This window comes from Aotus nancymaae, unplaced genomic scaffold, assembly GCF_030222135.1.
Source record: "Aotus nancymaae isolate 86718 unplaced genomic scaffold, 86718_ANA_hifiasm-v0.15.2.pri h1tg000040l, whole genome shotgun sequence".
Taxonomy (NCBI): Eukaryota; Metazoa; Chordata; class Mammalia; order Primates; family Aotidae; genus Aotus; species Aotus nancymaae.
This window is the reverse complement of record NW_026988454.1, coordinates 115,523,539-116,033,606: the sequence shown is the minus strand read 5'-3', so window position 1 is coordinate 116,033,606 and position 510,068 is coordinate 115,523,539. Positions and strand designations below refer to the sequence as shown.

The 510,068-nt window shown below is 39.3% G+C and overlaps 3 protein-coding genes and 3 pseudogenes across 10 annotated transcripts; 4 read left to right on the top strand and 2 right to left on the bottom strand.

Annotated features, from left to right (window-relative positions):
• Positions 1-47,665: 47,665 nt before the first annotated feature.
• On the top strand, positions 47,666-48,260 carry LOC110569345 (large ribosomal subunit protein uL22-like; annotated as a pseudogene).
• A 10,417-nt stretch (positions 48,261-58,677) lies between these two features.
• On the top strand, positions 58,678-72,622 carry ENPP4 (ectonucleotide pyrophosphatase/phosphodiesterase 4). Of its 3 annotated transcripts, XM_064360997.1 has the most exons (5): positions 58,678-58,799; positions 59,426-59,610; positions 66,372-67,230; positions 67,886-68,056; positions 70,029-72,622. In XM_064360997.1, the coding sequence occupies exons 3-5, from the start codon at positions 66,405-66,407 to the stop codon at positions 70,391-70,393; spliced, it is 1,362 nt and encodes a 453-aa protein (XP_064217067.1). In that variant the 5' UTR covers positions 58,678-58,799; positions 59,426-59,610; positions 66,372-66,404; the 3' UTR covers positions 70,394-72,622. The 3 variants fall into 3 exon arrangements, with proteins under 3 accessions (XP_064217067.1, XP_012304216.2, XP_064217066.1); XM_012448793.3 differs by lacking the exon at positions 59,426-59,610; XM_064360996.1 differs by lacking the exon at positions 58,678-58,799 and having other exon boundaries at positions 59,426-59,509.
• Positions 72,623-81,625: 9,003 nt separating this feature from the next.
• ENPP5 (ectonucleotide pyrophosphatase/phosphodiesterase family member 5) lies at positions 81,626-90,169 on the bottom strand. Of its 2 annotated transcripts, none has more exons than XM_012448790.3 (4): positions 90,083-90,169; positions 86,924-87,787; positions 84,817-84,993; positions 81,626-82,961 (listed from the first exon to the last, which is right to left on the bottom strand). In XM_012448790.3, the coding sequence occupies exons 2-4, from the start codon at positions 87,750-87,752 to the stop codon at positions 82,534-82,536; spliced, it is 1,434 nt and encodes a 477-aa protein (XP_012304213.1). In that variant the 5' UTR covers positions 87,753-87,787; positions 90,083-90,169; the 3' UTR covers positions 81,626-82,533. The 2 variants fall into 2 exon arrangements, with proteins under 2 accessions (XP_012304213.1, XP_012304212.1); XM_012448789.3 differs by lacking the exon at positions 90,083-90,169 and adding an exon at positions 89,991-90,077.
• A 51,156-nt stretch (positions 90,170-141,325) lies between these two features.
• On the top strand, positions 141,326-142,470 carry LOC105714697 (actin-3-like; annotated as a pseudogene).
• Positions 142,471-152,594: 10,124 nt separating this feature from the next.
• LOC135268416 (5S ribosomal RNA) lies at positions 152,595-152,713 on the top strand (annotated as a pseudogene).
• A 2,602-nt stretch (positions 152,714-155,315) lies between these two features.
• Positions 155,316-440,986, bottom strand: RCAN2 (regulator of calcineurin 2). 5 transcript variants are annotated; one of them, XM_012448794.2, is made up of 5 exons: positions 440,886-440,986; positions 410,763-410,989; positions 179,579-179,752; positions 177,629-177,800; positions 155,316-157,870 (listed from the first exon to the last, which is right to left on the bottom strand). In XM_012448794.2, the coding sequence occupies exons 2-5, from the start codon at positions 410,985-410,987 to the stop codon at positions 157,710-157,712; spliced, it is 732 nt and encodes a 243-aa protein (XP_012304217.1). In that variant the 5' UTR covers positions 410,988-410,989; positions 440,886-440,986; the 3' UTR covers positions 155,316-157,709. The 5 variants fall into 5 exon arrangements, with proteins under 5 accessions (XP_012304217.1, XP_021531730.1, XP_012304219.1 ...); XM_021676055.2 differs by lacking the exon at positions 440,886-440,986 and adding an exon at positions 440,185-440,467; XM_012448795.3 differs by lacking the exon at positions 440,886-440,986 and adding an exon at positions 439,744-439,872 and having other exon boundaries at positions 155,677-157,870.
• Positions 440,987-510,068: the final 69,082 nt, after the last annotated feature.

The following is a 510,068-nucleotide window of genomic DNA, read 5'->3' as shown; positions in this document are numbered from 1 at the left end:
CCATCACCTACATCAGGCATTTCTCCTGGTATTATCCCTTCCCTTCCTCCCCGCCCCCTGCTGTCCCTCCCCTCCCCTTCCTTCCACTCCCCCACCACCTAGTGCAGTGAGTGTTGTTCTCTTCCCTGTGCCCAAGTGTTCTCATTGTTCATCACCTGCCTATGAGTGAAAACATGCTGTGTTTGGTTTTCTGTTCTTATGTCAGTTTGCTGAGAATGATGGTCTCTAGACTCATCCATCTCTCTACAAAGGACATAAACTCATCATTTTTTATGGCTGCATAGTATTCCATGGTGTATATGTGCCACATTTTCTTTGTCCAGTCTATCATTGGTGGGCATCTGGGTTGGTTCCAGTTCTTTGCTATCATAAACAGTGCTGCAACAAACATACATGTGCATGTATCTTTATAACAGAACAAATTATAATCCTTTGGGTATATACCCAATAATGGGATTACTGGGTCAAATGGAATTTCTATTTCTAGATCCTTGAGGAATCGCCACACTGTTTTCCACAATGGTTGAACTAATTTACACTCCCACCAACAGTGTAAAAGTGTTCCTATTTCTCCACATCCTCTCCAGCGTCTGTTGTCTCCAAATTTTTTAATGATCGCCATTCTAAGTGGCACGAGATGGTATCTCAATGTGGTTTTGATTTGCATTTCTCTAATGACCAGTGATGATGAACATTTTTTCATATGTTTGCTGACTGCATATATGTTGAAAAGTTTCTGTTCATATCCCTTGCCCACTTTTGAATGAGTTTGTTTGTTTTTTTCTTGTAAATCTGCTTTAGTTTTTTGTAGATTCTGGATATTAGCCCTTTGTCAGATGGGTAGATTGCAAAAACATTTTCCCATTCTGTTGGTTGCTGGTTCACTCTAATCATAGTTTATTTTGCTGTGCAGAAGCTGTGGAGTTTAATTAGATCCCATTTATCTATTTTGGCTTTTGTTGCCATTGCTTTTGGTGTTTTATTCATGAAGTCCTTGCCTATGCCTATGTCCTGAATGGTTTTGCCTAGGTTTTCTTCTAGGGTTTTATGGTGTTAGGTCTTATGTTCAAATCTTTAATCCATCTGGAGTTAAATTTTGTATAAGGTGTAAGGAAGGGGTCCAGTTTCAGCTTCCTGCATATGGCTAGTCAGTTTTCCCAGCACCATTTATTAAACGGGGAATCCTTTCCCCATTGCTTGTTTTTGTCAGGTTGTCAAAGATCAGATGGTTATAGATGTGTGGCCTTGTTTCCGAGGCCTCTGTTCTGTTCCATTGGTCTCCATCTCTGTTTTGGTACCAGTACCATGCTGTTTTGATTACCATAGCCTTGTAGTATAGTTTGAAGTCAGGTAGCATGATGCCTCCAGTTTTGTTCTTTTTGCTTAGAATTGACTTGGTTATGCGGGCTCTCTTTTGGTTCCATATGAAGTTTAAAGTGTTTTTTTCCAGTTCTGTGAAGAAGGTCAATGGTTGCTTGATGGGGATAGCATTGAATCTATAAATTACTTTGGGCAGTATGGCCATTTTCACAATATTGATTCTTCCTAACCATGAGCATGGAATGTTTTTCCATCTGTTTGTGTCCTCTCCTATTTCTTTGAGCAGTGGTTTGTAGTTCTTGAAGAGGTCCTTTACATCCTTTGTTAGTTGTATTCCTAGGTATTTTATTCTCTTTGTAGCAATTGTGAATGGCAGTTCGTTCTTGATTTGGCTGTCTTTAAGTCTGTTATTGGTGTATAGGAATGCTTGTGATTCCCGCACGTTGATTTTGTATCCTGAGACTTTGCTGAAGTTGCTTATCAGCTTGAGGAGGTTTTGGGCTGAGACAGTGGGATCTTCTAAATATACAATCATGTCGTCTGCAAATGGGGACAATTTGACTTCTTTTTTTCCTGATCGAATGCCCTTTATTTATTTTTCTTGCCTGATTGCTCTGGTTAGAGCTTCCAATACTATATTGAATAGGTGTGGTGACAGAGGGCATCCTTGTCTAGTGCCAGTTTTTAAAGGGAATGCTTCTAGTTTTTGCCCGTTCATTATGATATTGGCTATGGGTTTCTTGTAAATAGCTTTTATTATTTTGTGATACGTTCCATCAATACCTAGTTGATTGAGAGTTTTTAGCATAAAGGGTTGTTGAATTTTGTCAAAGGTCTTCTCTGCATCTATTGAGATAATCATGTAGCTTTTGTCTTTGGTTCTGTTTATGTGGTGGATTACGTTTATAGATTTGGTATGTTGAATCAACCTTGCTTCCCTGGGATGAAGCCTACTTGATCGTGGTGGATAAACTTTTTGACGTGCTGTTGGATTCAGTTTGCCATTATTTTGTTGAAGAACTTTGCATCTATGTTCATCATGGATATTGGCCTATAGTTTTCTTTTTTAGTTGTATCTCTGCCAGGTTTTGGTATCAGGATGATGTTGGTCTCATATAAAGACCATAACTCAGTATTTTCTAATCTTGTTTTCGTGATCACACACTGTCCCTTCCTTGACCCCAAAGAATATTTTCCCCATGAAATAAAAATGCTGCAGATGTACTGCATATCTGTTTGCCTATTGCATATACATCTGTGTTTTGTACATCTGAGTAACATTTTTTTGCTCCCCAAGAACAAATTTTTAACCCTTTGGGGGTAACACTGCTCCTTTCGACAATGCAACTCATGCTTTTACCACTAACACAGTGTGTAGCTCATAATCGAGCACTGGAGTCTGTTTCATGCTGCATTATTACAAAGAATAATAGTATACAGCATGTGCATATGGATACATGTTGTGAAGTCCTCACCACAATGATCCAATGAGGCAGGGCTGAGGCTGGTTAATCTTAGGGCCCAAGATCAAACAGTTATTTCAAATTAGGTTCCTCTCTTATCCCATTTTAGAACACATCTATCATGATCTACAGTTACAGGTTGTAATATGAAACAAGTCATCCTGTTATTAAAATGTAAGTCAGGCTATATCGCTCTGTGCCCAAACCTCTGCAATGGCTCCCTGTTTATCTCAGTGAAAGCCAAAGTCCTCATGATGGCCCACATGGCCCTACATAATCCACACTTACTCTCTTACACCTGTTTTTCTCCCCTTGCTGGCCCAGCTCCAGACAACTGAGCCTTGTTTCTTTGCCTGGAACCCTCCTGGATACTCCCATATTAGACTTTTTACATTGGCTATTCTCTCTACCAGAATACACTTTCCCTGGGTATTTGCATAGCCAATTCCACCAACGCCTGTACCTTTTTGCTTTTATGTCGCCTTCTCAATGAGGCTACACTGACTGTCCGTTTTCAAATGACAACCCATCCCAAATCCTATCTTAATCCCTGTCCCATTACTAAAAATCCTTACTCTACTTTCCCCCCTTCTTTCATAATACCTATCATCCTCTAATAAGCTATAAGATATATACATAACTTATTTATTATGTCTAGAGGCTTTTTTTTCTCTTTTCTCCTACTAGAATGTAAACCCTTAATGGGCACAAATCTCTGTGTACTTTTTCATCATTATCTCAAGTGTCTAGAACAGTGCCTGGTACATATTACATACTCGATACGTATTTGTTGAATGAATTTTTTTGTATCGTGGCCATATTTATTCTTCACTGGGTACTTACATTTCATGAAAACAAGGCCCACGCCTATTTTTGCTCATTGCTGTATAGCTAAGGTCTAGCAGATATCTGATGCATAATAGGTGCCTATTAAATATTTGTTGGATAAATAACATAAATATCTAGTATTCATGTCATTTGACTCCTGGCTCAGTTTTCTTTCTGTGTTATCTCTAGTAGTGCTATCTCCCTACGATGTTGTACTAGATTGTAAACCCCTGCAGGGATAACTTTGGGGCCAATCTCAAAGCAGATGAAACTGCTGATACCAGATACCCAATTACTGAGGTGCCCAGATAGCCAACTTCAAAGAGGGAAAAAGAGAGTGGGCATCCTCTGAGTCAGGCTGTTGCAGATAAAGACAAAGCTATACTTCTATGGGTGTTGAAAGAACTGATGTAAATTAGTTATTTACTAAATAACTAATGAAGAATAAATGGGCTGCATATTTGTCATCACTATCATTCTGCCTGAAGGGAATGTGCTTTCTGCTATGGCCAATTTGGGTCCATTGAGCTCTCTCAACCCAGGTTCTTTTTAATTATGTTTCTCCATTTTTTGAGAGTTTTATTTTGTGACTTGAAGTGTTTTGGGATTTTATTATTTGGGGAGATTTTTCTCCAAAGACATCAGGGAAGTTTGGTTCTGTATTATAAAAACAAAGCAATCTCTATCAATGTGACCTCTCTCTCTCTCTCTCTCTTTCTGTGTTATAATATATACTTCCCTATATAGTAAATATTATGCAAATTGTTACTCTGAACCATCCAGGAAAGATAAAGAAAGTGCCACAGGCTTTGGAAACATCACTCGACTCCTATAATTTCACTGCTATGGGGACATATGTCCCAATTAGCTGTCCCTTCATATTTCAGTTTTATGGTACTCCACAAAAAACACACACTTAGCTTGAGATATATACACAGCTGTCATTTGAATTTCTTGGTTTCCTGTGTAGTGTCAAAGATATATGTATTTTGTATCAAGAAGATTTCTTTCTGATTACAAAGATAGTTTATGCTTACTATAGAGAAAGATAAGAAAAATAGCCTGCAATTCCACTACCCAAAGGTAATTATGTCAACCTTCTCTAACTCCTTTTCTACCCATAAGTACCTGTATTTTTAAAATTGAATCATGTACATCTTTACATTCTGCTTTTTTAGGAGGCACTATATAATGTATATACATTAAATTGAAGCATTTATACAAGACCAGCAAATATTTTCAAATGGTAAATACTCAAATACTAGCTAATCTCATTTGCTGATTTAGAAGATTCAAAGATATCTTTCTTTATTGTTGAGCCAAATGACTTTTTAAAAGGCAGAGGATTTTGTATGAGTAAGTGATTGCCCCAACAAATCAGGTAATAAATAGAAACATCTTCCATCATTCTTGCTCCTATGCAATTTCCAGGCTATGACATGGTGCCTCTACAAAGCACAAAGGGTAATGAATGCTTGCAGCAGGGAAGGGCTCACTTAATGTTTTGCATGGTGCCTTAAGATTTTGAATGATTTTCCTTTAAATTTCCATATTAATAGATATTATTCTTAATTGATCTACACGTATTTAAGTTCCGTTTTGGTTTTGATTTACATTTGGGTAGGGAGTAGGCAGAATTAGGGGACAAAATAGACAAATTACAGAATTATGGCACTGGAAAAAGCAACTATCAAGATTTTAGTGAAGTATTTATTGTTTAACAGAAGTCATGAAGATGAAGGGAGAATGAACTGCATATAGTTTTAGCAACATAAAACATGGAGTAAGAAAAACTTTGGTGCCAAACAGATCTCAGTGTAAATGCTGCCTCTACCACTTGCTTACGCAGGTGATCTTGGGCGCAATCATCTAAATTTTCCCAGTCTTAGTTTCCTTGTTTGTAAAAATGGAGATAACAAGATTCAGGAGGTTGAGGAACATTCTACAACCCTATGCAAAAATGTTTGTGGCAGATGATTTCAGGAGGGTCCGTGAACTCTCAGAAATGTTAACTATCACTGTGATGCACTTCACATTCCCTGCCTGGATACTCACGCCTTGCGTACCCATGTGGGAGGGGTAGAATATGCTATGGGGTGACACAAATCCTTTTGTTTCCTGTTGGTAGAAAGATTAAATGAAATACAGTGTGTAAAACATTGAAGGCTGGTGGATTATACAGGTGTGTTCAGTGACTGTTTCCTCCCGTTCTTCCACAACTAAGCCACATTGACTTTCTTATGAGTTCACAATGAAAAGTCTGGAGGGGAAAAAACAATGTACAAGTAACATGAGTAATTTCAACATGTGGGCATGGCATGTTAATAGAACTTAGTTTTGCTTTGTATTCCATTTATTATCATGCATTTTGGGAGATACTTTCTTTTAATAACTCTGATACTTTATGTCTTGATAACTACATTTTGCAGTAATTGCCACCTTCAAAAGACATTCACAGGCAGTATTTTTAATGATTTGCACAGGAATGCAGTAAACCAGGCTCCTTTTGTGCTGTTTAGAACACTAATATTAGGGTGCATGTACCCTAACAGCTGACACTGAATGAACATCTACCACTAAAATTTGCTTCCATCATTTAAAAAAAAAAAATGAACAAAAAACCACTTAAAATATATGCCCTATAAAAAGTAGGTGAGTTAGGAAAAATATCAGATGTCTATAATTGAATAAAAATAAACACTTTTTGTATCAAAGGTAAAAACTTGTAATATCCAAGAAGGAATCAAGTGCAAAACCAGCTTCAGGATTTGAAAACTCCGAATGCTTCCTGCATGTATGATCCACTAGGGGGCACTGTTGCCTGCTTTCAGTTCTGACTCCAGTGCCTCCTCCAGTGCTGAGTTTTTTTTAGGTCTGGGTCAGCGATAGTTCACAGATTCATCAACTTGATGGTTTTTTTTTTTTTTTTAATTATTTCCCAATTATTTTGCTTTGAAGATAAAATGCCTCAAATTCTAAATACATGTTAAAAATATTTGATCTATGTGTCACTTTAGTTTGGAGCTCAATTCCTCTTTTACTTATTTTTTACAGTTCATTTAACAACCTACATTTAATTTTTAAAAAATATTTAGATTCACAAGTAAAAATTGTATATATTTATGATGCCTTAATATGTGTATACTTGTGGAATGGTCAAATCAAGCCACTTACCATATGTATTAACTCACATACTTATTTTGTGTCTGTGCAATGAGAACATTTAAAATCTATTCTTTTAGCAATTTTCAAATATAGAATGCATTAAATTAATTTAACCTAAAGCTGCCTTCTTATGTGTTTTAGGTTCAGCCTAAAGGTTATACATAGTGAAATGTAACCTAATGGGATGTGTAAATAGACTGTAACCTACTCTGGTAACAATCAGCAAGTTTTGGCCAATCAAAGACAGCCAACTGTTCAAACTGTGATGAAATAAGGCAAACACCAAGCTCTAATCAATCCAGCTGTTTTGGCACCTCACCTCTGTTTTCTGGAGGTCACTTTCCTTTTTCTTCCCATAAATCCTCTCCAACCACGTGGCAGCGCGAAGTTGCTCTGAAACTATTCTGGTTGGGGCCCTGGCTTATTCACACATCTTCTTTGCACAATTAAGCACTGCTGAATTTAACTTGTCTAAGATCTTTTAACACATGTATTGTAGTACTAGATGGGTACAATATATCCTTTGAACTTATCCCTCCTGTCTAACTGGAATTTTGTATCCTTTGACCAACATCTCCCCAATCCTCTAACCCAACAACCTCTGGCCGCCACCATTTTATTCTCAGTTTCCATGAGTTTGATTGTATTACACTCCACATGTAAGTGAGATCATGTGTTAATATTTGTCTTTCTGTGCCTGACTTATTTCACTTAACATAATGTCCTCCAGTTTCATCCATGTGGTTACAAATGACAGAATTTCATTCTTTTTAAAGGCTGAACACGGTGGTTCATGCCTCTAATCTTAGCACTTTGGGAGTCTAAGGCAGGAGTATCACCTGAGTTCAGTTGAAGACCATGCTGGGCAACAAGGCAAGACCCCATCTCTGCAAAGATTAAAAAATAAAAATTAGCTGGACATGGGAGTGCATGCCTGTGGTCCCAGCTACTTGGGAGGCTGAGGAGGGAAGACTGCTTGAACCCAGGAGGTCGATGCTGCAGGGAGCCATGTTCACACCAGAAAAGGCCAAATATAATTTCCTTATGTATATATGCCACATTTTCTTTATCCATTCATCTGTTGTTGGACACAGGTTAATTCTATGTCATAGGCATTATGAATAATGCTGCAGTAAGCATGAGAGTGCAGGTATCTTTTTGACATACTGATTTCATATCATTTAGATATATAGTGGAGGAATTACTGGACCATATGGTAGTTCTATTTTATATATTTTTAGGAACCCCCAATTCTCAATGTGGCTGTACTAATTTACATTCCCACCAACAGTGTGCAAGGGTCCCCTTTTCTCCTCATCCTCACTATCCTCACCATCCTCACCTCATCCTTGTTATCTTTCCTCTTTTTGATGATAGCCATTCTAGCAGGTGTGAGGTGATAACAACTCTTAGGAACTTGTGAAGAACATTCAATCTTCACAACAACTCTATAAGGCAATTAGTTTTTCTATTGTACACCTGAGGAAATTGAGTTTCGGGTAAATTGATTTGTTCAAGATCAGGCACACAATAAGCAGAGAAGCCAGATCTGAACCCAAGAGTATTTGAATCCAAAACCCACGTTTTCACACTCTATAATAACTCAATTTCCTAGGGGAAATGATTATTAAATTCTAATGGTGTCTTCTGAGGCTTGCTAGACAAACAAGAACAAGATAAGCATTTTTAAACAATGCCAATTACAAAAGTCCTTTGCAGCCCTTCTCAAGTCTTCCTCATGATTATTATTTTTTCCTTAATTTCTTTTCTAGAGTCAATCTACAGACTAACCTGAAATGTGTTTTTTTCTTGACCTGATTCTACCTAAGTAATAAAGTATCCAGGAAACTTTAACCCAAGTCTTAGCTCCTACCATTCATAACATTGAAACCAAACAGAAAATAAGTAGTGGCATATCCCTAAATTCCAGATAATCCACACCAAAATAAGAATTGTTCCTTTGTGTGTGTGTATATATACACACATTTGTATATATAAACAAAAAATTATATTTGTAATCCATTTCCCTACTGGCATTTGTGGCATCTTTGGTGTCTTGACTATATCTTGTTGTTCTCAGTTTCTTTATTTATTGATAAGGAAAATCTACTCTGTCATTGTTAATAATAATCATAGCACTTAACATAATGCCCTCCAGTTTCATCCATATGGACGCAAATGACAGAATTTCCTTCTTTTTAAAGGCTAAACAGGGCCTGGCATGGTGGCTCATGCCTGTAATCCCAACACTTTGGGAGTCTAAGGCAGGAGTACCAGCTGAGCTCAGTGGAAGACCATGGTGGGCTATAGACCATGTCCTGAGGTCCCAACTAAAAACTAAGAATTCTCCTTCAATAAATGAACATATCTGTCTACAGTGCACAGTGTAGAAGATTAGAGATCTGGCAGTCACTTTTTTTTTTAATTGCATTTTAGGTTTCAGGGTACATGTGAAGAACATGCCAGATTGTTGCATAGGTACACACATGGCAGTGTGATTTGCTGTCTTACTCCCCATCACCTATATCTGGCATTTCTCCCCATGCTATCTCTTCCCAACTCCCCAACCCCTGCTGTCCCTGCCCTATTTCTCCCCCCGACAGACCCCAGTGTGTAGTGCTCCCCTCCCTGTGTCCATGTGTTCTCATTGTTCAACACCTACCTATGAGTGAGAACATGTGGTGTTTAATTTTCTGTTCTTGCGTCAGTTTGCTGAGAATGATGGTTTCCAGCTTCATCCATGTCCCTACAAAGGACACAAACTCATCGTTTTTTATGGCTGCATAGTATTCCATGGTGTATATGTGCCACATTTTCCCTGTCCAGTCTATCATCGATGGGCATTTGGGTTGGTTCCAGGTCTTTGCTATTGTAAACAGTGCTGCAATGAACATTCATGTGCATGCATCCTTGTAGTGGAACAATTTATAATCCTTTGCATATATACCCAGTAATGGGATTCCTAGGTCAAATGTAGTTTCTATTTCTAGGTCCTTGAGGAATCACCACACTGTCTTCCACAATGGTTGAACTAATTTACACTCCCAACCAAAAGTGTAAAAGTGTTCCTATTTCTCCACATTCTCTCCAGCATCTGTTGTCTCCCAATTTTTTAATGATCATCATTCTAACTGGCGTGAGAGGGTATCTCAATGTAGCTTTGATTTGCATTTCTCTAATGACCAGTGACGATGAGCATTTTTTCATATGTTTGTTGGCCTCATGTATGTCTTCTTTTGTAAAGTGTCTGTTCATATCCTTTGCCCACTTTTGAATGTGCTTATTTGTTTTTTTCTTGTAAATCTGTTTTAGTTATTTGTAGATTCTGGATATTAGCCCTTTGTCAGATGGGTAGATTGCAAAATTTTTGCCCATTCTGTTGGTTGCCAATTCACTCTAATGACTGTTTCTTTTGCTGTGCAGAAGCTGTGGAGTTTGATTAGGTCCCATTTGTCTATTTTGGCTTTTGTTGCCAATGCTTTTGGTGTTTTGGTCATGAAGTCCTTGCCTACACCTATGTCCAGAATGGTTTTGCCTAGGTTTTCTTCTAGGGTTTTTATGGTGTTAGGTCTTATGTTTAAGTCTTTAATCCATCTGGAGTTAATTTTAGTGTAAGGTGTCAGGAAGGAGTCCAGTTTCTGCTTTCTGCACATGGCTAGCCAGTTTTCCCAGCACCATTTATTAAACAGGGACTCCTTTCCCCATTGCTTGCTTTTGTCAGGTTTGTGAAGGATGTGGAATGTGGTGTTGCCTCCAAGGCCTCTGTTCTGTTCCATTGGTCTATATCTCTGTTTTGGTACCAGTACCATGCTGTTTTGATTACTGTAGCCTTGTAGTATAGTTTGAAGTCAGGTAGTGTGATGCCTCCCGCTTTGTTCTTTTTGCTTAGAATTGACTTGGCTATCTATGCAGACTCTCTTTGGGTTCCATATAAAGATTAAGGCGGTTTTTTCCAGTTCTGTGAGGAAGGTCATTGGTAGCTTGATGGGGATAGCATTGAATCTGTAAATTACTTTGGGCAGTATGGCCATTTTCACGATATTGATTCTTCCTAACCATGAACATGGAATGTTTCTCCATCTATTTGTGTCCTCTCTTATTTCATTGAGCAGTGGTTTGTAGTTCTCCTTGAAGAGGTCCTTTACATTCCTGGTTAGTTGTATTCCTAGATATTTTATTCTCTTTGTAGCAATTGTGAATGGCAGTTCATTCTTGATTTGGCTCTCTTTAAGTCTGTTATTGATGTATAAGAATGCTTGTGATTTTTGCACATTGATTTTGTATCTTGACACTTTGCTGAAGTTGCTTATCAGTTTCAGGAGATTTGGGGCTGAGATGATGGGGTCTTGTAAATATACAATCATGTTGTCTGCAAATAGAGACAATTTGACTTCCTCCTTTCCTATTTGAATACCCTTTATTTCTTTTTCTTGCCTGATTGCTCTGGCTAGAACTTCCAATAGTATATTGAATAGGAGTGGTGAGAGAGGGCATCCTTGTCTAGTGCCAGATTCCAAAGGGAATGCTTCCAGTTTTTTCCCATTCAGTATGATATTGGCTGTTGGTTTGTCATAAATAGCTTTTATTATTTTGAGGTACGTTCTGTCAATAACTAGTTTATTGAGGGTTTTTGGCATAAAGTGCTTTTGAATTTTGTCAAAGGCCTTCTCTGCATCTATTGAGATAATCATGTGGTTTTTGTCTTTGGTTCTGTTCATGTGGTAAATTATGTTTATAGGCTTGCATATGTTGAACCAGACTTTCCTTCCCGGGATGAAGTCTACTTGATCATGGTGGATAAGCTTTTTGATGTGCTGTTGCAATCAGTTTGCCAGTATTTTATTGAAGATTTTTGCATCTATGTTCATCATGGATATTGGACTAAAGTTTTCTTTTCTTGCTGAGTCTCTGCCAGGTTTTGGTATTAGGACGATGTTGGTCTTATAAAATGATTTGGGAGGGATTCCTTCCTTTTTTATTGTTTGGAATAGTTTCAGAAGGAATGGTACCAGCTCCTCTGTGTATGTCTGGTAGAATTTGGCTGTGAACCCATCTGGACCTGGGCTTTTTTTGGGTGGTAGGCTTTTAATTGCTGCCTCAACTTCAGACCGTGTTATTGGTCTATTCAGGGTTTCGACTTCTTCCTGGTTTGGGCTTGGGAGGAGGCAAGTGTCCAGGAATTTATCCATTTCTTCCAGGTTTACTAGTTTATGTGCATACAGTGGTTTGTAATAGTCTCTGATGATGGTTTGTATTTATGTGGCATCTGTGGTGATATCCCCTTTATTGTTTTTTATTGCATCTATTTGATTATTCTCTCTTTTCTTTTTTATTAATCTGGCTAGTGGGATGTCTATTTTGTTGATCTTTTTAAAAAACCAGCTTCTGGATTTATTGATTTTTTCAAGGGTGTTTTGTGTCTCTATCTCCTTCAGTTCTGCTCCGATCATAGTTATATCTTGTCTTCTGATAGGTTTTGAGCTTTTTTGATCTTGCTCCTCTAGCTCTTTCAATTTTGATGATAGAGTGTCGATTTTAGATCTTTCCTTGCTTCTCATGTGGGCATTTATTGCTATATATTTTCCTCTAGACACTGCTTTAAATGTGTCCCAGAGATTCTGGTATGTTGTGTCTTCATTCTCTTTGATTTCAAAGAACGTCTTTATTTCTGCCTTCATTTCATTGTTTATCCAGTCAATATTCAAGAGCCAGTTATTCAGTTTCCATGAAACTGTGCAGTTCTGAGTTCGTTTCTGAATTCTGAGTTTTAACTTGATTGCGCTGTGGTCTGAGAGAATTTTTGTTATGATTTTCATTCTTTTGCATTTGCTGAGGAGTGATTTACTTCCAATTATGTGGTCAATTTCAGAGTAGGTGTGATGTGGTGCTGAGAAGAATGTATATTCTGTGAATTTGGGGTGGAGAGTTCTGTAGATGTCTTTTAGGTCTGCTTGGTCCAGGTCTGAGTTCAAGTCCTGGATATCCTTGTTAATTTTCTGTCTTGTTATCTGTCTAATATTGACAATGGGGTGTTAAAGTCTCCCACTATTATTGTGTGGGAGTCTAAGTCTCTTTGTAACTCATTAAGAACTTGCTTTATGTATCTGGGTACTCCTGTGTTGGGTGCGTATATATTTAGGATCGTTAGCTCTTCTTGTTGCATTGATCCTTTTACCATTACGTAATGCCCTTCTTTGTCTCTTTTGATCTTTGTTGGTTTAAAGTCTCTTTTATCAGAGACCAGGACTGAAACTCCTGCTTTTTTTGGCTCTCCATTTGCTTGGTAAATCTTCCTCCATCCCTTTATTTTGAGCCTTTGTGTATCCTTGCATGTGAGACGAATTTCCTGGATACAGCACACCAATGGGTTTTGGCTTTTTATCCAATTTGCCAGTTTGTGTCTTTTGACTGGGGCATTTAGCCCATTTACATTTAGGGTTAATATTGTTGTGTGTGAATTTGATCCTGCCATTTTGATGCTAGCTTGCTATTTTACCTGTTAGTTGATGCAGTTTCTTCATTGTGTTGATGCTCTTTATCATTTGGTATGTTTTTGGAGTGGCTGAAACTGGTTGTTTCTTTCTATGTTTAGTGCCTCTTTCAGGAGCTCTTGTAAAGCAGGCCTGGTGGTGATGAAATCTCTGAGTACTTGCTTGTTCTCAAAGGATTTTTTTTTTTCCTTCACTTATGAAGCTTAGTTTGGCTGGCTATGAAATTCTCGGTTGATATGAAATCCCTTGTAGGAGGAGAGGCATTCTGGTTTTGGGTGTTTTCATCCTTTTTGCACTGGTTTCTTCCCATCTTTGTGGATTTATCCACCTGTCATCTTTGTAGTTGTTGACTTTCAGATTAGGTCGCTATGTGGATGTCCAGTTTTTTTATGATGAAGTTATTTCTTTCTATTTCTTAGTTTTCCTTCTAACATTCAGGCCCCTCTGCTGTAGGAGTGCAGAGGTCCACTCCAGGCCCTGCTTGCCTGGGGATCACCTACAGCTGCTGCAGAACAGTAAGGGTTGCTGCCAGTTTCTTCTGCTATCTTTGTCCCAGAAGGATACCCATGAGATGTCAGTGTGAACTCTCCTTTATGAGGTGGCTCTTTGGATATACAGGGGTCAGGGAGCTGCTTGAGGAGACAATCTGTCCTTTATAGGAGCTCAAGTGCTGAACTGTGAGCTCTGTTGTTCATTCAGAGCTGCTGGGCAGGTACGATTAAGTCTGCTGCAGCAGAACTCATAAACCCCCTCTTTTTTTTTTTTTTTTTTTTTTTTTAACCCAGGTGCTCTGTCCTGTGGAGTTAGGGCTTTATTTATGAGTTTCTATTGTGCTGCAGCCTTTTTTCAGGGCTGCCCTGCCCAGCGAGGAGGCAGCCTAGTCACTGTCTACCTGCAGAGGCTTTGCTGAGCTGCTGTGGGCTCCACCCAGCTGCTGTAAGAACTTCCCTACAGTCCTGTTTATACAGGTATAGTTAGAACTGCCTTGGCAATGATGGCCCACCTCTATAATGGCAGACTCTCTCTGTAATGGCAGCTGCCTCGACAATGGCGGGCTGCCTGAGCTATGGCAGACTACCTCTGTAGTGGTGGACTGCCTTGGTAATGGCGGACGCCCCTCCCCCATAGAGCTGGACCATCCCGGGTTCAGCTGTGCTTGCTGTAAAACTCTCAATCCAGAGCATTTCAGATTGCTGTTTTTTTGTGGGAGTGGGACCAGCCGAGCCTGATCACCTGGCTCCCTGCCTCAGAGCCCCTTTTTTTTTTTTTTTTGAGTTGAACGGGGTACTCTGTCTCCCAGGTTTCCAGTCATCTGTTGAAAAGGCTCCAGGATCCGTGTGATTTCCCATGCGGCAACCCACTGTGCTGGCTGAAACAGCCACACTGAGATTCCTGGTGCCTTTTTGCCTGGGACTTTCCTGGCCTGGCTCTCTGTTTCAGTCCTCTTTTTTTTATCAGTTGAATGGGTGACTCTGTCTCCCAGGAGCTCCAATTGCCAGCTAAAATGGTGCCCAGACTCGTGTATTTTGTGTGAAGAATCGCTGCTGGCCAAAACAGCTGTGCTGGTGACCCATGGGGTTCCTCCGCCTGGGAATCTCCCGGTCTGTGGGCAATAAAAATCCATCTGGAAATGCGGTGTCCACTCACCTTCTGCACTTTTGCTGGGAGCTGCAATCCTGAGCTGCTCCTAATCGGCCATCTTCAGTCACTTTATTTTTTATCTCTCTTATTTGAATTGTCACTCTAATCCAAAAGCTTCTTCTTCTCTTACCCCTCCCCAGTCCAATTCCTGCATTTTATCAGACTAAGCTTGTTTCGGTACATCTAAGAATATATATTTCTTCCTTTTCCTCCCCATCCATCACTCATGACTCACATAGGAGATGCCTTCCCCATGAAGCCCCATCTGTTCTCTCCATCTCCTCTCAGATTTTGTTTTGATGTCTGTTGGGTCAGGCATCATATTCTATTTATTATAATAACTTCACCTAACTTATATCTGGTCCCTCCTTACCATCTTTTCTATACTGCTCCATTTTTTCAGGGCAATAATCACGTCTTATTTACCTTTATATCTTCAACACAGAACTTCTTACCTTGAATATCCATAAGAATCATCTGGAGTTCTTGTTGAAATGCAGATTTTGATTCAGCAGGTCTGGGATGGGGCTGGAACTCTGCATTTCTCTGCATATCCAGTTCCAGAGGATACTAATAACAGCTGATTCACAGACCACAGTCTGACTAGGAAAGTTCTGATACATTTTGCATAACATTTTGCACATGGCAGGTGTTAACTCACATGTAATAGGGCAAAAGCAAAATATGAATTAAAACTACAATGAGATCCCACTACACATTCACCAATATTGCTAAAATTTAAGAATGAAAACATCAGATATTGATGAGGATGTTTGAGTGCCTGAATTCTCATAAACCGTTGGCAAGAATATAAGATAATATGACCACTTGGGGAAAAGATTTGGAAGAATTTTTAAAAATAAATATATACTTATCCCATGATCTAGCAGTTCTTCTCCTAAGTATTCATAAAAGAGAGGTGAAAATACATGTTCACAAAAAGATTTGTACAAGAATGTTCACATAAATGCCCTGTATTAGCCTGTTTTACACTGCTGTTTTATTTTACACTGCTGTAAAGAAATACCTGATATTGGGTAATTTAGAAAGAAGAAAGGTTTAATTGGCTCACAGTTATACAGGCTGTACAGGAAGCCTGGCAGCATCTGCTTCTGGGGAGGTCTCAGGAAACTTTAACTCATGCAGATGGCAAAGCAGGAGCAGGCATCTTACATGGAAGAAAAAGTACCAAAAGAGAAAGTAATGGAAGGTGCCATAGATTTTTTTAAATGAGCAGACATCATGAGAACTCATTCACTATCACCAGAACAGCACTAAATGGGAAACCCCCAGGAGCTGGTCATCTTCCATCATGGCCCATCACCAACATTGGGGATTACAATTTGACATGAGATTTGTGCAAGGACACAGATCCAAACCATATCATTCAGTCCCTGGCTCCTCCCAAATAGCATATGCTTGTAATATTTTAAAATACAATCATGCCTTCCCAACAGTCCTTGAAAGTTTTAAATCATTCTGGCACTAACTTAAAAGCCCAAAGTCCAAAGTCTCATCTGAGGCAAGGCTAGTCCCTTTCACCTATGAGCCTGTAAAATAAAAAAACAAGTTAGTTACTTGCAAGATACAATGGGGGTATAGGCATTTGGTAAATACTTCTCTTCCGAAAGGGAGAAATTGGCCAACAAAAGGAGGGTTAAAGGCCCTAATGCAAGTCTGAAAACCCCAGCAGGGAAGTCGTTAATGCTTAAAGCTCCAAAATAATCTTCCTTGACTCCATTTCTCACATTCAGGGCACACTGGTGAAAGGGGTGGGCTCCCAAAGCTTTGGGAAACCACCTTTGTGACTTTGCAGAGTTCAGCTCCCACAGTTGCTCTCATGGGCTGGAATTGAGTGTCTGTGACTTTTTCAGGTACATAGTGCAAGCTGTTGGTGGCTCTACCATTCTGGGGTTTGGAGGACAATGGCCCTCCTCTTACAGCTCCACTAGGCAGTACCCCAGTGGGGACCCTGATTGGGTCCACAACCCCACATTTTTCTCTGCATTGCCCTAATAGAGGTTCTCCCTGAGGGCTCCACCCCTGCAGCAGGCTTCTGCCTGGATATTCACACTTTTCCATAATCCTCTGAAATATAGGTAGTAGAGCCTCAACTTTGCACTCTGTGCACCTACAGGTTTAACACCATCTGGAAGCCACCAAGTCTTATGGCTTATACCCTCTGAAGCAGTGGTCTGAGTGGTACCCAGGCCCCTTTAAGCCATGGCTGGAGCAGGAGCAGCCAGGATACAGGGAGAAGTATCCCAAAGTGCACAGGGCAGTGGGGTCCTGGGCCTGGCCCAGGAAACCATGCTTCTCTCCTAGGCCTCCAGGTCTGTGATGGGAGGGACTGCCATAAAGGTCTCTGAAATGTCTTCGAGGACTTTTCCCATTGTCTTGGATATTAGCACTTGGCTCCTCTTATGCAAATTTCTGCAGCCTGCTTGAACTCTTCCCCTGAAAATGGGTTTTTCCTTTCTACTACATGGCCAGGCTATAAATTTTCCAAACTTATGCTCTGCTTCCCTTTCTAAAAAAATTTTCAATTTCAGGTCATTTCTTTGCTCATGCATATGCACATAAGTTGTTAGAAGTAGCCAGGTAACTTCTTGAACACTTTGCTACTTACAAACTTCTTCTGCCAGATACCTGAAATCATCATTCTCAAGTTCAAAGTTCCACAGATCCCTAAGATAGGGGAACAATGCAGCCAACCTCTTTGCTAATGCATAACAAAAGTGACATTTGTTATAGCTCCTGATAAGTTTCTCATCTCCATCTGAGACCACCGCAACCTGGACTTCATTGTCCAGGTCACTGTCAGCATTTTTGGCACAACAATTTAACAATACTCTAAGAAGTCCTAAACTTTCCCTCATCTTCCTGTCTTCTTCTGAACCCTCCACATTCTTCCAGCCTCTGCCCATTACCCAGTTCCAAAGCTGCTTTCAAATTTTCAGATATCTTTATAACAATATCTGACTCCTGATACCATTTTTCTGTATTAGTCTATTCTCATGCTGCTATAAAGAAATACCTGACACTGGGTAATTTAAAAGGAAAGAGGTTTAATTGGCTCACTGTTCTACCGTACACACAGGGAGCATGGTAGCATCTACTTCTGGGAAGGCCTCAGGGAGCTTTTACTTGTGGCAGAAGGCAAAGCCCAAACAGTCATCTTACATGGCAGGAGCAGGACCAAGAGAAAGAGAGAAAGAGGAGGTGCCACACACTTTTAAGCTACCAGATCTCATGAGACCTTATTCTTAACAGAACAGCACCAAGTGGGAATTCTTACTCTACGATTCAATCACCTCCCACTAGTCCTCACTTCCAACACTGGGGATTACAATTCGACATGAGATCTAGTTCAGGGAACAGATCCAAACCATATCATTCCCTAAATTGAAAATAACCCAGGTGTCTATTGACTGGCAAGTGGATAAATAACTTGTGGTATATCCACACCATGCAATGTTGGCTACTACTTCTAAACCATGGAACACTGGCTCAGGTTCTCTTGCTGTTGCAGTCATGTAGGATAGGACTGCAGTAATCTGAAAGTTTGACTGGGGTTACAGACTCTTCTTCCGAAAGGGCTTGCTCATATGGCTGTTTGCAGAAGGTCTCAGATTTTTGCCACATAGCCCTCTCCATGTGGCTGTTTGGTGTACTTATGACATGGCTGCTGGCCTCAAACACATAAGAGATCCAAGAGAGGAAACTGCAGTGGCATAGCTAACTGTAAGCTGATTCTGGTCCTGCCTTGAGGTTTTCTTGATTAACGTTGGACCAAAAACTTCTAATGAAAATGTGTGAACTACTGATATACAACAACAACAACAACATGGGCGAATCTCAAAAGCATCACATTGAATGAAACAACAAGATACAAAAGAGTAATTTCTATATGATTTTATTTATTTTATATGAAGCTATAGAAGGCAAAACAAATCTATAATTTTTTAAAAGGCAAAATAGTGGTTGCCTGAAGACCAGAGTAGGCAGAGATTATTTGGAATGGCCATGAGGGAACTTCCTAGGGGGATGGGATATTATATATCTCGATAGGACTTTAGGTTACATCAGTCTATTTGTCAAAACTCAAAGAATAGTACACTTAAGAATTACACATTCTTTATAAATTGTATTTAAAACAAAGAGTTCTAAACAAATTCTTGACTATCATTAATGATATGTTGCTGAAATGTTTGCAGGTGAAGAGTACTGATATCTGCAGTTGACATTGCATTTAAAAATAAGATGTGCATTAAAAATAGGTTAAAGGATGGATGGATGGATGACTAGATATGTAGGTAAAACGAAATAGCAAATGTTTATTGTAGAATCTGAATAGTGGGCATTTTTCATAATAATATATCTAAAAGAAAAGGAGCAACAACAGTGAGGAGACACGACTGCCTGTATCTGTAGCCTTGACCCTAGCTTGGGATAGATGCCATTGATGTACATTTGGAGAGGCAATGACAGATCTCTGCCGCTTACCCCAGTGCAGGGAAAAAACTGGACAGACTGAGAACAACTGTGGCAAAGGACTGGAAATACTGGCTATGCTGGACCATCAGTTACTTACAGAGGCTTAAACCTCCTGAAGAACACAGATCAACATGGATTAAGGTTGCCAGTGGCAACTAGAGTAGCTAAGAGTATGAAAGAGATACTCCAAGACCTGAGTTTCACATTCCGGGCTATACATGATTCACAAGTGCCTTTATGAAATGTCTTGACAGTTAAGATCTAACATATGTTGACATAGTTTACTAGACATAACTACAATTCTCTATATCAACATCTCTAGTACATTCTGTTACAATTTAATTCATATTTTTTTCTGCTGAGTCAATCTGAAATGGTAACCGTTTTTATTAATGGACGTCAGATGGAAACCACTGACGAGTTAGTCACTGCATTAATTAGTGCTGGACCATCTGATGGGGTGTACGCATGTCTTCTTCCTGGTGGGTCTCAAAGCTGGCTTCATATTAGAATCACCTAGAAAGGTTTTAAAGCAATAGCAATGACAGCCACCCTGTGGCAACTCAACAATGGAGGAGTGGGCAGGAAGGAGGCCTGGGCATTGTCACATTAAAAATGTTCTCCTGGTGATTTTAATATTTGTCACATAATTGGGTCTTCAATTTCTAAAAGTTAAAACATCTTCAAAGGGACTGCAAGGAAAATAAAATTTTGCTTTAAAAAATATGCTATTGATGGCAGAGTTTCTTAACTTTTGTAGGTGTCTTTTTTTTTTCCCAGCTCTTAGAAATACTTATCAAAGTGTGATGGGTCAATAAATTCACATTTAAATAGAACAAACATCAGTTTTGGATTTCCAGTAGTAAGATTTCACTGGCAGAAATTATTATTATTGAATGTTACTGAAACTGAAATGAAAATGCTCCTAATAAATGAAAATGCTAATTGTTTCCCAAATTCTGATATATGTATGTCTGGCCAGCATGGCTGGTTTACCTTATAGGCAGGCTAAGCATGCGCTTAAGGCAGACGACAAAATATGTTTTTAGAAAAAGTTTCACATTTGATAATTCAAAAGTAGCCTTAAAGTAGTCAAATAAAGAAAAAAACATTGAGTATTATGCTGGCATTTTTTCCACTTATTCTATTTATCTATGGGAGGTGGAGAGGAACCATAGCCTTTGCAAGGATAAAAGTCATGGAACGTCTTCACCATCCTGGATGGGGAGTGGAAGGTGCTTCTGCAAAGGAAGCATAACTATTGCTTTCTGCCATCTCTCCTTCCTGCTTTGCTCCCCAGCTCAGGTGCCCACACCCAGTCAATCAGAAAGTCAAAGAGCCCGAGGGCAATGGAGGGAGCTTGTGCCTGGCCCAGAGGGTTTTAAAGTATGAACTGGATTGAGAACAACATGCTGATTGTTCTTTGTTTGCTGAGACTGGCTTGGTGCCAGCACAGAACTGGCTGGCTCTGAAGAGCTTCCAGAGCCTAGTGACCAGATACGGGGAACCAGCACTGGCTGCTGGGGTGGGGGTAGCAGGGAGCACAGAAAGCACTTCATAGATGGTCAGAAACTTCACCACCAAACTTACTGGGCAGGCTCCACCTCAAGTTTTATCTTATTAGAGAAAGGGGCAGAAAATATTAAAAAGTTAGACCAGTAACAATCAAAACAGAAAACTCAAGGAAGAAGGTAGAGAGGTTATTATGCCACTGAACTCTAAATGTACAGGCACTCCCCCAGAGTAGGGGTTGAGACTAAATGTCAAAACTCTCGTTGATCTTTAGGATGTTTGACCTGCAGCAAGTAAAAAGGGCAGAAAAATTACCAGACTGAGTTTTCAGGGATGTTGCAGAATAATCCTATCAATGCAGCCCCCCGATTGTGGGTAACAGAGAACCTCAGGAAGGCAACCTCCCTTGAAAGCAAAATTTTCTGAAAAGGAGAAAAAGTATTTTTCTCTGTTTTTACTATACACCGAACAAGTGAAACAGTAGACAGCCATTGGCTTCCCTGATGTATTTGTACTGTAAAAAAATTTAATCATATGTAAAGGAAAACGTACTTTTCAGAAATGGACATGCACAAAACTGTCATTTGCAGTACCTATGGGTGGTGTGTTTGAGGAAGAATTTTACTTTCTTTTGTGTATATTTCTAAATTGCCTTACTTACTTTATATGCGTGTGTATATATGCAAAGACCAGGCATGTCTTTAAAACCCAGAAAAAATAGGAGGCTAGTTTTGTAGCAAAATGTGTTTTTAATTGCAAAATGTATACTCTTGCCCACCTATTTAATTAAGGGAGGATGTGTGGATACATTGGCCTTTGAGCTGGCATTCCCTGTATCTATCTCTGTGGGGGAAAAGGAATGGAACGTTATTAAAATGCACACTTCCTCATTAACATGACTGGCAGAATAATGATCATGTTGATAGTATTTTGTCCATGGAGCCTGAAAAGGACAGAGGGAGAGATTTCTATTTCAAGGAAAACTTCCAATTCCTTCCCAAGGTTATTTAAAATTCATAAGGCCATAAAAAAACAGGGCTCAGACTTGTCTTCTACCATTTTGACAAATTGCCCAATAGTTTTCTTTTCCTGGAAACAATGCTATTGAGTTCCCATTTTCAGTTCTGCGAAGATGCCAGGCAGAAGTAGGTCACTATGAAGTGTATCAGTTAGTTAACTCATCCCAGAGTGGCTCCAGCCATTCATCAGCTACCTTTGACCTTTTACCTTGTTTCTGTCTTCCATCACTAGGTCAGAGCTGCAATGCATGGAAATATCAAGTAGGATATTGTGAGGAAAAAATGAAACCAAACAAAACCAAAACCAAACTAAAGCTATATGAGTGAGCTGGGACTGATATCATTGTTTTTATGCCCATTTTAAAGATGAAGAATGAGAATCGGAAAAGTTCTAGAATTTGCCCTTCGTTATGCAGCAGCTCCCTGACTGCCCTAGGGTTGCTTGCACCTTGGTGTGGTCAGTGAGTGGCTGACGACTCTCCTGCATTGGCACAAGCTTCAGGAGCTACTCTAGCTACAGATTTGCAAACACCCTTTCAGCCGAAATGCCACTCCTCAGACAGCGCTAAGACCACAGGGGCAGCAATTTATTGGGGCTCAAGTGGATGGGTGCCATTCATGAACATTGTTGTATTCTAATTTTAAATAATTATTTTATATACCTTTTATTTTAAATTACATAAGAAATACATAAATACAGTCATAATGTAAGTAATTATGTCAATATGAAAGATTATAGGGACCAAGGGAAAACTCCTACTTTGTCCTCTGAGGTTTCACTGAAAAATCAACTCACCAAAGGCAGATTAATTGGAGAAAAGGCATATAAATGTATTCATGTGCATACAGGGAGAACCACAGAGCAATTACCACTAACCCCTCAATGGGGTGCAGCAGCTTATACACCACCTGGAAGTTACAGAAAGAATGGGAGCTCATAGCATGACAAAAAACAGGTTAGGGTTGAAAATCAGGTGTTGGTGGCAAGATGGTTATGGGAGAGGACATCTGACCTGTCTTGCCTCATCCACTGTGGAATAAAGAATTCCCTGTGGAAACTTTGGGGGGTTGAAATACATCTTATAGAAGAGAAAAATCTCAGTACTCAACTAATTAACCTGGGGTCTACATGTACCCTGTGCCAACCCACTAAGTCAACAAATCCAGACACGTGAATCTGTGAAGATAGACTCAGGTTATAAGACTGTTCCATTGCTTAGAATCTTTCTAAAGTACCCAAGAAACCTATACCAACATGCCTTAGAAAGCTGTTCAAAGGAGTATAAAACAATCTGTTAGCTTCATCATGTCCTTGGGAAAGGAATGAGTGTTTCAAACTTGCTATTTATAACTAAGCACTTAATTCAAACTTCATATATGCTGTCCAAAGACAAAATTACAATAAATTTAGTTTAAAGATCTTAATTGGCTTTTATTTGTGATTCTAGAATTGGGCAACATCTCATTCTACAAAATGGAATGTGTTCTGATAAACTGAACAGAGCAGGTTGGTTTTATAGACAGAAAAGGGCTGAGAAAAACAGAATCAGAAAACAAAAAGCAAGTTGGTTATTTCTAAGCTCCTTGTAAAGGTTAAAACAGAGGGGACTTCCTTATCATGCCAGCTAAAACTGGCTTTGTGTGGGGATTTGGCTATCTCTCACTTTCCCGATTTCTCAGAAGGTCAGATAAAGAACTTAGTTTTGGCTTGGTGACATGGAACTTCTGCAGGAGTGACTACATTTTGGTTTGGTCTGTTGAACCTAGTGCAGGGGCTTGATTTAAACCAACGGCATCCTACAAAGTTTATTTAATAATGTAAAATGCAGGTTTAAATTTGATAATCTCCAAAGTCCTTTTTGACTTTTTCTTTAGTCATTCATAAACTTAAATACCCCTAGAAATAATCATGGCATACATTACACCATTCCTGGGGGAAAGTATTTTTTGGCTCATTCCAGGTACAATCTAGAATATTGAGAAAAAAAAAAACTGTGTGTGTTGGGGGTGGAGGTGGTATGAGGAGTGAGGTAATAGAAGGGTAGATTTATGTCCTAGGTTATATTAATTGTAGGGGTCAAGGCCCTTGAGCCCCTGAAGTTTCAGGGAAAAACCACTTCACAAAAGGCAGATTAATTGGAGAAAAATCATAAAAATTTATTTAACATGTACACACAGGAGTCTTCTGAATGAAGACCCAAAAATACACAGAAAATTGTCCATTTTTTGCTTAGGTTCAACAAAGTATGGACAGCGATGAAGAAATATGATTGGATAATGAGGGTACGATCTAATGCTAATAGAAGGAGTGGCGAAACCCAGCAGGGCCTGTCTGTCTAGAATCCTCTTGGCCTCTCTGAACAGCATTTCTTCCTTCTGGGTGTGGGGCAGGACACTCTATGGAATGAAGGTCTTAGGATCTATAGTCAAATAAGGGAGGTCAAATAATTTCTTTATGTCCAATTTTTATACAGAAAAGCAAAGGGAGTTAGAGTAATATTCGAAGATTTTATGGCTGGCTTTGGGGAAAGGGAATTCTGGTTTTTATGACTCATCTTAAGAAAGAAAGAAGGTCAGAGAACTTTTACTTCTGATGTCTTCATTTGGGGATACTATTTACTGAGTTTCAGTGTAATATTTCCTGTTTCTGTATTTCCCAGCTCACTCCAGCCATCTTCAAATTATAGATATAAAAGAAAGGGTTAATAAAATACATATCACAGAGCTCAAAGGTTAGTTGAATTTCTGAATTAATTTTTTAAAGCATGATTCAAGTAAACAAAGGTTGAGTGCTGTTTTAAAATGTATTTATATGTAATTGTCCCCTGTTTCCAGAAGGGATTAGGTTGACATAAACTAAAAGTAAAAATCAGAGAAGAGAGAAACACAAGACTGGGACAAACTTCAATGAAGAACACCTTGTGAAGAATCAGTCAGTAATAGTGCTCTCCATCTCTCCCTTGTGGAGAAACACATATTCAAATATAGCATAAGATATCCAGATAAGTTTAAAAATTTCTTCTTTGATTAATTCTTTCTCAGAGCATTCCCTCATTTCATCATATCTTTTCATATCATATCTAACCTTTTTTTGAGGTTAGCAAACAGCAGTGTTTCCATTTTATAAGGAAAATAATATAGACTTGAAGAGATTAACTAATTTACCTATAGTCCTGTAACTAGTTGCAGCAAAACTCATAATTAAGATCTTTAAGCAAATGAATGGGCTTCTTAAAATTATATATAACCTTTCCTGTAGGCCTTTGAAAAATAAGATAAATAGCAATTGAAGAAAATAAAAATATTTCACCCCAAAGTATACTTCTTTGACATATTTCGAGGTGGCTGTTCAGAGACCCTGCAAACAGAAGTAATGCTGCAAAGCCATCTTTTGTAGGGGACATTTACATCTGTAGATCTGCACTGATGCAGCTAGGTTTTGTCTGAGGCCTTTCCTTGTCCAAGAAAGATTAACTGAGAGTCTATCTATTCTTTCTGAGGACTGATACCTGTGAGGTTTTATTTATATAACAATACCTCTGCTACCTTTGCTAGCCAGGCCTCCACTTCTTGCCCTCCCATAAAACGCGTTTCACTACCATAATCTGTTTTGCCATAATCCAACTCCCCCCCACATTCTTTCTGCAACTTGAGGATGGCATACATTTCTTAACTCCATTGGAGGGTGGGGTGGGGTAGTTACTCTGTGGTTTTCCTTCATGTGCACATTAACGCATTTGTATGCCTTTCTCCAATTCATCTGAGTTAATTTTTCAAGAAAACTTCAGAGGGTGAAGGGGAGGTTTTCCCTTGGCTCATACTGTTTTGTTGCTGTCAGCAAGATTCCAAAGCTCCATTCTTCTGGAAGCTACAGCAAAGGGAACACAGGACCTGACAAGCCAGCAGAAGGGTAAGAGATTCTTACCCATCAGGCTCCCAGCCTCTCTCTCTCTCTCTCTAGTGGAGCAAATTGTAAAAATCAGTTTATTTTTCACCTACAAGGTTTCAATTAATAGGAAAAAAAGATTTATGTAACTAGTCTTGGGTGTAGCAACTCTGGTGTACTTTTTGGTATGCATATTCATACTGAATTCCCTTTCTTCTAGAAATAATCTTTTCCTATGCCTTTGTTTCTCTGAGTTTTTCTGTCAGAAAGATGGTGTCAGATAAGGTTTACTCTAGTCTTATTTTATGTCTGTTAGATTGACTTGTGATGAAGTGAGAGCACATTCTTTTTGTCTCCACCATCTGGAGGGCGTGATTTTATGATTTTTAAGTCATGACAGGTGACCATTCTAAAAATGGCTGGGAACTTGAGGCCAGCACACTTTCTGTTCTGAAGGTGTCGAGTTCTCTGAGTTTGTCTTAACAAGTCCCATCCCCATTGGGGTTAGTCTATGGCAAGCCCAATGTGTCTATGGCAACAATAGTGTTTTACTATCTGAGACTCTTCCTGGTAATGAATTTGTGGGGAGGGGATTTGGGGATGCTTCTTCTGTGCCCTCTCTAGGAAACACCTCTTTGTTCTAAGTCTGGCAAATTATTAATACACCCTGAGCTTTCCATAAAGAGGCTATTGAACTGAGTTGCTATTAAAATAAGTATACCACTGGAAATTAATAAGTGGCTAGTGATATGTTTTTTAAAAGAAATTTGGAGATCCCTTATTCTAAATAATTGTCTTCTTTGTATCTGTAGGAAGATCAAATTGAAAGAAAGACACGAGGTCTAGATTCAAGATGGCAGATTAGCAACAGCTCAGGATTGTAGCTCCCAGTGAAAGTGCAGAGAGTGAGTGGACGTCACACTTCCAGATAAATTATTGTTGCCCACGGACCAGGAGATTCCCAGTGGAAGAGCCCCATGGGTCGCCAGTGCAACTCTTTTGGCCAGTGCGGCTGTTTTGTTGGTGCCCCGGTGCGGCAGTTCTTGCTGTGGAGTATACGGGACTGGGCGCCCTTTTAGTTGGTGTTTGGAGCTCCGGGAAGGCAGAGTTGCCCATTCAGCTGATTGAAGGGGACACTGAACCGGGAAGCCAAGCCGGGAGATTCCCAGGCAGAAAAGTGCCATGAATCTCAATGCCGCTGTTTCAGCCAGTGCAGTGGGTCACCGCAGGGGAAACTACACAGATTTTGGTGCCTTATCAGTGGGCAACTAGAACACCTGGGAAAGAGTCGACTGTTCAACTGCAAAAAAAAAAAAAAAAAAAAAAAGGATTGAGAGTTTCACAGCAAGCACAACTGAACCTGGAGGGTCCAGCTCTATAGTGGAGGGGCGTCTGCCGAAGGAAAACTAAGAAACAGAAAAAACTTCATTACTAACAAGCCAGACATCCACTCAGAGACCCAATCTGAAAGTTGGAAATTACAAAGACAACAGGTGGATAAATCCACAAAGATGGGAAGAAACCAGTGCAAAAAGGCTGAAAACACCCAAATTCAGAATGCCTCTCCTCCTACAGGGGATCACAGCTCCTCATCAGCAAAGGAACAAGGCCTGATGGAGAACGAGTGTGATGAATTGACAAAATCAGGCTTCAGAAGGTGGATAATAAGAAACTTCTGTGAGCTAAAAGAACATGTTCTAACCCAATGCAAAGAAACTAAGAACCTTGAAAAAAGATTTCATGAAATGCTAACAAGAATAGACAATTTAGAGAGGAATATAAGTGAATTAACGGAGCTGAAAAACACAATATGAGAACGTCTCCAAGTATGTACAAGTTTTAACAGTTGAATTGATCAAGCAGAAGAAAGAATATCAGAGGTCGAAGACCAATTTAATGAATAAAATGAGAAGACAAGATTAGAGAAAAAAGGATAAGAAGGAATGAGCAAAGTCTCCAAGAAATATGGGACTATGTGAAAAGACTTAATCTACATTTGATAGGTGTACCTGAATGTCACAAAGAGAATGAATCCAAGCTGGAAAATATTCTTCAGGACATTATCCAGGAAGACTTTCCCAACCTAGCAAGGCAGGACAATACTCAACTCCAGGTAATACAGAGAACACCACAAAAATATTCCTCAAGAAGAACAACCCCAAGGCACATAATCATCAGATTCACCAGGGTTGAAATGAAGGAGAAAATGCTAAGGGCAGCCAGAGAGAAAGGTCGGGTTACCCACAAAGGCAAGCCCATCAGACTCACAGCAGATCTCTCAGCAGAAACCCTACGAGCCAGAAGAGAGTGGAGGCCAATATTCAACATCCTTAAAGAAAAGAACTTTCAACCCAGAATTTCATATCCAGCCAAACTAAGCTTCATAAGTGAAGGAAAAATAAAATCCTTTGAGAACAAGCAAGTACTCAGAGATTTCATCACCACCAGACCTGCTTTACAAGAGCTTCTGAAAGAAGCACCACACATAGAAAGAAACAACCAGTACCAGCCATTCCAAAAACATACCAAAAGGTAAAGAGCATCATCATAATGATGAATCTACATCAATTAATGGGCAAAACAGCCAGTCAGCATTAAATGGCAGTATTAAACTCACATAAATCAATGTTAATCCTAAATTTAAATGGACTAAATGCCCCAATCAAAAGACTTAGACAAGCGAATTGGATAAAAAGCCAAAACCCATTGGTATGCTGTATCCAGACCCATCTCACATGCAAGGATACACAAAGACTTAAAACAAAGGGATGGAGGAAGATTTATCAACCAAATGGAGAGAAAGAAAAAAAAGAAAGAAGAAAAAAAAAAAACAGGAGTTGCAATTCTCATCTCTGATAAAATAGACTTTAAAGCAACAAAGACAAAAAGAAACAAAGAAGGACATTACATAATGGTAAAACGATTAATGCAACAAGAAGAGCTAATGATCCTAAATATATACTCACCCAATACATGAGCACCCAGATAAATAAGGCAAGTTCTTAATGACTTACAAAGTGACTTAGACTCCCACACAATAATAGTGGGGGACTTTAACATTACATTGTCAATATTAGACAGATCAACGAGATAGAAAATTAACAAGTATATCCAGGACTTGAACTCAGACCTGGAACAAGTAAACTTAACAAATATTTACAGAACTCTCCACCCCAAATCCACAAAACATATATTTTTCTCAGTATCACATCACACGTATTCTAAAAGCAATCACATAATTGTAAGTAAATCACTCCTCAGCAATTGCATAGCATTTCACAGGTTTAAATGAAATATTTGTTGGCTGCTTATTTGTTATTTTATTCCCTTTTTCCCTCCTGTCTCCGTTGTTAAGTACAATCATTGCCATAAAAGAGGTTTTTAATACTGATTTTTAGACTGCATTTTAGCCTGGGCAATAGAGCAAGATTCCTGTTCTCTCTCCCTCTTTCTTTCTTTCATTCTTTTCTTTTTTTTTTTTTTGCTCTCTCTCTTTCTTTCTTTTTCAAAAAAAAAAAAAAAGAAAGAAAGAAAGACACATAATAGTATCATGGTTAGCCTTAGAAATTTCCTTGACTAAATTAAAGAGCAAAAATCTGATCTGAAACAAAGTTAAAAGTCTTTGCACATTAAAACTGCCTGCTTTGGAAACTTCGCAGTATTCACAATGGATAGCCCACCTTATAGCATGACTGTTAAAATTCTATGCCTTCACTCCTGCAGCCTCGGTGTGACTCCAGGTCAGGGAATCAATCTCTTTTGGTTTGAAGTTTGTGTGACTTTGGCTTTTGGGGATAGGCATTTGTTGGTCCTTTTCTCTTCCATGGGCAGCTTTTGATTTCCTGTCTTCTATCTGTAGGGCATAGGGAGCTTTGGGGCCTTTGTGTGAAAATGGTCAGCTGAGATGCTGAGACCTTAAGAGAATGTGGCCAGACAGATGTGTGTTGTAACACATTTGTGGCTAACAAAACTCCTTTCTTTGAGCTGTCTTTGGGGTGGTTCTTGATCTTATGAGAGGGGAGGATACTTTTGGTTTAAAAAAAAAAAGTTAAAAGCCAGAAATATCAGCTGTTTGTCCTGGTTGAAATCTGGCAGAGATTTAAAAGAATTTTTTAAAAAGATCTTTGTGGTCAGAAGTCAGCTTCATTAAAAGCTAATGTTCAAGCTATACATGCACATATACTTTTCTAAAAAGGCCTTTCTACTTTTTAAGGCCTGTTGGGGGGAATTTTTTTCAGTCAACTGAAACCTGTTTTAAATATGTGCTTGGTTCCTCTGTTCTTTTCCTTTCTTAAGAAATATTCTGTTTATTTCTCCTCCCTACACTTTTTCTTTACTGTCTTTGATACCACATGAAAAGATCTAGAGGGGAGCGCTAGTGACTCATATCCCTTAAGAAACTCAGAAAAAGGTGCCACTCACCCCCTTTTGAAGTCTTCTGTTTTCTTTGCAAAGTTTCAAGAGTCACAGGCAGGTCCTCTCAGGTCTAAAGCTCTGCTCTCTTTTACATTGTGTTACCTGATCTCTTTGGCCTTGGAGATGCTAGGAATTACTTTGTACTCTAAGAGAGAACTTAACCTTTATGTGTGCAATGGCTGGTGGGTCACTGGCAAGAACTACAGTTTGGGAGGTGTCCGACAGTGATCGCAATAAATGGTTATCACTACAGGGGGTCTATGCATTTCTTTGTGTATAGATGAGAAAGGTGCAGTTTGAACACTTGGAGTCTATGAGAGTGCTTATCACAGAGGGATGAGACTCCCATCGGGAATGAGCTGGTCAGAGTGGGCTGAATGATGCTGGGTTGCCCACCAGCTTACGGGGAATGTCTTTGTAACAAGAAGTGTTTACCTAGCTCCCATCTCAAGATGTGTGCCTATTTTTCGGCACCTGGAATTCAATGTAAAAGTGGAGTGGTGCCTTGCTCTGTTGCCAGGCTGGAGTGCAGTGGCTTGATCTTGGCTCACTGCAATCTCTGCCTCCTGGGTTCAAGTGACTCTCCTGCCTCAACCTCCCAAGTAGCTGGGAATACAGGCACGTGCCATCATGCCCAGCTAATTTTTGTATTTTTAGTAGAGATGGGGATTCACCATGTTAGCCAGGATGATCTCCATCTCGTGTAACCTTGTGATCTGCCCGCCTCAGCCTCCCAAAGTGCGGGATTACAGGCGTGAGCCACCGCACATGGCTGGAATCCTTCATTTTTAATGATCTAGATGATATTCTTTTCCATCTCTGCCTGCTTTTCACATATTTAAATATTAGGACCCCCATAAAACCTGCAATGCTTTTTTTGGGCCCTATTTGTTAATGAGCTTTGTCCTGAGGTGAGTGGTCCAGTTGAAGAATGAAGGCAAAATTTAAAAGCCACATATTCAGACAAATTGGTTTTCAAAATATGAGTTTTCTGGTGTTTAGCAGGTTATTTTGAAAAGGTTTCTAAATTTCCTCTAGACCCATCTGCATGTTTCTTTATAAAATCCTATGATTTTATGTTACCTTGGCATATTTTTAATCTTCTTCTAATACACCCAAAGTCCTCGAAGAAACTAAATTCTCTTTCTCTGTGCTTTGAGATGCAAATTTGCTAACATGTTTAATTTAAAACACAGTGAGGGCTTTACCTATGTGAGACAGATAAATTTTTCCTTTTGCATTTACAAAGGCACAGTTTGAATCCAACTGTCCTTTTAAACTAATGAGTTTTATTGATCTCATGGATAAAATTTTAAAATCAAAGCTATAAAATCTTTTTTTAAATATATTTTATTGCACTTTAGGTTCTGGGGTACATGTGCAGAACATGTAAGATTGTTGCATAGGTACATACATGGCAATGTGGTTTGCTGCCTCCATCCTTGTCACCAATATCTGGCATTTTTCCCCATGTTATCACTCCCCAATTCCCCACCCCCGACTGTCCCTCCTCTAGTCCCCCAAACAGACCCCAGTGTGTGATGCTCCCCTCCCTGTGTCCATGTATTCTCATTCCTCAACACTCCCCTATCAATGAGAACATACGGTGTCTGATTTTCTGTTCTTGTGTCAGTTTGCTGAGAATGATGGTTTCCAGATTGATCCATGACTCTACAAAGGACACAAACGTATCATTTTTTATGGCTGCATAGTATTCCATGGTGTATATGTGCCACATTTTCCTTGTGCAGTCTATCATCGATGGGCATTTGTGTTGGTTCCAGGTCTTTGCTATTGTAAACAGTGCCTAAATGAACATACATATGCATGTGTCTTTATAATAGAACGATTTGTAATTCTTTGGATATATACCCAGTAATGGGATTGCTGGGTCAAATGGAATTTCTATTTCTAGGTCCTCGAGGAATCGCCACTCTGTCTTCCACAATGGCTGAACTAATTTACACTCCCACCAAGAGTGTAAAACTGTTCCTATTTCTCCACATCCTCTCCAGCATCTGTTGTCTCCAGATTTTTTAATGATTGCCATTCTAACTGGAATGAGATGGGATTTTGATTTGCAATTTTCTTTTTCTTTTCTCTCTCTCTTTTTTTTGAGACAGTCTCTCTCTGTTGCCAGGCGCCAGGCTGGAGTGCAGTGGCGTGATCGTGGCTCACTGCAACCTCCTCCTCCTGGGTTCAAGCAATTCTCCTGCCTCAGCCTCCCAAGTAGCTGGGACTACAGGAAGGCAACCTCCCTTGAAAGCAAAACTTTCTGATTTGCATTTTTCTAATGACCGGTGGATGAGCATTTTTATATGTTTATTGGCCTCATATATGACTTCTTTTGAAAAGTGTCTGTTCATATCCCTCCCCACTTTTGAATGGGTTTGTATGTTTTTTTTCTTGTAAATCTGTTTTAGTTTTTTGTAGATTCTATTAGTCCTTTGTCAGATGGGTAGGTTGCAAAATTTTTTTCCCATTCTGTTGGTGGCTGGTTCACTCTAATGATTGTTTCTTTTGCTGTGCAGAAGCTCTGGAGTTTAATTAGATCTCATTTGTCTATTTTGGCTTTTGTTGCCAATGTCTTTGGTGTTTTAGTCATGAAGTCCATGTCTATGCCTATGTCCTGAATGGTTTTGCCTAGGTTTTCTTCTAGGGGTTAATAGTGTTAGGTCTTATGTTTAAGTCTTTAATCCATCTGGAGTTAATTTTAGTGTAATGTGTCAGGAAGGGGTCCAGTTTCTGCTTTCTGCACATGGCTAGCCAGTTTTCCCAGCACCATTTATTAAACAGGGAATCCTTTCCCCATTGCTTGTTTTTGTCCAGTTTGTCAAAGATCAGATGGTTGTAGATGTATGGCGTTGCCTCCGAGGCCTCTGTTCTGTTACACTGATCTATATCTCTGTTTTGGTACCAGTACCATGCTGTTTTGATTACTGTAGCCTTGTAGTATAGTTTGAAGTCCGGTAGTGTGATGCCTCCCGCTTTGTTCTTTTTGCTTAGAATTGACTTGGCTATGCAGGCTCTCTTTTGGTTCCATATGAAGTTTAAAGTGGTTTTTTTCCAGTTCTGTGAAGAAGGTCATTAGTAGCTTGATGGGGATAGCATTGAATCTATAAATTACTTTGGGCAGTATGGTCATTTTCACAATATTGATTCTTCCTAACCATGAGCATGGAATGTTTTTTCCATCTGTTTGTGTCCTCTCTTATTTCATTGAGCAGTGGTTTGTAGTTCTCCTTGAAGAGGTCCTTTACCTTTTTGTTAGTTGTATTCCTAGGTATTTTATTCTCTTTGTAGCAATTATGAATGACAGTTTGTTCTTGATTTGGCTCTCTTTAAGCCTGTTATTGGTGTATAGGCATGCTTGTGATTTCTGCACATTGATTTTGTATCCTGAGACTTTGCTGAAGTTGCTTATCAGTTTCAGGAGATTTTGGGCTGAGACAATGTGGTCTTCTAAATATACAATCATGTAATCTGCAAATAGAGACAGTTTGACTTCCTCCTTTCCTTATTGACTATCCTTTTTTCTTTTTCCTGCCTGATTGCTCTGGCTAGAACTTCCAGTACTATATTGAATGGGAGTGGTGAGAGAGGGCATCCTTGTCTAGTGCCAGATTTCAAAGGGAATGCCTCCAGTTTTTGCCTGTTCATTATGATATTGACTATGGGTTTGTCATAAATAGCTTTTATTATTTTGAGATACATTCCATCGATACCTAGTTTATTGAGAGTTTTTAGCATAAAGGGCTGTTGAATTTTGTCAAAGGCCTTCTCTGCATCTATTGTGATAATCATGTGGTTTTTGTCTTTGGTTCTGTTTGTGTGGCAAATTACGTTTATAGACTTATGTATGATGAACCGGCCTTGCATCCCTGGGATGAAGCCTACTTGATTGTGATGGATAAGCTTTTTGATGTGCTGTTGCAGTGGGTTTGCCAGTATTTTATTGAAGATTTTTGCATCTATGTTCATCAGGAATATTGGCCTGAAGTGTTCTTTTCTTGTTGAGTCTCTGCTGAGTTTTGGTATCAGGTGATGTTGGTCTCATAAAATGATTTGGGAAGGATTCCCTCTTTTAGGATTGTTTGGATTAGTTTCAGAAGGAGTGGTACCAGCTCTCCTTTGTATGTCTGGTAGAATTCGGCTTTGAACCCATCTGGACCTTTCTTTGGTTGGTAAGCTATTAATTGCTGCCTCAACTTCAACCCTTGTTATTGGTCTATTCAGGGTTTTGACTTCTTCCTGGTTTAGGCTTTGGAGGAGGCAAGTGTCCAGGAATTTATCCATTTCTTTCATGTTTACAGGTTTATGTGCATAGAGTTGTTTGTAGTAACTTCTGATGGTAGTTTGTATTTCTGTGGAATCTGTGGTAATATCCCCTTTATCATTTTTTATTGCAGCTATTGGTTGGTCTCTTTTTTCTTTTTTATTAATCTGGCAAGTGGTCTATTTTGTTGATCTTTTCAAAAAAACAGCTCCTGGATTTATTAATTTTTTGATGGGTGTTTTGTGTCTCTTTCTCCTTCAGTTCTGCTCTGATCTTAGTTATTTCTTGTCTTCTGCTAGCTTTTGAGTTTTTTTGTTCTTGTTCCTTTAGCTGTTTCAATTTTGATGATAGGGTGTCGATTTTAGATCTTTCCTTTCTTCTCATGTGGGCATTTATTCCTATAAATTTTCCTCTAGACACTGCTTTCAGTGTGTCCCAGAGATTCTGGTATGTTGTGTCTTCATTCTCTTTGATTTCAAAGAACATCTTTATTTCTACCTTCATTTCATTGTTTATCCAGTCAACATTCAAAAGCCAGTTGTTCAGTTTCCATGAAGTTGTGTGGTTCTGAGTTAGTTTCTTAATCCTGAGTTCTAATTTGATTGTACTATGGTCTGAGAGAATTTTTGTTATGATTTTCATTCTTTTGCATTTGCTGAGGAGTGATTTACTTCCAATTATGTGGTCAATTTTAGAGTAGGTGCAATGTGTTGCTGAGAAGAATGTATATTCTGTGGATTTGGGGTGGAGGCTTCGGTAAATATCTATTAGGTGTGCTTGGTCCAGATCTGAGTTCAAGTCTTGGATATCATTGTTAATTTTCTGTCTCATTGACTTGTCTAATATTGACAGTGGAGTGTCAAAGTCTCCCACTAGTATTGTGTGGGAGTCTAAATCTCATTTTAGGTCGTTAAGAACTTGCTTTATGTATCTGGGTACTCCTATGTTGGGTGTGTATATATTTAGGATCGTTAGCTCTTCTTGCTGCATTGATCCTTTTACCATTATGTAATGTCCTTCTTTGTCTCTTCTGATCTTTGTTGGTTTAAAGTCTATTTTGTCAGAGACCAGGACTGCAACTCCTGCTTTTTTTTGGCTCTCCATTTGCTTGGTAAATCTTCCTCCATCCCTTTATTCTGAGCCTATGTGTATCCTTGCATGTGAGATGGGTTTCCTGGATATAGCACACTGATGCGTTTTGGCTTTTTATCCAATTTGCCAGTCTGTGTCTTTTGAATGGGGCATTTAGCCCATTTACATTTAAGGTTAATATTGTTATATGTGAATTTAATCCTGCCATTCTGATGCTAGCTGGTTGTTTTGCCCATTAGTTGATGCAGTTTCTTCATCGTGTTGATGGTCTTTACCATTTGGTACATTTTTTGGAGTGGCTGGCGCTGGTTGTTCCTTTCATGTTTAGTGCTTCTTTCAGGAGCTATTGTAAGGCAGGCCTGGTGGTGATGAAGTCTCTGAGCAATTGCTTGTTCGGAAAGGATTTCATTTCCCCTTTGCTTATGAAGCTTAGTTTGGCTGGATATGAAATACTAGGTTGAAAGTTCTTTTCTTTAAGGATGTTGAATATTGGTCCCCACTCTCTTCTGACTTGTAGGGTTTCTGCCGAAGGACCCACTGTGAGTCTGATGGGCTTCCCTTTGTGGGTAACCTGACCTTTCTCTCTGGTTTCCCTTAGCATTTTTTCCTTCATTTCAACCCTGGTGAATCTGACAATTATGTGCCTTAGGGTTGCTCTTCTTGACGAATATGTTTGTGGTGTTCTCTGTATTTCCTGGACTTGAATGGTGGCCTGCTTTTCTAGGTTGGGGAGGTTCTTCTGGATAATATCTTGAAGAGTGTTTTCCAGCTTGGCTTCATTCTCTCCATCATTATCAAATGTAGATTAGATCTTTTCACATAATCCTCTATTTCTTGGAGGCTTTGTTGATTTATTTTTATTCTTTTTTCTCTAATCTTGCCTTCTCATTTTATTTCATTGAGTTGATCTTCAATCTCTGATATCCTTTCTTTTGCTTGGTCAATTTGACTATTGAAACTTGTGTATGCTTTGCCAAGTTCTCGTGTTGCATTTTTCAGCTCCATCAATTCATTTATATTCTTCTCTAAGCTGTTTATTCTCATTAGCATTTTGTCAAACCTTTTTTCAACGTTCTTAGTTTCTCTGCATTGGGTTAGAACATGTGCTTTTATCTCAGAGAAGTTTATTATTACACTTTCTGTCAATTCATCAGTCTTATTCTCCATCCAGCCTTGTTCCCTTGCTGGTGAAGAGTTGTGATCCCTTGGAGGAGAAGAGGCCTTCTGGTTTTGGGTGTTTTCATACTTTTTGCAGTGGTTTCTTCCCATCTTTGTGGATTTATCTACCTGTGGTTTTTGTACTTTGTGACTTTCAGATGGGGTCTCTGAGTGGACATCCTTTTTGTTTTGATGAAGTTATTTCTTTCTGTTTTAGTTTTCCTTCTAACAGTCAGGCCCCTCTGCTGTAGGACTGCTGGAGGTCCACTCCAGACCCTGCTTGCCTGGGGGCCACCTGCAGCAGCTGCAGAACAGTAAGGGTTGCTGCCAGTTTCTTCTTCTGTTATCTTTGTCCCAGAAGGATACCCGGCAGTTGTCAGCCTGAGCTCTTCTTTATGAAGTGTCTCTTTGGATACACTGGGGTCAGGGAGCTCCTTGAGGAGACAGTCTGACCCTTATAGGAGCTCAATTGCTGAGCCGTGAGCTCTGTTGTTCCATTCAGAGTGGCTGGGCAGGTATGTTTATGTCTGCTTCAGTGGAACTCATAACTGTCTTTTTTTTCCTCGGTATTCTGTCCTGGGAAGGTGGGGCTTTATTTATAACTGCTGCCTTTTTTCAGAAATGCCCTGCCCAGCGAGGAGGTAGCCTAGTCACAGTCTACCAGAAGAGGCATTGCTGAACTGCCGTGGGCTCTGCCCAGCTGCTATGTGAACTTCCTTGTGGTTTCATTTATAGAGGTAAAATTAGAACTGGCTCAGTAATGGCGGTCTGCCTCAGCAATGGTGGACTGTCTCTGTAATGGCAGACTGCCTCAGTAATGGCGGACTGCCTCAATAATGGCAGACTGCCTCAGTAATGGCAGACACCCTTCCCCCCACAGAGCTGGACTGTCACAGGTCCAGCTGTGCTTGCTGTGACACTCTCAATCCAGAGCATTTCAGATTGTTGGTCTTTGTGGGGGTGGGACCCGCCAAGCCAGATCACCTGGCTCCCTGTTTCCATCCTCTTTTTTTCAGTTGAATGGGTGGCTCTGTCTCCCAGGTGTTCCAGGCACCAGTTGAAATGGCCACCTAGATTTGTGTGAGTTTTTATGTGGAGACCCACTGTGCTGGCTGAAACAGCCATCCTGGAGACTCGTGGTGCTTTTTGGCCCTAGAATCTCCTGGTCTGTGGGCAGTAAAATCTAGTTTGGAAATGCAGTGATCACTCACCCTCAGCATTCTCACTGGGAACTGCACTCCAGAGCTGTTCCTATTCGTCCATCTTGGATCTGTTTCCCAAGTTTTAGAGTTTTAAGTTTCCTCTTTTTTTATGTTTGCATTTTTACATATACATAGGTACATATCTATGTTTATGTATTGTCCCAACTTAGTTTATAAATAAATGAGTGCCCATAATTAGCCAAAAAGCTTTCCAAATGTACATGATCTTAGTAATCTTTCATAAATAAAGCAATTTTAAAAATCATTGGTAAAATATAAACATCTTCACAATTTAACTTACACTTTATTTTTGTCTGGTTCTATTGGTAAGGCAGGTGTATACTGCCTTTAATAGATATTTTAAAGTCATAAGACTGTTGCTTCTATGACATTTTCTATCTGTGAGCTTATGTTTTTGGATTTCAGCCTTTAGATTTTGAGGTCTAGGCAAGTGGCCATGGTGAAGCCTGAGTACAGGGCCTGATTCCTTTCTCCCCGGCTCAGTTGTGTCTTTTGGTCTTCTTAAGAAGAGTTGGATCCTTCAGGCATACCTTTACAGCCCTGTCCCTTGTTCTGGGATCTGCATCTGGCACATAATTAAAATTGGCTATTTCCTAGGTTTTTCACAAAACAAGGGTCACCAAAATAAAAGGTAAAATTGTAATTAATATATGTAATTAAACTGCTAGATATATTAATAAGCAGTTCTGTATGCAAAGTATATAAGAAAAGTAGGAAGGCCGGGTGCAGTGGCTCACACCTGTAATCCCAGCACTTTGGGAGGCTGAAGTGGGTGGATCACGAGGTCAAGAGATCGAGACCATCCTGGCCAACATGGTGAAACTCCGTCTCTATTAAAAAATACAAAAAAAATTAGCTAGGCATGGTGGCATGCACCTGTAGTCCCAGTTACTTGGGAGGCTGAGGTAGGAAAATTTCTTGAACCTGGGAGGTGGAAGTTGCAGTGAGCCGAGATTGCACCACTGCACTCCAGCCTGGCACCTGGAAATAGAGCAAGACTCTGTCTGAAAAAAAAAAAAAAAGAAAAGAAAAGTAGGAAGTATTTTTGGTTTAAAAAATGTTATAAGAGTAGGAAGTATTTTTGGTTTAAAAAATGTTATAAGAAGGCATGAAAATGTGGGTTTTGTTAAAGGAAAAGTGATTTTGCTTAGTTTAGAGGATTTTAAAAGTTGTTTTAAATTGAGCGAATAAAAATAATAATGAATAAAACTGAATGATATAGGAAGGTGGAAAGAAAGAAAACGAGGAAAATTATAAGACGCTAAAAAGGAAAATGTTTAAGAAGTTATGGAAATCTTATCATGTGTGGTCAAAGCACATTGAGATTGCATGAATCTGCTTATAATGTTTTATTTAAATTATTGTTAAAATGAATAATACAAAAGTGAAAATTGCAACGTGAAAAAGGATGCAAAAGTGAAATTTGACTTTCTTTTTAGAACATGATTTTTGGTGTTGTATTAATAAGAGATAGTAAAAATAGTTTTGTTTACATTTTAAAGAAACTGCAAAAAAAAAAAAAAGGGAAGAGAGAGACAGGTTTTGTTTGCCTCATGCTGCTCATGATGCCTTTATCAGGTCTTTTTTTTTTTTTTTTTTTTTTTTTTTAAGATGGAGTTTTGTTCTTGTTGCCAAGGCTGGAGTGAAATGGTGAGGTCTTGGATCACTGCAACCTCCATCTCCTGGGTTCAAGCAATTCTCATACCTCAGCCTCCCAAGTAACTGGGATTACAGGTGCCTGTCACCATGGCCAACTAATGTTTTTGTACTTTTAGGAGAAATGAGGTTTCACCATGTTGGCCAGGCTTGTCTTGAACTCCTGACTTCAGATGAGCCACTAGCCTTTGCCTCCCAACATGTTGGGATTACAGGCATGAGCCACTGCACCCAGCCTATCAGGTCTTTTAATTGAGTCTTCTGTTACTATAAATGATTTTGCCTTTTGAAACCTTCGAATTATCACTTTGGCTAATTGAGTGAATATTATTTTTCAGTGTCCTGTGTTCCCATTTTAAGCACTTTCCAAAATCATATTTCAAATTCCAACTTTAATCTTTGACCTAAAATTAGTTTTTTGTATATTAGGGATACTGAAATTCCAAGAGAGACTTATATTAGGTTTATTTAATATGTTAAAGTGATATGGGAAGCATTGTCAAATTAGAAACGGTGTTTAACTTGTATAAATATGTTATTAATGTGTCCCAAAGTTGTGTAGATTCCTTAAATTCTTATATGTCTTAGGATATATTATCAGTAATAATTATGATTATTACATTAAATTGTTGTATGCCATTGGAATAACCTACTTTTTAAAATCAATTGTGTCTTTATAGCTATTTCTAAGTCTTTTGTCACCCAGAGACAATAATTATTTTATGTGACTTTTCTCAAAAATGGTTTATAATTGGTTATAGTCCCAAATTTTCTTCTTCTTCTTCAAGGAAATCTTTGGAAAGGATCCTCACCAGTATTTAACAGCACTCTTGAATATAGGTTTCTGGTAACTTTGGAGATCAAAGTTGAATCTAGTACATAACATTAGACTAGATTAAAAACTTCCAGGACTCTAATTAAAAAGCTGTGTGTTCATGAGGATTGCTAACAATATCAATTAGAACAAGCATGAATTACATAGGAATTAATTAATAGGGGACTGAAATAATTTTTTATGGCTTTGTTTGAAACATTGCTGATTCTTTTTATGTTTGGTTTTCCAGAGTCAAGAAATTTTTTTTTCTTTTGAGCTACTTATAGCTTACAACAATAGGGTGAAGAATAGTTTTCTGAGCAAAGTTGAAAGGTTTATCTTTCTCTCTGCCTGATTTCTCAAGAATTTGGAAACTCTTTGTTAGTATTTTTAATTTATGGCAACATAGTTACTGGCATAATTTTAATAAGAATCTGTTTTCTTTTGTAACAGGATGTAATTGGAGACACTGGTTATTTTTCCAAGGCTTTGACTAGAAGGACATATTTTCAGTTATGACTGGACTACTTTGAGATTGGAAAGATTGATCTGGTACCTTGTCTACATGTTTCTCTTATAAGGTTTCTTTGACCTTATAAGAGGCAGGCAGGTAAAGAATGTCACTTCTGACAGGCCTAGGAATTGCAAGATATTGTGGGACCTCAAGAAGAAAATAATTTACCCAATTCATACGGATATTACAACCACAGTGCATTGGCAAACTCTTGGCTTGGTTTCCTAGCCTCAAGGCTTTTAAAAGTCTAATCTGAGATTCTTCATAATTTCCTTCAGCAAAGCCAGCTTAAAAACCTACATAGTCAATCGCTACACTTGCTGAACTTTATGCAAATAATCAAGCCAAATACAATAAAACTAAAACTTATTTTGCAAATAAATTGGTCCTACTATTATTTATGCTTGGTAGAAATGGGGAACTGGGGAGAGAAAAAATTATGTTTGAGAAGAAAATTATAGTACACTTGTTATTCAATTGTAGCATTGTTAGTAGTTTTTAGTTTTCATAATTTCCTACAATTTGGATCAAACCCTTAACCTGGTTACGAATATCCAAACGAATGATTTTAATTTTTTCTTCTATTTTTCTCACTAGGAGTCACTAGAAATCAAACCTGTGCTTTTTTTTTTGGAAACAGACAACTTGAATAAACTGTAGAAGAAATCACTACAGCAATTTATAGATAAACAGCCTTCATACCTGATGATTTATGGACACTCAGAAAGCTCACTTGAACACCTAATTCAAACTATAATCCAGAAAAAAATCCATCAGATGGCCCCTGGCATCTGAAGATGCTTTAGTCTCTAGAAAAACTAGCGTATAGACTGCTTCAGACAACCACTTTTGTTTTTCTTCTATTTCCTTAGAAATACCTCTCACTAAAGATGTGTGCTGCACATAGAGGCCTAGCCCATCTGCAATGCCACCTCCTGAAATGGGACACTGCTATTTAACTGAACTGATCTATTCTCAGGGCTAAGAGAGTGATTCGAGAAGATATGGGATATGTTGAAATTTAGTATTTTCTGCTTATCCCCATTTGTTTCATTTTCCCTTCCTTTTCTTCTTTATCTAACAACCTTTAATCCAAATGGTTCCAAAGTTATCAACTTGGCTTTTAACATACAAAACATTTTAAAGTTTCAAAGTAAGGTGATATGGTTTGGTTGTGTCTCCACCCAACTCTCATCTTGAATTGTAGCTCCCACAATTCCCATGTGTTGTGGGAGGGACCTGGTGGGAAGTAATTGAATCATGGGGTAGGGTCTTTCTTGTGCTGTTCTTATAACAGTGAATAAGTCCCATGAGATCTGATGGTTTTATAAAGAGGAGTTTATTAATAAACGCAGTTTCTCTTGCAGAGATTTAATGAGTATGGGGATGAGACATTTAAAGCTTTGTGTGGAGGGTGATTTAGGCAGTGGGGATGGGGCAGAAGTTCTGAGGCATAAATGAGCTTATCAAGGTCTCTGAGAAAAAGAAATAAGAATACGCATCCTGGGTGCAGTGGCTCATGCCTGTAATCCCAACACTTTGGAAAGCCAAAGTGAGTGAATCACCTGAGGTAAGGAGTTTGAGAACAATCCGGCCAACACGGTGAAACCTCATCTCTACTAAAAATACAAAAATTAGCCAGGCATGGTGGCACACACCTGTAGTCCCAGCTACTGAGGAGTCTGAGACAGGACAATTGCTTGAACCCAGTAGGTAGAGGTTGCAGTGAGCTGAGATCATGCTACTGCACTCCAGCCTAGGTGACAGAGTGAGAGACTCTGTCTTAAAAAACAAAATGCAGTAAGTAGCAGGCCAGGTTGTCAAAGATGGTGTGTATGAGATTGCAAGTTGGAGGGAACTGAGGTCTGGGAAATATGCAACTACTCAGGGGTCTTTGGTGTGAGGCACCATCAGCCACAGTAAGAAGCCTGGATTAATTCTGAATCTGAGAGAATATTGGTAGGGTCTGAGCAGGTGAGCCACAGGAAATGGTACTTCAATTCAAAAGCCCCATCTGGCTACTGAGTGACAACTAGAGAGTAAGAAGTGGGAAGGGAAGCAAACAGCTCAGAAGGTGAGTAGACCAGGGTCCTGGAAGAAGTGGGGTGGCCCGAGGCATTAAGAAGTGGAGGAGGTAAGAAACAAGTTGTGGGGCAGCTTTGCAAACAGGTGATGTCAGGAATTGGGCTGTGGTTATTAGGAAGTCAAGAGTTTCTTACACCCCAGCAAGTGGGCAGGTTCTGTCACTAGGCAGGTAAGTGATAAGAGCAAGCAGTTATATGACACCAGCCAGCAGGTGTGGAACACTTACCAAGAGGTGGGTCAAACCTGGAAACAGGTGAGTCATGCTGGCAAGGGGACCAGACACTTCTTTAATTAGATGATGGTATGGGTGTAATTGTGTGTTCCTTCCCCCTTAAAATTCATGTATTGAAGTCCTCACCCCTAGTACCTCAGAATATGACTGTATTTGGAGACAGTGCCTTTAATTAAGTTAAACCAAGACCACAGAGGTTGGCCCCAATCTGACCAATGTACTTATAAAAAGACATGAGGACATAACCATGCACATTGCGGGTAAACCACATAAAGATGGAGAGAAGATGGCCATTCAGAAGCCAAGGAGAGGGGCCCTCAGAGGAAACCCACTCTGCTGACACCTTGATATTGTTCTGTTACCGGGAAGTGGAGGAATCTTTAGTCCTTAGTCATTTTGGGAGAAACCGCGATTTCAGCCAAGAGAGACAGTTCAAAGATAGCAGAGAGCTTTACTGAAGGAAAATGGAGAGAGAGTTTATTTAAAGGGACTATACACTCTGAAAGATGGGGCAGAGTGGGCTCCTGAAAGAATGGGCCAGCAGCCCCAATCGTCCTGCACTGTAGTTTTTCTTATGTGGAACGCCTTCTTTTTTTTTTTTGGAGACGGAGTTTCCCTCTTGTTACCCAGGCTGGAGTGCAATGGTGCGATCCCGGCTCACTGCAACCTCTGCCTCCCGGGTTCAGGCAATTCTCCTGCCTCAGCCTCCTGAGTAGCTGGGATTACAGGCACGCACCACCATGCCCAGCTAATTTTTTGTATTTTTTTTTCAGTAGAGATGGGGTTTCACCATGTTGACCAGGATGGTCTTGATCTTTTGACCTCGTGATCCACCCGTCTCGGCCTCCCAAAGTGCTGGGATTACAGGCGTGAGCCACCGTGCCCGGCTGGAACTCTTTCTTGAAGTTCTAGCCTCTGTTTTAAGTCTCTACCTTTTTTCTTTGTCTAGGTTTTCCTGCTATTGCCTTAAGTTCCTGCCTTTCTCCTACCTAGTTCCCACACCAGGGTTGTGGGATTCTCCCTTATTATTGTCGGTTGATGTGCATGTGCCACTCAGTGTTGGCACTGCTCATTACCATCACCCCTGGAAGACTTAGGAATTTCTCTTTTGCTGCCTTCCCTCCTTATCAGCTTGCATCTAGCTACATTCTGCCAGGTTAACTGCAGAGCAAGCTACTTCTGGGCATCTTACCCAGAGTTCCTTCCTGCATATATACTTCTCCTCTCTGCTCCTGTCTGCCGTGCATGTTTCAGGTGGTCTCTGGAGTGTGAGATTTTCCAGACCTCCCTTGATTCAGGGGCTCCCCCTGCCTACTTGCATCTATCTGCCTACTCTAACAGTTCTTCAACTCTTCAGAATTATGAGAAAATACATTGCTATTGTTTAAAGCCTCCCAGTCTGTGGTACTTTGTTATGGCAGTCTTTGCAAACTACCACAGGTGGACAACTTCTGTAAATCTCTGAGAGGCCCTGCATGTGTCTGAGAACTACAGGAGCAGCTAAGGGAGGTTGCTGAGTGTATGGAAGACTTGGGAGAGTGATATAGAGGTCATGAGTGGCTGGGGGATTCTATAAATCAGTGGGTGACCAGGGCAAAAATTCAGGGATGATAGCAAGACAGCTCATTGACACTGAGCGCTGATGATGAATTATGTGGAGAGGAAAGTGAGAAGACAGGGGATTTGAGTCATAGCTTGGCAACTCCATTAAATCCCTGGAGGCAGGACCACTGTAGGTGACCCTAGAGAGATTCTGGACCTCTGGTTGAGAGCTTAGGAGGATGGTTGGAAACCATGATGCTAAGTGCAATTTGAGGAGCTGGGCCTAGAGGTTACATATGGGCACAATCAGCAATAATACCACTATCATCTAAACAGGAAGAGTGAGAAGCCAGAACTCCACTAGCTCCCAGAAAAGAGGTCAGAAATCCACCTCCTTTTCACTGAGGCCACAGCTTGTGGCTGAACACGGATTCTGACTTTCTCTTCTTACCAAATATTTTAATTTACCAAGTTTCTTGCTCCCTAATCTGTTTCTGGGTCTGTAGAATCTGTTAGGACACATCCTAGGTATGGGCAGGCAACATAGATGAGCTGCTCCAAACTGCTTCCTCTAGCCCTATAATTTGATAATAATAATTTTCTCCCTTTTATCAGCTTTTGGCTTTTACTATAAAGAGTTATGCTAATTAAGACTTTCCATTTTGTTTATATGTTTTACCTTCGGAAAGCACTAACACAATTACATTACTGTTAGCCGATTTTGTATGCCTTCTACAAGAGGTGACTTCAACAGAAGCAGCCTCTGTTTGTCTGTGAAAAATTATGTCACTGAAACAAGTAGACCTTTTATTTTTAATGGATGTCAAAAGAGATTACAATGCCTGGGTTTCTATAATCTAAATAAAAGATATTTACATATGTCTAACAAAACCAGTTACATCCAGGTGCCTTAGGTTAAGTAAACCAGATGGCATTCATGACAGGTTGGAAATAGAATGGGGCCCAGCCAGTTTTTCACATGACATAAAAGAGGGAACCGATATCTTCAGGGATAGAACTGGCCTTAAAAATTTCAAGGAGGTTTCAATCAAATGTAAAATTATCTGGAAATTTTGGATATAATTATAAAAAGTCATGCTATTTTTATCATCCTCCTCTAAAGATTACCTATATTGTTAGAACATGTGAGAGTGGGGCCCTGACCCCATTGGATAGCCATTAACAAGAGATGTAGAATCATTACCAAGACTTTGGGTATAACCTATAACCATTAGCAAGACCACAGAGTCTGGAAGCAGCTGTGCAGACAATTTGAGGCTATATGCATTCTATTTTTTTGCTGATTTTTAAAGTTTGTGCCTTGATAGGTTAATTCCAGTTTCAAGTCTCAAGGCTGCCCTGTGCATTGGTGAATATGGGCTGTCGGAGCTGTTGGGTTGGGGTGGGGGTTATGGTAAAGGTTATGTAGCGCAATTCCTAGAAACTGCAAACCTGAATTTGAATATTCACTTTCCCACTCACTGGCAGAACAATCATGGGCCAATGTTTCAAGCTATTTGAGCTTTCATTTCCTCATCTGCAAAACAGGCCTTGTTACAATACCAACCTCTTAGGATTACTATCAAATATATGAGATAAAGCAAGTAGAGTACTCAGCACAGTATCTGACACATGTTAAATGTTGGGGATTATTATCATTATGACCAGAGAAATGTACCACAATTTGAATAATTGTCAGGATAAGGCCAGGTTCTGGAGGAATGTATGTAATATTCAATTTAGCAGAACTTAAATTTTCTAGCATTTGGGGGATATTGTCCATATCCTCTTTGTTCATTCAGTAGGTGCCTGGTTGCTTAAAGGGTGAACAAATTTTATGGCCATCTAGGTCAGATGTGTGGTCAAGTCAGCAGCTGATGGCATCAGAAGAGAAGGGCTCCCTTCATCCCCTGCTCCTGCATGCACTGCAGGGCTCAGCCCTGACACTTCCCATAGAACCTTAGGTGAACACCTGAACCTCTGTGATTAAGAAATAACATGGATATATAGGGAATGCTTATTTACAGACCAGTTGTGAAAACCAAGTAAGACTCTAACGTAAAAACATTGTGTAGGCTGCAAAGCAATCTAGAAATTCAAATTTCAATTATTATTCTATACTTCCTTTCCTTCCTTAAGCATTTAGTGACCTCAAACTACCCCTGGCCAATCTGAGGCTCTTCTCTACCTAATGCACAGAGCCCCATGTTTCACATATTAACTGCTCTCCATCATGCAAGTATCCCCATGATGTCCTGTCAGCTGCACTCCACCATGTAAAACAGCAGGATACCAGGTTACCACTTACTACCTAATCTGATACTTCCCAAACCTGCCTGATCATGAGACACTCAGTGCTTGTGAAAAACAGAAGTCCTCAGACACCACATAAGATTTACTAGATCCAAATCTTCAAAGGAGGGGCTTGGGACATTTTTAACAAAAGCCACAGGTGATTTTGTAATTCAGCAAATTTGGGAAACAGTAAACTAATACATGAAAATGTGTTGGTTAACTGATATATTACTCTATCTGGACTCAACCCAATTAAAATATGTAGCTCTTTTAATATCTTAAATGGGCTGTGCTAATTCTGGATATTTCAAGTAGGATCCAAGGGAGGGTTTGTGAGTAAAGAGAATTCTTCTAATCACACTGTTAGGAAGAAAATGTTTATTAAATTATACATACATTTTTTGTAGTCCCATAGTTTGAGATATAAATGTACTTGGGAGAAAGCTATAGGATGACCAATGATTAGAAATATCAAATAACAATTTTAAAAATTTAAAGAAATTCTCTCTTTCCCTAAGTGGCCTGAGGTAATCTGTGAAAATGGTTCACTAGTCACTTGATCTGGAGAACCCTACAAAGTCATGCAAATCAAGAGGTTCCAATCTTCATGTTCACTTTAAGAACACACGTGAAACTGCCCAGGCCATCAAGGGTATGCATATACAAAAAGCCATGAAGTATCTGAAAGATTTCACTTTACAGAAACAGTGTGTACCATTCCGACGTTACAATGGTAGAGTTGGCAGGTGTGCCCAGGCCAAGCAGTGGAGCTGGACATAAGGTCGGTGGCCCAAAAAGAGTGCTGAATTTTTGCTGCACATGCTTAAAAATGCAGAGAGTAATGCTGAACTTAAGGGTTTAGATGTAGAATCCCTGGTCATTGAGCATATTCAAGTGAACAAAGCACCCAAGATGCACCACCGGACCTACAGAGCTCATGGTCGAATTAACCCATACATGAGTTCTCCCTGCCACATTGAGATGATCCTTACTGAAAAGGAACAGATTGTTCCTAAACCAGAAGAGGAGGTTGCCCAGAAGAAGAAAATATCCCAGAAGAAACTGAAGAAACAGAAACTTATGGCACGGGAGTAAATTCAGCCTTAAAATAAATGCAACTAATGAAAGAGGCACTACACATAGAAAAGAACAACCAGTACCACCCACTCCAAAAACATACCAAATGGTAAAGAGCATCAACACAGTGAAGAATCTGCATCAACTAACGGGCAAAACAGCCAGCTAGCATCAAAATGGCAGTATCAAATTTACACATAACAATATTAACCCTAAATATAAATGGACTAAATGCCCCAATCAAAAGATACAGACTGGCAAATTGGATAAAAAGCCAAAACCCATCAGTGTGCTGTATCCAGGAAACTCATCTCACATACAAGGATACACAAAGGCTCAAAATAAAGGGATGGAGGAAGATTTACCAAGCAAATGGAGAGCAAAAAAAAGCAGGAGTGGCAATTCTCATCTCTGATAAAATAGACTTTAAAGCAACAAACATCAAAAGAGACAAAGAAGGACATTACATAATGGTAAAAGGATCAATGCAACAAGAAGAGCTAATGATCCCAAATATATATGCACCTAATACAGGAGCACCGAGATACATAAGGCAAGTTCTTAATGACTTACAAAGAGACTTAGACTCCCACACAATAATAGTGGGAGACTTTAACACCTCATTGTCAATATCAGACAGATCAACGAGACAGACAATTAACAAGGATATCCAGGACTTGAACTCAGACCTGGACCAAGCAAACCTAATAGACATTTACAGAACTCTCCACCGCAAATCCACAGAATATACATTCTTCTCAGCACCACATCACACCTACTCTAAAATTAACCACATAATTGAAAGTAAATCACTTCTCAGCAAATGCAAAAGAACAGAAATCATAACCAACAGTCTCTCAGACCACAGTGAAATCAAGTTAGAACTCAGAATTCAGAAATCAACCCAGAACCACACAGCTTCATGGAAACCAAACAACTTTCTCTTGAATGTTGACTGGATAAACAATGAAATGAAGGCAGAAATAAAGATGTTGTTCAAAACCAATGAGAACGAAGACACAACATACCAGAATCTCTGAGACACATTTAAAGCAGTCTCTAGAGGAAAATATATAGCAATAAGTGCCCATATGAGAAGCAAGGAGAGATCTAAAATTGACACCCTATCATCAAAATTGAAAGAGCTAGAGGTGCACGATCAAAAAAACTCAAAACCTAGCAGAAGACAAGAAATAACTAAGATCAGAGCAGAATTGAAGGAGATAGACACACAAAAAACCCTTCAAAAAATCAATAAATCCAGGAGCTGGGTTTTCAAAAAGATCAACAAAATAGACCACTAGCCAGATTAATAAAAAAGAAAAGAGAGAATAACCAAATAGATGCAATAAAAAACGAGAAAGAGGGTATCATCACAGACTCCACAGAAATTCAAATCACCATCAGAGATTATTACAAACACTCTATGCACATAAACTAGAAAACCTGGAAGAAATGGATAAATTCCTGGAAACTTGCTCCTCCCAAGCCTAAACCAGGAAGAAGTCGAAACCCTGAATAGACCAATAACAAGGTCTGAAGTCAAGGCAGCAATTAAGAGCCTACCACCCAAAAAAAGCCCAGGTCCAGATGGGTTCACAGCGAAATTCCACCAGACATACAAAGAAGAGCTGGTACCATTCCTTCTGAAACTATTCCAATCCAAAAAAAGGGAATCCTTCCCAAATCATTTTATGAGACCAACATCATCCTGATACCAAAACCCGGCAGAGACTCAACAAGAAAAGAAAACTACAGGCCAATATCCATGATGAACATAGATGCAAAAATCTTCAATAAAGTACTGGCAAGCTGATTGCAACAGCACATCAAAAAGCTTATCCACCATGATCAAGTAGGATTCATCCCGGGGATGCAAGGCTGGTTCAACATACGCAAGTCTATAAATGTAATTCACCACATAAACAGAACCAAAACAAAAACCACATGATTATCTCAATCGATGCAGAGAAGGTCTTCGACAAAATTCAACAGCCCTTTATGCTAAAAACCCTCAATAAACTAGGTATTGACGAAACATATCTCAATACAATAAAAGCTATTTATGACAAACCAACAGTCAATATCATACTGAATGGGCAAAAACTGGAAGCATTCCCTTTGAAATCTGGCACTAGACAAGGATGCCCTCTCTCACCACTCCTATTCAATATAGTACTGGAAGTTCTAGCCAGAGCAATCAGGCAAGAAAAAGAAATAAAGTGTATCCAAATAGGAAAGGAGGAAGTCAAATCGTCTCTATTTGCAGATGACATGATTGTATATCTAGAAGACCCCATCATCTCAGCCCAAAATCTGAAACTGATAAGCAACTTCAGCAAAGTCTCAGGATACAAAATCAATGTGCAAAAATCACAAGCATTCCTATACACCAATAACAAACTTAAAGAGAGCCAAATCAAGAACGAACTGCCATTCACAATTCTACAAAGAGAATAAAATACCTAGGAATACAACTAACAAGGAATGTAAAGGACCTCTTCAAGGAGAACTACAAACCACTGCTCAATGAAATAAGAGAGGACACAAACAGATGGAGAAACATTCTATGTCCATGGTTAGGAAGAATCAATATTGTGAAAATGGCCATACTGCCCAAAGTAATTTATAGAATCAATGCTATCCCCATCAAGCTACCAATGACCTTCTTCACAGAACTGGAAAAAACCACCTTAAACTTCATATGGAACCAAAAGAGAGTCCGCATAGCCAAGTCAATTCTAAGCAAAAAGAACAAAGCAGGAGGCATCACACTACCGGACTTCAAACTATACTACAAGGCTACAGTAATCAAAACAGCATGGTACTGGTACCAAAACAGATATAGACCAATGGAACAGAACAGAGGCCTCGGAGGCAACACAACATATCTACAACCATCCGATCTTTGACAAACCTGACAAAAATAAGCAATGGGGAAATGATTCCCTGTTTAATAAGTGGTATTGGGAAAACTGGCTAGCCATATGCAGAAAGCAGAAACTGGACCCCTTCCTGACACATTACACTAAAATTAACTCCAGATGGATTAAAGACTTAAACATAAGACCTAACACCATAAAAACCCTAGAAGAAAATCTAGGCAAAACCATTCAGGACATAGGCCTAGGCAAGGACTTCATAACCAAAACACCAAAAGCATTGGCAACAAAAGCCAAAATAGGCAAATGGGATCTAATCAAACTCCACAGCTTCTGCACGGCAAAAGAAACAGTCAATAGAGTGAATCGGCAACCAACAGAATGGGAAAAAAATTTTGCAGCTTACCCATCTGACAAAGGGCTGATATCCAGAATTTACAATGAACTAAAACAGATTTACAAGAAAAAAAACGAACAAGCCCATTCAAAAGTGGGCGACGGATATGAACAGAAACTTTACAAAAGAAGACATACATGCGGCCAACAAACATATGAAAAAATGCTCATCATCACTGGTCATTAGAGAAATGCAAATCAAAACTACACTGAGATACCATTTCATGCCAGTTAGAATGGCGATCATTAAAAGAGCTGGAGACAACAGATGCTGGAGAGGATGTGGAGAAATAGGAACACTCTTACACTGTTGGTGGGAGTGTAAATTAGTTCAACCATTGTGGAAAACAGTGTGGTGATTCCTCAAGGACCTAGAAATAGAAATTCCATTTGACCCAGCAATCCCATTACTGGGTATATATCCAAAGGATTATAAATCATTCTACTATAAAGACACATGCACACTAATGTTCATTGCAGCACAGTTTACAATAGCAAAGACCTGGAACCAACCCAAATGCCCATCAATGATAGACTGGACAGGGAAAATGTGGCACATATACACCATGGAATACTATGCAGCCATCAAGAACGATGAGTTCGTGTCCTTTGTAGGGACATGGATGAACCTGGATGCCATCATTCTCAGCAAACTGACACAGGAACAGAAAATCAAACACCGCATGTTCTCACTCATAGGTGGGTGTTGAACAATGGAAACACATGGACACAGGGAGGGGAGCACCACACACTGGGGTCTGTTGGGGGAAAATAGGGGAGGGACAGCAGGGCGTGGGAGGTTGGGAAGGGATAGCATGGGGAGAAATGCCACATATAGGTGAAGGGGAGGAAGGCAGCAAATCACACTGCCATGTGTGCACCTATGCAACAATCTTGCATGTTCTTCACATATACCCCAAAACCTAAAATGCAATTAAAAAAAAATTAAAGAAATTAAACAAGTCCACAGGTGAGCCTCTTTCGCAAGAATCTTTAAATTCGAGAATAAATATTATCTTATTTCACCAATTCTAAAATAGAAATTTTTTTTTCACATTTTAACATCTCTGAAATCAGAATATTTCTTAAAGCAGATTGGCAACAATTTTCTTTAGTGGTATATAAAATAATAGAGTTTCTTAACAAAAGATGTATCTTAGATTCAGTGAAACACTGAAACATAAGGCAGTGACATTTTTCTCCATCTCTATTGACACATCGTAAGTGATCCAGGTCTATGCCCTTACCTGGGTGCCGCCTGTGCATCTTCATTTTCACAAGCCTGCCTACATTTGAAGCTCCAGGGCCAACTGTGCATCTCACTAGCTGCATCCTACCCGGTCACCCAGGCTGCAGGGATGTCTCTCTCATCTTCTCACAGCTCTTGTTTTCTGTAGCACCTATTTTCTGTTTCTCTTGCTTATGATTTATGCTGCTGCTTTGTTGACCAAATACTGTTTGTGCTACCTTATCATGTTATAAACATCTTTGAACTCTAAAACTAAATGATAAACACCTTGAGCCCAGAAAATTTGCCTCTATCTCTTGCTTTCTCCCAAGGTCTAACACAGGGCTCCTATATGATAATATTCAATAAATAATGATGATGATGGCATTTAGGTAGGGTGATCACATATTTCATCATCCAGATCAAGACATTTTTAAGGTGAAAGGGGGCACAATGAATATTTATGTGGCACAACAGGCATAAACTAGGACTATCCTGGACACTTTACATATAGATATCTCTCTCCCTACCACACTGTAAACTTTTTGAGGTTAGAGATAATGTTATACTCATCCCTATTTCTATAATACAAAAAGCACAGTGCTTTGCACCTCATTAAGTACTAAATGAAGTATGATTCCTTCCCTGTCTACAAGACAAGATTATTTTAACCAACTTTTCCAGCCTCAATCCCAATGATCCCTGAAATATTTTCCAGGAAAATTAAATTATTTTCATGGACTAACATACTTCTCTTATCTTGGTGCCTTCACCAATGCTATTCCCTCAGCCAGACATTAATAATTGCCCAAAGATGTCTACATCCTAATCCCCAGAATGTACAAGTTATCTTATATGATAAAGGGGATGTAGCAGGCGTGATTAAGGTAAGGGTCTTGAGAAGGGGAGATATTATCTTGCATCATCTAGGTGTGCCCAATGTGTAATCATGATGTGGAAACCTTATCAGGAAAAAAGGAGGCAGGGGAGTCAGAATCAGGGAGAGATTAGAAGATGCTTTGCAGATAAAAGTATGAGACCATGAGTCAAGGAATATAGGTGGCCTCTAGAGGCTGGAAAAGGCAAAGAAGTGAATTCTCTTCAAGATCTCCAGAAGATCTCCAGAAGAAGGCAGCCCTGCAGATCCATTCTCAACTCCAGAACTGCAAGTAAGAAATTTGTGTTAGTCAAGCCACTGAGAGTGTGGTAGTTAGAGAAGTCATAGGAAACTACTTACACTTGCCAATCTGCAAGAAGTAATCAAATACTAGCTCATCCTGAATCTATTTCCTGACTTCTTGCAGCTGAATTTCACCTCTGCATGATTTAACTATTCTCCTTTTGGGCCTCTTTTATAGCATTTACCTCACTTGACAGCATAGTATAAACACATGGTCCCTTTTCTTAGCCTTTATTTAGATACAAGTAGTGGAAACCCAGTTAAAACTAGTTTAAGCAAAAAGATAATTTACTGAGTCATGTAAAGTGAAATGTCCAAGGATGGAGCTTCAGGAACACTTGGACCCAAGTGCTTAGTGTCATCAGGTGTTGGGCTCCAGCTCTTGGCTCTGCTTTCTTCTGTGTTGCCTTCATTCTCAGGTAGACTTTCCCTTTACAGTGACAGTGACGGCTACCAGCAGCTCCAATGCTAAATAGGTAGAGTATCAACAATTGTTAAATAGGTAGTATAAGGAGGTTAGCCTCCTTATACTCCTGAATCAACAATTGCTAAATAGGTAGGCTTATACACTACCTATTTAGCAATTGTTGCTGAAACACTGACTCTTTCCCAATTGTTTCAACAAAACTTTCAGAATTGAGTCATTTTTGCCTGGTCTGAGGCATGTCCCCATCAATGAACTAATTCATGTGGTTAATGGAGTAAAATTGGCTCTAAAAGCCCAAGCTTGGGTCAGGGTTAGGGTGATCAACTCATCCCAATTTGCTTGTTTTTTTTTCTGATTTTAGAATTAGAAATCCCATATCCCAGGAACCTCTTCCATTTGAGACAAACCAAGATAGCTGGCACCTTAGGAGTCTTGCCCTGCAAATGAGGGGAGTTACCATCAGTCCCACCTGACTCCCATAGTCAAAGAATGAAGGTGGGGTGGTTTCCTGGAGGAATCACCGGAAGGAGGAGGAATGAATGCTGGGCAGGCAAAAGTACCAGAGTAGTGTCCTCTCCATTCACTTTCCTAGATTAGAGGCACCTTGAGGGCAGGGAATAAATCTTACTTATTTTTGTAGCTTTTGAAAAATTGAGCACATGGCTCTCCACACAGGAAAGCCTCAAAAGAACTTATACTGATTCTTTCATGACTTTATTAAATAGTTGGAAAAAAATCCTTTAGAGTGAAGAATGTCTAACACAATAGTTCATGGTGGTTAATATAGAATCATTTTTTAAAGGAGTGCTTAAAAATATTTTACAATCTCAACTTGATTGAGATTATTCCAATATAATCTTACTGAAAATGGAGTAGGTGAAAAGTTTTCACCAGAGAAACTTTCAAAATCACTAAAATGCAATGATAAGGTCCTTTTCCCCCATTACAATGAGATAAAATCTGCATTGTTTACTTCGACATGTAATTTATATTAAAAAGTGAATCTTAAATACTCTCTTAGTGACTTGAAATTCAATTCTTTAGTTTCTGTTGCGTCATTGTTTAATTGGAACTGAGCAGTGGACAGGAATTGTTTTTCTCTGGGCAGGGTGTGGCTTTTGCTCTGAAACCTTTTTCCTGTAACTTCTAACTTCTGACTTACTCCTTCGAGCAATGAGTTATACATCACAATTAGAAGTACAAAATAGAAATAATTGTATAAAAAGCTATGTCTTTAATTGTGAAAATAGGATAAGGTTTTAAAAATATTTTTGTGTTAATGAATGAATGTTCAGTCTTGAGTGCAGTTCATGGGAGAAAAAGAAACTGCCTCTGACATGCTGCTTCCAAATCTGACATTGCTCCATGGAGGCAAAGACTCTAGTTGTAGTTAGTTTTTGTGAATTTTTTTTTTATTGATAAATGATATTTGTATGCATTTATGGGACAGATGTGATATTTTCTTACATGCATTGAATGTGTAACTATCAAGTCAGGGTATTTAGGATATCTATTACTTCGAGTATTTATCATTTCTGTGAGATGGGAACATTTCAAGTCCTCTCTTTGACATATACAATACATTGATTTTAACTATAGTCACCCTACTCTGGTATCAAACATTAGAATATATTTCTTCTATCTAATTGTATGTTTGGTCAGTCATTTCTCTGTAGTGTACATTCATTTGTAAATAGTAAGTTTAGACTATTGCTTCCAGTTCATTTCAATCTCTAACATAAAATGGGTTTAACAGCTCTCTATATTTCAAAAATTTATATAAAATTCCCTTTGCAAAAGCTGAGCTTAAAAAAACATTATAAATGAATATTATTTTACCTACCTAAATAAAACAACATTTAAGTCTAAAAATCACACTGTAAATAAGAAATTTATGTTACCATTATGTTTTCTTTTATAATCATTAAACTCCTACAATGAAACTATAGTGAACTTTGTGGCTGACTTCCCAGCACCCATTCCACCTCATTTCCATTGAGCAAAAAAGTGCAGTTTGGGAGAGAACTCAGTTCAAGATGTGGACTGCATTGGTCTACAGGAACCATATCATTTGCTGGCTTGGATTTGGACATATGACACAATTCTGTCCGAAGTGATTGAAGAGACAGAGGAAGAGACAGAGGAGACTTCTAAGAGACAGAGGAAGTCTAGAAGTCATTTCTGTCACTCAGTGGAAGTGAAAAATGAATTACCTGGTTCCTGTTTCTGCGGTAGTTATATTTCCCACTACAGGAACCAGGAGCCAACTCTGTTAAAAGCCAGGTGTAAAGCTGCAAAAAACTGAATACACCATGATGTTGTTGAGCTGCTAACTCAACCAGTCCTAAAGTCTGCCTTACCTCTGGACTTCTTGTTCTACAAGGTGATAAATGTCCTTACTATAACAAGATTTTGACTGTGGTTGAAACGGTAAATATATAGAGAGGATAACAAAAGCTTAGGGCCAAACATCCTTATGTGTCATTTTGTCCCTCTGTTCCTGACCCTTTACCTTATAGAGCAGGAGCCCAGGCATGAGACTTCCTAATTTGACCCAGTCACACATGCAGTAGCAGTGGATAAAGTCCTTCTCTCCAGATGCCCATCCAGCCGCTATCTTCACCACATATTTGACCTAGATGGCACTCAGTTTTGTCCATCCTTTAAGCATACATATGCACCTAATGAATGAACAAACAGGATATGTACAATACCTTCGAATGCCACGAAATTTAAGTTCTGCTAAACTTAAATTTTATGTAACTGGACATTACATAAATTCCCCCAAAATTTGGCCTTACACTGACTATTGTTCAAATTGGGGTACTTTTTTTGGTCATAGTGATAATATTCCCCAACCCTTAATATGTGTCAGATACTGTGTTGAGTACTCTACTTGCTTTATCTCATTCATTTGAAAGTAATCGTAAGAGGTTGGTATTGTGACAAGGCCTGTTTTGCAGATGAGGAAATGAAAGCTCAGATATGTTGTGACACTGGCCCATAATTGCTCTGTTGGTGAGTGACAGAGTGAGGATTCAAACCAGGTTCCAGAGATTCAACTACATACCCTCTACCATCCCCTCTAGCTCTGACAGCCCATGCCCATATTCACCAATGCAGAAGCCAACCTGAGACTTAAAACTGGAATTTATTAAGGTACAAACTAATAATCAACATAATACATCTATTGCCAAATCATCTCCATGGCTGCTTCCAGATTCTTAGTAATAGCTATACTGTAAAGTTCAAACCAAGGGGACCAACTTCAGACTTTGATATCTCAGGTCCACAACTGCAGTTTACTAATCCAGGTACTGGATTTACAGCTATTAAATGCTTCACACTTGAGGATATTGCTTGTGATTAATATTCTTATTTATTTGGACTTATTTGAGTTGGAAATATAGTAGTGAACACGAAAGAAAATACCACTTGGAGCCTGTATTTTAACATGGGGGACAATGAACTCGGTGCACCTTTAAATGTTCCATTAAATTCAATAAAGATTTAATAAGTATTTCTATACCAACTTCTGTGTTTGGCACTACAGATACAACGAGAAAAAAGATGCTGTCCTCTTATTGTCAAGTGTGACTGGACAACCCAACTGTTGGCGAATAATTGTACTTCTGTTTGGTAATTTATCTTTCTGTTGGAAGGTTTACATTATTCTATTGAATAACTTTCTAATCAAAAGCAGGAGCACGATCCCATGTAGAATCTGTCAAAGTAAGTACTAACTTCTCAGCTGTAACCCATTACTAGTTCCCTGCAGCAGGGATTGTGCTGCTTTTAACCCTACTTGTAAACTGCCTATTAAACCAGCTTCCTTGGTAAAGGTGCTCACTTCTCCAGTAACACTGCTATGTCAGATCCACGTTTCATTTATCTCAACTCACTGGAACTGGCAGAAGCTTCTCTAGGATTGTGCCGAACTTGGTGCAGCCAAAGTTGTTTTCTTCGCGGCCACATAATCTGCCAGGTGCACATTAAGTTGCAGAAGGCCCTCGGCTTGGCAATTGCCAGAGGCCTTTTCGGGACTCGCTGGTTTTTAGGTCCCCTGAAGGGCATCTTGATCTAGGATGATAAGAAAGGGGCGTGGTGAGAGATTGGAATGAACCTCTACTCTCAGGTCCAATTCGACCTCGCCAAGCACCTGTCTAACCAATCGGAAAGAAGGTTACATTCAACTCTGTCTCCGGCATCCAATCCAAGAACATGTCTCAGACTCTGCGGCCTGGTCCCAGCCCGCCCCGACTTGGTGCGGTAGACGAGGGCCAGGCAGCGGCGTACCCGAACGGCTGGGATAGGGAGGTTGGGGCAGTGCTCCGCGGCGCGGCGCTCGCTACTGCGCAGGCGCCTCAGGAAGAGCTCGGTCTTGCCCTTCACCCTCCAGGTCCCCTTTTATCGCAACTTCCCACGAGTGTCAGGTTCCGCGAGCGCCGACTTCCGGCGCTGGAAAGAAGCGGTGGCGGCGACTGGTGAGTATGAGCCTCGAGCGCTCGGCGTTCTGGTGGGCAATGTCACCCCCTTACCAGTCCACTAGGAGGTTTGAAAATAGATATGGTGAGACCCTCTGACCCACTCTCCCCAACTACACGCACATCTCTTGGGGCGCGTCGGGGACGTCCACGAAGGGACTCAAATAGCCAGGGAGGTGGCGGGCCGAGGCGGAGGCCAGTAAGGGAAGAGAAAAGAAAATTTACCAGGTGGTTGTGGAACTGGGAAGGAAACCTGTGGTGTTAAGGGTGAAGGGAGAGTAGTCAGCTGAACGGTAGTGGAGGGATGGAAGGTGGAGCTGGGGTGAAAATGAAGGGAGCTGGGGCGGGGTCGCTGGGTGCCGGCGCTTGGGAGGGAAAGGCGTTTGGTTTTAAAGGAGAACCACCCATGGCATCGACATGCGTCTGTGAATCGTAGATCAGAGTTGGTTAATTATGGAAAATCATATTTAAGAACTAATTTCCTAGAAAACAAGCCAACCAAGCAATAAAAGGTACATTTAAGTGCTTTTTTAAGGGCTGGATTAAAAGCACTTTAAGGATTTACAAACAATGCTTCCTTTTCTTGTCACAAACACCTATGACATCATAGTATTCCCCTTTTACAGATGAGCAGTCAAGCTCAGAGAAGAGAAGGGACGCGTCCAACCAAGATTGAACAACTAGTGACAAGCAGCTTCAGGTTTACACAGGTTCTGACTCCAGAAGAGTTTTTTTATTTTTATCATCAGGCACAGACCCAAGTTTGAAGGAAGATTTGCTAACTACTGTGAAATATCAACTGCTGATTTCAGTATTATGAACTTTTATTTCTTCTCCCGCCTCTCCCCCTACCCCCTGAGATTGTTTCAATCTATTTTAAGGAAATTAAGAGCCCTGCACTTGTGCATCTTCTCCCCACCTCCACTTAAATTAGTTACAGAATATAATTTGGAAGAAATGTTGATGAAACGGCAAGGAGTAATGGAGGGAGGTATTTTACTATGTAGAAAGTAATATAAGTGAAAGTGTTTTGAAGATGCTAGAAATTTTTGTGTATGCTAGAAATTTCTGTGTGTTTTACAAAATTGGAGAATAATTTAGAATCCTATGATTTTTAAGACCAATGAATTTTTTTGGGAGTATATATTTTTCCTTAGACTATAAGAAAACAACTGATAATAATCTAAAGGTAACTGCCTAAGTTAGCTATAGATATAGAATAAAACTCTTTTAAAGGTGTATGAGAGTTTCGTGGTATTACAGAGCAGATGGCATACTAATATTGACAAATAACTTTCACCATATCCTGTGACGGTTATCCTCTCTCAGCTTCACACGGGCTAAGAATGCCACTGAGAGTTAACTGACATTCATTCTATCCAGGCAAGAATGTCTTCCCAGAGAAGTTAGAAGGTAGTTTGTCCCATGAATTGAAGACTAACTACACTTCCAGCTGTTGTGGGCATATTTGGTTGCAGTCCAGAAAGGTCTGCTTTTTTTCTTCTCTTTGACATCTTTTTGGTGTGAAAAATTACAGAATTTCTCTCAATATGTTGTAATACAACAGTTTTATTTCCTGCAAACTTTATTTTCATTCCTTGGAAACTGCTTAAGAACTTCTCATTGTTGGTTTCTCTATAGCTTAACACTCCCTGTTAGAATGAGACAGAATGTGGTTAGACATGGATCTAACACTGCTAATAAAAGGTGTTCTGTCAGGAAGAGTTCTGTTAGTAGTTTGGAAATTATTAACAGACTTGTAAACTTGTTGAGGACATGAAATTAGTAAGAACACAGTAAAGCAACTGATTACTTTCTGAGTCCAGCCAATCACTGGACTTTCGCTTCATCATATGCAAAAAGAGGAGATTAGACTAAATTTCCTAACGTATTTTGTAGTTTCACCATAATATTCTGCCTATCATAGTACAGACTTGCTTTTTCCCAATAGCTTTGTAACTAGAATAGATAAAGGGAAACCAATTTTGCGGGCCTATTCTATAATCTTTACATATCCCCAATTTACACACAAGGAAACAGAAGCCAAGAAAAGTTGGATCTATCCGAGATCACCCATCTACTAAGTGTGAGCTCAGGTTTTGGGACCCTTCTGACTTCAGTCTACAGTCTGTACTACTAATCCTGAGGACAAGGACTGGGGTGCTTGGATCCTAGCAGTGTGCTGAGGGATTACTGAGCCACAGGATTAATAGCATTTGTTCCTGGAGCATCCTTTTAACTCAAGATTTGAGGAAGCATTTTGATTTGTATTTTGTGGGAGAGGACAGACACAGGTTTTCAGTCTGTTTTGCACATGGGAAGTGGTATAAAACTTTCACATTAAAACACTCATGTATTATGGAATATAAAATTCACACAATTTTTGAGGTGAAATGAGATCAAAGATGTTTTCTGTTTTGTGGCATGACATTTAAGATTACAATTTCACTTCCCTCTGCTCTTTTTTAAAAATAATAGTTGTATTGAGATATAAATCAATTCACTCATTTAAAGAGTACAGCTTTATGGAGTTGTGCAACTGTCACCACAATCAATTTGAAAACATTTTCATCACCTCAAAAAGAAACTTTATGCCTACTGGCATTGACTATCCATTTTTCCCCCAACCCCAGCCCTAGATAGTTACTAGTTACTTTCAATCTCTATAGATTTACCTATTCTAGACATTTCATCTAATGGAATTATACAATAGGTGATCTTTTGTGACGGCATTCTTACATTTAGCATATTTATCCAGGTTGTAACATGTATCAGTACTTCCTTTTTATGCCAAATAATATTCTATTATATGGATATATCACATTTTATTCATTCATAAGTTGCTGGACATAGAGATGTTTCCATTTCTCGATTCATCATGCTGCTGTGAACATTTGTGTACAAGTTTTTTTGTGGACATATGTTTTCATTGCTCTTGGGCACATACCTAATAGTAGAATTGCTGGGTTATATGGTAGCCCTATGCTTAATCCTTTGAAGACTGCCAGAATATTTTCTAAAGTGACTGTACCACTTTTCATTTCCACTAGCAGTTTATAAAGGTTTCAATTTCTCTATCAATACTTGTTGTTATCTATGATTTAATCATCTTTCTGGGTGTTAAGTGGTATATTGTGAATTGGTTGCATTTTTCTGATGACTAATGATGTTGAGCATCTTTTCATGTGCTAATTCATCATCTGTGTCTTCTTTGGAGAAATATCTTTTTCAGACCATGCTCTTTTTTTAATTGGATTATTTGACTTTTTATCAATGAGTTGTAGCAGTTCTTTATATAGTCTAGATCTAAATCTCTTATCAGATTTATGATTTGCAAATATTTTCTTCCATTCTCTGGGTTGTCTTTTCACTTTCTTACTGGTATTCCTTAAAGCACAAGTCTTTTTAATTTTGAAGTCCAGTTTATTTCTCTTTTTTGGTCACTTGTGCTCTTGGTATGGTATCTAAGAAGGCTTTGCCTAACCCAGGGTTACAAAAATTTACTCCTACATTGTCTTTTAAGATCTTTACTGTTTTAGCTCTTGATCTAGGTCTGTGATCTATTTTGAATAAATTTTTCTGTATGGTATGAGGTTGGGGCTCCAATTTGTTATTTTGCATGTGGATATTGAGTTGTCCCTGCACCATTTGTTGAATTGTCTTGGCACCCCCCTGCTCTTAGAGGTAAATCTACTGGAAAATTTTTAGATATACTATGCTATTCCATTTGTAGTAATTTCTCTAATAGCTTAGCTTTAAAAATAATACATTATGGTATATGAATCTCCAACACACTGTTAAAATAGATACTTATAAATTTATGAGTATTTTTTCCCTGTGAGAAGATACTGTGCCACCTATTTGCTGATTTAAGTCTATTCTGTTACTTGATGTTGTAGAACAAAATTGATTAAAGTGTAAAGCGTGTCTTTCTTCTTCCAGGATGATAGCCTGATTTATTATTTTGGTTATTTATGCTCCTGTTTTGATTATTATATGTTTGAAAAGTATAAGTTGTTTGTCACCTACTGTATGGCACATACATATACTTTTGTGTTATGGGATTAGTGATAGTAGATATTTGTTGAATCATTTTTTAAAAAATGACCCAGGTGTCTGCTGGGTCAGACATAATATTTCTGACCCAGTTTCTTCATATGTAGGAACTCACTTTAGGATATTCTGGAAATACAAACTAATACTGAAGAACTATTATAGGCCACCAAGATGAATAATGGTTATCCTTTACATGTTGTTGTAAGACATTTCAGAAAAATTGTGACAATGAAGTATGATGAATAGAAATTCAAGTTGACAGTTATTTCTGTAATTATTTCACAGTAATTTGCATGCAAGTTGGGTCTGGATACTGGAGGGGCTTGAATGTGAGACTGAGGCAGGGGGACCTTTTGAATAAATTTAAGGGAACATAAACAGAGCTGTGCCCAGGGAGACTGAGTTGGCAGTAGATGTGAGGTGAGAAAGTGGAAGGTGGTTGAGGTAGAAAGGTGAATTAAGAGACAAAAGTGCTCTGGACAAGAGGTATTGAGGACTAAAGAAGTACAGCAGTAGTAGAGATGGATGAGTGGGTAGCTGTTAAAAATGCTTGTTTCTGTTAAAAATGCTTGTTTCAAATGCAGGTTTCTGGCCTCTACTGTGGGCTGACTGAATCAGAATCTTCTAGTTACAATGACTTGACAGCTGCACTTTTAACAAGCTCCCTTCAGTGATTCTTATGTCTGATGTGCTGTATTAGATGATACGAAGATAGAATTGACTAGACTGACAACTGATCATATACTCAGGGGATCTCTTTGTGACTGAGAGAATGGTGAAACTGTTTTAAAGGATTGGGAACTAAGGAAGGGGAAAGATTTGGAGATATGGAGAATGCATTCCATCTGACACATATCAGATTGGACTTGGCAGCAGAACAGCTATGCAGTGGGACAGGATTGGTTGGGAATATAAAATAGTTACACAGGGAAAGAGCCAGAGCAGTAAATAGTGTTTTTCAGAAGTAAATGTATGAGTATGTTTTCCCAATGAGAAGATACTGTGCCACCTATTTGCTGATTTAAAAGTCTACTCTGTTACTGGAAACAAATATTTGGGTATGGGGAACTATACTCAGAGAAACCAGGGAATCTACTCAATCCAAGCTTTCATGGAGGTCTTCATGCTCTTGACACAAGTTCTAAAATTGTAGCAACCCACATGATAGTGTCCTCTGATTGAACCCGGTTAAAACTCTCGAGGGAGGAGTTAAGTTGTATATGAACACTGTTGGGGCAATAAAATATTGAATGAAAGGGGAAGTACCATTGTCTAGATTATTGATAGCTGAAATTGCTGAGATATGACTAGGGCTATGTCTGGAAATACCCATATGCCTCCTCTATGACTCATTAAGTTTATTACTCTGTCCTTTGGAGAGGTGGTTTTGTTACTCTGCATTATTTTTGGTTATTGGGTAGCATCAGGAACAAATTTACCATGCACCACATTCAGAAGGCAGCCTACCTCAGGCTAAAATAGTAGAGATGTTCTAGATCCCAAGATCCTCATAAATCAGATTCTGCGCCTTTGGTCTTCATAATTTTAACTCAGTTTTTTAGAGGATCACAGCCTCTGTCAGTAAGTATTTGACCACAAGTACATGAATCCTCCTGGTGGTATGTTTGAAAGAAAGAGAAACAGTCTCTGTCTTTAAGTATTTTCGGTCTACTTGAGAGAATACACAATAAATGACTCCTGAACTTCATAATCATATTAGTTAACTCACTGCCCTTCATACCTGGGACCTCAACGTGCATACCCATTACCATACCCAGCGTCTTCTTACTCTGAAATCATGCATTTACTTGCTGCATTCTAACTTCAATCCCAGATCTTTGTAACTTTCACTAAATGTTACTCTTAACTAATCTTAATTACTTATTTGACTTCACCAGAACCTCTAGTTGAAAAACTTCTCTACTTCTCACTTACATCTGTCAGTTTCAGCTTAGATGCTGTAGCCCAAATTTCAGCTGCTCTTTAGTCAACATCTTCAACTTTCTTTGTCATCCTTCAGTTTCTGGCACAGTCTCAAATCCAGGTAGGATCAGCTGTCTGTTTGTTCATGTCTGTGCCAGGTTTACTGAGTTGCTAGAGAAAACCAGTCAACTGTGTAATTATGAAAATTCATGACAGCTGTCAACATTGACTCCAGTTCTATTGTTTCCTTATAGGCTCTCCCATCCTCCACATTAACTATTTCAGAAATTCTTTCTGTTCCTCAGACCTCTGAACCTTTTACCACTCTACTCCCTCTTGATAATTAACCCTACCTCCGGCAACTTCCTTCACCTCCAGACTTCAAACCTGTCAGCTCCCCTACTTTTGCTCCTTCTCTCCTGTTACAATGGAACAGGCATCCTGTCCATCTAAAGTGAATCATTATACCTAAATCACATGTCCTATTTTCTTAGAGACCAAAGAAGACAGAAACTGAAGGCAGGGAGATTTCTTAGCGAAAGCTGTTTTTGTCATCAGTGAATTGATTTTTTAAAAAAGAATAAAGAATCAGAAATAGCTTTAAGCCTAGGATATTAGTGAAAATAGTTGTTGATAGCAAAATGGAAGTTTAAGAGGGACGTGGTAATGAAATTTATTTCAATAGCTGTTGGATTTCTTCATAAGTTACTGAACCATTGAAGTCCCTGTAGGCTTTGTATGTTTGTTAGTCAACTTCATGTGACTACTGGGGCATGTACAGACTGATGGGGGGGGCCTTTTTCTCAATAGCATTTATTTCTTATTCCTCCCTTTTTATAGCAATATTTTTCAACAAGAACTGGCAATAAGCCAATGTGGTAGAATTTCCACCAATTATTTCTGTGGGTTAAAGGAACTATAAGGTGCAATTTATTATACTGGAAAAATAATCCTTATCTCTGGAGTCTCTGAAAGCTTGGCATTAACTTAATGTTATACAAAAGAATCATTTTTGTTTTTGCATCTATTTTTATTACGCCTTTAGAAGAATTTCTAATGTGACAAATGAGCAAGACACCCAAGAAGGAGTATTGACATGGCGTATAAAAATGGCCCATATGGTACAGGGAGGGGAACATCACACACTGGGGACTGTTGGGAGTTGGGAGGCTGGGGAGGGACAGCGGGGTAGGGAGGTTGGGGAAGGATAACACTGGGAGAAATACCTGATGTAGGTGACGGAGGGATGGAGACAGCAAACCACCATGGCATGTGTGTACCTATGCAACAATCCTGCAAGATCTGCACATGTACCCCAGAATTTAAGGTACAATAAAAAATAAATTTTGAAAAATGGCCCATATGAAGGGTAGAGTAGGGCATATATATAAATAGGAAATTGGACAAGTAAAGACAATTTTTATTTTTTCCAATTTTAGCTTTTAGTTATCTCTAAATAAATGGCATTATTTAAGCTAATATAGGTAAAGCTGGCATATAAATGTTGGTTCTGTCCTCCTGTGAGCTAAAATTCTGAAACTTAACCCAAATAAAGTAGCATTACTACTTATAAATTGTGTTTTTGCATTTTAGGAACCTTGATTGCTGTTCTTCAACGTGTTCATTATGAAGTTATTAGTAATACTTTTGTTTTCTGGACTTATAACTGGTTGTAGAAGTGACTCTTCCTCTAGTTTGCCACCTAAGTTACTACTAGTGTCCTTTGATGGATTCAGAGCTGACTATCTGAAGAATTATGAATTTCCTCATCTCCAGAATTTTATCAAAGAAGGTGTCTTGGTAGAGCATGTTAAAAATGTTTTTATCACAAAAACATTTCCAAACCACTACAGTATTGTGACAGGCTTGTATGAAGAAAGCCATGGCATTGTGGCTAATTCCATGTACGATGCAGTCACAAAGAAACATTTTTCTGACTCTAATGACAAAGATCCTTTTTGGTGGAATGAGGCAGTACCTATTTGGGTGACCAATCAGCTTCAGGAAAACAGATCAAGTGCTGCTGCTATGTGGCCTGGTACTGATGTACCCATTCACAATACCATCTCTTCCTATTTTATGAATTACAGCTCCTCAGTATCATTTGAGGAGAGACTAAATAATATTACCATGTGGTTAAACAATTCAAACCCACCAGTCACCTTTGCAACACTCTATTGGGAAGAACCAGATGCAAGTGGCCACAAATATGGACCTGAAGATGAAGAAAACATGACCAGAGTGCTGAAAAACATAGATGATCTTATTGGTGACTTAGTCCAAAAACTCAAGAAGTTAGGGCTGTGGGAAAATCTCAATGTGATCATTACAAGTGATCATGGGATGACCCAGTGTTCTCAGGAGAGACTGATAAAATTGGATTTCTGCATTGATCGTTCTTACTACACTCTTATAGATTTGAGCCCAGTTGCTGCACTACTTCCCAGAATAAGTAAGTAAACTTTCAGCTGAGGGAAACTATTAATTGGATGTGGCAATTGATTGAGGGGAGTGAGTTGTATAAAAGAATGAAGCTCTGGCTTCTTGTAGTTTAGAACCATATACTCAAAGTGGGATTATATTTATTTTTTCCTCTTATTTACAAGTTTAAAGCTGTTGGCTTATGGTTTAGTTATGTGGCTTGTGGTTTAGTTTCAAAGTGAGTATTTCTTTGCTTTTGATATATCGCTTTATTATTTGCACTAATGGTAAAAGGAAATTTTTTTCGTTAAACATCGTGGATTTTAGTATGTAATATTTAGTGGAGGTAGTGTGAGGTACCTTTCTTCTACTGATCAGAGAATTAGTAGTTAATAGTAACATGTAATTAGTTTATACTTACTTAGGAAGATATACTTGAAAAATGTCCGCTTTCTATAGAAGTCCACTATGATAATCCACTAAGTGAAACAGAGATTTGTTAATGTTTGAGAAAGGTGTGTATATCAGTCCCCAACGCTGTCACATTATTATTGCTCTGTTTTTTTAAGAAGAAAGTGATTTAATAGATGACATTATCTATAATTTACTTCCAGTTATTCTAGTTTGACATATTTTTTTCCTTATCAATCATAACTTGTTTCCTTTGCTGTTTCCTTTTTCCTCAGATAGAACAGAGGTTTATAACAAACTGAAAAACTGTAGCTCTCACATGAATGTTTATCTCAAAGAAGATATTCCCAACAGATTTTATTACCAGCATAATGATCGAATTCAGCCCATTATTTTGGTTGCTGATGAAGGCTGGACAATTGTGCTAAATGAATCTTCACAAAAATGTAAGTATTTAGATGAGATGTTTCTGTTGTATCCTAACAAATCATACATTGTGATACTGTTCTGTTAAGCGAGTACTTTGATTTAAAGATATTTACACAGAATAATTAGTTCAGTTTTCAACCAGGTAATTCCCAGATCTTCATTTAATAGCAATTTACAGTAATCACAATTTTACCTTTAAATTAGAAAGTAACTTTAAAAGTAAAAGCATAGTCCTGCTTTCTTTCCAAAACTACAATTACTATCAGTAATTTTCAAGATTCATTCTCTTGATTTATAGAAAATAAAAGAAAGAAGTAAAGAAACAGTAAACAGGGAGAGATTAGCTAGTCTTTTTTCTTGTATTAAAAAAAAAAATTATCTGAGTAACCCTAAGTCTTCCCCAGTGATAAAATGATTTACCTGAATGCTACAGCTATTTAGAATACTGGGCAAGAACCAGAAAGTAACCAAACAAAAAAATCCAGCAAGTAAACAAAACAGCTATATCAAAATCTCTCCTAACACGGAGAAAATGTATAGGGGAGAGTTACAGGTCTTGCTTCAAACTGAAGCTTATTTATCCATATTTCACATTCAATTCAAAAACTTTTTTTTTAAATCTAATTTTGTGGTCTGTAGCAGGGGTCAGCAAACTTTTTCAGTAAAGGGCCAGATAGAAAATAGTTTAGGCTTTGTGGGCCAGCTGGTCTCTGTCTCAGCTACTCAACTCTGCCTTTATTGTGTGAAAGCAGCCTTAGACAACATGTAAACAAATTGAAGTGGTGTGTTTCAGTAAAACATTGTTTACGAAAAGGATGGAGGGCTAACCTTGGCTGTGGCTGTAGTGTAGAGTTCCCTGATTTACAGCAATTCAGAAGTATCAGGCAAGCATAGGACAGACTCAGGGCCAATGAATTTTGTATATCATTTACATTGATGTTATGTTGCATATTCATTGTTGAAAACTGAAAATCTAGAAAAGAGAACAAAAACTATCTGTAATCCCTCAGTACAGATTTATAGGCAAATGTTAATTGTGGGCATTTTCCCCCATCCAGTCTTTTTTCTATTATATGATTGTGTGTGTGTGTGTGTGTGTGTGTGTGTGTTTTAATATTATTGAAATCTTACTATATATATTGTTATATTCTGCTTTTTATCATATAGGTTATTTTTATAATGAAATATTTCAAACATACAACCAAAGAATAATATAACAAATAACAATATACTCATCACTCAGTCATCCATGCTTAATACAAAAGTGGGAGCTTATTCAGTACAACTGATGTACATTAAATGGCAACATTTGTTAAAATCAAGCTAAAAATTGGGAATCTATTATTGGAATTATATTAGGGACTATCACATGCTTTTCCTTAGGTCTAACTTTTACTGGGATTATAAATTAGCATCATCAGGTTAGACAACACATTTCATTCAAGATCCCTTCTGTAACATTTTCAGTTCTCTGGCCCTCTTGATGTTGGAGTGTTTATTACCTGTGAGTAAACCTGTAGCACATTATGTCATCCTCTTTCTTATCACAGGAACAGTTAAGATATGTTAAGCTACAGATTTTCTTTTTCTCCATTTGCTGGTCTTACTCACTTCTGCTCTCCCCAGTTACACAGAACCCTCAGCCTGACCACTCTCTTTATCACTGGTGCTGTTTGTAGTAAGCTCTTGCAAACAGTGCTGAGATTGATAGGTGAAGTAAGTGGTACTAGGGCTGAAAGATAAGTACATCAGGTTGAGAAGTGGTGGTAAAGTCTGGGGCTATGATCAATTGGGAAAAGGGATGTGTGTGTGTTTGTGTGTGTGTGAGTGAGTGTGAGAGGGAAATAAGGAACATAGCTGAGTTGAAGAAATAGAAATTTTTATTTCTGGCCCTTTTCTGAAAGAATTGAATGTGTATATACTAGAAGCAAGCTATTTTGTCCTAAAAAGTCTGATATTATTTACTGATGTTGTTTTGTTCTTTTTCAGTAGGTGATCATGGTTATGATAATTCTTTGCCTAGCATGCATCCATTTCTAGCTGCCCACGGACCTGCATTCCACAAAGGCTACAAGCATAGCACAATTAACATTGTGGATATTTATCCAATGATGTGCCATATCCTGGGAATAAAACCACATCCCAATAATGGGACCTTTGGTCATACTAAGTGCTTGTTAGTTGACCAGTGGTGCATTAATCTCCCAGAAGCCATCGCGATTGTTATAGGTGCACTGTTGGTATTAACCACGCTAACATGCCTCATAATAATCATGCAGAATAGACTTTCTGTACCTCGTCCATTTTCTCGACTTCAGCTACAAGAAGATGACGATGATCCTTTAATTGGGTGACATGTGCTAGGGTTTATACAAAGTGTCTTTGATTAATCACAAAACTAAGAATGTAGCCAAGGAATGGTGTTGTAACTATTAAAAAGAGTGCTTTGAAAGACAAAGAACTTAGACTAAGCATGTTAAAATTATTATTTTTTTCCTTGTGTTTTGTTTTGGTTGCACTTGCTAATAAGATAACCCTGACCATAGTAAAATTGCTAGTAAATCATTAGGTAACATCAACCCTAACTAGAAATACTAAAAATGGCTTTCAAGAAAAATACTTCCTCTGCTTTTATTTTGCAGTGAAGATGTGATACATCTTGAAATGAAAATATACCAAAATTTAGTAGGCATGTTTTTCTAATAAATTTATATATTTGTAAAGAAAACAACAGAAATCTTTATGCAATTTGTGAATTTTGTATATCATGAAGGAAAAGGTTCCTATATTTTTATATTTACCTTTAATTAATTTGTATCTCAAGTACCCTCTTGAGGTATTAAATGCTCTGTGATGGTTAATAAAATTGGACCAGACAGAAAAGATACAGCAAATGAAGAAATATTTTAAGGAAACCTATTAAAACAAAAAACAACTGAGACCAATTGATAGAAGCTTGAGTTGTCACCATTATGTCTTAAGCTGTTGGTCTTAAAGGTTATATCTTTTGAAGATTATTGTTAATAAGAAATTCAGAAGAAAAGAGAGAGAAGTGCTTTTTCCTCTATCTGTGCTTAATGCCTTTATGTAATTTACTTAGTTGTTTGTTTGCGTGCGCCTGTGCAAGTGTGTTTGTGTGTGTTTTTGTGGACATTATGTGACTTACTGTAGAAGGAGGTCAGAGATGGACTGTGGCCAGGCTTCCACATTCCCAAAGAACACAGATCTCAGGAAAGGTTATTTTTGCACTTCATATTTGTTTACTTTCTCCTAACTCACAAGTTAAAATCATAACTTAATTTTAAAAATTTTAACTCTCTCATATTTATTGCAACCTGAAGTTTCCAAATGCTGCAGAAAGAATTTATGACCCGAATACAAATCTGAATTTGACTGGGACAGAATGATGAATGGAGATTTTTGTATTTATTTTTGGGACTTTATGCCTTACTTTTTAGGCTATAGAATAGTTAAAACATTTTAAACAGAATTTAGTATCTTTTGGCCTTTTACACCATTCATATTTTAAGTGGCAGAATAGTTTTAGTGCTGCCTCCACTTTTTTTTCCTAGTATTTGCATCATAGAAATAATCCTTCTGTTTAACATGTTTGTTCAGAGCCAAGGGTTTATTGTGCAGAACTGTCATCCTGTCTTTGCTAGTACCTTCTAGTAATCAAAAGTAATATGAAGAAACTAAGTTGTGGCAGACTATATTATATTTAATAGGGGAAAAATTGGGCTCATGAACCATTCATCAGTACACAAGACAAGCAGTTAATAGTATGATCTTTGAAGTTTTGATAATATAAAATAAACTTGGTAACTGTTTTGCAAATATAAAAGTATAATAAATAGGCAGCCCAGTTGAATGTTGATTATCTATGATGGTAAAAAACAACAGTGGTGCCAGTCATCAAGCATACAATGCATCCTATTGAGTCACTGCTAATTTCTTGAGCCTAGTATTTGCTGCCTATTGTATTTGGGGTTGTTGAGAGTCATTTTCAAACCCTGTATGAATATTCTATGCTGTTGGTCATAAGTTGACTATATTAAGAACAGTAAAATAAATAAAACCCAACAGTACCAATTTTGCTTTTTGACAAATTTTATTTCCAATTTTTTTTTCACAATAGATAGTTATCCTAAAGGTTAGTAGTTGATCTGAACAGAGTAATAGAAAAGTTCTACTTTAATTTCTGTTAAAAAACAAATAGCATTGACACATTCAAAGCTTTTCATTTAAAGTAGTGGATTTTTTGAAATATCTAAAATAGCAGCAGAATAATTTATACTTGGTCCTTGCAATGGTATGGGTTTTAATGATTGCATTAGGTTGGTTGGTAGTTATGACTTTCAGAAATCTATACTTGGCCTCCAACTCATGAGTGGATTTTACGTAGCATGGAATAGGAAGGGATGTTCTGTATCTTAACCCATTCAACAAGACATTTACCTATTTGTCTTTCCTTACATTCTCAAAATATTAACTTGAATTGTAAATTAAGCAAAAATTTAAAAAGTATATGTCGATGGGACAAGAAGAATAGAATTTAATAAAAACATATATATTATATTGAACTATGTGTTAATTCATTTGTATCTTTAAAAAAATTATCACTGTTTATGACTCCTTTAGTGCACTGAGAAAATGTTCTAGTAAAACTAGCCTTTTACATTAAAGTTTTGGTATGTATTTTGTTAAATAACTAATATGCTGCTCTGTTTTCTGGATGGTAGAAAGTATTTGGCTCCAGGAAACATTTAATTGTTCATGACAACAATACCCCAAGGTAATAGGAAAAGTTTTCATTAAATGTTTTTTATTCAGTCAGTGAATTCAGAATAAGTACATTCATGTATAACATAGGGACAATTTTGCTGCTATTTATATTCAATTCTTCTGATAAACAGCAATAGAATAAAACATATTTCAATGTTTGTGTATAGGTTTTGCATTATTATTTCATAGGTTTGGCATAAGAATTTGTAGATAAATTCTTGGCACATTAAAGGATTAAAATGTTTTTACATTGTTCTTGGGTGTCTCCCTCTTGTGCCTGTACCTGATAGGCTATGGATGATTGCATTTAATTCCTTTTATTTGGATGGTTTTACTTCCTTGTTAACACATAAAGTTATAAATGAAGGATGAGGAGGATATGGAAAATGTGTATTTATTGTCAATTCTTGAAATAGTGTGTAAATAAAATAATGAGTGTGCTTTAAAGAAATATCTTTCTAGTGCCTTAATTTAAATTAAAATATTTTTGACTATATTGTTTGAATTCAGAATTAATTACTTTGTTCATGATTTTTAAAATTTGTGTGAATAAAATCTACCAAAATGTTCTTACTGTAATTATTAAATATAAAGTTTAGTGTCACTGGTGATTTTTACATTTGTTACCTTCTTGCAAAATATACTTACTGTGCTCGATGTTGACATGACCTAGTTATATTATAGAAGCCCACATAGGTATTAGGATTTTTTTAAACTCTTTAACAAAAATTTTAAAACAATGTATACATACACAATCTAGCATAAGGACATCATTGGAAAGAAAGCCAAGATAAGTTTTGCAGAGCCTCCAGAGCTATAGTTTATTGGCTTATGGTAGAAGAGAAGAGGTTTGAAAAAGCTGATTATAAAATAGTAGGGATGGTGGGGGAGGCATTATAATATATAAACTTTGTTTTGTACATAGCCATAGGTATTTAATGACTTATCCAGTTGAATATAGATTCAACAAGACTCCCTCTATTAGAGCAGTAATTAATTCACTTTCTATTTTTATATTAAGAGAACACTGCTAAGAATTATAGGAAAACAAAAGAATAAATGGCACTTTCTTTACTCTGAAAGAGAATTCTTTTAAAAGTGGTAAAACTTTATTTATGCCAACAAATTATCTATGTGTACTCATGGGTTAATTCTTGCTGCTGAGAGCCTTATATCCAGAATCATTTTCCAGACCTTGTGCTTCCTGAGGTTCAAATGATAACTTTGCCTCGTCCCCCAACTCCCAGCCTCTTTAGTGCCTGTGCTTGGTTATTATTACATCCCTCTCTCCCCTTCCTCCATAGTGTACGTCCATACACACTCACAACCATTGCTTGAAAGAACATGTGAAAATCTAAAGGATCCAATGGATTCTGGAGCCCTGGAACATACAGACATGCTGATTACAACATATACGTGTGTGTGTGTGAAAGGGTATGTGTGAAGAATTATTTTTATATATCCTATATTCTAGTCTTTTTTAGGATATGTGGTTTGCAAGTACTTCCTCTGCAGCTTATCTTTTTAGCCTCTTCTCATGGGTGTTCACAGAACAACAAATAAAGCTAATTTTGATGAGGCCCAGTTTACCAACTTTTTCTTTTATGGGTTGTGCTTTTGGTGACAAGCCAAATAACTCTGTCTCACTCTAGGTTTTGAAGATTTTCTCCTATGTTTTTTCTAAAAGTTCAGTTTTTCATTTAAATCTATGATACATTTTGAATTCTATTTTATATAAAGTGTGTGGTTTAGGTCAAGGGTCAAGGTTTTTGTTGTTGTTGTTGTAAAAAGGCTGTTCTTTCTCCATTGATTTGCTTTTTAAACTTTGTCAAAAATCAGTTGGGACTACTTATGGGGATGCATTTCAGGTTTCTCCATTCTGTTCCATTAATTTATGTGTCTCTCTGCCAACACCATACTGTCTTGATTACTGTATCTATAAAATAGGACTTGATATTGGGTAGATTGATTCCTCTAGCTATATTCTTTTTCAGTTTTGTTTTACCTATTTTAGGGCTTGTGTCTTCCCATATTAATTTTAGAATAAGTTTGTCTATGTCTACCAAAAAAAGAAGAAAAAAAAAAAGCTTTGCAGGGATTTTGAACAACAGGAATTGCAGTAAATCTGTAGATCAATTTGGGGAGTTGGCACTTTTACTATGTTGAGTCTTCCAACTTTTGGACATGATATGTCTCTTTATTTATTGAAATCTTCTTTGATTTGAAGGCTCTTTTGATTTATTTTGTCAGTATTTGGTAATTTTCAGGATCCTGTACCCATTTTATTAAGTTTATATCTAAGAATTTTATTTTCTTTGGAGTGAATGTAATGGTAATACATTTTTAATTTTAGTTTTCATATATTTATTGTTAGTATATAAACATTGACTAATCTTTATGTGCTTATCTTGTGTCTTGAGACCTTGCTGTTAGTTCTAAGAGTTTCTGTTTTGATTTTTAGATTCTTTGGGATTTTCTACAAAGGCATGTCACCTGGAAATAGGGATAGTTTTGTTTCTTTTTTATCATGATACGTGCCTTTTTTTCTTTCTAGAAAGAACTTCAGTAGCTAGAACTTCCAGTACCGTGTTAAGTAAGAGTGATGATAGCAGACATCCGTCACCCATTCCCAGTCTTAAAGAGAAAGCATTCAGTCTGGTGAAAGACTGAAGACTGAATGCTTTAAGATTTTTTTTTTTAATCTTTTTTTAAAAAGATGTTACTTGTCAAGTTGAGATAGTTTCCTTTTTATTCCTAACTTGCTAAGAGTTTTTTTTTTCCTTCTTTAAAAAAAGAAACTGGTCAACATGGTGAAACCCCGTCTCTACTAAAAATACAAAAAATTAGCTGGGCATGGTGGCGCATGCCTGTAGTCCCAGTTACTCAGGAGGCTGAGGCAGGAGAATTGCCTGAACCCAGGAGGCGGAGGTTGCGGTGAGCCGAGATCGCGCCATTGCACTCCAGCCTGGGTAACAAGAGCGAAACTCCGTCTCAAAAAAAAAGAAAGAAAAAGAAAGAAAGAAAAAAAGAAAGAAGGAAAGAAAGAAAGAAAGAAAGAAAGAAACATCTTAGCATTGGATCTTTTCAAGTGCTTTTTCTCCATAGATTGATGTGATCGTATTTTCCTTTCTTTAGCTTGTTGGAGCTTTTTAATAATGAATTCAATTTATTTATTGTGTATAAGGCTATTCAGACTGTTTCATCTTGGTTGAGTTTTAGTAGCTTGTGGTTTTCAAATTTAAGTTGTTGAATTTATGAGGTAAAGTTGTTCCTAGTAGTTCTCTATTACCTTTTTAATATCAGCATGGATAGCCTCTTTTTCATTTCTGATATTGTGATTGTGGCTGTTTTTATTTTTGTCAGTCTTGCTAAAGGTTTATAAATATTATTAACTTTTTAAAGTAGTAGATTTTTGTTTTATTGATTTTCTTAAACGTTTTCCTAATTTCAATTTCATTGGTTTCTATTGGTATCTTTATTATTTTCTTCCTTTTGCTTCCTTTAACTTGCTCTTCTTTTTCTAGTCCCTTGAGGGACGTATGGTGGTGAATATTTTATGAGTCCTGGAGAAAAATGTTTATCCTCATTTTTCCAGTTATGCTGTTGTTTGATCTAGTACTCTCTGTATGTTACTAGATCCTGTTGTTGATTGTGTTGTAGAGTTCTTCTATATACTTTCTGATTCTCTGTCTAGATATTCTAGAAGCTATTGAGAGTTGGGCGTTGAATCCCAATTATAATTATGATTTATCTGTTTTTCCTTTCAGTTGTATCAGTTTTTTTCTTCTTCATATATTTTAAGGTTCTGCTGTTTAGGATTTATTACATTTATGATTGTTATGTATTCCTGATGAAATATTATAAATTACATTATATAAATTTATCATTATTCCTTTTATCATTATGTAAAGTCCTCTGTGTAATAATTCTCTCTGCTCTGAAGTATATTTTGTCAGATATTAATGTAGCCATTCTTGCTTTTCAAAAAATTATTTGTTTACATTGGTGTTACATAGGGGAAAAAAAGAAAAATTAATATTTGCATAGTACAAGTTTTCCCACCCTTTTACTTTTGACCTACTGTGTCTTGAATTTGAAATTAGTTTATTGTAAATCACATATAATAGAGGCAGGTTTTTTAGTCCATTCTATCAATCTCTGTCTTTTGAGATTAGTGTATTTAGCTAACTTACATTTAAGGTAATTACTGATATGTTAATTCTGCCATTTTGTTATCTGTTTTCTAGGATTTCCCCTGGTTCTCATTTCTGCTTCTCTTCTTTTGCATTCCTATGGATTCTGTTAATTTTTTAAATTCCTTATTGATTTATTTGTAGTGTTTTTGAGTGTGTCTCTGTATAGTTTTTCTAGTGTCTGGTCTGAGTGTTACAATATGCATTTGTGATTTATAACTGTCTACTGGTATCCGCATTTTACCACTTTAAATGAAGTGTGGAACATTCACTTTTATTTAGGTCCCTTTAACTTTCATACTTCAAAATATTGGCATGAATATCAGGTGGCATTATAATTGCTTCGAACATCATATATAGTTTATAACACTCATGAGAAAAAGGATAGTCTATTGTATGTACCCATGTGTCTGCTCTTCACATTTTTTCCATCTTCCTTCTTGACACTCTAAGATTCTTTTTTGAAAAAACCATTTCCTTTATGTTTGAAAAACATTTTTTACCTATCTTTAAACATAGGTCTTCTGATAGCAGCAACTCTTTTTAGTTTCTCTACTTCAGAGAATGATTTTATTTCACCTTTATTCTTTAGGATAGTTTCACGGTATACAGAATTCATGAAAGTCACTTCTTTTTTAAGCACTTGAGAAATACTGTGCCATTGCCTTCTGGCCTCCATGATTTCAGTAAAAATCTGCTGTCATCAGACTTGGTGTTCCATAGGTAATGTATTGCTTCACTTTGGCTACTTTCAAGATTTTTCTTTTGAGTTTTTGGATACGGGGCCCTTTTCACAAGTTTACTTATGATGTACCTAGGTGTGGATTTAGTTGGGTTTATTCTGTTTGGGAGTTCGCTCAGCTTCTTGGATCTTTAGATTTGTGTCTAGTCAAGTTGGAGAAGTTTTTAGTCATTATTTTGTCAAGCAGTCTCTCAGCCTCCCTTTTTATGACCCTGGTGATGTGGAAGTTGGATTTTTTCTTATTGTCCCACAGGTCACTGAGGCCTGGTAAAATTTTGTGACTTCTAGTATTCTATACTTAAGTTCACTGATTCTGTCTTCCACCAATTCCATTGTACTATTGAGCCTATGTGTTTTTCAAAATATCATTATATTTTTCAATTTTATAATTTCCATTTTAAAAATAACTTGATTACTGAGATTTTTTTTTAACCTTTCATTTTAAAGAGAATTTGCATTGATTGTTGAAGTATTTTTATGACAACTGTTTTACAATTCTTGTTGTACGATCCCAACATATGAATCAACTTGGTGCTGGCATCAATTGTTTTCTTTTTCTCAGTGTAGTTGCAATTTTCTTGGTTTTACGTATAACAGGTAATTTTCAGTTGTATCCTAAATATCTTATATGTGATGTAATAAGATGATGGGTTCCCTTTACATTTTTTTATTTTAGCAGAAAGTCACACTGTTTAGCTTTAGTATGTAGATCTTGTCCTACTTTTGTGGGCTGTGGTTCCAATAGCAGCTTAATTTTCACAGCCTTTGAGGTGCTGTTGGATTATGGTCTGCTTGGATTGCATGGTACTGCTGGAATTTCCACTGGTCTCTGCTAGTCCTGCCTAAGGAAAGCAGAGGATTTTTCCTAGGCCAGTTGCCAGGTATCTCTGGGTAGGGGAATGGTGTGGTAGGATTCCCTTATTGGTGCCCCTTGCCCGTTTCAAAGTCTCTGGGTAGAGGAGGAGAGTCTTAGGCCATGGGAACAAAGAGTTTCCCCAGACTGTCTGCTGTACCTTGGTCTCTTTGCAGATTTTGCTTGTCCACCTCTATGTCTCTCAGTGGAAGAGTGTTTCAGTGGTGGGAAGAATGCTCCTCTTGGCTGCTCTTTAATGGGACTCCCAATCAATATCCCTCATTGGAAGGTTATGGTAATTCCCCTTGCTGATGACATGGGCTACCCTGATGTTACCAGAGATTCTTTGATCCAGGGGAGGAATATGCCTCCCTAGGCTGCTGACTTGCCAGGTGGGGGTTGGGAAATGCAGGCTCTGTGCAGTCTCCTTCAGTTAGGTGGGAAACGTGAAGCCCTGCTGCTGTGCTGTTTCTCCAGCCCCAGGGTCCCTAATCAGCTTGCAGTTTTATTACCACCCTTCAGTGTCTTGCACCATTTCCAGGCTCTATAATTGTGCTTAGTGTGGAGGGACAAGGACAAGCAGGACCATGCTATCCTGTCCTGATTGGAAGTCAAAATGTATTTTAAAAGTTTTTGTTTTTTTTTAATGGAGTCTCACTCTGTCTCCCAGGCTGAAGTGCAGTGGTGCAATCTTGGCTCACTACAACCTTTGCCTCCTGGGTTCAAGAGATTCTCTGCGTCAGCCTCCTGAGTAGATGGGATTGCAGGCTCCCATCACCATGTCCAGCTAATTTTTGTATTTTTAGTAGAGATGGGGTTTCACCATCTTGGCCAGGCTGGGCTTGAACTCGTGATCCACCTGCCTCGGCCTCCCAAAGTGCTGGGATTACAAGTGTGAGCCACCGTGCCCAGCCTTTAAAACATCTTTTCAGAAGCATCAAATTGCCCACAACGTTATGAAGAATTACCGGGGTGAGATTCAGAGAAGACTGAAATCTTAAATAAGTCTAGCATTCAGGACTATTTTGTCCTAGGGCATTGTCCAATCTGGAAGAAAGCTATAAGCCTTGTGTAGCTGAATGTCAATAGTTGGACTACAGAGCCTGCTAAGGGTGGGAGCATTGGTTAACCACCTTCTGCTAGGGGTAGGATCTCAAAGGGCTACCTTAGGATGCAACCTAGACTGCAGCTTGACTTTGAGTATAAACTCAGTCAGAGAACCTGGCTCCTGCCTCCACCTCTGGCACTAATATGTCATGCAAATTTCATGGCTTTGTAAGAGCTTTTGTTAAAGCAAGGGTTAAACGATCCTTTAGAGCTTTCCCAGCTCTAGGATTATCAAGTATGTCCCCTTCAATTAATGAAAAACATTTAAAAAAATGTGAGAACTAGAAGAGCTGGGGTCTTTCCATTAGATTTTCTAGAAATAATAGGTTCTTGTAAGAAACTAAGACTAATAATAGGATACTTACATCACAGGGCATTTTGAAAAGCAATTTAAACTTAAACTGCAGGTGATGGAGAAGAAATTGTAAAATTCAAACTGAATTTAAAAAAATCCTAACAATACATTGTACAAATTGGCTGATGTAGGAGGATGCTGAGAAAAAATGGGGGCACAGGGAGAAGCTTCATTCCTCTGACCTTTGTAAAATTCTTAGAATTTGTAAACTTAGCTAGGCTTTTATTTCCATGTACTAATTTGAGTTCACTGCATACAAAGCTTGACCATGAAGACATGCAGGTAAAACAAAACAACAACAAAAATATGTCAATGATATTGAGTGATGTGATTTTCCCAGAAAAGTTTAAAGTTTTATTTTCCTTTGGCAAACTTATAGAAAAATAAGTATCTGTAAGTAAGTCATCTGATAATCAAATCTTCATATAATAATTTACTTTCTTACTACTAATAGCACCTTCTGAAATAAATTTAATGCAATTATTTAAATGGACAGATAGCATTATAATAGCAATGCTTTAAAATGGACCAATTTCACCTTCCCATCATTATGCTGACATTTCAATAATACAGGTAAGTTCATAGCTACAAAGCAAGCCAACATGAGTGCTCACATATTCTGAGATATCTAATCCAGAGTTTATACTTCTGGGGTGTTTGCTACCTATCGTATAATTTCTCAACTTTTTAATCTATAGGCATTTTCCAATTATTTGATTCTATTCTATTAAGAGGTTTTATAATGAAATAGGAATTATGTGCCAACATTCCTTACTGGTATTGTTTTAAAAAATAAGACATTCACTAAATTTTAGGAAGCACTTATATTTGGTTATATTTTTAACTATGTCACTTTAGTTCACATCTAATTTGTCCTTTTTTCTGGAATAGTTTTACAATTTTATCTACTAATTAGCCAATTGGTGCATATGTATACATAAAATCTCAATACTTTCCATGTGTCCATAAAGTGCTATTTTCTTCAAGGTAAGTCTTTTCAGAGCTTCCTCTTTCCCCTAAGAAACCACATGTAATACCATGCCTCTCCCAAACTTCTTGATTACTTACAAATCTAAAGCACAGCCTCAGGTTGTTGGAATGAAAAGGACTGAGATGACCAGGCAGGTCAAAAGTACTGCCTTGGAAGTAGAAGTCTATCTCTGAACTGGGATTCATCTTTGATTCCACTGAGCACTTAGTAGATGCATATTCACATATTTCTTGAAACAGGGCTATATCATCTCAGCTCCTGATATAGCCTGTTACCACATAGTTATTTTGCTAATTTTTCTGATACCTTTACCACATAGTTATTTTGCTAATTTTTTCTAGTATACACTCCTTACCACTGTTCTGAGTGTCTTGTAAACATCTCACATGTGGTCCTGACTAATCTGTTTTCCAGGCTCCACACAGCACTTTTCAAGGATTGAGTGGCCAATATTTTATCTAATATGGTTTATGCTCTTTTGTAACTTTGAATCTTCAAATGGTCAAATCTAAAAGATGCTTGTGCTCTGTTATTATGTGCTATCAGAAAGAAAACAAATATTGTTTTATCCAATTTGATTTTTAATGTAATTAATAGCGATTTAATTTTCAAAGGAGCAAATAATTACAAACAGGAGAAAACATTGCTGAGATGGTGCCTGGTCACTGCTATTCAGGCCATTGCTGAACTACATAGGAAAAGTATATTCATGGTGTCTTCATTATTATGAAAATCACAGTAATATGACTAATCAGGAAGTTACAATAATTTTATGACAAAAATAATGTATTTAGAATGAATCTGTCAGTATTTGACTTTCTTTGGGGGAAAAATAAATGAAAACCATGTTCTTGGGAAAGAAATATGACAAGAAATGCCCAACATTGCTTTCTGCTATTGGGATACATCTTCAAAATTCAAGGTTCAAAGGTTATCACATTTAATTTTCAACACTTGTCACTTTCTTCTCTCAATTTAAGGAGACAGATTTCTACATCCATTATTCGGGATTATTAGAAATTTCATTCAGCTTGAACAATGAGTAACAAGTATTCTGTGACATGGGTGCCAAAAGTTGTCATTTTTAACCAAGTGAAAGATATAACTGTCCATAAAGTGCATTTCAATTAAAGTACCCATCAGGAGAGAAATTTAAAGTGCAATATATAAGGTATTTACATAGTGCAAAGTTGCTAAATATATACATTATATGTGCTGAGACCAAATAAAGCAGGGTCTTATCTATCCCTATGCTACAGTGAACAATGGAGACATACTCTCACATCTTTATTCCTTTACAGGTATAAGAATTTTGATCTGTCCGTGTGTGTGTGTATGTATCTAAATATGTAACTGCTTAATGGTTTCTGCAAATGTCTGGAACTGGTGTTCCAGAATTTGAAACCTTTAAACACTGACATAATTATGCAATCTCCATTTCAATATGCAATTCCACTTCAAAGTAACATTAGGCTTGTAATAATGGTTGAGCTATTTCAGCATGCATATCTTGGAAGGCAGGTATTTGACTGTGAATTAAATGTTTAATGAAAATTACAAAAAATACAATCACTAAAATACTGCCAAGAGAGACCCCTATGAGATAAGGGTATGATCCCTCTTGTTCATACTCTTCTGGTTTGACACTACCAGGGAGGAGTATAGTACTCTGTGTATAAGAGACCACCTTTGGCATTGCTGAATTGAGCAGATCCTGGACATTCCAGAATGATCCATTGTGTGGCATGGCGGTGATATTGAGGAGGTGGCACAATAGTGGGTACAAATCTGTGGAGTTCATGGCTTCTTTTGAGAAATTCTTTCTGAAGGCAGGACCATGGGCTAAAAATATTGAATGCATTTCTGCTAATGCATTATCATAACCATGGTTGCCTACTGTAAAGAGAAAACACATGAAGAAGTTAGCCTACTATGCATTAAAATGGATATAATTGTTGAATGGTCAAGTTCTGAACTTAAATACACATCATATCTAGTTTGACTGTAAAAATAAAATAATCTTTTACAATCTCTGCTGTTGTCCACATCACAATTCTCTTCAGGAAATGAAGAGTCAAATGATTGTGAATCTTTCTCACAAGCCAACAGTGGCTTAAGCAGCAGGGGAAGCAGGGTAAAGAACAAAGCAGAGCCAAGTTAGGGAAAAATTAGAGGGTTTGTTTTTCTTCTGGTGGCAAAGTAATATTCAGCAAATACTTATTGGTATCTACTGTGTTCCAATTATTGTTCTAAAGTTAAAGAGATAAAGGTGTCATTAGTCTAAATCACAAGCCAATATACTCATAGGTACCAGTAAAATACAACACATAAAGAAAAAAGAAACCATAAAAATCTAACCTGCACTTACAACTACAATCTACTACTAAAAAACAAAGGTCAGAGTGTAGGAGAGTAGAAAACTCTCGATTTTGGTGGCTCTAATCAGGATCCAACACACTCCCTACCCTTATCCCCCTCAAAAAAATCTTAAATCAATTTCTCTAAAAGTCATAAACTGACCCCATGTCATTTCAAAGTAATTTGAAATCTCCCAGGCAAAATATATCTCAAGAAGTCATTCTAGATGCCATGATTCTTTTAGGTTTAAGTAAAAATAACAATGAACTTATGAATCACTAGCAATTATCTGACAGGATACTATGCTATTCCATTAATTGATAGCCACATTGGGAATATGCTATTATATAATTTGTAATTGACTGGAGGATTGCTGTGGTCATTTCTGTGAGAAGTTGGGATCTAGACTCTCACCCATGAAGGCAAAGATAATTATCACACTTCTTACTGGAAATTCAGACTTAAAATTAAGTCATTGTGACTTACAGAAAACGTTTCCCATGAATAGGGACTTAGTGTTGTAGTGGTAGCCCCGATCATAAATGCTTGATCGAGTAGACGGTATTTAATAATGAATGCCTGAGGGTCATGGTTCTCAAACTTTCGTGTGCTTCACCAGGGCCTCACAGTTTCAAATTCAGTAGGTCTGGGTTGGGCCCAGTGATTTGCATTTCTAACAAGCTCTCAGCTGATGTGGCTGCTGCTGGGCCAGGGAACACACTTTGAGAACCACTGCTTTGGGGCATTAGGGCTTAACTATTCTGGTTTAGGTATGCAGTGGTCAATATCTAATTAATTACTGAATCATTAAACATAATGCAATATAAATTGGAGTATTATTAAGGTTTTCTATCAAAAATAGAAGTGAGCAATCTATTGTGTAACTGTAGTTCAGTACACCATTTCTAGAGGCCCCTTTGAATTTATATTAACTTTAAAATAAAAATCTTGCAAAAGATAGCAGTCCCTTTTTGAGCAATCCCTCTAACATAAGAGCTACCTGCACAAGACACAAAAATCTGAACATTGGTTTATGAATCATTATCTGCATGTGAAAACCATTTTAAGAACCAGAAACCATGTATCTGTATACATCTGCCACGAACACACTACAATGTCATTGTCAGGCATCTGCTTTTCTTTTAATCAAAAAACATGATAGAAACACAATTCCACCTAAAGGGACATTTTGTATATATCTTTTATATATCAAGGACCAATGTCTAAAAAAACACATTTCTAGATAGTTAAGTACTGAAACATTATAGTTTCTTAACATTCAAATAGCTGAGAGTAAAAATATCAATCAATAAACTGCTGTATTATGTGTTAAAACTGTTGTATTTTAGCAAAAAGCGATGCAGAATGGAAAGAAATACTCTATCATACTCACACAGAAAGTCATCTGACTTATTCTGTAAAATATGCCACCCTTCATCAGCCACTGCTATGATTGGTTGAATTCGATTGTTGTATTTGTAATGCCATCTCTCTGGAATCTCTTCTTTTTTGTAAACAGTAAGATTAGGATGAGCGTGAGTTAGTGCTTCATAGACTGCATCAAATTTACCTAAAGAGAAGGGAGGAGAGGCACTCAGATCAAAATACTCATAGCTACAATCAACCAACCAAGCATGGGCAAAAGACTTGATATGAAGGTGAAAAGCCAGAGAGCTGAATATAAGAAAAAAATTATTTCCCCCTACTTGAGGAAAACAGTTTTGGGAAGGGAAACTAAGAAATACTCTTCTGCTGTAAGTTAGTTCACCTTAGAATTAAGGAAGGGCATTTTCTAGAACCAGAAACCTCTAAAGACTTCAATACACATACACATTAATTAGTGACACTAGGTAAAATGTCTAGGGTACTGCAATACCCAAACAAAAACAGCTAGGTTCTAGTAGTTGTGAGTGCAGACACAAAGAATCTCCAGACAAGAAAACATGGTGAGTGGTGGGTGAGGGCTGGGAAAAGAGACTGGAGGTGGAGAGTGGTTTGTAAAATGGAAACACCTGAAAACACTGGAGGTGTTACCTAAGTACTCCCTGTAACTACAAATGCAGTCACCTGGGCACTGTCTTTCATCCTTCTGCTTTTCAAATCCATTTGCTGAGGTTTCATCATTACCTTCCAAACCCCAAAAAGAGGACATCATTCCAATTTTATAAGGGAAATTGAAGGATTAATATAATTTCCCTCCCTCCCTTCCTCCCTTCCTTCCTTCTCTTCCTCCCTTTTCCTCTCTCTTTCCCTTTCTTTTCTCTTTTTTCTTTCTCTTACCTTCCTTTCCTTTTTTCCTTCCTCTTTTTCTTTCTTTTCTTTTCTATTTTTCTTTTCTCTCTCTCTACTCCTTCTTTCCTCCCTCCCTCCCTCTCTCTCTTTCTCTCTTTTAACTAGGTCTCCCTGTAACCCAAGCTGCAGTGCAGTGATGTGATCATAGCTTACTGTAACCTGGAACTCCTGGGCTCAAGCAATCCTTCCCCCTCAGCTTGGGACTACAGGTGTGTGCCACCATGCCAGGCTATTTTTTATTTTTGTTTTTTAGCAACAGGGTCTTGCTGTTTCCCAGGCTGGCCTCGAACTCCTGGCCTCAAGTGACCCTACTGCCTCAGCCTCCCAAAGTGCTGAGATTATAGGCGTGAACAGTTACCCTCAGCTAATTTTCTTAGAAAAAAAGTGCTGTTTGCTGAAAACTGTCTGTATAAAACACATGCATATTTTAACATTTGCTATTTCATACAATTCTCCTAATTTCCCTCTGAGCGATGGAATTCTCATTTGTGAGATATTATAGCTTTTCAAAATCTGTTCTCTCATTTGATACCTAAGACCAACCCTTTGATGTGATAAAATATGTCAAAGAGCTGGCCTGAGTTTTGTTGTCACTTATTTTGTGACCTTGGGATATTAAACCTTTTGAGGTCAGTTACCTGTCATTTGCCTGTCTTTAAAATGGAGACAATGCTGAGGTGACAGGTTTGGTATAAGGATTCCAGGAGAGGTTTGTAAGAAGTTTAAGGTATTGTTATTACTTTCCATACTTATAAGGAAAATACATCTCAGATTGGCCAAAGTTCTTCCTCCTTCTTATCCTCCACGGCTTCCATGTTAAGCAGGTCCAAATTAGGAGTCTATAAAAGTCTTTGGGGCTTCTATGAAATAACTGTACATGTATTCAAGTTTTGTATGTATCTTTCCATCTCAGTTTTTCTGAGAAGGGAGGCTATGGCTTTCATCATATTCTATAATTCCAAAATGGTTAAAATCTACTGCCATTACATATCTAGAGCACATCAATTTCAGTATTCTAGGAAAAAGGAAAAATATTAGGCTTTGAGAAAGGAGATTTTTGTCTTTTCAGAGTCTGAGAATTAAATCCCAGAATATTACCATGACACAGGCAAGTCCACTTTAAAGGCACAGCAACAGAAATCCCTATTCCTTTGATCACACTGGGCCAGTGCACATCTAGCCTCAGCTCACCATTCAGTCAGCCTTACCTTCTTTTGGCAAGATGGCTGCTACTGGAGATTGATCAATCAGGGTATAGTGGTCTTTATCCACATACTGGTCAAGTTCTATTACCCTTTCCTCAGAGCACTGGGCCATTCCATGATCACTTGTGATGATTAGGTTCAGACTGTTCCATAACTTTGCCTTTCTTAGCATTTGTATGAGATATCCTAACTTGTTGTCAATATCTGCAATGACAGACCCCATGAGTGGACTGTCAGGTCCCAGATGGTGACCCATATCATCAGGCTCTTCCCAATAGAGAAGACCAAGATTTATGGGCTCTTTTGATGTAAACCATTCAATAATTTTGGCAACTCTATCTTCAAATGAAACTGACTCATTGTAAGGCATGTAATGAGTAGGAAAGCTCTTATGTATTTTTACATCTGTTCCGGGCCACATGGCTGCACCACTAGTATGTCCTGCCCTCTGATTTGTAATCCATATTGGTGTCGCTTCTTCCCAAAACTTGGAATCATAAATATTCATGTGATCCACGGAGAAGGATTTGTTCCGAATAGGATCAAACATATCATTTGCAACAATCCCATGATTCTCTGCAAAGAGGCCAGTTACCAAAGTATAATGGTTAGGGTAGGTTTTTGTAATAAAAACATTAGTAACTTGCTTCACGTGAACACCATATTTCATAACATAATAAAAATGGGGTGTTGGAACTTTATATAAATAATCCCAACGGAATCCATCAAAAGAAACTAGTAGAACCTTTTGCTGGTCTGGTTGGAGAGAAAATGTGATTGAAAGACTCAGCGCAGCAAGTATGAAGGATACCAAGAGAAATTTTGAAGTCATTTTCCAAGTACTTGATCAGTTCAGTGTAAGATAATCTGCAGAATAAACATATAGAAATTAATGGCAATAATTTTGTTTTGTATACTTTACCCCAAACTCAGAGTAACAGTGTTTAGCAAGTTATATCATAAATCACAGCCTGGAAGAATTATGTCATCCAACTCCATCTTAGACAGGAGACCTGTGGCTACATGAATAATAAAGCTAATACGTTTAGTTGCATTTAAACAACTTTTTCACTTCTGAGAATTTATCTAAATATCCCTCAAAGGAATTATTTAAGTGAGCTCTCCAATAGTATTTTAAAATATGATATCATTTACATAAAACTTTGTAGAAACATTTTCAGTTTGACCCAGACTTTTGACTTCTGGTCAGAAACATTTGTATACTCAAATACCTGTGAACATACTTACCATTATGGCTAGACCAATTATGGCAACATAGCAACAATGAAGTATCACTAGCAAATCGAATAATGGTGCTTATATATATGTATATGCACCCTTCTATTTTCAACCCCTATATTTGGTTCATCACAGGTAAAAGAAGTATTACTAAAGAGAGGAAAATAGATGAATTTGGTTTCTTGAAGTGAAATAACATTTGTGACATCCAGATATATTTATTGAAAAGTAATTTGCTTTCATTTATTAATAATCAAATCACAGCCTTCTTTAAACAATTAGATTCTAAACTAAATATTAACAGAAATACAATTCTGAAATTTGTTGTTGACTTTCTTAATGTTAAAATTAGTGAAAATTTAATCGTATCATTGATATGTGTAGAAAAAGCACCTCCCTGGTTTAAATCTCTTTGGATCAAGATTGTTGGACTTTTCCCCTAATCTGTGTATATTTGTAAAATGCTTTCATTTTATCGGAGAGAGCTAATAAGACGTTGTATGGATAAACAATAGGTATGTACATTTTGTCAGTTTTCATCAGGCTTGCACATCAAGCAAGGATCTTTTTTCTCTCCTTTTTCTGTCCATTCCTGCATGAAGGCATTTATAAACCCATCAAAACTTAGATCAAACCATACTTTGCACAAATAAACCTCTTGAAACTGGCTTTTGATATCTTCCTAATTTGAAGATAAAGACATTTTTAAACTTCAAAAGTAAATCTTGTTTCACCTTACTATGTTATAAGTATAGGTAAATAAAAACGACTTGGCATGCTTGCTTTGCTTCCAGGAGTACGAGGCATATATGTACCTTATGGGTATTGGCTGAAGGCAATAATTTCTGGCTTGCTGGTTTTAAACTGTGCTTTCACCGTACCTAGACATTTCTTAAACGGAAATATTTTTAGGTATTGGTCTCAAGACAATGGTTCAAATGTTATATTTAAAAACAATTTATTAGATGGCAATAATTCTCCGATTCTGGTAGGAACATTAAAAATAGTTGCAGCAGAGAATAGCAAATAGGTTACTGCAAATACATTTACTCACAGATCTGTCTATGAATGGTAGTTGCGCTCTCTGTCCTTTCTCCCCCTAATTTTCTCTCCCACCTTTTTAAAACAAGGCCGGCTAGTATCAACCAACTGTAATTTAAACCTAAACTACATGGAACACCTGATTTTCTTCTGTCTTAGCAAATTAATTCAGCAGGAGAAAACTGTAAGCAGGAGAAAACTACTTTCCTGGGACCAACAAAAGTAAGCAGAGATTAACGGTTGTCTAAAGCTTAGGAATGTTTGGCAAGAAGACCCAACATCACATTCATGACACAGAGCAATAAACAGAGGTGGGGGATGGGGAATGAAAACAATTAGATTTTTTTTTTTTTCTTTTTCTTGCCCAAAATGCTGCACAAAACAGTGGAATCCGTGGATCTGGCCCCAAATTTCACTGGGTACTTTCCAGTTCTTTCTCCCCTCCAACCCTTCCTCTACAGACAGACTTGGAGATCAGGAGGGAAGGGGCGCCAATTAAAGGGAAGAAGGAAAGTGCAGAAGGAATAGGTTTGTGTATGTAGATCAGGTAGACACACGGGGAAGGGGCGGGGGTCCATCTTTTCCACCTGGATTCCAATCTAGCCGCTACCCAGAAGGGTCGAGGCGTAGGGTACGTTCCCAATTTCCAGTCATCCCGCCCACCGAGGCCTGCGGATGCCTCAACGTGGGCTTTTAAGGTGGGCAGTGGCAAGGTGGGGGCGTTGCTTTGGGGGCCCAGAGGAGCCGTGTGGGTCCCCGGTAGGGAAGTCGCCCACCTTCCTGGACTCACCCTCGCAGCGATCTGGTCAGTTCGTGTTAGTTTGGGGTAACGGCAGGGAGGTGACCGGGGGGAGGGGGGCCCCAGATCGCGCAGCAGCTCACCTGCACGCAACCCCGGCGCGGAGCACCTGACCGCCCCACACCCCCGCCCCGCCTCCTGGCTCCTATTGGCTGCTGCAGAGATAGTCACCTCTTCCCGGGTTGCCCCCGAAAGCCAGGCTTCCAGGAGTAGCTGCACGGCCTGTCAATCAGCGGGGGCAGGGGCGGGCGCTGCCTTGGTTTGGAGGGTGAAGGGGGAGGGGACCCGCGGGAGCCAGGACCCAGCTGGGAGGCCGGAGGGGTGGGGAGGCCAACTGCCTGGTCACACATAAAACCTTCCTGCAATGTGCCTCTTCCAGAGGACCAGCCGTGCTGGAGTCAGTGATGCTGAGAGATTGTTACGTCCTACCCCAATGGTGGGTGTACTCTATCACCAACTGTTTTTCGTTTAAAAGCGACTTGTATTCTCTGATTTCTTATCTCGGGTTTTTTTCTGCTGCCCGTTCCCCCCACCTCGTGTCACGAGTTGGCAATGGGCACACCATGGGCTTTGCTCTGAAGAACACCTGCACACCGGAGGATGCCAATGGGACGATGATGTTTCATTCTTTTAATTAGTGGGTGTTATCTGCTTTAACTCAGACAGAATTTACTAATCTAGTCAACTCTGAAGCCCCAACGTTTGTTGTCCAGGTTTTTGCAATTGAGGTCCCTGAGGTATATTTGTGGTCTATCCAGCAAGGCAACTGATATTGTGCGAATTAAATCAAGCCAGGTTCAGGATTGGGTTAATTTGCACAGGAGAGAGGTGGAACAGCTACCCTCTCTGATGGTGTCATCTGAGCTGCAGACTCTGCTTCTACGTTTTTTTGCAAATAGACATTAAAACTACAAATGTAAGGCCTGATTTCTCTTTCAGAAAGCCTTCAGTGCTTCTGGCCTGTTAGTGGCCCTATTTTGTCTTTTTCGGTACTGTAGTGGATTATTTTCTCATTTGGGGGCCTAATCAATGGCATTTTTAGGCTAATTTTAGACTTGGGCAAGTAATTACTTTGTCAGTATGATCCCAACTGTCTTTACCATAAATCATAAATTATAGCATTGATATCAAACTACCTTAAAATAATTTGTCCATCTACACAACTCCAACCAGAATTCTAACCTACTTAAGAATTCTAGTTCTATCTGCAGCAGGCAATAATATCGGGCTGATTGTTACAATGTAAGTTTAACATCTGATTAGCTGGTGAAACTGGGAGCATATCTGCAACAGTGGTTTTGGCTCCTGCCTGGAGCTTTAAAGTGAATAGAGATTTTTGTTGATATTTAATTAAACGATGCAAACATTTTGGTCATAGCTTTTTCTCTGTCTGCTTTTAATAGAGGGACAGTCTCAACCCCAAACACTGCTACCTCCTAACTGGGTCATCCCATCCCGAAGGGCATCTGGGCACACTTCCATGGCCTTTTATTTGTGGCAACTTGAGTTTATGGTTTTCAACACGTGGGATGGGGATTAAGAGGGAGGCTGGTTTCTGTGCTTAGTGAGACCCAAAGACAATGAAGTTGAACAAGCTGTTCCAATTCCCCAAAGCCCTGTCCTTTGAAATTGCCCAAATTTGGAACAGAGTGGTCCAGTCTTTTAAGTTCTTGTCCCTCAAAAATAGGTCAAGACTGTGCTCTCCTCAAACACTCAAAGGACAATGTATGCTTATCAGAGAGCAGGAATGGTGAAAATGGGCCTGACTTTTGTTCGGGTCACTGAACATTGTTGGAGTCTGGATGACAACCTGATTTGCTCTGCAAACCTTATGGAAGTCATGATTGTATTCACTAGCTATCCCTGTGAAATAGGCGTGGTACAGCTGTTAACCACATTGCACAACACAGAAAAGTACTCATAAGAGGCTCAGCGAGTGCCAGACTTCTCCCAGAAGTCTATATAATGACACCTAATGTTCACCTGGTAGGCTTGTGATTACCTTATGTTGTCCATGGGGAGAAAGTCTGGTTTACATAGTATAGAGGAATGAATATAAAAACATGGGATTCCTGCTCACATATCTGCACCTGCCCTCCTGTCTTACTGTTGCCTCAATATCTGTCTAGTTGCAATAGGTTTCCAGAAAGTTTTAGCAACAGTACATCCAATAGCAGTACATACATTGCTATTGACTGTAACCATTCTTTTATTCTCTGTTATTGAATCAGTGGAATTATTATTGAATAATAGCATAACAGAAGAACCAACTTCTTTCAAAGGTTTTGGGGTAGGGTAGGGAGGGAGATCCCTCTGCCTGCCCAATGAAGTCTCATAGGGGTTTGAGAGCTGGATGATTTTCTTCGTCAGGGGTTGGGAGATCTTTGTGCTAAAACTGAGATGTGATCTGTTCTTTTGAAACAACCAAAACTGGCTCTACCTCAGAAGTCTTGTTTTCAGAACTAGACTTCATGGTAGGCAAAATAAACACATAATTTTACAATTAAAAATCTTCAAAGGTGCATTCCAGTACATTATACTACAAATGACTAAAGTAAAAGAAAGTTCATCTCTTAATCCTTTATAGAACATTCTGCAAAATGTGGGTCTCACATATTCAATGGCCATAGGTAGGAACCACTGGGATTCTGGTTCTGGACTGCTCTTAATTCATGATAAACAGTGGTTTTCACTAATCTTGACTCATTAGCAGAAGTTCAGTCCAATGAATGAAATGTTGAATTATAGAATAGTCAAAAACTTAGCCCAAGAATTTTTATGCATATTAGTAAGTTAGACTTCTAGTGATATGCTTGTACTAATTAGAATGCATTTTATACAAACAATTATTATGCTTTTATCCTCAGAAAGTTTAACAGAAGTCAAATATAGACCTATTTGTATTCATAGTGTGTTAGTTCTAGGACTATGGTTCTGGAGGCCAGAAGTCTGAAATCAAGATGTATTCAGGGCCACGCTCTCTCCGAGACGCTAAGGAAGAATCCTTGCTTGCCCCTAACAGCTGCTGGGGATTCTGGTGTTCCTTGGCTTGCTGCAGCATAGCTTCAATCTTTGCCTCTACTGTCACAAGATGCTCTCCTCTGTGTGTCTCTGTGTCACATGGCTTTCTTATAAGGACACCAGCCATTGGGATTAAGGCCCACTTAACCCAGTATGCCCTCATCTAAATTCAATTACATATGCAAAGATATTAGTTCCAAATAAGGCCACATTCTGAGGTTCCAGGTGAATGTGTATTTCAGAAGGACACTTATTCAACCCAGTACTAGCAGAAAGTTTAATTTTATGGCCCAGCCTAGATCGAGAGTTCATGGATTACTAATAAAATGGCTCAAATCAAGGTAACTGACAACATCTGGTACTGACAAGGATTCAGAGCTATCATACATCGCTGGGCGATCATAGACTGCTGGTGGGAATGACTGCCACTACGGCAGTCCCTTTGGAAGTTTCTTATAAAGTTAAATATACACATATTATACAACCCAGGAATCTCACTCCTAGGTATTTGTCTAAGAGAAACAAAGACAGATGTCCACTGAAAAACCTATCAACAAATTTTTACAGCAGCTTTATTCATAATCATGAGAAGCTAGAAACCATCAAAATGTCCCTCAACTAGTGAATAAACAAATTGTAGTGTCTCCATAAGTGCACTACTGTTTGGCAATAAGAAGGAATAGAGAACTGTTGCATGCAACAACACGGATGAGTCTCAAAAGCATTTTTCTAAGTGAACAAAGCCAGACATAAATGGTCATACACTGTATGATTCCATTTATATGAAATTCTAGAAAAGGCAAAACAGTGGGAATGGAAACCAGATCAGCAGTTGCCAGAAACTGGTGGTGAGGCGAGGGGACTGGCTAGAAAGGGGCACAAAGAATTTTTTTATGTGATAGAATTTTGATTGCCTTTGTGGTTCCATCACTAATGTCAAAATTCAGAGAACAATGTGCCAAAAAATGTTTAATTTTACTTAGTGGAAATTATACCTCAGTAAACAGCAGCAACAACAAATAAACCCTGCTCTGCAATCATCCCCTGCACCCCACCAAAGTTCACGAATTAGTGCTGGTGGTGTTTGACTCTAAGTGACCTTTTCCTGTGTGTATGAGTGCATACCAGTTCTTCCTGCTCTGTCACCTAGTCTGAAGTGCAGTGATGTGATCTCAGCTCTCTGCAACCTCTGCCTCCTGGGTTCAAGCAATTCTCCTGCCTCAGCCTCCCGAGTAGCTGTGACTACAGGCCCCTGCCACCACACCCAGCTAATTTTTGTATTTTGTGGATCATGAGGTCAGGAGTTCAAGACCAGCCTGGCCAACATGGTGAAACCCTATCTCAACTAAAAATATTTTCTAGGCTATAACTGAATGTCACTTGTTGAATAACTAACTCAGTGTGGGATGCAGTAATATAGCAGGAGAGATAGTCATCTTTTGGTATTTGGTTTGAGGCCTATTTTGTAAGACATATTCTCAGGAGCCAAATATGAAACTGCACATGTATTTGTGGTATATAGGATGAAAACATTTCATCAAAACCACATTCTCAGTTCTTCGTAAAGCACATAACACCCCTTAGATGCCCGAACATACTTAGTTTAACATCACTACTTAAAAAATTATTGGCTCCTTATAGGTATTATAATTCTGTAAATTTACTAGCAGTGGGGGAGGACCTAAAAATATTATCTTCCATCCAGATCAAAAAGACATTTTTCCACTCTAGGTATTTGCATTTAAAGTGTAAATGTAAATATTCTTTGCAACAATTTTATAGCTTGAGGATGCACAAAGGAATTCTTTGGTAAGTATGAATCTTTATGAACAGGCCAAGCAGGCAGCAACTGCTTTATGCCTTTAAGGCATTCTTGGAAAGGAAGGGGCGGAGACCTCATGGGAGAATTATCCCTGCCCCATTCCTGGATAGTTGCAATTTCATAATTGGAAGTTAATCTCTTAGCCTTAAGGGGTTTTTCCCAGGAATGATGTCATATGCCTCTCTATTAGCTATTTATATATACGTGTGTGACTAAGTTTATCGGATTTGCTCCAATTTGCATAATTGGTTGGGGAGAAAAGCCCTTAGAAGAACAAAGGTGGGTATTGTCTTTTAAAGGTGAGTAAATAGAGGAGGCAGTTCTAGAGGAAAGTGAAAACAGAAGAAGGAAGGGGAGCAAACCGCAAGCTGGCATCCCTCATAATTTGCTCAAAGCTAGTTCTGTTCTTTGCCTATCATTAAGCAGCAGATCCCTGTAGGGAAGTATGAAGTCATAGGCAACAGAGGAACCTGGCTTATGAAAGTGTTCCAATCTGAGCTTTATAAAATGTTGAATAGCCTTTCATCTAGAAAATTCATGTAATGTATAAAATCTTTGAGAGCTTTGCTATTCTTCCAGTCACTTTCATTCTTACTCCTCCACACCTGTTGTCTGATTCCACAAATGACTCCATTCTCCCACACCTTGCTTGGGCAATCTGCTGACCTATATGCTTCTCTGCTTTCTAATGAGAACCCTAATTTGTAGGAAAATCCATTCAGTGTGAATGGATTTTTGCTGATCTACTCCTCAGTTCTTGCTGAGAACCAAAGACATGTTACACATCTGGGTTCTTAGGCCAGAGTTAGCTTTGCTACTCATGGTGATGGGCTGTTTTAAAATAACAGACTGATTTAACTGTTTTTTTTTTTTTTAAAGAAAAGCTTTATTTGTGATTCACTTAACATAAAATGAAATGTGATTCACTTAACATAAATTTACCTATTTGAATTATACAATTCAGTGTTAACTGGCCATTTTAAGTCCTCAATGGCGTGTTTAAACCAAGTGATATAACTGAGAATGACCATTCTGTGGGATCACTGAAATGTTCATTTATTCACAGGGTAAAAATTGAGTCATGATTCTATTTTACACTTGTATTGTGCCTGCTACCTTTTTTTTTTTTTTTTTTTTTTTGAGACAGAGTCTTGCTCTGTTGCCCAGGCTGGAGTGCAATGGCATGATCTCAGCTCACTGCAACCTCCACTTCCCGGGTTCAAGTGATTCTTCTGACTCAGCCTTCCGAGAAGCTGGGATTACAGGCGTGTACCACCACGCCTGGCTTATTTTTGTATTTTTAGTAGAGACGAGGTTTCACCATGTTGGTCAGGCTGGTCTCAAACTCCTGACCTCGTGATCCACCCACCTTGGCCTCCTAAAGTTCTGGGCTTACAGGCGTGAGCCACCACACCCGGTCTGTGCCTGCTAGTCTTTGAAATCTATTTTGAAGACAGTCAACAGCATTACTGATTTCATTTCTCATAGCCACTCACTATGTTTAGAGAGAATTGGTGGCTTAACTAAAGCTGCATATCTAAACATTTGAAACCATGGAAAAATATAGTAAATTCTACAAGAGAGGAACAAACAAAAGTGATATAGAAATGCAAGGGACAGAGACATTAACTCTGACTGAAGAAGACATGGGTATTCCACAGCAGTGATGGAAATTGAGAGTCTGTTATTGAAGCAGGGCCATGGAAGATGGTGGAATTTCAATGAAGCAGGTGAAATAGAGAAGACTATAAGCACAAACACTTGGTGAGTGGCCCCAGGCACGCTTGTGGAGGGCCTAGAAAAACTGGGTTAGAAATTTGGGGTCTGTCCTGTGGGAGTGGAGGGCAGCTGAAGATTCTTGAGGAGAGGCATGTCATGACCAGGGCCTTGAAGATAATTTCTGAATCACAAGTGGTGCCAAATGGCACAGTAGTTTAGCACCTTGACATTTATTTAATATCAATGTGTAATTGATATTGAAATTAGCATTGGTTCTTTGACTAACTCACTTGGTAGTTATACCATACAGACTAACCCATTCTTATGACCTCTCCACTGAAAAATGTAAAGTACTTTGGCTTTTTGTTTAGTGCATATTGAGAGGCAGAGAGCATTTCTTTGCTTGTTTCTTCTGGGCAACATCTATTAGCCTATTCCTAATGCCCTGTGTGGCATACCCGTAGCTTATCAGGTTGTGTTTTTGGTGTCACCCCAATTTTGGAATATGAATCTGCCATTAAATCACAGCCCTGTGAGTCAGAAAAAATAAACATGTCAGTATGAATGGATGTATACTTTCCGGTCATTTAGAGAGGTGACATCATTGTCATATGTTGTAAGTTTGTTTGCAATATTTTGTTAATCAAAGTGAATAGCAAAGGGGTTGGTGTGCAAAACAAGGGAAAAAGTTGGAGGGGCATTTCAAAACTTGTCAGAATGTGTAGTATAATTTCATTGGAAAAATGATAAATCAGCTCAACTAAGCAACTGTATGTAGGAGTACAAAGAGTAGAAAGGAGATGGGTAGACCACGCGCAGTGGCTCATGCCTGTAATCCCAGCACTTTGGGAAGCCAAGGTGGGTGGATCCTTGAGGTCGGGAGTTCAAGGCCAGCCTGACCAACATGGAGAAACCCTGTCTCTACTAGAAATACAAAATTAACTGGGTGTGGTGGTGCCTGCCTGTAATCCCAGCTACTTGGGAGGCTAAGGCAGAATTGCTTGAACCTGGGAGGTGGAGGTTGTGGTAAGCAAAGATCATGCCATTGCACTCCAGCCTGGGCAACAAGAGCAAAACTCCATCTCAAAAAAAAAAAAGGAAAAGAGATGGGTGGCAGAAAGACAATTGTAAAGCTAGAAAAATGGTCTGCATGGGTGGTGAAAGTATTATAGTATAAAATAGAGTAAGCAACAGTATTACTAGAATTATAATAACAATGCTTATTGATTAGTGGCAACCCAAATAGCAGACACTCTGCCAAGCAACACATTACTTAGTTCTTATCACAACCCTGTGAAATACAAATGGGTCTTTTCCTATGCCAGCTCAGGAAAGAAAATCCCAGAGAGATTAACTCACTGAAGATCACTCAACTAGTAAATAACAGAACTAGACTGTGTATTCATCTCGGTAAGACCCAAAGGGGGAACACGAGAGATACTTTAGAGACAAACTTGATCTTCAGACTGACACAACCTTCAGTCCATAGAAACCATGGCCTGGGGGTGACTGACAAGTAGTCTGTGCTCTTCATGTCAGAGTTGGGGATTCCGAATTTCTCCAGGAGGTCCTCAATGGTAGAGTGTGAGCAGTGGAGAGCACACTAGAAGAGTGCCTAAGCCTAGTTTTGGATCCATGAAAGGAAGATTTAGTATTTTGCCAGCCAGTGGAATAACTCATTTCCATTATCAGGTGATATGGGGGATAGGGAGCTCTCACAGCCTTTTCCTTCAACAGTCAGTACACAGAAACTGTGGGAGAGACAAGCAAACAAGACTGGAGTTGTCATCCAGAGAAGGGTACCCCTGCAGTGGACATGGACCTTGGTATTGAAATGAGCTTGGTTAAGGATGGCTGTTTGGTATGGAAATAAAAGGTAGAAAGATTTGTGAGTAGGGATTTGAAAACCCTGATGGGTGGTTTATAGGAGGAAGCATGGGCATCAATAATCAAGGCAGAATAATCATGACAGAATTGAGAGTGAGAGCAGTGGACTGCCTAAGTGAGGATCGGTTCATTCCAAATTATTTAATACTAAGGTGAGTAGCTGCTGTGATCCTAGCCCTGTGATAGGAACTGAGAAAGTTGGATACAGGCATGATATATTTCCTGATTCCAAAGGGATGGAAACACTGCTTAAAGAGATGACATAAAAGCACATGAAATCGTTACAAACAGAACAAAATTATATTTAATCAAACACTAAATTGGTGCTTCTTGAAGGTCTCATTTTTGTTTGGGGAGGAGTTATTCCCCCAATGTCTGAATGCTCGATAACATTCTGCCTTCCCAGCTCACCTTATTTTTATTTTCCCTTAAGCTGCTATGGTCTCTTTTATTTTACGAGATTCCACTATTAATGAATGATTTCAAGAAATAGTGTTTGCAAAGCTTATAGCTTGCAGTGAACACCAAGAACAAAGTACTCAGACAGCTCCAGCTGAGTGGGGCTGGGGGTAGCTCTTCCGAGAGAGTCTGCCCTAGCATCCATCCACCAAGCATTTATTGAAAGAGCTTGTATTAACTATAAACATTCCACTAGGTGATCATTTGAGGTGGGTTGCTGAGGCACCTGTGACCTTGTACACACTCAAACTGCATTCTCAGGAGGTTGTTTTCAGAGTTTATTATCACACCACACACTCCACTCCCTGTCCTGTTTTCAGGGTCAAGTTTCATTCTCATGCACAGATAACATACACACAGTGTCTCAGTATTTTTCCATACCCCGACCTCAAATGCCATGTACATAGCTTTAATATTTTGCTATGCACTCCCTACATCTCCCCCATCTTTAATTCTTAGAGCATGCTAGTCATCCAATGCAGGGGTCATTCTTCTGTCACTCTTCTCTGGTCATAGTTGCATTGGGTGGCAGCACAGAGCCATCTGCAGATGCCTAGCAAACATACAAAAAGAGTAAGCATGGCGGCCATCACCCAAATGTCTATGTTTAACCCAGACAACCAAGTGTTCAGGTTTGACCATTGAAAGCCTTCTTGTAATTTGTGAAGGGCACTTGTTTGTAATTGCTGCAACCATTCTTCAACTTGTTTCTTTAATTCACACTTAAGAGTGGAAATTTGAGAAGATGAATGGTCGTGATAAGCCCCTTGTAGATGCGCTTTTCTAAATAACTGCAAGGAGGAATCTCCTTCCCAGCTCCGGGTTAAATTTACAGGCAGCCACAATTCTGCATGCCATTTTAAAATCATGACGTAGGTATATTTAACTGTGTGATGTTTTGATGAGACAAGGATGTAGCATACCAGCTACTGGAAGAGACTTTAATACTATAAATGGATTGATTCTGCTCTATGTTAGGAACCTTGCCCAAACAGAAGTATATAAGGGTGCATAGTACAAATCAAGACTGTATCAGTAACATTATTCTACAAAGAGAAGGTATACTTGCCACCACTATTAATGTACTCACCATGTGAAGGAACCCATCCAAAAAAGGAAGACCTAGTCTCCAAATGTGGGTATGAACAGGGCTTAAGGTGTGTTTCTCTTTTACTTGTAATATTGGTCCTGAAAGCCCATATTCTGACCAGGTGATAGAACTATTGGAAGGACTTCCAAATCCAATAGTCTGATTTGCAGACATAAGATTATCATGGGAACCACAATCAAGTAAGGCATCATAGTTAAACGGAGACCCTTGGCGTGGCACAGGTTGCCTGCATGGAAACCACTGGACGGCCTCAAACTTACATTGCCAGTCCCTACTCAGACAACATATAGGAAGATCAGGCACTTGTGTGGTTTCATTAAAGACCTCAGCAAGATTAGTGGTGACAGCAGAAATAAAGGTCAAATTTGCAAGCTTAACATCCCTTTTAGGCTGATAGTAAAGATACTCCTGAGGAATGAGAGTAACACACTTATCATGTGCTACTGTGGAAAAACAAAGAGAGGGATATCTAGACAAAGTTAAGGAGTTATTAAGTTTAAACCATCTCAATTTTTCAATTAAGGAGTAAGACAGGGGCATCCATCGACCTCCTGTCCAAGAAGAATCACTGGATGACGAAGGCGGGTCGGCATCCCACCATGTAATAACATTAAAAACAGAGGGATTTAGAACATGACTCCAATAAACATGTTCTCGAACTGATCCCACTTGGCAAAGGACAAGAATTACCAGCCACCCTAACATCCATGCCTGTCTTACTTTCTCAGAAGTTTCTCTAATCACCGCCAGATACATATGAAACCGGTTTTCTGCAGTTGCAAGGCCTTCCATGGGAGCAAGCTGGATAGTTGCTTGTTAATTCAGTTTCTTTAGCTGTCCTCAGGTAATGTCAGGTGCCTTCCAAGTCAACATGGCTAGTCAATTCTTCAACAACAGGTTCTGTTCTCAAGAAGAGAGCCCCAGATTCTCTTCTGTTTATTAGAATAAACCTTAAGAGTTTGATGAGTTTATTCAATAATGGCCTAACCAGTTGAGTTACAGGAAATACCAGTTTTGTGTTGTATGTGTTGAAGTTGCAATGCATATGTAAATTGAGCACTAAGATAGTCCATTATTAGTTTTTATATGCATATGTAAATTGAGCACTAAGGTCCATTATTAGTTTTTATATGCATATGTAAATTGAGCACTAAGGTCCATTATTAGTTTTTATATGCATATGTAAATTGAGCACTAAGGTCCATTATTAGTTTTTATATGCATATGTAAATTGAGCACTAAGGTCCATTATTAGTTTTTATAGTTTGTGGAAGGCCTAAAGTTATAATAGATTCAAACAAATGTGTAATATCATCTTTAGTTTTTTTTTCAGTCTCGGGGGTAGCATGTATCAAGCCTACATAAGTGTCCACAGTAACATGGAGAAATTTAAAACATCCAAAGGTGGATACTGAGTAACATCGGTTTGCCAGATAGCATTAGGCACCAGACCCCATGGGTTGGCACCAAGCCCTAAGGGCAAAGGAGAGAGAGAATGCTGTTGGCAATCAGGACAAGTTTTATAATCATTCGAGCTTGAGTGTGAAATAAGTTGTTTAAGACTGTGGGCATTCTAATGAAAGAAGGCGTGATCAGCTTGAGCTCGCAAAAATGCAGCGAAGTCTGCAAACCACATTTGTGGTTGTATCAGAGCATCGGCTTGGGCATTCCCTTTTGATAAAGGACCAGGTAACCTAGAATGAGAGTGAATATGTGTGATGTAAAGATGGTGATGAGGGGCACAGAAGAGCTCTTGTGCTATAAGAAACAAAGCTAGTAGAGATTCATTAGTAATGCCTTTCACATGTGCAAGATTTAAATGAGTAATGCCATATACCGCATAAGCAGAATCACTAACCATAGTTATGTTTTGGTGAGGAAAAGTTTGTAAGGCCAATATTAGGGCACCTAACTCTGCCTGTTGCATAGTTTAAAAATGTTCCTAGATTTTGTATTGCCAGTTTTGCGTGGCATCTTGCCACACTATAGTTGTCTTACTTGTTTTTTCCTGAACCAGCTGTAAAGACAGTAGTGGCATAAACAAGGGCTCAGAGACAACAAACACGAATTTAACAGGCAAAGTTTGTAAAAGGTTTAGGAGCTTAGAGGCTGGTAAATAAAAGCTGATATTACCAATGAAGTCAGCCAGTGCTACTTGACAATCAAGATCATAAGCCAAGAGAATATGAAATTGTTTCTTGCTTAATGGTAGGAAAAGAGTAGCAGGGTCATATCCTAACAATTGGATACAACGCCGGCGTCCCTTTATGAGAAGAGAAGCCATTAAATCCGTGGTCTTTTGTATGTGTTTAGAGGGGTTATGAGACAAGTACACAGCATGCAAAATACAGAAATGGCAGAAGAGAAGGCCTACTTGCTAAACTAAGGCATGGAAGGAATGGATATTTTAAGTGATTTTTACTATATTTTCTGGCCTTTGAAAGTCATTAGAATGTGACTGTAAGTTGTCTTGAGTTAAACTTGCATTGAGTTAGCTTAAGTGCGTAAAAAACCCAAAAAAACAAAACAACAATAACAACAAAAATAATTTTAAAAATGTTTTCAGGTGCTGGCCATTTTCCTGCATTAGTCTTTAGCTGGAATGTCTTAGAAGTGAGCTTGGGAAAGCAGGGCTGTGGGCAGGTTCTTCCCATCTGCTCCGGGCTCCTCAGGCAGGCTCTCTTTTTAATAACCTGCCACCTGTTGCTCCCCTTACCTTGAGAGGAAGGAAGGAAGACTACAGGTGGCAGTAAGAGGCTAGAGAATGACCAGGTGGTAAAGTGTGTGTATATAAGCGCAGAGACTAAAGGGAAGAGGGTAACAGGCTGGGAGAAGATCATTTCCCTCGTCCTCCAGACCACCTATGCTTGGAGCCAACCCTGTTTAGGTAAGGTACTAAAAATATACTGGGATTTTTATTATTTTTACCAGTCCCAAGCATAGAGGCTCAGGGGAGGAGCAGCCATTCAGCACAGGGTCTACTTTGACGTTTCCCAGCCACAGTGTTTTAACCATTTTATTTTAAAAAATGAAACAAACATTCCTTACTGCTGCATCTGTCTTCTTAAGGTCACAGCAGCTGGCAGAGCTCGTCCACCTCAGTTGAGTTAGCATTTGGCTTATGCCTATGAGAGAGCACCCCTTATTAGCAAGCTTCTCCCCTAGAGCTCTGTACTCTAGGCTGCTCCACACCCCTCTGCCCACCTTGGGCTAATAAGATTGGGGTGAACATAGACTGTTTCTTAGTCCTTTTTCCAGGGGGCCAGGGAAGACAAGGAAGTGCTTGTTAACTGAGACAGAGGAGGGGTGGCAGGGAAGAACAGAGGTAGGAAAAGCAGCAGCACAGCAGGCAGCAGGCCACTTTCTGGGCACAGTTACTAAGGCATGTGACCATGGTGAGGAGGATTATTAGGACCGGGCTGGAGCTGCCTGCAGCCACCCAAGGACTTGGTCTGTGCCTCTTGGCCTTCCTTCTGTCACTGCAAAGCCAGAAAAGGGCAACTCGTTTAGACTGCCAGTGTCTAAATGGGCACTCCATGGCATTTTAACAACTCTCCTGCCCCAGGCTTCTGTGGGCAGCAAGAAATCCAGAGTATCTGGGATCAAACCCAGGAGGCAGCATGCAACTATCCTTTATACTCCAGGGAAACGGGAAAAAGCCAAGGCCAAGAAGGCTGATACTGGAAGTAAGAAGTGAGAACTGGCATATTAGAAAGACAATCATAATCAGCCACTTTCCTTCCATCCCAGAGGCACACCCCTCCAGCAGGGAAGTTTGTCAGGGGGACGCGGCCACCTGATCATATAGATGTTCACTGACCGGGGGTCTTATCCAAGAACTGTTCCTTGGACAGCCTTCAGTCTCCTCAAGGGGGATGGGAGTTTCTATTGCCTGAACGGGGCAAACAGATGCAGGTCCTTTTAAGGGTGGAGGAAAGGCGGGCAATAGCTTTTCTAAAGGGGGAGGAAAAGCCTCTGGTCTGTCCTTATCCTCACTAGAAAAAAGCTCTTCCTTATGCCCCACAGAGGAGAATGAAGGAGGGAGAGGAGTCTCTCCCTGTTCTGGTTCCTGCTTTTTCTTCTCCTTTAAATATCCTGAATTCCCTTCAGGTAGAGAAGATGGGCGGCCGGACTCAACGCAATCTGGCAGATAAAGAGGATACAAGGCAGAGCATACCAGTGCCCAGGTGGTCAAAATAGTAACATTACTAAAAGGACCTTGCTCATATCCTCTTTTCAGGGAGCAACCTACCTGCTCCCATAACTGTAAATCTAAGGTTCCTTGAGCAGGAAACCAAGGGCATTCCTGCCGAATTAAGAGCATAAGCTTGTGTAGAGCTCCAGGCTCTAGAGGGCACTGGATAGCTTTAAGTAGCTGTTGCACTGTTTTAAAAAATACTACCTGCTCTTTGGTCATTTTTTGACCCATGATAACCTAGCCCCTGATATTTTACGCATGTGTCTCATCTTCCTGAGGGGGGGTCAGGACTGTCCCTTACCGGGATTCCCTGAAAATTGATGAGCTCTCCTTCTTTACACATAAATTCAAGGCGATCACATCAGGGTCACAAGTTGCAGAGCTTATAGCTTGCAGTGAACACCAAGAACGAAGTGTTCAGACAGTTCGAGCTGAGCGGGGCTAGGAGGTAGCTCTTCTGAGAGTGTCCACCCCAGCATCCATCCACCCAAGTATTTATTGAAAGGGCTTGTATTCACTACAAACATCTGCTAGATGGTCATTTGAGGTGGGTTGCTGAGGCACCTGTGACCTTGCACAGCATTCAAGCTGCATTCCCAGGAGGCTGTTTTCAGCGTTCCTTATCACACCACACACTCCACTCCCTGTCCTATATTCAGGGTCAAGGAGTTTCATTCTCATGCACAAATAACATACACACAGTGCCTCAGTATTTTTTCATGCCCCAATCTCAAATGCCTTGTACATAAGCTTAAATATGTTGACGTGCGCCCCCTACAGCATTAGTTTAGAGTGCAATAGTGATGGTCACAGGACTATCTTGGGAGGGGTTTTGGGCTACCTCCCATAATCTTTATCACTTGTATAAAATCTTTATATAGCATGGGCAGAGCTTTGAGCAGCACACTTGATTGTCCAGTTTGTATGGAAGGAAAAGTGACCATAGGTAGAAATAGGTAGCAGTGAATGATTTGGCTAATTTGTTCAGGGTCTGGAAGGACCAGAATGGGAAGAGTGAGAACAAGGAGGTAGGAGAAAGAGATATGTGGGCCCTATAGATGATGAGCACCAATCATGCAGATCTTTCTGTTTCATGGTAATGCCCAGCAAGTCTCTTTTGCAGAAGGGAATCTTAACCATCAGGTAGACAGGATGAGTAAACCTATGGATGGATGTCAGCTAACATTTCTTCCTGGTTATTGCAGTACCAGTGCAAGCTGGCATTGAATGGTGGCAGGAATAGAAGTATGCAAACACCTAACAGAATGGGATTCAGTTCACAAAGGCTTATCTAGCCACTGCTGAGTGTCAGCATTAGGGCTGATGCTAAGCCCTCAATTGAGAAGAACAGCAGCAATTTGTGCTTACCGAAAGTTACATCTACACCAAGTACGAATCAACACTTTAGCATGCCTGATCTATCAATATAGGATCTCACAACATTTCCTCAGATAAGGGACCGATTTTACTGCAAAGGATATGCAGCAATGATTACAGGATTCACTGGTTTCACCATGTATCCCATCACCCAGAATCAGCTGGCCTAGCTGAATGATGCAGTGGGCTTAAAGGCTCAGCTAAGTGGCCCTCTTTGAGAACACACTCTGAAGGTTAGAGCATGGTCCTCAATTTTGGGGTTATATGCATTGAAATAAGGACTGATATATGGTGCTCTATCTTTAATGGTTACAACACACAGGACTGGTAACCAAGGAAATAGAAGTGATCACTACATGATCATCTCCAGTGACCTATTTGTGAAATTTATTCTTCCTATCTTCTAATCATAGGCTCCGTTAGGTTAGAGAACCTCCTTCCCAGTAAGGGTTATGTCTCCACCAGCCAAGTGAGGATTTTACTGAATTTGAAGCTGGGTCTACCACCAGGGAACCTTGGATTCCTCCTGCCAGTGGATCAGAAGGGAATTATACTATGGGGTAAGTAACCTGATTTTCTTGTGGGGAGAGGGTTGATACTACATAATGGGGACAGGGAGGAATATGCATACTTTTATTTCTTCTCATTATTCTTCTGATTGCTAAGAGATTGCCTCTTTGTCTGATTTTTTAATTCAATAATTTAGCTGTTTGTATCCTTTATCCCATCTTTGGTGTAGTTTTTCTGCTATTATACCTCATATTTTCATTTGTAATGACGTTTTTCTTTTTCATATTGCTAATAGCTTGTTACATCTTGTTAAGTATCTTATGTTTACATAAAATTATCTATTTCATCTAATACTTTTGTTTCACATGATATATCTTAAAGATTTTTTGAGGTAGTTTTAAATTGCATTATTTTACATTTTGAATTTAGGTTTCTCTTTAAATATTTTAATAAGTAAGGGGAAGGGCCAAAGCTGATACATCTAAGGATAAGTGAGAGTCTATGCCTAAGGTCAGATGCTTATTTCTATAGACTATCTTTCAAGGTTCTCACACCCGCTATCCACAGATCTTTCTGCCATTTAAAGTTAATTTTTGTGTATGATGTGAAATAGAATGTAAGTGAAAATAGGAGTTCAAGTAAAATTTTTGTGTGTGTGTGTGTATAGCCAATTGTTCCAGCACCATTTGTTAAAAGGTATTTTCTTTGCTTTTAAATTGCTTTGGTTCATTTGTCATAAACAGTTTGCTTTATCATCATGGATCTATTTCTGCCTTCTCAATTCTAGCTCATTGACCCGTTTGTCTATCTTTATATCAATACTACACTGTCTTGATTACCAAAGTCTTGTAATAAGTCTTTTGAGGTAAGTGGTGTGAGGTCTCCAACATGGTTCTTTCTCAAGATTGTTTTGATTATTCTGGGTCCTTTGCCATATAAATTTTAAAATCAGCTTTTCTATGATCCTTTTTCTATATTTCTATCATTTTTCTATAAAAATGCTGGTCTGGAATGAGATTGGGCTGACAGCAGAGATACAGACCAATTTAGGTATAACATTCAAGCTTACAATATTAAGTATTCCGGTGCATGAACATGGGAAATGTCCCTAGTTTTCAAAATGAGCAATTTAGGGTTAGAAAGTCTAAATGACTTGATAGGGTTGTAGGCCTGAAAGCAGCAGAAGCTCTTTAAATCTATTTACAATTAATTAACTCAACAGAATGGCCTACACTCTTCCTTTGCAAATCATATTAACTGCTACACCATGGCATTATAAACTTTGTTGGCTAATCTATTTCTGTCTAACAAATAAATTTTAGACTTATCTGGAGTCAGTTGTGTTTTTTCCAGTATCTAATTTTTGAAATAATGTTTGTGGTTAGAATTAAATAACTTACGTAAATAATACAGGTTCTAGCCTAGTGATTTTATTTTAAAAACATTATCCTGTCAGAGATGCACACAAAGATTTTGGTATGACAATATTTATCATAGTCTTAATACTAATACTCCCCACTAGGAAACAGTCTGTCTCATAAAAGGAAATGATTCAGAGCATTTTTTTTTTTTTTTTTTTTTTTTTTTTTTTGAGATGGAGTTTCGCTCTTGTTACCCAGGCTGGAGTGCAATGGCGCGATCTCGGCTCACCACAGCCTCCGCCTCCTGGGTTCAGGCAATTCTCCTGCCTCAGTCTCCTGAGTAGCTGGAATTACAGGCACACACCACCATGCCCAGCTAATTTTTTGTATTTTTAGTAGAGACGGGGTTTCACCATGTTGACCAGGATGGTCTCGATCTCTTGACCTCGTGATCCACCCGCCTCGGCCTCCCAAAATGCTAGGATTACAGGCGTGAGACATTTGATATTTTTATATGATGGCTACTATTCAGCCATTATAAACCACATATTCAAAGAATGTTTAATAATATGTGGAAATTCCTATGATATAATATTCGATGAGAAAAGCAGGATATAAAGCTATAAAGCTATACAGATACCTTTTGTTTTTAACTTAAAATGGAGTTACATTCTGATAAACCCATCATAAGTTGAAAATATCATGAGAGGAAAATGGATTTAACACACCTAGCCTACTCTACTTTAAATGTGCTCAGAACATTTATATTGGCCTATGATATGAGTGATTAGTTGGGCAAAATCATCTAACTCAAATACTATTTTATAATGCATTGAATATCTCATGCAATTTGTTGAATACTGAAAGTGAAAAACAGAGTGGTTTGTACGAGTACTTGAAGTACAGTTTATACTGAATGTGTTTTACTTCTGTAACATTGTAAAATTGAAAAAAGTAAGTCAAGGGCTATCTGTATATGTATAGAAAGATCCTGGTATTTACAGTATTGCTGGATTTTCTCTTCTTGCATGTATAGCATCCTGTGATCTTTCTTGTTATTTAGGGGACATGTTTCCATAATCACATCAATTCCCTGTGTAAGGCACACTATGGTAAAGATTGCATAAACGCAAATGCTGACTTTATACTACTCCACCCCAGTGGCTTTGTTACAAGGTAATTCTGTTGTAATTGAACCAGAGTCGGGGTGTGAGGAGGGGACTGGTGTAAGTCCTGGAATCCAAAGGCACAAAGGCATAAAACCAGGAACTTCAATGTCTAAGAGCAAGAGGAGATGGGTGTCCCAGTTCATAAAGACTGAAAAGAGAATAATTGGTCTTTCTCTCCCTTACGTTCCATTTAAGCCCTCGTTGGATTGGAGATGTCTGCTCACATTGGTGATGGCAGATCTTCGTAGTCTACCAATTCAAATCCTAGTCTCTTCTGGAGGTACTCTCACAGACACACCCAGAAAGAATGTTTCAGCAGCTACCTGGGCATCCCTTAGTCCAATTAAGTTGACACATAAAATTAATCACGGCACCCATAAAGTTCATTCAGAACTCTGACCTCATCCTATGCCTCTTACATGCTATTCTCTCTCCCTCATATCATGTTTTTATTCTGCTGTGTAATTTGTGAAAAACAGTTTTCTTAACTCCCATGATTAAGGCCATTTCATGGTATTTAATTTCCCCTATGGGATCTTACCATGATTGAGTGGAACACCCAGTGTGATGTTTTGTACCACAGAGCTGGCCATATAGATTTCTGTTTTTACAGTGATGCTAGATAAATCCTGTGGCATTTTAGATAATGGCTATATGACTCTATTGGGAGCACTGTTTGCACTCAAATGATGAATGATCTCCCTCTATATAACAACGGGCAACTATTCCCCCAAATAAGCAGGACCAACTTTATCTCAGGATTCTCATATCTCCTATTCATCTGTGCATAATTTTCTGGAGAAATTAGATTTATGATTTCAATGCTCATAACATTAGAGTTAGAAAGAGAAAGAATCTATGCTTAGAGGAAGGTAAAAATGAAATCGGGGCATAAATAATGCTCACACATGAAAAGAGGTATTATTCAGTACATTCACTGCTCAATAAGACAGAAGAAACCCCATGGGTACTATCTGATAAGGAGTAAGTAAAGAAACTGGCAAAGATGATTATGGGTGTTTGAATGGGACATGATGTGGCTTAGGTGAATTTGCTTCTGTATTTTCTCTACTGCTTTAGCTTTTAGGTTGTGCAAGTGTCTGTTATTAAGAAAAAGTAAAACTACAGTATAAATTCACCAAGGAGTCATGTGGAATCCCAAAAATGACCTGGCCGTGATCCTCTGACTACATTCCATTCCTATTACTCCACACTGACAATATTCTAGATCTGAAAAACATGACTTGTTGTGGAACTTGGCAAAATCCCGCTGGAGGAAGCTGCTACTCACTGATTTAAAATGGACAGAAAGTCTGTTTCAAACACTTGCTTAAGCAGTCTTCCTCCTATTATTTAGTTCTTATGATGATCCAGTGAAGTGGGTACTAGCATCCATCTCATTTTATATATGAAGAAACTGGCCCAGGGATATTAAACTATATATATATATATATATATATATATATAAATTCTGACCTAGAAATTCCGTTTTAAAAAATTTATTCTGTGAGAGGGGAACAAATATTTTAGTAGGACAATATTGGTTATAGTCTTATTACTAATACTCCCCATTGGGAAACAACCTAAGTGTCTCAAAAAAAAAATGATTAAGAACACTAAGTATTTTTATACAATGGCTACTATTCAGCCATTATAACTTGCCTAGTTCACACAGCTAAGAGCTGTCAGAGATGGGGTTTGAACCTAGGAATTTCTTTTTTGTATAGTCCACACGTTTAACTATAGCCTGTCTTCAATATATCATCTGATGCTAACAGCACAAATAAAATTTTTAAAGAAATTAATTAGCTTGCATTTTATCTGTCTATTTACAGTTGCAATGTTTTCTTCTTTCTTGAAATGACTAGTTCTCAATATAGCAATATCCTGGGGATGAACTTAAGAATCCCATGGTCTCCTTGGAACATATTTTACTTGGACTTACTACTTACAAAAGACTAAAAATACAATATGGCAAGATACATTATTCTCTGTTGTTAAGCCCTGTGGTCTAGTGGAATATAACCTTAATTCTTTCTTTAACATTTCTCTCATTCCTGAGCAAGCATGGTGCTTCCAGAAAAGCAATCATATTCACATCTATAGATGAAGTAACCTAGGAGAGAAATTTAGTCTGGATACTTCCTTGTGATGCTTTGCCTATTTCCCTCAAAGTTTTCAGGTCCAAATTGATCTGTAAAGGGACTCAGGAGTCCCTTCCTCCAGGAAGCCCCTTCCTCCCTCAGCTCTGCCTGATTATGTGCCACTTCTCCACAGTCCCAGAGTGCTCTCCACGCTTCCGTCATTGCACTCATACTGTAATTGTTGGTTAATATGCCAGGGAACTGAGACGGAGCCTGATGAACAGTGCATGCCCAACAGCTGCCCAGTTAAGTTTACTAAATGAATGGATGAGTGAGTGAGTGAGTGAATGCAGAGGACAGGAGGATGGAGAGATCCAGAGTTAAATTACCTTGTTAGGTTTTAAACTTTGGTGTCTTCTGAGGACAAGGACTATACCGCATTCATAGTACCAGTCTTGGCCTTGTTCAATCTTCTGAGATGATTGTTTTTTAATATGTGAGGATGAAACTGTCACTATGTTAAATAAGGTGTATATATGAATGGTTTGTCTAAGGGGGCAGTTATGCCTTCCCAACAGCTTTTCTACCAACTCTTTTTAGTCTTAGTAAAAATACCTGAAATGTTTTCAGGATGAGAGTTTGACATGTTTGACAGAATGAATTTAGGAAAGAACAACTTATGTTTGAATAATAATGAATAGCCCAGTTCATCCTGTATCAAGTCCAGGTGGAGAAGTAGTGAGAGAAGAGATTAAAAAGACAATTGTGGAACCCTCTAATAGCCAACTAGGCTGACTAATTTGTACTTTGTCCTGGAGACAAAAAGGAACCAAAGAAAGCTGTTGAGTTATAAAATAACAAAAGCACATATTTACTATAAGAGGGATTATTTTTTATTATACTTTAAGTTCTGGGGTACACATGCAGAACGTGCAGGTTTATTCCTTAGGTATACATGTGCCATACTGGTTTGCTGCATCCATCACTCCATCATCTACATTAGGTATTTCACCTGATGATATCCCTCCCGTAGGCCCTCACCCCCTGCTATCCTTCCCCAGCCCCTGCCACCCAACAGGCCCTGGTGTGTTAGGTTCCTCTCCCTGTGTCCATGTGTTCTTATTGTTCAACACCCACTTATGAGTGAGAACATGTGGTGTTTGGTTTCCTGTTCTTGTGTCAGTTTGCTGGGAATGATGGTTTCCAGCTTTATCCATGCCCCTGCAAAGGACATGAACTCATTCAATTTTATGGCTGCATAATATTCCATGGTGTATATGTGTCACATTTTCTTTATCCAGTCTATCATTGATGGGCATTTGGGTTGCTTCCAAGTCATGGCTATCATGAACAGTGCCACAATAAACATATGTGTGCATGTGTCTTTGTAATAGATTTATAATCCTTTGGGTATATACCCAGTAATGGGATGGCTGGGTCAAATGGTAGTTCTAGTTCTAGATCCTTGAGGAATTGCCACACTGTCTTCCACAATGGTTGAACTAATTTACACTCTCATCAACAATGTAAAAGCATTCCTATTTCTCCACATCCTCTCCAGCATCTGTTGAATCCTGATTTTTTAAATGATTGCCATTCTAACTGGTGTGAGATGGTATCTCACTGTGGTTTTGACTTGCATTTCTCTAATGATCAGTGATGATGACCTTTTTTCATACATTTGTTGGCTGCATAAATGTGTTCTTTTGAAAAGTGTCTGTTCTTATCCTTTGCCCACTTTTTGATAGGGTTGTTTGTTTTTTTTCTTTTAAATTTAAGTTCTTTGTAGATTCTGGATATTAGCCCTTTGTCAGATAGGTAAATTGCCAAAAATTTTTTCCCATTCTGTTGGTTGCTGGTTCACTCTAATGATAGTTTCTTTTGCTGTGCAGAAGCCCTTTAGTTTAATTACATCCCATTTGTCTATTTTGGCTTTTGTTGCCAATGCTTTTGGTGTTTTAGTCATGAAGTCTTTGCCCATGCCTATGTCCTGAATGGCATTGCCTAGGTTTTCTTCTAGAGTTTTTATGGTGTTAGGTCTTATATTTAAATCTTTAATCCATCTGGAGACAATTTTTGTATAAGATGTGAGGAAGGGATCCAGTTTCAGCTTTCTGCATATGGCTAGCCTGTTTTCCCAATATCATTTTAAGTAGGGAATCCTTTCCCCATTGCTTGTTTTTGTCATGTTTGTCAAAGATGAGATGGTTGCAGATGTGTGGTGTTAACTTCCAAGGTTTCTGTTCTGTTCCATGGGTCTAAATCCCTGTTCTGGTACCAGTACCATGCTGTTTTGATTACTGTAGCCTTGTCGAATAGTTTGAAGTCAGGTAGCACAATGCCTCCAGCTTTGTTCTTTTTGTGTAGGATTGTCTTGGCTATGCAGGCTCTTTTTTGGTTCCATATGAAGTTTAGGGTGGTTTGTTACAATTCTGTGAAGAAAGTCAGTGGTAGCTTGATGGGGATAGCATTGAATCTATAAATTACTTTGGGCAGTATGGCCATTTTCACAATATTGATTCTTCCTAACCATGAGCATGGAATGTTTTTCCATCTGTTTGTGTCCTCTATTATTTCACTGAGCAGTGGTTTCTAGTTCTCCTTGAAGAGTTCCTTCACATCCCTTTGTATTCCTAGGTATTTTATTCTCTTTGTAACAATTGTGAACGGGAGTTCACTCATGATTTGGCTTTCTGTTTGTTTGTCATGGGTATATAGGAATGCTTGTGATTTTTCACATTGATTTTGTATCCTGAGACTTTGCTGAAGTTGCTTATCAGCTTAAGGAGATTTGGGGCTGAGATGATGAGATCTTCTAAATATACAGTCATGTCATCTGCATATAGAGACAATTTGACTTCCTATCAGAGATTTTTTAAAAAGATACTTAAATGAGTTTATTATCTGTTTGAAATGTATCCTTAAGTTGCTGGATTTGGTAACTCTTAGTAGCCACATTAGTATACCCTAAGTAACATCTGAGTGCTTGGCATATTGTAGAAACTCAATATGAGTGCATGAATGACATCAGAAAATTACTTACTGCAATAAATAAACAAATCTACCATTACATATGATGGCGTGCACCTGTAGTTTCAGCTACTTGGGAGACTAAGGCGAGAGGATTCCTTGAGCCAGGAATAGAAGCTCAGCGTGGACAACTTAGTGGGAGCCCATGTCAAACAAAACAAAACAATTTTTAAAATCCTTGTTTCTATGAAAAAAAAATCAGAGGAATAATGTGAATGTGTTTTTTTGACCAAAAAGATACAGTAAATAAGAAATGTAAGCTCAGTTTAATAATCTGAAGATGAATCTGATTAGTGACATATTAAGCCTGGAAAGAAAGGACACTTTAGAGCAGCCAAATAGTAAATAATAAGCTCTGCAGACCACATACTGTATCTATTGTATATTCTCCTTTTTTTAATTTGTCCTCACAACTCTTTGAAAATGTAAAAACATTCTTAGTGCAAAGGCTGTGTAAACACAGGCTTCATGCCAGATTTTGCCCCTGACCTGACCTCTGCTCTAAGACTTTGAGCCACTAATAAACCTTTTCTTGATTCTTCCTCACTCTTTTTGTTTATATAATGATTCATCTCTTTTTTATGGGTCACAGTACATTTCAAATTTTGATAGCAACCCTTGAATTGTACTAAAAGTCAACATTAGTAATCTTATGAAAATCTAGTAAATAAATTAGTTAACCTCAGGGACAGAATCCCTCCCAAAGAGGAAGCAAGCAAAAGAAATGTGGGTCTTTTGAAGGTCTTTGTAAAGGACAAGGAGAAAGAGACAGAAGATATGAAAACAGAAAGAGCAGCATCACAGATGAAAACCAAGTTAATCCAGGGCTACTTACTAAAAGCTCCCAAGTGTTTACTTAATAAAGAAAATAGGGAATTATTGTCTTGGCTGAATTTTGACCTGGAGATAAATACTCTTTTTCTTCTGACACCATCCAAACAGTCCCATTTCATAGATTCATGGAATATATTTTCATACGAAGCTGTTTTATATTTTTAAATTATTTTATAAATCAGCTCTAAGTGAAGAAAGTGAACCCCAAAACTGTATAAATTTTCCCCAATAATTCAGATTTCACAACCTATTTCATAAAAATAGTGGATAGGAAAGAGCAACCTATCCCTTGTCATAACATTTAAATAAACAGTGGGTTTACTGACCTCAACTTTTTGGAAAATGCTGTGGGCAAGAGAGAAGGTATTTTGGTTGGTGACCTTTATATTCCTCCTTGGATTGGCTGTTCAAAGAAAATAAATAAAGAACTCAGGTGTATTGTGGATCTGGTCCCTTCCTTTCATCCCATTTTGAAAATTCTGAATATATTTTCTGGAGTTGGTTGACCCTTCCAGATGGTGTTGATACCTTGGAGTTTCTCTGGCCTAAAGACAGAAACAAATGAAGACTAATATGGTGAGATGATTCAGAAGTAGCCCCCAAACCACAAATCTCTTTGAGGAGAGAGGGGACAGTGCTCCTGAGGGAATTTAGATTTCAAGGTCCTCACTGGATTGTTTTCTCAGTTCAACACATTTAGAGGAGTGCAAGTGAAATTTCTGAAAGCAAACCGCCTGAAAAACAGACTGATTATCACAAGAAATGTAGAAAAAGAGTGGAGGAGAAATAGTGAAAAAATATCCCCTACTTAAAGCACTCTCCATTCTAAACTCATTTGTTATAGAGGTTGGTGATTTTAGATTTTAGCTTTTCTTTTCAGTGAATGGCTCATGTGCAGGTGTTTGTATAAATACATGGATGACCCATGTGGTTAATTAAGAGATAAACCATAAGGAAGTTCAAGGCTTGCACTGGAAACTTTGAAGACACAATAGTAAGATTTAGCAATTTTGAATATCCTCTTTTTTTTTAGAGACAGAGTCTTGCTCTGTTGCCCAGGCTGGAGTGCAATGGTGCAATCTTGGCTCACTGCAAATTCCACCTCCTAGGTTTAAGTGATTCTCCTACCTCAGCCTCTTGAGTAGCTGGGATTACAGATGCCCACCACCATGCCCAGCTAATTTTTGTATTTTTTAGTAGAGATGGGGTTTCACCATGTTGGTCAGGCTGGTCTCAAACTCCTTACCTCAGGTGATCCACCTGCCTTGGCTTCCCAAAGTGCTGGGATTACAGGTGTGAGCCAGCACACTTGGCCCCAAATATCCTTTTTATTAGAGAAGAGGTATAGATTCCTGGGAAATATCTGACTTCTCATCTGTCCTTTAAAAACCATTCAAGCATAGATATTACTCTAAAATTCCCATAATCAGTAAGAAGCCATAAAACTATCATAATAGCTTGAGAAAATAGGAGAGAATTGCTTTGAGGGTGTTGGAAAATGACTGGAATAGAAAGGAGAAACAGAAAGAAAACGTAGAACACTAAAGGCAGAAGCTGTGGAAGAGAATGTGAGCATAAGTCCTTCCAGGCTTGGCTTCTTTCCTGACCCATTTGGTTGTGTCACTAGCAGCATCACAGAGTGGGGCATGCTTTTCTGTTGCATATCTTACATGTGCATTTTTTTTTTTAATTATACTTTAAGTTCTGAGGTACCTGTGCAGAGTGTGCAGGTTTGTTACATAGGTATACACGTGCCATGGTGGTTTGTTGCATCCATCAACCTGTCATTTAAGTTAGGTATTTCTCCTAATGCTATTCCTCAGCTATCCCTCCATCCCCTGACATCCCTCCCCTAGACCCCCACCCCCTACAGGCTGCTGTGTGTGATGTTCCCATCTCTGTTTCCATGTGTTCTCATTGTTCAACGCTTATGAGTGAGAACATGTGGTGGTCGGTTTTCTATTCTTGTGTCAGTTTGCTGAGAATTGTGGTTTCCAGCTTTATGCATGTCCCTGCAAAGGACATGAACTCATCCTTTTTTATTGCTGCATGGTATTCCATGGTGTATATATGCCACATTTTCTTTATTCAGTCTATCATTGATGGGCATTTGGGTTGGTTCCAAGTCTTTGCTATTGTGAACAGTGCTGCCATAAACATACTTGTGCATGTGTCTTTATAATCGAATGATTTATAATCCTTTGGGTATATAACCAATAACGGGATTGCTGGGTCAAATTTCTATTTCTGGATCCTTGAGGAATCACCACACTGTCTTCCACAACAATTGAACTAATTTACAATCCACCAACAGTGTAAAAGTGTTCCTATTTCTCCACATCCTCTCCAGCATCTGTTGTCTCATGATTTTTTAATGATTGACATTCTAATTGGTGTGAGATGGTATCTCAATGTGGCTTTGATTTGCATTTCTCCAATGACCAGTGATGATGAGCTTTTTTTCTTATGTTTGTTGGCTGCATAAATGTGTTATTTTGAAAGTGTTTGTTCATATCCTTTGCCCACTTTTTGATGGGGTTGTTTTTTTTTTCTTTTAAATTTGTTTAAGTTCTTTGTAGATTCTGGATATTAGCCCTTTATCAGATAGGTAGATTGCAAAAAATTTTTCTCATTCTGTTGGTTGCTGGTTCACTCTAGTGATAGTTTCTTTTGCTGTTCAGAAGCTCTTTTGTTTAATTTGATCCCTGTTGTCTATATTGGCTTGTGTTGCCATTGCTTTTGATGTTTTAGTCATGAAATCCTTGCCCATGCCTATGTCCTGAGTAGTATTGCCTAGGTTTTCTTCTAAGTTTTTATGGTGTTGGGTCTTATATTTAAATCTTTAAACATTAATCTGGAGTTAATTTTTGTATAAGGTATAAGGAAGGGATCCAGTTTCAGCTTTCTGCTTATGGTTAGCTTGTTTTCCCAACACCATTTATTAAACACGGAATCCTTTCCCCATTGTTTGTTTTAGTCAGGTTTGTCAAAGATGAGATGGTTGTAGACATATGGTTTTACTTCTGAGGCCTCTGTTTTGTTCCATTGGTCTATATTTGTGTTTTGGTACCAGTACCATGCTCTTTTGGTTACTGTAGTCTTGTAGTATAGTTTGAAGTCAGGTGGTGTGATGACTCTAGCTTTTTTTTTTTTTCTCACTTAGGATTGTCTTAGATATGTGGGCTCTTTTTTTGTTCCATATGAAGTTTAAGGTGGTTTGTTGCAATTCTGTGAAGAAAGTCAGTGGTAGCTTGATGGGGATAGCATTGAATCTATAAATTACTTTGGGCAGTATGGCCATTTTCACAATATTGATTCTTCCTAACCATGAGCATGGAATGTTTTTCCATCTGTCCATGTCCTCTTATTTCCTTGAGCAGTGGTTTGTAGTTCTTCTTGGAGAAGCCCTTTACATCCTTTGTTAGTTGTATTCCTAGGTATTTTATTCTCTTTGTAACAATTGCAAATGCAAGTTCACTCATGATTTGGCTGTCATTGACGTATAGGAATGCTTGTGATTTTTCACATTGATTTTTATCCTGAGACTTTGCTGAAGTTGCTTATCAGCTTAAGGAAATTTGGGGCTGAGACAATTGGGTCTTCTCAATGTACAATATACAGTTATACAATCTAAATATAAACTTCTAAATACATATAAATTTCTAAATATGCAAATATACAATCATGTCATCTGCAAATAGAGATAATTTGACTTTCTTTTTTCCTAATTGAATACACTTTATTTCTTTTTCTTGCCTAATTGCCCTGGCCAGAACTTCCCATACTATGTTGAATGAGAGTGGTGAGAGGGGTATCCTTGTTTATGCTGGTTTTCAAAGGGTATGCTTCTAGTTTTTGCCCATTCAGTATGATATTGGTTGTAGGTTTTTCATAAAGAGCTCTTATTATTTCAAGATACATTGCATCGATACTTAGTTTATTGAGAGTTTTTAGCATAAAGGCTGTTAAATTCTGTCAAAGACCTTCTCTGCATCTGTTGAGATAATCATGTGGTTTTTGTCTTTGGTTTTGTTTATGTGGTGGATTACGTTTATAGATTTGCATTTGTTGAACCAGCCTTGTATCCCAGGGATGAGGCCAACTTGTCGTGATGGATAAGCTTTTTGATGTGCTCTTGGATTTAGTTTGCCAGTATTTTATTGAGTATTTTTGCATCAATGTTCATCATGGTTGTTGGCCTGAAATTTTATTTTTTAGTTGTGTCTCTGCCAGGTTTTGGTATCAGGATGATGTTGGTCTCATAAAATGATTTAGGGGGGATTCCTTCTTTTTAAATTGTTTGGAACAATTTCAGAAGGTATGGTACTAGCTCATCTTTGTACCTCCAGTAGAATTCAGCTGTGAACCCATCTGCTCCTGGACATTTTTGGTTGGCAGGCTATTAATTGCTGCCCCAATTTCAGACTTTGTTACTGGTCTATTCAGGGATTCGACTTCTTCCTGGTTTATTCTTGGGAGGGTGTTAAGTGTCCAGGAATTTATCTATTTTTTCTGGATTTACTGGTTTATTTGCATAGAGGTGTTTGTAGTATTCTCTGATGGTAGTTTGTATTTCTGTGGGATTCATGGTGATATCCCCCGTATCATTTTTATTGCATCTATTTGATTCTTCTCTTTTTTCTTCTTTATTAGTCTGGCTAGCAGTCTGTCTATTTTGTTGATCTTTTCAAAAAAACCAGCTCCTGGATTCATTGAGTTTTTGAAGGGTTTTTGTGTCAATATCTCCTTCAGTTCTGCTCTGATCTTAGTTATTTCTTGTCTTCTAGTAGCTTTTGAATTTGTTTGATCTTGCACCTCAGTTCTTTTAATCGTGACATTATGTTGTTGATTTTAGATCTTCATTTCTCTTGTGGGCATTTAGTACTATAAATTTCCCACTAGACACTGCTTTAAATGTGTCCTAGAGATTCTGGTACATTATGTCTTCATTCTCATTGGTTTCAATAACATCTTTATTTCTGCCTTCATTTCATTATTTTTCCAGTAGTCATTGAGGAGCAGGTTGTTCAGTTTACATGTAGTTGTGTGGTTTTGAGTGAGTTTCTTAATCCTGAGTTCTAACTTGATTGCACTGTGGTCTGAGAGACTATTAGGATTTCCATTCTTTTGCATTTGCTGAAGAGATTTTTACTTCCAATAATGTGGTCAATTTTAGAATAATTGTGATGTGGTGCTGAGAAGAATGTGAATTCTGTGGATTTGGAGTAGAGAGTTCTGTAGATGTCTACTAGGTCCGCTTGGTCCAGATCCGAGTTCAAGTTCTAGATATCCTTGTTAATTTTCTGTCTCATTGATCTGTTTAATATTAACAGTGGGGTGTTAAAGTCTCCCACTGTTTCTGTGTGGGAGTCTGTCTCTTTGTAGGTCATTAAGACCTTGCTTTATGTATCTGGATGCTCCTGTATTGGGTGAATATATATTTAGGATAGTTAGCTCTTGTTGTTGCATTGATCCATTTACCATTATGTAATGCCCTTCTTTGTCTCTTTTGATCTTTGTTGGTTTTAGTCTGTTTTATCAGAAACTAGGATTGCAACCCCTGCTTTTTTTGCTCTCCATTTGCTTGGTAAATCTTCCTCCTTCCCTTTATTTTGAGCATATGTGTGTCTTGCACATGAGATGGGTTTCCTCAATATAGCACACCAATGGGTCTTGACTCTAACCAATTTGCTAGTCTGTGTCTTTTGATTGGGGCATTTAGCCCATTTACATTTAAGGTTAATATTGTTATGTGTGAATTTGATCCTGCCATTTTGATGCTATCTGGTTATTTTGCCTGTTAGTTGGTGCAGTTTCTTCACAGTGTTGACAGTCCTTACAATTTGGTATGTTTTTGCAGTGGCTGGTATTGGTTGTTCCTTTCCATGTTTAGTGCTTCCTTCAGGAGCTCTTGTAAGGCAGGCCTGGTGGTGACAAAATCTCACAGCATTTGTTTGTCTGTAAATAATTTTATTTTTTCTTTGCTTATGAAGTTTAGTTTGGCTGGATATGAAATTCTGGGTTGAAGATTCTTTAAGGAGTTGAATATTGACCCCCCCCGCCCCCTTCTGGCTTGTAGAGTTTCTGCCAAGAGATCTGCTGTGAGTCTGATGGGCTTCCCTTTGTGAGTAACCTGATCTTTCTCTCTGGCTGCCCTTAGCATTTTTTCATTCATTTCAACCCTGGTGAATCTGACGATTATGTGTCTTGGGGTTGCTCTTCTCGAAGAATATCTTTGTAGTGGTCTCTGTTTTTTCTGAATTTGAATGTTGGCCTGCCTTGCTAGGTTGGGGAAGTTTTCCTGGATAATATCCTGAAGAGTGTTTTCCAACTTGGTTTCATTCTCCCCATCACTTTCAGGTACACCGATCAAATATAGATTTGGTCTATTCACAGAATCCTATATTTCTTGGAGGCTTTGTTCATTTCTTTTCACTCTTTTGTCTCTAATCTTGTCTTCTTGCTTTATTTCATTGAGTTGTCCTTCAATCTCTGATATCCTTTCTTCTATTTGATTGATTCAGCTATTGAAAACTTGTATATGCTTCACAAAGTTCTCGTGCTGTGTTTTTCAGCTCCTTCAGGTTTTTTATGTTCTTCTCTAAACTGGTTATTCTAGTTAGCATTTTGTCTAACCTTTTTTCAAGGTTCTTAGCTTCCTTGCATTGGGTTAGAACATGCTCCTTTAGCTTGGAAAAGTTTGTTATTACTCACCTTCTGAAGCCTACTTCTGTCAGTTTGTCAAACTCATTCTCCATCCAGTTTTGTTACCTTGCTGGTGAGGAGTTGTGATCCCTTGGAGAAGAGGCATTCTGGTTTTTGGAGATTTCAGTCTTTTTGTGCTGGTTTCTTCCCATCTTCGTGGATTTATTTACCTTTGGTCTTTTAAGTTGGTGATCTTTGGATGGGGTCTCTGAGTGGACATAATTTCTGTTGATGTTGAAGCTATTTTTTTCTGTTTGTTAGTTTTCCTTCAAACAGTCAGGCCCCTCTACTGGAGGTCCACTCCAGACCCTGCTTGCCTGGTAATCACCAGTGGAGGCTGCAGAACAGCAAAGATTGCTGCCTGTTCTTTCCTCTGGTAGCTTCATCCCAGAAGGGTGCCTGCCAGATGCTAGCCAGAGCTCTCTTGTATGAAGTGACTTTCAGCCCCTGCTGGGAGGTGTCTCCCAGTCAGGATACATGGGGATCAGGGAGCCACTGGAGGATGTAGCCTGTCCCTTATCAGAGCTCAAGCAGTGTGCTGGAAGATCCATTGCTTCCTTCAGAGTTGCTGGACAGGGACGTTTAAGTCTGCTGAAGGGGAACCCCCAATCGACCCTTTTACCAGGTACTCTGTCCCAGGAAGGTGGGGTTTCTATTTATAAGTCCCTGAGGGGCTGCTGCCTTTTTTCAGAGATGCCCTGCCGAGTAAGAAAGGAGTCTAGTGACACTGTCTACCTGCAGAGGCTTCACTGAGCTGCTGTGGGCTCCGCCTCGTTGCTGTGCAAACTTCCCACAATTTTGTTTACATAGGTGAGGTTAAAACTGCCTACCCAAGCCTCAGCAGTGGCAGATGCCCTTTGCCCCTCTAGAGCTTGAATGATGCAAGTTGTGTTCAGACTGCTGTGCTGGCTGCAATATCAAGCCAGTGGATCTTAGCTTGCTGGTCTTCATAGGGGTGGGACCCACTAAGCTAGATCACTTGACTCCCTGGCTTCAGCCCTCTTTTTCAGGGGAATGGGTGATTCTGGCTGGCTGGCATTCCAGGCACCACTGGTGTATGAGAAAAAAAAAACTGCTGCAGCTAAAATGGCTGCCCAGTTTTGTGCTGGAAACTCAGGGCACTGGTGTTATAGGCACCGGAGGGAATCTCCTGGTCTCTGGGTTGTGAAGACTGGGAAAAGCGCAGTATCTGAGCCAGAGTGCCCGAGTGTCCAGAAAAGTCCCTAATGGCTTCCCTGAGCAAGGAGAGGGATTTCGCCCACCCCTTGTGCTTCCTGGATGAGGCAACACTCCACCCTGCTTTGTCTCACCCTCCTTGGGCTGCACTCACTCTCTAACCAGTCCCGATGAGATGAACCGAGTACCTCAGTTGGAAATGCAGAGATCACCTGCCTTCTGCATCACTCTCACTGGGAACTGCACACCGGAGCTGTTCCTCTTTAACCATGTTAGTGGAAATCTCTGTGCCTACGTTTAAAATTGCATGGACTAACTGAGCCATAGTAAACCAGGCTGAGAGTTGGCTAAAGTCATATAGTCCAAAGGACTCCATGGAACTAAGAGTGACCTTCCTAGAAGTTATCTAGGGCAAAATAAGTAGGTTTTAATAGCCATTAATTCTGATTTGGGGTGAAAAAAGATCCTTTGGGATTAATTAGATATCGGAATTTAAGTATAATGTAATACTTTGTTCTAAGTATTTATCAATACTAACTTATTTAATATATTTTCTTAATTGCTTCATTTACAAATGAGCTGAGTGAGGCACAGAAAAATTCAGTAACACCCCTAAAGTCACATAGTTGATAAGTGACAGAGCCAGAATTAAAACCCAGGCATTTTGACTATAGAATTCATGCTCTAAACCAAGATTTCTCAGCCTTGGCACTGCGGATATTTCTGTCTGAACAGTTCTTAGTTGCGGGACTGTTCTGTGCACTGCAGAATGTTGGCGGCAGCATCCCTGGCCTCTACCCACCAGATGCCATAGCACCCACCCCCAACTTGTGACAACCAAAAATGTCTCCATTCTTTAATGCCCCCGAGAGGGCAAAACTGACCTCCTTATTGAGAATCACATCTCACTGTCCTGCCTATCCTTGCTTTACAGCACCATTTTTTTTGCAGAAACCTTTCCTAATCTCCTCTGTCAAGGATGGGTCAAATGCCCCTCCATGTTTCCATAGCATGTAATACTAATAGCTACTGATATTTATTGAGTTCTTACCATGTTCTATGTGACACCTAGCTTGTCACATATATTTGCTTGTTTAATAATCTTCACAGGAAACCTACCTTGTAGGTCTTCTTATTACCTATTTCTACAAATGAGAAAATGGACTTAGCAAAATCAAGATCTGGCCCAGGGTTACAGACCCAGGAGCCCCAAACCAGGATCCACACACAGGTCTGTTGCTTTCCAGCATGTGTGCTCTGAACCATCTGCTGTCTTCTACTGTCAGTCTCTGGCTAGATCTTGGCCTCCTCCACTGGTCTGTGAGTTCTTTGAGAGCAGAAACCAGTGTGTGAAAAACACTCACCACACAGCCTAGTACGTGGCACACACTTAGCTCCATATTTCTTAAGCAAGTAAGTAGATTAAAACCTAGTAGCTCCAAAGGGGAAGACTGTGTAAAGCACATACAGTTTCCTCTCACGAGGGAGGTCTCTCATTCCACTTGCAGGAAATGGAGTGTCCAGGATCTTGCTGGGCTCTGATATCAGAATTTTCTGCAGTGGGAAATCTATGAGACTAATGTGGAATGTGTGTGTTTAAATGTTTTAAAGCATCTCTTTAAAATTAATTTAAATGACCTGAAAGAGAGAGGACACAAACAGTGTACATTCTTTCTCAAAATGAAAAACATACAGACCTTTAGGATTACATCAGTTCATCCTCAAATAATTTAATAAATTACTTCATTCCAAATAAAATTTTATGGGCAAATATTATTCAATAAAATGTAACACAGAGGTAATAAAACTTATTAGTATCTAGAAATGAAACCTTATGTTGAATATTGGAACCTCAGCACAGGAAAGGATGCTGAGATGGCTTCTGGGCATTCAGGATAGGGCTGTTGTCAAATGCTTCATCACACACAGACTCGTTGCTCCTCCCCAAGATCCTACCTACCTCTTCCTCAGCTGACAAGTCAAAGAAAGAACATGCACCTTAGAGCTGTCACTGACTTGAGTCTTGGCTCTGCCACTTCCTATATGAGTAATATGAGGCAAATCTCTACTTCAGTGGGTTCGTTTCTTTATCTGTAAAATGGAAAATTTTGCATTATCTTTTTCTTGACTTTTTTCACTGTGTTTTCATAAGGTTAAATAATAAAGAAACGTATTATGTTTTAAAAAAATATTTCCTTCTATTTTAGCAGATTATTTCCTCTATTTGGCATGTGCAGAAGCAGCTACTGGATAGAATGCTTTTCAGGCAGCTTTATGAGAGCCATCCTGGAGCTCTGTGTTCCTTTCTGGGCAATTCTTTTCTTTTCTTTTCTTTTCTTTTTTTTTTTGAGACGGAGTTTCACTCTTGTTACCCAGGCTGGAGTGCAATGGCGTGATCTCAGCTCACCGCAACCTCCGCCTCCTGAGTTCAAGCAATTCTTCTACCTCAACCTCCTGAGTAGCTGGGACTACAGGCGTGCGCCACCATGCCCAGCTAATTTTTTTGTATTTTTAGTAGAGACGGGGTTTCACCATGTTGACCAGGATGGTCTCGATCTCTTGACCTCGTGATCCACCCGCCTCGGCCTCCTAAAGTGCTGGGATTATAGGTGTGAGCCACCGCGCCCGGCCTCTGGGCAGTTCTATTTCTGTGCTGGTCATCGATCCTCCTCCCAGTCACTACCAGTCAGAAAAAGGCATTGCTGGGGAGGGTCCGAAACAACCACTTCTGGAGTCATTCATCCAAGGAGGGTTACACTGTGCCCTTTGCTGTCCCCAGCATCCACAGATTCCGAGACTGAAGGACATGTGATTGTTGTCCTTGAGGGAACAAGGGAACCATGAAGCTTGTGAGAGGAGGATTTCATAGGGACACAGGGAGGGGCAGTCTAGTATTGCTTGCTCTCGTGGCTTGGACCATATGGTGACTTACAAGCCAATTGTGTGCACATGTGCCTTCGGGTTTTGTTTTGTTTTGTTTTTAGTCTATGCTCTTTGGGTACTTTTGCCACCATTTACTTGATTCTGGAGCCACTGCTTTTGAATGGACAAGGTCAGTTTTGCTTCACTTAGGAACAGTTACACCTTCCATTTTTCTTTCTTTTCCCTGCTTTCTGCCTTATGTCATTCAGCATGAACTGGAGATCTATTTGGATTTTTAAAAGGGAAGTTTTACAACTTCTTTTCATGTCTTAAGTATAGTACTCTGCTTTACTGGGTAGATCTTCAGCAGACTAGGAAATGGGCTAAGAGTCTTTGTTTCTTAAGAGATGGAAAATCAGCCGTATATATTGCTGGAATTATAAAAAATGTTTTTTCGAATTTCACATATACTGCTATTTTTCTCAATAGACGTTAAAGGATGTATTTACAGTATTGCTCAACCTTCATTATTAGGACTTTTGGAATCTTAAAAAATTCTCTATATTGTGATTTTTTCAGGAGATAATGGAGAAAGATCTTTCTTTTCTGGAAGATAATAAAATGTGTTTACATTCACATGGATATACATACCCAGGCAAAGTCTGTCACACAGTGTGTATCCAGGCCTTGGAATGGAGTCACTTTTCTCCAAGTAAAAATTTTTCTTCCCAAGAGAACATTTATTATTACTACCCTCAACTGGGAGTTGAGAGCCATTTCTTCTCGTTACCAGGAAACCTGAACAAATTTCCTATTTATTTTCACATCCTGGGATTTAGAACCATCAACCCCTGGGGAAAGGAAAGAGAAGAAGAGAACATTGTGAAAAATTGTGTCACAAGGATTAACTGCCAGGCAGAGGTTTACTGGCTCTTATTTTTCCCAGTCTTATCGAGAATTAGCAATCCAAACAAAGTCTAGCAATGCACCTGAGTTTTGTTAGTGGTTCTCATTCTGCAGCTTGTGACTAGTTTGCAGGTATTGAAATCAACTTAGCTTGACTCACTGGTCCCATGACTTCTCTAGATGGAGATTCTAAAGCCAAAGCTGATTGAAGATAACCAGCCCAGACTAAGACACTGACTCCCATTTTATTATATGTCTCAATTTCTATAGGCATGTCCTGAAAGTGTTTTTCAACTTGAGGTTGTGGTTCACTGTTTGTTAAATTAATTTAGTATTTGGCCACTATGTTTTAAAAATGATAAAATAGAATACAATAGATCATTATAGAAATATCAGAGTGCATCACACATAGCAAGGATAGGTATTATTTTATGAAACTTGGTTTTAGTTTATATGCACACACACACACATACACCCAAACACACATATATGCATTTGTGCACTGAGTCTCAATGAAAATGTTATTTAATGTTATTTCCAGTTATAGGACCCAATATAAACAAATGATGAAATTGGATGGGACAGGAAAGAAGATACAAAAAATGTCCTTACTAGGCTAGTTCTTATTTAGGCTCCCCAAGCTCAAGTTCAAATCTATAGTCTTCTTTTTATAGGCTGGTGGTAGATGATGCAGTAGAGGTTACAGGCCTAGTTTTGCTATTTTTATTTTATAGCTAAGTCTCATGAGGAAGGCACTTTGTACCTTACTTTACAATGAAACAGCACTTCTATCCTGTTACTTTCAGAATTGAGGTCTTAGATACATTTTTCAGACAACAGAAATACACAGACTATGCCAGGCACCAGTAGTACAAAATAAACAAAACTCTTGGAATAGCTACCTGGTGGGGCAATTTTATAACGTCCTAGTAACTGCTTTCTCTACAGAAGGCAGGTGCCACTTTTTGAAGACAAGTAGAAGTGAAAATTCTTAGAAGTGGCCTCCAGGAAACTGGAAAGGACAATGTTGGATGAAAGCAAGCAGCCATTTGTGAATGCTCATCTACAATTGCCTTCCTCATAGTCCAGAATTTGAAGCTTAAATGAGTAATCTTTAAGGAAACAAATTTAACTCACAGACAGGTAGAGGTGTCAAGTGTGAATTCCCCAAGAAACTACCGGAAAACTGATTAGTTAAACAAAGCAAAGTTTATAGGATCCCCTGCAGTAAAGATGGATACTACTTAGTCTTAGCAGTGTGTCAGAGAGGAGGTCAGGAGAAGTTATTGAAAGGGTTTTCTTGTTTGGGGTCAGGTGGTTTAAGATGGGTCTTTCAACACAAAGAACTGATTGCGAATTGGACAAATTTTATGGCATCATACAGTCTGGATTCATAGGTGCAGCAAAGCATGAGTTTTGAAGTTAGTCTTGGTAAGTAAACTGCTGTTTGGTTAATGAGCTGGTTCCTAGGTGAGCAATCTATTGTCTCAGTAAGAGAACCACTTCTCCGTTTAAACAGACTCTTTGTCCAGACAAATGTGTTTGCAGGAATTGACACCAACAATCAAGTTAGTTATTGGTTGTAGCCTTATTTTCCTGGGAAGCACTTTTCTGGAACAAATACTTAAGCATGTTGACTCATGAATGAGAGGGTTTACTTACCTTAATCACTGAGAAGTTGCTAAAAGTCAGAATCTCTAGCCATAAGTTAGATTTGTTATGTAGTTAATTCCTATCCTATCTCATGTTTTTAGAAAGTTGGAGTTATTAATGATGTGTTGTTAGTTACTACTAGCGTTTAAAAATCAGGTGGATAAAAAATATGAAATAAAAATAATATTTGCAGTGGGAATTAGGTTGTTGAATTTTACTGATGGTTGTAAATTATTGAAAATTTCCAAATAGGATAAGGAATATGCAGATAAAAATGTAGTTATGTGTTTTAAAACATGTTTATATATGATTCTGCAGATTGCTTTTTATCAGTTAGTATGTTTTAAGAGATATATAAACATATACTGTAAACAATTATATAATTACATATAAAATATAAATATGTAACTATATTCATATTTGTATATACAGTCAGTATTTTGGACTTATGATAAAATCAGTGCACAGCTTTATTCCTGACTCCTGCTATCCCTTTAAGGTTTATCACTGGGGACAATCCTCCTGGGCACTGGATGAAAATTTGGCAGAACTTATGACTGTCCTGCTTGCTCTTAGGCACCTGACATTCCTGTGGTGACTTTAAGTGGCAAATTCAGGTTTAGTTCTGAAATGTTGGTGATTGAGTTCTGAAATGTTGGTGTTCAGTTACAAATATTTTAGATGAAAACCGGTAACTTTAATGAAAGTGGATGGTTATACTTCCCATGGCTCTTATTTTAAAGGAGCAAGTCTGTCTCTAAGGGTTTGAGACCTCCTTCCTATTTCTTCTCTTGTCTTCTGATTTCCTCTGTTCTTCCCACAGTGTCTTCCCCACCTGTCTTTTTAACCTAGTCTTTAAGTGAGGGGTCAGGTGATCAACTCAACTGGTATTTTTTAAACTTGTTTTTACTTTCCTTTTGCTAAATCAATTTTACCCAAATCTTTCTAAGGTTAATCTTGAATAATTTTATAGAAACAGTGTAGCACGTATGAGAATTAGCTCCTAGAATTTATAATCAGATGGATATGGGTATGAAGGCTCTGGTTCTTACTGTCTTAGTGATCCTGGGTAAGTGGTTTAGCTAATAAGTGCTCAAGTTCCTAATTTGTAAGCTGGAGATAATATTTTGGAAGAATCTATAAAAAATGAGGAGTGTGTGTGTGTGTTGTGTGTCTGTGGGTGTGATAGAGAATGAATGAGAAATACTATTTGCCTGGCATAGTACTGGTGCAGTATAAATACTACAGAAAACATTGGCATATGAAATGTAAACACAATTTAGTTATTCTTCTAGGAAATTACATTATTTGCATTTGAAATCCACAGATAATACAGGTATAATCAATTAATTGATCAAGTAGCTGGTGATTTAATAAATGTTTTTCTTGTCCCAACAGCGTGTGGTAGATAAGAGTCAAAGATTCAGCATCCCTGTTCTCATTGAGTTCCCTGTTTTGTTAGAGAAATTGGACATGTGCAGAAAAACAGATTATAAAACATTACAAAAGGGAGTATAATCAAAAAGTAAATTTTGTGAAATAGGAAATATTTCATAAGAACAGTGGCAAGATCGAACCATTTGCCTTTAGCTGATTGTCACTTTCCTTATCTTCTAAGGTTTTAAGAAAATCAGTAGTTGTGTCTCTTAAGAAGTATTAAGCTGCAAGTAACACTATACTCAACTCAAGGTAACTAAATCAATGGGATTTGTTCTCTCACTTAAAAGTAAGCCCAGAGTGGATAGTTCCAGGTTTGGCTATGTCAGGAGCATAACCACATTATTGACAATCCAGCTGCAGTTTTTTTTCTTTCTGTTCAGGCATCCTTAGGCTTGTACCCCTGTGAGAGTTGGCTATCACAGCTCCAGACATCTTATCCTTCCTTCACCTCCATAGGCTGAACAGTGTTCCACTAAAAGATATCCACATCCTTGTGTATTAGTCTGTTTTCATGCTGCTGATAAAGACATGCCCGAGACTGGGCAATTTACAAAAAAAAAAAAAAAAGGTTTAATGAACTTACAGTTCCACATGGCTGGGGAGGCCTCACAAACATGGTAGAAGGTGAAAGGCACTTCTCACATGTTGGCAGACAAGAGAAGAAAGCTTGTGCAGGAAAGCTCCCCCTTATAATAACCAGCAGATCTCGTGAGACTTACTATTATGAGGACAGCACAGAAAAGACCTGCCCCCGTGATTCAGTTACCACCCACTGCATCCCTCTTATAACACAGAGGAATTCAAGATGAGATTTGGGTGAGGACACAGTCAAACCATATCATTCTACCCCTGCCACCCCAATCTCATGTCCTCACATATCAAAACCATCATGCCTTCCCAGTAGTTCCCCAAAGTCTTGACCTATTTCAGCATTAACTCAAAAGTCCACAGACCAAAGTCTCATCAGGGGCAAGGCAAGTTCCTTCTGCCTATGAGCCTGTAAAATCAAAAGCTAGTTAGTTATTTGCTAGATATAATGGGGGTACAGGCATTAGGTTAATACAACCCTTCCAAATGGGAGAAATTGGCCAAAACAAAGGGGCTACAGGCCCCATGCAAGTCTGAAATTTAGCAGAGCAGTAAAACCTTAAAGCTCCAACGTGATCCTTGACTCCATGTCTTATATCCAGGTCATGCTGATGCAAGAGGTGGGTTCCCAGTGTCTTGGACAGCTCTGCCCCTGTGGCTTTGCAGGGTACAGCCTCCCTCCTGGCTGCTTTCATGGGCTGGTGTTGAGTGTCTGCAGCTTTTCCAGGCAGACGGTGCAAGCTGTTGGTGGATCTACCATTCTGGGGTCTGGAAGATGATGGCCCTCTTCTCACAGCTGTACTAGGTGATACCCCAATAGGGACTCTGTGTAAGGATTCTCATCCCACATTTTCCTTCCAAACTTCCCTATAGAGGTTATCCATGAGAGCCCTGCCCCTGCAGCAAACTTCCTCCTGGACATCCAGGTGTTTCCATACATCCTCTGAAATCTAGGTGGAAGTTCCCAACCTCAATTTTTGACTTCTATGCACCTGCAGGCTCAACACCACGTGGAAACTGCCAAGGTTTGGGGTTTCCACCCTCTGAAGCAACAGCCCAAGCTGTGCCTTGGCCCCTTTTAGCCATGACTGGAACAGCTGGGATGCAGGGCACCAAATCTCTAGGCTGCACAGACCACAGGGACCCTGGGACTGGGCCACAAAACAATATTTTCTTTCTAGGCCTCCAAATTTTTTCTTTCTAGGCCTATGATGGGAGAGGCTGCCACAAAGGCCTCTGACATGCCCTGGACATATTTTCCCCATTGTCTTGGGGATTAACGTTGGATTCCTATTACTTTTGCAAATTCTGCTGCCAGCTTGAGTTTCTCCTTCAGAAAATGGAATTTTTCTTTTCTATCCCATTGTCAGGCTGTACATTTTTCAAACATTTATGCTCTGCTTTCCTTATAAAATGGAATGCCATTAACAGCACCCAAGTCACATCTTGAATGCTTTGCTGCTTGGAAATCTCTTCCACCAGATACCTTAAATCATATCTCTCTCTCAAGTTCAAAGTTCCACAAATCTCTAGGGCAGGGGGAAAATGCCACCAGCCTCTTTGCTAAAAGGTAACAAGAGTCACCTTTGTTCCAATTGCCAAGTTCCTCATCTCTGTCTGAGACCACCTCAGCCTGGACCTTATTGTTCATATCACTATTGATATTTTTGTCAAAACCATTCAACAAGTCTCTAAAAAGTTTCAAATTTTCCCACATTTTTCTGTCTTCTACTGAGCCCTCCAAGCTGTTCCAACATCTTCCCATTACTCGGTTCCAAAAGCACTTCCATATTTTCAGGGATCTTTTCAGCAACACCCCAATGTACTGGTACCAATTTACTGTATTAGTTCATTTTCATGCTGCTGATAAAGACGTACCTGAGACTGAGCAATTTATAAAAAAATAGAGTTTAATAGACCTACAGTTCCAAGTGGCTGGGGAAGCCTCACAATCATGGTGGAAGGTGGAAGTCATGTCTTACATGGTGGCAGACAAGAGAAGAAAGCTTGTGCAGGGAAACTTCCTCTTATAATCATCAGATCTCCTGAGACTTACTATCACAAGAACAGCATGAGAAAGACCCGCCCCCATGATTCAATTACCTTGCATCAGGTCTCTCTCACAACACATAGGAATTCAAGATGAGATTTTGATAGGGACACAGCCAAACCATATCACCCTGATACTTGGTAATGTTATTTTATATGGCAAAAAAAAAAAAAAAAAAAAAAGACTTGGCAGAAGTGATTATGGATCTTGAGATGGGGAAGTTATCCTGGGTTATCTGAGTGGCCCCTAAATGCTATCACAAGTATCTTTATAGAAAGGAGGCAGAGGGAGATTTGAGACACAGAGGAGAGAAGGTAATGTTACCACAGACACAGAAATTAGAGTGATATGGACACTAAGCAATGCCTACTGCCACAAGAAACTGGAAGAGGTGAGGAATGGATTCTCCCCTGAGTCCCAGAGGAAGTGTAGCCCTGCCAACACCTTGATTTGGACCCAGTGATACTGACTTTGGATGTCCATCCTTCAGAATTGTGAGAGAATAAACATCTGTTGGTTTAAGCTGCCAAATTTGTGGTAATTTGTTATATCGACCATTGTAAACTAAACTGGAATGAAGTGGGGCATCTCTTTGCCAATGTTTCCATTTATAGAGAGAAAACCTTTTCCAAAATATGCACTATAGAGTTCACAGATACTTAGGAAATAAATATCTGGCAATTTTAGCCTCTATACTACTCTGCAAGCAAGGAAAAAATAAAGTGTAACAGTTTTGGGAAAAGGAAGCAATTGGGTCTTCCATGGTAGCAAATAAAGTGACCCATTCACAGACAGTAGGAGGGAGATGGAACTGGAACGTATCGTTCTGGCCAAATTCCAAAGTCAAGCATTGGAACCTACTGAATTCAGGAGTTGACTGCACTCTTCCAGGGAACAGTTTTGCCAGCATCAGGGTATCACACTGTCTTTCTTACCAAGTGAGTCAGTGTTCTTCTGTGAGGAAGCAGGTAGAGGCACTGCCAAGGAAACAGGCCACCTTTCCCCAGCAAGCATACAAGTAAGGGAACACTTTCCTCTTGAGGTAGGAGAGTTTCTTGGCAATGTTTAGCTACCATGGCATTCTGTTTTCTGACTCTTGGTTCTGTCTTCTGGGATGCTGTCCATGTGCAAGGGAGGGGTATTCTCAGCTGTCTGTTCCTCTATGGATGGCTTCCCTGAAATTCCAAATTTCTAATTCACACACAGATAGTTATCTAGATGATCTTCATATTGGCTATTCGCCAGCTAATTTGGGGGAGAAAGAGACTCTTTGTTTTTGCAATCAGACTTTCTTTTTGCATTCAGAGTTTAGTGCTTATGTGAGTATTTGCCTTCCTTTTATGCTGACTAAGCTGGCCGAAGACCTGAAGGTTCTGGAATAGCTCAGCTTCTGCTACCAAGAGATGAAGAAGCCCTGCTAGTAGGAGATCCCTATACTTAGAGCATTTGTTACAGTTGAACATCTTTCAAATTTTACTAGTATTCTAGACTTAAGTGTGTGTCTCTTTGTTTTTTTTAATTAATTTAAAAAATGTGGAAGGTTTTGGCTTTGACTCACAGAGTGTTTTAAAACACAAAATCTTCATCTGGAAAATGCCTTTTTTGCTACTCTCAAATAGGAAGAAATTTAAAAGGAACCCACATAGAAATCACCAAGCAATATAATGGCTCTTTGTCCCCTAAAAAATTTATAGGCAAATGCTTTTGCTGACCTGCAACTTGGGACTAGTGGATTTAAATCTACTACTTATGGAATTGTAATTCTTGTACTAGGCTGTTAATCTGATTGTTTATTAACACTCTGCTGATGTGTTCATTTGATTGAGATACCCCTTAACTTCAATATATGCCACTGGCTACATTTCAAGTGTCTAATAGCTACAGGTGGCTAGTGGCCATTGCAGTTCTAGAGTCAATCCATTGCTGTATCATCTACACATTAGTAAGTTTCAAGATAACATTTTCAGCCAGGTATTGGCACTTACAGGCCGCGTACAGACCAGATATTTTGTAGAAAGAAAGTCTTTACTGGGCCTTTAACTTACACCAGATGCACACTTATCTACTTTTGTATATTGCTTGTCTGATGTCTATATATGTGTCTCTTATGATCCTGAAATATCCCTTTTGAGAATTCTTAAGAAGAGACAGAATGTGGGAAAAAAGTCATAGAATAAATGTATTCCACACTGGATAACTTTATATAGCATAAATTCAGAAAAATTGTGTGACCTCTCTAATGTTCTGTTTATTCTTATTAATTTATTATGTTTACTTAAAAACTGTATCCCTAACAGTGAAAACAGCCCCACATATTCAAGGCACCAATATTATGTCAAAGAAGTAGTAAGGAGACGAGGAAAGGTATGAATACTAAAAAAAGGCAAAACTTCAGAAAGAGACACAAACAAAAGAGGAAGGAGAAAAACGTACATTTTTTTACATATTAGGCAATGTCCAAGATCAATACTAAAAGAACTTTAGCCTGGGCATGATGGCTCACACTCATAATCCCAGCATTTTAGGAGACCTAGATGGGAAGACTGTTTGAGACCAGGAGTTTGAAACCAGCCTGAGCAACGTGGCCAGACCCCATCTCTATTTAAAAAAAAAAAAAAAATCTAGTTAGTGTAGTGGCTTGTGCCTGTAATTCTAGCTACTCAGAAGGTTGGCGCTACAGTAAGCTATGATCACATCATTGCACTCCAGCTTGAGCAACAGAGTGAGACCCCATCTCTAAAAATAAAAATACAGGAGACTTCTGCCAAGATGGCTGAATAGGAACAGCTCCAATCTGCAGTTACCAGTGAGAGCGATCCAGAAGGCAAGTGATCTTCACATTTCCAAGTGAGGTACCAAGTTTATCTCAATGGGACTGGTTAGACAGTGGGAGCAGCTCAAGGAGGGCAAACCAAAACAGGGTGGGTTGTTGCTTCACCTGGAAAGTGCAAGGGGACCAGAGAGCTCCCTCTCCTAGCCAAGGGAAGCCATCAGGGACTTGTCTGGACACTCAGGCACTCTGGTTTAGATACTGCACTTTTCCCACAGTCTTCACAACCCAGAGACTAGGAGATTCCCTCTGGTGCCTATAACATCAGTGCCCTGGGTTTCCAGCACAAAACTGGGTGGCCAGTAGCCACAGCAGTGTTTTTTTTTTTTTTCTTTCATACCCCAGTTGTGCCTGAAATGCCAGCAAGATAGAACCACTCATTCCCCTGTAAAAAAGGGGGCTGAAGCCAGGGAGCCCAGTGATCTGGCTCGGTGGGCCCCACTCCCATGAAAACCAGCAAGTTAAGATCCACTGGCTTGAAATTATTGCAGCCAGAACAGTAGCCTGGGCTTGACCTGGGACATTTGAGCTTGGTGGAGGGATATCTGCCATTACTGAGGCTCACGTAGGTGGTTCTAAACTCGCCTGTGTAAACAAAAATCACTGGGAAGTTTACATTGCAACTGGGCAGAGCCCACAGTAGTTCAGCAAAGCCTCTATGGGCAGACTGTGACTAGACTCCCTTCTTGTTGGGCAGGGCATCTCTGAAAAAAGGCAGCAGCCTGTCAGGGACTTATAAAGCCCCCACCTTCCTGGGACAGAGAACCTGGGAAAAGGACCAATGTGGGTCCCACATCAGCAGATTTAAATGTCTCTGTCCAGCAGCTCTGAAGGGACCAACAGAGCTCCCAGCACAGCACTTGAGCTCTGATAAGGGACAGACTGAATGCTCAAGGGGCTCCTTGATCCCTGTTTAATCTGACAGACACCTCATACAGGAGAGCTCTGGTTGATATCTGGTGGATACCCTTCTGGGACTAAGCTTCCAGAGGAAGGAACAGGCAGCAATCTTGGCTGTTCTGCAACCCCTGTGAATGACTCCCAGGCAAGTAGAGTCTGGAGTGCACCTCCAGAAGACCTGCAGCAGAGAGGCCTGTTGGAAGGAAAACTGAAAAACAAATAGCTTCAACATTCACAGAAAGGATGTCCACTCAGAGATGCCATTCAAAAGTCGACATGATTGTATATTTAGAAGACCCCATTGTCTCAGCCCAAAATCTCCTGAAACTGATAAGCAACTTCAGCTAAGTCTCAGGATACAAAATCAATGTGCAAAAATCACAAGCATTTCTATACACCAGTAACAGACAAACAGAGAGCCAAATCATGAGTGAACTCCCATTCACAATTGTTACAAAGAGAATAAAATACCTAGGAATACAATTAATAATGGATGTGAAGGACCTCTTCAAGGAGAACTACAAACCACTGCTCAAGGAAATAAGAGAGGACACAAACAGATGGAAAAATATTCCATGTTCATGGTTAGGAAGAATCAATATTGTGAAAATGGCCATACTGCCCAAAGTAATTTATAAATTCAATGCTATCCCCATTGAGCTACCACTGACTTTCTTCACAGAATTGGAAAAAAACACCTTAAACTTCATATGAAACAAAAAAACAGCCCACATAGCAAAGACAATCTTAAGCAAAAAGAACAAAGCTAGAGTCATCATGCTACCTGACTTCAAACTATTCTACAAGTCTATGGTAATCAAAACAGCATGGTACTGGTACCAAAACAGAGGCCTCAGAAGCAACGCCACACATCTACAACCATCCAATCTTTGACAAACCTGACAAAAGCAAGCAATGGGAAAGGATTTCCCATTTAATAAATGATGTTGGGAAAACTGGCTAGCCATATGCAGAAAGCTGAATTTGGATCCTTTCCTTACACCTTATCCAAAAATTGTCTCCAGATAGATTAAGATTTAAACATAAGACCTTACACCATAACCCTAGAAGGAAATCTAGGCAATACCATTCAGAATATAGGCATAGGCAAGGACTTTATGACTAAAACACCAAAAGCAATAGCAACAAAAGACAAATAGACAAATGGGATCTAATTAAACTTAAGAGCTTCTGCACAGCAAAAGAAACTATCATTAGAGTGAACCAGCAACCAACAGGATGAGAAAAAAAAATTTTGCAATCTACCCATCTGACAAAGGGCTAATATCCAGAATCTACAAGGAACTTAAATTTATAAGAAAAAAACAACCCCATCAAAAAGTGAGCAAAGCATATGAAGAGACACTTCTCAAAAGAAGACATTTGTGCAGCCAACAAACATAAAAAAAACTCATGACTAGTCATTAGAGAAATGGAAATCAAAACCACATTCAGATACCATCTCACACCAGTTAGAGTGGTGATCATTAAAAAATCAGGAGACAGATGCTAGAGAGGATGTGGAGAAATAGGAATGCTTTTACACTATTGGTGGAGTGTAAATTAGTTCAACCATTGAGGAAGACAGTGTGGCAATTCCTCAAGGATCTAGAAATGGAAATATCATTTGACCCAGCAATCCTATTACTGGGTATATACCCAAAGGATTATAGAACATTCAGTTATAAAGACACATGCACACATATGCTTATTATGGCACTGTTTACAATAGCGAAGACTTGGAAGCAACCCAAATGTCCATCAATGATAGACTAGATAAAGAAAATGTGGCACATATATACCATGGAATACTCTACAGCCATAAAAATGGATGCGTTCATGTCCTTTGCAGGGACATGGATAAAGCTGGAAACCATCATTCTTAGCAAACTGACACAAGAACAGAAAACGAAACACCGCATGTTCTCACTCATAGGTGAGTGTTGAAAAATGAGAACACATGGACACAGTTAGAGGAACATCACCCATCAGGGTCTGTTGGGTGGGGGACTAGAGAAGGGATAGTGGGGGTGGGGGATTTGGGAGGGTTAACATTAGGAGAAATACCTAATGTAGATGACAAGGGGATGGATGCAGCAAACCACCATGGCACGTGTATACCTATGGAATAGGTCTGCATGTTCTGCACATGTACCCCAGAACTTAGAGTATAATAAAAAATACCCTGAAAAAAAAAACAAAATAAAACTTTAGAGACCAAGGGCTGATATTGCATATGGGTATATCTTTATATTTTTCTCCTTCCTCTTGTTTGTTGTCTCTTTCTGAAGTTCTGCCTCTTTTTAGTATTCATACCTTTTCTCTCTTCCCTACTACTTCTTTGACATAATATTGGTGCTTTGAATATGTGGGGCTGTTTTCACTGTTAGGGATACAGTTGTTAAGTCAACATAATATATTAATAAGAACAAACAAACCATTAGAGAGGCCACACAATGTTTTTAAATTTATACTATATAAAATGTTATCCAGTGTGGAAAGGGACAGGATTTCAAACTTTGAGTTGATAGAGGTTATGATCTTGGCCAAAATTTATGGCCTTCAAGTTTTAGATATTTGATTTTTAGGCTATTCACAAATATATCTGTTAGGAGTGCTTTCAGCTGCAAATAAGAGGATTCCTGATCAACAGTAGCTTAAATGTGGAGAGGTTTCATTTTCTCAGGTAACAAGGAGCCTGCAGGTAGCTAGATGCTGGCATTGGTTCTGCTGTTTGCCGGAATCCTCAGGGATTCCACTCTCCCCCACTCCACCATCCCTAGTGTGTTTGTGTTTGACTAAGTGCTTGCTACCTTATGGACATAGATGGTTGCTGACACTACAGAAACTGAATCTTCGTTCAAGGAAGAAAGACGTTCTCATCAGAACACCAAAGCTTTTAGAGAACTCTGTCCCCTGGGAAGCCCCAGCCAGGAGAAATGTAGAAATGTGGGAATATGTGTAGTTTTTTAGTCTCTAAAGTGGAGGCTGTAAGAGAGGACACTATTGAGTTAGTGGGCAAATAATGATAGCCACAATGTGGTTCTCTAACAGCTGGTATAGGAGCTGACATATATCGAGGGCTTGTAGGATGTAAGATATACATGCATTTCACAGATATAATTTCCTCTGATCCTCACAATTCCTTGATTTATGTCTATTATTATTCATCCATCTTAGTTGAGAAAACTCTTAGAGATTCCAATTAATTTACCCAAATCACATGGGAATTCCCTTGTTGTGTTGCCCTATCTCCATCATGACCAAATAGCTACCCTCATTTGTAGATTTCCTTCCACGTAATTTATACTTTTTTGGAAATACTTGCTTAGTATTTTACTCCATAAAGGCAGAATGATGGAGAGGAAGGAGTCAGGGTAACTTAGTTTCTGGCTTGAGAAATTTGGATAGTATGGCTCATTCCTTGAGAGAGGAAGAGTAGTTTTTGGCAGACATTATGTGCATCTCATGTCAGGTAGGTATCTATTGGTCATCCAAGTGGCTGATGGTAAGAGGTGTCTGGAGTATAGGAGAAATTTTGTAGAATTGACCTATGATGTCTACGAGAATGATGATCACAACCAAACCAGTATCACCTTCCTAAGACTTTGTTTTCTTAAGAAGGTAAGCAGAAGAGTTGTAGGGATGAGTAATGGACCCAAGTGGCTTCTTTTCTGTTCACCAACACTGGGGGAGGAAGTTTCTGAGACATCCCCAATGATGCCTGCCTCCTGATATCCCTGATTATGTCTGCCTCCTTGCATGTGAACCTAGTCTCCCTTGAGTGGTCTAGACCTATGACTTGCTTCTGATTAATAGGATAACAACAAACGTGATGAGCTATCATTTCCACAATTAAGTTACAAGCATGTAACCTCTGTCTCATTAGCAGATTTTCTCTATTTGTCTTCTTGGCTTTCATGCATTGGTGAAGGAAATAGCCGTGTTCAAGAGCCCCATGTAGCAAGAAGAGGTTCATGTGGCAAGGATCTTAGGGTGGCTTCTGGCTAATAGCTAGCAAAGAACTGAGGCTGTCAGTCTAGCCGCCTTTGAAGAACAGAATTCTGCCAACAACCTGAGTGAGCTTGGAAGTGGATCCTTCCCCAGTTGAGTTTTCAGATGAGACCCTAGCTCTGGTCACCAATGTGATTATATCCTTGTGAAAGACCCTGAAGTAGGGGACCAGCTAAGCTGGTTTCCTGACCCACAGATGTAGAGATAATAAATGTGTGCTGTTGAAACCATTGCACTTGTGGTAATTTATCAAATGGCAATAGATAACACATATAAACACCCAGAGTTTAGTTGGGGGAGCAAGGGATAGGCCCATGTGGCCATTAGCTGGGGTATATGCTTACCTAATTCAAGAGTCAAAGGAGAGCAGACTCTCTTTTGTGATTCAGAAATACAGAAGGGAGATCGCTTATATTTGGAAATAAATTACCTTGTTGGTCAATTAAAACCAGAACTGAGAATCAAAGCATTTTATTCACTGGAGAAATGAGAAAACCTTGAGAGGAATGCAGTTATATTTAGAGCAGCCTCTGAGCAGCAGCAGCTGGTGTCTGAACAAGGCCGAGACTTCCTATGGGAGTGGTATATGAGCCTCCGGAGACAGATAAACATTAGACATAACCAAGCAGCAGAAGGCTGTAGATGGTGCTGAGGAAGCCAGAGAATCAAGGGGAATATCAAGGGAAGTTACAGATTTTCCTCTATTGGAATCCATAAAGAATGAGGGATCTTGTAAAATGACTTTTAAAATAATTCAAAATAATGATCACAATCATTCAATGTTCCTATTCTCTGAGCAATTTCCCTTCTTTCCTTTCTCCTCTCTGATCTTACATTAACCATTGCCACCTCTTACATTAATCTATTCAATCTTTCATAACAAAATACCACACTCTAGGCATTTTGCAAGACAAAAATTTACTTTCTTGCAGTTCTGCAGGTGAGAAGTCTAAGATCAAGGTGCCTTCAGGGTGATGCTCCAGTGAGGCCTTTTTGGCTTTCCAGAGGCTGCCTCCTAGCTGTTTCTTCACATGGCCTTTTGTTTGTGTGTGTGCGCGCGTGCGTGTGTATAAAGAGAGCGGTCTCTGGCATCTTTTCCCCTTCTTATAAGAGTACCAGTTCTACTGGGTTAAGGCCCCACCCTTATGGCCCCATTTAGCATTAATTACCTACCTAAAGGCCCTGTCTCCACATATAGTCACATTGGGGGTTATGGCTTCAACATACGAATTTGGGGTTGGAGGTGGATACAGTTCAGTTTGTAGTACTTTCCAATCACTAAATGCCCATCAAATGTAAGCTCAGTTAGGGCAGGGACTGGGGCTGTCTCACTGAGCTATTACAGTGCCTGGCACAGGCATGTAGTAGGCTCTCAATAAATGTTTGTTGAATGAATGAATGACAGCCTCTTCTTTCTGATGCTCTGAGATTGAGGAAATCTGTGAGAACAGATCAGGTAACCAGGCATTTTTTTTTTCATAAGAGGTAGAAGGCTTTTATGTAGTGTTATAGAAAATCTTTTTCAGTTTTATGATAAGATATATAAAGATGCTCAGTCACTGCCACTAGCCCATGCACCATATTCTCCCACTGCTCCACTGCCCCACTCCTCTGCTGGTCACAATGGAGGAAGAGATTGCTGCACTCATCATTCACAATGGCTCTGGCATGTGCAAAGTGACTTTTCTGTGGACAAAGCCCCCTGAGCCATGTTCCCTCCATCTTTGGGTGCCCCTGGCATGGCATGATGGTGAGCATGGGCCAGAAGGACTCCTACATGGGTGACAAGACCCAGAGCAAGTGTAGCACCCTTATCTTGAAGTACCCCATTGAGCATGGCATTGTCGCCAACTAGGACAACCTGGAGAAGATCTGGCACCACACTTTCTACAATGAGCTGTGCATGGTCCTAGAGGAGCACCTGGTGCTACTGACTGAAGGCCCTCTGGACCCCAAGGCCAAAAGGGAGAAGATGACTCAGATTGTGTTTGAGACCTTCAACACCCTGGCCATGTACATGGCCATCCAGGTTGTGCTGACACTTTACACCTCTGGACACACCACTGGCATTGTCATGGACCCTGGAGATGGGGTCACCCATATAGTGCCTGTCTATGAAGGCTACACCCTCCCTCACACCATCCTTTATCTGGACCTGGCTAGCCAGGACCTGACTGACTACCTCGGACCTGATTGACTACCTCATGAAGATCCTCACTGAGTATGGCTACAGCTTCACCATCATGGCCAACTGGGAGATCCTGTGTGACATCAAGGAGAAGCTGTGCTATGTCACCCTGGACTTTTAGCAGGAGATGGCCACCATCACATCCTCCCCTTCCCTGGAGAAGAGCTACGAGCTGCCCAACAGTCAGGTCTTCACCATCGGCAATGAGCAGTTCTGGCGTCCGGAGGCACTGTTCCAGCCTTCCTTCCTGGGCATGGAATCCTATGACATCCATGAAACTACCTTCAACTCCATCATGAAGTGTGGCATGGACATCCACAAAGACCTGTACACCAACACAGTACTGTCTGGGGGCACCACCATCTACCCTGGCATTGTGGACAGGATACAGAAGGAGACCACTGCCCTGGTGCCCAGCATCATGAAGATCAAGATCATTGCACCCCCAGAGCACAAGTACCGGGTGTGGATCAGCGGCTCCATCCTGGCCTCACTGTCCACCTTCCAGCAGATGTGGATTAGCAAGCAGGAATACAACGAGTCGGGCCCCTCCATCATCCACCACAAATGCTTCTAAATGGGCTGTGAACAGATGCATAGCATTTGCTGCAAGGGTTAATTCAGAAGTATAAATTTTCCCCTGGCAAATGCATACACCTCCTGCTAGCCTCGTGATACTGGAATAAGCCTTCAAAAAGTAATTGTCCCTGAAGCTTGTATCTGATGTCAGCACTGGATAAGTTTTTGCCAATTTTGACCTTTATTCAAGTTAACTGTTGCCCTTGGTATTTGTTTAACACCCTGTACATATGTTTGATTTCAACCCTTAGTACATGTGGCTTGATCACTTCGTGGCTGAGGTAAGAAGGTGCTTGTGGAAGACAAGTCTGTGGCTTGGTGAGTCTGCATGGCCAGCAGTCTCCAATCTGTGCAGGGTATTGATGTGTCAGGGCTGAGTGTGCTGGGGTTTCTCTAGAGGCTGCAAGGATTCCTCAACCAGTTGTTTCTGTCCTGCCTGTCTGTCAGGGTTGGAAAAGTCCAAGCCATAGGACCTAGTTTCCTTTCTTAGCTGATATTTTCCTGCCAGAACACTGTGGGCTGTTATTTGCCTTGAATTGGAAATGGTTTGCATTTATACCTGTAAATGTATTCATCCTTTTATGTAAGATTTTTTTTTTTTAACTCAATTCTCAATTCTTTAAAGAGATGGCAACAGATTTTGGTTTTCTACTATCATGTGAGAACATTAGGTCCCAGCAATACGTTATTGTGTAAGGAAAAATAAAAGTGTTGGCATTTAAAAAAAGATGTATAAAGATAAATAATCTGACTTACATTATTTAATAAATCATCTTATATATTCACCCATTTCTTGTATCAAAGATTTACTGAGCACATAGTAGATATTCAGTATATGGTCAAGTGCTATGGGTGAAGCTAAGAAGGTAAGACACCATCCTTATTCTCAAAGCATTTGCCAAGGGCTTGCTGAGGGATGTGATCAACACAGGAAGCAGTTATGTAACCACACAATTATGTATAAAAGAATCACTAGAAAGGTCATACTTCTCTTCCCTGAGGACTAATAAGAGAATGCAGTCCTAAGTAAAACGGAACTGATACCTGCTAGATAAAAGGCAAAGATTTCTTGATGGCAGAGTTGTTATAGAATTGACAGAAGCAGCTCAGGTAACCTTAAAACGAAAACCGAGTACTGTAAAACTCCGCTATGAGGCACCTGAGATCACATGAAGTGGGCATTTGGTTATTGGCTCCCATCTTTTGCCAAGCTCCCATACACAAACAGGAGCAGGCTCAAATTTGTATCTTCAAAGGTGCAGGAAAGAGAGGAGAAAAGGGCACAGAAGGAAAGGCCCAGTGGGTAATGACAGGCAGTTTGTCCCCAGAAGCAGAGAAGGGGAAGGTGAGTTTCCATGTTCTTAGAATCCCCCCAACCCAATCTTCCTGAATTAGAGATTCCTTGAATCTTTGCTGCTGTACTGGGAATCCCAGACAGCTGTAGGACCCAGAATTATCCCTATTGATACTTAAGCTGGAGAAGACAACCACCAGCACCAGTGGCATAAAATCACACCCTGACCTGCAGAACCCGAGGCTGGCTACCTGCTTGGACTTGCCCAGTCACTCCTTAATCTTGATCCTAGCAGTATGGGAGGCTGAGGTAGGCATATTGTTTGAGCCCAGGAATTCAAGACCAGCCCGGGCAATATGGTGAAAACCTGTCTCTACAAAAAATACATGCATGTGCCTGTAGTCCCAGCTACTTGGGAGGCTGAGGTGGGAGGATCACCTGAGCCCAGAGAGGTCAAGGCCGCAGTGAGCCATGAGCATGCCACTGCACTCCAGCCTGGGCAACAGAGTGAGACTGTGTCTCAAAATAATAAAAAGAAGGGACCCACATTTTGCACATCTGAATTTTTATATCACAGTTATTTTGTTAAGATTTTCCTTCAGTATTTACGACTAGTAGGTTAGCTACCTCTGGGCCTGAATAGATGCAATAAAGCCCTGTCTGAGCATAGGACATTGAGCCCTAGTCTTTCTCATGTTTCTTTCTGCCTGTGGATCTATGAATCAAGGATCCCAGTGCTATTTTCCACTGTACAATTTCAGAAACAAAGTATGGCAAGGAGAGCCAGCAAGGATCCCAGCTCACCTTACCTGAGCATGCCACTCCTGGCAAGATCTGCCCACTGTTCCAGGAACAGAAACCATGTTCCACACAAACCGAGACTGTGTGCTATGCTGGAAATCGCTGTGCTGGTAACAGACACAGCAGGGCAAAGGCTCATACAAGGACAGGAGTGAATGGCAATGCCTAAGCACTTCTTTCAGTCTCCTGGAGATTTCATTCTTTGTTTTATTTCTGCCAGGCCCTCTGGTGTAGGGTACTTCACTCTTGGCATTAGCTATTTTCCTCTGGTGTTAAATGAGTTCAAATACTACAACATGTGTGACGCTATTTTATAAACCCTGAGGCACAATGACATGTACAGGCTGGCTGTAGCTGTGGCCACTCTACCCTTTCTTCTCCTCATCCAAGTGTGGGTGCAGTGTCGTGTTGAAAACTGTAGGCTCTGGGCTCAGACTACCTGACTTTGAAGCTTTAGGCTATTTATTTAACTTTTGCTCATTTAGGCTTCCTCGTCGTAAAAATGAAGGAATAGGCTGGGCACGGTGGCTCCAGCCTGCAATCCCAGCACTTTGGGAGGCCAGGGCGGGTGGATCACCTGAGGTCAGGAGTTCAAGACCAGCCTGACCAACATGGTGAAACCCTGTCTCTACTAAAAATGCAAAAATTAGCTGGGCATGGAGGGGCATAACTGTAATACCAGCTACCTGGGAGGCTGAGGCAGGAGAATTGCCTGAACCCAGGAGGTGGAGGTTGTAGTGAGCCAAGATCGCGCCATTGCACTCCAGGCTGTGCAACAAAAGTGAAACTCCGTCTCGGGAGGAAAAAAAGGAATAATAAGAATCAACTTTATGAGATGGTCTTGAGGTTTAATCGAGGAAAACTTCATGTAAAGGACAGCATGGGGAACAGAACATTTAATAAAAATATTAGTTGATATTCCTTAAGTGAACAGAGCTAGATGTTAACTTTTCTCTGGTTTCTTTTCTTCTATGCTAGCTTTTCAACATGTTGTTTCGGCACCACCAGGGGATAGCAATGGTCTAGCTAAGGGCCTGAATGAGGGCTATCTAAGGATTATGAGTTTTAACAAAACAACAAAATAGATAATATACTTCCTCAAGCTAGGGTAGATTACTATATAGGATGTCACGTGTAAGGCCTTGAGAAAAGTATGGGTTGTTACAAAACTTTCTCCCAGCACTGTTACCATTTATGGGAAACTGATAGAGATTTAACATCTACATTGCTTATCTCATCTCTGACACATTTCTTACTGTGACACATCCCATTGAGAGAAAGAAGAACTGCAAGTCCCTTTTCAGGAATTGTGTGATTCTGCAGAGGAGAGGGTATGAATGAGTGTGAAGTAGAATGTTTCTTTCAAAAGCACTGAGTCCTCAGGCAGTCTAGGAGATAATCAATGATATTTCTGGTGAAGAAAATAAATGACTATGAAAGAAAGTCATTTAGATTTCTGACTGCACATGGTCAATTAAAATCATGGTTTATTTTTACTCTCTTCAAAATCTTATTAGAAAAAGGAAGAATATTATAAGCCTGCAAGGACAGGAAGAGTAGCAACAATATTTTGGAAGCTAGAACTCTGAAGAAAGTTTGTTGCTTACTTCACAGATTAGAGAAAGATGAAATCTAAGCGGGTTTCTTTGCATCAGCCTCCTAAGGAGGCAGGGAGATGATGCAAAGAAGCTCAGTAATTTTAGGTACCAGGTACCTCTGAAATTGGGGTGAAGGTAGGACTGAAAATAGATTGTTTGGGGCCGGGTATGGTGGCTCATGCCTGTAATCCCAGCACTTTGGGAGGCTGAGGTGGGCAGATCATCTGAGGTCAGGGGTTCGAGACTAGCCTGACCAACATGGTGAAACCCCGTCTCTACTAAAAATACAAAAATTAGCTGAGCATAGTGGCAGGTACCTGTAATCCCAGCTGCTTGGGAGGCTGAGGCAGGAGAATCACTTGAACCTGGGAGGTGGAGTTTGCAGTAAGCTGAGTTTGCACCATTGCACTCCAACCTGGATGATGAGCGAAACTCCGTCTCAAAAAAATATATATATATTGTTTGAAATATATAAGAGGCAACTAGAATCCTAGATTACCCTCCCACCCCCTTTCTACCTGAGAAGATGACTAGAGGCCAGATTCCCTGGAGAGACCAAACTAGGAAGAACTGGGTACCAGGGATGCCAGCTACAGCTGAGGTGGGTATGAGATTGTATTGAAGACACTCTACATACTGGGTGGCTCCCTTTTCTGTAAGGTCCTAGAATATTGGCCACTTAGACTTAAAATTTCCAGGCAGGATATTGCATGACTCCTTTCTGAATAAACTGATTAACCAAAAAGAAAAGCTATAAACATAGAGAGATAGACGTCCCACAGTGAGACTGCGTATCTAGATCAACTTACAGTGAAATTCACAGTCAACAAGCTCCACTCAAAATCACACAATCCAATCACATTTTCAGTGTTCCCACTAAATATATGCAAAGAATCAAGGACCATAAGACATTTGAGAAAAGCCTCTAAACAAGTTTTTCTTTATTTTCTCTTTGTCTTTTTTTATTATTATTATATTTTAAGTTCTGGGATGCATGTGTAGAGTGTGCAGGTTTGTTACATAGGTATACAAGTGCCATGGTAGTTTGCTGCATCCATCACCCTGTCATCTACATTAGGTATTTCTCCTAGTGCTATCCCTCTCCTATCCCCTCATACCCTGATATCCCTCCCTTAGCCCCCTCCCACCGACAGGCCTCAGTGTGTGTTGTTCCTCTTCTTGTGTCCACGTGTTCTCATTGTTCACTACTACTTATGAGTGAGAACATGCAGTGTTTGGTTTTCTGTTCTTGTGTCAGTTTGCTGAGAATGATGGTTTCCAGCTTTATCCATGTCCTGCAAAGGACATTAACTCATCCTTTTTTATGGCTCCGTAGTGGGGATTCCATGGTGTATATGTGCTACGTTTTCTTTATCCAGTCTATCACTGATGGGCATTTGGGTTGGCTCCAAGTCTTTGCTATGTGAACAGTGCTGCCATAAACATACTTGTGCATGTGTATTTGTAATAGAATGATTTCTACTCCTTTGTATATATACTAGAATGATTTATAATCCTTTGGGTATATACCCAGTGATGGGATTACTGGGTCAAATAGTATTTCTATTTCTAGGTCCTTAAGGAATCACCACACTGTCTTCCACAATGATTGAACTGATTTACATTCCCACCAACAGTGTAAAAGCGTTTCTATTTCTCCACATTCTCCCAGCATCTGTTGTCTCATGATTTTTTAATGATTGCCATTCTAACTGGCATGAGATGATATCTCAATATGGCTTTGATTTGCATTTCTCTAATGACCAGTGATGATGAGCTTTTTTTCAAATGTTTGTTGACTGCATAAATGTCTTATTTTGAGAAATGTCTGTTCATATCCTTTGCCCACTTTTTGATGGGGTTATTTTTTTTTTGGAAATTTGTTTAAGTTCTTTGTAGATTCTGGATATTAGCCCTTTGTCAGATGGGTAGATTGCAAAAATTTTTTCCTATTCTATTGGTTGCTAGTTCACTCTAATGATAGTTTCTTTTGCTGCACAGAAGCTCTTTAGTTTAATTAGACCCCATTTGATTATTTTGGCTTTTGTTGCCATTGCTTTTAGTGTTTTAGTCATGAAGTCCTTGCCTATGCCTATGTCCTGAGTGGTATTGCCTAGGTTTTCTTCTAGGGTTTTTATGGTGTTAGGTCTCACAGTTAAATCTTTAATCCATCTAGAGTTAATTTTTGTGTAAGGTGTAAGGAATGGATCCAGTTTTAGCTTTCTACATATGGCTAGCCAGTTTTCCCATCACTATTTATTAATTAGGGAATCCTTTCCCCATTGCTTGTTTTTGTCAGGTTTGTCAAAGATCAGACGGTTGTAGATGTGTGGCTTTATTTCTGAGACCTCTGTTCTGTTCTATTGCTTTATATCTCTGTTTTGGTACCAGTTCCATGCTGTTTTGATTACTGTAACCTTGCAGTATAGTTTGAAGTCAGGTAGTATGATGCCGCAGCTTTTTTTTTTTTCCTTAGGATTGTCTTGGCTATGTGGCTATGTGGGCTCTTTTTTTGGTTCCATATGAAATTTAAGGTGGTTTGTTCCAGTTCTGTGAAGAAAGACAATGCTAGCTTGATGGGGAAAGCATTGAATCTATAAATCACTTTGGGCAGTATGGTCATTTTCACGAATTGATTCTTCCTAACCATGAACATGGAATATTTTTCCATCTGTTTGTGTCCTCTCTTATTTTCTTAAGCAGTGGTTTGTAGTTCTCCTTGAAGAGTTCCTTCACAACCATTGTTAGTTGTATTCCTATATATTTTATTCTCTTTCTAGCAATTGTGAATTGAAATTCACTCATGGGTTCCATAGCTATTTCTGTGTAATTTCCAAGAGATTTCTGGGAATGAGATAAACATATGTGCTTCATCTACCATTTTAAACAGAAACTCATGGACAGCAATTTTGCCCTTCCCCCATATTTACACATACTGAGTTGCTGATTAAGGCTCTCAAACGTCTATTATATGAACTCTTCTCCAAACTATTCTCTTTCTCCCTGTGCATTTGCATTTTTAAAACAAATAGTGACCAGGCATGGTGGCTCATGCCTGTAATCCCAGCACTTTTGGAGGCTGAGGCAGGAGGATCACTTGAGCCCTGGAGTTACCTAGCTTGGGAAACATAGCGAGACCCCATCTTTACAAATAAAATACAAAAAATTGTCTGGGTGTGGTGGTGCACATCATAGTACTAGCTACCTTGGCGGGGCTGAAGTGGGAGAATCCCTTGGACCTAGGAGGTTGAGGCTTCAGTGATCTGTGATTATACCACTGGATTCCAGCCTGAGTGACAGAGTGAGACCCTGTTTCAAAAAAAATTAAATATACGACTTTACATATATGTCTATTACATTTTCTTTGTTTTTCATTCAGCCACTCAGTGGAGAGTGAAGAAACTCCACTTAAGCTTGTTTGAGGAAGAGGAAAATCTGTTGCTGCATGCATCTGAAAAGTCCAGGGGATATGAGCATCAGATATAGTTTGATCCAGGTGCTCAAATATTATGACATTAAACTCACTTCCTATCCCCTTTTTTTCTTTCAGCCTTTCAACTCTTCTTTTCTCCTGATTGCCTTCATTCTCAGGGAAAGATTATACACATGGTAGTTTCTGGCACTCATACCTGTTGAGACCATCCTGTTACTCCCCAGTAATGCTAGGAGTGCCTGCTTCTCAGAACACTGGTGTGCTCCTGGAATAATTGCCTTTCTGGAAGTCACATTGCAGCTTATTTAGAAGCACTTTTAATAGAGGCCATTGGAATGACTCTGGGTAGAACTTTATCAGAACCTGGAGCATAGCAGCAATACCTGGGGATTCTATTAAAAACAGCAAGACCACCACAGTGGGTAAGAATGAACTGTGGACAGGAACAGAGGAGGCAGTTCAGGAAATGAATTGCTGGGGGAGGGAAAATTATATACTTTGAGCACTTTTGTTTTTTGATGGGCATTTCATACACAGAGGCAGTTAAAAGTATGTGCTCTGCAATCATAATCCTGCCAGGGATATATTAGGCCCTTGATCTTCAGTGCTTCTTAAACTTTAAAGTACTGGGAATCAAGGGAGAATGTTGTTAAAAGGCAGATTCTGTTTCAGTAGGTCAGAGGTGGCACTTGAGACTCTGTGTCTCTAACCAGCTCCCTGGGGATGCAGATGCAGATGTTGCAGAGCCTAGAACATACTTTCAGTATCAAGGACTTAACTTTTCTTGGCTTTAGTTGACTCGCATATAAAATGTGGGTATCAGTACTTTTGTCATAAGATCATGGAGAGAATTAGAATGTAAAGAAATTACAAGAGCTCTTGACATGGTATAAGCACTCAAATGTTGACTATTATTTCTGAAGAATGGGAATAATGAAGGTGCCTTCATGGAGACTGAGGGTATAAATGCCAGGTGCTCAGTGTGAGGCCTGATGCTTAAAGAGCTTTGGGTGAGAACTTCCTATGTACTCAGCATTTGATGCTGTTTCTCATTCATTCCCTCTGAACTCTGTGAGACAGGTACTATCATCCTTTACATCTGATAGATGTACAAACCAAAACTTAGGTTAAAAAAGCTTATCCAAGACCACAAGTTTACTAAGCAATGGAGCTGGAGTTTAAGCCCAGGTCCTGTGGCAGCAAAACTTGTGAATGTAGCCATTAACCAGCCCTCCAATAATAATTGTTGCTATTATCTTATTAAGTACTCATGATAAAGGTGGATTTTTACACCCATTTTACAGGGGAGGAAACTGAGTTGTAGGGACTTGAGTAACTTGTCTAAAGTCACACACACAGTCCCCATCCCTTTCTCATATACAAAGTTGACAGGAAGTGGTAACATCTTTTGAGATGGGCTGAGGAGGCACATGGGCCAGAATTTGGGTTCTGCCTTCCCTGTTATAGACCTATGTTTCTCATGAAGTCCCCTGACAACAGCCGAACAGGCATCCATTGTCCTCCTCACACTACAGGGATGGTTGGGAGAAACCTCCTTTCTCCACTGAGGATCTTTGTGCCAAGTTACCTACATGTCTACCCTACCTATCCCCCACCTAAACTCAGCAGGACAACACAAAGAAGGCATGAAGAACTTTTCTGTACTGCTTTTGGAAAAGCTGCTAATCCCTAGCATAACCAATCCATATGAAGAATGAAACAGCAATGATCGATGAAAAAGAGTTTTATAATTCCAGAGTGCTCAAAGTGATGAAAGAAGGCTATTGAGGCTGATGTATGTGTTAGACTTGTTTCTCCAGGACCCAGAAACCGAGAGGGAGATGTACATGCAGGAAGTTTAACTGGGAGACTTTAGAGTCCTCACCTGCTGGGGATAAAGGCAGTAGGTTAGAGCAGATTTGAACTAAGATACCAGCCTCAGCCTATGGCACAGGAATAGCTCTGGAGCTGGAGTGGTCCAAGGGAAGGCCTTCCTTGATTAGTCACTGGATGCAGGCTGTCCCTGAGGAGGGTGAGACCTTGGGTGTGGAGCATCTCTCTAGCTGAATGCAATGCCTGGCCACTCACTACAGCATCTACAACAGCACATCTGATGGATTATCAAGGTGTTGAACTTGGCAACTTTGTAGGGAAGCTATAAATCTTGTTTTAAAGACTAAAATACCCCACTGGCAAACCCAAAGACTGTTTAGGGAACAGTAATGATTTTCCTAATGATGGCAACTGATCAAGGAGGCCCCGTAGTCCTGCCCAACCCTAAAAGTTTTCTAACTCAATTATTAGGTAAGAATGGAAAATAACACAAAAGAACCAAGGAGGTATTGTGAGTAAGATTTTTAGCACAAAGCATTTCATCCATTTCTGCCTATTTTGGGTTTCCTATTTCTACCCTATGCCAAATGTGCTTGCGTACACATACACACGACTAACCTTAAACGCGGCTTCCTTTTAGAGACATAAAAAGCTCATGAATCAATTCCAATAACATTCCCCCAGACTTTCTTTGAAAGGTGCAGATGAATGAGCTTGACAGAAAACTTTTTTGCTTGAAATTTTCCCTTTCTTTTTGCATAAATTTAAGGGGAAACGCTGCCAAATGTTCAATGACGCTCAGCATGGTGGCTTCTGTCAGGGACACTCTGTACCAGCAGCTAAATGAATGTTTTCCTGAATCACTGACGTATCATCCTTTATCACCTGCTCTGTTCCCCTCCTTTCTGCATTGAGGCTTTCTAAATGATGTGGGGAGGGAAAAAAAAAAACACTTCAGAACCACAACAAGACACTACGTATTGATGTTGGATACTGAGAATTCATTTGGTGTTAATACATAAGATTTCAGTGAGGAGCACTAAGCTACTGAAAGCTATAAATGGGTAAGAGGGGTCAAGCCCTGACGCTGCAGAGTATCTGGACATTTTGGGCTGTGGCTTTGTGTTAGGAAACTTCTTGTTTGTGTTAGGATTTGCCACACAGTCTATGGCCATACCACCCTGAACGTGCCCTATCTCGTCTGATCTCCAAAGCTAAGCAGGGTCGGGCCTGGTTAGTACTTGGATGGGAGACCTCCTGCGAATACCGGGTGCTGTAGGCTTAAAAAAAAAAAAAAAAGGATTTACCAGACAAATTGGGTCATATAATTCCCTTGTTGAAAACCCTTAAAATGAACATCAAGCCCCCAGCCTGATCTATTAATAATAGGTCCTACCAAGCCTGGGCCCTGCCTGCTTTCCAACCTCATCCTGAACTGTGCTTGCCCTCACTCCCTGTGCCTCAGTCATACCAACAACATCCCTCAGCCTCCTCCAATACGATGAGACGAGGCCTTTCCAGAGTCACGGCCTTCAAGCCCTGCTGCCTGGAATGCTTTTCTAGCAGCACTTCTGTAGCCAGTGCCCCCAAGTCAGCTTAAATGTCACCTCCTTAGATGGCCCTTCCCCGACTATGATCCTCCACTTTTTATTCTCTATTCTCATAGGGTACTTTTAGTTTTCTTCTCTGTACTCACCTATGAGAATCTGTGGCCGTTATATGCTTATTTCTTATCTCTTTTCCATGCTAGGCTACACTCTCTGAAATGGCAGAGACAAAAGCTACCTTGTTCACCACGGAAAACCCAGTGTCAGGCACACAGTTTGTTACTTGAACTGTGTTTCACCTGACGCCTAAGTCCTGTGCTCTCTCTTTTAAAAAGGCATACTTATTTACAGATTTTAAACGAAGGCTTTGAATATATGGAAATATCTCACAGACATAAGACAGGAGACTTATGTTTTTCGTATGAGGATGTTCTAAACCCCCATCATAACTAAAGGTTCCTTCTTCTCTGTTCTCAGGGAGAACAGCTTTTGTTTTAGTTGAGGTATAACTGACTGTAGTATATGACACATATTTTAATAAATTTTACATGTGTATACATCCATATGGAGATCCAGACCGAGATGTAGAATATTTATGGCACCCCAGAAGGCTTCCATATGAGAGGGTTTCTCTCAGTCAGTACCTTCCAAAAGGTGGCCACCGGAGTGTTGACAGGTCACCCACCAGGTCACCGAAGGGTGTAAGTCTGCTGCCTGAACTTGGAAGGCCAGGCAGTGAGCCAAGACCCTGGTGCAGAGCTGAGGAACAGGTGTCCCTAAGAACCCAATATCTTGGAGAGTATTTGAGGACCTACCAAGAAAAACAGTCTCATTGCTCAAACAGTAGGCAAAGAGCCAGAAAATTAGCTTGAAAGCAGTTTAGGGATGGAAGGCGGAACAGGTCTCTAGAGTTATCTTGCCACCATCCAGAAGTGCCCTGTATGTAAGTCCTAATAAACTCATCTGCTCCTCACATTGGACTTGTCTGAGTCATTCTTTGGACTCTTAGCACCTTCTTAGTTTGGGGGTGGGGACAGGGGACCTTACAGTCCTAGGTTTTTTTCATAATGCTCACTATTATCATTTCTATTCATATTGGCCAGTTTTGACTGTTTCTTAGCTTGCTAAAAGGAGTCATGCATTATATATTCTTTCATGTCTAGTTTTTCTCTTTTGCTCAAAATATGATTTTGAGATCCATTTACGTTCCTATATGTACCACTAGTTTATGTGTCTTACTGCTTTGTAACATTCCTTTGTGGGAGGATAGCACAGTTTATTCTACAGTTGAAGGACATTTGGGTTGTATCCAGTTAATGGCTGTGACAAACAACTTTGCTAGGGACATTATTGTAGAAGTATTTTGATAGATGTGAGCACTCGCATCTACCAGGTGCATGCCCTGGAGTGGAATTTCTCCCAGAGAGGCAGGTTAGCTTTAGCAGAACAGTGCTGTGAAGTGGCAGTACCAGGTGACACTCCACCAGTGGTACATGACAGTTCCTCTTCCTTCATATCCTTACAAGGAGTTAATATTTCCCCAGACTTAATTTTAGTTATTCTGATAGCTCTGTGTTGTATCTCTGAGATTGTCATTTGCTTTTGTCTGATAAGCAATGAAGTTCAGCATCTTCTGAAAGTTAATGGATCATCTGGGCATTTTGTGTAGGTCTGTGTGTATGTGAATTGCCCTGTATGTGTGAAGTGCCTTTGAAATTATTTTGACAATAAAGGCAATGGATTGTCTGTTTCCTTAATGATTTGTAGGGTATTTTTTTAAAAAAAATTGGATATAATTTATTTGACAACTACATATATCTCAAATACACTTTTCCAGTATGATGCTGTTCCTTTTCATTCTCCTAATAGCCATCTGATGAACAGAAGCCCTTTAGTTTAATGAAATTTAATGTATCAATCATTTAGATTATGATAGTGCTTTTTCCTGAATAATAATTTTTTTTGCCAACCCAGGTCTCTTACCGTGCTTTTAACAAGAGAATAGAGTGGGAAGACATTAAAAGAGTTTCTTAGTACACTTGAAATGGCTTTTAGGACCAAGATGTTGAAACACAGCAGTAATACAGGGAGCTCTTCCAGTTCCTCTCATCAGAGGCCAACCCAGCCCTTCAGGCTCTGCTCAAATCCCCCTTCCCTCAAGAGATGGCTGCCAACCATCTTCCCCCACTTTCAGGAAGAACCTAGGTGTATGGGTTAACGCTATATGTTGGGGACTTCTTAGAAAAACTCTAGGTTGAAATGCACTCCTCCACAAACACCCCTCAAGAATACTCAACTCAGGTCGACAACACAGAAATTACACCACATGGACAAAGAGTCATTCACCAGATATATTTGAAGTCTAAGCTCGTTGAGCTATACACGTGCACAAATGATTCAGTTGGTGGAAATTTTCCCCTTCCCCTTCACTGTTAAACTTTTCAAACTTAAAATAGTGCTAAAGAGGTTTGCATAATGTGCGTCATGGAAATGCTGAGGCGATTCTGACTTTCACAGTGCTAGGAGGTTCCATTGCAACACTTCAAGGAGCCTTTCCATTTCTTATTGTTCTCCTAAGGAAAGCCCCTCTTTTCGCCCCTCCCCAAACCCAACATAGTGAAAGAATTACTTGATCTGAAACAGGTTAACATTGACACAGGGCAATAAGTTTTACTAACTACAGAGGTCATACACTTCATTGCGTTTCTTTTATGACTACACAAACTGGTCATTTCAACTTTTACTAAGTTGTTAAAAATGTCGGACATGTCTTTTTAAAAATCATTTTCAAACACTTTCTCTCACCTAGATTTTTTTAGAACCTGCATTCTGGAAATTCAGGGTAGCTTAAAATGTCAAATGACCCCACAGATGGCTGAGAAGAGTCAGCTTGGAAAGGCTGGCTGCTACAGTGCTCTGCATCTGAATAGCTGAGTCTACTATTTCTTCCACTAGAGGACACCATTTCTCCACTATTAAGTCTGTAGTCTCTCATCATCAATGAAAAACCAAAAACCTCCACAGCAAAGGAAAATCAAAGCATATGCTTATTGTACACTCCTCAGATTTTATTTTTAAAAGGAGTTTTCATTTTCCTTATGGAAACTCAGGATTTTACAAGCATTGCTCTCCTCAGTTTCACCTGTACTGTGTCCAGTACTATATTGCTATATTCACAGTAAAACGGACTTTAATTTCTGAGTGATCAGTCTATGCTTTAAGTTTCTGATGAAACTAACATACACCTTAGTCAAAAACCACAACAATCCCTCAATCTGTTGGCTGTGTTATTGTTCTTCTGTGTTTTTCTGAGGCTTGGGTAATGAAAGTAATTCCCCACTCCACTGTAATCTGCATTTGCATCTAAAGTAATTCATTAATGTACAGGAGTAGATGAGGCCTGGCACATATAGCAGAAGGTAATGGTTCTATAGGTGTATCTTCTGTAATGCACTTTGGGCTAGAGAAATAGAAAAATTACACGTAACAAAAACAAGTAACTTGTCTGAGCACACGGGCATTGCGTGAGTAGGACCGGCATACATGTATCTATTATACTTCCCCATTTTAACATGCCAGCTGCTGCTGCTGCATTCTGGAGTTTTAGCTTCATCCTAGTCACCTACAATTGACACTTGCATCTTTATTTAAAAACAAGTGGTCTTGATAGCAAAGATGTTGGCTAATCATGTATATATTGGCATTAGATATTTTGTGTCCTTTCAAAATTCAGCGTTATCCATACTAGAGTGTAATATTATCAGAGTATCTGTATTAGTATATGAAGGCATTCATAAGCAATGCACATTATGTCTTGAAGCAGCTAAAGTTTGAACAATCACTAAATAAAAAAAATCCAGATTTTAAAAGCACAGCTGAAACATTTGTACAAATATACAAAGAGAGAAAACAATCATTCAGACACCAGGAAACTTTTGTAATAAATAGGTTCATCTGAAATCGGTCTCTATCACCCTGGACAAGCCTCCCCAACGAGGTCGGGAAAGTTCTACAGGGGAGCGGTGTTCAAAATCTATTGAGGAATATCTTTGGGGCCAAGCTCAATTTTGCCTCCGGGAATTTCAACAGAGCTATGGTGTATTGACTCACAATAGTGAATATACCCAGACTTGTTGAGCTGGAATATACTGATAATTTTCCTAATCTAGATAGGACATGGCTGGCTGCTGACAATCTGTGAGTTATAGGATATCTTCAAATCATGAAAATAAATGCTGGTGATCATGCATGTCCTGGGAATGTCGGGATGCAGAGGACTGAGTGAGACCAGATAGGGATATCTCATGCAGTCAAAGTCAAGTTTACATATGGTCCTATTTAAGTGGCCAGGAAACAACAACGCACACATGTCAGGACTGGGACTGAAACAGCTCACAAACAACACAGGTGCTATTTGTTACTGATGTCTCTGGTTTGGATCAACATGAGAGAACAAAGATATAGGCTGTGCTGATTGGTTAACAAGAAAAATACTACTTTTTTCCCTAGAACCTTCTAAATAATGGGTTATACTTAATGGGTATGATATGATCAGGAGACATATCACCTTTTCCTAGCCCTTTTGTCCGAGAGGCTTGATAACAAGGAAGGAATCTCAAACAACCAAACACCCAGGAATTTAAAGGCAATTTTTTTTTTTTGACAAACAACAGGGGGGAAAAAGCATGATAAAGAGGAGACGGCTATTATCGTCGAGGCAGAGCAGGCAGCTCAGTTGGACACGGAGGGTGGCAGGCCAGGACGCCGAGTCTGGATGATTTTTGGCTTTGGGGAAGTCTTTGGGTCCTCTTCTTCCTCTATGTCACTGTCGCACACGTGCACGACGACACTTGGGGTGGACTCAGTCCCTGCATGGAGCTCATACTTCTCTCCTGAAAAGCAAGAATAATGCAAGTGAGAAAATGGGAGGGATTTCAAAAGAGATACTGGGGCAGGGTCTGCTTGGAAAATGAGAGGAGCATTTTATAGGGTCTCAGGAAGCCTGCGATCTTATGCAGGGATGGCACAGGGTGTTAGCAAGTGGAAAGAGATCAATTTCCTCACATCCTGGCTCTGCCACTTATCAACTGGGCAGTCCCAAACAAGCTGCTCAATACCTTTTAGCCTCCACATCCTTAACCGTAAATTTCAACATGGTAATACCTCCACTCCGTAGGATGGTGGAGAGGACCGGATGGGCCTGGTGGTTAGTCATATTAGTTTATCTTTTATTCTCCAACCTTGATGCTAATTGTTGAGTAACCTTGAACCAATAACTTCACTTCTTTATCTTTTGAATATCGTGGTCTCTGAGTGCCCCTCCAGCTGTACACTTCTTACAGCCGAAGCTGCTCCAGGATGGAATAAGGCAGGGTCATCACATGCCCAGGATTCACAGTGGTTCCTGGGGAACTGGGTTAGATGACCATCAAGGCCCTTTCTAGTTCCAAGTGTCTATCATTCTTGACTGGCTCATTTTACAGTCAAATTGCTGTTAGCCGACTGGCTTTCTGTCTGTCCTTCCGTTGCTTCAGAAGATGTTTCTTGAGCATCTCTCATGGTCTAGTGCTACTCATAAAGGCTACAAGGCACGTATGTGTGCCTTTTACAAGTGCACAGTCCAGTGGAGATATGTGGAGACAGATGTTTCACAATATAATATGGTGAACACTAGGGTGGCAGTGTGTGTTAAGGACTATGACACCAAATAGTAAGGAGCAAGTAGCTCTGAAAGGCTTCGTAGTGGACTGGCAGCTGATCTGGGTCTTGAAGACAAGCAGAAGACCTCCAGGTATGGGGTAAGGGGAGGGGACATTCTCAACCTGCATACTTGTAACTTTTCAACTTCATTATTGACATACTCATCTTAATCTTCTCCAGACATCCCATCCTTCACTTCCCATCTTTCATGGATCAAAAGAAAAATCTTCCAAAAACAATGACTCCCAGATATCCTCCTGGCCAGTGGCTCTCTAGATCTCACAAAATCAAGCACAAATTTTTTAGTCCAGCACAGAAGACCCTGCATAATCTCTCACCAATCTTTTCCAACACTACCTGCATCGATTCTTTCTTCGTTTTTGTCAAACTAGTTATTTGTTGGCTCCTAATCATGACAGCTACGTTATTAGGGCCACAAAACTAGCTACTTTTACGTGGCATAGGCTCACTTCTTCTCCAGAGTACACTAAATGGTACCCTTCTTCCAGGATCAAAGCCAGACCCCACGTGGCTCAGGAACCTGCTATTCTCAGTCTTTCAAGTGCCTCCACTGGATGGCTGGAGCAAGTATTGTCAGTTCCAGTAACAGGGCACTATTTATATGCTACTGTGCCTGAATGGTGCAAATAACCAACTTTCGCAAGGTATAGTTTCAAATTCTGGGTGCTGATGTTAGGGAATGAGGAGCATTGATAATGCAATAAATATCAAAGCTCTTCTAAGCGATACTGGGAAGGATACAGACATTCAGAGTCAGCCATTGTGATTGGTTGAATTCAGTCCCCTGGAAAAATGTTGAAGTCCTAACCTTCTGCAGCTGTGAAAGTAATTTTATCTGGAAGTAAGGTCTTTGCAGATGATCAAGTCAAGATGAGGTCATTAGCGTGGACTCTACTTTAATGTGACTGGCACCCTTATAGAATAAGGAAGTTTGGACATTGACACACAGGGAGAATGCCATGTGAAGATTGAGGTTATGCAGCCATAAGCAAAGAACTACCCGAAGCTAGGGGATGCCAAAAACAGATCCTTCCCTGATGCCTTCAGAGACAGCATTGCCCTGTGTACACCTTAATTTGAACTTCTAACTTCCAGAACTGTGAGCCAATAAATTTTTGTAGTAAAATCCACTCTATTTGTGGCATTTTTTTTTTTTTTTGAGACAGATTGTTGCCCTGTTGCCCAGGCTGGAGTTGAGTGACATGATCTCGGCTCACTGCAACCTTTTCCTCCCATGTTCAAGTGATTCTCAGGCCTCAGCCTCCCCACTAGCTGTGATTACAGGCACACACCATCACGCCCATCTAATTTTTGTATTTTTATTAGAGATGGAGTTTCACCATGTTGGCCAGGCTGGTCTTGAACTTCTGATCTCGGGTGATCTGCCCACCTTGGCCTCTCAAAGTGCTGGGATTACAGGTGTGAGCCACCACACCCGGCGGTTAGTGGCACTTTGTTATGGCAATCCTAGCAAACCCACACAGCCATACCCTGCTGAGGGTGTGTTCATTCAGTTAAGAGTCAGAGAAGTCTTTATTGGGCACCCCTTACCCTCAACATCATGCTATATAGAGTAAAGGCTTTCCTAGGTACGGGGCAGCAAATATTTCACAGAAATATAATGTTACAGCTTCAGTGTTTCCCTGCATGTTGATAGTACAGAGAAATAGAAGCAGCCACAGCCACTGAAGCATGGCTGATAAAGACTCTGTGTTTAAAGTCTAGAAATGGTGAAATCATAGGTAGGGAGAACTGCATTAACAAGCATTGAATCTCTGACACAAGTGAGCTGGTATGACCCAGTCTGATACAGGAGAAGACAGTGACAGGAGCAGGGATACAGGGGGAGCAATGAAGGAGATGCCTGCCTGATCAGTCATGCTATTATTTGCTATCCTGCCTTATGGAGCAAGAATTGACAGTTGCTCCAACTAACCCAGCTATGCTGTAATCCATGGGGAAGTTGCATACTACACATATATGGTGTAGTGCTGTATGAATTGATGCTAAGTAAGGTTCATTTAATTGTGTGGGTTCCTTTCTCCCTAAAATATTTTGGCATTTTTATCCATGTCCCCAGGTAAAAAGATAATCTGCAGACATTGCTAAGGAGAGAAACCTACATCAAAGCAACTTTATCCAAGGGTTATATCAAAGGCTCTGGGTCGGGGTGGGCAGCTCTGGTTGGGGGTGTCTCTTAGCAGTGGTTCTGAAACATCTGACAATAAACTGAGAGCTTGTTTTTTTTTTTTTTTTAAAAAAAGAGTTTAGGCTGGGCACAATGTCTCAGCATTTTGGGAGGTCGAAGTGGGTGGAACACTTAGGTCAGTTCAAGACCAGCCCGGTCAACATGGTGACCTGTAATCCCAGCATTTTGGGAGGTTGAAGTGGGTGGAACACTTGAGGTCAGTTCAAGACCAGCCTGGTCAACATGGTGAAACCTCAACTCTACTAAAATAAATATATATATCTGGGTATGCATGCCTTTAGTCCCAGCTACTCAGCAGGCTGAAGCACGAGAATCACTTAAGCCCAGGAGGTGATGGTTCAATGAGCTGAGATCGTGCCACTGCACTCCAGCCTGGGCCATAGAGCAAGATTCTGTCTAAAAAAAAAAAAAAAAGAGTTTATCAGTATGGGAATGGAACCCTGCAAATTCTGATTTAGTGGAATCTGCATGTGTACACATCAACCCTAGGTACTTCTCAGTGCTTCTGTGTCTGGGTGGCCATGGTTACATAGAACTGCCAGCAGGAGGCTATGGCCCCATGAGGACACTGGTGCACACATAATGTGCCCTCTCCCTTTCTCCATTCTGCATAGTTTGTTTGTTTGTTTGTTTTGCTGAAAAATGGTGACAGTGCAGGTAGAGGACAATGGAGGGAAGGAAGCTGAGAATGCATAAAGGAAAGGAGGGAAGGAATCCCGGATGGGTTCTATGGCGCTCCCAGCCACCAGCTTCCATTCTGGTGTTCTCATCGTTGTTCAGGAGAGAGCATCAAGTCACTCAGAGTTCCACAGTTAACAGTGTCTGAGTTGACCGCATCCAGGGTTTCTCAAATGTTGTCTTTCCTTTAGGAACTCTTTGCAATTCTGAATGAAAGACACCCTCCAAAGAGAGACAGAGAAAGAAATGTTTGCTGAGTCATCAAATATGGTGGTGATTCTCGTTTTTGTGTGTAGGATTTCTTTCAAGTTCTTACATTTGCAGGGGAAGTCCCTTTTGAAGAAACACTGGTAGCTGCTGTAGTTTCATTCATTGCTCTGTGGATGGGAATGCATTGATGAAGGGGGAATGGCTCTGTCAGCCTCAGATGAGGAATAGAAAGAAAACTGCCACAGAGATGCAGGACGTGGGATGGAGGTGAGGGCAAGGCTCAGGCCAGAGAATTCAGAGAACTCAGACACCCTTTCCCTTTTTTCATCTGTTAGGAAGAAGCTGGACATTTTAAGGAAATTAATAAGATACACCTAACAAAGCTAGGCCTTTGATTAAACCTTTTGTTTTCCCTGGTCTGTATAAAGAACATTCCTTTTAAAATGCCCTTTTTTGTTTGTTTGTTTTTGTTTTTGTTTTGCTTTGCTCTTGTTGCCAAGGCTAGAGTGCAATGATACGATCTTGGCTCACTGCAACCTCTGCCTCCTGGGTTCAAGTGATTCTCCTGCGTCAGCCTCCTGAGTAGCTGGGATTACAGGCAGTGGCAACCACACTTGGCTAACTTTTTGTATTTTTAGTCGAGACGGGGTTTCACCATGTTGGCCAGGCTCATCTTGAACTCCTGACCTCAGGTGATCCACCTGCCTTGGCCTCCCAAAGTTCTGGGATTACAGGCATAAGCCACCGTGCCCAGCCTGAAGACACCTCTTTTGCAAAGTGTTTACCACTTCAGAAGTGGTTGCTTTCCCCTCAGAATAGGTGTGTTGGGGGTACACTCAGGATGGGAGGGTAAGCAGGGAGTCCACTCTGTGTGCAGGGTACAAAGCAACTTCCACGTCAACTTAAGACCATCAGATTTCTCAGTAGTACAGCTATTTTATTGCTGTGATCCCATTAACTCTGACATTGCACTGTTCTATTCTTGGAAACTTTCTTACTATCGAAATCCAGCAAAGCTTAACAGCTGCTGAGAGCTCACAAAATAAAAAGAAATGGCTTTGGTCTTGCTGGATTGAATTTTTCTTTATTTGACTTCTTTTTCCCTTTGGGCTTCAACTAATTCCTCCACCACAGGGGCTGACGTCAATGCTGTCACCAGGCACAGGGACCAACTGGGCTTGTTTGGGGATAGAGAACCTGTCGAGCCTTATCCACATAGGGTGGGAGGTTCCTGCCCTGGTGCAGTGAGAAAAGACTAATGGAACCAGCATTTCTCTGAAAAGATAAGTGGAGGGTTGACCCATCATATGCTCAGTCCTCTGCTGGTATTGAAACTGTCCTCTCCTCTGTGTTCAGAAAGGCGGCCCAGTCTGATACAGGAGAAGACAGTGACAGGAGCAGGGATACAGGGGGAGCAATGAAGGAGATGCCTTCTAAATTAACACTAATTTTTGTATTAGCCAGGTGTGGTGGCATGTGCCTATAGTCTCAGCTACTCGGGAGGCTTATTGCATATCTCGCCTTATTGCATATCTGTAATGTGACTCTGAAAAAGTTATATAACATTTCTGAACCTCTGTTTTCCTCATCAATGAGAAAAACAGTCACCAAAAAGTGCATTGGTCAGGGTTTTGTACCTATCCCAGGAGACAGATTTTCAGTCAAGTAAATGAAAAATCTTTTAGCACATGGTTAGAAGTTAAATTCTCATTCAGGCCTTTGGTTCTCACTGAGGTTTGGCCCTTCCTTAAAGTAGATGTCAAAGTTCTGTCTCCTCTTTTCCCAAGTAGCTGGAGACAGGTTTGTGACAATGTCCCAATCCCTCTACATCTAGAGGAGGGAGTTAAGGTGCCCATGGGCTGTTTCCCATTCTCAGGAGGGAGGAGGGCGAGTCCTTGTGCTGACCAGGGCCTAGAAAACTTGTTGACATGACGCAACCTCACATGGCACAATTGTGGAGAAGTGTGTTGGTGGCTGTCAGTCCAAGTGCCACTGAGCTGCTCTCTCATGCCACCTTTGGCTTATGGGACATGACTTGGCTGCCTCTAACATCTTTTCAAAATAATCAGTATGATTATGCAAAGTTTGTAAAAATCAGCAAAATTCAGACATGGTAACGGTAGACAGATGAAATGGAGCTACATGTCTATGTATTACAGCAGAGTTTGAGATTTATTGTTTAGATTCCTATTAAGAAAAATATGGGCCGGGCGCGGTGGCTCAAGCCTGTAATCCCAGCACTTTGGGAGGCCGAGGCGGGTGGATCACGATGTCGAGAGATCGAGACCATCCTGGTCAACATTGTGAAACCCCGTCTCTACTAATACAAAAAAATTAGCTGGGCACGGTGGCGCGTGCCTGTAATCCCAGCTACTCAGGAGGCTGAGGCAGGAGAATTGCCTGAACCCAGGAGGCGGAGGTTGCGGTGAGCCGAGATCGCGCCATTGCACTCCAGCCTGGGTAACAAGAGCGAGACTCCGTCTCAAAAAAAAAAAAAAAAAAAAAAAAAAGAAAAATATGATGGAGGGACAAAGAAATCCTCCTAAAACTTTAGTGCCTGCTGGACAAAATCCTTGTATGTGTACTGCCAAGGAATAGATAGAATCCCAGAACTAGAGGCTTTCGAAATACGGCGATACCTAACAGGCAAGGCCAAGCGTTGCTCTGTTCCTCAGCACCTGCTGCTCTTCTTCCCAGGACATTTTTCTCTTGGTCATCATGAGCTCCCAGTTCCTGCCCTGTGAGGAGCTACATATCCAGGCCTGATCTCACACCTGCATCCTGATTTACTGACATCTTTCTGTAAGTTGCCTACTGTTTTCCAAACTCACATATCTAAAGTAGAATTATTTTCTCTGACAATCTAGGTTCCCTTTCCAGCTATCACACTTCTTAGAAGTGCCATCATTTTCCAGCTTTCTAGGTGCAAATCCTTACAATCAATCATCCTTGAATTTTCTCTCTTTTATCATTTGTCATCAGTCACCAAGCACTGTTGAGCATTGCTTTGAAAACTTTCTCTGCATGTTCCTTCCCCACATACCCCTTGTTATAAGCCTATCCATGATTAACCCTCCCACTCAGAATATTCTTTGCTGGTTTCCCCAGGACAGGAACTAACTTCTGTGCCATAATAAGTCATGTAAGACAACAGTTGGAGACTTCGCCTTATTGCATATCTGTAATGTGACTCTGAAAAAGTTATATAACATTTCTGAACCTCTGTTTTCCTCATCAATGAGAAAAATACTCGTATCACTGGAATACTATGAAATACAGACATATGTGTCAAATACTTGATAAAGTCCTCTCCCAAGATACATGCTTTGGTTATTTAGGGTGATATTATTTTGGCCATTGTTGCTCCAAGTAATTTCTGGTTTCCAATATGATAAAGTAATCTGATCACATTACACAACAGTTAAAGAATTAAGCAGCTGAACCACTGTAAAGAGCATTTTTCTCAGTGGAGACACCATTGCAAAGAGCAGTAAGGGGTGAATGATAACAAGCTGCATCCCATGGTGACAGGCGGGTATCACATAATCAAATCTTCAAAACAAATCCATCCTTTTTTATTTTTATTTTTTGACAGGGTCTCCCTCTGTTGCCCAGGCTAGAGTACAGTGGCACGAACTTGACTCACTGCAACTTCCGCCTCCTGGGTTCAAGTGATTTTCCTGCCTCAGCCTCCCGAGTAGCTGAGACTATAGGCACATGCCACCACACCGGCTAATACAAAAATTAGTGTTAATTTAGAAGAGACAGGGTTTCACCACATTGGCCAGGCTGGTCTTGAACTCCTGAACTCCTGATCTGCCTGCCTTGGCCTCCCAAAGTGCTGGGATTACAGGTGTGAGCCACTGCACCTGGCCATCCATTTTCCTCCAACCACTGCTTCCCCTTTCTCTGTCATCACTGGTAATTTTCTCTCCTTTTTTGCCTCTCTTCCTAACCTTTTCTATATCTCTATTCTCATGAGACAGAAAATCGTATGTTGCCATGTTAATGAGATCTCTGATTTTTCTTTTTCTGAGATAGTTAGAAACACTCATTTATAATGCTTAATTATATCACCTTTTGTAGTGTTCGTTATTTCCTCTAGCAGTGTTTTATATTTCAAGCCACTGAAGTCAAGACTTAACCCTTTGTGACTGCTACAGCTTAAGTACACGTGAGTGCTGAATGAATACGTGATTGATTTATGAAGAGCATCAAGCTTGGCCATTACTAACATACTTGTGTGATGTCTGTTATGTACTCACACGTGAATTTTCTTCTTATAGTTTAACTTGTGTAAGTTTTAGCTTTTCAACTAAGCTGAAAACCATTTAAAGGCAAGCATCTATCCTGTTATCAGCATTCTATCACTGCTAGCACACGGTAGGTGTCATGGAAACTCACCACATTTCTTAAACATAATGACAATTGTTTATGGAGCACTTACTAACTGCCAGGCACAGGTCTAAGTCTCTAACTACTTGGCATGCAATAGATATTTAATTATAACAACAGCTCTGTCATGTGCATTTCATAATACCTAGTTATACAACAGGAAGTTGAGATCATATAGGTAGTAAATGGCAGAGCCAGGATTTAAACTCAGGCTTGCCTGACTTCAAAGAATGTGCTCATAGTCACTCTCTGTCCCTAACTCTCATACTTCCCACTGTTTTTCTATTCTATAAGCGACTCTACTGAAAGGGAGTCTAGTTTTATCTTTCACTGTTAATACATTTTCATGGCAACTCATATTTTTAGTGAATCTTTGTTCTCTAGCTAAAGATGGATTATGTATTCCTTCTGTACCCTGCTTTGCTTTGTTTTGGCCATTGATAGTTATTCTAGGTATGGTCTCTTTGACAATGAATCTTCTCAAAAGAACACAATAAATTATGAAAAGAAAAGGACTATAAATTATAAACTGAGTTAATCTGCATCTCTTAGGGAAGGAAGCTTTGGACTCTGGAAGAAGATCCTCTACATTTTCCTCATTTTTAAACTGTCTTATGTCTCATGTTACAGGTGAATTCTCAACAGGAACATTTTTTGTGGTAGCAGGTTGTGTTTTCCAAAGATGGTCATAATATCTCTCACCCCACATTCTCTCCTCGAACCTTGACACATTCCATTAAGGAGTGTTCCCTCTGTGTTCTCTCCCTTCAATCCTGGGCAAGCTTTAATGACTGTCTTGACAAATATAGTACAGGTTATGTAGCCCTTATCCAAAGATATCCAAAATCCAAAGCACGTCTGGCCCTGAGCATTTTGGATAAGAGACCCTCAACCTATGTGGTGGAAGTAAACAGTGTGACCTCTGAATTAGGTCACAAATATGCCACGCGCTTCTACTTCACTCTTGTAGAATGCTCATGCTTGAAACCCTACTTCTGAGTTGTAAGGAAGCCCAAGCAGCCCATGAAGAGGACCATATTAAGAACCAGGGCCCTGATCCACAGTGTAAGAACCCTCAACTAACAGTCAGCATCATTTTGCCAACCATGTAAGTGAACCATCTTCAAAGTTGACTTGCCAGCCCCCAGTTGTGCTGCTCCGGAAACATTGCGTGGGACAGATGTGAGCCTTCCCCCTGAGCCTGGCCCAAATGGCAGATTTGTGAGCAAAATAAATGATTGTTGTCTTAAGCCCTCCATTTTTGGGATAGTTTGCTATGTAGCAATTGATAAATGGATATGGGCCATGCAGACCCTCTTTGTTCTTGTCTTCCTCTAGTTATCTAAAGGGAAAGAAAAAAAAGTGTGTGTCTAGCAAGGGGTAGAGGAGTGAGCAAAGCTGGGAGGCATGGGTTGCTTCTCTGTACATCTTGCCTCTCTTCCACTCTTCTTTCTGTGCCTACCACTGACCCCTTACTAGGCGCTCTCCGCTTCTATGCCTCTGGCAACTCTGTCACATTTGAGAAAGTATAATTAGTGTAGTTCTCACATAAGAGTGTTATATCCCTAATGGTGTTTGGAAATGGATTTTTTTTTTTTTGTCATATGGTGTGGGTGGATGTTGGCATTTAGTAGGTGAGACCCAAGGATGTTAAATGTACTGCAGCGTGTAGGACTGTCAACTCCAAAATATCATAGCTTTCACAATGAGCAGCACTGAGCTAAGAGCTTAACACAGGCACTTTAAAAAATGCTTTTTATTATTATTGAAACAGGGACTTACGTTGTTCTGTTGCCTTGGCAGAGTACGGTGGCAGAATCACAGCTCACTGCAGGTTTAACCTCCTGGGCTCAAGTGATCCTCCTACCTCAGTCTCCTGAGTAGCTGGCACCACAGGTATGCACCACCACACCCGGATAATCTTATTTTTTATTTTGCGTAGAGACGGGGGTCTCACCACATTTCCTAGGCTGGTCTGAAACTTCTAGGCTCAACTGATGTTCCTGCCTCAGCCTCCCAAAGTGCTGAGATTTACAGGGGTGAGTCATCATACTCAGTGACACATGTTAATAAAAGACTAATATATGGTTTGAAAATCAAGTGACAATAAATAGGTAACATAAACTGAGCCCTTCCTATGTATGATACTGGATATATAGTTTTATATGGATTATCTCATTTGATGCTTGCCACAAACTGATTTTACTACTGAAGAAGCAGAGGCACAGAGAAGTTAAGAAACTTGCTCAAGGTCACAGAGTTAATAAAATGTGGAGCCTAGATTCAAACTCACATCCTATTTTTTTAAATTATACTTTAAGTTCTGGGGTATATGTGCAGATCGTGCAGGTTTGTTACATAGGTATACATGTGCCATGGTGGTTTGCTACATTCATTGCCCTGTCATCTACATTAGGTATTTCTCCTAATGACATCCCTCCCCAATCCCCTGCAACCCCTGCTATCCCTTCCCTAGCCTTCAAACCCCTGAAAGGCCCTGGTGTATGATGTTCCCCTCCTTGTGTCCATGTGTTCTCATTGTTCAACACAGGTTTCTTAATCTTAAGTATTAATCTGATTGCACTGTGGTCAGAGAGACTGTTTGTTATGATTTTCATTCTACTGCATTTGCTGAGGAGTGTTTTACTTCCACTTATGTGGTCAATTTTAGAATAAATTTGATGTGGTGCTGAGAAGAATGTATAATCTGTGGATTTGGGGTGGAGAGTTCTGTGAATGTCTATTAGGTCTGCTTGGTCCAGTCTGAGTTCAAGTCCTGGATATCCTTGTTAATTTTCTGTCTTACTGATCTGTCTAATATTGACAGTGGGGTGTTAAGATCTCCCACTATTATTGTGTGGGAGTCTAGGTCCCTTTGTAGATCATTAAGAACTTGCTTTATGTATCTGGGTGCTCCTGTATGGGGTACGTATGTATTTAGAATAGTTAGCTCTTCTTGCTGCATTGATCCATTTACCATCATTATGTAATGCCCTTCTTTGTTTCTTTTGATCTATGTTGGTTTAAAATGTGTTTTATCAGAGAATAGGATTGCGACCCCTGCTTTTTTTTGCTGCCCATTTACATTTAAGGTTAATATTGTTATGTGTGAAATTGATCCTGCCATTTGGATGCTAGCTGGTTGTTTTGCCCATTAGTTGATGCAGTTTCTTCGTATTGTCGATGGTCTTTACAATTTGGTATGTTTCTGCAGTGGCTGGTACTGGTTGTTTCTTTCCATGTTTAGTGCTTCCTTCAGGAGCTCTTGTAAGGCAGGTCTGGTGGTGACAAATTCTCTCAGCATTTGCTTGTCTGTAAAGAATTTTATTTTTTCTTAACTTATGAAGCTTAGTTTGGCTGGATATGAAATTTTGGTTTGAAAATTATTTTCTTTAAGGATGTTGAATATTGTCCCCCACTCTCTTCTGGCTTGTAGGGTTTCTGCCATGAGATTTGCTATGAGTCTGATGGGCTTCTCTTTGTGGTTAACTTGACCTTTCTCTCTGACTGCCCTTAGCATTTTTTCCTTCATTTCAACCCTGGTGAATCTGACGATTATGTATCTTTGGGTTGCTCTTCTCAAGGAATACCTCTGTGGTGTTCTCTATATTTCCTGAATTTGAATGTTGGCCTGCCTTGCTAGGTTGGGGAAGTTCTCCTAGATAATATCCTGAAGAACGTTTTCCAACTTGATTTCATTCTCCCCGTCACTTTCAGGTACACCAATCAAATGTAGATTGGTCTTTTCACATAATCCCATATTTCTTGGAAGCTCTGTTGATTAAAACATCAACAAAGCCTCCAAGACATCCTATGTTTTAATAATCATCCTGAGGCAAAGAAAAGCCTCTCTTCATGATTGGATATCCATTTACAGCTATAAAATAAAAGGAGATATTGTGGAGCAGAGAGACTTATTGGAAACTTAAAAATCACAGCTATTTGATCGCTACCTATTCACAAGCTCAATCTGGGAGCAGAGAAAGCACTCATTTTCTAGGCGAAAATGGAAAGAAGGGTTCAGGATTAAAAGACAGATTCCAGGAAATTCAGTCCTTTGTAAACTTTTTTTTCTTTCTGATTCTTTTGTGTTTTCATGAGCTCCTATTGAATTTTGGTGGATCCCAGAGAAAAGTGGTGAACTCCAATCCAGGTCTACTGGGTGTCCAGCATAAATACCTTACACCACTTAGTTAGGCATGCATGTAGTTGGGATGCTGCAGGTGACATCAGGGCCACAAACTGACATTTTCTCTCAGTAGGCCTGGTATGGATATATTTTAAGAAAATATTGATGAAATAATTGGAGTTCTCCTTTCTTTCCTCCTCCTCCTCAGTTCTGATCTATATCAAAGTAGGAAACAAAAAAAAGGAGTCCTTGGTAAGATGGGGAAGGGGGAGGATGACAGTGAGAGAGACGGCAAGAGAAAGAGAAGAGAAAGAGCATACTCAGTAGTTTTGGTATAAGGGTATATTTCAGTATAAGAACATTCGCTTATCTTCTGGAGGTTTCTAATACTAGATTGGGGATGGTAGGTATTTATCTTCATCCCCTCCTGAGATATTTAGGACCCAAAGTACTTCATGGGATCAACTGATTGACTGAGGATCTGAATTAATGGTTGAGAAAAAGAAGCAGAACTCCAGAGGGAAGATATGGGCAAGGAAATATAAGGGCAACATGGAGGGGAAACGGGTGGGAAGATAAAGAGGGAGGAAGACCAGAGAAAAGGGGCTCATCGACACTGGGTGAGAGGAAAGTGGTGGAGATGAAGAAAAGGGGAGCTGCCTGGGAGAGCCTCTGTGGGCCAAGTCTTCTCTGGGACTGGACCATCCTTTTCTCCCTTGCCCCATGTTAGGGGCCCAGACCCCATAACAACTGTGAGGACACACACACACATCTATAAGAAAAAATACAAGGGTAAATACTACAATGATTCTTTCTTAAAGTACTTTTTTATGGGCAGTAGGATTTGTTATTCATCTTTTTCCAGCTTTTTGTAATGTGTCTTTTTTCTACAACGTACACATTTTATGTTGTAAAATTAGAAAAGGCCAAACACCACATGTTCTCACTCATGAGTAGGTGTTGAACAATGAGAACATATGGACACAGTGAGGGGAACATCACACACCAGGGCCTGTCGGGGGGTGGGGAGTTAGGGGAGGGATAGCAGGGGGAGGGGGGATTGGAGAGGGCTAACATTAGGAAAAATACCTAATGAAGATGACAGGGTGATGGACGCAGCAAACCACCATGGCACATGTAAACCTATATAACAAACCTGCATATTCTGTACATGTACCCCAGAACTTAAAGTATAATAAATTAAAATAAAAAGAATAAAATACTCAAATATAAAAAAAGGAAGTATTTTAATATTGCTACTCCATAATGATGGGAGATAAATTAATGGACTATATGCTTAAAAGAATAGCCTCTCGAAACAACTTTTTTTCCAGTGACAATTCTTTCAAAGGAAATGGGAAAATTTGAACATGTTCTCTGGGATCCCAGTCTGATTCTCTTATGTGGGATATCACACGGAGACACTGTGCTAATGGGAACACGGGACATTTGCTGTTTTAGTTCCCTCTTGAATCTGTGATCAGAGAATATAGCAATTGCTAAACGAGAATTGAGGCCTTATATAATATTCACACCACATGCACCAAAAATATAGGTGCTCATCTATATTTTAAAAACTGATTTTTTTTCTATCTCTGAATCAGATCCTGGAATAGAAAATGTTTCTTTAGCATAGGTTACGTTAGTTAATGGAATGTCTTTTTCCATTGGGAGAAACACTATGCCAAGCAGTGACACCAGCAAAATTGCCTTACTATGTCATGTTTTGATACAGAAGAATTTCGAAAAAAATCTAAATATAGCAGACATACGCAACTTGAAACTCAAGCACCATTTTAAAAACCCTCCTCTGCAGTTAACTAAAATTGATCTTCCCAACAAGAGCTAAAAATAGCAGGAGGGAAAAAAAAAGAAGAGACAATGACTTTTCATATCTCTCCCTGCAGGCATTTTCAGTGACAATGAACATGACCTTCCAGAGCCATCTGAGAGAGCAGAATAAAGGTTGGCATTTTGCTTCCCACCTCTGATTTACTGTCCGTTTAGTGCCGTGCATGCATCTCTATTTTACCATTTTCTGCCGATTGGTGGGGATAAGCTATTTTGCTAGGCTGGGTTTTTATTTGTCCTATTTTGTTTTACATCAGAAAAGAACCTGGCACTGTACTGCTTCTGGAGTCAGGAACAACAGATATTTTAAAAGAAATATTCAACTCATAATTCCCCTCAAGGTCAGAGCCCATCTGATTCTGTCTAGGTCACTGTTAAACTGATGGGCTTCTACACATTCACTGGGGGACTCATAGAAACACACAAGGATTCTGTTTTACAGAGACAATAACTGTTCCCTAAACAGAGCAGAGGAAGGCAAATTTTGATCTGCACATCCTGCTGGACACTAGAAAAAAGCATGGAATGTACCATAAGGAACTGATGCAGTAGTGTGTTTTAGTGGGTGCCAAAACGTAGCGAAATAAAATGTGAGGGAGAAAAAGGCATAAGTTGTTTTGTATTCTTAAATTTCTCTTTTACAGCAATCTTAAATTTCTTCTAGAGAAAAATATTTCACTTTCCAGGGTAACGGTACTGGCTCAATCAATCCTTTACTCCTCTTGCTAGTGGCAGAGGATATATTTTATTTTAATTTAGTAGCTGTGCAGCCTTGGGCAAGTTACTTAACAACTCTGTGCCTCACGTTCCCAGCTGTATAATGTAGGACAATAATAATACCTGCTGTTGTCTGTGAACATTAAATCATATTGTAAGGTATTTAGAAGAGTGCCTGGCACATAGTACATCATTTATCTTCATCCCCACATAATTTTAAGTCATTATTTTTATTTATTTTCTAATGTATAATATCTATTTTACTTTCTGGATCAAAGATAGAATGGTCATGGGGACAATGATTAAGGATGTTTAAAATTATGCCTCTCATAATTTTCAGAATATAAACTTCCTCTAGGTATAATACACAGAACTGAGAGACACTTCTTGAATATAATATGGCCCTTGTCTCCTGTCGTAACATCTTCTAAAGTATTTCAAAGTATTTCAACACCACCCACAGGTTTGGGTCTGAACATGGTTTCATTATAATTGCACTGTTTTCTTTATGTTTGTTTCTCGGACCTCTCTAGAAGTTTTCAGGAATCGGACTTGTTCCTCTCTGAAAGAAGGTCACCACTATTCCTCTTTAAAGAACTAGAGACTGTTCTGCCCCTTGCTTGTCTGAGATGAGGCCTGGATCCCCACCGTTTTATTTGTTCTCCATGAAAGGGTTCTAATAAATTGTGTCATTGCCTTTGGGGGCAGCCAGTCGGTTGACTTAGCCTGAGTCCCATCTCACTCTGGATCCCTGCTCCATGATGTTCTTTCTTTAGACTTTTTCCCCAGCAGCTTTAGATATCTACATACCTTCTCAATCACTCTGCTTTACCAATTAAACACTGTTAATCGTTCCTCTACTGCAAATCTACATTGCTTTGATCATCTGAGTTGTTTTTCTCTGTTCTCATTCTAATTTGTTTCTGTACTTCGGGAACTGAGGTAGTCATCTTTAACATGAAATTAGTTATAATTTGTTACTGACGTGATTCTGCCAAAGGATTAAAAATAAATTTTAGTAAATCACTTTTTTTAAATGAAAATGCTAGAAGTCCTCTAATTATAGAAAACATTAATTTAATGCTTCCTGAATGAGTCTGGCTAAAGCTGCAAGAAAGTAAGTTTGTCAGCAAATAAACTATCTCTAGACAAGCTAATAGCTCTGATCTATTCATTTATTCATGCATGCATTCATTCCTCCAATATTTATTGAGCATCTACTATGTGCCAGGTACTTTCAGGTGCTGAGAATACCGAAATGGATGAAACATGCATTTTTTTTTTTTTCCCTCAAGAAGAAGAGAAGACAGTAAGTAGAACAATAGAAACTTATTATAAGGAAAAGTGAACATTTGTGCAAAGTGACAGGAGGAGACTGAAGGAGCAACCTCTTGCCTTGGCACTTGGTTCAGAAGGGGGCAGAGACCCAGAGATGCGATGGGGAGGAGGATGCCATGGAGAGGAGGCAGGGTGTGGCCCTGCTCTCTCGTTGTTGCAGCTGAAATAATCTCTAATTTAATCTCTGATATTTTCAACTCAATTGTTGAACATAAATCACGTATGTGTGTGGCTGAGGAAGCTTCGAGGATATAGGAAATTGGGGGGGAAACAAAAACAGCCCCAAATTGCTAGCAAGGAACAGAGAGAAACATATCCTAGAAAATACATCCAGATTACAGCTGTTCCATGGACACAGTATCAGTCACAATATCAGGAAACCCTCAATATTTGCTCTCGTACCCAATGAACAAGTCTCCATTTGCACATTTACCAGACACTAGGTTATGCTTTCTGGAAGTTTAGATTGGTGTTTTGTTAGAAATAATTCTTGATTCAGGACTAGAATAAATGTTTGCCAGAGTCAGAGCAGAGCAGGCCTGAAGTCAGCCAAGCCAACCAGTATCCTTGATAGACTGCCACCTGGCAAAGCAGTGAAGTTTACTCTCTGGAGTCAGCAGAGCCAGGGTTTGAAATTTGACAATGTCACCAACCAGCTGTGTCACCTTGGGAAAGTTCATGCTTCTTTCTACAGCCCAGTTTCCTAATCCATAAAATGGGGATAATAATAGGTCCTATCTCTGTGCTTATCACAAAGCAGGGCCCTTCAAAAATGGTAGATGGTACATTTATTGTGACAAAAGAATGTGGGTGCTATAGATTAACTGCACAATTAAGGTAAAAGGCAGCATTTTTAACATTGTTGATAAGTTATTTACAACATGGAACCGCCCCCTCCCCCCCGGCCCTGACACCCTGCTTTTTTTTTTCCCTCTGTCTCTTTAAGACCATTTCCTTCCTCCCTCTTTCTTTCTCCCTCTTCTGTGTCAGGCTCTGTGAGCATCCTTTCTGGGCCTAATTCCCATCCCATCTGTGCCTTCTGCCTCCATCAGTCCCAGGTCACATTTGTCCCTGTCTGTGACTTCCAGAGCCTGGACTCAGCTCTGTCAGCCAGTAAGAGTGTCTGGAACTTGCCCCTAGCTTTCTCTGCATCAATCTTTGTGAATGCTGACAACAATAAATGTTCATTCACATTCTTGATAAAAAATAATTTGAATTTTACTGGATGATCAGCTCCACATGAGTGAAGTGGAGTCCAGCTGGGGTGTGGTGGTCAGAAAGTCTGACATAGCTTGAGTCCCCTTTCTAAATAGTGAAGTAGGAGGAGCACAGCACTGGGGGCTCTGGCTCTTTCATTGGCAAATCAGCTCCCTGTTTTGTTCTGGACCTCAGTTTCCTGTTCTGTAAAATGCAGGTCAGACTCCTAGGTCCTATAGCCAAGACCTTAGTGATTCTATAAAGAGCTCTGTTTGCTGACATTCAAAACATCTCTACAGAGTGTTAAGATGTGTCCTTGTCAATATCTGTGCATAAGATGTGTCCTTGTCAATATCTGTGCATAGGCAGCTCCAAGGACCTTGGCTGAAATTGGTCCATTTGGATGAGTGTGCTTGTTTCTGCAACGTCCTGAATGACTGTGAGAAAGGGCTTCAAAAGGCTTCGCGTGAGCAGACTCGATTTACTTTACACACTGTGCAATTTTAAGCATATCACACATGTGGATTTTTGAAGGGGGAGTGTCTAATATCAGGATCCTGGATGTGAACTAGATGTTCAATGAAATCATATTTCACTAACATCTCCCTTATTATTATATTGCTTCTTTCATCAGCACATCTTCGACATACCTACTGCTTCTTTGAAGGTAAAACTTATGGCCATTTTAAAGGGTCTGAGAAGCTAAGTGATGTGATGGTGATTACAAAGAAACCTCCACTGAGCTTGCTCTTGAAACTTCTATAATTTAACTTTCAGGCCACACGACAGCTGGCAATTCTCTTGCAAGGAGTGCTTATTAATCAGATTGGCATCATCTTAATCTGGGTACCCGGTAAGATGACCAGCTTTTCTTGGTTTGCCTGGGAATTTTCTGAGTTTAGCAGTGAAGGTCCTGTAGCCAAGGGACTCCTTAATCCTGGAGAAACTAGGACAGTTGGTCGCCATAATTCCTAGGGTTCTCAGATTTTGGCCTATACAAGAATCAACACATGTGATTATTAAAACTGCAGATTTCTGAGATGGGTGATTCTGGGCCAAATGTTCTCCTGTAACATTAAGAAACGCTGGTAAGAACTTATGTTTACTATTCTTGGTACTTGGCATTTAGCTACCAGTGATTCTTAAACTCATCTGCATATTAGAATCAGCTGGGGAGCCTTTAAAACATACCTATACCTGGACTTTACCCACATCAAATTAGAATCTCTTGGGGTAGGGTCAGGCATTCAGATCCTATTTTTAAAGCTCCTTCTTATCCCAAGATAACTGGCAGTAGATAGAGAAGACATAATGGCCATTAGTTACCACTCAATTCACAGTGCTAAAAATCTCAGCTGCCACCTGGCTTCAGCCCTTCAATTTCTATTATTTCCCTCCCAATATAATACAGGAAAAAATACTTTGGGGTGCAAGGTGGCATCATCTGCTGAAACTGAGGGCAATATTACTTCTAGGTACAAAGCCTAAAGAAACTTTTGGAAAAGTGCACAAAGATGTACAAGAATGTTAACTGTTACTTTGATTGTTATAGCCAAAACCTGAAAATAGTCTAAATGTCCATCAACAGGAAAGTGGCTAAGTAGAGTGTGGTGGTAGATTCATATTTTAGAATACTACACTGCAGTGAGAATGGTGAATCATAGCTCCATATGCCAACATCAGAACAAAGTGACCATAAGATTTTTTTAAAGTTAGAGGCTGCCGTGACTGACTTCTTAGGGACTTGGAGGTTTCACTTTGGCAGGCAGGTTTTCTTGTAACAGGGGGTTCCTGAGTGTGCACTAACACTGTGACAGCAGTAAAACTGGGTTGCATAGCATAGATGCCTCCTTCCAGCTAGTAATGCTCATTTTGTCTATTCTGAGGAAACAATTTCCTCCTGGTATAGAGATAAATCCCACAAGAATTAGGAAGTGCTGCTGGATCTTAAAATATCTGCATTGCAATCCAGAAGCTGCGTGGACTTGACGTCATTTTAGTTTAGGTTCCCAAGTTGCTTCTGAACAGGTGCAAAGTCTGATGCTGCATCCTCATCCATCATTCCCTCTCATTGTCCACAGAGAGCAATAAATCCATTAGAAATGCAGATGTTACTGTGAACCCAGGATTTCAAGGCTGTTAATCCCATTTGGCTTTTCTAGGTTGCTGACAAGTGTTTATTTTAAAATGGGCCACAAAGCTTACCTGGTCCTAGTTTGGCCACAGCATAGAGGAGGTCGTAGTTGAGGACTGGCGTGGCATCATTGATGGGCTGCCAGCCGACAGGTGGGGAGGAAGGGGGCGATATGAGAAATTGTTTGGCAGGCTGGGGTGGAGCCAAGTGCAGTTTATCTCCATCTGTCTCTGGAGTCTGAACCTTTCAAATAGAGTAGAGATGAAGACACTTATTCATCATGGCTTCAGATGTGTCATTTTGGCACATTAAAATGTGGGTTTGGTTTCAGCCTGTGACAAATGAACCAGACTGTAATAATAATTACCACTTACCACATACCATGTGCTCAATTGCCTTATTTAATCCTGAAAACAGTGGATTTCAACCTTTACTATACATCCGAATCACCTGCAGTCCTTACTAAAACACAGAGTACTGAGCCCCCAACTCCCACATTTCTGATTCAGGAGGCCTGAGAAGGGGCCTGAGGGTTTGCATTTCTAATAGGTTCCCAGGCAATGCTGATTCAGCTGCCAGTCCACTGCCCCACTATACACCTGCCAAATTCTTCCTTCTCTATTTTCCTCCTTCCTTCCTTGGTGAAATTCACGTAACATAAAATTAACCACTTGAAAGTGAACAATTTAGTATATTCCCAATGCGCAACAACCACCTCTATCCAGATCCAACCTCTTTTCATCACCTTAAAAGAAATCCTGCACCTATTACTACCAGTACTACCATTACCAGTTACTACCATTCCTGTCTCCCACTGGTCACTGGCAACCACCATGGTGCTTTCTGTCTCTACAGATTTTACCTGTTCTCGGTATGTCTTATAAGTCGAATCACAGAATATGTGACCTTTTGTGTCTGGCTTCTTTCCCTTAGTATGTTTTCAAGGTTCATCCACATTGTAGTACACATGAGTATTTTAGTCCTTTTTATGGATGAATAGTATTCCATCATATGGATATACTATAACTTGCTCATCCATTCATCCATTGCTGGACATTTGTGTGGTTTCCACCTTTTGTCTATTGTGAATAGTGCTGTTGTGATGTGTGTGTACATGTGTTTGCTTGAGTACCTGTTTTAAATACCTAGGAGTGGAATTGCTGGGTCAGATGGTAATTTGATGCTTAACTTTTTAAGGAACTGAGTGAGGTTTTAAAGACAAGGAAACTGAGGTTTGTCCACATCACACACATTAGAATAGCAGTGATGGAATTTGAACATGGACACAAGGCCAACATTTATGTTCTTTGCACTGTGCCATCTCTGTAGAGTCTAAAGGTGGAAAGCATACTTACAGATCACTTAAAAAATGGATCAAGGTATCTAGTGATGAGGTGAGGTCACTAATGGAACATGATGGGTATTGATTTCTATTGCTGTGAACTTCATAAGCATTGCCAAGAATTACCCATTTCATTTTGGAACAGTTAGAATTGATTTTTGGATGAAACAAATTAATTTCCATATATTTGTAACCTTTTCTCATAAATATGAATCATTGAAAAGTTATACATTCCACCAGACCTGTCATATAATTTAAGTTTTAATTATAACCCTGATAGGAAGGTTAGGAGTAGCTGTGATTAGATCATTTTTATTATAACTGCTAGCTGGCATTTATTGTGCATTTACCAAATACTAGGCATTAAAACACACAATAATTCATGCACTCCTCATAACAACAGTATGAGGAATAGATCTTCATCATCACCACTTTACAGAGGAGAATATGAAGCCCCAGTGAGGTTATGTAACTTGCTCTGTTTGCCAGTTCTGAGAGCCTGTTTTCTAAGCCACTAAGCTGCCCCTATCTGGGAATCATGACGTGGATCTATTTTTCAGTGAATTAATTTATAGACTACCAACCAATCTGAAAGTAGAAAGGGCTTCAATTTACATTTTAAAATGGTAAATATTAATGTAGGACAAAAAAGAATAACTTTGGTAAACAATTACTTTACCTGTGCAAAGTAGAGTTTTAATTTTTTCCCTCTGAATTGGGTTTCATGAAGCTCTATCCTAGCTCGGGCTGCAGATTTAGGATTGCTGAAGTTTATGCGGACACGTCTGAAACTCTTAAATAGCTGGAACGTCACACAGTCATCATAAGCCCGGAAGAGTCCCTCAAATTTTTCCTGATAAAAACAAACACAGAGAAAAATCCATTGGTCATATGTCTGGTATGATGCATGTCTGATAAAAACAAACAACTAAAAAAAAGGCTGTTTTTAATATACAGTTTAAATAGAACACCATGTTGCCAGCTGTAAAACATGCCTGTGGGTTTAGCTGAAGGACTTATAATCTTGTTCTACGGTTCTCTAGAGGACCAGTGAATAGGGTTCAAAGTACATGAAACATTTTGAAATTGTGCAAAATGTTGAGGATTTTTATAGAGGAGAGGGATTGTAATGATCATCAGATTCTCAAAGAAGTTCCTTATCTCCAAAGTACTAGAGCTACTGAATAAAGCACATGGTAAACATTAGTGCTTACCAGTCTTGGGGGCACGTCTATTTTTTCTTTTTTTCTTCTTTTGAGACAGAGTCTCGCTCTGTTGCCCATGCTGGAGTGCAGTGGTGTGATCTTGGCTCATTGCAACCTCCGCCTCCAGAATTCAAGTGATTCTCCTGCCTCAGCCTCCCAAGTAGCTGGGATTACAGGCATGCACCACCACACCCAGCTAATTTTTGTATTTTTTAGGAGAGATGGGGTTTCGTCATATTGGCCAGGCTGATCTCGAACTTTGGACCTCAAGTGATCCACCTGATTCGACCTCCCAAAGTACTCGGATTACAGGTATGTGCCAGACCAAGAAGGGTGGGCACTTTTCTTGCTTAAAAATATGAGATCCACATCACCCAGTTTCCTAGTCAGGCAGTACCATCTGATTAGTCCTGGTCAATGAAATACGTGCAGAGAGCAGAAGAAAGCTCTCAAGTAATTTTTCAGTCTCTTTCTCTGAAGAGGCCATGTGTTTCAAATGGTACAGCTGTCAGAAACAGGATTCTCTTCATTCTGGGTTCCTGAGTGGCTGTATGAAGCAGAAATAGTTTTCTCCCTACTCCGACCCCATTCTATAGCCAACTTTGCCTTAGCAAGGAAAAAAAAAAAATCTCTATTGCATTAAATCACTGAGATTTGAAAATTATTGTATTCCTACAGCATAACCAAACCTATCACATACAAAGCAATAATTTAAAAATTTAGACTCAATGCACAATTTCAATTCAACTGAATAAGTGTCTATTAAATGCTCACTTTGTATGAGGCATGGTCCCTCTCTAGGCTTTAAGAGGATACAGAAATGAGTACCACATTGTTCTGACCCTCAACCATTTAACATGTGAAGCAGATATACACAAGTAAGAGAACACCCAGAACATTGGGAAAAGGCATACGGGAAAACTAGAGAATTAAAAATATATACATATATATACATCTGTATATATTTTTAATTCTCATGTGTATATATATGTGTATATATGTATATATATGTGTATATATACATATATTGTTTTTATATGTATATATACACATATGTGTGTATATATGTGTGTATATATGTATATATAAATATTAGCATATTTATACATATTACGCCTTTCCCCAGTGTTTTAACACCCAGAACACTGGGGAAAGGCGTAATATGTATAAATATGCTAATGCCATCTGTCTAATATCTGGTTCCTCTTATCCAAAAAATATTCTTATTATAAGAAAACTAGTATATGTTGTAAGCTAGTTTGTTCTTAATAAAGAAATTGCCACTAAGGAAATTATATATAAGTAACCTGATCAACAGTAAAAGGTAATTTCTCATAATAGTGAGTACAAGTAAGAATGGAGATGCATGCAATATTAATACTGCAAGATTCATAGAATTATAACTAGGAATGGACTTAAGAGATGATGAACTCAGCCTTTTACTTCTCACCTCCATCATTTTACGAATCAGAACCCTGAGATCTGAAAAGATAAGGACCTACCCATGGGCACATGGAGAGTCAGTGGCAGAGCCATGACCAGGCCAAAGTCTTTGTGACCCTGTCAACTCTCTAAAGAATTATACTGTCAGGTTGCTAGGAGGAGATGATTGTTTTAATAAGAGCAAGAGATGGATAGTGATACACTGACCCAAGTCTAAAGGGTGACCACATCTAAGAGAATCAACATAGTGAGGTGGGGTTATAAAACCACTGACTTCTGAGGCTGCACAGGAAGAATAACTCAAATGTCAGGGAAGGTCTTCCTGCCTCTTGAGCATCCAGACGAACTTGTCTCAGACCCTCAAGCCCATGTTGGTGATGCTTCCATACCCTGCTGCCCATTTCTGAGAATCCCCAGGCTGCAGCTTCCCCCTTGTCCCTCCCATCTTTGATTCCTGTGTCTGCCCACACTATTCTCTTTTATACCAGTCCAAGGACCCCAAATAATACAGTCAAAGCTTTTGCTTTTTTAATGACATTTGTGGAGATTTGAGGGGCTCTTTCTGTCATTTTCAGTTTTTTTTTTTCTTATTCTCCTATTCCCATGATGAAAAAAACAAGAATTTTTCCTTGTCTTATGCAGAGCAGGGTTTTTTTTCTCCCCTCATCTCTCAAGCCTTGGGATCAGCCAACTCCCAGACTCGGGGCTTCAGCTACCACTCCAAGGAGGCTCGTTATGGAATTCTGTCCCAACAATACTGTGTTTTCCTGATTAGAAATCCCGGTGACTAAAATGCATTCTGTTTCCTCATAATGAGAGTACTCTGAACTGGTCAAATTACAGCTGGTAGTTTGATTAGTTTGGGAAGTTTTCAGGAATAGAAGGAATTAAGAGATTAAAAACTCTTGTTTCTATGTACAGTATCATATTTTTTAAGGACAGAATCCCTGGGTCTTCTTTGTGGCTGGTATGTTTTTCCATTTCCAAGTTGGGAGTTCCACCTTCTCATCACCTCTCCAACACTAAGCATGGGCGGTTAAGGCCAGATATTGAAAGCGAGGTGCTTTTTCCTTTGAGTCTAATTCCTTCCTTTTCATTTCATATTTCTTTTTTATGCTTCACATCTCATCTTATCAGAGCTGTTTGGCCTCAAGTGCCTGCATTAGGAGCAACAAATCAAAAAGTCCAGGTTTTAGGCTTAGGGGGGTGCTGACAATGTGCTAGTGTGTTCTTAATAAAGAAATTTATTTTGTGAGGCCTTGGCAGACTTCAAGAACATCTTGTTCCCACTGATCCTCAATAGAGGGCTCCAGGCAACAACTCCCACTGAGTTAGAGTTGGCCATTTACATGAAACTCTGATATTCATTGTTTTGGGCTTAGGCCGAGAAACAAAAGCAGGTCTTGCACCAAACCTGGGGTGTAGCCCGGAACTCAGGGGCCAGGGTTTTCACTGGATCATATGGGGCTTAAAGTCCACAATGATGATAATAAACAGCTGACAGTTACTCAGCATGTTCTCTCTTTTCAATCCTTTTGGGAACTTTATTTGTAGGGAGTGACCGTTGTCCAAGAATAGGGACTTGCTATCCTTCTCTATTTTTGTTTCCATTAGTGACAATGCAAACATATCATTTGCTGAGGCAGCAGGATACTAGACCAAATTAGAGGCAGATCCAGCAAAATGAAGCCACCAGATGTACCTGTAAACAGTGTCACCAAAAGCACTGGCTGTAGGAATTCTCCACCTGCCATTACAGAAAATCTTCTGTGGTCTTGATGCCCAGGGACATTCTTACCAGGGATACAATAATAATTTGTCTCCAGTTCTATTCCCCAACAAATCCAATAAATAATTCTTAATTTCTCCTCAATTGTTAGTTCTCTTTGTAGCTTCCTGTTTGAATAAAGTTCTATAGCAGCGATCTCAAGCTCTTTGGTTTTAGGACCTGTTTACACTCTTAAAAATTATTGAGGCTCCTAAAGACCTTTTGTAAATGTGGGTTTTATTTAACAATGCTTATTGTACTAGAAATTAAAACTGAGAAACTTGAAAATATTTATATATAAATCCATTTAAAAGTAAAAATAATAAGTCCTTTATTTGTTAACATAAACTTTTTAGTGAAAATAACTGTTTTCCAAAATAAGAAAAAATTTTAATGAGAAGATTGACATTGTTTCACATTTTTGCAAATCTCTCTTTAATTTCCAAATTAATACAAGACACCTGCAATCTCATATCTGCTTCTGCATTCAATCAATTTCACCAAGTTGTTTGTTTTGACTGAAGAATATGAAGAAAAGATGACCTCATCCAAATATGTGGTTGAAAAGGGATGCAGTATTTTAATAGCCCTTCAAATAATTGTGAATATTCTTCCTTGATATCTCATCAAAATTCAACAAATAGTAGTTTCTTAAAGTGTATTACATAATCAAATAACATTTTTATCTGATTTTAAGATCTATTTATCTATTTTGCACTTTGAATACATTTTAACCCATACAATGATTTCAGAATAGTGTACATTAATCATTTAGAAAATACTGGTTCCCCAAGTTATGTTGCTCTTCCAAATCCACCAATTTCAATATTATATTAAAAATCACAATCATTAATGCTATAGTTTGGTGCAAAAGTAATCACGGGTTTTGCCATTACTTTTTATCTACCATCTATCGTATCAAAAAGTCTTTAAAAATTCAAAAGTTGTGGAAGTCACATTGGTGGGTAGAAGTTTTCTAAAATTTTAATTTTTGCTTGAAAGCTCATTCTTCATTATTGGCAACACACACTGTCAGTTATTTTTCTTATAGTAGCAGATTCACTTCATTCATTTTTGAAAAATTGCCTGCCAAATACCTAAGTCTCCATAACTATACTTTGCTTGTCAGTTGTTTCTTCAAGTAAAAATGGTGTTCTATGAGAAAAGTACCAAGGGCAGCTTAGGACAACTTAGAATGTTTCCTCCAGTCAAACATTGTATTTCAGGATGCCACAGAAGTGCTTTTCATGTGTACTTCCCATTTTGTTATTCAGAATATTACAAAGGTATGTGCTTAAGGATAAAGAGTTAATAAAATAAATCTTACTGCCTTATCAAGGACATTTCTAAGTAGAATTTGCATTTGCTTTCTTTTTTTTAAACTGTGAGTGTGTGGTTGTGAAGAATAGAAATACAGTCATGTACTGCATAATGGAATTTTGGTCAACAATGGACTGCATATCTGACTGTGGTCCCATAAGAGTGTAATACCATATTTTTACCACACTTTTTCTATGTTTAGATATATTGAGATACACAAATAATTATGTGTAGCAATGGCCTACAGAATTAGTATAGTAATATGCTGTACAGGTTTGTAGCCTAGGAGCAATAGGCTATACCTTGGAGCTTGGATGTGTAGTAGGCTATATCATCTAGATTTGTGTAAGTACACTCTGTGATGTTCAAACAACAAAACCACCTAAGGACACATTTCTCAGAATGTATTCCCAAGGTTAAGCAACACATGACTGTATTACTAGCACAATCTGGTGGCACTGCATTGATTCATGCTAAAGTGCCAGCAGTTTTAACTACCATTGCTTTTGTACTATGGGTATAAATGTCAACACAACTGAAAAGGTAAATGATACCTTAGTATTACTATGAAAATAGTTTTGACAACACAGGAAATGGTATTGGGAACCTCATGAGTCTGTAAACCACACACTGAGAACTGCTGTACAATAGGATCTCAGAAGTAAGGATCCAGTTGGCACGGGGAAAAGATAGGATGTCTAGTGAGACCCTTAAAGGTAAACAACATGGTCAGAAAAGAGCTTTCCCATAAGGAAGTGTGATAATACTGGTATTGAATGCTGCAGGAAAGTCAAATAGGGTGAAGATGGAGATGACACCACTGGATTTGACAAATGGAATGATGCTGATGACCTTACCGAGAGATCTATTTGAATAGATGTGTAATAGATTAATTAATTACAGATGGAGGAATGAAGGGCAGAGAAAAAGCTGGAAAAAGACTTTGGCAATAAAAAACAAGGAGGTGGGATGATAACTATATGGGAAGTCATGGTCACAAGCAGATTTTTGATAGTGTGAGAAACACTTACTTACTGGCTAAAGAAATGAAACTAATGAAGAGGGAGAGAGAAGAAATAGTAAGCATATGTTGAAATCTGAACCCCAGTACCTCAGAACATGACCTTATTTGGAAACAGGGTCATCAAAGATGAATGAGTTAAAAAGATGTCATACTAAAGTGGTGTGGGACCCTAATCTGACTAGCATCCTTACAAGAAAATAGCCATGTGAGCACAGAGAAACATAGGGAGAGTGTCCTGTGAAGAGAGTGGAGTGGCACATCTGCAATAGATTAACTACAGATGGAGGAGTGAAGGGCAGAGAAAAAGCCAGGGACTGCTAAATATTGCTAGCAAACCAGTAGAAGCTAGGAAAAGGCAAAAAAGGATTCTTCTGTGGAATTCAGGGGGATTGTGGCACTGCTGACACCTTGGCTTTGAACTTTAGCCTTCAGAACTGTGAGATAATAAATTTTTATTGTTTTAAGCCACTCAGTTTGTGGCACTTGGTTACAATAGCCCCAGGAAACAAATATAGGCAGCCTCACAGACCTACAGAACCAGATGACTCTGGGAAGAATATAGAGCACTTAATATAATTATGCCATTTTCTCCCCAGGGGAGGAGGAAGTGGATATTTTGGTCATTCCAAGGTGATGAGTACATGACAGGGGTGTGTGTGTGTGTGCTGAGGGATAGGAGAAGAAAGATGAAGAAATAACTTGAAAGGGTTGACAAGTAGGCAATGAGATGGCTAACTAAGAGAGGGTGTGAATAAAGAAGAGAAGCCTGGAGTATCACATTCGACTGAAAGAATGGGAAGATGTGAGACTTCAAGGTTCTGGAGGAGTTAGAAAAATACGTTTTATAGGAATGACATAGTGGGAAAAATAGAAGATTAAAAATTGTAAATCCGGAAGATAATTTTGTAAGTTTAAGGTATCAGAAGGTTTTCAGTGTTAGATGCCCTAAGAGTCAACATGAGGCATCTGAATGGAAACGTTATGGACGACAGGGAGAGGATCATGAGGACAGAGGCTAAAGAATAGTGAGGTGAGAGGGTTGCATGGTGACCACCGACTCAGGAGGACAACAGGGAACAGAGCAGAGAGACAACCATGAGCCAGATGAGCTGCGTGAGAAATAAGAGGAGTGACCTGGAGAGCTATAAGGTACGGTAGCACAGATGGGAAGAAAAGAGTCCAACTGGAGGGCAGGGGCTTCACAGAGATAATGTATGAAAAGGGATGCAGTCTAGAAGCATGGGGAGAAGCCAGGAAATTCTAAGCCTCATATCCTGGGCTTGAGAGGTGAGGAACTGGAGAGTGATCTGCCTAGCAATGTGTAATTGCTAGGGAATCAGCATTGCCCAGAGCAATGAAGGACTTGGTAAGGAGAGGATATGGAGTGATTATTGTAGAGCACAAATGGTACTCTGAGAAAATCAATAAGGGGCTCCAGAGAAGAAAGTGGGAATGGTTAGAATAGGGGTTCAGGGCCAAGCACAGTGGTTCACTCCTGTAATCCCAGCACTTTGGGAGGCTGAGGCAGGAGGATCACCTGAGGTCAGGAGTTCGAGATCAGCCTAGCAGACATGTCAAAACCCTGTCTCTATTAAAAATATAAAAATTAGCTGGGCGTGGTGGCACATCCCTGTAATCCCTGCTACTTGGGCGGGTGAAGCAAGAGAATCACTTGAACCCAGGAGGTGGAGGTTGCAGTAAGCCAAGATTGCACCACTAAACTCCAACCTGGGCAACAGAGCAAGACTCTGTCTCAAAATAATAATAAAAGATGTTCCACGTAGAATGCCTGAAGATGTGAATGTGGCTGCTTATCAAATAACAAACACAGATCTAGGCCTAACTCAGGCCATATTTGAAAGAAAATGATTATATATTGTCTAATATGAACATTTGTGGATGTTAAGTCTTCTACCTCTAGATATATTTGCTTTTCTTAAGTAGTCTGAAATGTACAGACACAGGTATTTATTGTTGTCTTACAGAGGGCTACTGTGGTTTTCCTTAAATCTTATTTTATCTCTACTATAATTATTTCTTTCTTATTTGTGCCCCACATTTTAAGGAAGACTCAAACATGGTTTATAAAGATATATAATGGCAAAATAAAGTAAAATAGAAAATGAGTAGAGAAAAAGAGGGAAACAAGGGTAGAAACATACATTAAAACCAAGAAGGAGGTCTGTTCAGAAAAGCTGAAAAGCTTCTCATAGATTCTTGAATATTGCCATGGGTGGACCAACATTTTGCCTGTAATCTCAGCATTAACAGGATAGAGTAGCCCTCATCATTAATACTATGGAATAAAGATGGGCCTGATCTAAAAACCAGGCGAAGGATCTGTCCAGCATCCTCATAAAAAAAGATACTGTTATGTTGAGAACATTGTCTTCAGTAATTACAGAACAAGAAACAAGCAGCAATTGATCTGTTAAGAGTTTCTAATCAGAATGTAAGCAAGTATTACTTTTTTTCAATCAATAGCCTTTAGCAGAGACCTCAGTACTCAGGAAGTATCCAATATGTTCTATTTGACTGGTCAACATAAAACCCCAAAGTATTTTATAAAGTATTAGGATATTAAAATATTACTCTCAATTTAACTCTAAATCAGACAAGTGGCAGACAAACCATAACTTCTAATATATTTTCTCACTGAATCCTCAATAAGTCCTTTGAGGGAGAATTAAAATTTTCATTGTCCTTGAGAAACCCAGTGTATTAGTTCATTCTCACACTGCTATAAAGAAATACCCGAGATTGGATAATTATATATATATATATAATTATATATAATTTTAATTGACTCACAGTTCCATATGGCTGAGCAGGTCTCAGGAAACTGACAATCATGGCAGAAGGGGAAGCAGGCATGTCTTACATGGCAGCAGGAGAGAAAGATAGTAAAGGGAAAAGAGCCCCTTATGAAACCATCAGATCTCATAAGAACTCACTATCATGAGAACAGCATGGGGAAAACTGCCCCCCATGATCCAGTCACTTCCCTCATTCAACATGTGGGGATTGTATGTCCCTCCCTTGATATATGCAGATTACACTTCAAGATGAGATTTCGGTGGGGACGTGGAGCCAAACCGTATCACCTAGAAAGCAACTGAAAGCCAGAGACGTTAACCACCTACACGAAGTCACACAACTAGCTGGTTAGCAAAACCAAAACTAGTGAGTTCCAGTTTTTATACTGCATAAATGTCACTGATACATGCAGAGGAGTGAGAAGTACCAAAACAGGAATAAGAAAACCAGCTACCCTTGTCAATTCGAAAGAACAGTGCTGACCTTGAAGAAACAGCCACTAGGGAAGTCCAATGTTGCTTTTATCTGCTTTCCAAATGATGCCATATGCTTGATATATTTTTCAATTTTCACACTTATAATCCCTTTGGGCATAAATTGCTTTAATAAGAAATTTAGCATCTCTCAAAATCACAGGGCTCTCATCTGTCAGATAATACCTCCTAGAAACTGCCAAAGAGTAAAACCACTCCTTTAGGTTTATCACTTCTCAATGGGTACCATTGACAAGTCACGTGCAAATCCCATGTTGAAGGACCATTCTGGATGTGAAGAGCCTCTCAGAAGGACTTCCTGGACAACAGACTGCTATTGTAAACCTTTAAGGATGAAGACTCCTTATGTGATGGCCATAACTGGCCTGCATGTGAGAGTTCTCACATCTGGACTTTAACCGATTAGGATTTCTTAGGCCAGCAAACTTGTATGAAATTATGCTTTGTTCCATTTGTGGTCCTGATGCCACCTAAATAAAAATCACTGTGAAAAGAAGTGCAATTTTTCTTGACTAAGAAAAGAAGCAGATAGACATTGTGTCATGTATCTGCTTCAAGAAAAAACAGCTTGCTGGTAAAGGTACAGAAGTCTTTATCCTTTCTCCCTGGAGTTCTTGTAAGAGACAAATATCTGATAGCCCCAAACTCTAGAAGAAGCCATTTTGTTCTAAACCTCATGGATTCATCATACACCTCTCTCAGCGGAACAAGTTCCATGATCCATGTTCTATTCTATTTTTTCCCAGTAGTAGTCCTAAAGTTCACTGTGGCTGAATAACATTGCTATGAAAAAGTACATTTTTAGTTTTTTTTAGTTAAGGAAATCTCCATTTCTCTGATTCTACTTAGCCATCACCTATACATTTAGAACTGGAAAAAACTCCAAGCCAACAAACAAACAAAAAACCCCAAATGCCTCCAAAGCAAACAAAAACATATATGAGGACTATTAACTGGAATAACCTTTGAATGAGGGAGGCAGAGGGGGGTGAATTCAAGTATTATGGAACTGGAAGCTTTCACACCTTAGGGAGACTTCTTTAAGCAAAATAATAGAAAACTAAGCATAAATATTGAAAAATTAGCCAGGCACAGTGGTGCACACCGGTAGTCTCAGCCACTCTTAAGGTCTAGGTGGGAGAATCACTTGAAGCTGGGAGGCGAAGGTTGCAGATTGAGCCAAGATCACACCATTGCACTCCAGCCTGGGTGACAGAGTGAGACCCTGTCTCAAAAAACAAAAACAAAAACTAAGCACAAACATAACATGGGAGGTTTGTTTTTTACGAATCAGAACAAAAATAATTAAGAAATAACTTTCACAAATTTTGCAAAAATATATGACCACATGAACACAACGCTAGGGCTTTACTAAGTCTTGGTAGAGACCAATGCAAATAAGAGGCCCTAGAGCTGAAGCTTCATTTAATCCCCAGGAAATATGCCCAAGAGAGTGTGGAGTATATGCTGTGCCATCACAAAATAATCTAGAGTCAAATTTTCAGAAGAACTAAAACAAGTACAATGTTTCTATCACTGTACTGTACAGAAAAAAGCCCACAATATTATCTTTCTATGTTTTCACATTACTTCATTTCTGGTCATCAGAACATGGAGTTTTTCTAACAGTAAGCAATTCTACAGTTCTCTGTAGACACCCACTAGATGTCCAACACTTTAATTCAATTCTAACTATATCTACCTGAAGATAGTGTCAGATCCCAAAGGTTAAGGGCTCAGTACCCCAAGACTGCCCCACGTTGAACACCAATTGCAAGTCCAGGTTTTGCTTCTGACCCACCAGTTATAAATTGGAAGTTCCCACAACCCCCTCCTCAGGTTTGATCATTTGCTAGAGTGGCTTACAGAACTTAGAGAAGCACTTTACTTGTGCTCATCCATTTATTATAAAGAATACAAAAGTCAGTAACAGTCAGATGGAAGAGATGTATAGAGCGAAGTATGTGAGAAGGGGCACTGGGCTTCCGTGCTCTTCTCTGGACTATAACACACTCTCAGTACCACTACATGTTCAGCAACCTGGAAGTTCCCTGAATGCTGTCCTTTGGGTTTTTATGGAGGCGTCCTTATACAGGCAGGATTGATCACATCACTGCCAGTTGGTGATTAACTCTAACTTCAGCATCTCTCTCCTTCCCAGAGATCAGACAGTAGGCTAAAAGGCTGAAAGTTCCAACCCCATCCTGAGGCCACCCAGGGCCCCTAGTGATCTCATTAGATACAAAAAGACATTTATCACTGAGGAGATTCCAGGGGTTCTTGGAACTGTGCACCAGGAAACAGAGAGGAAGACAAAAAATATGTTTCTTATCATATTCGAAATATTACACTCTTAGCTGATGAGAGTCATTTCTCTAAAAGTTTTAATCACCAGAATGAGAGCCAAGAGACTTATAATCCACAAAGTTTCAGTCAATGCACACTATTATAGATGGGTGAGTATATCCCTTCCTTGCCTAAATCCACTTTGTAAGTATTCAAGGTTGAGACTGAGGAAGAGGAGTAAGTGAGGGGATTGCTTGGAACCTGTCTTGAAAGCTGTCCAATAAGTAGGGTGAGGTGAATGGTCCAAGAGAGGAACTCAAAGGCAGCATAGTTTGCAGGCTTAGGGCTCTTGTTGGTTCTGATTCTATGCAGTGACTGCCCATCCTTTGGGTGAGTGAGACCTTCTCATTACCCAAACCCAGGGCTTGTTCTGGTGGGTCACTCACCAGAGGTTATGGAGCCTAGCTGTGCCAAGCAAGGTACCATTTGTGGATGCCTGCAAGCTTCCTGCCTGTACCAGGATACTTCTAAGTTTCCCAATGGGTCTATAAAAATGTAGGGACTAGCAGAAAGGAGCTCTCCTACATGTACCCTGGATAGGGAGGAGAGTGGACCAGGCATACTAAAGACCTCTGAAGTTGTGCAGTTCTGAGTTAATGTCTTAATTCTGAGTTCTAATTTGATTGCACTGTGGTCTGAGAGACTATTTGTTATGATTTCCATTCTTTTGCACTTTCTCAAGAGTGATTTACCACATGGAAACTGAACAACTGGCTCCTGAATGTCAACTAGATAAACAATGAAATGAAGGCAGATATAAAGATGTTCTTCAAAACCAACGAGAATGAAGACACAACGTACCAGAATCTATGGGACATATTTAAAGCGGTGTCCAGAGGGAATTTTATAGCAATAAATGCCCAAATGAGAAGTAAGGAGAGATCAAAATCGACACCCTATCATCAAAATTGAAAGAGCTAGAGGAGCAAGATAAAAAAAAACCCTCAAAATCTAGCAGAGGACAAGAAATAACTCAGATCAGAGCAGAACAGAAGGAGATAGAGACACAAAAAAACCTTCAAAAAATCAATAAATCCAGGAGCTGACTTTTTGAAAAGATCAACAAAATAGACTACTAGCCAGATTAATAAAAAAGAAAAGGGAGAAGAATAAAATAGATGCAATAAAAAACTATAAAGGGGATATCACCACTGACTCCACAGAAATACAAACTATAATGAGAGATTACTACAAACAACTCTATGCACATTAACCTGTAAACCTGGAAGAAATGGATAAATTCCTGGACATTGCACCCTCCCAAGCCTAAACAAGGAAGAAGTTGGAACCTTGAACAGACCAATAACAAGGGTTGAAGTTGAGGCAGCAATTAATAGTCTACCAATGAAAAATAGTCCAGGTCCAGTTGGGTTCACAGCTGAATTCTACCAGATATACAAAAAGGAGCTGGTACCAGTCCTTCTGAAACTATTCCAAACAATACAAAAAGAGGGAATCCTTCCCAAATCATTTTATGAGACCAACATCATCCTGATACCAAAACCCAGCAGAGACTCAACAAAAAGAGAAAACTTGAGGCCAATATCCATGATAAATATAGATGCAAAGATCTTCAATAAAATACTGGCAAACTGATTGCAACAGCACATCAAAAAGCTTATCCATCACAATCAAGTAGGCTTCATTCTGGGGATGCAAGGCTGGTTCAACATATGCAAGTCTATAAACGTAATCCACCACATAAACAGAACCAAAGACAAAAACCATGATTATCTCAATAGATGTAGAAAAGGCCTTTGACAAAATTCAATAGCCCTTAATGCTAAAAACTCTGAAAGTAGGTATTGAAGGAACATATCTCAAAATAATAAAAGGTATTTATGACAAACCTACAGCCAATATCATACTGAATGGGCAAAAACTGGAAGCATTCCCTTTGAAATCTGACACTAGACAAGGATGCCCTCTCTCACCACTCCTATTCAATATAGTATTGGAAGTTCTAGCCAGAGCAATTAGGCAAGAAACAAAAATAAAGCGTATTCAATTAGGAAAAGAAGAAGTCAAATTGTCTATCTGCAGACGACATGATTGTATATTTAGAAGACCCTATTTCAGTCCAAAATCTCCTTAAACTGATAAGCAACTTCAGCAAAGTCTCAGGATACAAAATCAATGTGCAGAAAGCACAAGCATTTCTATACTAATAACACACTAACAGAGAGACAAATCATGAGCAAACTCCCATTCACAATTGCTACAAAGAGAATAAAATACTTAGGAACACAACTAACAAAGGATGTAAAGGACGTCTTCAAGGAGAACTACAAACTACTGCTCAAGGAAATAAGAGAGGACACAAACAGATGGAAAAACATTCCAAGCTCATGGTTAGGAAAAATCAATATCATGAAAATGGCCATACTGCCCGAAGTAATTTATAGATTCAACACTATCCCCATCAAAGTACCTATGACCTTCTTCACAGAACTGGAAAAAAACCACCTTAAACTTCATATGGAACCAGAAGAGAGCCTGCATGGCCAAGACAATCCTAAGCAAAAAGAACAAAGCGGGAGGCATCACACTACCTGACTTTAAACTATACTACAAAGCTACAGTAATCAAAACAGCATGGTACTGGTACCAAAACAGAGATATAGACCAATGGAACAGAACAGAGGCCTTGGAGGCAATGCCACACATCTACAACCATCTGATCTTTGACAAACCTGACAAAAACAAGCAATGGGGAAAGGATTCCCTGTTTAATAAATGGTGTTGGGATAACTGGCTAGCCATGTGCAGAAAGCAGAAACTGGACCCCTTCCTGACACCTTACACTAAAATTAACTCCAGATGGATTAAAGACTTAAAACCTAACACCATAAAAACCCTAGGAGAAACCTAGGCAAAACCATTTAGGACATAGGCATAGGCAAGGACTTCATGATTAAAACACCAAAAGCATTGGCAATAAAAGCCAAAATAGACAAATGAGACCCAATTAAACTGCAGAGCTTCTGTACGGTGAAAGAAACAATCATTAGAGTGAACTGGAAACCAACATAATGGAAAAAATTATTGCAATCTACCCATCTGACAAAGGGTTAATATCCACAATTTACAAAGAACTAAAACAGATTTACAAGAGAAACACAAACCCATCCAAAAGTGGGCAAAGGATATGAACAGACACTTTTCAAAAGAAGACATATGAGGCCAACAAACATATGAAAAAATGCTCATCATCACTGATTATTAGAGAAATGCAAATCAAAACCACATTGAGATACCACCTCATGCCAGTTAGAATGGTGATCATTAAAAAATCTGTCCAGGTCCAGATGGACAGGATGTGGAGAAATAGGAACACTTTTACACTGTTGGTGGGAGTGTAAACTAGTTCAACCATTGTGGAAGACAGTGTGGTGATTCCTCAAGGACCTAGAAATAGAAATTCCATTTGACCCAGCAATTCCATTACCGGGTATATACCCAAAGGATTATATATCATTCTATTATAAAGACACATGCACACGTATTCATAGTGGCACTGTTTACAATAGCAAAGACCTGGAATCACCCCAAATGCCCATCGACGATAGACTGGACAAGGAAAATGAGGCACATATACACCATGGAATACTAGGCAGTCATAAAAAACGATGAGTTCGTGTCCTTTGTAGGGACATGGATGAATCTGGAAACCATCATTCTCAGCAAACTAACACAAGAACAGAAAATCAACCACCACATGTTCTCACTCATAGGCGGGTGTTGAGCAATGAGAACACATGGACACAGGGAGGGGAGTATCACACACTGGGGTCTGTTGGGGGGCCAAGGGAGGGACAGCAGGGGATGGGGAGGTTGGGGAGGGATAACATGAGGAGAAATATCAGATGTAGGTGACGAGGATGGAGGCAGCAAACCACATTGCCATGTGTGTACTTATGCAACAATCCTGCATGATGTGCACATGTACCCCAGAACCTAAAGTACAATAATAAAAAAGACCTCTGAGTGAGTAGTTATGAATACAAATCTCTGTTACATGCCACAAAATTGGACTTCTGTGCATGGTAATAAATACTTTTCATACAAAGGAAGGATCTGACAGTTCTTTAATAGTTGCCACATTTCAGTTTACAACATCAATGGCTGCTTTGGCTTAGGGCATTTCCTAAAAGCTGCCAGCTTCAGCCTTCTCTGGCCCATCAATTCCTCTTCTCTGATCATTAATCTGTAGAAAGGTCTGTGGCTGTCATCAGCCCTGATTAGATATAGGCTCTAATTGTGCATGTGTAATTGATGAAATGCACAGTCTCCTTTACAGCTTATCCAATCTCACAAGAGGAGAGGAATTTCACTTTAAATTCATTTAAATATTCATTTATTTATTAAATATAGGTAAAAAGAGGCAGTATAAAGTTATGTTATACCAAACTCTGAAGCTACACTACCTAGTTTAAATCCTGGTCCCAGCTGTGCAACCCTGAACAATGTACTTACCCATTGATGCCTCAGGTTCCTTATCTATGAAATAGAAATAATGACAATATCTACCTCATAGGGGTATCCTGGCTGTTAAGTAAATTAGTATATTTAAATTACTTTAAAATGTGCTGAGCACAATGTGTGTGAGCTGTTGTTATTAATCCCAGATTGGAAGATAAACATTTTGCTTACATGCCCTGCATTTGGTTTATTAGCTCTATATCCAAATCTCCCTATATGCAGAACCAAGCATATTATATCTATGTCTACATCTATCTATATATTTATGTCTATACTTGTACCTGTATATAATCTTCAAAGATTATAAAGAGCAATTATAGGAATGCCAGCAAAGTGTCTCCTATAAAATCAACTCTAATTATACTAATTTGATTTTATTGATGTTATTATCTACTTAAAATGTAGAGCCCAAATTAACCACACGAATTCCTTTTTGTCTGTAAAGGTTTAAACATGTCCTTTACAAAACAACATGGTAAATTAAATAATTCTAAAGAGGAAATCAACTGGGTAGTTACCTTCAATCTTTCCCTTTGGGGATCCTGCACCATTAGCTGAAGTGCAGAGAGACAGAGAGCAAAGGATAAAGATGCCAGTGACTACTGAAAACATCAGAAGCTCACATAGAGTAGGTAAGCCCCTCCTACCTCGTTCCTTTCTCCTCTTCTCCCAACACACTCTACTGTCTTTTAGACAAACCCGTCTCCAGATCTCCACACTCCATATTAAATTGTTTTGCTGAGATTTCCAATAGGCACCTTACATGTAGTGACCCTCAAGTCATTTTTTTTTTAAGCTGGGGCCTCTAAATCTGCTACTTACCCTATCACAACAAATGGCCCCCTCAAGCAGGCAACCTAAATGTTATCCTGATCTCTTCCTTCTCCGTCACTTCCACATCCCACTAGTCAACAAACCCTATGTTCTCTGGACCTTTCAGTACATCTCCCATCAGCCCCATGTTCATTCTGCTATCAATTTTGTGGCTTACCTTCTGACTGCACTTGGTCTCCCTGGTCTCTGTCTGGCTACCCAAGAATCAACCTTAAAAGTCTGCTGCTAGAGAGGTCTTTCTAAAAGAAAAGTTCTGGGCTAGGTGCAGTTGTTCATGTTTGCAATCCTAGCACTTTAGGAGGCCAAAGTGGTAGGATTGCTTGAGTTTAGGAATACAAGACCAGCCTCGGCAATATAGTGAGGCTCTGTGTTAAATAAACAAATGAACAAACAAATAAAGTAAAAGAGAAAATTCTGATCATATCATTCCTCTATGAAATTCTTCAGTAGCTCCCCACAGCTTTTAGAACGAGGCTCTGCTTAGCATTAAAGGCCAATCATAAAACTGCCACCACAAACCTCGTTAATCTCATATCTCACTTTTGCTCTTGTTTCCTATATTCCAGCCAAACTTCTCTTTACAGGTTCACAAAGACAAGTTATTCTGTATCTCCAAGCCTTCTCATTTGCTCTTTCTTCTGCCAGTGACAGCCTTTTCCTCCAGATAACCTTCTAATTGTCTCTCAAGTCCCAGCTCATATCTTAAATCCAAGAAATCTATCCTGAATCCCAGTAAGGTTTAGGCATCCTCTGCAGTGCTCAACAGTGTCATTAGTGAGGGCAACTCTGCCATCATTAACTAGATTATAAGAGCTTCAAAGGCAGGAATGGTGTCATTTTTGTGTTTTGCTCATGTATTCACTATTGAGTACCAATTGTGCGCAATGCAGATGTCTACACTTTGAAAAGGGCTCACTTGTATATGTTGAATCAACCTTGCATCCTAAGGATGAAGCAAACTTGATCGTGATGGATAAGATTTTTGATGTGCTGTTGGATTGGGAACTATAAAACATCACATAAACAGAATGAAAGAAAAAAATCACCCGATTATCTCAATAGATGCAGACAAGAGCAAAGGATAAAATTTGACAAAATTCAGCAGCCCTTTATGATAAAAACTCTCAAAAGGTATCGATGGAATGTATCTCAAAATAGAGCTATTTATGACAAACCCACAGCCAATATCATACTGAATAGGCAAAAAGTGGGAGCATTCACTTTGAAAACTGGCACAAGACAAGGTTGCCTTCTCTCATGACTCCTTTTCAACATAGTATTGGAAGTTCTGGCCAGGACAATCAGGCAAGAAAAAGAAATAAAGTGTATTCAATTAGTAAAAGAGAACATCGAATTGTCTCTTTTTGCAAATGACATGTTTGTATATTTAGAAGACCCCATTGTCTCAGCCCATAATCACCTTAAGCTGATAAGCAACTTCAGCAGTCTCAGGATGCAAAATCAATATGCAAAAATCACAAGTATTCCTATACACCAATAACAGACAAACAGAGAGCCAAATCATGAGTGAACTCCCATTCACAATTGCTACAAAGAGAATAAAATACCTAGGAGCACAAAAAGGGATGTGAAGGACCTCTTCAAGGAGAAATACAAACCACTGTTCAAGGAAATAAGAGAGGACACAACAGATGGAAAAACATCCCATGCTCATGGTTAGGAAGAATTAACATCATGAAAATGGCCATACTACCCAAAATAATTTATAGATTCAGCACCATCCCCACAAAACTACCATTGACTTTCTTCACAGAGTTGGAAAAAAACACCTTAAACTTCATATGGAACCAAAAAGAGTCCACATAGCCAAGACAATCCTAAGGGGGGGAAAAATAGCTGGAAGCATCACACTACCTGACTTTAAACTATACTACATGGCTATAGTAAAACAGCATAGTACTCGTCCCAAAACAGAGATATAGACCAATGGAACAGAACAGAGGCCTTAGAAATAAAGCCACACATCTACAACCATCTAATCTTTGACAAACCTGACAAAAACAAGCAATGGGGAAAGATTTCCTGTTTAATAAATGGCATTGGGAAAACTGGCTAGCCATATTCAGAAAGCTGAAACTGGATCCCTTCTCACACCTTACACAAAAATTAACTCCAGATGGATTAAAGATTTAAATATAAGACCTAACACCATAAATACCCTAGAAGAAAACCTAGGCAATACCATTCAGGACATAGGCATTGACAAGGACTTCATGATTAAAACAGGAAAAGTTATGGCAACAAAAGCCAAAATAGACAAATGGGATCTAATTAAACTTAAGAGATTCTGCATAGCAAAAGAAATTATGATTACTGTGAACTAGCAACCAACAGAATGGGAGAAAATTTTTGCAATCTACCCATCTGACAAAGGGTTAATATCCAGAATCTACAAAGAACTTACACAAATTTAAAAGAAAAAACAACCCCATCAAAAAGTGGGCAAAGCAAATGAACAGACACTTTTCAAAAGAAGAAATCTATGCAGCTAACAAACATGTGAAAGAAAGCTCATTATCATTGGTCATTAAAGAAATGCAAATCAAAACCACATTGAGATACCATCTCACGTCAGTTAGAATGGTTATCATTAAAAAATCAAGAGACAACAGAGGCTAGAGAGGATGTGGAATGTTTTTACACTGTTGGTGGGAGCGTAACTTAGTACAACCATTGTGGAAGACAGTGTGGTGATTTCTCAAGGATCTAGAAATAGAAATTCCATTTGACCTAGCAATCCCATTACTGGGTATATACCCAAAGTATTATAAATCATTCTATTATAAAGACACATGCACACATATGTTTATGGTGGCCCTGTTCACAATAGCCAAGACTTGGAACCAACCCAAATGCCCATCAATGATAGTCTGGATAAAGAAAATGTGGCACATATACACCATGGAATACTATTCAGCCATAAAAAACGATTAGTTTGTGTCCTTTGTAGGGCCATGGATGAGGCTGGAAACCATCATTCTCAGCAAACCGACACAGGAACAGAAATCCAAACACCACATGTTCTCACTCATAATTGGTTATTGAACAATGAGAACACATAGACACAGGGAGGGGAACAGCACATACTGGGGCCTACTGGGAGTTGGGGTCCTAGGGAAGGGATAGCAGAGGGTGGGGGAATAGGGTAGGAATAACATTAGAAGAAACACCTAATGTAGATGACGGGGTGATGGATGCAGCAAACCACCATAGCACGTGTATACCTATGTAACAAATCTATGTAACAAACTGTACATATACCCCAGAACTCAAAGTATAATTCACAAAAAAGAAGAAGAAAAGGGCTCTCTTTTTTTTTTTTTTTTTTTTGAGACGGAGTTTCTCTCTTGTTACCCAGGCTGGAGCGCAATGGCGCGACCTAGGCTCGGCGCGACCTAGGCTCACCGCAACCTCCGCCTCCTGGGTTCAGGCAATTCTCCTGCCTCAGCCTCCTGAGTAGCTGGGATTACAGGCATGCGCCACCATGCCCAGCTAATTTTTTTTTTTTTTGTATTTTTAGTAGAGACGGGGTTTCACCACGTTGGCCAGGATGGTCTCGATCTCTTGACCTCGTGATCCACCCGCCTCGGCCTCCCAAAGTGCTGGGATTACAGGCTTGAGCCACCGCGCCTGGCCAAAAAGGGCTCTCTTGATGATAAAATGAACCAGGCAATGTTGAGAGAACAGTCCTCCCTCCCACATATTACCTTTGGTGAATTTGTTCTTTTCTTCAATGCTATCTTTCAACCAAAGCAACAAATGTACACTGAATAAATGTATTAAGATCCTCCATAATATAATAAAGCAGGGACGCCAAAATAAAATTATACAAATTTGTTTCTGGAAGTCTTTTCTGACTCTTCTCCTACCAAATATCCCTCCTCTATTGAGCTTTAATTTCCAATTCTTCCTACTATTTAAGATGTTCTGCATATATTTCAGAATGTGTCTTCAGAGAGAGAGTGTATGGGTGGTGGTCAAGGAAAAAATTCTCTGTAAGAGATGGATAGAATTTGTATGTGTGGAAATAAGTGACTTCAGAATTCTCCAGGCAGAAGAGCAGTATTATTAAAGGATTTAAATATTTACATTAATATGATATTGTTTCTCAGAAAATGGATGGGGATATTTTAAGGGATTGAGTAAGAAGAGGATAGAAATAATAGTTGGTCCTACGCCATATTTTGCTAGGAATGACCTTGTTTGCTGCAAAACAACATCTGTTATTAAATGCTTACAGAATTATAGGAAACATAAGCCAAATGAAATTTGAGATTTTGGTATTTTAACAGTCAGCACTTACACATTTTTTACAACATTTATTTAATGGCAAGACGCTTCACTGAATACATTCCATTTGAATTCTAAATAATGTGTCATGAGCTTGCTGATGCAGATATGCAAACTGCTCACCAGCTTGGAGCCTCTTTAAAAAATTGTCCCTTTCCAGAATGCTACCCAGTGTTGTAGTTAAAAGAAATAGAAAATGTACTTCTAAAAACAAGTAGTGTTCTACCTTCTCAGCATTGAGGCGAAGGCTCTGCTTTAAAATTGGGCTGTCAATAATTGAAGAGGACATTTTTAGCAAGTTTAATGTTAAAGGGCTAAATCTTAAATATGTTCCATATCACATCCTTCTGAAGATAGGCAATTTAAAATTTAATCCATTCATTTTGCCATTTGGCAAATGATCAAAGTAAGCTTTTCAAAGGCAGCAGGGTATCCTTTAACTTATTTTTCCCATGAAATTAAAATGGCATTTGCATTCTTTTAAGATGCAGATATGAGGAACTTTTTATGATCCAATCATTTAATCTAGAAAGTGTGGAGCTTGTTATACTCCTAATCTCTTTTCCTCCTCTCTATCTCATCTTTCCTATATTTGTTTGTTTTCCTGTTCTTTATGTAATGACATAAAATGGATGCATATTAATGATAAAACTTTACATAAAATTAAATCTCTCATGTTCAAATTCCTTAAGATTTGAAACAAAAATGATGGTTTCAACCTATCACAGATTCAGGACACAAGAAAGCTCAAGGCAAGCCTTTCCAAATTGAAATAAGACAGTTAACATCTATCATAGCTGAAGTGGATTTACTAGAAACAAAATCGACTCTTCGACTATAGCTAACACTGCCCATAATTTGGGAATGCAGTTTTGCACAGTAGTTAAATTTTCACGTGGGAATTTATCAGATATGGCTTAGGTTCAAATGCTTTCTATATGCCAAGCGCACCCTATGCCTCTTGCATATGCTAATTTATTTCATTCTCACAATAAACCTGTGAGGCAGATGAAAAAACGAACTAAAAGAGATTAAATGATCTGCCCAAGGTAGCTCGTTGGTGACAGAATGCAGCTTTCATCCTAGAGGGCTATCTATGGCAGAGGGAAGCTGGGTCAATATGGCTTCATCCCTTTCAGGGCATCTCACCCAGTGGGATGGACACATCTTTTGTCTTCTGTCAGTTTTTCTCATGCATATCTCATAGACCAGCAGCAGTATGAAGAATTCTTGTGCAATCCTAGAGAAATGATTGGAAATGAAAAAGGAGCTGGTTCTGTCAAAAGGAAGAGAGCTCTACAGAAGCAGCTCAGATTAGAAGCACCTGCAAACTGGATCCTATTGATGAAACTTGGTTTCCTTCGTGTGTGTGTGTGTGTGTGTGTGTGTGTGTGTGTGTGTCCGTATCTGTGTGTTACACACATAACTTTAGGATTGTTGAAGATAGACATCGTTTAGTGTCAAAGCCATTGTCAGCTAAGGAAGACAATTTGAGAACTCCCTTTTCTCCATGTGGTAGAAATGAAAGTTTAGGGAGAGCTGGGAAGCTGAGGAAAGCCAGTCATTTATAGATAGTGTCCATTATAGTTAGGATGACTACACAGTGCATTGTCCAAGCTAGGATACTTTGAAGAGAGAGTGCTATTAATTATGCTGTGACCTCAGGACTATCTTGGGCACACTAGACATGTGGTCACCGATTGGTTGGTCCTCTGAGTCAGTGATTCTGAAACTGTGCTCCTCAGCTCACTGGAAAGATGTGATAGTCCTCTTGATGAGTGGAACCTGTCAAAACATTCAGGCTTTCTCTGCAGTTCTCAGCAGCAAATCATGCTCACTCCATAAATGTGCTTTGTACCAAGGGCTACTTATTGTGATCTAATAAAAGTTATGGAACAAATTTTTATTCCATAAAATTTCATAAATGAGTTTACAGAAAAATTCTGGTAGATATTCAACTTAAAAATTTGACTGTTGCTGCACAACTCTTGGTATTCCTGTAGCACATGAGCATACAGAGAGTTGGAATTCTTGCATCTATTAGAAATAATAATCATCACTAACACAAGTTCTTCCTAAACGCATACATTGTTCTAAGTGCTTGACATCCTTATAGTCCAACTTACGGACAACAGATTAGCAGTAGCAGCATCTCCTGGAAGCTTCCTAAATAAGCATTATCTCAGGTCACAAGTCTAGATCTACTACTTCAGGATTTTTATCTCAGCAAGACCCCCTAGATAATAAATAGTCCACTGAAGTTTGAGAGGTACCAGTTTAGAATACATGGATTGTACCATTTAAGATCTAAGCACTTCCTGACTCTGAATAAACTGATTTATATAATTGTGCTACTGAGAATTACCAGTACTGTCCTTGGGTGTTAGTGGTTTTCAGTTATTTGCATTAATTAATGCATTAAGCCTTGTTGACGGATTTGTTCTTACAATCACTACATTGTTTTTCCTTTATTATTGGCTTATCTGCATGTTCTTTGTTTTGACTGAGTTTTCTCCCCACTACAAAGAGGGAGCACGTTGGGTAGGTGGGACACTGTGTTGGAAGTTCCCATGAATAAGTGAAGAAGAGAATGTGCGGAGACATTCAAATGGTAAAAGCTTTAGCCTGAGCTGATTGGTAATGTGAACCCCAATCTGCCTGGGGATATCCCCAGGATAATTTATTTCTGCTGTTCTGTGTTGCCTAATCCTGGTGCATTTAAGATGAAGCAGTAAATCCATGAGAATCAGACCATCCTCAGGCTTTGCATCATGGATATAAGCAGCAGACTTCCCTGATCTCACTTGTAACTACTATTCCCACAGGGTCCCAGTGATCAAGCTTTCTCTCCAGCAACATTTTAACCTCTACTCTTGGAAGGGACGATGGAGGTGACCGATTCCAATGCCTCTACTTGAAAGTTGAAAGATGCAAAGCACAGGCAGGGGGTGACATGCCCAAGGCCCCATCACCAGTCAGAGGCAGACCTGCATAGAACTTGGGACTTGAATGTAGGGACACACCAAACCCAAAGACATTCCTCCAACATTTAAAATCAAGAATCTTCACTGACACATTTTGACCTTGTAAATGATGCAAAGGGTTTGAACAATTCAAAACAAATAAATAACAAAACCAGGTCTGAGATAAGTTTTTTCAAAATCCTCAAATATAAATTTCAACCCAATGTTTTTATTTCATGAAACCAAGGCCAAAAGAGGTTAAGTGATTAATTAAAAATTATGAGCAAGTGATGGTAACTTCGAGCCTCTAATTCATACATTTACCAAGTTCTAGCTATGAACTATATTGTAACTTGAAAGGAATAATGTTGTTCTTTTTAGAAAATAACATGGTCATGGAAGACCACTTGGAAAAACATACACAAACATAAAGACAAAATTGGCCCCATACATTAAAGATTGTCACTGTTAATATTTTTATTAAGTGAAAAGCATTACATTTAACTTTACCTAAGTTTATTAGAAAAAAGAATTAAAGAAGGCAGGCACGGTGGCTCATGCCTATAATCCCAGCACTCTGGGAGGCCAAGGCGAGAGGATCACTTGAGCCCAGGAGTTTGAGACCAGCCTGAGCAACACAGGGAGACCCCATCTGTACAAAACAAACAAAAATGAGGTGGGGATAATGGCATGCACTAATGGTCCCAGCTACTTGGGAGCCTGAGGTGGACCTCAAATGGGAGGACCATTTGAGCCTGAGAAGTTGAGGCTGCAGTAAGCCATGATCATGTCACTATGCTCCAGCCTGGGAAACAGAGTGAGACCCTGTCTCAAAGAAAATAAAAATATAAGAAATTGCTAACTTTCAGAAAAATATTTCTTTAAAATAGTCATTTTCTAAAGGAGTCTTCTATACTTTTAAATACAAGTATTAGAGAAATGCAAATCAAAACCACAATGAGATACCACCTCACGCCAGTTAGAATGACATTCGTTAAAAAGTCAGGAAACAACAGATGATGGAGAGGATGTGGAGAAATAGGAACGCTTTTACACTGTTGGTGAGAGTGTAAATTAGACCAACCATTGTGGAAGAAAGTGTGGAGATTTCTCAAAGATATAGGACTAGAAATACCATTTGAGCCAATAATCTAGGTATATGCCCAAAGGATTATAAATCACTCTACTATAAAGACACATGCATATGTGTGTTTTTGGCAGCACTGTTCACAATAGAAAAGACTTGGAACCAGCCCAAATGCCCATCAATGATAGACTGGATAAACAAAATATGGCACATACACACCGTGGAATACTATGCAGCCATAAAAAGGATGAGTTCATGTCCTTTGCAGGAACATGGATAAAGCTGGAAGCCATCATTCTGAGCAAACTGACACAAGAACAGAAAACCAAACACGACATGTTCTCACTCATAGGTGGGAGTTGAACAATGGGAACACATGGACACAGGGAGGGGAACATCACATACCAGGGCCTGTTAGGGGGTAGCGGGTGAGGGGAGGGATAGCATTAGGAGAAATACCTAATGTAGATAATGGGTTGATGGGTGCAGCAAACCACCATGGCACATGTATACCTGTGTAACAAACCTACATGTTCTGCACATGTACCCCAAAACTTAAAGTTTAATTAAAAAAAGAAAAATTTATGTTTCTAGGTGTAAAATCTGTCATCTGTCTTAAGAAAATCAGAAAATTTTATAATATTAATACCTAAATAAAATTTTAAGACTTCTATTTTCTAATTTAAAAACAACCTAAGCCTACTTAAGAAAAAATCACAGAAAAAGGCAAATTTATCAAATATTATATAAAAGGAACAAAAGCAGTGGTAGGAAAAAAATAGCCACATAGAGAAGTAACTGTAATGGTTATACACGCTATAAACAAGAAATAAATTTACAAGAACAGTTAGTGACTGTCTTAATTCTTACATTTCTTGACTTGTGGGAGTTTGGATTTGCTATTCATAAGTTTCTTGACTTAATTCATAAGTTTCTTGACTTGTGGGAGTTTGGATTCGCTGTTTCAGAAAACACTTTAATTCACTTCATTAATGGCACAAATTTTTACTTGTTTGATTAAAGAATCACGTCTGTCTCATTTTTTTCCTCCTAACATTTCTAAATGTGTTTCTATTTTTGTTGAAGAGAGGAGACATAAGCCTTTATTTCACTGGTAACTCCAAAAAATTGTATTTCCAGGTTCTTAATTCTATCATTTGCATAATTATATCAAACGTGTTATTTAAGTCACTCATCATAGCACCCTCTGACTTGCTGTCTCACTTTCAATGGATTGAGCTTTAGACCTGCCGTATAATGGTCATCACTGGATTTCTCTTCATCTAGATCTTGGGTTATTTTGACTGTTTCATGTATCTTCTATCTTCCGCTTTCTTTAAGTAACATTTTATGTTGTGAGAGAAAACATCTTTGAGTAGGCCCTCTCCTCCCCATGAGAGTGACAGGTGATAACATTCTCTGAGTCATTGCCTGGTCAAACATGTATGTATTTTGCCATCACACTAGACTGATAGTTTGACTTAGAACGTAAGCCAGGTTAAGAATCACTGCAGTTTCCCTCAGAATATGACTCTATTGTTCTCTAGCCAACCGTGTTATAGAAGACAAGTGAGATCCTGGCCTTGTTTTGTCTTTGGAAGATTTACAGAATTTCCCTAATTTTGGAGTTCAGAAATGTTAGTAAAATATTACTAGGGGATGTCTGATTTTTTCCCATTATTTCTGGAAGGCAGGGGTCAGCAAACTATGCCAAGTCTTTCCTGATGCCTATGTATGTTTAATAAGGTTTTACTAGAACACAATCCCTTCCATTTGTTATGTGTTGAAGCTTTTGTACTGCAATACGGTCAAGAAGTGTAACCTGCAAAACTTAAACTATTTACTATCTGGTTCTTCACAGAAAAAAAATTGCCGACTCTTCCTGTAGGGCATTCAGTGGGCTTTTATTGTGTCTTTGTTCATAGCTTCCAATTCATATTTAGAGAATTTCCTCCTCTCTATTGCTTCTGCTACCTTCTTTCAGAATTCCTAGTTGGATATGGAATTTCTTACATCCATTATCTGTTTTTCTTTTCTTCCATATTTTCCATCTCCTTGTCTTTTGACTCTGTATTCTCAGAATTCCTTTCACATTATTTTTCAGATCATGAACCTATTCCTCAGTTATGTCCGTTCAACTCTTCTACTAAATTTTCCAATAAATTTTTGCCAGCACAGGAACACTTATTTTGTTATATCTCTTTTTTTCACAGCAGCTGTTCTTGTGTTATAGCTGTCACAGTCTGTTAAATCTTTCTGGGGATGTTAAATAAATCTCTTTCTAAAAAACAGATCTTGTCTACTTTCTGCATTAGCTCTGAATATCCTAGGTCACCTGTGCTCTTGGTTTATCTCACTATTTACGTATGTTGCTGTTGGTTCTTCTTAAGTGCATAGAGATCCTTGGTTGTGCATTCACACCATTAGAATGAAGCTGGTAAGTAAAGATGACTGGAGGAGTGCCAGCTGCAGCTGTGCAGATACAGGCCTTTCTTCAATGGTAGGCTGAGCCCTGTGAGTGGAGGTTTTGTGTACAGGAGCTTCATTTAGGAGTGCTGTCAGGATCAACACCTGTGGAGACCTGAGGGACCCAGGATTGGGCAGAGGGAGGAGTTGAACTCAATGCAGTCCCAACAAAGGCCTCTGGAGATTCAAGGTGGTGATGAGGGGAGGGGTACCCTTCAAACACATCCCCAGTTTAGGACCTTATGTTCCCCTCCTCTCCCATGGAGCAGTCACAGGGTGAAAGCTATCCCTAGGGAGGGGACATGGCCCTGGGAGGTGATACCCACTCTCCAAGGCTGAGGGCTATGCTCGTGGAGGGAACTTAGCTGACAGCATTCAGCTGTTCATACTTCAGAGGTAGATTGCTGCAGGCCTGCTTGAGGATCTGGGCTGCTCATCACAGCTTCACTACACCCTGGATGGGAAGACTGAGGGCTTGGCCTTGTGAGTAGAAAGTGCTGACAGGCTTCAGGACATGGGAGCCAGGAAGAATCAAGTGAGTGCAGGGTCCCAGGACTGAGCCCAGCAGAGTGGCTTTACTCTGGGGCAGGTAGAGCCTGTTGCAGGCAGAGCTGCCTTACTATCTGGAAAGCTGTTTGGCCTCAAGTTCTCCTAGGTTCAGCTCTGGTTTCCTCTGCAGCCCCAATGCCCTCAAGGAGTCCGATGAGGCTGACTCCACACTTGTCTGGAGAACTGCTTACTCACAGCTTTAGCTGGGGGCAGATGCTAAGGCCAAGAGACTGGAAATAGATAGGGTCACCCCCTTACTCCCCCACCCAATAGCTGCTCTATGGAACTGGTGCTGCTTTTCCTTGATCCTTCCTGAGCAGAGTGTGCTGTTGTCTATGTGTACAGGGTTGAGGGAGTCCTGAGATAACAGCAGCCACCCTGCAGCAGCAGCTGCTCCTGCCCATAGGATCTGCCTGTTGTCTTCCAGATGGATTTCCTATCTGCTCATGGCACTTTATCCTATTTCCAATGCTACCCATTTCTTTTTCTAATTATATTTGTTCCTGCCATTTCAGAGAGATTGTTGTAGAGACATGCATTAGAAACTTTCTAACCTGCTACTTTGAGCCGGCAGTACACCAGGGACTTCTTGTCTAGATCTTTGTAGGTTGAACTGAATGAAATTGCATTTTATGATGATCAAAATCCATTGAATATTAGCAATTTCATGTGGTTCAATCTAACTAAGTCCATAGGGCACTGCCTAAACCAGATAAACCAAGGAATACCTTCATAATCAACTTAAAATAAAAAAGTACAAATTATCAAATTAAAAAAAATTCAGTTAATTCATTCTTTAGTTCTAAGGAAGAGAGCATATCATTTAGTTCCAGTTCAACATCAAACACTGTGCTGGGCATCTTCTCCTCTGTTATTTCATTCAGCTCTCACAACACTATCATGTAGGTGTCCTAACTGGCTTATGGCGGCCACATCAGCATCTCTGGAGGGTATCTTAAGCAGTACAGGGAATGGACTGCCTCAGACACACAGGTGTGATGGACACACCTGTGGGAAAATGGCTGTGCATGAATGTAGGGTTTAAGAGACCTATGAACAAGCTGCCTCCTGGGTGCCCAGGCCTAGAGTGGTGTATCACTACAGTGAGCAGAGCTGCTTCACTTCCTCCTACCCTTGTAGAAGCTACTGCCCACTAGGAGGGCACAGTGTGTCCTGTCCAGGAAAAAACACCCTCTTACTTCCAACAAAGGCGTTGCTGAGAAGAGACTTCCTCAGCAGCCTGAGCTGGCTTTTCTATCCATCACTTGAGGTGAGAATAACTAGAGCTGATCCAGTGGACAGTGGAGTTTTAGATACATCAGAGGAGGGTGAGTCCAAGAAGATAGATGCTCTCACAAGAGCCAGCACAAGGGCTCAGAGTCTTTAGTTTGAAAGAAGTAGGGCCACATTTTATGCCAAGGTGATGAATCCACATACAGCGGGTACATCACTATGTATAAAGAAGGAATATGTCCCCTGAAAATACAAAACAGAGTCAAAGTTGACAGGTGGGATTCACGGGTGTTTATCAGGAAGCTCCAGAGGAGACAGGCGCTGACTCTGAGGGTTGCAGGAGTGCCAGGACCTTGCTGAGGGGCAATGGGTCTCTCCACCATCTGGATGATTATTTTAGGCCATTCGATGCTCCCGTGTTGTGCCATGCTCATAGACCACCCTCTCATTGCTGATGAGTTTCACGTTCACCATATCTAAACCCCCCTAGGTAGGCATCTAAGCATCTTTCATTATAGCTGTTTTGGTTAGAGGTTAAAGGTGTCTGATCTTTACAAATATTCTTGAATATTTTACCTGTCCTGCCTTATATAAGTCTTCATAGGCCTTAGCTATGTCTGTGTTTATTTTTTATTTTAAAGAATGGTAACCAGAGCTGTGGTATGTTTAATTTCAGGAGTTGGTGTTCCAATGTCTTGGAAGTGGGCAGCTCACACTCACACAATTTTCCCTAGTGCCCTTCCTGATAGACCAACATGATGCTTTTTGGTCACCAGGGAAATTGGGTTAACAGACTTTCTGACATTTATTCTTCCTTCCACTAAAGATGAGGGCACAGAACTCACAATTTCTCTGATCTCTGTTTCACCTATGAAAACATGTTCTGTATACTACTAATAATAATAACATTAACATTATGGTGTTTGTGTAGCACTTCACAGTTTATACGCTGCTTTCGCATGTTATCTACCTTTAACATTGATTATATCACTGATGTTTATAGCCCTCTGAGGTATATAGAGGAAGCATTACTATTGCCATTTTTCAGATGAAGAAAATAAGACTTAAGAAGCCTAAGTGATTTTCCTTTGCTGAAGTTAATCTCTTCATTCTAGTTGGAATAACTTAAAGTTATGACCATAGTTCCTTCATCACATGAGAAAAAAATCTTCTGCAGCATTGTAAAAATGCAAAAATCATAAACATGAACAGATATAGAGTTATAAATATCTCAGGACCACTATGTATTTTCTCTTCATACAATGCAGAAGAGATTAATCAACACTGACTTGGCTGAATGGCTGTGTCCATCTATGGCATGGGCATTTTCTCTAAAAGAAAATGCAGCTGTTGAGCTAATCATGATCATCTCCTTTTTAGAGACCTGTAAGAGTGTGGCAAATTTTTTTTTTTTTAATCATGAGTTGTGTGTTGCTTTTGTGAACAAGCCTAATCCCTGAATTTGGTTCTTAGGACAAAGTTGGTCTGTAGTCAGCTCTGTGAAAGGCTGGGTACATAAGATGCTGAGAAAGATGATGAGGCAAGTCAGCTGAATGGGGCACAGCATGGAGGTTTACTATGGATCACACAGCAGGCACAATTTGGACTGTGATTATTTTATCACTTACTTTCCAGCAACATTTTGGCTACCTTCCTGTTTGTGGTTCACATATTAACAGAGTTTACTTAAGACAAGAAGGTATTCAACCTGCAAACCTTTGATAAGGGCAATGTTTGCTCAAAAAATGCTATTTACATTTGCAGAGAAATGTATTAATTGATGATTTCTTTCACTGAATCCCATTACTCTATTCAGGTAGCTAAATGTGGGTCATCTACTGCCTCAGTTGTGGAAGCAGAAAACAAAGGGTCAGATTCTTGGCCTTGGGTTCAAAAGCTAAGGTACAGTTGCTAGCACAAAAAGCATGTTTGCAGAAACAGCTGTTCCCTCAAAGAAGATAAACATTCTCTAGACTAGGTAAAAGTGAGAGAGTTAGAGAAGGGAGCAATAAGGTTGTATGCTAACATGGGTCTCTGAGTATGGGCTCTGTATCTCCACCCCACCCCCATCTTAGTCACAACCTCCAAAGGGTAGGTAAAATTCTGGGATCCAAGTGAGTTGAGAGATCTGAAACAGATAGCACCTATGCCTCACTACCTGGAGAGGGGAGAGTGACCAGGAAAGCAGCCAGTCTCCAGAATCTCTCACCAATGTCCTATTTTAACAGTATAGTGGACATGGTTGTGTGGATGTCTAGGCAGAGAGATCCCAAGACAGCCCTAGTGGATTTCCCATAGTTATAGAGTGTAACAGAAGAGCCATCAAGTACTTTGCAGATGGGTTTACAGCTGAATTCTACCAGAGGTACAAAGAGGAGCTGGTACCATTCCTTCTGAAACTATTCCAAACAATACAAAAAGAGGGAATCCTCCCTAACTCATTCGATAAGACCAATATCATCCTGATAAAAACCTGGCAGAGATACAACTAACAAAGAAAATTTCAGGCCAATATCCATGATGAACACTGATGTGAAAATTCTCAACAAAATACTGGCAAACCGAATCCAACAGCACATTAGGTTTATCCATCATAATCAAGTCAGCATCATACCTGGGATGGAAGGCTGGTTCAACATACACAAGTCTATACACGTAATCCATCACACAAACAACCAAAGACAAAAACTACATGATTACCTCAATAGATGCAGAGAAGGCCTTCTACAGAATTCAACAGTCTTTTATGCTAAAAACTCTCAGTAAACTAGGTATCAACGGAATGTACCTCAAAATAATAAGAGCTATTTATGACAAACCCACAGTCAATATCATACTGAATGGGCAAAAACTGGAAGCATTCCCTTTGAAAACTGGTACAAGACAAGGATGCCTTCTCTCACCATTTCTATTCAACATAGTATGGAAAGTTCTGGCCAGGGCAATCAGGAAAGAAAAAGAAATAAAGGTTAGATATTCAGTTAGGAAAAGAGGAAGTCAAATTGTCTCTATTTGCAGATGACATGATTGTACATTTAGAAGACCAAAATCTCCACCCAAAATCTCCTTAAGCTGATAAGCAACTTCAGCAAAGTTTGAGGATACAAAATCAATTTGCAAAAATCACAAGCATTCCTATACCCCAGTAATATACAAACAGAGAGTCAAATCATGATTGAGTCCAATTCACAATTGCTACAAAGATAACATACAACTAACAATGGATGTGAAGGACTTCTTCAAGGAGAACTACAAACTACTGCTCAAGGAAATAAGAGAGGACACAAACAGATGGAAAAACATTCCATGCTCATGGTTAGAAAGAATCAATATTGTGAAAATGGCCATACTGCCCAAAGTAATTCATAGATTCAATGTTATCCCTGTCAAACTACCATTAACTTTCTTCACAGAGCTGGAAAAAAACACCTTAAACTTCATATGGAACCAAAAAAGAGCCCACATAGCCACGACCATCCTAGGCAAAGAAAAAAAAAAAAAAAAAGACAAAGCTGGAGGCATCACGCTACCTGATGTCAAACTATATTACAAGTCTACAGTAATCAAAACAGCATGGTACTGGTACCAAAACAGAGATGTAGACTAATGGAACAGAACAGAGGCCTCAGAAATAATACCACACATCTACAACCATCTGATCTTTGACAAACCTGACAAAAACAAGCAATTGGGAAAGGATTCCCTATTTAATAAATGGCATTGGGAAAACTGGCTAGCTATATGCAGAAAGCTGAAACTGGATCCCTTCTTATACCTTATACAAAACTTAACTCCAGATGGATTAAGGATTTAAACATAAGACCTAACATCATAAAAACCCTAGAAGAAAACATAGGCAATACCATTCAGGCCATAAACATGTGCAAGAACTTCATGACTAAAACACCAAAAGCAGTGTCAACAAAAGCCACAATTGACAAATGGGATCTAATTAAACAAAAAGGTTCTGCACAGCAAAAGAAACTATCATTAGAGTGAAACAGCAACCAACAGAATGGGAAAAAAATATTTGAAGTCTACCCACCTGACAAATGGCTAAAATCCGGAATCTACAAAGAACTTACTTAAACAAAGTACAAGAAAACAAACAAACAACCCCATAAAAAAGTGGGCCAAGGATATGAACAGACATTTCTTAAAAGAAGACATTTATGCAGCCAACAAACATATGAAAAAAAGCTCATCATCACTGGTCCTTAGAGAAATGCAAATCAAAACCACATTGAGATACCATCTCACGCCAGTTAGAATGGCAGTGATGAAAAAATCTGGAGACAACAATGCTGGAGAGGATGTGGAGAAATAGGAACACTTTTACACTGTTGGTGGGAGTGTAAATTAGTTCAACCATTGTGGAAGACAGTGTGGCGATTCCTCAAGGACCTAGAAATAGAAATTCCATTTGACCCAGCAATCCCATTACTGGGTATATATCCAAAGGATTATAAATCGTTCTATTATAAAGACACATGCACACATATGTTCATTGCAGCACTGTTTACAATAGCAAAGACCTGGAACCAACCCAAATGCCCATCAATGATAGACTGGACAGGGAAAATGTGGCACATATACACCATGGAATATTATGCAACCATAAAAAACGATGAGTTAATGTCTTTTGTAGGGACATGGATGAATCTGAAAACCATCATTCTCAGCAAACTGACACAAGAACAGAAAATCAAACACCGAATGTTTGCTCTCATAGGTGGGTGTTCAACTATGAGAACACATGGACACAGGGAGGGGAGCATCACACACTGGGGTCTGTTGGGAGGGAATAGAGGAGGAACAGCAGCAGGCAGGGAGGTTGGGGAAGGATAACATGGGTAGAAATGCCAGATATAGGTGATGGGGGGATGGAGGCAGTAAGCCACATTGCCATGTAGGTACCTATGCAACAATCCTGCATGTTTTGCACATGTACCCCAGAACCTAAAGTGTAATAAAAGAAAAAAAATATATATATATACATATATATATATAAAACTGTTGGTAGGAGGATAAACTAGTGTGATTGTTTTGGAGGATAATCTGGAAATTTTCATCAAATCTGAAAATGTACATACACTTTGAGCCAGCAATTTGCCTTCACTTCTAAGAATTTATTTAATAAACAACATGACCACAAAGATGTATGTAAAAAAAAAAAAGGAAGTACCACCAAATACTTTCTGAGTTTTTCCAAGAGGTGCACAGATGTAGGCTTAGAGAGCAGGAGACCTAAGGAGACCCTTTGGCCAGGACAAGGAAGACGGAGGGTAACCACATGGCCTCTTAACAGGGGAGCAGATGGAAACATGGGCACTTCTTGCCATGAGATGTAGATGCAGATGACTGAAATCAGCAGGCTGGAAATATAGTGGTGGGGGTTGACTGGCTAAGGTTACTCTTACTCTTAACAACCGTATCTCAACATTTTGACAGTGTATAAAGGTTTTATTTATTATTTATCTTTTGAGACAGGTCTCACTGTCTCAAAAAGACAGGCTAGAGTACAGTGGTGAAATCATCACCTGTTTTTTTTTTTCTCCACACTTGATCAGGAAGTATGTGTAAGGGTTTTAAATTCAACATCTGTTTGTGAATGGTATGAACTGACTGAGAAAACCCTTAGGTGGCTAAGATTATATTCTTATGATCAACAAACTAGGGTTTTACAGTAGATATTATTTTTGCTACAAAAAATAAAGGACATTATTTCTTTCGTTTCCCTGAGCCAGTTGCCTTTGAAGTCTATACCCTCTACGCCCCTCTAAAGCTCATGATGAGAATGCAATCACAATGCAAAAACAAGTTGGTGAGTTCGCCATCACTGGACTTGGCTCCACCATCTTCTCCCAAAGAGAGACCTCCTCTAAGCCACTCAGATGACACACAAAATCACTGTTGTTCTTTTAATGGCTGTCACTAAAAATCATAAAACCTTTTTTGTAAGCTTGGTATAAGCATCACCTACTTTTTTATTCTTGAGAAAGAAACACTATTTGATTGTCAGAGGCTAGTGATGACAAAGTGCTTGTAGCATGACCACAGAGCTAAAACCTTCATTTTGCTACACAGCTATTGAGACACAGGCTCTTCACTACTCCGTCTTAGAGCTTGGTTAATTTATCATGCTCTATCCATGCAAATGGCACATAAAAAAAGTCAGATGAGATCAGAAAGTTTCTTAAAGTATGGAAGATGTTTCACAAATGCAACAACAGTGAAGTAATATCCACTGTGAGGTCATTACCATTTTGGTGAGCTGGGTTCTTTTTCCAAATGAACAATGTTTGAAAGAAACACTATGGGCAGGGCACAATGGCTCACACCTGTAATCCCAGCATTTTGCGGGGTTGAGGTGGGCAGATCATAAGGTTAGGAGTTCGAGACCAGCCTGGTCCATATGGTAAAACCCCATCTCTACTAAAAATATAAAAATTAGTTGGTTGTGGTGGCATGTGCCTATAGTCCCAGCTACTCGCAAGGCTGAGGCAGAAGAATCATTTGAACCCAGAAGGCAGAGGTTACAATGAGCCAAGGTCATGCCACTGCACTCCAGCCTGGGCAACAGAGTGAGAATCTGTGTCAACAAAAAAACAGATAAACAAACAAAAAAACTATGCAGGGTCAAGATTTGTGTGTGATCAAGAATTCTAGTGGTTATTATTATACCATAAGAGGTTTCCTTGGAACATCTGCCTTCAATTATGGGCATCAGCAGTGCTCATCATGAAGTATACTTTGTCACAACACAAGCTCTGAGGAGAAACAAGCCCCCACCACAAGAAGCGGCAACTGTGCCCAGGAGCATGTAATGTGTGGCCACAGCTAGGAGCTCTATGACCCCACGATTTAAATATCTTACCATCCATGAGAGGCATCCATGAGACTTGTCAATCTGCAATGGCCGAAACACAAAGAACGTGTTTAAACGCTAATCTAGTCCATCAAACTGTCCCTGTTTCAGATCTGAGGAGATATACACAGTCTTTCCCACAAAATGCTACTTTGGGGAATATTTTAAATATAAAAGCCTGTCTGTGTTTGAAAGAAGCTGTCCCACAAGCTCATACATAAGGACTTTAAACTGCAGTCACACTTTTTCAGCACTCAAGCATGGAAGTTGAAATTGCACTGAAAGCTCTCTGGACTGCATTAAATCATCCTGTTGGCCATGCATCAGCTACAGTTTATTTCCTCTTGATGGAGACTTTTCTTCCCAGATAGGTTGAACAAAGCAGCAAGCTTGTGTGTCATTTTGTGAGCTAGCCAGGGTTAGAGGTGAGTGGCAACCTCCAAACAGATGCCTGAGTTGACTTCCCCTGAAACAAGGTGTGAGTTTCATTAAGTTCTTAAGCAGATACCATCAGTACTGTCAGGCCTTCATGTGGAAATGGAAGACAAATGCAGGCTGGGAATGCAGCTTCTGCCTCCAAGGGCAAGAATAAAACACTGTTTTGTTCCATTAGAAAAGTAATTTAGAATGGTGGTTGAGGAAAAAAGAAAGATCAGCAAAACTGTCCTCTTCGATTGTTTGTTCTCAAATCTTTTATTGTTTCATTTGCAGAACGTGTTTGTTTTCTATTTGGACATCTGTCTCTGTTCTATCACAAATGGGCTCAGATGTCCATATGGCTATTTACCTGATCTTGTTAATTTTCCTATTAGGAAGCCCAGTTATCTGGGTAAAATACCACTCTTGGTGAAAATTATTTTCCCATAGGAGGAGAAATGGCTTTTTCTATAGGTAGATGACTGTAGAACTGAATATTCAAACTAAGACATATTTTACTGTAAAAGGAGGTATTGATAATTACGGTAGGAGGACTAGTACTCAGCAGCACTGTCCTGGGCCAGTCGAGATGTGTGGTGCCCTATCAATGGATCATAAAGAACAATGTAAAAGTAAATCACTTTCTTTAGACAATAAATTCTGTGGCCATAAAAATCCACTTACTTCACTTTTTAAACTTATTTTTCTAGAAAGTAGGTTTTAATTTTATCTTTTTTTTTTTTTTTTGGTCTATAAATAAGGAATATTTTCACGCCCTCTTTCACTATGTAAATATTTTTTATTTATGCCAGAGGGAGGCATAAATGGGGCAGTGTGTGGGTGGGCATGGGGAAGGGGGTGTTCTAAAGGGTTATACTCAATTGAATATTTAATCTGTTTCTGTCTTTTTGAGTAGCTATTCCTCCCATGCCCTCACCCCACCTTATGACAAAAAGATCTATAAAGAGGGGAACTGTATTCTCCAAGACAAAGTAGCTGCAGCTATTTCAGGTCACTACTCTGACTTAGATGAACTTGACTTGACATTAGATGTTCAGAGATGGAGGCTCTCTAAAAAGGTGACTTAGCTCTATCAGAAGACCCATTTAGTGGGATCTCCCAGCTTAGAAGTCACAGTTAATTTTCCCTCATTATAAAATAATAATTACCTGATAATCTTCAGGCTATCTCTTGCCCATTTCTATCCCTTCACTCTTCTTTGCACAAAAGATGTCACCTAAGACATCCATGAAATGTAGACAAGTATCTTAGTCCCAAAGGACTCTGGAGACAGGAATCCTTTTATTACCTTTTGAAGTAATTTACTTTATCTTTGTATTTTGATATAATTTCAAGATTTAGAGAAAAGTAGCAAAAATAGAGTAATACAAAGAATTCCCATATGCCCTTCATTCAGATTCCCCAATATACATATATTACATTTTCCTTATCCTTTTGTCCCACCCATCCTTCACACACACACACACACACACACAAATGCACAAAACTCACACTCTATGCCTGAATCATTTGAGAAAAGTTGCAGATATATTCCCTTTTATCTCTAAAATGTTTTATATATTTACTAAAACCAAGGACATTCTCTTCTATAACCACTATACAATTATCAAAACCAGGATATTAACACTGATACAATATTATAATCTATAAATCAGTTTCCATTATGGTCAATTGTCCCATTAATGTCCTTTATAACACAAGAAAATCACACATAATGTATTGAACATTTATCATTTGAACATTTATCATTTTCTCCTTGGTCTCCTTTCATCCAGAACATTCTTCAGTCTTCGTCCTTGACATCTTTGTACAAAATACCTGGCCTGTACACTTACAAAGATGACACCTTTAAGTCAATGTTGTAAGTGTACAGGCCAGGTATTTTGCACAATGTCCCTCAATTTGGATTTGCCTGGAGTTTTTTCATGATTAGACTCAGGCCATATATCTCTGGAGCCCTGTTGCAAGTATTTTAAAGTTCCATTACTAGACGCTTATTTTGTCATCAGCTTATCCCTAAAGCTGCTGTTTCATTCAAATTATACTCCTTAACTGCATACCTTGATCCAGTATAGTCAATGACTCTCAACTTTGGCTGTGCATTGGAACCACCTACGCAATACCGTACAAGTTAACCAGAATCTCTTGGGTTGAGACCTGAGCAATGGTATGTTAAAAAGTTTCCCAAGTGATTCTAATGTGCAGCTAGCAGTTACTTGGTTTGTTGTTACCCTTGAATAGGTACTAAATTTTCTTGGTGGAATGCGAGAATTCAGAAAGTTGGAAGACCTTCCCATTCTATCCATCTGGATTAAATTTGATTAATAAAAGTCAAAGTGTTGCTTGCTGGCAAGAAGAGCTGCTGATTCTTACTGTACCCCATTAACCTGACAGTTTGAATTCTTCATAACTTGATTGACACTTGTGGGTATGTTAGCAACCAGGTAACACCAAAAGAGTGCCCAGTTGTCTCCTTCTTTTGAGACACACTAGCAGAATAGTCTTGCTCTTGAGAAGTTTGCTTCAACCTTGGCACTATTGACATTTGGGGCCAGATAGTCTTTGTTACAGACAACTGTCCTGTGCATCATAGGATGTTTGGTGTGAGCCCTGGCCGCCATCCACTAAATGCCAGTAGCATCCTATGATGCCAGTAGCATTTAGTGGATGGCGGCCAGGGCTCACACCAAACATCCTACGATGCACAGGACAGTTGTACATTGTGACAAAATGTTTCCAGCCATTCTCAAATGTTTCCTGTGAAGGGAGGAATTGCCCCCTGTTGAGAAGCACTGCTCTATGCATTCCTGCCTCCATATCTTTGATCAAACTATTCTTCACACCCATATCCACTTGTCAGTTGAATCAGGGGGTGGTATAGTATATATGTGGCTATAAACATTGGCTTGGTTATCAGACCATACTGAGTTCAATTTTTTGATCTGTCATTTACTATATAAGCGAGCCTTGCTCAAATAATTATGCCTTTGTAACTCTCAGTCTTGTTATCTACAAAATAGAAAAATAAGAACTTCATAGGGTTGTTGTGAGAATTTAATGAGATAATGCACAAAATGTGTCAGATGAATAGTAACTCCCCAAAAATGGGTTGCTTAATGAGCTAGTGCATGTAAAGTGATGAGTTAGTGTTTGGCACATGATGACTCAGTAATCAGTATCTGTTAGTGGTTGCTGTTATCATCCTTATTAGTGAGGAAACTGTGGCACAAAGTGATTCAGAGTCTTTATCAAGATCACATAGCAAGTTAATGGTAGAACTAGGAACAGAACCCATGCCTTAGTACTCCTAGTGAAATGCTCCTACCCAACACAAACCTTTGAAAGACCAAGGACAATTCCAGGAAAGACGAAGCTTTCGGCCAAGTTAGCTCTGGGCAGTGCCATAATATCCCAGACTTGGCAGTAAAAGTGAGATAATTAATCATTTTGAGTTGGAGAAGTCAGAACTAAGGTCATTCAAGGGAGCATTTAAAAGTATGGAATCTCTTACCAGATCCTGAAAATAATTTAAAAAAAATGAAAACAGAAAAGTTTTAGGAATACTTTAATCTCTTATAGCCAAATACTGGCACACCAGAACATTGAACTTTTATAAGATGTCAACCCTTAACAGTTAAAAGGACCTTCGCTGAAGACTTCAGTGAACATAGTAAAGATGAACACTCAGATTAGAAGACTACAAAAAAAAAAAAAGCACACACAGCAAGGCAAATTAAACTCCCAGGAATACATAGCAGGCATCTCCAGATATGCCATAACCATGTTATAATGCTTTCTCTCCCTTCTGGGATGTATTTTAAAGAGGATCCTACTGGTTCCAATGAATGCTTGGAGAATTACTTCAACTGCCAAGAGGCTGTAGCTTTTTATGAAATATCAGAGTAGAAAAGTTCATTCATCATAGCCAGTGGGCCAGAAGGCTGGGCCATCCATTTCTTCTCTTCAGTAAAGAAGTGGGGTATTAATTATACCACTTCATGTTTCTCCTAATAAGTATATATTATCCAAAACAGACCACTCAAATACCCAACATACAACTTGTGTTACTGTTCTATTATTGTGGTTACGGATACCTCAAAAATAGGTCACACTGGTTTGTGAAGGAGTCTTAGTAGAATGGTTAGTGAGATGCCTCAGGGACACATGTGGACTCACATGTATGTGCATACATGTGGGGGATGTGTGTAGGACCATGTGTGTGTGTGTGTGTGTGTGTGTGTGTGTGTGTGTGTCTATTTTACCAAAGAACAGAGATGTCATCTTTTCCCTAAATCAGTAATTTCCAAAGGCAATGTTAAAAATATTATCAGTACAGTTCTAGAGTACACATTAGCCATACCCCTATGGCAGAGGCCAATGCTGTGCTGAGTGTTACGTCTTTAGTTGCTGGTTGGTCAAGAGGTTCCTGAAGAAAGGGTCAGGCAGCTGAGGTTTAGGGTAGAGTGAGGGAGGGGAGGAGAAGAACAGTCAGGGACATCAGGTCACAACTACCTAGGAATGGCATTAGGGAATTAGTTTGACATTTTAACAGGCATGTGCTCATTAATAACAGCTCTGGACCTATGTCCAGTTTATGGCATCTGCCTTTAGTTTAGGGGTTTGCAACACCAGCTCTGAAGAGCAGAATTTCTCAAACTGTGTCCACAATTGGTCTGTACATGAAAATACCTTGGTTTGCTCATCAGAAACAGATTCCTGGAGTTGCCATCTGGGAATGTAAGTTTTAAACAAGTTTTCCAAGTGACAGTTAAGTAGCTACAGGTTTCAATCTACTCTTCAAAAGGTGTATTCAAAGAAGAAGAAGCTGCTTGTAGTTAAGAAATCAGGTATGGCTTTAAAACAAGTGAAAAGGGAGATCTGAATTATTTAGAGAGGGAAGGCTCAGCAGTGATGTAACAGATTTCAAACAGAACCAATTTGCATGTAGAAAATGGGCTCCTCTGTGCTTCAAAGACAGCTTGAAAAAGAGAACTGAGTTAAACATGTTTCTCTTATTTTGTTATTTTTCTGTTTATTCTTATTAGTGATTCTAATTTATTAATAATCAGAGATGCCATATGTTGAATGGTTACTATATGTTGGGCATTATTCCAAAGGTATTATAAGGCATGATTTTTATTTTATTAATAGACCTAGGGAAATATTATTGCTCCCATTTTATAGAAAATGAGACTGGGTGATTACTTTGTCCAAGGTCACACAGTTAGTAGGTAGCAGTTTTTCTCTGGCATCCATTAACCACTACGCAAATCTGCCTCCCATTATTATCATTAATGATAACTTTCTTTCACTGAGTACCACATATACTGGAAGCACTACAAGGTCAGGGATGCTGTCTGTCTTGCTCATTTCTTCTTGCCCAGGGTCCAGCAAAGTCCTAAACTGCCAAATTAAAATTTTTTTTAATTGAATAAAAGAGAAAATTTAATGACATGTGTTTTAAAGCAAGCACTTCAAATTTCTCCTAATAAGTATGTATTATCCAAAAGAGACCATTCAACTACCAACATACAACTTGTGTTACTGCTCTATTACTATGGTTACTGATACCTCAAATATAGGTCACACTGGCTTGGTAAGAGAAAATGGTGCTGTCTTAATCCTTAAATTTCTCTGAAAAGAAGACCCTCTTTCTTCATCTATTGAATATGTTTATGTTCACTTTCTAAATCACACTGTGAAACCAAAGCCTGTTTGTGGACCACTGAGCTAGAGCTTAGGAGGAGACATTCATCTTTATGATTCAATGATGGTGCTATAAGTAATCTTATACTTGAAGTTATTTATGGGCAAAGTGTACAAATCAATTTGGCAGAGAACTGCCTTCATGTCCTTCCCGGCTTTCAATGCAAATAGAGTTTTACACCCTTTCCCAAAAGCCAATTCTAGAGGAAAAGGTAGAGTTCTGGACCCAAGTCAAATCTGTCTTTTCCTCTAAATATTAAAAGTACAACATAAAACCTCAGGATTCCAGAGTTAGGGTTATCTATTCTAATCTTTCATTCCAGAAGTAAGAAATCTTAAGCCCAGAGCACAGGTGATGCTCAAAATATTTGGAAATCTTTCTGCACGGGAACTGTCTGACCAGGGGCTGGTGGAGAGGCAATAAGCCTTTACTGACTGGATGATGGAGAAATCCAGGGAGTCTCAAGAAAAGGGCTGAGTGGCCAAGGCAGCATTGCAGGGCCCCTGGGTAAAGGATATTTACCAATATAAACATATTTCAGGCCATATGTGGTGGCTCACACCTCTAATCCCGGAACTTTGGGAGGCTGAGGTGGGAGGATCACTTGAGCTCAGGAGTTCAAGACCAGCTTGAGCAACATAGCAAGACCCTACCTGTAAAAACAAAATTAGCTGGGCATGGTGGTACATGCTAGTAGCCCCAGCTACTCGGGAAGCTGAGGTGGAAAGATCACTTGAGCCCAGGAGATCAAGGTTGCAGTGGGTTGTGACTGTACTACTATACTCTAGCCTGGGCAACAAAGACTGTCTCTATAAACAAACAAACAAACAAAAAACACCCAACCAACTGTATTTCAATAATTTGAAAAAGAGGTACAGACATACCAGTGTGAACTGACTAATATTAGCCATTCCCCAGAGGAAAAGTGACTTATCCCCAGGAAGTCAGTGGCAAGGACATGAACTCTGATTTTCTGACTTCCCTCCCAAAATATTTATGCAGGCTTGCTCAAGATGCTTTCTCTTTGTCCTCAGTATTGAAGGCTGCCTTGATGGTGGGTTGCCATCAACATAAGCCTTTGGATATAATTTGAACACATCAGTTTCCCAAAGGCCTGGTTAACTGAGATATTATAATACTTTCCCATTTTATTTTGATGTTTCAAAATAACTCTTTACTACTGCAATTAAATATAAGTATGAATATTACAAAATCTTCACACTGATTTAAAGTGAAGAGAAGCAAGGCAAGCCTTCTTCGTGGTAGAAGTAGTATAATTTTAAGTACTGAGTAAAGCCTTACAGTGTGCCTGCATTGTTAACACTCCACAAGCCTTTCTAAAGACCTAGTTTCTCAATCCAGGTGGCAGTTGGTTAGATTGCAGGTGCCAGATGGTTCAGAAAAATTGGGAAATGTGACTTGTACACATACAAGTATCTTAAAAATTATATTTGGGTAAACTTGATTTATAACATCAGAGATAACATCAGAGAATACTTGATTGATTTTTTAAATATAAATGAGGAATAGCTTGAACTGTTTCCCTAAAGGATAAAGGGATAGAATTAAGGTGGGCAGAAGATTTGTACCTTCTCATTGCAAAATATGGTGAAAGGTTAAGAACTCACAATAACAATTCAGTTGAAAGGCTTTAGAGCTTAAAGGTGGCTCTTAGGATGGAGTAAGGATATTTAGTCTTGGCAGAGTGGACATCACTGTCCCACTCTGTGACTCCAGGGATGTGGGGGCACAAGTGCAAAGGTGGGGAATGATCCAGCCCAGTGAGGCCACTCCAGTGCTTCTGCTGTCCCAGAAGGGGGAGATAATGTCATGACTATCTTGAAGGGAATGACTTGCAAACATGAACTCCAAAAACTGGTAAAAGGAAGAAAAATCACTAGAATGTGCAGTTTGTAGGAGTTCCCCAGGTGACTCAGCTCATTTGTTAAGATTTTGGTACTGCTGTAGCAAAAGGGAAACTGATATTTGCATCTGGACTATTCCTAAGTGGTCCTGAAGCTTTTTTGCTGAGGGGGGAGCCTGAGTCACAAGTGAGGCCAGGCTAGTGCCTGAGTGGGTCACCGTGATGGAGTGCTGGCCACATGGCATCCACAGCCTACATCATTTCAGGGCCGGCTATTCCTGGCCATTGTATTCCTGGCCATTGTATTCCTGCAGCTCTGACTCTGAAGAGCTGACACGGTTCTTTTTTTTTCCTGTAGTTTATCTGCAAAAAGAGTATGCTACTGCAATCTTCATGAATTATGGGATATGGGAAAGTATTAAATACCCAACTGTTAAGATGCCTCTTGAGACATCCGTCCTCTGTAAAAACAGCACTGATTCTTTCAACTTTCATTAATTGTTCTTATCTACTTCCACTGAAATCAGATTCTATACCACACAGTTAGCATTTGATTATACACTATCTCTATATAGCATCTATTTGTTGATCTATATGTGTTTGCTTTGCTTCCTCAAATATTTATTAGTTCACTAATAATTTCAGGTCATAATTTCTTTACACCTAGAAATGAGCACACACACACACACACACACACACACACACCTTATTGAATCCCTAGTTATGTGTGTGTTTGTGTAAAATTATGCAACATGTAATGTTCACCACCATTGCACCATTCATAACATGTAATGCTTAATAAAATAGATGTTTAAAAATATAAATCAATCTTGGGCTCTACCCTATTTCCAGGGATGGAGCCTGGGACTCTGAGTTTTACACAATTGCTCTAGGTGATCTTGTGCAAGTGGCCTAATATTACATTTTGAGAGACACTACTCTATGCCCTCAGCCTGGCACAGCTCTCTAATAATGTAAGAATTACCTGGAGAGCTGTTAGCAATACCAATTCCAAAGTCACAAATAAAGAAGCTCTAGTCGAGGGGCTCTGGGATGAGGCCCAGATGCAGTTGACATATGGCTCAAGTCTGAGAAAGACCTCTCTAGTAGGTGCCCAACAAGCATTTCTTGGTAAGTACTTCTAGTTGCTTGAAGATAAGCACATCCTGAATTTGACTATGGAAATGTCTTCCTTATCTATTTTTTCTTTCTTTTTCTTTTTTTTGTATTGAATCATGTCTCTACCAGATCTTTGCTATTATTAGGTATTATCTTTTAAAAGCTTTTATTTTTGTCTAATGTTACTGGAATCTTTTTTTTTAATTTTATTTTTAAATTCTGGGGTACATGTGCAGGACATGCAGGTTTGTTACATAGGCCTACTTTTTCTAGAGGCAGCTCTAGAGTTAGACAGACTGGACTTCTGGCTATGCCATTTACACAGATTCTTTGGGTCACTGTTTTTGAAGCTGTAAAATGGTATAATAGTGATTACCTTACATGGTTGTTGTGAGAATTAAATATAAGCAACATGAAACTTCTGGCCGATAGAATGTAGTAGCTGTTGTAAATAGGTATTATAAAAGTAAGTTTAGCCTAAAGTTGCCACCTTATGTATTTTAAATGTGGCCTAAAGGTTTCTGCATACACAGTGAACTGTAACCTAACTGAATGTATAAACAGACTGTAAAATCCAATCAGCAAGTTTGTGCCAATCAAAAGCCCTCAACTGTTCAAACTGTGTTCAAATAAGGCCAATGCTAACCTATACCCAATCTGGCTGTTTCTGCACCTCACTACCATGTTCTGTATGCCATTTTCTTTTTTCTCTCCATAAATCCTTTTTGACTATATGGCAGTGGCAATTTGCAAATCATTATTTGCTCCATTAAACTCCTAAATTTAATTTGTCTAAGGTCTTTCTTTTCACACTATTATATATCTTGCATCTCTTCTCATTCCCTAAAAGTGAGGATATAGAATTTCCCACAAATGTAGTATCTTTACACAATAGTGCCAGTATCTAAGGACAGATAGCAGAAATATATGAGAAAGGAGAAATAAAAGGCACCAAATTCTGTTTTGGCCAGAACAAAGATGGATCCTCCAGGCTGGGATGGGAAGATTGGCATGATTCTTGAGAAGGTAAAGACGTACAGAACTCCTGGGAGGCTAGAGAATATTCCAACACTTTCTCTCTGCAGGCTGAAGAACAGACATGCCCAGGCAGTTAGAAAGAGCACTTCAATATCCAGCCAGGCAAAGAACCCTCGCTGTCTGTGGGTATCTAGGAAATGACTGGCAGAACCTGCTATCATGCCATGGTGGAGACTGGGAAGAGGTCCTTCCTGTGGGCATAAAACTTTACCTGAACAGGAGGCTAATCGAGCACACCAAGGCCTTTGACTTGTTCACAGAGTGACTCTACAGATGGCAGGGCTGAGTGACCACACCTCTGCAGGCATTGTGGCAGAAATTGATTTTTGTTTAGCCTTTCAAAGGAGAACTTGGTCTTCACTTTATGTTCAATTGTACAAACATTTATGTAGCCCAGTTCTGGACACTGTGCTGGGCATTTTGTGAAGGAAGATGGATCAGACAGGCCCCTGCCTGGAAGGGTTTTATGTTTACACAAACCTTTTCCTTTTCCCTCTGTGCCACTCCCAATTCCCCAAAATACACACATATCTTCCACTCTTAGATTACTAGGTACATTTCCCTAAACACATTTCTCTGTTCTGTGATATCATTAGCAGAAGCATGACTTCCATTATGGGTCCTTTTTTGTTTAACTTCATCTGATTGGATTTTAGACTAAAAACTTCTCACAGACATAAAATATTCATGACTTTTAAGTATACACACATTTAATAAGCTTTCATTGTCATATATTTAACCTCTTTAGAGAAGATTCAAAGCCAAATTGTGAGGTTTTTCTCAGGGTCTGTTTTGGAGCTTCTTTTTATAGGTATTGTGGAAAGAGTATGGGACTCCTGGAAGAGGCTGTGGGTGCTGCGAGCAAATAGCTGTTCTTAAATCTTACTTTCTTTATCTGTAAGATAGCGATAATATCAGTCTTCCTACCTCACTGAGTTAGTAAACCCAGTAGAAAAGTTATTCATATGAAAGTGCTGTAAATGGCAAAGCCCAATACAAACAGAATATTAATGTCTATCCTTCCCTACCCCCAAATCCTACTCTCTCTTTCTTCTTACAGGGAGGGGAGAGGGTTTTACTCTTATTCATCCAATGTATATATTACTGAGAGTTCTTCCTAATTCAGGACTTAAATTTAAGAATGCAGTCAAGCCCTCAGTCGCAGACTCCCTCTCTCTGCTGTCAGAAGTTCTCAGGTTGCAGCAATAGGCAGCTGGGCCAGAGAGGACCTGCACACACCATAGAAGACTGTTGGGAAGATGTAGTAAAAACCAGCCAGCTAATATTAAGCCATTAAAAGAAACAAGTAATCATGATGGTGACTTTTGGAGAGTAGACCAGCTTTCTTGGCTCTGACGCTTATTCCTTAATGAGGGATCCTTCCTGTTAAGGAATCTCAGGCACCAGCAAGTGAGGTGCAGTGTGAATGGGAAGAGAGGAGCTTACTGGCTATAACTCTGCTGGGTGCCACAGCTGCCCACTTATAAGGCAGGTCTTGAGTTCACCCACCTTCAATATTTCCTCTATGGACCCCCTCTGAGGATTCTAATAGAGATAAGAATCCTCAACCTGTGGATGATTTGAGGTTAAACATACTAGTCAGTGTTGTTTTCCCACCTATCTAAACATTTTCAAAAAGTTATCTGTATTTCTGAAGAAATAGAGAAGGAGAACTGAGGAGTGAAAGAAAGTGTCCCAAAATCCTGATCCAGTTATTTATTCCTAGATTTCCCAGCTTTTGGCCTGGGAAGGCAACCTATTGCCTTGAGCAGGGTGCCCTTAGCTTAGTCTCTTTCTGTATCCCAGGTCTAATGACATAGCGAAGCGATCCTCTGATTGATGCCTGTCAACTTGCTAGACTGAAAGTTCCATGAGGTCAGAAGCTGTGTCATTGTATCCACAGTGCCTAGCACAATACTCAACAGGGAGCAAACTCAATAAATACATGTGATGTAAATGCAACATCAAGCTCAGGCTAGTTAATTTCCTTTCTTCCCTTTCTGCAATTCTACAGTTTCTTAAAACACACATGTGAGACTTGCCTATTTAAAGCAGAACTATTTCTGTCATGGGGCTGCATATGCGGGAAGCTGGCAGTTCTATGGGGCTGATGGGTGGCTGCAGAATGCATCAGCTATAGCTGACAGAGCTAGTTTAACAGGGAGCACAGGGCCACATCTCAGATCCAAATACTGGATCTGATGCCAACTTCCTTTCTCTCCTACATGGGCCTTCATCACTTGTCTAGTGGAGATAATAACCAGCTTCGCTTCCTCACCCCACCCCCAGGCCTGGGTCTCTGGGCTGGAACACAGCCTATGGTGAACTGCAACAAACTAGAAAGAGTATTCTTTTACTGAGGCAAAGAGTTGGGTTGTGAGAATCTTTAGTTTTTAAGCCTAATACTGGTCGGGAAGCCCAAGAGGAAATACACTATGGCCTTTTATACTGTGAACCCTATGGAATGCCTAAGTAAATAAATTACCAGTTTGTTTCCAGATTCATCTGTTATTAGGAGAAAAAAGATATTTTATCTTCATTTTATTATGTGCTAATGTAGAGAGTGGGCTGAATACGAGGACAATGGGTATCACACAGAAACTTCTTCACAGACAGTATGTGAGATGAGAGTTCTTCATTCCCACCTAGCATTTAAGTTTAGGCAGAGTAGAAAAATAGTGAAATGGGGAACCATTTAAGGGCAATTTGCAAATAAAAATATAATTCTTATAAATCTATATCAAGGTAGCCAACTTTAAAGGTATCTGTGAAAGGCATTGCTAATTATAGATGACTCCCTGCATCAATTCTTCCTTTGAGTAATAGGACCCTCACTTCAGGTTTTATCAGGGAACACAGCTGCTCATCTGGAGACTCCATTTCCCAGCCTCCTTTGCAGCTAGGTATTGCCATATAGGACTAAGTTTGTGCTGCTGAAATGCAAGTGGAAGTGATACATGAAACTTCTCAATCTCATCGTTAAAGAAACCTGATTGTCCTCTACTTAATGTTTTTCCTTCCCAGGGGTTGGGAAATAGAGACAAGTGAAACAGCCACCTTGGACCCACAGGTGGAACCCAGTATGGAGCATGGCAGGGCTTGCTCCCAAGATCCCTGAATGACACCGTGGAGCAAAGCTACTGACCCTCCATGCACCACCAGCTACCTCTGAACAGTGATGCAAAAAAAAAAAAAAAAAAAAAAAGCGTCTTAGGTAAGGCACTGCATTTGTAGGTGTCTTGCTGCAGTGACTCAGCCTGTGCCCCAATGTAGGATTTTATCTATTTGGTACTCTAAGAATATGCAGGAAAAACAGAAAATCATGAACTACTGCAAATTAGAAAATAAATCCTAATTTTGTAGATGGAATCAACAACCACTGTATCTTGTGTAACAAACAATAAACAACATCATAAGTCAGGGATGAGATATTAAATGATGAGAAAAAGAGAATACAGAAAGCCTAATTGGGATGAAGTTTGCAGGAGGCCGCTTTGTCTATTCTTAGTTTATTGTTCTGTTTAGTGACAAATGGAAGCCTGCAGCATTTGAACTTTATTTGAACTCTCTCTCACTCTCTCACACAATAGTCATAGTCATCCTTATATTTTCTATGAATTACTCTTCCAGAATAATCTTAAATATCAGTAAATCATTGTGCCTAAAATAATAAAGAAGAATAAACCAAATGGAACAAAGTCTATCTTGAAAATTCAGGAAAAGCATAGAGGGAAATGAATCATTAGAATGGTATTAATATGGTGCTGTCTATACTCTCTCTTTACAATCCCTGACATGAAAGCACATGGGTCAACACAGCCAGGACTGGCCCACAAAGTGCTGCCCATTACAAGTGGCCCAGTCATGACCTGCACCTAATGGGCAAGCCGCAGTTTCGTGAGCAGGAGGAGTTAAAAGTTAGACACCAACAGCCCTTTGCCAAGGTCTAGAAAAGAGTAGAAAAGGACAAGGGGAAGCTTCAGTGATGAAATGAGAAATTTAATCACTGTGTTTCTAAGAAGTCTTTTATTTATATCTTAAAAAGTCAACTACAGAGTAGAAAGAAAAGGCTGAATCCAGCTGAATTGAGAGAATTTAAATGTTAATTCAGTTTTTTTCCACTGGTGTTATTTTTGCTTTTTAAATGAAAGCAAGAAGGGTGGGAGGAAGGGAAAGATAGGAAGGGGGAAGTGAGGAGAAGGCACGATGCTGAGTGACAAGTGTGTGAAGGGAGGCGGCTGTGGAGTGACACAGAATCCCAGTGGTGGGAACCAAGGTAGCCTACAGTACCAGGAATCAGGTGACTTCACCTGCAGGCATTTCCTACTCTAGGCACTGCAGGGTTTTGACTGGAAGTTCAGAGTGGTGAGTGCTTTAGAAAGGCAACCAAATGATAGTTTAGTGTCTTTTTCTTCCTAACACCGCCAACAACAAAATTCATCGAAATATGTCCCTTACATTCTATTATTTTCCCCAAAGACAAGATCACCTTTGCTTAGGACAAAACATTTCTTAACCACAAACGTTCTGCGATTCTGCAACCTTGCTAGGACTTCTCTCATCAATGTCTTCTAAGGATACACCTGCCCCTGAAATGCAGTTTTGTAGTACCCTATGCATACCTAAGAAGGAACCCTTATTATAAAGTGGCACATGTACATTCTTGATCCACAAGGAAAGTACGTGGAATCTGAGGTGGTGAATGATGTTTTCGGCAGATAGAACAGCACTGGCAAAGATACAGTGGCATGGATGAGCAGACGGTATTCAGAAACCAGCACAAGTAGCTCAGTTTTTTCCAGTGGTTTACTGATGCCTAAAATTTCTTACATTCCACAACTGGAATTAAAAGGCTTAAAACATAGATACTCCTTGAAACTGCCTGGTCAGCAAACTTCTTACACTAAACTAATTAGTCAGTGGGGCCACTGGTGTAACACCAACCTCAGCTCTTTCATGCACAACAGGGAGAGGCTACAGTGACAGTGCTCAGAAAGCTACCAAGAGGGAGGGTGTGACAATTGATAAACTTAGCTAACTCTACTAGAGAGATTAGTTGGATCCCAAATTAAACAAATGATCAAGTAGATTATGGGCAAATAGTTGTGTAAAAAACAATAAACAACATCATAAGTTAAGGAGACAACAGGTCAACTTTCTTCACGACAAATGTGTTTAAAAAGTGAAGCTTGGCTTCCTAATATAATTAGTAGATTTGGGGACATTCTTACTATGCTATCCTTGTCAGATTCTTGGGAGTTGGTTTTTTTTTTTTTTTTCTGGTGGGGGTGTTGCCCTAAATTGCATGGCAAAATTTTTCTAATTTCCCTTTTAGAGCTTTATTTTTTTAATTTTAGGATATAATTGAACATCAAATGATCTGTTGATACAGAAGCATTCTTAAATGTGAAATTACACAGAAGCATTCTTAGATAATAGAAACATTAATTTTTCTAAATTAACATGTTTTCTTCTTGACAAGTAGACTTTTAGATTTATTGACCATCCATCCACCTATCCATTGATCCTACCGTTCTTCTTTTCTTTAAAATTATACTTTAAATTCTGTGATACATGTGCAGAACGTGCAGGTTTGTTCCAAAGGTATACATGTGCCATGGTGGTCTGTTGAACCCATCAACCCTTCATCTACATTAGGTATTTCTCCTAAAGCTATCTCTCCCCTTGTCCCCCAACCCCAACAGGCCCCAGTGTGTGATGTTCCCCTCCTTGTGCCCATGTGTTCTCATTGTCCAACTCCCACTTACAAGTGAGAACATGCAGTGTTTGGTTTTCTGTTCCTGTGTCAGTTTGCTGAGAATGATGTTTTCCAGCTTCATACATGTCCCTGAAAAGGACATGAACTCATCCTTCTTATGACTGCATAGTATTCCCTGGTGTATATGTGCCACATTTTCTTTATCCAGTCTATCATTGATGGGTATTTGGGTGGGTTCCAAGTCTTTGCTATTGCAAATAGTGCTGCAATGAACATATATGTGTATGTGTCTTTATAGAATGGTTTATAATCCTTTGGGTATATACCCAGTAATACTCTTGGCACTTACTGTGTTCTCCTTAGAATGAAGCTGAAAAAATCACACGCTATAACTGACCTCATGAACTTATAATTTCTACTTCTTTGTACATAATAGTAAATATTTTTGAAGATAATCAAATTCATGCCAAAGAATTATTTTTCTACAACTTTATGGGTGGGTATAGACAGTAGCTATATGGTAGCCACACATTTTATAATATGGAAGCTTTAATAGATCAGCAAAAATACTAAAGAGCTCTTTCTACTTGTACATATGAAGGAGCAGAACATATTATAATACTCGAATAAGAAATTCAAATTGGGATAAACTTCCAAGGGCAAATACAGTTATTTTTAGCTGAAGAATGACAGCTTCATTCATTCTTCCCTCTCTTTCTTCTTTATTGAGTATCTACCATCTGCTGGCTATTAGGCCCTGGGGAAGCAGAAAAAAAAGACCTGCCCTCTTCATGAGGAAAGACAATACAGTGTGGTGAGGGGCATGAGAAAGGCTTGCTCAGGTGCTGTAAGAGCACAGAAGGGGCTAGATAATTCAGGCTAGTAAGTCAAAAGCAGCTTCCCCACAAGGGAGGTAAATCTTGAGCGATTTTGTAAGTGAGCAGGAGTTGGCTAGGCCAAACAGAGGTCAGGTGGAGAATGTTATTTGAGCAGAAAATAGAGCATGTTGCAAAAGCATGAGGCATAAAGAAGAAATACATTTTTTTTTGAGAATAGGAAATACTTCAGAATAGCCTATACTATATTTATGTGCATTTAGGTGCAGCAAGGACAGGCAGTCAAGGGTGCAATAATGGGGGTACCATGTGCCAAGCTAGGGGATTTCAACCTGATCCTGAGATTTGTACGGAATGATAAAGGATTTTAACAAGGCTTGAATTTCAGAATGACTGCTCTCTCATACAAACTAATAATAGTAACAGAATAACCAAAACCTTAGTATAAAGACAAACTGACAACATGCATAGGTGATTCAAAGAATTTAAAAATAGCAAGTAAACAGGAAAACATGCTCACCTTCACTTAGAAATTTAATTATTCATTGATTGAATCAGGAAATATATAATTTAAATGTGACCATTCAATTCTAGTTAGTGTGAGACATCCAATCTCATGCATTACAAAGGGAATAATTTGTTATCTCTTTTCTGGAAAGCAATTGGGTAAAGTCTATCAAAAAATTCAAAAATACTCATTTTATTTAACCAAATATCAACCTGTATCAAAAGCTGAGGAGCCAGATTAAGACTCCGAAGTGTCTATTAGAGTTGGCAGGAAGAAAAAGCAGTTTTTCAGGCAGGGGATAAAGGCAAGACTGAAGGGAATCAAGGAGAGATGACAAAACAGAGGAAACACAGTCTACTATTTAAAGACCCTGAACACTTAAGAGAAGAAAAAAGAATGAAGGAAACATGGCATCAAAAGAGCATCAACTGTTAGGATGAAAGAAACCCAAGCAAGTTTGCAAATTGAGAGGTTGGAGCCAGAGGAGAGGGAGGATTGAAGATTCAGAGGTTGAAGATTCAGGGGAGTTGATGGATTTGGAGAAGCAGCAGGAGGGAGGATCTAGATGAAAGTGTTCTCTTAGGCCAAAAACAATAATTATTCTCAATGAAAGGGGAAGGACAGAAGCAAGGAAGTAGGCTAAGAAACAAAAATGGTCAAACTTTGTTTTTTTTTAACACCAATACTCATTGATAATAAGGGCATCTTTTGTGTATGATTAAGAATGCTGGGGAGAGCCGGGCGCGGTGGCTCACGCCTGTAATCCCAGCACTTTGGGAGGCTGAGGCGGGTGGATCATGAGGTCAAGAGATCGAGACCATCCTGGCCAACATAGTGAAACCCCATCTCTACTAAAATATAGAAATTAGCTGGGCATGGTGGCATACATCTGTAGTCCCAGCTACTCAGGAGACTGAGGCAGGAGAATTGCTTGAACCCAGGAGGCGGAGGTTGCAGTGAGCCAAGATGGTGCCACTGCACTCGCGCCTGGAGACAGAGCAAGACTCTGTCTCAAAAAAAAAAAAAAAAAAAAAAAAAAAAAAAGGGTCGGTGTAGTGGCTCATGCTTGTAATCCCAGCACTTTAGGAGGCCGAGGCGGGTGGATCACAAGGTCAAGAGATCGAGACCATCCTGGTCAACATGGTGAAACCCCGTCTCTACTAAAAATACAAAAAATTAGCTGGGCATGGTGGCGCGTGCCTGTAATCCCAGCTACTCAGGAGCCTGAGGCAGGAGAATTGCCTGAATCTAGGAGGCGGAAGTTGCGGTGAGCCGAGATCGCGCCATTGCACTCCAGCCTGGGTAACCAGAGCGAAACTCTGTCTCAAAAAAAAAAAAAAAAAAAATTGCTGGGGAGTCTGAGATTGTAGTCCAATATCTTTCGTGTGTGTGTGTGTGTGTGTGTGTGTGTGTGTGTGCACGCGCGCACGCGCACACTTGCTGTCTTTGGCCTGCCATGTTGATTTCCTTACTGGGAAAGCCGGTAAGAGCATGTGAATACCCAGTTGCTTGGTAGTTATATTTCTCACTGCACGTTAGATGGTCTTCTGGTTTACACATCGGTCTCATATGAGTTTGCTTAGTAGGTATGTGGCCCAGAAAGATTGAGCCACTTTTGGAATATTGATGATACCAAGTTTCTGAGTCAAAAAAGTGGAGGGTCATTCATTAGATTATAAAGACTTCACCAATGCAGTGTCCCTTTGGATAACTCTTGTGGTTTTCCCTGGTGACATATTTTGACATTACACATTCCCTTCTGACTTAAAAGTAATTATGCTAACAGAGGGTTTAATTGATCCTTATTATGCCCTATCTGACTTTAAAGATATTTAATAAATAGACACATATGTTTCTCTTTTCTTCTTTAAGGTTACATTTACAAAACACATAATTCTTTGTATTTAATTGAATTTCTTATTATACATTTTTAAACTTCAATATGATTTATCTTCATATACATTATTAAAAATGAGACCATTAGGTAGGGAGAGATAGCAGCATGAAATAAAATTATATGATACCCAGAGGCCATCTGGACCACCATTTAGCCTTTTATTCGTACATACATATTTCTTGAACAAGTGTCTATGAGGTTATAGAAATCTCCAGGAGGAGATCAACAACATAAAAAAGCCACCAATCACCTATGACAAGATTCATGAAAACACTGAATCACCTTCTTATGCAATATGTTTTTAAAAATCTGTAAATCGCTTCTGCTACCAGTTTCTGCTTTTAATGGAGCAGCCACAATAGGTAGCAAGTCACAGAGATTTAAAACCAGGCCTTGAAGAGGTCAGATCCTGTTTCTTTCCATTATACCCAGATGCATCCACCAAAAAATACTCTAAATTCCTTCTTCATTTTCTTTCCTTACAGTACAAACTCTTCTAAAATGTTTTTCCTCACTTCTGAACTCCACTTCAAGAGAACTTTATGATAAAGGATTCATACTACTTATAGTATCCCTTTATCATGTTTCAAGGGCCTGATCCTGAACTTGCACAGCTCTGCAGAACTGGCATATTCTCACTGCAGCAGGCGTCCCATGGGGCATCCAATTTTGCAAGAAAGAATTTCAGTGCAAAAGGTTCTACAGACACTGATTGGCTCAGCATGGGCTCTGCCAGGCTAGCGAGATGAGAAGATGCCACCTCTTGTCACTTTAGAGGGAATGAAGAAGTGAGGACACTTTCAAAAAATGAATAATCAGCATAAACCTTCTTAGTCCTGGTATGGCGAAAGGGTTCTACACCACCAAGCTTTTCCTGAACCTCCAAGGGTGCAGAAGGGCTAACCCACTTGAAGTCTGGGCTCTTACTGAAATGACAACCACTGCACAGTTCACATGGGTAGAATCGACACCTCCTACCCCCACCTTTTGCCTAAAGAAAGGAATGTGGAGAAGAAATGTTAAGAAGAGCCAGGATTTCCCATAGGTGGAGGCACAGAACACATATTTTCTTCAGATTCCATGAAGGACCAAATTAAATTTGAATTTGCCTATATATCCTAAAACATTTGTAACCACAGGTCTAATCATTCTGATGGAAACAGGAGTAACAGTCTCTAATTCTTTGAGTTGCTAAGAAAACTCCATTCTTTTCATTTAAACTATTTTCTAAGACACAGAAATGTGTCACATTTTCAGAATGCTTCCTGCTAAAGTTAGTTCAAATTAAAGAATAAAGTCTAGTTTTTGGTAAAAATCACTTGAATGTCATTCTTTAAGCCCCAAACATTTTATAGAGAGAATGAGAAGGAAAACAACAAATAGTCCTGAGGTGAGAACTTCCTTCTAAAGAGGAGCCAAAGTGAGTGAAAATGGAACTGGAGCACTTTGAAACAAATTTCACATGCTTAATATTCTGCCAAATATCAAACTGGTGTGAAAGCTTTATTTAAGTCCTGAAGATCCAACATGCACCAGAAGGGAGTCGTTAATTTATGTAAATTGCATTACAAAGTCTATTCTATTGCTTAGTGACAAAGTGCCTAACATTAATACTGTGGTTTCTAAAATGCAATTATTTTCTCAGTAGCTTAGAAGGAAAAAAAAATACTAAAAATAATTAAATAACTTATAAAAATACATGTCCTTCAATACTGTGAAACATTTTACCTGCCTTTCCAACTTAGCCAAAAGTCACCCCTAGTTGTAAATATGACTGATTTTATGTGAGGTCATAGACATCACTCAGTATACGGCAATAGTATGTGAATGCCCAAATTAAAAGTAATGTTGCATTGGGGGTAGTGGTGAGGGCAATATTGAGCAGACCAGGTATCACATTTTCAGCGATCTGCCTTAAGCTTAGCCAATTTATACTGTATTATCTGCTAATGGCTCAATTGTTATAATGTTACCTTATGCTAAACCAATAATTTTTCTGATTCTGGTAAACCTTAATATTATCATGGACCAGAAGATTCTCCTTCACTTTGGTAAATCCATACAAACTAATCACAGTTGGAGAATCTCTCTTTAAAAAATTGCCCAACTTGCTGGGTGCAGAGGATCACGCCTGTAATCCCAGCACTTTGGGAGGCTGAGGGGGGTGGATCACGAGGTCTTGAGATCCAGACCATCCTGGCCAACATGGTGAAACCCCGTCTCTACTAAAAATATAAAAATTAGCTGGGTGTGGTGGTGCATGCCTGTAGTCCCAGCTACTTGGGAGGCTGAGGCAGGAGAATCACTTGAACCCGGGAGGTGGAGGTTGCAGTGAGCTAAGATCGCGCCACTGTACTCCAGCCTGGTGACAGTGAGACTTCATCTCAAAAAAATAAAAAATTTACCCACCTTAAAACACTTATACTGCAGTGGGAATGTAAATTAGTTCAGTCACTGTGGAAAGCTGTGTGGAGATTTCTCAAGGAACTTAAAACAGAACTACTATTTGACCCAGCAATCTCACTATTGGGTATACACAAAATGAAAATAAGTCATTCTACCAAAAAGTCTCATGTACTCACATATTCCTTGCAGCACTATTTGCAATAGCAAAGACATGTAATCAACCAAGTTGCCTATCAATAGTGGACTGGATAAAGAAAATGTGCTTTATATACACCATGGAATATTATGCAGCAGCCATAAAAAAGAATGAAATCATGTCTTTGTAGCAACATGTATGCAGCCAGAGGCCATTATCTTAAGGGAACTAATACACGAACAGAAAACAAAATACCCCATTCTCTCACTTTTAAGTGGGAGCTAAACACTGAATATACATGGACACAAAGATGGGAATGACAGACACTGGGGACTGCTTGTGGGGCAAGTGTGGGAGGGGGTTGGAAAGCTACCTATCCAGTACTATGCTCACTACTTGGGTGATGGGACACACACAATTTACCAAGGTAACAAACCTGCATGTATACCCTCTGAACCTCAAATAAAAGTAGAAAAAAATTTATCCAACTTAAAGGAGTAGAAACCTAAATATGATTTCCCAGAGTCACATCATCAATGCATATGGCTGTCAAGAGCACCGGTACTGGTGGTCCCTCTAATGCAAACATGTTTAGGACTTATAGTTCATGACAGAGAATTTGGTGTAGAGTTACTTTCAGCAGAGATGACTGATTTACGGCAGCAGCAGCAGTAACAGCTATAATAGTCATAATGGTTATCTACTCTGTATCTATATAGGATTTTTTGAGTATGTTTCATCACTACCATCCTGTCTTGAGAATACAGCTTTTCCTCATTTTCTTACATGAAAACTTGAGCTACTAAGAAGGCTTTGGTCCCTTCTGTGGCCCTCTTTTTATGGATTAAAACCTATCCTTTTCTTTCCTCCTAAAATAAAAGTAGTATTACCACTTACTGCCTTGAAACCTGGGTCAGCTTATTTGACTTCTCTGTGCCTCATTTTTCTCATCTGTAAGATGAAGTAAGTGAATAGAACCTACCCTCTCATTGGGTTATTGTGAGGATTAAATGAGTCAATAAATATAAAAGTTCTTATAATAATGTCTTATAATATTGAACACAGTAAATGCTCAGTAATTATTATAATTACAAATACCATTTTTGAAATATATAAACATAGGAACTGAAAGAAGCTTCACTACTCAATTGGTTATAAGGTTATCATACTAATGATCTAGCATCTAATTATATTACATTTTTAATCATATGCATGAAGATAAACTAATTATTGAAAGTATATATTGTATGTATATTGTAAACTCTAGGGTAACTGATAAAAAGCATTTTAAAGTTATATTAAAAAAAGCCAAATGTAAAAGTAAAATGAATTAATCAAAATGCTCAGTGGATACAAAAGTGGACAAAAAGAAGGAAAAAGGTATAAAAATAGATGAAACAAAAATGATGAAAAATGTAGTAGACTTCAATCTAATCGTAGCAACAATTACATTAAATATAAGTGATCTAAACAAGTAAATTAAACGATAAAGATTGCAAATTGGGTAAAAAAGCAACACTCAACTACATGCCTTCTACTAAGAAATTCATTTTAAATACAAAGCTATATATAGGTTCAAAGTCAAAGAATGGGAAAAGATAACATGCAAACAGTAATCACAAAAGGATGGAGTGACTATCTTAAAGTTTTATGATAGAAGTGGTACATAAAATTTAAAATATACAGTGGCCATATCTATATCTAAATTTCCTTATATTTAACTTTCTATTAAAGAGCTCACAGATCCATGATAAATCAAACTACGAAATAAAATGGAATTAATTTTATTTTGTACCTTGACTCATATGGTCTGTTGTTACCAAACCAAACTTATTAACACCTTTTTATTTTATTCCTTGAAAACATATGTTATAACATTTATTTCCTTAGCTGAAGTTCAGAGAAAATAGAATAATACGTGAATAAGAATGTTAGACCGACAGCTGTATAATATTTCTGACTAGCTAAAAACACATTTAAATTCTTGTCAATGATTAGGCACATTCTTTGCTATGTAATCACATTCTAAAGATTTCATTTAGCTGGAAGAAGAAACTAAAATGAGATCTTGTTTTCAGAATTCGTCAGCAAAGGCTAAGCCTTCATTTAAAACAAAAGAAAAAACAAAAGAGCTAGGTTATCTAAACTAAGATTTTGGCAACTAAAGGGACAGCAAGACTCTATTGTCATTTTTTTTTTAATCAGAAGTGCCAAAAAGCCCCAACATCAACAACAACAAAAATAGGCATGAGAAAACTGAAACATCTTGTCCCACCATGAAAATCTGGGCCATATTTCTTTCTTGTAGGAGGAAATGAAAATTCCAACACTAGTGCTAAAATAGAGTAGGTGGAGATGAAGGAAAATATTTATCAACATGTAGTTAACACCAATGGGTTTAAAAGACAAGCACAGATGAAACATACTCTACTAACAAAACCCAAGAGGATTCAATAATTGAGAATGCCTCTTACTCACTCTGGTCCTTCACAGTGTGTGCATCTGTAAAACGAGGACTCAGCCCTTTTAGGATAGCTGTTACGACTGCAAAGATACACAGGTATGGCCCTCCAAATAGCTGTGCCTATGCTCAAAAATCCTGGGAACTTGGCCAGAGGTGAATGATCCTGGGATCAACATTCTACTCCCCAAGCTAGGACAATCAAATCCTCCCTGGCATTTGACAATTCATAAGCAATTTAATATATTCATTCATTCATTCAACAAACTCTACTGAATGTGTACTAAAAGCACTGTTTTAGTCTCTGTTGAACAAGACTGACAGAGCTTGTTCCTTGTAGGGCTTATACTCTATTGTCAGATACAGACAATAAACAAATAGGAATATATTAGATTTTATGCAATGGTGAACATATACCACTGGTGAAGTGATGAGGAGTGACTGAGTAACGGAGTAGCTATTTCAGGTTGGGTGTTGAGAAAGATCTCTCTGGGGAGGTGATAAAAAGGAGCCAATCACATAGAAAATTGAAGGCAGATAATTCCAGGCAAAGACAGAAAGAAGACTAGTGTGTCCTGAAGCATAATGAATAAGGGAGTGAGCACATAGAGGAGAGTTTGGATAAACAGATAGAATCCTGTAGGACTTTGTCAGCAATGGTAATGTGTTTGGAATTCATTCTAAGTGCAACAGGGAGCCTCTGGAAGGTTTCGTGCATAAAGTAACATAACCCAATTTGTATTTTTCAAACATCACTTTGGCTGCTAAGTGGTGACTAGATTATAGTAGAGCAGGTGTAGAGGCAAGGGGACTGTTAGGAAGTGACTGCAGTGTCAAGAAGGAAGATGATGGGATCAAGGTCAGAGCTGGGTGGAGAGAAGTGGAGTGTGGAGGTGAAATCAATAGGACTTGCTGATGTGGAGAGTATGGGAAAGAAAACAGTAAAGGAAGAACGGTACATCTGTGGCCTGAGCAACCAGGCAGTTGACAGTACATTTTTCTGAAATGGAGAAGATGGCAGGGTGAGCTGACTTTGGGGGCAGGAGGGAATCTCATAGTTTGGTTTTGGCCATGTTAAGTATGAATGCTACATTAGATATCAAGTGATGTGTTGGATCTCAGTATCAGGAGACATTAGAGTTGAGTCATACTTATAGCGATGTCCATGAGAGAATCTGCAAACTCTGCCACCCAGATGACCAAAGTGGCCCTGATTTCTGCCATTCTGCAATTTTGTTGTTTAGATTTGCTGTGATTGCACGAGATGCTCCTGCTTTCTTTCAATAAATTGCCCTTTTTGCATAAGCTACCTTTTCAGTTTCTATTGTTCGCCACTCATTAGGACCTAAACAAATCCTTGGTGTTTAACAAGATCATTTCTAAGGTTATTTCCTGCTTTGCTACCTTATGAAATCAATAAGCAATTTTTAATTTCTAAACATGGTATCAACTGAAACTTGGGGCATTGATGGTGGCCACGGTAGATAGGTTACACTAATAATAACCAGTATACTTTATTGAATATTGGCTGTGAGAGACACACTGTACTCAGGGCTTTTATAGATTTTTATCTCCTTTAGTGCTTACAACAAAAACTCTAAAGAGCTGGTTACCTCCTTATCTTATGGAAGATAAAACTGAGGTTCAGGAGTTTACGTGACCCATCTAAGATCACACAGACAATAAGTATTAGAATTGTGTTTCAAACCCTACTGGGGCTGATCCCTAAGGGCATCAGCTAACCACTGCCAACACTGCTGGAGGCAGGTTTTCTCTGCCATGACAGGAAATGATTCAGTGAGGGGCAGAAAGAAATTCATGACCCATATGGTGATGGTGGCACAGGGACTGCAGTAACTCATTTCCTAGGTTCACTGCAGTTCTGGCCATTGCACAATTTGCCATCACAGAGCCCTAAATAGAGAGAGTTTTAGCTCTATTCGCTTTTTAGCTCTGGGTCCTGTGTTCCTTAGTGTTATCAGCCAAGCAGAACAAACACAAGATGTATATCCTCATATTAGCCTTGTGTACTTACTGGGATCTTACGATTTGGAGGGGCATGAGATATCCTCAGCAGTCAGCCATTAGGAAACTGAGTCTAAAATGATTACTTTCCAAGATTACATGACTAATTAGTTAACAGTTAAAATTTGAAGTCCAGGTCTCCTGAATCTATGCCTAATAATTTCCATTCTCATTATGGTGCTACCTCCTTTCCTACTTGACCATGAGGCCTTGAAGACTTTCCTAGTGGGAGAGGTCATCAACTTTATGTTCTCAACCTTGTTCTTTCTTAATTTATTTTTATTGTGGAATAATATATGCTACCTACACAAAATGCACAAGCTTAAGTATACATCTCAATGAATTTTTATAGTATAACCACTATCAGTGTTAACCCCTGCCCAGTTCCTGGTGTAAAATGTTTCCAGTACTTTGGAAGGCTCTTTTCTGCCCTCTTCCAGTCAATAACCATCTCCTCCAGTCCTTGGGTTGACCATTATTCTGACTTCCATCACTATAGATTAGTTTTGCCTGTTCCTAAACTTTGTGTAAATAGAATGATAAGCATGTACTTTTAAAATCTGCCTTCTTTTACTCTACATTTTGGGAGTAAAATTGTGAGAGTCATCCATTCTACTGATGACTGGTGACTAAATTTATTCACCCATTTTTTTGGTGTGGACATTTGGATATTGTCCACTTTGGGGCTATTATGAATAAGGCTGCCATAAACATCCTTGTGCATGTCTTCTGGTGGAAATACATAATCATTTATCTTGAGAATTAGAAATACCAGATCATACGGTAGAGATATATTGAGTTCTGGGAGATATTGCAAACAGTTTCCCAAAGTGGTTGTAATCATTTGCCCTCCCACTGACAACATAGGACAGTTCTAGCCGTTCCACATTCTTACCAATCCTTGGCATTGACGGTCTTTTTGCTTCTAGCCACCCCATTGAGTGTGTAATGGTGTCTAACTATGGCTTTAATTTGCACTTCCCTGATGACTAATAGTTCTTGCCATTTGGATATCTTCTTTTTTGGAATGTCTGTTCAAGTATTTTGCTCATTTTTAATTGGGTTGTTTTTCTCTTACTGATTTTCATGATTTCTTTATATATTCTGGAAATAGGTCCTTTGTCAGACATATGTATTACAAATATCTTCTTCAGGTCTGTAGCTTTCGTTTTTATTCTCTGAGTGCTGCCTTTTTATGATTGGGAGTTCTTAATTTTTAATAAAAGCTAATATATCCATCTTTTTATTCTGGTTAGTGCTTTTTTGTGTCTTATTTCAGAAATCTTTCCTTACTCAAAATTTTGTCTCTTTAAACCCAGGAAGCTCGGACGCCATTTAGAAGTTGTCTGTTTATTTGACAGGTTTGGAAAATGCTGACAATTAAGCTTTTTCAAATATAAGAGAGAAAAGATGTGGAGAGGTTTGAAGGAAAGAAGCACAGTGGTACTGAGGCAGGTAAAAACCTACAGGATGCCCTGGTGGTTTTAGGAGGTGGAGTGGAGGGGAAGGGAGGCAGTAATCAAGGACTTATAATTGGGGTTGGTGGGGGGAGTTTTTCTTGAGAGAAAATAACACTTAACCATCAAATAAATCTGATCTATATCGAGCCCATGCTTTTTTGTTAAAGACAGTATTTAACACCTCACTGAGCAATTGCTACAATTTACTAGAACGGGGGTACCCAGTAGAACACTACGCAAATGACAGGTGTGTGAACAATCTTATGCCTTTATTGGAACAAGGTAGACTGAAATAAATAGAAGCATCTAGTGCATCGCTTCACAGTCTCCTAGTCCCACTTATTTCAGTCTAACCACTGCTGCCATCACCAATTCTATTACTTCATGCAATTCTGATTAGCTTCATGTAGTTTGCAACCTGAGTACCTCGCTTCATGTCAGTGCCTGGCTTCTTCCATCCTAGGCTTCTCTGCAGACACAAAGGCAGGCACCCCAAGAAATAACTTGGTACTTAATGCATGCACAATCCATGGAGTTAACGATTGAAACTTTGATGCATGGTGGCTGGAAGCCAATGGATAAATGCTTCTTCCCATTTTCTTACCCTGGGCAGGAAGTTCTATACTACACTTCATTAGCTTCTCAGGCTTTCCACTGAATCCAGCAGACAGTCACCATAACACATGCCTGCTCCATTCCCTGGCTTTGCATTGGCTCCAGTTCCTTCTCTGCTTCCTTTTACTTGGCCCCCATTCCTGCTTCTTGGCTCCCAATCACCATTAAAGCACTTGCACTCAAGTTTTTGTCTCAGCCTCTGCTAGAAAGTAGGCTAAGATGGCACTAAATAAGACTTCTTTATTGATTTTGTCTCATCAGATTTCAAATGTGGGCCAATTTTACACTTTTACAACTTCAAAGAAAGACTCATACCTTTACTAGAAAAGGTATAATTATATAAATTAAGTTCCATCAGTCACTACATGGGAAATTTATTCAGCAATTGACATGAGATTCTCTCTTAGCCACAGAGCTGAAAATATTTCTCCATAGACAGCTGCTGCAGGGGGACCAAGACCAGGATCAAAATTTATGTTGGTTCATGAGCTAATCAAAGCATCTAACTTAGTTAAACCAATTCAACATATGAGAAATATACTAAACAGTTGGCTGTCCTGTAAATGTGAACAAGTCATTGGCCAACACAATCACTGCCTAGTCCTGTTCTTCACTGAAAGCCATTTTTTTTTTTTTGAGACAGAGTCTTACTCTGTTGCTGAGGCTGGAGTGCGGTGGTGCAGTCTCAGCTCCCTGTGACCTCTGCCTCCCAGGTTCAAGCAATTCTCCTACCTCTGCCTCCTGAGTAGCTAGGATTACAGGCATGCACCACCATGCCTGGCTAATTTTTTGTGTGTATTTCAGTAGAGTTAGGGTTTTTCACCATGTTGGTCAGGCTGGTCTCGACTCCTGACCTCATGATCTGCCCACCTCAGCCTGGGATCATAGACATGAGCCATCGTGCCCAGCTGTTTTTTTTTTGTTGTTGTTTTTTTTTTTTTTTCATGATTACCACTTTGTATGCCTGGCATCAGTCCTGGTGAGCCAAGGTGCTTAGTACATGTTGCTGAGGTGGTTAAGAGGAAACCTTTACAGGCACTGATGGGGGCAGTAATGAAAGTGTGCTGTGGACACAACCAGTGTGCTACACAGCAGGGCTGCTTTGTGCAAAATGCCTCTGATTACAGAAAATATGGTGAGAAGTAGGCAGCATTCCAATGGCAGTGTGGCATCTAAGGGAGCTGTGTGGCTCCAAGACTGGCTTGTGTCCATGTCCAAAGAACCAACCAATGAGAGTTCTCAACAGATGGCTCTATTGAAATCCCCTATTCCTTGGCCTGCTCAGTGCATTTCTCCTTCAAGAATTCCAGGCCAACCATAACTGTGTGTATGATGAATAAAGAAGACCCACTGACACTTCTAGACCAATGGCTATTCTGTAACACCTCAAAGTTCCTCCAATCCCAGAGGGTGATACCATCTGAGTCCTTTGCATAAATGCACACTTTCCAAAGTTATCACCCTCCTAGCACTCTACACACTTTCAAAGGATATAAGGCAACTTAGAAAAGGGCAGGAAAGGTAAAGAGAGATGAAGAGGAGGGCAGTGATGTGACATTTACATAGTATTTTGAAAGTCAGCTCTCTCTAGGATAGTCTACTTGCAAACTGTCTTATTAATATTTTGGCTGCTTTTACATTTATCACACTCTGGTTGACATGGGAGTCTTCTCACTGGAGTTTGAGCTCTATTTTGGAATTTTCAGCCTCAGCACAGTGCCTCATTCACTATAGGAACTCAGCAAATGTTTCTGGAAGCCTTCTTAAGTCTTTGTTCAAATGCCACCTCCTCAATGAGCCTATCCTGGCACTCTACTGAAAATTCTGACTCCTTTCCCTAATCATAAGTCCCTTTGCCCTGCTCTACTTTTTCTTTTTCTCTTTAGTATATATTACTTCTAGCATACTATATAGCTTATTTATTATTTTGCTTATCATCTCTCTCCTCCCACTGTAATGTTCCATGAAAAGCATTTTTGACTGCTTCGTTTGCTAATCTCTGCTTGTATCTAGAACAGAGCCTGGCAAATGATGGGCATTCAGTACGTGTTTATTGAATAAAGCACTTCCATTCCCAAATGGCAATTTCTGTTTCTAAAACCCACTCAGAAGTAGTTTGTGTCTACCCCTATGGTTCCAAATCCTCATTTATGGAAACAGAATTTTAAATTCATCAATTAAATATTGAGCACTATTCCAGGTGCTGGGGAAACAAACATGAAGAAGACAGGGTCCCTGCCTGCAAAGACCTTAAGGTTAGTCAGGGAGATGTTTGCAAACACAGACTACTATAATACACACAGTAAGTGCAATGTTCGAGACAAACACAAGTCATTAAGGGAACACAGAGGAAAGCTGTATGTGCCTCAAGGATCAGTAAGCCTCTTGCAGATATCAAAGCCCTGGTGAGCTCAGGCTTGAAGGCTGAGTGGACATTAGCTGGAGTGTGTGTGAGGGGAGGCTGAGAGGGATGGGAGATGTTGGAGAGGAGATGATTACATGGTGGTAGAAAAAAATAAACCTCAAAGTTTAAATGCCTATGTCCAAAAGGTGATGAAATTGCTTTATTGTTGCCATTCATTCATTCATTTATTCAGCACGTATATGTTGTGTTCCTATTCCATGCTGATCTGGGGATTCAGCAATGAACAAAACAGACAACATTTGTTTCTGCCTTCATGGAGCTTGCATTCTAATGAGAGGAGACATGATAAACAAAATTGATACAGGAATTATATGTTAGAAAATAAGTGCTACTGATGAAAATAGAGTAAGGAAGGAGGATGAAGAAAACTGAAGGAATGAATGAACTGCAATGCATTGAGTTTGAATAACCACTTCTTTTTAGGTCATCTCCTAAAAGACTCTATTGAAAATCTTCCTGAAGATCGTACTGGCCCGCCCATGGTTTTAGAGGCTTTGTTAAAGCAAGTTGGAGGAAAGAAAAAGCCTTCATGTATTACAGTAATTATAACAGTAATTGCACTTTCTATTGAATCCTGCAAAAGCCCTAAAGTAATTATCAAGCAAATAAACAAATGAAAAGACCCTCAGCAACAAGGCATCAGGCAAAGATGCTATGAGAAGGCTTTGTGCTATGATGAGGAGTGTAGACTCTCAGCCTGGCAACCCAGCTTTGGATCCCAGCTCTGCCACTTCCTGGCTCTGTGACCTGGGCAGCTCTTTCATGTCACAAAGCCTCATTTTTGCTAACTGTGAAACAAGAATGATCCTAACAGTTCTTACTATATATGGGAATGTAAAGATTCCAAGGGATTATATAGAAAGCCACTTAAGTGCAGGGGCTGGCAAGTAGCAAACACTCAATATGTAACATATATTATTAGTATAGCCAAATATGGACTTTTGACATAGAATTATTAAGATCTTTTACCGATGACCCTAAGAAGCATGAATTCTTGTGTTAGACAAATTGGTTTTGTAGCACAAAATGTGAGGAAACATTTGGATTAAGGGAGAAGAGAGGCAAATGTGGTTATATAGGCCCAGAGGTGCCTCTTGAGCACAGATTAGGATGGAATGAGACCAAAATGTCTAAGCACAAGACTACGGACGAGGTGAGAAAGGGGAAGAACAATTGGATGATCATACAAAATATAGTGCATGTTGGGGAGACCTGTGGGATGTGAGGAGGGCACTTGCAACTATGTCATCTAAAGAATAATCTGGAGAAGGTCCATATTTAGTGAGGAGACGAAGACCTGAAATGAGGTGAGGCCAAACAGCTTTCTTCAAAGAACATAAGTATTTTTCTGGCAAAGAGAAGACTTGCTCTATTGCCTTATGGAGCACAGTAGTCATAGCAAAGTGGTTTGAAGTTTCAGGGTTTCAGAAAAAAACAATTGGATAATCATGAAAATGGTTTCAATAAGGAGTGAGGGCTCCATCACTGGGGGAGTTCAAGGAGAGGCTTAAATACTGAAGAGGAGATGATTACATCAAATGGGGCCACTTAGTTTTCACCACATTCCTTTTCAACCTTTCAACCTTGACGTAAAGCCTTAATTAAGGAGGCCAAATATAAGAGGAAAACCTGGAGAGCTCCAGACTTGGAAATAATTTGAGTAAAGTCAAAACTAGTCAATAGAGAAGAGATGGGGTGAGCCTGCTGTTCAGGAGAAGTTTGTAGAAATGAAGCCAGGAGGTAATAATGATATAGTCCACAAAGATTATCTAAAATGTTGTTTCACTTTATCATCACCATAATCCTAGGAGGTCAGTATTACCCTCATTGCCTTTTCATACATAAACAAAGAGGGGTCTGGAAAGCTTGAGCCTTGCCCATGCCTTTTGCTCATAAGGGCCATCCTGTAACTTGAACCTAGTTGTTTGATTTTTAGTCCAGAATTCTTTCCAGTTCACTCTAAGGAGTTTTTACACAGTATTAAGAGAGGGGGCTAAAAAAATGGAGACATGGTTGTCTAATAAATTGTAATAGCCTCCTTACTGGTTTCCCTTCCTCCATTTTCTCCTTTCTTTTAGCTAGGCTAGACTCCAGAGGCCCCGTGATGCTCTTAAATTATGACCCTTAACTCTCTGATGATTCTCCAGTGGTTCATAGAATTAATTGCCAGTGTTTAGGTTGGTGTTCAAGGTCATCCATAGCATGACCTATCCTCATTCTACAGCATTATTTCTCACTACTCTCTCCGTATACCTGGAGTGGCTCAAGTGTTGGACAATAGGAAATGGTGGGGAATTGGAGGGTGCTTGTTAATCTGTGGGAAGGGACACCCAGTGAAACCAGATCTACCAATCTTTTAAGAGAATCTGAAAGACAGATTTAAAGGTAAAATCTTGCTAATGTTTAGAGACTAGTAAGGAATTCAATTCTAAACAACACTGTACAGGTCGAATAAAATCCACCTGTGGATCTGGCTTGCAGGTGGCCAACTTTGCAATTTCCAGCCTAAAAAAGTTAACTTTTAGATAAAACTGGTCCTCTTCATTTGCCCAACTTAAAAAGAAAAATGAGGAAGCCTAAGTTACTAAATTCGCACATTTGTCACGGTGCTTATACTACTCATCCCTGGCAGACTATGATTTTGAGGTAAGGTGTTTTCTATACTCTTTGGGTGTTACAGAGTTCCATTCATACTAGATTCTTAAACACTGTTTTTGAATTTTCACTAAGTAGAAAAGACCTGAAGAGATTTAGTTTTGGTTAAATATGAAGTTAGTAAAGATGGTTCCAGATTTCAAGCCTGAGTAATGACAATAATTACCAGGAATAATTGTGTAGGAGGACCAAGCAGAAAAGCAGAAGGTTCAAGGGAAGTTGAAACATTCAGATGGTATTATATTGTGCTCATTCAGAATGAAAGAGTTCAAGGTACTCTTGAGTTTATTTTACTTCTATGCACAAGGAAGAATCTGAAGCTGGAACACCATCAGGAAGTCATTACAAAATTTTTGTACTCAGATCTTCTATTCTATAACACAAATTAGAAGGTGGAATGAATGAGAAGCATGCACTGTTCTGGCTCAACACTCTTGTGAAGAAATTTTGTTTTCTAGTATTTGTTAAAAAAAAACAAAGATTGATTCATAATTCCTACAAATAAATCTTAGTTGACTTAATACAAATTGCTGCTGGCTAATTTCTCCATAGTACTGGCAAATAAATAGCTGCTTTTAACATTTTTAAAATTTTTGACACAGTGTTGTCCCAAATGAAGCAATTGATATCATCAAAATTAACGACCTTGTAGAATGATTTGTCTAAGAGTTATTTTTATTTGAAGCTTAGAAAGACTTGACGGATTTTCTTTTATTTCTTCACAAAAATGGATGATGCTCTATGGAGGAAGGCTACTTAGAAATTATATGAATTTCAGAAAAATGCCATATATTTTGTGGATGGAGCTAATAGGTGATTCTCCATATAGCAGAACTGCCGTGTCTTCAACAGAGGTAAATATCATTAATAGACTTAGTAGAACTTAAGGTATTTTCAATATCAAAGTTTAGAGAAGAGATAACAATAATAATAATAACAGCCATGTATTGAGTGCCTACGTGCTTTAGGTACATTCTTATTTCAGTTTACAGCACCATGAAGAGGAGCGTTATTGTATACACTTTACAAGTTCCCAAGACTGCAAAACTAACTATTAGGGCCAGGGTTCCAGCCCAGGCCTGTCTGGCTCTAAATCTCATTCCCTCTCCATGCTGCCCAAAATGAGTGGTCTGAAGACTACACCCAGAGCTCTGCCTCCTGGTTCAGCCCTCCTTCTGTCTCTCCAGAACCCATGGCTGTGTCATGGGCTCTGTTGCATCTAAAAGGGATGAGGAAGGCTGAGGATAGGCACATCCACATAAGGAAAAACTTACTGGTTTATTCTATGAAATTCATGCCCCAACCAATGGCTGCAAAAGATGTGAATAATACTCTGGCTTTGGTCAGAAATGGTCCTGTCATTTGTTAATAGAGACCTATCTGCAAATGAACAGAATTATCCAAGTGAATAGCAGCAACACATACAACAGGGTAAGTTCATGAGATACCCAGTCAGCATGGAAGAACTACAAGTGCCAAGGCATGGAAGTGGAACTGGAGAAGCAGCCTACTGGCTCTAATCTCTCCAACTGACCTAGAAAGAAGTAAACAGATTGAAGAGTGCCTTGTACCTGCCATGCCTTTTAAACCCCAGATCAAAGCTTCCTTGTTTCATGAAATCTTGACAAACCTCTCCTAAGACTGGGTTTTTAGGACTTATTCACTCCCTCTAGACTCCTATTTAGCATATGTGAATCCTAAGATTTGAGTTCTGAAGTCATTTATTTAAAGGATTCATCTGTCACCTGCACTAGAGATTGCTATGTGTCTCCCAATATCCACCTTCCTCTTTTGTTTATAATAGAATCCTAACTTTTAGCTGGGCACCAGGAAAAAGGTGATATTCTCAGCCTCTCTTGCATCCAATGGGTCCATAAGCCCATGTTCTGTGCAGTTGAATCTGAGAGGAAGTGATATGTATAACTTTTGGAGTCTGTCCCTACAGGCAGAGGCGCTTATCTCTTTCCTCATCTTCTTCCATCATTCTGCCCTCATCCATCTCATCTAACCTTTATTCAGCATCTACTAAATATAGGTGACCATGCTAAGGCAAGGCTGGTGGCATGATGGCAACAGTTAAGTATAAGGACATGGTATCAGACTTTTCTCTCTCCTAGCTTGGTTTACAGTCAACTTTGGGAATTTTAGCCCCTATGAAAACATTTTAGGAATAATCTTGAGATTTTATTATGTATATGCATGTGCATTTGATCTCAGGAGGTACCTAGAATATTCTAAGTCCAGCATTTAATATCACTGAATTTCTACTTCCAAGTTTTTAGAAATTTGAGGAGGCATCAGGGCAGAACAGTTAGATAAGGGCTATCTGTCTGTGCCTGTAAGTCTGTTTCCATTGTCCAGAGTAAGCGATTCCCCAGGGCAGGAACCAGGGTTTGGATTTCTGATTTTAGACTTCTTCTCTAGAAGACAATCACAATGTGCCTGCTGAACTAAATGTGCGTCATGAATATTTTAGGTGTAGTGCCAACAAATATGCCTCTCTCCCAAAAACCTTATCCTTGTTCAATGGCAACCTAATCATATCCTCAGGATGGCTGCTTTTCTATTTTGACTTCTTTCTTCTTTAATAAGGAAAGACAGAAGATTAACTAGAAAGCAATCAACGTAATTCAAGGATACTGGGACTCTGCAGTTTCACAAGCCCTCATCCGGTCTGGCTGCAACACTGCAGCCGCCTCCTCATCTGTTAATAGAGAGCTATCTGCAAGTGGCTCTGCTCTCCACTTGGCATGTTGGCCTCGTGCAGCCACAGTTCACACTCCAGCCAGAGTGGACCTCCAGTCAGACTAGGCAATGAGCCATTCCTCTGCTGAACATGCTTCCCATGACCCAATCCCATCAGACTTGAGCATAAGATCCAAACTCCTTCATAATGTGATCCCAGTTTCTGTGTAATCCTACGTCCACCCGGGGCTCTACTTCCTAGAGTTCAGCATCCTCTCTGGCAATTCTGCTTTAGTGTAGGCTTCTTCCTTTCCTATCTTTCCTTCACCTGACCAATTCCTATTTAACCTATAAAGCTGTAACTCAAGGGTCACCTCCTTGGGGTAGCCTTCCCTTGGCTTACTCAAACCACGGCATGTTCTAATGTCTATTTATTTATTGACTACCTGCACTCCTCTGCCAGCCTAGAGACTCATTGGGGGCAGGAGGCATGCCTCACATTCCTGAATTCCTGTGTCTGGAGGCAGTATCTACTACACACTGAGTGCTCCATCACATTTCTCAAATGTGGTTGTCTCATCAATGCTATACCATGGCATCAGGAGTAATGGCTCCCATTTATTGATCACCTACATCCATAGCCTTTAACCTTAATTTGTATCTTCTTTTTACGCAGGAGGAAAGTCTTAAATAAGAAATATCCTGAACTTGGGTTTTTCTGCCTCCAAAGAACAAGTTGCTTTCCATCATACCATTATAACAAATGGTTTCTTGGTTCCACCTTCAAGAGCTATACAATCATAATGTGAAGTAAAAATGTGCAAATGTTTGTCTCTCCTCTATCGATTTGTTATATAATTTGGGGAACCCTTCTAACCAGAATTTCTCATTGAGAGAATAATATACTTCCTGACTACATCAAAGAGGTATCATAAGGAAACATTCATTCAAAGTGAGTTCCAGTCTTCTGAGGCTACATAAATGCTAATTGTTGTTAGGAATATGTAAGAATTATTTAAATACAGAATACTATTTTGCTGAGCATTACAAATGGAGTACTTCCTTATACAGCAAGAATATAAAATATAGCATGCACTATGTCTCTCCTTAATAATTCAGATCTACTGCTTATTTATTCAAGCAAAAAACAGTAGGGCTTTTAGTTTTATTTTTGTTTTTGGTTTTTAGTATCAGAATTGTTTACTAGTAGCTGGGCCCAGTGATTAATGCCTGTAATCCCAACACTTCTGGAGGCTGAGGCAGGCAGATCACTTGGGGCCAGGAGTTCAAGACCAGCTTGGCCAACATGGCAAAATCCCATTTCTACTAAAAATTAGCCAGACATGGTGGTGCATACCTGTAATTCCAGCTACTTGAGAGGCTGAGGCATGAGAATTGCTTGAACCCAGGAGGCAGAGGTTGCAGTGAGCCGAGATTGCACCACTGCACTCCAGCTTGGGCAACAGAGTGAGACTCTGTCCAAAACACACACACACACACACACACGCACACGGATGTTTACTAGTTTTACAATGTAAGTTAAAAAGCAGTCAAAGGTAGGTGTATATGGCAGAATACGGAGACTTTTTAGGATAAGATGCCTCCTAAGCAAAAAGAAACTGAACTCAGTTTGGGTAATTAATCTAATTTCTACCTGTCTCTACTGTTTTAAACTAGAAATGGGAATTGAAGGTCAATGTTGTAAGTGTTAACAATTATAGTTTAGCATTACTGTGGTGAATCAAGCCTATAACTCCATTTAAAATTCTTGCCCAGAGAAAGGTGTTTAAGTATATTCTGAAGAAATGAGTTCTGAGTTCTACCTCTCTTTTCCTTCATGGGCATCTTGCCTTAAAACTTTACCCTGTATTCCACGGGGGGCATGGTGGTTGTCTGTAATCCTAGCACTTTGGGAGGCCTAGGAGGGCAGATCACTTGAACCCAGGAGTTCAAGACTAGCCTGAGCAGCAACACAGCAAAACCTGTCTCTACAAAAAATACAAAAATTAGCTGGGCATGGTGGTGTGCACCTCTAGTCTCAGCTACTCGAGAGGCTGAGATGGAAGGATCACTGGAACCCAGGAAGTGGAGGCTGCAGTGAGCCAAGATCACATACTGCATTCCAGCCTGGGTGATGGAGCCAGACATTGTCTTAAAAAAAAAAAAATTGGTATTCTGCGATGCACACCTCTCTCTGAATGTTTATTAAAACTGGCCTTGAATCTAGAAATCTAGGCCATCTTTCTCAAAAAAAAAGTGGTCTGGCAGCATGTTTTAGGGTGTTGCAAATTAGAGTCTATGATTCATTTATAAACAACATTTTCTTCATGTTACTACATGCTAGTCTCTAGGGATTCAGCAGTAGACACACAGAAAAGGTCCTGCTCTCATGAAGCTTGCATTCTGGTGAGTGGAGATAGACAATAAGCCAATACATGAACATACAACACATTATCTTGTGATGGTGCTGAAAGACAAGGCAGAATGAGGGGTGAAGCAGGGCCCACAGGCTGTGTAGATGTGGTAGTAAAAAACGGCTCTATGATGAGTGAGGAGCAAGCTATGTAGGATCCAGGAGGACAAAGATTCCAGGTAGAAGGCACGGCAAAGGCAAGTTCCAAGGGATGCTTGGTACAGGTAGGGAGCAGGGGGTTAGAGCAGAGTGAAAGGGAGAGGGATGCAGAGGAGAAGAGGTAAGCAGGGCAGCTGGGGCAAGGTCTGATGGCCCTTGAGGGCCACAGCAAGGACTTAGGCTTTCTTCTGAGTCTGATGGGAGCCACTGAGTCTCTGAACTCTGGTAGGGTCAAGGAGGGGGTTCTACACCTGCGTTTCCATTCAGGCTCCTTCCCTTTCCATTAACTGAGTCAACAACAGCAACTTCCTGGAGGCTTCATTCCACGACATCCCCTGAGAGTGCAGTGAGGATACTTCTTATTTATCCAGACCCCTCATTTCCTGCTGCCTTCTGTTCTACAGGGAACCCTTACATAGAAAGATTTGGAAGAGACAAGAAGAGAGGTTTGGAAGAGACACAGCCTGAGAAGAACTGCAGCACTCCTGCTCCCTGGCAGGGCCTGTAATTCCTCATTCCCATGCTGAGCCAGTTTCTTCCTGCTGTAGGGTTCTGTCACCTCCGAGCATCCCTGAGGTGAGGGCACTGCTGCCCCTGTGCAAAGATCAGTTGAAAAGTGCAGGGGAAGAGTCTGATATGATGAGAGGCAAGCAAGGTAGAGTTCCCTGGCAAGAAAACTTAGAACTCCATGTATAAAGTCTGCTACTACTGAGGATGATGATGATAATAAACAATGACATTAGTTGTATGTGTTCTGTCTGCTAGTCACTATGTCAAGTGTTTTACATACTCTAATGCATTTAGCCCTCACCACCAACCTATGAGGTAGGCACTATTATTTTCATCATTTTGTAGTTGATGAAACTGAGGCATAGAGCAGTAAGGTTCCTCGCTCAAGGTCACACCATCAAGTGGCCTAGAAGTCAAGTACAGAGTTCTAACCAGGATGTCTTACTCTGGAGACTGGTCTCCTTCTTCTCACATGACCTACGCCAGCAAAGGAGGCCTCTTTAGAGGTCATAATAGCATCATCCTTTTTAGGGAAAAAGGAACTGAGGATAATAAAGGCCAGCACCACACAGGCTTTTGTATCCAATGGGATTATATACATCTCTATATCTGCAGAGCATAATCTGAGACTGTGACCACAGAAGGCACTCAATATAAATTTGCTGAATGAATGAATAAAAGTGCTTTGTATATAGTGCCTGACAAACCATCAGTGCTCAATACGTTGTTGCTATTATTAAGTTTGTTATTGCTTATGTGTCCTATTCTAGGAAAGGTAGCCTGAGATTTTCTTAGTCAATTCTCAAAGGCACAGTAAAGTCATAGAAGATGAAATCAATTCTATTAGATGCACTGATAGTGCAGGCTATAATAATACACCAAGAGATCTTGTGTTGTGTTGTGAAAAAAATCCCACTCCAGGTTTTCCCATTATGAGTTGTGTGGCTTTGTTCACCTTGGAGGTTTCCTGTGAAAAAGCTGAGTTTTGTATAATTTGGAAAGCACTGTTCAGATGTAAAATATTATTAGTATTGCTTTCACTGCCTCTGCCCTGCAATTCTTCACAGATTATCCGTCACTGAGTCAATGGAAAATGCTTGGTGACACAAGCAAGGAGGTGGAGGAGCTGTCAAACAGGCGTATCAAGCTCTTGGGAAACCCTTGCATTTTCTAGCAAACTCTTCTTTTTACCCAACTAGTTGGCATACTTAGATTTTAAAACAGATTATAAAACAAAATCCAAATTAGATGCCATACCTACAATTGCCACATTAGATTTATTGAGAAAAGCTAAGATGATCTCAACCACTGATTTATATACAAGTAGTATACCACCACCAGTGATAAGAAATAAGACAAAAACGGTGAGCATCAGATGAAATATTACATATGAGTTCAATGTTTACCCCAATAATTGATCAATGCCTTATTAGTTAATCCTTAGACATATTTTGGTAGCGGAAAGAGCAGTTCAAGTCCCTCTTCTGCCAATTAATAGCTGTGTAATCTTGTGTAAAAATGTAACTTCTCTGAATATCAGGAATCTATTTATAATGGGGCAACAGATGCCTTGGGCTATTATGAGGATTATATGAAACACCTGTTGTGTGCCATGTGTCTCAGTTAGAAGAATTTAGTGATTAGAAAGAGTAGTTGGAAGTTTAAAACTGCCCATCTTGATAACATATAATATCTATCCATGGAGATGAATATCTCTGGAGCTTACATTTGTCACCATGTGGGATGGTTTAATGCTCAACTTAGTAAACATTCCCCTGAGGTTAAATGTTTGGGGCACAGCATGAACATTGCTCACATATTTCTGTAGAACTATGAGAGATGGGGGAAGAAAATCTTACAATTAAACATCGAACTACCCTATTGTTGGAGTAAATAAAACATTAAGGAAGAAGCTGTTCTAGGAAATGAAAGTCAGTGCATAGTCCAATCTAACAGAAGCATAGATATGTTAACATCATCTTTCTGGATGCCACAGGGTCAAGACCTTTTTGAAACATTAAAAAAAGATTTGTAGTTCAGTGCTGATACATTAGATTCTGGAAAGAATAACTGTTGTAGTACTTGACTGTATGGATGTGAACATTGCTATGGTATATAATAATAAAAAGAGAAGATAATGAATTTCTTAGTCCCCTTCACTTCCAGGGGAATTTCTTTCAGCAATTGTTTAGGTTTCTGTTCAACTCTCTTGCCAAGAATCTTCTTTGGGCTCTTAATCCCTTGATGTAGTTAAGAGTGTGCATTTTCCATTAACTAGTTGGATATGCCATTGTAGAATAGATAGAGCATCCAGAAAAAAACCTTCTATGGTAACGGTAGGTAAAAAATAAAAGAAATATATCATAAATATGCATATTATGCTAACATTTGCACATGTGTATTATATCCATACACACACACACACACACACACACACACGTTTTATGCAGATATACTTACCCAAAAGTTGAATATGAAAGTACATATAGCAAATGTTTCCTAGGGAAGTTCTAACCTGGTAGATATTTTATTGTCAAATACTTTGAAGATTAACTCTCCATTCTAGCTAGAGTGGAGAGGTTATAACTTGTACCTGCTCAAAATTTCCAGTTGAAATTACCTCTCCATGTGTTTTTAAAATTCTATTTTGGAATCAGCTTAGCCTTAGAGTTAGGAAACAATACAGATCCTTTACATAAATAAAAGTGTCCCTTTACATAAAGAAATTATAGGCCGGGTGTGAACTGGAAAGTTTATGATCTCTTTGGAAAGCTCGGCTATTCACTGCAAAGTCGCAATGCCTGTTAAGCCCAGTAAACCTACAATCTAAACACATAAAGTGATAATAAATGTTTCAGTTATCATTTTCTTTCTTATGTATCAATTCTAAGCTTTATCAGAAAGTACTAAAACAAACCCATATAAATTACTGATAGTTGGGCTCAAACAGAATCATTAAGAATGCAAATGGTACTCTCTGAAATTTACATTAAAATATGTTTCTTTAGGAAAACAATTTTCATTAAAATTGCTGTTTTGTTTTAATATATCTAACATTTAGTTTAGAGGTAGCAACTACCAATGTCTGTTACTTTCCAACAGTTAAAAGATACTTTGAACAGAAAAATAAGTTTGTAGTTATTTCCCCACTTAACAATGTTATTAGTTGAACACAGTCTACTTTGTCTTTATCTAATGTGATAGGTGGCTGAGAAATCTGCCTCTGAACCTTCTCAGAAAGTATCACTTTCATAAAATCGTTTCTTTCCCCTCTCTGAAAGATGTCTGCTACTTTCTTCAGAGGCAAGAAAATGTTTATTATTGTACATTTAAGAATGTTAAGTTCTCAAAGAATTGTTTTAGGGATGATTAATTTTAACTTTCAGTTTTGCATTAATTCATTTATTTCCAAAATAGCCTCAATTCTAGTCCATGTTATTACCAGAGAAATAGCAACATTTGTTTTGCTAGAGGGTTAGAATCTGTTATACACATGCCATCCTCGTCCCACATCACACACACACTGCCTTTTGTTCTTCATAAACCAAAGGTGGTCTAGAGATGTATGACAAAATATTATTTTTAATTGCAGCCACTGAATAGGGAATGAGCACTTCAGCTGACTTCACGTTTTGGTGACTGAACGTCAGTTACCACGAATACCTCTAGAGGGTTTACCATTTCTGAGAATTCAATCACATACAACTCAAACACTTCTAAGTTACTGAGTCAACACAATGCTTTTTTGAAAATTCTTAAAGAGCTTTAGAGTTCTGCAGAGCCATAGGTCATGGTTGGTTGTGCCCAGATCCCTACCCTAGTACTTGCAAAAAACATAAGAAATGGGCATAAAGCTCAACCAGCTTTCTTAACCAACCCACCTAAGTTTCTGAAACAATTCCTGATACACACATATTCTCTTGTGTCACTTGTTTCTCCTCAAAGAAGAGTACAAAGTGCATCATATTACCTCAGCCTCATCCTTATCCTCCTACCACTCTTACCAAACAAAACAAGTACTATGAAATTTCCAGTGGTGTGTATGACAGAGAGATTTCACTGTACTCAGTGGCCATGATGTGCTGGTCTTTTTCATAATTCACACAACAGCATGAAACAAATAGACTCTGAGTCAGTCACATACACTATTGTGTAAAAAGAAAAATGAAATGCACAAAGCAGTAGAGGATTTTTCTCAGCATGATCATTTTGTGTCCAGATTAAGAGATTTGTCCCATGTCACATGGATTGGGAGGATGTTGGGAAATTCTCAAAAGCAGAAGAGAGAAAGTAAGACTTATGAGTGACCATAAAAGGGCCGTGGCCTTTCAGAAGAGAAAAGAGCTGTTCTGCAGCAACCCTAAGATTCCAGCATACGAAGAATTACTGTGCTGAAAACAAACTTCTATTTGTATTTACCCCTCCCCCAAGAGAGCCATTAGGCTTAAAATGTAGCATGAGGGAACTAAGTATAATTTTCTGGGAAAAAAAAAAAAAAAAAAAACTATAGCATGAGACAGTGACAGTCTCAATGGGTCCCTAAATGAATGAACAATTGAAACAGGTTAAATGGTGCTAGGGTGGGGTTGGGGACTAGGTAGGAGCACAATGGATAAGATGGCTAAGATGGCCTCTATTTCTACTTACTATTTGCTCTATGTGGAATGATTTTCTCCCAGCTCTGTGAATGGCGCTCTCACTTTCTTTAGATCTCTGAATGACATTGAAACAATGACATTTAATAAACTGTCACTTCTCCAGAGATGTTTCCAATGACAATCTATTCAAAAATGGTCTTTCCTCCCCCATCAATGCTCTATCCCTCAACACTGCTTCATTTTTCTTCATAGCCCTCATCACTAACTGAAATTTCAATGTGTATTTACTTGTTTACTAGTTCACTGTCTGCATCCCATGTTAGAATATATGCTCCATGAAGGCAGGGACGTCTGTCTTATTGAACCCCTAGTGCCTAGAGTATTGTCTGGTAGGTAATAAGTGCTCCACACGTGTTGTTGGATGAATGAACAAATCTCTCGAGCTCTAAGGGTCTTCATGCTTCTGTACTTCTTATAAGATTTGTCATGTTTCCTGCCTGCTCTAATGAGCAGAAGGGAGCTTTGTGAATTTCCTGTGTCCTACATGGATGCCCATGGAGACAAGGCTGGATCCCTGGGACATTAATCAGAAGCTCTCCAGTCTAGAGAGGAGGAACTTACCCCTTCTCCTGTGCAGGAGGCCACCATTGCAGAGAAGGGGCAGCCCCAGGTTTGGACACCCCCTGGTGGAGTGGGGGCACTCTGCTCCAGGTAGGCTCTGTAGCTCTGAAAAGGCACCTACACCCCCCACAGCAGCCAGTAGTAAAGAAGAGCATTTGCTGTTGGCTCAGAATCAGGTGGAGGAGCTGCAGGTGTGGAGAACGGAACTGTAGAGTGAGTCTCAGCATTTTTGACAGCTCAGAGATATTGCTTATAAAACTCCACACATCAAGTCTTAGCTTGGGAGATAAGGATCCAAGGGCTTAAGAAGAGCTTACTCTAAACAATTCTTGGCTGACCTCACCTGTACTCACCTGTGCCTAGAAGAGACAAGACACTGGCGTTACATGATTACCTATGCCTGGGCTCCATTCAGACTAGCCAGGTAAAAGTTCTGGGTGTGGGGGCTGGGCACATTAATATTTTTTAAAGCTCTCCAGGGGATACCAATGTGCAATCAGGTTTAAGAACCACTGGACTAAAGTGAAATGTAAATTTCATTACCAGTCTTTTGGCTCTCTTTCATTTTCCCAAGGGTTTGGCTCTTTGTGGAGTGGGAAGACTATTTTCAAAAATCTGAGAATATTGGAGAAAATCAACCCTGCACATTCACACACACAGAAATTCTGCAGTTCTGCCTAACATTTTCTTTCTATTGAGGGCTCTCAATTTCTAGATCTTTCTGAGAACTCTCATGCTGCAGGACAGCTAGGTTCACAACACCACCAATGGAATTTCCAGAGAATGACAAATATGGCAGGATTCCATTTGTCTGATTTCCTCCTCTTTTTAGTACTATTGCTTGAGCAGCTTTGATAAAATTTAGGACATTAGAGTCAGAAGGGCCCCTAATGCAACCAGCTGAGACCCATCGTGGAGGATGAGGCTTTCTATGTCACTACAGGAAACTGGATTTGTGGATGCTTCTACCCCTTTCAAATAAACTCCTATATTTAAGAAGGAGGCCTGCTGGTTGCACCCCCCTAGTATGGCTGCTTGCCCATGGGGGCTACATGTAGAGAGTGGGGATGCCTATTAAAAAAACAAGCCTGAGGTTAAGCAAGATGGATGTAGGTAGGTGAGACAGACCCTTTCCATGTGCCTCCCTTTTCTATGACAATAAACCTTAAAGACTTTGAAGAAGGAACTCTTGGCTCCACCAGTTATTAGTCACTAATGAAGAAGCAGGATATCTTTGGGGAAGCTTTTTTTGGTGCCTAGAATTTTACATTTGAACCTTTCTTTGTGATAACAGTAAATGGTCAGTTTTGAACCAGGAGCATAGGTTTTCTTAACACTTGGCCCACCTTAATGTGTTCATTTTTCCCCTTTATAATAAGCACAAAGTAGATCTTTGCTTGATAATAATGTTACTGCTTTACATTAGATGATTAAATATCTAAAATGGAGAGCTGTATTTTCTAGGTGGCTAGGGTGTTTGTGTGTATTCAGAGTGGGATGGGAAGGAAAACATTTTCTGTGTGCTAGACTGTCATTGTAAATTCAGCTGGATTTAGGACATTCTGATAAACTGGTAAAAGTAACCTATCACTTTCAGCGAGGTTACAAAGATGACAATGATGACGGTGGTAACAGCTAACATTTATTGAGCACTAAATATGAGTCAGGCACTGTGTTAATTATTCTACATGTATGATTTTCTTTGTCCCGAAGCTAATAAGGTAGAAATTACTACTATCCTCACATTATAGATGAGAAGACTAAGGCACAGAAAGATTAGGTAACCTTTCTAAAAGAAAATAAGCCCATCATGATTCAGAGCTATTGGCAGTAAGGACATGTAGCACATATTTCTGGTGACAGTCTTCCTCGAAAAACCCCATAAATTTATGAAGAATAGCATCAGCTGTTCACAATCAGCCTGACTCACCTTCTTTCCCATTTCCCTCTAATTTCTCATAGAGAACCTACTGCAGTCAAAAGGATCGACTCACTAGATTACAAAATACTATGCCTTCTCTCTTTCTGTATAAAATCTACCCATCCTTAAGTTTAAGCACCATTTTTCCATGAAACCACCCCAACTACTCAATACAATGAGCTGTAACAACTTTGTGCCCTCTTAATTCCACAAAACGTTCTTTGTCTTTAAGAAACCTTGGGCAAGCGGTTATTTTTATGTCATTATCATAGATACATATGCCATACAAGCATATTTTAAACTTTTTCCTATATAAGCACAATGCCTGGAATCTTGCAGATAGCCAGTAAATATTTTCTCACTCACTTTTCTTAAATCAAAAAAGTTTAGAATATCTTATGACATTCACAGGGCAAGTGTATAAACAACAGATGACTGTTGAGGACAGAAGTGAGCTGGGAAATTTTATTCTCCAGAGATGGAATTATATTCCAGTGGTTACTGGAAGATGTCTCTCTACCTGGTTACCCACACTGGACTTGAAGTTGGCTTTAAACAGGAGGGGTCTGATGACTGCTCTCCCTTCTCAAGTGCTTATGAAGTACCACTGGCAGGACCGTGGGTCTCTGCATGCATGTTTCCATTCTGGATGCAATCACAGGCAGTGCCAAACCTTTATATCCTTATTTTCTGAACCTTCATATGACAGGTGGTGGACATTTTCATGACACTGGCACAAAACTTGGTAAATACAAGGCCACATGTTTAAAATGGATTATCAAATCTATTTCAAAAGATTGTGAAAGCTGCAATCGTGAATGACATAGCCATGTGTTACGCCAGGAACACATAAATCCCCACCTGTGAAGTACCAGGGTGTCACCTGCACACCCAACATAAAGAATTCAGGGTATTTCTTCTAAAGCAGGAATGGCAAATGATTATGCAATGTAATTCCCCTTTTATTCCTCCCACCACACAATGAACAACTGACCTTGTGTGTGTGTGTGTGTGTGTGTGTGTTTGCGTGCGTGTGAACTGTTTCAATAAGAAGCTTCAGCTAGTTCTTTTATTAAATATGAGAGAAGAAATAAACATGCCTATTTTACAAGCATGGAATCTTTTCCATAATATAAAGCCAAATGGAAAATAAAAGAGAATAAACATCATCAGAGGACAATTACCTAGACAAGTCTACAACTGCTGCTGCTAATCAGTGAGGACCAGCATGTATAATATTAAGTCTTAAGATGCAAAATTTATTTATGCCTAAACTTTATGAACAACTGCTCAAGGAAAATGACTTGCTTTCTTTGCCTGACAAAGAAAATTTAGGCAGCTGCTCTCCAACTTTGATTATCAGAAAGCTGGGGACTGAAAACTGTCATCTGTAGAACAGCTATTGTTCAGTTTGAAGACCACATCACAGGATATTTAAGTGACATGCCAGAAAGGGTTACTGCCCCACTGTCAGGGTGGCCTGGATGCTGGGTTTATGATTTGTGCTTTCTTGATGTAATCATTGATTCAAAACCCCCCTAAACATTAAGGGCTGGAAAATTCTCCTTATTGACAAAGATACAATATGAGAATATGAAAATATGTCTACTGGGAAAAGACTGACTGGGGATCACCTAATAGAAAAGACAAGAAGAAACAGACAATGACAGACCTTATCACATTTTAAAATAATATACTGGTCCCTCTTCCAACTTATTCTACTTAATGTAGCCATGCACTCACCACATGCATTTCTAGCGCAGACTGTGAGCTGAAAACTATTAACCAAAGTCTTATTTTCTTATGCTAAAAAGGCTCTGCCAAGCAGCTTTAGTAACAGTAACAAAGAAAAATAAAATTGCAGTGCATACCTTAACCTCCTGATTGGTAAAGACCTCGACATCCACCACACAGGCAACCAGAGTGGAAACATCACAGTCCATGCTAGGGGCTGGCATTCCCCCTTCTGAATTTTTAATAAAGAGTTAGGCAACCTCAGAGTTGAGAGTGAAGGGAAGAGCCTCCAGATGGATATTGCTGTGGCCAGGCCCGGGTGCTGCCTTGCTCTGGGGACGGCTGGAGGCTCGGGCTCCTGGAGCCCGCTCCCACTGCACGCAGACCTCCGCGTCTGAGGCAGCACAGCAGAGTAACGAACGGCCCGGCTTGCTCATGGCAATGACATCACCACAAAGACTGACACAAGCTGAAGCTATTTTTTTTTCTCCAAGCCTTTTATCTCTAGGCAGTGCAGTGGAGCAAATTGAACATGATTATGTGCTAAATCTGAACTCAGACTAAATCAATTCAGGCAGCGTTAGCTAGGAACTGAGTCATAGCTGTTGTTGCAGCCGAGTGCTTATGTTTGCAAAAAGCAGGAGGGTGTTGGGGGGGAATCTGACACCAGAGTTTCTTCATTGAGGTGGGGGAGGTGTAATTCTGCAGATGAGCCTCCTGAGGTTAAGGTTTGACAATTTTCTGCCTTTGAGATGAGCAGGAAGTTGAGGCATTTTGCAAATTGCTTGGCTTCTGTTAATTGCTCTGTGCCACTCGGAGCAGCCACACATGTTCTGGGCATCCTAATGCATCCCGGGCATGGGCTGAATAAAAATCCGTTCTTGGAGTGACTAAAGAGCTGGTCGTCTGTCATTTAGGGAGCATGGTAAGAGGAGATAATTAGGGGTTTGTGGAAATTCTATTTGAAACACGTAAGTGCAGACCAGTAACGCTAAAAGCACTCTTCCAGGCTCGGGATTTCAGGCTGTCTCCAAGGTCATTCAAATCAAAAGCAGTTCATGGAAAGGAGTTACTGCAAACGTTTCACAGGGGGACAGATGGCAGGGTCTAATGGGCAAACTCACTGATGTGGCTCAGAGCTTGTCAGATCCTCAGGGCTTAACTTCATCTGAGACTTTAAACACATCCCTTTGCTTACTCAGACTCTTCTTGATTATAAATCCCTGAAGGGCAAGGCCACAGATAATTTACCTTTATATCTTGAGCTTTTCACAGCCTGCTGGCACGAGAAGATGATATTTGTTTAATAAATAAATAAATCAAACAGGAATAGCCTTCTTTCACCGGAGTGACCAAAGAAAAAATCTCCAATTGTTTTTTATCATGAGTTATACAAGTCCCAATAGAACTCAATAACATTGTAGCAGCATCTATCCTTAAGAATTCAGCTGGATCTTCAGTGGCCATTGGAACATCCTGATTTATAACAGATTGGTACTTTTCCAACATATGACTGGACAAGAGCCTCCCAATTTTACATGCAGATGAGAAAGGTGACTTTTCAGATTGAGAGTAGAAGCTTTCTCATTGGTCCTCATTGGTCTACATTTGAATCCAATTGTTCCCCTTCAACAAGGCATTTTCAATGCTAAAGGTAATCAGGCCACAAATGCAGATATTTAGACTGATGAAATTGTGTGTGTGTGTCTTTGTTCATGTGGCATTTATTTTGCTGTCCAGGACCCTGTGGGAAATATTAAGTCATATATGCATATAATCCAACCAATATCGAGTAATGACTATGCTAAGCTCTGCATCTGATACTCTCAAGGATAAAAATGACAAAAAAGCAAATGTCACTATCATCAATGGGCTTAAAATCCAGGGGAGGAGATAAGACATGGAGACCAACACTTCACAAGGCAGGGATGGTGATAGCTGAAGAGGTATAGGAAGTGTCCAATGGGAGCACTGGAGAAAGAGCAATGGCTACTGAATGCTGAATCCCATGTTGGGATGGCAGGTGAGCATCAAGGAGCGGGAGGAGATTTCTGCTCTGACCTTGGCACATGGGAAAGACACTGGCAGACAGAGAAGAAGTGAAGGGAGTCCTTCAGCTAGGGAAAAACAGACTAGAAATGTCCAAAGGAAAGAATAAGGCATTTGGAACCAAAACACACTAAGGGTTAAATCTGGCTGGGGCCTGAAGTATACAAGGCAGCCAGAGTCAGATGATGCAAAACCTGGCCAACATGAAGTACCAGGTAGCTTTTGAAAAGGCAAGTGGGGTATCTAACTGTAGAGATACAGCTAAAATGTAAAGTATATACAAAGGTGAATATGATTTTCAATACCATTGGCATCTGTTCAAGAGGCAAAACAAAGAAATGAATATTTTTTCATATGCTGTGGCATATCCTAAAATTTACCTTTTACATTTTGCAGCATATTGTTTAACAATCAGCTCTCTGAAAAGAAACATTTCGATTTCTAGCATTTGTCAATTTCTATGTTGTAAATATGCTCATCATGGCTGATTTCAAGCAGTCAGTGTGAAGTCAAGTTGAATGCAAAGTTGGGAAGACATGCATGTAATCTGTTTACACAGGCTGTTCCAGCACATCACTGTTTCATACTCATGAAAATGTCATGCCATATCAGTGACAGATCATCCACAGAGACAAAGTCCACCTGTGCCCAGAGCTCATCAAGAAACAACGGCAAAGTAGAAGCAACACTCTAATCATTGCTCTGTTTACATAAGGGACTCTATGAATTATTTTACACTTTGTGTTTAGGAAAGAGCTATAAAAGAAACACGTGGCTATGATCTGTCCTGGCCAGAGGACGTTATGCAGGAAGCAAAGCCCTACTCAAACTTGTAAAATAGGCAGCTTTTTTTTTTTTTTTCTAATGTATCCTCCGTTTTCCCTTTCTAATTTCATTCTGCCCTGAGGATTCCTTCCTGCTACCCAAGCACCCACTAACTTTATGCTTTCTTCTTTTAAAATACCTTTTCAAGGACAGCTGTCAACTCATCTATATTAGCATTAAATGACTGATAACTCATAGTATTATCCCTCTCAGAGGAATCTGTATTTTAACAGGAGAGTCTTAAGTTGGGTAAATAGTGTTTTTAGGGTGGAATTCTAGGCATCGAGAGCAGACGATTTGTGGGGCAAAGGAACATTCCAGTAACTCTGAACTAAAATTAGTGGGTTTTAAACCCCCAAATTATTGGGTTTTTAATAGTTAATTATCCAAACAATATGGTCATTTTCCTATAGGTTAGAGAGCCCAGGGGAGTCTCCTGTTAAAATGGTATCCTGTTTCTCTAGAGAGAATGTGTTTTTTATAGCTAGGGGGCTGACTGGCAGTCTTGGAGGTGTCTGGAATATAGATGTACTTTGGCCATTGGCTACAAGGCCCTATAACCACTGGACTCAGATTATTCTCCCACCTCATCTCATATAATTCTTACCTTTCTTTACTCTTATTTTCCAGCCCCATTGGCCTTATTGGTGTTCCAAAAAAAAAAAACAGGAAAAAATTCCCAAGCTCATTCCCATCTCAGGCCCTTTGCACTTGCCATTACTTCTCTCTGAGTATATTCAGATCTTCCCATGGCTTGCTCCTTCTTATCATCTAGTTTTCAGCTCAGATCACATTTCTTTGGAAAAGCATTCTCCAATCAGCTAAAATAAAAATTGTGTGCACATACATACACACACAAAGTCAATCACTAACCTGACATCTTCATTTTAACTTTCTTCACAGCACTTTTCACTACCTGAAATTATTCTGTCCATTAATTTCTTTATGGGTCCACTGCTTGTCCTCCCAACTAAAATTAAATCTCCATAAAAGCAGAGATTTTTTGCCTGTTCTGTTCCCTGCTGTATTCCAGGAGCTAGAAAGATGCCTAACACAATAAATATTTGAAGGATGAATGGGTAAATACACAAAGGAATCTAAAAAGGCAAGTAGAGAGACAAACCAATTAGAGATGCCTCCTAGATCTAGGAGTTGCAGGGAGGTTTTTGCAGGGGGACGCAAGGGCATAGTGGGTTTGGTGATAACCTCTCATCTCTGAGAGCTGATTGGCACAGCTCTGTTCAGAAGTGTCCTTCCCAGCTAAAGTGGTCAGAAAACCTTGAGATTCATCCAAACCACTGCTCTCTCAATGACTGATCCCAGTGAGGAAAGGAGGCAGCATGCATAGACCCCTTGGACAGTGGCCCCTCCCCTCCCTTCAGGCCAGGCAACTCTCTAAAAGGATGGAGAGCTGAACTGATACACTAACCTCCACCTAGGCAGAAGGAGAGGCACACCTTCTGGTCCCAGAAAAAGCTGTGGAAGCAGCAGCCAAACCTGTTTTGCTAATGAGCATAGAAGTTCCCATTACAGCTATGGGTTGTTAAAGGCTTTACTCCTTCTGTATGACTTCTGGATCACCTGTTTTGTAAATGTTTATTATAGAGAATTTCAAATATATTCAGCAGTAGAGAGAATGTAATAATGAGCCTTCATGCACCCACCACCCAGGTGCAAGAATAATTAACACAGGACCAATCTTGCTTCCTCTCTGCTAGTCACTCTCAGAGTGTGGTCCCCAGACCAACAGCATTAACATCACTTGTGAGCTAATGAGAAAGGCAGATTCTTGGTCCCCACCCAAGACTGAATCAGAAACTCCAGAGGGAAGACCGGTATCTGTATTTTAATAAGTCCTCTAGGTGATTCTGATGCAAGCTCAAGCCTGAAAACCACAGCTCCGTGTCTTCACCACTTCCACACTCACTCCAGATTATTTTGAAGCAGGTGCCTGGCATCATATCATTTCATTTATAAATATTTCAGTATACATCTTTAAAAGACAAATGATTCCTCTTTTGAAATCACAGTTCCTATCATCACACAATCCAAAAAGCAAGAATAATTACTTAGTATCACCAAACATCCTACCAGGGTTCAAACGTCTCCAACTATACTATGATGTCCTCTCACTTCCCTCTCACTATCATTTCTCCCCCTCTCCTTGATCACATCCTGGTGTCCCTTCTCTTCCTTTTTTCCTCTTTAATAGATTGATTATTTAAATTGAGATCCAAACTATCATGTCTCTCATGTCTCTTTTAATCTATGGAGTTCTCTTCCATCTCTTTTTAAAATTCCTTGCAGTTTGTTGTTGGTGGTGATGAAACCATGTTATTTGTCCTTTAGAATTTATATATAGTGGAAATTTAGAAACTCCACATAGTGTAATTTAAGAGATTTTTCTGTTGCCTGTGGGTTTAGATCCAGAGGCTTAAGGGATTCAGGTTTGGCAAGACTCCTTCCTAGATGGTGCTGTGTGTACTTCTATCAGTGGGTACATAGAGTCTGGCTGTTTCTCTTTTGTGCATTAGTGCCTTCATGTTAGATGCCTAGATGCATTCATTTATTAGGAGTTGCACAATGATGATATTCCTCCTTCATTTATTCATGGAACGCTTCCATTAAGAGGAACTACTTCTCATCAACTATTTAGTTACTCTGAGCCACAGTTTTTGTAATAAAGACAAAAATAACTACTTGCTGCTTTTCTTTTATTAATTAAAAAATTATGAGATATGTGGGGGGGGGGGTCTTGCCATGTTGCCCAGGCTGGTCTCCAACTCCTGGCCTCAAGTGATCCTCCTGCCTCAGCCTCCAGAGTCACTGGGATCACAGGCTTGAGACAATGCACCTGCACCCAGCTCATCTAGTTTATTTTCATGACTTGCTTCCTATTATCCTGCAAAGATCACTGAGGTTTTATTTTTTTAATTTTTATATTTAAAGTATCATTAAGAATTTATGGATTAAACATATTTGATGGTTAAACATATTACATATATAAAACTACAATCCATTGTAGTTTAATTTTATTTATGTTCGAATTGCCCGTCTTTGGCTAGTGGAAGTCTAATCAGGTTGGCTCCTGAGTCCCTTGACAAATCTTCAAAGGCCACTTACTTTCTGGTATGACAAGATGTTCCAGGCTCATCTTGTTCATTTCCTGCCTTAGATAAGGAGTCAGGCATTTCTCCAAGGAGCCCCAGTTCCACTTGGTAAATATTTCAACATTTTTAAAGATCTCAATCTATAAGCTTAAAGGAACTCTTTGTACTGGTTTGGGTATTGTTTATAAGTCTTTTCAGTGGACAGAGCTAGAAAATATATAAACATATTTTAAAGTAAACATATGCCATGAGTTCAGATTGATCATTCCAATTCAGATCCAGGACTACAGAGATTTTGCTGAAACACATCAGTCTTACATTTGTATCCCTGTCACACCAGATATCCTGATTCTTACCAGCAACATAATTAGCTAGTTGCCCTACCCCACACTGTAGGCATGACAGCCTTGGAATCACAATATTAATGCTACCAGGAAAAGTTTAAGACTTTTTTTCTAGTTCTCTTTGTCCTTAGAGACAAAGCATGCACAAATTATGTCTTACAGTCATTTAGAATACCACATCTATTCCATCAACTAGAGACAAGTTAGGTTCATTTGTTTTTGATGCCTAATGGTTGCTTTTCTCTTTAATTTTGTGTTATAATTATATAAAATATTACCATGGCTCAAAAATCAAAACTAGAGATCTACCAAGAAATCCAGCTTCTATCGTTGTGATCACAATATTCTTTCTTTTCCTCTCATACATCCTGATTGTTTTAGCCTCTCTCATTTAAAAAAACTTCACAAGTATATGTGTATATTATTCTCCCATCTTTTATTAAATGATAGCATACTTTGCATACTTTTTTCTGTCTTGATCTTATCACTATAAAATGTGATGCTGGAGGTCACACCATAGTAATATGTAGAAATAGGCCTTTTCCTTTTTACACCTGTATGGTATTCCACTATTTGGATTTGCCAAAGTTTCTGCAACTAGTCCTCTACTGAGGGGCATTTGGGTTGTTTCCAGCCTTTTGCTATTAAATAATGCAGCAATGGACAGACTTTGACTCTTCATATTTTGTTATTATATCTTTGGGACAGATTTTAGAAGTGGAAACACTGGATTGAAAGGCAAATGCATATGTAATTTCGCTAGCTCTTGCCAAGTTTTCCTCCACAGGAATTGTACTATTTTTCTTCCCCACCAGCAATTTATGAGAAAGTTGGTTTCTCCACAGTATGTGTTGCATAATGCACTGGACATTTGTCCATCTGGTGGGTAAGATGTGGTTATCTCAGTGAAGCTTTGATTTGCATTTCTCTTTCCAGAGGTGCATATATTTCTACAAGTGAACTCATCCAGCATTGTCCAAATCAATGCCTTCCTATCTTCTTTCTGGCTAATTCAGATTCTGTTTCTGACACTAGCAATTGAAATATCCTAAACACACACTAGAGATCTCAGTGAGTTTTCTAGTTTATATTACTCTTTATTATGATCAAAGTGTTACGGTTTGTTCCTATGGTTAAGAGTTGCCTTTGTTTCTTCAATTATGATACCTCCCTTGAGTCTGTCCATCATATGCAAAAACACATTCTCACCTCAGGGACTTTGCACTTGGCCATCCCTCTGTCTAGAACGCTATTCCCATCATTGTGGCAGGTTCACTCTTCCACAGCATTCACATCTCGGCTTAAATGTCCCTCCTCAAAAGGCCTGTCCTGATCAGCCTATCTAAGTAGCATTTCTTTCACTATCTCCTTAGCCTGCATTATTTTTCTTCCAAGCACTTACCACTAATGGTTGCTGTATATTTATTTGCATAGCTATTATCTCCCTCCCTCCATGGAAAGCCAGCTCCATGAGAAGTGAGCTCCTCTACCTTGCCCACAGCTGTATCTCCAAATGCCCCCAAACGACAGGGCCTGCCATGCAGTGATAGCTTAGTGAGTATGCTGGATGAGTGAAAACATGGATGAATGAGTGGAATTGTTTTGCTCTGAAAGCCAACGGAGAACATGTACTGTCAAGGACATAGACAAGAAATGAATCTGTAACCTAGGTCCCTGTAAAGAAGAGTGAACATGAGAAGGGAGGCTGAGGCAAATGAAGGTGACTTGGGTGGCTGGACAATGGGGTTGGTGAGGTAGGGGCAGGAGAGGTCCATGAGAAGTCAGAGGGACACTGAAAAAGGAGGAGGAAGGGCACAAAATAAAATCCCCATTCTCCCCATTGTGCAGAAGGTCCATGCTAAGTAGCAGCTGCAATGACCTCAGGCAGACTTAGGGACAGTGCTCACTCCACCACTGCCCAGTTAGCACCTTACTGCTGCTGAGGCCCCACAGATACCTTACAGCTAATCCCTGAGTGGCACTCCTAAGAAGCCATTATCATTTCTTCTTTGCTATACCTTCCTCCCCAGATCCAAAAGTCTTATCCCTGCCTTAATTCATTCTTTAGGAAGACATATTTCCCCCTTTCCATCCTCAATATCAGAACCAGAGGGCGCATTCATTCTGGGCAGGACCATGCCTAAGAAGCTGACACACTTGGAAAATTACAGGAATGGAAATAAAAAGGGTGTTTGCTCAGCATCCTTGTCTTCTGGGCATTGAATTCTCTGGGAAATTCTCCTTCTCCTCCCATACTGGATGTGTCTGAAGGAGGCCCTGACCAGACCAGGCCAGTCAGACTTCTTACGAGGATTTTCTAAACCCAGACTGCGTCAAGAGCACAAGTTCCCTGTGGTGTCAGAAGCATGGGACTGTTGCTGCTGTGTTTTTCACTTGTGCCTTTGCATTAAGCCAAATTTGTCAGAAACAGAAAGAAAAAGTGGAGAAAAGAAATCAAATCCTGGAAGCATCAGAGTCCTCATTTCCAGTCACTTTAGAGGCCCGGTGGGTCCTGCGATGGGTCTCATTATTCAACTCTTCCTTTGGTCATTTTAATATGCTAGCATTATTCTAACCAATGCCTCTCTTTTTTCTCAACCTTATTCAGATATTGTTTCTGTCACTAACAACCAAAAAATCCTGTCCAATATACACCCACAGACAAACCTAGAATAAATAACAAAGGATAATAAAATGGGAGTTAATCACTGGGAACTGGATATTCAGGTCTTCAAATGAATTCATGAAAAGGACGCTCCTCCTTCTCCCAAGCAGTCTTGAGGTGAGGGTGCAGGCATCATCCTAAACCTCCCTCTTGAGGTCCCAGCAGGAGTCCAGCCGGGATTTCTACAAAGACAATCTTGGCACAGATCTTTTTATTTCTACTCCCTTTATCTTAGTAATCTCTCTTTCAGGTTACAGTGCTGTCTAACTAGTTTTTGGGCCACGTGCTTTGAAAATCTGCATCTTGGTGTGATAACTACCTCTGTTTAGAATGCCATATTTATTAGTTTATCGTATCTCAGTTGAAATTTGGAATTTATCGTCCTATCATACTATCATTTCCTTAGGGCTAACTTTGTGAAGGAACTCTGTAAACATTCATAGGCATTAATGTATTTAAATTTCACCATAGGCCCCATTTAGAGATGAAGTAATTTGCCCAAGGACAACTACCTGAACAGTGGCTGAGCTAGATTATATCCAAATGGCTTGTCTTCAAAGTGTGAACTCTTAACTTCTCAACCTTTCTGCTATACAAACTTCAACATTCTGGAGGACAGAAGATGAACACATATGCACTTTGGAAAGAGTTACAGTGGTGATGTGAAGATTGGGTTGGAAAGCAGCAAAAGTAGGAGGAAAAGAAATTGGCATCTCAAAGTAACTTTAGAAGAACGGGAATCAACTTGGCTGAATTTCTTGATTGAAATCTGTAAGTAGCAATGAGCAATGCTGGAGACACTGTAGAAATATAAGATAACTCAGTGTCTAGGCTAGATGGGGTGGTTTTTAGAGACAGAGAGGCAGATGCTAAAGGGTGAAGGTTTCAAAGTCTTATCTCCAAGGGGAAGATGATGCCAGGGATAAGGGCAAGTTCCTTAAAGAGATGAAAGGTCTCATCCACTGAAAAAAAATCAGGAAAGGCTTCAAGGAAAGAGAAGGGCATGTGGTGTGGATGCTGGAGCTAAGGTGGATCCAAGCCTTATGGGCAAGGATAGGGATGTGTTTAAAGACCAGTGAACAGCTCATTTAATTGGGATGGAAAGCCTGAGCAGGACATTGTGGGTTATAATAAGATTGGACAGGAGGGTCATGGCCAGATAGTTGAGGACTTTGAGTGCCAGGGTTAAGAGTGGGCATATTTCATCCAGTAAGTTATGTGGATCTATCAAAAGTCCATGAAAAGAGTGGTACAGGAGGTTGAATTGATGTGGGGAAGGATTGCAAATGTTGGTGATTCCAAAACTCTTGCCAGAGGCAATAGGGGCTGAATTATGGAGATGCAATAGTAATACAAGAAAGGGAATGGATATGAGAAACGCCATGGAGATAAAGTGTTTAGAGTTTAACAAATAATTGGCTGTCAAGTTAACTATCTGGGGATGGAGAATAAAATGAAGACAGAAACAGATTGGAGGTACCAAAACAAGAAAATGTGCAAGGAGAAATATTCAAAGGAGATTCTAAGGTTCTCAGCCTGAACAGATCATGGTAACTGTAACTGAAATAACTTAGTTATACAAGTGACAAGAGTCTGTTTGTGACATACATCCATGACAATGAGATACACATACACATTTGCTCGTTTCAATCTTTAGCTAATATCATTAATCTCTAAGTTTACACAAAAGCCAAAAAAAAAAAAAAAGGGGGAAAGATAAAAACAGATTGCTTCTTACAATGGTAAGAGATACTTGTTTTTATTGGCACTAATTAGGGAAGAATATTATTACATACTGTTATAGTTCTGAGTAGTCAAAACTCTAGAAGCAGATTCCTTTTCACTGCTTTTCTTCTCATGCTAAAACCTACAGCATGAATGAGAAAAGCAACACAGAAATCTGTGAATTGTGGTCCTTCTATGCAGCTATTTTTACTCTTTCAGAAATGCCTAGACTTTAGTTTGAGGTGTAAACATGTGAAAGTATTTGATGAGTCTTATTCGTTATTTGAATTTAAAGGATTTTAAAGTGCAAAAATACTTCTAGAAAAGCGAATATACCACATTTAGACCTGAACATCTAATCTTTTCACAAACCTGATCCTCTTTCTGTATTCCTTGTTTTAATTATGACACCACCTTCCACCCCAGTCACCATCCTTGATAACTTTAGTCATCTTTGATTTCTTCCATTGGCAGTCCATAGCTTCACTGGGGTTCAGGGTTGGTTAAGGTAGAGGTTCAGTGAAGTTATCACAATGTACTGTCTCTCTAGCTCTGCCTTCTGAAGGTCAATGTCATCCTAAAGCTGATTCCCAGGACAGCTGCCAGTAGCACCCTCTGTCTGTTTTATTCCACAATAGGGACACTTAGGTCACCTGTTCACCTCTGACCATGACTGTGGCTGGGCTAGGAAAAGTGCTGATAACTTTCTGGTGAAAAAGCCAACTTAGACTCACCCCTAGAGTGAGGAGTGGCACCAGTGTTCCCTGAAGTGCATGGGTTGCATAGGAATGGAAGGATATGCAAGTAAAAATCTAGGTTAGGAGTAGAGGGATGCTGGGTAGGCACTCACCAGTGTCAGCACCATTTCAATTCCTATACCTGACACAGCTCTTGGATGCAAATGATGGGAAGTATCTTTGGCTAAGTAGCAGAAAAGTAATACATAGGGGATTAGCAGATTGCTCTTAGAGAGTTAACAAGAATCTTGAGAAACAGTTTCATAAACTAGGTAGGAACCAAGAAGGTCTAAGATGCAGAAGACTGAACAGCTAAAATGATACAGAAACCAGTATAGTTAGGATACCGCTGCTGGAACCCTCCAAATGCTGTCCTCATCACTGCTCCTCTGCTGCTAGAAGTGATCAGTAACTGTCCCTGTGGCTTTGTGTCATACCCTCTAGAGTCAAAGCTCGGGTGTGGTTTCTCATTGGTGAAGCCTGAGTCACACACCCCAACCCCAACTGCCAGGAAGCCTGGTGAGGGTAATTTTAATCTTCATGGCCTCTTTTGGCATGTGATAACCCCACCATAGGCAATGGGGAGTGAATTTCCCCAGTATAGAAAGTGCATTAGAATGCTGAGCAACTCAAAAATAACAAAGATCTGTTATCAGCCTCCTACTCACTCTGCTTCCCTGCCAATCCCATCTTCTTATTCAGTACCACCAGATTTGGCTTTGTGTGAATTAGTTCTGTGAATCACACCACTCCCCTGGTTCAAATACCTTCACTGCTTTTCCACTGCTGTTAGGTTAGGCATGGGGGCTCACGCCTATAATCTCAGTACTTAGGGAGGCCAAGGCAAGTAAATCACTTGAGGCCAGGAGTTCGAGACCAGTCTGGCCAACACAGTGAAGTCCTGTTTCTACTAAAAATACTAAAATTAGCTAGGTGTGGTGTACACATCTGTAACACCAGCTACTCAGGAGGCTGAGGCAGGAGAATCACTTCAACCCAGAAGGTGGAGGTTGCAGTGAGCCAAGCTCATACCACTGGACTCCAGCCTAGGTGACAGAGTGGGACCCTGTCTCAATAAATAATTAATTAATTCAAGGGGGCTTCTTCATATGACGATATCAACCCACTATCAGTCCATCCATATATCCACCCACCCACCCACCCATCCAATGGCTACTTATTGAATATACTGTGTTCCCAGTATCAACCTAGGAAGGGGCTATAGAAAGATGACAAGTCACTATCCCTTTATTCAAAGAGGTCTTGCTAGAAAGAAATGAAAAATCACAATATAGTATGATATGATGTGATATCATGTAATATACTATAAATTATATTGTCATAAATGATATGAATACAAAATGCAGTAGGAGCCTAGGAGAAGCATTTAAGTTTGGTGCAGGAAGGAGAGTTAGAGAAGATTTCTCTAAGAAAGCCACCTTTTGCTGAATTTTGAGAGGTAAGTGGTTTTTTAGTTTTCTAAATGGGCAGACAAGCAGAGAGTGATGTGACATTTTATATGTAAGCAGGGCCATAGAATGAGGTATTAAAATGTGAGAAATTATGAGTAGCCCAATATGGAGTTAGGGATCAGAGTGGGGGAAGCTATGGAGAATGCAGCTAGACTATTAGACATGAAGAGCTTTGTGAGTTATGAGTAAGATTTTAAAATTTTCTTCCTAATGGAAGACAGAACCAGAACAGTAGCCTCTTGAATATCCCTGCATCCAATTTCAGCTCTTTTACATCCATTCTGCAAACAATCCATGACCTGAGGGATCTTTGTACTAAGTAAATATGATTATATTACTGTCCATGAAAGTAGAATGCAAACTTGGAACGAGGGCCTGCATATACACAAAGAAAGAAAATGTTAGAATCCAACAGGAAAATAGGCTTCTGAGACTATACTGGGAATTTCTTAGGCTACCTCAGTGGAAAGCCATTCTCCTCCACTAAAATAACATATATTACTTTCACATTCATAATGTACATGAATCCATTACAGCTGTTGCTGTAATGAATGGTATAATTTATTTATTCTTGTATCCTCAGCACTTAGCACATTGCCTGCCATAAAGCAACTAATCAAGATAATATCTGATAAATGAATGAAATAATGCATGAGTGAATGACAAGATAAGCTAATCCCATCTTTGCTTCCTTTCATTGACAGATAATTTCTGAGACCTTCTACCCTAGTTGTAGCTCCGCTTTCTTCTTCTACTACTACTACTAAGACAGTCTTTTGGTGCTTGGCATGAGGTCTCTTACTCCATTACCCAACTCCTTAACTCCTCAAGATTTGAGAATCTTAGAGATTTATACTGGAGTTTAGAGATTTAGACATGAAGTTTCAGATGTATTTTATGCATATAAAGAGAGATGACTGAAAATCCACCAAAGGTTTGTGCTGTCACTCTATAGTACAGAGTTGTTTCTAAAAAGTGGTTTCCCAATCAGGACCCAGCTCAGACGTGATCCTATGCCTGAGCTCTGGCCAATGGAATGGGAGAAGAAAAAAATTCATGCTACTTTCAGCCATAAGAACTCCGTTTAGAACCTTCATTTCTCTTCTTCAAGCTGACCTGGGAGCCAAGAGTTGAAGATGGCAGACCTCTATCATCCTAGATCTTTGAATGACTGCATGTAGCACAGTCCTATTTCCTTCGACCCCCTCTTCTATCACATTGTGATGGGTTATTACATGAGTGGGAAAAAAGTCTCTCTTCCAGCAAGCCCTTGACATTTTAGGGTCTATCTGGTAAAACAGAGAGCAATGGGAGGCCGAGGCAGGCAGATCACAAGGTCGGGAGATGGAGACTATCTTGGCCAACCTGCTAAAACCTCATCTTTACTAAAATACAAAAAATTAGCCAAGTATGGTGGTATGTGTCTGTAGTCCCAGCTACTTGGGAGGCTGAGGCAGGGAATCGCTTGAACCCAGGAGGCAGAGGTTGTAGTGAGCTGAGATCGCACCACTGCACTCCAGTGTGGGTGACAGAGTGAGACTCTGTCTCAAAAAATAAGTAAAATGAAATAAAATAAAACAGGCAGCCTTACCACAACTAATACAGCAGATGTACGTACATGTGTATGTTGAAGTATGCTTCTGTGAATGCAAAATCCAATTTTATACAGAATCAAAAAACAAATAGGGATAGAAGCAGAAGCAAGAGGATTTAATCCTTGAATGAATCCTTGAAGGAAAACCTCTCTTTTAAAGTTTAATTTCAGTGTCTTCAATTAGCAAATTAGCAGTTAGTCATATCATTATTTGACAGATAGCATGTGTCAAGACAGAGGCCAAGGGAGAAAACCGAGTTTAAGAAAAGAGCAGGAAAGCAAAACTGGTAAAATGAATGAGGTTGAGAAAAAACTTTCTAGTAAAGTTACTAGGTTTTAAAAAAAATTAGTAATAGACACTTATGATTGATAAAATTTGAAATAACTAAATAAGAAATAATTGGAAATACATTATGCTTATGTTTCTGAATCTTGTCAGGCTGCAGGCTGCTAATGCCCTGTACTTTAAAAATATTCTACCTGCATAAAAATGGCAGATAAGGCCATCAAATGACTTGCTCTTTATTTCTAACCACTTGAAGGTCATCCTTAAAAGTGGGGGTGTCAAATCTTTTGGCTTCCCTTGGCCACACTGGAAGAAGAATTGTCTTGGGCCACACATAAAATACACTAACACTAATGATAGCTAATGAACTAAAAAAAAAAAATCACAAAAAAATCTCATGTTTTAAGAAAAACATTCAAAGCCATCCTGACCCATAGGTTGGACGAGCTTGCTTAAAAGAAAGGCATTTAGAAATGTAAATGTCAGTCCTTTATCGTCTTTTATTTACTATTCCTTTTCAGGTAAGCGTTGTGGTAAATCAAAAAGTGAGAACAGAGGAAGGAAAGGTAAGAAGCCCATGGAAATGCACAAAAAGGCTGTTTCTGTTATAAAATGGCAGGTTGATTACACACATTCACAACTGCTTAGATTGGGACTTAGGTTGGGGTGCCTGTTGGTTACGGAGGGCACCTTTGGAAATTCTGGAGCTTTGAGAAGTTACATTCTTTCTTTGACTGAGACATTTCTTTGGAGTGTTTCCATGGTGTTAGAGCACCAAGAGTAGAGAAACAAGAACCTGGCTATGAAAGACTGGCTCTAGGCTCAAGGAAAAGGGACAAAGACTCTTAGGTTACTTTCTAAGTGAACCAGCTCTGAAATAGGAATAGGTAAGGAGAAAGAGTATCAGGGTAAATGCTCTATAAAAGAATAAATACTTTACATTTGGCCGGAGTCTTTTTTATGCTGTGTCCTTGGGACACCCGGTATAGAAGGTGAGGCAGAGAATGATGTAGAATGCCAGCAATGGAATAATAAATCATCTTATCGAGAAGGAAGTTTTATCCAGGACTGGGAGCTCATGCCTGTAGTCTCAGCTACTCAGAAGGTTGAAGTGAGAGAATCACTTGAGCCCAGTAGTTCAAGGCTGCAGTGAGCTATCATTGTGCCACTATACTTCAGCCTGGGTGATAGGGTGACCCTGTCTCTTAAAAAACAACAAGCTATACAAACATGAACTACATATAGAACATAGATTCTCTTTTAAACCCAGAGATCTTATGAAAGGAAAACCTAAATACCTAAATGAACCAAATTCCATAAAGCAGTAAGTCCTTCCCATGGGAGCAAAAGTACATATTTGCTTTCATCCTTGGTGTAGTTGTGGGAGAAAGAATTTGCCATAGAGAGGTGTAAAGAGAAATGAGATGAACTAATAGAAACTTTTTATGGTTTCATGTGGGCTAGAATAATGGATCAGGATCCCAAAGAGTCACAGCCAAAGAATAAGTATGTAAAACTAATACTTTATCTAGACTAGATTTAAAATAGAGAAAAAGAGATCTGTGGGACAATATGGAGTATTTGAAATATGTGTAATTAGAGTCTTAACAGTAGAGGAGAGAATGATGCAAGGAGACATTTGAAGAAATAATAGCCAAAATTTTCCTCGAATTGATTAAAGATATTAATGCATAAATGCAGAAAGCTCATCAAACCCAATGATAACCAGACCTAGATGTGTCATAAACTCCTAATATTTAAAATTAAAGAGAAAATATTAAGCAGGAAGAAAAAAAAGGACATTATATACAGGAGAACAAAAACAGGAATTACTATTGACTTCTTATGAGAAACAATGGTGGCCAGAATACAGTGGGACAACATATTAAGTCAAGGAAAAAAAGATAAACTATCAACTAGATTTCTATATTCAGAAGAAGATGACCTTCATATATGAAGGTAAACTCTTAGGTATTTCTGGTAAGAGTGTAAAATGCTATAACCACTTAGGAAAACAATTTGATAGTATCTTTAAAAGTTAAAAATAAATTTAACATATGACCCAGGAATTCCACTATCAGGTATCTACCAAAAAAAAAAAACAAAGACATATGTTGACACAAAAGCTTGTTTTGAAATGTTTATAGTAGTATTATTAAAATGGCCAAAAAATGAAAATAATATGAATGCTTACCAACTGGTGAGCAGATAATCAAAATGTAGTTTATTCATCAATAAAAAGGAATAAACCTCTGACATGCTATAACAAGAGTGAACCTCAAGAATAATGTGCTAAATTAAAAGAAGCAAGGCACCACATAGCACATTATTCCATTCATATGAAATGTCCATAAAAGTAAAATAATGGTTTCCTGGAACTGGGAGTGAAAAAGAGGAAGAATTGTCTGCGAAAGGGCATAAGGAACTTTTTTGGAGGATAGAACTATTCTAAAACTATATTGTAATGATGGTTGTACAACTCAGTAAATTTGCTAGTAATCATTGAGTCATACACTTAAAATGTGTAGATTTTATGATATTTAATTTATGCCTCAATAAATTTGTTAAACAATGTAAAGACAGTATTTTCAACAGAAAAAGAAGCAGGCTCAGAGGATTTACCTACCATACATCTGATCCTCTAGAAATTATATTTTTCAAAAAAATATTCTTTAGACTTAAGAGAATAATATCCAATGGAAACCAAGATTGGTAAGGAAGGGAAGAAGAGGACCAAAAGGTGTAAATTTATGGATAAAGAGATAAGATCTTCTTATTATATTTATTTAAAAATTCTTAAAAATGATACTGATTATTCAAAACAAAAATAATGAATTATGAAGTTTACAGCAATGTAGAAATAAAATATATGACAACAAATCACAAATATCAAGGGGGGTTGGTTTGAATGGAATTATAGTTATGATATTTTTACTTGGTGAAGTAATGTAATATTAGTTAAAACATGCTATGATGTGTTAAAGATGTGTACTGTAGTCTCTAGACTAGAGCAATCATTAAAAAATAACAAAAGGAGGGCTACATGAAAAGTTCACAAGAGGGATCAAATGGAATACTAAAAACAAATGTGTTTACCCAAGAGAAGGCAGAAAAGAAAGAACAAAGGAATATAGGCCAGATAGAACAAACAGAAAACAAATGCCAAGATGATAGACCTAAACTCAATCATATTGATAATTATTTAAATGTAAATGAATTATAAACATTTTAATTAAAAGGTAGAATTAACAGACTGGATAAAAACCAAAAATCTTTCTCCCTTCTCCTCTCTCTTTTTATGTATATATATGTAAAAGTACTTTATAAATATATATGATATCTATTTAAATCTATATAAACATATATATTTTAAATCTAAAGACACAAAGTGGTTGAAAGTAAAATTTAGAAAAATATAAACCTTAACAAAGAGTAAGCATAAGAAACAATATTTCTGCATTATCAAAGTAGACTTTAAGACAAAGAGAATTACCATAAATTAGGATATAGATATTTTATAACTTTCAGACCAAGAAAATGTAGCAATCTTAGAAGTGAATGCATTTAATAGCAAATATTCAAAATACATGAAACAGAATTTGACAGAACTAAAGAGAAAAGTACAGATCTACAATCACAGTTGGATATTTTAATACCTTTCTCAGAAACTGATAGAAAAAAATTAAATCAATCAGAAAAGATGAAGATTTGAATAACTCTAAAATCCAACTCAACCCAATTGAAATTTATAGAACACTGTATCTGACAATCGCAGAACATACATTCTTTTCAGATGTACACAGGTGTGTATAGAACATTTGCCATTGTAGACCACATGTTGGACTATACAACAAGTCTCAATAGATTGCAAAAAATAAAAAATTATGTAATTAAGCAGTTACCATCATATAATCCAGGGAACCCATGGGAATTCCAGAAACCCTTTTAGGAAGTCCACAAGGTCAAAACTATTTTCAAAATAATGACACAGAGAGATTCAAAATGGCTGAATAGAAATAGCTCTGGAGTGCAGTTTCCAGTGAGAAGAATGCAGAGGGTGAATGAACACTGCATTTCCAAACGAGTTTTTACTGCCCATAGACCAGGAGATTGCTGGGCTAAAAAGTTCTATGAGTTTCTAGCACGGCCGTTTCAGCTGGCGCTGCAAGTCTCCACACAAAAACCCACACAAAAACTCGCACAAATGTGGGTGGCCTTTTCAACAGGCGCCTGGAATGCCTGGGATACAGAGCTGTCCATTCAACTGAAAAAAAGGGGGCTGAAACAGGGAGCCAAGTGATCTGGCTTGGTGGGTCCCATCCCCACAAAGACCAGCAATCTGAAACGCTCTGGATCAAGAATTTCACAGCAAGCGCAGATGGACTCAGGACAGTCCAGCTCAGGGGGAAAGGGCATCAGCCATTACCGAGGCAGTCCACCACTACCAAGGCAGACTGCCATTACCGAGGCAGTCTCCCATTACTAGGCAGTCCACCATTACCAGGGCAATCTGCCATTACTGAGACAGACCACCATTACTAAGGCAGTTCTAACGGGAAGTTCACACAGCAGCTGGGCAGAGCCCACAGCAGCTCAGTAACGCCTCTGCTGACTAGGCTACCTCCTTGCTGGGCAGGGCATCTCTGAAAAAAGGCAGCGGCATGTCAGGAATTTATAAATAAAGCCAGACCTTCCCAGGACAGAGCACCGAGGGTAAAAGGCACTTATGAGTTCCACTGCAGCAGACTTAAACGTACCTGCCCAGCAGCTCTGAACAGAACAACAGAGCTCACAGCTCAGCACCTGAGGTCCTATAAGGGACAGACTATCTCCTCCAGGGGTCAAGCAGCTTCCTGACCCCTGTATATCCAAAGAGACACCTCATAAAGGAGAGCTCAGGCTAACATCTGGCAGGTACCCTTCTGGAATGAAGATAACAGAAGAAGAAACTGGCAGCAAACCCTTACTGTTCTGCAGCCCCCACAGGTGATCCCCAGGCAACAGGGTCTAGAGTGGACCTCCAGCAGTCCTAGAGCAAAGGGGTCTGACTGTTAGAGGAAAACTAAAAAACAGAAAGAAATAGCTTCAACATCAACAAAAAGGACATCCACACAGAGATCCCATCCAAAAGTCACCAACTACAAAGACCACAGGTAGATAAATCCACAAACGTGGGAAGAAATCAGCGCAAAAAGGATAAAAACACAAAAAACCAGAATGCCTCTCCTCCTCCAAGAGATCACAACTCCACACCAGGAAGTGAACAAAGCTGGATGGAGAATCAGTATGAAGAATTGACAGAAACAGGCTTTGGAAGGTGGGTAATAAGAAACTTCTTTGAGCTAAAAGAACATGTTCTAACCCAATGCAAAGAAACTAAGAACCTTGAAAAAAGATTAGACGAAATGCTAACGAGAATAAACAGCTTAGAGAAGAATATAAATGGCCTGATGGAGCTGAAAAACACAACAAGAGAACTTCATGAAGCAAACACAAGTTTCAATAGCCGAATCGACCAAGCAGAAGAAAGGATATTTGATATTGAAGATAACTCAATTAAATAAAATAAGAAGGCAAGATTAGAGAAAAAAGAGTGAAAAGAAATGAACAAAGCCTCCAAGAAATGTGGGATTATGGGAAAGACCTAATCTATGTTTCATAGGTGTACCTGAATATGACAGAAGAATGAATCCAAGCTGGAAAATACTCTTCAGGACATTATCCAGGAGGACTTCTCCAACCTAGCAAGGCAGGCCAATGTTCAAGTCCAGGAAATACAGAGAACACCACAAAGATATTCCTCAAGAAGAGCAAATCCAAGGCACATATTCTTCAGATTCAGCACAGTTGACATGAAGGAAAAGATGCTAAGGGCAGCCAGAGAGAAAGGTCAGGTTACCCACAAAGGGAGGCCCATCAGACTCACAACGGATCTCTCAGTAGAAACCCTACAGGCCAGAAGAGAGTGAGGGCCAATATTCAACATCCTTAAAGAAAAGAACTTTCAACCTAGAATTTCGTATCCAGCCAAACTAAGTTTCATAAGTGAAGGATAAATAAAATCCTTTGCTGACAAGCAATTGCTGAGAGATTTTGTCACCACCAGGCCTGCCTTACAAGAGCTCCTAAAAGATGCACTAAACATAGAAAGGAACAGCCAGTACCAGCCACTCCAAAAACAAACCAAATGGTAAAGACTATTGACACAGTGAAGAAATTGCATCAACTAACAGGCAAAACATCCAGCTAGCAACAAAATGGCAGGATCAAATTCACACATAACAATATTAACCTTAAATGTAAATGGGCTAAATGCCCCAATCAAAAGACACAGACTGGCAAATTGGATAAAAAGTCAAAACCCATTGGTGTGCTGTATTCAGGAAACCCATCTCACATGCAAGGACACACATAGGCTCAAAATAAAGGGATAGAGGAAAATTTACCAAGCAAATGGAGAGCAAGAAAAAGCAGGAGTTGCAATCCTCGTCTCTGATAAAATAGACTTTAAAGCAACAAAATCAAAAGAGACAAAGAAGGGCATTACATAATGGTAAAAGGATCAATGCAGCTAGCCATATGCAGAAAGCAGAAACTGGACCCCTTCCTGACACCTTTCACTAAAATTAACTCCAGATGAATTACAGACTTAAACATAAGACCTAACACCATAAAAACCTTAGAAGAAAACCTAGGCAAAACCATTCAGGTCATAGGCATATGCAAGGACTCCATCACTAAAACACCAAAAGCACTGGCAACAAAAGCCAAAATAGACAAATGGGATCTAATTAAACTCCAGAGCTTGTATAGCAAAAGAAACAATCATTAGAGTGAACTGGTAACTAACAGAATGGGAGGTTTTTGCAATCTACCCATCTGACAAAGGGTTAATATCCAGAATCTACAAAGAGCTAAAACAGATTTACAGGAAAGTGTCAAAAGTGGGCGAAGGACATGAACAGATACTTCTCAAAAGAAGACATATATGCAGCCAACAAACATATGAAAAAATGCTCATTATCACTGGTCATTAGAGAAATGCAAATCAAAACCACATTAAGATACCGTCTCATGCCAGTTAGACTGGCAATCATTACAAAATCTGGAGACAACAGATGCTGGAGAGGATGTGGAGAAAAAGGAACACTTTTACACAGTTGGTGGGAGTGTAAATTAGTTCAACCATTGTGGAAGACAGTATGGCGATTCCTCAAGGACCTAGAAATAGAAATTCCATTTGACACAGCAATCCCATTACTGGGTACATAGCCAAAGGATTATAAATCATTCTACTATAAAGACACATGCACACATATGTTCATTGCGGCACTGTTTACAATAGCAAAAACTTGGAATCAACCCAAATGCCCATCGATGATAGACTGGACAGGGAAAATGTGGCACATATACACCATGGAATACTATGCAGCCATAAAAACAATGAGTTCATGTCCTTTGTAGGGACATGGATGAATATGGAAACCATCATTCTCAGCAAGCTGACACAAGAACAGAAAATCAAACACAGCATGTTCTCACTCATAAGTGGGTGTTGAACAATGAGAACACATGGATACAGGGAGGGGAGCATCACACACTGGGGTCGGTTTGGGGGGACTAGGGGAGGGACAGCGGGGGTAGGGAGGTTGAGGAGGGATAACATGGGGAGAAATGCCAGATATAGGTAACTGGGGGATGAAGGCAGCAAACCACATTGCCATGTATGTACCTATGCAATAATTCTGCATGATCTGCACATGTACCCCAGAATCTAAAGTACAATAAATATATATATATATATGAAATAAAATAAAATAAATAATAATGAGACATTATTTGCCTTTTTATTCCCATCCTTTTATAGGTGTACAGTGGAATTGTCTACAGGCTGAATAATGTGATATCACAACAGATTAAATGAAGAAATAAATATAAAAATCCAGTTGTTTCCAAATTGAGCCAGACACTAAAGACAAATTGTGAAATTTATGACAATACAAATCAGTGTTATTCTTTTCATTATTTTTTGTTATGGAAAATATAGTTGTTTTTCATAACAATGCTATTTGTGTTAACATGCACTTTTAAAGTACATTGACAAATATTAATTTAAAAACCTCTCAGTTTTAAATCCTAATATGATAAATATAAATAGGTATAATTCATATAAACAAAAGCTCTTTAGAGTCTTCAATAATTTTTACTTGTGTAAAGATGGTAAGACCAAATTATTGAGTAACTGCTGATACACAATATGCTCTCTGATCACAAAGGTATTAAATTAGAAATCAATAAAAATAAGACATCTGGAAACTCCAGGTTTTTGGAAATGAAATAAAAATATATTCCTCTGAATAACCCTTTGGTGAAAGAAGAAATCTAAAGGGAAATTTTAAAAATATCTTAAATTATAACGAAACAATATATCAAAATTGATGGCCTATAGCTAAAGCAGTGATCAGAGGGAAATTTCTATATTCAAATGTCTATATTGAAAAGAAAAAGAATGTAAAATCAGTGAGTTATGCACCAGTTTTATACTTAGGAAACAAAGAAAGAAGTAGCACTTCCTAACTCATTTTATAAGGGCAGCATAATCCTGATGCCAAAAATTTGATAAAAGTATGCATAATCTTTCACTGGTAATATTATGCTTAGAAATCTCTTCAAATAAATCAATATCAATATAAATATTTATGTGCAAAAATGAAATAGTAAAGATGCTAACAAAATATATGTTCAACCATTAGGAAATAATGAAATTATGAGAAACTTATGGAATGAGATATTATCTATCCATTAAAGTAGGTCCTCAAAGGAATTAATGTCATGGGAAAAGATAGAAAGTTTAGTAAAATATTTATATAGTCAGATCCTGTTATATGTAGCACACATACATATAAAAAGCCTGAAAAAAGTACATCAAAATATTAATAGTGCTTAACTCTGGATTGAAGCAAATACCAATAATTTTGGTTTTTTTCTTTTGTATTCTCTAAATCATCTGCAATGTAATTTTGTCACTATAATAACAGCAGGGAGAAAAACCCAACCCATTGTTTAGAGAAAAATTTGGATAATGCAACACCATAGTTCACACAGTGATATTTCTCTGGAGAAGCTTTGAAATTAATCAGTCCTGTGTCTGCATTTTATAGATGGGAAAATTGAGCTCTCCCTCCTGAGTGGACACATAGTACATCAGGTCATGCATCAAGTTAGTGATAAAATCAAGTCTAGAACCTGGATCTTCCTCCTCCCAGTACCATGCCCTTTACATTGGTCACAATGTGAAGAAAATGGCATTGGTGTTAGGTATAGAAAAATTCTTCAGATTTAATAACGGCTCTCAGGGTTAAGTCTTAAATTCAAATGTAAAGATTTAAAAGTATACTTAAATTCATAATCTTAACAATCTCAACCAAAATGTAAAAGATAAGTATCTTATATGTATTTTATAAGGAGATGATATTTTTCCTATCTTAGCTTTAATATTTACCTTATCTAAAACATTCCAATTCACTAATATCTCAAATAAAAACAACCAACTGCAATGAGAATTATCAACTACATAAAAATGTTTAATGATCAATCAAAGAATTCTGCCAAAAAAATAAAAAATGAAAACCAGTCATTGTTCAAAGTGTCCAGGTTTCACCCAGGGGAAAGTTCAGCTTCAAGATTATTCTCACATCCAGCATTTGGGTTGACTCACTCAGAGATATCTGTTTAACAGAAACTTTTTCAGAGAGAACAAAAGCCATTTTTCTTTCTTGGCATATTAATGAGTAAATCAAGCCTGTGTGAGAATAAATAAGCAAGACCTTTTATTGTTCAAAGTCTGGAGAGGACAGCGTGGCTGTGTGCAGGACCTGAGTGGAATACCACATTGTGATTTAAATAGAAGCAGCCATCATTTCAACTATAAAGACTAGATTTCCATCGATGGCATATCTAGTAACCCAATTGAAGTTATGTTTGTGTCACTTTCTATGTTAAGGAAATTAAATAACCATTTTGTGGAGTGTCTAAGGTGAGTGAACTCAGATTCAATAGGCAATGAGAGGGTGCTTTTTAATTCTTCAAGTATTTAATAAAGAAGAAAAATATCCACATTCAAGCGCAGGATTAATATGTCAGATCACAACCTCCATGATTTAATTATATATGTCCACTGTCCTTAAAGAGTTGTAAAGTAAAACAAGAATCCTAGACAACAGCCAGCCTTCCCTCTGTGGTACTGAAAACATCTAGAGAGGCAATGGGCTCTGGGACCCCTTTCTCCTTCAAGCCCATTTTGAGGAGCTTTTCTGCCTCGCTGCTGACTCTAAAGCCCACTCCCTGCCCAATCTTCACATGCCAGGAGCTTCCTTCCATTCCACGGGACCTTGGTGCTGGAGCCTTGATCATTCTGTCAATGGGAATCAGGGTTCAGAGGTTCAGGCTCCAATTTTGTTCCTTCTGCTTGGTGAACTTGGCAAGTTGGTAAAAGTCATTTACTATTTCTGGGTTCTAACTTCCTCCACTATTAGATGAGGGGATTATGTCAAGCAAGAATGGGACCTTGGCATGTTAATGTTGAGGAAAATTCTAAGGCCATTTCCAGACCTCTCAGGGAAGAACAATCAGCAACATCTGCCAGTGGCATCAGGGGAGTGATTACAATGTACCTTGCAAGTCTGAAATGCATATTAAATGGTGCCTCCATAAGACACATTCCTCCAATTATTCCCCCCTCCTTTTTCCATTACTGCAGATAATAGAGGACTCTTCATTGCATATTCCCAAATTGTATGCCACCTACCATTAAGTATATTGATACTACATTTACATTACAAAGGCAAACATGAAGAAGCCTATTTCACAATAGGACAATTGAGTCAGAAAGTGAGCCATCTTTCCAAAATCATACAGTAACTTCAGAACAAATATTAACACTTATGGATATTTATTTACTAATAAACATCTTATGCATTGTAACTTACTTGTTTCATAGATTTTATTGTGCATTTACTATGTGTAAAGTATTATGAGTCACTAATAAGAGGAGGAAAAGATGAGAGGAAAACAGAATATCAAGAATTCTGGGTCCTGAAGCAATTTTATATCTAGAGAAGAGAGAGACATTCACAGATAACACAAGTAAAGAAACATCTGTCTCAGAAAACTAAGCACCGCCTGTTCTCCCTCATAAGTGGGAGTTAAACAATGAGAACACGTGGACACAGGGAGGGGAACAGCACACATCAGGGCCTGCTGCAGGGGCAGGGGGCAGGGTGAAGGGGAGGGAGAGCATTAGGACAAAATAGCGAATGCATGTGGGGCTTAAAACCTAGATGACGGGTTGATAGGTATAGCAAACCACCATTCCGCACGTATTCCTATGTAACAAACCTGCGTGTCCCACACATGTATCCCAGAACTTAAAGTAAAATTAAATTTATATATATATATCTCAGGGAAGGGCAGAACTGTTAATCTTCTCTTTTCAATCACTTACATCAGACCCATGTACAAATCTGTTAACTGAACCATCAAAGACAATCTCAGATTCTGACTGTTCTTACCTCTACCACTGTGGTTCAAACCATCATCTTCTCTCACCTGGACTAATGCCAGAGCCCCCTGACTGGTCTCCCAGCTTTTCTTCTAGTTGTAATACAGTCTAATTCCACACAGAATCCAGGGTGATCCACCTTTTCAAAAGCCAATCAATTCACATCATTCCCTGCTCTCATCCTCCCCGTGGCATCCTTTTACACTGACAAGATCCAAAATGTTTACTGTGGTCTTTATAAACCTACCTCATCTGGCCCTGGCCCCCACTTGACATCACTGGTCCACCTCTAACAACCTGCCTTATTTTTCCCAGTCGTACTTACTACCACCTATCACATCATAGTTTTGTTTGTTTACTTTTTTAAGTGGTTTTCTCTCTTTGAATGTAAGATCCACGAGGGCAGGAACAATGATGGTTGCTGTCAGTGTGGCATCCCCTGCATCTACAAAAGATTATGGCATATTGCAGCTCCTCAGTAAATATTTAATGAATGAATGGAGCAGGAGACAGCTAGAAATTGGAACAAAAATCTCATATTGAACACCACCTAGAAATACTGTGTTATATAGATTCTCTTCCTGGAAAATGGTTGATGTTGAGAAGGATTTGTGTGGTTTATGAGCAGGTGAGCAGGCTGGACAGAGGTGTCTGGAGAGTAGCTACAATGGGGGAAGTGCTGCTTGATCACGAAGGCAGGTGTTCCTGGGTCTGGGGCAGGCAACCCCAATAGCTGCACTGTGGGAGGGAAGTGAGTGTCCTGGGGACACAGCAATTGAGGAGAGTCATTTGGTATAAATCACATTATTTTTGGGCATTTGGCTCCATGTGCCGAGAATAGAAATGGTAAAACTGATCTGATTCTTTACATGCTGAGGCAAGCTATGAGCTGAATAAAGCCACTGCAAAGGATATACAGGAGTCACTGCTGCTTAAGGAATTGACTGGAAACGGCTCTTGTTTCTACAATTAGAAAGTACTTTGAAATCAGCAGATGCTGCCTGCCTTAATAGCTTGAGGAAGGATCCTATTTCTCTCAGAGTAAAATACTACCTGGTAGTTTTTGTGTAGCAGACACTATTCTAATCCCTTTACACAGCTAGTGAACAGTAGAGCTGGGAGCCAAACCCCAAAATTCTGGCCTGGAGCCCACCCACTTAACCATGCCCCATACTGCCTCTCATGAGAGTACTGACTAATGTGACCTTGGGCGAGTCATCCTGTCTGTGTCTCTGTCTCCTGTGGATGATAACAGAATCACCTTCTTGGGTTGTTGGAAGGCTTAACGAATTAACATGTAAAGTGCCCAAAAAAGGGTATATATTCCAGCTATTAACTAACATTATATCTATAGGATCAATACCTAGCAGTGGCATTATTAGATAAAATGCAGAGGGGTCAAATAACTTTCCTAGAGTCACCTAGCTGGTAAATGAGGCCAGGATTTTAACCCAGCCATGTTTAGCCCCAAAGCTCATGTTCTTATACCTTTGCAAGCTATGGTCAAGTGTTTCCAGTACACAGAATCCTTGCAGCATTTGAAACTTCACAGCCAAGGCTTTCTGTTCCCTTTTAGGCAATTCTTTATGATAGCTGAGTTTTAATTCGGCATGTAAACCTGTTAATGATCTAGCATCCTAGTCAAAATGTTTCCAGTCTGGAATTCATCCTGTCATGATGGACTACTGAAACCTACAAGGGTAGCTACTGTGGATGTTTTATTTAGATTTGAATCTAGATTCTGTAGCAGGGATTTGAAGGAAGCCATGTCCTTGAAAGTCTCTCGCATACCGATGTGCTCCACACTCCAAGAAGCTTTATCTTCTAGCTGCAGCTCTCACAAGATACACAGGTGAGAAATTTAATAGCTCCTCTAGTAAACAGCACACATCGTCAAACTGGCAAAATAGGCCAGCTCACAGACAGGAAAATAAGTGATTCAGTGGAACCCAGATAATAAATACCATCGGCAAAAATGGATGAACAAAACAAAATGCATCTGCATGCAGTCCTAGATGGTCCAGGAAGCTGATAGCACAGACTAGTTTTGTTTATTTTTATGACTAGGGTGTGGCAGTTGGGAAGCCAGGAAATTGAAAGGAAGGTGACATTTTTTCTATGGCTCCCAGCCCTCTAGAATTCCCTTTCTATGTCCTCAGGAACTCAGTGTACTTTACGTAGAGTATCCTTTGGCCTTTACCTCTTCCCTCTGTTCAATGCTTGCCTCTAGAAAGGGTGAGATACCTTCCATTAAGCTGTAAATGACACTTAACTTCAAAATAATGTGACCTAAGAATATAGTTTGATTTCAACAGCACGCCCCTCCGCAAACGTAAGCCATGAATGTCCTAACCCCAGTAGGCTAAGACATTCTTGGGGAGGCCCCTTCTGGGATCTCTGAAATCATGATAATTAGTCAAGCACCTTCTTTGTTCACAGGAAAGGCTTGATCTGGTAATATCCAAAATATTGTTGCCTTAATCCAGTTGATCTATGATAATCAACATGGTCAAATGACGTTACTCAGGATGCTACAAATTCACAGCTAATTAAGTAAGAAAATAAAAAGATGGATCAATAAATGGAGTAAAGAAGAAGAAATGATAATTTGTACCCAAATCTCTGAGAATGGTCCCTTTCCCTGCATCCCACCTCATCCTCCTTCCCGTCTAAAGATTGATTTTTGGGGCCTGAGACCAAAGCAGGAAAGTTATAAAATTAGGATCAGGAGGCTCCATTGGCCTCTTTCCTTGGCTGATGTACACAAGATTCCATCACAGTCACTTTCAGGTCACCAGGAGCTTTGCTGGGCTCCTGTAAATGCCTTTCCAGACCTGAACCTCTCCTCAAAATATTAGGTGGAAACAATATTCTCCAAACTGACTCAAACATTCACTGTGCTCTGTAACTTTATGGAACTCATTTAAGTAAAATTCCCCTGGGAGTCCCAGGATCCAGGCCAGAAACAGCAAGTTGTCAGGTGAACATGAGGACACTGAGTACCCTGGAGGAATCAGGGGAAAAAGAGATTCTGTCACTGAAAAGGAAGAAGATACACAGATAGGGAGTCCAGGGAGGTCTCTGAAGACAAGAGTCACCTATTCCTCATCTGAAACCCACACAATGGGCAGGTTGGATGATGTACACAAGATTCCATCATAGTCACTTCCACAGTCCGATGACCACAAACAAGGAGGATTTAACATGAGGATTTTATTACTTGCAAAGTGAGGAGCACACCAGGGATAGTTCCCAGAGCAGTGCTTCCCCAAATAAAGGTGAAACAGGAGTTTTATTGGGCTGGTTAGATGAGTCATTCAATGTAGAGGTGAAGTAAAGGCAGTGCAGGCACAACTGCCAATCACGTGTTACATACGTAGAAAACGGCAAATAAGCTCCTCCCTGGGTGGGCTTTTAGTATGGCAATGAGGGGAGTTTGCCAGTTCATCTCCAACTACGGCATCTCTGGATCCAACCAATTTTTGTTTTTCTGGGGCTGAGCTTCTTCCTGGTAGTTTTTGAAACAGGAACTCAAGGTACGACAATTGCAAGTGAGACTTTTTCACTGTGTATCTGAAAACCCAGGAACTACGGGTTCTGCTTTTTTGGTCGTGGGTGGGGTAGGGGAGATTTTGAAAGAACTTGAGATACCAGATCTAGAGACAGTGTAGGTACAGGTGGGAAGAAGTGGAATCTGACAGACCCTGAACAGACAACCCTTAGTAAATAAATTCCAAAAGTATCTTGATGAAAATTTTATCCCAGATAAGAAGAAATCTACTTTTTGTATAAGATAGGGGTAAGTTTTTGTACCCTGACTCAAGTTTGGCTTGGAGCTTGTTATGGTTACAAATGTCCCTTTTTAATTTAACCTTGCAGTTAATACTGGAGAGTAGAAGCTAGGATGAGATGTGAGGGTTACTCATTACTCCCACTGCTTCACTGATTAATACCGATTTCAACTCTTTTTAAAGAGGAAAAAGTATGGAAACTTGCCCAGGACAGTGTTTAATTTCCCAGGTGGCAGAGAAGGAAACACTGATTTATTTACAGAGAACAGCAGTTGCTTACGTGCATTTAGAACATGATAAATGGCAATTTTATAAACATAATTATGCATGCAAGAAGTATCTTACCATGTTATTAGGCTTTAAGACCAAAATTGCATGTATAAATGATATTTTAAAACCCATGGATTTTTCTTCTCATTACTGACATGGACTTTAATTCTGGGAGTCATAAGCCCTGGTTTACTTTCCCAGGTACGGCAGACATCTTTTGTTTGACATGGGATACAAACCAGGATATATTCTGTGCAATTTTAAAGCACAGTTTTCCAGCAGTTAAGTTTGCTTTTAAATGTCAGTCACTTTAATCCTGCAATCTGTTATTTAAAGTCTCAAGTTTTCAGGATGCCTATGCATGATGCGGTCTGCATTTGCACATATGTACATGTGTACTGTGTGTTATTTTACTCTGTGTGTGTGTTTGTGTGTGTGTAGAATCCATGACTCATGATTAGAAGAAACCCTAAACAGCACTTTGGGAAGAAGTTTTCAACTCTGACTTATTTAGTATTATCACCTGGGGAGCTTTGAAGTGTCCTGACACTCAAACTCGTGAAATCTGAATAAGTTCTGTGGTCTTCTAGTTCACACAGTTATTCCCATATCAGTTTCTTGACTTTGATGCTGGGCTAGAGTTAGGAGAGATGTTACCACTGGGGAAAGCTGAATGGAGGGTACAAGGGATCTGTCTGTATTTTCTTTGCAACTTCCTGAGTCTGTAATAATTTCAAAATAAAAAGTTAAAAAACTGTTGATGCACAGACCATATTCTGGACCAAGTAAGTCAAAATCTCTAGGACTAGGACTCCAGAATCAGTCTCTTTTAAAGCTCCCATGTGATAGCAAAGTGAGGCCAATGTAGTCACTGATCTTGCCACCCAATGTTTAAGTGCTTTAAAATCTCATAACCTTGTCCAACTAGTACCCAATGTTTGAATGTTTTACAATCTCCTCACAGATGGCTTACCATGTTAATGGCAATAAAGCACATTTCAATTACTGAACAAAATATTTATTATGAGCATTCTAATCTTCAGAGACTTCTCAGGAAAAAGTGTGTGTGTGTGTGTGTGTGTGTGTGTGTGTGTGTGTGTTAGGCAGAATGTCACATTAACTTTGTAAATAATTCCTAGTTTGTATTGGAATGGACATTAGCTAACCCTAAGAATTTCCTAGCAATTGTTCATAGTAGTGGAAAAACAACACATTATGGCATAAAGCCTTCAACAACTGCTCAACATGTTTATACTTGTGACTTGTAAATTGGCACAGTAATGTAATTACTCTCTCTTTAATACCCCACAAAGATGTCTACTAATCACTATGAATACATTTTTAAAGTAAACTTCTTACAATGGGCTGGAAAGGGCTGGAAAACTAGTTACCTATTTTGGATCACAGGCCACTTTGTGAACATGATGGAAGCTATGGAGTCTCTTCTCCCACAGGAAGATACAGAAACAAGTGGATCATGAATCACTAGTAAGTTGTAGAAACCCTTTAACAGCGGCTGCAGAGTTTAGCAGAAGCCAATCTGAACAAAAGGCTGGTCGGTGAAGGCTGCCACCCAGGCTCGCGTCCCCCAGGGCCAGCCCTTGACGTCCTCTTCTATAAGTTGTCTGTGTTAATGTCTATGTCCATTTTCCCTCTAGGAGGTCATGTTTAAACCCAGACCCACTCAGCTCAGATCCTACAGCTTAAAATGGTTTGAAAAACACTGATGCTCCAAGCAGGCAATATATCACCCAAAGCTCAGTGTCACAGAGTGGCCAGTCTTTAATGGAACTTTGGGAAATCTTCAGCTTTACTATTTCCATTGTTTGCTGGGTTACCTAAGAAACTAGCCAGTTTCAAGAGTGCCAGAAAAGGCAGAGAATGAAAAGGGATAGAGCAAAACTTTGTGACTCAGATAAAGTTTGGTCTTATTTCCTGAGGTAGATCCACCCTAAGAAAGTCCTCTGGTTAAACTGCTTGAAAATCAAAGTGAGGAAATCACAGAAATATTTCCAAGCCTGGCCTGAGTGGCTAAGGAACCTCCTGCTGCTCCATTTGGGCTGGCTGAGGCCTTCTCTACTAACCCAGCTGGCTGGAGCACCCCATCCTGCTGCCTCCAAAGGTCTTGCTCAGGAAGGGGGAGGTTACAGAGTTACTTTAGAGCATCTGTTTGTAAAGACCCAGACACAGACGTGAGCCGTCCTAAGGACAAGTAAAGACTCACGTGGTGAACCTACTTTATAAGGTGCTCCTAGATAAGGTGCTCCTGGAAACTGAGTCAGTAAACTAGAGATCAACTGAAGAAGTGGAATGCCTGGAAAAGAGGGAGCAGTCTAGGTTCCTATCCACAGACTTGCCCAGATCAGTAAGCTGAATTGACAAATATCAAAGGCCAGGGTTTGATTCGAATTCCTTCTCTGATATTCATGGACAGGTCTGGGGTCAGTGATGGGCCTCTCTTGATACCTGCTCTAGGTGAAAACTTCGTAAGTGATACTAGGGCTACCCTCTGAGATTTGGATGTATTGGTCTGGAGGGAAGCCTGAATGGTGGTATTTTTTTTTCTTAAGTGTCCTCAGATGATTCTAATGTGCATCTAAGGCTGAGAACCTCTTATTTAGCCAACTAGCAATCTTCTGGGGGAAATCACTCCTTTCAGAGATGGATGCAACTGGTGTGGTCAGAGCAGAGGCATGGATGGATGTGAACGTGCACAGGTCCGTGCCTCAGGTGGGCTGGAAAAGCTCTGTAAGGGGGATGTTGTGATGCCCAATTTCATTGATGAGAAATGGGATGTTCAGAGAACAAAGGAAACTTGCCAAAGGTCAAAGAATGAGGAAATGGGAGAAATGAGAGTTGAACTCAGGGCCTGTCTGCAATGAACACATATGGAGGAACACAGATATTCCTTCCTCAGATCAGTCATTTCAACTGCCCTATCAGATGAACATTATATTATACCCATTCTACCCAATAAGAAAAGTGAAGTTCCAAGGAGCTAAAGGACCTATCAAGTTCAACAGCTAGATAATTAAGTAGAGAGAATATTCCAGTCTTCCCAATATTTATGAGGTCAGTCTTTATCCATTCAGTTCTTGTAATTCTGTTGTTGGAAATTTGACCCTCTCCAGCTGTGCAGACTGGGCATTGCTAGGTATTTGGGTATCTCAGGATTAAGGGATTTTTAGTGGAGCAGGCTGCCATATCAGGCTGCCTCTGCCAAGACATGAGTGCCCAGCTGGCCACAGGCTGAAGACAGAGTTGAAAAATGTGTCCCTGTTCTGTTCAAACCAGGATGGTTGGCCATCCTAGCTGAAGATAAACTTCAGGGCAACTAAATGGAATTCAGAGGGCTAAATCTGGAGTTTCTCACTAAAACAGACATTAATCAGACACTATAGAAGTGTCCATTTCTGCTTATGCCATTAAAATTCAAATGGAGATTTGGAAGTGATTCAAAAAAAGAGTCACTAAGATAATTTATGAAATGGAAACCAGGTTTTAGATACAGGGTTAGCTACTAGTCAGTAACATTTAGTTAATGATTTTAACATATGTTTCTTGTTTTGTTTTTAATGAAGAGTCAACTGCTCAGTTGTTTTCCTTACGTTTGGAGATGATAAAAGGAAATGTGCTTAATGGTAATAAAATGTCAAATATTTATATATTGCTTATTGCACGCCAAGCACTGAGTGCTTTAAAACCCGTATATACTCATGAATTATTCTCAAGAACGTTATGATGGAGGTCCTAGTGTTCTCCCTGTTGTAGAGATATAGGAGCAGAAGCTCAGCAAGGTTGATACATTCAAGGTCACATAGCTAATACATGTTGAAGCCGGGATGCTTTTAATTGTTCATAAGAATTTTTTAGGTACTAAAACTCTAGCAGGAGTTAGCAATGAGAATTGCACATTACTTGGGAAATGCAGACAAAGAAGCAGCTAGGGCAAGAAAACATTAATTTAAAGTAGTTTGGCTTTCACCTTGTCCAGGGCAGGAAGAAATTTAGGTGAAGTCTCTTCCAGCTTCCAGGCAAGGTATTATCTTTCCTTTCCCTCAAAGAGGATACATTCGTCTAATGTGAACTGGGAAAAATCTATCCGGTCACCTCAGAACGAATTTTTGTATAAAATCTTTAGTTTATTTTTGTAACATGCAAATTAGAGGTACAGATGGAAAATTCAATAACATTATAATCCCAGTGACGCCCTGGGTCTGGGATGACATTTATCTAAGCAAAAGCACTTCTGTGTTCCTAGGAGCAATAGTTGTGGCATTTTAAAGCAGAGTTAGACCCTGCTGCAGAAATCCTTCCTCCTACTTTTGTAAATCCTATGGAGTAAAACAGAATTTATCAAATCAATGAAAAACACACTCCAATAATGATTATATTGTGTGCTGGGGCCCTCCTTCTTACTATCATGATCACGCTTCCCCAAGCCTTCCCTGGGACCACTTGCTCAGGGCAGGGGCAGTGGCAGAGGAGGGGAAGACACCAGGCCTCCAGATATTTCCAAAGCTGGTGGAAGGGCCTGGGATTCTCCCACCCCTAGCCTTATTTGATATGTCTCCAGTTAAAATGTGAATAACCAGGAGGAGAGGGAACATCAGCAGACACTAAGCCCCGAGCATCGGCTTTGGGGAAGAATTTTCCATATGTCTTCATCTATAAAGTGAGAGCGCTACACTTCATGAGTGACTCTTAACCTCCCCATATATCAGGGAAGAGGACTTTTTACAACTTAACAGATGTTCAGGCCCCATGAGATTTAGTTTCAACTGTTCTGAGATAGGAAAGGTAGGTATTGTTAGAGTTCACAGGTGATTTAAATATGCTGCCAGGGCTGGTCTTGATCAGTGGTCCTCCATTCTGGCTGTACTTTAGAATCACCTGGGAGATAAGAACAATCCCAGTACCCAGGCCACACCCCAGGCCAATTAAATTCTAACATCCAGGGTTGGGACCTAAGCATTGGTATCATTTAACGCTGCCAGGTGATTTCAATATGCAGCCAGGGTGGAGAACCACTAAACTAGGTGACATCTAGGGAACTCTCACAGCTAGAAAATCCTGTTGCATTTGGAGTCCCATAGTTTATTTCGCTCTATAATTAGTTCTAATGCAGTTGGCTCCCGAACTTGAGCATATCAGAATCATCTGGGGTGGCTTGTTAAAACACAAACTTCTGGACCTCACCTGTGGAGGTTCTGAATCATCAGATCAAGGGTGGGGCATGAGAATTTCCATCTCTAACAAGTCCCCAGCTGCTTCTGTTGCTGGTCCAGAAATAATATTTTGGAAATCACTGCTCTAAGGCATAACAGGTGCCTGACCTTGACATTGGAAAGTATAGAGCTCAGAACAAGTGACTTATGTTGAAAGGGAAAAATCACATGGAGAAAAATAGTAACACAGGGCTGTAAGAATCAGCCCCACAGCTCCTGGACAGTTCTGGTGTGATACAGAGGCAGTGACTGGGCTCTAAAATGCAAAGAAGATGGCCTGAGAAGTGGGAAGATAGCAAAGATGTCCTTCATCTATGCCAACATTTGGCCTTCAGTCTAAATCTATTTGTCAGTCAAATTTTAGGAAAGCAGAAATATTGGACCACATGCTAATTTCATCAGTAATATCATTCTAATTCTATCAGAATCCTCCAGTGTATTTAATCAAAATCTTTCAACTATTTATATTTTATGAATTTAGTTATGTATCATATCATTTTTCTGGGCCTATATATTTAGATATATTGAAACCATGTCTGAATATATAAAACAGTGCATAATCATGCCCTGAATGATTTGGGATGCTGAAAAGATAAATATCAAGATTGAGGAAGACACATATGGTAGAAACTGAATGAGGAAACTAATATTAATATGTATTAAGCATCAGCTGTATATCCTGTTTGTGTGAGTATATCTCATTTAATTCTCACTAAAAAAAGTTTGACAGGTCACAATATACAAATGCTAGAGCCAAAGTTCAGATATCACAAATCTTTTGTCTTTTTCCAGAGCTAGAGAAACAAGACCCAAGATGTGAATCTAGGTGTGTCTAACTCCAAAGCCCAGGTGCTTTGGACCATATCTCTTGTCCTTCACTTGACACAAATCCTATCTTCTGTTCCACTCCCATGTATGGGTAAAACTGGACTTGAATATTCAGAAAAACCATTCGACTATACACAGCAATAGTGTTTTATGTCTAAACATCTGGATACTCCTTAAATCACAAAGTGATTTTAGGCTAGATCTTGTTTGAAATGAATTTCTGAACACCACTCTGCTTCCCGAATTTCCATATGGATTGAAGCCTTGACATGGAAAAGTGAAAATCCAATTTGGCTGCACAGCAGGCCCAGAGTACAAGAAATGACATGAAGAACTTTATCCTGGGGGAAGGGTGAGAGAAAGGAGAGCTGCATGTAATGAGAGGAAATCAAAGGGGAATAAATGAGCTGAAACCTCTGTGCACAAGAAGCCAGGCAGAGTAGCTAAAGATGGACAAGTCTGTAGGCTCCCTTGACTCTTGGGCCACAATGGGTTTCTACAATGCCATAACTACAGAGGAAATGTAAAACATTCACCCCTCCAGCTGCTTTTTGTTTTGCTTTTAGAAAGAAAAAAAAAAAAACTAGTTTGACTATTACTATTATCTAAAACAATGGATTGGACAAGCTACTTAGAAGTATGTTGATGCTGCCTTTGGCTCATGACTTAACCAATGGGACCTGAAAATACATCTAGATTGAAATTAAACAAAATGGCATATCTTCTTAATGAAAAGGATTTCTCTTAAAATTTGTTAAATAAACACCTTTTATAGCATGCTTTGTTCAAGAACTAGGTGCCAATTTTTCATTGGGTGAAGTGATACCTAGATTTATTGATATCTGGATTAGTTTGAATTTTCTTGGCCACTTGCCTTGATGGTAGGAGAGGTTGTTTGTTATTATGGAGTCACTGCTCCTGAGTTTTATTTTAGAGATTAGAAAGATTTGAGTTATTGTTGGTGCCTAAAGAGGAGTTGGCAGTTAATCCCATGGTCATTTTTCTTTAGCTGGTTTAAATCTTGAGAATTTATATATTTTTATCTGAACTTTTCAAACATCTATCATTATGGTGTGGAGAATTACAGCAGGGATAAAGTTTTAAAAGACAGATAAAAACATCAATAAGCAAGGAATTTGAAACTTAAATCCTTATTCAAGTCTTTGAATTTGAAATTCAAAGTTTTATTTCACAAACCGACTTGGATAAATTCATATTAACTAGTGTGTTGAGAAGGATTCCGAGGTCTGGAATAAAACAGGGTCATGATTGAGAAGGACCCAACTTAGGGTCGTGACAATATACATGTTATAGATGTGTCACCCCACTTCTGGAACCTAAGCGACTAATGGCTTTATATTTAAGTAGGGAAAAAAACTATATTTTTCTTTTTCCTACTCAAGGGGAGTGAATCCAGACAATGTGGATATAGTTTAAGAGAAATGAATAAATGAGCTAGAACTTTCTGCAAATTCTAGATGCTGTAAGATTATAAGAGAATATAAGGTATTGAGGTATAATATATAAATATAACATATTAGTATATATAACATAAGGTATTATATGGTAATAAATTACCTTCACTTTTAGGTAATCCATACATTCACCATAAGAAAATGTCAGTCAGTGGGATGTCAAACCAAATAAATCCTCAAAGGGTGGCAATGTTACATCTTTACAAACTCATCATACAGGAAGTTGATGAATTTGATTCCTTTCATTAGAACTTGCATTACACTACAAATTTGATCATGTCATGGTTCTGTATTCCCATTTTGTAGTTTTTCCTTCTTTAACTCTAAGTTGCTTTCCAGAGGGAAAGTCCAAATAACCTAAGGAAAGTCAGGATGATGACACATATACCCAGCTGATATTTTCTTAATGATCACAGAGAGAAGACAAGTTACTTTGCAGCAATTCCTTCATAGCATTTTCATTGTTAATGGAGAAATACATTTTTTCAAATGTATCCAGGCATCCTAAGCTCATGTGTACCCATGGAAAACCCAGTGAAGCCTGCTTTAGCTCATTTCTCTTATCAGGGGATGAAGTGTTGATGATATGCAGATTTTGAACTACCATTTATTATACCTGGTACCTGTATTGTGCAGAAATTATTAAAATTAACTTTTTAAATTGGACTTTTTAATAGGAAGTTGGACTCATACTCAGTGGCATGCAATAAGAAGAATGCCTTTTGAAATAATAGAATAATTAAATCTCCAGAAAAAGAAATCCAGAAGCATAAAGTGAGAATAAGAAGGAAAGTCAAACTGCTTTGCGAGCCATCACCTTTTCTGGTGAAGAAATGAATAATTCATCATTTAATTTCAAAGAGTATTGAAGAACACTACATGTCTGATTGGGCTGCTTGTGTGTATCTTGATTATGTTTCTAAGTTTCTCACATGTGCAGAGTATAATTTAGCTGAGCACCAGTCTTGGGGACAATGTATGATACTTGAGCCACCTGGTATCTTTGGAGACTTTGGAAAGAAACATCATTTCTAATCTTCAAATTTTCAATTAAATAAATTTCACTTTAAAAACATATTTTTTTCTTACAAAAAAAAAGGGAAAAGCTAAACCATGCTCGCAACAAGAAACTAGGGTAGTAAATAACAGTAAGTAGGAAAGAGAAAATTCTAAAGACATGAAAAGGAATTTAGCTGAGAAGATGAGCATGACTTATAATTTATTATTTATATCCTGTTCTTAATTATGAAAGCAGATAGGAGCTCAGCCCTGAAACAAGAGAAATGAAATGAATGACTTAGCAGAGCAGAAAAATGACTGTATTTAATTTTTGCATTTGCTTCTTATCATTGGGGATTACCTCTATCATTTAGTTTATAGAGGTATTACTATAAAGTATGGTTAAAAGGTGATTATTTTAAAAAAGTAAAATCATGATTCTCATGCAAATAAAAAATGCAAGATTTTATTCATCTCATTAATTAATAAGGTAACCAGTAAGATGTTAAAACCAGGTTGAAGGAGAGTCCAAAGAGCAGTCATATATGTAAGCCATTAGGAATGCTGAAATAAATTTGGTTAATGCATGCAAAACTGGCTTCTTCCATAGTAGGGCAGGAATACAAATTGAATCTGCACCAGAAAAAATTCACTGAGTCAAACAGCTCGAAGACAGTGAAAAACCTAGAGACCCTATGGAATCAGACGACCTGGAAGGGTAGGTTCCACAACCCCCAGTGTTCAATGAAGACACCCAATCATCTTTTTGGCTCATTTCATTTTTCCCTACAGTATATAGAGTTGTCCTATAAATCTCTCTTCTTTATGTTGGCTAACCTTTAGAAAGAACTAAATAAAGGGGTGGGGTACAAAGGTATAAGAGAGTATGGGAAAGCAGATCACACTTTCACAGTGTAAATTACCTCCTTGATTTTATTGTGATGTTAGATAAAAAGCCACACTTGGCTTGGCCCTTTCAATATCACTTCTAAAAGTACACTGATCAGAAAAGGGGAAAGGCTTGGAAAGTCAAACTGATTATTAAAATTAATAAGCAGGGTTATCAGTAAATTGCATAATCTGAACTATCTCTGGATTCTCCAATACTCCCTAGCCTGTGGGTAGCTGAGTAACCCAAACTCCAGAGACTCTTGTTTCCATGTGCTTATGTGGAAACTGAGCTGCATGCTCAGCCTCACACAGCTTGACCTGAGACCCTAGGGGCTGTCTCACAAACACATCATTTTAGTCTTTGCAACATCATACATGCTATGTGTTTTCTCTTTTCCTCTTGTCCATCTGGAAGATGCCAACTATTGGTGCCCACCCTGAAAGTACCCCAGCTAAGGGTACCATCACCAAGTGCTCCCAAAATTGCTAACCATCAGGGGAAGGGGAGGCCCCATGTGCCCTGGAGTCCTTGACATCCCTGGAAGAAATGCCCTCATCTCCTACCATTCTCCCTCTGGCTCATTTTGCACCAGCCAAACTGGCTTCTTTGCTGTTCTTTGAACCAGCCAGGTACTTACCAGCCTGCTCAACTCTACCTGGAATGCTCCTTCTCCTAGTACCAACATAAATGGCTCCCTTATCTCAAGTCTTTATTCAACCGTCACCTTCATGAAACCTTCCCTGGCTACCCTTCCTAAAACTACAAATCTGATCCCACCTTGACACTTCCTATCCCTCTGCCCAGCTTGTTTTTCCCCTTTGCACTGATCACAATCTTACATAGTATATATTAATCTTATTTCTTGCTTTACTTCCTCCATTATACTTGCAATCTACATGAAGGCAAGAGATTTTGTGTTTTGTTCACTGCTGCAAAGCCTACACAGTGCTGAGAAGCAGTGTGTGTGTGTGAGAAAGAGAGAGAGTGATGGAGCACTCTCCCACAAAAATAGCTTCTTCAGTGTCTGTAGCTTTTCCAAAGAATGGTGAGCTGAGTCACTGGCTCTTGTTTGGTGAGCCATTGCCACAGTAGGCATGCCACCCTCTCCATCTTCTCGCAGGGGGCACCTTCTGCCAACTCACCAGACAAGTCTTTATGATTTGTCTAAATACAGAAAAGAATCTTGAACATTTCTTTAATTGTTACTACAAGGCAAGGGTCCCCAACCCCTGGGCCACAGACTGCTACTGCTCTGTGGCCTGTTAGGAACTGGGCCGTACAGCAGGAGGTGAGGGCCAGAGAGAGAGTAAAGCTTCATCGGTATTTACAGCGGTTCCCCATTGCTGGCATTATAGCCTTAGCTCTGCCTCCCGTCAGATCAGTGGTAGCGTTAGATTCTCACAGGAGTGCAAACCATATTGTGAACTGCGCATGTGAGGGATATATGTTGCACACTCCTCATGAGAATCTAATGTCTGATGATCTGCCACTGTCTCCAATCACCCCCAGATGGGACCATCTAGTTGCAGGAAAACAAGCTCAGAGCTCCCACTGATTCCACATTATGGTGAGTTGTATAATTATTTCATTATATATTACAATGTAATAATAATAGAAATAAAGTGCAAAATAAATTTAATGCACTTGAATTATCCCAAAACCCTCCCCCCACCCCCTTTGTAGGAAAATTGTCTTCTGGCAGGGTGTGGTGGCTCGCACCTGTAATCCCAGCACTTTGGGAGGCTGAGACAAGTGGATCACCTGAGGTCAGGAGTTCGAGACCAGCCTGGCCAACATGGTGAAACCCCCATCTCTACTAAAAATACAAAAATTAGCTGGGTGTGGTAATGGCTGCCTGTAATTCCACCTACTAGGGAGGCTGAGGTGAGAGAATCACTTGAACCCGGGAGGCAGAGGTTGTGGTGAGCCGAGATCACATTGCACTCCAGCCTGGGAGCAAGGGTAAAACTCTGTGAAAGAGAGAAAGAAGGAAAGAAAGAAGGAAAGGGAGGGAGGGAGGGAGGGAGGGAGGGAGGTAGACAGACAGACACAGACCATCACTCTCTCTCTTACACACACATGCTGCTTCTCAGCACTGTGTAGGGTATGCAGCAGTGAACAAAACATAAAATCTCCCGCTTTCAGGTAGAGGGAGGGAGGGAAGATAGGAAGGGGGAGAGAGAGAAGGAAGGATGGAAGGAAGGAAAGGACAAGACAGAAAGAAGAAAGAAAGAGAGAGAGAGAGAAGGAGAAAAGACAGAAAGAAAGACTTCCACAAAACCAGTCCCTGGTGCCAAAAAGGTTGGGGATGGCTGCTATAAGTTATATGACAAAATACTGCTAAACTTCAATAGGAAATTGACAGTTTCTTCTAATGATCTACTTCCTTACCTAAGCGTTAAGATCTCATTTTATAGGCTCAAATTTTATACTTAAAGCTTCACATATTCGGTAATTCCTCACTTCCCTTCCTTTATTGTGAATCATCAGATATCTTGCTCTTAGCTAGTTATTTGATGAATAAACAAAATTAGTTGGCTATAGTTTAGGAGTTCCATAGGATAGGCTACATATAAGCCCATCTTAAATAATAATAGCTAACATTATTGGTGACTTCTCTGTGTTGGGCATTATGCTAGCTAGGTGCTCTACTTACATTATTTGACTTAATCTTCACAACAACTGACTCAGGTAGGTACTATTACTGTTCCCAGTTTATGGATGAGGAAACAGGTGCAGGGAGACTTAAGTAAATTGCTCAAGATTATACGGCTAGAATGTGTCACGCCTGGATTTGAACTCGAGTTGCTTGATTCAAGAATCTGAGATTGTAACTACTATTTCCTAGGGCCAAAGCAATCAGCCAGAATCAATACAGTGAGGTTCCTTCTCAATTCTTACCTTTGGCTACTGCTCCAAGAAGCCCAATTTCCTTTCTTGCTTTCTTCCTCTTTCATTCCCAGCTCAAAACAAATCCCACTTTCACCTACTCTGAACTCCAAGAAATGCAAGACTTTTTCAAATGTCTCCCCAGGCAAAAATTCTAAACTCAGGCTGCCTAAAGTATCCAGACATTTTCCTGACACCCTAAGAAAAGGCCATTTCCCTCAGGCCCCTCCAGGCAAAAATTCCAAAGATCACTGGCCATACTCTCCATTCAATTCCTTATTTCCAGTGACAAGGATTCTCTCTTTGTCCAGACTCTACTCAGGCTTCCCAAAACTTTTCAACTAGGCCTTGACTTTGGACTTACATGTTCATGTCTGCATTGTCCTGTTTTCACAAGAATACTGAGAAGTTTGTTTATGAATGTGCCATCTTCTATATCTGATTACCTTTGATATCTACTCTGGCTTCTCATCCTCCATCATACTTCTCCCTCCCCAAACCAGGGATGTCTGATCACTTGGCCTGCCTTCAGCAGGAATCCTGGTAGGCCAGTTTAGCTAGAATTTCCTCATATCTCTGATGTTCAATCCAATGACCCCTACCCTTCTCCTTGGGTAGAAATTCCCACTTGCCCATGGTATATTCAGAGCTGAACCTGATCTCTCTACCCCACTGTAAGACATCACTGCGGTAGTCCCTGTACCTACCAAGATAGTCATCCCTTGAGTAAAGTCTTTCTTTCTTTCTTTCTTTTTTTTTTAAGACAGAGTTTCACTCTTGCTACCCAGGCTGGAATGCAATGGCACGACCTCGGCTCACTGCAACCTCTGCCTCCTAGGTTCAAGCAATTCTCCCGCCTCAGCCTCCCAAGTAGCTGGGACTACAGGCGTGTGCCACCATGCCCAGCTAATTTTTGTATTTTTAGTAGAGACGGGGTTTCACCATGTTGACCAGGATGGTCTCGATGTCTTGACCTCGTGATCCACTCGCCTCCGCCTCCCAAAGTGCTGGGATTACCGGCGTGAGCCACCATGCCTGCCCCCCAAGTCTTTCTTACTGTCTTTCACAGGCATCGTAAATGTATTTTTCCTTAAACCAGCCCACCTCCACACCGAAGGCTTTCTCTTTTTTATTTTCAGTTATCTGGGATACACATACACACACACACACACACACACACACACACACACACACACACACACACACACACATCTATCCTGGCTGATGGTCCAACCATTATAAAATTACATACAAATTTAAATGGAACATGCAAGGGGACTTCTGTTTATAACACAAGGGGATGTCCCAGTTGGAGAGAAGCTACCGTCTCAACATGTAAATTAATATTGGCTTAAGGGTGGCTTAAGAAGTGGAAAAGTCTTGACTGAATGTACTGTCAAAAGTGCATTCTATTTGGTTTTTCTTCTTCACAAGCCATTGATAATTCTAGGCTTGTCATAATATACCATCAGGTGGAATTACTGTTTGTTTTTTGTTTTTGTTTTTCAAAGGAGGAGCTTCAAAAGAACACCTGCTCTTCCCAACAAATATCCTAAATATCCAGTGACGGTCTGAAGATTATAAAAGATGTTGGCCTATTTAGAAAGCTCTTGAAAGCCCCAGTATTAAAATTATGCCCCTGTGGAACTTCAAAGGCTTGGCTGATTAAAATGAATTTGAAATGTCAGTTCAAGATCAAGTTAGATCATTTAATTATGCTGACCCATTATTTTCAGTCAAGATGGAGAGTCATTCTTTTATTTTCCTTTTTAGACTGTTGTCTTTTCAAGGGTAACAGCTGATCTATTTTACACACCATCTTTTAAACTAAGTATGAGGATTTTTCTAAGTTTTCTTGTCTTTCAAATACATATAATCTCAGATTACAAGATTAGAAAAATAAACTGCACATATGCTGATGGTTTACTTTTCTACTTTTCTTTGAACGCTATGTTTAATTTCCCATTTTTGTTTACATAGATGGCAATTAATTCTAGTATTCGGAAATACACGTTAGGGAAATCATAATTTAAAAAAATTGTACCGTGGTTTGCATTCTCCTAAATTCTTCAAATTTAACTGGCTCCAACAAAACTGTCTCTGCTCTCTGCTCTAAATTATATATAATGGCCAGCTATCTCATTTAGGAGCTGTTTAGCTTCCAGTCTAGAGCCAAAGTTGGCAAGCATTTTCTGTTAAGGGCCAGATAGTAACTATTTTGGGCTTTGTGGAGCATATTGTCTCTATGGCAACTACTCAACTTTGTCTTTATAGGGTGAAGGCAGACATAAACAACATGTAAATGAATTGGTGATTCTGTGTTTCAATCAAACTTTATGTACAAAAACAGGCCGTCAGCCAGAGTTTACTTCTTAGACATACATTTCTGCAAAGCGCGTATTGAGTTTCAATTCTAAAATGTTAGAATGATGATAGCTGCAGGTGCTTTACCGTTGCACTCCACCACCTTTCTGGTATCATATGCCTGGGCACTTGACTTTGGATGCTGACCTTTCAAGCTTCATGCAATAGCTCTGCTCACACAAGCAACAAAAATACACACCCCCTTCCCCTACCAGTATTAAGCATACAGTCATGCGTTGCTTAACGACGGGGTATATTCTGAGAAACAGGCAATTTTGTTATTGCATGAGCATCATAGTGTGTGCTTGTGTAAATCTGGATGGTATAGCCTACTACACATCTAAGCTATATGGTATAGTCTACTGCTCCTAAGCTACAAACCTGTGTAGCAGGTTACTCAACCAAATACTATAGGCAATTGTAACACAATAATATACATTTGTGTATTTAAACATATTTACACAAAGAAAAGATACACTAAAAATACGGCATAAAAAATAGAAAATTGTGCACTTGTAGAGGACACCTACCAGGAATGGAGCTTGTAAGGCTGGGAGTTGCCCTGTATGAGTCAGGGAGTGAGTGGTGAGTGAATGTGAAGGCCTAGAACGTTCACTCTATGAAGCAGACTTTATAAATATTGTACATATTGGCTACACTAAATCTATTTAAAAATATTTTTCCTTCAATAACAAATTAGCCTTCACTTACTGTAACTTTTTAATGTTACAAACTTTAAAAATTTTTAATAGTTTTTAACTCTTCTGTAATAGCTCTTAGCTTAGAACACAAATACATTGTACAACTGTGCTAAAAGATTTTCTTTCTTTACATCCTTATTCTATAAGCTTTTTTATGTTGTTATAATTCTTTCTTTTTTTTACTATTTAAATTTTTGGTTAAAAACTAAGACATAAACACACATTAGCCTAGGCCTCACAGGGTCAGAATCACGAATATCACTGTCTTCCACCTCCACATCTTGTCCCACTCGAAGGTCTTCAGGGGGCCAGTAAGAGACACGGCACTCTCATCTCCTATGATGACAATGCCTTCTGGAATACCTCCTGAAGGACCTGCCTGAGGCTGTTTTACAGTTAACTTTTTTTTAATGAGTAGTAAGAGTATACTATAAAGCAATGATTTTTAAAAAGTATAGTATAGTAAGCACATAAACTGTAAACATAGTCATTTATTATCAAGTATTATATACTGTACATAATTGTATGTGCTAGACTTTTATATGACTGACAATGTAACACATTTGTTTATACTAGCATCACCACAAACATGAGAGTAATACCTTGAATTACAATGTTAGGATGGCTACCACATCACTAGGTAATAGAAATTTTTCAGTTCCATTATAATCTTATGGGACCATCATCATACACGTGATCCATCAATGACTAAATTGTCATTATGGAACACATGACTGCACTAGTTTGCAACATTTGCAATTGCAATTTCATGTATATGTTTAAGCCTTAGAGAAGACATGCTTCTAATGACAGCAACGATCAGAAAAGTGATTAAGTCACTGAAATGAAACTCAGCTTTTAGACATAGTTTTAAACCATTCATGCTTTACATATTAAAATTGGAAAACAAACCTATGAATCATTTATTTCCGAATGACAAGAGTAGCTAATCACTTTTCCGACAGCCTTTCCTTTTGCTTCTTCCAGTCTGCCATCTTTCCAAACCAAACAGAAGGACCAACACTTAAAACCCTTAAAGGGTAGGATGTCCCACAGCCTCATAGCAAGCAATCAGGAGGGCTTGGAGGACACTGCTTTGGCTCTGCTTTGCCCTCCCATAGGAAAACACTCTAACTTCACAAGGTATGGATTATCTCAGGCCTGTGGTTAACAGCTATTCACTGACCATCCAGGCCTTGATTTCTACCTGGCTGCTCAGGAGTTTAGAGAACTCCTGTCTGGTGAGTTCTAGTCTGAATTCCCTGCTCAGTGAGGTCTTCATTCTTCCACATTCAGATCACTCTCCTCTGGACTTGGTCCTGAATACACACCTAAGTCATCTGTAGCCGTTGCCTAAGCCCCTGCCAGGCCTCGTTTGTACCCACATGCATCATTCAGACTCCTACCTTTGTTCCTTTCTTCAGTTTTGCCAGATCCCCTGTGCTGATAATTCTGCACTTGCATCCTATATTCATTCTCTACCCTTCTGTGTCTTGCTGTCTGTCCCAGGAAGCTGCCCCTATGGGATGCACCTCCCTCCTGACCCCAGCTCCCATGTATTCTGACTTCCAGTTAAATTCAGCAAATGGAAGCTACCAGCAGAAGATCATTAGACAGGGAAAGAAAGAGTTGGAGGTAGTTTTGCATTTCTGTGTTACTTCTGCTTCCTCCTGGTAAACATCCAAGCTCTTACTAGGCCTAGTGACACTGTTTATTCTTCTTCCTCCTTTGGCCCCACAGGTAGTTAAAGCTTTCCACTGTTGCCAGTCTCTGGATGCACTGACACTCTACTCTGGCTTGTTGTCTTAACCCTGCCTGCATTTCAGTGTGTGATCTCTTCATTAAAGCTTCTTTGTTTAGACCTGAGTGATTTTGTTCCCTGCTGGAATCCTGACTGATAGATGTCCTAAGCTTTCTCCTTTGCAGAATCTCAGACTCAATGCATTGTGTGCACACTTCATCGGATGTCCTTCCCCAGGGCACCACTAGAAGTCACCTTCAGCATCACATTCTGTCCTGTGCAGACTTCCTTCTTCTTCAATTTATACTTACTGTTTAGTGACCTAGCTTCTGGGGATTTAACTCACAATTTTTCACCTAAGGTATGTGGATCCATTAATTATGTGGGTAGATTTGGGGAGGGGCAGTGCATATACTGACATTGTATAGTATGTATGTACATTTTTCTAGGGAGAGAGCCCATAGCTTTTATCACCTTCTCAAAGGACCTATGACCTAAATGGCTAGAAATTAATTATAACTAAAGATAGAAAGGAACATATGCAAGTTGGGACTGACCTCTCCCCCAAGATTTACCAATCAGATGTCGCTTTACCTCCTCAAGAGTGAGTAGAGAGGTAGAGAGAGGCAGAATTCCCACTAACAAATGATACCAATTTTTTTCTCTTTCTTGTCCTAAATTATATATGATTTTAAGTCACATCCCTTAATATCTTTCATGTGACACTTGGGAAGCATGCGCACAGGGCTGCTGGCCATGTCTGTGCCTCTGGGTCAGGCTTCTGCCATCATATCTCATGGTATCTCTAGGCCAGCTCTACTCATAGCCATTCACCACCCAACATCACGAGCAACTTGTACAGGAATAAGAAAACAGAGTGAAAAACTCCATTACATTTATAAACAGAATTGATTCATGCTAAGTGAGGGTGTCAGGATAGTTTTAGCTTCAACTAACAGAAAACTCAAGTAAAACTGGTTTGAACAACATGCAGACTGTTTTGTTTATAAAACTGGAAGGCTGGATGCCCACAGTCAGCCAATCACTGACAAGGAGAGGGGATTACAATTACACTAATCAGGCCTAGGTGGAGATCAAGATGGAGTCAGCTTTCAAGAGGCAATGAATTGAACATAGGAAAAGTGCATACATCTACAAAAACGGGGCTTTCTTAGGAAGAAAGGAGATTGAGGGATGGGTAACCAATAATGTCCAATATAGTTCCCATGTTTAAAGTTGTTCCTCTTTTTATAACCACAGTTCTTGTACAAACAACATTTTAGTCTGACATGGAGATCTCGTGTTGATCATCTGAATTTCATAAGTGGGGAACAGAGCACAGATATTCAATAAACATGTTTTTAAATATGTGTTGAACAGAATCATCATATGCATGACCCAGAACCAGGATTGGACAGAGACCCCTTTCAACTCTAATTCAAAATTAACTTAAAGGAACTACATGGAATATAACCAAAGAAAGAATTATCTTTCAGATGGCATGCCCATGGTGTTTCTTACTAACCATGGAAAAGATAAAAGGCTGATGACTAGTACATGACAGCAACAATCATATTTCCTAGCACTGTCACAACAGCAGAAGCAACTATTTTTTATTGAGCACTTCATTTGTACTAGGCTCTGTGCCACACATTGAAATGCATTCTATTATTAAAGCATTGCAATAATTCTACAAGCTAGGTATTATTTCTCCAATTTATAGACAAGAAAATCAAAACTTAGTGGTGGAAGCATGTTGCCCAAGATTACCTGTAAACCCAAGCACGTCGCCTGGCAGCTTGTGATGTTAACCATGGGCTGCCACCGTCCCCACACTAAGAGCTGTGGACATAAACCTAGACCAGCTCAGGGACTCCTCTTCTTCTCCAGTTGTTCCTCTACTGCAAAGTCAGAAATTCTAAAGGAATCATTTTCCTTGGCAATATCTCTAGGCGACCCACATTATATAAATTGCTAAGTGCTCAGAATTATTTGAGACATGAGTTCAGAAAGTGCCCATGTCAATTATTTTTGGATATTCACATCTGAAAAATGATGCAGAGGATTTGGTCTAGTTACCCCAATAAGGGGAACGAGCCCTGGAGTAAAACCTGCCCCAGACTTTCCCTGGTCGTTTGCCAGTCAAGAAAACAACTTCCCATTTAACTATCAGATGTCTAGGTTGTAAAATAAGGAAAATAACATTCTCTCCAATAATACGTTACAGGAAAATAAAAACTAAATGGTATTTCAGATCTGGAAGGAACATTAGAGATCATGAAGTCAAAGGAAAATGAGTCTCAGACAAAGGAAATTCCTTGTCTCAAATGGCATTACTAGTGAATACAGGAGCTGAGACCAGCATTTTATTGTTAGGCCAGTATTTTCTCTGTATGTAATCAGAGTCACCAACACATCCTAGCAGTATGTTACAGTGAGAGAGCTGGACAGTTTAGTGGTTTTTTTTCCATAAACGTTGCTTTCTTTGGGTTTCTAAGAAATTACTATTATTTTTGTTGTTTTATTATAAGTCCAGTTGCCGGTAGGTAAATTAAAGTTAAGCTACAGGGTCAAGAAACATAAATCTGAGAATCTTCTGCTTTTATTAGGTTAGTACTTATTTATTTATTTATTTATTTATTTATTTATTTATTTATTTTGAGACAGAGTCTTGCTCTATTGCCCAGCCTGGAGTGCAGTGGTGCAATCTTGGCTCACTGCAACCTCTGCCTCCCAGGTTCCAGCAATTCTAGTGCCTCAGCCTCTTGAGTAGCTGGGACTAGAGGCATGTACTACCACACCTGGCTAATTTTTTGTATTTTCAAGGTTTCACTATGTTGGCCAGACTAGTCTCAAACTCCTGGCCTCAAGTGATCTACCCACCTAGGCCTCCCAAAGTGCTGGGATTACAGGCATGAGCCACTATGCCCAGCCTATTTTTCATAAAGTAAAAATTAGCAAGTCCTTAAGCAGGGTAAAATGTATCACTACTTTGTTCCCACATTTTTTTCCTATCTTTAAATAATTAATCAGTAAAGATGGTGATGTGTTACTTATCTGGTAAGATACAAACAAGAGAGGCAGGTACCTAGGGAGAATAGCAAACATAACAGGGTCTTCAGGCAGAACTTTTTGACTGAGACTTTTGATGTATAATAAGATGAATCAGTCTCTGTCTCTGTCTCTCTCTTTCTCCAACACCCCTACTCCTATCTCCCTCTCCCTTCCCATTAGAACCAATCTCAGGGCAGTCTTGGATGCTTCAGGGGAAGTCTTGATAGGGATAATCTATCCCCTAATGGTCTAGCCAATGGATGTCATCACAACATCCCTAAAACTCTACCCCTACCATGTCAATCCAGCACTTTGAGGCTGCCTGAATTATAGAATTTAATGTGTATTATAATTATTTAATTGTTTATTTCCCCTTGGAGGCTTTATAGTCCTACTTCTTGAGAGTAGGGACAGTGTCTTATTAATCTTGATTTCTCCGTGGTATAGCACAGTGCTTGGTCCACAGAACACATTTACTAAATTATTGGTCATGTGAACACTCCAAAACCTGCTGCAGTTCACCCAGTACCTAATACATCAAAACTCCATCAAAACTCCTTTTATTTTTCACATGCAATACCTCCTACCAGAATATGTTCTCCTGACTTCTCATGCTAAACAAATCCTTCCATCTTCCTAGAATCCATCTCAGGCCTCCCTAATTGCTCCTGTCTCTGAATTTCTATGATGCACACTCACCTTTTATTTTCTACTATTACTTCAACATTTCATACATGTTGCTCCAGCTCCCAAACAGAAAATCATTTTGTATATTTCTTTAGCATTCTCTCCCACAGAATGTAATATAATTACATTGCTATTGTGATGCTTGATTCTTGATATTTTTTTGTACAAATGAATGGTTAAAATATGAGGCCGATACACGGCAATCCTTAATCATTTGTAGCCCTATGGATCTAAAATTTGATAGAAAGTGATTTCTAGATTCCATGGCTGTAATACTATAAAGAAACCTAAAAGTTGACAATAAAAATAAAACCAATTTGAAAATTTCCATCTATTTTAAACACTTAATCAAGCCTGCCTCTGCTCTACACAGATCAGCATTTTTCCTTATCCAGTCATATTTGTAAGCATACAATTTGGAAGCCATAGAAATGCAATGCACATTTTTCAAATAGCTCAGTTACAGAAAGATGAAAGAAAACACCTTTGCTAGCAAAAGAAAAAAAAATCCACTTCTGTTAACTCATGTTTATGTGTTTGTTTGTTTGTTTGTTTATTGTTTTTGAGATGGTGTCTTGATCTGTCAGCCAGGCAGGCATGCAGTGGCACGATCTCAGCTCACTGCAACCTCCACCTCCTGGGTTCAAGCGATTCTCCTATATCAGTCTCCCCAGTAGCTGGGATTATAGCCAGCAGCCCAGTAGCCACCACCACACCCAGATAATTTCTGCATTTTTAGTAGATATGGGGGTTTCACTATGTTGGCCAGGCCAATCTTGATCTCCTGACCTCAAGTGATCCACCTGCCTCGGCCTCCCAAAGTGCTGGGATTACAGGTGTGAACCACCATGCCTGGCCAACTCACAATGTGAAGTTCAATTCATGAGGTTCCACAAAGATTCCCCAATGGTTACTTGCAAAATAAAGCTAGCTGAGAAATATTCTCCCCACATTTATCATTTATGGTTGGCCTCCTCTTCAAATCTTACCCTCTTTCAGCTTTTAGAGTTCTCCTCCCAGGCACAGATATGATCACAGTATTCCCCACAATCACATCTTTCCCCTGTTCAGAATTCTTCAATGGCAACTCTTACTTTAAAGTTCAAACGATCAGCAAGCTTTATAAAACCTTCTTGAATGTGGTCCTAGTTTATCTTTCCGGAATTTTTCTTTGCCCCACACACTCTAACTGCATCAGCCAGTTTGTCATTCCAGGAAAACAATTCTCCGTATTTGTACTTCTATGTCAGGGATCAGCAAACTTTTGCCATAAAGAGCCAGAGAGTAAATATTTTAGGCTTTGTAAGCCATACTGACTCTGTCAAAACTATTCAACTTTGCCATGGTAGTGCAGAAGCAACCACGGGCAATATACCAAACAACGAGCATGGCTCTGTTCCAATAAAACTTCATAGAAACAGAAATCTGAATTTCATATAATTTTCATATGTTACAAAAATGTACTTCTTCTTCTGATTTTTTCCCAATTGCTTAAAAATATAAAAACCAATCTTAGCTTCTAGACCATACACAATGGGCCACAGTTCGCCAATCTCTGTTGAAACATGTTTCTTCTGATGTCTTTCTTTTCAACATATCTCTGAGTTCCTTTCCATTCTTCAACTGAAACAACATGCTCTCTGGAATAGGTATCAATTCCTCTCAGAGGTGATTCCCTGCTCCTTCCTTTCTTGTTGGTCATATACCCAACAAGGTACAAAACTCAGTCAGCTCTGGTTGTTATTTATGAGCTCAGCAGATCATGATTTGCTGTTCCTGTGTCTAACTCAACCCCACATGAACATCACAGACCTCCCCCACCTCTGCTATGTAATGCCTGGCATACAATCCTCAGTAACTATTTATTTAATAATGAAAATCTATCTCTTGCCTCTTTGCAAAACCTAGAGTATTGATAACAAAATTAAATTAAAGAACTAAAGCCATAAAAGTTGGGGTGAGCTGACCACAACTGATGCCATCATGAAGAGTGGGCTCTGGACCTCCCCTCAGTCAGAGCAAAAAGGGAAAGAGGACAATGACCGGGTCTTATTTATCAGAAGGAGGAAGTGGGCTACATCTGCAACAGAGACAAAGTTTTGTTTCCATTTTCTCTCTCTGCACCCCACCGCCCACTGCCAATAAGTTGTAAAAGCGGTTGCTCATGTGGAAATGTAGATAGGGCATTCGGTGACAGATTAAACACTGCCTTCCATGACCGTTTATACTGGCCAAAAAAAGAGATGTAACTTTCATACAGCTGTATCTCAGAACAAGTTGGAAAGTGTCAAAGACAATTTCACAAGGAAAAAAAGGCACCTAAATGTTAACTTCTGGAGCCCTAACTTGAAACAAAAACAGAATTCAGGCTATACCCATGGTTGTGACTAAGGGGTGGAATGGACATTCTCTCCTGAAAGTGGGTGGGGGCAAAACACAGTCTTTCCCACCTGGGTGCTCAGCGTAACCTACTCCTAAGATCGCTGGTTTACTCAAGGGGAAGACTGGATGGTCCTCAAGCCCTAGTTCAAGAATGTAATTCAGACCTTAGAGACCTCCTCCAAAGAGCCTAGTGAAAACTATTTTAACTTGGAAAACAGGTGAGGGCAGTGCCCCATCCTGGCAGCAAGGAAACTTCCATAGCACTTTCTTACATGACTAAACAGGAGTCACATAATTCCCAGTGGGACTACCAGGGTGAGTCAGCTGTGAAGTGTAGCCCAAAGTAATAAAAAAAAAAAGAGACTTGGTGTACAGCATTATTTATTATTAACCAACTGAAGACGACCCTCAAAGCCAAGGATGCAGCTGTCTTTTTCTGGCAGACACTAGCTAACAGAACAGATTGCCTCTTGAGGTCACTCCCAATTTGAACTATCAATACTATTTAGGTGGCATAAATGAGAACCTTACTTCCTGCTTGTTATAAAGCATTCATATCTACTTTATTTAAAATTGTATCAGTCTTCTCTGGTATAAGTTATAAAGATGGAGGCTAAATTTTTACAAGTTCAGGAAAGAAAGGGAGGGATAGTAGTTCAGAACATAAACTTTGGAGTCAGAAAGACTTGAGTTCAAACCCACACACAACACTTGTTAATTATATCACCTTGGGTTATGATAGCTACTCTATACCCTAATTTTCTACACAACAGAGATGACAGTGACCTCATAAACTTGTTGTAGGATTAAAGGGTCACCACAAATATAATACATGAGCACCCAGAAAATGTCAGCTGCTCCTACAATTACCTGTAGCCACAAGCCCTGTCATAACAGCTGCACATATCAGGCACTAACTAAATATTAGCTGATTGATGATTGGCTAATTTCTTGCAATTAAGCTGATGGCCATTCCTTTGCTAATCATGGTGCCAGTTCAGGGAGGCTGAGACTTGCCTCACAGATGCCATGGGTCTGTTGATTTGTTGGTAATAGTCAAGGCTTTTCATTTATAAATGGCTTCTTATGAGTGAGTAAATATGAGAAAGGAAATAGAATGTGATGAAAGACAGTTTATAAAACATTACTTAGTTTGAGTAATTTGAGTAAAATGTTACTCAACTTAAGCTAGAGGTTGCTCAGCAAAACTAATGAATACCCGGCCCAATGTCTAAATCACTCAATAGACGGGGGGTGCTATTAGTCTCATCATTCTACTGTGTGAGCTTGAGATCTGGTCTTTTGGTACAGTGACCCTCTCCAGAAAGAAATTCAGGATTTACCAGAGTATTAATAGGCTGGTATTTATTTAAATCACATACATCTTGGGAAGTATGAAGGTGATGATGATTCAACAAATCCTTTATTCTTGGAATATTTATTTACAATATGTGAGACATTAAAAAGAGCTGCCATATGTACTTGTGCAGGTTGTACACTGCACAAGCCTCAGGGCAGTTAGTCGAATGGAGCAGACTGCTCCTAAGGTTATGGAGTCTGCAAATTGATGCTGCTGTGGCAGCTCTTTTAAATAGATACTCTAGAGTATCTGTGACCTTCTTGCTTCTCATTAAAGACACTAAACCTAGAACGGAAGTTTCTTAAGAACAAAGTTGGCATAAAGTTTGAGGAGATATTTGGCAAACTAATTGGCTTGTGATGTTGATGAACTAGAGAGTTATTCTTTTTGGAAAACTGAATAGATTATACTTTTGGTCAATCTAGAGGGTTCTGAACCTAACGTGCACACTGAATCAAATCATTTGAATAGGAATAGTGGCCTGTTGTGCAAAATAGGACTCCCAGAGTACTGTAGCCAAATGAGGACACAAGATGCTTTTTATGTTTGATACGATTCATCAATCAAATTATTTCTGGCCCTAGTTGAGGAGTGTCTATGGATCTAGAAAATAGGAGGCAGGTGAGCAAGAATTATAAAGCTGTGAGAATTAGGTCTCCTAGAGGGTGAAGGTAGTTTGCCAATTATGTGGGTACATCAAACCTGCTGGGCCCGCCCTGCAATGTAATAAACAAAGAGCCTCTTTACTGCTGGGAAGGAAAGGCTACTTCCAGGCAAGTCACTTCGTGGACATGAGATGCCAATCTCTGAAAATGAGTAACTGCTCTGGGTCTCTCCAGCGTCACCCAGGAGAGAGAGGGTTTTGAAAACACGGCTAAGGAACACCACCACATCAGCTCAGTGGCAATGAACGACAACAATCCTAGGAATAGAACACAAAATTATATGCTTTAGATAAATGAATTGGGAAGGTTTTTGAAATATATTTTCTCTGTAACTCATTTTAGCCCAGGCAATTTCATGTAATCCAGTTACAATATGTTAGTGTTTCCTGATGAATATGCTTTTGATGGTTTTGTAATAGCTCTAAAAAGCATTCTCATTTAAATGAAATGATGTTTGGGGGATTTAACAATTGTCTCATGATTTAAGCCTGATTCATTATTAAATAAAAACACTAAGTTCCCTTCTCTCTTCCTTGTTACCTGACTCTGCCACCTTAATGTCATCTCCTTCTTAGGTAAAGAATCCAACCTTTAGAGGGAGTGTGATTAAGGGTGTGAATGTCGTTACTGATGGCATCCCTATTAAGTGTAAGCATTAGAAAATACTCCTCTCAGATGACTGTGTCCCTGGGATTTGCCAGCTCACTGGGAAGGATGGCTCAATGCTTTTTCTTGCAGTTCAGCATGAAGTATCATTTCTGCAGCTAAAGGACAGAGGCTTTTGAAAAACCTTCCAAAAAGAGGTCTCAAAATGTGTATGTCAAGTTCAAATCTGTACACTTTTGTGGCAATCTAAAAATGGTGGGTTTTTTGAAGCATCAAAAGCAAAGAACACATTCCCTTTAGCTAAGTTAGCACAAAAATGTATAGTCTCTTATTTGAAATCTTTGGCATTAGAGATATTTTAGATCTCAGAGTTTTTCAGATTCTGTAAGGAATTACAGTGTGTCTTATAAAACACACCCCTCGGCGAGGTCTGGGGAACCCCTATAATACAACACGTTAATATTTCTGCAGCAAACTGTAGGAACAGTCACACCAAGGGATAAAGATTATAAATAGTCTCATCTCAGTTCAGGTCAGGCTTTGCAGCCAAATGAGTTTGTGCCAACCTTCAGTGAAAAACGAGTTCAGTTTCCAAACTTTTTGGATTTCAGTAGCGCAGATGAGGGATTGATTACCTGCCAGATGTTCAAAGGTGCTACAGCAAAGCTTTGCATCAGTGGTTCTCAAAGTGTGTCCCATGACTGGCAGCCATCATGAACACCAGGGAACAGGTGAGAAAATCAAGTTCCAGCCCCCCACCCCAGATTTATTGATTCAGAAACTCTGGAGGTTTAGTAAGCAATTTGTCTGTGTTTAGCAAGCCTTCCAGGGGATTTTGAAACCCACAGCAGGTTAAGAACCACTCCTAGAGAGGTTCAAGCATAAACACTGGTCTAGGACTAAAGAGACCTGAGTCCTAGTTAACTAGCTATGACACATAATCGCTTATTATTTTGATTTCCAATTTGCAAAATGGGGATGATTCTACCTTTTAGTTTGGTAGGATAATTATGCAGCTATAAAGAGACAATGTATGCAAAAAAGATTGATAGATAACATATAATATGTATATACTATTTTAAAATAAGGATAAAATAACAGCATGGTTAAATGGAACAAAAGTTAATTAGAAGGTCAGTGCTATGTGCTAACAAAAGTTAATAAATTGAAAATGTAAAATGGTACATCTGTACCTGGAAAAGCAATGTAAGAAAAATAAACTTACAACGTCACCTAATTTAGGTTTCCTGTCTCTGGGAGACCCAGAGTCATATTCTCAATCAGATCACATTAAAACATGACAATATTCAGTGAAGTATATTTATAAGTGCATTTTCATATTCCCTCCCCCATCGCATTTCAGAAAAGATTTCCAATAATGCTGAAAGACAGATTACATGTTCTGCTGTTTGGACGTCTGTGCTATGAATGGCAAAGAAAACAATCCAGAGAGGCAGATAATACAGTGGAAAGAATCCAGCTCTGCCCCATGCAACCTCGGGCAAGTCACTCTATCCTCTTCAGGCATCAGCTTCCAGCTCTAAGCACAGCTCTTCTGGCTTGGTTCTCTTATCCACTGCTTATTTTGCCAGTTCCTGAAATTGAATTCTATAAACGGAGGACACGTGTGACAATACACAAATCTACTGAGAATGAACAGGAGATGAGCTATCTCCCCTTTTACAAACCCAGGTAGGGAACAGAAATACAAACTGAGTGTTTCAAGGTATTGAGCCCTCACACAGTAATCCTACTAGGCATTCTGGTTTCCCCAGGTAAAGAGCTCTTTATTCACGCTTAGTTTCTTTCTTTTTTTTTTAAGACAGAATTTTGCTCTTGTTGCCCAGGATGGAGTTCAATGGCATGATCTCAGCTCACTGCAAACTCTGCCTCCCAGGTTCAAGCAATTCTCCTGCTTCAGCCTCTCGAGTATCTGGGATTAAAGGTAACACCACCATACCCGGCTAATTTTGTATTTTTAGTAGAGACGGGGTTTCTCTATGTTGGTCAGGCTGACCACCCACCTCGTCCTCTCAAAGTGCTGGGATTACAGGCATGAGCCACTGCGCCCGGCCCACACTTAGTTTCTTATAGTGCTGTTATTAATATTGAAAACAACAAGTCTCCCAGGAAAGGCTCAGTCCATACAAGAATTCTCCTTTCCGCCTTGGCCACAGTCCGATGCTTAATTTTCAGCTGAGGTCATGGCATCCTGTTCTACCTGCTCACCTCGGACCAGAGGGGAAAGCATAGAGCTGTCCTACTCAAGCACTTTCTTGGCATTTTTAGAAATCTTATCTAGCAAAGCCAGGTTTTCAAGGGCTTCTGGCTGGAGCAACTGGCCCATAAAGTAAGCTGCTCTCCAGATCCCATGGCTCATATTCACCCAGGCCTGTGGTTTCCAATATGTCCATAGATCAAAAGCCCTTAGAAGTGCCGTCATACTCAGAACACTAGGGGCTGCCTGGGAATAGAAAAATTAGCCCCTGAGCAATATAACACATCTTTCCCCTTCATGATTTCCAATTCTAATATGCTAATATGGAGCAGTAGAGTCAGGTGGCTAAAGATAAGGGAGAGCTAGGCATCAGATTGCCTAGGGACTAGGATTCCTTCTTGTCTTCCAAGAGTTATTTACATTTTGGATAATTAACTTCTGTATGCTATGATTTGCACACCTGTACAATGGGAATACTGATAGTTCTTTTTTCATAAGGTTATTGGGAATATTAAATTATATTCTTTGTTAAGTATCCAGAACACTGGATACTTAACAAAGGTCACTATCTTGCACGAAATAAGAGCTCTCAATTGAAATGTGATGCTCATCGTCCAGCTACTCTCTAGTTTAGGTACTGGAAACTACATTCGGCTAAGTCCTAGAAACCTCAGGAAGCTATGTTGGGACAGAAATATTTCTCTTTGAATAGTAGAAAAAAATTGTAATTCCCAGAAAAATGAAAATAATTCAGTTTGTACTCCACTGAACTCAGGCACATGTCACAGCACATATGCAAACTGTGCAAACCCAGCAAAACAAACTCCAGGTGAGTTTAAAAATAAAACACACACACACACACATTGCATATCTAGGATGGTTCTAATAATAAAAGTGCTCCAATGCGTAATTTGATTTAAATACTGCTACAGCCATCTTTTGTTTTAATAAGATTCCTGTGTTTAAGAATAATGAGATCACATAGGAATTAGTCTAGATCTAGAATATTAGATCAAGAAATATTTTAAATATGGATGACAAGCATACTCCCATATGGAATGGAAACAGAAAACAGGTTTGTTTGTTTATTACAATTGTTTCCTGGAAACATGTAGCCTGAGAGAAATAAGCCTTTCTCTTTGAATGGTCTCCTTGAACTGCTCGTCCACCGATAGCTACAGACACAGAAATTGAAGACTCATTGCCCAGCATGATCTTCAAATAGTACAAAGAACCTATTATACACAATATTTGGTGCTAAACGCTGTGTGGGCAAAGGATAGAACCACCCTAAATTCTTCCCTCAAGGCATCTAGTAAAAGAGATAAATAAATTTCTATCAAGAAATTTCTATCAAGAACTTGAGCACGAAGTACAAAGTAATAAAAGTGATAAGAGTAGAGATAAAACACCAGGAGAGTTCAAAGGAAGGAAGAGATTTGTGCAGTCTGGGTAGTGGAGTGTGTGTGTGTGTGTGCGCGCGCGCACGCACGTGTATGGTAGGAGAGACAACCAGAGAAGGCTTAGTGGAGGAGGAGGCATTTGAAGTATGCCTTGAAGAATGAGTAGAATTTGGATGAGTGGACTGAGAGAAGTGGAGGAGGAAGTGTATCCAGGCGTCAGGAACAGCTTAGGTGAAGACACAGAGGTAGGTAATTTTTTGCTTCCTTTTTACCCAGCCTTTATACCTATGAAAAAAATAGTTTTTGTGATTCCACTTCTCAAATCTTTCTTGTTGGGCAAGAAAGATGCAAATAGGGTATGTTAGAAGCACAATTCTAGTCGTCTGGATATTCTCAGCTTCTCATGTGTTATCAGGGTCATACTAAGTGCCCAAAGAATGTATATTAAAAATACATATGAATTAATGGATGATTTTCTACAAGCTGCATTATTTAATATGGCACTAGCCATTTATTTAAATTTAAATTAATTAAAATAAAATAACATTAAAAAATTTGGTTTCTCAGTTACACTAGTCATATTGCTAGTGCTCAGTTGCCACATGTGGCTACTAGCAGTCTTACTGGATGGCCAAGGTGTAGAACATTTTCATCATCACAGGAAGTTCTAATGGTCAGTACTATTATGGAAGATAAGAATTATCTCAAATGCCAAGTATCACTGAGTTCAATTTTCTTAACTGTCTCTGTATATGCTTTTTTTCTACTGATCATTTTCCTGAGCCCTGTCTTCCCCTCCTCTGCTCTGTACTAAGGACCACTGACTCCTGCTGCTGCTTCCCAGCCTCTCTGGACACTGGATGCAGTAGCAGGAGATGAGGTACAGAAGGAAAAACAAGGTTCATCTCTATATACTCCCCGATCCAGCCAGGAGGGATCCCTAGCAGTAGCTGCATCTCCTCCCTGTTGCCAGCAGCCTCCTATGAGGTTCCAGGGCCCATTGGTGGCCCTCACTGCTGGGCTCTGGGAACACCACCTCTTCCCCACTCTCCTTTAGTACTAGGGGTATGGGTGACTTCCTGCATTGTTAATCCCTCTTCTGTTTCACCACTGCCTGTTTGGCTTCTGAGCTCTTCCAGCAGCTTTTAATTAATTTCCAGTATTAAATCCCTTCTATTGAACTACCTGGTATAAGATCTGTTTTCCTGACTGGACCTTGACCAACATATTATATATATTCAAGTATCACATTTCAAGAGAAGAAATTATCAGTAGAATACCAGCAAACATGAAATATCATTCCAGATGAAAAATAATTGTTTAAGGTTTTCATATTCCTGCAACTCAAGTACAACATAATTAGCAATTCTTTGTATTAGAGAGAACATTCCTATTACCCTAAGGCCAATGTAATTTTTGTTAATTCTTATTGCTATTATTTTTCCATTTTCTAGAGAAGAGAACTGGGAGTCAAAGATGCTAAGGCTCATCCAATGACAGATACCAAAGGGAGAAATTCAAAGTGAAAATGCTGAACAAATGAAGCCTTGCACAAAAATAGGACATATTGTATGATTACATTTACATGAAATGCTAGAAGAGGTCAAACTTATCTAAGGTGACATAAGTCAAAAGCATGCTTGCATCCAGAGGGAAAAGCAGACTACTTGGGAAGTGATAGAAGGGACCTTTCTGGAGAGATGGAAATGTTCTCTATGGCGAAAAGAGTGTGGGGCAAATGGATATATACATTTGTCAAAATTATGTTAAGATTGTGCATTACAGTGTAGGTACATTTTATATAAATATATTTAAAGCACTGAAAAAATCTAGTGGAACATGAGGAGAGGGTGGAGTCAGGGATGAAACAAGAATGGCAGAATGTTGATAAGTGCTGGACATGGGTGATAGCTACTAGGAGCTCATTATACTTAATCTGTTTACTTTGTACATGTTTGAAATTTTCCAAAATAATTTTTTTAAATCATAAAAGGAAACTTTAGGTCTATGTGATTTCAAAACTTCTGTTTTTTTTTTCCACTAACCACTTTGCTTCAAACCCTTTTAAAGTATATCAAATACAGGAGGATAAACCCAAGGAAAATACAGGAGAGGCACAAATCTGCAAGGAGGACATTCAGTAGCCAAACAGAGAATTAGCAGAATTCTGCAATGCACCAAGGAACTGCACATGGTAGACAAGGCACCACTGCCCTGCTCCAAATTTCCATCTTTTCTATCATTATAAATACTATTCAGGTTAGAAGGGGCAGAACACGATTGGTAAGAAGCTGAAACACAAAACCTAAAATTAAGCAATGGAGAAAGGATTTCCTATTTAATAAAGGGTGCTGGGAAAACTGGCTAGCCATATGCGAAAAACTGAAACTGGACCCCTTTCTTACACTTTATATAAAAATTAACTCAAGACGGATTAAAGACTTAAATGTAGGTCTGGGCATGGTGGCTCATGCCTGTAATCCCAGCAATTTGGGAGGCCAAGGTGGGCAGATCACTTGAGGTTAGGAATTTGAGACCAGCGTGGCCAACATGGCAAAACCCTGTCTCTACTAAAAATACAAAAATTAGCTGGGCATGGTGGCACATGTCTGTAATCCCAGCTACTCAGGAGGCTGAGGCATGAGAACTGCTTGAACCTGGGAGGCAAAAGTTGCAGTGAACCAAGATCATGCCATTGCACTCCAGCCTGGGCAACAAAGCAAGACTCTCTCTCTCTCTCTCTCTCTCTCTCTCTCTCTCTCTCTCTCAAAAAAAAAAAAAAAAAAAAAAAAGATTTAAATGTAAAACCCAAAACCATAAAAACCCTAGAAGAAAATCTAGGCAATACCATTCAAGACAGGCATGGGCAAGGACTTCGTGACTAAAACACCAAAAGCAAGGGCAACAAAAGCAAAAATTGACAAATAGGATCTAATTAAACTAAAGGGCTTCTGCAAGCAAAATAAACTGTCATCAGAGTGAGCAGACGACATACAGAATGGGAGAACATTTTTGCAGTCTGCCCATCTGACAAAGGTCTAATATCCAGAACTTACAAGAAACTTAAACAAATTTATAAGAAAAAGACAAATAATCCCATCAAAAAGTGGACAAAGGATATGAACAGACACTTCACAAAAGACAACATTTATGCAGCCACAAACATATGAAAAAAAGTTCAGCATCACTGATCATTAGAGAAATGCAAATCAAAACCACAGTGAGGCTGAGTGTGGTGGCTCACACCTGTAATCCCAGCACTTTGGGAGGCCAAGGCAGGTGGATCTCCTGAGGTCAGGAGTTCAGGACAAGCCTGGCTCACATGCCAAAACCCCATCTCTATTAAAAATACAAAAAAATATTAGCTGGGCATGGTGGTGGGCACTTGTAATCCTAGCTACTCAGGAGGCTGAGGCAGGATAATCACTTGAACCCAGGAGGTGGAGGTTGCATTGAGCTGAGATCACATCACTGCACTCCAGCCTGGATGACAAGAGTGAAACTCTGTCTCAAACAAAACAAAACAAAACAAAACAAAAAAACCTGCAATGAGATACTATCTCATGCCAGTCAGAATGGATTATTGAAAAGTCAAAAAACGACAGATATTGGCAAGGCTGTGGAGAAATAGGAACACTTTTACACTGTTGATGGGAATGTAAATTAGTTCAACCATTGTGGAAGACAGTATGTCAATTCCTCAAGGATCTAGAACCAGAAATACCATTTGACCCAGCAAGTCCATTACTAGGTATATACCCAAAGGATTATAAATCATTCCACTATGAAGACACATACACATGTATGTTTACTGCGGCACTATTTACAATAGCAAAGACATGGAGCTGACCCAAATGTCCATCAACGATAGACTGGATAAAGAAATTGTGGTATATATACACCATGGAATATGATGCAGCCATAAAGAAGAATGAGATCATGTTTTTTGCAGGGACATGGATGAAGCTGGAAGCCATCATCCTCAGCAAACTAAAACAGGAATACAAAACCAAACAATGGATGTTCTCACTCATAATTGGGAGTTGAACAATGAAAACACATGGACACAAGGAGGAGAACAATGAATACTAGGCCTTTGTTGAGGGAAGGGAGGGAGAGCATCGGGACAAAGAGCTAATGCATGTGGGGCTTAAAACCTAGGTTGATAGGCGCAGCAAACCACCATGGTACGCATATACCTATGTAACAAACCTGCATGTTCTGCACATGTATCCCAGAACTTAAAGTAAAATAAAATTTTTTTAAAAAGAAGAAATGCAAAACCTATGAAGACATGTAAATAAGTCAAAAGTTTTCTATATGCCATGAGGTAGAAAATTATATGGTAATCTTTGGGCAACTTTGGAAACAAAAGAAACCAGAAGGCAGGTCAGATGAATACTATCCTAATTATTTAAAAGAAAAAAATAGTTTCAGAGGCTTCCTATGACCACAGCATACAGGCTAGATTCCATAGGAGAAAGGCAAGTGAAGTTTGATGCAAGCTGCAGCTTCACACCCATCATTACTGGCTCCTTCTTTGCACTCTAATGATAGCAAATATTTTTGCAGCTACCTGCACTCACTCAACCCGCTGATTCAGGCTCCCCAGTTTGCATTACACTGTTTCCTCTCACTAGAATGTCCTTCTCCTCCTTCTGTTTATTCTTCCAGACTCAGCTCAGGAATTATCTCCTTCAGGAAGGGCTCCCAGATCCTCAAGGCACTCTCAATCCTCCATGCCCATGTGCTTCCCAAAATACTGTTGACAGAGATATTACCTACTGGGGTACCAGCCTTCCCCCTTGCCTATCAGCTCCTGCAGGGATAGATCATGTGCTAGTCATCTCTGTATTCCAAGTAATATCAAGGCTTAGTACCCTGCTGATGCACAATACGTGTTTGTCAGACGATTATATAGGTGTTGCTATGTGGCTTATGAATACAAAGAAAATAAAGTGGTCTGGCTTTATTCCCCCTCCTGAGGCTGCTCAGGACTCATTCAGATCCTCCACCTATTGTCTTTACCATTTTGGAATGAAGGCTAAAGGGAGGCTGTCAAAATTCCTGTATTCTGTAAGAAGAAGTAATTTTGCCAACCACTCACCTCAGTGATGATCCTTTACCAAATGAAATATCAAAAACAAAGAGAAATGAACATATAACATTATTATTAGAGACAAAAAAAAAACCTCTTGAAAATTGACCAGACTACTGTTTTTAAAATAATCCTGGTTAAATATTTAGACATTAAATGTCTGCATGATGTCACAAGCAAGAAGTTTGAAAATTCCAGGAAAATAAGGGAGATTTTCAAAGCAGTTCATATCAGAGCATTATTTTTCATGAAGCAGAAGTATCTCAAACAGAACTAGTTCTAGGGAGATAAGGTAAATTTTGTGCCTTGTGCCACTGATTCAGCAATGTGACATTGTTCCAAGTTCCCCCAACAACTTTGTTCACAATTGGTAATAGTCCACACATCATGGATATATGGAGTGCCAAATATACCATGTGAGCAGGGTATTGTTCTCACTGCATTCATAGTCTCTTTCATACAGATCCAAAACCCAGGGCTGACCCTATCCAAATAGAAAGTCAAAAGCTTTTTTACTTTGCTCTGCATCAAACATAACTCCAGGTGGGTTCTCTATGGAATGGGACATTTGGAACTTTCCTATTTTATTTTTTATGTGACATTTGGAACTTTCCTATCTTAGTTTTTACTTAATGCATTTCTTGTCAGTTAGTGACCTCTTATCATTAAAAATCAATCAACAAAAAAATGAAAAACTGAATACCACAAACTTTCACTGCTTTACAAAGTCCAGTTGAGTCACATTAACCTCATTCTGTAAGTTTACTAGACTGCAAAGGAATGTCATAAGTAGAGTGTTTGGAATAACCTGACATAGACAACTAAGAAACAGGAAGATTAAAGGAGAGTAATATTGGGACCTGGAGCAATGACAGCTGTTTTTGAAGCATACTGATCTTGAAAAAGTTGCTTTCTCTCTGCTTCCTGTTACACAAAACAGGTAAAATAATAACTCCCTCGTATGAGGTTCGGTGAGAAAATGAACATAAAGTGCCCAGTAGACTACTTGGGTATCACAGCAGCCAAATGAGTGGCAGGGGGAACCAGGGAGTCTTGGGGCAGCCTGGGCAGACAAAAGAAGCTGAGGCAAAGCCCAGCCAGTCTAGAACTCACAGTTCCTGTGTCAGAGGGGAGAGGAGTATTCTGAAGTGTCAGGAGGCTTGGCTCATAGCCCAGCTCCACTCCACCTTCTTGAACTCTGAGACTTGTGTACAATTGCCCTGTGCCTCATTTCCTCATAAGTGAAACTGGGATAACAACAGTTGCTACAGTTCATGCAGCTGTTGTGAAGATTGATCGAGATTATGAAAGGGAAGAGTCTGGCACATAACGAGTTCTCAAAATGTGTGGCTGCTTAACTGCAGCTGATAGGCAGGAGGGCAGGGCTAGGACTGGGGTGCTGGGAGTGATGTGTTCAGCTCAGCATGTCTGGAAAGTGTTACGGTGCCTGACTTGGCTTATTGGAAGCTGCACATAGATAGGGCAAGAGCCTTTGCTCAGAAGGCTGACATGGGGAGCAAAGTACATTTCCATTTGTTTTCTCCTTTAGTGGACAACTTGTTCTGTGTTTCTGGGGGCTACACTTCAAATCTTGAGAGCAAAACCATTGAAATTGTTAACATGGCTCTTATTCTATCCTAAGGTATGCTGTGGGCTGTGACAGTGGAAGTTGGAGGAGTTATAGCTGATTAAACTACCAATCATTGTGTATTGAAGATAAAAGTATCATCTTCTACTATTGATTAGTAGAAGATGCCCACTTAGAGGTTTATGAAGGTGAAGGGGGATGGCAATGCAGAATGTGTTTGTATACACCTGAGACACTGAAGTGGAGGAAAGGAATGGCTTGAAGATGGGGCCTGGAACATTGTAGATGCTCGGTAATTATTGGTTGAAGGAATGAACAAGAGAAAAATTAAGGTTTAAAAAGCTGTCAGGAGGCTAAATGATAGGTCAAAATCAGGGTGAGCTGTAGAGGGAAGAAATGTCAAGTTTTGCCAACTGGTGGAGATTTTGCCCAGCAGAAATAAATGCCACAAAGATTTATGAGATGTCATTAAAGCAAGCTTCATAGGCAATCATGTTATGTGACCCTAAAAATGTATATGTAAGCCATGCTATTAAATTCAGAGAGGAAACAGACCCTCTGGGGTTGACCACGTCGAAGCCTCATGATGGGTTGACCATGACTAAGCCTGTCTTCAGTTTTAGAAAGTAGATACAGAGGGGGACGTGGTGAAGATGGCGGAAAGGAAGCTTCTCCAGAGTGCAGCTACCACTGAGTGAGACAGAACCAGAGCAATATCCGCATCTCCGAGTGAGGTACTGGTTTTGTTTTAAAGGGACTGGTTGAACAGTGGGATTAACCCCCAAAAAAGACAGCAAAAGCCGCCCAAAGGCGTTCAGGTGAGGCAAGGCGGGGCACTGCCCCACTGGGAAAGTGTATCAGGCATGGAGGATCAGGGAGTGGGGGCATCACCTCCTCGGTTCTCTGAATCAGATAGAGCAATTCACTCCAAGACTTTGGCAGCACACAGAGCAGGAAAACACCACCTTGCTGAGAACCACCCAGAGTCGCAGACCTGAGGGACAGCCTAGGCCGGCAGCCCCAGCCAGACTGGTGCCTTGTTAGCATAGACCAGGGCGGAGATTTGGACTAATACCGAGAAAGCTTGCAAAAAGGAACTGCCCATCCCATAGAAGGGAGAGTAGAAAGTGAGGGGGGGTATATGACCAGACAGGCCCCTCTCCCACAAGATCCAGCAACTGGAGTCCCTCTCCCGGGAGAGTTTCACAGTTAACACATCCTCTACCCAGGAACAGAGGGCTCAGCAGAGGGAAAGAGCCCGCCATTGGGAAGGCGGGGCTAACCCCACCAGTATGGAAACCAGGCAAAGAATAAAGAGCAGCCTGGCTGAGACCAAGGCAGCCCAGCAGTGCCTCCACAGGCAGATAGTGGACAGACTGTCTCAAGTGGCACACTGACACCTGTGTTTAAAAAAAAAAAGCCTCATACGGGAGAAATAACTCCAACTTTAACAGAAAGTATGTCCACTCAGAGAAGATGGGAAGAAACCAGTGCAAAAAGGACTAAAACATCAAAGTCCAGAATGCCTCTCCTCCCTAGAGAGATCACAGTGGCTCACCAGCATGGCAACAAAACAGGTCAGTAAACAATTTTGATGAGCTGACAGAAGCAGGCTTCAGATGATGAGTAATAACAAACTTCTCTGAGCTAAAAGAACATGTTTTAACCCAATGCAAAGAAACTAAGAACCTTGAAAAAAGATTAGATGAAATGCTAGCTAGAATAACCAGCCTAGAGAAGAACATAAATGACTTTATGGAGCTGAAAAACACAGCACAAGAACTTCATGAAGCATACACAAGTTTCAATAGCCAAATTGACCAAGCAGAAGAAAGGATATCAGAGATTGAAGACCAACTCAACGAAATAAAAAGAGAAGGCAAGATTAGAGAAAAAACAGTGAAAAGAAATGAACAAAGCCTCCAAAAAATATGGGATTATGGCCGGGCGCGGTGGCTCAAGCCTGTAATCCCAGCACTTTGGGAGGCCGAGGCGGGTGGATCACGAGGTCAAGAGATCGAGACCATCCTGGTCAACATGGTGAAACCCCGTCTCTACTAATACAAAAAATTAGCTGGGCACAGTGGCGCGTGCCTGTAATCCCAGCTACTCAGGAGGCTGAGGCAGGAGAATTGCCTGAACCCAGGAAGCGGAGATTGCGGTGAGCCGAGATCGCGCCATTGCGCTCCAGCCTGGGTATCAAGAGCGAAACTCCGTCTCAAAAAAAAAAAAAAAAAAAAAATATGGGATTATGTGAAAAGACCTAATCTACATTTGATCAGTGAACCTGAAGAGGGCAGGGAAAATGAATCCAAGCTAGAAAACACTCTATAAAATATCATCCAGGAGAACTTCCCCAACCTAGCAAAGCAGGTCAACATTCAAATACAGGAAATACAAAGAACACCACAGAGATACTCCTCAAGGAGACCAGCCCCAAGGCACATAATTGTCAGATTCACCAGGGTTGGAATGAAGGAAAAAATGCTAAGGGCAGCCAGAAATTTCAGGTCATTCACAAAGAAAAGCCCATCAGACTCACAGTGGATCTCTCAGCAGAAACCCTACAAGCCAGAAGAGAGTGGGGACCAATATTCAACATCCTTAAAGAAAAGAACTTTCAACCCAGAATCTCATATCCAGCCAAACTAAGCTTCATAAGTGAAGAAGAAATAAAATCCTCTACGGACAAGCAATTACTGAGAGATTTCATTGCCACCAGACCTGCCCTGCAAGAGCTCCTGAAGGAAGCACTAAACACAGAAAAAAAAAAGTCCAGTACCAGCCACTGCAAAAATGAACCAAATGGTAAAGACCAATGACACAATAAGGAAACTGTGTCGAACAATGGGCAAAACAAACAACCAGTCACAAAATGGCAGGATCAAATTCACACATAACAATATTAACATTAAATGTAAGTGGCCTAAATGCCCCAATCAAAATACACAGACAGGCAAATTGGATAAAAAGTCAAGACCATCAGTGTGCTGTATTCAGGAGACCCATCTCATGTGCAAAGACATACATAGATTCAAAATAAAGGGATGGAAGAAGATCTACCAAGCCAATGGAGAGCAAAAAAAAAAAAAGCAGGGGTTGCAATTTTAGTCTCTGATAAAATTGACTTTAAACCAACAAAGATCAGAAGAGACAAAGAAGGACACTACATAATGGTGAAAGGATCAATACAACAAGAAGAGCTAACTATCCTAAATATATATACACCCAACACAGGAGCACCCAGATACGTAAAGCAAATTCTTAATGACCTACAAAGAGACTTAGACTCCTGCACAATAATAGTGGGAGACTTTTAACACTCCACTGTCAACATCAGACAGATCAACGAGACAGAAAATCAACAAGGATATACAGGACTTGAATGCAGAACTGACACAACCAAACCTAATAGACATGTACAGAACTCTCCACCCCACAACCACAGAATATACATTCTTCTCAGCACCACATTGCACCTACTCTAAAATTGACCACATAATTGGAAGTAAATCACTCCTCAGCAAATGCAAAAAAATAGAAATCATAACAGTCTCTCAGACCACAGTACAATCAAATTAGATCTCAATATTAAGAAAATAACTCAAAACTGCACAACTTCATGGAAACTGAAGAACTGGCTTCTGAATGTTGACTGAATAACAATGAAATGAAGGCAGAAATAAAGATGTTCTTTGAAACCAATGAGAACAAGGACACAACATACCAGAATCTCTGGGACACATTTAAAGCAATGTCTAGAGGGAAATTTATAACAATAAATGCCCACATGAGAAATGAGGAAAGATCTAAAATCGACCCCCATCATCAAAATTGAAAGAGCTAGAGGAGCAAGATCAAAAAAACTCAAAACCTAGCAGAAGACAAGAAATAACTAAGATCAGAGACGAACTGAAGGAGATAGAGACACAAAAAAACCCTTCAAAAAATCAATAAATCCAGGAGCTGTTTTTTTGAAAAGATCAACAAAATAGATAGACCACTAGCCAGACTAATAAAAAAGAAAAGAGAGAAGAATCAAATAGATGCAATAAAAAATGATAAAGGGGATATCACCACCAATCCTACAGAAATACAACCTGCCATCTGAGATTACTGCAAACAACTCTATGCACATAAACCAGTAAACCTGGAAGAAATGGATAAATTCATGGACACTTGACCCACCAAAACTAAACCAGGAAGAAATTGAAGCCCTGAATAGACCAATAACAAGGGCTGAAGTTGAGGCAGGAATTAACAGCCTACCAACCAAAAAAAATCCAGGTCCAGACGAGGTCACAGCCAAATTCTATCAGACATACAAAGAGGAGCTGATACTAATCATTCTGAAACTATTTCAAACAATACAAAAAGAGGGAATCCTCCCCAACTCATTTTATGAGACCAACATCATCCTGATACCAAAACCTGGCAGAGACTCAACAAAAAAAGAAAACTTCAGGCCAATATCCATGATGAACATAGATGAAAAAATCTTCATGGCAAAGAGATTGCAATAGCGCATCAAAAAGCTTATCCATCATGATCAAGTAGGCTTCATTCCAGGGATGTAAGGCTGGTTCAACATACGCAAGTCCATAAATGTAATCCACCACATAAATAGAACCAAAGACAAAAATCACATGATGATCTCAATAGATGCAGAGAAGGCCTTCGACAAAATTCAACATCCCTTTATGCTAAAAACTCTCAATAAACTAGGTATAGATGGAACCTATCACAAAATAATAAAAGCTATTTATGACAAACCCACTGCCAATATCATACTGAATGGTCAAAAACTGGAAGCATTCCCTTTGAAATCTGGCACTAGACAAGGATGCCCTCACTCTCCACTCTTATTCAATATAGTATTGGAAGTTTAGCCAGAGCAACCAGGCAAGAAAAAGAAGTAAAGGGTATTTAATTAGGAAAGGAAGAAGCCAAATTGTCTCTATTTGCAGATGACATGATTGTATATTTAGAAGACCCCATCACCTCAGCCCAAACTCTCCTTAAGCTGATAAGCAACTTCAGCAAAGTCTCAGGATACAAAATCAATGTGCAGAAATCACAAGCATTCCTATCCACCAATAACAGACAAACAAAGAACCAAATCAAGAGCAAACTCCCATTCACAATTGCTACAAAGAGAATAAAATACCTAAGAATACAACTAACAAAGGAGGTAAAGGACCTCTTCAAGGAGAACTACAAACCACTGCTCAAGGAAATAAGAGAGAACACAAACAGATGGAAAAACATTCCATGCTCATGGTTAGAAAGAATCAATATTGTGAAAATGGCCATATTGCCCAAAGTAATTTATAGATTTAATGCTATCCCCATCAAACTACCAATGACCTTCTTCACAGAACTGGGAAAAACCACTTTAAACTTCATACGGAACCAAAAAAGAGCCCGCATAGCCACGACAATCCTAAGTAAAAAGAATAAAGCTGACGGCATCACGCTGCCAGACTTCAAGCTATACTACAAGGCAACAGTAATCAAAACAGCATGATACTGGTATCAAAACAGAGACATAGACCAATGGAACAGAACAGAGGCCTCCAGAGCAACACTACACATCTACAACCATCTGATCTTTGACAAACCTCACAAAAACAAGCAATGGGAAAAGGATCCCCTGTTTAATAAATGGTGTTGGGAAAATTGGCTAGCAATGTGCAGAAAGCAGAAACTAGACCCCTTCCTGACACCTTACACTAAAATTAAATCCAGATAGATTAAGGATTTAAATATAAGACCTAACACCATAAAAATCCTCGAAGAAAACCTAGGCAAAACCATTCAGGACATAGGCATGGGCAGGACTTCATGACTAAAACACCAAAAGCAATGGCAACAAAAGCCAAAATAGACAAATGGGATCTAATTAAACTTCAGAGCTTCTGTACAGCAAAAGAAACAATCATTAGAGCAAACCGGCAACCAACAGAATGGGAAAAAATTTTTGCAGTCTACCCATCTGACAAAGGGCTAATATCCAGAATCTACAAAGAACTAAAACAGATTTACAAGAAAAAAACAAAAAAAACCATCCAAAAGTGCCAAATGATATGAACAAACACTTTTCAAAAGAAGGCATATGTGAAGACAACAAACATATGAAAAAATGCTTGTCATCACTGGTCATTAGAGAAATGCAAATCAAAACTACATTGAGATACCATCTCACACCAGTTAGAATGGCGATCATTAAAAAATCTTGAGACAACAGATGCTGGAGAGGATGAGGAGAAACAGTATCACTTTTACACTGTTGGTAAGAGTGTAAATTAGTTCAACCATTGCTGAAGACAGTGTGGTGCTTCCTCAAGGACCTAGAAATAGAAATTCCATTTGACCCAGCAATCCCATTACTGGGTATATACCCAAAAGACTATAAATCTCATTCTATTATAAAGACACATGCACACATACGTTCATTGCGGCACTGTTTACAATAGCAAAGACCTGGAACCAACCCAAATGCCCATCAATGATAGACTGGACGAAGAAAATGTGGCACATATACACCATGGAATACATATTCAGCCATACAAAATGATTAGTTTGTGTCCTTTGTAGGGACATGGATGAACCTGAAAACCATCATTCTCAGCAAACTGACACAAGAACAGAAAATCAAATACCACATGTTCTCACTCATAGGTGAGTGTTGAACAATGAGAACACTTGGACACAGGGAAGGAAGCATTCCACATTGGGGTTCGTTGGGAGGGGCTATGGGAGAGACAGTGGGAGGGAGGGTGGGGAAGGGATAACGTGGGGAGAAATGTCAGGTATAGGTGATGGGGGGATGGTGGCAACAAATTACCTTGTCATGAATGTACCAATGCAACGATCTTGCATGATCTGCACCTGTACCCCAGAATCTAAAGTACAATAAAAAAAAATGTAAGCAGTAGCCTCTGGAGAGGAAAAAAAAAAAAAAAACAAGAAAGTAGATACAAAGGAGGAACCCCAGCAAGGGCCTGAAAATTCTATCATGGGGCAGAAAGTCAAAGGATTTACACCTCTTAGATAGAAAAAGAAAGAAGTCTTATTAAGAACAGAAGAGTTGACTTCAAATTTTTAAACATCTGAAGCACTGCCATGCAGAAGATGAATTAGCCTTACTAAAATTATTAAATATTTCTTGTATGTCTGCTGTTTGCAAAATGCTCATTTACTCATTTTATAATATTGACTGTCCACCTATTCTGTGCCAGACACTGTCCTAGATACTGTGGTAAGGTGACTGCCCTCTGAAAACTGACACTTAATGGGGGATGAGGAAGACCATCAATAACAAGGAAGGAAAGATGACCTCTGGTGGGGGAAGGATGGAACTGTACCTGGTGTTTGACCTCACACATTTGCCATAAAACCTAGTAGGATGTACTTATTATTTGTTGTTCTACAAGCTAAAGATAAAGATTTGTTGTTCCATGAGCTAATTCAATTAAAGGATGAACTTTCTCCCAACAGAGTATGGGCTCTGTTGAAAAAGTAGTGAACTCTGTCACTGGAAGTGTTTAAAAACAAATCCTGCTTGGCCATCTTTTAGAACAGCTGTGGAGAACTGATGAATTGGAGATAGAACTAGATCAGTGGTTAAAGAGCTTTGGAACTCATAGACAAATATAAATTTTAAAAATGGTAGGTGCTAACATAAGGTTGCCAAATTTTTATAGTTCTAACATATTAGAGGAAAACTAGAAACTTTAAAAAAAGGGCCATTTTTAAGAGACCTATAATAAAGGAATGACATCAGAATAAAAAGTTCTTTGGATTACGTGAATTTGGTTATATAAAAATTTCCTAATGTTGGCCTTACTTTTTAAATTTTGCAACAGACCATCAAAAACTTCACTACTGGCCAGAAATAGTCTATAGGCTAGAATTTTAAGATAGAACCACATGACCTTTAAGGTCTTCCTAGTGTATATATTTTTAATGTTTATGTATTATTGAAGTTTAGGATACTGCTGTGTGTGATTTTGGGGTTGGTGCTTGGTGTCTATGCATTTAAAGCTGAGGCTAAAACTATGGGCAAATTACGTAACTTCTCTGAACTTCAGTTTTTGCTTCTGTGATATGGGGATAATATTACTGATTCATGGTGTTGCAAGAGTTTGCTGAGATAATATAAATGAAGCATTTGGTGCAGTGAGTAGTGTGTAGTAACTGTTCAATAAAAATGATAGTCACTCCCACCCTTTGTCAGATCTTCTGCCCCAGAGGAAACGATGGGGTGAGGGGCATTTCTAATGGATAACGATGTCAGTACACACTGTTTTCTAAATACTCTAATTTCCCACATCAGAATAGATTATTTAGCACGTAATACTTGCATCCTGCCCCCATTACCAGAGAAACAAACAAGGGTCACAACTAGTTACCAAAAGGATGGTATTTTCTCGGCTCCTGTCTCATTTGTATTCCTAGGCTCCTACTTCTGACTTCTGTTGCCTGCCTTCTCTGGCACTCACCTGCCTCTTTGTAGAAGGGCCAACCACCTATGACTTTTTCTCTTAACTCCTGGAACTCTTCCATTTTCTCCTCCACCTGCAGATTAACTGTCGGTGTACCAAAGGTGTTGCTTCTTCTGACCTCCTCCAGACCCTGTCTGCCACTACCAACGTGACCGACACTCTTAGCAAGTTTTTAAAATTGACAAGAACCTTTGACATTAATGTAAACAAATCCTGCTCCATTTCTTTATCAGGTAATAAACCGTGTCCAAATGCTGTGGAAATTCATGTCCTTAGGCCTGTGACTTCAAGTCTGAAAGCTCAATGTGAAATATGACCAATGTTTGAAAGCTGAGCTTCCATCAACCCTCCAAAGCTCATCCTCTGTGACAATGCCCAGCAGTGTCTACTCAAAAGAATGCCTTGTTCTAACTACAGCTAATGCTTTACTCCTTTGGTAGAGGAGTGATACTGTGATGTCATTAACAGTGATCAGATTTAAGTCCCTGACAGGTGACAGAATTCAAGAATTCAATTCTTCAGGAGCAGTAAATCTGGGCACAAAGGTGCTTGAAATACAAAGGTCTTAACTGAGGAACGTCAGAGTCCTATGATTTGGCATTTGCACAAAGTAAAATGTGCTGAATAACTCCTGAATCATTTTTCATTACTGCCTATGCTAGTTTCACATTTATGACTTATAAGCTTAAAATGTGGCTGGGCATGCTAGAGAAATAAAAGCATAGAGAGCTGTAATTACTGAACACAGTCAAATGGCTAAAGGATTGGTCCAAAAGGCAGGCCCAGTCTTAATATGTAAGTTTTTCCTTGACCAAGATATTGCTATAGGTTCAATTCATTCCCTCTATTTTTCCTTGCACTTTAAATTTTCTCTATAAAAAGTAGATTTACATAAGACTTTATAGCCTGTAAGGCCTTTTGCTTTTAAACTCAGTGAGATGGGAGTCATTGGAACATTTTGCACAAAGGGAAGGGAGGACCTGCTTTACCTTTTAACAGGATTGCTCTCATTGCATTGATCCCTCTCACTGCTGCATGGGGATCAAGGCAAAGAAAGAAGACCAATACATAGCCTATTGCAATAATCAAGAGATGACAGCAGCTTAGTCCAAGCAGGATGGAAACAGTGGACATAGTGAGAATGAAATCTTATATTTTGGTTTTTTTTCTTTCTTTTCTTTTTTTTTTTTTTTTTTTTGACATTGCCAGGATTCTACAAGTCAGGGGAGGAATCTTATATTTTGAAGGAAGCATTAAATGAATGTATTGATGTAGCAGATGTACACTATAAGAAAAAAAAAAAAAAAACATGAATCCCCTGAAATCACTACAAAATATCCAGCCTTAGCAACTAGAAGGAGTTGCTGTTTCCTGTGATGGAGAAGACTTGTGAGAAATAAGTTGCCAGAAGTGGTGATTGGGTGGTACTGGGGATAGATCATGAATTTATTTGACTTATGACACTTCAAGTTTGAAATGCCTTGACATCAAGTAAGCATGTCAAGTAGCAGATGAATATCCAAGTCAGGCATTCAGAGTGCAACTCAGGCCAGAGACATGTGTTCGGGACTCAGGCATCGGAGTCATTTAAAGGCATGAGACATGATGGGGTAAGAGAGAAAGGAAAGATAAGATGCAAGCTGAGTCCTGGGCACTTCAACTTGAAGTTGGAGAAAGACAGAAATCAACAAAGGAGCAATAAGGAGCCTCAAGGGAGGTGGAGTCCTAAGAACCAGAGGAAGAAGGTTTCAACAAGGAGTAAATGATCCATGTGTGTAAGGCTGGTCTCTTAAATAATGTAAACCAATTTATAAATATAATCAAATTCTTTTACTCCTTTGAAAATAAATTTACACATCTAATAGTAATTACACATTTCAAATCAAAATCTCAAGGCTTATTTGTCAAATACTCTAATATGTTAGACTGTTTCAATAGCATACCTTTAAAAATAAATAACTACCAATAAAATGAATGATTATGAGATGTATTACTAAACTTAGCACAAAAAGCATTAAGGCTTAACATTAAGACTATGAGAGTTGGCTCATGTTATTCCTTTTCTACTTTCACAGGTTGTAAAGTCATTTTTCCAATCCAGGAGGAAACATTTACTCTATCAGCAGAGCCACGTTAAGATATACTTATTTACCTGTCAAATTTAATACCAAGAAATGAGATCTGGCCACTACATACCTCAAAGCTGATTCTCTAAATTCTAACTGAACAAGCTGATCCCTTTCTGACTGTTGAGTTCTGTGTGCTATGTCAGCAGGGTACCTCATGCCTATATCTTCCAGCTGGAGTTTACTTTCACAACCCTGCACATCGCACATTTCCTAGAACATATTTCAAGTTTTACCTTCAATCAATTTTTATTATAATCTTATTTCAACATTTTATCACCTAATTTAGGTAGAGGAAATTCTGCACCTTTAACCAAGTTGCAGTTAATTTCTTTCATGCCTCAACTAGATTCAACTAATGTCTTTTCTACCTGATTGAATTCTGCATTCTTTTCATATTTTTTGGTCTGAATCTTGGCTACAATTTTAGAATCATTTTTATTGATAAGAGGAGTTTAAGGTCCATGGAAGTGATGGGACCAAGCACAAACTGGATTTCTTTATTCCAGTGCATAACACCTAAAGCTTTTATCCTCGGGTTTGTTTGAATGGTGCTCAGAACTGTGAAGGATTCACAGCCTACTCTTACTTAGCTGTGAGAATACCACACAGAAGAGCTGCAGAATTGGAGATGAGGGCTAGAGGAACCATAAAAGTGGGTTGATATACCTCATTCATTCAAGAGACCTGTATTTGACTCTACCATTCGCTGGCACTGTGCTAGGGTTGAGCAAAGTGTTTTGAGATGCATTTACATGTGCTTGATACCTGCTTCTTTTGATCCGGTGTAGGCAGGGTTGAGATTCAGCTGTGATCACTGGCATGGCTGTGCTGGTAATCTGCAGCTGGTGTCTATTCTGACTGGTTAGTACTTATTTCATAAATGCTGTTACATATCATGAATATTATCCATGATGCTACAGATACTAAAGTAGTTAGAATACATTTCTATGTTTTGAGGTTGTTTGTTTTAATGATTTCAAAGAGGCATCCATCCCTTTTTATCCGCATTACAACCATCTTGATATCCAAACAGTAAATAGTAACCTTGCCCAGGCACAGTGACTCACGCCTGTAAATCCAGCACTTTGGGAGGCCAAGGCAGGTGGATCACCTGAGGTCAGGAGTTTGAGACAAGACAAACTTGACCAATACAATGAAACCCTGTATCTACTAAAAATACAAAACTTAGCCAGGTGCTGGTGGCATGTGCCTGTAATCCCAGCTAATTGGGAGGCTGAGATAGGAGAATTGCTTGAACCTGGGAGGTGGAGGTTGCAGTTAGTGGAGATCATGCCATTGCTGCCAGCCTAGGCAACAAGAGCAAAACTCTGTCTCAAAAAAAAAAAAAAAAGGTAACCTAGAACATAGGTCTGAAGTTACTGTGTTTCACAATAAATACTCTAGTATGACTGTTTATGTAACATTCCAAAATGGGCAAAACATAGAGATGGAAATAGATTAGTGTTTGCCAGGGGAGTGGTAACTACAAAGGGGGTACCACAAGGGAGTTCCCATGCAGTGAGTGATGGATAGCTCTCTATTGTGTATGTTATGATTATGATAGTTATACAAATCTCCATATGGGATAAAATTTCACAGAACCCTGCCCCCTGCCACCCACACACACAGTGACTGTAAAAGTTGGTAGAATCTGAGTAAGGTCTGAGGCTAGCTAATAGTATTATTCTAATGTCAATTTCCTGGTGTTGATAATGTACTATAGTTAAGCAAGATGTTACCTTTGGGGGAAGCTGGGTGAAGGGTACATGAGACTTCCCTGTACTGTTTTTGCAACTTTTTATGAGTCTATAATTACTTTTTCACTTTTTAAAAAGAAAAAAGTTATGCACTGATTTATTTAAAATAATAGACCCTTTACACGTAAAAAATAAACAAATGTCCTATAATATTAAAACCTTTTTGTTTCATAAGTCAGCTCTCATCCCAAAGTAGTGGATAATGAATAAGTTTTGATGGTCACCTAAGCCACACTCAGCTATGAAGTTATCACTACCATATCTTATTCATTTTAACATGTTTGATCATAAAATTAACATGTGAAAAAAATCTTTTAAATTTTGCATTCTCTTTGGTACAGAAATTATAATACTAGTAAAATATTCTACAGGTAAAAGACTTATTTAAGTGCGCTAACAACAGGCACACTCAGCATAGTTCATCACGGCAGAAAACTTGAAAAAATCAAAATATTGAGAATAGATGACTTGTTCACTACATTTGGACAGAATCACAGAATCAGCAAAGTGAAGACAATTCAAATGTTATTTCAGAAGAATACTTAGTAATGTGGAAAGCTGCTGTCATGTTTTGCTAAATGAAAACAAATTTAAATAGGGTATACAAATATAAATGTGTGCATAGGGAAAGAACAGATATTTAAATATTAATGGTGGGTTTTTTTCTGTGTTATGGCAAATAACATTGTTTTTCTTCTTTTGACATCAAAATTTTCTAACATGTCTACAGTGAATATTTATTATGTTTGTAATAAATGTAAGATGAAAAAGCAATATATATATTATAACCAAGTTCCTTGTAGACTAGTGTTTCTTTCAAACTCTGGTGAGTGAGGTCCTGGAGGTCCAAAGATCATTTCTTAGTGGTCAATTATTACTATTCTTATGAGAATTTTTGATGTAGTGTTTTCATTAAGATGCTAACCTTAACACAGTGACACAGACATGTTCTGGATCATCTGCGCGATCTCAGCAGGTATAACAAAGATGGCCACTGCCTATATTTGCATTTATTTTTATGCCTGCAAGGTTAACAAGCCCTAATGCTCTAATTCTCACAGACCAATGAGAAAAAAAAACAAAACACAGAGTCAAATGTAACAATATATTTCTGGCTAGTAAAAGCTACAGTCCCCTGCACAAATTAAAATTTGCAGAATTTCACTAGAGAAAGTAGAGAATACCAGGCATCAGGCATGCCAAACTGGCAAGAACTTGCCCTCAGCTCTCAGTGCCCAGGCCACAGTGTGATCAGTGATTTAACTTTAGCAAAGAGGACCTTCAGTCACACGAGATTAACAGGTGCTTTATAGTGTTTATTTACAGTTTTTACTCTATTTAGTTTGTAAGTTTGTTTGGTCTTACAGATGTATAAAAGCAATAAGAATAGGGAGAATGTGCCTATTTTGTTTTGTGTTGTACTTATTTAAGGAGCATACTACCAACAACATTAAATCAACTGGAGTCTACAAAAATCTTTTTCCTTTTCAAACTGCACATTCCTCAGGTCTGAGAAACATGGTTCTAGAACCAAAGCTGTTCCCTGAGCATCAGTAAAGTACCTTCAGAAACTACATAAACTCCTTCTAGGCACTAAAATGTCATTTAATCTAGTGTATTAATGCAGCTGGCAACAAAATGAGACCAAAGCACACATGTCTGATGCCAAGATCTCTGTTCTTTTTCCTCCAATCCCTAGTAATTCACAACATTTTCTATTTGTCAAGTCATTAGGAGGAAAAAATATTTAAATTAATAAAAGCTGCTTTGAATGGCTAATATACACTTATTTTTTTTGTGAGGTATTTGCATTTTCAAAGGAGGGTGCCAGGTGAACTAATACACCTTGCCTGCCATTCCCCCTGTTACAGCCCAAATCTGTTAACGGGGGTAACTGCAGACAATGTGCACTTGTTTCTCTGGACTGCCTAACCAATTACCACAAATCTGGTGGTTTACAACAACAAAAATGTATTCTTTTACAGTGCTGGGGGCTAGAAGTCTAAAATCAGGGTGTCAGGAGGGTTGTTTCCCTCTGGAGAAACTTTGGGTGCATCTGTTTTATGTCTCACTATTTGCTCCTTCCTGCTGGTGACTGCCAGCAGCAATCCCTGGCTTCTGGCTTCTAGATGAGCCACTCCAATCTCTGCCTTCATTTTTTTCATACCACCTCTTCTGTGTTTCCCACTACTGTTTTCACCTTGTCTCAGGACACTACTCTTGTCATTGAATTTAGGGATCACCTTAATCCAGGATGATCTTATCTTGAGATCATTAACTTAACTATTTTTGCAAAGACCCTTTTTCCAAACAAGATCACATTCACAGGTTCTGGGAACACATATCTTTTGTTGAGGGTGTCATGATCCAAACCACTAAACTATAAAGTGAACTTTTCTGCACACAAAATCCCTGAGGTGGCTGAGTACTCATGTGTCTAACAGATTACCTCCTCACCTAAGACCATGGAAAACCCGAATCACATCTCCTGCATCTGCAAATTCTTCCAGGCTCTGGATCCCACCTCTGGTTTCCACCTCTAGTATATGTCTATACTCTGCCTCAAACTGCAATTCCCCCTCTGCCTTGCCCGTTCAGATGATCACTTCTACTGGAGGGAAAGGGGGCTGCCCAGCTTTCACCAGTTTATCTCCCTGACATAGTCTTCCACATTCCTTAGCACCTACTCAAGCCTTCTGGGTCCAGGCTTCCTGGAAAGCTCATTACCAGGTCCCTCTCACCCTCCTTCAGCCTAGTTCCTCAAATTACCATTTATCTTGGACCGGAGATCCAATCCTGAGGACTAAACTGATTATTCCTAGAGATGAAGACTAAACTGGTTGTTCTTAGACTAGCCCTACCTAAAAATCAGTCTTTTTCATTAGTTCCCGGACTGCTGATGCTTTTTTTCTCTTGTCTCTTTCCCAGAATCAGCATCTCTGCTCCACCGGTCCAGAAATCACAGGGCATTTTCCACACCTTGCCATAGATGGGGGAGATCTGGCCCAGAGCTCCAGGGGCTACTGCCCCACAGCAGCAGGGTGAAATGGTGGTACCATTTATAGCCCTAACATTTATAAGAAAAGAATGGCTGCTGTCTGTCTTGGTTGCTGTTCCCTGTAGCAGGAAAGGTGCTTCCTAAAAGACACCCTCCACAGACCACCCAAATGAGAAACACCTGTGATAGTTGTTAAGTATGCATATTTCTGAGCCTCATTCCAGGAAAGTCTATTAGAATCTCTAAGAAAGGACACAGGTATTGTCATTTTAAGTTTTCCAGTGATTCTTACACACATTAAATGCTAAGAACCACCAGCCTAGTATAATCAAGAAGGTACAAAGTATAGCCACGTTCCTAGGAGTTAAGTTAGACCCAGAGGAGGAGCCCAATGTCCCCAGTGGGTTGAACGTTCTGGGAAAGTTACTGTTCCTTCTGTTCACTCACAAAACCCTTCCCTAGAGCACAAGTCCGCCAACAGGTTTGGATCAGAACTTCATGAACCCAGAATCATTGTTGCTCCTCTGTCCTTCCAACTTGGGCAGGGACCAATCCACAGTCCTGTCTCTTTCTACCTTGTTTTGGGGATTTTGTTGCTGATCAACCCTGGGCCTTTGTCAGGGCCCACAAGGGTCCCCATAAAGTTTGAACATGTGGGAGACAGTAGAGATTCAGGTGCCTTCCCCCAAAAATATCCTTGGATTCTTTGTGCAAATAAATCCATCCCTCTTCAGAGCTCTAATTATCCAAGGTATTGAGATGTCCAGAGAGAGTCACATCAGAAGATTCCCGTTACTCTTTCCCCAGAAGAAAGTGTCCCTGCTTGAATTTATATAATAATGGGAAATGATCATGCTGCCCTTCAATTTGAGTATACTCAGGTCTGTTTCATTTCCAAGTAAATTGCGAACTATACAGGTGGAAATAGCTAGCGTTAATTTAATGTCCACCCTAACTTTTCCCTGAAGATTTCTAAATCCTCCACCATTATCAGCACATCTTTAGTTATGTGGCAAACTAACTCTAAATCATAGATATAGTAACTCATTGAGTACTGAAAATACTAACAGTAAAAGCAAGTACCTTCCTTCTGTTCCCATGATAACCCCAGAGAAGTAAGACATCTGAGCTTCTGCCTTCATAATGAAGGGGAGACTAACTGGAATTCCCCAGACACATCTGATCAAGCCCCTGCAACAGGACACTTGTGAAAGGCAGGGCAGAGGATCCATCACACAGCTTGTGAGCTCAACCTAAGTAGCCTTGTATGCAAAGTCCATGTCATGGCAGGTTAGCAGGAAAAACACCATCAGAGAGTTTGAGATGTATGTAGAATTACATAGACAAATGCAGAAGACATTCATAAAAAACAGTGCTTGTTATTTGGAAAAGTGGGTAATATTGCCATTAAATATTAAGATTATGTGCAGCTGGAAAACTGAAGTGAGAGAAGCTTAAGAAACAAGCCTGAAAGAGCTGGATTCAGTTTACCAACCAGCATGGAGATGGAGTCACTGGGCACTTACTATGTGCTGTTTAAAAATATATACATTATACATACATACATATATATATAGAGAGAGAGAGAGAGAGAGAGAGTTGTATGTCAAGTATATACGTGTGTATATATACTTGTGTATACACCATTGGGGTTCAGAAAACAATACCCCAAAATGAAGGCCTCTGGAACAGTCTCAAGAGCCTTCTCTGCCCTCCTGCCTTCCTGCTGCTCGGTCCCATTCTCCCCTGAGCTTGCTTATAGAAACTAGAATCCCTCTTCCCCAGGGCAAGTCATAGAAACCAGACCCCTTTGCCCCAAAGCCAGCCATAAAACCTAAAAACACGACTCTAGGTTTGTCTCTGACTTCTTGTGTAAAACTGATCATAACAAAATTATCTTACCTCCTTTATTTGACTCTAGGTCATAAGACTCTCATTCCAGAGAGGGTCCTGCCCCACACCCTAAAGGAAGGAATGCTACTCAGAGAGGTCAAAAGAAGTCTAGACAGACAGGCCCTGCCAGGTTTCCCCACTCCATCTATTAGCATTAGATCACACCCTTATTGTCCAACCATATTTCTACACAGCTAGTCATACATCGTTGAACCTAAGAATAAAAATGGACAATTTCCCCCATATCCTTGGGTCTTCATTCTGAAGGCTCCTGCTGTATACCATTTCAATACTTTTGTATGCCTTTTCTCCAATGAATCTGACTTTTGTGAGGTGATATTTCAGCAAACATTCAGAGTGCCAAGCTCTTGGGCCCTATATCACACATACTAGGTTGCTATGGTACATTTGATTTTTTTAAAATTCTGGGGCTGGGTGTGGTGGCTCATGTCTGTAATCCCAGCACTTTGGGAAGCCAAGGTGGGTGAATCACCTGAGATCAGGAGTTCAAGACCAGCCTGACCAACATAAAGAAACCTTGTCTCTATTAAAAATACAAAATTAGCCAGGCATGATGGTGCATGCCTGTAACCCCAGCTACATGGAAGGCTGAGGCAGGAGAATCACTTGAACTCAGGAGGCGGAGGTTACGTTGAGCAGAGATAGTGCCATTACACTCCAGCCTGGGCAACAAGAGCAAAACTCCATCTAAAATGAACAAACGAATGAACAAAAAAAGAAAAGAATTCTGCAAGCCAGAGTTGTTGGCTGATTTTTGATCCTGGATATTCAGGCTTTTTAAGACCTGCTGGCTAAATGAGGTTAGCAGAATGTACCTACAAATGACAGAATCCAGAAAATATTTTTCATTCCCATCTAGCTTTACCTGATCCTGCTGTTTAAAATAAATAGCCACATAAAATGAGCTATTAATAGTAGAAACACATTTTACAAAAAAAAAAAAAAAAAAAAAAGTTTTATAAAATACTCCTTGGACAATTGTAGAGTGCTCCAGAAACAGCAGGTGTTCTGGGCCTGTGAAGTGAGGTTGGATCCTCATTTGTGTCATAAGAGGTGGGGTGGAAAGGTGTGTAAGAGGTGATTTTGGAAGAGGGAGATGAGTACTTGTTTGATCACAGACCATGCTGGCTTGATACATTAATCTTTACAATTTTATAAACACCAAATATTTACATCTATGGTGTTACATAAAAGTAATTTATTACAGGTAAAGTAAGTGCCTAAATATATTTTTGTTCATGTCATTGGGGACTTTCCTATTAAAGTTATTCAAAATTTTTTAAAGTTGTTGAAACCCCACTCTTGTTAACATTTATCCTCAAATCGGGTCTAGAGTACCTTACTATACATTATATAGTAATTTCTTAAATGTGGGTTTGAACAGAAATTACTCTAGATATTTAATAGATATCATAAAATGTGCATATCTTTAATGTAGCCTAGGAATGTATTTCTTGGTATGAGCTAAATATATTGATTTCGTGCCTACCAATTTCTTTTTAGATATTATACAAACAAGTTGCTGGGTGCTAAATGTTGCTAAAGATTAAAAAAAAAAAAAAGCTAACCTGGTAGAGAAATGGCGGTCAGAGTCCAGGAAATCTGAATTAGATGATATTCAGCAGATTTCTTAACACATTGCTATATCAGTCTACCCATGGTAATCTATAGAAGAAGCAAATAGCCCATATATGACTGCACCACAGGTTTTTATTTCCTCTTCTACGTACCCAGATAAAAGCATTTTCCCAAATTTTGAGCAATTCCTTCTTCTGAAGAAAACCAATCATGTTCTCATAAGTGTATTGCAAAGATTAAACAACAGGTGAATGCATACCATTTTGCAATAAAAGATGACATATTGGTAGATTGTAATATGCAAAGACTCACACTATTATCTTATAACAGGTCTGGGAAACATAGATGAAAGGGTCTCCACGCACACTCAAATATGAAAAATAGATATATGATCTAATTTTCCCAAATAAAGTCACTCCTCCAAATCTCATTAAGTTCTGGCAGCTATTTTTTTAATCTGTTTTCATTTCTTAGGCTTCAAATGTGTATATCAAAGCAACAAAACCTTGGTTCAGTCCTCACTGATCACTCAGCCTTCAAGGCATTTGTGATTTTGATGGGAGACTAAGGTCACCTATTTGAATTTTAGGGCAATTTAAAGCAAATGTTTCTGTCAGTTCTCTTTTTTCTTCCTGCTTACAAGTAACTCACAGAGAGAAACAGGTTTCAATGTCCTTCTTTTAGGAAACTCTTTGCTTTAACATAAACTGGCAGTGAATACTTTGAAAAACCCATTTTGTACTTACAGAGGCTGCTTCCTCAAATGGCTTGGCTACAAACGATCAGGGAACTTTCAGTGTAAACAACAGCCCTTTAATCCCTGACATTTTACATTTTATTCTCATTACCTTATGTTACAAAAACTTAGGTAGCAGATGGTTTCCCCAAGATAAAAATTACAATATATCAGTAGGAGAGTGGGCATAAAATTAGGTGCTGGGCGATTCAATAACAAATACTGGTCCCTCCAGACTTCTTCTGCTTAATAAGGTGACAGAGACTTCTAAAATTGACTCCAAAACCTGAAAGCAAAGTGTGAGCTCCTGGGGAATGGAACTGAGACTCTTACTGTGCCCCAGTGCCTGGAAGGCACTCGGGGGCTATTTTCCTAGTCAACTCCTATCACGGAACTGTTTGGTAAAGGAGCCATAACCTGGCATGGGAGTAGAAAAGAGGGAGGAGCACCGCAGGAGATAGAAAATCAGCACACAGAAACACAACACGGAGAGTTCCCTTTCAGGACCTTTGGTAGAGCTAAATTTAGATGAAACCAGGGTCAAAGCTAATGCACTCAATCAATAGCAGTATACACTGCTTTTTTCAAAAATCACATCTTTTCTATACAGGTAGCAACCACTCATACAAAGATCTTAGCACAAATGAAGTCTTGATCTTCCCAGAAAAAAGACAGTGATGATGTAAACAGTTTTAAAACAGTTGTTTGATGCAAGTCCCCATGGAAAATTCCAAGCAGACTCAGGCAAAGATCCCGTCTTTAAAATTTAACATTCAAACAGTGGTAGTAAAAGCAGAAAAATATATACTTTGGAAAAATGAAAGAGCTCCTCTTGCTGTGGGCAACTGCTTTATGAGGGAGTGTATTTTGAAGGATGAGACTGTAAAAATATAGGTAGAATTGAGAGAAGGGAATCCATTTCCAAATAACTAACTGTGCATCATTTTATTTCATATACATCAATGTCCTATTTTGTCATAGGGTCAGGAAATATGTATTAGGTGAGTTATTTAGGTGATTTTACATTTAACCAAGTTTGGAAACCCATACCTTGGCCTAAAAATGAGATTGCATAGTCTTACTAAGCAGCAGACCGTTAGAAGCATGCCTCCAAAGAGAGAGAGAATAAAAAGAAAAAGATTGATTGAGGGCTAGATAAAAATTTAAAACTTGGTACGCCCCAAAGGATTATAAACAGAATGAGTAACTGGAAGTTCAAATGCCATCCAGCACTGAAATTGTCCATCTGGAAAACAGTAGCTTTCATTTTTCAAAGTCATCAGTATGTTGAGATGGATATTTGCAAAATCCATGATTATTCCCTCAGGAGGGAAGCTGCTTATAAAACAACTTCTGAGGATTTTCTGGTCAGAATCCTTCTGGAATCATGAATATTTTATGTTTTCAGGGCCGCCTCTGTCAGACACCTCAAGGAGAGAGCCTTTTAAAGTCCTTCAACAATGCTCCTATTGCCTCCCTGCGAGTGGCTCCGACTGTTCAGTGCTACATAATTTTGCTCAGGTACCTGTTTACATGTTTAGAGCCAACCGATATGGGGCTAAACAGCTGTGATGACTGCAGGCTCTTTGTGGCAACCTGCTGCAGATGGTACCAGCTGGCGAGCTGCTCACACGGCAACACGGGTTCTCTTTGTCCTGATTTGGATGCTGGGGACTAATTAGCTGAGCACTTTAGCCTGACCGCTCTCCCTTGCAAAAGAAGAGCTGGATGTGCTGCCCTTCACATATGGAAGATTCTCTACGTCACTGGAATATTCTCAGCATTGTTACTGTTTTCTAGTAATAGTGAAAGACAGATGCTAGACACTGCCACTCGGATTCTTGGTGCATTGACCAGGATTCTGGTACAAATTCCTGCCACTCAAACAGAGCAAAGCTGCCAGCCCATAAGGAGATGGAACCCAGCTCCTTGGCCTCTCTTCCTTGGTTCTCTATCTGACTGAGTTATCCAACCACTTTGAATACCAGACAATAAAGAATACAAAAAGGACTGGGGAGAGGCTTGGCAAGGAAATAAAAATTTCTATTTGTTTTGTTTATTTTTATTTTTCCAACGGAGATAGCCTGGCCAAGAAAAATGCCATCCTTCCGTGAATGCCTGGTATCCTGTTTACCCCTACACATTGTTCTTGTATGTCAGGAAATGAAGTAGGAGCTAAGAAAAGGTCAGTCATTAAACAAAATGCTGGGTCCCGGGAGACATTTTAGGGTCCATAAATTGCATAGAGGCATATCAAACTGCAAAAACCCAAACCAAGATCATTTGCTACTATCTAAGATGTGTTTTTAAATTTTAGTAATAAAATAGATTCCCTATATGCTGATTTATTTGAAGGAGAACATTGTTTTTCCCCTAGAAGTCTTTAGGGGAAGACATAAATGTAAGCAATTCTCTTTAAAGAAAGTGGTCTAACATGATTTCTCAAGGTTGTCATTTAACCACCGAGTTCTGTAGATTCACTTTCTTTTATATAAAATTGTACAGGTATATATGCATGCAATAACTAAAAATCACATCTAGTAAGTATGATAGGGTTACACAACCAAATCAGAAATATAATACTAAACTTATTTTCACATTATTATTCATGTTTCAAAATTTCATTAATTCCTTCATGAACTTTCAATACCACTTAATTCATTTTGGCAGTAGTTAAATTAATTTTTTCAATTGACTTCTGTGACATCACATTTCTAATACACAGACTATAGATATATACACTAGACATGCTCATTCCACATTGTCAAGAGAGTACAGGCCAAGAAAGGCATACTGCAGATTGCAACCATAAAAGTACCAGATTACTTTTTCCAATATCTCTTCATCTATAACTGGCTCTTAAATGTACCACTCATTCATTAGTTCATTATGTACAGACAGCCTGCTATGTGCCAGAAACTATGCCAATATTTTACTATTTCCTCCTTCATATATTCTTTTAATTCTTTTCTGCATATAAAAGTTCATAGAATACTTTTGATCAAAGTTTCAATATATGAGTTTGATATGAGATATATCATGTGATAGTTAACTTTAGATGTCAACTTAACTGAATTAAGGGATGCCCAGGTAGCTGGAAAGGCATTATTTCTTGCTATGCCTGTGAGGGTGACTGGCATTTGAAATCAGTGGGCTTAGGAAGATCTGCTGTCACAATATGGGTAGGTACCAACCAATCAGCTGGAGGTCACACAGAACAAAAGTCAAAGGAAAGGTGATTTTCTCTCTCTCTTTCTCTCCTGGAGCAGGAACATTCATCTTCTCCTACCCTTGGACAACAGAACTCCAGGCTCTCCAGCCTTTAAATTCTGGTATTTGCACCAATGACCCTCCAGGTTCTTAGGCCTTTGGACTTGTACTAAAAGTCATACCATCAGTTTCCCTGGTTCTGGGGCCTTCTGACTGAACTGAGTGATGCTACCGGCATCCCAGGAATCCAGTTTACCCCATCATGGGACTTAGTTTCCAAAACTGCATAAACCAGTTTCCTTAATAAATCCCCATTCATCCATCCATTCATCTACCTTCCTGCCTACATTTCCTACTGGTTCTGACTTTCTGGAGAACACTGACTAACATATATCAATAACAGACCCTATTCTCAATGGCACGTTTGGAGTAGATTAGGACTTGCTAAAAAAGGTGACTAGGATTTGGTGAGAAAAATTCAGAGCAGGAAATGACACGAAGTATTTGACATCATCTGTCTCCACCTTCTGGCCACAAGGCAAAAAGACATGTCTGAGAAATAATTGTTATGTAACTACTGGAAACAGAGCAGCACTTAAAATAGACATCTTTTGCCTATTACTACAGGATTCTAATAATTACAGAATGTCTAGTCTGGATGAGGTTCCTGATAAGAAACTGGCCCTTAAGAATAACCTGCAGGAAATATGCTTTTCTTATTTTGTGAAAAATCCTATCTAATAACAGCAAATCTTCTTTGAACTACTCAAAAACACATTAATAATATTATTTAAAAAATATTCAGTGTTAAGAATGATATTATATTAAGCTAACTATTAATTTGAAAGCCCTTTTATATCCATGATTTTGGTTTTCCTGACAACAGACTGAAAAGCCTTTTGCCAGGCACCAGCACGGTGGGCAGCAGGGAAAATACAGGCTTGGGAGGGAGGCACGTCCAAGTTTGCCCATCAACAACCCAATCTCTTTGCCATGCAACCCTGAACAAGCAATTAGCCTTCAAAAGCTCTTATTTATTTCAAGTATCAAATAGTGAGAGAAGACCTTACAGTTTCTGGGAAGATCACATAGAATAGCCTATACTGTATAGGGTACAGAGTCCATCTAGGGATGAAAGGATAAGCAAAATGTGACATATACCTATGATGGAGTATTATTCAGCCTTAAGAAGAAGGAAAATCTGACACATGCTACAACATGGATGAACCTTGAAGACATTATGCTAAGTGAAATAGGCCAAACACAACGAGGTGCCTAGAACAGTCAAATTCAGAGAGACAGAAAACAGAATAGTGATTGCCAGGGCCTGGGAGGATGCGGCGTTACTATTCAATGGGTACAGAGTTTCAGTTCAGGGAGATGAAGAAGTTCTAGAGAGGGGTGATTATGATCATTGCACAACAACGTGAATGCAGTTAATGCCACAGGACTGCACACTTCAAAAATGATTAAAATGGCAAAATTTATGTTATGTATTTTTATCACAATACATTCATTAACAAAACGGCTAGCGGCACAGGGACTAGAGAAGAAAACAGTAAAGACAAGGTACTTCTCTCATGGAGGTTTTGGGAGACAGAGAAATCAACCAACCAAGCAGTAAATAAGATCAGGTATTTTATTTTTATCAGATCATTGCCAAGTAGATAATGAAAAAAGAGAAATATGAGAGTAAGTCCCATCTCTGAGGATGAGACAGTAAAAATGAGATCTGAATTAAAAGAAGTACCTAATCCTGTAAAGATAAGAGGAACAGTATTCCAGGAAGAAAGGCCAGTTGGTTCAAGAAACAAAAAAGATTATGTGCAGAAATGTAATGGGCAAAGAGAACAAGAGATAAGTCTGAAAGACTGGCAGGTATGATCGGAGTGAAGAGTTTGAATTTTATTCTAAGTATGATGAGAAGTGATTGGAGGGCTTTAAATAAAGAACTGACATAATCATCAGATGTGTGTTATGTAAAGGTCCCTCTGGCTGCTGTGAAGAGCCTGGATTGTAGACAATCTAATATTGGAACCTGGAATACCAACTAGGAGATTACTGTGGAAAAGGGACAATGGCAATTTGATCTAAAATGATAGTGGTGGAGACAGGGTGAAGAAATCCAATCTAGGATTTATGAGGTAGATCTCCTAGAACTTGTATATGGATTATACATTAAGGAGAGGGAAATGAGAGAATAATGAATGTCTCCTAGATTTTTGTCTTGAGTCTGAGTGGGTGTTGACAGCATTTACTGAGATGTGGTGGGGAAAATGAGCTTTCTGGGGGGACATCTAGAGTTTGTTTTGTCCTTGTTATGTTTGAGAAGAAGTTCCAACTTATATGGGAATGTTCAGTAGACAAATCAGAGAGTCTGGAGTTCTGGGGTATAGTCAAGACTAGAGGTACAGATTGTGGGGGGGACATCATTGGCACTGAGATGGCATTAATAGGTATGGGGCTGAATGAGATCAACTATGAGGTATAAACAGAAACCAGAAGGTAACCAATAACTTCTCCATGGGGCACTCCAAGTTTTGCAGAGGAAAAACAGGAGAATAAGATACTGAAAAGAAGTAGCAGTGAGGAAGGTGAAAATAGAGATTGCTACATCACAAAAGTCAAGAGTTTTGAGAAGGAAGTATTGGTCAATTTCATCAAGGTTCTTGAGAGGTCAAGAAGGATAAGAACATAAAAAGATGACTCCTGGGTTTGGCAACACGAAGGTCATCATTGCTTTGACAAGAGCTGTCTTAGTGGAAGAGCATGTCGGGAAGCCTGATGGGGAGGCAAGAGGAGTTGGGATTCTGAGCCCAGTGGAGGGGTTGTTGGGCCTTTGCTAGGAGCAGAGAGAATGATAGCCTTTGCCAGAGGAGGAAGGCAGAGGGCATGGGAAAACAGGAAATCAATCGGGCTGGTAGACTTTCTAATTAACTTAGAACAACGTGAGGCAAAAATAAATTATGAAATAATCCCTTGGCTTTGTGTTCTTATGTTTACTCTCAATCTCCTTTCTTCATATTAAAAATGATTCTCCTTAATCACAGTTGTTGCTGTATCAAGATGCAATGAATAAGCTGGGTAGCATTGTAGATTTAACTTTTATTAAAGAAAAGCACCACCTTCACTGATACCCACAGGAATTCTTAAGTAGAAAAAGAAAAATAGAGACTTTATTATATTTTGAAATTTCAACCAAGGAGGAGAGGGCCAGCATTTGAAACAAGAGGCAGCATGTAACGAAAGGTTCTCAAAGACAATCTGAATGAAGATAAAACAAGAACAGAAGTGTGCATCTTTTAAAGGACAGATTACATCCTGGAAACGTGATGTTAATTAGTTGGTATTTAAATCTATTAATTAGACTAATTAAATTAGGACTGTAGGCAGTTCTGTTGAAAGATTTCCTGCTAAGATTTTTTTATGTGAAATTCCCTCCAGTTCTGCTGTGCAGTTAAGTCCTCTTGATACTTGTGGATTAACTCATTTGGAAGATACTGTTTAAAGAAATCATTAGGATGGAACAATAGTATAAATGAAATTTCATGTATGTGAGGTTTTTTATAAAAAATTTTGGGTTAAAATAAGCCTTTACAAGCATATGATCTTAAAACTATAGGTTGATGTATCCCTTAGATCAGAGCTGGCTCCAATGGTGAGCACCAAATGCCCCTGCTTCCAGTCTTTGCTACCTGCTGAGGATGCTGATACATGAAGTTTCTGGGAAATGAAGTCTCTTTATGATTACAGAGTAGAGCACATAGTTTGAAGGACTTCTTACCAAACTGGGGAAACCAACCTCTGACAGACTGAAAGGTGAGGCTTCCTTTAATGAGAAAAGTGCTACCTAATATCGTTGGTGGGATGGAGTCAGGAATGGGACAGAGAAAAAGCTCAGTGACCACTCCTAGAGTTTTCTTCCCTATCACTTTGGCTTTGATAGCAAGACCAGGGGCCCCAGCCATCTGACTTTCAGAATGGGTAATTAAATGCTTGTGTAGATTTATCAGAGATATGAAAGGTAGCAAGGAGGTGGGAGTAATCGGCTAATCTGTAGGGACCCTTGACATTGTTGTATTAGAGACAAAATTAGAGATTAAAATTTTAATCTCTAATTTTGTCTCTAACATTTAATCTCTAATTTTGTCTCTAACACAACAATGTCAAGATTAAATTAGAAATTAATTCGTCTCTCCAGTATTAGAGATTAAATGTTGGCCAGTAAGGAGACTGAGGTCCTGTAAATGGGACTTTAAAAATTAATTTTCTATTCTAAATATATATAATAAGTGCCCATTTTGCATAGACTCTTATGCAGGTATCATGAATTATACAAATATAAATGAGGCACAATAGCTGCCATTAGTGTAAATGGGAGATAGACAAACACAGATTGCAAAAGCCTTATAAAGTGTGGTAAGTGCTTGAAGTTTTCAGATCAATGGCTATGGGGGTGCAAAGGCAGGAAAGTTAGAGGTGGTTAGAGAAATGACAGAGGACTTCGTAGAAGCCGAGTTATTTGAACAAGTCTTGAAAGATGGCTATGATGGTTAAGCTTATGTGTCAAACTTGGCTAGGTCACAGTGCTTAGATAATTGGTCAAACAATATTCTGGATGTTTTTGTGAATGTGTTTTTAGATGAGATGACCATTTAAGTCAGTAGACTCTGAGTAAAGCCTATTACCCTCCATAATGTGGGTGGACCTCATCTAATCAGTTGAAGGTCTTAATGGAAAAGACTAACCTCCCTGGAGAAAGAGGAAATTCTGCCAGCAGACTGCCTCCGGACTAGAACTGCGGCTCTTCTCAAGTCTCAAGCCTGCTGGCCTACCTTGCAGATTTGGGGCTTACCAGCCTCCACAATATTATAAGCCAATTCCTTAAAACAAATCTGTCTATATATGTACACACCTATATATTCATCCTATTGGTTCTGTGTCTCTGGAGAATTCCAATACAATGTCCCACATTTTAATTAGTAGAGAAAAAGGAGTGGACAATGGAAATAGGTGCTCCCTGATAGATATGTGAGAAGGATGTGTCTATGGATTGTGAATTTTCTAATGTGGCTGGATTATATGGGTATCACAGGGCTCCATAGTGGTACATAGTACTGGAAAGGTAGACTGGGGCCAGATCATGTATGTCTTTGGTTACTGAGTGAAGGGGTTTGAGCTTTATTCTGTAGAAAGGTTTTAGAGCAAAAGAATGATATAACCATGGCTACCATTAGGAAGATGGCCCTGGCAACTGCGAAAGATAGAGACAGGATGCCAGAGACCACTGCACTATCCACATGAGAGGTGCCGGGCTGATGCCAGAGACCACTGCACCATCCACATGGGAGGTGCCGGGCTGATGCCAGAGACCACTGCACCATCCACATGGGAGGTGCCGGGCTGATGCCAGAGACCACTGCACCATCCACATGGGAGGTGCCGGGCTGATGCCAGAGACCACTGCACCATCCACATGAGAGGTGCTGAGCTGATGAGGGCAAAACCAGGGCACTGGCTGTAGGAATGGATTAAGGGTATAGAATTGAGATACTTAAAATCAGTAAGATTTGAGGACTGAATGGACAAGGTAGTAAAAGAAAACAGTCTGAATCAGCATGTCTAATACTTCTATCATGATTGGCTTGCAAGACTGTGATACCATAAATGAGATTAGGAATACAGAAGGGGAAAAAGGAATTAAGCTCTATGCAGGGACACAGAGTGCTAATTTCAGCTATAGTCCCAGACCTGTGAGTACTCAGGCCTCAGCAGCACATATAAGTGAACAGAGTCAATGAATATCCTGGGCTAAGGTGAACTGAGAACGATTTGCATAAACAAACTATGAAGGAACAGAAGAATAGAGTTGGAGGATGTTGATATTTGAGGGTTGGGGAGAGGATTTAGCAAAGAAGACTAAAAAGAAGAGTTAGGAGAGGAACTAGTACCTAGCACATAGGTGGCACCCAATGATTTTAAAAAAAATATGAATAAATAAACCAGGGTGATCCCCAGTCATAGAAGTTCAAAAAGATGAGCGTGTCAAGGACAAACAATGATTGTACATTTTAAGATAATAAATTTTCTTATACACTCATCCCCCAATATCCATGCGAGATTTGTTCCAGAGTCTCTCATGAATACTAAAATCCATGGATATGTGAGTCTCTGGTATAAAATGATGTAGTATTTGCATATAACTACTAACAAACTCTTGGATACTTTAAATCAACTATAGATTACTTATAATACTTAATGCAATTTAAATGCTATGCAAATTGTTGTTATGCTGTATTGTTTAGAGAATACTGACAAGAAAAAAGTTTGTACATGTTCAATACAGACACAACCATATTTTTTTTAATACTTTCAAACCACAATTGATTCAAATAGATTCAGAACCCATGGATACTGAGGGATGGCTGTATATAAATTATCTCTCAGTAAAACTGTTATTTAAAAATAAAGAAGCAAGTAAGTAAGATTATGTAAAAATTAAGTGAGCTAAGGGCTAAGAAGAGGTCTTTGCAATTGACCGTTTAAGACACCGATTACTTCTAAGCAAGCAATTCCAATAATGAAGGAATGGTGGAAATCCAATTATTGGAAGCAAAGAGTAAGAGAGTCAAAAGTGGAAGGAAGTAGTTTGGTGCCTTTTCCTCAGTAAGTTTAACATGCTTTAAAGTTTCATTTTTAATATAAAAATATATTAAAATATGTAATATAAAAATAAACATTGTTATTGTAGACTATTGGAAAATAGAGAGCTTTTTAAATAAGAACAAAATGAAAGTTGTCTGATTTTCTTTTTCTTTGTTTTAGACAGTGCCTCGCTCCGTCACCCATGCTGGAGCACAGTGGCACAGTCATGCTCACTGCAGTCTCGATCTCCCAGGCTCAAGCGATCCTCCTACCTCAGCCTCCCAGGAGGTTGGGACTTGGGACTACAGGCATGTGCCACTATCCCCAGCTAATGTTTTATTTTTTGGAGAGAGAGGATTTCGTCATGTTGCCCAGGCTGGTCTCAAACTCCTGGGCTCAAGCAGTCCACCCACCTTGGCCTCCCAAAGTGTTGGGATTACAGGTATGAGCCACTGTGCCCGGCCTGATTTTCTACCATACTGAAATAATAATGGTTAATGTTTGGACAGACATTCCAAAATTTTTTCTTTGATTATTTATAGAACTGAGATTATACAAAATACTTAGTTTTATTTTTTTGTTGTTCAAAAAAATTAATCTTACAGCATTTATCATTGCATAAATGTGCCATCATTTTAAACCATTCTCACATTGCTAGGCTTCAGTTTATCTCTTACATACTTATTTTGCTATTTTCATTGTGATGAATAGATTTGTTCCTAAATCTTCATCCAATACTGCTTTACTATTTCCTTCAAGTATATGCATAGATGGAGAATACATGTGTCACAGATAAAAAAATGCTATGTCAAAATACATGGGCATTTTTATGACTCTTGCTGTATTATCGGATAGTTTTTCAAAAAGGTACCAATTTACAACCCTTCGTGAAGGATTCACCACATGGTTTCCCCTACCAAGTGTTAGCTTCATTCATTTCTCATATTTCAGAGATAAAAATGATATCTCACAATTGTTTTGATGTACATATCTTATGTCGAAGAGCTCTCATACAAGATTTCTTCTTTAGGAGCTATAATTAGTTTCTAAGCCTCCTGATTAAAAAGTCAATAAAGAAACAAACTGATGAAGAAAGATTATAAAAATGAACTCAGATTAAAATTTAGTTTTTAAAAACCAACAGAGGGGCATATCAATTTGGATAAAGAGCAGAACACTCTTCATGTATGATAACCAAGAACTGCAGGGAAAGAATCCTTCTCCCATTCAGTTGCCACTAATCCTCTGGCCATCTTCTGAAGTCTGTTCTTCAAACAATCACAGGAGCTGGGGTAAGATAATGATGTTCCAATATTCTCCGATTCCTTATATATAATCTTACTGACATAATTCAATGTATTCAATTTCATTTGAGGGTAGAGTGTATTTCAGAGAAACAAACTAAAACTCTTTCTTAAGTATTTGTAGGATGGGTCTAATGCTACTATAGTAAAAATAAGGCTGCCATTTCCTAAGAGCCAGCCACTGTGCCAGGCAATTTATACACACAATTAATTCTTACAACAATACCTAGTTGTAGAAGCTATTAGGCCAATTTCACTGATGAGAAAACTGAGGCATATATATATATATATATATATATTATGGTGCTCAGAATCACACAGCTATTAAATGAATAATCTGAAACTTGAATCCAGGTGTCTGGTGCAAATGCCCATGTTCTCTCACACGAATCCCACCCCTGTTTTGTATGTCATTTGGCATTAATCATATATGAGATCATTATCACTATCTTTATTTGAACTTCAAGAAAGGAAAATTATGATAATATAGTAATTTAATGTTATCTTAACAAAATATCTTATGCCTTAGGTATCAAACATCCATTATAAGGTCAGAGAAAAATAACCTGAATTTTCAAAGCAAACACTTTGAAACTCTAAAGCCACCACTAAAAATTATACAAACTTGCAAGTTATAAATTAAAATGGAAATAATAAACACTTCAAATATTCCTCTCTCTGATCCTTCCAATAATTCTTCTACTTCATTCAGCCCTCTGATCATTAAGGCTCCCACTTTTCCGCCATCCAGAATCAAAGTAACTAGCTCCATGTCCTTAATTCCTTACAAAATTTGGATTCTATACCACCCCCCATTACAATCAGTGCCTTTCAAGCACCTTTTAACGACTATATGGATCTTTTTGTCCTTCTCGTCTGACCAGTCTCAGTGTCCCCAGACCCACTGACCCACCCCAGACACTCTACAGGTGGAACTAGTCATATACCGGGATCCAACTCCTACCCACTCTGGGGGACTAACTTAAATTTCTAGGAATTTTATCAGCTGTTTGTTAAATATAATCATCACTAAAAAAAGGAATTATATAAAGTTGCAGGTAAATTGATCAAAACAGAGACAATAAATATTCAGAATTCAACACTTCTTTAGAAGATAACATGATTTTGCTGTAATCTGTGCTCTTGAGGTTGTGTGCATCTGTTGTAGGCTATGCTGAAAATGTGACATAATGGTGAGCTACAGTACATCTCTTCTCAACTCTACACTTAGGGATGCCATGTGGAAAATTTGAAACCAGCCACAGTGAGAGTATTTACACCATGGAAGTCAGCAAATGCTACACATCAGGGTCTTTTAGCCAATAAGCCAGTTGTGAATTATTGACAAGTGTACCACTGGATAAGGCCCAACACCTTTTTTCAAATAGGTCTTCCAACTGATTCTGATGCAGCTAGCATTTGAGAACGACTGGTTTAGAAGGCTAGTCTCCTTTTCTCCCAATATTCCAGCTTCTCCCTCATCCACACACAGAGTCCATGAGTTTGGAGCTGGCTTCACTTCAAATCAAACCTATCACAGCTTCAAACCACCTGATTTCACCCATAGAAATACGTGTTGTCTGAAAAACATGACTTTTCCTGGGACCCTGTTTTAAATTTACGCCCAAGTTTTTTTTTTTGTTTTTTTTTTTTTTTTTTCTTGAGACAGAGTCTCACTCCATCACCAGGTGCCAGGCTGGAGTGCAGTGGCGTGACCTCAGCTCACTGCAACCTCTGCCTCCCGGGTTCAAGCAATTCTCCTGCCTCAGCCTCCCTGGTAGCTGGGACTACAGGTGCATGCCACCACACCCAGCTAATTTTTTTTGTATTTTTAGTAGAGACAGGGTTTCACCATGTTGGCCAGGATGGTCTCGGTCTCTTGACCTCGTGATCCGCCCGTCTCGGCCTCCCAAAGTGCTGGGATTACAGGCGTGAGCCACCGCACCCAGCCCCGAAGATTTTATAAAAATAAATTGTTCTAAGCAGATTATGTGTTTATTTAATCTCATTTTTATATTTACTTCCATTTTAAAAATATAGTAAAATTTCAAAATATTTTTCCCCTGAAAACCACATCTCATGAAACCATGTCATCCAGTCTCCATTTAGAAGTTGGCTGCAGAGGTTGGGCGTGGTGGCTCACACCTGTAATCCAAGCACTTTGGAGGCCAAGGCAGGCAGATCACCTGAGGTCGCGAGTTCAAGGCCAGCCTGATCAACATGGTGAAACCCTGTCTTAAAATAAAAATTAAAAAATTAAAAAAAAAAAAGAAGTTGGCTGCAGAATAATAATAAAGACCAGCAGATGGCAGCAGGGGCTCTTGGAGAGAACGCCTCATATCTTCAAATTATTTTGGCTGAGAAAGAACATAAATTCTTATTACAAAGTCAAGCACATTTCTAAATAGTTTGCTGGTTCATTATATTCTTTGTGTTGGCAAACCGCCTTTCAAAATTCAGTATGGATTATGTTCTATGATTTCATAAAAACATTAACAACCAAAAAAGTCATATAGTCTTTCTACACAAATTGGTTCATGCCAGACAAGAGTAGACAGATCCTTTTTACTGTGTTGTCGGATGCAAAAATTTCAAATTCTCACAGACGAGATTTAAATTATTTTACTTCATTAATATTTAAGTATACTTAATATTATCCCTTCTACAACCAGTTTTCCTACGAATTCAGGAGTTAAGACAAGCAGATAAACAGAGTACAGATTATAAGGCACAGAACCTTCGCATTTAAAAAAAAGAAAAACCTGAAAGACTAGCGCATTTACACAAATGCTCTAGTTATCATCACATCACTGAAATCTATGGAAGACAATTGAGTCTGATTTTAAGAATAATAGAGACTACTGTGTGCAAGGGTCTTGGCTGCATCATTAAGGGGAGCTATTTACAAGGAGTGGTTCTGTATCTACATAGCACTGAATGTTAAGAATCCATTAGGAGTCTTGAAGCTCAAGAGCAGTTCAGCAACAGCAGTAATCACAGCATGGAGAAGTGATTCTCTGATTGCTGAGCAGGGTGTGGAATCAGCACTGTACATATTCGGAAAACTCCTGTCATTTTTTATAATGCCATTTCAATGTCCTCTGATTAACTTTTTTTTTTTTTTTTTTTTTTTTCGAGATGGTGTCTCACCCTCTCGCCCAGGCTGGAATGCAATGGTGCAATCTCGGCTCACTGCAACCTCTGCCTCCCAGGTTTAAAGTGATTCTCCTGCCTCAGCCTCTTGAGTAGCTGGGATTACAGGCACCCACTACCACACCCGGCTAATTTTCAAGTGATTCTCCTGTCTTAGCCTCCTGAGTAGCTGGGATTACAGGTGTCCACCACCACACCCAGCTAATTTTTTGTATTTTTAGTAGAGATGGGGTTTCATCATGTTGACCAGGCTGGCCTCGAACTCCTGACCTCAGGTGATCCACCCACCTAAGCCTCCCAAAGTGCAGGGATTACAGGCGTAAGCTACCACACCCAGCCTGATTAACTATTTTTAATTGGGCACATAAAGATGCACAGACACTAGGCAGGAGTGAATCCATAATATTTTTTGAACATCATTTATGAATGAGCACTGTGCTAGGCACTAAAGAAGCTGAGATTAACATGATGTCATCCCTGGTTACAGGAGCTCATAGACTACTGAATTCTAAATTTAGAGGATATTCAGTAAGGTACAGTATTTATTTCAAAGTTGTTTTGATAATGAAATGAGATAACATTTTTTAAAAGTACTTCATAAACCATCTAAGCATTGAACAAGTGTCAGTTTGCCATTATTTTTAAATTGATGAAATCAAACTGATATTTTAAAAAAGAGTAATGGGTAATGATGTACAAAACAGATTAAATGGAAAAAACAAACTTAGGCAGATTAATTAGCTAGAAGTCCATTGTAATAACCCAGACAGAAGGTGGCAGAGTATAAAGTGTCTGAGCCAGTGGGAACAAGTGAACAAAAACGGGGAAGGAAGCATGCAGATGACTTTGTGGCTGACAGCAGGACAACAGAGAGGAGAGAAAAATGCCAAAAGGATGATTGGGAGAATAATGTAATAGGAAACTCAAGTGAGTGACATAATTTAGGATGAAAGATAAGTAATTTGACTTTTGACATGTTAAATTTAAGGTGACAGTGGAACATCAGTGTGAACAGAGCAGAAGGAAGTTGGGAGACCTCACAACTCACAAACTCCTACTCAATCTTTAATACCCACTGCCAATGTCCTTTCTTCCAGGAAGCCTTTCCTTGATAGCCCTCAGAGGTCGGTCACTCACTTCTCCAGGTTCTAAAAGCAGTTGGTTTAATACCCTAGTTTGGCATGTTATATTGGGTTGGCATTAACTGGCTCTGTGTCTGTCACTTCAATGACCCTCCATTAGAACTGTTTAAAGGTAGAGAAAGTCACTGATCTTTATATTCTTAGTACCAGCACAGTACATCATTCATAACAGGTGCTCAATTAATGGCTAATGAATGATGGAAGTAACCAGCTGATTAAAAGAAATCTAAATATCAAAACATAAACATCATCTGCTTAAAGGAAATAGGAAGCTGTTAGTAAATATAATTTCCAAGGAAGATAATTATTTAGAATTAAGAAGTGAGCTAAGTATAGGACCATAAGAATAGATTTTTCAGGGAGTGCTATAGTTTGGTTTGTTTGACTCCTCCAAATCTCATGTTGAAATTTGATCCCCAGTGTTGGGGGTGGGGCTTAATGGGAGATGTTGGGCTCTTGAGGGAGAATCTGTCAGCAATAGATTAATACCCTCCCCCTGGGTGGTGGGGACTTAGTGTGTTCTCACTCTATTAGTTCCTGCGAAAGTTATCCTGAGAGCTGGTTGTTAAAATGAGCCTGGCACCTCCCTGGCACAGTCCCCTCTGGCCTCCTTTCTAGCTTTTATCTTCTGCCATGAGTGGAAGCAGCCTGAAGCCCTCACTAGAAGCAGATGCTGGCACCATGCTTCCTGTACAGCCCGCAGAACAGCAAATAAACCTCTTTTCTTTATCAATTACCCAACCTCAGGTATTCCTTTATAGTAACATGAATGGACAAAGACAGGGAGTAGTGAAGAAAGAGAAGCTAGTAAAAGAAAAAGAAAATAAGCCAAAGAAAGCATCCCTCATAGAAAAGGGATGCTTTTAAAAATGAAGGAAGACATGTTCCAAACAGATTTAAAAGCCTACCAACATCAAAGAGAACAGAGATAAAGAACATACCATAGAATTTCAAAGCCAAATTTAGTTGAGAAAATTCAGGTTTATTCCACCAAGAACAAAAATAAGAGCAATGAGTAAACGTAATTTAGTGAAGAAGCCAAGGCTATGGGAACAATCTATTCTTGTTATTTATATGCTGTATAAAGGCAGCACAAAACCAAGTTCAGGCTGGGTGTGTATCTCAAGGCAGAGAAGTCGAAAATATTAAGAGGATTAAGAAGCTAATTTTAAAACATGATGAATAACAGAAACGTTAGCACAGTACTATTGATGAGGAGGTGAAGAGGATAAACGAAGCTCTCAAGGGCATTTTTCACAAGGAATAATGATATGTCAAGATAACCAACTTCTTATTACGTATGCATTACTTTAGGACCAGACAGACTTATCTCAGGCTGTCCTCCTGTGACTGTCAGGCCAGAGGATCCAAAGGACCTTGGTTCCTGGGGAGGTGCAGGTGTTTCATTTGGGGTACCTAGTGCCTCGGTAAAGGAGTGGGTCTAAGCATTGGTATTACACCATCTGGATTCCTAATTTGATTCCAGGAAGCCTTAGTATTTCTGGATTGTTTAGGTAATGCCCAGAATCCTCCTAAGAAAGGACCCTTAAGATAATTTGGCCTCCTTATTTCCAAATGAGGAGACCGGGGTCCCAGGAGGCCAAGTGGCTTGTCTAAGATCACACTGTTGGTTATAGCAGACCAGATCAAGACTAAAACCTAGGTCTCTAGTGGCCAGTCCTATAGTGTTTGTGTTTTATTTTCAATATTGTAGAAGATGGAACAAAGAACAAAGCAGGAGAGAAAGGAAAAGAGACAAGATGAGACCAAGCTATTTCTCCTCCTCCTTGAAGGCTGATTCATACCCACATCTCTGGTGAACTCCTTCCTCTTCCTTGGTGTAGTATGGACTTATTAGCTCAAGAATATTGACTCTTCCTCTCTGAACTCATTACTCAGGGTTTCACCTTCGATAGACATTTTTTAATCTACTTGTATGCATCGTTAACCTATTTCTTTGTACATTTTGTCATTTAATTAGAGGTAACTTCTTATTTCATTATTTTTATTGTGATTGAATTATCACATTTTAAGTTCTAGCATCTTAGTTACAATTTTTGCCACCTCTTTGATTTTTGGGATTAGACTGAACTTCCTTTTCTAACCACTGAAGGCATAATCTGATTATGCAGTAAGAACTACAGTGAGTATACCACATACGTGGTCCAGGGACTTCTCTAAACAGTTGACATTTACTAATTTACTATTTTATATAATTCAATGGCATGAGCACACTTGCCTTCTCTATTTTACATGGAAGGAAGCTAAGGCACAAAACGATTAGGTAACTAACCCTAGACTATACAGCCAATAAGTGGCAAAAGTCTGGTTCCCGAACCTGCAAGCTAACCACTCTGTACTACCTCCCAGAAGCCCAGTCTCTGACTCCATTGAAACCTTTTACTCACAATGAACTTTCTTTTTTTTTTAATTGCGTTTTAGGTTTTGGGGTACGTTTCTTTTTTTCTTGTAAATCTGTTTCAGTTTGTTGTAAATTCTGGATATCAGCCCTTTGTCAGATGGGTAAGCTGCAAAAATTTTTTCCCATTCTGTTGGTTGCCGATTCACTCTAATGATTGTTTCTTTTGCCATGCAGAAGCTGTAGAGTTTGATTAGGTCCCATTTGTCTATCTTGGCTTTTGTTGCCAATGCTTTTGGTGTTTTGGTAATGAAGTCCTTACCTACGCCAATATCCTGAATGGTTTTGCCTAGGTTTTCTTCTAGGGTTTTTATGGTGTTGTCTTATGTTTAAGTCTTTAATCCATCTGGAGTCAATTTTAGTGTAAGGTGTCAGGAAGGGGTCCAGTTTCTGCTTTCTGCATATGGCTAGCCAGTTTTCCCAACACCACTTATTAAACAGGGATTCCTTCCTCATTGCTTGTTTTTGTCAGGTTTGTCAAAGATCAGATGGTTGTAGATGTGTTGTGTTGCTTCCAAGGCCTCTGTTCTGTTCCATTGGTCTATATCTCTGTTTTGGTACCAGTACCATGCTGTTTTGATTACTGTAGCCTTGTAGTATAGTTTGATGTCCGGTAGTGTGATGCCTCCTGCTTTGTTCTTTTTGCTTAGAATTGACTTGGCTATGAGGGCTCTCTTTTGGTTCCATATGAAATTTAAGTTGATTTTTTCCAGTTCTGTGAAGAAGGTCATTGGTAGCTTGAAGGGGATAGCATTGAATCTGTAAATTACTTTGGGCAGTATGGCCATTTTCACAATATTGATTCTTCCTAACCATGAACATGGAATGTTTCTCCATCTGTTTGTGTCCTCTCTTATTTGATTGAGCAGTGGTTTGTAGTTCTCCTTGAAGAGGTCCATTACGTTCCTTGTTAGTTGTATTCCTAGGTATTTTATTCTCTTTGTAGCAATTGTGAATGGCAGTTCGTTCTTGATTTGGCTCTCTTTAAGTCTGTTATTGGTGTATAGGAATGCTTGTGATTTTTGCACATTGATTTTGTATCCTGAGACTTTGCTGAAGTTGCTTATCAGTTTCAGGAGATTCTGGGCTGAGATGATGGGGTCTTCTAGATATACAATCATGTCGTCTGCAAATAGAGACAATTTGACTTCCTCCTTTCCTAATTGAATACCCTTTATTTCTTTTTCTTGACTGATTGCTCCGGCTAGAGCTTCCAGTACTATATTGAATAGGAGTGGTGAGAGAGGGCATCCTTGTCTAGTGCCAGATTTCAAAGGGAATGCTTCCAGTTTTTGCCCATTCAGTATGATATTGGCTGTTGGTTTGTCATAAATAGCTTTTATTATTTTGAGATATGTTCCGTCAATACCTAGTTTATTGAGGGTTTTTAGCATAAAGGGCTGTTGAATTTTGTCGAAGGCCTTCTCTGCATCAACTGAGATAATCATGTGGTTTTCGTTTTTGGTTCTGTTTATGTGGTGAATTACATTTATAGACTTGCGTATGTTGAACCAGCCTTGCATCCCTGGGATGAAGCCTACTTGATCATGGTGGATAAGCTTTTTGATGTGCTGTTGCAATTGGCTTGCCAGTATTTTATTGAAGATTTTTGCATCTATGTTCATCATGGATATTGGCCTGTAGTTTTCTTTTCTTGTTGAGTCTCTGCCGGGTTTTGGTATTAGGATGATGTTGGTCTCATAAAATGATTTGGGAAGGATTCCCTCTTTTTGGATTATTTGGAATAGTTTCAGGATGAATTGTACCAGCTCCTCTTTCTATGTCTGGTAGAATTCAGCTGTGAACCCATCTGGACCTGGGCTTTTTTTGGGTGGTAGGCTCTTAATTGCTGCCTCGACTTCAGACCTTGTTATTGGTCTATTCAGGGTTTCGACTTCTTCCTGGTTTAGGCTTGGGAGGAGGCAACTGTCCAGGAATTTATCCATTTCTTCCAGGTTTTCTACTTTATGTGCATAGAGTTGTTTGTAGTAATCTCTGGTGATGGTTTGAATTTCTGTGGAATCTGTGGTGATATCATCTTTATCATTTTTTATTGCATCTATTTGGTTATTCTCTCTTTTCTTTTTTATTAATCTGCCAAGTGGTCTATCTATTTTGTTGATCTTTTCAAAAAAACAGCTCCTGGATTTATTGATTTTTTGAAGGGTTTTTCGAGTCTCTATCTCCTTCAGTTCTGCTCTGATCTTAGTTATTTCTTGTCTTCTGCTAGGTTTTGAGTTTTCTTGATCTTGCTCCTCTAGCTCTTTCAATTTTGACGAAAGGGTGTCAGTTTTAGATCTCTCCTTGCTTCTCATGTGGGCACTTATTGCTATATATTTTCCTCTAGAGACTGCTTTAAATGTGTCTCAGAAATTCTGGTATGTGATGTCTTTGTTCTCATTGGTTTTGAAGAACATCTTTATTTCTGCCTTCATTTCATTGTTTATCCAGTCAACATTCAAGAGAAAGTTGTTCAGTTTCCATGAAGCTGTGCAGTTCTTGGTTGGTTTCTGAATTCTGAGTTTTAACTTGATTGCAGTGTGGTCTGAGAGACTGTTTGTTATGGTTTCCGTTCTTTTGCATTTGCTGAGGAGTGATTTACTTCCAATTATGTCATCAATTTTAGAGTAGGTGTGATGTGGTGCTGAGAAGAATGTATATTCTGTGGATTTGTGGTGGAGAGTTCTGTAAACATCTATTAGGTTTGCTTGGTCCAGGTCTGAGTTCAAGTCCTGGATATCCTTGTTAATTTTCTGTCTCGATCTTTCTAATATTGACAATGGGGTGTTAAAGTCTCCCACTATTATTGTGTGGGAGTCTAAGTCTCTTTGTAAGTCATTAAGAACTTGCCTTATGTATCTGGGTGCTCCTGTATTAGGTGTATATATATTTAGGATTGTTAACTCTTCTTGTTGCATTGATCCTTTTACCATTATGTAATGTCCTTCTTTGTCTCTTTTGATCTTTGTTGTTTTAAAGTCTATTTTATCAGAGATGAGAATTGCAACTCCTGCCTTTTTTTGCTCTCCATTTGCTTGGGAAATCTTCCTCCATCCCTTTATTTTGAGCCTTTGTGTATCCTTGCATGTGAGATGGGTTTCCTGGATACAGCACACTGATGGGTTTTGGCTTTTTATCCAATTTGCCAGTCTGTGTCTTTTGATTGGGGTATTTAGTCCATTTACGTTTAGGGTTAATATTGTTATGTGTGAATTTGATCCTGCCATTTTGATGCTAGCTGGCTGTTTTGCCCATTAGTTGATGCAGATTCTTCATTGTATTGATGCTCTTTACCATTTGGTATGTTTTTGGAGTGGCTCGTACTGGTTATTCTTTTCTATGTGTAGTGCCTCTTTCAGGAGCTCTTGTAAAGCAGGTCTGGTGGTGATGAAATCTCTGAGTACTTGCTTATTCACAAAGGATTTTATTTTTCTTTCACTTATGAAGCTTAGTTTGGCTGGATATGAAATTCTGGGTTGAAAGTTCATTTCTTTAAGGATGTTGAATATTGGCCCCCACTCTCTTCTGGCTTGTAGGGTTTCTGCTGAGAGATCTGCTGTGAGTCTGATGGGCTTCCCTTTGTGGGTAACCCGACCTTTCTCTCTGGCTGCCCTTAGCATTTTCTCCTTCATTTCAACCCTGGTGAATTTGACGATTATGTGCCTTGGGGTTGCTCTTCTTGAGGAATATCTTTGTGGTGTTCTCTGTATTTCCTGGACTTGAATATTGGCCTGCCTTGCTTGGTTGGGGAAGTTTTCCTGGATAATATCCTGAAGAGTATTTTCCAGCTTGTATTCATTCTCTTTTGCACATTCAGGTACACCTATCAAACATAGATTAGGTCGTTTCACATAGCCCCATATTTCTTGTTGACTTTGTTCATTCCTTTTTACCCTGTTTTCTGTAATCTTGCCTTCTCGTTTTATTTCATTGAGTTGATCTTCGACCTCTGTTATCCTTTCTTCTGCTTGGTCAATTCGGCTGTTGAAACTTGTGTATGCTTTGCGAAGTTCTCCTGTTGTATTTTTCAGCTCCATCTATTCACTTATATTCCTCTCTAAGTTGTCCATTCTCATTAGCATTTCGTCAAATCTTTTTTCAGCGTTCTTAGTTTGTTTGCATTGGGTTAGAACATGTTCTTTTAGCTCACGGAAGTTTCTTATTACCCACCTTCTGAAGCCTGATTCTGTCATTTGATCACCCTCATTCTCCATCCAGTCTTGTTCCCTTGCTGGTGAGGAGTTATGATCCCTTTTAGGAGGAGAGGTGTTCTGGTTTCGGGTGTTTTCATCCTTTATGCGCTGGTTTCTTCCCATCTTTGTGGATTTATCCACCTGTCGACTTTGTAGTTGCTGACTTTCTGATTGGGTGTCTGTGGACGTCCTGTTTGTTGATGATGAAGTTATTTCTGTTTCTTAGTTTTCCAGGTCCTTTTTTTCCAGGTATGGTGGCAGGCACCTGTAGTCCCAGCTACTCAGGAGGCTAAGGTGGAAGAATTGCTTGATCCCAGGAGGTTGTGCCACTGCTCTCCAGCCTGGGTGATAGAGCAATACTCCTTTAATGATTTCAATAGATGATATAGTATCTTTACTTCTTTATTTCACTTCATTCCAACTCAGGTAACAATTATTGAAGTCTCTCAGGTCCAGGGGCCTGGCAACAGCTTTTCCAGGTGCTCTAGGTCCAAAGAAGAATGCCAATTCTGCTTTCTCTTAAATAAATTTCCCTCTGCCTTGGCAGGAAGAGATAAGGTCAAAATTCACAATGAATTTTCATGAGCTCCTGACAATGTCCAATAAAGTAACTGCTCACACTTACATAGACTTATATAGAACTTAGTAAGAGCAAGGTACCATTTTAAGGGCTATCCAAATATTATCAATTCACTTAATTTCAAAACAATCCCACAAGGTAAGTGGGAATATTCTCATCACATTCATGTTACATATGAGAAAACTGAAGCACAGGAAGCTTAAGCAACTAACCAGACATTACACAGCAAGCAAGTAGAAGAACTAAGACTCACATCCCCACAGGCAAATGCCAGTCCTCCTGTTGTAATCACTATGATGCCCTGCCTCTCAGGCAAAGGGAATAAAACATGCCAGAAAGTGATCTGCCTTTGTCATAGACTCAGTTTACCAATCCATCCTCCAGTACTTCTTCTCTGACCCTGATCTCCTTTACATGAGATTCTGCCTGCCTGCACCTATCCCTAGAATGCACTGTTGTTTTCTTCCTAAGTTGACCTCTCTGTACTGAACTCCTTAGATTTGTGATATCTGCCACACGTCCCTACTTATCTGGCCTCAACTAGAAGCCAATGGAGCAGAGGTGACAATGTGTAAGTCTTTAGGCCACCCCGACAGACAGTGAGACCTGGAACAAGTTACTTCACTTTCTTAAACAGAATAGAAATAACGTATCTTCCACCAAGGGATTCTGGGAGTATTATAGATAATATATGTAACAAGGTTAACACATAGTAAACAGTTAAATATTTCAATGTCTTCAATTTTCATCGATGCTTTCAAATTTAAACAAATGCATATTGAAGGTGTACTGGATGCTGTTATAAGCACTGGGCATAGAGTGCTGAACAAAGCAGTCAAAAAGCCCTTACCCTCATAGAGCATTTGTTCTAGCCAGGGAGACAGACACAAAATTCAGAAACAAATGTATGTATGATATATATCAAGTAATGCTCTTGACGGGGAAAATTAAACTTCTCAGGCATGTCTGTGGTCCCCCTTCTTCAACAGGCTGGATGTCAGCAGCACTTGCAAGATGATCCCCTCATCCGTCAGAAGCTATCTTATTCTAGAGCAGTGGTTTTCAAACTTTGTGGTCTTAGAGATCCATTATGTCTTTTAGAAATTATTGAAGACACCCAAGGTCTTCTGTTTATGTGGATTATATCAGTGTGTATTTACTGTATTAAAATTTTGAGCAAAGTTTTAAAACACAGGAATGCACAAAAGCTCATTCCATTAGTCCTCGGAGCAATGAGATCATCATACATCATGTAACCCCTAGAAAACTCCACTGTGCACTTGTGTGAGAATATAAGTGAAAAAGGCAAAAATTTCCTTGTACCTAAAAACTGGTAACATTTTACCACTTTTAATATTGTAGCTAACCTCACAGATCCCTGAAAGGATCTTAGTAACTCCCAGGAATTCTCAGAATATGCTTTGGTAACTATATTCTAGTGAAGATATATTTAGACTGATGCCAGAATTCTTTTGTAAAAAGATATTTTAATTTATTCTCCCAGCTCTGCTGATGTCTTCTTGCTCATTTTCTACAATCAGAAGCTGAAGAAATTAAATTACAGTTTGAAACTACCTAAAGTGTAAATACCTATGATTAGTTCCTTGAGTTATAATTTATGTGCCTACTTACCTTAAAAAAAAACAAGCATATATCAAAACCTTAATTCTTGATCTTCAGAAGCTCAGCCATCCTTATGAGATAAAATTTACTTCTCAATTACAATTATATATTCAATATTTTTCAGTGATTCACTTAGCAATAGCTTTAACTCTGGAAGTTGGTTCAGATAGAGACTGATTACTTCTTTAAAAGGTGTGTGTTACATTTCCTTCCCACAGAAATTTAATTATTCTTTTATTGCTATTTTAAATAAATAATTTTTTCAGAATGTCTCTACACATAGATAAAATGAATTCATAATAGCATTTCATTATGTTTAACGGACCTTCTCTAGGTTTTACTTTCAGTGTTCGTGTCATAAAATGGTTATTAAAGACACAGGATTTTTTTGTGTTAATGTAATTCGTTTCATCATCAAGTAGTTTTTTAAAAGACAAGCAATTTTACCGTGTTTAGTGCCAACCACTTTAATTAATCTGCATGGGAAAACAGTAGTCAGGTGAATACCGTATTTCATAGACACTCTTGAATGAGAGGAACAGCTGGCTATACAAATACATACAGGTAAATGAATGAGCCCTAAAGCTTAGAATGAAAAACTAAAATGTCCTCATGATACAAAACAGATCTAGCATACAAGAAGGGAAAAGAAAACAAATAAATCCGTGGGTAATAGAAGAAGGTGCTACGAAAAGCACACTTATAAAAATAGTACAACACGGAAGCACAGAGTGTTTTAAGTAACTTGCTCAAGGTCACACAGCTAGCAAGTAGTAGAGATGAGATTTGAACTCTGCAGACTTTCAGCAAGTACAGCATAGGGTTTAAGTAGCAAACCTGTATGTGAATCCTTTTGCTACCACTTATAACTATGTGACCTCAAGAAAGTTACTTTGCTTCTCTAAATAGAGGGCAGATAACAATGATCCTCCCTCCTATGGAGGGTCAATGGGAATAATATGAAAGAAAACATTAGGAGGATGAGAGAAGGGTCTTTATTACCAGGATTGTCTTCTGCATTCCTGAAATAATTTTAAATGTTTTCACTAACTTAAATTTATAATAAACCATGTAAACCAAAATTTCAGGAAAATTATATGAATTATTACAAAAATTATACAGTTAATACCTTAAGAACCACACCATCATCTCTTACTTTGTTCATTTAGTGTGCCACAAGAATTGTTATTTCTTCATCTCAGCAATCCACCTTACTGGTTACATGCATGGCCTTTAGAGACAGACCTTTTAGGCCCACATCCCTAGTCGACCTTGGACTAGTTACTTCAATTTCCTCATCAGTAAATGGACATAAATAGTAATACCTTTCCCATTGCATAGTTATTAAAGTTAAATAAGATTATACATGCGAAATAATTAAAATCATACCAGGAATATAGCATTCAGAACTCAACAAATATTAGCAATTATGTTTCATCTAATTGTTTCCCAAGGGCTTCGTACATATCAAGACTGGGTAAAAATGTGTATTGAGTAAAAAAATAACGACATACCTAACAGATGAATACACTAATGTACATTCTGATTGCTTTCTGGCATCCTACTCTATTAACCCAGATTCTGAGTCACATGACCTTGAATGCAATGTAGCTGTATTGATATACAGCCATCAGTGGGCTCTGCATTTTCAAAAGAAATGAGAGAAATCAACAGAGGGACAATTCAAACTTGCAAGCAATCCAAGCATAAGTTTATGGCAGACATTGCCCCTTGATTCCACATAAGCAATTTTTTTCTTCTCCCTTGATGAGAGCCTTGATTTACTAAGGACCACAATTCAGCTACAGGATGGATCTGTTAGGGTTAAGCTAGGCCTGGCTATCCCATTCCTTTCAGATAGATGCTTGCTTTTCTAAGATCTTTTGCATCTAGGGGTTCCAGCCAATGAGAGGTAAGTGGAAGTTCACTGGGGCTAAGGAGTACTGGTTCTACCAAATATTTTTACTCCCTGATCAAAGATAAGAATGGTGCAGGAAAAGGGGCCCTCACCACACCAGTGTCACCTTGTAGCATTTATCTCCATTGAAAATCATATTTTTTTATGTGTTCGTCATTTCTCTCTACTAGATGATATGCACCATGAGTAATGGTATAGTTTGTGCCTTATTCATGGTACCTTGAACAATAAACATAGTTGGAGCTCAATAAATATCTGTGGACTAAGTGAATAAATAAATGATCTGACTGGGATTTTCTTTGGAGCAATGGCTTAGAATTTCCAGAGAAGAATCTCCAGTCTCTGGCCTGGAAAGTAATCACCATGCTTTGGATATTCAGGGCTCAGGACAGGGAAGCATGGCTAAATTTTCACTATGTCTCTGTCTTTCCAACCATGAAGCTCACCTTCCTGTACCTTCCCTTCCCTGTACCTGATGTCCCAGAGCTCTCAGAACTTTTGTGGGCTTGTTTATTAATATGTTCTCCCTCATGGAGGCAATTTAGCTGAAAGCTCTCTCCAGTCTGCTAAATTAGTTGCCATTCCTCCATCTGCTTTCTTCTCAAAATGTGTTAAAATCTCTTGACGAGTGATATCTTCTCTCTATTATCCTCTACCATGCATTGTATACCTTGTTGTATTTTTACTTTTAGGAAAGAGAGTCGATAAATTCATATGGCCAACGCGTCATATCTAAAACAGGAATGTAAATATGTAGAAGGCGAAAGTAGATGACCTCAGCCTCAGAGATAATATCAGGCAATCAACTAAGAGCTTACAATGATATTAATTACATGTGTAATTATTTAAAAAGATAAACCACAGTGTGAGTAGTCAGGGCAAAAGGGGTGATGCAGGAATCCTTCATAGAAATGCACATAAACTATAGAAACCAGAGTCCTTTACAGAAATACACCTAAAGCATCCCACTTAATATAGGGGAACACAGTATACTAGATATAAATGAATAGAATCATGTAAACACTTTTACAGGGTCCACTCTGAACTTGCCACTTAAGAGGCAGCTTAGCACAACAGAAGCATTTGAACTCGAAGCCAAAAGGTAAGGGTTCAAGTCCCACTTATGATAGATATATGTGAATATTAGCAAATTACTACAGAACTCTGCATTACCTCACACATTTGCTGTACAGGTCAAATAAATCACAAACTTCTTGGTAGCCTGCAGAGTACTCTTCAGTTTTCTTCGTTATTACGTTGAAGAAGGAAAATGTTATCTTGAGAGTTATCAACATTTTAATTTCTGAGAGAAATAGGTAGGTTCCATATGAAATGTCTCTTAATCAGTAAAAGCAGAATCTGAAGGAATCCATAAAAGATACTGTGTTCTTTTTTTACAACAAATTATACGCTAGGCACTGTGCCAGGTACCGGACAATGGTCATTAAGGCTGATACATTCCTCCCCTAGGGTCTAATGTGAAGATGTTAACAATCACATAAAGAAATGGATTCATGCTGAGACAAGCACTCTGAAGGAAAGAAGCACAACACTCTAAAAGTGTACTCCAGGGGAACTAACAAGGTCTTGCACTGGCACAGGAGGGATGGGGCTGGGAGCATATATGGCAAATGCTGGCAGATAAATCAGCACATGCAAAGACCCTGGGAACATGACAACAGCTGTAAACTAAAAGGAGAGAAGGTTAGCATGGCTGGAGACAGAAGGCCCAGGGGCAACTAGGTAAAGGAAAAGCTTTGAGGTAGGTAGGCCTTGAAGGCCAGGCTAAGAATACTGACCTTCGTCCTGAAAGAAATGGGAAGCTTTGGGTGGGCTTTACACATACCATATTTGAGCTGTGAAACCAAAAAACCAAAGCACTTCAAGCTTCAAAGTAAAATGGATTGAAGAACAGCAAGAGAGGATCACTCACAGACCAAGACAGAGGCAACTGCAACAGTCAGATGAGAGATGCCTGGAGCTTGGAGCAGGGATAAAAGTGAGCTGTCACGTAGGAGAGATATTTAGGAGGTAACATCATCAGGATTAGCTACAGAATGATTGGATAAGGAAGGAGAGTTCTGACTGGAAAAACTGGATGTGAGTGGTTTGGTTCAGGAATACAAGAAATACTGGAAGGAGACCTGGTCAGCGGATGACTTTCTGTATCATGAGACATCAAGAGGAGATGTCAGATACCTACCTCAGAGAGGCTATTAGGATCAGGGGTAGCATGTTCATAGTCGTTAGCGTACAGGTGGCAATTACAGGTTTGGATGAGATTGCTTAAGAGGGGAGTGAAGAGGGAAATAAGAGGAATATATGAGTGAAAATGCACTCACTTTTATAGTTTAATTAAATCCTCCTAGTCCTCCTAATTTTAAGATTTGCCTTCTCATGGGGAATGTGGATTTTCCATAGTTGTGAGTTTATGTTTATACGTTATTTCTCACTGAGAAATAAAAGATTGGTTTCTTCAAATGTATGTACAATAGCAAATTACCAGCACATTTGTATCAAGAATACAAAATAGGAAACAACAGACAGGGAACTAAGAGAGGCTATTAGCTATAAATTCTAAGGGTTATTAAAAATTGAGAGAAGAGGAATAAGAAAAAAATGATTTTCCCTGAAACAGCTTTTAAAATCCTTTCGTGTAGAGAACTCCAGATGCCATCAATCAGGGAAATGATCTCTGGCAGAGAAGAATATGGCTGGTGTAAATAATGAATGAAGACAGAAGAAGAATATGGAGGCAGGAGGCACTCTTGGAGGAATGTCCTGCTGGAAAATTCAAGCAACAGCTAAACAATTTCTTCCTCATTGCTTATCTTCCTAGCATTGTGTGTGCGTGTATGCATGCATGGATGTCTCCGTGTGTGTGTAGACACTTTTATTTTCCTGGTTGAATTTAATATATCATGGAAGATTTCTACTTAAAAAAAAAACTAACTTTTTTTTTGAGACAAGGTCTTGCTCTGTGGCTGAGGCTGGAGTGCAGTAGCATAATCACAGCTGGCCTCAAGCAATCCTCCCACCTCGGCCTCTCAAAATGCTGGGATTATAGGTGTGAGCCACATGCCTGGTCCCAACTTGCTTTTAAATGCTAATAAAAGACACTAGAGAAAAAATAACATGCCAAAGTCATTATCTAACACACAGTCCTCAATAAATTCATTCAGGGAAAAACAATAGAAGAAAGTTCACTCCTTGTTTTGGTTAGCACTCAACAATAGTGAATGCTAGAGGTGATTCTAATGTCTCCATGGCACTCGCAGGTATCAGAACAACTCAAATATTTTTTCCTAGAGATGATCCAAGTGACTTACGTGACACTGAAAATTGTTCTCTAAATCCACAGGAAGTGCACATATAAAAGTCCTCACAAAAATAAAAAACAAACCATTTATTGGCTGTCTTCCTTTAACTTTAACCCAACATTTATTCAGAAGTTAAAGTTAGGAAAAAATAATAATGCTCTAGGGTGTCCATTAGTTTATTAAGCCCAGTATACTAATCCACTATCTGACAATTAAAAATGGGATTAGCACTAAAAGGGATTTCTGTTGTCCCAGGGTCAGAATAATTTCATTTCATTTCAAATTCAAAGAGAGAGAAAAGGCCCTGATATGTATTGACTTTGTATTAGAAACTACATCTTATATTTATATGCCAAAAGCATGACAATTCCATTCAAAATTAGATATACGGAAGATCAAACATGGAGACAAAAATGTTGTGACTAAGACAGAAAACTTACAATAAATTCTCCCCATTACTTTGTTACCCTATTTTCCTACTAGTGAATTATACAATGTTCTTTAAGATGATTCATAAGTTGTAGCTACAAACTTTAACTGCACTTAGGATCAGCTTATAAAGTTTTAATTTACCATAATAACTATTTTGTGTAAGCTTTAGCTTTATATACTATTTATTTTGTGTGCTTCATCAAAAGCCATCAATATCTTTAGAAGCAATGCTGTTTCTAAACATGAAACATGAAAATAACCAGTTACCAGCAGACTTGGCCAACATGTTTATTGACCGTCAACTTGCTTCATAATTATGTAATTAATACATGCTGAAGATATTAGCAATTCAAAAATCTCTATTTGTGATGGTAAGCAACTTAGTTGAGGGAGGAGGCTCACAATTTAATAATAAAAAGGTGGGAGATATGTGACCTCATCACATATATCCATTCTGCAATAGTCAAGAAGCATATTCACTATAAACCTGGAAACATAAGAATGTTTTTCGTAAAAAATTTTTAACAAAATCATTCCTGAATCTTAAGTATATTATTATTTTGCTTTTTTTGGAAGACAAGGAGCCTTACCTTGGCTCACCAATTAAAAACTTATAAGCATCTCTGCATGGCTTTGGGTGAATAACACTTTTACCTCTATGTGTCATAAAAAATTATGTTAACAATAATAATCAGGAATATAATACCAACTTTAGTGATCCTTTTTAGAATGCTGAAAATCAGACAGTAGGGGGTAAACTATAGAAGAGGAAAGGTGTTAGTCTGCGTATGGTCCTCAGATTGGCCTCTACGCCCAAATCCAGAGAAACTGCAATAGACAGTATAGTATAACCAGTGGTATGCTGGTTAGCAGCGTCCCATCAAGGATACCCATGGCCTAAACCCTGAAACCTGTGAATACATTACAAGACAAAAGAAGCACTGCAGAAGTGATTATGTTAAGAACTTTAAAATGAGAAGATTATCCTGGATTATCCAGGTGGGCCCGAAGTAACACAAGGCTATAAGAGGGAGGCAGGAGGATCAGACTCAGAGGAGGAGGTGTGCTGTTGGAAGCAGAAGTCAAAGACAAGGGTAGTGGAAGATGAATATTTACAGTGCTGGCTTCAAAACTGGAGGAAGGGACCACAAGTCAAGAAATGCTGGCAACTTCTAGAAGCAGGAAAAGACAAGGAAATGGATTCTTGCCAGGAGCCTTCAGAAGGAATATAGCACTACTGACACCAGATTTTAGGACTTCTGACCTCCAGAACTCTAAGATAATGCATTTGTATTGCTTTAAAACACTAAGCTTGTGGTAATTTGTTATAAAAGTAATAGGTAATTAATACTCTAGGTAAACACGCAAGCCTGATTAACAGTTTGTTCATTTCTGTGTTGTCAGTACTCCCATAGCCAATTTAATCCATGTTGTTAAATGCTGCATACAACTGGTGGAGTGGGTAAATGTCCACTTCAGCATGTATCACTGCGTATAACTGTAAAATAGCACCAATAACACAGGCTACCTATAAAAACTTGGCACAAGACTTTCATGTGATTTGATATGGTAATTAATTCATCATTGGTACTTTAAAACTTACTCCCACTGACCAATGTGCTGATTAGCCAGTATCCTAGTGTCACCTTTCTTCAGGTCACATTCACACTATGTGCCTTACAAAGATAGTTGCTTTTCCTGGGATACTGAATATTACCAAAGGGATAAAAGTGCTGAGCCTAGCCACCTGGGTGCCCGATCCAACGGTAAGTCCATGAACAAATTCTCTCAAAACAAAATTTTCCTTGCTCTGAATCCCAGAATTTCTGTTGTCCTGAGTGTAGGTGCGGTAATGGTGGCAGCTGAGGGAAAGGTGTCTGTGAAGCAAGCTCAGGAATAGGTCTCCTGCGGCCCATGCAGAAATACTCTGGGGATATTTTACAAGACAGGTTTTTGGGAATGAGGAAGGAGTATTTGGAGGGCTGCCTTATGGGAGCCTCCATGTCACTAAGCAGAGACTGCCCTAAAGCAGCTCATAGAGACGACTTAAAGAATTTTAGTCTCCTCATTTAGAATGGAGGAAATAAAAGAACTCAGAATGAGATGCAGAGAATGGGATTATAACTTTCTTTTTTCCATGCTGCTTCTAGAGACCCACCCCAGAAGATTCTTATCCAGTAAGATGAGGTCCTAGAACAGATTACTGAGAAATGCCCAGGCAACTCCTCTCATCTGTAGTTCAAAACCATCAACAGGGCAAGTGATTCTCAAGCAAGGTGATTTTGCCCCCCAGGGGACATCTGACAATGTCTGGGGACATTTTGGGTATTCATAATGAGGAACAGCATACTGTCAGCCGGTGGGTAAAGGTCAGAGTGCTACTAAGCATCCTACACGGCACTGGGCAGCCCCCATACAAAGAATTATCGGTCCGAAATGTCAGTAATTCTGCAGTGGAGAAACCCTGAATGAGATTGTGCCATGAGAAATTCTACGCCTCAACTCCCATATTAGTTATATTTCTGGCAACAAAGTCTCCAACAATTAAATATGTTGTTGCAGTGCATTATTTATTCATGATGACATTTCTATATAGATTGGAATGTAATTCTTCTCTCTCTGTGCCCAGCAATTAATTAGTATTACACAAATGACAACCTGTGCCAAAGGAGATTTTTAAATGTTACCATGTATGGTATTAGCTATCACTCTGTCTACTCTGATTATATAGGATTCCCTAAAGAATTATTTTTTAAAATAACTCCTTTAATCATGTGAAACATTAAGCCTAATGAAGTCATTCATATGAATTCAAATTCTCTTTATAAAGATGTTTCTCTTCCAGAGAACTGTCACTTTTCATGTGGCTATGTTGCTATGATGTTTCCTGCACTATTTTCTTCAGAAAAATGTGCTTGGATTAAAGTGAAGAATCTTCTAAGTAAAATTCTCAAAGTACTTAATGAATATATTTTAAAAATCATATTCACATTTTAAAGGGCTCTGTTCTCATTTACCTTCTCTTTCTAATGTAAATGTTAATTCCTCCTAAAGTAATTGGACCTGCTTAAATTGCCAATCACAATTAACGCATACTCAAAATTTGCCATTAGCAGGGATGAAACACCCACAGAGGATCGTATCTTCTATTCAGCAGATTTTTGTTTCCTGAAATTAAAATTTGAAATGCCTTTAATTACTCACAAAGAAAGCTTGGTCAACCAATCCAGTTTTCTTTAGAAACTGATGCAAAGATATAATGGAAAGCAAAACAGGAAGGCAAAACTGACTTGCCTTTTCAGAAAACTGCTAAAGATGCTGTACCAACTACAACTACATTAGTCCAACACTACCAGGCTTCACATGGAGGCATATGAATGGAATTGCCAATTGACTACATCTAGTCTTTCTAACTGTACATTCAACACAAAGGAAAATAAAACTTTGTAGTGAGCACTGGAGAAATGAAGACAAAAGACTAGCAATTTATTGGTACAGTAAGGAAATGTGTAGCTGTTCAAGACTCTAAACTCAGGAGAGATAGCAAATGCACTTTCTTCTGGGCTGGTTCTTGTGAATAAACATATGTGTTCAGATTTCAGAAGGTACTCATCTGGCTCACTGCTCCCTCATCTTGATTTAGAAGTTCTTGTGAGGGTAGTGAGACTAGACATTGGAAGTTGACCAATATACTGCTCTTTGGTGAGTTATGCAGCAACCACAGGCAAGGGAAGCAAGAGTTCCATAAGTTAGTCAGTCAGTTAGTTAGTTTGTTTGCTTGTTTTTTGAGATGGAGTTTCGCTCTTGTTGCCTAGACTGGAGTGTAGTAGTGTGATCGTGGCTCACTGCAACCTACACCTCCAGGGTTCAAGAGATTCTCCTGCCTCAACCTCCCGAATAGCTGGGATTACAGGCGTCTGCCGCCAGGCCCGGCTATTTTTTCTTTTTTTTTGTATTTTTAGTAGAGATAGGTTTCACCATTTTGGTCAGGATGGTTTTGAACTCATGACCTCAGGTGATCCACCCACCTCAGCCTCCCAAACTGCTGGGATTATAGGCGGGAGTCACCACACCCAGCCCAGAGTCCCATGAGTTTTAAATGATGCAAGATGCAGATCAGACTGATGAGCAGAGATTATTATTATCACTAGCCAATAGTTAGAGTTAACTATGATCAAGGCACCATGGACAATATCACTTCTATCCTCACAGGAAGCCTATGAGGTAAATACTCTTACTTCAAGCTGTTTTGCAGGTAGGAAATTGATGTTAGGAAAGTTAAATAAACTGCCTATGGTCACACAACTAATAGGCAGTGGAGTTTGGTTTTGGACTTAGACTGATAGATACTAAGGCCCTCTTTCTCAATCACTCTGCTACATCATTTCCCTAATTAGAGACAGAATGACCCATGTGGGAATAAGGCTTGAGTTCTTAGAAAATAAAAACAGAACCAACCCTTCCAGAGTACTAGTAACTCAAAAGAAAGTTCAGCTTTCCCGGAAGGCACCAATGCCTTCAGTCACGTGTAGACACAGATTCTGTGGCTGTTCTCTGTCATCTCCAGACACAAAAGGCATACTATTACATTAAACGACTGCCTCATTTTGTTCCAAGCAGATGCTTCCATTTATGCTTCAGTTGGAAAAGTATTTGGTTATCCTCACAAGCCATTACTATTCTTATGGGCTTGAAAGTACCACATAAAATAAATTGATCCTATTTGGACATATGCTCTGAACAGGCAATAGGAAAACCAGCCTCCACATTGACCCACAAAGTTCCATTTCTGGGCTTGCTCAATCCTTTTTAATGCCCTGTCATCAAGTTCCAATACAGTTTACAGTTTAGATGCTTATTTAGTTTAACAGGGTATAATAACATGTGTTTGGGCTGCTTTTAGCAGATCCTGCATAAATTCTAAGAGCATCACTCCCACTGCATATCCTAACGTGAGGGATCTACAATCACTTAATTTATAAAATGCAAGGCATGAAAATATGTCTTGAAACATTTAAAAATTGGATAAAGTCACTGAATAAGGTATTTACAAACAAATGTACATTCAATGCAGATAATAAGGAGGAACCTTTTATTAGGGAGGGCTTCAAACTTTTTCGTTGTTATAGTTGCTGTTTCCAGCCATAAGTACTTCTGACAAAGGGCTGAACAACTTCAAGTGACAGCTCCTGACAAAGTCAATCGTGTCAGGAAAAACCTAAAAAGGCAGAATGTTTGCAAGTAAAATTTTAAAATGTTTGCCTTGAGCTTGGAAATTAAGAAGGCATCCTATTCCAACTGCTGAGTGGTGACAGAATCTTTACTGTGGTGACTTTCTGTAGAGTCCAGACACAGAGGCTATTCTTAGAACAACCAAAAAAAGCATGGAGCTGCCTAAAAATAATGATGACTCAACACCTAGAGGCTTCAATGATGTAATGTTGTCAAAGAACACCCTCTCTCCCCACAGGTTGCAGTTTTTAAAATAAGCAAGCTCACAGCTCACCTTCCAAGGAAAGCAAAAATTTCACACACTAAGGAGAAAATTAGGACACGTGGGTCACAAATAAAATGTTTCTTCCTACCTGTCACTGTGGCTGGGTCTACTTGTTGGAGAAGCAGCCCTGGCCAGAGTCAAAGGCCACTCTTTCCCTGTCACCCCCACTCATCAGTCATCCTTTCAAAAAAAGGTCCTGTGTGACAGGACAACAATGCTGATTACACAAGAGGAGGGCCTTAAAAGTCCAGGCAGCCAGCACAGTTCATGGCATGGGATGGGTCCATGTGGAGACTGCTGTACAGGTGCAAGGCGTAGCTTACAACAAAGAATAAAAACATCTATCAGAGCTTCTGTGACAGCAGCCATTGATGCATGGCAGCCATGGCTCCATGCTACCCCATGGTCATAGGACTGCACAGGGCCACAAGGTGACCAAGAGTGTGAGTAAGCCGAGGCACAGCTGCCACGTGGGCACCTCACCAAGCACTCAGAGTTCAAGCGGGACATGATCCAAGGAGTGTATGGCTTCACCCCATAGGAGTGGCACATCATGGAGCTCAAGGTCTCCAAGGACAAAAGGACTGTCAGATTCACCAAGAAAAAGGTGGGGACACACAGCCATACCAAGTAGAGGCAAGAGGAGCTGAACAACATCCTGGTCACCACGAGGAAAGCAGATGCCAGGATGCACTGAGCTGCCTCCTTGTTCTATACATGATAAAATATAGATAAAATATTCCAAAGCCTTCCCTATTCCCTCTTAGTGCCTATGCCCTGAGCTCCTATAATATGCTCTTTCTGCCTCCATCTCTCACTTCACCTAACTTGCACTATAATTTTCAGACCCCAGTAAACATTACACTTCATGAGGGCTTGCATTTCATTCATTTTTGTACTCCCAGTACCAAGAGCAATACTTAGGACATGGTAGAGTTTCAATAATTATTAAATAATTCATGGCTGATTGATTGATTGTTGCAGTATTCTTTCACCTTGTTAGTGTATTTGTAAGTCACTGGTCTTCCCTAGGTACTTATACCGTACATCTCAGAATATCTTAGGACATATCTTAGGTATATCTAAGAATATAGTATCGTTCAGGGTTATGTTCATTAAAAAGAAGATTCTTAATCAGAGAATAGCCTTTAGATTTCAAAAGACTCTAGATCACTGTAGGAGATACTTGGAGACAGGATGTTCCTTACACCACAGAGCCCATTTATTTGTTCTTTTTTTTAATTTTTTATTTTTTATTATACTCAAAGTTCTAGGGTACATGTGCAGAACGTGCAGGTTTGTTACATAGGTATACACGTACCATGGTGGTTTGCTGCATCCATCACCCCGTCATCTACATTAGGTATTTCTCCTAATTCTATCCTTCCCCTATCCTCCAACCCCTTGCCATCCCTTCCCTAGCCTCCCACCCCCCGACAGGCCCCAGTGTGTGATGTTGCCCTCCCTGTGTCCACGTGTTCTCATTATTCAACACCCACTTATGAGTGAGAACATGCAGCGTGTGGTTTTCTGTTGTGTCAGTTTGCTGAGAATGATGGTTTCCAGCTTTATCCATGTCCTTGCAAAGGACATGAACTCATCCTTTTTTATGGCTGCATATTTGTTCTTAAGGCTTGCTCTGTTTAGCAAGAAATGTGGGGTCTGGGAGTCAAGGCTGGGTGCATTATAAATAAAGTATAATTTTGAAACGTATCTGATATAACACACGAAATTTTACATGTACAACTGAGTTTTTCTTTTTCACAAAGGTGAACTTGGTGCATCAATGCTTTCATTGTGCATTTCTGAAATTCCCAAATATCAGTTCACATGCTCCAAAAAGCAATCTTCCTGGTATTTTGTATCTGTTTCTTATTATGGTTTATGTGCATGTTGTGTTCAAATAGAAATTATTTTTACCTGGGATGGTTACCTACATGAGTCACCATAGTTAACTCTAAATGACTTGCTTCCACCAATTCAAATCCACTCGAAATGCATACGCTTTGCACCACTCAAGATATTGCAAAAAACGAGCAAGCAGTGGTGCCTAAAGAGAAATAACTTTGAAAGGGACCCTACTGACTTAGATATGTGAACTCAGAGATGTCTGTGGGGGAAAGACAACCCCACTGGAGTTGAAAGCCTGGTTGTCAAGGAGGCTGGGCAAAGGTAGGGCTAGATAATCAAATGTATACTCACTTTCTCCTCCTCCTTCTAAATCATCATGTCCCTACCCTCCCTACTCCCATATTTAGAACAAGTCTATATATAAAAAGCATGTGTAATAAAAACTGATTATCACTGCCATATTTCTGACACTGAAGATTCTTATTCCCTGAAAATTTCTAAAGAGTCTAGTTGAAGAGCAAGACAACTTTCCTCTCGTATGTGCCCCTTTCAAAGTCTTGAACTTCAGCTGCACAATGTAAGTTTTAAGTGGACTTCTGTTCCAAGTTCTACAACTTGACAGAACACAATATCAATGAAAAACAATCTATTTGAGGGAAAGAATAAAACTCTCAAGCATCAGGCATTGAAACTACAGCATCTTCCCATGAAATAAGGTGTCTCTAAGCCTTCAGAGTTTCAAATCAGACTGATTTGTGATGAGGACAAACTTAAATACACATATCCTCAAATGGTTTCTAAGTGTTCATTTCCTCACAAATCAATATCAGACAATGATTACATTTAAGAGTAAAACTTAAAAATGTTAAATGACTCAGTGCTTTTCTAAAACCATGTGGACCTACATGGCACATGTTCCTGGAAGATGCTGTTGTCAATTGTGACTGCCAACTTACATTCTTTTCCTTGAAGATGTTTAAAAGCTATTTTTCTAAAACATGAGTCATGGCAGGAAAAAAAAAGTTAGTGTGCATGTCATTCTAAAAATATCATATTAGGTGATTTTTTTTTTCTATTCACAATGAAATTTAAAACATCTGCAAAATACATCCTTAATGATTACTGGACATCTTCTTTACATCTTAAAAGACTATTGTTAAAGTACTCATGAAAATATGAAAAAAGTTTGAAGAGCTAATTCAGAAAAATGTCTTATATTACCTATATATAAAATTAGGTTAATATATATGAAATAAAATACCAGGATTAATAAGAATAAAGAGAGTTGCTACGACTGACTAAATATTAACTCTTAATTTGAGTTTCCTAGGAGCCAGAGAAAAAGAAAAATACATAAATCACATAATCCTCCTAGTGAGAAAAAAATACCAGTTCCCCAGAGTAAACCAAGTTTTCCTGGATCTAGTTCTAAAAGAAAAGTATCACATGAAGCTTATATGGGAAACAGTGAACAGGAAGTGCCCTAAAACAACTGAAGAAACAGTTTCCATGTAGAAACTGAGATTAACCTTCCTTAAAACCCAAGGCTATGATATAAAATCACAACTTTGTTATAATTCTGCAAGGATCTGCCTAAGTCTTCCTTCCAAATTCCATAGACATGTGCTGTCTAGGTCTACATGTTTTTAGAAAAATACCTGGTTATTAGAAAACCTCCTTCCTTCCTTGAACCAGAGATAGACAGTCACAGATTTGGATCATAGGGAGGGGAATGAATAAGAATGAGGAAGGGAACATGCTTACCAAGCAGGTCTAGTATCATGCTACCTCCTCGTCTACTTCACCTCATTTAATCACATACTGAGCCAAAAAAGAAGTTATTGTTAACACTATTTTCTAAAAGAGGAAACTGAGATTCAAAGACATTTCTAAGTTGGCAAAGATGAAATAACTACTACATTGTCAAGGCAGGATTTGGACCCAAATGCTTCTGAATCCAACACCCACTTCATGTCTACAGAGCTGTGGTCAACATCTGGGACACCCAAAGAATGAAGAGGCTGCTCTTCCAACGTCAAGACACTTACAAGCACCCAGCTGGAATGTAAAGACTAGATCATCATATGACACAGTACACTTTATGTATAAATAATACATTATACTAAATAATTTGGAGTTAGTAATAGCTAACAATTTGGTGGGGGGGGGAGTGTAGGTTTTGAACAAAGTATGAGGCATGATATTTGAATACAGTTGATAAAAAACCTTAACTATCATGTATCTGATCATGATCTCTCTTAAAACACTGATGAGATTATGGTATTTGTGTTTAAAACAATGGTCAGGCTATATGATACAACATTCCCAATAAAACATTACCAGAACATTACCAGAAACTGATAAAACTAAAAAAATAAACTACACATATCCTGTTTCTATATATCCATTCTTCTAAATGGGGCAGGGGCATATGGTTGAGCACCATAAGCATAAAATTATCAATGAACAGGTAATAAGGAAGTCTATACAGCACACTAATAACCCCACTGTCACAGAGAAAATAGCACAGGGTATTAATGGAACTGGCACTCAGCTCATCAATATCACCCTGATCGCATCCATTGAGCTAAATGTCAGGCCTGCTGCGATGGTTACCTTGGAGGAGTTTTAAAGTTCACATCAAAATTCTGACTTTCTCTGGTTATCACTGAGTTCATCAAGAATTTCATGCCCACAAAACTGAGACTAGACTCAAGGAAGCCAATGCAGATAAGGTAAAGCCCATAACATCCTCAGCTATTGAGACCAAAGAAAATAATAATGATAAAGCTCATTCTACCTCTGGTTTCCATCTCTGAAATTGCCTCTGAAAAAAGTAACGTTGTTAGGCAAGAGAACTCAATAGCTACCTTTGAATTTTCATATGTTTTGAAATTTGATATACTTCAAAATTATCATGGCCCCCACAATAATTGTGTCTTTGTGTACTTCTCAGGGGCTCCTGGCCCAGGAAGTGGGTGGAGGATGAAATCTAGCCTACCTCCCACATCCCCACCAAGGCACCCTGTTCATGGCTGCACACAACCCATCAGCCCAGAGGACAGGACATCATTTTTACAAAGTCACCTTCCTTTCCCCAGGCGGTATGCCCTAAGACTGCTTCTTATCATTTTAAAAATTCACAGTCACTCTATAGGCTAGAAGCAGCTCTGATGGAAACCATATGAAATGGGTTCCAAGTACCCAGTTTTGCAAATGGGGGGAAAAAGCTCCATGTCCCTCTTTAATATCATACCAGATTAAATGGAACATGGCACTCATCTTTCCCCAAGTGTCATCAAGAACATATGCTCACTCACTCTTTGGCACAGAATCCAAATACTCTCAACTCTGTATGCATCAAGTTTAATTCTCTCCACTGTCTCAATTATTTTCAGGTAGTTAAGTGGGACTTTTAGAGTAGCTTGTGAGGCTCTTGGTCCCCAGGGGGTCACTCAGTACTGTGGAGAAGCAAGATACTAAATATGCCTCTGGAATATATTAGTCACTTTAAGAAAGGTTAAGGTTTCATAAAATGTCCTACAGCAGCTTTCAAATCTGCCCCACACTGGGCCTCTCATCTGGCAGGTGCCCCCAAGTGATTAGCAGTAACTAATTATGGGTCTCAGTCACTGTTCACGGAAAAAAAAAAGGTTTAACCTCCAGAGTACAATGACATACCCTTTTTATAATTTAAACATTCCTTAAGACAACAAACATAACTATAAATGTCACTTTTACGTATAAGGAATGAACACCACAAGAAAAACAGTGAAACTCTTAAGTATTCCTTGAACATTTTATGTCTAACTGTTACTTGTTTAATATTTACAACTAATATTTGTTGATTCATTTTCCCAACCTCAAGTTCCCATAGTTCACTTCTGTTTTATTTTTTCAACATATATTCAGTGACACTTAAACCAGAGTGAATTATTATCTTCATGTTTATCCTTTTTTACAAATCCCAAGTGTGAATTTTCCAACCAGCCTTAAATCATTCTCACTACATGTTTTCTAGGGTCTTCCAAGGCACTAGATTTTAGCTTTGATTGTTACCTTTTGAAATTTTATTTATTATAATAATATAAACATAATATAAATATTTATTTATTTATAGATGTTATTGCTATTCTCTTTTTACCCCTCTCCCTTTTCTTCTCCTTGATGTAGTTATAAAAATAAATGTGCTTAAGATACTTTTAATTTTTTACTCACTTGGCTTACTAAATGAGTCAGCCCCCTCTAAAAATTTTGAACATCACATAAATATAAATTGACATATAAAGCAAGTTTGTCTATGAACGTCATATCTTAACTACAATAGTGACTTGGATTCAACGCATTTATATTTGGTTTGAGCCTTGCTGCTGAATCACCTGAGTTGTTTCTGCCTTACATTCCTTTACATGGAAGTTTATGCTGATGTACAGCCACTTCGTTTATAGAATCTGCTTTCCACAGAATTCAGACACGGTGATGTACAGTGGGTAATGAATTGGACTTAAAAGTCAGAAAGGCTCACTCTTCTCTTTTTTAATCTCTCTAAATAATCAGCTGATTCTGGCAAATTCCTCTCTCTGTGTCTTAATTTGGTTACCATTTAAGAAGAGGTTCAATTCAACATTGATTGAGCACCTACTGTGTGTCAGGACCTGTGCAAGTTGCTAGAAATACAGAGAAGACAAATATAAATTCTATTTGCCTTCGAGGACTTCTGGGTTTAGAGAATAAAATGTAAATGAAGAAAAGGAAATTATGTATGGGTAGTTGATATAAAATGTTTTACAATATAAGCTCCCTTAGTCAAGACAAACATGTGCATGAAGCAGTAACTATCTGCTTCATGGGCTAGGAGGCTCTCCTATAGACCCAGACCAGACCATCAGCGAGGAGCTAGAATGAAGGGCTGTGGGCAGCATAAGCAGGTCAAGGCCAAATACGTTAAACTATAGATACTCAAAGAAAGAAATTCAGTAAGTGTCAGATTTCACTTGGGGAGGGACACACAGACAGTATCTATGCACAATGCTCACCCTAGATTGAGTGTATCCTTTATTTCCAAAAGACATGAGCCCCCCACAGCTCTAGTCATCATGCTGGTACCCATGGACCCAGCATCCAGGTGAGTGCCTATGGTCCCAAACCCCAGGTCAGCCCACAAAGTCCCAGGCTTTAGACCTGCCCCTTTACCAGGTTGGCAACCTTGGGCTCAGTCATCAGGCTAGCACTCAAATACATATGTTCCAAGAGCCTGCCCAGTACCAAGCCAGTCCCTACAGTCCCACTTTCCATACCAGGCCCTGCAGCTTCATGATCTAGCATATTCATGGGCTAGGTCTGCCCCAGCAGACCCAGGGGCTAGATCCATCCCTGCAGACCTCAGTGCTGGGCTGCCCCACACAGAACTAGGCTCCAGGACCACCCCTGTGGACCCAGATACCAGGGCAGCACCTGTGGCCCCAAGACCCAGGCATCCCCTCATGTACCTAGCCTCCAGACAAACACCTGCATATCCATTCTCCAGGCTCCATGCTTGTCTAGATTCCACACTCATCCTAGCAACAGGCCAGCCCCAGGCCCTTGACCAATTCCAGCAGCCCCAGGCTCCAGTAGACACAAGGTCCAGGCCTTCCCCAGTGCCAGACCATCTCCTGTGGACTTGGACTTCAGGAATGTCCCAGTGAACCCAGGAACCAGGTTCATACCAGCACCTAGCCAGCCCCTATACAGACCCTGCAGATTCAGACTCAAAGACCACCCCAGCACCAGTTCAGCCTCTGTAGACCCAGGCTTCAGGCCAGCTTCTATAGACTCAGGCTCTTTTTCCTAATGGACACAGGCTCTAGGCCCACCCCCATAGACCTAATCAATAGATTTATCCCAGTAGATCCAGATTCCAGGCCTAACCCTGTGGACTGAAGCACCAGGCCCACCTACCTGCTGACCCAGGCACCAGGATAGCCTGCCCAAGGGCTCAAGCAGCAAGTTCACCCATAGACCACGCCAGACCAGCTGCCAAGAATCTCTGGATAAGCTGACTAGTAAATGACTTTCCCAGACAAAGCCAGTACAAAAAGACTAAAATAAGTCCCTACTTCTTCAAATGCATAGAAACTAATACACAGTCATAAGAATTAAGAACAATCAGGGAAACACGATGCTATCAAAGGAATAAAATCAAGCACCAATAATCACCCTAAAAATAAAGATTCGTAAACTACCTGACAAAGAATTCAAATTAATTGCATCAAGAAAGCTCACAAAAATATAATAAAATACAGAGAAACAACTTAACGAAATCAGAACAATAAGCAACCAAAATAAGAGAGATATTGAATTATTTTTTAAAATTCTGGAGCTGAAAAATGCAGTGAACAAAGTTAAAAATACAATAGAGTACGAATAGCAAAATTGGTGTAGCAGAAGAAAGCCTGTGAACTTAAAGATAGGTTATTTGAAAATATACAGTCAGAGGTAAAAATATTAAAATGAATGAAAATGAATAAAGGAAGCTTATGGGATTTATAGGACAGCATCACAAGCAAGTATTCAAATTATTGGAGTTAAAAAGTAAGAGGAGAACAACAAAAAGCCAGAAAACTCAGTTAAAGAAATAATAGCAGGAAACTTTTCTAATCTGGAAAAATATACAAATAATCCAGGTACAGGGAAGGTCTCCACTAAGATTCAGTCCAAATGAGATTACACTAAGACATATTATAATAAAACTGTCAAAAATCAAAGATAAAAAGAGGATCCTAAAAGCAAGAAAAAAAAAAAAAAGAGAGCGAGAGAAGCATATCACCTGTAATGAAGTTCCAATAGGGTTAGCAATATACCTTTTTATATAAACCTTACAGACCAGAAGAGAGTGGGATAATATATTCAAAGCGATAATGTGGTGAAGGGGGACTGTCAACCAAGTAATCTTTACTCAGCAAATCTATCCTTCAGAAATGGAGAGAAAATTACTTTCCTAGACAAAGCTGACAGTATGTCACCACCAGACCTATTTTATAAGAAATGCCAATAGGATTTCTCCAATCTGAAAGAAAAGGAGGATGCTAATTAGTAATACAGTCAAGCATGTGAAAGTATAAAATTTTCTGGTAAAAATCAGTACACAGTCAAATTCAGAATACTCTACTACTATAATGGTGCTACTTAAGTCACTTATATCTTTAGTGTGGAGATTCAAAAGCAAAATTGTAAAAATCATAATAGCTACTATAATTTGTTAAGGAGTACATAATATAAAGCAATGTAAACTGTGACACCAAAAACATAAAATATGGAAAGAGGAGTAAAATTATTGAGTTTTTTCATGTGATCAAAAATGTCAGCATAAAAAAGTCTATTATAACTGTAAGATATTTTATGTAAGCCTCATGATAACCACAAAGCAAAACCCTATAGTTGATACACAAACCATAAAAGTCAAGAATCAAAGCATACCACTAGAGAAAATCATCTAATTATAATTTATCTCACAGTAAGAGAGAAAGAAAGGAACAACAGATTTATAAAACAACCAGAAAACAATTAACAAAATGTTACTAACAAATCCTTACCTATTAATTATTACTTTGGATGGAAATTGATTAAATACTCCAATCAAAAGACAGAATGGCTGAATGGTCTTTTTTTTTTTGAGATGGAGTTTCGCTCTTGTTACCCAGGCTGGAGTGCAATGGCGCGATCTCGGCTCACCACAACCTCCGCCTCCTGGGTTCAGGCAATTCTCCCATCTCAGCCTCCTGAGTAGCTGGGATTACAGGCACGTGCCACAATGCTCAGCTAATTTTTGTATTTTTAGTAGAGACGGGGTTTCACCATGTTGACCAGGATGGTCTCGATCTCTTGACCTCGTGATCCACCCACCTCGGCTGAATGGTCTTTTAAAAAAAGACCTAACTATACACTGTCCACAACAGACACACTTCACATATATACTAAAAGAGAAGGGAGGGAAAAAGATATTCCATGTAAATGCAAAACAAAAGAGAGAGCAGGGGTAGCTATTTATATCAGATAAAATAGACTTTACATTAAAAGAGCAAAACAAGACAAAGTCATTAAGATAAAATATTTTATTAAGAAATGACAGTTGTAAATATATATGTGTCCAACATTGGAGCAAATATTAATATATCTAGAGAGAGAGAGAGAGAGACTGTAACATAGTAATAGTAGAGGACTTCCATATTCCACTTTCAGCAAAGGATAGATCATCCAGACAGAACATCAATAAGGAAACATCAGACTTAAACTGCACATTAGACCAAATGTCTAACAGACATATACAAAACATTCAGTACAACAGCAGCAGAATATATATACATTCTTTTCAAGTGTACACAGAATGTTCTCCAGGATAGATCATATTAAAACACAAAAAGATCTTAACAAATTTTAAAAGATTACAATCATATCAAGCATATTTTTAAATCACAATGGTATATAAAACTAGGGACAGTAACAGATAGAATTTCAGAAAATTTACAAATACATGAAAATTAAACAAGATGCTCCTGAACAACTAATGAGTCAAAGGAGAATTTAAAACTATCTTGAGATAAATGCAAATGGACACATAACATACTAAAACCTGAGATACAGCAAAATATATTTAAGAAAAAAATTTATAGCAATGCATGCCTACATCAAAAAAGAAGATTTTAAACAAAAAAAAAGTAACATTATACCACAAGGAATTAAATAGAAAAGAACAAATAAGCCCAAAGTTAGTAGAATAAGGGAAATAATAAAGATCAGAAAATAAATGAAATAGAGACTAAAAAAATAATAGAAATGATCAATAAAACTGAGCTGGCCTTTTAAAAAGATAAAATCAACAACCCTTAAGCTAGATCAATAAAAATCTGAGAGGACTCAAATAAAATGAGAAATGAAAGAGGAGACACTAGAACTGATACCACAGGAATACAAAGGAGCATAGGAAATTACTATTAATGATTATATGCCAATAGTTGGATAACTTAGAAGAAATGGATAATTCCTAGAGACATAAAATCTACCAAGACTGAATTATGAAGAAAAAGAAAACAGGAACAGACCAATAACAAGAGATCAAATAAGTAATAAAATGTCTCCTACTAAAGAAAAGCCCAGGACCTGATGACTTTATTGCTGAATTTTAACCAACATCTAAAGAACAAAAACCAATCCTTCCCAAACTTTTCCCAAAAAAATTGAAGAAGGAATACTTCCCACCGTATTTTACAAAGCCAGTATTATCCTAATACCAAATTCAGACAACTCTACCACAAGACAAGGAAATTATAGGCCAACATCCCTAATGAACATAGATACAAAAATCCTTTACAAAATACCTGCAAACCAAATTCAACAGCACATTAAGAAGATTGTTGCCCACAATCAAGTGAGATATATCACAGAAAAAGCACTAATAATTCAAAAATGCAAATTGGTAAATGTGATACACAACATTAACAGAATGAAGGATAAAAACCATATGGTCATCTCAATAGAAACAGAAAGAGCATTTGACAAAATTCAACACGCTTTCTTAATAAAAATTATCAACAAATTAGTTGTCAAAGGAATGTACCTCAATATAATAAAGGCCATATATAACAAACTCACAGCTGACACCAAAGTTAACATTGAAAAGATGAAAGATTTTCCTCTAAGATTAGGAACAAGGCAAGGATGCCTACTCTTAGCACTTTTATTCAATGTAATACTGGAAGTCCTAACCAGAGCAATTAGGCAAGAGAAAGAAATAAAATTAATCCAAATTAAAAAGGAAGAAGTTAAATTGTCCCTGTCTGCAGATTACATGATCTTATATATAGAAACCTCTAAGAACTGCACCAAAAAAAAAAAAGTTGTAATTAATAAACAAATTCAGTAAAATTGTAGGATACAAAACCAAAATACAAAAAATCAGTAGTATTTCTATATACTAAAAAAGAACTATCTGAAAAAGAAATCAAGAAAACCAATTGAATTACAAAAGCTAAGAAAAATCAAATACTTAGGAATATATTTAACCAAGGAAGTGAAAGAGCTGTACACTGAAAACTATACAACATAATGAAGGAATCTGAAGAAGACACAATAAATGAAAAGATATTCCATATTCAATGGCTGGAAGAATTAATATTATTAAAATGTTCATACTACAGATAGTAATCTATAGATTCAATGCAATCTCAAACAAAATGCTAATAACATTTTTTCACAGAAATAGAAAAAAAGAATTCTAAAATTTATACAGAACCAAAAAGACTCTGAATAGCCAAAACAATCTTAAGTAAAAAGAAAAGTTGACTTCAAAATATACTACAAAGCTATAGTAGTCAAAACAGCATGGTACTAACATAAAAACAGGCACACGGATCAATGGAAGAAAATAGAAAGCCCAGCACCTATTCAACAGGCAACCAGGACACCTGGGAGAGAGCTGACCGTTCAACCAAAAAACAAAAGGCTCTGAGACAGGGAGCCAGGTGATCAGGGTCGGCTGATCCCACCCCCACAAAAACAAAAACAAAAACAAAAAAACAGCAATTGGAAATGCTCAGAGTTGAGAGTTTCACAGCAAGCACAGCTGAACCCGGGACGGCCCAGCTCTGTAGGGGAGGGCTGTCCACTGTTACTGAGGCAGCCTGCCGTTGCCGAGGCAACCCACCGTTGCCAAGGCAATCTGCCATTACAGAGAGAGTCCGTCATTACAGAGGTGGGCCAACATAGCAGAAGCAGTTCTAACTACACCCATATAAACAGGACTGCAGGGAAGTTCACATGGCAGCTGGGCGGAGCCCACAGCAGCTCAGTGAAGCCTCGGCAGGCTGAGAGTGACTAGGCTGCCTCATTGTGGGCAGGGCAGCCCTGAAGGAAAAAAAAAGGCAGCAGCACAGTGGAAACTCATAATGCCCTAACTTCCTGGGACAGAACACCTGGGGAAAAAAAGGGGGTTTATGAGTCCTGCCGCTGCAGACTTAAATTTACCGGCCCCGCAGCTCTGAATGAACAATGGGGCTCACAGCTCAGCACCTGAGATAATATAAAGGACAAACTGTTTCCTCAAGCAGCTCCCTGAACCCCGTATATCCAAAGAGTCACCTCATAAAGGAGAGCTCAGACTGACATTTGGCAGGTATCCTTCTGGGACAAAGCAGAAGAAGAAACTGGTAGCAACCTTTACTGTTCGGCAGCTGCTGCAAGTGATCCCCAGGCAAGCAGGGCCTGGAGTGGACCTCAGCAGTCCTACAGCAGAGAGGCCAGACAGTTAAAAGGAAAACTAAGAAACAGAAATAACTTCATCAACAACAAATAGGACGTCCACTCAGAGACCCAATCAGAAAGTCAACAACTACAAAGCCGACAGGTGGATAAATCCACAAAGATGGGAAGAAACCAGTGCAAAAAGGATCAAAACACTCGAAACCAGAACACCTCTCCTCCTACAAGGGACCACAACTCCTCACCAGCAAGGGAACAAGACTGGATGGAGAATGAGTACGATGAAATGACAGAATCAGCCTTCAGAAAATGGGTAATAAGAAACTTCTGTGAGCTAAAAGAACATGTTCTAACCCAATGCAAAGAAACTAAGAACCCTGAAAAAAGATTTGACGAAATGCTAACGAGAATGGACAACTTAGAGAGGAATATAAGTGAATTGATGGAGCTAAAAAACACAACACGAGAACTTCACGAAGCATGAACAAGTTTCAACAGCCGAATTGACCAAGCAGAAGAAAGGATATCAGAGGTCGAAGATCAACTCAATGAAATAAAACGAGAAGGCAAGATTAGAGAAAACAGGGTAAAAAGGAATGAACAAAGTCAACAAGAAATATGGGACTATGTGAAAAGACCTAATCTATGTTTGATAGGTGTACCTGAATGTGACGAAGAGAATGAATCCAAGCTGGAAAATACTCTTCAGGATATTATCCAGGAAAACTTCGCCAACCTAGCAAGGCAGGCCAATATTCAAGTCCAGGAAATACAGAGAACACCACAAAGATATTCCTCAAGAAGAGCAACCCCAAGGCACATAATCGTCAGATTCACCAGGGTTGAAATGAAAGAGAAAATAGTAAGGGCAGCCAGAGAGAAAGGTCAGGTTACCCACAAAGGGAAGCCCATCAGACTCACAGCAGATCTCTCAGCAGAAACCCTACAAGGCAGAAGAGAGTGGGGACCGATATTCAACATCCTTAAAGAAAAGAACTTTCAACCCAGAATTTCATATCCAGCCAAACTAAGCTTCATAAGTGAAAGAAAAATAAAATCCTTTGTGAACAAGCAAGTACTCAGAGATTTCATCACCACCAGACCTGCTTTACAAGAGCTCCTGAAAGAGGCACTACACATAGAAAAGAACAACCAGTACCAGCCACTCCAAAAACATACCAAATGGTAAAGAGCATCAACACAATGAAGAATCAGCATCAACTCACGGGCAAAACAGCCGGCTAGCATCAAAATGGCAGGATCAAATTCACACATAACAATATTAACCCTAAACGTAAATGGACTAAATGCCCCAATCAAAAGACACAGAGTGGCAAATTGGATAAAAAGCCAAAACCCATCAGTGTGCTGTATCCAGGAAACCCATCTCACATGCAAGGATACACAAAGGCTCAAAATAAAGGGATAGAGGAAGATTTACCAAGCAAATGGAGAGCAAAAAAAAAGCAGGAGTTGCAATTCTCATCTCTGATAAAACAGACTTTAAAGAAACAAAGATCAAAAGAGACAAAGAAGGACATTACATGATGGTAAAAGGATCAATGCAACAAGAAGAGCTAATGATCCTAAATATATATGCACCTAATACAGGAGTACCCAGATACATAAGACAAATTCTTAATGACTTACAAAGAGACTTAGACTCCCACACAATAATAGTGGGAGACTTCAACACACCATTGTCAATATTAGACAGATCAATGAGACAGAAAATTAACAAGGATATCCAGGACTTGAACTCAGACCTGGACCAAGCAAACCTAATAGACGTTTACAGAACTCTCCACCACAAATCCACAGAATATACATTCTTCTCAGCACCACATCACACCTACTCTAAATTTCACCACACAATTGGAAGCAAATCACTCCTCAGCAAATGCAAAAGAACGGAAACCATAACAAACAGTCTCTCAGACCACAGTGCAATCAAGTTAGAACTCAGAATTCAGAAACCAACCCAGAACCGCACAGCTTCATGGAAACTGAACAACTTTCTCTTGAATGTTGACTGGATAAACAATGAAATGAAGGCAGAAATAAAGATGTTCTTCGAAACCAATGAGAACAAAGACACTGTATACCAGAATCTCTGGGACACATTTAAAGCAGTCTCTAGAGGAAAATATAAAGCAATAAGTGCCCACATGAGAAGCAAGGAGAGATCTGAAATTGACACTCTATCGTCAAAATTGAAAGAGCTAGAGGAGCAAGATCAAAAAAATGCAAAACCTAGCAGAAGACAAGAAATAACTAAGATCAGAGCAGAATTGAAGGAGATAGAGACATAAAAACCCTTCAAAAAATCAATAAATCCAGGAGCTGGTTTTTTGAAAAGATCAACAAAATAGACAGACCACTAGCCAGATTAATAAAAAAGAAAAGAGAGAATAACCAAATAGATGCAATAAAAAATGATAAAGGGGATATCACCACAGATTCCACAGAAATTCAAACCATCACCAGAGATTACTACAAACAACTCTATGCACATAAAGTAGAAAACCTGGAAGAAATGGATAAATTCCTGGACATTTGCCTCCTCCCAAGCCTAAACCAGGAAGAAGTCAAAACCCTGAATAGACCAATAACAAGGTCTGAAGTCGAGGCAGCAATTAAGAGCCTACCACCCAAAAAAAGCCCAAGTCCAGATGGGTTCACAGCCGAATTCTACCAGACATAGAAAGAGGAGCTGGTACCATTCCTTCTGAAACTATTGCAAATAATCCAAAAAGAGGGAATCCTTCCCAAATCATTTCATGAGACCAACATCATCCTGATACCAAAACCTGGCAGAGACTCAACAAGAAAAGAAAACTACAGGCCAATATCCATGATGAACATAGATGCAAAAATCTTCAATAAAATACTGGCAAGCTGATTGCAACAGAACATCAAAAAGCTTATCCACCATGATCAAGTAGGATTCATCCCAGGGATGCAAGGCTGGTTCAACATATGCAAGTCTATAAATATAATTCACCACATAAACAGAACCAAAGACAAAAACCACTTGATTATCTCAATTGATGCAGAGAAGGCCTTCGACAAAATTCAACTGCCCTTTATGCTAAAAACCCTCAATAAACTAGGTATCGACGGAACGTATCTCAAAATAATAAAAGCTATTTACAACAAACTAACAGCCAATATCATACTGAATGGGCAAAAACTGGAAGCATTCCCTTTGAAATCTGGCACTAGACAAGGATGCCCTCTCTCACCACTCCTATTCAATACAGTACTGGAAGTTCTAGTCAGAACAATCAGGCAAGAAAAAGAAATAAAGGGTATTCAATTAGGAAAGGAGGAAGTCAAATTGTGTCTATTTGCAGACGACATGATTGTATATCTAGAAGACCCCATCATCTCAGCCCAAAATCTCCTGAAACTGATGAGCAACTTCAGCAAAGTCTCAGGATACAAAATCAATGTGCAAAAATCACAAGCATTTCTATACACCAATAACAGACTTAATGAGAGACAAACCAAGAATAAACTGCCATTCACAATTGCTACAAAGAGAATAAAATACCTAGGAATACAACTAACAAGGAACATAAAGGACCTCTTCAAGGAGAACTACAAACCACTGCTCAACAAAATAAGAGAGGACACAAACAGATGGAGAAACATTCCATGTTCATGGTTAAAAAGAATCAATATTATTAAAATGGCCATACTGCCCAAAGTAATTTGCAGATTCAACGCTATCCCCATCAAGCTACCAATGACCTTCTCCACAGAACTGGAAAAAACCACCTTAAACTTCATATGGAACCAAAAAAGAGCCTGCATAACCAAGTCAATTCTAAGCAAAAAGAACAAAGTGGGAGGCATCACACTACCGGACATCAAACTATACTACAAGGCTACAGTAATCAAAACAGCATGGTACTGGTACCAAAACAGAGACATAGACCAATGGAACAGAACAGAGGCCTCAGAGCCAACACAACATATCTACAACCATCCGATATTTGACAAACCTGATAAAAACAAGCAATGGGGAAAGGATTCCCTGTTTAATAAGTGGTGTTGGGAAAACTGGCTAGCCATATGCAGAAAGCAGAACCTGGACCCCTTCCTGACACCTTACACTAAAATTAACTTCAGATGGATTAAAGACTTAAACATAAGACCTAACACCATAAAAACACTAGAAGAAAACCTAGGCAAAACCATTCAGGACATAGGCGTAGGCAAGAACTTCATGACCAAAACACCAAAAGCATTGGCAACAAAAGCCAAAATAGACAAATGGGACCTAATCAAACTCTACAGCTTCTGCACGGCAAAAGAAACAGTCATTAGAGTGAATCAGCAACCAACAGAATGGGAAAAAATTTTTGCAGCCTACCCATCTGACAAAGGGCTGATATCCAGAATTTATAATGAACTAAAACAGATTTACAAGAAAAAAACAAACAAGCCCATTCAAAAGTGGGCAAAGGATATGAACAGATACTTTACAAAAGAAGACATACATGAGGCCAACAAGCATATGAAAAAATGCTCACCATCACTGGTCATTAGAGAAATGCAAATCAAAACTACATTGAGATACCATCTCACGCCAATTAAAATGGCGATCATTAAAAAATCTGGAGAAAACAGATGCTGGAGAGGATGTGGAGAAATAGGAATACTTTTACACTGTTGGTGGGAGTGTAAATTAGTTCAACCATTGTGGAAGACAGTGTGGCGATTCCTCAAGGACCTAGAAATAGATATTCCATTTGACCCAGCAATCCCATTACTGGGCATATATCCAAAGAATTACAAATCATTCTACTATAAGGACACATGCACACGAATGTTCATTGCAGCACTGGTTACAATAGCAAAGACCTGGAACCAACCCAAATGCCCATCGATGATAGACTGGACGGGGAAAATGTGGCACATATCCACCATGGAATATTATGCAGCCATCAAAAACAATGAGTTTGCGTCCTTTGTAGGGACATGGATGAACCTGGAAACCATCATTCTCAGCAAACTGACACAAGAACACAAAATCAAACACCGCATGTTCTCACTCATAGACGGGTGTTGAACAATGGGAACACATGGACACAGGGAGGGGCGCACTATACACTGGGGTCTGTTGGGGGGAGTGGGGGGGACAGTGGGGTGTGGGGAGTTGGGGAGAGATAGCATGGGGAAAAATGCCACATATAGGTGAAGAGGAGGAAGGCAGCAAATCACACTGCCATGTGTGTACCTATGCAATAATCTTGCATGTTCTTCACATGTACCCCAAAACCTAAAATGCAATTAAAAAAAAAAAAAAGAAAATAGAAAGCCCAGAAATAAATCCATGCATTTACAGTCAATTGATTTTCCACAAAGGTTCCAAGAACACACAATGAAGAAAAACAATCTCTTTAATAAGTGATGTTGGGACAACTGGTTATCCACATGCAGAAGAATGAATTCAGGACTTATCTCATGCCAAATGAAAAAATCAATTTAAAATGAAATAGACTTACATAAGACTTAAAACTGTAAAACCACTAGAAGAAAATGTATGAAAAGGACTTTTGACATTGGTCTGGGTAATGATTTTTTGAATATGACCCCAAAAGGACAGGCAACAAAAGCAAAAATAAATGAGATTACATTAAACTAAAAAACTTTTGCACAGTAAAGGAAACAATTAGTGAAGAAAATACTTGCAAAAACAGAAAATATTTGCAAATCTGGCAAGGAGTTAGTATCCAAAAATATATTAGGAACTCAAACAACTCAATAGCAAGAAAAGAAATAACCTGATTTAATAATGGGCAAAGGAGCTGAACTGATATTTCTCAAAAGAAGACATACAAATGACGAACAGTTATATTAAAAAGTGCTCCATATCACTAATCATCAGGGAAATGCAAATTAATACCACAATGACATATCACCTCGCACCTGTTAGTGTAGCTACCGTAAAAAAGGTAAAAGTGTTGGTGATGATGTCAGGAAAAGGAGACTATTACACACTGTTAGTGGGAATGTACATTGGTACAGCTACTATGGAAAAAAGTAGGGAGTTTCCTCCAAAAATTAAAAATAGAACCACCATTTGATCCAACAATCCCACTACTGGGTATATATTTAAATAAAATGAAATTGGTGTGTTGAAGAGATATCTGCTCTCCATCATTCATTGCAGTATTATTTATAATAGCCAAGATATGGACTCAACTTAAGTGGCCATCCATAGATGAATGGATAAAGAAAATGTGGTATATATGGAATACTAGTTAGCCTTAAGCAAGAAGGAAATCCTGTCTTCACATAACATGGATGAAAATGGAGAACAGTATGTTAAGTGAAATAAGCCAGGCACAGAAAGTCAAATATTGAATGATCTCACTTACATATGCAGTATAAAAATATCGGACACATAGAAACCAAGAGTAGAATGGTACTTACCAGGGGCTAGGGAGATGTTGAACAAAGGCTACAAAATTTAAACTAGACAGGAAGAATGAGTTCAAGAGACCTATTCTACAACATGGTGACATTAGTTAAAAACAATATATTGTATTTTTGAAAATCACTAAGAAGGTAGATTTTATAAATTCTCCCCACAAAAAAGTAATAAGTATGTGTGGTAATGTATACATTAATTAGCTCATGTTAGTCATTACATAATGCATACATATTTCAAAATATCATATTGTACACAATAATTATATATATAATTTTTGTTAGTCAATGAAAAATAAATTACTTAAAAATTGAGAAAATAGACATGAGCATCTTATGGGCAAAATACATTTAATTGCTTACTTTATGGCATTTCAGATTTCTGTGATGAATTCATTCTTTTATTTGAATATGGAATGTAGATTCATTTTTATGTTTTACAGATCTACAAACTACTGTCTGAAACGCTTGAAGAGTGACATGTTTGGCATTCTGAATTGGGAGATTTGGATATGTAATACAAGGCATAGGGCTCATATTGTGTAATGTCCCAACACTGTCTGAGGCAACCCCTAGTAATTAAAGGAAGGAATATTTCTACATAGAAATAGATGACTGGTCACAATACAAGTAGCTTCTTATCGGTTCAGGTCAGCTTTTAATGAAGTGATGTTTTGTCTTAAAATAGATAGTGAAAAAATGTCTCAATTTTCATATTTTCAGATTTCAGTACTACAGATAAGAGATTGTAGAACTGCAGTTGTAAAATTCAAAGTAAACATCAACATTCTCCTGCAAACCAGAGTGAGGGTAACTCTCACTCTAGTTTGGGGAATAAGTAAAAACCACAAATAATCAAATTTAGCTTTGAAAATCCTTTAGGATGCTCTCATAATGCCTGCAATGTTAGACTAGCTCAGCATTTTGTCAGCTGAATTCAAGAATAAGGAATTGGTTCAGATTTAGTGGATATGCTGAATGAAAAAATACATCTTTGAATATTAGCATCACTCAGCTACTTGCAATGCATTGCAATGATCTATTTACAAGACACACAAAGACTAAGAGAACAGTACAGCCAGGTCTCTCACCACATGCCCATTCTAGTAGAATATACTCTTTAATGGTTGGAAGAAATACCCCCTTATTTTTTTTAAAAAACTGTATGTTCATGTGTGATGTGTATATGTGTTAGGAAATGAATGTAGCTGAACATATGCTAAATGTCCCTTTGATTTGACATCACTGTCAGCATTTATTATGTTTATCATTTGTTTGCTTAATTTGAATAGATCTCTCTTGGTATATTATAAATTAAATTTCAGCCTATCTTGTTTACCTTTGCATTCCGAGAGCCAAATATCATACCTGCTTTCAATAAATATCTGTATATCAGGAGGGAGTACTGCGTAATGTTTAAGAGCATGAACTCTGCAGCCTGGCAGCCTAGATTTGAATCCTGCCTTGACCACTACGAGCTTAGACCATGGGCAAAGTCTACTCTCTAGTGTCCTCACCTGAAAAATGAGGATAATGATACTTATTATTACCAGTTTAGATGGACTAATTTATACTATAGTAACAAACCCCAAAATCCCAGTGGCCTGAACCAACAAAAATTCTTGTATGTTTTTCTTGTTGCATTACATGTCCATCATAGGTTAGCTAGGATTCTACCCTGTATCATCACTATCCTGTCTAAGCAAATGTCTAAGCAAACACTACTTGGCACAATGCCAGTTCCTCTAGCAGGGCAAAAGGAACATTCCTCAGGGTCCAATACTGGTAAATTAAATTCTTGGCCTAGAAGTGACACAAGTCACTCTGCTTACACATTGGGCAGAAACAGCACCCAGGAAGCAGAGATACAGAAAGATACTACCCTCATAGGGTTGGCATGACAAGTAAAGAACTCAATGTTTATAAAGCACTTGGGAAAGGACCTGGCACCTCGCTTTGTACTATACAGATATTTGCTGCTGCTATTATGATTATTAGTAAACAGAATAAATTCATATTTGGGGGGCCATTAGAAAGTCACCTTTCAGGTTTCTTTTTACTGAATTGAATTTGGCTAAACATTTCATAGTCATTGCTTCATTGTTCCCTTTAGCAAGCAGGGCATGCCAACGTCCTACCCAGCAGACCCTTATCCGTACTTAGCATAGACACAGACCAACTCAAAGGACAACCTTTCTAGCCTCACCTTCCTCAAAATGACTTCTGCAGCCCAGCTGGATCCCAAAAGATGAACCCAGGGGAGCGCTCTGAAGAGAAACGAACCCTAGTAACTTTCAGGTGTTGGATGCTGTGAAGATCACAGTTTAAAATGTGTTTCATACAAAAATATTTATATTTCAAGCTGTAGCACACAAACAGCAATCTGCATTTATTGGTTTCAGATGCCAATTTCCTCCAACTCCAGTTCTCCTTTGTGTTATATAAACAAATCTCAACCATCTGGACCACAACAAGCCTCAGTGAAGTATGTGCTCACTCATTGCAAAAGCGTCAAATCAAAATACAATCTCACAGAATTCTGCCTAACTGAAAATTGGAATGAACATTATGGACATCACAAAGCTGTTTTTTAAGATGTGCTTTAGGTGTCAGAACTTAGAATTTAAATAGGACAGCAGCAATGAGCATATCAGAATATTTATCACTTTGAACAGAACAAAGTGATAAAGAAATAAACAGATCCAGATCATATCCTGTGCTGTTACCTGTATTATAAGAAGTTCAATTTAGGTCCCCATAAATTTCCTCAAAAAGGAAGCGGTATCTCAGACATGTGGGAAAATAGAGAAGAGAATGCTGCAAAACTCATTTGTGATAGAAAGCAAAACATTTAATTCCCACCCAACTATGGAAGTTAAATATATACTTTATAATAATTGCAAGACAAAGGCTAAACTCAAATCCATCAATACCCAGACACAATGATTTCAGAATCAGGCTATGCTGAAAAAGAAAGGACTCTGCCAAAACAAATTATATATGAAACTACCTACCCTCCTAAACCTTGGAAATGAAGGCTAAGCATCATTTCTGATGTCTCCACCCCCTGCTATAATTCCAGGCTGCTGAATACATCTTCCCAAACTGAACATAAAAACAATTACCATGGCCAGCCTTGCCCATAGGCAAATACAAGGAGTGCTGAAAATGCTTCTTGCTTCTTCTCTCTCTGCCTAAAAATATCTCCCCACCAACTTAGCACAGTGCCTAAAATGTCCACCCTTTGGGAAAAATATCCATCATCAGACTTCATGGCTCAGATTCATGAAATCTAAACCTTGTGGAAAGAATATCCTGACAGAATGAAGTATAATACTTAATATCTTAAAATAAGTGATTTTATTAAAGTAGTTTTTAAAAAGGAGGTTAAAAGAAAGAAATATGAATTTCTGAGTTTGGAAGAGAAATATGGCAGTGAAAATGAGATGCCACAAGACTCCCCACTTTTTTTTCTGGAGTCCCAGGGATCATGTCTCTTGGCTGTCGTCAACTTATCTGGTATCTGATTATCTTGCTTTGTCACCCTTAAAACATATAGATATAACTAAATCAAAACTAAATCTGCATCAGATTATTTAGTATCCTAAACACTGTCCACAAAAGGAAGAGTTAAAGAAAAAAAAAAAATCTCACTGAGGGAGAAGACTTTCTGACTTAATAAGCTGAATTACATAGACTTTGGTCTAGTATAAAATTCACCTCCATTGCTGTAAAATTGTGATCTAAATCATTTGAAACTGAGTGCAATTCACTATATTCTTATTTATTTTGCCTCAATATTTTATCAAGGTCATCCTAAAACCGAATACTATTTTCCCAAACTGCTATGCACAAACATCATAGACACATTTGATGAGAATATTTTGTAATCGTTATTTGATCACAAATCAGAATATCAAAATACATGTGTGCAGACTCCCATGAACCACCCCCCACCAACAGCCCCTGTCCTTCTATGTCCTCAGTTCCGGTTCAGTTAATCAGCCATTCTTGAGCAGCACTGCTAAATGAGATGAGCACCTTCCTAGGTCTCATTGTTTCAATCTACTGGGAAGTATTTAATCAGGAAAGAATCAAAACCCCCACTAAATCTCTAAGGAAAATTCTTCTAATTGTGATATTTAGAGAAATGGATGATATGATGAGAATACATAGACTGTTGCTTTATAGTTTATGACAGGTATATTTCAGAGGAAATTACTTTCCCTGAGTTAATTATCATTAGTGATGATCTGGTTATAATCCAAGAACAAAATTTCCAGTTTCTTTCAAAGAAGAAATTGGCATATGCCACTTTCTTACTTTAAATAGTCCGATGATCATAGCACTGGAGGTTCTAATTATATATAATTCCTTGCATTTCAAGTTATTTTCAGCTCATAATTTCAACAGTACAACTCCAGAATGATATCATTATACAAATATCTTTAAATGGCTTAAAATAATTCCTAATCCTCTGGGATGGTTTCCCTGTGGCTATTAGGATTGTCTACAAAATCAATCATATCCATAAATCAGACTTTCAGTAATTGTGCCAGACACAGACTTCAGCAACGGACAGAAAAAGCTAAAGTTTGTGAAATAGCAATCATAAACCCTACTCTTATATCTCACACAGAGTCATATACTTTAGTTTAGAAAAAAAAGGCCCTTTATCCAAAAAATTTTGTCCATGTTTCAGTAGTATAATAGTGGCTTTTACAACAAAGTGTCTATATCCACAAGGGAAGGTTTAATCCATTTAGATACCCCACGTAAAGGTCAGAGAAATCTGAAATAAACTTTGGAAAGGTCTCCAAATGGAATATTTACTGTGATTGCCAAAAACATTTACACTAAATTAAGTCTGTTTCTTAAAATGGGAAGCTGGAAAATGTTAATACGTAGACAACCTCATTCCCCAATCATTTCAAATTGAGGAGTTACTACTGTCATTCAAATTCTTACAACACACACATAACAATACCACCATCGTATCAGTGAGCAAAGAAGGACTCAGATGTCAACCAACTTACTTTCTTTAATATCTACTATGAGACTTGGCTCACAGTTTGAGAAGCCTTTTTTAGAATATTCATCAAGCTGCAGGAAGGGTAGAGGTAAAACGGAGCTTGTACTCTTTTGAAAAAGGTAAATTATATTTATGGCAGAATAAGGGAAAGGAAACTTTTAGAAGGTTAATACACCTGCTTCCTAGCCTAAGAGGCATGTCCTACAATCCATATTAACACCACTTGTTTTGCTAGATAGACCTATGAGTCGCAGAAGACTCAGTTTGATTCAACATACTTTCAGCTACAATCCTGTCAGATGTATCTCTAAAGTTAGCTGATAATAGAACGGGCTTTTCTCATCCTGGTACACGTGCCTAAAATAGAACCAACTAAACATTTCCAAACACTTCAAAACATCAACCACAAATGAACAACAGGATTACTTTGAGATAATGCCACATCTCCGCATGTTTCAGGAACAGAAAAAGTCTTCTTACCTTGCTCTCTTCTCCTTCAAACACTGACTGGTGAACATTGCACGCAAACAACGAGTTGGGGAGGTCATTGAAGTCAGTGATTGCTTGAAAGGCTTCTTCTGCAAAACAGCGAGTGACAGCCCAGTCCCTGTCTATGCAGCAGAGTAAGAAAAGTCCTCCATCTTCAGGGATGTGTCCCTGCTGCCCTGGGCTCCTCATTCCGATGAAGTATGATTCTCCCCTCATTCCTAAGGATACAAAGACAAACGTGTTACTGTAGAATAAACTCCTTAAAACTCAGTTTTCAGGTCACAGTTTTGGATTGTCTGGGGCAGAACAGTGGAGTATGATTAGGAGGAGAGGCAGGGGATATCGGATGGGAGAAGATCTGTAAGTTCACATGGTTCCCTTGATCCCTGAATCAATTTCCAGCACAGCTCTGCTCTGGGGCAAGAACCCAGTCAGTACTACATTTTTTTAAAAGAAACAAACAGGTATAGGAAATGGAAATCACCACCACCACTACTACTAATGTTTATCAATGTATTGAGTTCCAGGCACTATTCTAAATGATTTATATACGTTTAGAACATCAATTGCATATATTAACTACCCTATTTAATCTCCAAAATAGTCTATAAGGTTGATACCAATAGTGGCCCCATCTAACAGATGGGAAAACAGAGGAACAAAGCAATTGAGTAACTTTTACAAGACCACTGACAAAATGGCAGGGCTAGGATTCAAACGCAGAGAATTCGGCCTAGAGCTCACTCTCCCATACCACAGGAATGAACCAGTTCAAAATAAGTAGAAGCTTCTATTTAAGGAAGTATAATCTACATCAGCCCTGAATCCTGATCATAACTCTTAACATATAATAGTTAATCCACAGTAAGATTAAATATCCCCCCCAAACACACACACAGATATTTCCTCTTCTGACTGAGATAATTACTTCAAGTCATATGTGAACCAGGTTCAGGTCTTAAAAAAATCAGTGCTATCTTGGCCAATCCATGGTCTATAGGTTCCCTCCCCTCAGAGCCCCATGAGGCTTTCCAGTATTGATTTCACCTAGCTGTGTTCCACCCTTCTATTAGTTTCTCATCCCTTACATTTGCAGTTTGCCTAACTGCAGAGTTTTTCCATTTTTTAATATTGGTACATAATTTAGTGGATTATTAGGTCAGTATTCCCATATAGTCCAAGGATGGTACCTACTTTCTTCTTGTGTACCTTTTTTCATGCCTGTGATACTATTCTGCTCAAAGCTCAATAAATAAGAGGCTTAGAAAGTGAAATAACTTGCCCATGGTTATGCAAGTAAGACTGACTGAAAATTATGACATGGCTACTGAATCATCTTCAGAAAGCTCCATGTTCTTCAATCCCATCATCACAGATGCTCAGAGCAAAGGACAGAAAGGTAGGCACCACTAAACATCATTCTGTTCTCATGAAGTTTAGTTAGATACAAGTTCTAGATCCCCAGATAAAATCTCAGTTTCTGCTTATATCTCTCTTGAACTCTGAAATAAACCCTTGAACCTCAGTGTTGAGGTTATGTTTTTCATTTTCATTTTTTCCTAGAAAAGCCCCAATGAGAGTTGGTAAGCAGCATTTGCTGGAAATAATGCATTACATATTATAAAATCTTAAGCCCAGATGAGGTAGGAGCCAAAGATTAAATAGTTTGAGGTAATATCTCTAAAATCAAATCACCAATATTGTGATAAATAAAAATTTCTATATAAAATATAATACAATTCTTATATTCCAAAGTTCTTCAAACTCCAATTTGCGCAACATTTTCTGTATATAAATCAAGAAAATACTTATTTTAAAATAAAAATATAGTACATGTTTTATTAAATAATTTAAAATATATGAATATTTTTAACTAGAAGGAAAAACATGTAATAATATTAATATAGAGGGAATTCAACTGCTAGACATCTTCAATAAAACATACCTGTATTTTCTTTCATATTTATTTATACTGCTGCTCGAGTATTTTAGCGTAAAATACCTAATGACCATCATTTATTAGGGTATCAATTCTTTTAATAGTAAAAATATTTACTAAAAGCATCATCAGAACAGTATTATTTTCATTAATAGTTTACAGGAAAACTTTTTTTGTTATTATTATCTTTAGATGGAGTTTTGCTTGTCACCCAGACTGGAGCCCAGTAGCACAATCTTGCCCACTGCAACCTCTGCCTCCTAGGTTCAAGTGATTCTCCTGCCTCAGCTTCCCGAGTAGCTGGGATTACAGGTGTGTGCCACCATGCCCCACTAGCTTTTGTATTTTTAGTAGGCACAGGGTTTCACCATGTTGGCCAGCTGGTCTCAAACTCCTGACCTTAGGTGATCCACCACCTCAGCCTCCCAAAGTGCTATGATTACAGGCATGAGCCACCACACCCAGCCAGGAAAATAAAGTCATAATCATTCAGTAGCATAAAAATAGATACTGTGTCAATTCTGATTTCATCTTTAATCTCATCCCTCTTATTTAAAATATTTTAAGGGAATTAAAATCATAAAACATTCTTAGATGTGTTGTAAGAAAAACACATATTTTTCCAAAAAATAACCTAAAATCCATTGCCGAACAAATTAATTAAATAGACAAATTTTAAGCTTCACTCAGGACTCATTTTAATCTACTCAAATAACCTTAATTTATGGCCTAAGCTTTAACAATATTATCTTCATAAGACTTTATTTTAAGTTTATTACTTTCAGTACAGATTTAAAGGATGAATGCATTTTTGGCAAACAACCTACTTTATTTACATGGAGAAATACTTTAGAAGTCAGAGCTTTGAACAAAGAAATTCTAATTTCTCTTTCTAGTTTCATTACTAACTTACCCCATAATTTGGAGAAGCCACGTGATCATTCTGAAACTCAGTTTATCCTTATAAAACAACAACAACAACAACAACAAAAACATTGACCTGCCTCCTTCTGCAGAGTAGGGGGAGTCAGGGTAATGAAACAGGAACAAAAGACATGATCAAAATCAGTATTAACCACTACATAAAAGAATATGTAATATGAAACATTGTGAAAACACATCATTGTGATAATTTGAGAGCAAGGCAATTATGCTTTAGTATTGCCCAAATAAACAGAAAGGGAAACCCTAAAGATTAAGAGAACTCCACAGTAAGGAAGTATAAAGGTCCCACAGCCTGAGTTAACTGGTTTGTCTTTTCTTCCTGTTTTTTCACTTTTTTAGAGAGGGTCTCATGCTGTTGCCCAAGCTGAAGTGCAGTAGCATAATCATAACACGCTGCAACCTCCAACTCCTGGGTTCAAGTGATCCTCCCACCTCAGCCTCATGAGTGGCTGGGACTATAGGCACACACCACCTTGCCTGGCTAATTTTTTTTTTATTTTTTGTAGAGATGGGGTCTTGCTATGTTGCCCAGACTGGTCTCCAACTCCTGGCCTCAAGTAGTCCTTCCATTTCAGCCTCCCAAAGTACTGGGATTACAGGTGTGAACCACTGTGCCCAGCCTGGTTTGTCTTTTTTAATTAATTTCAAACTCTTAACCATTGTAAGAAACCTTTGAGGCAACCATTGTCCACTAAGATTGACATGTGTTGTCCTTATTTCTAAATTTGAGGTTGGCCATCTAAAGGAGAAGAGCTTCCTTCAGCTCAGAGGCCATTTTCCAGGAGGAATTCCCAACCTCACCCAAGATAGGATGAACGTGGTGTTCTTCATTAGGGCTCCCTGAGCACCCTGCACAGCCTTCTCTCATGAAATCGTTCTCCAACGCAATTACTGCTGTAATTACTGCTTTACTGGTCTGTTTCTCAACCCAGATTGGTATTTCTTGAGAGCAGAGGCTGGGTTGTCTTCATTCCTGTATCTACAGGCAAATATAGAAAGCCCTCAAAATAATGTTTGGCTGAATTAATGAATTATATAAGAAAGAGTCATTTTTTGGAAATAACAGACCAGCAAGTAGGTTATAATGGCCAACTTGAAATGTATACACTAATAATATACTATTTCAAATGTCTACACTAGTAATGAAAACAATCCTCTCATTTAAATGTAAGGTTTGATTTCTAAAATGTAATTTTACAAATGAAAGATAGCAAGCATCACTCAAATATATCAAGACTCAAAGGATTCCTCTAGCTAAAATATAATAATCTGTGGAGAATAGTAAAAATAATATTTATGTTTTTAATTATATGAGTTAACTGAAGAAAAACTGGAAAATTCAAAAAGCTATAAAGAAAATAAAAGTAAACCATAATCTTACTATCCAGAGAAAACTCCTGCTAACATTTTGGTATATTTCATTCCAGTGCTTTTTTTACATGTAAAATTTTTAAACAAAATGGGGATCCTGCTGTTTAGTATACTCCTTTCCTGCCACACTGATATAATCAAGAGCAGTTCCCTGTGTGATTATCTATTCTTCAAAAACATTAATTGCCACATTGTATCCTAGTATATGGATCTGTCATAATTTAATCACTCTTCTGTTGTTTGACATTTGGAAAGCAAAAGTTTCCATCACCATATGAATGTGGAAAAGAAAAACCACCATCCACTACTAAAATATAAATCTTCCCATGGGAGAATTTCAAAACTTCTTTAGATACAGAGAAGAGACATCTTTATGAAATACTGGAAAGAGCCCTAAGGGAATGCCTCCATGATAGTCTCAAGCTGTAAATAGGGGCTATGGCTTTCTTAACAGCAGAATTGGAGAAAGAACATGGCTTTGTCTACCTTGCAGATTCACATGAAAGTCTTTTGAAGGCACCCTTCCACCAATAACATGTGAATAAAAGCTATTTATTACTATTTTTAGGCTTATCAGGAGCAAGCCAATGGCAGAGGAAATTGGCACTGCATCATCTTTTACTGTCAAGTGTGTAAATGAGTTTCAAACCTCCAGTGTATGCCCATGAGGGTAACTAACGCCCATATCATTACAATGAGAAACAAGCATCTGTGCAGCCTGAATATTTGGTATGAGTTTGGATGGAGACCCCGTTAGGAGGGAAAGATATTTGTTAGGCAAAATAAATTAAATAAATCAAAAAACAAACAACTTTTCTCCCTCTCTGCAAAAAACATCACCAACAACAAGAAGACAGTTTATTTAAATGTTACAAAGTTAATGGCAATGAAGACATAGACAATTACATTTGACTTATTTTAGCAGAGAAGAACGCCTAGAGAAAGGAGGATTTGTGACTATCTGATTATTTCACAAACATGTGAAAATAATTTTCATCCAAGATTTTCAAATAACCTGATAGCACTTATTAATTATACAATAAAGGACCTAAAGTGAATACAATATGTTTCCTACCCTAAAGACTAGCCACCTGAAACATAAAGATATCTGTTCAGCATCTATTACACAGAAGGAGCCACTGAATAAATGTTTGTTGTATGAATAAGTGAAAAAATTCCCTCTCCCCCAATAAACTTTGATGTTAGAGACATTACTGGCTTTCTACATGAGGAATTAATCTTTCCAAAAGATTAATTTTCTCTCTAATTTCATTCCTGACAAATATTTATATGTATGATTAACCCAAGGGAAGAGACCTTTAGAAGACATCTGGTTCTGCTGGATATCATTATTGTCACAGAGTTATCAACGTGCATGAGATTCAGATTTCAAAAATTCAACTCATCTGCTTTTAAAATTAAGAACAGAAATATAAAAATTTTGCAATAAGGGCAACAAATAAAAAAAAATTGCCTTGATTCCATGCCAGCTAAGGAGAATAAATAAGAAAATAGAATAAATAGAAATGATTAATGAATAATTCATCCTGACAGCAAGTTCAGTTTTGATTGAAAAACGAGTAAGAGTTATGGGAGATTTGTTAGTTTGGAAAACTTAAAGATAACAATGTCAGCTTAAATATTAACGAAAAAAACTGGGAGTACAATGTGGCATTAATAAGTAATAGAAAAGATATGCCTGTAGTTATTTTTCAGTTGAATGTAAGGTTAAATGAGCCCAGTTCGGAATTTTAGAGAATAGAAACCTAAAGTTTTACAGTGTTTCCAATCCCTTCAGCTCTAAAACCAAATGATTCTTTGATAATACCTGGGACAAAATGAGCTCATTAAAAGAAAATATTTATATGAATAATAAGAATAATAAATTTACAATTAAATTATATCCTCAGCATTCTTTTTCGGTCTGGCCTTATAAGTGAGATCTTTTTGATTTTCCCTCTTGGTGTTGTTATAATATCTAGATCCTCCTAGGGATAAGACAGGCCTTTTGCTCATTTTTGTCCATCTTACAGAGAGATTGAAGTATAATATTAGTAACAACAAACCAAGCCAGCCATCCTGAGATACAAAGGAGAGACATGATATTCTTAGACTGTGCTCCATAGAAACCCATTAGAGCTCTTTCTGCAATATAATGGAACCTATTTAATTCAGCTGCAGAATTTCACACCTGCTGAGCTATGTGAACCTCATGCTATTCTTGATATCATTTGGGATCAGTCTTGAAAGAATCAGGAACATGCAGTTTCCAACTCATAGTTTTCAAAGGAAATCATCCACATTCCTCATTTATGGCTTTCTTCAGAACACTTTCTGAAGAAAGGTGCCACTTTCTGGAGCCACTGTTCCACCTTAAGCTCCCAACTGGAAATAATTTAATTAATTCAATTCCCTGTGGAAGTAGCAGTTTATGAATTTTTATGAAGTGTTAAAAAAAAAAAAAAAGCAAGTTGTTTCCATCATGTCCTTTTGAACTGGATGTGTACACCTGTAGGGTTTTAATGCCCATGGTCTCAGAAGATTTGCAGATCCTGTATACTCTTTCAACAAAAAGGAGAGGAAGACCCTCAAATTTCCCCAAGGTCAGATGGGACAAGAAAATAGGGCATTTAGTATTCCATTCCCACAAACCTAACATCATCATCAATAAAATGTGTTTCAAACAGATTTGCTGCAGAAGTACAGGGTCAGAGGAAATACCATCTTTTATGAGAGTGAGAAAATTGTTCTTAGAGACAGAATAATCTGCATCTACAAAGAATGACCCACAGTGAATTATAGATTTGTTAAACAAAACAAGCAATATTGGAGCACTCACACAAAGCAAAATAGTTTTGGACGTTGTATTAGTCAAGGTCCCAGCAGGAAACAGATAGCATGTTCAAACTGGATAATTCGAAAAGAGTATAACAAAGGGACTATTTACAGGCATGGTCAGGGTATAGGAAAACCACAACAGAGAGTACAAAACCCTGGTCTGGCACTCTCCATATATGTGAAGAGGTAAGAGGAGGGGAGGGGTTTCCAGAACCTGGAGATATTCTAGAGGGAACAGAGGGCTGTGTGGAGATGGCTCCTGATAGATCTTCCACTGTGGGATGTGGTCAATCCACAGTAGCACCACAAAGAGAGTGCCGGAAAGATAAATATCCCCACCTTGCTCTCCTTCTCTGATCTCTTCCTGGTACCTCCCATTGGTCAAACCCAGCTGGAAACCAGAGTGCAAGGGGGCCGTGGAGGTGGAGCACACAGGTCAGGCTCTGGGGCGCAGGGTGACTGCACAAGGAAAAGGGTGGAGAGAGGCTCTCTGGGATCAAGTGAAGATGACAAGCACAGTCTTCATAAACAGGCAGTAGTCTAGAAATTTACAGGTTAATTTCAACAGCACTTTAAGTTTTAAAAGTGTAAAGCTGAGTCATTTGTAAATTGATGGTTCAAACCAGGGCTTATGTAATACAAGTGAAGATTCACCATCTCTGACTGCATTTTTCTTAGAAATGAAAGAGTGAACAGGGAATGAGTGGCTCTGTATATAGCAGAGAATGCCTGCACCACTGGGGAAGATGTGTTCGGAGGCCCCACCTGGAGACAGAAGACCATCCTCTCATGATTGCTTAGAAGAAGGCTTAAAGAAAGCCCAAAGCCTCTGGAAGTGCGAAGCAATTTTATGCAAAATAACTTTGCACAGGAGGGCGACACTTCAAAAGTGAGCAGCAAAGCAGGAGAACGTTGCTATGGTAGCCAAAGTAAGATTTATCGTGTCATCTTTCACCTTTGGCTTTCAGATGGGGCATGGAGCGCTGGAGAGAAACAGAGTGAAAAGGAAAGAAAGCAGGGAGTGAGAGATACTGCAGCTTTGAGAAAAATCCAGCCAAGAAGGGTCTGAGTTATTCAGAAAAGAAAAGATGGACTAGAAGGCTGCCTGGGGAGTGGAAAGGTGGACAGGACTCATTAGAAGTCCAAGGAGGCAGGTCACACTCCCTTCGACAACATTAGCAGGTAATGAGCCTGAAAGTAAGTCCTTTCAACACAAAGAGGAAAGGCAAGGGGAAGAAAAATCCCTGTCTCAGTACCCAGCAGACAGTATGGTATTTTTTCCCACAATATAGCTAAATGTTTATGTTATTTCCACATTAAAAATCTTCCAAAACTCTCCAGGACCTATCAAATAAAATAAAAAATTCTTCAGCCCAGCAAACCAGGACAGCCACAAGATGACAGACGTCCTATCTAGACTTATCAACTGCCTCATCAACGCTGAAAAAAATCGCAAGTCTCAGCATCAAGTTCCAGCCCAGTCCATTAACAATAGCAGCAGGAGTGGCAACAATCATTGAGTGCCTACTTTGTTCCAAGGGCTTTATCTGTTTCAAACTTATAAATATTAATAGCTGCATAGCGGTGGCCAACTTCCTCAAGCTTTTCTTAAGGTTTTCTATTGCTACCCCCCCATTCCCACCCATCAACATTCCACTCATCTTCAGTCACATCTGGGATCACTGCCTTCATACCCCACCCTGAGCCCAGCCTGCATTAGAGGCGAGTCCTGTCACTGACTGCTATTGTCCTGCATTGGCACCTCTGGGCACTTGGAAGGTAACTTCTGACATTTCTTGAATTGAATAGAATTCAAAGAGCTCTGAATTTGAGTTTCACCTGTCCAACTTACTGGCTGTGTGACCTTGGACAAATCACTTAATCTCTGTGTTGTTTCCTCATCTGTATATGTGTCTTTTTTTTTTTTTTGGAGACAAAGTCTCGCTCTGTTGCCAAGCTGGAGTGCAGTGGCATGATCTTGGCTCAGGTTCAAGCCATTCTCCTGCCTCAGCCTCCCAAGTAGCTAGGATTACAGCTGTGTGCCACCACACCCAGCTAATTTTTATATTTTTAGAAGAGATAGGGTTTCACCACGTTGGCCAGGATGGTCTTGATCTCCTGACCTCGTGATCCGCCCACCGAGTACATGCCTTTTATAGTGCTGTTTTGAAGACTGAATAACTAATGCACATAAGGCACTTAGAACAATGACTGGGGCACATCATGAGTGTTCAGTAAGTGTTAACTATTATAAGTATTAACCATCTTAAGTTCTCAACAGAGCAACTTTCTGTCTCATATGGCACAGAAGCTCTTCGAGTCATGGGTCTTTTTACATATAGAGAAGGATAAGTGGTTACATGTGAACTCTGAAGTTGGTCTTGTCAGGTCCAAATTTTGGCACTGATGCTTTCTAGCTGTGTGATCTTGGACATGTTACCGAACATATCTGGGCACTGTATGCAATGTGGGAACTACGGTAGTACCTACTTCATTGAGTCATTCTTTGGATTCAATGTTACACACCTTACCATTCTTCTCTCTCTCACCTACTCCAAAATCCCAAAATTTCTGGTGGGTACTCTATTTCTCAGCTATTCAGAAGAGATTGTGCTTCCACCGCAAAGAAGGAAAGAACTCTAAAGTCAGACAGACCCAGACTGAAATCCCAGCTCCTCAGCATTTGTGATTATCAATTAGGAGAAGCTGGGCTGACAGTAGTGGCTGGCCTTGGAGTCTGAGTCTGAATACTCTTTCTACAACAATTTTACTTTGGGATTTTGTGCAAGTTAGGTCTGCTCACTAAGCCTCAGTTTCCACGGCTATAAATTGGGACTACTGAGAGGTCCAAATGAGACAATCCTAGAAAAGAATTTAGCCCAGGGCCCAGCAGTTATAATAACTCATGAAATATTAGCATTTGCTACAATTGCTTACACATGTTAATCTAACTGCCATTTGCACTTTTAACTATTTAATCTGTCCTCCCATAATTGTTTTACTTTCCAAGAATGGCAACATTTGTGTTAGGCCCAGAGTTTGACTTGACTTTAGGATAAGAATATGGACCACTGTTCTTGGCCTGGCGCAGTAGCTCACACCTGTAATAACAGCACTTTCGGAGGCCAAGGTGGGTGGATCACCTGAGGTCAGAAGTTGGAGACCAGCCTGACCAACATGGCAAAACCCTGTCTCTACTAAAAATACAAAAATTAGCCAGGCATGGTAGCATGCGCCTGTAATCCCAGCTATTCAGGAGGCTGAGGCAGAAGAATCGCTGGAACCTGGTGGGGCAGAGGCTAAGTGAGCCAAGATTGTGCCACTGCACTCCAGCCTGGATGACAGAGCAAGACTCCATCTCAAAAAAAAAAAAAAAAAAAAAAAAAGAATATGGACCACTGTTCTAAACCTTTTAGATTTTCAGCTCGTCTTCAACCAAAGTGGGACCTGAAGTACTTAGCTTCCTAATACAAATTCCCTTCTTCAATCTTATAGTCTGACTTATCCTTCTCTTTCCTTTAATCACCATTTTCCAACATAGATAAAAATGTTATCAGGGCTTACCAGAGAGAGGCTCCAAGGTACTTCACAGTGAGGTCCAACCCCACCACAGCCGTACCAACGCCAGCAAAGCAGCCCCCATCCTGGGAGGGCTGCCCAGCTCCTCCTTTCTGTCTTCCCGTCTGCACATGTGTTGTTATTTACAAAATTTGGCAAAGCAAACCCATTTATTGACGTTTTTACATCTCCTTCCATATGTTGAGCATTCTTGCTTCTTCCTAGAATGGCTGGCACCCAGCATGGCTCCTGATCCGCCGTGCTGGCGAGACAAATGGAAGGTAATACCCCCAGACTCCTTCTCTCCCCTGTCTTCTCTCTCCCTGCTTTTCTCTCTTTATCTTCACTTCTCTCTCTGTTTCTCTCTCTCGGTACTAATAGATGTCCCAGAGCCTTGCTCACCTTTAATCAGCATTTTCTCAACTTGAGTGATTTCCCGAATCACTGTGAGGATGAGAATCTCACAGATTTTCATTGTCTCCAGCTGTGTTAAATCCAGACAGCTGAGTGTTTTCATCCTCTCTTAACTTTCCTTGTTAGCACAATTTGCTTTTGATCTGAAAGTAAGTCACTGCTCCCACCTGCTTCAGGTCACTTTTAAAACCTTTCCCTTATCTCATTTCCTGGGCTAAAGATTATTTCCTTCTCTTTTAACAATAAACCATTACCTATATATCACCAATATCTTCCTTTTCTCATTTTTCCTATTTGTTAAAACTGGTTTTATTATTTTCCTTCTGCCAAACAGAACTATTGTATCACCAATAAAATCTCAGAATTATAACAGACTAGAGTCTTCCATTACCATCAGTAACTAAATGTGAATAACAGCAGCATATGAATAACACATCAATGGCAGAGCTAGTCCAGTGACGCTCAGCTGGTTTATGACCTCAGTAGTATTTTCATAGAGAAAACCATACATTACCCAAAACTAACTTGGGATTTCTTTAACCTGATAATTGTTAGATAAATCAATGACATATTTTTGACTGTGGATAAGGAAAAGACTGCTGGTTATCATTCAGGTCTAAATAATATCCATGGATATTAAACCATTTTCCTCTGCAATTTTACTCTTTAAGGGCACTCTTTATATAAAATCTTAGGGAAGAAATGAGGATACATTTATAAAACAGAGATAGTCTTTTAACTTTTGAATCTTATGTATAAACTCACATAGTTCTCTTTAAAATAAGGTATTGAGAAGCTACTCCATAAAAACTATCCTCTCACACCTGTAATCCCAGCACTTTGGGAGGCCGAGGCGGGTGGATCATGAGGTCAAGAGATCGAGACCATCCTGGTCAACATGGTGAAACCCCGTCTCTACTAAAAATACAAAAAATTAGCTGGGCACAGTGGTGCATGCCTGTAATCCCAGCTACTCAGGGGGCTGAGGCAGGAGAGTTGCCTGAACCCAGGAGGTGGAGGTTGCGGTGAGCCGAGATCACGCCATTGCACTCCAGCCTGGGTAACAAGAGCGAAACACCGTCTCAAAAAAAAAAAAAAAAAAAAAAAAACTATCCTGATTCCTCTTAGATGATTCAGAGTTGGACAGAAGGACTCTGAGTGGGTGGTGGAGGAGAGGCACTGTGATTATGCAGGGACACCCAGGGCCAGTACGGAGGTGGACATCAGAAAAAGAGATGAATAGGCAGAGCTCCGGAGACTCAAAGGGGAAAGGGATTTAGCTGGAGAGAGAATCAGGAAGTGCTTCAGGAACAGCCAGAATTGGAGAATAGGTAACAGGAATGCAGCAGACATTTAGAGAAAGGATAGTGGGAGGTAGTTGTGGGGTAGGGAGAACATTCCAGGCTGAGGAAAAATGTTGAGCAAATATATAGAGAAGGAAAAGCTTACAGCATATTAGGAGAACTACAGGAGTCCAGACTGATACATGGGTGGGAGGAGGCAGGGGGAGGCCATATTGCCATGTACATTTCATGACATAAAATCTGTTTCTAGCTCAGTAGGTAAAGGGCAGGGATGAGGAATATTATTGAAGCAGCAGAGTGCCATTAATATAATAAACTTATATTAACAAAATTCCCTAGCAGCTCAGTTAAGAGTTGGAGAAAGGCATATGAATAGAAGACCAACAAAGCAGCCATCAACACGTTTCTGCAAGTAGTGAGTGATGATAGGTCTGGAAAGGAAGAGACAGGTAAGGGTGGAGAAGAGGGAGAATTAGGAAGAAACCTCCTCACAAAAGCATAATGAGTGGTTTTGGGGAAAGGAGGAAATCCTCTGGCATCACTGCTGTGTGAAAGTTAGGGAAGCTGAAGACTAAGTAATAACTTTGATCTCCAGATTGGAGTTCCACAGCCTTCAAAGGTGCAGTTCCAAATAGGAGGAGGAAAAGATAAATTGAACAGAATTAGGGGATCTGTAGCTGGGAAAGAAACATAAGCAGCAGGTGGCACAGAAGAATCATATACCAATGCCCTGCTGTACTCCAAAGGGAAAATCAAGGCTTATTTTTCTCTAGGTGAACACTGTCTTACTGATTTAATACACACATTATTTTTTTTCTAAATCAGGAAGTTGCTCCAGGCACCTTTGTGGATTTCCAAATATTTGTTGAAGTATTTTGTGATATTGTTCAATTTTTAAGAAATACTGAATTAAAATGAGTTTCCTATTTTTTTTGTATAAGAATATCCCAGAAGCTCTGAAGATGTTTCCTCTTTGTCTAGATAAATATCTGGAAGCCCTTTATTTCACTTTAGTTTATGTTAAAGCAATATTCAGAAAATGCTCAGAAAGCCCTGACAAGCATCTGTGTCATCCATTTTTTGAGTAATCTCAAAACCTGCCTGAGAATATAGAGCTGCTCTTAGGTTTAGCATTCCAGCCCCCAGCCCCCACTGCCCCCTTGCACTTAATATCATTGTGCCCAAACCAACCTTGTTTTAAATATTTCTTTCACCTCTGCTTTAGTCCATGTCCTGACAAAGAAGGGCCCCATTTGCCATGGGATGAACACAGTTTGGGCCCACATTTCATCTCTAGAACCCAGCAGCACACATCTTAGAGGGAAGCTGATGACCAGCTGTTGATTCCTGGTCACTTGGAAATAAGGTTGGAGGTAAGGTCCTTCTGCACATGACTCAGGACTCTCTCTCAGGGTTCTATGACTACTGGTTAGGGAGGAGAGAAATCCTCTAACAGCTGCATCTTGCCTTCCTCTACTTCTACAGCAGAAGCCATTGATGTTTTCAAGAAATGCCCACTTGAGAAAGCTTCTGGTAGGTGAAAGTCATGCTCTCTAGGCTGACTAATTTATTGGCCATACAAAGCAGCAATTCCATTTTTAAATTTCAGGTAGGCAGTGAATTGTTATGGCCATTGCAAGGCAGGGAGAGGGGAGGTATGTTCTTATGTGGAAAGGAGATGTGAGCAGGCTGCGAGGAGATGAACTGCTCCACCCTCTTCTCTAATATCACGACACTCGAAGGGAAGCGAAGAAGGATTTTCCAAGGCTTCAATTCTCTCCAAACAAGCAGAAAAGCTGTAACTCCAACATTCTTTAGCTATTTCAAGTTGAAATTATTTCTCTATTATAACTTCTCTCCCCGCCTCAGCCCCCACCCTGCCACACAAGGTGGTTTCTGTATTAAGTTAAGCAGAGCAGTTGAAATGCTGTACTCTCCAGCATCTGATGGTGATTGCTGCTTCCACTCTCATGGAGCACAGAATGGATGGCTACTTGACTCTATGATCTAATACTGGAAGCCAAGAGTTATGTTTATTCATTCAAGAAACAATTATGGAGGGTCTACCATGCTTTTGATAAACAAAACAAAGCAAAATGAACAACCATGATCCCTGTCCTCACAGCTTTCAGAGTCAAATGGGGATGTCATGAATCACCTAAAATGGGTCTTCTTTCTCTTTTCCAGTGTTCATCTAACAGATGTTCTCATGAACTCCTTTTTAAAATCTGAAGCCAAAGATGACACATGCAGGTAGACTAAAAAGTGGGTGATGCTCTAAATAATAATAATGCCTTTCATCTATTGTCACCTAAGCTATTATGCCATCTGGCCCTCCACAATCCTTATGAGATAACAGGGCAGTTATTATAAGCCCCATTTTACAGAGTAGAAAACTGAGGCTCAGTTGCTCAACATCTTATAGCTAGAACAGCAGAATCAGAACTAGAAGGAAGATCCCCAGAATCTTGATGTGTCCATCCTACTAGGCCAAAATAATGAAGGCAATATTTTTTGGTAAATTGGCATGCATGAAGTAAAACAAATAATCCATAGAGTTATGAAGCATTATTTTTATGGTTAGGTTAAAAAAAAATCCAGTGAATATTAATAATGTAATTAGAATGCTATCAACAGTTGTCCAATCTATCCAAAAATTTCAGTAATACTTCATGAGTACTTGTTACATGCAAGATGCTTAGTCATGAAGGACATAGCGGTGAGTAACAAAACATGGTGCCAGCCCTCTTAGATCTAATCCTGAAGGTGGACGGTTCTCTGTATCATGCTGTGATATTGTGATATAAAAAGAAACATATATTTTGGTCTTTGTCCAAGGTTCCTGGCTCACAGCTCCTGAAACCCTTATAATTTCCTAAGTGATTAGAGTGATAGGAGCAATAGGAGTATCTTTTGTTAAAATATTTTGTCTTTTGTTCTGGGTTTTTGAAACAGCTCACAGCAATTACAGAGAAAGGAAGATGAACATGTCTTCTCTTATTCATTGCAAGCCCCTTTCAGTCAGGGATGTTTGGAAAGCCTCTCGACAACCACAAGATGAGGGGTTGATTTCCAGGTGGAGCCAGCCACGTGATTAAAGCATTAAAACTTTCAGTCCCCCAACCTTGACCTCTAAGAAAGAGAAAGGAACTGAAGGTTGAGTTGATCACCAATGGTCAATCATGTAATTAATCACACCTGAATGATGAATCCTCCAACAAAAACATAAAAGAACAGAGTTTGGATCACTTTCAGGTTGCTGAATACATCCATGGGCTAGAAAGGTGGCACATCTCAACTGCAGGGGGACAGAAGCTCCTGCACTTAGGGCCCTTCTGAACCTCACCCTATGTAACTCTTTATCTGGCTGTTCATCTATGTCCTTTAGAATCCTCCCCTTCTTCTCCAACTCTGGTATTTAATGATATATGGATTCTGTTGGTTCCCAATAGCTTATTTACTAGACATAAAAAGTGAAAAACAGAAAATCAAGGGTGAAACATTTGAGTTGATCCATTTTTAGGATAAAATTATTGGTGAGCTCTTCAAAGCTCAATTTATTAAAAATGATAAAATTGGGTCTAACATTTTCGGGTAACATAAAAGCTAGAATCAAATTGCATAAAAACCACAGATGCTGAATGCTAATGCCTGGCTTTGAATTCCAGCTGTGCTCTTATCAGCTGTGGGGCCTTGGCAAGCTATTTAAACTCTTTGTGCCTCAGTTTCCTCATCTGTCAAATGTGGATGGAGATATTTTGAGGATCAAATATCATGTTAAAGGTTTAAAATAATACCTTGCACAAAATAAGTTCTAGATAAGTGTTGCCTATTAATACAAATATGAATAGGCAACTGAAAAGAGATTTATCAGACAATACACTCAGAGTTGTAACAAAGTATAAAAATAATGTTAAGTTACCAATTCCTACGAAAATCACTGCCATCCTTTTCTCCCCTCTATCAGCTGGAGACCTGGCTGGGATGTTGGACACATCCATCTTGCAATCTCATCTCTAGGGTGGAAGCGCCCTTGCAGAAGGCAGGATAATTAAAAGCAAACTCAGAGAAAGGAATAGAAAAGCTCCTACCATAACAGCTAACTCTAAGTATATGGAAATGTCTGATCAGCTGGTGTTTCAAGCTAAAGGATGTCCTGAAAAGCTACCAAATAGTTCTATCATTAAAGATAACAAAAGTAAAAATTCCCATAGTCTTTGACTAAGAATAGCTCTGCATTGAAAGATAAGCATTAAAATAATAATAATAACTACCATTAGTCATCTTCATGAAACAGTCTAAGGATGCTATGATGATTTGCTGCAAGACTAGAATATACAAAGAATGAAAGAACTGGCAGCAACTCCAGTGATCATTTTTGCCCAATACTTTAATGATGTAAACTAGAAAACTGAGGCCAAAAGGTTGCTAAGGGAAAACCCAATCTCTCACAAAAAAAATCACAGCCCATCTAGGACAAAAGCCCAGCTCTTTGAATTCCCCACTCTGTGTACCCAGTGATAAGCTCTCTGTATCATGCAGGCTGTTGGGGAATAATAATAATGATAGTGATAGTGATATAATAACAAAAAACACCTATAGCACATTTCTATACATTTTATTAAAATAGAAAATCTTTATTGAAGTTGTAAATAACCGGAGAACAGGATAGTATGCACAGACAAAAAAGGTCCCCTCTTTTACAGTATAGCCCTAGGCTACCCAAGATAGGCACTGCTCTTAGGCTAGGCTTTCCTTCCCAGCTTTCTCCTCCTTCACTCATAAGTCCCATCACATGCCTGTATGCTATACAATGAGCTTCTCCTTCCTTTTTATCAGAACTCACTGTTCTCCGTTCTAGTGCTCCAAAGTCTTACTGGAAATTAGTCATAAGCAATATCAAAGTGCTAAGGATAAATATGCCATCAGATACTGCCTCCTCTCTCCATGTCTGCATTTAACAGGGACTTGCCTTTTCATTACTCAAAAGTAACTCATGTAGTCATTTTGGACAGACTGAGATATCTTTTAAGCAGAAACTTTTAAAATTCCAGTACATTGTCATTATCTTCTCTGCTTAGGTGAGGCTGGTACTACTTCCTAGCCCAAATTCACAAATCTTTATGATGGTGATAAGGAAATGATTATAAACAATGGGTGATGTGCATACACAACTGTGAGTTATCAGAATTAGGAGAAAGGGCAACAAAGAATCTACAAGCACCTTGATTGACAGGGCCAATTGAAGGTGCATTAGAGAACCACAGTAATGGAGCGTTTCACCTGCTGTCAGATCTTTACTGTCCCAGATCATGTTTACAGGTTCAAAGGAAGTGTTAATGCTTTATCCCTCAAGAAAGACTTAGAGTGAGCAGGCCAGACCCCTGATGGGTGTGGAATCTTTTTTTTTTTTTCATCAAAGATGTTCATTAGGTATTGCAGAATAATTCAATATGCTTAATTTTGAAAAATTGAGTACAGAGCACTTTTTTTAAGGAAAAAAATTTATATTGCCTCCCTTCCCAATTTTGACTTGCATGGCTTTTATTGCAATGATATTTAAATGTATGGAAACATAAAACTTAATTCTTATAGTTTCAGTCCTCCAAAACCATCAAATGCCAACTAAATGTTTTAACCAAATACTAACAAAATTGTAACACCAATTCCAACTCAGTTCAAATGAACATTTACTTAATATTCAGATGATGATGTTTTGCTAAAAGTAACCTTCCATATTCATTATGACTATGATACTGAAAACTTCAACACAAGTGTCTTGGAGTTCAAAATGCTCCCATTACCTGCTGTGCAGTAGGGCCTGTCTCACATTTCTTTATCCACAGCAAAACTAAACATACTGGACCAATGTGCCATGCAGTCATATAGCCTTCCCATAAGCTGACAGCTGCTAAAATAGCACTGGACCAACTGGAGTACAAATAAAAAACACAAATTCAGGCACAAAAACCAACCAGCAGTATTATTCATTATAAAGTGAGCCCTACAAATGCCTTTACAAATCCCACTTTGACAAGGAATGGTGAACTGTGGCGACAAAGAGATTGTTGGTGAGTATGGGCTTCCCACTTACTACCAACATAACCATAGGAGAATAACTCAACCTCCCTGAGCCTCAGTCTCCTCATCTAAAGAACAGCAGGACAAAAACAGAACCTACTTCACAGGTTTGTCGAGAGGATTATATGTGATAACATGTGGGGTCCTTAGCCAGTGCTTAGTGCTTAATAGGTCCTCAATAAATACCTGTTTAGTTGCTTTGTATCCAAGTTCCACAAAAGAAGAAAGAATGCACTCTCTTACCAAAGCAGAAGAATTTCAAAATAATTTCAGTTTGAGACAGATGAAGTCTTTACTATGTCTGCCTATAAAAAATTCAGACACTGCTCTCAATCATATCTGGTGTTTTGTTATGTCACAGAGGTGTGGTACTAGGTCATATTCTGGAGAAAAGAGATGTATTCACCCACGCAAAGTGAAAGTAGACAAACTTACATAGAGTCACTTATTTTTATAGTTAATAATTGTGTGAAGCGAACAAAGGTTTTAAAGACATTTAAAGGTGTTGATATCTTCAAGTTTGTGTTTCTGAATTATTTAGAATAAATATGATAGAGAATCAATTCATTTTACCACTGACTGAGTGCCTGCCACATGCAAGCCATAGCGATGAGTGTAGCAGGGGCCATAGTGATGAATGAGTAGGCACAGTCTTTACCCTTGGGGCACTTACTGTCTAGAGGGAGGTGTAGGTAAACAAGTGAGAAACTTAAAGTCTACTGAACTCTAATTTCTCTGAAGATGGGGATTATGTCTTACTGACTTTTCTACCCCAGTGGTCAGCACAACACCTGATTCATAGTAGAGGTAAATGAATTAATGAAATATGTGAGTGAATAAGACGTATAGGTTAGTCTACGAATGTACCATAAATACAGGTTCAATAAAGAGTGATGGCTCTTTTGAAGGCTCAGGAATTAAAGAAATATAAAAGAGATGCAATTTTTTAAAGGAAGACTTGAATTTCAAGAAACAGAGATGGGAGAAAATCCAATTAGAATTTTATATAGTTGTAGTGTTCACTAAATTGGTTGTCATTAGTGAAAGGATTCTTACTCTGATTATTATTATATCTAACATTTCTATAATTCTTCATATCTGAAAATTGTATGCATTTGCTTCTTAGTTTGTTATTTGTTACAAAGACTTTTGATTTATTTATAAACAACTTGGTGGTTCATTATTTGTTAGAATAGGAAGCTAAAGAAATAATATCTGGTCTCTTGCAGCTGTGTCTCATTATTACTATTGGTCTCCTGGGGTTCTTTCATAAGTAGACATAAAAAGTCAATTTGCAACTAGGAAAAGAAATGCATATATTTGGCAGCATTTACATCGCCGTGATTGACAGTAGACATGACTGACAGAAACTCTACAATATAAGAATAACTTCATCATGATATTAACATACTAACCCCCAAGATTAAGAAAGAGGCATAGGAATGGTGTATTTAAGAATGATTAGGATACTACAATGGCTGCATATAAATATCTCAATAGGAAAAATCTAAGAGCAACAAGAGGCATAAAATTTTGGTACTTTGGAAAATCACTAAAAGGACTGGCTAATCATAAAAGGAATAATAAAAAGTGAGTAAAAAACACTTGGAAAAAAACTGTTATCTAAAAGATAAGCTCTCACCAAAATCGATTATGAACCATTTCTAGATAAAGAACCAAGGTTAGATGCTCATCAACTGGCCTCAAATGGCTAATAAGTTTTTTATATTAAAAATAACATTAATATTAAAGGATTTTAAGTTTAATATCCTTTAGTTCTGTGTATATATTCTGCCATTTGAATGCCACTCCCCTTTTTTGGAAGTGGAATAATATCCATCTCTTTGTTTTCAAGCCCTAGGATCACTGAGAGAGGCAAGAGAAGAAAAGTGAAAACAGAGGCTAAAAGTAAAGTCCCTAAACAGTCAAAGGGAGGATTCTGCCATGATCTGGGATTTCAGTTTTGGAAATGGGGCAGGAGGAGTGCTGTTGTGGTCTGTTAGGAAGTCTACCATGTCAGGCTCCCAGATATATGGCAATGGGTCATGAACACCAGTTAGATAAAGGTCTCTAACATGCACTATCCTTTGGATTTTCTTTCCTATAAGATATGCCATTGAAAGTTATACTGTCATAAAAACACCTAGGATTGGTTTTCATGAATGTCCATTAAGATATTTCTAATTTTACTTAGATAAAATGACCTTCTCATGGTATCACACCTTAGCTTGAACTGTAAGACAATAGCCAGGGGTGGTTGCGAGAACATCATAATGGTTGAGCTAAGGGGAAGAGGCTAAATGAAGGGTAAAAAGAAGCAGCAAAAGCATGGCATATGTTTAATCTTTATCACCCAAGACAAACGTCTTTTGATAAACTGTCATCTTTGTGTAAGCATGAGATTTTAAAGGCTATTTTAAGTAATAAAACTGGAAGCATTATGAGGAGCTGCCACATTTGGGAATTCTACTTTTAGAGACCCTGAAGGTCATTCCATGAATCATACATGGTCATTCCCTTCAGCACTTGCCTATGGCCTCCTGGGAGCTGTCTGGTAGGAAGGAGCACAGGTGAAACAGCACACTTAGGTTTCCCCAAAGGGACACTGTGGACTGCCCCATGTCCCATGTAAGCTATTAAAAATTACACTAGAACGTAAGTGAGCCCATCTAGGGCCATCCTAAGTTTCTTAATGTCCCTGGTTTCCACCTTAATTATTTGAGCAGTTTTCATACAGACAGAAGGAAGTGATTGTTGGCTCGAATGAAGGTAATAGAGATCCAGGAGAGCCACAGGGAACTGTTCATCAGGTTTACCATTCCATCTCACCTCCACCTAGAACTGACCCTTCCAAATCAGTCTGCATACACGTAGGGACTATGATAGCCCTCTTAACCTTCCCAGACAAGAGACACTCAACCTCCCAGTGTGGTTACAAACAGTATGGGAAGGAAATCTCCTCTCTCCGCCCATGATATCTCATGAGGCTTAAACCAAACCAGCATCCAGAGTGCAAGCCAAGAATTTCCACAGTGTTCAAGTGCTGTGGCATTCAGACACAGGGTCAGAAGGTCAGACTTTGAAAATCTCACCAAGCAAGTATTTCAATTCAGAGCATCACTAAATGTCACCTTGTCAAATTTTGTTTGTTTACCTTGTCAAATTTTGAAGTGTAATGGGCAGAACAGAAGTCACCAAGAGACAGAGAAATAAGAAAATGAAAGCTACCAAATAAACACATTTTGTGACATGCCAGTTGCTAAATATCTTTCCTGACCAAAATTTAACACTTTTTAAAATAAATAGTTGCTTGTATATCATAAAATATCAAGTAAATATTAATGCCCACAGCAGGAAAAAAATTAACATATTTACAAATTATTACTTAGTTTTCACTTGTCAAAGGTAAGAAATTTTGCTATTGAGCAAATAAAATTTTGTTTGAACCACCATTAATTTATCTGAATTTATTATAATCTGCTCTTGCAAAATTCATGTGCTGATATCTGTAATCAAATAAATAATTTCTTTCTTGACAAAATATTCAACCTCACAAGAGAAATATAAACTGAACATTGATTTGTCTTGGCCAGATACTGGGCTTTTAGCTTTAATAGTTCCAGAAGTCAAAATAAAAAATAAATTATATTAATCTAGTCTGACGTTCAGACAAATTTATGGGGGAAAATAATTCAAATTGGCTGTTTATCTCAATAAATTGGTCAATGTAATCAAAATACGATAATTGATATGGTAGCCTCACAGTAAATGCAGAACCTTTTGTCTCTGAAAAGACTAATTTGAATAGTCATCAAACTAGAAAAATGACAATTTAAGTGACTTTTTAAGAAAATCCCAACTGGTTATCTTAGTCATTTATTCAAAATGGTTCTCTCTGCATTGTGTCTCATTGAGTAGAAGGTGAACAAAGACGTTACGTGCCTGTCTGAAGCTTGCCCGAAAGCAGAAGGAGAGCTGGTCCAAAACCAACTAAAGCAACAACAGAACTAATGCAAATAAGTGCCCATATTTGCTGTCAATATTTTTCAAGACAGTTTTTCAGGATTTAAAAACCGTTTTTGCTGAACTGAGAAGCCAGAAGAAGCAAACTGAAGCAGTTCTCACGTAAGCAGAGTTTGTTCTATTCTACTTAGTGTAAGTCCGCGTTAGCAGTTCAGCAGGCTGTGATGACAGCTGTCAACGGTCAGGCCTCTCACTGAGGCTGCTGTATCTATGGGCCAGGCCACTGATAACAGAAACATCAGGAGAGAAGCCATCCACAGAAAGCAACTTGCCTACAAACACTCATGTATACTGAGTCTACCAGATCCCCACCCACTCACCTTCAACTCCCTAAAAGAATGCCTAACCTCCTTGAACCAATTGTTAGGCATGAATATTTCCAGGGTAGGGGTTATCTCTGGAAAGTGCTAACACCATCCAGTCCTTATCTTCACCAAAAAGATTGCTTACAAGAGGGACAGAGGTGACACCTGCATTCTCCTGCATTGCTTGTGGGAATGTTCATTAGTGTAACCTCCTAAAAAAGCAATTAAAAGCAATGTCAGTATATAGGAAAAGCCTTAAGAAGGTCTATCTGAGCCAATAGCTCCACTTCTAATGATCTGTCCTAAGAAAACAATCCAAAACATAGAAAAAAAATGTGCTTAAAGATGTTTATCAAAGTAGTACATATGATATTTTAAATAACTGGGAATGATCTCAATGTTCAACAATAGAGGAAAGTGTAAATAAATTATGATAAAATTATACATTGAAATGCTATGCAGCTAATGAAAAAAATATTCAAAAAGATTATTGGCCTCATATGAAAGTTATTTTAAATTTTCAGTGAAATGCACAGAATGTAAAATTCTATACACAGTTATAATTTCATTTCTATAAAAATATGCATATAAAAAAGTGAAAAATACATCAAAATGTTAATAGTAATTATCAATTGCTCATGGTAATATGTGTTATTTTAATTCTCTTTTTATATTTTCCTGTGTTTTCCAAAGTTTTTGTAGAAAGTACCTATGCCCAAGGAAAAAAAAATTAAAAATCACGGCAGAGGGTCCCTAGTTTTTCTGCTGAGAGGACAGGCCTCAGCAGACACTGGAAAATATTTCTAGCCTTCATGAGCAGACTCCATGTCCTGCCTGTCACTCACACTTGATATAAACCCTGATGATGGCTTTTTCTCACACTCCACACCATGCCTATCCTTTCCTCGACCTTGGCTTTGACTTTCACCCTTCTCTGCTTATACTAAAACAACCCTCTGGCACTTACCTCTTCTCTTCAAACCACAGTCTCCTTCCCCTTCACCAGCTGGACCCAGTTCAATGTCCTAATCAGCCCTGGCCTGGCCTGACCTGACCCACATTGGTACTGACAACAAATAAGTTGCCCCTGAAAAAAACAAGTTCTTTGTACCAAAAAACAGGACAAGGAAACACAATATTCTTAATGCATTATATAAATGTACTTTATATGCAGTGGACATCTTTCTTCTCACAACCATGGCACTATACCAGGCCCATCTATAACCGATTTCTTGTTATTAGTAGGTCCCTATTGTGACAATCTTCCTCAACATCTGTGCAGAGCATTCCATTTTTCCGTGCACATTTACAAACTCATAGTATGTCACCCTCACACCTCTGTAAAGTGGGGAGATTGGGTATTATTTTCCTAATTGTACAGATAAGAAAACTGCAACTCAGAGACCTGGCACTCAATGGCTTATTCCCCCTGATCCTTAGGGTGTGCTTATCTGTAAATAGTGATGACAATACCCACCTCGTGGAGTTGTTGTAAGGATTAAATGAGATAACGTATGCAGCATGCTGAGCAAAGCATCTGGAACAGGGGCAGCATTCAACAAATGCCAGTTCCTATGAATTTTAGGTCAATGGGAAGCTCAAGGTCACATAGCAGGGAAATGACAGCACCAGGATTGAGATCCAGACCTTTTCATGCCAAGTCCATGCTTTTTATACTTCATTCCCAACACTGTATGAGAAATATTAAGGCATGGCCCATGGCCTCAAAGAAATTATAATATTTTGGACCAGGCAAATCTCAATTATATGAAACAATAAAGCAATTATTCCCACAAAGAACAAAGGTAACAGTAATAAAATCTAGGACCTAGCTCTAAAATAGCACATTTTTTGGTCCAATAGCCACCATTACAATGTCTTTTTAGGCATACATTCCAAAGCTTAGGATCCTAAAGTTTCATCCCTTGTCTTACAGTAAGTTGAGTGTAGAAGATCAGATATGAAAATAAGGCTGTTTCCATTCATACTATAAAAAATGTTTTCTGTGGGTATTCTGAAGTACAGGGAGTTTTTGAGCTATATTTGGAAGCATTTCTTTAACTTCTAGAAAGTACCATTCATGGTCACTTGCTTTATCATTTTTTAAGGGATTTTAGAAGTTGCCATTGAGCTTAAAGCTGCTTCCATATTTTAAAAATATTCCTTAACTAATTAATTTAACTTACAATATATGATACCTGGAGTTGATAACGAGCAAAAAGACACAAGGACAGTGAACATTTTATAGGCAGAGGCAGAAACTCCTTCAGGAAGACAAAGCACGTGTCTGCGCACAGACACACACAGAACAGAAAATCATTCTGTCCCTTTCTAGTCTATGCTATAATAATAGAATCCAGTATGACCAACCCTAGGCAATATTTCTTTATTTACAGCAATATTGGTCTCCTTACAAACTGGCAAAAGAAGAATTAAAAACTTTGTATTGTGGAATGTTGACACTTCTTTATGTCTAGGAAGGTAAGCTATTAATGAATACTTGAGAGATGCACATTTGGAAAGGCATTTAATGTGCTGTGTGTTTTTATACTGCCAATATACATTTCTTTCTTAGATGAATAGATGATACTCAACTAAGAGGTGGCCACTATCAAAACTATGAAGCAGGAAACTGTCTTCAGAAACTCTCTACCTTTCCCTTTCTACATGCCAGTTACGCTGGGGACCAGGGGTGAGGACCTCCATTTCCTGAGTACCTTCACTGAGACCAACTTGTATGTGGGACCTGGTTTACAGGACCTGTTTCAATCCTCACAATAATCTTACAATATGTACATTAATTGCCCCAGTTTCTCAGAAATGAAGAAACTCTGGTAGAGTTAAAGTAACACGTCTAAAGAAAAGAAAGCAGTAAGTGACCATGAAGATTCCTCTATTTTAGTGCCCATGAAGGGTTCCCCTTCCAGAACCATGTTTCCCCAACCTCAAGCACTCCTGTTAGCTCTGTAAGATGGATCAGTTCATACCGAGCTTTAAGGAGAAGCCACCATTTGTGTTAATCTTCTTTGAGGTAGTTCTATCCTCTGAGTGACCAGACAGGTACAATCTTAACTTGAACCAGTGGTTCTAGTAGTAGAATTTGAGAAAGCAAACAGCAAGACTTCAGAATGTCATGACTCCTTAGAGAGCATCTAACCAACCGCTTGTTCCATGAATATACTGATTTAAAATAACAAAAGCCTGAGATGGGATGTGCCTTTGCAAACATCACACAGCAACTAAGGTGTAGAGCCCAGTCGAAAGCCAGGACTCCTGACTCAGTCTAGTTCTATTTTGTGGTGTCAGCCACAAATATCCAAACCTAGGGCAAAAAACACATTCCAGGATAAAAAAGAATTATTTTAATGCTATCAATTCACACTGGCAATTCAGAATGCTGGTCAGAGCCTGGGCTTCAATTCTGGGTGCACATATTACAAACTGTGTGACCTGCGCAAGGTTTTCTCTCTTTGCCTTGGTTTTCTTGTTAGTCATCTGAGAATAACAACAGTGCCTGCCTTATAAGGCTAGTGGGAAGATCAGATGTGATAAACCATGTACAGTTCTAACTTCTTTGTGCTCAGCATGTAGTAAACACTGAATAAACCTTAGACATTATAATTATCATTATTATCACTGTTACCTCTAGTAGTAGCTCAAATAACTGAGTTCATACTATCACTTTTGGGGATAAATGTAGAAACAACTTGCTGCTATTAAGTTTGTCTCTCCTGGCCAGGTGTGGTGGCTCACGCCTGTAATCCCAACACTTTGGGAGGCCAAGGTGGGTGGATCACGAGGTAAAGAGATTGAGACCAGCCTGGCCAACATGGTGAAACCCTGTCTCTACTAAAAAGACAAAAATTAGCTGGGCATGGTGGCGTGTGCCTGTAATCCCAGCTATTCGGGAGGCTGAGGCAAGAGAATCGCTTGAACCCGGGAGGCGGAGGTTGCGGTGAGCCGAGATTGTTTTTTGTTTTGTTTTGTTGTTGTTTGTTTGTTTTTGTCTCTCTTCTCTAAAAGCAGCCCTACACAGTCTCAGGAATGAAGGGAAATAAGATCAGCAGAAGGTTGGCATCAGAAATGAAGAAATTACCTTTGAAAATAAAAGTGCCCACTGAACATTTTCGTTCTGTTGTTCAAAATAAATAATTTCCATCTTTCTCAAATCTGCTTTTTCTCATTTACTCCCTAATTCAGTTAAAAGCCTGACCATCCTCTAGATATCTAAGCTTCTCCTTCCATACCACCATCCACTTGGTGACAAATGCTACTGATCCTCCCCCTAAAATGGCTCTGTATGGATCTCTCCTCTTTCCTCCAGGTCATCTGGTTCAGGCACATTTCATTTTATGAGTTTTGGGGGGTTTTTGTTTTGTTTTGGCCTGTACCACTCCAATGGTCTAAAATCTCCCTTTTTGCAACCCCACCTCCTCACACCTCCAAAGTCACTTTTGCAAAATGTAAGCTAGATGAAATCATTTCTACCATTCAGGGTTGCATGGTTTCACTTCCTTAGCAGGGTATATTCAAAAACCAGCCTCAGTGAAACCTTTCTAAACTCTCCTGTCTTCCTTCAAAACACACAGGTGTCCTCTGAATGTGACCTTTCTACCATGTGTGTATGCTGTTCCTTCAGTGTGGAAGACCCAGCCCCTTCCCTAGACAACTCCTGCTACCTATTGGGATCCAGACCAAATGTGAACTCTTCTTCAGAGTCTAGCAGATTCCCTCCAGTTTGTCTTCTGTTGACTCTCCCTAAACTTGTTTCTATCTTCATTAAACACTTGTGATGTTCAATCATTATTATTTATTTTCTTCTCCTTTTTTTGCTAGATTGATTTCTGGGAGGCATGGGCCTCATTCTTTTAGCCTCTGGCACAGGACCTACAAAGCACACAGTAGGTGCACAACAAATAATTATTGAATAGATCAAGTGGATGCTACAGAAAGTAAAAGGAATAGGAAAATGAGACCTTGGTGACTGTCAATGTTAGTCTCAGTAAAAAGAATTTGTGATATGTATGACTATCTGCAAATGATTATGCAAGTGGTTTTTAACACTGTGATGTGCACTTGCAAATGAGAAAGCTCTCAAGTTCCCACTTCTGTTAAATGTTCATCACTGGAGAGAGAGTTATGTCCTCCCAAATTTAGGTGGATTCTGCAGGACCTGCACATACTAAGCTCTTAAGAGTCCTGTAGCTTTAGAGGAGAACACTTTTCCCTTACAAAATTTTATGGACTGGACTCAGGTAGTAGATGCTCAGTAAACGCTGATTTGATTTGCAGTGGATTTGAAAGCAAAGTGCAACTCACATTTTAGACTAATTGAACTCAATGGCTGATCATACTTAATATAATAGCTCTAAGGCTAAAGAAAATCAATAAGTATGCTGAAAAGCAGCCAAATGCTCACTCCCTTGCCTAATTCCACCGTCAATGCTGACCTGCTTCTTGATCCTTTCCAGCTTCTGAGTATTTCCAACTTCACTGTGCCCCCAGATTGTAAAGGCCAGTTAGCAAGTCTTGCGTGGTGCCTTATGATACATTTGTTCTTCGTTTTGAAGTTGATGTAATAAAAGATCATAAAGGTGTGAAACTTGAGTTGCACTGTTAAAGTTGCCCTACTTTTCCTAAAGCCTCCCCTCTGTATAAGTTAAGTGGAATTCTGGCAGAAGGGAGAGAGAAGTGTGAGCTGGAATGCTGTGACATCTCTTCATCTCCAATTGTGGAAAATTGTGAGAATGCATATTAAAAGAATCCCAGAAACCTTTTAGTTTACTAAACTAAGACTTTTAAAAAAAAATTGATTTGGCAGCAAACTCATTAGATGTCCTTTGAACACCTCTATCTCATCGTAAGAAACAGAAAAGATTCAAAGCATGCACTCTTCTATAATTGATTTTGATATTAGAAAAAGACAGAAGTGCCTTGGAGAATAAATCATTAACTATAAGGCAAACCAAGGCACCCTGGAAACCAGCGAGACCTGGAGGCAGCCGAGGGATCAGGCGGCTGGGATTTGCCTGTTCCTTCTGGTGACTTCTGGAGCGAAGCATCCCACAGGCAGGGAGAACCCGGCACACTGCGCTCCCGTCCATTTCACTTTTCAAACTTGAAGTTATTTTTAGATGACCCAAGCCCGTTAATCCCAAGCAGGACAATTCTCAGCCCGCTGCACTTCAACGCACCTACTCACTCCCCAGGCTCTGCATTGGGAAAAAGGGCTCTCTTCGATCTTCTTTGCTCTTTGTATTCAGTTAGCCTCTTCTAGCCCCATCTCTAAGCCTCAGTCCCAGGGATCACAGGCGTCACCCTCTCTCTCACTTTTGCACCTGCTGCTGCTGCTACCAGGAAGGCGAACCCCAGGCCATGGGCAGTGGGGAAGGGGCTCCTTGGGACCCGCGCCCCCTAGAGGGGGGTCGCGGGAGATCTCCGTCCCCACTGCCTCTGCCGGGACAGACCACAGATCTGTAGACAACCCCCACCCCCGCCGCCCCCGCCCAACCCCCAGACCTGGCCCCACTGGCCAGACCCCTGCCGCAGTTCCCTGGCACGACCCGGGCGCTCCTGTCAGCCCCGGTGGGACAGGGTGCCGGGACGAGCCTGGCCGGCGCGGTTACATAACCGACCTGCTGGGCGTCCGCGATGCGCCGGCGGAGGCGGAGGCGGAGGCGGAGGCGGCGGCTGGGGCGTCTGCGGGGGCCGGGCTGGTTGCTGGCGCGCGGCGCTGCCTGCTCACCTGCCCGCCGGTGCGAGCGCGTAGGGGCGGCGCGGTGCCAGCGGGCCTGGGCGTGGGGCCGTGCGCGGCGCGCCCCGCCTCCCTCTCTCCGCGGCTGTGGGTCGGTGGGTCTCTGCCTCCTGCCCGCTCCTCCCCGCAACCTCCGCCGCCGTCACCCGGGACAAAGCGGCTCCAGGGAGGGGCTGAGCCGGCGGCTCTTGCAGGAGCCGGCGGAGATGGGCGCGTCCCCAGCTCCGACTCATCGGGCCAACCTCCAATCAGACCCAGGGAAACCGAAAGCCCCTGTCTGGCCTCCTCTCATCTCCTCCCTCCTGACCCCGCGCCCTCCCCGGTCCCCCACCCACCGCACCTCCGGGGCTCTCACCCTGCCCTCAGCCCCGCACCCCTCCTTTCGACCTCAGGTGCCCGGGAAGGCGCAGGAGCCTCCGGAGACCTGGCGTGGGAGCCTGGCCGCAGGAGTCCCGGCCTCAGCGGGGAGAGGCTCCTCGGGGTCCCATGCTGAGCTGAGGGTGAAGGGGGCAGCGACAACCCAGAAGAAAGAGGCAGAGAAGCAAACTGGTTGGGGAGTACTGGGAGAAAGACTCTTCTTACCAGATATCTGAGCCCCCCAACTCTGGCTAACTGAGGAAATGTTGGGGTGCCCCTGGATGGTCCTCCCAGGCTTCTGCGCTTGGTGGGTGCTGGCGCCCTCTGGCTGGAGCCCTGCGCCCGGCCCAGCCCAGGCTGCTGAAGGTGCCCTGCGCGGGCTTCACAGCTTTGCCAGGATTTGCAGCCATCAGACCTGAGGACAGAAGGGCTGGGGCTGCAACGACTCCTATTGTGTGAGAGCCGTGACACAGTGAGCGGGAGGTTGGTGTCCTACAGCAAACGGGACTGAAGGCGAAGCGGAATCTAGGGTAGATCTGTTGCTCAACAAAGTTAACCCCAGTAGAAGTCTATGCTTTACGGAATAAAGCAATTCAAATGGGCGAGGAAACCCATTTGAATTCTCTTGCCATGAGATTCAGTCCTGTTCCTATCTATGCCTTACGCATGGCACACATAGGAACAGGACTGAATCTCATGGCAAGAGAATGTCAATTATGCAAAAGATCATAATAGGGAGAGTGCGGAAAATTAAAGGAAGGGGGTGTGCAGACCAACCTGAGGGAGGGAGTGAATAGCATTTAAATCAGGTTTGTGTTCTGTCATCTTTCTAATTGCTACATAAATAAGCCATTTTATTCTTGCTTTGCATGCCTTTTGATTTTCTGATAACAATATTACGATTCCACTGAAGCAGTCTATAAGCTTCACAATCATTCTTCACTTACCCAGATACTACATTGTTTTTTCTCAAAGTTGACATAGAATCACATTTTTTTCAACAAAAATTGGCTTTTCTCTCTGATTAGTCTGCATTAATATAAACACAGAATTTCAGAATTCAAAATGACTTTAGGTTTCCCCTCGTCCAGTCTTCTCGTGGATGCATAAATCTATAAGTGGTTGTGGATTTAGATAATTGCCATTTGGGATAGAATTGTCTGAAAGAGCATTCTTAAGCTGAGCAGAAACTTGCCTCCCTTGAATTTTCTAACATTAGTGCTAGCTCATTTTTTGAAGCCAAAGAAACCAAGTCAAATTCCTCTTCTAACCATCTTTAAAATATGTGAAAATAGCTAGCGTGTCTAATGCACTCCAGGATCCCCCTTCTTTCCAAGTAAAGCATCCCTAACTCTTTACACAAAATCTCATTAGTGAGTACTTCCTAGAATCATCACCAAACTGATGATTTTTATCTTAACAGGGCCTATTTGTTATTTTATGAATATACATTTGCATTTAAAATTTTCAGCTTATAGAAGCAATATATTCATTGTAGAAATTTTGAAAAGCTGGAAAAACACAGGATTTAATGTGAGAACTAAATGAGGCAATACATGTAAAACACCTAAGCACAGTGCCAGGCACACAGTGATACTCAATATATGTCAGCTGTTACCAAAATCAACATGGCCATTTTCCTAACACCAAATATAGATATTGTTACTTTTCTAGATGCTTTTTCTGAGTTCTCACAGCCACATATTCCTCCTTTTACTGCTAAGAGAAATTCTGTGTTTGTCAGCTTGTGTGAAGAATGAAAGATAATAAATAAGGGAAAGAGTGAAAAGTGACCAAACTACTTCATTTTGTTTACCTTGAAAACAACAAAATGTTACTAGCAAAGCAAATGTTAATGGCAATAATAAAATACAGGGAGAAAAAGAGTTCATGGAGTCTGAGCTGGAAGTGGATTTTGGAGAGCAGAAGGAGTGAGGCTAAAGGGTAGCTAATGTTAAGGATGGTGGCAAATAAGATTAGAATTTTGGTTTGCTAACATTTATCAAGCACTTACTATATGCTGTGCTCCATGCCAATCAATTCTTATACACCAATTCGTTTAATTTTCATGGCAACTCCATTAGAAAAGTACTATAATTAACCTATAGTAAAGAAAACACAGAAAGCTTAAATAAATGACTTGCCGAAGCTAACAAGTGGAAAAGTTGAATGCACATGCAGACAACTTGGCTTTGGTGTCCCCACTAGACTAGACTACCTCTCAATGGTTGTAAGTGGCATTATAAATATAAGCCTTTAGATTCACAGAGAAGTTGAGCAGAAAGTACAGAAAGCTGCCATATACTGCCTGCCCCACATATACATAGCCTCCCTGACTATCAGAGTCCAACACAGGAGTAATATGACAAATGAAGCTACATGAACACAACATTATCAACCAAAGTCCATAGTTTACAGATTCACTCTTGGTGTTGTACTTTTTTGAGTTTGGAAAGGAGTATTATGACCTATATCCACCATTATAGTTTCACACAGACTAGCTTCACTGCCCTAAAAATCCTCTGTGCTCTGTCTATTGATCACATCCTCCCCACTAACCTCTGGAAACCACTGATTTTATAATTGTCTTCTAGTTTTGCCTTTTCCAGAATGTCATATAGGTGAATGTCATTTCAGATTGGCTTTCTTCACTTAACAATATGCATGTAAGTTTCCCTGTCTTTTCATGGCTCAATAACTTATTTCTTTTTAGCAGTGAATAATATTTCGTTGTCTGGATATATCACAGTTTGTTTATTCATTCACCTGTCGGAGGACAGCTCGATTGTTTCAAAGTTTTGGCAATTATGAAAAAGTTGCTCCTAGTATTCGTGTGCAAGTTTTTGTGTGAATGTAAACTTTCAACTTGTTTGGGTAAATATCAAGGAGTGTGACTGATAGATCATATAGTAGGTTTAATTTTGTAAGAAACGGAAGAACTCTGCTGAAGTGCCTACACCATTTTGCATTGCCACCAGCAATGAATGAGACTTCGTGTTACTCCACATTCTCACCAGCATCTGGTGTTGACAGTGTTTGGGATTTTCACCATTCTAATGGGCATCTCATTATTTTGATTTGTAGCTGCCTATTGACATGATGTTGAGATTTTTTATATGCTTATTTGCTATTTGTCAAATTTATATGGTTAAAGCCATTTGTGATACCTTATTTGCCTCTTCTTTGGTGAGGTGTCAGTTCAGATCTTTTGCCCATGTTTTAATCAGATTATTTTCTTATTGTTGTTTTTCTTATTTTCTATTGTTAAGAGTTATTTTTGTATTTTGAGTAACAGTTCTTTATTAGATATGTCTTTTATAAATATTTTCTCCTACCTGGTACTTGTCTTCTCATTCTCTTGACAGTGTCTTTTGCAGAACAGTTTTTATTTTATTTATGTATTTATTTATTTAGAGATGGAGTTTCAATCTGTCGCCCAGGCTGGAGTGCAGTGGCATGATTGCAGCTCACTGCAACCTCCGCCTCCCAGGTTCAAGTGATTCCTCTGCCTCAGCCTCCCGAATAGCTGAGGCTATAGGTGTGTGCTACCACGCTTGGCTAATTTTTATATTTTTAGTACAGATAAAGTTTCACCATATTAGCCAGGCTGGTCTCAAACTCCTGACCTCGTGACCCACCCACCTTGGCCTCTTACAGTGCTGGGATTACAGGTATGAGCCACCACACCCAGCCAGTTTTTATTTTTAATAAAGTCTAGCTTATCAATTTTTTATAGATTGTGCCTTTTGCATTGTTTCTAAAAAGTTGTCACCAAACCCAAGGCCATCTAGATTTTCTTCCATGTTATCTTCTAGGAGTTTTATACTTTAGAATTTTACATTTAGGTCTATTATCTATTGTGAGTTAATTTTTTGAAGGGTATATAAGGTCTGTGCCTAGATCCTCTTCATTTCTTGCATGTGGGTATCTCTTGTTGTAGCACTATATATTAAAGATTATCTTTTCTCTATTGTATTGTGTTTGCTCCTTCATTAAAGATAAGTTAACTATATATTCGTTTGGGTTTATTTCTGGGCTCTGTATTCTGTTCCACTGATGTCTTTGTTTGTCCTTTCACTCATGCCACACTGTCTTGATTACTGTAGCTTTACAATAAATCTTAATGTCAAGTTGGTTCGGTTCTCTGACATTGTTCTTCTCCTTCAATATTTTGTTGACTACTCTAGGTTCTTTTCCTTCCCATATAAACTCTAGAAGCATTCTGTCAAAATCCACAAAATAATTTAATGCAATTTTGACTGGGATGACATTTAATCTATGGATCAAGGTGGAAATAACTGACATCTTGAGCACACTGAGTCTTCCTATCCATAAATATGGAATATCCCTCCATTTATTTAGTTCCTCTCTGATTCATCAGAGCTTTGTAGGTGCGCTCATAGAGATATTGTAAATATTTATTGAATTTATGCCTAAGTATTTAATTTATTTGGCTTTTGCTCATGTTTTAATTCATCTGTCTTTTTTTGTGTTAGGGTGTAGAGTCCTTTAAGAATTTTGGATATTAACTCCTTATCAAGTATATGATTTACAAATATTTTCTCCCATTCTGTGAGTTATCTTTTCCCTTTCGTACATATTTTATACATATGTATATATACAAATTTACATCTTTATTTCTATGTCTATTTTTATATGTTGAAAGCCATGAGTTTGCAACAATCCTGCAATTCCAATCTAACACCATAGGGTTTATTTTCATTTTTCCCCTTTTTAAATGTACACCTTTTTTCCTCTAACAATGGGAAAACATGGCTCCCATCATCTTCATATATTTATTTTTTCAATCTTTTTTGGGCCAGTGCCCTACTCAGGCACCCTCTTTGTACAAGCCCCAACTCCTACTGGACCATCCTTTTCAGAGGACCTCCTCTCCTCTGCCCAACCCATATAATGCTGCCTTCCTGCAAGAGAAAGAAAAGAGATGAGAGAAGATTCTTTAAATAATAGATCCTGGCATGGTAGCCCAAACCTATAATCTCAGTACTTTGGGAAGCCAAGAAGGGCAGATCCCTTGAGCTCAGGAGTTTGAGACAAGCCTAAGAAACATGGCAAAAACCTGCCTTTAAAAAAATACAAAAATTAATCAGGCATGGTGGTGTGTGCCTTTAGTCATAGCTACCTGGGAGGCTTAGGTAAGAGGATCGCTTGAGCCTGAGAGGTCGAGGCTGAAGTGAGCCGAGATCATGATACTGCACTTCAGCCTGGGCAACAGAGCAAGACCTTGTCTCAAAATAATAAATAAATAAATAACACGAATGTGCATGTGTCATCTGATCAGAGCAGGATAAAATGGATTCGTCACATCCATTGTCCTGAATACTATTTCTATTAATTCCTCCTAAGTGCCTATATGGTTATTTTGCTGTCAAATCACTCAGTTGATTCATGTTAAATTTACTTTCAACTATAATCCCTCAGTTTTTTAAATACTTGGCTGTACAACAATACACCTCTTCCAATATTCACCTCACATTCTCTATCTGCACAGTAGAATTTTTATACAAAAAATTCTTGTTAGAAAGATCCTATAATTTCACAAGCTGAGATAATTCAGAGCTTAATTTTTGCTTTCAGTATGTTAAGTATCTGTTTTCCTATCTAGATTTGTGTCTGGCAAATTTTCTAAGTACGCTGCCTACACTCTTATTTAAGTCAGTAAAAAAAACTGAATGAGGTTAGAGACTGGGGACCACTAATTGAGACTTCCATCAGTGTCAGTGATTGTCAAAGAGCACATAAAGGTCATGCTCACTTTGAGCAATCAGAATCTGGGGATCGTCCCACAATACATATTTCCTCCTGTGATTCTGATATTCATACTTCTCCTTTTCCCTTCTGCTCTGAATTGGATCTCAATGCTTTTGTAATTGACATCATTAATACAAGAACACTGTATCTCTTAAGCCTATAGGGGAAAATACATTGAGAATTATCACTCTATTAAATTTGAACTCTTTATACATAATTTAAGTAACAGAAGAGAATTAAAATATGCACTTGTCAGCTGGGCGTGGTGGCTCACACCTGTAATTCCAGCACTTTGGGAGGCCAAGGCAGGTGAACCGTGAGGGCAGGAGTTTGAAACCAGCCTGACCAACATGGTGAAACCCCGTCTCTACCAAAAAATACAAAAATTAGATGGGTGTGGTGGTGCATGCCTGTAATCCCAGCAATTTAGGAGGCTGAGGCAGGAGAATTGCTTGAATCTGGGAGGCGGAGGGTACAGTGAGCTGAGATCACATCATTGCACTCCAGCCTGGGCAACAGAGAGAGACTCTGTCTCAAAAAAAAAAAAAAAAAAAAAAAGTCTTTATGTGCCAAACATTCATTTATTCATTCATCAAATATTTGTTGACTATCCACTATGTGTTAGGTACTGCTATAGGTGCTAGAGATATAGCAATGAATAAGACAACATGCTTGCTCTTACGGAGCTTATCATTTTGAGTGAAATATATTCTTTGTAGGTTTGCCTGCTTTGTTGTTCTTGACTTAGAGAAAAATTTAATTCATCTAGTGTAGGCTTTACTAAAAGTCACTTATGACCCTTGAAAGATTTAATGTTTTCCAAAGATCCCGACTCAGATATTCAATGAAAGGAGTTTAGACTATTTGCTTCCACACTAGGAGAAATTATAGAAGTTTGAATTTGTGAGGAAAGGTACAGATTATTTAGCACTACAACTAGAAATAATCACAACAACATTAAATATGTTTTTTGAGTGGTTGTTAACTGCTGATCACTGTTCTTTGCAGTTTGTACATATAAATTAATGTAATCTTCATAATGCCTGATAAGTACAATTATTATTTCCACTTTACAGATCAGGAAATTAAGACACTAATAGATTGCCCAGCACTGATAAGTTGAGTCAGAGTAGACCCTAAGTAGCTTGGTTTGAGACCTTGGGTTCTCCTGTGTATAAGAAAATAGAGCCATATTTAGTGACCATACAGGGTGAGTTAAGCCTTCCTTTTCAGTAGTACTTTTAAAAAACATGCTTCTTCTATATAATGCATGTCACATTACATTATTTGCAAATTAATTAAGGAATAGAGCTAGCAATTTATCCTAATATCATTCATGAAGCAGGTTTTCAATAAATTTTTAATGGCTGACAGAGAATTTAGCCTTAGAAAACATGGCTTTTCCAAGGTCAAAGTGATGGTTTGTGGAAAACTCAGAGTAAAAAACCTTCCAGTCTTCTGAGTTTCAGTCAAGTAGCTGTTCTTTTTTCCTGCATCAAGCTGGCCCATATTCACTACTAGAAAAGTACCGTGTCACATATCTAAATTTCAGAATATTCCTGATAAATTTAGATGTGTTGTAATGTCATATGAAAAAGATACATTTTTTAATGCAACAGTTCCATGCCTTACAGTGGCAAAAATAAAAATGGGCTGGATTTAAAATTAAAATAAACTGAAGCAGGCCAGATTTCTGGTCTGAAAGTAGAGGCTATCATGTATATTTATTTCTAAGTTTACAATATTTCATGTCAAGTTGTGGAATTGTAAAGGAGGGTAGAAGCACTTCTCAAAGCATTCTAAGTTAACTTGTTTTAGTTTTCCTTGGTAGCATTTAGAATAGAGAGGTGAGGAGGCCTCACGGAGTCAGGGAACAGAGCACGTGATCCTATGGACAAGTTTTGGTTGCTCTCGATTGCTCTAAAGACTTTCCTGGCGTGGGGGAGGTGGGAGTGGGAAAAGAACCCACATACTCACTAAAAAAATAACGTCAAAGTGACTGAGTCTGTCTCTAATAGCTCAAGAATTTCTAGTGTCAATATCCTCCAGCCAAAGGCTATCAAGAAAACACCTGTAGTTAAGTAATTTGAGTTTATTGCTCATTGTAATGAGAGTGACACACACCATATAGCTAACAGGGTATCACACAGAAAGAGACTGTTAGAAACTACTTACAGGATTTGAACTTGTCTTAAGTGATTTTCAGGAGAGTTCAAGGAAGCAGTGCTTTGCTCTAGATTAGATGCTGTAGAAAGCAGGGGTAATTCTTTCCCTAAGTATGTTAATAAATCTTATCTATAAAGCAGGTGGGATGAAGTAAGGCTAAAACTATTATGGGTAGAGATGCCGCAGTCAGTGGGTTTTCTGTCTATAAATTCTACCCACCAGAGCACTTTCTCCTATTATATGATTTCTCTCCACCTCCAGCCTCCTCCTACTTCTTCAATTTTGATGTAACAGTAAGAGTACTTCTCCTCCTTGTGACTCTCCCTGTTCCTTTTATCATGACACATCCATATTATTGTTCAGATGGCAGAGGAAAACTGCCTGTCTCTGATTTCTTTTTTCTTTTGTTATAGCATGTCATGCCCCAAGTAGTCAAGCCTGCCTTCATAATGGCCCCAGGATCAAATCCACTGCCACCCATATTGGATCTTCCTTGGGTTTGGTGTGTCTGGAGTGTGTAACATTGTACAAAAGTGCTGGCAGAATGACATGCATGGGAACAGCCACAGGGCAGCTAAGTTGATCTGCATTCTTACACAGACACAGGCATATACAAGGAACTGCAATTCAGGAATTATCTGTTAAACTAAACCTCATTAATTACTTGGTTTGCCCAAAAGGATAAAAATAACAAAAACAAACAAAAAGATGGATGGGTTGTGTTTTGTTTTCAATGTTCTTCTGACAGTCTATAGAATAAAAAATATGTACATAAATAAGTTTTTTTGGTTCATAGTGTGGAAAATATTCATAGAGAGATAACATTCTTAGACAACATTCTAAGGTTCTCAATGCTATATATTTTAAAGTCTGCAAATAAAAGGAATATGCATTTGGAGATTAGGGAATATGAGTATGCAGATGCTGACAGGCAACTCCAGGTGTGATCACAGATCCAAACCACAGGTCCTACCACAGGGGTCTGGATGACTGAGCACCCACAGATGCCTGTGACTCATGGATGTGCGTGATCAGAAGGAACACTGATCTATTGGGGCCATCAAAATTGAGGCATGAGTCAGATTTCTCCAGGGTTTGACAAATTGACAGAATACTTTGATAACTTAATTTCAGTGAAGGTGCTAATGGCTGATAATAGAATCTCTGGTTACTCTCAGATAACATCTACACTTAAATGGGACCAGGCTCTTTACTGTCTGGTGGCCACAATCCATCCTGTCTCCCTGCCAGTTTCTGCCTCTTCTGCCCCCTGCTTTCAGTCTTCCATGCCATGCACTGGCATTTCCTTCTGTGTGGGAAATTTTTAGAAATGAATATTCTCAGTTCCACCCTATCTATTGAATCAGAAGCTCGGGGTGGTGGCCCAGAAACCTGTGTTAATTAACAAGAGTTCCAGGAGACTCTGATGCATGCTGAAGGTTTATGTCACTTTTCTAAGCACCTGAGCTACATCAGCACATTTAATCTTCATGGCAGCTCTCTGAGGTAGGTACTAAGATTGCCCCATTTTACAGATGAGAAAACTGAGACACAGAAAGCTAAGCAACTGACAGTGGTTCTAAATTGGAAAGTGGTAGAGTTGAGCTTTGAATCCAGGCTATCTAGCTTAAGAATTTAGACGTTCTACTACTCAGCTGTTACCTCGTGAATGAATGCTTCTGTGAAGACTTTCGTGATGCCAATCTCCCAAATTTCACCAAACAATTTCAGTAGCCCCCATGTCACTTTCTTTTCTTACTAGGCATGTATTTTTCTTGTCTTTCTAACCCAGTACCTACATTGCAATAAACATACTTTTGGTATATGAAAAAATAATGAATAATTAAATTAATTGATTAGTGAATCAGTAAATATTATATCTTGCCTCAGAAGAAACTTCACCAGAATTTTTCTGGAGAGGTTTAAAACATAAAGTTTGCAAAATCCTATCTCTCACTTCCCTGAAAGTCTTTAGGCCTAAGACCTGGGAATCTGTATTTTTAAAAGTCAAAACGGGAATAAGAACCTGGGTTTAAGAAAACAGTATGTGCCCAACATGCTGATTCAGCACACATAAAACTCCCACCTTAATTGGCACTTACAATTTCAGAGAGCTTGATAAGACCAAGCTGAGGGCATCAACAGGGAAAGGAGGAACTCATCTCATCCTCAAATCCTACCTCATAGGAAAGCTGCTTACCTCATAACCAAACCGACCTGGAGGAAAGCCTGAATGTGCTTCAGATTTCAGGCACATTATATAATATTCCTTGAATAAGATCAACATAAGAAATGCCTGCAGTTGTTTCCACCAAGCTGTACATGGGAAGTTGTTTTCCCCCCAGAACAGGCAGTCCTCAGCATATAAATGGGTCATATTCCAAAAATGCATTTGTAAGTTGAGTTGTTTGGAGCTCAGAAAACACTTTCCCACAGAAGTAATATTAGAAAAGAGGGTTCCATTCCTCTGCCAAAACACAAAACCTGATTTAGAACACTCTGTCTCTGAAATAGCATTTCAGATGGCCTACACGGACATCCATGGGAAATGTGACTGGGACCCACCCAACTTGGAATTGGGGAAGATGAGAGCACTGTGACTTCTTGGTGAGGCTGGGCAGTGCCAGCGACAGGGAATTGCCTTAGTTCTCCTCCCTCCCCTAATACACACACACACACACACACACACAATGGCTACTGGTCATGTAATAGAAGGAGCAAGTTGCCACTCCAAGAAGACTACTTGTGCATTCAAGAGCTGCCCCAGACTTGCAGCTCAGAGGTTTACATTTCAGGAATAGATCACCAGGAGTGCTGTACCGTAACCTCTAATAGCTTCTTACCTGAATTTTGGAAACATTACACCATTTGTAGTTTCAATTTTAGAGCGACTGTAACCACCTTCCCTAGTATATCTAGCATAATAATTTAGGGATAAACATAGTATAAGTAGCATAAATAAAATTGCTCCTGATAAAGTGGAAAAGAGAATCTAATGTCTAATTTTCCTTGGCCATCAATTAATTAGCTGTGTGATAATGGGCTAAATTCTCTGGGCCTCAATTTTCTCATTTGTAAAATGCTGGGGAAGGGAAGTGATTTATATCATCTATAACAGTGTTTTTTCTAGATTTAATATTCTAGAATTCAATAAAGATAGTTCTCTCTACTCTCTGGTAAAAAGACTGTCAGTCTGTTATTCTCCAAATTTTTCCACACTTGGCAGAGAAACACTGAAACCTTATCTCAGGCCCAAAGATACATCAAGAAGAACTGAGGCTGCTAGATTACAGTTTCATTTCATTCGTATTAAATTAAATGTTATTTCATTCCATTCTTACTTGCCACAGCCAAACTTCACTTGGGCAATGCTCAATGATTTTAAGTCCTGTACTCAATTAGACTTCTCAGCACACAGCAAGTTAAGGATTGATGTGGCAAAATAGTGATAATAATTTCTCCAAATTTTGACATAGAAGGAAAACAGAGGGAAAGAATAAAAGAATGTAAAAGAATTTGAAGCTATTTCAGAAGAACACCTTTCAAAGTAATCAGTACACATAATCTTAACATGTACTATCATAGACTTGAATTTATGTGAGAGCAAAATATATTGTTTCTTTGATAAGACCTCCTACCTAAAGGTAATACTTTCTAGAGGAAAAGAAGTAATGGAATTAGCTACTGGCAAACACTAATGATTTGGGATTTATAATGTCTGATAGCATTTAAGACCAGGTACTTCATTTCAGCTAGCAGGCTAATATGTTTTTGTGATGTGCTGAGGATGTGTCTGGAGTTGCCATTAGGACCTTTTAAGAAGGTGCAATTAGTTTCTGTTGCCATATGTCTTTAATGGGATACAGTTTTTCCGCCAGGATAAGAAAAGAAACTTCTGCTTCTACTCCCTTAAAACAATCCAAAAGCCAATTCCAAACAAACAAAACAAAAGCAAATATTATCCCAGATAATACACAACAAAAATTCCCCAAGCCATGACATTTTCCTAGACAACTGTATAAGAAAACTAGGGAATTGTTTGTGGTGGGGAGAAGAAGGAAATCTGGTTCTAAAACCTCTGACGTTTCTGTCTCATAACCAACAATGTAATCTAAATGACAGTGTTTTATAGGCCTCCTGCTGTCACACACTCTGCTGGGTGTTTCATATGCACTATTTATATTAACCCTTAAAACAACCTAGTGAAGTATGTGCTATTTCCACTTTGTCTAGTAAGGGCTTATACTGCCATTTGTAGAAGAAAAATCTAAAATGACAATGAGAAAATGGTCCTGCCAAGAAAGACAGAACTGAGGGTACTCTCAGTTCCAACCACTCAAACAGCTCAGGATAACTATACTAGTAAGAGCCTGGGATTCCAATTCTTGCTCTACCACACCCTATGACCTCAAGGAAGTTACTAATTTCCTTATATATATAATGGCAATAATAGGCTGGGCACGGTGGCTCACGCCTATATCCCAGCACTTTGGGAGGCCGAGGAGTGTGGATCACCTGAGGTCGGGAGTTCAAGATCAGCTTGACCAACATGGAGAAACCCCGTCTCTACTAAAAAAAAAAAAAAAAAAAAAAAAAAAATACAAAATTAGCCGGGCATGGTGGTGTATGCCTGTAATCTCAGCTACTCAGAAGGCTGAGGCAGAAAAATTGCTTGAAACCGAGAGGCAGAGGTTGCCATGAGCCGAGATCGCACCATTGTACTCCAGCCTGGGCGATAAGAGTGAAACTCTGCCACAGAAAAAAAAAGCAATAATAATACTGCCTATCTTTCAGCTTATTATATTTTCCAATAAGAACCTACCCATAATGGACCTAAAGCAGCACCTGCCAGATGGTAGTATTCAATGACTATTAGACAGCATTTCTAACTGGTTCTGCAACTCCCTGAATTCCCACACACCAGAAGGCTGCCTACATCTAGGCAGATCACAGGGATCATATACATTCCCAGAACAAAATGAGAACACTGTAAACAATGCCTTCTCACTTTCTAAGAATAGGCCTTGATTCTCAAGGCATAGTCCCCGGATAAGCAGCATGAGCATCACCTGGGAACTTGTTAGAATGCAGTGTCAGGACCCATCCCAGACCTCCTGAATCAGATTGCACATTTTAACAACATCCCCAGATGATTTGTGTGCACATTAAATTTGAGAAGTTCTGCTCTCAGGCACACACAGGGTAGTCATTCTCTCTGGCCCTCTGACAGTGCATAGGCTCCTTTGCCCTCAAATATCAGAAGACAGTCAGAACTTACAGTGTTCATAGTGTTCCAGGTTGTTGGATCTTCCTGTGTGTTTTCCATTCTGCTGTTGTTAGTTTAGAGCATCCTTCATCATATAATCCACCTGGTAAAAACTACTATTTAAGACTCAACTCAAGAATCATGGGGATTCTTCCTATCTTCCTCCTCCCACTACAGGAGAAATTTCCCACTTTCACGTTTGTTTCCCAAATGAACAATGCTATTGTAACTTCTTTGACTAGAATCAATGGTAAGAAATATATTCCTGTCTCTCTCACACACCTAACCTATATGTTGCTGAAAGTTTCTCAAAAGAATATTTTTATTTAGTGTGTGGGATGGACTCAGATATATTTTCAACATTACTCTGTTCCATGTCATGTATTGCTGTCTCTAAGCTGTAGAATTAGTTTAAGTACCACTTATGGGTAGTGAAGGGCAACTTGTAAAGCCATGTATATAGATATTTCTTATTGAGGAACTATAACACTAGACTGATGATTTAGTCTCATATATAGCTTCACTTCTACACAGAGAACGTGGCTTAGTCCCTGGCACATATAGGAACACAGCATTTTTTTTGTTGAATGAGTAATGAATGGGTGGAAAGAACTCGCAATGAGCTATTTTTGCAGCCTCTCATTCTCCTTTTAACTCTTGGCCCTGTTGCCATACTTAATAAAAAAAATATGAGGGCCTGTTTATGCAATAATTTATTAACCACTAACCATAACTATAAACCTATGATAATAAATCTCTATGCTTACGACAGGAACTTTCAAATAAGAAGTGGTTCTCTCGAACATTTTGTTGAATAGTGAGAAGAAAGAGAAAAATTTTGAGTTCAAAGGACAATAGTTTAGTTCTGAGCATTCTGGGGATTTGTTGTTCATGGCTAACATTTTATTAGTCTCCCCATTGTAAATTAAACGGAGCTTGAGTGGCTGTAACTGGGAACATCCTGTGCCAGGGAGATGCCAGCCTGCCCTTTGGGCCTCGCCATGGTGCTCTGCCAGTTCTCCTCCATTCTTTCAACACCTCTGCTCTTCCAGCATGAGAGCACTTGGGCAAGGTTTACCATGGGGAAAAATGATTATCAACCACATTCACTTTTCATTTATATCCCAGGCTTGGACCTGACACTCTAGTACATGAGACCGGAAGAAGTTTGAGATGAGGTGTCAGGACCTTCAGTTCTCTTTTAGCAAAAGTCTCACAGCCCCTGCATGCTGCCCTTCCTCCATTTGTAGGGGGTGGATGGAAAAACAGAAGTCCTGAAAAATAAGTCTGAAAAGAACAGCAACTAGTCCAGTCTTACCTTTCACCGTAACACACAGGTTAAAGAAAATTTTTTAAGCCACCTAATAATCCTTTCACATCTTTGCAGCTGACTCTAAAATATTGCATTTAGATAGGGTGTGTGAGAGTCTAACTGGGCTTGAATCACAGCTCCTACAAGCTAAGGAACATGAATGCCTCCTGCCTTAGTTTCCTATGCATAAAACAGAGCTACTAATAGTACCTGCCTCATAGAGTATTTGTAAGGAAAAAAAATGGCATAATAAATATAAACTTCTTAGAATTGTGTCTGGTGCATAATAAGAACTTAGTAAATCCTATTTTTAATGTTATTATTCTAGATAGAAACTGTCTATACATATTCCTTTCTTACCACATTTAGAAAGTTAATCGACTGTCTTCACAGTAAAATGCTTCACATACTGTGTATTTTGGTATCCTAGGTTGGATGTTAGAACAGAAAAGGGCAGTAGTGGAAAAATTAGTGACATCTGAATAAACTCTGTAGTTTGGTTAATTTAGAAACAATGTCAAGTTCTTAGTTTTGACAAATATATGAAGGTTGTGTGAAGTGTGACAACTAAGAAAACAGTGAAGAATGTATAGCAACTCTCTGTACAATCTTTACAACTTTTCAGTAAATCCAAAATATTCCAAAATAAAAATGTTATTTAAAAATATGCCACATGTAGTTCTTGAACATATAGCAACTACTAGGTTGTGCTAGACAGCAGGAAAAGATCAAGAGAGAAGGGAAAATATGGTTTGTCTTCAGGGAGCTTACCAACTCGAAGTGAGATCGGGACACTAATGAATTTACAAGAAAGTAGAAAGATATAATAAATGTCTTAACAGTAGTAGAAACAAACTCTTGACAACTTTATATGAAGGACCAGCTACATAAATATTCTTTTCCTCCATGATTAAATCTGTTGATTAATTATTAATAAATCACAGCTTCACAATTCCTGCCTCCCAGGGTGATTACTCTTCCTGGTTCATATTTCAGTGGAATTTCCCTGCATGTTGGAGGACTGATCCCTGGCTGATGTAAATGTAAGCTTTACTCACTTGTTACAAGTTTTAATAAGCTGAGGGGCACAGGAACAAAGAGCATAGACCTTGGAATCAAGCAAAACTGAGTTCAAATCTAGGTTCTCACCTTCTTGGGCAAGTTAACTGAGCCTCATTTTTTTATTTTAGCATGAGAGAAAGAACACTGAACTTGCTGGTTGTTATAATGATTGATTGAGATAGGTCATAAAGATCCCTGGCCTAGGATAAGCAGGATTTATTATCAATGTTGTCAGTAGAAACTATCCACTAAGTGGGTAACCATATTGTCGCCCTGGCAACCACAGCTAAGTACTTACCCAGTTTTTAGTTACTGGCTTCACTTATCTAAGACCTTATTTTGGACAGTCCAGCATTGTCTTTGCCCAGTGGAGAGGCTGGCAGACCCTTATAAGGGAGGCTAGCATAGGTTGAGGCTTAATTCATAGGCCTTGAAGACCATCTGCCTGGCTTCAAAGCCCAGCCTTTCTACTTACCAGCTTGCTACCTGTGTGACACTGGGAAATTGATTTAACCTATCAAAGCTCTGTTTTACCATCTGTAAAATGTGAATGCCAGCTCCTAAGTCACAGAGATGCGTTACGAGGTGTTCACATACAAAAAGTCTCTAAGACAGAGCTTGGCACATGGCTATCTGGCAATAAATAATAGTGATCACTATTAGCTAATATTTAACAATCATTTCCTCTTTGTTCTGAATGTTCAACATCCCATTTTGTTCAGATATGAGGATGCAAGGTGCTCAGGGAAGGGGGCTGATGCTTTCCTCCAGTTCCAGGGAATGACCCACGATTGGCATGAACCAATCATACTAATTCCTTTTGTCCTAGTTTACACATGGGTATGTGGTTGATGTCTGGCCAATATAACCTAAAGGGAAATCTTCTGGTAGTTTCTAGGGAAGCTTTTATACACCAGAGGGGCCATACTGCTAGCAGCTCAAGGACCCAAGAAGGTCTAAAGACCATGACAGGAGCCAGGAGAACTCCAGAGAGGCTGTCTTGAGGCCCAGACATCAACAGGCTGCGGATGAGATCATAAATGTCCTTATTCTTTAACATACTTTTAGTCAGGCTTTCTTTCATTTGCAACCAAAGGCAACCTAACTAATATTGGAGTTCACAGAGACTGAAAAGTAGTTATTATTATCCCTGTTTTATGGGTGAGGAACTAACTTTCAGAGATATTCAACTAATTTTCCACAGGGTTATTGAGCTTGTCAAGTGCAGAGAGTAAGGAAGAGGGCGAATAAAAGAGATTTTTATCTCTTTCCAATAAATATTTTTGGCCAACCATTTATTAGAAACACGCCTATTGAGCCTACAAAGCAGCCCCACATGCCTTGTGGCATTTCCTGGCAACAAGGCTTAGGTGGAGCTTCCAATGAGCAGGGTGAGGTGAGCATCTGTCCAAAAGCTGGCACTGCAATGTATGTATTTTTAGGTGTTCAGGGAAAGGTCGGCCACTAGATAAGTTAGGGACAAGTTCTAGTATGATGAAACATTCCCAAGAAGGCTGAGTTGAGATTTCTGTTTCCCACATATTTGAAAAATCACAGAGTACACAGTTGTTTAGTAATTAATGATTAAAACCAATATTAGCCTGAGGAAGCACTTTTTCTGATGCCAGCATTTCCCTGGAGCATAAAAAGCAGGGTCAGGTGGGAAAGAAACAGTTGCCCAGTGTGAGTGCTTTTCTTCCTTTCTTGGTTTGGAGCACTTCCCTGTATCTTTATCTTTAAGAATAACTTGGAACTTCAAGCCTTCTTGTAGCTTTTCCATTTCTTCATTTACTCATTTTTAAATTTATTCATTTATTCAATGAACAGGTTAAGGTGACTATTATTTCCTAATCAAGTTGGGGAGAACAGTTATAAACACTCATGGATGATTAAAACTAAGTTTAATATTATTACAATAGCTACGATTTCCTGAGATACTTCATATACAGTACAATTAATCCTCTAAACTATTTTTTCAAGGTAAGCATTACTATTTCCAACATTGTGGCTGTGAAAACTAGGTTTTGGAGAGGTCAAAGCAATTTTCCACAGGGTTATACTGCTTATTAAAGTGCAGAGCTGGGTTTGAACATGGGTCATTTAGACTCCAGAGGCTTAGGTTTTCTGCAGCCCAAGAATGGTGAGCACAGCAAAGAGAGGGGGTGTTTTGGGCCAAATCATAGAGTGATAGATATAAACACGGAGTGAAGCTCAGGCAGGGATCTAACCCAGCACAAACCGTGCAGTTGAAATGAGAAGGCTATGTGTAAGATAGGAAAGAAATGAGTCTGCGTGGATAATAGGGACAATGAGAGGGAAGCCAAAAAGGAGTGGTCAGTTACGCAAAGATATCTAGGATTAACTCGCGTGATCACAAGTCACTGCCAGTTGTTATATAATGGAGAATAAGCCCTTTTTTTTTTTTTTCCTGAGAGATGGAGAAAATAACGAAGACAAAATGGAAGGATACATACCAGAAAGGCCACAATGCTAGCAGCTCTAGGACCCAAGAAGGCAAATTCTTTGGTCAACAGAAATTTGATGCTAATGCTTAATAAGGAGATTTCTCATAAAATTCTGCATTTACAATGTCTCTTGAAAAAATTTAAATTTTCTGTTTCAGGCTTTTTGGAGCCCTCACTTCTAGAGAGCAATTGGTAGCCAGGAGGTGAATAATGACTAGCATTTTTAAATGGCAAGGTCCCCTTACACCCCAGTGTCTCACTCCCAGCCTTCTTCAACCATCTATCACACTTGCCTGGACCCTGCTGGCATCTGAGTTTGCTATCCCTGATAATCACCAACGTATCAGCTGCAGACTTTGAATAGTGGGATTATTGCTGATGTCTTAAAAATATTTACTTAACTGTATCTTCTAAATTTCCTACAATTATTGTGTATTGCTTTTATAACATGAAAAAAATGTGAAAATTTATTTTTTAAACTATCAATTCCACAAATATTGAGGGAAGAGCTGTGGCTTGGCAGGAGTCCTGTGAAAAGATCCAGGGGTTTTATTGAAGGCAGGCTCAATGTGAGCCAAGATCATGACACAGCAGCTAGAAAACAAAACAAAACAAAACCCCAACAGACCACTGGAAGCAATGGCCTCAGTGCTCTGCATGGGTCAGGCCTCTGCTGGAACATAAGCCACATTTTATTGGAGAATATAATAAACTAGAAAGTCTTTGCTGCTGGGAAACCAAGATAGAAGGAGTCTAGAAGTCAAGTTACATGAGAAATAGGAGAAAATGGACATTTTTAGCTTGGACTTCTTTAGAAAAACCAGAGACATGTGATAGCTATCTTCGGCACTGGGAAATATGAAATGTGGTCAAGACAGCATCCACTTACCCAATGTCAATGTAGAAAGCCAGAAAGTACCAGTGAGAGCAACATGGAAGGAGACCCCACTTTCACATAAAAGAGGGATTTAAAAATACTAATGTATGTAATAGTGAATAGTGGGTTACCTTGTGCATGAGAGAGTTCTACTTTACGAGAAATAAGGTAGAGACTGTATGGCAGCCTGTTTCAGGTGGATGTTTAGGTCAGACAAGCCTTAATGTGCCCTCCAAACCCAGGCTTCTCTCTTTCTTTGACTGGGTTCGGAACTACTGACAACTATCCAAGTGCAGACCACTGAGATGCAGGCAGGAAAGGTCAATGCCAGTCAACCTTCAAGAAGACATGAAGCACAACTGCCATTAGTTACTCTGCCTCACTCTCCCCAAAGTAATCTTCTGTGGTAAGGCCAAAGAGATTGTTTTCTGGAAATCAGCATAAGCACAAGGTACATCAGCTATGTTTGTGTGGAAGCGTGGAAATGCTGCCAGCACTCCTATGGGGAAAAGGCTCAGGAGCTCACATTCTGTTAAGCCATATCGCCAAGAAAACAGTAGTCTCCAGGTTTAGACAGCATTAGGTATTTGCTTCAATGATCAGAATTCAGATTTGATTTAAACCTGAATCTTTGAATCTTATATTTTAAACTTCTGGTTCCTGTAGCCAAGTAGTCTGTCCTCGCTCAAGCACAGATCTCAAAGCTCTGTGATGGATTACCAACACATTTTCCTTCTGATGTAAGGAAGTGAATCAAATGTGAGAGGCCCCTGATAACACCCCCTCTAAGTCTAAGCAACTTTTCTGGAGTAGCACTGGACAAATAAAAATGTTCTAATAGTAGTATCATGAAAACATGGGAGAGAGGCACGTAATGTTAGACATTGTCTCCATACAAAATATTTTACATCATCAAAATATAAATTTATTAAATTTATGAATCAGAATGTAAAGAGCTGATTTCATCAACTTTTGATATTTTGATCACATTTTAATGTTATGTATAATATCTCCCATATATATTTTACATATATATGCACTCTATGGAGTGCATACTCTGTGTATGCCAGGCCCTGTATGAGCATCTTATGGGTGGTCTAGTATAGTCCACTAGAACTCTATGAGGGAGGCATGATTAGGAGGAAAGTGATGCACCCAGAAGTTAATGACTTGTCTGAGTTTACAGAATTAGGAGACAGGATTGAACCCTATGCACCTGGCTCCTAAGTCGTGGGCTGAGCCCAAATCCATACCATTGGTGTTCCAGCTGCCACCTCCTCCAAAGGCTCACCCACACTGTATCACGCTTTCCTTCCCCAGCAGACATCACTGGGAAGCACTTCCTCCATGGAGGGTGACCATCTACTCTCTTGCCTGGCAAGGAGCTGGAAAGAGTCTCCCAAGTAGCTGGAGGAACACAAGTGCTTTGGTCAGATCGTGGCTAAATTTATAAAAGTATTCAATGCACGAGCTCAAAATCTTTTCTGCTCTCCGGATAAAGTACAGCAATTTCATTTTCTATAAATACACATGAAATTAAAAATGAGGAAAAATAATTTAATATTTTCTTTTATAAAATTAAGTAATCAAATTCCTCCTAAAAGGAGAACAGGGCCAGATTTCTCAATGTTCTTAATACTATTTTTAGTATTTTAAAAGCTCAATACACAATCTTTTGACATTTTCTAATTTTACTGCTTGAATGTTTAGAATAGAAAATTACATTTTTTTCATGTTTTCGTTCTCTTTATGGACACATTTGAAAGGCATTTAAACTTCAAACTGCCAAATCTGCCCTTATTAGTTTAGTTGTTTTCCAAATATTACTAGAACATTTGTAAATGTTCATATAAATCATTATGTGAAAAATATTCACCATATTGTAAGTGGAAAAGACAAGCTATAAAGTTCTCTATGATATGATATCTTTTTTGGTAAAAGGAATTAAAAATATATAAATATATACAGAGAGGAGGAGAGTGAGAGAGAAAATCAAATTGAAAAAAATCAGAATATTATGGCCAGGTGTGATGGCTCACACCTATAATTCCAGCACTTTGAGAGGCTGAGGCAGGCAGATCACAAGGTCAGGAGTTCGAGACCAGCCTGACCAACATGATGAAACCCTGTCGCTACTAAAAATACAAAAATTAGCAGTGTGGTGGTGCACACCTGTAATCCCAGCTATTCAGGAGGCTGAGGCAGGAGAATCACTTGAACCTGAGAGGCAGAGGTTGCAGTGAGCTGGGATCATGCCACTGCACTCCAGCCTGGGCAACAGAGCAAGACTCTGTCTCAAAAAAAAAAAAAGAAAAAAGAAAGAAAGAAAAAAGAAAATTGGAATATTAATATTAGAGCATTGATAATTTGGGATATTTTTAATTACTATTTTTCCTTGTATTTGTTTTCTAGACTTTCTGAATTACTTTTACAATGAGAAAAGAAACATACTATTCTTATAATAAGAACTAACATGTATTGGGTGCCAGGTGCTACTCTAGGTGCTCTACGTGTATTAATTTGTTGTAATTCTAACAAACATCAACTCTTTGACATGGACAGTGTTATTATTCCCACTCTACATATGAGAAAACCGAGGCAGAGGGTGGTTCCATAGAGCCAGGCAGCAGGTTTTCAGACCTGTGCTCTGAACTATCCAGTTTCTGGACTTAATGAAATAATAAGTCCCCTACTTTCATTAAGTCCATTAAGTCCCTACCACACAAGATGCCAACCTTTACACTCTCTGTTTCAATTTTTTGTTTGAAGTCCTTGAACTTGGCACCAGCCATAACCTCCTGTTGGTCAGGTAGTCTCCTCATATCTCCTGGGTATTTAGTTTACAATCACTCTGAGAAGCAGAACACTCAGCTATAAAAAGGTAACTAACATCACAGAAGAGCAGATGCCAAGGTCCAAATGTGAGCACTTCAGGGTCAGAAGAGGGGTTGATGACTGAGTGCTCAGGGAGCCTTCAAGAGGAAGATGCTGAGGCCAGGCTTCAGAAGCCAGAGAGGTCAGTGTAAAAAAATAAGATTAGCCTAATAGCTGTTGATGGCAACTTGGCTTTTAAAACAGCATATGCATTATTTATTATTTTTAAAATTCTGATTTTTTTTGACAGAGTCTCACTCTGTTGCCCAGCCTGGAATGCAGTGGTATGATCATAGCTCTCTGCAACCTCTGCCTCCCAGGTTCAAGCAATTCTCCTGCCTCAGCCTCCTGAGTAGCTGGGAATATAGGCATGAGCCATGATGTCTGACTAATCTTTATATTTTTAGTAGAGATGGGGTTTCACTATGTTGGCCAGGCTGGTCTTTAACTCTTGATTAACATATATTTTTAAACTGATATAGAAATTTTCCTGCATATAGCTGCCCAGTGGTTCCATGATGGATACCATCCCAATGAACCATTTGCCATTAAAACTTTCTAGCACGATAAGAACTACCAGTCTTAGTCATGGTCTTTCCGGAAACTGCAGGAGCGTTACATACAGCCCTTGGGTGCTCTAGATAAATACAGTTGTCTGAGATGAATAGACTGGGGTCTGATCTGGTTTCGAATATATATATTCATGTATAAATATATAGAATAAATTCCTGTTCATTACCAAAGAAATCAGAAAGCTTGGAACATATAGAAAAGCACAAAGAAAATAACGATCACCATAACTTTACCATTCAAAGATATCCACTATTGATGGATTTAATGTATTTAGTTTAAGTTCTCTCTTTTAACCAGCCTTAAGTTAATGCTATCAGGCAGTCCACTCATATACTTTGAATATTTAGCTTACAGTTTCCATGAGAAGGCAGAATGCTCATTTACAAACCCCTCTTGCACTCCCCCAATCCTCCCCATCTTTAAATTCTGTATCCATCTATCTGTATACTGATTTCTCTCTACATCCATCCATCACATATTTTTCTATATATCTAACAAACATATGTTGTCTTCCACCCCCAAGATTCATTGGCGTATAATTGAAAAAATAAAAATTGTATATATCTAAGGTGTACAACATGAAGATTTGATATATTTTTACATTGTAAGATGATTACCCCAACCAAGCTAATTGATGTATTCTTCACCTCACATGGTTATCACTTTTTTGTAGTGAGAACACTTAATATCTACTATCTTAGCAAATTTAATATACATAATACAGTATTATTTAGTCACCATGTCATGCAATAGATCCCCAAAATTTATTCATCTTATAACTGAGAGTTCGTACCCTTTGGCCAACATATACCCATTTTCCCATGCTCTAGCTGCTGGCACCCCCTGACTCCTGCTCCACTCTCTGATTCTATGAGTTCAACTTTTTCAGATTCCACACATAAATGAGCTATTGCTGTATTTATTACTTAACATAATGTCCTGTAGGGTCATCTGTGTTGTCACAAATGGCAAGATTTCATTTTCTAAGGCTGAATAATATTCCATCACATATATATTTTTTTCTTGATCCATTCCTTTGTTGATGGACACATGTTGATTCCACATCTTAGCTACTATAAACCATGCATAAGGGTGCAGATATCTCTTCAAGATAGTAATTTCATTTTCTTCATTTTATTTTATTCATATACCCAGAAGTGGGATGACTGAATTATGCAGTAGTTCTACTTTTAATTTTTTGAGGGACCTCCATATTCTTTTCCATAATAGCTGTATCAATTTGCCTCGTTGCCAACAGTGTGCAAGAGTTCCCATTTCTCTACACCATTGCCAACACTTTGTCCATGCCCTTACCTCTTGCCTTTTTGATAATAGCCATTCTAACAAGAGGGTGGTGATAGCTTGTTGTGGTTTTGATGTTCATTTCACTCATTTTAAATTTGTTTGGAAATAACCCCAATGTATAGAAAAGTTGTAAGAACGTGACATTCATAAAAAATGGGATCACGTTATATGTTATGTTTTGTAATCTGCTTATTTAATAATCTAGAAACTCTCCTGACATTCAAGCTTCTTGCTTCTTTTACAACTTAATGTGAATGTCAATGAGCATTTCACTATTTGGATCTAAAATGAATGTATTTTTCAATCCCAATCTGTCCCTTTCTTTCTCCTTGCTTCCCTTTCCTTTCCTTGTTTCTGTCCTCCTTCCCTCCCTTACTGTTCTTTCTTTCTTCCTTCTTTCTTCTTTCCTTCCTGATTTAACTAAGAACTAGAGGAAACTATTTTTACAATACCATATTTTAAGCTTGGAGATAAGGTCCCAAACATTTCATTGAATTTCTTACTATCAAACTCCATAAGAGAAAGTGAACCCAACACTTTGGAAGTTTTACTATTTGGAAGCATTGAGGCTTCTTCAGTTATCTCCTTAATTGTTTTCATTTCTCTACCTGATCTCTGAAATACCTCTATCCTTTAAAATTTCAGTTTTAAAGTTTCTTACTACCATTACTAACTTATCCATTCTGGCTTTCACTCTAAGAATTCCATAACCTTCATTTTTCTTGCTATTTCATATCTATTTGAACTATGCAGAGAAGCCACAGAAAAAGTGTACTTTATGTTTAAAAGACAAATTGAATTATAGGCATTGTAATAATGTCTCCAATTAACATGTTCTCCTTCTTCTTTAATAAAATAACTCTTTTTATCTGAACAAATTGCCATCCAGTTAAAGGATAACATTTCCAGGTATCTTTTGTAGCTAGGTAAAGTAATGTCAGTACATTTTGACCAATGAGAAGTGAGTAGAAGTGTCATACTTCTAGGAAGTCCCTTAAAGGAAGGGAGTTGGCCTTTCTTTTGCCTTTCCTTCTTCTAGTGAAGGGAGTCAAACAGCTACCTTGCATTAGAAAGTTAAAGCCATGTGCTAATAATGGTGGAACAGAAGGGAGAAGGTTCAGTTCTCGCTGCCCTGGGAACTGTCACTGAATATCTCAGGACCTCTCTTATGTGAAAGACAAAGATATTTATATTTTATTTAAGAAAGTATTTTGTAAAATTTAAAATGTTATGTGGCCAAATCTCATCCTATCTAATATAGCTATTACATGCAAGTGTGTGTGTGTGTGTGTGTGTGTGTGTATATGTGTGTGTGCATGTAAAGTTCAGGGGTGAAGAAAGTCTAGAATATTCAAAGGAAAAAAATTATTTCCTGTCTTGGGAACAGATTATGAACCATAGTAACAGTAAAGCCATCTTTTACACGTACTATATTTATATATGCACATATATATATATTTAATATATATATGTATATTTACTTTTGAGAATGCTGGAAAATATTTTCAAGTGTTAGAATTTTATAATAATTTTAGAGTTTGGGTCATATTTTAGTGTTTTGGTCTTTAATTAATTCAAAGAAGCAAGCTCATTAGACCTTCTGATGGTGGCCCACATTTTTTAAATTTATTTGTACCCCATGCTCTTCCCATGGAATCCTTTTTTTCTTTATGATAGACTTCTAGGTTCAGTGTTTTCACTTCATTCTCAGGATTCTAAGGATTCTCAGAGAGGTTAAGGAACTTTTCTAAGATCTAACAACTAAGAAGAAATAGGCAGAAATAGGATTCTATTCCCTCCCCCAATCATTCATAAATGAACACACATTTCCTGAGTAGTATGTAGTATGCACACATTGCTGTGAAAAACACAAATGAAAGCTAAAACACAGCCTTTACCAAAAGGAGCCAGCAGGCTTAGAGGAGATACTAAAAGACAAAAAGATATGGACATGCTACACCACACGAGATTTACTCTCAGAGCCAGCGAGTTCCAGATAAAAGTGTAAAGTATGGGATGAATCTCACCAGGATGGCTGCACTGGGGAAGCTGTGCAGCTGGGCTTGAAAGTAAGGATGGGGTTGAAATAGGAGAGGATGGGTGTTTCATGAAAAACCTTACTGTAATAAAAATATGGAAGTGGGAACGAGATCAGCATGGGTGTGAGAGAGTGAAGGAACAGCTTAGGAAGAATTTGTGGGAACAGATCCACCAGTGCTGAAAAGTCAGGTAGGGGCTACAAGGTGAGGCCAGGTTTGCAGGTCCCGGAGAGTGCAACAGAAAGTTCGAGTCCAGAGATACCTCCTTCATTTATGGTTAAGGAACCAAGGCATTTTCATTTCCTACTCTTTAAATAAAATGGACATTCCTTATTGACTCAGGTTTATGATAAATGAAAAAAGAAATTGACTGGCTTAGGGGTTTTAAAACATTCCAGACTTTGTTTATACAAGGAGAGATTTTTCAAAGGTCAAACTTGAACTGCTGTAATCACCTTTATATATCTATGTTCAGTATTATTCTAGTTCCATAAACAAGCTTAAAATAGGAGTTGATAATACCACTAGATTTTAGCAGGGGAAGAGTTTCACATTTCTGTATATCTAAAGCCAAATGCATTTTTTTCAAGCATGGTCAGTATTTCTGGAGAAACTTTGCATTTTATGGAATGGGTTTAAGCAATTCACCAGAAATGACTCCAATTCCTTTTTTATGTAGAGTCAAGAATGGGGCTGTAGAAGTATATACATTCACATAAAGAGTTGCTTACAAATATTATATGAAAAATAGCATACCACAAAATAGTAAAATTCAATTTTTAGATTAGAAATGTAATACATAGAAAGGCTATATGGAGTATATAGCAATGGTTTTCTCTGGGGACAGACTTGAAGATAGCTTTTCATTTTCTTTTTTGTGCTTATGTATATTTTTAAATATGCCCACAAGAAATATGTATTCTTTGTGTAATTTTTCTCCAGGTTAGTACCTAAGGACATAAGAATTGGGACATACATGAGGTGCTAAAAATGGTTGTGTTTTAGGACAGGATCAGAAAGGGATTTTATTGTTATGAAAGAGGGATAGAAAAAATAATGCCAATATTTTTCATTAAAATAATGACATGACAGCAAAATTATATGTATATATGGTTATGATGAGTTTGGATAAGTTACCCAAACTTCTGTGGGCTGTATTCTCCCATATATAAAATGAAGACCTGGATACTCTTTTTTTACTATTATTATACTTTAAGTTCTGGGACACATGTGTAAAATGTGCAGGTTTGTTAGATCTGGGTACTCTTTTTTTTTTTTTAAAGAAAGAAAAAAAGAATGAACAAGAGGAAGAAAAAGGAAGAGAAAGAGAGAGAGAGAATGGGAGTATTGCTTTCTTGCCCAGGCTAGAATGCAATTTAGTAATGGGTATTGAAAACCACTTTTATACCAATAATTATACTTAATGATGTAGACAGGAAGGAATAAGGGAAGAAAATAACAAACAAGCAGCTAATCAATATTTCATTTAAACCTATGAAATGCTATGCGATTACTGAGGAGTGATTTATTTCCAATTATGTAGTCACTTTTGGAATAGGCGTGAGGTCGTAATGTATGTTTTGTGTATTTGAAGTGGAGAGTTCTATAAATGTTTATTAAGTTTACTTGTTCCGGGTCTGAGTTCAAGTCCTGGATGTCCTTGTTAATTTTCTGTCTGGTTGATCTATAGAATCGTTAGCTCTTCTTGTTACATTGATCCTTTTGCCATTATGTAATGTCCTTCTTTGCCTCTTTTGATCTTTGTTGCTTTGAAGTCTACTTTATCAGAGGCGAGAATTGCATCTCCTGCTTTTTGTTTATTTGTTTATTTTTACTCTCTGTTTGGATGGTAATTCTTCCTCCTTCTCTGTTTTGAGTCTTTGTGTATTGTTGCATGTGAGATGGATCGGGATGCAGCATACCGATGGGTTTTGGCTTTTTATCCAATTAGAATATATATAAGTTTAATACTGCCATTTGATGCTAGCTGGCTGTTTTGCCCATTAGTTGGTGTACACTTTTCATTGTGTTAATGCTCTTTGCTTTTTGATATATTTTTGGAAAGGCTGATATTGGTTGTTCCTTTATATGTATAGTGCTTCTTTCAGAAGCTCTTGTAAAGCAGGTCTGGTGGTGGTGAAGTCTCTAAGTACTTGTTTGTTCGCAAAAGATTTAATTTTTCCTTCGCTCATAAAGCTTAGTTTGGTTGGATATGAAATTCTGGGTTGAAAGTTCTTTTCTTTAAGGATATTAAATATTGGTCCCCACTCTTTTCTGGCTTGCAGGGTTTCTGCTGAGAGATCTGCTGTAAGTCTGATAGGTTTCCCTTTATGGGTAACCTGACCTTTCTCTCTGGCTGCCCTTAGTATTTTCTCCTTCATTTCAACCCTAATAAATCTGGCAATTATGTGCCTTGGGGTTGGTCTTCTTGAAGAATATCTTTGTGGTGTTCTCTGTATTACCTGGAGTTGAATATTACCCTGCCTTGCTAGGTTGGGAAAGTTTTCCTGAATGATATCCTGAAGAGTATTTTCCAACTTGGATTCATTCTCTTTGTCACATTCAGGTACACCTATCAAACGTAAATTAGGTCTTTTCACATAGTCCCATATTTCCTGGAGACTTTGCTCATTCCTTTTTATCCTTTTTTCTCCACTCTTGTCTTCTCGTTTCATTTCACTGAGCTGGTCCTCGACTTCTGATATCCTTTCTTCTGCTTGATCAATTCGACTGTTTAAACTTGTGCATACTTCGCGAAGTTCTCGTGTTGTGTTTTTCAGCTCCATCAATTCACTTATATTCCTCTCTAAATTGTCCATTCTCGTTAGCATTTTGTCAAACCTTTTTTCAAGGTTCTTAGTTTCTTTGCATTGGGTTAGAACAAGTTCTCTTAATTCACGGAAGTTTCTTATCACCCACATTTTGAAGCCTTCTTCTGTTATTGGAACACACTCGTTCTCCATTAAGCCTTGTTCCGTTACTGATGAGGAATTGCGATCCCCTGTAGAGGAAGAGGCATTCTGATTTTGAGTATTCTCTGCCTTTTTACGCTGGTTTCTTCTCTTCATTATATATTTATCCCTCTGTTGTCTTTGTAATTACCAACTTTCTAACTAGGTCTCTGAGCAGACGTCCAACTTTTGATTCCCAGCGCTGAAATCTGAGCAATCCACTGCGCTGGCCAAAACAGCGGTGTTAAGATTGATGGTGCTTTCCTGCCTGGGAATCTCTGGACTCTGCACCCAGAACTGCCGCACTAAGGCACCAGCAAAACCACCTCACTGGCCACAAGAGTTGCTCTGGCGACCCGTGGGGTTCCTCCACTGGGAATCTCCTGGTCCGTGAGCAACAAATATTCGTCTGAAAGTGTGGCGTCCTCTCGTTCTCTGCGCTTTCACTGGGAGCTACGTGCCCGAGCTGCTAGTGATCAGCCATCTTGGATCTCTCTCTCAGATCTGGGTACTCTTAATGTCTCTTCTAGCTTTAAAAAAAATTGCTATGACTGATACCTTTCTCAAAAGTCATGGGACTTGAAGTAACTTCACCCACCTTTCTACCTGAGACTGAAAGAAGGTTCGGATTCTCACCCACATGCCCAGAAAAAATACATATTATCTAAGAGACAAACTTAGCCAGGCAAGGGCAGCCATTAGGATTCTCTTATAACCCAAAAGTGTCTTAGGCCCTAGGATAAACTCAACTGTTAGAATTGCTAAGGAAAAGTCAGGTTAATTACTGGGTTGTCTACTTTCAGACAGGATTATACTTTCCTGTGCAAATTCCCTTTCCCTTTTGTTAAAGGAAAGTTCCTCATCCTTGGATCTATGCCCAGTGGATTGTGCTTTGCCTTGGGGCCACTGTTTGGCAAGGTTTAGTTCACAAGATTAGTAGATAATGGGAGATCAGTGTCTCTACCCAGCACCTTTTCATATTTTTTCCTTATGACTTTTCTCAATTGTTATTATATCTGCCACTTCCATACTAAATCTTCCCACTCTTCAAAGTTTAGCATTCAGCTTCCCCAGGAAATGTTATCCAAACTAATTCTTCCATAGTAACTATTCCCTTGTAGGAATTTTCATGCATTTATTTCCAATCCCACACAATTGAACACTCATCCCATCTTCTTGTGTATGTTATCATCTACTGCTCTGTGTAAGCCTTTTTAATCTAGCTGGAATATGAAGACTGCAATAACAGAGATAAATTATTCAACTTTTCTCACTGTCTAAGTAATGCCTGATATACTGTTCAGGTCAAAGAAGATAGTGATGGTAAAAGACAATTTTGTTTAATGAAAGTTACCAATTTTCTTTTAAATTTTGATTTTTTTTTTTTTCTTTTTTTTTTTTTTTTTGAGATGGAGTCTTACTCTGTCACCCAGGCTCAAGTGCAATGGTGCCATTTTGGCTCACTGCAACCTCCACCTCCCAGGCTTAAGCAATTCTCCTATTTCAGCCTCCCGAGTAGGTGGGATTACAGGAGTAAGCCACCACACCTGGCTAATTTTTGTTAAAATTAACAGGGTTTCACCATTTTGGCCAGGCTGGCCTCAAACTCCTGATCTCAAGTGATCCACCCGTCTAGGCCTCCCAAGATGCTGGGATTACAGGGGTAAGCCATCACATCCGACCTGAAAGTCACCAATTATTGATCAAGTTTACTTTTTCCAGGTATTGGAATCCAATATAGTGCCTGCAGCAGGTATAGAAAAAGACCAGCACTTAAACCTAAAGGTTCAATCTCATGAATTTTGAGATTCAGAAAAAGGGGGCTTTGCCTCTACCATCATAAATACCAGCTCACCTCTCTCCTGATACTCTAGTAGCAGCCTTGTGGAGACTAGAATAACTTGGGCTTCTTGTAAGACTTAACATGAAGCAAATCAGTAGAAAAGCAGCAAAAAAGCAAGATATCTGAATGCCTTGAAAAATCAGAAAAGAAAGAAAAGGTCATGGAGTTTGGACTATGATAGAATTAGAACACTGGAAGATGTCTTAGAAATAATCAGTGAAGTCATCATTTTATGGAAGAGCAAAGTAAGGCTCAGGGAGTAACTTGCCCAAGGTAGATAAACGGCAGAATCAACACCAAAACTTATGTCTCTGGCCTCTGAAGTCCAGGATTCTTCTTAATCTGATCATAATTTATTTTTCCTACAGCATTCTAATGAAAGAGATGCATTAAATAATTGTACTCATTTTCTACCAGGAAGCAAAGTGTCCTAGAAGAAGGAAGAATATGCAGTGGAATGATCCAACTTTCCTAGTTCCCGTGATGCACTGCTTTCCTCTCTTCATGCCAGTAATATGGTTCCATTTTTACATTCCACAGTTCTAAAATCAACACTAAGATTAAAACTAAACAATCAAACCAAAAGAACATACCACTAGTTCAACTTTTGGTTAATATTAGTAATGACTCATGAGATAATTCCTGAGCACATACGATATGGGAGTCCTCTGCACAAGTGGGCTTAAAATCCTTCATGAACATTCTCTAAGCCTAAAAGTATGTTTGTTAAACAGTCTTCTAAAATGGTGTTCTTAACCTAATCAGTTTTACCAAAGTTTTATTGTTGTTGCATTTGGTTGTGTGTGGTCCACTGGAAATGGTGTAGTCATCTAAGACCTAGGCAGGCTAAATCCTCTCACTGATTCTGTGATGGGAACAATAGTTGGAGAACATCCATAGTTATTATGCAGCTGATATGATGAATTCAATCATTAGTTGTTGAGATTGTCTACATCTTCAGAACATTTAGGTAACTAAGGAGAGACTCTTTTAGCTTGGTTTGGGTGAGATAAAGTAGCTAGATAATCCCTCAATTATGGGATTGCCTGAATAGCTTATTCCACACCTCTATAATAAGGGACTCTTGTTAGCTCAGTTTGGGTGAGATAAAGTATCTAGATAAGCCCTCGATTATGGCATTGACTGAATAGCTTATTTCACACCTATATAATATGGCATTAATTTTACTTCTTGACTAATTGATTCCATAAATCAGCACTCTATGAGTCATCACTATAAAAACAAACAGCAAACATTCTGTTTTTTCCATTGAATCTCCAGTGGGGAATTAAAAAGACTTTCAGAGGAAAGACTCTATAGACTCCAAGCAAACATTTCAGAAAGGGGCAAGAATGACATTCTCCTGCAAGCCCTTTACACCAGCTTGACTTGCTATTAAAATCCCCCTTTGCAGATGAGAAAAGTGAAGTTCAGAAAGTTTGAGTAATTTGCCTAAAACCAGCAAGTGATGGAATTATGGAGCTAAGTGTGGTGTTCACATGTTCAAAGCTCATGAAATTTCTGCCATATTCTACTGCTTGCCTTACACCAACAAAACAAAATGAAACAAAATTTTAAAAAATTGATATACTTAACTGTTGTTAATTCTCATAAAAAATAGAGGAAATGCAAATACATCCCACTGTAAAAGCAGAACAACTTTATAAACCTCTAGCAGGCAAAAACTACATGTTAGCACCTCTCTTATCAGGTTAGCAGTTTAGTCAAAGTAGGCAATGTAAACGTGGTATCTAGAGCTTATTTTAAGTTTCTGGTAAGTCCTCGTAAATAGCCCATTTTGGAATCGCAAGCCTAATGGCAAACGATTGTCTTTTTTTCAACTTTTGTTTAAGTTCAAGGGTACAAATGTAGGTTTTCTTACATGGGTAAACTCACGTTATGGGGGTTTGTTGTACAAATTATTTCATCACCCAGGTATTAAACCTAGTACCCATAAGTTGTTTTTCCCTATTCTCTCCCACCCTCCACCCTTCAGTAGGCCCCAGTGTGTACTGTTCCTCTCTGTGTCCATGTGTTCTCATCATTCAGCTCCCACTGATAAGTGAGAGCATGTAGTATTTGGTTTGTTGTTCCTGTGTTAGTATGCCAAGGAAAATGGCCTCCAGTTCCATCCATTTTCCTGCAAAGGACATAATCTCATTCTTTTTTTATGGCTACATAGTATTCCATGGTGTATATGTACCACATTTTCTTTATCCAGTCTATTATTGATGGACATTTAGGTTGATTCCATGTCTTTGCTATTGTGAATAGTGCTGCAGTGAACATATATGTGCATGCATCTTTATAACAGAATGGTTTATATTTCTTTGGGTATATACCCAGTAATGGGATTACTGAGTCAAATGGTACTTACGTCTTTGGGTCTTTGAGGAATCACCACACTGTCTTCCACAATGGCTAAACTAATTTATAGTCCCACCAACAGTGTATAAGCATGGCAAAGGGTTATCTTTCTCTTTTCCCTTTGTATCAAAGCTTCATATTTTACACTATAACAGTATTTCTCAAACTGCATATTAATGTTAATTTTAAAAAACGTGTACTGAGAAAAATATAAAATAAAATAAAATAAGATTTAAAAATAAGAAAACATTGGAATACATGTAATATGTGTTTCTCTGCTTCAGAACTTCTTCAAGACCTTAATATACCAGTGCTCATGGACTGGTTCCCAAGTGTATTTGACCACGGGACCTTTAATCTTCTTTTTAAGTACATCTGTAACCATCCTATGTTTATGGAATATGCTTTTGAAAACACTGACTATTTCAACGTTACTTTCTTAGAGACCCTAAAGTCTCAGAATTCCCAAGTTTTGTAATATATAGGACAATATTTGCATCTCTGACTATAAACCTTGTGACTAACTTATAACTTAAGAAAATGCTTCCAAAATGAGCTAAATAGTAAGTCAAATAAATATATACACTGTTTGTTGAGGCAATCTTCAACAACAAATCTAGGTCATTCCATGATTGGTTCTTTCCTATCACTCAGGAATTCTCTGACTATCCAGTCTCAACCTCTTTTTTGCCTCCTTCACATTTCTTGAGTCAATTTTTATCACTGTTTAATTTTTTTCATAACACTTATCAGTATATGAAATAATTTTACTGTTTTTCTTGACTTAGAATCTAAGATGCATGAAAGTTGAGTCATTTATATTTCCAACAGCTACTATGGTGCCAAGTACATGTAGAACAGAAAGTTATTTCATTCATTCATGTATTCATTCATTCAACAAATATTTACTGAACACTTACCATGTGCCCAAAACCATTCTAGTTCTGGATCCAGCAATGAGTAAAACACACATCAGTTTACTCCTTGAATTGTGTGCACATTGGATTTGTTTTAATTAAACAACACTTTGCATTCCCTTTGGGGATGGCATGTTTTAAACCAGTGTAGTTATTATTTAAAATTCAAATTATAAATAACTAATTTACCTAATTTTGTAAATATAAATTTTCATATGGCTTGTTTTTCTGTAGTTTGTAGTTATTTGTTTAAAATCAAAGAGCCAATTTTTTTTTATTGCATTTTAGGTTTTGGAGTACATGTAAAGAACATGCAAGATTGTTGCATAGGTACACACATAGCAGTGTGATGTGCTGCCTTCCTCCCCATCATCTATATCTGGCATTTCTCCCCATGCTATCTCTCCCCAAATCCCCACCCCCTGCTATCCCTCCCTTATTTCCCCCTTACAGACCCCAGTGTGTGATGCTCCCCTCCCTGTGTCCATGTGTTCTCATTGTTCAACACCCACCTATGAGTGAGAACATGCGGTGTTTGATTTTCTGTTCTTGTGTCAGTTTGCTGAGAATAATGGTTTCCAGTTTCATCCATGTCCCTACAAAGGACAGGAACTCATCGTTTTTGATGGCTGCATAGTATTCCATGGTGTTTATGTGCCACATTTTCCCTGTCCAGTCTATCATCGATGGAGAGCCAAAAATTTTATGTGTATCATCTCATTTAATCCTGACAACAGACCTGTGGAGTGGAGACTATTTTCTCCATTTGATACTTGAGGAAAGTGATGTTATAGAAATAGCTTTCCCAAGACACTTAACTGGTAGATACGTAATATATGAATATAAGTCCAGTAGATTTGAAATCAAAGCTCACATCCATTACTACCACATCCACTGCCTACTTCTGATATTAGTATAACCCAGTAGTTATTAACAGAAAAAAGCCAGAAGCACCAAAAAATGCCTTAAGTAAATGGGCCTTTGTATTGCATTTTGTGATTGTGTGAATTCTCTCTGATTCTTTGCATTTGGACTCCATTTCAAAATTCTGGGCAATGCATCTTATTACCTCCCAAAGATCCCATCAGGATCACAGGCAGGTGTCTGTACCACCTCAGAGGTAGTGACTTCTATATTTCTGACACTTACTGTCTCCCTGGAGAATAAGACCATGTGGTTATGTTTTGTTGCAAGGATGCTGCAAAGGGAAGATAAAACCCACAAAGGAGCTGAAAGAAACCAAAGAAAAGAGGATAATAAGGAGAATAAAGACAAGTTTAAAATAAGCTAAATTTAGAAATCATTTGCAGTTCTATTGTTCGAGTTACACAATTTGTCTTGCTTTCCAGCAGTCCAAGTTCTGCTGACTTGATGTGTGACCTTACCAGGTCTCCTTGCCCTTCTCTGTGTCAGGCTTATGACACTGTGGAGTGTGAAACCAGTCCTGGGCTGCTGAATTCTGACTTCTTTAATGTGGGATGATGAACCTGGTATGTTTACATAATTGTTATTTTGGATTTTTCCATTATATACAGCCAGATATAATTCTAATTGATACAATCAGTGTATATTTTTAGTATTTAAAAAGCTACATTTGAAAAGCCCCTTGAAAATGGACAAAACACTCAAAGAATTTAAAAAGTAGCAGCATAAATAGCTATAAGGAAAAGAACACTAAAGAAGAAGGAAAGCAGAGAGGAGAATACCGGAGGTTGAGAAGACTGAGAATGAGAAAGAAGTAGGTGGAGAAAAGGAAGAGGAGAAGGAGGAGAGAGGGAGGGAAAGGGAAAGGAAGGGAGAATAAAAAAGAGAAGAAGGAGAAGAAAAAGGAGAAGGAGAAGAAAAGAAGTAGGAGAACAAGATGACAAAAGAAAAGGAGGGAGTGGAGAAAGGGAACAATAGCAGCAAGAGAAGAAGAAGGAAGAGATTCCATTCAATTGTAAACTGAAACTCCTTCACTGACATTTAACTTATATCTGCCATAATCTTGGTAATTGTGGAGCTCTCCTTATTTGTAGAATACAACTTTTCCCAAGTATTTCATTATTACATTCTTCTAGTATTTCCATCCAAATCCATAAAACTAAGGCTCATATTAGGTTGGTGCAAAATTAATTTTTAATGGGAAAAACCGCAATTACTTTTGCACCAACCTAATGATGGGCCAGTATGCTCTTTTAAGCTAACTTGATCAAACCTAGAGGTCATTCATTAACTAAATTTTATCAATTAATACTAACCTAAGTATTCTGGGAAGGTTTACAAATGAACTTTCTTCTCACTTTCCTCACTGAGGCCAGAATCTTCCTGGGGTTTGTACCTGACTTCAATTTTTTTTTCAAGCTTCAAGTCAAAATCATTTTCTCCCTGTCCCTTTGATCTTCCCATCTGGATTGGGTTGACCCTATCCTGATAATCTACAGTTCCAAGCCTATCCACCACAGACTGGTTAGAAGGTGCCTGTAGAAGATGATGGCTATTCCCTAAAAGAAGACTCTAATGCTTGCCACACTCATATTTGGCTAGGGTGCAGGACTTGCTTTGGCCGATGCAAATGGGCAAAAAAGTAAATGTGAGAAATAGAAAGACTTCTGTTCACTCCCACTCCTTGATTAGAGAAAGGCTCTCTGGCAGAAAGAGAGAAAATGTGAAGAGGAAATAATGAAGAGAAATCACAGGGGAAAGAGGAAAGAGGAGGTGGCATGACCTGAGGGAACAGGAAGAGGAGCCAGGTCAGCATCTGAGGATGGCCCAGGCTCTACTTCATCAATATTTCCCATTGGCCACAGCTGGGGACACAAGGAGGAGCCATCATAGTGCCCCAGGCCACTCTTGGGAGCCCTGTACTCAGCTGCCACACTAGTTTTCCTTCCTGCTGGCACAGGATGAAGATTTTTCTTCAGCAACAATGGCACTTTGCATGTTTATCAGTAGATGTGATCTTCATTTTAGCCCATGTATCATTGTTTCAGCCAAGATCTACTTGCCTTTTGTGAATAATCCCCTGCCTTATCCTCCACCACCCACCAGCTGCCTCTACCACTCACAACACTCAGAGGCCCTCAGGACCCAGCAAGCTTGCAGGGTAGAGCTAAATGGTAAGGAGAAGCCTTCCAGACTTGGGTTTTGCATAAGCTAAACAAATTGAGCTCTAAACTGTCACCATGGTTGGAAATTCTGCTGTCGTTGCTACTATTTGTTGAGCCTGAACTTGCTCCTCCATTACTCAATCTTTTGTTTAGCAGCTGTCTTCAGGTTCATGTTCCTACATGTGTCTTCCCTTTAGTAACTGATCCTTGGCTTCATTTGCAAGTTCCGGTGCCTAATATGACTACACAAAACCATTTAATTTCCATTCATCTGTGGTCAGCTCAGTCCTGGATCAGGCATCCTTCTTCACCTGGCAGCCTTTTTGCCTTCTGCAGATGAGCTTTCTTTTTACCACAAGAATTAGAGAGGAGCTAATCAACATCGAGCAATTCACGATCACAATTTTGTATCCTTATTTTCTTCTTTACTAAAGCAGAAGCCAAAACAAAAGAAAAATGTTTGCTATAGAGATTCACATGTGAAATCTGGTTTTGCAAGTCAGAGGGCAGTTAGTGTAGTGGCCCTCGCTCCAGCCCCATCCTGTTTTTGGCTTTTGAAGCTAGTGCTTGTGTTGTTATTAATTTGCACCAGATGGATGCTTAGCAACAATCAAACGTGATGTATTAAATATGAAACTACTTTCTGAAGGAGCTCAGAATCACAAAACAAGATCGTTGGAAAAAAGCCCTTGAAAACCCATGCAAATAGAACATAAAAATCTGAAAGATATATGAAGATCATTTCCCCACATTCCATTTATTGATAAATAAGCTAGAGTAAATCAAATCAATTAAATTTTTGGAGTGGTCTAAATTAATTTGGTTTCATTTCATTTTATGGTATTTGTTCTCCAAACTGAGAAAACTCAGTTTAGTTTTCTTCATGGCATGGTAACAGAAATAATTTTCGAGTGATGTTGAAGCTTATTTAAATCTGATCCAAAGGACAACATAACATTTAAATTATGTTATATAACTCTTATGTAAACCTACAAGATAAGTTTTCTGCTGAAACTAACAACCTCCAAATTTTAATGGCTTAACATTGTAAAAGTGTATTCTTTGCTATTTTTACATTTCAATGTGGGTTGTGCTGGGAGGAGGTGACCCTTCTCCATACAGTCCAGGCTTCTTCTCTCTGTTGCTCCACCATCCCTTGGAGCCTGAGAGCCATCACTGAATCCATAACTCCTGCTGGTAGGTTGAGGAAGAAAACAGAGCAGTGCATGGAAATTTTTTTATAGGCCAGGCCTGGAAGTTAGTTGTACATCACTTTTGTCCATGTTATTGGTCAGAACTCAGTCAAATGGCCACACCTTACTGCAAGGGAGGCTGCAAAAATGTAATGCTGCCTGTTTGCAGAGGAAAGGGGAGCCAGTTTGGTAAAAAAGTTTCAGACCTCAAAAGACTGGAAAAGATTGCTCGCTCAGCATAGGAAAACTAGAGATAGAAGAAAGTGTCACTTATGAAAAAACAAAGGCACAAAGCAAGGGATCTGCAGTTTTCAGCATTAAGAAAACATGCATAATAACATTTCAAAAGGGCTGAAGGGCCAGGCACAGTGTCTGACACCTGTAATCCCAGCACTTTGGGTGAAGCAGGCAGATCACCTGAGGTAAGGAGTTTAAGACCAGTCTGGCCAACATGGTGAAACCCCGTTTCTACTAAAAATAAAAAATTAGCCGGGCATGGTGGTGTGTGCCTATAGTCCTAGCTACCAGGGAGGCTGAGGCAGGAGAAGTGCTTGAACCCAGGAGGCACAGGTTGCAGTGAGCTGAAATTGCACCGCTGCACTCTAGCCTGGGCAACACAGTGAGACTCTGTCTGAAAAAATAAAAATAAAAATAAATAAATAAATAAATAAATAAAAGGGTTGAGGTCACGTCTCAGATGATAGCACCTCCTTTGGATTCTGGAAGGTACATATTTGATGCCCATGACTTAGTGGTAACACAACTTTTCAGTGACTCTCAAATTTTAACAGTAGCAGTTATTCTAGCATCTATTATGTTTATGATGTTTGTGCTCTGTTATTTCCATAATTTTTATATTTAATTTTATTTATATAATCTTATGATTAAAAAGTGTGCCCCATATTTCAGAAAGTCCTGGGAACACGTCAGTGTGTGTTTGTGTGTGTGTGTGTGTGTTGGTGGGAGTAATGGATGAATGTTGTGAAGAGAAGCAGGCAGTGGGCTAAAATAGTCTAGTGAAAGCAATCTTTCATAGCAATTAATTGCCTCTGAGAATTTGTGAAAGGTTGAATAGACTCTTATCCCCAAAGTGTACTATCAAGCATTAGAAATGCTACTTATTGCCTACTGATGGCTATTTTGTTGGAAATATATTGAAATTCTGTAGCATCTTCTGCTCTTGCCACTTTCTACATAACAATTCACAATTCTGAAGATGTGGGATAATGGAATGTTGATGGAATTCAGTAGATATTTTCAGAGTAAAATCACTGAAGAATCTTGATAACGTGACTAAGAAGCTAGAGAAAGTGACTGCTGCTTATTCCTGTTTAAGTCTCCTTTCTCTGATTATACATTACTGATGGCACTGTAGAAAGTATGAAAACACTTAGAGAAAACAGATTTTTAAAGTAAAAGCTAAAAATACACTAAATCATCCTCCTGGTGGACAGCACAGCTCCATGATATTTTAAAAGTCTCAGATACATTTGTGCTTAGAAATAACTGGAAGAGAGCATTGTCTCCTTAGTCTTTAGAGATGTGGGGATTTGAAAGGTTTCAATGTAGAATCTGAAATATCTGTCTTGACTCGCAGAGTCTATAGAAGAGGAAGCAGAGACACAGTTAAGAGCACAGATACTGTAACCAAAATGCCTGCATTCAATTCTGACTGGCCATCTACTACCCGTGTGACTTTAGGCAAGTCACTCAACCTTTCTGTGTCTGTTTCCTCTTTTGAAAAATGGAGATAATATTAGTACCTAACACAAAGGCTTGTGGTGATGTTAGGCAGGCTCTTGGAAGGGATATAGTGCCTCTGTAATAGGGACATCCTTGAGGGCAGGGTTTCTCTCTCTCTCTCTCTCTCTCTCTTTCTCTTTCTCTCCTCCCTACACCCCTTGCCTCAGTACTTGACACTCTTGGTTCATTGTAGGTAATGACCTGATGAATGTTTTCAAACATATTCTCTGGCTTTCCATGAAGCCACCTTGAATGACACATTATGCTACAGAGAAAGTTCAGCAAAATCTCAGTGTAGAGTCTTACAAATTGAAATATGGTTTTAGGGCTCACCTAAAAACATTTTCGTGATGTTTAATCCATTTATGTTTCCAACCCTGACCTACTGGGGACCATGCCTTGCTTTTGTTTTATGTATTTATTTATTTTTAAAACTGATAAAGGACTTTAATACATACTTCACCAGCAAGCAGTTGAAAGATGTTTAACATCATAACTTTTTAATGTTGATTTTATTTTACTTTTTTAAATTATACATTAAGTTCTCGGGTACATGTGCAGATCATGCAGGTTTGTTACTTGTTTTGCTTTTGGGCCAGATGACAAATTAATACAGGATGGGAAAAGAATGCCAAAAGTGCAACCTGGGGACTAAACCACCATCTTCATATATTTTTTATTTCTTGTTGCCCAGGCTGGAGTGCAGTGATGCAGTCTCGGCTCACTGCAACCTCTACCTCCTGTGTTCAAGTGATTCTCCTGCCTCAGCCTCCAGAGTAGCTGGGATTACAGGCACCTGCTACCATGCCCGGCTAATTTTTGTAATTTTAGTAGAGATAGATTTCACCATGTTGGCCAGATTGGTCTCGAACTCTTGACTTCAGGTAATCTGCCCCTCTTGGCCTCCCAAAGTGCTGGGATTACAGGTGTGAGCCACCGCTCCTGGCACCATTTTCATCTTTTATGTTAAGTTTTGATCTTGACCTCCTGGAACATTTTCACAGAAAAGACAGGTCCAGGATTCTTTGTGGCCTCTTCCACAGGAGAAAGTAGAGGAGCTAGAGGCCTCTAAAAATTTAGTTAGGAAAATCCTGAAGTTATTCAGAACAACCTGGCAGAGGAGAATGTGAAATCCCTGGGTCTCAGATAAGAGGCTTGTTCATCTAGAATGGCAAGTGAAAATCAGGATGTCTGAGATGGACAAGTAGAGTGGCAGTGGCCCCAGCTACTGGAGAAATAGAAAAATAGGATAAAAAAAAAAATGACAACTAGAAGTTTCCAGGGTCTGACAGTATTGAGAGCTGCAGTGAATACTGACTTCAATTTACAGGGAAACGTAAATAGAAAGGGTCAGGAAGTTGATCCAGAAATGTTTTTAGTCATTATTGTGTCTTATAACTGTATGATACTTTATGAGCTACAGAATTCATGAATTGATTGTATCTAAGCAGTAAGGTGAGGTAGCAGGTATCCCTGTTTTGTAGGATAAGAACAGTGGCTGGGAGATGGAGTAGAAACAAACTGACAGCCAATATCATATTGAATGGGCAAAAATTAGAAGCATTCCCTTTAAAAACTGGTACTAGACAAGGATGACCTCTCTCAGCACTCCTATTCAATATAGTATTGGAAGTTCTAGCCAGAGCAATTGGGCAAGAAAAAGAAATAAAGGGCATTCAGTTAGGAAAAGAAGAAGTCAAATTGTTCGTATTTGCAGATGACATGATCGTATATTTAGAAGACCCCATCATCTCAGCCCAAAACCTCCTTAAGCTGATAAGCAACTTCAGCAAAGTCTCAGGATACAAAATCAATGTGCAGAAATCACAAGCATTCCTATACACCAGTAACAGACAAACAGAGAGCCAAACCATGAGCGAACTCCCATTCACAATTGCTACAAGGAGAATAAAATACCTAGGACTACAACTAACAAAGGAAGAAAAAGATCTCTTCAAGGAGAACTACAAACCACTGATCAAGGAAATAAGAGAGGACATAAACAGATGGAAAAACATTTCATGCTCATGGTTAGGAAGAATCAATATTGTGAAAATGGCCATTCTGCCCAAAGTAACTTATAGATTCAATGCTATTCCCATCAAGCTACCATTGACTTTCTTAACAGAACTGGAAAAAAAACACCTTAAACTTCATATGGAACCAAAAGAGAGCCCACATAGCCAAGACAATCCTAAGCAAAAAGAAGAAAGCTGGAGGCATCACGCTACCTGACTTCAAACTATACTACAAGGCTACAGTAATCAAAACAGCATGGTACTGGTACCAAAACAGAGATATAGACCAAGGGAACAGAACAGAGGCCTCGGAAGCAATGCCACACATCTACAACCATCTGCTCTTTGACAAACCTGACAAAAACAAGCAATGGGGACATGATTCCCTGTTTAATAAATGGTGTTGGGATAATTGGCTAGCCACGTGCAGAAGACAGAAACTGGACCCCTTCCTGACACCTTACACTAAAATTAACTCCAGATGGATTAAAGACTTAAACATAAAGATCTAACACCATAAAAACCCTAGAAGAAAATCTAAGCAAAATGATTCAGGACATAGGCACAGGCAAGAACTTCATGACTAAAACACTGAAAGCAATGGCAACAAAAGTCAAAATAGACAAATGGGACCTAATTAAACTTAAGAGCTTCTTCACAGCAAAAGAAACAATCATTAGAGTAAATCGGCAACCAACAGAATGGGAAAAAATTTTCGCAATCTACCCAACAGACAAAGGGCTAATATTCAGAATCTACAAAGAACTACAGCAGATTTACAAGAAAAAACAAACAAACCCATTCAAAAGTGGGCGAAGGATATGAACAGACACTTTTCAAAAGAAGACAAATATGCAGCCAACAAACATATGAAAAAAATGCTCATCATCATTGGTCATTAGAGAAATGCAAATCAAAACCACATTGAGATACCATCTCATGCCAGTTAGAATGGCAATCATTAAAAAATCTGGAGACAACAGATGCTAGAGAGGATGTGGAGAAAAAGGAACACTTTTAAACATTGGTGGGAGTGTAAATTAGTTCAACCATTATGGAAGACAGTGTGGCGATTCCTCAAGCATCTAGAAATAGAAATTCCATTTGACCCAGCAATCCATTACTGAGTATATATCCAAAGGATTATAAATCATTCTATCATAAAGACACATGCACACATATGTTCACTGCAGTGCTGTTTACGATAGCAAAGACCTGGATCCAACCCAAATGCCCATCAATGAGAGACTGGACAAAAAAAATGTGGCACATATACACCATGGAATACTACACAGCCATAAAAAACGATGAGTTCATGTCCTTTGTAGTGACATGGATGAACCTAGAAACCATCATTCTCAGCAAACTGACACAAGAACAGAAAACCAAACACCACATGTTTTCACTCATAGGTGATGAACAATGAGAACACTTGGGCACAGGGAAGGGAACAACACTCACAGGTCTAGGTGGGGCAGTGGAGGGGAGGGGAGGGACAGTGTGGGTGGGCGAGGAGGATTGGTAGGGATAACACTGGCAGAAATGCCTGACAGAGGCGATGGAGGGAGTGGGGATGGAGACAGCAAACCACCATGGCATATATGTACCTATGCAAGAATCCTGCAGGATGTAGGACATGCACATGTACCCCAGAGCCCAAATACAATAAAAAATAATAATAAAAATGAAAGAAAGGAAGGAAGGAAGGAAGAAAAAAGAAAGAAGAAAGAAAGAGAAAGAAAGAAAGGAAGGAAGGAAGGAAGGAAGGAAGGAAGGAAGGAAGGAAGGAAGGAAGGAAGGAAGGAAAAAGAAACAGAGCTAGTAAATGGATAAGCCAGAATCAGTATGGAGAGGTTTGGGTCAAAATTCAGTATTCTTTCCACTGCTCTGAGCTGCTTTGCACTTTATCTGCTGCATGATGAAAGATGAGGAAAAACCTATAGCAGTGACATTAATGCCATAAATTCTGCTTTCGATGGACACCTACTGATGTGACACATTTTGTGCAACCGTATATGTACAGCAATCACAGAATGTGACACATGTGGGAGGGTCTTAGAACTCCTCTACTCTAGCCCAGACTTCTCAGTTGCAGAGGAGAAAATCCTTAAAGTGTGACCCTGCTGGGCAATAGGGAGTTGTGTTAGAGCTTTGTTCCTCCATCCCTACTATCCAGTTCAGGATGGAGGCCTTCCTGGGCCCTCTTCCCACAGGAGAGGGGCTAGTTTCTATTAAGTGTTGCAAAGAAAAACATTGCCCTAGAGATCTTTTTCTTTAGTGAAAACCATGCTTCCATTTCTTCCGATGAGGAAATAAGTTGAAAAATAAAACAATATAGCTTATATCTACCAGCATAGACAACTATAAAATAAGAATCCCTGGTTTCTTACCTAAACTCACTCAATAAAGTATTGCAAACAATTTCAGAATGCTTATTTTATGAATCAGTTTGTCACATTTCTTGGAACTGAGGACCAAAATCAGTATTTCCTCATAAGTATAGTTCTTATTTGTTCTTGAAAGAAGAAAAGTAGTGCATATAAAATACTTACACAATGCCAGATACAAAGCAACAATCAATCCATGTTTAGTATTATCTTTAACTCACTCTACAGCATCACTCTATCAAGACATATAAACCTTCAGAATGAGCTACTATAGCAATTTAATTGTTCCATTTGTTCTTTCCTTTGCTGCACTAGAAGAATAGAATATAAAAATTTCTATCACTTTCTGGAAATGTTTGAAGTATAAGTCATTTCTGTGGATACAATTTATGTATGTGTGTATGTATGTATTCAGATATGGAGTTTCAGTCTTGTTGCCCAGGCTGGAGTGGAATGGTGCGATCTTGCCTCACCGCAACCTCCACCTCCCGGGTTCAAGCAATTCTCCTGCAACAGCCTCCCAAGTAGCTGGAACTGCAGGTGTGTGCCACCCTGTATAGCTAATTTTGTATTTTTAGTAGACACAGGGTTTAACCTTGTTGGCTAGACTGATCTCAAACTACTGACCTCAAGTGACACCCACCTGGGCCTCCCAAAGTACTGGGATTACAGGTGTGACTGCACCCAGACAAACATACAACTTGGATAGGCTGTGGTTTTTAGAAGCCATCAAGACCAACTTTTAAAGATTAAGGAGAATCAAGTTTCAGGGGCACCACAAGGAAGCCTGAAGAAGGGAGCAAAGGGGGGTTTTCCCTAGACTAGCAAGATCTTCCACTAGCCTGGCAAGAGATAAGATGGCTGAGCCCTAGAGACCTGAGTCCTGAAAGGTCTGATGGAACTGTGAGACCAAAAAAGTCAGAGCAGAAAAGAATACAGGCTCCAGTGTTCCTAGTTGTGCAGAATGAGGCCTAGAAACCAAAGGGTGCCATGGGATTTCAACAGAATGTAATGATGACAGAAGCAAACTTGAAACCTTGGTGAATGGAGGTACTTGTCCCTCTTTCTAGGTACCAGGTAATATCCCTAATTCCACGGTGATGCTGAGAAGCAAAGGGGGCCCTTAGAAGTAGTCTCTCATAAGGTATCTGTGGCTGGCCTAGAAGAACAGAACCTCAGAATGAGGAATTGTGGTGCTTCATAGGTTACTTAAAAGGTCATATTTCTTGCACATCTGTCTTGTATTCTGAGTCATACTTCCCATATTGCTTATCCTTTACAATAGCCCCCTTTTTTAGATTATAAAGATCAAGTTGAGAAGGCATATAATTCATCCATTTAAAGGATAAGATTCAACAGCTTTTCCTATATTCACAGAGTCCTACAAGCATTGCCACAATCAATTAAAAAATTTTCATTGCAAATTTCAAATAAATAATACAGTATAATTAACTATAGTCACCAGGTTGTACATTAGATTGCCAGAACTTCCTCATCTTATAACTGAAAGTTTGTATCCTTTGACCAATATCTCCCAATTTCTCCCACTCTTCAGTCCCTGGCAACCACCATTATTTGTTAAGAGAGATCTTGAATGTTGTTAATACACATACACACACACACACACACACACACACATACACAGGTAACTCTGTGAGGTGAAGAATATGTTAATTAACTTGACTGTACAATCATTTCACTATATATATATACACACACACATATATACACACACATATATATATACACATACATATATATATCTCAAAGCAAAACAATGTTAATTTATCTTCAAAGAAACCCAAGGGCCTTAGCTGTTATTCAATCATCCCATTCCCCAGAGATTAAGGCAATCACTGCTTTCTCTCTTCACAGATTTGCTTCTTCTGGATAGCTCATATAAATGGAATCATATCACATGTGGTCCTTTATGTCTGGCTTCTGTCACTTAATGTTTTCAGGGTTTGTCCATGTTGTAACACTCATCAATATATCAATATGTTGTATTTTTCATTGCAAATTAAGACTATATATTTTTAGAGCAATTTTAAGTTCACAGCAAAAATTGAGAGGAAGGTATAGGGATTTTCCACATATCCCCCTTTCTCTCCTTTTATTGCCAAGTAATATGGTATTGTATGGTTATGCTATATTTTATTATTGCCAAGTAATATTCTATTGTATGGTTACGCTACATTTTATTATCCATTCATGACATCTGAATTCTTTTCACTCTTTGATTATTATGAATAATGCTGCTATAAACATTTGTGTTTTTGTTTGAGTACCTGTTTCAAGTCTCTTGGGATATACCTAAGAGTAGTCTTTCTGGATCATATGGTAACTCTATGCTTAAACAGTTGAGGAAATGCCAAACTGTTTTCAAATCAATAGCACAATTTTCCATTCCTACCACCAGAGGATCCCAATTCTCCATATTATCCCCAACACTTGCAATTATGTGCCTTTTTAATTATAGCCATCCAAGTGAATGTGAAGTGATACCTCATTATAGCTTTAATTTATATTACCCTGATGGATAATTATGTCAAACATCTTTTCATGTGCTTGTGCTTATTGGCTATTTGTATGTCTTCTTTGGAGAACTGAATTAGTTTTCATATCCTTTGCCCATTTTCTAAAATTTGGGTTGTCTCTTTATTATTGAAGATCTTTCACTCTCTTAATGATGTCTTTTGAAGTACAAAAGATTTTAATTCTGATGACATCCTGGCTTATCCATTTGGTTGCTTGTGCTTTTGATGTTATATCTAAGAAATCATTGTCTAATGCTGTAGAGAAGCTCTGGAGTTTAATTAGATCCCATTTGTCTATTTTGGCTTTTGTTGCTAATGCTTTTGGTGTTTTAGTCATGAAGTCCTTGCCTATGCCTATATCCTAAATGGTTTTGCCTATGTTTTCTTCTAGGGTTTTTATGGTGTTAGATCTTATGTTTAAGTCTTTAATCCATCTGGAGTTAATTTTAGTGTAAGGTGTCAGGAAGGGGTCCAGTTTCTGTTTTCTGCACATGGCTAGCCAGTTATCCCAACACCATTTATTAAACAGGGAATGGTTTCCCCATTGCTTGTTTTTGTCAGGTTTGGCAAAGATCAGATGGTTATAGATGTATGTCATTGCCTCTGAGGCCTCTGTTCTGTTCCCTTGGTCTATATCTCTGTTTTGGTACCAGTACCATGCTGTTTTGATTACTGTGGCTTTGTAGTATAGTTTGAATTCAGGTAGTGTGATGTCTCCAGCTTTGTTCTTTTTGCTTAGGATTGTCTTGGCTATGTGGGCTCTCTTTTGGTTCCATATGAAGTTTAAGGTGGTTTTTTCCAGTTCTGTGAAGAGGGTCATAGGTAGCTTGATGGGGATAGCATTGAATCTATAAATTACTTTGGGCAGTATGGCCATTTTCATGATAGTGATTCTTCCTAACTATGAGCATGGAATGTTTTTCCATCTGTTTGTGTCTTCTCTTATTTCCTTGAGCAGTGGTTCATAGTTCTCATTGAAGAGGTCCTTTACATCCTTTGTTAGTTGTATTCCTAGATATTTTATTCTCTTCATAGCAATTGTGATTGGGAGTTTCCTCTTGATTTGGTTCTCTTCTAGTCTGTTATTGGTGTATATGAATGCTTGTGATTTCTGCACATTATTTTTTTATCCAGAGACTTTGCTGAAGTTGCTTATCAGTTTAAGGAGATTTGGGGCTGAGATGATGGGGTCTTCTAAATATACAATCATGTCATCTGCAAATAGAGACAATTTGACTTCCTCTTTTCCTAATCGAATGCTCTTTATTTTTTTTTTCTTGCCTAATTGCTCTGGCTAGAACTTCCAATACTGTATTGAATAGGAGTGGTGAGAGAGGGCATCCTTGTCTAGTGTCAGATTCCAAAGGGAATGCTTCCAGTTTTTGCCCATTCAGTATGATACTGGCTGTGGGTTTTTCATAAAAAGCTTTTATTATTTTGAGGTATGTTCTGTCAATACCTAGTTTATTGAGAGTTTTTAGCATAAAGGTCTGCTGAATTTTGTCGAAGGCCTTCTCTGCATCTATTGAGATAATCAGGTCATTTTTGTCTTTGGTTCTGTTTATGTGGTGGATTATGTTTATAGACTTGTGTATGTTGAACCAGACTTGCATCCCCAGGATGAAGCCTACTTGATCGTGGTGGATCAGCTTTTGGTGTGCTTTTGCAATCGGTTTGCCAGTATTTTATTGAAGATTTTTGCATCTATGTTCATCATGGATATTGGCCTGAAGTTTTTTTTGTTGAATCTCTGCCAGGTTTTGGTATCAGGATGATGTTGGTCTCATAAAATGATTTGGGAAGGATTCTCTCTTTTTGTATTGTTTGGAATAGTTTCAGAAGGAGTGGCACCAGCTCCTCTTTGTATGCCTGGTAGATTTCGGCTGTGAACCCATCTGGACCTGGGCTTTTTTTGGTTGGTAGGCTATTAATTGCTGCCTCAACTTCAGCCCTTGCTATTGGTGTATTCGGGGTTTCAACTTCTTCCTGGTTTAGGCTTGGGAGAGTGAAAGTGTCCAGGAATTTATCCATTTCTTCCAGGTTTACTGGTTTATGTGCATAGAGTTGTTTGTAGTAATCTTTGATTGTAGTTTGTATTTCTGTGGAACCTGTGGTGATATCCCCTTTATCGTTTTTTATTGCATCTATTTGATTCTTCTCTCTTTTCTTTTTTATTAATTTGGCAAACAGTCTATTTTTTTGATCTTTTCAAAAAGCCAGCTGCTGGACTTATTGATTTTTTGAAGGGTTTTTGTGTCTCTATCTCCTTCAGTTCTACTCTGATGTTAGTTATTTCTCATCTTCTGCTAGCTTTTGAGTATTTTTAATCTTGCTCCTCTAGCTCTTTCAATTTTGATCATAGGGTATCAATTTTAGATCTTTCTTTGCTTCTCATGTGGGCATTTATTGCTATAAATTTTCCTCTAGATACCGCTTTAAATGTGTCCCAGAGATTCTGGTACATTGTGTCTTCATTCTCATCTGGCCTGAAGAGTTTCTGCCGAGAGATCCATTGTGAGTCGAATGGGCTTCCCTTTGTGGGTAACCCAACCTTTCTCTCAGGCTGCCCTTAGCATTTTTTCCTTCATTTCAACCCTGGTGAATCTGACAATTATGTGCCTTGGTGAGGAGTTGTGATCCCTTGGAGGAGGAGAGGCATTCTGTTTTTTTGTGTTTTCATCTTTTTTGCACTAGTTTATTTCTGTCTTTGTGGATTTATCTACCAGTGGTTTTGCAGTTGGTGACTTTCAGATGGGGTCTCAGAGTGGATGTTCATTTTGTTGATGCTGAAGTTCTTTCTTTCTGTTTTTTAATTTCCCTTCTAACCATCAGGCCCCTCTGCTGTAGGACTGCTGGAGATCCACTCCAGACCCTGCTTGCCTGGGAGTCACCTGCAGGGGCTGCAGAACAGTAAGGGTTTTTGCCTGTTTCTTCTTCTGTTATCTTCATCCCAGAAGGGTACCCACCAGATGTCAGCCTGTGCTCTCCTTTACAAGATGTCTCGCTGGATATACAGGGGTCAGGGAGCTGCTTGAGGAGACAGTCTGTCCCTTATAGGAGCTCAAGTGCTGAACTGGGAGCTCCATTGTTCCATTTAGAGCTTCTGGGCAGGTATGTTTAAGTCTGTTGCAGCAGAACTCATAAACACCTTTTTCCCCAGGTGCTCTGTCCTGGAAAGTTGGGGCTTTAATTATAAGTTCCTGACATGCTGCTGCCTTTTTTCAGAGATGCTCTGCCAAGCAAGGTGGTAGTCTAGCCACAGTCTGCCAGCAGAGGCATTACTGAGCTGCTGAGGGCTCTGTCCAGCTTCTGTGTGAATTTCCTGTTAGAACTGCCACAGTAATGGTGGTCTGCCTCAGTAATGGCAGACTACCTCAGTAATGGAGGACTGCCTCAGTAAAGGCGGACTGCCTTGGTAATGGCAGACTGCCTCGGTAGTGGTGGACTGCCTCGGTAATGGCTGATGCCCTTCCCCCACCGAGCTGGACTGTGCTGGGTCCAGCTGCACTTGCTGCAAAACTCTCAATCCAGAGCATTTCAGATTGCTGGTCTTTGTCAGGGGTGGGACCCGCTGAGCCAGATCACCTGGCTCCCTGTTTCAGCCCCCTTTTTTTTTCAGTTGAATGGGCAGCTCTATATCCCAGGCATTCCAGGCACCTGTTAAAATGGCCAACCGGATTTGTGTGAGTTTTTGTGTGGAGACCTGCAGCACAGCTGGAAAGTTGTGGTGCTTTTCAGCCTGGGAATCTCCTGGTCTGTGAGCAGTAAAAACTCATTTGGAAATGCAGTGATCAGTCACCTTCTGCATTCTTCTCACTGGGAACTGCACTCCAGAGCTGTTCCTATTCAGCCATCTTGGATCTCTCTATTCTTCCTATTTTTATATGTTTGCATAATATATTGATTAGTGATTTAATACCAAGAGAACAGTTTTTATTAAAAAGAAATATGTTTATGACAGAGTTGGTTAAAGTCATCTAATCAACAATAATATTTGATATTTGTTTTACACTTAGTATGTACTAGGCTTAGTATTAGAGTACTAATTCAAGCCACAGCAACCCTGAAGAGTGTATCTTGGTAGCTCAATTTTAGTCCCGGGGTTAGCGAGATCGAGTAACTTGCAAAAGTATACACATTCAGATGTGAGAGTTGAATTTTGAATGCATAATATTGGATATCAAAGTTTCTATTCTGAACTTCTGTGCTTTCCTCTCTAAGAATATGTATGATGCTACAGACAAGGTTAGGGGCCCAATACATGTCTTTTGCTTTTGAATGTCTCCTTACGTCAGTTAAATAACCTGTATGACTCACTTAGAAATCATTTTGTATGGGAATTTTTCTATAAAATAACCAATCGATTGCTCAGGAAACAAAGTATAATAGCCAACATATAAATTTGACTGCAATATTATGTTATGATTTTAAAAAATTATTGTATAGCATATCCATAATATCATTTTAGTATAACCATACTGACACCATCGAGGTGGTATTCAGCATGCTGAAACTATTCCTCTAAATGAAATCAGATTCGAGAAAAGAGGACTAAGACACAGAAAAGGAACAGAAATCAGAGCATTTCATTTCCAAGGTTGTTCAGGTAGGCTAGTTTATGCTGTGGCAGCAAACGTCAGTGTGTCTCTTCCATGCTGCATGTCCAGTGTGGGTGGTGAGAAAGAACATTATCTTTCTCAGTAACACTCAGGGACTCAGGCTGATGGAGGCTCTCTGCCTTTCTGTTGCTGCAGAGCTCAACTGTTATAGCCACAGCAGAAGGAGATAATAAAGTCAATTTATATCCATATCTACCTTACAGCTTGAAATTGACACTCATCACCTCTACATATAGCCCACTGGTCCAAACTAGTCACATGACCCTGTATAACTGTTAGGGTGCTGGGACTGTGGGAAGCACCTCACATTCTTTGGGCACTAAATGTCTCTGTCATGGAGAGCTTATCTAGTCCACTGTCTTTCAAAATGTGTACCTTTGAAACCTAGGGCTCTGCAGAGGTATTTAATGAGTCCTGGAAACAATCAAGCACATTCAACTAAATAATAAACATGAAAACCACTGGATAGATTTTATCAACTGTTATGTGCTTTTTTATTGGAAGAGCTATAAATTAATGTGTCATAGAAAGAAGGAAAAGTTTTATAGCCAACAGAAGTTGAGAATTCACTCATGTGCTCCATGTTTTTCTGTCTTCAAAGAATTATTCACTTAAAAATAGTATCACCCAGAAGGCTGTCTTCACCAGCCACTCAACATCCTGCAATGTCTTATAAGGTGATCATTCTCCTGCTTGTGTTTTAGCTTCATAAGCAATAAAGCCAGGATGTTAAGCTGGTATCTCTATTATGTATCACAATTCTATACATGCTTGTTTTCAACAACAAGAAAGTTAAAAGAAATTTTACATGTGTTGTGAAGCAATCACCATATCCCCTCTTCTACATATCTTTTTTTTTTTTATGATTCTCCACAATATTCCAAGTCATCTGAAAACAAAGCTTAAAATAAAGGCTATTATGTATCTAGCTAGTTCCTGTCTCCACCAGGAGAGAAAAATCCATGTCTTCTTTACCTTATAGTCTATTGGGTCTGTACTGATCAGGATTATTTTTGTGAAGAAACAAAGTAGAATGCTACTCAAAAAAAAAAAAAAAAGCAAAGAGGTCAATTGCTGTTAATATGTATATTGTGTTATAGATATATTATAAACATATAGATAATGCATGCTATATCATTCAAATTTATAACATTTGTTCAACATTTACACTTGTATGCCCAAAATACTAAATATATGTATTTTTTCAGTTTTTTTTTTCTTAAAACACTGAATGGCTCCCTCCCACATCTGGTAGGTCTCATTCTAGGCTGGTTTATGGTACAGTTCCCACAAGGGGAAGAGGATCTGGAGAAAGAAACTGAAGAGGAAGAAATGCTGAGGAGCACACAACAGTACTTCACTTTTCTCTTTCCTTTGTAATATAGGCTACACAACAAACTAACCACTTTTTGAAATATTTTATTGATATGGGGTCTTGCCATTTTGCTCAGCCTGAGGTGCAGTGGCTACTCACAGGCACAATCATTATACACTACAGCTTGGAACTCCTGGGCTCAAGCTACCCTCCCACTTCAGCCTCCCAGATAGCTGGGACTATAGGCTCACCCCACAAACTAACCACTTTTTCCCTGTGAGTTAAGAGAGAACTAAAATTGTAGATCATGATGACAAGGTCAAAGGTGCTAGCTCTTGTAGCTAATAGTTTTCTCTTTATGAAGAATGCAATTCTGTTTAATATTTTGAGGACATGTTCTGGAATCAGAGTCCCTGGGTATAAATCCTGCCTTTGCCACTTGCTAGCCATGTGACCTCAGTTAAGTCATACAGTCTTTTCAAGATCCAATTCTCTCAGTTTTAAAATAGGGATAACAACAACAATAAACAAAGTTCTAACTCACTGGATTACTTTCAGAATTAAATAAGTGGAGGCATGAAATGGGCTTAGCCTAGTACCTGACACATAGTTATTGCAAAAATCAGGTGAGCACTCACAGTGCCTGGTTTCAACTTTATATTGCAAAAGAGGCACTGAAAGGGTAGTAAAACAGTCTTGAATTGCAGACACCACCCCTCTTCCACCCACCAGCAGCAGTGCTGTGATACAGTGTCTTTAGGCTCTGGGGAAGGGAGAGTGCAGCAATTGTAAGGCATTAAATTCAGTGCTGTCCTGTTATAGCAGAAAAGAAAACTGGATCAAACTCAGCTGATGCCTGCTCATGAAGGGAACATTTAAACCACCCCTAGCAGAGGGGAATCACTGATCCCAGTGGTTCGAATGTGAGTTCCTGGAAGCCTCGCCACTGTAGGGGAAAGGGCTCTGGGGCCCAAAATAAACTTAAAGGTAGTCAAGGTCACAAGGACTGAAACATCTAGGCAAATCCTAGTGCTGACTCAGGCCTAGACCCAGTGGACTAGGGGGCACACAACCTACTGAGACACTGGCTGGGGTAGGCTAGAGGAGAGCTGGCCTCATTCATCCTGTAACCCCAGGCTGCACAGTTTGCAGCTCCAAAAGAGATATTTTCCTTCCACTTGAGTAGAGGAGAAAGAAGAGTGGGGAGGACTTTGTCTTGGATACCAGCTCAGTCACAGCAGGATAGGGTACTGATTGCAAGGTTCCTCTGAACTGACTGCAACATGGACTACACCATGGTGACTGACCCCTGTGACCTGCATATGCACCTCCAGAAAAGAAGAAGAATGGCTATCTTCTACAGTGCCTGATTAACTGACCCTGCAACATTCCACCATTGCTCCTGCCTAAACTGTTCCTGCCTCAACTGATAAGCCAACTTTGTGACCTTTGACCTTGTGACACCCCCGCCAGCAACACTCCTCTGGCATGCAAAAACCACCCTGAACTGTAACTTCTGTAATTTTCCACTGCCTACCCCAAACCTATAAATCCAACTCCTATCCCACCACCCTCTGCTGACTCTCTTTTCAGACTCAGCACACTTGCACCTGGGTGAATAAACAGCGTTGTTGCTCACACAAAGCCTGTTTAAGTGGTCTCTCATTCAGAGTATGCCTAACATTTTGTGCTGAAACCCAGGACAGGGGTTCTCCTTTGGGAGATGAGCCACCTGTCCCTGCTCTTCCTCTGTGAAGAGACCCACTTGCGATCTCAGCACATCAGACCGGCCCAACAACCCTCTCACCACCTTCAGATCAGGTAAGCAGTCTCTCCCTTTCTCTTCCTTTAAATCCTTTTCTTTCTAGGTAGAGAAAAGGGAGACAAGTCTCTCCCTTTCTCTTTCTTCCTTTAAATACTTCTCCTTCTAAGGAAAGATAAAGGAGACAAGTCTTTCCCACTCTCTCTCTCTCTTTTCCTTCAAATCCTTCTCCTTCTAAGTAGAGACAAAGGAGACACTCTCATCCATGTACTCAAAAACTCCAATGTTGGTTATGGACTCAGGAACACAGTCTTCCCTTGGTGTCTTGTCAATAGTAGGGATGCCTGCCTTGACCACTCACCCACAGCACAGCCCAGGACTCAGTCAGGGACACCTACTGAAAACCCTGGTAGCTGCTCTCTTCTCATTCTCTTCATCTCTGCTCCTTTCCTTAAGGCTTATCTCCTTCACCATAGGCAATATTCCACCCTCTTTACCTCTGTCTTCGCCTCTGGCCTGTGTCCAAAAAAACCCTAAAACTTCTTCAACTGTGGCCCAATCTGAAACTTAAATGTCTCATTTTTTTTTCCTGTAACACGGCATGGCCTCAATACAAATTAGACAATGGTTTCAAGTGGCCAGAAAACAGCACTTTTAATTTTTCTATTCTGTGAGACCTAGACAATTCTTGTCAATGGATTGGCAAGTGATCTGAGGTGCCTGATGTCCAGGCACTTTTTTTACACTCCAATCCCTCCCTAATCTTTGCTCTCAGTGCAACTTGTCCCAAATTTTCCTTCTCTCCCTTCTATCTGTCCCTCCTGCCTCTGCCAGTGACTCAGAATCTTCCTTGTCCATCAACCCTTCTGACCTTTCTCCTCCCTGCCTGTCTGAATCAGACTCTAGTCCAGGCCCTAGCTGCCCCTCAAGTGAGAGCCTCCCTCCTCCTCCTCTGCCTGCAACCCACCTCCTTGTGCCCCTCTTACCACCTCCCCACCTCATACCTGGTCTGGCTTACAGTTTAGTCCCACGGCTACCTCCCTGGCCCCTGTCCAACAAATTCCCCTTCACGAAGTGGTTGGAGCTGAAGGAATAGTCCAGGTACACGTTTCTTTTATCTGTCTCACCTCTCCCAAATCAGTCAGCATCTAGGCTGTTTCTCATCAGACCCCACAAAATATATACAAAAATTTCAATACTTAACCCAGTCTTATAATCTCACTTGGAGTAACTTAAATATCATTCTTACTTCTATTCTCACCCCTAAAAAGCACTTACTATGCATTTTATTACCCAGTAAGCCCCTGACATTAAAAAAAGCTACAGAAATTAAAATCGGGTCCTCAAACCCCACAACAGGAATAATCAAACTTGCCTTCAAGGTGTTCAGTAATAGGGAAGAAACTGCCTGGCGGTAGCACATCTTAAAACTGCACATGCTTGCCTCTCATAAGACAAACCCCAGCCATACCACCAGCTCACAAAGACTTGAAAACGCCCAGACTGAGTGTCCAGCTGCCCCTCTAAGACCTTGCTTCAAGTGTCAGAAACCTGGCCACTGGGCCAAGAAATGCCCCAGCCTAGCTTTCCTCCTAAGCCCTGCCCTGTCTGTGCAGGGCCCCCAGTGAAAGTTGGACTGTCCAACTCATGTCGCTGCAGCTTGGTGGCTAAACACTGACGCTGCCCGAACATCTTAGAGGCCCCCTGGACCATCACAGATGCCGAGCTTTGGGTAACTCTTATGGTGGAGGATAAGTCCATCCCCTCTTAATCAACATGGGGCCACCCATTCCGTGCTGCCTTTTTTTTAAGGACCTGTCTCCTTGGCTTCTATAACTGCTGTGGGAATTGACAGCAAGGCTTCCAGTTCTCCCCAAACTCCCCAAGTCTGGTGTCAATTAGGCCAGCACTCCTTTCCACATTCTTTCCTAATCATCCCCACTTGTCCAGTTCCCCCTTTGACCAAGATACCCTAGCAAAATCGTCTGCCTCCTTAACTATTCCTGGGCTACAGCCACACCTCATTGCTGTCCTCCCCGAACCCATACCTCCTTCAACGGCTCCTCTTATGTTCCCCTAACTTAACCCTAGGGTGTGGGACACCACCTCCCCATCTGCTCACTCACCTGCAACTTATTCTCCTTTCACCCTTTCACTTCCTACCTCATATATGTTAACAGTCTCCTCCTTTGCAGTCCCACTTACAACTCCTCTCAACAGGACACCCTCCTACTCCTTCAACTTCTAAATTCTAAAGGATACCAAGTGTCCCTTTCTAAACCTAAATTTCCACCCCTTCCGTTACCTATCGGTATAATCCTTCATCCACATAAACGCACTCTCTCCGCCAATTGAAGCTGGGGGTAGAGTGACATAAACACTGGGGGTAGAGTGACATAATTTCCCAAACCCCAACCCATCCACTAAACAACAGCTTCTCTCCTTCCTAGGCATTGCAGTATACCAGGTTTTGCCCTCCTAAGCAAACTACTTTATAAAGTTACAAAAGGAAACTTAGCTGACCCCATAGACCCCAAACCCTTCCCCCATTCTTCCTTTCGTTCACTAAAAAAGGCCTTAGAAACAGCCCCTAAACTAGCACTCCCCAACTCCTCCCAACCCTTCTCCCTTCACATGGCAGAAGTAAAAGGCTGTGCAGTGGGGGTTCTTACACAAGAGCCAGGCCCACAACCAGTCGCTTTCTTGTCTAAACAACTTGATCTCACAGTCCTAGGCTGGCTGTCATGTTTACACGCCATGGCTGCTGTGGCTGTAATACTCCTAGAATCACTTAAAGTTACAAGCTACACTCCACTTACTCTCTGTAGCTCTCCCAACCTCCAGAGTATAGTAACCAGTGCTCTTGGTCCTGACTTCAACCCCACCTCTCACTTAATACCTAACACAAACCCTGAACCCCATGGCTGTATCTCCCTAATCTATATAGCATCCTCTCCATTTCTTCATATTTCTCTTTTCCTATTACAGACCCAGACCACACATGGTTTTTTGATGGCAGCTCTTCAAAGCTCAGTCAGTTGGCACTGGCCAAAGCTGGTTATGCTGTTGTATCATCTATTATTGAGGTTGCCACACTCCCTTCTTCCAACACTTCTCAGCAAGCTGAACTGATTGCCTTAACCTGTGCTCTCACTCTTGCCAAAGAACTACATGTTAATATATATACTGACTCTATGCCTTCCATATCCTATGCTGCCATATGGACAGAAAGAAGTTTTCTCACCACTCGGGGGTCCTCTATTGCCATATAGGGTCCTCTATTATCAATGCCCCCTTAATAAAAACCCTTCTTAAAGCTGCTCTCCTTTCAGTCAAAGCTGGTGTCATTCACCACAAAGGGCACCAAAAACCATCATATTCTATTGCCCAAGGAAATGCCTTAGGTGACAAAGCAGCCAAAGAAGCAGTGACACTCCAGTATCTCCCCAACAAGACCAGTATGTTTCCATCTCATCTATCTCCCCTAAGTATTCTTCCTCCAACAACTTGCTTTACCAGTTGCTTCCTACACAAGGCAAATGGTTCTTACACCATGGGAAGTTCCTCCTCCCTGACTCACAAGGTCACTCTACCCTCTCATCCTTTCATAACCATTGACACACAGGATACAAGCCCCTGGCTCATGTTTTAGAACCTTTTATTTCTTTTCAATTATGTAAGTCCATCCTCAAAACAATCACATCTCAACATTCTATCTGTCACTCTACTACTCCTCAGAGCTTTCTCAGACGCCCTCCTTTCCTTACACATCGGGACCGTGGATTTTCCCTTACAAAGGATTGACAAATAAACTTCAAGTTTTGCCTATGTAGGCATTTACCCTGTCTCTCACTCCATCTTTGGCTTCCCTCCATTGTTCATCAGACTTTCCTCCAGACCCCTCTTCCTGCCTGCTTGTACCTAACGTTGTTAATGAAAGTGAATGGTTACTCATAGATACCAAATGCTTTCTCATACACTATGAAAACAAGACCTCTCCTTCCACACAATTACCCTATCAAACCCTACTATAACCTTTAAGAGCCATGGCCCTTGCTGGTTCCCTTGGTATCTGGGTACAAGACCCCAGGCCCCTAGAACACTTTCTCATCTCTTCAGTTGAAGTGTAGAACTGGAAGTGTAGACTTCCAGGTCTGCCTCAGCCAAGAACGTTTTTTCCTCTGTGGCTCTTCCACCTACCTCTGCCTTCCTACTAACTGGACAGACACCTGTACCTTAATATTCCTTACTCCCAAAATCCAGTTTGCCAGCAGAAATGAACACCTCCCTATCCCCCTTGTAACTTCTACATGACAAAAAAATTATTCCATTAATCCCCTTGCTTGTAGGCTTAGGAGTCTCCACTGCTGCAACTGGGACAAGTATAGCAGGCCTGTTCTTAAATGAAGAATGCTGCTTTTATCTAAATCAATCTGGCCTTGTATATGGCGCCATCAGAAGACTTAAAGACAGTGCCCAAAAGCTCGCTAATTAGGCAAATAATTATTCTGGACCTACCTGGCCACTCTAACTGGATATCACGGCTCCTTCCATTAGCAGGCCCCTTATACCCATTTTTCTCCTTCTCTTATTCAGACCTTGCCATTTCTGACTAATCTCTTAATTCCTACAAAATTGTATCCAAGCTATAACCAATCAGTCAATATGGCAAATGTTCCTTCTAACAACCCCACAATATCACCCCTTGCCCCAAAATCTCTTGGCAGTCTAAATTCTTTCCCAATTTTAAGTTTCCATGCCACCCCCAATCCTGCTCAAAGAAGCCCTGAGAAACATTGTCCATCACCCCTCTGTACTGCCCCCAAAATTTCACTGCCCCCAACTTTTTCTAGTTTTTATGTTATCTTTATATTATTAATATAAAAATGCAGGAATGCAAGGTTCTTTGAACTGACCGCACCCATGGACTACACCATGGTGACCCCTATGACCTGCACATATACCTCCAGAAAAGAAGAATGGCCAGCTCCTGCAGTGCCTGATTAACTGATCTTGCGACATTCTACCATTACTCCTGCCTCAGTTGTTCCTGCCTCAACTGATAAGCCAACTTTGTGACACTGGACCTTGGACCTTGTGATATCCCCCTGGCAACACCCCCCCCAGCTTGCAAAAACCACCCTGAACTGTAACTTCTGTAACTTTCGACTGTCTACACCAAACCTATAAATCCAACTCCTATCCCACTACCCTCTGCTGACTCTCTTTTCACACTCAGTCCACTTGCACCCCAGTGAATAAACAGCCATGTTGCTCACACAAAGCTTGTTTAGGTGGTCTCTTTATTCAGAGCATGCTTAACACTGGTCAGAATCCTGAGATGCCCTTTCCAGGCCCTAGACCCCAGATGGCATTACTAGTCATATCCTGGGCCAAAAGGGAACCTGCTGTCTTGAAAGGAAGGACCCAGTCCTGGAAGCATTCATCACCTGCTAACTGAAGAGCTCTTGGACCCTGAATCACCATAAGCAATACGCAGATACTATATCAAGGGCTTTGGGTAGGAGTCTAAGAGTTGCTAGCTTCAGGTGAGACTCAGCACATTCCCAGCTGTGGTGACTATGGGTTGAGACTCCTTATGCTTGAGAAAAGCAGAGGGGAAGGTAAAGAGGACTTTCTCTTGCACCTTAGGTACCAGCTCAGCCATAGGGGAACAGAACCAAGGGGGCTCTTGGGCCTGATTCCAGGACTTGGCTCTTGGACAGCATTTCTGGACCTGCTCTGCACCAGAGGGGAGCCCACTTCCCTGAAGGGTGAGTCCCAGGCTGGGAAGCATTCACAAGCTGACTAAAGAGCCTTTGGGCCTTAAGGGAACATTGGCAGCAGTTTAGAAGTACTCTCTGTGGGCCTGTGGTGGTGACGGCCATGGAGTGAGGCTCCTCTGCCTTTGGAAAAGGAAGGGAAGAATCAAAAGGACTCATTTTGTGGTTCGAGTGCAGCTCAGCCATACTACAACAGAACACCAGGTAGACTTCTAAGGTTTTTGATTGTAGTCCCTGGTTCTCCAACCTGGCACCTCTGGACCACCCCCCAGGGCCTAGGGACTCTTGCTGCCCTGAAGGGAACTACATAAGCCTGGCTGGTTTTGTGACCTTCTGATTTTAGAACCCCAGGGCCTTGTACAAACATATGCAATAGCTAGGCCATGTTTTGGGCAAGACTCTGCTGTGCTGTCTTCAGGTCTGACCCAGTGCAGTCATAGTGGTGGTGGTCACATGGGTACTTACTTATGTCACTCTACCTCCAGCTTCAGGTGATGAGAGAGAAAGAGAGAGAGAGAGAGAGAGAGAGAGAGAGAGACCGTTTATTTTGGAGAAAGTAAAGGAAGAGAACAAGAGTCTCTGCTTGGTAATCCAGAGAATTCCCCCAGATTTTGTCCAAGACCATCAAGGTGGGACCTCAACAAGTCTATAAAAACCATAGAGTGACTGGATTTGAGGTGCCCCCTAAAGCAGATACAGCTTAGATCACAACACCCAAGTCCTTTTGACTATCTGGAAAGCCTTCCCAAGAAGGATGGATACTTTCTTCCCAGACTGTTAGGGCTGAAATAAATACCTAACTCTTCACAGATGAACATTTACAAGCCTCAAGACTATCTAGGAAATCATGGCCCCACCAAAGGCACCAGGGACCAATCCTGGAGAAACAGAGATATGACCTTTCCGACAGAGAATTCAAAATAGGTTTCTTGAGTAAACTCAAAGAAATTCAAGATAACATGGAGAAGGAGGAATTCAGAATACTATCAGATAAATTTAACAAACAGATTGAAATAATTTAAAAGATGCAAGCAGAAATTCTGGAGCTGAAAAATGCAATAGGCACACTGAAGAATGGATGAGTCTTTCAATGGCAGAATTGAAAGAATTGAGAGAATTCAATTTTGTTATTTAAAAGAAAGAAATTAGTGAACTTGAACACAGGCTATTTGAAAATACACAGAGGAAACAAAAGAAAAATTAATAAAAATCAATGAAGCATGCCTACAGAGAGTGGCATGAAGTATTTAAAGTGCTGAAGAAAAAAACTTTACCCTAGAATAGTATATCTGGCAAAAATAACCTCAAAACATGAAGGAGGAATAAAGAATTTCCCAAACAAAAACTGAGAGATATCATCAACACCAGACCTGTCCTACAAGAAATGCTAAAGGGAGTACTTCAGTCAGAAAGAAATGGATATTAATGAGAAATAAATAATCATCTGAAGATATAAAACTCACTGGTAATTGTAAGGACACAGAAAAACAAAATATGATAACACTGTACTTGTGTGTAAACTACTCTTCTCCCAAGTAGATAGACTAAAAGCTGGAGACTTCAACACTCCACTTTCAACACGGAACATATCTTCCAGACAGAAAATCAACAAACATCAGACTTAATCTGCAGTACAGACCAAATGGACCTAATAGATATTTACAGAACACTCCATCCATGGCTGCAGAATATACATTCTTTTTCCTCAATACATGGATTATTCTTAAGGATAGGCCATATGTTGGGTCACAAAATAAGTCTTAAAATATTTTAAAAATTGAAATAATATCAAGCATCTTCTCTGATCACAATGGAATGAAATTAGAAATGAATAACAAGAGGAATTTTGAAAACTATACAAATATATGGAAATTAAATGATATGCTCCTCAGTGGCCAGTGCACCAATGAAGAAATTAAAAAGGAAACCAAAAACTTCTTGAAACAAATGATAATGAAAACACGACATACCCAAACCTATGGGATACAGCAAAAGGAGTATTAAGAGGGAAATATATAGCTAAAAATGCTTACATAAAAAAGAGAAAAAACTTCAAATAAACAATCTAATGATGTATCTTAAAGAACTATAAGAACAAGAACAAACCAAACCCAAAATCAGTAGAAGAAAAGAATAAAGATCAGAGCAGAAAGCAAAGAAATTGAAATAAAGAGAATATAAAAGATCACTGAAACAAAAAGTTCCTGGTTTGAAAAGTTAATTCGAACTGGCAAACCTTTAGCCAGACTAAGACAAAAGGAAGATACAAATAAATAAAATCAGAAATGAAAAAGGAGACATTACAACAGATCCTGCAGAAATTCAAAGGATCGTTAGTGGCTACTATGAGCAATTATATGCCAATAAATGGGAAAATCTAGAAGAAATGAACAAATTCCTAGACACATACAACCTACCAAGACTGAACCAGGAAGAAATCTAAAACCTGAACAGACCAAACCCAAAACCTGAATATAACAAGTAACGAGATGGAAGTTGTAATAAAAAGTCTCCCAGTAAAGAAAAGCCTGAGACCTGATGATTTCACTTCTGAATTCTAGGAAACATTTAAATAACTGATACCAATTCTACTCAAACATTTTAAAAAATAGAGGAGGAGGGAATACATCCAAACTCATTCCATGAGGACATTATTACCCTGATACCAAAACCAGACAAATACACATCAATAAAAGAAAACTACAGGCCAATATCTCTGCTGAGTATTGATGGAAAAATATTCAATAAAATACTAGTAAGTCAGATTTAACAATATATTTAAAAGATTGTTCATTACGACCAAGTGTAATGTATCTTTGGGATGCAAGGATAGTTAAACATAGGCAAAGCAATCATTGTGATAATCATAGCAACAGAATAAAGGACAAAAACCATATAATCATTTCAACTGATGCTGAAAAAGCATTTGATAAAGTTCAACATCCCTTCATGATAAAAACCCTCAAAAAACTGGATATCAAAAAAACATACCTTGGCCAGGCATGGTGGCTCATGCCTGTAATCCCAACAGTTTGGGAGGGCCAAGGTGGGTGGATAACATAGTCAGGTGTTTGAGACCAGTCTGGCCAACATAGTGAAAGCCCATCTCCACTAAAAATACGAAAAATAGCTGGGTGCAGTGGCAGGTACCTGTATTCCCAGCTACTTAGGAGGCTGAGGCAGAAGAATCACTTGAATGTGGGAGGTGGAGTTTGCAGTGAGCTGAAATCTTGCCACTGAACTCCAGCCCAGATGATAATGTGAGACTCTGTCTCAAAAAAAAAAAAAGAAAAGGAAAGAAAAAACATACCTCAACATAATAAAAGCCATATATGACAGATCCACAGCTAGCATCATACTAAATGGGGAAAAGTTGAAAGCCTTTCTTCTAAAATCTGGAATATAAAAAGGATGCCCACTTTCACCACTGTTACTCAACATAGTACTGGAAGTCCTAGCTAGAGGAATCAGACAGGGGAAAGAAATAAAGGGCATCCAAATTGGAAAGGAAGAAGTCAAATTATCCTTTTTTGCAGATGATATGATCTTATATTTGGAAAAACTTAAAGAATTCATTAAAAAACTATTTGAACTGATAAACAAATTCAATAAACCTTCAAGGTACAAAACCAACATAAAAATATCAGTAGCATTTCTATAAATCAACAGTGAACAACCTGAAAATAAATGTAAAAAGTAATCCCATTTACAATAGCCACACATAAAATTAAATACCTAGAAATTAACTAAAGAAGAGAAAGATCTCCATAATGAAAACTATAAAATACTGATGAAAGAAATTGAAGAGGACATCAAAAAATGGAAAGATATTTTTTGTTCAGGGATTGGAACAATAAATATTGTTAAAATGTCCACACTACCCATGTAATCTACATATTCGATGCAATCCCTATCAAAATACCAATGACATTCTTCACAGAAATAGAAAAAAATCCCTAAAATTTATTCATGTATGGAACCACAAAAGACCCAAAATAGCCAAAGCTATCCTAACCAAAAAGATCAAAGCTGGAGGAACTACACTACCTGACTTCATATTATGCTACAGAGCTATAGTGACTAAAACAGCATGGTACTGGTATAAAAAGAGACACATAGACCAATGGAACAGAACAGAGAAACCACAAACAAATCCACACACTTAAAGTGAACTCATTTTCAACAAAGGTGCCAAGAACATACTTTGGGGAAAAAAAAATCTCTTTAATAAATGGTGCTGGGAAAACTGGATATCCACAAGCAGAAAAATGAAACTACATTACCATCTCTCATCATAAACAAAAATCAAATCAAGATGGATTAAAGACTTTAAGACCTCAAACTATGACCTGCTACAAGGAGATGTTGAGAGAAAATCTCCAGAACATTAATCTGGGCAAAAATTCCTTGAATAATACCCCACAAGTACAGGCAACCAAAAAAAGAAAAAAAAAATGGAGAAATAAGATTACATTGAGTTAAAAATGTTCTTAACAACAAAGGAAACAATCAACCAAGTTAAGAGACAACCCACAGAAAGAATGAGAGAAATTATTTGTGAACTACCCATCTGACAAGGGATTAATAATCAGAATATGTAAGGAGTTCAACTCTTAAAGGAGAAATATCCAATAATCCTGTCAAAAAAATGGGCAAAAGGTTTGAATAGACATTTCTCAAAATAAGGCATACAAATGTCAATAGGCACATGAATTGGTGTCCAGTATCACTGATGATCAGAGAAATGCAAATCAAATGTACAATGAGAAATCACCTCACCACAGTTAAAATGGCTTTTATCCAAAAGACAGGCAATGCTGGCAAGGAGGTGGGGTAAAGGGAACCTTCTTGCATGTTTGGTAGGAATGTAAATCAGTACGACCACTATGGAGAACAGTTTGGAGATTCTTTTTTTTTTTTTTTTTTGAGATGGAGTTTCACTCTTGTTACCTAGGCTGGAGTGCAATGGCGTGATCCTGGTTCACCGCAACCTCCACCTCCTGGGTTCAAACAATTCTCCTGCCTCAGCCTCCCGAGTAGCTGGGACTACAGGCATGCACCACCATGCCCAGCTAATTTTTTTTGTATTTTTAGTAGAGACGGGGTTTCACCATGTTGACCAGGATGGTCTCGATCTCTTGACCTTGTGATCCACTGACCTCGGCCTCCCAAAGTGCTGGGATTATAGGCGTGAGCCACTACACCCAGCCTGGAGATTCTTCAGAAAACTAAAAATTGAGCTATCATATGATCCAGCAATCCCACTGCTGGATATATACCCAAAAGACAGGAAACCAATATATCAAAGAGATTATCTGCACTCCCATGTTTGTTGCAGCACTGCTCACAATAGCCAAGATTGAAGCAACCTAAGTGTCCATCAACAGAAGAATGGATACAGAAAATGTGGTACATATACACAATGGAATACTATTCAGCCTAAAAAAGAATGAGATCCCGTCATTTGCAACAACACACATGAAACTGGAGATCATTATGTTAAGTGAAATGAACCAGGCATAGAAAGATAAACATCACATGTTCTCACTTATATGTGGGATCTAAAAATCAAAGCAATTGAATGCATGGAGATAGAGAGCAGAAGGATGGTTACCAGAGGCTGAGAAGAAGAGAGTGGTGGCAGGGGGCTGGGTGGGTAGGAGGTGGGAATGGTCAATAAGTACACACACACAAAAAAAAAAATTAGAAAGAATAAATAAGACTTACTATTTGATAGTACAACTGGGTCACTACAGTCAATAATAATTTAATTGTACATTTAAAAATAACTCAGAGTATAATTGGATTGTTTGTAACATAAAGGATAAATGCTTGAAGGGGATGAATACCACATTCTCCATGATGTGAGTATAATGCATTCCATGCCTGTATCAAACATCTCACGTACCCCCAAAATATATACACCTACTATATATCCACAAAAATTAAAAATTAAAAAAAAGTTCAGCAGTGGGCAATTCTTTTTTTTTTTCTCCATATTACAATCTTGCTCATGCCTATAATCCCAACACTTTGGAAGATTGATGTGGGAGGATCACTTGAGTCAGGACTTTGAGACTAGCTTGGGAAATATGATAAGAGACCCTGTCTCTACAAAAAAAAAGGAAAAAAACATTAGCCATGCATATTGGCATGTGCCTGTAGTCCTAGCTACTGGAAGTGGACAGGAGGAGGGAGGGATGTTGAGGCTGGAGAATCACTTGAGCTGGGGAAGTCAAGGTTGCAGTGAGCCATGACAGCACCACTACACTCCAGCCTGGGCAACAGAGCAAAGACCCTGTCTCAATCCATTGATCAACCAGTCAATAAAATCTTAAAATGACTTCCCTCTAAATGAGTACAAACTCTAACTTAAGGCTTACACTTAAGTTTTGACAGGGAACTTCCTACTTTAAGTTTTAAGGGCCTTCCTTCCTCATTTCTTGCTTTAATTACAAATGTTCAAGAGGGGATCCAAGATGGCCAAATAGGAACAGTTCTGGATTGCAGCTCCCAGGGAAAACACAGAGGGTGAGTGGTGACCACATTTCCAAACAAATTTTTATTGCCCACAGACCAGGAGATTCCTGGACAGAAAAGCACCACAAGTCTCCCATGCTGCTGTTTTGGCTGGCGCAGTGGGTCTCCGCACAAAAACTCACACAAATTCAGGCGCCATTTCAACTGGCCACTGGAACACCTGAGAGACAGAGTCACCCGTTCAACTGACAGAAAGGGGACTGAAACAGGGAGCCAGGCCAGGAGATTGCTGGGAGGAAAAGCACCGCAAGCCCCCAGCATGGCTGTTTCAGCCAGTGCAGCAGGTCTCCAAACAAAAACTCACACAAATCTGGGCACATTATCAACTGGCGAATGGAACACCTGGGAGACAGAGTCACTCATTCAACTGAAAAAAAAAGGGTACTGAAACGGAGCCAGGTGATCTGGCTCGGCCGGTCCCACCCCAACAAAGACCAGCAATCTGAAACACTCTGGATTGAGAGTTTCGCAGCAAGCACAGCTGAACCCAGGATGGTCCAGCTCTGTGCGGGAAGGGCATCTGCCATTACCGAGGCAGTCCACCACTCCGGAGGTAGTCCACCATTACTGAGGCAGTCTGACATTACCAAGGCAGCCTGCCATTGCCAAGGAAGTCCACAATTACAGAGAGAGTCTGCCATTACAGAGGCAGACCACCATTACAGAGGCAGTTCTAACTATACCCCTAAAACAAAACTGCAAGGAAGTTCACACAGCAGCTGGGCAGAGCCCATGGCAGCTTAGCAATGCCTCTGCTGGCAGACTGTGAGTAGGCTACCTCCTTGCTGGGCAGGGCATCCCTGAAAAAAGGCAGCAGCAAAACAGAAATATATAAATAAAGACCTACCTTCCCGGGACAGAGCACTTGGGAAAAAAGGGTGGTTATGAGTTCTGCTGCAGCAGACTTAAACTTACCTGCCCAGCAGCTCTGAACAGAACAACAGAGCTCACAGCTCAGCACTTGAGCTCCTATAAAGGACAGACTGTCTCCTCAAGCAGCTCCCCGACCCCCATATATCCAAAGAGTCACCTCATAAAGGAGAGCTCAGACTGACATCTGGTGGGTAATCCTTCTGGGACAAAGATAGCAGAAGAAACTGGCAGCAACCCTTATTGTTCTGCAGCTGCTGCAGGTGATCACCAGGCAAGCAGGGTCTGGAGTGGACCTTCAGCAGTCCTACAGCAGAGGGAACTGACTATTAGAAGGAAAACTAAGAACAGAATGAAATAACTTCAACATTAGCAAACAGGACATACACACAGAGACCCCATCTGAAAGTCACCAACAACAAAGACCACAGGTAAATAAATCCACAAAAATGGGAAGAAACCAGCACAAAAAGGATGAAAACACCCAAAACCAGAACGCCTCTCCTACTTCAAGGGATCACAACTCCTCACCAGCAAGGGAATAAGGCTGGATAGAGAATGAGTCTGATGAATTGAAAGAAACAGGCTTCAGAAGGTAGGTAATAAGAAACTTCTCTGAGCTAAAAGAACATGTTCTAACCCAATGCAAAGAAACTAAGAACCTTGAAAAAAGGTTTGACAAACTGAAAATGAGAATAAACAGCTTAGAGAGGAATATAAATGAATTGATGGAGCTGAAAAACACAACACCAGAACTTCACAAAGCACACACAAGTTTCAATAGCCGAATTGACCAAGCAGAAGACAGGATATCAGAGACTGAAGATCAACTCAATGAAATAAAATGAGAAGGCAAGATTAGGAAAAAAGAGTAAAGAGAAATGAACAAAGCCTCCAAGAAATATGACATTATGTGAAAAGATCTAATCTATGTTTGATAGGTGTACCTGAATGTGACGGAGAGAATGAATCCAAGCTGGAAAACACTCTTCAGGATATTATCCAGATCTTCCCCAACCTAGCAAGGCAGGTCAATATTCAAGTCCAGGAAATACAGAGACCACCACAAAGATATTCCTCAAGAAGAGCAACTCCAAGGCACATAATCATCAGATTCACCAGGGTTGAAATGAAGGAGAAAATGCTAAGGGCAGCCAGAGAGAGAGGTTGGGTTACCCACAAAGGGAAGCCCATCAGACTCACAGCAGATCTCTCAGCAGAAACCCTACAAGCCAGAAGAGAGTGGGGACCAATATTCAACATCCTTAAAGAAAAGAACTTTCAACCTAGAATTTCATATCCAGTCAAACTAAGCTTCATAAGCAAAGGAGAAATAAAATTCTTTACAAACAAGCAATTACTCAGAGATTTCATCACCACCAGGCCTGCTTTACAAGCTCCTGAAAGAAGCACTAAACATAGAAAGGAACGACCAGTACCAGCCTCTCCAAAAACATACCAAATGGTAAAGAGCATCGACACAATGAAGAAACTGCATCAACTAACAGGCAAAACAATCAGCTAGCATCAAAATGGCAGGATCAAATTCACATATAACAATATTAACCCTAAATGTAAATGGGCTAAATACCCCAATCAAAAGACATAGACTGGCAAATTGGATAAAAAGTCAAAACCCATTGGTGTGCTGTATCCAGGAAACCCATCTCACATGCAAGGATACACATAGGCTCAAAATAAAGAGATGAAGGAAGATTTACTAAGCAAATGGAGAGCAAAAAAAAAAAGTGGGAGTTGAAATC

Coding starts and splice junctions, on each gene's coding strand:
- RCAN2 (XM_012448794.2), bottom strand. CDS start 410,987: ATGAGGGGAGAATCATACTTCATCGGAATGAGGAGCCCAGGGCAGCAG. Junction 179,753..410,762: donor TTGAAGGAGAAGAGAGCAAG/GTAAGAAGACTT, acceptor TGTTTTTATCAG/GAAAAATTTGAGGGACTCTT. Junction 157,871..177,628: donor TGTGGCCAAACTAGGACCAG/GTAAGCTTTGTG, acceptor CTTGCTTTTCAG/GAGAGAAGTATGAGCTCCAT.
- ENPP5 (XM_012448790.3), bottom strand. CDS start 87,752: ATGACTTCAAAATTTCTCTTGGTATCCTTCATACTTGCTGCGCTGAGT. Junction 84,994..86,923: donor AGCCATCTTGCCAAAAGAAG/GTAAGGCTGACT, acceptor CCTTCTCTTTAG/GTAAATTTGATGCAGTCTAT. Junction 82,962..84,816: donor TAAGTCAGATGACTTTCTGT/GTGAGTATGATA, acceptor TTCTCTTTACAG/TAGGCAACCATGGTTATGAT.
- ENPP4 (XM_012448793.3), top strand. CDS start 66,405: ATGAAGTTATTAGTAATACTTTTGTTTTCTGGACTTATAACTGGTTGT. Junction 67,231..67,885: donor TGCACTACTTCCCAGAATAA/GTAAGTAAACTT, acceptor CTTTTTCCTCAG/ATAGAACAGAGGTTTATAAC. Junction 68,057..70,028: donor AAATGAATCTTCACAAAAAT/GTAAGTATTTAG, acceptor GTTCTTTTTCAG/TAGGTGATCATGGTTATGAT.